The sequence below is a fragment of the Emydura macquarii genome, unplaced genomic scaffold, assembly GCF_026122565.2.
Source record: "Emydura macquarii macquarii isolate MOO-44397 ecotype Brisbane River unplaced genomic scaffold, CSIRO-AGI_Emac_v2 contig_1676, whole genome shotgun sequence".
NCBI lineage: Eukaryota > Metazoa > Chordata > Testudines > Chelidae > Emydura > Emydura macquarii.
In genome coordinates this window covers 1,197,011-1,773,726 of record NW_027131813.1, presented here as the reverse complement: position 1 = coordinate 1,773,726, position 576,716 = coordinate 1,197,011, and the positions used below count along the sequence as shown (strand labels likewise).

The 576,716-nt window shown below is 42.8% G+C and overlaps 3 protein-coding genes and 1 long non-coding RNA gene across 5 annotated transcripts; 2 read left to right on the top strand and 2 right to left on the bottom strand.

The window, feature by feature from the left end:
- The first annotated feature begins 55,256 nt into the window (after nucleotides 1-55,256).
- On the top strand, nucleotides 55,257-81,715 carry RP1L1 (RP1 like 1). Its single transcript, XM_067556185.1, has 4 exons — nucleotides 55,257-55,883; nucleotides 73,450-73,627; nucleotides 75,522-80,347; nucleotides 80,462-81,715. Exons 1-4 carry the CDS (start codon nucleotides 55,257-55,259, stop codon nucleotides 81,503-81,505), a joined length of 6,675 nt encoding a protein of 2,224 aa, XP_067412286.1. The 3' UTR covers nucleotides 81,506-81,715.
- Nucleotides 81,716-149,204: 67,489 nt separating this feature from the next.
- PRSS55 (serine protease 55) lies at nucleotides 149,205-164,325 on the bottom strand. Its single transcript, XM_067556189.1, has 4 exons — nucleotides 164,249-164,325; nucleotides 161,838-162,088; nucleotides 158,515-158,657; nucleotides 149,205-149,519 (listed from the first exon to the last, which is right to left on the bottom strand). The coding sequence occupies exons 1-4, from the start codon at nucleotides 164,323-164,325 to the stop codon at nucleotides 149,205-149,207; spliced, it is 786 nt and encodes a 261-aa protein (XP_067412290.1).
- Nucleotides 164,326-170,263: 5,938 nt separating this feature from the next.
- Nucleotides 170,264-565,871, bottom strand: MSRA (methionine sulfoxide reductase A). 2 transcript variants are annotated; one of them, XM_067556165.1, is made up of 7 exons: nucleotides 485,143-485,203; nucleotides 426,837-426,973; nucleotides 408,183-408,251; nucleotides 367,016-367,135; nucleotides 332,131-332,235; nucleotides 294,191-294,297; nucleotides 170,264-170,754 (listed from the first exon to the last, which is right to left on the bottom strand). In XM_067556165.1, exons 3-7 carry the CDS (start codon nucleotides 408,193-408,195, stop codon nucleotides 170,590-170,592), a joined length of 510 nt encoding a protein of 169 aa, XP_067412266.1. In that variant the 5' UTR covers nucleotides 408,196-408,251; nucleotides 426,837-426,973; nucleotides 485,143-485,203; the 3' UTR covers nucleotides 170,264-170,589. The 2 variants fall into 2 exon arrangements, with proteins under 2 accessions (XP_067412266.1, XP_067412267.1); XM_067556166.1 differs by lacking the exons at nucleotides 426,837-426,973; nucleotides 485,143-485,203 and adding an exon at nucleotides 565,508-565,871.
- LOC137158420 (uncharacterized) lies at nucleotides 392,237-397,456 on the top strand. The gene is made up of 3 exons (XR_010921413.1): nucleotides 392,237-392,333; nucleotides 392,769-392,890; nucleotides 396,611-397,456. It is a non-coding gene; the product is annotated as an uncharacterized lncRNA (long non-coding RNA).
- Nucleotides 565,872-576,716: the final 10,845 nt, after the last annotated feature.

Sequence of the window (576,716 nt, the reverse complement as noted above, 5' to 3'; positions counted from 1 at the left end):
TCGGAGGAGCAGCATGTTGGTACGTTTTTGGACCTCAGCGGCCGAGAGGGTAGCCAGTTGCTGCTGATACTGCCAGACGTCAGCACTGATGCCTGCCATCAGCGGGAGAGGCTGCGGTGGCGCGCAGATTTCTAGGTGGGCAGACGTCTGTTCGACGGCTCTGTCCCGACACTGCACATACTGGTAGAGTGCATAGTGCCTGATGAGTGTGTTATAGAAATAATCGCACAAGACATCGGGTTTGAATGGACTCAGCTTTGGCTCACACCCTGCAAGTTTATCCTTTAGGACGTGGATGGCCTGAGAAATGGGTAAACCTGGAGAGAAAAGAAATGAAAATGTTTCTTAAGTGACCCCCTGCAAGACCCTTATAGCAAGCAGCATGCCATTTTGGTACCACGCTGTTTAAAGAAGGAGGTGATTAGCACCAGCCAATATTTGTTTGGGGGGAAATAAATTGATATTATTATCCCACACTATTGCCATCTGATCTTGTCATAGGGGAAAGATGGGAAGCTGCTGTTTCTCCAGGACTGTTGTTATAAAGATGCCTTAGACCAACAGGGCTGTATTGTACAGGACACAACAACTATGGTTGAAGGATTATATTGAGTTATACTTTACAACTTCAGCCAGGAAACTTACAACAAGTTACACTGACAAATGTTTTTGGCAGCCAATGATCCTATTGGGATAGCCCCACTCCAGTATTTTACACTGTGATGGTGTTGATGTGCATTGGAATCATTTACTTGAGGGAAGGGGAGTTTTTGTGACAGACGCGTGTAACTGATCGAGGGGTGACTCTGCTCCGACTTCATTCTGCAGCGCACACTCACACCTCTTGTTGAATTGCCTCTGAGATCATATTGTGTGTTGCTGCTGTTGCTCTTTATTATGTGTGTTACCATAGTGACTAGGAGCCCAGCCATGGACCAGAGCCCTCCTGTGCTAGGTGCTGTACAAACACAGAACAAAAATATGGTCCCTGCCCTAGAGAGCTTACAACCTAAGTATAAGAGGAGAGACAACTGATGGATACAGAAAGATCGACGGGGGAGTACAAGGAAACAATGAGACAGTTTTGGTCAGCACGATAGACAGTGGTCTCTGCACACCAGTGGTCTAACTGTATAGGCCTAATGTTTATGTCAGACAGTAACCCAAGTCTGTAGTCATCTGATATAATGGTATCTGGGGGGATCTATTTCTGTGTTTATTTGTCACAACGCTTTAGAAGTGACAATCTCTTTGAAGACTCTTTAGTTCCTCTTAGACCATTTAGGATCTGATCCTGCTCACACCAAAATCAAAGACAAAACCCCCATTGTCCTCGAATGGAGTAGGGCATGATACTCTTGTGACTGGATATAGAGGCTCTACTTGCTTTTCTGCAAGCAGGTAATTAACTGCCTGATCATAGAGAAGAATCAGAGAAGAATCAAGGATGGGGACTAAAGGCCCAGCCATCGCCTCAGAAGGAATTCAGGAAACTCGGATAAAACCTTAAAAAAGGCAACAGTGAAACGTGCAATAAGTGACCCACTCCAGGGACCGACTCCAATCAGATGCTTGACTGAGAGAAAACAGAATTTTTTCATGATTCCCTCCCCATTTTTAAAAAGTGTATTGAAAACATTATTAGAATGGTTATAGAATTTTTTTTTACAATTTTTTATTTAAAAAAAGGTTTCCAGTAAATAAAAAAGTTAGATAAGCTTTTTGAGCATGTTTTTGATAGGAAAAAAAAGAAATTTATCAAAAAAGGAAGACAATATTTCACAATAATGAAAAAAATCACCAGTATTGACAATTTTTCATACAAATATTTTTAAAGGCTTTTTTTTAAAGAAAAATTATTTAGTTAAAAATATTGCCACCACTTCATCCTTTACCTGCCTGACCATGCAAATCAGGTAGTTGGTTGTGTAATACTGTCATTTGCACCTGTATTTCATTGTGGGAATAAATTATGCCTGAAAATTAGAGTCTGTTTCTGAAGATCAGGTCCAAATGAAAACCCTCTGGGGAAAAAACACTGTAAAAACCAGGGTGACCAGATAGCAAGTGTGAAAAATCAGGACAGAGGGTGGGAGCTAATAGGTTCCTATATAAGAAAAAGCTCTGAATATCAGGACTGTCCCTATAAAATCGGGACATCTGGTCACCCTACTAATAACTTTACAGTCTGTGCAAAGTTAACTGAAGATAATAACTACCAACAGACTAGAAGTTTGAGCCAGACTAGGCGGAACTCATTATGGTTTGAGGAGGGGATTAGGAATCAGGACTTCAGGGTTATATTCCTAGTTCTGTTTAGTTAACAGTATGTCTACACTTAAAATGTTACTGCAATGCCTCTGTAGTGATTCAGTGTAGAGACAAGGGCGTCTCCCATCGGAGTAGATAATCCAACTCCATGAGAGGTGGTAGCTAGGTTGAGGGAAGAATTCTTCCATCGACCTAGCAGTATCTACACTGGTATGCGGCACTGCTGCATTTTAAGGGTAGACCTGCCCTCAGTTAACCTACCTGCAATACAAGGATGATCATTCCTACTTTAGGGTGCTGTGCGGCTTATTTAATTAGCGCTCGTTACATTCTCTGAGATCCTGGGATGAAAGAAGCTGGATGAACGCATGGCCTTTTTGGTGCTTCCTCAGAGTCAAGTCTGCGAACGAATGGGGCCATCTGGGATAAAAGCCTGTGGTGGTAGGCTGAGCCCTGGGAGGTAAAATCACTGGGATGAAGAGATCGAGCTAACGTGATTCACAGCCTTGCCTGCTGACTCAGGCAATGCACGGCAAGACCGTAGCCAAATGCTGCAGGAAACTGAGGTGGGGCTGTGCTGAACTGGCTGATGCAGAGATAAAACACACCATTGTCCCAATGCTTAGAATGGGCAATGACTGCAGTGACTGTGCGTTATTCCTGGGCAAAGGGCTGAATGGCAAAGGTGATTCTAGCCACAAGGGCTCTGACAACCCAGCTGACCCTCGCTAGTGCAGGTTCCTCTTCGAGTGCTTGCTCATGTCCGTTCCACTATAGGTGAGTGCACAGCTCCGTGCACCGTTCCCGGAACGTTCTTCCCCTTAGCAGACCCCGTAGGGCCGGCTCTGGCGCCCCCTGGAGCGCCGCACACATGCCACGGTATATGAGGCGCTGCTGGCCCTGCGCCCCCTCAGTCCCTTCTTTCTGCCCGTGACGGTTGCTGGAACTAGCCTTGCTCTCAGCAAGTCCTATTCCCCTTCTTTGGACTTCTTTGTTATTCTAAGTTAGTTAAGTTGTTGTTAGGTGCTGTTAAGTGTAGTTAGAGATAAGACAAGTCCCTGCGGGGACTTAGAGCGGCCGGGCTATGCCCCGGTTGCCGGGATTCAAGCCGTGTGCCTCCTGCGGGAAGGCCTTCCCGCTCAGCGACCCCCACGACCGCTGTCCTAAGTGCTTGGGGGAAGCGCACGGAAAGGACAAGTGCAAGATCTGCAGGGCTTTTAAACCGCGGTCTCAGAAGGACCGAGAGATCCGGTTGAAAGCCCTGCTGATGGAGGCAGCGCTCCACCCGGCATCCGAGCTGGCCATCTCCACCTTGGCACAAGGCGAAGGGGGGTCTGAGACCCATATTAGACCTGCGTCGTCTAAACAAATATGTCAAACGACTCAGGTTTCGCATGGTCTCCCTAGCCTCCATAATCCCTTCTGTATCAAGGAGACTGGTATGCCGCCCTCGACCTCCAGGACGCATACTTTCATGTGTCTATCCTCCCCAGCCACAGGTGCTTCCTCTGTTTCACGGTGGCTGGCTCCCACTACCAGTTTACAGCCCTACCTTTCGGCCTATCTTCGGCTCCAAGGGTGTTCACCAAGTGCATGGCGGTAGTGGCTGCCCACCTGAGATGAAAGCGTGTGCAAATTTTCCCTTACCTGGACAATTGGCTGATCAGGGGCAGGTCCAGGTCCCAAGTGCAGGAGAGCGTGACCCTCACTTGCTCCATGTGCAGCAGGCAGGGACTGCTCATAAATGAGCAAAAGTCCACACTAACCCCAGTGCAACGCAGAGAATTCATTGGTGCCAACCTGGACACTTTCCAGGCCAGAGCCTTCCTGCCTCAGCCACGTTTCGAGGCGATGGTCTCTATTATCTCCCAACTGAACCGATGCCCCACGACAACGGCCAGGCACTGCCTACAGCTGTTGGGCCACATGGCAGCCTGCACGTTCTGGAGATCGACGCAGTTCTTCGTCTCAGTGGCCGACCGGATGAAAGGCTCACCTGTCTCCACCCAGCACATCTCCTCATGGATTACATCGTGCATCAAGTTCTGCTACGAGCAGGCGAAGGTGCCGCTTCCGGGAACCATCACAGCGCACTCAACCAGAGCTCAAGCCTCGTCGACAGGCTTCCTGGAGAGAGTGCCCCTGCAGGACATCTGCAAAGCTGCCACCTGGTCGTCGGTCCACACCTTCACGTCCCACTACGCCATCGTCCAGCAGGCGAGAGAGGACGCGGGATTCGGCAGAGCCGTGCTGAGGGTAGCTCACCGGTACCTCTGGTAAGTAACCTTGTTTTTCGGGGGCAGATGCAAAATTTGCCCTCTTGATAAAAAGGCTCTAATGGAAGTGTATATAGAGCTAGATTGATTGTTATATTGTTTACACATGACAAGGGAGAAGCCAAAGAATAACTAAGACATCAAATACAGAAGTACTGGGCATGGATTTCACTCCAGAACAAGCAGAGAGTGGGCAAAATGTGTATTATTATTATTATTATTACAGTAGCAACTAGATATTCCAGCTGTTACATTAGGCGCCGCATACACGCTGGGGCCTGGGCTACACCTAAAACAGGTTGACCGTGCGATGTTGCTTAAGGGTGTGGAAAATTCATGCCTCTAAGAAGACAACCTCAGCCCAGTATATGCATTGCTAGATTGACGGAAGAGTTCTTCCTAGCTAATGCCCCTCATAGTGGTGTATTTACTGCAGCGACAACAGGCGGTAGCTACAAGTACTGTGGCAGAGCGGCAGTGCGTGTAACCAGAGTCCTAATCAGAGTCAGCCCCTGCCAGGAAGCGCTCAGAATGTAAATAGACAAGACAGACAAGGGTGAGAGAAAGGAAGCCTAGTTATCATTCCCATTTCATACAGGCACAGAGGGCCTCTTCTCTTTTACGCTGAGACTCCTTTATCCAGCTCTGGCAGCTGTTAATGGGACTTAAAAACCACTTGGCACTACTCAAGTGATGTAAAGCGCTCCTAGTGTAAATGAGAATCAGGCTATCTTGGACAGATGGAGTAACTTCCCCAGCATCAGACAGGGAAACTGTGACAGGGCCAAGAAATCAAACCCAGGTCTTTGGAGCTCCCAGCCAGCACTTTCACCAAAAGATGATCCTTCCAGTCAGAGTGACTGTTGTTATGATTATTATTTGTATTGCAGCAGAGTCTAGGACCACAGTCATGGGCCAGGACCCCATTGTGTTAGGTGCTGTACAAACAAAGAACAAAAAAGCCAGTCCCTTCCCCAAAATGCTTACGATCGATGTATCCATGAAGCTGAAACAGCAATTCAACAGGGTAGCATACAAATCAAGCCTGTGATCTCCTTTTGGTTTCATACCAGTGTAACGCCATTAACTTCCGTGGAGTTCCTCCTTACTTACACCGGTGTAAATGAGCTCAGAATTAACCCACTGCAGTTTAAAGAGCGGTTTCAGGGTTATTCCACAATCCCACACACAGATGGGGCTCAGTTACACCAGTGTAAGAGTAGCTAGTGGAGTTACTCTGGATTTATACTAGCGTAACTGAGAATAGACTCTGATCCCACCATTTCCAGATCGAGACCTGCAGGAAAGCAGCAGGGAAGGAGAGGCCAAAGTTTTACTGAAAAGGAAGTCTATATTTAGTGCCAGTAATTAATAGCACCGAGATGCTGCTGGAAAAGGAGAGCTGGAATGGAAGAGAACGGGAGTCAGCACTGACCCTCCCGCTCATCCCCCGCTCGATGCTGCTACTGAAGTTCTCTCGTTTGGACCGTTCAGGATCTGAAGCACTAGCGTGTCGTGGAGCATTGGCCTCTCTCCATCGAGGATCTGGTCCATTCCAGCTGGGAGATGCAAGCGTGGCAGCTCCCTATGGACATAGGGGGTGGTGCATGGCATGTCCGTCTACAAGGAGCTAAATCTTGCTCTATGTTAGGCCGGTGCGGTTCTTCCAGTTAGGGTTCAATGTATTTAACCGTACAATGGTTTCTATTTAAATGCTGCGTCACTCCAGCACAACAGCAGCTAGAGACAGGCGCTGATTGCAGCCTGCTGCTCCCGGAAGTCCCATGCCTACTCTTCCATGACAGAGTCTCTCCTTAGTCTCTGCCATCACATCCAGCACCCTTACACCACATTCGTGCCTGTGCACGTCAGGGGTGTCTTGCACGCGGGACCGGATTCTGAGGTCATTTCTGTTGGTGTACATCCAGAGCCACTCCACTGAAGCCAATGGAATTACACTGGAGTAAAACTAGAGTGAGAGGAAAACCAGCTCCAGGCATTAAGACCCCAAACCACAAAGGTATGTAGGTGCCTAAACCCCAGACGTAGGCACCTAAATCCTAGTTTCAGGCTCCACTGCAACCCACAAAATTCCCACCAAACCCCGTAGGTGCCTAAACCTGCACCTACATTTTCAGGATAAGTTTCCCTCAGCACTTAAGTTTCTGCTTCTGAACACGTGCACCGCTACCTCCCCCTAGCAGCTGGATGCCTGTCTCCTGCTAACCCAGAGCAATCCCTGAACGGGAGGAAGATAGGTGGACAAATGCCTGTTTTGCCTGCAGGGCCCGATCCGGTCGGGCAGTTGGCTACCGGATCAGGTCTCATTCAAAATGTAGTTGGAGGAGAAGGAAGACATGGTGATGGTGGTCCTCCCACATATAATTTCTAGCCCAGTGGTTAGAGATCTCTGCTCAAATCCTTCCTCTGTCTTAGGGGGGAAATTGAACTTGAGTCTCCCATATCTCAGTTGAGTATGCTAACCACTGGGCTAAAAGTTATAAGGTGGGTACCACCACCACCGCTTCCACCATCTCTTTCTCCTCCTGCAGGAAACTACTTAGGTGCCTGGCTCCAGGCGATGAGTTCCTGTTCATGGATTGCTAGCAGAGATAGGCTTCTCCCTGTAGCCTGAACTTCGGCATCTATCTCGGGGAGAAGGGCATGGCTTAGAATACTCCTCTGTTGTCTGCATCTCCCATTGGCTAGCTAAGCGACTCCCTGCCTGGCCTCCTGGCTTTTGTGGGTCGCATTCTAAGGTGCCTCTCTCTCTCCCCATTCATTGTGCAGGGAGCCTCAGCACCTCATTTAGCTGGCATGGAGCACACTATTGTTCCTGCGATTTTCTAGGTGCCAAAAAGCTCAGTGCCATGGAGGTCAGCACTGAAACGCCCAAGTCCCTTGGCGCATCTGGGCCCTGGTTCTAGCCATATCCAACTGGAGCAATATATCCTTGTACAGGGAGCAGTCACTGCCTGTGACTGGAGGTGTGACTGGGGAGGAGGAGAGAGGGGAGAAGAGGGAGCCATGCAATGCTCAGAGGGCCAGGGGACAGTGTGGGAGCTGCAGAGTGAGTAGGGAGCTATAGGAAACATTGCTATCTCCAGGAGAGCTGCAGGGGAGAAAGCTGCAGCCCCAGAGAAACTGGGAAGGGTGGAGGATCCTCATCCAAGCCTTAGCAGTCATAGAATCATAGAGTTGGAAGAGACCTCAGGAGGTCATCTAGTTCAACTCCCTGCTCAAAGCAGAACTAACCTCAGCTAAATCATCCCAGCCAGGGCGTTGTCAAGCCACATCTTAAAAACCTCTAAAGATGGAGATTCCACCACCTCCCTAGGTAACCCATTCCAGTGCTTCACCACCCTCCTGGTGACAAACTTTTTCCTAATATCCAACCTAGACCTCCACTACTGCAACTTGAGACCGTTGCTCCTTGTTCTGTCATCTGCCACCACTGAGAACAGCCTAGCTCCATCCTCCCTGGAATCCCCTTTCAGGTAGTTAAAGGCTGCTATCAAATCCCCCCTCATTCTTCTCTTTTGCAGACTAAACAAACCTAGTTCCCGCAGCCTCTCCTCATAAATCTTGTGCTTCAGTCCCCTAATCATTTTTGTTGCCCTCCGCTGGACTCTCTCCAACTTGTTCACATCCTTCTTGTAGTGGGGGCCCAAAACTGGACACAATACTCCAAATGCGTACTCACCAATGCCGAATAGAGGGGAATAATCACTTCCCTCAATCTGCTGGCAATGCTTCTACTAATGCAGCCCAATATGTTATTGGCCTTCCTGGCAACCAGGGCACACTGCTGACTCATATCCAACTTCTTATCCACTGTAACCTCCAGGTCCTTTTCTGCAGAACTGCTGCCTAGCTCGTTGGTCCCCAGTCTATAGCTGTGCATGGGATTCTTCCATCCTGAGTGGAGGGACTCTGCACTTGTCCTTATTGAACCTCATCAGATTTCTTTTGGCCCAGTCCTCCAGTTTGTTTAGGTCCTTCTGTATCCTATCCTTACCTTCCAGGGTATCTACCACTCCCCCTAGCTTAGTATCATCTGCAAACTTGCTGAGGGTGCAATCCACCCCATCCTCCAGATCATTAATGAAGATGTTGAACAAAACCAGCCCCAGGACCGACCCCTGGAGCACTCTGCTTGTGACCGGCTTCCAGCTAGACATGGAGCCATTGATCACTACCCGTTGAGCCCTATGCTTTCCAGTGTTTCTTAACCTGGAGTTTTAGAGGGGTCGCAAGTGCAGAGCTGGTATTGGGGGTGGCAAGAAAGGTAATTGCCTGGAGCCACAGGGGCGCCATGAAACTAAGTTACATGCCTCAGCCCCGTGGGGGTGGGACTCAGGCTTCAGGGGTACAGTAGTTTGGAAAGGTTAAGAACCACTGCCAGTTCTCTATCCATTTTATAGTCCATTCATCCAACCCATACTTCTTTAACTTGCTGATAAGAATACTGTGAGAGACCGTATCAAAAGCTTTGCTAAAGTCAAGGTATATCACGTCCACCACTTTCCCTACATCCACAGAGCCCGTCACCTCTTCATAGAAAGCAATCAGGTTGGTCAGGCATGACTTTCCCTTAGTGAATCCATGTTGACTGTTCCTGATCACCTTCCTCTCTTCCAAGTCCCTTAAAATGGATTCCTTGAGGACCTGCTCCAGCACAGAACATAGAGCCTGATTCAAAGCCTGTTGAAGCTAATGGGATTCTTTCCATTGACTTCAGTGGGCCCTGGCTCAGGCCCATAGTGGGGCGGGGGTGTAGGGGAGAGATGGTCACTGTGAAGTGGCAGCAAAGTGGCAATTATGAGGTGCCAGGTGGCCAGGATGATGCTCTGGGGAAGCCTCGCCTTCCTTTGCAGACTATGTCCTGGTGTAGGAGGGCATCTCTGCCCTCCCCTCTCCTCACCCGGTATTTGTGTGCACAGCCCTAATCTTCGTATATAAAGGGGAAAAAAAAATAAACCTTTGCATTTTTCATTCCAGAGGTTGACGGGGATTTGGCTGGGATGGCCAAATAAGCAGCAGACAATCCCTCTCCCCTCAGCTACCACGACCGCCTCCTTTCTCCCCACCCCAGGTCTCACCTTCACAAAGATTCATCAATTCCAAGGTCACAAAGCGGCTGTTGTGATCCGCCACTCTGACATCCTGCCTGCCACAGACCAGAGATCTTCCCCAAAATAACGCCGAGAGTATATATTTTAGAGACAAAAAAGTCCAGTCTTGATTTAAAAATTGCCAGCGATGGAGAATTCGCCACGACCCTTGGGAAGTTGTTCCAATGGTTAATTACTCTCACTGTTAAAAATGTATGTCTTGATTCTAGTCTGAATTTGCCTAGCTTCAACTTTCAGCCGTTGGATTGTTTTACACCTTTCTCTGCTAGATTGAAGAGCCCATTATCAAATATTTGTTCCCCATGCAGGTATTGATAGACTGTAATCAAGCCAACCCTTAACCTTCTCTTTGTTAATCTAAACAGATTGAGCTCCTTGAGTCTATCACTATATGGCAGGTTTTCTTATCCTTTAATAATCGTTGTGGCTTTTCTCTGGGCCCTCTCCAATTGATCAACATCCTTTGCGGGGATTCCCTCAGCCCATCTTGTATGCCACCACCATAGTCCTTCCTCTTGCCAAGCACACCCAGCCCCCCTTCAGATCACTCTGTTACCTTCCCAACCTTCCACACCTAAGGCAAAGTCCATGGAGGGAAGACCACCATTGAGTGGGCTTTGTGCTGGGTCCCTAGTCCTTGTCTTACAGCCATGCACAACATAAAACCTCCCTACCTCTCTGCTCCTGTCGCTTTTCACTATGCCTTAACCACTCCACTCTGCCTACAGCTGCCTGATGAACCAGCCCTTCATTTCCTTCTCCCACTCTCATCTGCATGCCTGAGTCCAAGAGGCCCCCTCTGCCTCTGACCCTGTCCACCATACCTCCACCTTCTCCTCCATGATGATGGCCCCTTCTGACCTTAAAGTCTCTGAGTCTATCTGACCTCATCCACCACACCTTCACCTTCAAATCCCCCCCAGTCCTTCTGCCAGGAAGCCCATGATCCTGAACTCCACCTTGAAAGAAGAGTTAAAAAGACAATAGAAAACAGGAACAACATTTATGCTAACCAAACGGGTGTGAACCATCATTGCTGAGACACTGTGCTTTTCAGTGCACCATCCTTTGCCTCTAAGCTGGCTGTTTAGATCAGGGCAGAGCCCTTGGGCCTGATTCTCCACTGCTTGCACCTTGAGCAATCATTTACACCTGTGTAAAGTGGGCCACACTCCCATATCAGAATTCTCCACTCGCATCAGAGGTAGCGTTTTACAGCCATGTTGCACAGGCATCTGTGACCTCTCAAAGGAGCAAGGCAATGCAGAATCGTCTGGCTGTCTGTAAAGCACATAGCACAATATAAATAACAAATAATATAGTTAAAACTTTCGCAGCTAGCATTCTGACGGAAAGGGTCGGAACAATATTTCTCAAGCACTAACAAAGTCCTTTATAAAAACAGCTTTTTCCACCAGTGTCAAAGTTTGGCTTCTCAGACTGAAATGGGTTTTTGTTTGTTTTTTCCACAAAGATTTAGTTCTGGAGATTAACTCCTGGTGCACTCTGGCTCTTTTGTAAGATTTCAATCTATCATTAGCTCCCCATCCATTATTCAGCAGGGCTAATTATAAACCAGGCAGCATAAAGCCTTCCCCTGTGAATTGGCAGAGAAAATCGGGAATGGGTTGCTACTTTATTACAATACCCCTTGGCTCTTCCCCACCCTGCGAAGGAAAATTTAATTTGTTTATGAGGTTTTAATTAAACTTAATCTAATTGTTAAGAAGCAATGGATGTCCCAAATGGATTCTATTTCATAATGCTTTCTTGAGAATCGATATTATGAACCTGGGTATTGCTGTGACAATAAGTAGGACAGCATTGAAAGGTAACGAATTCCTAGTGAATTACTCAGACTGGAAACTCCTTGGGGCAGGGACCATCTTCGTACAGCCCAGCGCACAATGGGCTCCTGGTCCATAACTGTGACTCTTAAGTGCTACAGTAATAATAATAATAAAATTCACCCATACGCAGAGGAATCAGAAAAGGCCTCCACAATTCTTAAATCCCTCTTACGCCCTTGGCGTATGTGGTTGTAAGCGGGGCATAGCTGGTCCCTGGCCCAGGGATGAATTTCACCTCCTATGTTTACTGCAGTAAAATGGTTTTGCTAGGCTGCCCATTCACTCTCTGCTACCCCAAAACCCAAATGGCCTGCAGAATTTTCTTCAAGCCCAGAGCGAATACACAGAATAAACTTGTCATGCAAACAAGCTGGCTGTGACGATAGCGGTGAAACCTTCAAAACCAGCATTAAGCAGACATGACCCACCCCAGACTATGTGAATCAGCTTGATTAGCTTATAAGTAAACAGCCAGCAAGTTCTGATTGTCCCCATCCTCACCAGCTCACGCCTCACAGGCCAGATACGGAGCAGGCAGCGCACCTGGAGCTCCCATTTGTTCATTGGTGGAGAAGGTGGCTCAGCCACTTATTCTGCTCCTTGGAGGGTTCTTGGCACCCTGTGGGGCCTAGTGTCATACACCCGGAGGCATCGGCTTTACGGCGAGTTGTACAAACAGCAAATTATTTAGCGAGCGCATTAAAAGTGAAAATGTTCTAACATCAAACATTGTGAAACAGGGAGTGTGAAGGCCACACTTTGTAGTGGGGGCAGGGGGGCAGAGGTGCTGTATCCTATCCAGGCATCCCCAGGCAGCTCAGTTCATCCCAGTGCATATGGGTGGACTCTGGTGACCTTGCACAGGGTGGAGAGGCACTGAAAACTGGCTGGGATGGGAGGTGAAACACCCAAAGTGCCCCATGATGGTAAGATGCCCCCTCCCCATTTCCTTCCCCCTGCACTTCCCAGAATGGAAGGTAGGAAAACTATTGTTCCTTTGTCTGACTGTGGGGTAATGACATTCTTCCTAACCATTGCTCCGTCGCTTTACCATCCATCCCTTTCTTCACCTGCCGCTCTTCATTACAGGCGCATGAAGGGGAAAGGGATCTGACACCTCACCCTCTCAGCTTATCCTAGAGCCGATTGCCCTCTCCTCTCCCCTATCCTGATGTGAATCAGAAGGAAATCTACTGCAGTCAGGAGAGTAAGACTGGTATAAAATCAGTGTGTGGGGAGAATCTGGCCCTGTATAGCCTCTAGAGGGGGAAGTAGGTGCGGGGGGGGAAGGAATCACTCGTCCTTTGTGTGGACTAGTGGAGGACAAGCCCTGGAACGAAAGGTGGTGGAATTCAAACCTGAAACCCCAGAAATAAAGAAAGGATTTGAGAAAATTCCAATGAGATCGGGAGCCAAATTTTGTGGCCCGAGTCCATCTGTGCTAACTTGTGTTAAATAAACACGACACACCTAAATGGTGTGAACTGAATGTATTATCTCATAAGCAAACAAGGACAGTATTAGCTCTAATTTGTCTCTTGGCAGCAAAACGGGGGCAAAAAGAATACACAAAGCTCTTGACGATGATGTTGAGGTCACCACAATAATGCGTGTAGCAAGAGGCACTGTACATATTCCAGGGCAAGATAGCTCGCCTGCAAAACTCCCCTGCCTGAGACACACGTGTTTGCATGTTAAAAAGCAAGGCACGCAACGGATGGGATCAGCAGATGACAATGGGGCTCGATCCTGCAAAGAGTGAAATGCTCTCAGAGCACACTGGTATCAGTGGCGGTTGGGGGTGCCTGGTAGGGTCAGGTTCTAATGATCCAAGCTAAGGTCCAATGTAATTCAGTGCCCTAACATGGCGTTTTACATACACTGGGGTAAATTCTCCCCTCAACTACACAAATGCAACCCTGGAGATCCTGGAGGAGACCTCAGAGGGGTTACACCAGTGTGAATGATGGGGGAAAATGGACCATTACATGATTAACCTACACTCCTCCTGCTAGGTCAATATCCCTGTCTTCCAGATGGGGACTCAAGAGACAGGGGAGTTAGGTGACTTGCCAAAGGCCACCAGAGGGGGCCGGTTCCAAATCTAGACACTTGTGTGGGAAGAAAAACAGTCAGGTACCATCTACACTAGGGGGTTGCACCAGTGTGCTAAGAGCACGGAGCTGCAGCTAGCCTGTTTATTGGAGGCAGTCTAACGAGTGCAGCTGGGCTCTGACTGAGCCGCTTGATTGGCCAAAGCCCCGACTGGCTGCGGCGATCAGCAGACCGGCTCTGAAGACCGGCAGGGCACTGGCTGCAAGATCCTGCTCCTGCTTCTTCCCAGCCTCCGGCCCCGCCTAGCCTCACTCCAGTTCTGACCCTCGGCTCCGATTCCTGGCCTCTGGCTCCTACTCTGACTACTCGGCACCACCGCTCATGTCCCAGCCCCTGCCAGGGACCCAGGGCAGCACGGGTGTACCGAGACATGTACAACCCCTTTCCCCCAGCGTAGGCAAGCCCCAAAAGGCAGGAATTCCCAGCTCAGGCTGCTCAGCAACACCTTATTTCTGAAGGTTAGGGGGCAGCTTTTGGTGTCAGCAACAGTGACTCCAAGAGCTTTGATGGGAGCGACTCAGGATTGACACCAGCCTGACAGAGACTCTGGACCTAGCTCCCTTGACTCGCCCAGTTATTGTGGGTGAGACGCTGGAATTTGCAGCGCTCCAGCCCAATGCAAGAGGCCTCAATAAAACCAGTAGGAGGCTGTCACGAATTGGGGCCCGCAGCAGAGCCTAACAAGTGCAGCCGGCCTGTGGTAGGCTTCCTGATCGGCGTTGCTGCCCAAATGGTGGGAGGCATCGGCAGACCAGCTCTGAAGCCCAGCAGCAGCGGCTGCTGGAAGCCTTCGCCCACGGCTGTGATCGCGCCTGCTCCTGCCTTGCTCCAGATAACCTGACTCTGACCCGCGGCTCCCATTCCTGACTTCTGACTTCAGCTCTGACCCTGGGCTCCATCGTCTGGTCTTTGATTTTTGGCTTGACCCTTTGCTGCTCCCATTCCTGGCTCGCGACGCCTGCTCCGGCCACTGGGCACGACTGCCCACATCCTGGTCTCTGAGCAACCCCCAAAGAAAACACAAGGGAGCTGGAGAGGATCCAGTGAGCCTGGATCCCACCAAGGCCAATATCTCTCTGATGGAGCTAGCGGGAGCCCTACGAACCTTGCAAGCGCAGGGTGTCATGCTGCAGACACAGAACACGGTCCTGCAAGCTCAAGCCGCCCTGACTGCAGTTCTGTTCCTTGCGCCTGACAAGTTTTTGTGATTGCGAGATGTGTTGGGGGTTCCAGAACCAGTGTCAGCTCCTGCTTCTGCTGGGTCTGCAGTCATACCCCACTGACCGAGCCCGAGCGGGACTGATTGTCATTCTGCTTATGGGGGAGGCCCTGACTTGGACATTCCCACTCCTGGAAAAATGAAGCCTGCTTCTGGGGCAACCCAAAGACTTAGTTTGAGCGATGGAAGTGATTCCGAGTGGCCAGCGTCCGGCTGGAGGGTTGCAGCAGGAAGGCCAGCCGGTTGCTACATACGCAGCCGGGTCCCAACGCTCACTAGTAGACATGCAGTGGGAATGAGGCCGCCCAGCATCGTCCTTTCTGGCTCAGCCTGAACAATGACGTTACAGATGAACTGGCCTGGCTGGAATCCCCGTTCGTCCTGGTTTTCTTAGCTGAGCTAAGCAGCAAGATCGGCAACCACTTGACTGAACACCACTGAGAAAAAAGACGGTCCTTCTGGCTCCTGCCAGCCCCGGCCCCTCACACCATCACCCAAACCCAGGCAAGTCAGTCAGGTCCGGCCCTGCCTTCCCCACATAGAGAAATATTGACACTGGGCACCAAGCCTATACCTACGTTGCGGGCAACCAGGGCATGTTGCATCAAGCTTCCCTGCCAAGGTCCAATCTGTGCCCTGGTCAGGAAACACCAAGCCTCAGTCCTGAGGAGAGGGGGCGGGCTGGATTGCTGCCCTTCCCCTCTCCCCAGCAGACCATACTGCTGCCGGTACCTTTGTGATGGCCAATCAGTGTCCAACACGTGTCCCATTCCCTCTCTGGCAGCCTGTGATACCAACCGAGGGGAGCTGGTGGACTCAGGCACCTCAGGCAACTTCCTGGATCTGGAGTTTGCCCGGACAGTTGCACACAAGATCTCCCCTAGAGCAAGGACTCTCCTGAGTTAGTGGCATCCATGCATGGGTCACTCATCTTGCCAGGACCGGTCACCGGCCAGACAGCTCCCTTAGATGTAACGACCCTTTGAAATCCTCCAGTTTGGGCTAATTTGTGCACCAAATTCATCAGTTGTCACTGGGGATTATTCATCAGTTGTCATTGGCACCCCCTGACAGCAACCCTTTGCAGCTTCCTTGGTCCTCCAGAGAATTCACAGCTGCAAAGAGAGGATCCAAAGGTGACCTTGGAAAGCCCCATGATTCCCCCTCCCTCCACCTGAACAGCTCTAGGGATTCCTGTTAAATATCATCACTGGGCCAAGGTGTTTGGCAAAAAGAAAGCAGCTACCCTACCATCTTGTCATAGCCACAGTGAGGTTCCCTCCGGGCACGTTTACTCCCTCTCAGAACCTGAACTACAGGCACTCTGGAGTTATCGCAAGGAAAACCTGTAGGGCTCATTCGCTCCTCCAGGTCCCGAGCAGGGGTCTCGGTCTTCTTCATGGTGAAGAATGATGACTTCCTCTGGCCTTGTGTGGACTACCAAGCTTTGTACAAGATTACAGTCCAAACCAGGACCTCTTGTCCTTTATTAACGACCTGTTCAAAAGACTCCTTTCTGCCAAGGTCTTCACAAATTTGGACCTCTGCAGATCTTATAACCAGGTGAGGATCCAGGCAGGGAACAAATGGAAGACCATTCTTCATACCAGATGTGGTCGTATCGAGTATTTGGTCTTGCTGTTTGGGTTGTGCAATGCCCCGGCGACCTTCCAGCATTTCATAAATAACATCGTTAGGGACATACTGGACCAATTTGTCATCATTTACCTCGATGACATCCTCATTTTCTCCAAAAGTCAGCACCTCCACAATTATCATGTGCACCCTGTCTTGGAGAGACGCTTCCAAAACCATGTCTGCGTGAAAGCATCTCCATGCGAAGCTCAAGACATGAGAATTCAATAAGGACATAGTGGAATTCTTGGGATCTATCATCTTTCCTGAGGGGTTCCTCATGCATCTATGTAAAGTGGTGGCAATATCTGCCTAGGCCATACTCACGGCTGCATGTGGGGTGCAGCAATTCCTGGGGTTCACCAGGTTCTACCGGTGATTTATTAAAGAGTTCTTTGGCCTTGTTGCACCCCTAATGGTGCTCCAGTTTGCCTGGTCCACAGAGGCTCATTCAGCCTTTGATTGACCAAAGAGATCATTCACCTCAGCACCCATCCTGGTTCACTCACATCCCACTAAGCTATTTATGATCGAAGCTGATGCCTCTAATTTTGACATAGATGCAGTTTTATCTCAACTGACGGGCTCTCTTAACCAGCTCCATCCCTGTACCTTTTATTCTCAGAAGCTAATCCCAGCAGAAAAAAATTACAATACTCGGGACAAGGAGGTAGTGGCAATTAAAGTGGCTTTGAGGAGCAGCACAACTTTGTAGAAGGAGCCTAATTCTCAGGCCAAGTCCTGATGGTCCACAAAAACCTGGAGTACCTATGGATGGCTAGATGCCTTAACCAATGCCAGATCCTTTGGTCCCTCTTCCTCGCCTGCTCCAACTTTGTGGTAACATCACTCAGGGACAAGAAATGGGAAGGTGGATGCCCTATCCTGCAAAGAGGAATATCTTGAACCGGTTGAAGAACCTTCTGCATGTCCTCAAGCTGTGTAAATTTATCAATGGGATGATCGACAGCAGTCTGACATCCTCCATCCACTCTCTGGTGACTTGTTCACAACCCAGATCTGCCAGATCCTGAACCATGTGGGTACCAAACCCAATTCCAAGATTTCAGCTCTCGTAAACATGATATAGATGCAGATCCAGGCAACCCCGTGAGACTTGGTCCATGGGGCTGCACTCCTAAGATGTGTCAGCCCAGAGCTAGGTGGAGTGCATCTGCTGCGTGTCTCTGCAATGACTACAATGCTGAAAAAGAACTCCAAGAGCAAGGTTCTTTCCGTGCCTGGACAGATCTTGGAACAATGGGCTTGATTCTGCTCTGGTGTACATTTTACACTGGTGTAACTGGTGTGCCCTCTCCTGGAACATTGTGTTCATGTCTGGTCACTAGGGGGCTACATGGGGATAACTGAGCCCTGGAATATTAACTCCCCAAAACGTTTAGGGCTTGATTCTCCTTCCACCAGTTTTACCCTGGTGTAATAGCATTGCCTTCCATTCTTTTGATTTACCCCAGAGAGAGAGGAGAACCAGGAAGCTGGAGGCAGTTCCCATTAAAGTCATAGAATAATAGAAGATGAGGGTTGGAAAGGATCTCAGGAGGTCATTTAGTCCAACCCCCTGCTCAAAGCAGGACCAACCCCAACTAATTCATCCCAGCCAGGGCTTTGTCAAGCTGCACCTTAAAAATCTCTAAGGATGGAGATTCCACCACCTCCCTGTGTAACCCATTCCAGTGCTTCACCGCCCTCCTAGTGAAAAAGTTTTTCCCAATATCCAACCTAGACCTCCCCCACTGCAACTTGAGACCATTGCTCCTAGTTCTGTCATCTGCCACCACCGAGAACAGCCTAGCTCCATCCTCCACTAGGGGGAGTGGTAGATACCCTGGAAGTTAGGGATAGGATACAGAGTGACCTAAACAAATTGGAGAATTGGGTCAAAAGACATCTGATGAGGTTCAACAAGGACAAGTGCAGAGTCCTCCACTTAGGATGGAAGAATCCCATGCACAGCTACAGACTGGGGACCAAAGGGCTAGGCAGCAGTTCTGCCGAAAAGGACCTGGGGGTAACAGTGGATAAGAAGCTGGATATGAGTCAGCAGTGTGCCCTGGTTGCTAAGAAGGCTAATAGCATATTGGGCTGCATTAGTAGGAACATTGCCAGCAGATCGAGGGAAGTGATTATTCCCCTCTATTCGGCATTGGTGAGGCCGCATTTGGAGTATTATGTTTTGTTTTGGGCCCCCCACTACAAAAAAGATGTGGACAAGTTGGAGAGAGTCCAGCGGTGGGCAACAAAGATGATTAGGAGCCTGGAGCACATGACTTATGAGGAGAAGCTGAGGGAGCTAGGCTTGTTTAGTCTGCAGAAGAGAAGAATGAGGGGGGATTTGATAGCAGCCTTTAACTATCTGAAAGGGGGTTCCAGGGAGGATGGAGCTAGGCTGTTCTCAGTGGTGGCAGATGACAGAACAAGGAGCAACGGTCTCAAGTTGCAGTTGGGGAGGTCTAGGTTGGATATTAGGAAAACGTTTTTCACTAGGATGGTGGTGAAGCACTGGAATGGGTTACCTAGGGAGACGGTGGAATCTCCATCTTTAGAGGTTTTTAAGCTGCGGCTTGACAAAGCCCTGGCTGGGATGATTTAACTGAGGTTAGTCCTGATTTGAGCAGGGGGTGGGACTAGATGACCTCCTGAGATCCCTTCTAACCCTCATCTTGTATGATTCTATGTTTCTCTGGAACACCCTTTCAGGTAGTTAAAGGCTGCTATCAAATCCCCCCTCATTCTTCTCTTCTGCAGACTAAACAAGCCTAATTCCTCAGTCTCCCCACATAAGTCATGTGCTCCAGCTCCCTCATCAGTTTTGTTGCCCTCTGCTGGACTTTCTCTAATTTGTCCACATCCTTTCTGTACACAATATTCCAAATGTGTCCCCATCAGTGCCGAATAGAGGGGAATAATCACTTCCTGCGATCTGCTGGCAATGCTCCTACTAATGCAGCCCAATACGCCATTAGCCTCCTTGGCAACCAGGGCACACTGCTGATTCATACCCAGCTTCTTGTGCACTGTAACCCCGAGGTCCTTTTCTGCAGAACTGCTGCCTAGCCAGTCACTCCCCAGTCTGTAGCTGTGCATGGGATTCTTCCGTCGTAAGTACAGGACTTTGCACTTGTCCTTGTTGGACCTCATCAGATTTCTTATGAGAAAAGAAATTGCTGGGACGCACCTTTGGTTTCGTTCAGCAGCTCTCCTGCAAACTTCCCCACTCCCGCCACTGCGGGCCAGGAGAGCCCTTTCTCCGCGGCGAAGGCAAGGCTGCCGTAAAGGACGTCGAGCTCGATGCTGCGCCGTAGGTCCCTCACGTCGTCAAACGCCTCCCATCGCAGGAGCTCCCGCAGGCACTGGCGTCCTTCTTCCCTCTGGCACAGAGACATAAGAACAGGTGGCATGGGAGCGTCATGGGACACAGGTGCTTCGATTGCAGCTGCAGCGTCCTCTCTTGAAGAGAACGGGCCAGATCCTCACCTGGCCTCAATCAGGGGAACGCCCTGGAAATCAATGGAGCGAAGACGATTTAGGCCAGCTGAGAATTTGGCCCCACAAGGGTATCAAAATAGAGGAACTCGGGACCAGATTCTGAGCTCACGTTTGTGTTACTCCTTCGTGCCTGATGTACCCTGGTGTGAGCGAGAGTGTAAGCAGGCCAGTAGGACTTTCCCCTGAGGCCCACCTCATCCCGGGTCCTGCTTGGTCTGTCATGTCTGATATCCTGCATCAGCGGGGAGCACACAGCTCCCAGAATGTGACTGTGGGCTGGAAGGTGACCTTGTTTTTACTGGGCCAAGTGGGGGCAGTTAACAGCCATCCACCCACATGCCCCCTTCAGACCCCTGCTTTTCCTAGCTGGATTTCAGGTCTTGGTCTGGCGCAGCTCACAGCCTTTGCTCTATGGAGAGGTGTGGAGGGGTGGGGAGTGGATGGAGCCTTGACTCCACCCCAATCCCCCCCGTTACTGCTCAGAGTAGCCAGCCAGGTGCAAGCACCCTTTTTAGTTACTGCAAGGTACCTTCTCCCTGGAGTGGGGAGGGAATTATGCCTCAGGGACTCTCGGGGCTATTCCAGGGTTGACGCAGCTTCCATCCCACTCCTTGCTCAGAGATGTCTAAAGGCCCAACCTAGCCTCAACGTGCAATGGCAAGAGGTGGCATTGTTCCTTCCTGACTCATAGGTTTGGCCCTGCAGCCTGAACGCTGATTTCCCTCCTCGTTGCAACAATCCATCAACAGGCTCTACCCCAGTGACTTTATGGGAGCCAGATCCACGAGGCATAATCCTGCAGGGTGCTGAGTGCCCAGCGGGAGCAGAGGGCTGGATCAGAGTATTTCCTTTTACATCTTCTCAGTTCTACCTGCCATGAACAACTCTTTGGTTTGGAGGCCAGGTATCCAACGGCTAGTCATAAACTTCCAAGAGCTGAGAGAGCTCATTTTCACAACACTTCTCATCCCACTTGAAAAAAGCCGACTCTCCTTTTCCCTTGCCGGTTGTCGGGACGTTAGGAGGAATGACCAACAGACGCGTAGAAGAAGGTGTGGGCATTGTAACGGCGTGGCGTGCAAGGAGATAAGCGTGTGTAACCCTGACCCGTGCCGTGTGGCTGGGGTCAGTACATGCTCACTCGCTGTTGAGAGGTATAAATCCCCATCTGATTCTGAAGGTGAGAAAACAGACAGTGGGAACACGTCTGGGAACAGCGGTGATATGAGCACTGGTAGGAAAGAGGCCAAGGGAAAGGATTGTAAGCACCAGAGAGACACCTGCGGGGTTCTGTGCTGAGGATCAGAGCTCATTCATCCGAGCCTCAGCTGTGCTGTGGCGTTAAAGGCCCAGCTTCTGACCGCAATGGTGTAAATTTGGAGTTGCTCCTCTCGTGTCAATGAGGCTGTTTGGAATTTACACCACCATTGCTGGGCGTGGGGTTGGACCTAATGTCTTTGACTGCTCAGTATTCCTGGGCTGAAACACCGGAATAAATGACAGTTATCTTTACCTGAAGCTGGAAGACTCTCCTTACCCCCTCTGCTGATAAGGCCACCATCCTAATCAGAACCCGTTACCGGGGGCGCGGCTCGCCTTATACAGTCACACAGGTGGCAAAGTTCCATCGGCTGCTAATGTTCTAGGAGACAACCCGACCCCTCCCAGCTAGGGCAGGACTGCCCCCTCCAGGAGGGACCCTAGTGTGACATCAAGTTTGCCGTTAAATGAACCCATCAATGGGGCTTCTACCCCGTCCCCATTGCACAGTCTAATAGATCTCGCTGCCAGGAAGCTTTTCCAGGCAAGTCTTGGACACAGCTGCTGTGGCCACCAGAAAAGCTGACTGACTTTAGAGCCGGCCCCTTTTCTGCCTGTATTTCCCTTCTCTTCATTTCATTCCAGCATTCTTTGTTACAAAGTCCCTGTGTATTTCGCAGCTGTGACCGATCCCCCTCCTTCCTAGCAGCTTGCGCACTCCCAGAGCAAACAGGTTTTCCCTCCCCTTTGTCGTTGTTGAGCCAGAATATACGGATGGAGGACCAGACTCTGAGCAGTCCTCGTGCGGAGGCTGGGGTGCAAGAAAACTGCCCTCCCTGCCTGCCTCACTAAAGGGGCTGATTGCAGTAGGAACCCCTCGGAGCAGAGGCTGCTCAGCCCTTCCTCTCACCCCAAGAAAATTGCCTGAAGGGCATGGCAATGAAGACGTGAGGCCACCCCGCTGCGTTGGCCCATGGGGCAGGGCCAGTGCCTTAACGGGGACACACCCAGGCACAATGTGCCGACGCTGTCCCATGAGCGCAGAGGCTTTGCACCATCCTGCACTCACAGGGATGGGGACAGATTGCACCATCTTGCACTTAGCTCTGGTCAGGCCTGATCCAAAGTCAATGGAAAGCCTTCCCCTGATTTCAGTGGACTCTGAATCAGGCCCTTTCTTCATCACTCGGTCCCTCCAGCCTCCGTCTGGTGCTTTTCTCTGAACCGCCTCCAGTGTTTTCCCCAAGTCTTTCTCCGGTTGAGAACTGGGCATGTCATTCCAGGGAAAGCATCAGAGAAGGACAACCACCTTCCTGACCTCTGGCAGCAGGAGATGGTATAAGCAACCAGCCATGCACGCACACACGCCAACCTCCTCCAGTGAATCACATTCTGCCAGCTGACCCACACATACTGCTCTGCAAAACTAGGAAATGGAAATGTGAGAGCCACTTGCCGGGATTGCTGACCACTTTCTCTCTCAACCAAAGAGTCAGTGGCTGGTTTATGTCCTGAAGCGGAGGGAATGATTCTCTCTGTTTCTTCCTCGCTTACACACACTCATCGCTGGGATCAGGTCTATGAGAGGGAGAGGCTGCAAAGCCAACAGGAGAAATTAGTAACTTTGTCCTTACTCAGCCTCTAGACTGCAAAACACACAGGAAGGTGATTAGCTTAGTTAGCACATGATGGTCACTTTGCAGAGTAGAACCACCCTAAGGATTTTTGCAGACCAGTGGGGTAGCTACGGGTGGCCCTGGGTGGGCCATGGCCCACCCCCTTTGAAAGCAGGCCCACCCAATCAGATTTCAAGCAATTCATCCTGCGTTCCTCTGTTTCGCTTGTGACAGGAGGCTTGTGCCCACCGGTGTCAACCACAGGCCTTGCCAAACAATCAGTTCTGGCTACGCCTCCGTTGCAGACCCCTTCCCGTGTTTGGCCAACATTTCCCTGATGGAAATGTAATGCTGACATAGGCCCTCAACTTTGCTGCCAGGGGCAGGATCTCAACAGCCCCACATCTCTTAGGACGCTCACATTTTTACAATCTAAATATATTCAGAAGATTCAGCAGAGGCAAAAAGGCCAGGAGCCGCTAGACTCTATGACTAGAAAACTAGTCCAGAGAAGGGTCTGAGGCTTCCCCACAAGGGAGATAAACGGGCACCCGGCGGGTTTCTGTCCATGCTAAGGGTAGAGAAGAAAATCCGAACCATGCAATGCAGCAGCTGCAGTGGAGAAAAATGTCTAGCGGCAGAGGCCCACGTTTTAGCACGGGGAAGAACAACGTTAGCACCGTTCCTGGACGGCAGCTAACTCGTCCCTGCAGAAGAACTGAGGTGAGAGTGAGCGGGTGAGAGTCTGCAGACAAGCACAGATGGTGAGAAGCCCGGAGAGATACAGCTTGCTTCTCATTCCGGACTGCTAAAGCAGGCCGTGTGCGCACACAGACAGGTCTGAAGGAACTCTGGCAGCTGGAAGATGTATGAGACTAAGTCCGGGGCACAAGTTCTCTGACATCCCAGTGATCTGAATAAAATCCGTGTCGGGTAATCAGGGCACGCTGTATGTGTTAACTTCTCCTCGTTTGGTCATTTTCTGCCACGAGCGTCCCAGTTTGTGTCAAATGGGCCTGGCACTTTAGTTGTTCAGGCCCTAGGTCTTTGGGCTAATCAGGGTTCAAGCTGAGGTGACCTGGATGGCTGGGTGAACTGAGCCCAGCAAACAACATGCATTTAGCTCAAGCAAACATACACCTCTACATCTGGGAACGAAGAATGGGCCGTACGCACGCCATGAAGGACAGTACCTGGGAGGCAGATGAACGGCAGCTCCCCGTGTGATGCTTTGGCCAGAAGCGCTAATGTGAAACTGGGATGCATAAACGGGGGACTCTCGAGGACGAGCAGAGAGGTTATTTTACCTCTGTATTTGGCACCGGTGCGACCGACCACTGCTGGGACTCCGGGGTCCAGTTCAGGTGCTCATAATTGAAGAAGGATGTTGATAAATTGGAGAGAATTCAGAGAACCATAAAATGATTAAAGGATTAGGAAAAAATGACATATAATGATAGACACAGGAAACACAGTCCATTTAGCTTAACAAGGAGAAGGTCGGGGGGGAGGAGTTTATCACAGCGTATAAGTATTTACATAACGAAACAACATTTAATACTGGGCTCTTCAGTCCAGTACAGAAAGGTGTAACGCAATACAGTGGCTGGAAGTTGAAGTTAGACAAATTCAGACTGGAAAGAAGGCGTACCTTTTTAACAGTGAGAGCAATTAACCACTAGAACAATTTCCCCAGGGCTGTGGTGGATTCTCCATCACAGAGAGTTTTTAAATCCTGATCAGATGTTTTTCTAGAAGATATACTCTAGGTGTTATTGTGGGGAAGTTCTTTGGCCTGTGTTATACAGGAGAGCAGACTAGAGGATCACAAGGGTCCCTTCAGGTCTTGGAATCTATGAATCTATGATCGTGAGGAAGAAATTCAAAACCTGGCAGCCGGGGTATATGTTAATGCATTCAAAGCACCTGACAGGGCTTTCACAGAGCCTGGGACAGCAGCGACTCTGACGTCAGATTCAGCAATATCCCCAGCCACAGGGATGATGCTGTCTGCAAACAGTTTGCCGTTGGAGAAGGAAGGCTGCTTTGATGCTGGAAGACTGGCTTGTGTTGCATCTCTCACCACGTGCTGTCGTGGCAGAGGTTGGATCCTGAGCTCCTAACTCAGGGACAGCTGGATTGTTCCTCAGAATGCAGGGGCCTTCTACACACGATTCCTTCCCACACCCCACCCCGTTCTGTGTGTGCTCTGTGAGTGAGTGAGTGTGTGATGCATGTGTGCAGGACAATGGATCAAACCAGGGGATAGCATCCCAGCAATCTCTGCACTCTCTCACAGTTAAGACGGCATTAACTTGTCCACAGAGCCTCTCAGCTCTGTAGAGTCCACCGTAAAATTGCTGATCTTGGTGCACATTGCCACCAAAGCAGTGTGATTGCATGGCCATCGGAACTGGCAGCAAGCCCCCTTGTTCCAGGCAGATTATCCCCCCTAGGAGCCTGGATTATCTAGGTGGGAGGGGGGAAATAGTTCCCATTGCTGAGCCAGAGGGTGTACACGCACCCAGCTGCACACATGTCCCTGGCCCTTTTTTTCCACCCTGCACCAACCCTCCGTGATTCTTCTCTCACAGCGTCTGCAGAGCAGCCTTTCAGCCAGGTGTCAGGGGAAGCTATCTCCAGGGAAGGACATTTCTGCCCCTCTGCCCACAGTTTTTCTGGCTTGCACCCAGAGCTGCAGCGGCAAATGTGCGCATGGTTTTCTGTCTCGCTCAGCCGGCCCCTGGCTCGTAAATTCCGTTCTAAGACCGGAGATGGCCGGTGAGTATAAGTAAGGTGACCTGGTGCCCGATGTCGAAACCCGTCAGCATCACGCCACTGCAGACAAACCTGCTGCTTGGTTGGAGACAAGAGATTGAGGCCCTTCAGGCTGGCTGGGCCCTAGCTGCCTTCCAAGTGAGGGCCAGATTCTAATCTCAGGCGCTGATACCGTGCAGCCAGCACAGTAGCAGTTGTTTCTTTCCCGCAGTGCAGCGATACCACGCTGTGCCGGGGCTGTTGGTCTCCAGCGGCTGAGATGAACCAGTTCAGATATGCAGGAGGGCAGCTTCCAGCTGAGATGAGATAAGCTCAGCACAGCTTGGGGCGGCTGCAGTTTGCCTTTTGGCTCACCTGGGGAACTTCTGTTCCTGGAGGGCGCCGAGTCAGATTCTCAGCTGTGGTAAGCTAACTACCCCCGGGAGGGATTGGACATTCAGACCTCGCTCTGAGTCTTGTGGTTAAGGCCCCCTCCGTTCATTCTGGCTGAGGCTGCTTTAGTGGCTATTGGCTGAGACGAGACAAATCCATTGCCCGGGGCCCTGACTGTACAAGGCCAGTTAGTTGTTTTTACAAGGCTACCCTCTAGTGTCTCAGTCATGCAGGGGTGAGAGCCCTGGAATAAAGAGCAGAACCATGTGCTAAATTCCATCCATCATTCCCAGGGCCGGCCTTATAAGTGGGCAACGTGGGCGACCGCCCAGCGTGCCATAGTCAGGGGGGCCTAAGCGGTGTCCCGGTTCAGCGGGGGAAGGCAGGTTGGGCCAGCTCCCAGCCAGGGGAGGAGCTGAAGTTGCTGGGGATTCGCCCAGGGCACCATTTCCCTATGGCTGGCCCTGGTCATCACTTCACCTGCACTCTGTCCACGGTTCCAGCTCTGATCCGAATTACACCCTGACAATTGAAGTCAGTGGGCCAAACTCTACTCTCATTTACACCCATGTAAATCCAGAGTAACTCCATGAGAGTCCTGTGAAGTCACCCCAGATTTACACTGGGGTGGCTGAGAGAAGAATTTGAGTTTATTTCGATTACACGACTGCAACTCAGGGCAGAATTCCACTCCATGGCCGTGCTTTCAGGTGCTTCAACTTTTATAAAAACAAAACGTAGCAAAAAGTGCTTCTGAGTAACCCTGCAATAACAAACCAAGCAATGTGTACCTGCGATGAAGGAAAAGGATTTGGGTAATGAATCAAATATCAGTTTCAAGCTTTCAGGCTGATATCGTAGCAGAATGGGAACTCTGCAAGATTGACACTAGCTTGCTATTTAACAGCTGTTTTTTCTAATTACTCTAGAATCTGCAAATTTATTCAGATTGTCTTGAAAATTGCTATTCCTCATGGGGGTCCAGGGTAAGGTTAGTGGTCCAAGTTTGCAGTTATTTGAGCAAGGGGTTCCTAAGGTACAGCCTACCTAAAATGTCACGTGAAATCAAAATTTTACAATTCTTATGATGTTACTTTAGACCCGTAGAGTCCAAAAAAGCAATTTAATCCATTCTGGAAGCTGCTTTGGCAAATGAAAACTGAGCTAACCACAAAGATACATGACGAACACCCTGCTATATGGGCTGTGGGGAGCATGAAACACATTGGCCTGAATGAATTCTTTCTAGATTCCATGAGGTCTCTGGCCCAGTTCCACGACTGCTGAAGTCATCCCAGAATCATCATTCTGTAGCATCAGTGATGTCGACAAACTCCACGCTAGCACGGGGGCAGCCGATGGAGCCGTGAGTAAGTAATGAAATACGAAAACAAGAAGAGGTTTAGAAAATGTGATCGCTGGGGAAAGGTTGAAAGAACGGGGTCTGTGTAATGGAGAGAAGAGAAGGCTGAGGGGGGAACATGAGAGCAAGTTTCAAATATGTAAAAGATTGTTATAAAGAGGACTGCGATCAATTGTTCTCCATGTCCACTGAGAGCAAGAATCCTCTTCCTTTGCAGCAAGGAGTTTTAGGTTAGAGATTAGGATTAGGATTAGGAAAACCTTTCTAACTGTAAGGCAAATTAAGCACTGGACCCGGTTACTTAGGAAAATTGGGGAGTCCCCATCATTGACGGTTTAAGAACAGGTTAGACGAACACCTGTGAGGGAGGGTCCGGGTTTTTTTGGTTTTGTCTCAATGTGGAGGAATGGAGTAGATGATCTCTTGAGGGCCCTTCCAGCCCTACATTTCTCTGATTTCTATGTTTTATTCTCCCATTCATGGCATAGTTTTCAAGGGTTCCTTTTTTATTATATTCAATTATTTATTTACAATTTACAGATTTGCAGGTCACCTTAAGATAAGACCTTCCCCAAGGAAACAAAGTCAAGGTGGATCCATCTATCTCTGGGTGCCATTACTGTACTATTTGAGTCCTTCCCAGCTATTTATGGATTTAACCTGTGAGGCAGGGCCGTGCTATTATCCCCATTTCATAGATGGGGAAACTGAGGTACAGAGTGGTAACGGTCTGGATTCAGCACAGCGTGACCTGAATTGGATTGAAGAATGTGTCAAAAGTCAAGCACGTGCTTATGTGCCTTGCTGAACTGAGGTGTAAGGGATTTGCCCCAGCTCCCATGAGACGTGCGCTCTGATCTGCTCGTCATGGTTAGATCTATCAAGCTGGGCAGTTTCAGTTTTAAAATAAAAATGGGTTAGAAAAAGTTTACAAGAAATAATCCTTAGCGGGTGTAGGAAGGCGCAGTGGCCTTCCTCTGAGCCTGGGCCCGCGGAAGGGCCACAGGCACCCAATCAGACTCTAGACTTGCCGGCAGCCCAGTTTGCCTGGCAACCAGACAGCTGGGCCCCGATAGGTCCGGCCGGGCGGCCAACCCAGCAGCGGAGGGGCGGAGCCTTAGGGAGGGCGGCAGCTATAAAGAGCAGGCCCTGCAGCTCAGAAGGAGGAAGGCGGCCGGAGGAGACAGACGCACTGCCTCGCCGGCTGCAGCAAGGGGCTGAACCACGCCAACCCTCCACCTCAGGTAACCCTCTCCCGGCCTTGCGGGCCCCGGGGCGATCCCGGCGACCCGCCACTAAGGCCTGGGTTGGGCCTCCGGGCCCCCTGGACTGGCTGAGGTCTCCAGGCCCGAAGCGCTGGGCCCAGCCTCAGGCCCGCAGCGGCTGGGACGAGCCCCCTGAACCAGAGAGCTGGGAGTTCCGCCCAGAAGCTGGCCCGGACCTGGAGGAGCTGCCAGACGCCCAACCCCTGGAGGCAGGACCCGACCTGGAGGAGTTGACGGAGACGGAACCATACCCCCAGCCCTGCGATCTGGAGGAGCTGCCCCTCGCTGAGGAGCTTCCCAACCCTACCCCCTGTCGACGCAGAAGGACTAACTGGCCTACCCCATGCGGTGTACCCCGACGACCCAGAGGAACCGACGGACATAGGTACCGGGGAACCCGGGGAGGAAGGAGCCCAGGGACAGCCAGAGGCATGGCTGTATTAGGGGTAACGCCCAGTCGGCGTGTTGCGGCAGGAGCCCCACCGACTGAGTGGCAACACCCGTGCCACTGCTAGGGCCCTGGGCTGGGACGCAGTGGAGTTGGGTGTGCCTGCGTCCCCCTCCCCTCCCCCCTGATCCTTGCCAATCCCCAAAAGGGAAATAGCCTTTACTGCCCGCTGGACTCGAGCTCTCTGCTCCTTGCTCGCCCGCCCGGCCTGGGGGCCGGGGCGAAAGACGAAAGCCCGGCCTGGGGGCTCGCCTGCCCGGCCTGGGGGCCGGGGCGAAAGACTCCTTTCTCACCCGCCCGGCCTGGGGGCCGGGGCGAAATACTGAAAGATTAACATTCCCCTGTGTTGTAGGAAGGCGCAGTGGCCTTCCTCTGAACCTGGGCCCGCGGGAGGGCCGCCAGGACTGGACCGGGCAGGAGCCCGTCCTACAGCGGGGAATTATGGGAGCTAGATCTCTAATAGCCCTTCACGCCTTTGCAAATTTGGCGCCTAGGTCTTATAGAGGACTTATGGTCAACCGAATGATCACTTTAGACTAAGTGCCAGTGTGTTGTCTGGGAGTTAGAGATGGGGACTGGGAGTCTGGATTTGTGGGTTCTGTACCTGGCTTTGCAAATGGAGTAATGTTGAGCCTCTTTCCGCCTCTGTAAAATGAAGATAATGATACCTCCTAATTGCATTGGGGTGTTGTGTCTACTTCCATTAATGCCTTGAAGTGCTTTGAGATCTCCAGATAGGTGGGCTACAGAGAATGGCAAAGTATCGTTAATAACAGCTCCAGAGGGGTAGCCGTGTTGGTCTGTATACAGCAAAACCAACGAGAGTTCTGTAGCACTTTAAAGACCAGCACATTTCTGCAGGCATACGCTTTCGTGGGTTGCAACCAAGTGGGCTGTAGCCCACGAAAGCGTATGCCTGCAGAAATTAATAACAGTAATACTTTCCCTATTAAAAGACCTCAGAAGAAGGCTAGGGAAAAGGGCTGGAAATCCCCACTCTGAGCACCTTGGCCTGTAATCTCCTTTTGAAAAAAATGCCAACCAAAAAGAGAGACATCTGCTGCACAAGGTAAAGCTGATTTGGTGCAGCTTTAACTTCATACAGGCTAAAGCATGAGGGATTCCCTTCCTTTCTCATACTGAGGAGCAAGGAATCCCTCAAGAGACTTAAAGCAACACCTGCCTACAGTTACACATACCATCATGAGCGATACGTGCTATGCCCATGCTCACGGGGTTGTAGGGAAAGCTGGTGACCTCTTTGCCTTTATCCTGAATATTGTACACATGATTCAGATTCCATGGAGGGCAGAGGGGTGAAGGAGGCTGGGGAAAGAGATTCCATATAATATAGGGCAATTAAGTTTGGCCAGGAGAAGAGCAAGAGGAAATAAGACAGAGGTAGATAAAATTATGAAGGGGATGGAAAAGGCCATTTAGATGTTCCTGTGTATCCCAGAGCATCAAACAAGAACAATTAAAGGAAAATCTATTTTCACACAATTATCCTCGTGGTCCCATGCTTCAGGGTATCACAGAAATGTAGGGCTGGAAGGGACCTCCAGAGGTCATCGAGTCTAGCCCCCTGCGTAGAACCAAGTAAACCTGGACCATCCCTGACAGGGGTTTGTCCAACCTGTCCTCAGAAACCTCCAGTGATGGAGATTCCACAGCCTCCCTTGGAAGCCTGTTCCAGAGCTTAACGACCCTGAGAGTTAGAAAGTTTTCCCTAATGTCTAACCCAGATCCCTAAGTCTATTATTTAGACACACCACTTTGGAGTGTGTGCTGATAGAATTGTGCACATTGAGCAGTACCTTGCTTAGTGCATAGTCCCACTGAAACCAAACGGGCGACTCGCATAGGCTAAAATTTCACCTGGAGTGTGGGATTGCTTAATAGGAGTGAGGGTGAGCTTGCTGTCGCAAGCACTTTTTAATAGGACACATCTGAAAATTGTAGCATCTGCATTTACTCTAGCTAGGGAAATAATTAAGGAACCGACACTGCTCTCTGGTACAGCCCTGGAAATGTAGGGTAATTCCACTGAAGTCAATGCAGTCACTGTAGGTTTCCACTACTGTAACTAAGAATGGACTCGGTCTTTAAGAGTTATCAATTCAGGCCTTGGGGCATAAACTGATCAGCAACAGGGCTGTAGACAGGAAGGCATGTGCCCTTATTATGGTATAATAATACAATGCACTTGGATTGTAAGCTCTTTGGAGCAAGGACTGTCTTTTTGTCTTGTTTGTACAGCGCCTAGCACAACGGGATCCTGGTCAATGACTATGGCCCTAGACTCTACTGAAGTACAAATAATAATAACATATTTGCCTAGCAGCTTTCACTCAAGGATATCACAGTGTTTTAAAAAGTCGGTATGTGCTATGATGTCAATTTTATGGCTGGGGAATCGGAGGAACAGTGACGAGTGTGAAATCACACATTGAGTCAATAGCAGAGCTAGAAACAGAAACCGATTTCCAAATTCCCTCCCCCTGCTGTAACCACTAGACAACGCCCTTTGCCTGTAAGATGTCTGGTTGCACAATTAGATACCATGTGAGGGTTTGATACCTTCCTTTGAAGTTCTGGGCAGGATTCAGGACTAGATGGACTTTTAATCGGTTCCAGTTTGAGAGTTCTTAATCCATATGTAATACAGCACAAGTGTGTCCTGTGCCCAGGATGTTTTTCTGCATCCCTGTGTAATAAGGTGCTGCATAAGTAAATGCACCTTTGAAATCTACACATATTCATTATATAGTCAAGGGAAGAGGGTCTTTAACTAAGACCAAACTCAATTCAAACAAAATTGCACTAGCAGCCTTGAAGACCCTTTAAAGTGGTCACTTTAAGACAGGGATGTGCCTGTTAGAAATGGCCTTCAATGCAGGTTTCACTGCTTCGTTATTTATTAATCCATTACAATATATTGGGGTTGCACAGGGAGGGAGACACGTCACCCACCACTGAAATGTAGCCACCTCTGGGGTAGAACGCAGCAGCTATTTAACAGCAACCATGGATAACGTTTTGGGCTCAGTAGTGAAGACAACCATCTTTATTGTGTCTTTCAGAGAGGAAGCAGGATCTAGTGGTAAAAAACCAGGTTACTTACCAGTAACTGATGTTCTCCGAGATGTGTTGCTCATGTCCATTCCACTATAGGTGAGTGCGTGCCTCCGTGCATGGTTCCCAGAACATTTTTCCCCTTAGCAGACCCTGTAGGGCCGGCTCTGGTGCCCTCTGGAGCCCTGCGCACATGCTGCAGTATATGAGGCGCTGCCGGCCCTACGTCACCTCAGTCCCTTCTTTCTGCCAACTCCGGCGGTGGGGACAGGGGGTGGGTTGTGGAATGGACATAAGCAGCACATCTGGAAGAACATCAGTTACTGGTAAGTTACCTTGTTTTCTTCTTCGAGTGCTTGCTCATGTCCATTCCACTATAGGTGACTAACAAGCAACACCTTGGAGGTGGGTCGGAGTTAGCAGTGAGCTGCCCTCAGCACCACTCTGCCGAATCCCGCGTCCTCTCTCGCCTGCTGGACGATGGCGTAGTGGGACGTGAAGGTGTGCTCCGACGACCAGGTGGCAGCTTTGCAGATGTCCTGCAGGGGCACTCTCTCCAGGAAGGCTGTCGACGAGGCTTGAGCTCTGGTTGAGTGTGCTGTGATGGTTCCCGGAAGCGGCACCTTCGCCTGCTCGTAGCAGAACTTGATGCACGATGTAATCCACGAGGAGATGCGCTGGGTGGAGACAGGTGAGCCTCTCATCCGGTCGGCCACTGCGACGAAGAACTGCGTCGATTTCCAGAACGGCTTTGTGTGCTCGATGTAGAAGGCCAGGGCTCGTCTCACGTCCAACGAGTGCCATTATTGCAGCCATTGCCCATGGGGCCAAACTGCAGCTGACTGTGCCATCTGCTGCGACGCCTTGTGGGGGCGTCGGCTGTCCTGATGACTGTCCCCCCCGTGAGACCCCGAGCCACTAGATCGGCGGTGCCGTGGCCGTCCTTGGTCCCGGGTGCCATGCCAGGGACCGTCCTCTTGACGCCTCCGACACAGAGGACGACGAGGACAGCCTCCGTCAACGCAAGCAGTGCCGATGGACGGAGGATCGCTCCGAAGAGCTCTCGCTACCGGAGCGCCGTCTCGGTACCCATGACTTGTGGTGCCGCTTGCCCCTTGGTGATCGAGACCAGCGCCGCTCCGAACTCCACGGTGCTGAGCTGAACTCCGGTGACCAGGTTCCGTGTCGGGGACTGCACGGTGCCGGCTCCTCCGACGGTGACCAGGTTCTGTGCCGCCTCGGTGTGGGCAAACTCCTCGGTGCCAGGGATATGGAACGGGAGCTGTCCGAGCGCCGCCTGGCGGACCTCGACCGGTGCCGTCTCTTGGCCTGCGCTGCCTCCAGTCCCGGGTACCGACGTCGGTGCTGGGAAACTCCGCATCTTGAGTCAAAGCAGGCTGGCTCGACAACACCGACCTGGAGCGACGGCTGGGGGAGCGTCCTCGCTCTACCCCCAGTGGCCGTCTGGTGGGAGATCTTCCTCCCCATACCGGGGATCTCCACCGCCCTTCGGGGGGACCCAACGCGGGCTTGCCCCGGGACACCAGCCCCTTCACCCCTGGTGGAGGTGGCATAGGCAAGGCCAACAAGGCTCTTGTTGCCTGAAAAACTTCCTGTGTCGATGGCCTCGGCAGGGGCACTCTCCCACTCCCAGGAGTCGGGGGTGGCTCCCTTACTGGAGATGCAGGCACCGGAGAAGACTCAATGGGCCGTGGCCGGTGCATCTCCACACTTGACCCTGCCCGTACCGACGACGCAGGGGCATGTCCGCGCTCCGCACGCTGCTTCGTCGTCTTTGGCACCGGGGATGTTGCTCGGTGCCGAGTCGAGGCCGGTGCCGGCAGTGTGCTCTGCACCAAGGTGACGCTCAGTGCCGAGGTAGAGCGGGACGGTTCGGAAGCCGGGTGGAGCGCTGCCTCCATCTGCAGGGCTTTCAACCGGATCTCTCAGTCCTTTTGAGTCCACGGTTTAAAAGCCCCGCAGATCTTGCATTTATCTTTCCTGTGCTCTTCCCCCAGGCACTTAAGGCACCAATTGTGGGGGTTGCTGAGCGCGAAAGCCTTCCCGCAGGAGGCACACGGCTTAAATCCAGGCAATGGGGCCATAACCCAGCCGCTCTAAGTCCCTCAGGGACTTCCTATCTAACTACACTTAACAACACTTACCACTACTTAAAACTAACTAAAGTTCTTCAAATAACATAGAGTTCAAAGAAGGGGAATAGGACTTGCTGAGAGCAAGGCTAGTTCCAGCAACCATCACGGGCGGAAAGAAGGGACTGAGGGGGCGCAGGGCTGGCAGTGCTTCATATACCGCGGCATGTGCGCGGGACTCCAGGGGGTGCTGGAGCTGGCCCTACGGGATCTGCTAAGGGGAAAAAAGTTCTGGGAACCGTGCATGGTGGCGTGCACACACCTATAGTGGAATGGACATGAGCAATCACTCAAAGAAGAAGCACAAAACTAGGAGTCGGCAGATCTGGGTTGTATTTCTGGCCCTCCTGTTGATTTGCCACTTGACTGTGAGCAGGTCATTTAGTCTTTCTGTGTCCATGCTTTTGTTCTCAGTATATTAGGAATAGTGAGACCCACCTGCCTCCCAGGGGGTTTGAGGCTTACTTCATGAAAGTTTATAAAGTGCTTTGAGATCCTCAGATGGGATGGACTAGACAAGGGCAAAGGATTGTTCTTGAGTCATAGTTTACACATAATTCATAGATTTGCAGGCCAAAAGGGGACCATTATGATCACCTGGTCTGACCTCCTGCCTAGCACAGGCCGTGGCATAAAACATATGGCTTCTTTTCATCTAGCCAAAGGAAGTCTGTGCCACTAGACATTCATAGGAAGGAGTCAACTCTGCCCCTGGATTCAGGCTCATGGCTGAGGTGAATGAGTTCTGCGTGTCCATGCACATGGGAGAATGTGACTCTCCGTCTACATCTGTTTGCAGGGTGCTATGGCAGTGGGGACCAGGGAAATGCATTCTTTCCACGCCATCGGCACAACATTTCTGCAGCCTCAGTAAAACGTATCCATGTGAACAGCAAGACAAGCAATCTTCACAACCTCATTATCTTTGCTGCAGATGGTGCCCAACCATAAGCTTCTTTGGGCTCATCCTAATCCAATTCACAGTGGCCACTCAGGGGACAGTAGCCCACTTTTCCTGTGTCTACAGAGAGGCAGTTCAAGCTCACTGATGGAGCGGTGAGATGAGAAAGCTGCACAAGGGACGAGATGTAAAGATTTAAGAACCGATGTTGGGGCCTTTTCCCTGCTCTCTGGACAGCCAACAGTTGACTGAAAGTACTTCATCATTAGCTCACCGAAATAGCAACAAGAAGAGGGAAGGATTGTTATCTTGGCCCTGGATTTTCTATACCAGGGCTCAGGAGGGACGGGCGCTGCTCTGGATTACTGGCCTGAACAAAGCGATGCTGCTGGCTTGCTTTCAGTGTGGTAAGTCGAGGACTATAGATATATTTTTATTCTTAAAGTATTTATGCCTCTCAAACTGTGGAGGCCAAAATGTAAGGCTCAGTGGGGGAAATGGAGCTAGAAGGAGAGAGGCATTAGAAATAATGGAGAAAGCTGGAATGGACACAGGATCAACGTCAGTCTCAGTGTTTTTCAGGAGCTCTCTTGTCCTCACTTCTGATGTCCATTGTTTACAGTAATAAACATGAGATGCCGATGGGTCGTGTGGGGCAAGCATGAACTTGCTTTTAAAATGAGGGAAGTGCCTCTGTGGGGCGGACGTTTGAGGTGGATGATAGATCGGGCCAGAAGTATTCCGGATTAATGTATTTTGAGCTGTTTAGGGTGTTACAACTGGAAGGTTTCCAAAGGTTTGAGCCAAAAGCCCATTGAAATCAGTGGGCATCTTTCCACTGAAATCGATGTGCTCTGGGTCAGGCCCTTCGGGAGGCATTTCAGATGAAAACCGTTCTCCTTTTTACCTGCCACTGATTGAACCTTCCTGATCCAACCTGTAATAGCTGGTTGAAATCACACGTGATCTTCAGGGACGGTGTCAGAATAAGAGCAGATCAACCAGATAAGCTGATATAGGCTCCCATGCGCTGAAGGGTCTCCCAGTGCACCCAGCTGGTCCTATCTCTTTCCAGTAGTGTTTCCCACATTGATTAGATTGGCCGATCTTGGGATCCCTGCTCTGAAGTCAGGCTTTGATGCCCCAGGAGGCATGGGCCTTTGTCATCAGCACTCCTTACATTGTCTACAGAGGCTGATCCAGGCCTTCTGCTTGGAAGGGGTCTCCGAGGGATCTGAGCACACCTCAGAACCTTTTTCAGAAGCAACCATCAGCTCCCATCCCATCCTCTAACTGGAAGCAAGTCTGACGCTCTGCATTTTTGGCCTATCCAAGCCATGGGCCATTAATTCATCCCTGACCCCTGGGCGACTTATCGTGGAAAATAAATTCATTATTTGGGATGAACATAGACTCATAGAGTAATGAAATGTAAAGCCAGAAGGGACCATTAACTGAGCTAATCTGACCTCTTGTATATCACAGGGCATCACATTTCACCCCGTTACCCTTGTAGTGTATTTACAGCATTTACAGTGTTTTAAAGGAAATGCACGATGCTTAAACTTTAGGCCACTAAGGAATCAAATCTGTTTTCTCAAAGAAATTTAAAGCTGCAAGAAGACCTACTGGGCTCAATTTTCAAATCTGGCTGCCTTATCGGGGATCTGTTCATTCTCTCTTAGGTCAACAAGTGAGAATCAGCCTTAATGTGTATTATTAACTCTTCTGCAAATCCATCTCAGTTAATCTATCTCCATTTTTAAAACATCGCCCAGTGGCTCTGATTCTGCACAGAGAGCCTCTGCAACCACAGTGTCCGATGTTTGTATTTGCCTTTCTAGATTTTTAACTTTGACCATTCTCGGCCCTACATTAATTACTATTACTTATTTACTATTCGTATTCATCATCATCATCATCATCATTCTTTATATCGTGCCCAAAATGCATTAGGGGAAAATAAAAAGTCAGGACATGGTCTTTCCTCCACCTCCTATTTTTCCTTGTTGTATTGGTCCTCCCTTTGATCCACTGTATCGAATTCTAATAGGAATTAGGGATGCAAACGGTTAACCGTTTAAATGGTAATCACCCCACTTCCTCAGATGCAGTTGGTACAAATAATATAGCAAATACAGGGAACATATATATGGTAGGCATATGGTATATATGTTGCCTGTATTTGCTATATTATTTCTACCAAATGCATCTGAGGAAGTGGGGTGCAACCCACGAAAGCTTATGCCTACTGAAATTAAATTTGTTAGTCTTTAAAGTGCTACAGAACTCTCGTTGGTTTTGCTGTATACAGACTAACACGGCTACCCCTCTGGAACTCTTCTACATGAATATAACAGATAGCAGCAGTTCGAGTTGAATGAATACTTTGTAAGAAATAATTTCTTTGGTGAATTTCCCTTTCCCCCCTCTTCACGGAACCTTGACAAACACATCACAATTGTCTTGAATTTGTTATTTGAAATGATGTGATAAAAAATATTTGCAAATTTCATTTACTCTCTGGCCAGATTTGAAATCTAAAATTCATGCTGTGCTGGTTAGTTGTGATAGGTCACAGGCATCACACGATATTGTGCTCGCTGCCTAGGAGTCTGAACATAACTCATATCATCAGGATTTTGGTGTCAATTCTGATCTGCTTTCTCTGAGTGCCTGAGCAACCTTACCATTCACAGTCTGCAAGGATTCATGCTAGTAAAAATATGAATGTTCGTGTAAAATGTACACAAAAGGTGTGCAAATGCACCTTGAAGCCAATTCATTTAAAAATTTGAACAAATAATCCTTGATTCTTTTTGCAGTATTCTCCCAGCTGCATTAGTCACTGCAAGCTTGTGTGTTCACTTCCTACCCACACAGACACTATTATTTTAAGCCGCCTCATAGGCACCCAAAGCCTCTTACTAACTAATCTCAATTTTTTTTTCACATCTGTCTTTGAACTAGATATAGGAAAAAGGGGACAATGTTCAAATCTGAATCCAGCTCAGGTTCAGATATGGGCTGGGGACTGGAGATGATGAGGATCCCTGTGATGAACTCTGTTGTCCAAGCTTCGTGCTGGTTTCTATGTATATTTTTTGGAAGAAGAGGGTTTTAAGGATAGGTTTTGCGGCAGACAGCAAATGCATGGTGCACTGGGCTATGGAGGACTATCTATCTTCTTAAGCTTTTACAAGGTTACTGATTGCTGTGGCATCTGTGCACCTTTCATTAACAATTCAGGCATAGTGGGTGGCATGGGAGGAGGTGTGGAATCAGCTAGTGTACATGAAAATAAGCTGGCTAAACACAGAACACATGCAAGGGGCAGCTAGCGATGAGATGGAAGCATGGACAGAGCTGTATGTGAATGTGACATGGGAATTGCTCAGGCTCAAGGAATAAGGGGCCACTGATGTGGTGGCAAGCAAGGGATATTATTTTAGTGGCAGCATTTTTAATAAGATTGAGGGGAGTATTGTGGAAACTGGGAGGGAGGGGGGGGGGGCGGCGACCAAAGAAAGAATCTGCAGTAGCTGAGGTAAGATCAGGATTTTATCAATAACAGATGGAGAGAGGAAGGAATAGATCTTGGAAAGATTAGAGTGGAGGAATTGGTAGGAGCAATAACTCAATGCGGGGGTGTGGGGTGACCAAGGAGATGGATGACACCAGGATCATGAACTTGGGTTGAATACAAGGATGGTGGGCTGATTACTGGCAGTGGGAGAGGGATGAGTTTGTGGGGGGAGATAAGGAGCTGGTCTTTTACCCATGATGAATGTGTTGGCAGCTAGACATCCAGGAAGAAAAGTCACAGAGTCAGGACCAAATGGAATGGGAGAGGCCGGGGAGGAGAATATTGATTTGTGATTGGTCAGCATAGACATGGTAACTGATGCCATGAGAGCAGATGCGGTCTCTGAGGGGTAGGATGTAGAGGATGAGAGAAGGAGACTGTGGATGGAGGCTTTGCGGGTACTGAGAGAAGGTGGGAATAGGATGAGGACAACAAGGATACCAGGTCTCTGATGGAAAACAGGAATAATAACAAATGTCCCTCAAGACAGAGACGAGACAGAGGTCAGCTGTAGTTAGAGTTGGTTGGAAATTTTTTCATCAAAATGTGTTTTTGACAAACAATGCAGTGGATGACAATTTATCTCAATCTGTAAGAAAATCAGGCTTGCCTACAAAAAGTTCTCCAACCATCCAAGGAAGACAGATGATCCTGGCTGGAGATTCCATACTCAGAAGAATAGAAAGAACATTCTGGAAGGAAGAAATGAACAACAGGATGATATGCTGGCTTCCTGGAGCCAAGACACGAGATCATTCTACGACTGGATATGCTTCTGAAGTTGACGGGCAAGGAGCTGTTGGTGATAGTTCATATCAACACTAATGACACTGCACCATGGGATATCTCACATATATTAGATTACTTCAGGGAACTTGGAAACGTGTTGAATAAGAAGAACGTCCAAGCAATCTTATCTGAGATCCTTCCTGCCCTGTGAATGAAGGAAGACAGAAGACAGAAGATTCTGGAAGTGAACTGCTGGCTAGGTAAATGGTGTACAGGGGAGGGTTTTGGTTTTGTGGAACACAGGTTCACCTTCTATTGAGAGAGGGAACTGTATAATTTAAATGGCCTCTGTCTCTGTAGAAGGGGAACCAGTCTCCTTGGGGACAGGCTGGTTAGAGTAGTCAGGAGGGTAATAACAAATAAAAAAAGGGAAGGCAAAAAGACAGAAGATATGAGCACTCAGCACAGAATCAAGACTTTAAGAACAAAATTAAGCAAGGAACCAAAAGACATGAACAGAAGAAAATCTCAACCAGCCTATACACCAATGCTAGGAGTCTGGCTAACAAACAAGAGGAATTGGAATTGCTCATTTATAAGCACAAATTTGATCTAGTTGGTGTTACTGAAACCTGGTGGGATGGTTCCCACAATTGGAATTTTCAAGTCAACAGTTATAACCTATTTAGGAAGGCTTGAATGGCGAAAGGGGAGCAGGAATAGCACAAAAATGACATTTCTTGTTTCAGAGTCACTGATAACTGGAAGAAATCTTGAATGTGTATGGATTAATGACCTAACAGATAAAGCATAAGATGAGGTGTTAGTTGGTGTTTGCAACAGACCACCAAATCACACTTAGGGTGCAGGATGACCACTGCCGTACACATGTATCTATAGTGTGTTGAAAGAAAAACTGTGTGATCATGGGGGACTTCCGTTTGAGTGACATATGCTGGAGGTCTCATGCTGCCAGCACTAAAAGAGCCTTGGAATTTCTAAATATTATAGATGATAATTCCCTAACTAATAAAGTGTTGAAACTAACATGGGGGAATTCTATATTAGACCTTGTCTTGGCAGATAGAGAGGAACAGATCACAGAACTAAAAATTAATGGTAGGTTAGGTACAAGCGCCCATGACTTGATCACATTGATAACGTGCAAGCAGTACAACATTCAGACTGGTAATATATATATACTTAGTACTTTAAAAGGGCCGATTCCACAAACCTGAAAACAAGTATGAGCCAAATTTATGGTGAGGAAGAAGTTCATCAGAAAAATGTGAATGATAATTGGGAATTGTTTAAGAACACTTTACTAGGTGCCCAGAAAGCCACAACTCAACAAGAAGGTCACACTGGTTAAAATAAAAAATGGTTGTGTGTGTGTGTGTGTGTGTGTGTGTGTGTGTGTGTGTGTGTGTGTGTGTGTGTGTGTGTGTGTGTGTGTGTGTGTGTGTGTGTGTGTGTAACAAATGGAAGAAAGGGGGTGTTAGTAATAAATACAAATCAGAAGCACGGAATTGTGGAAAATGGATCAGGAAAGCAAAGGGACATGAGAAGAAATCTATGGCAAGCAGATATAAGGACAACAGGAGTTTTTTAAGTATAGTAGGAACAAAAAGAATCCTAAAAATTATATTGGTCCATTACAAGGTGGAAAAGGTAGAATGATCAGCTGTAATGCAGAAAGGGAAAAGGGTGATAGTGAATAATCAGCTGAACATGAGCTCCCAGTGCAATGCTATGGCCAAAATGGCTAATGAGATCCTTGGAGGCATAAACAGTGGAATCTCAAGTAGAGGATATTTGTCCACTGTATTTGGCACTAGTGCAACTACTGCTGGAATTCTGACTCCAGTTCTAATGTCCACAATTCAAGAAGGATGTTGATAAACTGGAGAAGAGAAGATGCAGTAGAATGATGAAAGGATTAGAAAACATGATTTATAGTGATAGACTCAAGGAACGCAAGCTATTTAGCTTAACAAAGAGAAGGTTAAGGGTTGACTTGATCACAGGCCATAAATAGCTACATGGGGAACAAAAATTTAATAATGGACTCTTCAATCTAGCAGAGGTGGATATAACATGATCCAATGGCTGGAAGTAGAAACTAGTTACATTCAGACTGGAAATAAGTAAAATTTTAATAGTGAGGATAATTAACCATTAACCAATGGAACCATTTACCAAGATTCATGGTGGATTCTCCATCACTGACAATTTTTAAATCAAGGTTGGATGTCTTACTAAAAGATCTGCTCTAGGAATTATGGGAGGTCAGACTAAACGATCACAGGTTCCTTTTTGTCTTGGAATCTATTAAAATACAAAGATTATTTTTTCAATCACACAGGTACAGTTTGCACATCAAATACAAACCTGAGAGAAACCTGAGAGCAATTTGGTGGTTGCTGACACTCTCTAAAACATTTGACAGAAGTGCAGCAGAAATAGACATTGTACACATCAGTTTGAAGAAAATCTCTTGTCTGGATTCAGACGAAATGTGGGCTGTGATTGCCGGAGCCACAGCTCAGGATGAGAGCACGTGGAAAGCGGGTAAGGTTTCAGGACATCATGTTCTCAGCCCCTATCATCAATTCAAGGGGGAGCTCTGAGTCCAAGATAGGATTTTGTTTAAAGATACCAACACAGTGGTCCTTAAAAGTATTACAGAAAAATATGTTAAAAAGGACACGCAAAGGCCATTTAGGGATTGAAATATCTACAGACAGGACAAGAGATGTGTTATACTGGCCTCACATGAACAGCAACACTGAGGCAGCTCTCAAGGTTAGCTGTGTATGTCATAAATACAGACCAGGGCAAGCAAAAGAGTCCATACTGTTGACACACGAAAAGTAGGCATAGATTTGTTTACAGTGAATGGAGAAAATGTAGTCATGCTAGACTATTATTCTCACTTCCCTGAGATAGTTTTACAGGCAGATGCTACAGCTAAACAGGTGATTTGTGCATGACAAATCTATTTTTGCTGTACATGGTATATTTGACATAGCAATGTTTGATTATACACTGCAATTTAGTGGACATGAGTTTGCAATGAAGTTTTGGTTTAGACATGTAACCACTAGTCCCCATTATCTCCAGTCCAACAGGCTGGTGGAAAATGATGTTGAAATAATAAAACACCTATTGAAAAAAGCTGCAGAGTCAGACTCTGGTCCATATTTAGTACTGTTAAATTACAGGATGGCACCAATGAAATATGTTTTGTCACCTGTAGACATTCTGTTTAACAGAAAACTGAGAAGTAGCATACGTGTAATGGTAGGAGCTGATGTCAGAGGAACTGGAGATGTGCAATTGCATAAAGAGATAAATAAAGCTAAACAAAAAAGCAATATGAATATGAATTGGGGGCGGGTCCAGGAAATGTCCCCACTTCATGACCATGATGCAGGGTGCATCTATGAAGGAAATCAGTGGTCACAAAGAGCGTTGATGGCATGGGAGCTTGCCCCACAGTTTACTAGGTGGTGATCCCAGACAGACATATACTGAGGAAGAATAGGGGACCCCTTCTCCAGCTTCTAGAAGGGAGGGAAATCAGGGGCACTGACCATTTTGCTTGAGAAAGTGTCAGTTAGTCAACAACTGCAACAAATCAAGACACCCAATCTCCAGGACACAACACTGCCAGGACAAATGGAGTTGCAGTCTCCTAACAGTAGCACTGATATTTCAAGGGAGACCCACAAGTCCAAGTGACAGCAGAGGGCACCTCAGAGATTACTTGAACACTGCTCAATATGCTTTGTTAGTAGGCTGGCTAGAAGTTTTTGGAATGTGTGTTATATCAGTGTTGTACAAGTGTTCTTGTTAAATTTTGGCTGGGAAAGGAAGATGTGACATGGGGAACCGTACTATTAAGAGCTTTAGCTTCCTAAACAGGAAGTCCAGGGGCGGATCCCTGTGCTGTTACCCAGAGGCAGTTGGAATTGCATCATGGAATAGAGAGGATCTCTGTTAAGCGCCTAGGTCCCAGCGTGTTCACTGAACACCACATCAACGATCAGAAAACACAAGGGAAGCATGGCACTTTCTATCATTTCAGTCTAGATACTATACTTTGTAAAATAAGGGGACAAACATTAAGAGAAATAATTCACGGAACAGCTATAGGGTAATGGAATTATGAGCATTAAGCGGTACTGCTTCATCAGCAATAAATCTTGCCAGATAAACGTATTCACTTCTTTTGTTTATTGAATTAAGAGATCAGCAAACCAGGGGAGCTCAAAAGATGTAATATTTTTGGACTTTAAAGCATTTTTACTGTCTTGTGAAATCTGGATTGAAAAATTGATTCGAAAGGCTTGGCTAGGAATGCTGTCCTGAGGATTCAGAACAGTGCAGAAGGACGTGAACAAAGAACATTGAAAAATGAAATGCGAGGTAGTAGAGATGGCCTCGAGCTGCAAAGTTCAGGGCCAGATCTGGGTCCAAACATCTTTGGAGTTCAGGTTCCAGTGGCTTGGTCCAGGCTCATCTTCCAACAGCTGGCCCACGATTATTCCCTTTAAAACCCTACCCCAAGCCCAGAGGTCAAATTTGTGCCTTTCACAAAGATCTCTCCTCATAGAGACCATTTTAAAATGACCTACATTTCCCCTTCTGCCCACCTGCCGTGTGGTTTATCCCAAGGTTATTGTGGTTTAGTCAAGGCTAGGGGATGTGCCCAATTAGTTGTAAGATCACAAGAATGGCCATACTGGGTCGGACCATGGGTCCATCTAGCCCCGTATCCTGTTTTACAGCAGAGGTCAGTGCCAGATGCTTCAGAGGGAATGAACAGAACAGGGCCATTATCAGGTGATTCATCCCCGGATGTCCAGTCCCAGCTTCTGGCAGTCAGAGGTTTAGGGAGGCCTAAAGGATAGGGTTGCGCCCCTGTCCGTCTTGTCTAATAGCCATTGATGAACCTATCCTCCATGGATTTATCTAATTCTTGTTTTTAACCCCGTTTTAGTTTTGGACTTCACAATGTCCCTGGCAATAAGTCCCACAGGTTGACTGTGCGTTGTGTGAAGACATACTTCCGTATGTTTGTTTTAAACCTACTGCTTATTAATTTCCTTGGGTGACCCCTGGTTCTTTTCCAGGCTTTGTACCCGAGAAGGTGAGTAGCTAATTGGCCCCTGGCCACAGAGAAGGGAGTTAAGCTGTAATAAGTAGACTGAAGGAGCTTAATGGAGGGGGAGACAGCAGAGGAGACATGTCTCTCTGGCTGAGAGAAGCCCAGGATTAGGGTACACCGCCAGAGACAATGGGGGCAGCAGAGTCTCCTGCAAGGGAAGTCCTGAGATAGGGTTTGTAAGTAGAAAAGGGAAGACGTCAGTAGCCCAAGAGGGCAGAAGAACGCTGCAGTTTCATTTGGACTTTTGTTTGGACTTGTTTATGATACCCCGGAAGGGGTCTGAACTCAGGTGACTTGGTCAGAGGGGGGCGAGGGGGGCGCTGAGCCACGCAATAGCTGCTGCCAGAGGCTGGTGACCGGCAGGAGGTGCTGGAGCTGGAGATAGCAACAACACCCCCCACCTGCTCTGAGGGAGAGCGAACCGAGCCACACGGCTGTTAATTGCTCTGTTTCCCAGTGTGCACCTGGCTTTCTCTTAGTTAAACATGTGAACTGCTCAGGCAGGTCAGACTAAAGCGTGTAATCCCCAGCTCCTGTCCCTTATCTAATCACGGCTAAGAAGCACTTCTGACTGGGTGACAAATCACCTCCCGCGGCTTCGGCTACACCAAATATACTCCTTGATGGCCGCAGTGAAAGATCCCTGTGTGCAGTGAGTTTCAGCAGTTCCTTTTCCTTCTCCGGCCCCAGGGCATTAGAGAGGAAGTGCAGCAAACTGAGCAGTTTCAGGGGTCGTTTGAAAGTCGGCCCTGACTGGGTACTGGAGCTGCACATCAAACTTTGGGGTGTGCGTTGCCTTCTGGAGCAACCGCGAACCAAAGAAAAGGGAGGGGGAGGGAGGGAAGGAACACAGACAGAGAGCAGGTGAGGAGAGTATCTAGGGGACACCAGAGAAAGTGTGGAGGGCGTGTGAGGATCAGGCAGAGCCGGGACGGTTAGCAGCGAGGGAATCGAGTAAGGTGGAGAGGGGGTGGACAGTGGCGAGGGAATCAGGGTATGGCAGAGAGAGGGCGGTCAGTGGTGAGGGAATCGGGGTAGGACAGTGAGGCGATGAGGAAAGTGTTGGGGGAAGCCAGAGGGAAAAGGCTTCAAGAACCAGTGCAGGTGGAAGGAGGATCAACGGGGTGTCAAGAGCCAGTGGGGAAAGGGGATTAGGAACCATTGGTTTTCCTCTGCCACTAGGAGCTCTGGTGGACTTGCCCAATCCGAGTTAGACAGACCCAGATTATGAAGATAAGAGGCGAAGGAGCCCACAGGCTGAGGAGGAAGGATGGGGGTTAAAACGCACACAAGGAACGTGAGTTGTATTACGCAGCAAGTGATCCTGCTAAGTTCTCCAACAGGGACAGGGTGAGAGTGCAGCTGTGGAAAGCCAGGGGGAAGATTTTGGGGAGAGATTTGCAGGAGGAGAGTGAGGATGAATGGGCTCAGGACTAACAATGTTGTCATTAACACTGACACTAAGTTAGGGGGAGTGGTAGATACCCTGGAGGGTAGGGATAGGATACAGAGTGACCTAGACACATTGGAGGATTGGGCCAAAAAAAATCTGGTGAGGTTCAACAAGGACAAGTGCAGAGTCCTGCACTTAGGATGGAGGAATCCCATGCACAGCTCCAGACTGGGCACCGACTGGCTAGGCAGCAGTTCTGCAGAAAAGAACATAGGGGTTACAGTGAAAAAGAGGCTGGATATGAGTCAGCAGTGTGCCCTTATTGCCAAGAAGGCTAATGGCGTATTGGGCTGCATTAGTAGGAGCATTGCCAGCAGATCGAGGGAAGTGATTATTCCCCTCTATTCAGCATTGGCGAGGACACATTTGGAGTATTGTGTCCAGTTTTGGGCCCCCCACTACAGGAAGGATGTGGACAAGTTTGAGATAGTGCAGCAGAGGGCAACAAAAATGATGAGGGGGCTGGAGCACAAGACTTACAAGGAGACGCTGAGGGAACTAGGCTTGTTTAGTCTGCAGAAGAGAAGAATGAGGGGAGATTTGATAGCAGCCTCTAACTACCCAAAAGGGGGTTCCAGGGAGGATGGAGCTAGGCTGTTCTCAGTGGTGGCAGATGACAGAACTAGGAGCAACAATCTCAAGTTGCAGTGGGGGAGGTCTAGGTTGGATATTAGAAAAACCTTTTTCACTAGTTGGATGGTGAAGCACTGGAATGGGTTACCTAGAGAGGCGGTGAAATTTCCATCCTTAGAAGTTTTTAAGGCCCTGCTCAACTAAGCCTTGGCTGGGATGATTTGGTCCTGCTTTGAGGAGTTGGTCCTCCTTTGAGTAGAGGGTTGGACTAGATGGCCTCCTGATGTCCCTTCCAACTCTAATCTTCTATGATTAAAAAAAGAAGCAGCAGCAGTGGCTCAAAGTGAATAGTTCTTTTCATTCAAGGCTTCCAAAGGATTCCTTAAATCTACATCCCGATTTACTTACAAACTACCAGAGATGGGTCTGAACCAAACTGAATCTAAACACTCCTGAACTTTGGGAGTTCAAAATCCAGATTTAAATGTTGCTGGCTGAGCCCATTACAAACAAGTGTATAATAAGGGTCACTTCATATACTGCTGAAACTCAGTCATCTCTGGGGTGGTACACAGTAGCTGGTTAGCAATGCACAACAGCCTTTATCCTATGCTATATTTTAAGGCCATGATTTATTTTCAAGGATGAACACTGTGTTTTTCTATCTAATTTGGAGTCCGTGGTCTGTATTAGGCGTAAATGAACCGCTGTCCCCCACAATGGACCCATGCTTCACTGGCATAGTGGATGCTCTCTATACAGTATATAATGCATTTTTATTATATATTTCTCTCCCCCACTCTCTTTTCCTCTCATCATCTGCTAAGCAGAAAGCAAATCCCCCAACTCCCAAATCTGAATCAAAGTTTAGAACCCAGGATATCTTAGTAGGTTCAGATTTAGCCAAAATGAGCTCATCTGCTCTGCGGTTCCCATCCTGTCACTGGATCTGTGTGGGTGAATATTTGCACCCTGGAACCCCATTGATATCATTAGGACTTGACATGGACACAGGGCTTCACCCGCATGGATCCAATTGCAGGATCAGTGCTTGAGTTAATAAAAATCATGACTCGTCTGGGACATGCTGTGTCTATTTTAAAACAAGGTTCCAGTTTAGGGTTTAAGTTGATCAACAGGTCATACAACTACCCCAGCGCCACTTTCCACAGATCCAGTGTTTTTAAAACAGTAAGCATTGAAAAATAAACAATCTTAGCTCTTTTGAAATTTCCAGTGGGTGGGTTTCTGTTCTGTTGGGTTTCTGTTCTGTGGGAATATGTCCTCATATTTATAATATTTCTAGAGCTGGAGGGAGGAGATTTGCAGCCTAGGGCCACTCCTTCATCTGTAAATCCATGGGGCTCTGCTGATTTACACAAACTGAGGTTTATAGCTTTTCATGTGTTAAGTGCAAGAGGATTCTCTGAATTAAAAAATTGTAGCTGGGAGGAAAATCTGGACTACAACGAGCTGAAGATTAATTTGTTTTAAATGAAAGGATAAAACCCTAAATATCTGAGAAGCAAATATAGAGAAAACAGGATGGTTTTCTGGAAGAATAAAGGTTTATCATCTAGGACCTGTTTGACTTTTATAAATGAATCAGTAACTTTTGGGGGAATTAATTCAGTGATCAATAAAGTGAGGAACTAACGGGATGATAGTGGTTAGTAATAGGAAAGTCCAGTCTGATCACAGAATCTGTCCCCCATAAGGGGAGGAGTCAGTTTCCCAAGAAAGGACATATATTAAACTGATACCACACTAGATCTTACCCACACTACTGGTCTGAACCAGGCATCGTGCAGGTAGGCACTGTGTAAGCTTCTCTCACACAGCACTGCCCAGACAGCTCAATACTAATGTGAACTGCTCCTGCTCTTCAAGCCCTCTCTCCCCGCCAACCTCCCCTCCCTGGTCTTGTAGATAGCCAATTTGGCCAGGGCCAGGAGGAGGTTGACAAGGAGATCCCGTGACTTCGTGGGGCCATGGATGGGGTGTGCATAAAGGAACTGGTGCGGGGAGAAGTGCAGCCAGAACCTCAGCAGGAGGTTCTGGAGGAGCTGGAACAGGGGCTGCAGCCTGACGCACTCCAGGTACGCGTGGGCCAGGGTCTCCCTCACGCCGCAGTAGGGGCAGGTATCAGGGTGAGGGGTGAACCGCACCAAGTACACGCCCGTGCTCACGGCTCCATGAAGGAGCCGCCAACTGATGTCCCCAGCGGGCCGTGGGGTCAAGTTGGAATACAGGCTGGCCCACCAGGGGTCCTCGCCCTCCACAGGTGGCAGCAGGCCCCGCCACTTGGTATCAGGGTGGGACACGAGGGTGAGGAAGTGAAGGGTATGGAGCACGAGCGTGTAAAGATGGGCCCTTGGCGCGGTTTGAAAGGGGACTGGCTGCAGGTCATGCAGCCGGCTCGGTGCGTGGGGAGGGAAGGGTTGGGTGGGCTCACGGGGACGGGGCCTGATGAAAAGTGCCGGAGGGCCGGGGCTGAGGGGCGGGTGGGGAGCACCCTCTTGCAGGACCTGCTCGAGGTAAGCCCGAGCAGCAGCGGGCAAGACTGCCCTCACCTCCTGGAGTGCGCGCTGGGGGGTTCGAAGGGTGGAGAGCCCCATGTGCTGAGCCAGCACCTGGGGGTCCACCCAGTCCCCCCGGTCGTAGTCCAGGAGGTCTCCGATGTTGGTGACTCCCGCCAGGACCAGCCTCCGTCGCACCGAGAGGGTCTCCGCCACCTGCACACGGAGTTGGGGGTTGTGTAGCAGGGGCTCTGCGAGGAGATCGTCCCCCTCGGGGACCGCAAGGGGCCTGGAGGCCGAGACCAACCTCCAGGTCCAGAGGAGGTCCTGATAGAAGACCGGCAGCTCGGACAGGTCTCGCGGAAGACCCCTCTGATGGAGAAAAAAGAGCCGTATCGGAGCCCTTGGAGGCGGCGGAGGAAGGCGTGCGCCAAGTGTCCCCACGCTGAACTACCCACACCATAAAGGAGTCTCTGCCGGACCTGGAGGTGGAAGGCGTGGACCTGGCTGCGGAGGCAGCACAGGCCCCAGCAGGAGGGTGATCGAAGGGAGATAGATAAGCCCCAGAATGTTCCAGACCTTGTTCCCTGCAGACTGAGCAGGGGTTACTGCAGGCTAATTAGGAGCACCTGAGACCAGTTAAGGCCCAGCTAGAGTCCTGATAAAAAACCCTGCTCCAGCCAGACAGGAGAAGAAGTAAGGAGAGCTGGCAGTAGTGTGGGAGGAGTGTTGCAATCAACCAGAGGAATCAGACCAAGAGCAAGGTACAAGAGAACAGAGAGGGGAAAATAGCCCGAGGGAAAGAGGTTCAGCTGTGAGCAGTGTCAGCAGCATATAAGTGCTATTCATAGGGTCCCTGGGCTGGGGCCCAGAGTAGAGAGCGGGCCTGGGTCCCTTCCCCTTCTCTCCTCTCCTCTCCTCTCCCCTCCCCGTGCATTACAGAGGACAGACATCCAGGGACAGGGGCAACAGGTGGTGACTCGACCCACCACCTGAGAGCAAAGCGCAGGACCCCCCATAGCAGAGTGGGCAATTTGTCATATAGAGAATGCGCAGTGATGTATGGTCAGTGCGTGATGTGTAGTTATTACTATTGTTTTGTTTGTACTCTAGTAGCGCCCACAGGCCCCAGTCTGAGATCGGGACCTCGCTGTGCTAGGTGCTGTACACACACACTATAGAAAAATTCCCTGCCCTCTCTAGAGCCCTGATCTTACAATTGACTGCATGTCGGAGTAGCGTCCACATCCCTGCAGCCAACTGCAGGATCAGAGCCTGTGTGCATGATGACAGATAACAGCTGATAACAAACAGACCGGAGAACACAAAGACCAGTGAGAGGGTCAAGGTTACTGCAACACATGTTGGTCATGGCACCCCAGCTCCTCCCTCTTGCAGATGGAGCGATTCACAGAGCTGGTAGGGTGTATAAGAAGAGAGAATATACCCTACATTCCTTGGGAGGCCATGCCAGCCCGAGGGGGTTGTACGGAAAAAGGCACAGAGTGGGGGTTGGAGGAATGAAGGGTGGGAAGCTGGAGCAGAGTGCAGGGATGGTGGGATGCAACTTGCAGAAGCAGAGGTTCTGGGGGGATTGTTAGTTGTTCTAGAGCTTTGCAAAACTCCCTTGAATTCATACATTCAAATGCCAGTCGAACACCAGGGAAATTCCACTGAAAACGGTATTTGTCAAACTATGGTGCAGGCACCAGGAGGCAGGAAAAGGAAGAGGGTGAGAAGAAGAAGCAGACCCAGTTTTGAACCTGCTTGAACCCTGTGGGGCTGAAAGTTTGATTCTAACATTACCAGGTCCCCATGAGACTGAGAATAAACTGCGGGGGAGGGGAGGGGTGGGAAAGATCAGAGAGGAGGATGAGAAACTAGCAACCCAGTTGAAATCAGGTGGAATGTAGAGCAGAGAGTGAGAAAAGTGTGTTGGGGGGCAGGGCCCCCACATGGGGGGAAGGAAAGGGTACATTTTACTGGGGCCCAGAGGCCCTGGGGGGCCTGGCCCAGGCTGCAACCCCATTACCATGAGGAAAAAATGGAGGCTAAATTGTAGTTCATGCCTGAGGATATTTATAGAAACTTATTTCCCTGTATCGATGGTCCAGATCATGTGAGATTTGCTGGAGCCAATCAGAAGCGGTGTTAGAGCAGTCTCAAGCAACATTCTGAACTGTGAGTTGCCGGGTGTTCTACAATGGGGCAAGACCAGTTAAGCCACCTAGCTATCTTGTCTATTGAGTGTGAACTTGCAAGAGAAATTCACTCTCGGGGGCTAATTCATGATTTTGCAATGAAAAAGGCCAGAAAAATAAAGTTTTAAAGTGAATTGGCCCAATTATAAAATGTTTGCAGTCACATTGGACCATCGGAATAAAAAAATCAAGACATTGACAGAATTTAATACCTTTATAATGACCAAAAAGTTACAAAATAGTCAGCAAACTTGTAGGACTCTCAGGCTGGGTGTTGTGTTAAACAAAAATAGTAAGGGGGAGGGGGGGCATTTTTCAGAAATGTAGAAAAGTAACAGTAATTTCAGAATTCAAACTTTTTTCATGACTCATGAGATTGTATGTATGGGATGAGGGATTGTGGTGTGTGTGTGGGAGGGGGCCCGTGTTACAAATTTGTACTGGGCCCAAAAACATTATGCGTGGTCCCTGTGTGTTGGGGGTGGGAATGCTGAGAGATTTTTTGTGAAGTGGGAGGAAGGATCAAAGAAAAAAGTCTAATGGGAAAATAAATCTAGTTTATATACAGTAAAAGATACGCGTGTCAGTTCACCTATCCATAACATGTAGCACAGGTATTACAGCAGTGACAAACTAGACTGTAAATCACTAAATATGCCTACTGCTGTATGGCTCAGGAAAGTTCGGGTGAGCTCCACGTGTCTTTATGCAATAGGAAAGCATTGCTTCTTTGACCCTGATTCTGCTCTCGCTTACGCTGGTGTAAATCAAGAGGAACTGCATTGAAATCAACAGATTTACGCCAGCATTACTGGGTGTGTGAGTGAAAAAAGAATCAGGCAATCTGGGTCTAAAGCCCTGTTGGATTTGAGAACCTTCTCTAAGAGATTAGGTAGCTTTGCTTTCTATCCTTAGCAACACAGTCCTGATTAACCCTCAGCTCTGTGGTCAATCATTTGGAGGACAGTTTGATTGACAGCCTAGACCTGATATTCCTTTTCACTACTTCTCTATTTCGTTGATCAGTGGTTCAGGTGTCAGGGTTTTTTTAAACTTCCTGGATATTTTGTTAAAGAAAAGACGTCTTGATCAAGAACCATGCAACAAGTCGGTGTAAGTATAGACACGTTGAGGTTGCTTTGTGTTATTTTTCTATGAGATTTTATAACAGGACTAGGATGCCATTATGTTGTCTAGCCCAAATATCTGATACAACCCCTGTCCAATGCTCAACTTTGAAACAAATGTTTCCACAGTTCTCCCTATGGGACCTAGTTAAAATTTAAACTAAACTGAGACTTCCTTGGCTTTGGTGGAAGGGGTTTTCATAGTGTGAGCAATTTCTCCATAGACAGATTTTCTCATGCACCATCTGCAGATGTGTGGACCACCTGTCCTCCCACTTGCCATTGTATGGACCATTTCTCTTTTCATTTGCAATCACCTAATGTCCCTTACAATTGCTTACATGGAAAAGTAATTTTAAGAAAGTATTTCGTGTAATTTTATCTCTTATTTAATGTGAGTTAGCAGCTAGAAACAAGGTGAGCTTGCCACATCTAAACAAACAAATTTCCATGAACCACCTAAAAGTGCTTTGTGGGCTACCAGTGGCCCAGGGACTACAGTTTGGGAAGCTGTGGGTTGCAAGGTTATCTTCAAAGTATGCCTGCCAATATCTGAAATCCATGAGAGGGGATTTATGAGGGGAACGGTAGGGACACACTTCAGAAAGCCATTGAAATACATAGGAATAGGAGAGCTTTTCTGAAGGGACAGATTGGTGGATAGGGCTTTACTGAAAAGATGGAAAGAAGGAAAGAAAAAAATAGTCTGTCCTCCAGCAAGGGGAGTTGATGCATATTTGAAAAACCTGGAACTCCTTGAAATCCGAGTCAATGTGAAAGAGCATCAAAGGGCTGATGAAAAAATGTATCAAAATAATAATCTTTCATATGGTGCCGAAGTTTATTTTTCACTCATTCTAGGTCAAACCATCGTTTACAAAAAGGTTTAGTGTACTATTAAGTGTGCAGACATTTAATTACAGAGTAGCAAGAAAAAGAAAAAAATACTTTAGATCCGAAAAGATGTAAAATGGAGCAAATCACATTATTTATTGAGATCCAAATGCTGCACCCACTGAAGGCAATGACAAAATCCCTGTTGGTTTTACTGGTAGCAGAATTGGGTGCCTACTAAATAATTGTGAGGTGAATAATTATTTTCTTGAAATTAGAACTAGCAGTAAAATACTACATGTAACTGTATAATCATGTGTATGAACTAAAGTAGACATGTACTTAGAGATACATTTATAACCTTCGTAGGTAAATTATGGCAAGTAAAAACAGTTCTTTTTTTAAGAGTAATTTTTAAAAATTGCCATAGAGAGCCCCTGTCTCCTAAGAATGTAATGTGGAAGATAAAACAGGTGCTAGCGTTGGACAGCATGCCTTACCTGTCTGTGATCAGGGTCTCTTTCTTTAGGCCAACAATCTTTGCTGATCATTTTCACATTGTTGTCTCTGGTAATTTGCAGTGCCTCCACCCATGCAATTATACTTAAAGCCTTCATAGACATTGCATGTAGTGTGAGTGCTTTTTTGCCCATGTATGAACAATAATATGGAGATTATTAGGCTGGCAAAGTATCATTTTTGAAGTCTTCAGTCCTGTTTAATTGAGGATGAATTGTAGTCTAAGCTCTTACTCAAATGATATTCTGAGGTTTCCTGTCTGTCTATTTGTCTGTTTGTCTAGGCATTCATATCACATGCATCACCCCGGTATATGAACAGCTATAAACGACACTGAGATTAAATTTTTTCAGTTCATAAGTCAAAAAGGATCATTTTTATAACATCACGGTAAATCCCATGTGGGTTCTGAATTTTTCAGTAAAACTCTGCAGACAGAATACAGCTGACAATTTCATGTAGGAAGCACAAGAAAGAATCAGAACCCAGCTTGCTGTCCTCTCAGCGTATGCCTCTACAAACACTAACAGCTGTCAAAATGGAGGCCTAAATTCTCAAACTTGGGTGCTGAAGTTAGGCTTCTTAGTCCATATCTAGGCCAATAAATAGGTGACCTGATTTTCAAAAGTGCTGAGTACCCAGGAACTCCTACACAAGTCGGACACACTTTTCCGATGACACCTATATTTGAAGGGCCACATTCTAGTTTTGCTGCTGTACAATGATACCAGCTATGAGGATTCTATCACAAGTCTCACTAGATTTGGCATTTTTTAAAGCCCCAGCTCATGGAGTCATGAGATCACATGAGAATCTCAGCTTCCTTTAAAAAAAAAAAAAAGTAAATGTTTAGCTCTCACGGTTTTGGAGAAATGTTTGAAAACATGAATGTGAAAGGATCAAAGACCAAAAGGCAAATAAAATGTAAGCCAGTCTTGTGATTTTGGGGGGCCTTACTCATAATTTTTGAATGCTTGGGTCTGGCAACACTTTTCATTCCCATTGTCTTCAGTGCAGTTGCCCTAGTGTAACTATGAGCAGAATGTAGCCCGAAGTTATTAAAGGCTTGTGATTATATTTGCAGCTACTTAAACTCATATTTATTTGAGCCAGATACTTTGCAATGGTATGATGCCATGGGCCAAATTCTTCTCTCACTGACACTCCTATGGTAGGTACGTTTGCCTATGTGCAACAGAGAGCAAAATTTGGGCGTGTGTCTTGTCAGCCGCCGGTTCTGTGTGACATAATCCAAACTGTGCTGTGTTTATGCTTCTGTTGCAGTTACTTTTAAGCGTGCAGAATGACTGAGGCGCCTGCTGATTACCTGTCTGCCTCCAGCCCCTACAACTATGAGCAGCCCCTTCCTGCCGTGGCTCGAACCAATTACATCACGCAGGTTCCTCCGACCAAGAAAATAACCTTCTTCAAGAGTGGAGACCCTCAGTTCGGGGGAATCAAGATGGCCATCAACCAGCGCAGCTTCAAGAGCTTCAATGCCCTCATGGATGACCTGTCCCACAGGGTCCCTCTGCCGTTCGGGGTGCGGACCATCACCACGCCACGGGGGATGCACTGCATCAGCGCGCTGGACCAGCTGGAGGACGGAGGGTGCTACCTCTGCTCTGACAAGAAATACGTCAAGCCCTTTAGCATCAGCCCTGGCCGGAGAGTAGGTTCTCAGTGGAATGGCCACCCGGCGAGTGCCCTGAGGAAAGGAGGCCAGGAGGGCAGGCGCGAAGACCATTTCTCCCAGCAAGGCCCCAAAATACCCAAGAAAATCACTCTGATTAAGAACGGGGACGTGGGTATCCGGCGTGCGATTATCCTGAACCACAGGAATGCCCGGAGCTTCAAAACTCTGCTGGACGAGATTTCCGAGCTGCTGCAGTTCACAGTGAGGAAGCTCTACACCGTTGATGGGAAGAAGGTGAGTGCCTGTGATAGGTGGGCCCTGCTCGTTATTCCTAATGCGTATTAACTCCTCAGTCCCCTTTATGCCCTAGAAGGCAAATCCTCTGGCCTGAGAGAAGGATCAGAACACAGCAAAGCCAGTTCTGCTGCACCGGGAGATGGTCACCCCTCCTTCCCCCCCAGTGGGCTGTGGAACTCAGTCTGCCTCCTGTAGGGTTGAGGTTGAGGTGGGCCTGGAGGGATGTGAGGGGCTGGCCTGTGGATACTTCCCACAATGCACATGGCGGGGGGGGGAGAGCAGCTCGTCTCTGTTTTTGGGGGCTTTGCCCTGGGTAGAAGATTTAGTCCAAGGACAGCAGCAGTAGTGCAAAATCTGACTACACAAACAAGGGGCTCTTCCGTGGGCAACCTGGGCCAAAGTAAGCCTCCATTCAAATCCGGGGCCTGACTTCAGCTGTGAGAGAGATTCAAGTTCCCTCTCCCGGTAATGACCCACGCAGTGTGGGGCGCTGCCCACGCGTTCCTATCGGAGTCAGTATTTTTGCACAGTCACACAGGCCGGTGCACAAGAGAACACCGATAAGCGCGCCGCACTGGCTGGCTTTTAGGGTTTCCTACCATGGAAAATGATTGACTTGGAACCACATCTGACACAGTGTAAAGTTATAGGCAGGAAGGGCTCAGTTATACCAGAGATGCACAGTGCTGGAGAAGGGGTGGCGTGGAGCTGCAGCACCCCAGCGAGAACACCACGAGGCACTGTGGTTCAGGGAGGTCCCGTGGTTCCCCAAGCTGCAATGTGAGCAAATTGGCGACACCACCTATATGGGAGGACAGACAGCATGCGTCTTGGTGACTCTGACTCTCTCCAATTTGTCCACATCCTTTCTGTGGTGGGGGGCCCAAAACTGGACACAATACTCCAAATGTGTCCTCACCAGTGCCGAATAGAGGGGAATAATCACTTCCCTCGATCTGCTGGCAATGCTCCTACTAATACAGCCCAATGTGCTATTAGCCTTCTTGGCAACCAGGGCACACTGCTGACTCCTATCCAGCTTCTTATCCAATGTAACCCCCAGCTCCTTTTCTGCAGAACTGCTGCCTAGCTCATCGGTCCCCAGTCTGTAGCCGTGCATGGGATTCTTCCATCCTAAGTGCAGGACTCTGCACTTGTCTTTGTTGAATCTCATCAGATTTTTTTTTTTTTTTTTGAACGTTCACATTACAAGACATGTACAACTCCTTCCTTATTCTCTCTGCAGAATGATTCCTCTTCTGCCCCAATGATCCTCTTATTTTCTCCCCTCTCCCCCATTTTTGGCTTGAAGTCCCCTCCCACTTTGTAAGGCCCCACATATCAGTCAGCACCCCAACCCTCAGAAGGACTAAATGGACCCTCCTTTTGAGTTTATGGGTGCAGCTTCCTCATATCAGCTGGACAAACTGCTGCTGTGGCACGTGAAGAATTTGTCCCCTCAGGAGGCAAAGCTCCTGCGGCTACAGACCTCCCAGCCCTGCTGATCTAGGGAATAAGGGACCAGCAGGCTGAAAACCAAACCTAGATCTGACTCCTGAAGCACTGGCATTCAGCCACCAGGGAAATCCAAGTTAAGTTTTAGCCTCCCATCCATGTACGCATGGAAAGTTACGTTATAGTAACATCAAGAACCTGACAGTTCCACAGAAACCAGATCACACAGGAGTTATGGATGGAGTCATCTCCTGTGTGGCAACGCACGAGCCAGAACGGAAGCTCAGACACATAGGGCATGAGCTGTGGCTAGAGCTGGGCAAAATGTTGACTGTGAAATCAGAAATCACACAACTCAGCCGGTTTCATGTTTCGTTATGAACTCTAAGCTGCCGCTCCAATGGAAGATTCGCCGAGGTTCATGAATCAGCCTGGGCCAGTCTGTGTTTTAGGGCCACAACCAGTTCTTAGTTTCAACTAACTTTTGCTTGGGAGATTTTTGCATTGAATCTCCAAATGCAGCTGAATGGGGCAGGGTGGGAACTGAAAGTGAGGATGTTTGCGCGGCTCCTTCCAGCTACAGATGCTGAATTTTGGGTGGTTCCAGATGCAGCGCCCACTTGTAAAGGGACTGACCTTACATTGAAGTCCCTGGCAAACATCCCATAGATTTCAATGGTACAGGCTCAGGCTCCCTGTGGGGTAAGCTAAAGACAGACTAATCTTACCCCCTCTCTACATGTCTTTCCTAGGGCTGCACTATCAGTCACTTGATAATTGGATCAGGATTATATGTAGTTACAGCAGAATTTGGCCCAGAGTTTTCACTGGATCTTCTCTGTCTCTCTCTCTGGTTCAGTTTCCTTTGCTTTAATTGGTAGAACAAGAACAGAGAGGCTGGAAAAGTTAACAGAGCACACAGAAATCTGGATGGTATTCCTTCTGCAGGGGGCTGCAGGTTACTCTCTTGGGTTCCAATAAGAGGAGTGCATGCCTAACTGAAGGCAGAATGTGGCTCCTTTCTAGGACAGGTTTCCAAGTGGCAGTGTGGCTTTATACTGTGCACCCATTTCCGACACGGCGGCTGTTCCTGACATTGCTTTCCTTCCTCCCACAGACAAACAGCCTTTTTCTTCCTTGCCGTACAGTCACCCGTCCTGCACGTGCTGACAACAGAGTGTAACAAAGCCGACACCATGGGCAAGCCAGCAATGACTTTCCCGTGCTCACTGGGGTTCTCTTTCTGAGGCAGCCAGGAAGCAAAGCGCCCCACTGCAAGCTCAGATCTTGAACAGTTGCAGAGCCAGGGGCAGAGGTAGGCGTGGCAGTGTTGTCTGTCTTGATACACAGCTAAGTTACTAAACTTAAGGCCATATTCTGATCTCAGTTACACCAGTGTGGTTCACTGCAGTACTGTAACTGGGATCAGAATCTGGTCCCGTTTATTATTATTTATCTTAGTGGTTGCTGGAAGTGACTGCCGTTATTAAGGTTGCACAAGTTTGCATTAATACCTCTTGTTTGAATTTAATCGTAGCTAGTCTGAGGACTTCATTTTTTGGACTGAAATTCAGCCCAGTTGGATTTTATCCAGCAGTGACCTCTTTCTCTTTCTCTTTCTCTTTTCTGGAAAAACTCTTGTTCTAGTCTGGTTTGTTTTCATAACCCTTGTTTTCTCTTCACTTGCTTTGAATTGGCTTTGCCCTGAGTTTTCACCACAAAGAGGGAAAAAGTGCCAGAGATTCAATGAAGTCCAATAAGGACTTCGCCATTGCTATCTCTTTTACATAGACACTGTGGTGACTGACAGCGGTCTAGGAGTCTAAGACAGGTAGAAGTCGCTCTAGGGCCTGCTCCATTTGTGATGACAACTGTGTCTACTGAACCACTGTGGCTGCTAACCTATGCAGCCCCACTTGCTTTTACTGTTATCTTGTCTTCCATTCCTACCCCTCTTTGTCTGTTTATTCATCAAAAATCCTTCTTCTTGAGTTGTCTGGGCCAGGGACTGTCTTTGTCAATGAGAGTAGAATGAGGCCCTGATCTCTTTTGGGGGTCCTTACATCCTACCATTCTAGAAATAATTAATAATAATGATGCAAAGCTCATGGAAGTCAATGGGACATTTGACTTGGAGACCCTGATCCTGATCTCACTTGCACCAGTTTTACTCAGGAGCAATCCCAATGGAATCAGCACACCTGATTCTTCTCCTGCTTCCTGTAGTTTTAAACCAAGGCAACAATACTGATGTCCGTAGAGTTACTCCTGATTTTACTCCAGTCTGAGAACAAAGATGATCACAAGACTCTGCACCCCTCGGTCCATTGGAGTCAGCAGCAAACCTGTAATCTGTGCAGTAATCAGATTAGATGACGGATGGGGGGGAGGGGAAACACAGGTGAAATCTTATCCCCACTGAAGCCAGGATTTCACCCCCTGACACTAACAGCGATTTTATTTTATTTTGTCAGTTTCTAAACCACAAGTGAGTTCAATGAACGATTTAATTGATTGAGATTTTTTTAGGGAGGAGGCTCATTTTTTGTTGTTAGCTCTAAAACAGCAGCCAGATTCTCAGCTGGTATATAGCTCTATGGAAGGCAATGGCCCGACACTGTTTTGCACCAGCCGATGATCTGGACTAACACCTTTCTCCTGCATCCAGTGGGAAAGCGAGTCGCTGGATAAATGTTGACTTTCTGTTAGATTGCCAAAGAAACTTCTATTTGTTTGTGTATCCAATGAATTGACATCAGGCATCAGTATTTTTTTTTAAGTGCTACAGTCATTTACATGTTTGCAACTCTAGAACATGGCATGCTGAATCTAGATTAGGGCACTGGGATTCTTTGTTATAATCTGGATCGCTCTTAGCTCTCACTGCAGATTCCCATTCTGAATTCTAAAAGCTGCTGCTGCAGAACACAGTCACATACATTAGAGATGGAAAAAGAATGACTAGTCATCATCTCCCTCCCCAGTCCAGTGGGTCGAAATAACTCAAGCTAAGAGGCTTTCATCTCTGTGGGGAGGGTATTCTACATTATAAAAGATCACATTGGCCCCGATCATCTCTTCCTTCCCCTTGGATCTACCCACAGAAGACTCCCTACATGCTTAGATCCTCACTGCATATGGGCAATGGGGGTAGTGCACTCACTGGCACTCTTCCGGCAGTCAGAGACCAGGGAAACGTAGAAAAGCCCTAACCACATCCCCTTGTTCTCAGCCACAGCCCATGCATAGCGGAGGGTGGTGGAGGAGCAAGCTACCGCAGCTGAACGCCAACGGAGGATTGCCCCTGCTTAGGGCAATCCTCCAGGGTCCAGCTCAGCTGGCTTTAGGGCTGCTTTGTGCCACCACAGGCGTGCAAAGCTGCTGCAGCATGGCCATGGCTCCGACCTCCCATCTCCTGGATTCTGAAGCTTGTGCTGTAGTCACAGGGCTGGGATGGCCAAACACCTCTTCCTCGGACTCTACCATCCTTGTACAATCGTACTCTAGGAACCCATTACGTGCTAGAGTGAAGAATTCACGTAACTCCTGGCCACTGGTACCAAGCTCCCCTATTGCTATCAGCGTCTCAAGTGAGGGTAATAACCAATAGCAAGACCCAGTAACCCTGGAACAATTCACCAAAGGACGTGGTAAATTCTCCAGCATTTGGAGTCTTTAAATCAAGGCGGGGTGTCTTTCTACAAGAAACCCTCAAGTTCAACCATAAGTTATTGAGCCAGCTGCAGCAGTCACTGGGTGACGTGCTATAAGGCTTGTGCCAAGTTAGAGATCCAACTAGATGAGCATAATAGTCCATTTTCCCTTTAACATCAGTTGGAATTGGAACGGAATCCAGATTTTAAAACTCATGTGGCTGAGTTAAGAATATTTCTGGTTAACTTTCATCAAGCAAATCTGAAAGGTGAGCTTTGCTTTGGCAAATGTCCTCCTCTGAGGGTAACATCAAGCCCTTCTTTCACGCCTCCCTGCTCATCCTCTCTCTTCTGCAAGGGAAGCCAGAGAAAAAGAAAAGTAATTTGTCCATCCCTTGCGCTGCTATGTGTAACTTTAAGACAAGCTTAGCATACTTGCTGGGTGAATTTCACTGTATTCCCATTTTAAAAGACTATAAAAGTCACAGGCTGTTCTTAGCTGCTACCACAGATCAAGAAAGACCAACGGAGCAGATGTCCTGTTTTTTCTCACCTCTTGCTGTGCAGCTAAAACATCTTTTTATGGGTCTTCCATGCCACCGTTTACCTATTGGTAAAATGGGCACAGTACTTCCTACCTGTCTTGCAAAGATGCTGTGAGGAGTAATTCACTAATGTTTATAAAGCAAGCAGAGACCATTGGCTGAAAGGTTCTAGAGAAGTAGATCTTAGATACTAAAGTGAAAGGCACCTGATACATTCCTAAGGACCAGATTCTGCTACATTTATTTACGCTGAGTAGTGCCTTACTAAAAGAGTAATCAGACTGATTTCAATGGGGCTATCATAGAGCAATGTACAACTCAGCATGTGACCCTAAATCAGGAGTGTAAAGTATTACCTAGATTATAAACTCTTTGGGGCAGGGAAAACATCAGAGCTATGGCAAAGATGGTGATTTCAGGCCTTGTGCCAGTATTTTCTTTGCTTTCATTTGGAGCGGGTTTGCAGCCTCCGCACCCTGCTTTGTTGCACACCGATGTTTGGGCAGGACTGATTCCCAGTTAGGCCAGATCCTCAGCTGGTATGAACTGGCGCCGTGCTATTGACAAGCAGTGAGCTATGTCCTTTTACCCCCGTCATGCATCTGGATCACCACCTCGAAACAAATAATCACATTCGCGCTGAGTTTCATCCCATTTCATGACAAATCTCTGACGAATCCAAGCAGAGTCACACAAAAGATTTGTAAATGCCAGCAAAACATTCTATGAACGTGAGCTAGAAGGAAACCCAAATCCATGTGTGTTTCATGCCATTTGGGATTTGCTGTGAACATCTTGCCCAGGGTCTCTTCAAGCTGTAGTTTAAGTGACTCAATGGACTATTAGACCCCAATCCACAAACTTCCCTTGGTTTCAGTGGCCGTTAGGAGCCTGACTACCTTTGTGGATCTGGGCCTCGCTGCTTTCTGATTTAACATGTAGTTCCTCAGCTGCTGTAAATTCAGACATTGAAATCAGTACAACTCTGACAATTTATACCAGCTGAGACTCTGCCCAGCAGTGAGTAGGGCTCATTCTCAGGCTAGCGAACTCTCACAAGTCTATAGTTTGCAAGTTTCCCTCTTGGACCGAGGGAAATCACCAGTTTTTGCTGCGTGAACATTCGTGTGCCAAAATCATATATTTCCCTGAATGTTTACTAATTTAATCTGAAATTAATTATGAATCATTTAATTCACTAAAATCGACCTTATAAAAATAATTTTAGACTGGCAAACCTGGTGCTTTTTATTTATTTATGATGCGAAGAATGGCAAAATTTTACCCCCTCATGGAAAAAGTGTGAATTTACAGGAAGAAGAAATTCCCCATTTCTGCAGGGATATTGGACTGGATTTGTTTTCAGGGTGTTTTGGCAGACAAAGCTGCTTTTTTTAATGGAGAAAAAAGAGCTTTCCAAGTGTTGAAAACAGCCTTTCATTTTTATAAAAAAAATTGGAAATGAAAAGAGAGAACGTTTTGCTTTGTCATCAAGTCACATATTCACTCATTAGTGGAATATATATATATATATATATATATATATATATACACATTGATCTGACACCATGGGATTTTTCAGCAGTTTAGTTAGAGTTAGGGTCTGATTCTCCTCTGACTTACTCCTTTTTATAACAGTATAATTCAGCTGACTTCAGGTCCTATATTGCTGCCAGCAATTTTAATTTTATTGAAAATGTTGCAGTGTTTGGGGTGAAATCCTGTCTTCCAAGTCAAAGGCAAAATTCCCATTTACTTCAGTGGAGATGTGATGTCACCTTTGATGTTTTTCTTAAAAGTCCCAGTTCCTAGAGTTATATGATTACGTGAGAATCTCATCTTTCATTTTCTTTTAAAAAATGGAGTTTCTAGCAGAGAAAAGCCTGAAAACATGAACCAAATGCCACCTAACGGGTCAGAAACCAGAAGGCAAATAAAAAGAACTCAACATTTATTTTAAAAATTCATGTGATTTTTTTTTTCAGTTAGTCCCATGATTTTTGGGGTGTGGGGTGAGCTGACACATGATTTTTTAATGCTCTGTGTTGGAAATACTCCTGATTTACGCCCGTATAAGAGACACTGATCAGACCAGGGCTCTGAATTCTGACGGTGGAATCTTTGCTCGTGGTGATTACTGTTGATTGGAAAGTGGAGAACATTTTTCATACAAACCGTCTAAAAAATACTTTTGCTGTCAAAATCTCCACATTTCTGAAAAACGTCTGACCATTTCTCTTGTGGATTCATGATTGCAGGGTGAGTTGGTAGTGCTGGCAGTTAGAGCGGAAGAGTCTTTTTACTTGTCAGTGAGTCAGTAAGGGCCTAATCCAACGCCCAGTGTTTTCAATGGAAAATGAATGGTCCCCCCGAGAGACAAGAAATATGGACCTATGATGCCATTCTAACATTCTCCTCAGAGTAAAACCACGTTTTAACCCTTTCTTTCCCTCCCTGTCCCTCACTTCATCCTGTTTACCTATTACTCGAGAACTGACCTCTTTTACCTATATTCCTCTCTTCAGCTCTTTTCTTTATGTCCTTCTGTCCTGCTCAGCTTCTCCTGTGTCCTAGGCCTTGTTTCCCAACAGGCGCAGAACCCTAGGGCTGCAATTTTCCTTCAGGAGTCTCTGAAAGGTGCATCGCCCTAAACAATCTTTGGGGCCAAATTCAGAAGGGTGAGTTAGTCAAAGCAGGTGTAGTTTATATATACAGGGGACAGGAGAGTGGGTTTACAACGGGGAAAAACAGCCAAGAGCGTAGATAGGTGGGAAGTTCAGATCTCTGCTCCGCTAGGAATTGCACATATCCCAGGTTTTTTATTACCCCATATTCCACTCCACCCCTCACCTCGTCACTTGTTGGTTACATGCCTTGTCTTCAGACTGTAAGTTAGTTGGGGTGGGGAACTGCCATTTTCTATATGTCCACCAGCACTGAGTCCTGACGGGGTTCCACCTGGTTGGCTACCTCAATAGAAGTATTAAATGACAGTAATAACCATGTAGGACAAAGCAGCCCCCTATTCTAGTCTGTGTAGGCTCTTACGCTGCCCCTGTCCCTGAGTATCTGAGCACCTTCTAGTTGTGCAGTATACAACATGACTAACATCTGGCCTGTGTGGTTTATTCTGCCTGTTAACCTCTCCACGGGGGTGGGGGGGGGGATTATGTGTGAAGTGGAGTGGGGTATTTTTAGTTGTGCTTTTGTTTAGTAAAATGTACACATTGCTATGTGTTTATGGTAGAGAAGGCAAGATCCAGAAATGCAACTTATCATACCTGACAGCTTCTCATTTCACCTCCTCATTCACCCCTATTGGCTTCATTCCCTGCTGCTACCCCATCCTCGCGTACCTTGGCATGTAAGGTGGACAAGAGGCAATGGGCTTAAATTGCAGCAAGGGCGGTTTAGGTTGGACATTAGGAAAAACTTCCTAACTGTCAGGGCAGTTAAACACTGGAATAAATGACGTAGGGAGGTTGCGGAATCTCGGTCATGGAAGATTTTTAAGAGCAGGTTGGACAGACACCTGTCAGGGATGGTTTAGATATTGCTTGCTCCTGCCTTGAGTGCAGGGGACTGGACTAGAAAACCTCTCGAAGTCTCTTCTAGTCCTACAATTCTGTGATGCTATGACTCACTCACTTTTGCATCACTTCTAAATTTAGCCCTCTCTCTTCCAAAACTCTTTAGTTGCTCTTTGCCAAGCAGGTGAGAAGCAACAAATGTTACTTATGTTATACCCCTCTACCGAAACAGACATATTTCTGTTTTCTGGTGGCTTCCAAATACATGTTCTGCATCATCCTTTTGATCCCAACCAACTGTCTGTGTCCACTGGACTCCACTTTTCATTGGAATTCAGCAGCAAATTTTTAATGATTAATTGTATAATAGTAACACGTAGAGGCCCTAGCAAAGATTAGTGCCCCATTGCACTAGGCACTGTACAGACACACAGTAAGAGACAGTGTGTAGTACAGAGCATAGGAAAGGAAGTGTTATTATCTCTGTTTTGCTGATGGGGAACCAAGTGAATTGACTCACATCACAAAGTGAGTCTGACCCATAGTCAAGAATTAAAACTAGATCACTGAGTCCCACACCAGAACCTTAACCACAAAGCTCTCTATAAATCTGACCCAAAGTCTTTGTAAGTCAGTGGGAATCTTTTCACTGATTTCAGTGGGATTTGGATGACGTCCCAAATTAAGGTTTCCACACATTGCTCCAATGTTCAGTGTTGTTTGATGTGGTTTTTTAAGGTGACCATATTTCAGCCTATAGGTTACTCTGCAAACTGTTCGCTGTAAGTATTGCTTCGTGCATTTCCTCTTTGAAATTCAAGCTGTTTGTGTTGGGAACATGCCTGCCGATGAATTCATTTGCTAGACAGTGTGCAGAGAGGGAACACAAAATGGGGGCTTGAATCATTTAACAATTCGAATGAACCCTTGCTAACAAGTTTATGTGGTTTTCCCCCCAGCTCTACTGGGACTCAGAATAATGGCGTCAACAAAAAAAGTTCTAAGGTTTTCACTATCCCTTCCCTCTCGAACTGTCCATTTCCTTCCCACTCCTTTCATTTTACTCTCAATTGTCCCTGTATATTGGATTTCCAATTGTTCGTGTACATGGGTTTAGCACAATTTAGTGATTACCAGCTCAGGCTAGAATTTGAGAGTCAATCTGGATTCCATTCCCAACTGAGTCACGTGGCGACTTTTAGCAAGTTGCTTAAGCAATCCGTACTTCGACGTTCTTACCAGTCAGAGGGCTATCCGAATGCTTAGTTCCGAGGGGCCTGTGAAGCCTGAATCGTTCACATTTGTAAAGCTTCTTCGAGATCCTGGAATGGAAGGCTCCGTAGAAGTGCAGTCTGCGCTCTCTTGCGAAAGTGGTCTCGTGTGACAGCTAATCTTTTCTACGTGAGGTGAGATGGTCACCTAAATGGCACTGCCAACCCCTGTGGGTCCAAAGTTAGATCCCACTCCTGGCTATTCTCTTTGAAAACTCATGCTGTATGTTACCCATGGGGTCAGCACCTACCGTGTAACTATTTAATGATCTCCTGTATAGCGTGTTTGAGTAGAGAACCAAAGAACTAGAGCCAGGGGGTTATGAGGTCTGTACACAGATAATCTTTCAGTTTTATCTGTGCATGAAGTGTAAAGGAGCATGGGGCGGCTCATGAGCAGGTTTTTAAAAAGTCACAATCAATCTCCCTTTCTTCATAGCTAGATAGGAGGGGATGGTCTTAACTTTTTTCTGCTGTAGCATGGGTTAATGGGATAGAAAAGGCAGAGAACCAACTTTTGGTGGTCACTGAAAGGCAATAACCTCCTTTCATGCTCAGAGACAGAAATTATGACAGTACTTCACAGGTGGTTAAAGAAGAAAATCTCAGGGTGGGAAACTCTGCACTGACCAATACATACCAGTCATTTTCTGTCGTATATAGAGTCTTCAGAAAACGTTTCCCTTTCCTGTGGGACAAAGGGCAAGGTAGTGGCAGTGAAACCCTGTCCTTCTCTCTGGAATGGACATGGGATGAGCAAGTCAGGCTTTGATGAAGCATCAAGTGCCCTTCACAATAGCTGATGTCTCCATGAAAATCACAGCCCCTCTCACAACAAAGTGACAATCCAATGAAATAATAGCAACATCTGCTGTTGGCGCAAAAAGTCCTGAGGCATCATGGCTTTGAGGGACATGAAGAGAGGATTTCAGTTTTGCTGTGATGCCCACACCAGTGTTCTGTTGTATCTGATATCCTACAGCCTGGAGTGATCATTAACATATCCATAAAAAGTCAGAGATGGAAACACTTTGCAGGCCAACTTGCTCTGGAGAGGGTGGCCTCATGGACAGCGTGCTGCACTAGGCTTCAGAAACTCTGGGTTCTTTTCCCAGTTCTGCCACTGGGGGGACCTCCCCTTCTTGTGCCCCAGTTGTAAAATAGGGGCGATGATACTGGCCCTCTGTAAAGCGTTTTGAGCTATGTTTGTGAAAATATGACTTAGTCCATGTCATGGAAATTGTAGTAGGATTGTGGTCTATAGCCAATTTTTCAGTTCTTTGTAAAATCCAGGTTTAAATGTTTCAAGGATTAGAGCTGTTGCCATGTCATGTGGGAGACTGTTCCCCCATCTCACTATTTTCCTCCTGATATTCAGCCTAAAAATGCCTTTTCTTAATTTCATTCCATTAGTCCTAGCTGTAATGTCCTGAACTGTTCTTTTCTTTCATTGATGTTTTCATCCTTCAGAAGTTTTATTAGTTACCAGTTTTAGCCAGTTTCACTGTTAGTTTTATACAAATCTTTTCTTAGAAACCAAATCCCTCAAGCACCTTAACCAATTGCAATGTTTTCCCCGCTCAAGTTTGCCTACAAAAACTATATGGAGACTCTATCGCCTGACTGCTCAGTGACTGATGTCTCAGATCAAGTCACTGAGACGGCTCATGTGAATAAAGGTTACAGAAGCAGGCCCATTGTTTTAATGTGGGTGTGTTAGTTACAGACAGTGGGACTGAAGTCAGTGGGGGTTCACTGAATTCAGTGGAGCCAGGATTTCACCAAGGAGTTTAGAGCAGTCAGTAGACACTTGCCTGAGGGATGGTTGCCAGAGTGGGCCTTTCATTTTCATTTTTCTTCTCCAGAAAACAAAAAAGGAACGCATAAGAAGCAAAGTATGGGTTCAATTCTGCAAGATGCTGAGTGTGTCAGGGAGGTGCTCAGTTCAGGATCAGGCCCTCCATTTTGAAGACAATTTCGTATTGGTGAAAGAAGCCCTGCTGATTGCCCTGGAGAATAGCGTCCTTTCTCTATCCCAAATAGCAAGATCGTGTGCCTCATCATTAATGGGACGGGTTATTTGCAGAGAAGTGGGTGAAATGTTTTGCTGAGGCTGATTGAGATGAATTGTTGTTTCAGTCCTACCGATCTGTGTTCTACCGATGGAACAGAAGCATTTGGGACATAAACATGATCAAAATGACCCTTCATGAGCAGCAGCTGTATTTACAAATACACGCAATGTTTAAAGGAACATCAGGGTTCTAGATGAATTACTAACTATTACTAGTGAATGATTAAAAGAGATGGTGCTTATATATAAATACAGAGCTAAAGAGCTGCTGATGCTTCATATGCTACGTTACAGACATTTTATTTTAAACAATATAGTGGCCATAAGCATATTCCTTAAAAAAGATTTCTGATTATGCAGCATGAGCCAGGTCCTCAGTTGGTATAAATTGGCTGAGCTCCATTGATTTCTGAAGCTGTGCATATTTACACCAATAGAGGAGATAGCTCCATATATTTTCTGCATTCAGTATGTCACGGTGATGCATGTGGTATAAATGCTTAGATAAATGTACAATACAGCTGAGAGAAATATTTTTCATCCCCCAAAATGGCCTTCTTTTGAAAATGAAAATTATCCCCCCAAAAATTAATTTTCCAAATTTTCTTTTTGTTGTTGTTGTTAGTGAAATCAGAAAAAAGAAATGTGTATGAGGGGGATTGGTTTGAGTTTATATATTTTTTCTTTTCCTCTCTCTTTCTTCACTGTTTTTTCTCTTCCCAGTGGCAAAATGGAGACATGAGGGGGGAGGGGAAAAAAGGGTAGGACATGAAAAAACATAATTTTTTAAACTGAAATTTTTTGATAAAAATGTTGGGAAAAAAAACCCTAAAAATTGCTCCTTTCTGAAAATTGTGGATTAAAAATTATTAGGACTTTTTGAAATTATTCACAAAAGTACCTTTATCATTACTGATAGTCTAGAAAGCCAGAATACAAACCAGTGAGGGAGATGTGTAGATAGAATGAGCTTTCTGGGTTGGTTCCTTCTTGTATTTTCTCTTAATCCAAAAAAAAAAAAAAATGGTACAGAAGCAGGATCTTTCTTGTTTAGTACTTAGCCAAAGTGCTACTTAGATTGCAAACTTTACAGGCCAGATTCTGTCTCCCTGTTACATATTTTTACAGCACATGGTACAGTGAGGCAGTGGCCTCAAGGTTTTACAGCATTACAAATGAGAATTAATAATAAACATCATCAGCATCAACTTTTATTGCTTATTCTCCACTAAGGGCTTGATTCTGCAGGCCTTACTAAGGCAGAACTCACTAGGACTGCAGGATTTGGCATCTATCTATCTATCTATCTAGGGCCTCCACGTGGGGGGGGGGGGGGGGAAGAGTACACTTTACTGGGGCCTGGAGGCCCTGGGGGGTCCGGCCCAGGCTGCAACTCCCATTACCATGAGGAATTTTTTTTTCATGGCTCATGTGAGTGTATGTCTGGGATGAGGGATTGTGGTATGTGTGTGGGAGGGGGCCTGTGTTACAAGTTTGTACTGGGCCTGAAAAAATTATGCTTTGACCCTGTATCTATCTATCTAGTACTTACATGGCCCCATCACTCTGCCTGAGCACTTCACAATCTCCACACAACCCCCTTTGGATGCTGCCTAATAGTTTCCAGGGAAACCTAATGTGACGACACAGACTGAGGACAGTGATGTCAAGAGGGCAGGATGTGCCAGTCTTCACTCAGCGTTGGCAAAATTCACACTGAGCCAAATCCTAAATCCTTGTTCTGTGCTGCCAAATGCTGTGCAGCTCCCCATATGGCAAATGCAGCGTTCCCAATTCTCACAACGTTATCACAAGTCTTGCGATATTTGGTGGTTTGCTTCAAGCGTTAGCTACCTGCCAGAGGCCTTCGGCTGCCTGGTGAACATGTGAAATCTCAGCTGGGCTGCACCGATTCCCAACAGCTGGGTTATAAGAGATGTTGGTTACTTGGCGCTAGCAGCCCTTAACCCAGGCAGCGTCCTCCTGGAAGTCACTGAGCATTTTACCCAAGGGCCTGTTTCTACGGTTCTTGCTCACTGAGTAGCATTTACTCAAGAACCTATGGAGGAAGTGTGAGATCCCAGAGGACCTGAGAAGGTCTAACATAGTACCTATCTTTAAAAAGGGGAACAGAGAACCTGGGACATTATAGACCAGTCAACATACCTTTGATACCTGGTATGAATTATTAAACAATCAATATGTAAGCATGTAGAGGATAATAGGGTTATAAGTAATGGCCAACATGGATTTATCAAGAACGAATCATGCCAGACCAACCTAATTTCCTTTTGTGATAGGGTTACTGGCCTAGTGGAGGGGGCGAAGCACTAGATGTGATATATCTTGATTTTAATAAGTTTTTTGACACAGTCCCGTGTGATATTCTCATAAGCAAACTAGGGAAATGTGGTTGAGGGGGTGCATGTGTGATTGAAAGACCCTATTCAAAGAGTAGTTATCGATGGTTCTCTGTCAAACTGGGAGGGCGTATCTAGTGGGGGTGCCACAGGGGTTAGTCTGCTGAAAAGGATCTGGGGGTGATAGTGGATCGCAAACTGAATATGAGTCAACAAGGTGATGCAATGGCTAAAAAAGGCTAATATCATTCTGTAGAGTATTAACAAAAGCGTTGCATGGGAGATACGGGAAGTAATCGTCCGGCTGTACTTGGCACTGGTGAGACCTCAGTATTGTGTGCAGTTCTGGCGCCTCACTTTAGGAAAGATGTGAACAAACTAGAGAGAGTCCAGAGGGGAGACGGCTTAGAAAACCTGGCCTGTGAGGAAAGGGTTTAAAAAACGGGCATGTTTAGTCTTCAGAAACGACTAAGATGGGGCTGGTCGCAGGCTTCAGATATGCTAAGGACTGTTATAAAGAGGATGGCGATCAGTTGTTCTCCACGGCCGCTGAAGGTTGTTTAAGAAGTAATGGTCTTAATGCGCAGCCAAGGAAATCTAGGTTAGATATTAGGAAAAACTTTCTAAGTCTAAGGGGCGTTACGCTCGGGAATAGGTTTCCAAGGGAAGTTGCGGAATCCCCGTCATTGGCGGTTTTTAAGAACAAGTTGGCAAACACCTGTGATGGCTCATAGAACTGTAGGGCTGGAAGGGACAGCAAGGGTCACCTCATGTAACCCACTGTCAAAATGCAGGATTTGTTGGGTCTAAACCAGCCAAGACAGGTGGCTCTCCAGCCTCCTTTTGAAAACCTCCAGTGAAGAAGCTGCCACAACCTCTCAAGGCCGTCTGCTCCATTGCCCCACTGTTCTTACAGTTGGGAAGTTTTTCCTGAGATTTAATCTACTCTAGAGCTCTGTTTACTTTGTTCTGCCTCAGCACAGGCACTGGATTGATGACTTCTCGAGGTACCTTCCAGCCCTGGAACATGATTCTATGGTGGTCCCTCCCAGCCTTAAAATCTAGGAACTCTACTCTGAGCCCTGGCTACAACCAGGCTCCTGCCTTTGTTGTTACTGGCTGAAATACAGCGGAAGTGGATTACACGTCTTAGTTTTCCTCACGGGGCTGAGGCCTCACAGAACAACCTTTAAGTCAAATGTGAAAGGCTTTAGGACAGGGCCCCATATCACACAAAAAATGAGAGAAGAAAATAACACTACTAATAAAGCAGAGGAAGCATATACCCTGAATTGCTTGTAAATGGGCTATTTTATAGTTATGGAGCAGAGGGATCTCTATGATCTTATCTGCTACCTCATTTTCCTCACTCCTCTTTCCCCCCAGCCCCAGCCTGCTTGTTTGTCGGATCCACCTGTTATGTCTTGTCTTTTAGATTATAAACTCTTCAGGGCAGGGACTGAGTTATAGGTTTGTACAGCACCTGGCACAATGGGGCCCAGCCAGGCTGAGGCCTTTACATGCTATGGCAGTATCAATGTTAGATAATAATCCTAATTAATAACGAATAAGCACTGCATCAGACTGAGAGGAAAATTCACTGCTGTAAAAGCATTAGTATTAATATTTCTAACACTAATGAAAATGTCTCCTGTCTTTTTTGCCCCACTGTTTCTTTGTGATGGGACCCAGGAGCAAGTAATGTCTCTAGCCTTAAAAAAAACTGGGATGCCCTTGTGGTAAAGTATTTTTTCCACAGCGTGGTTTCACTATAGCGGGGGAGGACCTCCCTGGCAAGAGCTGCCACCTCAGGAGTAAAGCCATGGCCTATCAGTGGAGTGAAGCTTTATTCTAAGTCTAAGGATACGTCTACACTGCAGTCCAAGGTATGATGGTGGCTCAGGTAGGCATAAATGCGCTCGTTTTACTCTAGCTAGCGTGGCTAAAAGTAGCACTGGGGACGTGGCAGCAGGCCCATCGATGCAGGCTGTATAAGCCTATCTGGATCCCTGGGTATAGACTTGGGTTGCTAGTCTGCACTGAATCCCACAGCACTGTATCTTCCCTGCTATTTTTCGCTGTGCTGGCTAGATCAAAGCTAGCGGGTGGGTGCCGGCGGGAGCTGCAATCGCACCTCCCATTGCAGTGTAGACATACCTTAAAAGGAGAAGAAAGTCTGTTGGAGTGCCCCGAAATGATCTGAGGCTCTGACTCACCTCTGCTATAAATCCTATCATTACAAGGGGTTTTAGCATAAGTGGGTTCCATCACATCCTACTTGGTTCTGGAAACTGAAGCAACATGGCTAGAATCATAGAAATGTCGGGCTGAAAGGGATCTGAAGAGGTCATCTAGTCCATCCCCTGGCACTGAGGCAGGACCAAGTAAACTTAGACCATCCCTGACAGGTGTTTGTCCAACCCATTCTTAAAAACCTCTAGTCAAGGGGATTCCACTTCCTCCCGTGGTAACCTGTTTCAGTGTTTAACTAGCCTTACCGTCAGAAAGCTTTTCCTAATATTTAATCTGAATCTCCCTTGTTGCAAACTGAGCCGATTCCTTCCTGTCTTCTCCTCGGTGGATATGGAGAACAATTGATTGCCATCTCTTGGTACCCTGTTCCATATCGGCCCCACAAGCGTGTGGTGACTCAGCAGCTGTTTTCTTCCCTCCAGATCGACAGCATGCAGGCTCTGCTCCACTGCCCCAGCGTGCTGGTGTGTGTGGGCCGGGAACCATTTAAACCACTAGTGATGGAGAATTCAAGGAAACACTCTGCTGAGAAGCTCCCTGGCCTGGCTTCCCAATCCAGTGGCAACAACATCAATGAAAACAACGGAAGTAAAAAAGACGGTGAGCTGCGTTGTCCCAGACAGCTCACTGTGGGGCTGTCAGCCACTCCAGACCTGTCCAGAATTTTGGAGATTATAGGCACTTTTTGTTATGACTTACAGTGCATATTTGCATCCTCCATTTGCATAATTTAACCCCTCTCTCTCAAATATTTCCACCTTCCCCTGGTTTTCTCCTTTGAATTTTCCCCTGTGCCCCTTCCTTTCCAAATACCCCTTCTCTCTGACTGACTTCCTTTTCCCTGTCCCATCTCTGCCTTTCCCCTTCCCTTTTTGAACTTTCTCCTTTCCTGCCTCTGTCTCTCCTACACCCTTGTTTTCCCCCAGGTATCTTCTGCCCCCAGCTCCTTCAGTCACTTAAGTCAATATTTTCCCATTTGATTTCCCTGGGAACGGTGGCTGAAAATCAGGCCACTTTTTTAGGTGTCTAATTCGAGGCACCCATATTGGCCAGTGTTGGGTTCAACCGCTCTGCTTCCATTTCCCTATCTGAGAAACAGGGGCAATGATACTTGACAGACTTTGTACCATCTTTTTGAGGCTTAGGGCTTCTCTGCACAGCTCTGCAGCTCAGACTGCAGGGGTGTGAATAGCAGTGCGCACCTAAGTGCTATGCTGTAACTCCCCCGTGTGGATGCTGCGGGCGCGAACAAAAAGGTTCCTAGTCCGTTAAAGTAGTTCTCTTCAAACAGGATTATATTAATGTGAACTAGGAACCTTTTCATTCATATCCGCATGGGGGGTTACAGTGCAGCACTTTGGTGCACACTGCTGTTTACACCCGCCTGATCCTGACTGTGGGACAGCGCAGACAGTCTTAGTTACCTAATATCAGTGGAGCACTTTGGGAATGAGGCCAAAACAAGGGACTGAAAGAAGGTGTCAACTGAAGTGCGTATGTGTGGTTGGGTGGGAACTACTTTATGCCACAGAGTCGTAGAATTCAAGGGACCACCGATTGTCTAGTCTGACCTCCTGTATATCGCAGGCAACTAAGCACCAACCAGCCATCCCCACACCGAGCCCAACAACCAGAATTAAACCAAAGTATTGCAGTTCTCAGGACACTAAACCATTGCGTGTCACAGACAGAGAATGGGTGGCACCAATGTTCACCTATGCAGAGAGCCCGGAAATGGCAGAGAATTGACTGAGTGAGATATACCCTCCTACTTAGCTGTGTTTCCTGATTCATGTAACTTTTCTGGGCCTTTGGCACATATTCTGCACCCAATCAGATCTCCTTACACTCACTTGTACTTCCCTGCCGATAAACACCAATGTACACATCTTCATTTTGGCCCCATAAATCCTCATAAAGATTCTTCTTATTCCAAGTAATGCATCCACTGCCTAGGGTGAGCACCCTCCAGTGAGTGCTCTGCCCTACATACATTCGTCAGCACTCAGGTGGATAAGCAGACAATACAGGATAATTGTATGATACCCACATGTTTGTCTAAAGGCATGGGCAGTTCCCCCATGCAAGTCCTCTTGGGCTGAATAAAAAAGAAAGCATATTTACGGAAACGCATATTTGCAATCAAACAAAATGGCAGGGGGGGGGAGGGGAATTGTTGGGCATGTTCTTTTCTGTGACCTGGGATAGAATAAAAGGAATTGCCTAAACATTTGTAATTCAAACTAAACTTAAAAAGAAAAGCCAAAGAATAGAAGCTTTTAGTATGAGCTATTCATTCTATATTTACAGTTGATGGCACTTCTGTTAATTATGTCTAGATCCTCAGTGGGTATAAATTAGCATAGCATCATTGTCTTCAATGGTGCTATGCCAATTTACCTCCACTGAGAATTTGGCCTTGTGTATTTTATATTACTTTTACATGAATTCTCATTATTTCCCCTTTGTTTTGTTTTCTTTTTCTCAACTCCAGTGAACTTTGGACTGAAAGCCAAAAAAAGTGTCATCCACCCAAGATCGGCTTCAAGCAACAGGTCAATGAGATTTTCCTTATCGTCAGAAAAGTCTTATGCAAATGGTCTCAACACATCACTGGAGAATGGGGCTCCTTTCCCAAACCACTGTCCACATGGAAAAGCTGGGGACCTGTTCCATTCCTTAGTCAGTGATGACATTGAAAAACGAGTGCACGTGAACAAGGATGGCAGTCTGTCCGTCGAGATGAAAGTCTGCTTTCGTTTGCTGAATGATGAGACTCTTCAGTGGTCCACACAGATCAAGAAGTCCAATTTGATGAGTAAGACACCCTGTGAAGAGTCAGGGGTAGAGGAAGACAATGGAGTGGACCCCATGCAGAAAATGAACACAGAAGTCAGCTCAGAGGCGGATGATTCATTATATCCCTGCGATGCTGATTCCTACATCTCAAAACTCGATGAGTCAGAATCAGAGGAAACTCATTGCCACAGCTGTGGCAAGCAGCACCAGGACTATGACATTTGGAAGAACCCCCTGCATGCTTCCCAGAAAGAGGAGCCCGGTGTAAGAAATACTTGGCACACACGGTCTTCATGCTCCAGCACGTCTTCACATAGGAGGGTCATCCGCAGAAAGATGACCTCCGTGGATAGCGTTCGTACCACGTCCAGTGAAGAATATTCCGAGCACATAGTGCAGGAGTCTTCATGCTATTCGGAGACTACAGAAAACAGAGTGGAGTACTGTAACATTAAAAAGTGTAACTATCGAAGCGATTTGTCTACAGCTGCCTCCAGTGGAGAAAAGCAGCAGCAATGCAACCGAATGAATACTGGCAATAGCCAAACAGCATCATCCCTAGGGCCAGTCTCACATTCAAGCTGTGAAAACAACCAGGATACTGAAGAAACTGTTGACAAAGCTGAGGCCAGTAAGACCGATTCAGAGAACGAAGATGAAAACTGCATGGAAGTTTCTTCAGTGAAGTGTTCAAAGGAGGAAATGGATGAAATTGAAGGCAGCAGGGTGGGAAGTAGCATTTCAAGGTCATCGCTGCACTCCAGGCAAAGCAAGGAGAGTGTGTGTGAGGAAGCTAGTAGTATGGCAAGGACCATGTCATCCTGCAGTCTGAAAAAGGCAGAAGAAGATTTTGCTGCCTGCTCAAGTTCTGCCAACAGCGTCTACAGCAGATCTGGCAAATACAGCATGCCAAGAGCCAAGAGCGACCAGGATGAACATTCTGACAATGACCCAGTGATCTCTTCCTTTTCCAGTGATTCCTGCCCTATGAAAGATGCTGAAGAGAAGGAAGCAAAACAAGAAGACCACAAAGATAATGAAGTTAGTTCAGTATTGGCAAAAACGGTGCCCAGCGAATCCATCAAAGATGAGTCCAGCGAATGTGAAAGATGTTCTACACAAGGATCTTCCCATTCCAAAGCTTGTGGTGGGAATAGCAGGAGGAGTGACAGTGATGAAATATTTGTGTGCAATGCCTCCTGCTCTTCCAGAACATCTAAGAGAAGCAAGCACAGTCAGTTTCATCTGGATGCACATTCTGAACTGTCCGTGTCATCACTTCAATCAACTTCAAAGAAAAAGAAGAAAAATTCTCTCCACGCAGAAGATTCAAGATCAAACAGCAAGGCATCTAACTACTCCAAAAGCTCATGTGAAATCAAGAAAAAATCTATAGGTGATCACACATCTCATTCAGACTCTCTTCCTTCAAGCCCATTATCTGTGAGTGAAGCAGCTGCGCCTCCCATTAATAATGAGGACCAAAGCACAAGCAGTACCTCTAAGTACTACAGTAAGTCCTCAAAAGGAACCAAACAGGAAAGCCAGCCAGAAGAGAGCAGTAAGACGTCATCCCCTTCCTCAAGTTTTTCAAATTCTAATGGAAACAATGGAGAAGGAAATGCCAAAGTTAGTTCCGACACCCCGAGCTCAAGACATGGAAGCATGTCTGAATCTTTATGCTCAAAATGTGATCAAACTACTGAAGCTGGGAATGGAAATCTCCCAAGTTCAAGAGCCTCTTCTTACTCAGATATGCAGGGTAAATGTGCAGAGACAGAGGTGTCCAGAACAAGCAATGACGGCTGTTCACAATCCAGTGTGACACGATCATCCAAACCAAGGAGGAAAAAAATGAAGAATCTTCATGCTGAGGTAGAAAATTCTAGCAGAGCATTGGCATCAGAGGTTGCCTCAATGTACAGTTTGCACTGTCCAGCCCCACCAAAGGGTAAGCCAGGCGGCAAAAAAATACGAACAGCAGCATTCAAGAATTCCTCCAGCACCAGCGCATGCACCGAGTCAGTGCTGACTGAGGACAAAGAGCAGAAAGAAGTAGTTAAGTCTTCCAGACCAACTTCTTCTGGGTCTAAATCAGCTGAAATGAATACAATGAAAGCAGCAGAAAATAACTCAGATGACAAGCAAAAAGAGGATGGTGGTTCTTGCAAAGAGAAAATGGAACAGGAATTACAAGAGGCCACCACGCTAGAGGGCGATAGTGATTTAGCACCTTCTGCCCTGCCAAATACATCTCCAGAAGAAGTTGTCCAGGAGTGGCTGAGCAAAATTCCTCCTGAAACATTGCTTATGAAATATGAAATGGAGGATGATGGGGAAGCTGAATGTGCAGAGACAACCACTGAAATATCAAACTGTGCAAATAATCAAGAAATCTCAGAAGAAGAAACAGCTGAGAAAGAGGATGCAGGGGAAGGTGAAATGGGTGCAGAGGAGGAAATGGAAAAAGAGGCAGCTGAAGCCAATGCTGAAAATGAGGGGGCAGAAGAATGCCTGAAAGAGAAGAAAACTTCTGAAGTGACGTCAGAAGGAGCTGAAGCCAATCAAGCAGAATGCAGCCCGTCTGTTGAGACCTCAAGCCAAAATAATAACAAAAAAGATTTGCCAAGCACTATCCAAACTTCAGTGCAGATAATGAAGGCATTGCTCAATTCAAAACAAGAAGCAAAATTTGACCGGTCAAACAGTTTGCCTGAAGTGTCTCCCACCATGGGGAGGAAGCTCAGTAACTCTGCCAATATTCTGATCACTTGTCTTGCCAGTCTTCAGCTCCTTGACGAAGAGCCATTAGGTCCACTGGATAAGTCAAAATGCTTGAATAAGCCTAGATATACAGAACTGTTGAACATTTTTCAGGCCCTGTGGTTTGGATGCACAGTGGAAAAAGGCGGTCCAAGTTCAGGCCAACCAGGAAGTGACCAGACAAAGATGAGCTCAGGCTTTAAAGCCCATAGCTCAACACACAATGACTTCACTCCAATGTCGTCTTCTGGGGTTGATGTCAGTAGCGGTTCTGGTGAATCAGGAGAGGGAAGCGTGGCTGGTGCCAGAGATTGCACCTTATTGCCCCAGAAAACGGTTAAGTCCAAATCAGCTGAACAGGAGGCAAGTGTAGAGAATGAACCTGACCTGAGTGAGACAGAGGTACAGTGTAACGAAGGAGAGCAGTGTTCTCGGCCTTCAACATCCTGCTCAAAGTCTAAAAGAGAAGAAAAAGCAGAGTCCACCGGAGCAGACTCTCCAGAGGAGGGAGCTGAAGAAGACCACCAGAAAGATGATCAGTGTAGTAACTGTGAAAATGGCAATGGGCGTGAAAATGAAGAAAACAGCAAATTAGATGAAAATGAGGGACAAGCAGAAGGTGAAGCTGGAGATGAAATCACTCCAGAAGTGAATACTGATGAGGCAACTGAGCAACCAAACAACACTGCTGAAACTGATGCAAATGCTGATGATGCTAATGGTGAGAGAGAAGCTGAATCCAATTTGGAAGAGCAGGTAGGGGACGGTTCTCCCAATGATCAGGAATCCAATATCAAAGCCATCCCAGAAACCAGCGTGAAAACATACCCCATTGCCGAGCAAAAATCAGTAGACCCCAACCCAATCTGGGTGCTGAGGCTGCTAAATAAAATCGAGAAGGAGTTCATGACTCACTATGTCAGCGCCATGAATGAGTTCAAGATCAGGTGGAACTTAGATAACAACGAACTGCTGGATAAAATGATATCGGAGCTGAAGGACGAAGTGAGTAAAAGAATACAAAAGAGCATAGAGAAGGAGCTAAGGAAGATCAAAAGCAGAGCAGGGCGGAGGACACCCAGGCCTCCCGATGAAACACTCAGGCGTGAGTCAACAATCCAGACAGAGCAGAGAAGACAACGGTTGCAGTCTATGCGTAGGTCTCTCTTTAATGACAGGAATGTGACCCAGAGTAAGCAACCAGGCACAATGGACTTATCATTTGATGTGGACGAAGATTTTGGTCTCAGTGCAGCTCTTGGTGATGATGTTAGTGAACAACCAAGTGAAGAAGAATACTGCCCCTGCGATGCCTGTATAAGGAAGAAAATGGCTTCAAAGCCTATAAGGGACCCGGCGGTGGCAGCCAATGCTCCAATTGTGAAGGCATTTGACTTAAAGCAAATCCTGAAGATGAAGGAGGAAAACGAAACTGAAAACAAGATGACAGATTGCGCCTCAGAAGCAGCTGAGGACGGCGATGCGGTTTCCAGTGAGCATGTGGAAGAGGCGGAAGAGAAAACCAACCCAAGCGAGGAGGACGGTGAATATGAACCTGACAACCCTGAGCAGGAACCAGAAGCCGATGAAGAGAAAGAGCCAGAACAACATGAAACTGATGAGCAAGGAGAAGAGGAAGCGAATGAAGATGAAACAGCAGCCCCTGCTGAGGGAGGTGAAATTTCAGACAATCAAAACTGCGAGGTGGTGGAGGAGGAGGAAGCAAAAGAAGAAGAGGAGGAACAGGCAGAGGAGGAGGTACAAGCAGTGGAGGAGGAATCAAAAGAGGAAGAAACAAAGGAGGAAGAGGAGGAAGTGAAAGAGGAAGAGGGCAATGAGGAAGAGGAAGTGAAAGAGGAAGAGGGCAGTGAGGAAGAGGAAGTGAAAGAGGAAGAGGAAGTGAAAGAGGAAGAGGGCAGTGAGGAAGAGGAAGTGAAAGAGGAAGAGGAAGTGAAAGAGGAAGAGGGCAGTGAGGAAGAGGAAGTGAAAGAGGAAGAGGGCAGTGAGGAAGAGGAAGGGAAAGAGGAAGAGGGGAATAATGAAGTGGGAGAGGAGGAGCAAGAAGAAGAAGGAGAAGAAACACAAAATGAAGTTCAGGAAAGGGAGGAGGGGCCCAGAGCTGAGGAGGAGATAGAGGTTGGAGTGGAGGAGGCCGAGGGCGAAGCTGATGGGGTCCATGATGAAGAGAATGCACCTGAATGTGAAGAGAAGGCTGATGTCTCTGATGCTGTTGAGGACTCAGAAGAAGTAGCCCCAGGCAGAAATGAAGAAGCTGAAGAAGAGCCCCAGGCCGATGCTGGGGATGAGGCTGCAGAAGAAGCAAGCCCAGAGGCGGAACGTGAGGCATTTTCGGGAGCACCGGGCACAGAGGAGGAAAATGGACGTGAAGGAGACACGGAGCGTGCACAGGAGAATGATGATGATGTAGCAGAAGCAGCTGGTGATGAACCTGAGCAAGATAATGAAGAAGACAGAGATGCAGGCAGCAGCCAGGTTCCTGAGATGGCCCCTGATGTGATGGGAGACCAAGACTGCAGCAAAGAGCCAGAGACTCTGACCAAAGCAGCCACCTTCTCTTGTAATTCCTCAATGGAAAACTGCTCGCAGCAATCCCAGAAAGGGTCAGAGGATGGAAGCGAAGGAGAGCACAGAGATGATGGGAACATGAGCGATGCCCCTGACAGGGAGGCTGAAAACGATGGAAGCAGTAAGCCTGCAAAGATGTATCCTGACAGCGAGGAGGAAGACGAGGCAGAGGACAGGGCATCCTCATGCACCAGTCCTGTGACTGGAGAGACGAAGAATGCTGCTGATGACCCTGACATCCAAAACAATGAAGATACAAACGATGGCCAGGGGGCTAAAAAGAAAGCAGAAAATGCCGATCAGATTGACCAAGACGACTTGGACTTTTAGAGCTGCTAATCAAAGACTGTGCTTTTTTTTAATTAATATTTTCGTTACGTATTCCAGTATTACCAAGGAGTCAGCCCACCCTAACCGAATTAAACGTGTAACCTTCTGTTTGAATCCTGTAAGTGAAATGTGTAAACTCAAGGTTGCTCACTCGCATTTCTAGAGGGGCTGGTCAACGTGTTGGGAAAACTGAGGGGGTTTAACAGGAAAGTGGGCATGGGGAGCTGCTGTCATGTGTGCGTTTCCCTCTTGTTCCCACTCTTTAGCATGCACTGGTGTTTTCTGCTTGGATAATCTGTGTCTCAGCTGGGTTTCATCGTGATTAACTTCAAGATGCCTTTATGTACTGAACATAATCCTTTTGCAAATGCTGGTAGACTTCTGGAACCCTGACACCATCTGGATTATTTGCCAAAGTTCGCCCACAGCCTGCATAAATATCCATTCCTTATCCCTACTAAGATGTTCTCCGGTAGAAGGCATGATACTGTAAGGCATGGAGCGATCTCAGGTCCCATTGACCTTTCAATGAAGGATCAGTTCAATAAAGCCAAGTTCTACCCAGCCATCCATTTATACTGCGCTTATCACCCTACTATCTAAGCACTTTAACCAGATCTAAGGTCCCCCATACACCATTCTAAGAGGCGCCACGCTTCTGAAATCAAAGGGAGTTGCAATTGCTTAATACCCCTCAATATTTTTCCTATAATTTATTTCCCCAGTGTAACTGACCAAATTCACCTTTAAGGTGTAGGAGGTTTGCCCATTGCCAATAAAAGTGCCAGCTAGAGGAGTGTGAAATAGTCGCAACAAAAGCTGGAACTTTTCAAAACAAATTTGAGCGGAAGTCCTGTTTTGGGGAAAATAAAGCTAAATTTCACAATTCTTTTTCTTGGCAGTGGGGCCATTTCGGAATACAAATAGAACCATTTCCAATAGGTCGTGACTTTGCCTCAGAAACATATGAAAATACGATTTTTGACACGTCTTTGGGATACAAATAGTCATTTTATCGAAATTCACAGAAAAAAGACAAATTCGTAGTGTGTGAAAATGCCTTAAACAAAAGGGCTAAAACCTGTGTGGGCAATTTTGGGCCAGGTTTGTGCAGCTGTCTGGAACCCACACTAAAATAAGGCGTCAAAGTATCACTTTCGAGATTATTTTCTAAACCAGATACAGTGAATTGACTTGAAAGGGACTTAAGCGCATGCTTAAAGCTTTGCTGAATTCAGGCCTAAAAGTGCAGGAAACTCAGATGACGCTTCCCTCTCCTGTCCCAAAAACATATTTGCATTTTTAAGTACCCAGTATTACACCAAATGGTCTAAGTCCTTACAGTATAAAGTCAACAGTCACCAACGGAAAACACCAAAACACCAGAATGTCGGCACTGTGCTGTGACGGCAAAGTTCATGAAAACCCGTGCATGGATCTTCCCCACTCAGAGACGGCACCGTGCCCATTTCTGCTGAGAACTGAAGGAGGGCCTGGGCCGCAGTAACTTTACGCACCTCCATCATCTCTTTGTAATAAGTGAGACTATCACATCAGCCACTCACATGCACGTCTGCTGGATCGGGCCCAAAGTTTCAGTCTTGTAGATGGAGCAAGAGAACTTAAGACAAATAGAGAAGGCTCAGCCGGTGCATGCTCACTTCCCCCACCAGGTTAAAGAAGAATTCACAGACAGGCATGAGAGATGTCAAGATATTCCTCCCAGAACTCCGCCTTCCCCTTTCCAGAGCTACAGCCCGCTGCCAATGATCCTAAGCCAACAAGGCATTTAAGCACGTGCCTAACTTTAAGCACATGACTAGTCCCATTAACTATTCACATGCTTAAAGTTAGGCATGTGCTTAAGCACCTTGTGCAGCTGGAGCCAATGATGTGCACTCTGGTACTTGCTTTCCGGTTCGGTCAGTTTTCTTACTATGGTGATATCCTCTGACACACCAACTTTATGATTAGGAATTAATCCCTTGTAACTAAGCGGGCAAAAGCAGACCTCACATATCCAGCCGGGAGAACATCCTAAATTAGAGGTGTATTTTATAAAATGTAACTGCAAAACCACAAAATTGGCAGGGGGACATGGGAGTATGAAATGATTTTTAACTTGTTTTTTTTTTTAAATTGAAGTCAACCATGCCCCTTTGAAAGAGAACATGTATGCTAATATTTGCATTCTGCCCCCTTTGTGTATCATCATACTGTGTAAAGCATGCACATGTAAGAACCCGAGCAGGTTGTGTCCAACTTACACAAATAACCCTGTTAACGTCCGTGGGGCTATTTCCATAAGTGTTGCAGGATTGGACCCAAAGACACATGCTGTGGAACTAGATCTTGTTCACTGATTACCACTCAGGTCTTCTCTCCTGCAAGAGCCCTGCATTTCTGTGAATGAAGTGTGCTGCTGACGAAGGATACATCATGATTATATTTCTCACCTTTGCTCTGCTACAAAAGTTTACGTTTCCCTTTGGCTGATATGAATCACTTACGTGGTAAATCTTGCAACTGCCCTCTCTTTTTGCCATAGGGACATGTGCTAATGGCAGATAAAAATATATCACAGTCTTGCTGGCTGGGAAGATAACACACCCCAGGGGGGATTATAGCGGCCGTTGTTCAGTGGGATGTTGCGGGACTATGAACACTATGGCATTTGCACCGTACGTAAAATGTGTCTGGCTGTATATAGCTGGGTGGTTTTCTTTGCAAAGCAAGACCAATTGTATTTTCAAAGGTGTGCTGGGGTGTTTTTTTTTTAAAGAATATTTAGTGAAAGGTGATGCAGCATGTGATGGAACGTGAACGTGCAAACCAATGAAATAAAACAAAATGGCTGGCTAAATCTCAGCGCCTTGTCCAGATGTGTGCCTGGCGCAAACCAGGTGATGGTGATCACACCTGCCTGATGGGGCCTTCCTCACACACTGTTGGTTGTGTGTAGCCCTGATCCTTTACATTTCCAGCTGCCTTGCCGGCAGGGCGGGCCATGTTGTTCTTACAAGACCTGAGAGTTAATCAATGGGATTCACTCTTCCAGACCAAGCGTTGCAGAGCTGGCTCTGGGTGTTGCATGACTTCTTTTTCTTTTCTTGCGTTAAAGAGTCACTGGATGTGCACAAAATGCACGGACCATCCCATTAGTTTTATGACGTTTAACTACCCAAACCACTCCCACAGTTACAAGCACTTTGCTCTAATACACATTGACTAGAATACACACTAGCGTGAGCCATCCAGCCAGCGTCACATACAAGCCGGCTGCTTGCCCCAAAAGTGACACCGCTGGCAGTGAGCGTCCTGCGTCTGCCACTCAGTGCGTCTGACAAGGCAGCATCACTCCTGCAAAGGGTGCACCCCAGCTAGCAGCGAGGAAGGCTGGTCACAGGGGTAGGACCTTAGTTTGGGATGTGGCCGCCCTGGGTTTAAGTCGTGGCCCTGTCATAGACTTCCTGTATGCCCTTGGGCCTGGTCTCTCTGTGCCTCACTTTCCCCAGCTGTACAATGGGGACAATAGTAAACAGGAGGGGTTGTAAGGCTAAATATGTGAAAGGCGGGGAGGTGCGTAGATACTCCATTGACGTGGCCTTATAAGTAGAGCTCTGTGACATTCCTCTTTTGTGCACATTTTCATTTTAGTTTTCAGGAATTTTATGTTATTTTATTTTATCCACACTGGGGGGAGGGGTTGCAAGGTCACATCCTGGCCATAGTGGGGCTGGGGGGTGGGGTGGGGGCGGTGATAGACCCTGGGAAGCAGGTTGTGTCCTGGAGGCCCTGGGGTGGTGGGGGCTGGGTCCTGCCAGGGGGGATGGGTTTTTCCCAGGGGGTTGGAGGCCCTGTGAGGGTTGGGTCTTGCCCCTGGGAAGATTAGGGAGGCCCTGGGGGTGGTTAGATCTTGCCCCTGGTGGGGGGGTTATGGGGGGCGTTGAGAGGCCCTGTGGGGGTTGCACACTGAGCCTGAAGCAGTGGCTCCCATTTCACAGCACTGTGTCCGACTCCCCGCGCCGGGCGTTGCAACCTGGCAAACACGGTCACAGTGCTGCTCAGGTTTGCCCTGGTTGGCTCCATAATGAATCCACTCAATCCCCTCACTCAGATTTGGCCCTGCGGTGGCCCCGGTCATGCCGGAGAGGCGGCTGGGCCAAACCTGAGCGGCGCCGTGCCCCTGCGCGCCTGGCTGCAAGACCTGGAGCAGGGAGTTGGGCCCAGGCCCGGAGGGACGGGCACCCTGCTGGCGAGCGAGTTTTTTTTCAATTTTATTCTGTGTTATTTCTAAAAAACCCAGGGCTCTGCGTGTAAGTGCCAGATAGCGGAGCGGTGATTCTCAGCGGGAGGTGGGGCGGAGCTGATGCCACACTTCTGTCACAGCTGAGAATCATGTTGTCACAATACTTAGCTTTCCCACAGGTGAGCGGGCCAGGTGCTCCTCACACACGGTGGTTAGCTGAGCCACGTGGGGCCGGATACTGAAGTCGCTGCTGTCCAACCAGAGCTTGGCTCATTTGGTTAAAAAACCCGCTGTAGCACTACCTGGATTAATCTAACAACTGATGGTCTCTGAGATTCCCTGTCATTTATACTATGTCAATCAGCTGGGCGCGCCTACGTTTATCCGCAGGTGTGAGAACTTGAGAGGCAGGTGGCAGGATATTTCCCAGGCCCTCTGCTTTGGAATTCAATCCCTCTCATGGTTTCAAAAGGTCCATCTATTCAGTGATCTTTAGGATGCAGCGCAAGGCAACCCAACATTTTAGGCGCTGGAGGGGTTTTGATGGTCAGCAGCTGGGAGAACTGGAGATCGGAGACAGTCTGGTTTTGTGGGTCAATTGTGTGGCCAGTGCCACAGATTAAAACGATCTTCCTCCACACCCCTACTTAATATCTGATAGGCAGCAAATGCGGCTCAGTGGGACTGATGGTAAAATTAAGCATCTGTGTAAAATGAAGCATGTAAAATTAAATATGAACATAACTGTTTACGGGATCAAGGCCAAAGTAATCATATTACCATTTAAAATGATATATCTAAATAATTGATATGGCAAGATTTTGCTGCTCGTGAGGAAAAAACATCTTTTTGGTGCTGAGAGAGAGAGATAAAACATAAACCAGTCCCCAGCCAGGCTCTCGTCAGAAGAGCTGCACAGACTTGGAATGGCATTCTAGTTCAGACATGTGCATGTAGTTAAAGACACCTGATTATTCTGGCTGCTTGTTAAGCTTCTTCCATAAGGTTCAGAAATCGTATTCAGTGCAGATTGGTTCTGGGCGAGATCATTTTTACAGCTGACTGATTGATTCTCCGAACTGAAGGGAGAGGGAAGGGGAAGGGTAACCCAGGCTTCCAAATTTTCATTCACCTTTTGCCCTGGGAATTATTACATGTTTAAGGCAGCTACAGGCATGAAATCGGTCTGGGAAACCAAAAATTGTGTGGTGGGGCATTTCACTGCTCAAGTAAGACAGGCTCCACAATGCCCACATTTGTAGGAGTTTACTCTATCTCAATCTGCCTAAACTTTGGCTTCCAGGTCCCAGGCTATTTATTCTTTACAATATTATTTGTTTAGACGTTCTAACAGATCACTGAATTGACAAGATACCTGCAAACAGACTCAGGTACTGTGTGACACCTTTATGATTGGAAACAAGGAATATGGTGTCACATGATGTGCTTGGCACATGTCATATCTGTAAGCAGAACCAGAAAAATCTCTCTACCGGTCAAATTCCAAGCTCGGAATGGCACAGCTGAGCCCTAGATAGATGGTAATTGGCAAAATCCCTTCTCTTTTAATTCCCAAAAATTGCTGTTATACTTCTTTTTTCCTCCCATCATCGGTTTCTCCCTAGTTTTCCATGATGCCTCAGAAATAATTATGAGTGGTCCACTAAGTTTGTTTGCTAATTACTTTAATAGTCAAGGCCACATTCTATGGAGAGGCTGATTTGCATCTATTCCTATTCATACAGGAGTGATTTCGGGGAACTTCTATTGCCTTGTTATACAGGAGATCAGACTAAATGCTCAGAGTTGTCCCTTCTGGTCTTGAAATCGATAAATCCATTTCCCAAATATTTCCTTACCTGCTCTACAGTACTAGCCACTTTTACAGAGTCTTTCAAATCCTGCCTTCTCTTCCATGGCTGCAGGGGACATCAGACCCCATGGAACCCACATGGGTCAACTGCATGAGAAGTGGAGGCTGCCAGGATTTCAGGAGCTTCTGAAACTAACCCCATGGGAGCTCCCTGTGCGGTGAGGTTTGGTGCATAGACTGTGGAGGAACGGGACCTGAAGTATCTGCCATTGTGTGTTGATATTGGACACTTAGTGATCAGTGTGAACACCAGCGAGACATGGTACGCCCAAGTGGCAGATCAATTAGGTTTAATGTGCAAGGTTTTCAATAGATATACTAGTTGAATACAAAGCCTAAAATTAACTACAATATATCATACTCACTAAGCCTGGAGAGCTAAGCAGTCACTCAGAAGGCTGTATATGGGAATGGCTTTCTTCAGGGGCCCTACCAGGGAGTCAGTGGCCTTTGGTCCGACCGGCAGCACCTCCCATGGAGTCACGTGTTGATGGAGGGTTCCCCTTTGTCTAAGTAGTGACTTATACCCTTCCATGAACAACTTTCACCTAATTACCTCTCTACTCATTATCATATATGCTAATTACCTACATTGGGTTTTTGCCCTTAACTACATTCCATGCTCACCATGATAACTGGAGTCGTCAAAACAACATCTGGTGATAGGAGGGGCAGTGTAAAACTATGCCCCTTGGCAATGAAACAGTGTACCCCCAACGTTCAAGAATAAGTTGGTGTTCCCATCACCATTAGTTATGTGCAGCGGCAAGCATACCTGTTGTGTATTTGTCTTGTTATGTGCTGCGGTGTGCAGAAACTGAGACAGCTGCAAGATTACTCAGTTAGTCCTCTTCAGCTCTGCCAACCGGAAGATGTCATGCTACAGGGGTTAGCACGGCCAAGCAAGCAATTGAAGCTATGGACAGAGGTCAGGCAACTCAAACTGTACTGGGCCGCCAACATTGTGCACGTTCTCCAGACGCTGACCCTAGACGGGGTGGGGCAAAAGAGCCCTGGAGTACTGCAGTTCTCACGATGGAGCGAGGCTACGGCCGGGTCATGCACTCAAATGGAAGGTTCCTTGCCTCTGGCGCCCCTTTGAAATTCCTCCCTACGCCAAACGTTCCACCTAGTGACTCATCAGCTGGTAAGGCCGCTGCTGCTTCCACTGACACCCCTTCACGTGCATCGAACATGGCTCTTGCGACAAAGTGATCTTTGGTGGGGGGAGCTGGTGGTGAGGAATATGAACTGCTGAGGTTCCGTGTAGAACGGGCTCTGTAATCAAGGACCAGTTCATTACAAAAAGGCTTGATCTGCTTTTCCAATGGTGCTCTCAGCAGAGCTCCGGGGCACCGTGTCAGGTTTATTATAGGATTCATTAAGGCAGCCATTGCTTGGGAGCAAAGGTGGGGGCTCATCCACAAAGCCTTCAGCTCAGTGATTTAACGACAGCTGGTTGAGTTCTCCACTGTGAATAGTGTGGTTGGGAATTTTTATTCATATGAATGCTGCGTGAGCCAATCATTCCACGACGAACAAGCAAATAGTGTTCTGTGAATTACGGGCCACATCCTCAACGGGTGAAAATCGGCATATGTCCATGGCTTTCAACGGCACTGCATTGATTTCCGCTAGCAGCGGTCTTGGCTTTAGACGCTCTATTGTTGAATCGCTTATTCAAGACGGACTTCTGTCAGCCTCCAGCTGTCTCTAATTTTAGCCGCCTGCCCACTGAGCCTGTGTGCAATGTCAGGGTTCGCTGTGGCTCGGTCAGGAAGTGCTCGGATTGATCTTTCTAATTCCAGGCGCTTGATTCTTGGATAAAGGGCCCTTGCAAAGTATTATCTGCTGCAATCCTTCGCAAGCCAGGTACTTAAGTGCAACCTGCACAGGTCTAATTGCAGGCTGCAGATTCTTGCAAAGCTGCTGCCAGGCTGCTGATAGAAAACTTTCATTGAAGAAAAGGAGGCAGCTGTGATTCAACTCTACCTGGTTTTTTTTGCAAGAGAGATTTTTTTTTTTTTTAAAGCAACCATTACATTACAGTGGAACTAAATCGATTAAAAAAACCCAAACAAACCCCTGTTTAAAATGCAAAGGGCTAATTCTTGCCCCTGGTCTGCAGGATCTGGCCCAACCAAAGTGGTGTGGGTCTGCTGCAGAAAAGGAAGGGTTGGGTTGGAGCTGGGGTTTCTGCCCCAAGTACATAGGACAGCCTGTGCACAAGATATTTTTGATGCCAGGGGGGCAGGCCAGATGTAGGGCTGGCGGATCACAGGCCATTCCCATGTGCAAATGCACCACCCCAGCTAGCAAGGATACAGCTGTGTTGCCTCTTTTGCTGCTGTGACTGACAGGAAGGACGTCTGGTGGCTAAGGAGTTGGCCTGGGCTGTGGGACAGCTGTGTTCAATTCTCGTGTTTCACGGCCTGCTTGTGTGACCCTGGGCAAGTCATGTAGGCCCACATGCTTACAGGTATTTAGGTGCCTAATTCCCATGGGAGTTAGGCACCTAAATACCTTTGGGGACCTGGGCCTTAGACAATATGCAATGGGGGAATAAATAGGGGCGAGGGGTCAGGTTGATAGCACACACAGGGGCATGGGCCTAAATTAGCCATGACAGTGAGCTCAGTTTAGTAGCCTTATCTAATGCTTTCTGGAGCAGCATAGCCTTGAAATAAACCAGCCTTTGAAACCTACCAGGACACCCATCTTCAGCCAAACTGCTTGAAACTAATTTCCCCCTTAGCTCACCAGCCGCAAATTGAGGCCAAGCGTCTTTGCATCGCATTGCTGACGTTGCGGCTCCCTGCTTCATGTTAGCTAGGAAGGGCCAAACTCTGCTCTCACGTGCGCTGCTGTACAACTGGAGTAACTCCAGGGACTCCCGCAAAGTCACTCTGGATTTTCGTCAGGGTGACGGAGAGCAAAGGCAGGCCACAGGGATCTCAGTGGGGAGACAAGTATTCCTGGGCTTCTGGAGCTGAAAAGCCCTGGTGATTTTAGTAGGGTGGCGGGGTTGCCTCGGTCAGGAGGGCAGAGCTGGGTCTTTACTATTGCCGAAGAAATACACACGTGAACTAAGAGCGTCTCAGGTTAAAAAAGCCCCTTTCATTTCATTCTGCGAAGGCAGGGCTTAGTAATAGGACGGCTCCACCTGCATTTTGTGAAGCTGTTCAACTAGAGGGGAATGGCTCAGTTTGCTAAACCTCAGGTTTCAAACCCTATGCGTCCCGAGAGCCCCAAATCCAATGACGTGCGGGAAACAGCACCTGAGAGACCTCTGTTAAACTTCCACCCCCCCAGACTGAAGTGAGAGGAACTGAGGGTTTCCCTGCTAGTGACAGGGCTCCCGGCCCCCTCTCTGGTTACCGTTGAATCTCCCCCCTGCACGAGATGATTTGTATGCACAGAGTTCAGCCACACAGCACTGAGGAACCACTTGCCTTGCTTCACAAAGCGCTCCGATTGCAGCAAATGACAGGGCCAGGGAGGCAGGAACAATTTTTATAGGGAGAGGTGCTGAGAGCCATTGAACCAACCTGTAAACCCCATCTATGATGGAAACCACTTCAAGCCAGGGGGTGGAGGGTTGACAGCACCTCCAGCACCCCTAGTTCCAGCCCCTGTGGACAGAGATATCCCAAAATAGCCTCTGGAGGAGGATACCCCTTGGTATATAATGGCTTCCCCATGCCCCTTTTTTTTCCTTTGAGTCACATCATTAGTGCTGTCTTAAACAAGCCTTCGACGCACAGAGACGAGAACGGGCCAGCAACAGGGGCGTGGGGGGAAATCCCTGCACAAACGGTCCGTGTTTTTGGTAAAAATGTATGCCCGGGCAGGCCTATGATCTTTATTATCTTCACCAGCAGTTGCCTGCACTGACCCGCACTGACTTAATCACACCCGACGACTTTTGTGACTGCCAACCAAGCGTGGCGAGGTTCCTGCTCTAAGCGCATCAGCCTATGACATCGCTTGAGCAGTGACAGAGGATTGTGGAGCTCTGGCAACATCCTTGAGCAACCGCCGGCGGCACGGGGGGAACAAGCCCTCGGGCAAGCTGTTCATTGCTGGGGGGAAGGCAGAGCAGATACTAGAAATGACCCAACAAACCACAAAGTTGTGTCTTCTCCACCCCAGGTCTCCCTCTTCCATCTCCTGGCTCTCTTCTGTCTGTTGATCCTGGTGCAGACTGTCCTCTCCCCACCAGCCCAGCAAATGTTGCGTGTTTCTTTTGCTCCCCCCTCCTACCAGCCCTACATCCTGCTGCTCCCTGCCAGCTCAACCGCCAGCACATGCAGGGAGCAGTGCTGGGTAACACTTGGGAAAGGAGATGGGGAGAGCCCCTGTGGCTGGCTCCAGCTTCCTGACACCAGGAATGCATGTTTGTCCCTTGGACAAATCTTGGCCCAGCTACTCAAAAGTATTAGGCATTACATAAGAATGGCCGGACAGGGCAGACCAATGGTCCTTCTAGCCCAGTGTCCTGTTTCTGACAGCGGCTAGTGCCAGGTGCTTCTGGCAGTTGTAGGTTTAGGGAAACCCAGAGATTGGGATTGCGTCCCTGGTCATCTTCACTAATAGCCATTGGTGGACCGATCCTCCATGAATTGATATAATCTTTTTTTAAGACTGTTATACTTTTGGCCTTTCCAACATCAAGGAGTTCCACAAGTTGACTGTGCGTTGTGTGAAGTGTTCCCTTTCGTTTGTTTTAAACCTGCTGCCTATTAGTTTCATCAGGTGACCCCTGGTTCTTGTGTTATGTGCAGAGGTAAAGAACACTCCCCTGTTCACTTTCTCCACACCATTCATGATTTTATAGATCTCTATTGTATCCCCTTTTAGCTGTGTCTTTTCTAAGATGAAGAGTCCCAATCTTTTTAATCTCTCTTTGTATAGAAGCTGTTCCATAAACATTTTCATTGCCTTTCTCTGCACCTTTTCCCGTTCTAATATAGTTATTTTGCATTGTGGCATGCAGAACTGCCCACAGTGCGCAAGGTGTGAGGGGTACCATGGATTTGTACAGTGGCATTGTGATATTGTCTGTTTTATTCTCTCTCTCTTTCCTAATGGTGCCTGACATTCTGTTCATGTTTTGACTGTGTAGCCCCTCTGCCAGATCGAGCCGGCAGCAGCAACGGGCCAGGTTCTATATCTAGGGGCTCCTGTCAATGATGCTACACCAAACTGGCTTGAGCCCCCACCCAGTCACCTGGGAAATCACACACTACCCCCTGGGTGCTCCCAAAAGGCAATATGGCCCCTCTCGCAAGCACAGAGTCTGAGTGTAGAAAGTGAACCTTCTAATGAAAGGAAGGAAGTAACACAGCACTGGTTTGGGAAAACAGAATTCATGAGCACACTGAGCCAAACCCACCCCACCTCAGAGTATGTGGGGCGTGTCCTTCGCCTCGCCCGTCTCGCTTTCCCCTGTCCTCCCTGGCTGTCGCAGTTGCACTGTCCACCTCTTGGCTGTCGGGCTCTGCCAGTCCCCTCTGCTGCACCTGCAACCTGCAGACTCCAACCGCTGCAGGCTCCCGCCACCTGCAGCCCCCCCCTCCACTGCTGGCTCCCGCCGCCTCTGGGCCTCACCACGTCCCCTCTGCTGGCTCCTGTCACGCCGCCTCCCACTGCCTTTGGGCCTTGCCGAGTCCCCTCTGCTGTGGTCAGTCTCTCGGGGTTTCCCAATTCCTTTAGTGATTTCAGCGCTGAGTGAGTTGCAGCTGTCAGCTCTCACCATGGGAAAGCCTTCGACTGCCGCAGGAGCGACGTCCCTGCTTTTTAACAAAACAAAAGACTCCAAAAGGAATCACTAATTCTACCTTTTAACAGTGGGAGGAGACAGTCAATCCATGCCCGAGGGTAGCCCTTTGTCAGGGCTAGTGCAGCCTCAGCAGGGTGCTGACCCCACCCCTCCCTGCTTGATTTTACAATCTCTGGCATCTGAACGCCGCCTTCGTTAAGTTCTGTCCAGATGAGCGTGACTCTTCCATTTAGCGCCATTGCCGGCAGTAGCGTTACCCCTGATTTAGAGCCGTGTGAGCTCAATATCCAACCGGTTACACCTACGCAAATTCACGGGGAGCAAAGACCCAGGATGGGAATACTTACGGGGGATTCGTTGTGAGGTAGGAATGATGAGATGACAGAGGAAGCTGACTGGGTTCTAGGGGCAAATTTGGGCTGAGGCAATGGGTGGGGTTGAAGAATAGTTTTCCAGGGGAGCCCCCATCAGTTGGGATATTGAACACTATCCTTGAAAATCCTAACCTTGTAAATGCACAAGAGGGAACAAGCCGGCATTGCCGGTGAGCTGGACTGGATGGCTCAGTAGGTCTCTATACATAGATCTGTAATATCCTTCTCCACCTGGAAGTTAGTTCCATGAGCATGGCTATGAAACAAGCAATATTTTCAACAGTGTCCAGGTGGGGCAGACCTACACTTGCTAGCTATTCCTGAGCTAACATACCAAAAATAGCCGTGCGGCTGCGGTGGCATGGGCCGCGGCGTGGGCTAGTACCTACCTAAGATCTTGGCTGGGTCTGTAGTGGGCACCTAGCCAGAGCTGCCCTCTGTATTGTCCCGGCCACTCTGTTATTATTAGCATGAGCGCTGGAGCAGAGCAAGCATGTCTTCGTCTACCCAAGCTGAGAATGACAGCTGAGAGCTCCCATACCATACCCAGCCCAGCTCCATCCTGTCTGCACCCTCCCAGCCTGGCCCCCCCCTGCAAAGAGTGCACCAGCACAGCTCCACGCCCCCACGGGGCAATTTTCACAGGGTGTCTAGGGAGGCAAAATGTCTAGTGTCAGGACAAGGGCCCAGGCACCATTCTAAGAAGAGGATGGAAGGTGCACAGGCCTGGCTTGAAGTGCACCGGGCAGGATAGTCTAGAGCACAGTCTGGCTAGCTGGAATCTCGCTAAATCCCCCTCCCCACTGGTAAGGGAAACAGAGCCTCCTAGAACTGGGCATTTTACTCTGATTTACCCGTGAAAGTCCACGCTTTCCAGCTAGAACAAGTGTGTTCTTTCCCTTCCGCGGGTGACTTGGCCTTCCCACACGTCGGCCCAGCCGTGGCATAGCCTGCCATAGCTAATGGGCAATCTACTTTCCGTCTGTGCACCAAGGGATCTATTTATCCTTTGCGATGTGCGCCCTGTTCCGGTTGCTACTGATGGAGATTACGGGGAAGGTGACTGGCGTAATTCCAGGTCTGAATTTTGCTAGGGACTTTATGTGCTTTGAGGCCAGAGACACTGAACCAGACTCTGGGGCCCTGCTATGGGTGTGGCTATCAGATGAACATTAAACAGCGTCTCTGAAGTGGTGATCTATAAACCATTCCACCAGACGGGCAGTGCTCCAGACAGAGAACCCTGGTCCGGAAAAGACGTATACTATCAGAAGTTTCACTGCCTTTCACAGATCACCACTGAAACGGCTGGCATAAGAGCTCCAGCACTCTTTGGCAGTTAAGGGGCCAGCCCTTTTGTGTGGCAACGAAGCAGTGAATTCAAAGCAGCCCTTAGGAGCTGTGCACAATGCACACAGCAACAGCGAGAAAGTCATCATCATCATCCAGTGAGGCTGCACTAATTGCCTCCCAGAGCTTGCTGTCAGTGGATTTGAACTTTATCACCATTCCCTGGAGACCCAGCCTATCATCTCCTGGAATAACCCAGCCACCTGAAGACACATAATAAGGGTAAAGCAAAAAAAAAATCTTCTCTCACCAGGTGGAAAGAAGAAGTGTCTTGTCTGACCCAGAGTTGTGCAAACCCCAGTGGGTTCTGTCCCTGGAGAAGCCGCGGGAACATTCACTTCACTTTCCATCCATGGGAGTTTGCAATCCCTGTGTTTTGCTTTGAGCTTAGGAGTTAGAAGCCAAAAAGCTGCTGTGACACCTGGCCAAAAGTGGTGAAGTTTTCAGTTTTCTTGGTGACTATAATGTTGTGGTCCTTTAAAATCTTTGCTACCTCATTTTGGACCTGATCTAAAGCCTATTGAAATCCAAGGGAAGATTCCCACTGACTTCAGTGGCTTTGGATCTGCAGTATTTCCTGGTACGTTCATCCAGAGTTTTACTACGCAAGGCCGTGAAAATACACCAAATACGGAGGTTAACTAACTGCAAATGCCTAGGGAAAGGCAGATTGGGTGACTCGTACTCATACTCTGAGCAGTGTTACAGCAGCATCTAAAGGCTCTAGCTGAGTTCAGACCCCCCAGTCTGTCAGGCACAGAACAAACACGTCATAACAATCAGCCCTTGGATCCAAAGAGCTTCCAGTCTGCACAGACAAGGGCATGGGAAAGTGAAATGACAGGAGGTCAGTGACAGGCCTAGAAGTCGAATGCAGGTCTCCTGGTGCCTAGCCACTAGACCGCACTGCCTTGCCAGGAGTGATACCTTACTTCTGTGAGCCTAGACCACTTCAGCCTGAAACTAAGGGGTACGTTTTTAACGGTGAGCGTAAATATCCACAGGAACAATTTACCAAGGGCCATGGAGGCGTCTCCATCACTGCAATTTTTAAAGCCCAGTTGGACATTTCTCGAAAAGCTCGTCTCTAGGAACTATTTTGGGGATGTTCTCAGAGCTGTGTTATGCAGGAGGTCCGAGTAGATGACTCCAGTGGTCACTTCTGGTCTTAGACACTATGAACCTGCTCCATAAAGTAGCTCCATTAACTTCAGAAAGACCACGCGTGATGTAAGGTGGGAATCAGCTGCCTATCTCCCTTCGAGGAGCTGGGCCCAAACATATCTATGAGTCTGTGATTCTATATCACCATCCAGCCTTTAATGATGTAATAATGCAATTGTCGATATTTTAAAGGCACTTCCCTCGTACTGTGGCGCCGGCACATCAGGACTGCTAGACAGAGCTAGGGTGACAGACAACCAGGCACCCTGCAAAAGGACCTGTCTGAGAGGGTTTTGACTGAGAACCTTCAACCGGTCCAGTCATTCATGGAAATCTTTGTGCACGTTTGGAGACATTTAAGAGAACTTGCAGTGAGTTTGGAATAAAAACTGGTGCAGGATCAGGGGTTGTGTCTTCAGCTTTCATTGCAAACACCCCACTTCCTAATGGCCTTATTATTAATAAACATGTATTCTGAATCACCGGGGGAGCACCCAGAGGTGAACCAGGATGGGGCCCCGTCGTGCTGAGTGCTACATAGACAGAGACTAAATGACCATCCCTATCCCAAAGCGCTTACAGTCAAGAAAGCAAGCCATAATACAAATCTCTAGCTGTTACATAATGCTTTTCACCAGCAGCCCTGAAAACACTTTATAGATTAGTATCATTATCCCCATTTTGCAGGTGGGGAGACTGAGGCACAGGGGCAGTGCAATGACTACACAGTTGCTAGCTCCCACAGACAGCACTGTAAATGAATCATGTCAGTTACAAATGGATGAGACCTCCGTATGATCATCCAGCCCATCTGGAGTGCATTTGAGCATCTATTTTTCTCCGGATCCACTTTTACATCTCCCAAGCGATGGGACTCCCACTGTCTTGCTTATTTTGTAATTAAGTCATTACAAATTACTTGTAATTAATTGTTGTCCAAGTTTTGCTTGGCTGTCCAGGCTTGTATTCAAGGTACAGCACATTGGGAAGGAAAACACAGATTTATAAAGCTGAAAGATATTGTATCGCGAAACAAAGAGAGAGTGATGCAAAGAAATGAACAGCAAGATGCAAATAGGCAGCCAGAAGTAGCTGGGGGATCAGCTGTAACGGGAAGGTTTCAGTTTGATATATGGTGCCAGAGCCATTATTAATGGTTTGCTGGTTTTTACCTTTAAAAACTTAGGCTGAATTATTTATTATGTCACCACAGTGTATATATGATCTATGGAAGGGGCAATAATATTCGTTCATGGCCTCTTGCATTTACTGGGTTTTTACAGATTTTAATTGGATTTAATTCTGCTCTCCCAACACATAGAACAAGTGTGTGAAAGCACATATACAGACAGACACACACACCTGAACGTGCAGACACAGGCCCGTGTCCCAAGATTGAACGGCACAACACAACGTAGCAAAAGTCATTTAAAAAATTCTTAGAATTTTAAAAGCCTTTTCACCATAACGAGCCACTCTGCCGACGGTCATTGCAGATTATTTATGGATCAGAAGGTTCATTTTCATTTGCAAATGATCGCTGCTAACCTTTTCGGTGAAAACTGAAACAAAAAAGCGCTAAATGACTTTAGCGATTGAACATCTAATATAGTGAATGCCAGTGAAAATGAGGAAGGATCTGAAGCTAAAATAGGGAAAGAACAAGATAAAAATGACTTAAACAAGGTAGATGTCTTCAAGTCACCAGGGTCGGATGAAATGTATCCGAGAATACTCTAGGAGCTGATTTGAGGAGATATCCGAGTCGTTAGTGATTATCTTCGAAAAGTCATGGAAGATTGGAGCAATTCCAGAGGACTGGAAAGCGGACAAATATAGTGCCCATCCATAAATAAGGACAACCCAGGGAATGATATAGCAGAGGTTAGTCCTGCTTTGAGCAGGGGGTTGGACTAGATGACCTCCTGAGGTCCCTTCCAACTCTAATATTCTATGATTCTATGATTCTATGAATTACAAACCAGGCATCTTAACTTCAGTCCCTGGCAAGATAATGGAGCAAATAATTAAGCAATCTATTTGCAAACATCTAGAAGATCATAAGGTGATAAGTAACAGTCAGCATGGATTTGTCAAGCCCAAATCATGTCAAACCAACCTGACAGCTTTCTTTGACAGGGTAAGAAGCCTTTGGATAGTGGGGAAGCAGTAGATGTACTTTAGTAAGGCTTTTGAAACTGTCTCAGATGACCTTCTCATAAACAAACTAGGGAAACGCAGCGTCCCAAGAAATGGTGGGAGTGGCAGCCATGCTAGTGAAGCTTGTTTCAGTAGTCTTTGTCCGTTCTCCTTCTCCGTCTGCTCCTTCTGTATTCCCCACCCCACAGTCTCTTTCTTAAAGGAGCCAGAAGGGGAACGTGGGCGGAATAGCCCACCCCCTCATTACTTTGTCCACCAGTTAGGCCTAGTTTCTGACACACTAATTTTGGCTCATTACTTTCCAGTTCCACATCTTCTGTTTTTACCAAGCATGACGTTAACATAGTCCTTGAACCATATCAGTAGGCCCTTTTGTTTAGTCTACTTTGGTGTTTCTGTCTTTTTTTCATACCTTTTCCCATCCATATTGGTCATGGTAGGTTATTGTGACATCTTATGAACTCTCACATATTTTTTGCTGCTGAGCTCAAAATTAGGTTGACGTTTTGGGACCGATTATTACAACACTCCTCAGGACAAGGACCTGGTCTGTAAAATACCCCGCACACGGCTGATGCTATGCAACCAACCACTAATCCTCATTCACTGATGACGTCCTCAGAGGTTCCACACAGTGCAATGCATAACAGGAGATAATGAGAGGATGGTAGAACGCCCCACGAAACTCGCTTGACCCAAGCAGAAGATTGGGCAACAGAGCAGCCACCAAATGGGTGTGAAGCTCATTAACTACCCTAACAAACGGAGCTAAATTAATTGCATGTGCAAACGGTTTTAGAACATTGTCTTCTCCACCCAGACCAGCTACGGCTCCAGTGTGTGGCAAAGAGCGACCAAGTGAAGTATACAGCAGAATAATAAACGAATCAAGGAGAAAGCTTGGAGGGATGGGAGGAGATTAATGTAAATGAGAGCCAACCGCTGTCCACAGGACTGGGGATGGAAGAGGGGGTTCAAGTCCCCAACTTTGCCACTGCTTTGCTGTGTGACCTTGGGCAAGTCATTTCCCACTCTGTGCCTCAGTATCCCCATCTGTAAAATGGGGGGAGGCAATGATAAATGTAAAATGCTCGGAAATCTGCTGATAAGAGCTAGGCGTTACTAGTGTTTTCCCATACGTTCTGTGTTGTGATTCTGCATCTGTACCCATCGGAAGTGGGGTAACACCGGCGTGTCCAGGGCAGCCTCTAACCTGGGGTTCTACAAAAAGGGATGATGGTGAGGAAGGAGGGCAGGCCTGAGAGAGAATGACACCGCGTTCTCCCCATCTAGATTGATCCCACTGCCCAGGGCAGGCCGCAGCCACAGTGGGGGAGCCGGGTGTGCGTCTGTGTGCCGGGATCAGTGCTGGACGGCCTGCAGCCTCAGGACGCCGGGGACCCTTCCCAGCAATGATACCCAAGACACTGGGCTTCCCTCCCCCGCACACAGACCATCCACAAAACTCACACCCTCCTCTACAGCAGCCCTCCCTGCCTCCTACTCTCACGCCTGCTTACCTCTTGGCTCCCCCCCCCCACACCCCACTAAACTCCAACCCCTCTGCAAACCCTGTGTGGAGCTGGGGTGGTGAATGGCTGCATAGACAGGGCGAGCGGGGATACGGGGGAGTTGGGTGTGAATCCTGGTTTGGAAGGGGGGCTCTGCTCTGATGAGCTGCTCCTCTCGCCACTTCTCTCCCTCTGGGCCCTCCAGCCAGTCCCACTTTCCCCTCCATCATCCTCATGCACAAGCCAGATTCCCTCGTGATCCCACCCTCCACGGCCCCCCAGCTTGCGCTCCATCCATGCCTCCCTTACAAGTCCCCGCCCCCCCCCCCCCACCCTCAGGGGCTCCTTACAGCCTGACGCCTCCCTAGAATTTCCATGGGACCCAGGTGCGCAGCCCTGCCACCACCACCATGCCCCAACGGGAGCCCCCGTCACTCGCGCCGCCCCACAGCCTCACCGGCTTCTTGGCAGGCAAGCGTGGCCAGACCTGCAGTGTTTCCAGCAATTTTCTCCTCCTGCCTCCCCCCGGAGCGGGCGGGGAGTTCCAGCAACCAGGGATCCCTCCAGAGCTGCCTGTGCACACATCTGCAAGTCCTGAGGCTCTGAATTAGGCCTTGGCTCACCCCTTCAGCTCCTTGACGCACGGCCCCCGCAGGGAACGTCCCACCACCCATCGCCCTCGGGAACCTGTGGAATCCCCGGCCAGCCTTATCTGACCTTCTAAGCACCCCAGGGCTCGGGGAGGTAACAATGCCTTGGAAAGTGGCTGCCCCCTTGATACCATCCCCATTGACTTTCCCCTTTGCAGAGCTGGAAGCCTGCAGGACCCACACGCAGAGGGCTTGCTGAGGGTTACAGGGAGGCATACATTGTGGTGAGGGGGGAGCACTCTATTTACATATGTAGATAGACCACATCACAGTGACCCCCGGGTGCCGCTCCCCCACTTCCGTGCGCGCAGGGAGGGTAGGATACAGACGTATGTTAGCTCACGCCTCGTTCTGTGCAGGCGTGCGCTCTTACCCAGAGGCAAAGATGTGGCCTGTCTAGATTAACGCTAGTCTGGGGACATCGACCAGAGGTGCACTCACACCCCACGACTGCAAGGTGGACATCCCTTCAGAGGAAAATAAAGCCACAATGGCCAAAAAAAAAAAGGAACATTTGTACTTTTTCAAACGGGCAAGGGAATACCTGTGCCTAATGGTGATACAACATCATTCCCCCACCCCCAGCGTTCCCGTATAGAAACCCACAAGGGCTGCCGATAGAAAGGCTCACAGCATGGTGAGAAACTCACGACCCTGTTTTATTAGTTTGAAAACACTAAGTTTCTATTGCTCATGAATCGATTATTAAGATAATATTAATAGCCGGGAGCCTCTGGCTAAAAGTGTGACTGGAGTTCTGCTCAATTGCTTTTCCTGGCCAATACACCAAAGCCAAAAGCACCCTCGGATCATTTTTCAGTTTCATCTGTTGATGCATTGATTGGGATGATATAATGTTCTCCATAACCTGTCTGTCCCGGGAGAATCTGTGTTTACTCAATACCCTGTGAAGGTGACAGGTCCAAAATCCCGTTGCAGGTCTTGATGGATCATCTCTTGCTAGATTTCATATATCTCCTGCTTCCAGAGGGGACCTGACACAAATAATTGGTGTCACTACTGCTGGTCCGATGCCAAATGCTGACAAAACAGTTCAGAATAAGAAGCTCTTCCGATTTGCCCCGATCGTGCGGGGAAAGCAGCTGGAGAAGGCCCTGGGTATTATAATGATAAGGCTATGGGGATAAATACTGCCCTCAAATGCTCACAAATGCAGCTGCCACTTTGGACAATGGAAGGTTTCGGCGTTGTGCGAGGACTCGGTATGATGGCGCAGAACACACTGGAGCCTGGGGGCAGACATGACGGCTAAGACAGGTGAGCTGTGGAGAGCTTTGAAGGTGAGGAGAAGAAGCTGGGACATTATGCAGGGAAGAGGATTGGGACCAAAGCACCCGGTGGCCCTCTCAATGCAATCTGCTGTAGCTCCCTGTGTGGGAGGCTTTGGAGCCACTCACCCCACTGAGGTAACCTTGTCACTGGCACCTCCCCCTGCTTTAGGTCATGTCTACACTGCACACTAAAGCCGGGCTCTGACAGAGGGCCAAGCCCAAGCCCTCCTTCTGTCCACACACAAATCAGTCTGACTCGGGTCAGCAAACGCTCAGGACCCAGAGCCTAGCCTCCTGCGAGGGGGTTGCTCACAGTCCAAGCCCCACTGAGACTCGGGTCCCGAGCCCTCTCATTTTGCAGTGTGGATGCAGCGCAAGCCAAACAGAAGGTCTGTGCAGGGCAGTGCAGACGCACCAGTGAGGCCGTGAGACACAGTTTCCGCCGTCGTAGAGCCAGGTTTACAATGCAGCGTGGACGCCCAGCCACTGGCTTGGAAACACTGACTCCACAAGTGCGGGCCCCGGACTCGGGTTTGCAGTGCAGTGTAGACACACCCTCAGCCTCACTTCTGCTGCAGTACCTGCAGGACATTGACATTTAATAATGCCGAAGCAGGCGGCACGCGATGCTGTGTGCACAGCCGCTCCACGCAAACCTATGCTTGTGTGCCTGTCCCTGTTGTTAATTGCTGGTATTACAGCAGCACCTAAAAGAGATCAGGGCCCTATTGTGCCAGGCACTGTACAGAAGCAGAGCAGGACACATTCCCTGCCCGGGGGGCAGACATTTAAATAGACGTCAAACAAAAGGGAGGAGAAAAAAAGCAATAGAGAGATGAAGTGACGTTCCCAAGATCCCACAACAAGACTTTGGCGGAGTCAGGGATTGAACCGAGAGCTCCTAAATCCCAGGCCCCCCCCAACCGCCTGTTTGTTTCAGTCATCGCTGTTAGCTTGTCATTGACCAACACGGAGCATTTCAGGGCAGAGACGGTCTTTATTACATGTTTGTCCAACACGCAACACAATGGGGCCCCAATCCCTTTGTGCTAGTGCCTACGATAATCATGGTATCTGGAGCACCAGGGAAGGAAGCATCGGCATCGATTTGGCATCGATTTGGACAGCACACCTAAGCCAAAAAGTTAGGACTGGGGGGGATTTGGGGCCTGCTAACACCGATTATGACATAGGAGAAATTCCTCACCTGCTGGCACATTCAGTATCTCTCCTCACTGCCATACCTCCCCCGGCAGAGCCAATGATTGCCCTGCAAACAGGAACTTTACGTTACGGTAAAAACAAAACACAAAAACAGACCTCCTCACCCCCAAAACCAAAGGGCTCGATTCTGCTCTCACTTACACTGGTGTGAATCAGGAATAACTGAGTTCGGCTGGTGTCATACAAATTGGAAGCTGACCCTAAATTCTCTGGCCCAGAGATTCAGCTAATAGCTACACGCAGGCTTCTGTACTTGGGAATTTAGACATGGTGACACATGAATAGTGGGAGAGTATTTTACATGTCCCTAGAGCTTTCAAAGGCGGTTTAATTGTCCTCCTCCTATACCACTTTTCCTTTGCTGTATTGTTAACATTATCAACAATTCCCATGCACTATACCGCTGTGCAGGAAAATAATTCAGCACCTGGCACTGGACTTGTATCCTGTCTGAAATGGCTTCATGTGAACAATTAGATCTGTATCTACTGTATGGCCCCGTAGACGGCTGTTCTGGGAAGGAAGCCTGGGGCAATTGTACAAGTGATGGGGGAAGCAGCAGCCACGCTCGGTGAAAGAGTTAGCCGTCTGCTGTGCGCTTTGGACTGCTTCGAAGAACCAGCGTGCATTTGACGCCCTCTGCTGGTTCTATGGTAAATGCCGATATGCAGGCTCTGTACCGAACATCGCAAAGTACAGACAGGCCTTGTCATTGTGTCCCCTGTGCATCTCCCGATCTACACGCAGTAGATTTGTGTTCCGTGGTATGACAGATCCTGGACTGCAGTCCCCTATTTATGATCCACTGGACAGATGCAGTATTCTCCAGGCGGTGATGGTGCAAGTAACCCCATAGTACAGTGCACTAATACAATGCACTAGCGTCTGACTGCCCCTGCCTGGGATGGACAAGGGAACGAGAGCGGTGGCTGAAGAACCCTCTGCTCCCACTGCTCCTGCACAAGGGCAGCCGGATTCCCCCCGTTTGTGCTCTGTCAGTTCAGCGGCCGGGTCGTCAGCCCAGCGAGTCACCCGAAAGGAGGTGAGGTGAGGCCTTTCTTCTTCTGGCCCTTCTTCTGTACCAAGTGGCAAACCAGGAGGGGGGACAAATGTCCCAACGGCTGCCCCTTCGTGTGTTCCTGCAACAGCCCGTGAGGTAGGGAAGTAGCTTTACAGATGGAGAAACTGAGGCACAGCATGGAATTAGGGCTCCATTCTCTGGGGACAGCACATGAGGCACTCCCGTTGATGGCGGGTGAATAGACCTGACTCCCAGCCTCTCCGTTCCCCTACTTGGCCTCCATGACTGGGGCAGGATCTGCAGCTACACAGTCTGACCAGAGGGCCCAGAGACGGGGCCCAGTTTTGGAGAGGTTCTGCTCTGTGCCGGGGTGTGACCATCACTTTTTCGCGTGCCTCATTCGCGGTAGTAACAGGAAAGGACTCCATGCTTGTGAAACTAAATTGGCTCTTTCCTAAGAGAGCTATTTACCAGAGGTGCTAGCTCTCCAGCCCTGCGCATACAAACGGAGATCATGGCGTCTTTCGAGCCAGCATTTGCTGGGGCTTATTTACTAGTACATAGCCCGCCCTAGCAACACGGCCTTTACCACCAGCCTACTGTGGCCAGGGGCCGCTCAGTCCTTCACAGGTGCTGGTCTTTGAACCAGTCCTTCTCCTTCTGGTTGGTGTTATGACTGTTAGTGGGAGTCTTGCTTCCACCCTACTGCTGCCCCAGGAGCCCGAGTTGACTGGCCCGAGCCAGCCACGGGTGTCTAGTCGCTGCGTAGACACACCCTGTGTTGCTCACGCAGCTCGTTTCTTTTGACTCTCCCCTTTTTTAAGTCCTCCTGGTCCTGAGCTTGGCCCCGCCTGCCCAGATGTGCAGCTACCTGCCACCTCTCTGCACTTCTCTTCAGTTCCTCTCCATTGCTGCCCTGAATCTGTAACTACCTCACACCACCAGTGTCCCACTGCAGCTTGGATGGTCGCCTTTTGCCACTGCTTCGTGCAGCTACTTGATGGCTGGGCCCAGACCTGCTCACTTGTGCGTCGTGGCCTCAGGTCCTCGGGTCTCTCATTGTGGCAGTCTCCTGACTCCTCTGTGTACTGTCCATTATTCCCCAGCCGTTCTGCAACAGACTACCCTTCATGGGAAGCAGAGCCTTGGTTCTCCAACTCAGATCTCTGCGCTGGGCTACTGTCTAGTCCCTACGGACATGTATTGTGATGGTCCAGCATTGCCAGGCGGGGGTCCTTCCCTGTCTGTTCTGCCTCAGCATCAGTCTCTTGGCTGGCTTTACCGCCCACTCTGCCTTCCCATATCCCATTGCTTTGCGGGTACGCGGGGGCAGATATCTTGTACTTGAATTCTCATTTGGCACTGGACTGGTGGAGTTCTGCCGCAGTGTCTGACAGCGTGTCAGGTCCATCGTTATTTGCAAAACGTGCCTTCAGTGCTTGTCCTAGTGTCCTCCAGATAATCCACCCCCCAGACACTGGAGCAGTGCGCTAATTGGACCACGTAGCGCTTATCGTTAAAAGGGAATGGGTCTGTTCGCGGCATTTTCCCAGGATCGGGTTGGGATTTCATGAGGCTGTAGAGTCTCCTTCTGTTCTCGATCACTATAGTCTGCACACCCATGCATGCTCAACTGGGCATTCATGCCTGGCCAGTAGATACCCCCTGGCTCATGTAGCAATGCCTCTATTCCGGTTCTGAAGGATAGATCCATCTCACGATGTCTGCTCTTAATCCGCTGGGATTACTGCCCAGTCCCCTGGAAACAAGATCTCATCTTGCACGCTCACTCTTCCCTCCCCTGATAGAAGGGGGAACCACCTGTTTCACTTGCTTCTTGTGAACTAGCCACCCTGAATTGTTTAACTCCCTGTAGCACCCCATCCTGTTCGGGACTTTGTTGAATGGCCTGGAGCCTTCCATCAGAGGTGCGGAGGTAGTGTCGCATGTAGACAGACTATCTCCTGACCCCGCCATCTATGTTCTGTGTATCTGTCACCAGCAGAGACTTTCCTAGCTGCACCGTACCTTCACATCTAAGCGCCGGAGTCTCAGTAACATGCACTGTAGTCACTTGGGTGCACTCACCAGCGCTTTCTAATGCATCCACTTTGTGCCCAGAGCTGCTGGAATGTTCCAGGCCAGAGATGATGGCCTGTAGCGCCTCTTCTAGCTGGGCACATCCCCTTTCTGCCTCTGTCAGGCTCTACCAGCACACTCTGTAGGCTGCTGGCTTCACACCACTGCTGCGCCTGGGTCTCTTTCGGAGGCCTCCCCCTCTACCTCTGGCTGCTCCACAGGGCTGTTGTACTTCAGGACTGGTGCCTCACTTATGATTTTCTGTACTTTTTCAAATGCCAGTTCATAGACTCATAGACTTTAAGGTCAGAAGGGACCACTATGATGACCTAGTCTGACTTCCTGCACGACGCAGGCCACAGAGCCTCACCCATCCCCTCCTGTAATAGACCCCTGACCTATGACTGAGTTACTGAAGTCCTCAAATCATGGTTGAAAGACTTCAAGGTACAGAGAATCCACCAGCAAGTGACCCCATGCCCCATGTTGCAGAGGAAGGCAAAAAACCACAGGGCCTCTGCCAATCTGCCCTGGAGGGAAATTCCTTCCCGACCCCATATATGATGATCACCTAAACCCTGAGCATGTGGGCAAGATTCACCAGCCAGACACGCAGAAAGAATTATCTGTAGTAACTCAGAACCCCCCCATCTAACATCCCATCACAAGCCATTGGGCGTATTTACCACTAGTAGTCAAAGATCCGCTAATAGCCAAATTAGGCTGTCCCATCATATCATCCCCTCCATAAACTTATCAAGCTCAGTCTTGAAGCCAGCTAGGTTTTTTGCCCCCACTGCTCCCCTTGGAAGGCTGTTCCAGAACTTCACTCCTCTGATGGTTTGAAACCTTCATCTAATTTCAAGTCTAAACTTGGCCAGTTTATATCTATTTGTTCTTGTGTCCACATTGGTGCTGAACTTAAACAATTCCTCTCTGTAGGAGAGTAAAGAGTTAAAAGCTGGACAAGTGATCAGGCCTAAATTACAGGGAACAGGGTCAAGGCAAGGGCAAACCTTGTTTTTGATTAATTGGTGTAAATTTTAGTTAGAGTTTGTTATCTCTCTTCTTCTCCTCCCTTTCTGGCCATCGGTGCTGGGAATGAGGCACTATCACCACTTCTAAGTAAGGCCTTGGTGGGAAGAAAGCATTATCTTCCTTCTCCCCCTAGCATGCCTTTACTTCAAAGAATGTTAGTGTAAAATGTATAGGTTTTAAGGTGATGTGCCTGACCTCTGTATGGTAATCCTGTAAACAACAAACGAATTATATTCATGATGTAGTTGTTAATATTCATTGTATAGGTGTCAGTGTAACCAAATAAGGGTCTATGGGGAGTTGCTGGAAATGTATGCATTTACAGACTGTTATGGATAAAAGAATTGTAAAGCAACCCCCTCGCTGCTCACTCACGGCGTCGAGGTGGAACGAGCAGACAATAAAGGGTTTTGTCTCCTCAATCCACCCACGGGACAACCTGTTTGATTATTTCTAACACTCTCCCTCCCTGATGTATTTATAGAAAGCAATCATATTTCCCCGCAGCCTTCGTTGGGTTAGGCTAAACAAGCCAAGCTCTTTGAGTCTCCTCCAAATCACTGGACTCACTTCACATCCTTTGGTCTGGACGTTTCCTTAATAGCTCTCAGTTTCTTAGTGTCCATCTGGAATCCTTTAGAAGTCAACAGATATCCGACATAGGGAACTTCAGATCTTCTCAGCTTTAGCTGGTCTGCATTCAGCCTAATATTCCATATACAGCAGCTGTTTAGGAGTTGTCACAGCTTGGTATCATCCTCATGGATTGCCTTTTCCTTGTCATCTCCTGCTACAGTAAGAATGTCACCAGCTACAGTCTTGGTGTCTGGGCGTCCCTCTAGTTCCTGGTTCAGCTAATACCGGAACATCTTGTGGCCTGACTGATACCCATGGGCATTCATGCCCAACTATACCTGCCAAAAGGTGGGGCAACGGCTGTCAAGGTGGCTTGATGGCTCATCTAGTTCACAATGCCAGATTCGCAACCTCACAAACAATGAACAGTTTTGCTCTGGATTGATCAGGTAGTATGTCCTCAGCTGTTGGTATCAGGTAGTTGCTTCTTTACCATGCTGCGTCAGATGACTTTGGATCAGTGCAGATCCTCAGTTTACGAGGTTCTCTCTCCACTGCTGAACAGCTGATCCACTCTGTGCTACTTTCAATGGGGGTAATGTTGCTCTTCTTTGCAGGTTTGCCAGTTCCTTCTTCAGTGGCTCCACCAGGGCTAACGGAACTCCACATTTTAGTAGCTTCGGGGGCTGCACAATATTTCTAACTTCAGCTTGCCCTCTCGGTGCTCATTTCCTTGAAATAGCTCCTTTTATTCTGTTAGAACGCTGGATAGGGCCCACAATGACTGGGCTCCCTTCTAGCTCACAATGTCTTCATTGCTGGTACTGTACTGTGATCAAATCCATGGCTTCTACTGCCCTGCAGCCCAGCAGTGGGTGAAATTCCTGTGTGCCAGCTACTGTTATACTCCAGACAATAATATTGTAATAGCGGGTCTCTTAATGGTTTTATTGTACATCACCAACACATGGCCTCTCTTCTCTAGTCTAATATTGCTGCTTCCCAGTGCTGCTGGGATTGCGTTGCAGCTGGCTCCACAACCCAGCTGGAATCAAATAGGTTGTGGATCAGATGAATGGCTGGCAGAGTTCTTCTGTGGGATGGGTGCACTGAAAACCTTTGATCTGCTGGTATCACATTGCAGTTATCCTTCCCTTCACAGGGAGTCTCAGTCACTGCATGTATTAATACTTTTTTCTTCCTAAGGTTGCTGCAGCAGTGAGACATAAATTGGTTCTATTTCCACATCCCTTGCACCCCTGCCCATAGACTAAGCATTTTTCTTTGAGTCTTTTTTGTTTTGTTTTCCACAGTATATATATATACTAAGTCATAATGCCTGCTTTCTCAGTCTGTCTCTGGCCTACTTCCTGGGTTCCTTTAGCTTGACACTGTGTAATTGTTCTGCACTAGTGGCTGTCCTTGTTTTGATCCTTTCCTGGACCCTTGCTATTTGGAAGCGTTTCTCTGGCCTTAGAGCTGTTTCTGTCCACAATCTCACCTGTAATTGGAAGCTTGTGTCCCACTAATGATCCTCTATTTCACGAGGCTCCTATATCTCCAGAATTACCTGTGGATGCCAGAGTTCTCAGATCTATAAAGTAATTATCTATTCCCTCTTCTCTTTATTCATTTTGGGGGAGCCGGGGGAAAATTGTTCTCTCTTCACAGTCTCATTCTGTCTGGGGTCACAGTACTCATAGAATCATAGGGTTAGAAGGGACCATAAGGGTCATCTAGTCCAAACCCCTTCTAAGATGCAGGATACTCAAAAACCTTTATCTGTTGCTCCAGTTTTTGGCAACAGTATCTCGCTGGTTTCGTTATCTCCCTGCGACCACCAATGAGACAGTAAAAAAGCTTTACCTTCCTTTTTTCCATCTTATCCCTGACAGTCAGCTCTGTGTACAGAATCGATTCTCGCGCCCGTGGGCGAGTCCTTCCATGCTGCCTGTTTGCTCTGTTTCTAGGTGCTCTTTTGTTTGCTGGTAGATCATTCTCTGCTCCTTGCTGTGGGTCTCACTAGACCTGTAGTCCCCAAACTGTGGGGCCTGCCCCCCCTGGGCGAGCGCAGAGGAATATCTGGGGAGGCGCAATGGGACTTTGGCAGGCTTCCATGAGGGGGTGTGGAAGGAGTACCACCCAGCCCTGCTCTGCCCCTAGCTCCACTCTGGCTCCAGCTCCACTTCTGGCCCCAGCTGCGGCCTTGCTGCCCCCCAGCCCCGACCCTCACTCTCCTCCACCGGCCCCTACTCTTGGCCCTGGCTCCACTCTCAGCTCCTGACTCCGGCTCTTGGGTCCCAGCCCCCGCTCCTCTCCCAGCCCAGGGAGGCGTGGACACATTTGATTATGGGTAAGGGGGTGAGGGGATACGAGAGGAAAAGTTGGAGGACCATCGTACCAGACTGATGGCTACCGTCATATTTCATGTATCACATGCTGGGTAATAAGATGAAAGGACAACATGCATGTGTGACTGAGTGCTGGGCAACAGTAGCTGAACCAGCACTCTGATCACTGTATCACCAATTAAATCATCCCAGAGTAAATCTGACGGGCAAAGCCGTGCCTAGTTGGCAGATTAGAATGGGCCAGAGAGAGTTAAAACACTAATTACGCCATTAGCTCAGAGACTAGAAGAAGATGCAGGAAGGAAGTGAAGAGGGGAGAGTGAGGCAGGCTGGCTTTGAGAGCCAGAGCTAAGAGACAGCGTGAAGGGCAAGATCTCTTCCCTCTCCCATCCTTGGCCTAAGGGGCTAACGAATAATAGGTTACAGTAGATAAGGTGCTCCACAATTCTGTAAAGGTGATGAGGGAACACTGTAAATAATCCACACATAGTGTTTATTGCAGTCTCCAGGGGTCTGTGGGAGCAAAGGGGGACCCGTCACAACTTGTAAAACTAAACTGGTCTTTCTTAAGAGAACTATTTACAGAGATGCTTCAACCGTAGCTAGAATTCCAGCCATGTGCACAGAGATTCAGTTCCTGGTGCCTCCTCCAAACTCTTCCCTCCGGCAACCTCTGCTCCTCTCTCCAAGTTCCATGCAGGTTGCTACAATCGCCATCTGTAATAAGGACTTAAAGGAGAGACAGGGAAGGAGGGGCTCTGCCCAGCTTGAAATGCCACTAGATCTCACAAGACTCACAAGAAGAGGTGAGATCAAACATGAGGAGGGTTGATCTCAGGGCCTTTGAGGTTTTCAAAGATCTGTAACTCTCAAGTGTTTTTATGAGTAAAGTCATTTAGGTTAAGAAATTCCTGTGCTAAACCTGTGTTCCTTGCTTTCCTGCTAAGTTGTTCCTGATGGGGTTAAACTATTAGCCCAGAGAGCCCACAGTCAAGGTGGAACTCTGGGGGAGGGGGAAAAGAATGACTGATTGGTTCAGGGGATCTCAGATATTGATTCTGGGGACTAAAGCAGCTGCATCCCCTGTCCCAAGGAAGGACACCAACAAGAGATCTGAGCTTGCGAGTTTGCCCAAGGAACTCAGAGCCAGACTCTGCCCAGATCCAACGGCCTTCAAAGTACATAGGACCCAGTGACTGGGTCTTCTTGCAACAGAGTCTGCATAGTGGGGTACTGGGCCAGGTTGTAACAATGAGCATCATCAACTCCATTTGAAAACAGTGGGAACTGTGGGTCCTGTTTTAGTTGGGGTTGGTCTTGCTTTAAGCAGGGGGTTGAGCTAGATGACCTCCTGGGATCCCTTCCAACACTAATATTCTATGATTCTATGAAAACCTCTGAAAATCAGGAACCAGGTGTGTCAGGTTGGGCAATCAAAAATGAAGGCAGCCCAGATTAGTGGATGCTTATGAAAGTATTGATATTTCCTTTTGACATTGAGAAGTATTTAAATTTGACAAGAGAACAGCCATATTTCCTGTATCAAAGACCAAGAGACAACATGCATACGTGTATCTGGTTTATGTATCTATACAGAGTTTTGCCTTACAAGGAACAAAAGCAATTTGATTCAAAGGAAGTCACCTAACTAATGCAGTGTGTTTATACTTTTGTTTTGGAAAATATTATGCATACAGGAGTTCCTTAATATGGCAAGACAGCAAGAAGCTTCCTGTTATGAAAACAGTGAACAACCTGACATTCAGAAAGTCAATCTATGCACTACACATGATAAACAATACAGATAAAGATCTGCTGTAATAGACACAATAGTCAATAGCCCTATTAATGGGGAGGGTTAGGACATGAATAAACCCCATACAAACTAAATACCACAAACTGTCTCACAAAGTTATTTAAGATAAATAATCTCTCCTCCAACTTTCTATATTATCAGACATTGAGTATTTTTACCTTCAGAAGGTGTATGGGGTAGGATCCTAGCATATTACACCAATTTCTTGTAGATCTCCTCTTAGTTATAAATAGACTTGGAAGGATTAGATTTTTATCGGTAAATGTCGATAAACTTCAATTTCGCCGTACACACACAAACTGACAAAAATATTTCCATTGATAATAATTAAAATTTACAGATAGGAAAAGTAAGAAAAATTCTGCTTGAGAACTTATTAGCGGTTGTCTTAAGGATGTTTACTTTGTATATTTTGACATGAGATGCTGACAATTTGCGTTTTAATGGTTATAAAGATTTTACTTTTTGAATCTCAAAATCTATTATCATTAAATAATTATGAAAATTTAGATGGATAAGAATAGAAAATAATGCTTAAAACTCATAATTCTTCACAACTGTGAAAATTTAAAATAGATAAAAAAAAATTAAAATGCTTTAAAATAAACATCCATATTATCTGTTGAAATTATATAAAAAATTGATTCTGCCAAGTCTAGTTATAAGGCAGTGATACAAAATCAAATCACGAAATATGTTTATTTACAATTTCCCTCCCCCTTGCCATTTATGGCCCCTACCTTTCAATGCAACAGCAGTTGAACTCATCTAGTCTGTCCCCAAATTAACTTTCTCTCTCTGAATTAAATTTCAGAAGCAAATCAGAAAACACTGGACATTTTTCTCCCCTCCCTGACCTTGCTAATCTAAATTCTTTGCAGCTGCAGATGCCTGTTAGTACGTGTGCATACAGTGTCTGGCACAAGAGGGCTTTGATCCCTGAGGGCGACCGCCTGGTGTGAATCTAATACAACAAATAGTATCAATAAGAAGAATAATTCACCACATGAAGAAACCTGCTGAAAGGTGCAGCTCTGCTCTGAAAAGTAACTGAAGAGTGTCAACACAGGGCTCCGTTTATTGACTCTCAGCTACTCCATATCAAACGTGCTCTGTTTACAAGTACAAAGATTGTTTCTCCCCTGACTGCCAGCCCTTAAACCTCCACTGAGGTCTGGGAGCTGAGCTGGGTTCTTTCCTCCTCACACTTCTTCACAACATTCCTGTAGGGCAGGGTCTGCCCTCCGTGACAACTGTGCCCCCTGTGGAACCTCGCTGCCATCATATTCTGCCCTTCGGGATGCTTTCACCAACCCCCTGCCTTCAAGCCCTCCCAACTCCCTTTGCTCTCCCGTGTTTTTCCCTGAATCTGGGGTTTCTGCACTGTCCAAGGGAGCTTGGGAGGAAGCACACAAATCCCAATGAGTTTGACTGGAACCGATAAATCTCGGTGGTATTATCTCTCATCACCATCTCCCCATGTTCCAACAAGTCTCAAGTCTCCCCCTACCTTGAGCTTGATTCTAGAGCAGGGAGGGCAGATGCAGTGGCCTCTTTCCCAATGCTTCTGGGACACAAACGGGGAGCGAGATACTCTGATCTCTGTCTTCCACCTTCAATCACAGGGCAAGCTCCCCCCAGATCTTCTGGTCAACGAGGTCTTCAGAGGGAGTGTGCAGCACAGGGGAATCTAAACGTTGTTTTGAGACTTGCTGCTGCCGTTGCACTGAGCCCAGACTGCGTCAGACAGTTATAAGGAAACCTGGCCTGGTTCAGGTTCACCCCCGCTCTCCCTGAGATTTACTGAAAGGTTCATTGCACAAAGCGTGGCACAACTGGCTGGAGAGTGGTCCTGAATTCCCCATGGGTGAGTCTTCAGCTCAAGCCCATGTCCAGATAGAAAACTGCAGGCTACTGGCCCCCATGCCATGAAAACTGCACTGAAGATTATTTGTTCGGTGAGCTCCAGCCCAGAAACCTCACATACTTTCAATGTATTATCAGGTCTCGCTTAGACCCATGTAAAAGCCAACACTCGGTACCTTTATGGACTGTAATTTCAGGCTAAATGAATGATAATCATCTTACACAAAACGTTACATACGAAACACTCGGCAGTGGCTAAGCCTGCGGCTCATTACCATCCATCATAGATACTTACATGTCCCTCATTACTGTAGTATCTGAGCACCTCAGAATCTTTCAATGCATTAATCTTCACCACACCCCGCCATGGCAGGGAAGCGCTGTTATCCCCATCTTACAGCTGGGGAACTGAGACACAGAGCGACTAAGGCCCAGACTGGTAAAGGCCTTCTGGGTTCAGCCTTGCAACGTCGAACTGATTTAGCAGCCCAAGTCTCATTTTCAAAAGGGATTTAGGCACCAAGGAACCTAAGTCCCATTGACAGCACCTAAGTGCCAAAATCTCTTTTGAAAGCAGGATGGAGGCACCTAAATCAGTTAGGCATTGCAATGCTGAGCACAGCAACATCCACATCTCCTTAAAAATCTGGGCCTTAGTGAGTCAGAGTCCCAGGCTAGCGTCCCACCCACTGGACTATCCTTCCTCTCCAAGAATTGACTGCTCCTAACCATAACCCTCTCACTATTACCTTGTGCTTCCCACTCTCCCTGTGACACAGCCACTTGCTGTCTGTCATTGAATATGTAGGCCTCACGGATGTTAGGGTGGATAGGCAAGGTATTGATGCACCATTCCCCCATGGTTTCTTTGCATAATTTGAAAAATCGCCAGACCAGACTGGTGTTGGTTCCAACCACGATTGCAACATTATTCTTGACACAGGTGCCTGGGCATACTAGGACTAAAGTGTCCAGCTTCTTGGGAACTCCCACGACGGACTGCGGGAACTCAATCTGAATAGACAAGTACCTCTCATATGGGTATTTTTCGTTACTCAACCCCCATATTTCCAAGTTATCTAAGGGTTGGATGGGCAAGTGGCGAAGGTCAGTGTTGTAAAATGTCTTCTATAGAATGGTGACCTGCGAACCTCTGTCCAGAAGGGCGTGAACATAAATGCCTTCTACTTGAACAGGAACAATGGGAGCTGGATTGACCAGTCCTTGGGCAAATCCCTCTTGGTACTAGCAACCTGTGGGCAGCACTTAGTGGAGCATATTCTCCTTGAAGCACCAGTTCGGTCCTTTTCTGGGCTTCTCTGAAGTTTCCCGAATTCTTTCTGGCTTGGATGAGCTTGCGGGTGACTTTCCGCACATCCTCTTCAGCTTCACAGTCTCGTTTTGTGTGACCATCCTCCCCATACTTGTAGCAGAAGATATCACTTCTATAAGTGGTTTCAACAGAGCCTCTTGAACTATGGGTGGTATTATCAGCCACTGAATTATTGGCTCACACAGTGGCATCCCTCCTTTGAGATTGAGAGGATCTGTCAGGCTTTTCCACTCCAGTACTCAGCCGAAGTAGCTGATTAACTTGCTCAGTTAGACACAGCAGACCTTTCTTGAGGTCAGCTATTTCATCATGAGGAGCAACAGAGGTAAGAGTGCATACGGAAGCCACAGGTATGTGACCAGTTTCCCGGGCTGCCAGTCGATCCTCCTCTTCCCTGACATCCCGTACCAGGCTGGAGAAGGAGGGAGGATTCTGGAGTGAATTCGAACGCTGCAGCTTCAGGGCTATTAGATTGCCAGGACAAGCACCCTTCAGTACTTGCTCCATCCTCACTTGATTCATGCGGGTATCAAGTATCCCCTTCTTTACCAGTACTCTATGTAATAGCTTGTCTAGACGGCATATGTACTGAGAGAGCTTTTCACCTTCTTCTTGATATGTGGACTGAAAGCACAGGTACAACTCTTCCCCACCCTCAGTAGTCCCATATAGATCATCCAGAGCATGTAGATACTCCATAGCACTAACAGAGGGGTTGCTTGTCCGTAACGATCTGATGACATCAGAAGCTGGTCCCCTAAGACTTTCAACTAGTCGTTGCTTTTTGATATTATCCGGGCATTGCCATTCCTCCATCATCTGGGTAGCTTGGTCCATCCAAGATTCAAAGTCATCCTCTCCAGCAGGGGTAGGTTTTATCCCAGAGAAGAATCTCAGCTTACGATACGCAACTCCTTCATAGGGTAGGTGAATACACCGTTCCACTAGTTGTCCTAATACAGTTATGAGACCCTCATTGGTAGCAGCTGGGGGAGTAGATGCTGGGGTAACAATGGCCCTCACATCTTCCAATGTCTTTCCCTCTTGTTGCAGACAAGCATCCAATTTAGTCATAAAATCAGGGATCCCAGCTGACATGGTTTGCTCCTGTGGGGCAGTCCCAGGCAGAAAAACAGGCCAGGGGCCAATTTCATTCACAATACCAACTTCTGGGGGTACACACTGTGGGTCCAATTCAGCCGCCACTTTCACCAATACAGAGAGAGTCTGGTTGTTAGGGTCCCCATGGCGACCATAAATTATGGTCTTTCCAAAAATGTTCACAGTACCCAATGCCTGATATATAACAGCATCCTCAGTGTCAATGGGCACCTTACCCAGTATAAAGGCTCGGCTGGGTGGCACGCCTACCTCTTTACACCAGGACATTAACGTATGATGCTCCATGATGCGGCAGATAACAAGTTCACTAATGCAACAGGGTCTTTTAAAATTCAATAAGGTTCAGGAAAACGGTCAGAACTTCAATAAAATTAAAACAAATAGATATAAATGGTTTCCTGCTGCAGAATTTGGGGGTGGTAGACGGATCCCAGCAGTGCCTCCAAAACGTAACCCCCTTCTATTTCTGGGTTACTTGGGAGCCGGCAACACTCACCGGTGTGCAAGGGCGCCAAAGGTTGTTAACAACAAAGGAGATCCTGAGTATCCCAGCGGTGATGTAGGATAGGTGGGAATCTTCTATCCATTCCTCTGCTGCAGTCCCTTTACTTCTAAAGGAATGTAAAATCGGCGGAGCCTCCACCTGGCGGGCCCCTGCACACACTCAATAGCAGGCCTTGGGAACTTCCAGGACTAAACCCAGGCTAATAATAATAATAATAATCTGAGACATAGGTCAAACTTAACAATTGCAATTATGCAAACTAAACATCCAATATACTTAAATTAGAGTTAACACACCTTTACTTAACAAATTAAGGAAATATGGCATAATGGACTGAAATTAAACATCACTGTTATGTTAAATCCACAGGGGCAGTTGAATAAATCAATGAAGAAAATAGTACACAGCAATAAATGAAACACGTCTAACCGGCATCTACACTGCCACTGTTTACCCCACCTCTGGAGTGTGCACTGCCCTAGAGTTCAGAGCCCTGACCCCTTGCTTGCGTGGGCGCACTTGAAGATCTGAAGCAGCAGACAGCGCTCTGTGGGGTCAGTGTACCAGTCCTGCCCAGTTATTACTCTGGAGGTGTGGAGCTGGCCCAACCGAAAGTCTGCAGTCCTGGCCCTGCTTGAAGGGACTCTCTCTCTCTGCCTCTTCTCAGGCCCAGTCAAAGTCTCTCTGCAGTGCCCCTTCCTTTACACGCCCTGCCCCAAACAAACACTCACAGCACCTTCACTGCAGGCCCACCTCAGGCAGCTGCAGGCTCAGTCCCTGCCCTGGCCTGGGCAATGCCACCCACCTCCGAAGCTCCCTGCTGGATCAAAACTCCAGCAGACCCGCAGCAGCAGTTTTGGGACCCCGGCCGCAGTCAGCAGGCAGTAGGCAGCAGCAGCCGTCAGCCAGCAGCTCCCAGCCTCGGCTGCGCTCCACCCCAGCACCAAACTGCTTTTCTCTGACTCCCTGGAAGGGGAAGACTCGCTCTCCTTTTTCCCCAAGGCATCGTGGGAGTTGCAGTCTCCCAGGATCTTCCCAACTGTAAAACTCCCAATCAAGTCCCAAGGCCCCTGAAGCACAGGGTGCCTACATATAGTTGAATTGAAAGCTCCCTGGGGCAGAGACTGCCTTTTCCTTAAATGCCTGTGTAGCACCTAACCTAAGGGGGCCCTAACTCCTGACTGCAGCCTCTGGGTACTGCTGCAATACAAATAAACCATCATTTGCATATTAAATGTACCTGACTTCTCTACACTGGCTTTAACATAGACAACTAGCCCTTCCCCGTGCTTCGTCTGCATTGATATTTTCCTGCTTGTGGGATAAAACAGAGCAGCTCTTTCCCACTGAACATGCAGCATCACTGCGCCAGGGTGTAGAGAAGTGGGGCGTGTATTCAGCTATGTTCTGTGCTGTATTCCTTTAGATCAGTACAAGAGGTGAGGGAGCACCTATCCAGGGCTCTAGGTGCCTTTGCCATCTATCAACAGTGGTGCTAAATGAGGCAGCCACTTCAAACTTTCAGCAGGGAAAAGATAAAGCCACTCCAGTCTTGCTGCACAAGCCCCAGCCGTCAGCACACTTTTCCATCCCCACAAAGTTTGAGGAAAGAGATGAGCTGGGGGGAGCGGGGCGTTTTGTGTGTGTGTGTGTATGTGCTTGTGTGTGTGTGTGCTTGAAGACACTGCTGTCTTCAGGGTCAGGTAGCCATCTTGCGTTTCACTCCAGCGTAGGCTGTCACCAGAGACATGCTGTGTACACTTCCAGTGTGACTCTGCTTTTCTTTCTTCTTGTATTCTCTCAATCGACAACAAAGGCCACAAAGACTTTCTGGGTATTGAGAAACTCACAGTAAGGAAGTGAGGAAGAACACCCAGTCCAATGGAAGCTGTAAGGGAAATTTGGGAACCAGAGTGTAATAACCCAAATAGGAATTATTTTACCAGGATTAACAGCCTTATTCTTCCAACAAGTGTCATGGAATCTCAAACGGCCTCATGAGGTCAGGGCTGCCTATGTATGTTATGTTAGCTGAAGAGCTTTCAGTCTAAGTACAAGACAAGATACAACAGGTGGATACAACAAACCAACAAAGGAGCAGCAAGTAACAATGAGACAATACCAATCAGCACGAGAAGCTGAGGTCACAGCACCCCAGCTGCCCAACCGTTGCCAACTTTTTTGTAGGCATAATGTCAGAGGAGACTTCCGGAAGGATTTGAAGGAGGACCATGAAGTAACTTTGTGGATCTTTCCAGGGAGCTCCAGCCATGCATGAGGGGCAGGATGGGAGAAAACACAAATCATGTTTATGTCCCTCCTGACACACAGTGGACCTGGTTCTCCACTGCGCTGCACCTGTGTAGACGTTTACACTTGTGCACAATGGAGTCAAACGCTTATCATTGTAACGGGAGCGTTTCATACCGACTTGGCATCAGAGTAAATGACCAGGTAAAATAAACATTTTGGCCCCGACGTGGACCATGGCGCATTCTATCCTAAATATTTACACACGTCAAAACAGAAGATCTCCGTATTTTATATAAACTGAGCATTTACAGTAGCTAAGCAAACTGCAGAACTCTCCCAGGTCGTTTGCCACCTGCAGTGTATGCAGGATCATCCGCCAGAGGAGCCCTTTGCAATCCTGCCGCTGAGCAGAGAAACACTAGGGCCTGGTCCACACTTACCTTGAAATTCGGCGGCAGTCGATGGGAGTTACACAAGCCACACAGAGTAGCTTGCGTAACTCCCGTCGACTTCGTAACTCCTCTTCTACGCAGCGTCTTCACTGCGCTGCACCACTTGAGAGGGTGGTTTTAACGCATCGACTTCCGGATCGATTGAGCGGGTCTTCCCTGACTGCTCAATCGATCCGGATAGATCAATCTGACGATGGCGAATTTGCCATTGTCAATGCAGACGTACCCTAGGTTTCTTTCTTCCCCCACCTGGGCAGCTGTAGTTACTTTGAAAATGGAAAGGCTGCCGTTGACTTCGGTGGGGATTTGAGCAGGTTGATGCAAAGCCCATTAAAGTCAATGGGAGTTTTTCTATTGCCTTTGCTGCACATTGAATTAGGACAGATCACGCTGATTATTCTCTATTTGCTACAAGTAACCTGTAGTTGAGCTAATTTAGGAGCCCTGCTTACCTTCTTTATGTTTAGGAGCCCTGCTTACCTTCTTTTCCTGGCATTTACTTCAAGGGTGTTTTTGTTAAAGCACGGAGAGGATTCGCCTTCATGTTCCCCAGCAGAAGCCGAGAGAGAAACAACAACAATAACAAAACAAAAAAAGAACACCCCAAAAATCCTCCAAACAATTGCAAAGCTTTGCAAATAATTCGCTGGGGAATAAAGTTTAAAAATAAAGTTCTGTTGGCCGGGGCTTTTATAAGCTCCAGTCATATTCTCTGGCATATAACTCAGAAGCACAATATGTTTTTTTGTTGTGAATGAGTGTGAAGTACCACAAAAGGAAAGAGGAAACCCCTAATGTAGTCCTGAATAGACCTGTGAAAAAGGATAATAAAAGTTGTCCTGGATTTCCGTTAGCAGCAGGTGCTTCCTTTGGTGTTTCTATTCATTCATACTTTGGACAGGCAGAGGCTGCCAATTTTTTTTTTTTTTGGAAGGCCCAGAGTTCAGCTGATCTGAGAAAAGGTGACTTTATCTCCTCTAGCACTGGTAAAATGGTGGTTCCCCACCACGGCTGTCAGCAAACGCAAGAGCACGGACACGTCAGGCTTTTGTGACTATTGCTGTGCCTGCCTCTTCCTGGTTCGAATGCTGGAGATAGGTTTGAGCCATACATGTAAGACCTGGGGCAGGGAGCTTCCCAGTGCTCAGGGGTGTTTGGGTCCAAGGTTTTCATTTCAGGTGTATTTCCCCTTTCTGACAAACCTCTACTCTAGCCCCAGGAGCAAATCTGCTGCCCGCCTCCCATTGAGGTCTGATCAGTCTATCTTCCAGTGTAGCCTGGACCATGGTTGGAAGGCTTGGGTTTGGAGTGACCCAGCCCCAGAGAACACAAAGCTGAGTAGGAGACACTAGGCACTGACCAGTGACACCCAGGTCTCAGTCTGCAAAATCCCGATAAGTTAAGTAACTTGCCACAGGTTCTTGTCTGACAAGGAGTAGGGCGATATGCTGATCTGATTGCCAGAGGGGTCCCCCTTCTGAAATTAACAACCTTCCATGGTCACTGGGCAGACCAATGTTTTGCCATCAACTCAGAATTCACATAGCCAAACTTAAACTCCTCATCTTCCCTCCCAAACCCTCTCCACCACCTTATTCTCTATCACCATTCAGAGCACCACCATCCTCTCTGAATCACTTCCCCAACTCCTGTTCTGTCTTCCTCAACAACATCTCCAAGTTCTGTTCTTTTCTCTCTAGTCTCCTTTGAAAGCTCTCATCCAGGGCTCCCATCTTGACTACTATAACCTCCTCCTCCTCCTTGGCCTCCCCAGCAACTTCATTATTCTACTCCCATCCATAAGAAAGGCTGCCACTACATTCATCTTCCTTGCTTGGAGCTGGTTGCCTTTTCTTTCAATACTTCCACTGGCTTCCCGTCTTCCAATGCATCAAACTCAAGCTTATCATCCCTGCCTTCAATGTCCTTCATAACTCTGCCCCTCCCTCCTTATTCTTCCCTCTTTCTTTTCACCCCTGTCCCACCCACTCTACGAATTAGGTCAGCCTTAATGGCCTATTTGTCATCTTCTTACACAAATCTCCACGTGTTTTGTTCCTTGGCATGCCCTATGCATGGAGTGCCTTCCCTGAGCTCATTCAAGTTGCTCCTGAAGACCACATTAGGCCATGATGTTAATGGGAATCTAGTTGACCAATGACGACAAGCCCGAGGAGTAACTGAGAATAGTGTATATACTCCATTTAAATAATAATTACACTTCACACAACTTTACTTCTTACAATAAAGCCACTCACCACCTTGACCACTCTGCCCTACCCCTTCCATTCCATTGGTCTGTCTTTAAATTAGAGTTCTTTTGGGTAGGGACCACCCTTTCTTTTTTGGTTGGAAAGAGCTTAGCATGTGATGGATGCTGTCAAAAATAAATCATCTACTAATTGATGAATAGATTCTAAAGCAAGAAAGGAATATTAGGATCTTCTAGTCTGACTTCCTGAATAGCACAGGACACGTAGTTTCACCCAGTAATCCCTAAATCAAGCCCAGTAACCTGACGTACAGTGCATGTTTTAAATGGACATCTAGTCTTCTTTTAAAGACTTTGGGTCCCACCGTAGACCGAATGCAGCACATGCCTTGGCAAGCTGTTCCAATAGTTAATGATTTGATTTCCTCCTAGCAAGTCTGTAGCGGCTGAGGTGGAGATCCTTTTGAGACAGTTTTTGGAATCCAGGACACCAAGGGACACAAATCTTGAAAAGAAATGAGACGACTGACTCAGCCAAAAACCTATTAATGTTCAGCTTATAAAAGCCATTGTTTGAAAATTGTCAGTTCTCCTATGGCAGGTGAGTCTGTCAGTTCCATGGGAGTAGGTGGTATTTGCAGAGTATGGCCTATGAACTAAGCTGATACATATTTCGCTTGCCATAAAGCACCTCTGCGGCAGATTGGTCCCTAAAGCATCTCACCGGCTTGCTCCTGTGTCAACAGCACACGAATGGTGCGTGCACATTCTGAGTCTAAAGCTGCTGACAATCTCGTTTTTGAAGTAAGGAGGCAACAACCCTCAGAAACAACGACCAGTCTCTGTAGCCCTCCAACATACCATTTTCATACCATAATTATGACCCCGACTAGAAGTTTTGCCTGAGTAAGAACTAAACAAGAACATCAGTATTTGGCTCATTGTTCAAGGAGATGCGTGCACGCATCACAGAAAGAACATATGTCTTTGGTTTAGACCAGTTAACTTACAGGTGTGCAGTGCAACTGACATTAATGTTGGTGTAAGTCAGTGCTGAATATAGCCCTGTCTTCATAGTTTTAAATACAGTTAGTGGATGAGGTCCTGAGGCCTGCCTGAGTCAGGAATGAATTTAAACTGGGTGAAGACCTCAGGCAGGTGTCAGGAGACGTTACCTGTGAAAAAAATCAGGTCAAATCTTCCTAAAAACTCACAACTAAGGCAGCTGGTATGCTGTATCTTTTACTGAGGAAGTTAATTAGGACTGGTTCACTGTTTGTCTTGTCCTTCCCCCATTTATTTGTTTCTTCCATCTGCTGTTGTTTTAAGTATAGATTTTAAGCTCCTTGGAGCATGGGCAGTCTTTTTATTATATGTGCGTACAGCGCCTGACACACTGGGCCCTTGATCCCTGATTGGAATCGGAAGGGATGACAATGATAGAAATAATAGTAGTATGTAAAATAAGGTGAATCTTAGAAATTTTACCTGGAAAAGTCTTCTTAGGTCATCTAGTTCTTTCCCAGGGTCCACTGCAGGATTGTTTCCTACAGTACAATCTCCAGTACTTTGCCAAATCTAGTTTTACGTGATACACATGCGGATGTTTCTATCACTTCCTTCAGGAGATTCTTCCTAATGACGAGATCCATGGGGGTGTGGAAGAGTCCCCAGATACTGAGCCTAAATTGTCTTTTGCTCCTCGTTACACCTTTAGAGGAGCATGCCTCCTCCCCAGTTGTCAGTGCTGTGCCCTTGAAAAATTTGGCCCTGAGCAATTTTGAAAAATCTGGCCCAAAATCTTGGCCGTATCTACTCCTGATATAACTCCACTGCTGTCAAAAGGACTAGAAGGGTGAATCTGGCCTATTTAGTTCCTTTAGTCTTTTCTCAGTTTATGGGTATCTTTCTGGTGCTGAGACAACCAATTATTTCAGGAGCAATCTCACCAATGCCATATAGACGGGACCTACCGCCTTTCTGCCCCAGGACACAATATCTGCCTGTATGCGGCCCAGCCTCTTATCTACCTTTGGCATAACCACAATTCCAATAAGAGGCATCTTGGGTTATTCTGAAGTTTAGGCAGATGAGGCTAATCTTCCAACCCTAAGACAGGGGTAATAACCAAGGATCAAAGAGACAATGAATTTTAATACAGAACCAAGACCACCACCAATTAAATTTCCTCATTCACTTTCAGCCTTAGACCAATAAAGCCTTTTAATATATACAAATAATGAGCTTTCAGATCAGGCCCTTTCTCTCCCCACCTTTATTTTTTTTTTTTTTTTTTTTTGCCTCTGACAATTTCAGTGAAGAGAAAGTTCACCAGTGACTACAGTTCTTTTCTGTTTTATCAGAACAACCAAGGAAATCCAGATGCAATCCACTTATAGCTAGGAGAGGCAAAGCTAATGCAAGCTATTCCTGGGTTTGGTGACCTAAATTGGATTAATTTACATTGGGGATATGTTGGCGCAAGAGCATGCTGGATCAGCCAACACGTTGGCAGCTGAATCAAGGATTTGTACAGAAAGTCTGTGGCACAGCCAGAAATTGAACTCAGTTCCCTTGAGTGCAATGCCTTAATCACTAGACAGCTTCAGCCACAAACAACACCTTTTACACAGCTGACATTATTCTGTCAGCTGCATGACAGACTCTCATAGAATCAGAGAAGAATCAGAGAAAATGAGGGTTGGAAGGGACTTCAGGAGGTCATCAAGTCCAACCCCCTGCTCAAAGCAGGACCAATCCCAACCAAATCATCTCAGCCAGGGTTTGGTCAAGCCGCGTCTCAAAAAACCTCTAAGAATAGAGATTCCATCACCTCCCTAGGTAACCCATTCCAGTGCTTCACTACCCTCATAGTGAAAAAGATTTTCCTAATATCCAACCTAGACCTCCCCCACTGCAACTTGAGACCATTGCTCCTTGTTCTGTCATCTGCCACCACTGAGAACAGCCAAGCTCCATCCTTTCAGGTAGTTAAAGGCTGCTATCAAATCCCCCCTCATTCTTCTCTTCTGCAGGCTAAACAAGCCTAGCTCCCTCAGCCTCTCCTCATAAGTCATGTGCTCCAGCCCCTTAATCCTTTTTGTTGCTCTCCGCTGGACTCTCTCCAATTTGCCCACATCCTTCCTGTAGTGGGGGGTCCCAAAACTGGACACAATACTCCAAATGAGGCCTCACCAGTGCCGAATAGAGGGGAATAATCACTTCCCTCGATCTACTGGTAATGCTCCTACTAATGCAGCCCAATATGCCATTAGCCTTCTTGGCAACCAGGGCACACTGTTGACTCATATCCAGCTTCTTCTCCACTGTAACCCCCAGGTCCTTTTCTGTAGAACTGCTGCCTAGCCCGTCGGTCCCCAGTCTGGAGCTGTGCATGGGATTCTTCCGTCCTAAGTGCAGGACTCTGCACTTGTCCTTGTTGAACCTCATCAGATTTCTTTTGGCCCAATCCTCTAATTTGTCTACATCACTCTGTATCCTATCCCTACCCTCCTGGGTATCTACTATTCCCTCCTGCCCCCCCAGCTTAATGTCATCTGCAAACTTGCTGAGGGTGCAATCTACCCCATCCTCCACATCATTAATGAAGATGTTGAACAAAACCGACCCCAGCACCGACCCTTTGGCCACTCAGCTGCCAACTAGACATCGAGCCATTGCTCACTACCATTGTACGGTCTCTTTTAGAGTTAAAAAATATAAATGCGCACAGTGGGGAATTCACTTACATTTTAACTATAGCACGATCTTGAACATCTGCCACTTGTTTCTGCATTTTATTTTTTTAAGATAAAGATCTTGATGCAAGAAAGGCAAAATGAAGCCAGCGTTCCCATCCCTGTGCTAGTCAGACACTACAGTGTGACACTTTTCTAACAGCTCAGAATGAGTACAAAACGCTGAGCATATTATCCCTCTCCAAAGGTGTTGCTGCAAAATATTCACCCTGTCTGCTGCAGAGCTAGTCCCCCTCAATTAGAATACAGCTGCCATCAGTGTGGCATGCTGGGAAACCCTCTGCTTCTCTGCACGGCTCCTGCTGCCTTATTTGTCTCTGTCTCAGCCCAGAGGAGGGAGAAGGGAGGCTGGTGAAAACCTCGTCTCCTTGACTGTGCTGCTTCCGCCCATGGTAAATGCAGTGAGAGGATGATGTGTCAGGGGAAAGGCCCGGTGCTGTTTTCTAGGAAGAGCGATAGTAACCTGCCGCACTCACACCGACTCAAACGCACAAAGCCACACACACACTGGGCTTGGCTGTCCTCTCACTTTCACCAGCTGAAATCAGGAGTAAACCCTCTTTAAATCAGTGGAGGTACCCAAGGTAAAAATCAGGTCCACAATCACTTCAGTGGCATTATCCCTGATTTCCACCAGTGTAGAGCAAAGCAGAAGACTCGGGTCCCGGCTGTCCACTCACACGGCACCTCGCTCTCAGACACTTACACAGACGGCCCCATTGACTGGCGCTGTGTGGCTCTGCTGGCCAAAGGGGCACAAGGACCTTGCAAAGATCCCTGGTGCAGAGCTAGCTCGGAGCAGAGTGGAAGCACGGCAGGGGTGGGAGGCTGGCCCTGCATGTGTGATGTTGATTCTGCACCCAGCTCTGGCCTATAGGGGCCATTTGAACGAGGCCATAAGTTGGGCTAGGCCTCAGGGCTGACTTCGCCGGCTCCAGGGGATGACCCGGCCCCTGGCAGGCCCTGAATAGGGGAAGTGCAAGTCACCTCCCTGGAATCCCTTAGCAATCCCATATCCAGAGCCCAGTATCTAACCCCAGCCACCTGAGACAAGCACATAGTCCCAGCTCGAGAGACACTCAGCCCCCCCACCCAATCCCACCCTGCTCCTCGCACGCACCCCGAACCCCATACCCCCACCCAGCCACCGCACGCAATCGCCCGGTTCCATTGCACACCCAGGGCATGCACACACATGCGCGGACACGCCACCAGAGACTGCACAGGTAGAAAGAGGCCCGTGAATAAAGGAAGCCGCGCCCAAGCTCCGGCTGCTGGGAGTTCTTCCCCCAGGACCTGGGGGCAGGAAGGTGGGGGGAGCTTCGGGCCCCTTGATTGTTTATCCCAGGATTGCCAAGTCCCAGCCCGGCAGGTTCTTGTTGCTGGTTGCGGAGAGGTGATATTTGTTCTGACACATATGAGAAAGCAGGGCCCATCCGTGCAGATGTTGCCCAGGGAAGCTGAGGTTCCCACACCGAATAGGAAACGGGGCCTCACGAATCCCGGACTGGGAGCGAGGAAGTGGCAATGGGGCTGGATTTGCAGTGGCAGGCTATCCAGGGATGAAGGGAGAAGAGAAGCCGGGCCTGGGGGGGAGCGTGAGGGGGGAGAGCTATTCTTAGAGAAATAAGGGGGGAGCCGAGGGGGATTTTATTGTGAGACCTTGTTTACACTGAGAACTGAATGAATCAAATGACCTTGTTTATTGTCAGCCAGGCTGAATGGATGGCGGAGGGGGAGGGAAGGGATGGGGGGGGGTCTCTTTATATTATTGTTAATTCTGCCATTCACAACTTTTTTCTTTCCCAGCACACACTGTGCGTGTATTGTTGCCAAGATAAAAGAATAAAAGGTGAAACTCTATTCCTTCCTCTCTCTGCCTCCGCAGGGTTCTTCAAATCCCCAGACAGACATCTATTACGAGTTCTTAAGTGCCAATCCACGCAGCCCCGGACAAGACACAGGGTCTGATTCCGAGTCCACTTGTTTTTAAACCCCCGTGACTTCACTGGAGTTGCTCCCACGTGAAAACAGAACCAGGCACGCTGTCCCTTTAACAGCCACGAACGGACAGGACCTCAGTTTCCGTCTGGTCTGAAAGTTAGCACTGCCTGCAGCAGTGACCCCCTCGCTCTGGACGAGGATGTGGTGTCATCGCTCTCAGGAAAGCTGGAACCCCTAGGCCAAGGTTTTCATGTGACTACAGATGTGGGGTGCCTAACTTGAAGCCTCATAAGAGCGTCTGATGCTCAGAACAAGCTGAGCACCTGTTCTCTGAGCCTGAGGTGCCTTTAAGTTGTTTCAGGTTGGACAGCCCAGATCATTATTTAACAGAGACTCATCGACTTTCATGTCAGAAGGGACCATCATGGTGATCTAGGCCGACCCCCTGCGCATCGCAGGCCACAGAACTTCCCCCACCCCCTCCTGTAATAGACCCCGAACCTCCGGCTGAGTTCCTGAAGTCCTCAAATCATGCTTTAAAGGCTTCAGCTTACAGAGAAACCCCCATCTGCACTAGTTTAGACCTGCACGGGACCCATGCCTGATGCTGCAGAGGCAGGCGAAAAACCCAGAGGGTCTCTGCCAATCGGACCCAGGACAAAATTCCTTCCCAACCCCAAATATGGCGATCGGTTAGACCCTGAGCACGTGGGCCGGGCCCAGCAGCCTGACACCTGGGAAAGAAGTCTGTGCAGTAACGCAGCACTCCCCATCTCGTGTCCCATCTCCGGCCATTGGCGATATATGCTGCCAGCAGACACAGATCGTGGCCCTAGCCACTCACCATCACTGAGGGTTTTCTGCATGGAAGTTTCCCATCCAAGGACTGAACGGTTTAGTGCTGTTTCGCTTTACAAAAGGTCACAAGTTCACTGTCTGAGGTAGCACACAGGTCACCCTGCCCCCACAGCGCTCAGTCTGAACAGGGGATTAAATTAGCTTCACGCTGACATAAGCTTCCCCCCACTTTTAGGAAAACCGTTGCCTGCTTCGGGAGGGTGGGACCAGGCGTTTCCCAGCTCTCCTCCCTCCATGGCACTCAAGAACTGATCCCAGTTTCAGTTTTCACACCACAGTCAGCCCCATTTGTGCCTCACGCAGGAACTCACAACGCGTGTGTCTCCCCCCGGGGAACCATTCACTTGCCGTCTCTCCCTCTGGGTGAATGGCTCAGTGGCATTTTAATTTCAGCAGCATTACGTTTCCAATTCTCTGCGGGTTTCAGACTTTGACACAAGCTCAGTGAGTGTCACACCTGACCGGATGCAAGACAACCTAACCTCAGGTTGTCCTCTTCCTCCAACAGCCTTCCTCACATTCCCACGCACCTCTCACTTGGTGACGGGAGTTTTTCCTAACCAGAAATATTGGTGCCATTGGAATGGCTTTGAGATACTTCAGTTGGAGCAGGAACTTGGATCTTCGATTCAGACAGCCCCCATGGACCCAGTTTGGCTTGCCCAGATCCTTCTTTCCCAGTTCAGAGGGGTTTGGCTTGAAGAGGCCAGGCTTAGTTCTTTTCTGGCATTATGCCTGCAATAAAATACAACCGTTGTTTTATTTTGTATCTACTTATAGTGCTTCCAGCACCTTAATCTGAGTTACTCCCAGGCATACATGGCTTTCTCCTCTCACCACAACCGTGAAGTCGGGAAGTATCATTATCCCCATTTTACAAAGGGAGAAACTGAGGCACAAAGCTTTTAAGCAATTTTCCCACAGCATAGAAGCACTGGGAATTAAATCCAGATCTTCAGAGTCTTAGTCTAGTGCTTCAGACACAAGACCATGCTTCCTTTTCGTGTAATGGTTAATTTAATCAAGTTTACATACTAAGTATTCTGTTTGTTTGAGGTTTGATTGGGGGTTATCCATCAGATTCAGAGCTGTTGTGTTCCAAGGACCCTTTGATGAAGTATCTTTTCACTTACTCTTGGATTCATATTGGTTGTTTGAACTGTTCTCTGTATAAAGAAGAAGAAGTCTTGGACTGAAAAAAAAGTTTTGTTTAACTTCAGTGCCAATTAAAAATGCCAGCCTGACACCAGTGGAGACTGAAGGCCTCCAGGCGGGGACATCAAGAAAGCAGGCGTCGCTACTATCCTGAAACGGGAGACAGCGCTGCAGCCACATACCAAGGATGGAAGCTGGACCATGTGAGAATGCAGAAAACACCAGGCATGTTGAGGGGAACGTGAAGTGGATAGTACAAAGCTGGGAGAGAGGGGGCACATGTCTCCCTTCTGGCCCCGTTTCTCTCAGAGGTTGCAGATACCATGGCCCACCACAACCAAACTCTCCTACCACCACCCAGCATTCATCCTCCCATTCCGAAGCAAAGCAGCGGAGAGCGGCTCGCAGGGTCACATCCAACTGCACCAAGGTGGTCCCCATACCCTGGGCCTCTTTCCGTCAGGCTTCAGCCCACGGTGGGAACAGCAATAACGCCCTTGGCACTGATGGGGGATCTCCTCATGGCCATGGACAAGGGACATACATCCACACCCAGGACTGGACCTCTCCCCAGGATTTGAAACTGCTGACCACGGGTGGATCTCCGCTGAGATGGGGCAGGGCCTCGTGGGATAGCTCTGACCTGGGTTCAGCTGTCGTTGTTAGACCCAACCCGGGGAGACAGGCACTTGCTTCTCCACTGCCAGAGCTGCCGCCTGTGGAGTCCCACAGGGACTTGTCCGCCCGCCAAGTCTTCCACCGTCTCTATACGGAGCCACCAGGACTGTGAAACAGCACGGAATAAACGGGTGGCAACACCGTCCCATCAGATGCCGATGACACCATCTCCCCCTGAGATCAGAGAGTGGATCAAGAGCAGCAGGTTGAAGCTGAATGAGGTGCGTGGTGGGGGGTTAGTTAGTTCCAAACTCCCGCTCCTTGCCCTGGGATGGAGACCTCCCTATTGCCCGGGGTAAGCAGGGATTCAGCCAATAACCACCCCACCACCGTTATCAATAACAAACACCCAGCTTGACCACCACCAGCCACTTCCATCAGCAACAAGCAGCCCCAGCCCTTCAGTCATGGAGGAAGGACCTCCTTCTATCTGATCCTCACATTCATCATGGTGCAGGTTCATAGGGGCTGCCTACTCTCTGGGCCCTTGTCCCAGCCCAGCGCTCGGACGCCTGGCCCACTGGCACCCTTCAGCAGCTGCTGTCACTGCCAGACGGGCTCTCTCTGCAACCTAGGCAGATGCAGTCCCTTCTCCAATTGCAGAAGGGCTCACAGCAGGAAGCATGAGTGGGATTTCCTGCTTGCTCTCTAGCCAACTGGAGCTCGGGGAGGCTGGATTCTCCTGGTTGCTCAAATCCTGCCAGTCAGGGCTCCCGGGGAGTGGGGGGGCTCTGTAATAACAATACATATTTGTTATATAGACTTTCTCATCATTAAATCTCAAAGCGCTTCCCCATCTTTAATGTAGTTATCCTCATCACACCCCTTTCATGCAGGGCAGTGCTATTATCCCCATTTTATAGATGGGGAACCGAAGCACAGAATGGCTAAGTGACTTGCCCAAGGTCACACAGGAAGGCTGTGACAGAGAAGGGAATTGAAAATGAGTCTCCCGCATACTAGAGCCCTAATCACTGGCCCGTCCTTCCATCTGTGCTTCACAAGATGACTGTGCCTGCCTTGGTGGATTTGAACTTGGCTGTGGTGATCATTTGTGACCTCCGGCTTTTCTTACTACCCGGTATTGGGCTCGATTGCCTTCACGTAAGGAGAGAGGCAGTATAATTCCATCACTGCAGCATTTGCTGGGCGGAATCTTCTGCCCTGTGTGGTGCAGGCCGTCAGACTACGCACTCATCACGATCCCGGCGGGTTTTAACATCTGTGACTCTATGACGGCAACGTTCTGCATGCAGGAATGAAACTGCCAACCATAAAAAAAAAGCTATAGCTGGTTCCAACATAGCAGCAGCACATCAGCTCCGCCCCAGGGAGCGCATGATTGCAGTGCGTTGCTCCCCGCCAAAGCTTCGCATCGAATCCTGGGTCAATTTCAAGGTTTTGGCCCTCAGCTTCTTCGCTGTACACGGGATTGGCCCAGGTTCCCTGAAGAACTGCAATAGCTCTGTTCCACTGTCCACCTCCAAACGCAAACTGCACTGGGCAGGAGGGAGAGCTTCTCCTGCAGCCAGCTGACAAACCTGGCACTGGCTCCTGGGAGGCCTCAAGATGACGACAGATCTCAGCATCTCCACAGCAAAGTGGAGATCCACCTCTTTGACTGAGCCTCGGGAGCCCCGTGTTAAAGGCAAAACAAACCCAGGAAGGAAAGAGAAAAAGGGGAAAAACCAGGTCCCAAATGAAATTCCCTGCTGCCCAGTTCGAGGCGAGAGAAAGAACACTGTGTTTTGGGGGCGCCATATAAGAGCCCAGGTAGATATTTCATTCTGACTGGCACATTCAACTCCCCAGTCTCTGTGGACAACGTCGCTGGTGGTGCTCGTTGTTGTAATGCAGACACTCGCCCACTGGGGAATGAACCAAAGTCATCAAACCCACACCCCCTGAGCTGCCATGTGTGGACTGCAGTGTGTGACAGAGGCACGAAGGAGAAGCATGCATGCAGGAAACTTAAAATGCTACGGGGCTCATTCCTTGATTCATTAGTATTTGCCCTGCAGTTCTATGCCCGGCCTCAGGGACAGCCATGGAAGTGCGGGACCCTTGCACTAAGCACTGTACTGGGAACAAGACACTCTCTGCCCTCCAGAACTAACAATCTGAATGGGGTAAGCCATTCTCTCTATAACCTCCATTTCAGGATTCAGCACTTGGGCATAATTTTCAACACTGAAAGTTCCACCCAGCTGGGTGCTTTGGTGCTCCGATAAAAGACACGGGCGATGTGTGCACTGAACGATCCCGCGCCAGATTAGAACGGGTGAATTAGGGGAGAAAAGATCACTCCCCCCAATAGCAATCTGCCGAGCCGCCTACTCTCCTGCCATGCAGATATCAAAAGGATCTCTGTTATCTTCAATTCCCTTTCTGTTGCAATAAGCTTAGTTATGTAGAATGGGAGTGAGCCGCTAGCAACCACAAAGCACAAAAGAAGGAAACTCTGACATCTAGAGGTCATATTCCTCAATTACAACCATTAATTAAAGGGATCCTGCCCGGTCAAAGCTGGCCCCATATTTATGTTTTCTAAAAATAAGCTTTTACAAGATGTAAGACCAATACAAACATGTATTTGAAATTTAAAAAAAAAATCAGATAGGAATATTTCTTCAAAAGCCAAAATAAACATTCCAGGGGTAACCTGAACGTTGTAGTATGGAACTAGCAAATAAGAACCTCTGAGAAACTGACAAATCTCTTTTCATTTCCCAAACAGAGCAAAAGCCAGAAATGTACAGAGAAGTGAGAAGCTAGATATTGTAAAACGCTTTCAGTTTGAAAAGAAATGATCAATGGAATTGTATTAATCTCCGGCCACATTTTAAAGAGGTCAGAACCTACAACTGGGGGCCAGAGTTTCAAAAGACACTTCTACAAACCCCGTTGCCAACTCTGCCCGCATATCGACTCAAGGGACACCATCACAGCTCCTAACCACATCAGCCACACCATCAGGAGCTCGTTCACCTGCACATCTACTGATGTGATATACGCCATCATGTGCCAACAATGCCCCTACATTGGCCAAACCGGACTGTCTCTACGAAAAAGAATAAATGGACACAAATCAGACATCAGGAATGGTAACATTCAAAAACCAGTCGGACAGCACTTCAATCTCCCTGGACACTCAGTAACAGACTTGAAAGTTGCCAAACTTCAACAAAAAAACTTCAAAATCAAACGCCAGCGCGAAACTGCGGAGCTGGAACTCATATGCAAACTTGACACTATCAGACTAGGTCTGAATAGAGACTGGGAGTGGCTAGCCCACTACAAATAATAATGTTCCCTCTTCTGACATTCACACCTTCTCATCAACTGCTGTGAACAGCCTCATCCACCCTGATCGTATTAACCTCCTTAACACTCGCCCTCCTCTCTGTGATGTCACTCACCCATCCTGGCACGTGTATATATACCTACCAAACGGAAGTTTCCACTTCATGCAGCCAGCAAAGCGGGTTTCTGCCCACAAAAGCTTGTGCCCAAATAAATTTGTTAGTCTTTAAGGTGCCCCAGGACTCTCGCTGTTTTGCTAAAAACAGACTCACACGGCTACCCCTCTGGAACTCAAAGGACACTCAGTCACTTAAACAAGGGCCAGTCTTTGCAAAGTGTCACACACCCCACATCTCCTATTGTGACATGTTGTAGCCAGATTCCCAAAGAGCGAAGTAGCCAGTGGGCCTGTGTGGCATCTAGCCCTGTATCATGCAGAAGATCAAACCGGATGATCATAACGGTTCTTTCTGTCCTTAAAATCTATTAAAGTAGAAGCCTGGCACTTTTGGAAATCTGGATTCAGTTGTGATTGCTGAGCCCGTCTGAAAACTTCAGGCTTAGCGATTTGGGGACTTGTGCTGTTAGTTGACACAGAACCTTCTCATCCAGTAGATCACGAGATACAAAAGGAATCCTTTGCATTGTATGTAATGCTAAAGGCCATTAAGTGGAAGTGTTTATTGAAATTTTGCGATGTGGACACATGCCAGGTTTTCCATTCACGTTGCTCATAAAATCTTTGGCTGGAATGTGTCTAGAAATGCAGCTAGTGCAGCAAAAGCGACTGCATGTCATTCTCATCACATATCATACCACAGACACTGGAGCTAGAATGGTGGATAGGTCATTTTGTCCATACACCAGCCAGCACAGTATATTCCCTAATGCTTTATCCAGTGCAATTTAAAAAATCTCAGGTGATGGAGCCTCTAGTGTTTCCAGTCTAATAGCTCTCCTCACTAGAAAGCTTCCGTCTGACATACAGTTTCAAGTTACTCATTCTTAAGGGTTGAAATGGCTTTTCTTTTTTGTTTTTTGTTTTAATTTGCAATTTGAAGTTATATCATCCATCTGCTCTGAAAGCAGATTTTCAAGAGAGCTGTGGCATCAGATTTTCAAGTATTCAGCACCCATAATGCATAGCTAAACATCAAGAGCTCCAAAAAATGGTGGAAAATTAGCAGGGCTGCCAAGATGTTCACACGTGACTATCACAGTTGTCTAGAAAGAAAAAAGAAATTGCTCCATGCAGCAGCATTTGTAAGTTACTCGCTGTTAAAAAAGGTTATAAATGCTTTTTAGCAAGGTGCTTAGCAAAGCTTCTCTGGTCTGAGCCCTGCTGGAATGAACTCTGGATCAGAGCTAACAAAAAATAAGGACTTCTTACCTGAGGGACCGAATGACAGATTTAATGTCTGATAATCTTGAACCACCAGAGCAAAAAATGAATGGCTGATACCACCCAAGAGTAGAGTATCTGAGCTTTCAAATGGTATAAAGGATTCCTCAAGGAGCACTTCATACGTCCAAATACAGTGAGCTACGCCGCTCGCTGCCGCAAGAACCAAGTTATTTGCACCTGTACCCCTTCTGCCAGACACAGATGGCAGCAGCAGCAAAGGCCAGGTTCAGTAAATCTAGGGGAGTTCTTCTAAAAGGAATGAAACATGGCTTAAGCCTCCTCCCAGAGCCGCACTCCTAAGTCTAGCACCAGGAAACTACAATGAACCTCCCCCAGTCCCTTCCAGATCAGACGTGCCCTGGAATGTGAAGCCCCTAAACCCTTTATCTGGGAAAACGCAGCCAGCGGATATTTACATAACAATAAAATCAGCAAAACCCAGCTATGGTACATGAGGTAGGAACCACTCCACAGTCTTCAGTAACTGCCCGGCTAGTCAACTCCACCCTACTTAAAACTCACTCAGAAACCTGATTAACTCCAGTGGTGTTCAAGTGGCTAGTAGGAGGCAACTCTCCCTACCTGTGTGCTTTGGTCTGGAGAACACAGTAGCAGCAAGTCCTGCCCCCTCCACTAGGGCAGTCTCGCAGAGTCTAGCCACAACCAGTCCAGTCGAAACAACATCTCACAGGCTTCCAAAGCTCTGGGTAGGAAACACAGAACTCAACACAGAACCTGAATCTCTGAACAGAGCCCCCCAGTCTCAGATAGAATCCTTCCATTGTCTGTGTCTCTTTCAGTTTTGGGCCACTCACTAACTTTCAGAGCAGGGTGATCCACTTTTCACTAGGCTTTACCTTTCATAGTTCCTCCCCCATTAAGCACATAGGTTAATATGCACCTTTTAATATAATTTCCAAAACCAGAGCACAGCCAGTCTCCAAACAATCAACCGTAGAGCAGTGAGCAGAAATGTACTGGGGTGAAAACACAACATGTAAATTCAGCTGGCTGGCGCTCGCTTTTCCTCTTTCCTCCACAGGGGGAAAGTCGAGAGGTCCCTTCCTCTAAAAGCCTTGTAGCTCTGAGGTTTATGCACCACTATTCACCTTTTTTGAGTTTCACTGGTCCTCCTGTATTTCATAGGCTTTTCTATTACACAACACTCTAGTATATGAGCACCAGACAAATGCTAATGGAGTTTATCTTCACAGCAGGACTCTAAAGCCAGGTCTACACTATAAAGTTACTTCAGTGTAACTACCTCGCTCAGAGGTGTGAAAAATCCACACCCTGAGCGATGCAGTTGCACTGACCCTCCAGTTCTCAGAAGAATAAACTTGATTCTGCTCTCATTGGCAGGGGTTTTACAGTGGTGTCGCCCCATTGACTTACAGGAGGTACTCCTGGTTCACATCGGTGTAACTGAAAGGAGAATCAGACCCAGTGTTCCTCCAGAAGGTAACATAAGAAATTGCTATTGCAGCATCAGGTAGTAAATTGCCCCTTGCAGAATCTTCTTGCCAGCTGATCATTCTAAACATCACCTTGCTTCAAATCCAACTCCCTGGAGTTGCTTGAGCAGCTACGATGTGTGGTTAGAGGTTTCCCTGATGTCGTTCACACATACAAAATGTACGGAGCTGACTTTCAGTTTACTGATGGAAGCTGCCTACACAGTCTTCAGCTGTGTGTGACAGCAACAACAGCCCTCAGTGCTCCAACCCCCTCCCCTACAGCTGCAGGTCTGAAAGGATTCTCTGTGCTGCCGCTCACCTACTGGTCCTTTAATATCCTGGGGGGGCTGAGATTCTCCAGAGCATACTGGGTTTCTCCAGTCACCCAACTGGACTGTCAGGCTGGTACGTTTTACCAGCACTAAATCCATTAAAGGAGGAACTAGAACGACACGGGGAAGACGTGCGACAATACTGCCATTAAGGTCTGACTACGAAAATACTGATGGGAGTGTTAACGCTTCACAGTTGAATCATAAAAGGTTGTTCTTGCCACTAACCCGGGTTTCATCATCGGTAGCCCGCAACACGACCTGGTGTGTTTGGTGCATCCCAGTATGAAACAGGCAGGAGCAATGCTGTGTAGGTAACACAGGCGCAAAAAACTGTTGGAGCAGAAGCGATGGGTTCACAGGCAAATTCTTGCCCTTGGACATGTACTGCCTCGTCCTGCAAGACACATAAGAACGGCCATAACGGGCCAGACCAACGGTCCATCTAGCCCAGTATCCTGTCTTCCCACAGTGGCCAATGCCAGGTGCTTCAGAGGGAAAAAACAGAACAGGTCATCATCAAGCGATCCCTCCCATTGGCCATTCCCAGCCGCTGGCAAACAGCAATCCCTGCCCATTTGGCTGACCAGCTGCAGAGGAGAAAGGGCCACTTAACTGAGCTGCAGTGGATGAGTGTGTGAGGTCTGCAAAACCTCTGTGCCGGCCTCACTGCAAGGGTGAAGGGAACAAAGCTACCTGGAGTAGACTGGTTGGCCATCCACACTCATCTCATTGGCTGGGCATTGCAGGGCGTCCCGCACTTGTGCCTGGCGGCACCATATATTTTTTGCCATGTGCTACTCAGGCACGACTGGCACAGCCGCACCCAGGAACCCTGCGCCGATGGGGGCAGTGAGAATCCCTGCTTTGAAAACTGTTATTCCTTCCAATTCCTTGCAGCCAAGGGAGGGCGGACGCCAGTTGATGCTTCCACCATTTGCCTTTGCCAGAAGTGCTCTTTAAATAGCAGCCGAGCCGTCCTGCGCTCATCTAGAGTGTGATTAAAGTCAATGTTCCTGCTACGGAGGTGTCGTCATGGTGATACACAAGTGCTATTCTTAGCTCCTCAGGGCTCTTCAGTCAAGTTGGCTGCATCCGAAATTCGGTTTCTTTCGTTCAGCTCCTATTCTTTGGGGGAACTTGGAGCGGGGAGGGGGCATGGATGGGTGAGCTCTTTTTGGCAGAGGGAATCTGCTGTGGAGACTAAATTCATAACAGCTTGAGGTGAAGGACTGCTTCTCGTCTACAGAGGCCCACACGCCACCCTGATATCTATCATGAGAAGAGCAGTCTGATTTTTTTTCCTTTCTGTTGATGCAGGTGGTTTCTCGTACCTTCCTCTGAAGCATCAGGTGCTGGCCACTGTCAGAGACCAGATGTCAGACCCAGTCTGGCAGTGCCTGCGTTTCCTTTCAAAATCACACTGCGGGAGAGCATAACCTTAACTGGGAGGGACACAGCATCATCCCTGGTAGGGCACCACTCTCAGGAGCGGCACCGTCAGACATTTCCATGGGAAGATATGGGTATGGGACACGTCCCCTGAGCAGGGAGTGGTGGTGACAGGCAAACCAAACTTCACAGGCAAACATTGGGCCTAATCCCGTAAGTCTGGCATGTGGGGGGGGCGGAGGGGGACGACTCTTTTGGCTCCGGTGAGTTCTCCATGCAGAGGGCTTTCAGGATCGAGGCCACTCACGCTCTTTGCACGGAGGAAGAACGTGTCTTTCCGGCACACGATACTCAGGGGCAGAGCCATTACAGGCCCTAGCAGCATTGGGAGCCATGTTTCACCTTGAAGTCACATACGCAGTCACGCTGTGTGAGAGCGAGAGAGGCTATTACGCTAGCACGCATCGTGGATCCTCTGTGGGAGCGACACCTTTGTTCAGTGATTGAAGTAGATTGAAAGGAGGATGCCCTCCCGCTCTGCTTTAAACAGGAGAGGGAGCTATGTACCCTCCACACACACTCCCCCTACTTTAACTCCTGCCCTGCTTCTGGGTGATGCTGGGAACTGCGGTGCTATCAAAGGAAATCCGTCTGTCATTTAGCAAATATGTGAGGCTTGTTTTGGGGTCAGGATACCCTCTCTCCAGGCAGCCAGGCCGCTGGCTGGTGTCCAGGCTGAACGAGAAGATGCCTTTGGTCTTCACGGGCCATTGTAACCCCCGCCCCTGCTGAGGCGGGCCAAGTCAGCGCCGGTTCCGCAGCATTTCGCAGAGAGATACGGGAGTCCCCAGTCTCAGAGAACAATGAAGTGGCTGTAGAAGAGTTCACAGTGGAAGAGTTTCCCTCTTTTGTATTGTGTTAGTAATGTAATTGCGCAGCAATTGCTTTCCAAGTCTGGTGTCTTATTCTGAGCGTAGGAGGTGGGCAGTGGCGTACCGAGGGGGGGGCAGGCCGCCGGGCACCAGCTTGTCAGGGGGCACCGGGCTGGACCTTCACCATGCACAGGAGGCGGGGGGCACAGGAGGCTCTGAGGGGTGCAGAGCCTCCTGCGACCCCCCACCCTCCATGAAGGGCTGGACCGGAGCTCACTTACCTGCCACTCCAGCCCCGCAGCCCGGCGCCAGCTCAGATGGGGTGGCCTCACCCCCCGCCCCCCAGTCGAGGTGGAGGAGGCTGGGTAGGCCCTTCATGACGCCACTCAGCCACCCCTCAGCCTCCTACACCCCCCACCCTCCATGAAGGGCCGGCCCAGCCCCCCGCTCACCCCCCAGGCCAGGGGAGTGAGGCCGCCCCATCCATGCTGGCACTGGGCTGTGGGGCTGGAACAGCAGGTAAATGCGTGGGCGGGGCAGCAACGGGTAAGTGTGGGGCACCGGGCCAGCTCTTCACGACGGGTGGGGGGCGCAGGAGGCTCTGAGGGGCGCCCCTCAGTGCCTCCCCCCCACGTGTTGTGAAGGGCCAGCTCAGGCCCCCTCCCCAAGCTGGGGGGGGAGTGAGGCCACCCCATCCAAACTGGCACCGGGCTGTGGGGCTGCCCCTGCAGCAGGAAAGGCGGGCGCCGCGTGGCAGGTAAGTGCGGGGAGCCTTCCCCCGGCCCACACTGGCGCCGGGTAGGGGGGCGCTGAGGCGGCAGTGCAACGCCCAGAGAGTAAGCGTTGTGCGCGGCATAGATGGCTCCTGCAGCCGGGGTATTCCCTGGAAGGAGGAATACTGAACGCAGCCTGCAGCATTGCCAAGTAAGGACAGGTTCCGAACCAGCATCCCAGACACCCGGGATGCAAGAACACAATTGTGCACGGATGCTCCGTTCTGCGTGGCAGCACCGGCTTTATTGCAACAACCGTTGCTCCGCCAGCCCAGCGACACCAGCTGGCTTTGCTGGAAGATGCCTTCATGGATCTACCACGCGGCGGTGGCCAAGTGGCCCTGCCTTGAACAAGCGCTTTGCAATTCTGTGTGCTCCCGTAATGCAAACAGGGCCCACGTTAGGTTTCACCACCACGGAACTGGCTGTGAATGGGCCCTCGCTGGCCACATCTCCTCTCCTTGAAGCCACAGCTTCCTCCGCCTCTCTACCAGCCTCACAGATGCCACCCCGGCGGCTGCAACGGTCACTGCCAAGCCCTCAGGGTGCCCACCGTGGCACTGTTAGCCAAGACTGCTATCAGAGGCCTTGCATCCAACACCTCCCTTTCGGTCAGGTTCCCAGGCTATCGCTCCTGCCTCTCCAGCAACTTTCTTTAGTTTGCTTTAGCTGCAGCGAACTGGCTGGTGTAATCTTCCCAGTTCCCCAGGAGCCTTGCAGCTAGCCAGTCAGAGTGTAAAAAGCAGCCTCCCTCTCGAAAGTTACTCCACAGCCAGACTTTTTCTGGGTTCCTTTTTCCTCTTCCCAGCTGATCTGTGCAGTTCTCGTCCAGCGGCTAAGAGTTTACAGTCCCCTGCTCTAACCACTACAATGTGCTGCTGCCTCCTAGCCCATATGGGAACACGGGTTAAGGATGGAATGCGGGTGCCATTCAGATCCTGGATGTTACGCTGAGTTAAGGTGTGTGTGTGTGTGTGTGTGTGTGTGTGTGTGTTATTTTGTTGTTTACAGTAGACTGCAAGGCAGGAGTGCAAGATATCACCAAGTTGCCAGAACAAAAGCTGAGTCGCACTAAGATGTCCCTTGTCATTCCTTGTTTTCCGTCTGCGTGAAGATGTGAATATATAACCTCCCTTATGTTTTGTTTATGTTTTTATATATAAGGGCAGCCCCTAGATACCCCAGCCAAGATCTACTATTGTGCTAGAGACTGTACAAACACAAACAAGACAGAGGAAACATGGGTGGAAGGGAAGAATTATCATCACCATTTAAAAACAAGGAGAGTAGCTACCGACTGCATCTGAGGAAGTGGTCTGAAGCCCACGAAAGCTTATGCCTGCTGAAATCAAATGTGTTAGTCTTTAAAGTGCCACAGAACTCTCCTTGTTTTTGCTGCATACAGACTGACACGGCTACCCCTCTGGAACTCATCACCATTTAACAGGTGGAGAACTGAGGCACAGCGAGGCGAAGGGCCAGATTGTGACCACTCCCCCCCCACAAGTCCTACCGCTAAGGAGCGGGCAGAACGGCTCACCAGTGAGAGATTGACAATCCAGCCCTAAGGAATCTGCCCAGGATCACACAGGTAGTCAGTGGCAGAGCTGGAAATTGAACTCAGACCTCCTGAGCTGGAGTGTAGTTCCTGGACCACAAAACCATCTGCTCTGCTGCCCACTTTCTACCCCACCTTAGAGACATCTGCGCTGGCTCGCCTTCGCTTACGTTGTGAGCAATGTCCATGGAGACAGACTTTTAAGGAAGGCACCAATTTTTAAACCTTGAGAGCGAGAACATGAATTTTTACGTTCCAGTTGAGTCCTGACGTTCATAATCTCTAACAGAGATGCCAGCTGTAATACGTTCCACTGCAACTCCCACCTGCTAAATCACTTAGCAGTCACAGAGGCATCGCGTGTTGAAGTGCTCTCAAAACAAACGAGTCACGCGACCAAGAGAAAGAGCAATTGCAAAAGCAGAAAATGCCACGAAACGCAGCCATCTCCCAGGGGACAGTGCTTCACTTAGTGACATTAATGGCTGGTACCTTTAAAACAAATAAAATGAAATATTCAACCTGAGGAATTCCCTCGTGCAAGATGTTGTCAAGCCGAATGCTATGGGCTGAATAATTGTGCAAAAAGTAATAACATGGGTAGCAATGTACACCGACATTAGAGTAATGGAGAAGTATGGTCTAATGGATCCTGGCCAGGACTTTGATTAAGGACCTTTTAGGTTCTCTCCTTGGCTCTGCTAAAGATTTACTGAATGACCTTAGGCAAGTCACTTAAGCTGTGTATGCTTCAGTTGAAAAATGCTAATGTTTTCTTCACAGCAGTGTTTTAAGACTTACTTCATTAACGCATACACAAATTTTCAGCCAAAGCATAATGTGCTTTGTGCTTTCTCCCATACTGCCCTTCAAAATGAACAAATTATCTTCCTGCAAATCCCTGTTCAAAAACTCTACTCTGCTGTGATGCCGCCACAAAATTTGACGACGGTTAGGCTGCTGGTGCACAGAGACCACTGCCAATTATGCTGATCAATACTGTCTCATTTTTGACTTGTATTCTCCTCTCTGTCTGTGTGTATCAAGCTGTCATCTCATGTTTTATACTTAGATTGTAAGTTCCTTGAGACAGGGACTGCCTTTTTGGTCTGTTTGTAAGGGCCCAGCACAATGGGAACCCAGTCTGCGAATAGGGCCCGGGTGCTATTGTAATACAAATTAATAATAACTTATAACGTTTATAAGCTGGTTTGCAATCCTCTGCCCCAAGGTTCTGTGCAAATCATCCATATTAGGGCTGGCTGAAAAATTTCAAATGAAACATTTGCCCGTTGTCCATTTGTCAGAATCAAAATGTTCTGATTTCGAAAGCTCCTTTCGGTGAAATGAGCCATCAAACAAATCGAAATGAAACATTTAGACATTTCAGAAGACAGATTTTTTCAGAAGCTCTTTATTTGATAAAAAGTGTGGCTATTTAATCGTTTCTCCCCAGTTCAGGACAAACACAAATGTTGCACTAGTGGAATTTCTCCCGGGATGGACATTTTGTTTTCCAATGCCTTTTAATTACTATACATTATATTTCATGCTTTTGGTTACAAGATGGGACTTGTAGAAGCCGTTTACCCCGAGATGTATCACTGCACAGCCACGGATAAAAGCCATAGCGAGCTTTTTGGAGCCTCAGGAATTGGCTGATTCTTGGCTATTAGAGTGGAACGGCCATTGGGCTGACGTCTTTAAACCATTATTTGAGGACTTCAATAACTCAGTCATAGGTTAGGGTGTTAGACCAAGAAGGGGGAATTTGACTTTGGCTCTGAAAACCCTTTCTCTGATGGTGTGAGTTTCTGTCACCGGAGTGGAATAAGGGATTGATCCCAAATGATTTAACAATGAGATTTATTGAAAATCCTCTAAGGTCAAACAAAGAAATAAATATGCTAACAGGATCCACAAGGGACATAAACTAAGAGTAACGTTACGATTTGTCTTCATCCTCCAAGACGCTGGACCCCGTCAGGAATGAAGGCACCCCAGGTCTTGTCCTCCACGAGTCCAATGGTCTCGGCCTCTCAGGAACACTGGACAGCTTTCCCTTCCTCTTCTTAGGTCCCTTGTTGTCTCCGGAACAATAAACTTAACACACGCTCACACGACTGTCACTCAGATGGACAGCAACAGCCCTTGGGGTTTCTTTCCTTATATACTCTCTTTCCAGCTAGCTCCAACCAATCAGATAACAGGGATTTTCCCGCTCTAGATGCCTTTGCACACGACCCCAAGCTGTGCACGCGTCACTACCTCTGCAGGTTTCCCGCCTTTCTAGCTGTTACTAGGCAGAATAAAGCTCTTGGCAGCCTGAGATGGCCGCCCTGGGCATCAACACATTAGTCCATACAGCTTTTAAAATGCGATAAGTAATTAACCGAAACATTCACTTTTTTAAAACTTTTCGCCTACAAGGGGTATATTACAGGAGTGGGTGGGTGAGATTCTGTGGCCTGCGTTGTGCAGGTCAGACTAGATGATCAGTGACCATCAGACAAGATGACCATGACTAGCTGGTCCTTTCAGACCTTAAAGTCGCTGAGTGTCTGAGTCTATGGCAAATCTTTCATTCTCATCAGGGACATCCCCTTTCTGCCAAGATGGCACTAAGCGTGAGGCAGGCACCAGAAATTAGACCGGCTACCCATCCTTCTTGCAGGAGGCAAAACTCAACGTCAGTCTGGGGTCCCTGTCCAGTTTCTAGTCTTCGGAGCTCCCTCCCATGCAGCCAGCCTCCCTACAACACGCAGTAATGCAACCAGACAGCCATGACGTGTATTATCCTCTTCCAGGAGAGAATGAAGGCGGGCTCCAAGCAACAGAGCACAACGCAGGCCTCGGAACAGCGTGACCTTGAAGCTGGTCATGACAATTGTTGCAATAAGGCTGGACACCAATAGCTAAATGTGAACAGAAGACAAGACACGTCTGGGACAGAAGGCAAAGCGAACACGTGTGTGCACTGAGGAATCCCAGGGAAATGCACAGATGCGCCTTACTATTGTATCTCTGGAATGCTTTATGAGTGTGCTTGGCCAGGATTTAGCCAGGGATGCCTAGCTTCCAAACTATGCTCGGTCCCATGTCTGGGTCGCCTCCAGATTTCACTCCACCCTCCTAAGGCAATTCTTCCTACACACTGGCACTCTTCATGCTGCTGTGCATTGTTAAATACCTGCTGCCTTCCGTCCCAGAAATGGCTTGGCTTCAGTCAGCATTTCTCTGCTGGGTCAATACAGCTTGATGACCATCTGAAGTGATGGCAGTATCTGTTTATTATTCTCATGCTTACTGAGGGGTAGACTGAGGCACTGAGCTGCTACACAACTTGCCTGAAAGGTCACTCAGCAAGTCAACAGGCAGACAAAGGAACAGAATATCTGCAGATCTAACCGCTGGACCATGCTTCCTCTCATTTTGACCTTGGATTATAAATAAAATATAGTTTAGAAAAAGGGCTGCCCTATTAGCTCTAATATGTGAACATGTGTCATTCATGATTAGGTGACAATATTCTAGCAAAGTGATGGGTTTAAAGAGGGTTGGGGGGAGGGGAAGTCACTTTCCTGCTGGAAAGGAATAAGCACGCAGAGTAGTTGCTCGTGCTGAAATAAAATGTCTAAGATGTGTTAACTCAGAATATTTAATTGGTTTTATTTGAAAGCACAATGGGAAGATGTTTGAAGAGACAGACCGAGCGTGCGATCGGCTGGCTTTGTGTCTGTGAGGCAGGTGAGCACGCAGAGGGCTGGAGAGTCATCTGGGAGGGAGGGGGAATTGGGAAAAGACATTTGTACGCAGTCAGAAAAACGACAGACGTGTTTCAGTATTTGTCTAGGTGGCTTAGCGCCCACACCTGCTAGGGCTGAGTGCTTCCAGTTACCATTACAGGAGACACTCACCATTTTGTCCTGATGAGGACCTAAAGTAGGGTTTGATCGTGTTCTGTCCCGGTGTGGACGTGCAGGGCAGGGAAGGCGACTACAAGAGGTCTCCACTCCCCCTAGCTCCCCTGAACAAGGACAGGGGACAATCACAGCCACATGCTTGGGAGATCTCAAAGACTGCTCCCTCCCAGCACCCCAGAGTGCAGGCTACCCAGAAAGGGGCAGGGAAAACATGGGGCCAAACTCCTCTCCCACGCTGTACTGGCCCATGAAGCTGACCAAATGTGGATAGTCACAGGCGAATTGCCATAGGGGGGTCAGGCCATTGGGCCATCCATCCAGTAACTCCGTCTCTGGCAGTGCCATGACCAGCTGCTTCAGAGGTAAGTGGAAGAAACACCACAGTGGACAATTAACCTGCCCATAAAGGAGACTTCTTCTTAATCCCTGGAAATTCATGGCTGGCTAATCTTTGAAGCATGAGAATTTATATCACTAGCAGAGACCTATTACTCTATCTAATGTAGCTTTGGACACGCTCGTTATCCATACAGATATTCAGTCCTTTTTGGAATCTTCCTAAGTGCTTGGTCTCAATGACATCTTGTGGCGAGGAGTTCCATAGGCTAATCATGATACAATCTGCAAAACAGCATTTCCTTGCCTCAGTTTTTAATTTGTTGCCTTTCAGTTTCATTCCATGTCCTCTTGTTTCTATATTGCAAGAAGGAAGATATGGCAGAGCCTGGTTTATCTGCTCAATAGCATTCATTATCTTGTATGCCTCTGCCAAGTCACTTATTTATCTCTTCTCTAAACTAAACAATCCCACTCCTTTCTATTTCCCTTCTTATGCATGTCTCCCCAAGCCTCTAAATCATTGTTATCACCTGTCTCTGAACCCTCTTTATTTCTACCATCCTCTTTCAGGGATGGGGTGACCAGAATTGAACCCTATTCCTGTGATGGCATTATAACACTGGCAACACTGATCTCCATCCTGCTCCTTCAGTACCCTAACATTTCGCTTGCTTTTTTATCCAACTCTGCCCATTGATCAAAGGGATGTTGCAAGAGGCACGTTCCTTCCCCTTCCTGTCACATTGCCCCATGCGCCCTGCAACTCCTCCCTCCCAGCAGTCAGGAAGGGCTACACCACCCACAGTGCAGGGCTGTGCGGAGAACACATAATCTGGCTCATGGTGCTCGATCCTGGTATTGACGGGTCCAAATCAAAACCCTGGGTTTGTTCTTCCTCCCCTTCCCAGACTTTGAATCGACATTAGCTCAGGTGTGCTGGTAGCACTGTGCAGTGATTTCATTGGCCATCTTAATATTTCACCTGCCACAGCCAAGAAAAAACAATCAGCGTTTGCTAACGCTTTAAAGCTGGTTGGAAAAAGGAATTTCCATTTGAAATTTGTTTTTGTCCCAAATCAGGATGAAAACTCGAAATCTTGAACTATTGTGCAGAATGGAAACTCCAGAATGTTAAGAGTCAGAAACATCAACATGATCTTAGCAAAACATTTTATTTTGATAATGCCAAAACATGATAATATGCAGGTAGAAGATTATATTGTATAGATAGCAATATTAAATGTATTGCTAGAATACTAAAATTAATTAGAAGGTAAAAAAAAATTTTTTTTAATTAAAAAGAAAGAAATGAGAAAGTCGAAATGAAATACTCCATTTCAATTTCAAATCAGTAAAAAAAATTATCTATTGAACGCTGCATCAAAGCAGATACAGTGCCGTGAAATGTTTAATTTTTTGACAAAACTGCCTTTTCCCAGGGAAAACGTCTGCCAAATTTTTTTCAACCAGTTCTACTTACCCCCCACAGCGATCTGAGATACCACAGATTTCCCTTATGCTTAAAGCAAGGAATACAGGGGGGAACTCAGCCATATCTGTTGGTAATGGTGAGCTCTGTGACATTATAGACTGAGAAAAGACACCACTACCTACTATGTACATAGCCATTTTCATCTGTGTCATTTAACATGTTATGCCAAGGGGGTGGGCATTATTATCTCCACTTTAGAAACAGGGAAACTGAGGCATAGGCTGTTGCCGTGACTTTCCCACGGTCTCTCAGTGAATCAGCATTAAAGCCAGGATTACAACTCTGATTTGCTGGTTCCAAGTGTTCTGCTCTAAATACTGGCTCATATGGCTTTACATCCTTAATTTTTCTTGTAGTCTCATAGAATTCAGAGATGGAAAGATCTACCAGGTAAGCAGCTATCTCCCTGTAAACACAGGATTCTTCCATGCAGTGTGCTGGTATAGACTAGTACTTTATGGAACCTCTAATACCACAAGTGGTAAGAACTCCATCATTTCCCTTGGGGAACCAATTCCACAGCTGAATAGACTGCAGCAGTAGGAAATATTTCTTGACATCCATACATTGCTTCTATAATCGGCTGATATATTATTAATGGGAGGCAAAATAAATCTACGTATTAATGCTGGTGGACACGGTTGTGTTCTAATAGCTGTTAGAGTAATGTATTCCCCTTGTTTTTAGCTTCTATTAGTCTTTTTACAGAATGTTACAAGGCCCTTGTGAATCCATTAGCCAGTCAGCCATGTGAAATTAATGTAGAGCAATTTTCATAAGCGTTACTCAGAACTAATAATAATTAGGCATTATTTTCCCTGCAGATGACACAGAAAATAAAGGCTGAACTTTTATGCCAAGATGGGTGAATTAATTCTCATTTACAAGGCTGCTCTGCTAGCTAGCCAGAAAGCACCCAAGTAATTAAAACCAATTTGCTTACCGCAATCCTACTGCAGAGTTTTATCATTGCTGTAAGTCCTTGGGCTTTTATAATGTTGCAAAGTGTGGGACATTGAATAGACATTGCTGCATGCTGCATGACTAAGCATTCTCTTTCAAGACAGCTCAAGAGAATCTAAAAAAAGTCTCAAAGTTGAAAGGACCAGAAATTATTTGGCAACATACCTCTTTGTTTGAGAGCTAAAGGACAGATTGTGTGAGGGTTTTCAATACCTTCTGCCATGTGCTCAGCACCTTCAACTCTGATTTGTTTCACTGGGAACTGAGAAAACTCAGTTGTGCTCATGGTAGGTCTTAAATATAAATAAAATACAATTCACGTTTGCCTTTCTTTTGTAAAAATCTGAAGTAGATTATTCAGCCACTAGTTGTCATTGCAGAGTTCCAGACAGGGTAAATAAACCCTGGTAAACAAAGGACACAAAGCTGGATTTCAAGCTGTGTTGTTTGAGCTCCCTCTTTGAGCCTGCAGTTAGTAACTATCTTCTTTATTGAATACCTCCTGTTTAGAAGGACTCTGCTTTGATATGTCATGAGACTTTGTTTAATTACCATAATGGATGCCTTCTTTAGATGGTGACTAATGGGCAAATTGCAGAAATTCTCTGTACTAGCTCAGTTTTTAAGATGGCACTTTGTACTAAGCCCAGTGTTCAAAAGCAATGCAGGTGAGAGTCTCACTGGTTAGTCACGAGGCCAAATCTGAAATTTCTGAGCGTTGTCAGTGGCTGCAGTTGAAAGACTATTTACCAGCAATTTTTCCTGCAATGATATCTAAAATACTGCTCTATTTCCTGGTACTTAGACTAGGAAATAACTGCTTGCTCTGATGCAACTGTTTGAGAAGTGCTGACTTCTGAAATGGTCAACACTTTTTTTTCCCCCATCTTCTCTATATTTATTGATCTAGTCTCTGTCTGTCTCTCTGCTCTCTCAATTGTCTCTCTAAATCTATCACCCATTGCATTGGCCTAAGCCCATATCAGTAACATAGAGTTAAACTGGATGATCCCACACAAAAGCATACTGGTAACTGGTCATTCCCAGCTCCTCCACAGACATTAAGCAAGTAACTTAGCTTGCTGGTGCCTCAGTTCCCCATCAGGGGTCTTGTGAGGATACATCCATTAAAGATTGTGAAGTGCTTTGAGATCTACTGATGAAAAGTCTTTATAAGATATAAGAATTATTATGATGTTTACTATAAAAGGAGAGGAAGGTTGAGATGGTGAAACTGATTTTTATTAGGATTTGAAAATCGTTACTAGCAAAATAGTAAAATAGCAAAACCAAAGGAGTGAAGAATCAGGAAGTGCAGGCCGCTTCCTAGCACCTGAGCGAAGTCGCTTGGAAATCTTCACGTTATCCAGCCCTTCGGGGATGAAAGGCTTCCCTTCCCTGGCCGTCTCTGCCTGTATCCACTGCAAGTAGTTGAAAACGAAGGTGTACATCCCGGGATGCTGTTCTTCCCCACAGCCTTCTCCCCAGCTGACTATGCCAACTGCGAACCACTTCATGACGGTTCCATAGGTGCAAACTAAAGGTCCCCCACGGTCTCCCTAGGGGTTAAAGACAGCACAATAGGATGATACAGCATCTTTGATAGCAGTTGGAGCCCAGAATTAAGCCAGAGATGGGCCTGACGGGGGGAATTCAAATACCTAGCCCTTCAGAGCATGGGGGCATTTAGATATGGATGAAACTTTCACAGAGCAGGCCCATCTCTGTGACAGCCCCCTGGAACAATTCAGCTGGGAAGGTGATTTCTCGTGGGGCCAAGGATCCTGGGCAGCAGCAATGCAAGCTACCGCCACCGCACCCCAACAGTGTGCCTTAACCTTGAAAGACAACATCGCCGAGAGGTGGGGGCAGTCGCTCAGCGTGTGTGAGAGATGATTCCATGCTTGGCCTTTCTGCAGAAATGACGAATGATGGAGCCAGCTAGCTGCCAGTCGTGGTTCTGTGTGTGTGTGTGTGTGTGTGTGAGAGAGGGGGAAATTGAGATCACATTTCAGCAGCTCAATAGCAAACAATGAACAATCAATCCAATAAAATCTTTCCGTAACCAGGCTAAGGGCATTCAAACCAAGCTTCCATTTACAAAGGAGCCCAGATGACGCACACAAACTTCCACCGTGCATTATTGCCACAGTGAAAAAAGCAGATGCCTGCGCTTGCTGGTGTGGCATAAAAGAGAATGATTTGTTGAGTTTCTTGTATGATGTGTAAGTGCATATGCAGCCAAGCACCATTGATCCTGTCTGAGAGAGAGAACCAACGTAATGTACTGATCAAAAAGCACCTGGTAAGATACAGCCTCGCTCTTGTAAATGTCACACAACTTAGTTTCAGTCTCAGAGCAGTAAATATTGCAGAGGTACATCTCACACTGGGCCCCACCATTTTACTTTCTTGTCTCCAATAATTTATGTGGCATGCAAGGAATTCACTCTCAACATGTTGCCGGAGGCAGAGCCAGCTTTCCTGGGAAATGTCGTCTCTTTCTTTCATCCTCATCTGAAAAGTATTGCGGACAATGGCACATGCTGCCTCCTCCGTACATGCTGCTCCCCTGAACTGTTCCCTCAGATTAACTAATGAACAAGGAAATGGGCTTGCTACAGGGTTGGATCCTGCTCCCGCTGCCATCTATAGCCAAGCCCCTTTTGGCTCCAGTGGATGAGGGCTCAGGCCCACATGGTGTTTATATTTTTTTCCCCTGGTGGTTTTATTTATTTATTGGTTCAAAATGAATGCAGGGAAAAATAATGCTAAATGCTGAGTAAATGTTGCAGAAACTCCTGATGAGTATTATTTACTACTACTCATATTGCAGTAGTACTTTGGAGACTCAGTCATGGACTGGATCCCATCTGAGCTGGGCACTGTACAAACACAGAACACAAAGATGGGCCCTGTCGCCATTTTAACCACATATTTCACTGGGGCATATTTATGCTCTCCTCACAATGACCTCTGACTCACGCACTCTTCCTATTCTTGGACACAGTGTTCCCCTCCTAAGGCCCACACTCTGAAATCAGTGGGTATTTTGCTACCCACTGCAGCAGAGGCAGGATCAAACCCCACATGCCTTATCCTGTAGCAATGAAGCTGCATGCCATGCATCCTACTGCAGTATGAAAAACAAAGCCTGGAGAGTGGGTGTAATTTACAAGCTACCGTATATTCTTAGAGGCTGCCCACTGACAATGGTTTACACTTAAGAAGGGTTTTTCACAAGAACATCACAACTGCTTGACACATATTAGTGGGGTAGCTCCTCCGTTTAAAATTGGGGAAACAGAGGCAGAGAAGTGGTCCGGTTTGCATAGGAAATAAAACCCAGGAATCCAGTATTCAAAGCTCTAGATCCCACAGAGAAGGCTGCAGCTCCCAGAGTTTTCATTTTATACAGTAGCTATTTCCCCCTGCTTCCCTCGCCACACATGCTTGTCTCTTCCTTTGTACTGCCTCTTGTGCAGCTTGGATTCAGTCAATGCTCAGATAAGGAGAGAGAGCTGGCCACAGAGCTTAATGCATCAGCATCAGAAACAGGCACCTGAAAATCTGCAAGTGGAGAAAGCTAGGCAATACCCTGAAAATTCACACCGATTTATTTTGCCTTACCTTCTCCCTGAGAGCCAAAGCCTGCCTCTAATCCCTTTCCCAGTGGAAGAGGCTCAGGGTATGAGATTTGGAAAGGCATCTAGGCACTTAAAGATGCAGATAGGGACTTAGCAGGATTTTCCAAAGGCCTGAGCGCCTAAGGTCCAAAACCCTATACCTAACGTGCCTCGGTGCTTTTGAAAATCCCTCTAGGCACCTATCTGCATCTTTAGGTGCCTAAATACCGTTCAAAACCTGTCCCAGGGTGCTCCAGACTTAGGAAGGAGAGGGCGTGAGGAGGACAGAGTCCTGCTGAGCGTAACACTGTCCCCAAACCAGACTCGCCAGAATGTGACCGATTCCACGAGCATTTTTGTGATGTCTCTGTTGACCCCAAGACCATACTAAACCCAACTACGTGGGAATGTTCAGCTCTCCGCCTGCCATGGAACAACTTTGGTCAGCAATACACACCAAGTATTTGCTGCTGCTAATTAGTTAACGTTCCCCGTTCCAGGGCATTCAGTTAGCTAAAAATAGTCTCTTTGCTTCAGTTGCTCTGTCTTCCGGCTTAGGGACAGGTCAAAACAACTACATTAAATCAGCTCTCATGCTTAATTCATGGACTCCATGATGGCTCGTGAATCCTTCCATTAGAAAAGGAGACGGGAATGGTATATTTGCTGGTAAATAATTTTGAGTTTTGTAAGAAATGGCCCTGAAAAACAGGGCACCTTACTTTTTGGAGACATCCAACCATTATATCTTTATCCAATGTCCATTGAGGCCAGCAGGCCCCGAGTCACTTTTCCCCTTATTTTTATTCATGCCTGCAACACTGAAAGTTATCCAAAGAAACACATTCAGCTGCCCTTTTGGATGGGAGAAGAACGCGTCAGCTGCTGGCTGGATCAATACACAGCCCCTGCAAGTCACAGCTGGTTTCATAGCTGCATTACCAGAAGCATTGCCAGCAGATCGAGGGAAGTGATGTTCCCCTCTATTCGGCATTGGTGAGGCCGCATTTGGAATATTGTGTCCAGTTTTGGGCCCCCCACTACAGAAAGGATGTGGACAAATTGGAGAGAGTCCAGCGGAGGGCAACAAAAATGGTGAGGGGCCTGGAGCACAAGACTTATGAGGTGAGGCTGAGGGAACTAGGCTTGTTTAGTCTGCAGAACAGAAGAATGAGGGGGAATTTGATAGCAGCCTTTAACTACCTGAAAGGGGGTTCCAGGGAGGATGGGGCTAGGCTGTTCTCAATGGTGGCTGATGACAGAACTAGGAGCAATGGTCTCAAGTTGCAGTGGGGGAGGACTAGTTTGGGTATTAGAAAAAACTTTTTTCCCTAGGAGGGTGGTGAAGCACTGGAATGGGTTACCTAGGGAGGTGGTGGAATCTCCATCCTTAGAGGTTTTTAAGGTGCAGCTTGACAAAGCCCTGGATGGGATGATTTAGTTGGGGTTGGTCCTGCTTTGAGCAGGGGGTTGGACTAGATGACCTCCTGAGGCCCCTTCCAAACCTCATCTTCTATGATTCTATGATTTCTGTGTTGGTCTATACGTCACTAGGACCAGCATTTGAAGCAATGACATTTGTCATTAGGGGGTAAAGGCTTTTGTGAACAGATGACTCTCAGAATTAGTTTGTTTCTGAATGCATCATCTTTAGGGAAAGTTGTGGGGAAGGGAAATCCAACACGGCATGCTAATGATATTGTGTAACATGTGGGCAGGAAGGATTGATCTAGTGGTTAGGACATGAGCCTGGGGCTCACGCGATTTGGCTCAGCCACAAGGTCCCTTTGAGAGCCTGGAGAAGTCACTTCATCTACCCTGTGCCTGAATTCCCCATCTGTACAATGGGGCAAATCGCACTGCTCTGCTCGCCAGGGTGTTGTGAGGATAAAATCCATTAGTGACTGTGAGGTGCTCAGATGCTACAGTGATGAAGGTCATGAAAGCACCTAGACTAGATTTCAAAGAGAACATTTGGAGAAAGATCTCGTATTTGAGTGCTTTGAGATCTAATAATGAAAAGGGTTTGGTAAGAGACAGATTTTCTAGATTCTAGGCCACAGGAGACCACTGTGATCATCTAGTCTGACCGCATGCATATCATGATTCTTATTGGACTTCCCTGAGTTAATTCCTGTTTGAACCAGAGCAGATCTTTTAGAAAAAACATCCAGTCTTGATCTGAAAATTTCCAGTGATGGCAAATCCACCCAACCCATAGTAAGCTGTTCCACTGGTTAATTACTCTCACTGTTAAAGATTTTTGCTTTATTTCAAGTCTGAATTTGTCTAGCTTCAACTTTCAGCCGTTGGTTCTTGTTATATCTTTGTCTGCAAGACTGAAGAGCTTTCTATTATCAAATTTCTGTTCCCCAGGTTGGTAGTTAGAGACTGTGATCAAGTTGCCCCTTAACCTTATCTTAGATAAATTAAATAGATTGAGCTCTTTGAGTCTTCCACTATGAGACATGTTTTCCAATCCTTTTATCGGTCTTGCCGCGTCTCTCTGAACAGCCTTCAGTTTTTCAACCGCATCATTATCATCTTGCTGGCCCCAAACTGTCATTTGCAGATTTGTTACTTAATGAATATTCCCTCTTTTGCGAGCCTTTCTGTCCCATTTATGTTGCAGCGTAGTGTGATAAAAGACGTTGTGGGTCTTTGCCACTTGTGCGAGGGATTAGCACTCATGACCACGAAGACACAAAGCAGGAACATTGGCATTAGACCAGCAAGCTGCTGAATTGTGCGCAGCTCAGATGCCACAGCCTGCTCGGACCTGGGTCTCCCTGCTGACATTGCCAACAGCTGGCCAGCTGTGATGATGCTGTTTGGTTTTCTAGCACTCATCACCAGGGTATCTGTGGGCTTGCTCATGGGGAACTGGATTGAGACCCACTACTTCACACAGATTAGCCATTCTGATTTGTATTACAGCAGTGAGTAGTGGCTCCAGTGTGCTCAACACTGTAGAGCCAGTCCCTGCCCCCAACGCCTTACACTATAAATCACCAAGACAGACAAAAGGTGGAAAAAGGGAACATTCCCCCCAGTTGACAGATGGGGAATTAAGGCACAGAAAGGTTTGTCCAGGGTCACATTTGGAGTCAGACAAAACTCCCCTGAGTCCTACTCCATTGCCTTTTCCATAAGATCATCGTTCCTTCACCTGAACAAGATCTGAACTGCCAGCAAAGCAAATAGCTCTCTGGTCCATTTGCCAAGGCACTGGCCTAGCCAGCTCCCTCCTGTCCAGAAACCTTCCAAAATAGAACTGGGACATTTCCTGAATCTTCACTGATGGATGGGTCCAGCAACAGCTGTTAGCCAGGATGGTCAGGGATGCAACCCTATGCTCGGGGTGTCCCTACAATTCTGACTGCCAGAAGCTGGGACTGGGTGAAGGGGATGGATCACTCGATAACTGCTCTGTTCTGTTCATTCCCTCTGAAGCATCTGTCACAGGTCACTGTCGGAAGACAGGATACTGGGCTAGATGGACCATTGGTCTGATCCAGTATGGCCGTTCTTATGTACTTAAACTCCTTGCTTATTTAGTGAGCATAACAGGCATTTTCTTTGTGAGCTAAAGCCCTTAAACTTTAATCATTGGTAATGTCTTTGCTTCAGCATTTAACAAAGGGTGCTTCAGAAAACAAGGAATTAAACCTAAGAGGTGATTCAGGGGTCATGGAAGAAACATAGCACAGATGTACCACACAGGAAATCTGTAGCCTGTTCTTAAGTGTATGAGTACTTTCATCATTTGTTAATGCCAGTGTTTATGGCTAACTAGATCCAGTCAATGACAGATTCTATTAGCATCCATTCAAAGTCATTCTGTATTTGTCTGAGGAACTTTTATCTAGCTGGTATACAGTAGAGTTGTGTAACTGAATTGATTTTTTTAAAGATAAAAGTACCTCGGACCTACACTATTGAATCTCCCTGGAATATCACAGAGACACCATCAGTAACCCACACAACAGTTACGCTTGTGTTGCAGCATCAGAGATGATATTCTCTATGGTCTGACCCGCCAAGCGGGCTATAGTCACATACACTTCCTCGCAGTCAATAGTGTGAAGCTTCTGTATTCTCATTCGCAGCGGCTCTTGTTAAAATGCCCACATTCATGACGGTGACAAATCAGCCTGTGATGCGTCCCTACTATTATGCTGTAACACAAGAAGGAGAGCCATGGCAGCAGACACTTAGAACCAGCCCTCCAGGAAGGTGCAGTAGCACACAACGTTGTGGCGAGGCAGACAGGGAAGGGTAACACTTCCTGGCTGGTGCATATGTGGCTATGTAATCTCAGCAGTAGGTATAACCAGACCTGAATGTCGCCAATGTGTGAAGATGTTTGGATCCAGAATTCTGGGTCCAGCCCATCTCTAAATGTGACAGATTATGAGGAGACAATTCCTGCTTCCCTACCATGCACGTGGACAGCACCCAGAGTCAAAGACACGACCCCTTCAATGACTATCCTTTCCCTTCCTCCCTCTTCCACGTTTACTAGGCCTCATCCACACTGGGGCTCCAAGTCTAAAAACACATTGAAATGCACATTCCAGACTCATGAATTTCTAGCCCTGTTTGGACCGGAGCCAGTCCATGTGGCTGCAGTGCTGAGGTCCACGTACTAGTTTAGGTTCCTACTAGAACTGAGCAGAGAAAGCAATTCCATTTGGCGGAAGATTTTGATATTTCAAAATTTTCCACAAAGGAGAATGGAGTCTTGGCTCTGAGGCACTCTGCCTGGTGGGCTGCCCTGGAGACAGGTCTCTAGGAGCCCTGAGAACCCGGGTTGCTGAGAAGCCATGAATCTAGGAGTTGGGACTCCCCAAGCTTCCAGGTTCCCATCTCCCCATTAGCTCTCCAGCCGGGCAGGCCAGCTGGCAGGAACTGCATCGAAATCGAACCATCTCTGCCAAACGTTTCAGGTCAGACAAATGGGCCGATTCCAATTTAAAAGCATTTCATCGGGACTTCTGCAACCAGCTCTAGTTCCTTGCCTAGGACTTTCCCATGATTTCAGACTACAACACGTTTCCGCCTGGCCGAGCCATGTCAGAAACCTGCCGACCTGGCGCTGAAGACGGGCAGCAGCTGGGACACAGGGTTCACGTTAACCTGGAGGCTCCTGGCATTTCACACACACACACACACGAGTCGGGGCATGTGGAACGTTTTCTTGTGCACAGGCACTTTCTGTAGTCCCACATTCCTTCCTCATTTCTCAAGACATTCGAGCATGTGATAGATCAAACTATAGACCCACTCAGCTCTTTAGCTACATGAGAGTCATTGTGCCGGTACGGCTAGTCTAGTTGTTGCAAGAGCATAAATCAAATGCACAGTTTACAGCAAGACCAGCCGAGAGCATTATTTAATGATATTAATGCTACCCCCCGGCAGTTTTCTTTTTAAAAATGTGAAGGGAATTTCACGTAGGTGAAAGTTGACAGATTAAGAGCACTGGGGACTGAAGTTCTCTGTCTAGTCAAGAATGATTCAGCAAAGCTGCCCCATGCTACTCTTTCAATGGGACTCGACCCTGAACTGGAAGCATCGCTTCTATGGATGGCAGAGATGTCCAGTCTCCATGGCTCTTTCAGCCTTGATACCTCAAACTGGGACTGCCAGCCAGGTTGGGGGGGGAGGTGTCTAATTGTTGCCAGTTGTGATGGTGGTTTTGTGGTGTCAAAGCCTTGTGCACACAAAGCTGGACTGACCTCTCTACTGGGCTGATATTCAGCCTGAACTCTCGTTTGCTGCATTTCTTCTGCTCTGACTCCCCTGGACAAACCTAACCAAGCCCCACCCCTAGATGTTTCCACCCTTCTGAGATTTACACGCGATTTATGTCTTCTACAGCATTGACCAGAGGAAAGAGAGACGCATCCTGTCCTCCATTTGTTACCACTGGAGCAGAAATCAATACTCCCCTCATGCCCCATATGTTGTCTTCCTGTATCACAATGAGAGACCATCATGTCCTCTCTAGAGGGAATTGGACTGCCTAGTTTTACCAGCATTTGCTTTTTCAGCTAAGAGTGTGGAAACCAACAACAAGACAAAGCCACCAGCCCTTGGCCGACAGAGCTGTGCTGGCAAAACTCCCAGTGGAGATGCAGCTCTGCCGACGGAAGACAGAGCTAATGTTGTTCCGGGAGGTGGTGTAGATACGCTGGGCGGAGAACTCCTTCTGTCAGCCTATGCCAAGTCTACATTAGAGACTCTGCTGGCAGTGAGTTATACTGGAGTAGCTATCCCACCTCAGGCTCTGTGACATGCACATGACCTGAGACCACCACACTCCTTGTCACCTCAGCCTCCAACCAGCCAGCAGATAGTCACAACTTTGGGCCAGTACCTGCTTTTGGTTTGAACCAGCTGCCTCAATACGAAAGGATCCATCTCATACTCCCAGTCCCTGAGCCATCCCCACTACTCCTCCACAGGTAAGATATAGTTCTGCGAAGGGGTAATCTAGGATCCTCTCGTTTTTCTCTTTTTGGTTGTCCATGCCCCTTCGAAGATCCTGAATCAAGTCAACGTGTCTTTGTAGCTAAGGAGGATGAAAACAGTTCGAGCAGTTCTGCTCCTGGGGTGCCAGATGGGGGACTGCTTCAGCGCAATGCAGGGCACTGTGTCCCCTATGGAACTGAGCATGCCAGCACCTGCTAACCCAAAGAACCCAGCACCCCGGCTCTCCTGTTCAATATGCTTTTAACAGGCACCAAGATACTCTGCCAGTTCCTTTGCTGAACTCTTTGGCAGAACACACGCACTGAAGCATTAGCAACCCCAGGGAGCTGCGGAAGGGATCAATGTTCATTACCATAGCAAATCAGCTTCCATTTTGATTTCTTTCTGCTCACGTCAAAGGCACGGTCATGCAGGCGCCTGTTTACTTTACCTTGCAGGCATCCTTCCCTCCTTCCTCATAGCCAGCGCACAGCATGTTTTCCGTTAGCGCCGGGACCCGCTCAGAGCACTGCTTCTTGCTGATTAGCTTCATCTCCACTTTCTTTAGCATGTTGGTTAATTTCACCTTGTCCCCTAGCCAGAGAAAGAAAGGAGAGAGAGTGTGTGTAGGGGTTTGTGTGTGGTTAAGGAACAATCTCAAACAATACAATTAAAATAGCTGGAGTCAGATCACAGCAACGGCAAATCGCCATGGGTCTCCAACCGCACCTTGAGTGTCTGTGTGTAGACAGCTCTGGTCCAGCCGCTCTGACCCCAGCAACCTGTCTACAGCCCCACTCTGACTTCCACCAGCCTTGGTTACTATTTGCAGGATGACCCCAATACATTCCCAGTCCTCCATTTCCCCAAAACCGGGTGCTCTGCAATGTCCGGCCCTCTCCTGGGCAGGCCAGGAAACTAATATGGTTCAATTGTTCCTTTATAGAGACAAAAAACACATCACAGCTTATTAACTAACTGGGGTGAATAGACCCTTTCCCATGTGTAGAGCGGTCAGCACAAGCCATAAGCCCCACGTCAATACCATCGGTGTGAATTTCACCCTTTCATTATAAAATAGTGAGTCCAGCTCACCCTGTCAATGTTCCCCAGCCCTGCCTTGGAGTGAGGACCTCTGAGGAGACGGCATTTCACTCTCTGTTGTCCATTCAGTCCAGGGATTCTTGGGTGAAACCTCCAACCAATGGCATTTGTGTTTTGCTTTCTTAGTGCTTAGCTAACCTGACATTCTGCTTGTCTTTTTCCTTAAGAATACCAATTTTCCCCATTTTTGCTGGAGAACCGGTGACCTGGGATAGGAGCTTTCCCAGCGCTCGGTGGAAAGGGTAGAAATGTTGAACCTTTCACAGAGATCATTTCTTGTTCTTTTTCTTGTTCTTTGGAGCGCCTAGGAGCTCTGGTCACGGGCCAGGACCCCACTGTGCTAGGCGCTGAATCTGACCTGGAAGAATCTGCATGATGGAAGGGTCTGATTCTGCTCTCAGTTACCTCAGGGTAAATCAGAGCTGAAGTCAATGGTGTGACACCAGAGTCAAACTGGTTTGAGGAGAGAATTTTGCTGGGGAGGGTGGGCAGAGGGGTCCTCATTACGTTGCGGCCAGTAGGTGCAAAGTGGCTGCAAGGCTCCCCAGTGAATTCGACTTGGCACTGAACGCCCCCACCCCCAGCCCTGTGCCACCTCCAGGTGCAGGGGGATGTGGGAAGCACAACTTAGGGCACCCCTGGAGCTGCTGTAGTTTGCACTGGTGGGGGTGGAGGGGGGGATTCCAGCCCCCATAGTCCCTGAATAGGAGAGATGCACATCACCTCCTTCGTAGCAAGGAAGCTGACTCTCTATAGGTACGAACATGGCCCTCCTCAGAGCAGCCCAAGCGCGTTCTGTCTGTGGACGCTCGGCATCGACAGTGCTTCTCCCAAAACAAACCTCGCAGCCTCGGGGGAGGGCTGGGAGAGTGGCTCAATGCCAGCCTTGTCCTCCTGAGTCCAGGCTGCTCTTGGGGCCAAAATAGCTCCTATCATAATTTAGGCTGCCAAAGGAGGCTCCAAAGTTGCATCAGCCTCCCCTGGCTGACGGATAGGTGGCACTACCACTGAGCGTACCTTGTCCCCACCCAGCACCGGTGTGTTCATGTGGGAGCCTCCGAGGGCATTGCAATTCTCCCCCAGCCAGCTCCAGGAGTCTTACAGCCCATGCACGCTGCTGCAGGAGAGTATAAGTACTGCAGAGATAGGACCAATCCCTCCCCGCATTTCCCGAGCATTGCCCCAGAACTCACAGTACGCAGGCCCCTACTCCCTGCCATTCCACTGGGCATGTCTATGAGAGTTGGGCTTGATTCTGATCTCATTTACACTACAGTAACTCCACCTTCTTCATGGACACCCGGGCGCGGTCAGAGTCCCTGTGGGAGCTCAGCTCACTCGGCATTTTGCCAGCGAGGCCGTAGAGAGGCAGACCGGCCCACCGCTAGGAGAAATGAGACTGAAAACATTGTTCCGCTCTGGCCACTGAGTGAGGAGCTGATTAAAGACATGCGGCTGAAGAAATGCCCTGACAAAATAACAAATCTTTGAGGAAATCCCTATGCTGAATAACCGGCAGGGAAATTACCCCTTCCATTTACTACGTGAGGAACTGGCTCCCAGAAAAATCCTACATGTGCCCAACCTTCATCTGTTCCCATGCTCAGCCTTTCCGCTTGTATGCTGCTGTTATCACAGGGGCAGCAGAGTAAAATAGGAGAACCTAGTTTGTGGGGGCAAAAGGGACAGCAAGAAAAACACAGGCTGTCAACTACATGGAGAGGGAATTCAGAAAGAAGACGTGGCTGAGACAATAGGCTCAAGTGGAGTCTTGACTTGAGGTGTCCAGGGGGTGGCTGTTATACCCCCTTGGTTGGTCCCATCCTACCCAAATGGTCTCCTTTCTTGAGTAAGCCTTTCAAATATTTACTCGTGATCACTTCCCTGCTCTTTAGCCAAGCTGGACGTACTGGGCCAAATTCCATCCTGACGTCGCTTCTGTTACTTCAGTGGGCTTTCACCAGAGAGAAAACTAGGCCATTCCAATGTTATCCTCTCCACCTAAATCACTCCCTCCAGCTGAAGAGGAGTGAACTGGGACCGGGGCTGGAAATCACTGGAACAATCAGCCTGTGAACACATTTCGCCCAGGATGGTCCTATCTCTCCACTGCCCTTCATTACGAACCGGAGCTCGCAATTCGGGCCCAGATTTACCTGCCGCCCAACCAAACCGGTCGGGTGTCTAGCTTTTGGGACTGAAAATTGGGGTGTGTGTGTGTGGGGGGGACGACACCTTTTGGGGCCTTCATGGGCTCCAGTTGGAGATACCGTCTCAAGGTGTGAGGTGTCTCATGTTGGGGGAGGGGAAGGGGCTGCCCTTCGCACTGGATAGCGGTGGCTCACATTGATGGGAGCTGCTGTATGTGAAGGGACCTTGGTGGCGTAAGTTGGGGGGAGGGGGCCTACTCTTCGTAAGGGTGGGTGCCTAAGCAGCTTCCACCTGCATCTCCTTCCTCCCCCGACCCTTCTACCTATGTCCAGCAGCAGGGTGAGCAGAGCCTCCCTTCCAAAAACTAGAGCGTCTTGCCTGAGCTCCGTACACCTGCCCCCGGTTTGCTGTAGGGGTGGTTATTTTAAAGTGAGTGAATGCAGGCTTTATTAGCAAGTAGGCCCCTTCCTCCTCCCCCCATAAACACCCCCCCGCCCACACACACACACAGAACAGTACCTGCAACTGTGGCTCCCCATCCAGCAACCCAGCAGTCCTTCCACGTCTGAAGGTCACGTATGAAGGGCAGGCAGATGGGCATTGTCTGCTCACTGAACGCTATCGGTGAGTCAAGGAGGATCAAGGCTATGTCATTGTCCATGTTCACCCTGTCAAAGTCCTCATGAAGAATCACCCTGTCCAGCTTTTTCTTCTCCACTTGGTGGCTTTCCAAGTCGGCTGCCCCAAACGTGACGTAAAGATCTGGAGGACTTGGCAACGAAATGGAGACAGAGCGTGAACAAGGACAGCAAAGTCTGTTGACAAAGGTGGTGGTGGGGGGGCCTCCTTTGGCGCGGCAGCTCAAAGTGCTTTGCACATCGGAGGGTTGGGTCAGCCACAGAGGCCGTGGAAACCCACTCTCATGGCTAGCGCCGGCAGCACTGTGAAACCGCTTTCACAAAAGGCTGGATGCTGCCACCCTCCGTCATACGGAGGAGCACCTTGTTCCAGGAGCAGCCAGCTCGCTTTCTGTGGGAGTATTTGTGGAGAAAGGGGGCCGTTCACCCTTCTTCGAAAAGGGGCCTATTTTTGCTCACATTTTTTCAGAGGCGGCATTTCCCTTGGACAGGTTCTGTCACTAGATGTGTATCAGAGACTTATATCTCGCCCCCAGCAGCCTGCTAGCAACGTGCCTCACAATCTTTAATGGATTTGTCCTCACAACACCCCCTGAGATCAGGGAGTGAGTGCTGTCCTCCCCAGTACAGGGAAGGGGGAAACAAGGCACAGAGCGAATAAAGGGCTGGTCTTGTGCTCATTGACTTTAGTACAGCAGGACCAGGTATTTATGACTTTCTCAAGGTCCCAGAGGAAGTTGTGAAAGAAAATAGAAGCAAACCTCAGTACCCCAAGTCCCAGGTTAGCACCTAATCATCGGCCCATCTGTTTTCCTGACCTACTGTATGACCGTAGGTCATGAGAACTCCCCTTTTTGTGCCTCTGTTTCCCTCCTGCCCTTTGCCTTGTTCTGGTTGTAAGCGCTTCAGGGCAGGGACTGTCTCTCGCTATCTTTGGGCAACGCCTAGCCACAATCATAATTTGTGTGCCGTTATTTGCACCGAGAAGGAAGTACTTTGGAGTAAACACAATCACTCTGGGTTTTGTTGTTGCCCGAGCAGCGCCATGTTTCATTTTGCAACCAAGTGCAGAGGCTCTTCCATTGGCAGGGTTGCCTAATTTTTGTGCAAAGATTTTTGCCCAGCACCACCCATCACGCACCTCATGTGGAAGCCAGGCTGCAAGAAGACAGTAAAGTTCATAGTGAAAACAGGGGGCTGGGCGGAAGGAGTCCTAGATGCAGCTGTGTCACGGATTTCCTTTTTTATGACCTTGGGCAAGTTCCTGAACTTCGCTTTCCCTGCCTGTAAAATGACGATGGCTGGGCTTTGAGATCCTTGGCTGGAAGGGACTTTCCAAGCACCAAGGGTTATGGAGGAGCCCTGTTATCCTAACAGGGCTGGTGATGGGATTTGAGGGGGTGGAACTAAAGTGCTCTGGGGCGTCCAACTGGCAAGAGTATGATGATGAAAAGCAGGACTGTGTACGGGGCCACCACCCAGCCCCAGTCACTGATATTTGAGGCAAGAGCATTTGGGGTTCTCGGAAAGCCACCCTGGGGATCTTTTTCTCCTCCTATTGGGATAAGGCAAGAAGCATCAGGAGACCTGCTTCTTCCTCCTCCCAAGAGACTTGAGGCGGCTGGTTGAGGCAGATTCTCAACCGTGGCCTCCAAGGTGGGGCTGAGAAATGTCTCCTTGCTACAGATTAGGGGAGGAGGGAGGTGGTTTTTTCTCCCCTCTCCACTGCCTTTATATGGAACATCCCTGACCTCTGAAACACCAGCTGCTGGCCATTGCAATCTCACTGGCTTTGTGAGGGATGAGGGACAATTTAGACTGTCCTATTATTATTGCCTAGCTTGATATATTGCAGGCAAGGGATGAATCTGGCCTAATAAGATTTGTCCTTTTGGAGCAGCCAGAAGGTAAGGATGCTAGAGTCATGCTAGCAGGCTTCATGGTTAATTGAGATGAAGTCAGCATGGTCAAAGGCTTGTGGAGTGAGGTTCTTCTCCATCCCCACGTCACGGCGCTGGGAGGGTGGGGATGGAAAGTTTCCATGTGGCATAAACTTATTCCCTTGTCTGTCCCTAGCTGCTTTGGCTGACACACTTTATTTGAGGACTGAGCCCTGCCTGGCACTGCCTCTACACAACGGTTGCAATCAGAAGGATTCTCCCCCCCCCTGCAGTACTCACAGTTCGTTCATGAAACAATGGGCCACGGATAAAATCCACCAGCTGCTTATAATAGCCCCTCCACAAAAATGCTTCTCTTTGGTCTGGATGCTCACGTGCCAGGGGAACTCACCGGACACGGCGCCCGTACCCTCGCCAGTCTTTGACTCTTTCAGCATGGATGGTTTGTAAGAGGGTCTGAGGCCGCATTCTAAAAACAAAATGCAGTGCACAGTGTGTGTGTGTTTGTGTATCTGTCTGGATAAAGGTCACAAACTCACTCTGCAAAACAGATACATGATCATATGCGGCGCCCCCGTCTACGTTCACACCGGTTTTACACTGTTGTGCCTCTCTTGGCCTCCGTGGAGTTTTTCCTGATTTACATCACGTAAGAGGACGTGATTTCAAACACCCCGAAGCTCCAAGCAGTAGGGAAGAGGATTTGAATCCTGGGGCTTGGTTCAGCCTTTATAAAGAGGCAGGCGATTTGCGCATTTCAAATCCACTGTTTGCCTTTTGAATGCCTGTAAAGTTAGGAGGATCGGAAATTCTTGGCGTCTTAGGTGCCGCATGAGCAGAATGATGAATACAACATGGGAGTCAGAGATTAACAGATTTTAAGGCCCAAGAAGGGACCATTATGATGATCTACTCTGACCTGCATAACACTGGCCATATAATTTCACCAACTGAATCCTGCACCAAGCCTACATTAATGGCTGAGATAGAGCGTCTCTCTTAGAAATACAGCCCATCTTGATTTAAAGACTTCAAATGAGCGACACTCCACCACCTCTCTGTGCAAGTTGTTCCAAGGGTTAATTACTCTCACTTAAAAACGTGAACCTTATTTCCAATCTAATTTTTGTCTAGTTTCAACTTCCATCCCTTGAATCATGCTCCTTTGTTTGCTACCTATCAATTTTTTCTCCTCACTTACAGACCGTGATTAAACCTCCTCAGTCTAATCTGTGATAAATAAAATATATTGAGTTTATTTAGGCTATCACCATAAGGTAGGATTTCCAGACTTTGTCTCATTCTAGTAGGTTTTTTTTCCCTGAATCCTTTTCAATTTATCAGCATCATTTTTTAAAGTATAGACAACAGAAACGGACACAGTGTTCCAGTAGTGGTCAATAATGCTGTAGACAGTGGTAATAACACCTCGCTACTTCTGCTTGCTATTCCCCTGCATATACATCACAGGATTTGCATTTGCTCTCTTATTCGCTGCATCATACTAGGTCATGTTCAGCTGGTTACATACCATGATCCCTAAATCCTCTTCTGAATCACTAGTTTCCAAAATACATTCCTCCATCCTATAAATGTGACCTATGGCTTTGGTTCCTACATGTACAATCTAACATTTAGCTACATTAAAACACATCATTCCTATGAGCCTCGCTGTCATGAAAATGAAGATGCATGTGAAATGTATGAGTTTAAGAAGCAAGCAGCAAATATAATGAAGAAGATTGTAATTTCTTTGGGGCAGGAACTGTCTTTTTGTTCTATGTTTGTACAGCACCTAGCACAATGGGCTTCTTGGTTTATGACCAGCATGCCACAGCATTAACAAAATACAAATAATAATAGACATATGCAGCCAAGGATAAAAGCTAGCAGGTATATTTAGGATATAGAGGTGAAATATAATTATGTAAGACAGGGTCTACAGACCTTGGGCTTGTCAGGTATTTAGCATAGCCAGTTTAGGCGCTAGGATAAGTTAGCTATATTATAAAGATAAATTAGCATAAATAAGTTAATAATAAGCTTGCTGAGCTTGTGTCTATATTTGTGATAGGCTGATGTTTTGAAAAGAACTGCTGGCTTGGAAAGCAATGTTTACCAGAGACCAGTAGACATCACAAGATGACTGTTGGTAGCTGGGATGAAAGGTTAGAGACTTAAGGGAACCGCCTACTATGGTGAGAAACTGATGTAAATGTTAATGAATATAAGGCGAATTACCAAGTTAGCCTATGAAAAACAGGGCACCCCAAAAGTAGTGGGGTGTGGAGGTTCAAATAAGGAAAGGGAGTTAAAACCTTCATAAATACGTGTGCACCCCAGTGGGTGTTAGAGTAACGCACTATAAAAGCTGTGTCCCAGCCTGCAAGGACGTGGGGAAGATGCCAGGAGGACGACCACTATTGATGATGATGATGCGACTAACACTTTGGGTTTTCCCAAGGCCTGGGGTGAGTCATACAAATACTACACATTCTGGCTTGGGCTCTCTCATTCTTACCAAACTGCAGTGTGTGTATTGTTCTTTGGTTGACTAATAAAAGTAGTAAGAGAGCACAGTGTTGTCCGTGTTGTGCTCCATGGGGTCCCCCTTGTATTGATCTGCTGTAGTCATTCTTGGGGCTGAATTCTCACAGATTAAATTAGATGTAAACCCTCACCGTGGGGTGGGTAACCCAGAACTCTAGATAAAGCTGCTACACAGCTTAAAAAAACACTCTGACCCCCTAAGTGGGTGGATCCTGCCAGTTCTGTACAAGGAAAGCAAGTCAGAAGGCATATCGAACCTAAGGGTTTATGATGGTGTTGGGAATTCATGCGTATCTATGCCGATGAGAGGAAGTGCTGCTGCAACAGAAAATACCACGAAAATCAGTTGCCTTCAAACGCTAGAAAAAATCAGAGCTTTGGACCCAGTGGTCTTTGCTGCGCTGTCTCATTGTACCTATGATAATTGCTCAGTTACTGCACCTATTCGGGCTGTGAACACAGATGTCCAAGATGTCTACAGCTCACAAGCAGCTGAAATGCCTTTTCTGGTGGAGGCTGGAGAAGGATGTTGGTGAATGGACAGCCTACGAGGCAGTGCCTCGTTCTCAGGCCGGTACAAAGGACGTGCAGTTATAATAATGTAAGTGAGAGCAGAACCAGGCTCCCACTGAGGAAAGTGGGCAGGGTTTATAATCCACCTACCTGCATGTGAGCGTCTCATTAAGGCAGTTAGAAGCCAGAGGGTAAGGAACAGCATTTTAATCCCATTCTAACCTGATGCTCCTTGCTCATGTTCAAAGAGGTGAGGCTGCTGCAGATACCGAGGGGTAACCGCCCCACACCATATCTAGCCAAAGGCCACAATTGCCTCTGCCTAGAGGTGACCACAATGTTCCTCCTCACCTGCATGTGACATCACACAACCTATTCACTGGAGGTGACATCACAATAGGATGCTATGCCTAGCTGGGGGGAAATCAAAAGATTTTTCAGCGGGGCCAGGGAGAGCTAGACCTGAGCTGTAGGGCTGGCAACCAGGGCAGAAATTTCCCCGAAGTTCCAGACTTGGTTCAGCCCACGATCGGGGGTGGAAATTCACTTTTGGATCCTGATCTCAGTTCCAGCTAGGTCTTGGTGTGTTTGACGCCTTTGCTCTGGTTCCAGACCATCTCGAGTAATGAGTGCTGTAGCTTTTCCTCATTCCTGTATCATTTTGTCTTGCTGTGTAAGTCCCCAGCTCCGCCTTCCCTGCAACACTTTTTTCTCTGCCCATGACAGGAGCAGATCCCTTCCTTTCAGCCCTTGGAAGGACTTTCTCTTCCCTCTCTACACCTTTCATGTATTCTCTGTGGAAAGTGGAAACTCACTGCTAGGGTAAGTATCAAATGGCGTTCAATGAAGAGTGTGGCCATAGAGATGTCCAAAGAGCGAACCGTCTTCCCCATGGTGAACTGCAGGTTAACCACAGCTTATATGGCCAAACTCATCCCCAATGTCACTCCACTGAGCTGAGTTCAGTGAGGTTCCACCAATGAAGCACTGAGCCCAGTTTCCATCTTGCACTTTCAACAACAGCTGGAAAGTTGCAGGGCCCAATTCACCCAGGGGTAACTCCACAGTGAATTCAGTGGAGCTCCATATTTTTGGGTCAGATCCTCAGCTTGTGTAACTTCAGTGGAACTATGCTCATTTACCTCCTCTGGAGAATCTGATCCCTTTTTTCCTAGTGCAGTAGCCCTCAAAGGCCGCAACGCAGATCAGAGCTGCGCCCTGCCATGCTCAGTGTTGGACAATCAGAGATGGCGACATTGTCCCAGCCCCGAAGAGATTATCATCTAATTTGAAAGAGGGTGAAAGGAGTGAAAACAAACAGCAGGAGGAAAGTGAGGAGGGAGGATGGGGTAAACAGTGAGCGTATGCGACAACATAGGCTAACAACAAGCCAGGCTCCAAATCATGTGAATGGTTTTTGTTTTTACACTTGAGGATCAAAAATGAAATCAGCCCCCCCAATAAAGAAATTGGCATCCCAACATAACGTGAGTCAGAGAATCAGGGTTCTCTCACTCCCGGGTGCAGACCAGGAGTAATTCCACTGAAATGTATAGAGTTACACTGGGCTTAGAAGACAAAGAATCAGAACTTTCATTTTCCTTTCCCCTCTCTTTCCATTTCACCCCATGCCCAGGAAATCAGAGAAAAGTGCCAGTTTCCTTGACAGTGAACAACAAACCAATTCAGTGGTGTGATATTTAACAAAATGCATTCTGTTACTATAGCAACTGGAAATTCCAAGCAGGATGCTAGAGCATATGGGAGCATCTCCAGAGAGAACAGCACATTACGATCATACCAGGAGCAGTCTCTCTTATGCCCCCTCTTCAGCATAAATGTGATGACAAACAAAAGAAGTTTCCTCTTGCTTTTGAAATTGGACAGGAATGAGCACAGCTCCAGGAGCAAAGACATTCTGAGTGCGAATTCTGGTTCTGGCACAGATTTTCCCTTTGGGATTTTGGGTAAGTCTCTGTGCCCTAAATGTCCATCCGTAAAACAGGGATAATGATACTTTCCTTCTCTCACCCTGAGTCTCTCCTGTCTATTTAGCTCACAAACTCATCAGGGCTGGACCGTCTCTTACTATGTATTTGTACAGTGCCTAGCACAACTGGTTGAAGCACCTAGGTGCTACTGTGATACCAAAAAATAATAGTAATAGTTATTTTACAATTCATTACATTTTAAAGACAACCTGAAATCTTCTCCATTCTACAATCATACACAACAACACAGATGGAACACCAGGTCTTTTTATTAGCAAGCTGCAGCCTTTTATTATATTTGCTACATTTTTCAGCTCTAACCCGTCATATATTTCAGTTCACAAAACACACGCGATGTGCTTTATCACAGTGCGGGAAACCAAATTGAATCTCTTTGTATTTACACACTTTTTGGCCCAGTAGAAAACTAAAACCCCTCACACTATGTATATATATATATTTTTTTTTACTAAAATTGTTTCAGGAAATAGGCACTACAGGTAATAATATAGACTGCTGTGAATGGGGAACAGTGAGAGACTAAATTCCTCATCCCCACCAAAGACATCAAAGTGTGGCTACTCTTGTTAAGATAACCCCTAGAACAGCGGTTCTCAAGCGGGAGTCTGCGAGGCGTTTCAGGGTGTCCGTGAGCCCTGAATCCTCTCACCCCCGGGGCTAAAGACAGAAGCTCGGAGCACTGGTGGGCGAAGTCTCAAGCCCCTGAGCCCCACAGGTCTAAAGTCTAATACCCTGCAAGACAGAAACCTAAGACCCCCAGTTCCACAGGGCTCAAGCTCCCCTCCCCCCCGTTCAGCAGCTGAAGCCCTGAGCATCCCCAGCCCTGCAGGGCAGAAGCCCCCATCCCTGCCATCTGGCGACTGAAGCCCGGAGCCACTCCCCCTGCCCCCTCCACCCACTGGATCCTGGAATTTTTATAGCATGTTCGGGGGCCTCCTAAAGAAAGAAGTTGAGAACCCCTGATGTACCTGACCCCAACTACACAAACACACTTCCTCCTGCACGCACATGCACGCACACACACACACACAGTCGCCCCAACACACTCTACCCTGGGTCTCCCTTCCCCACACTAACCACCCACTACACTAAAACTAAACTATCGCTAACGCATCAACCCCCTCCCGCTACAGTGGCGTGACCCAAAAACCGTACAAACCACATAGAAGCTTGAACTTGGACAAGACATGACAGACACAAAAGAGTCCTTAAGGACGCTAGCGCCCTCTCGGGCCAGGTCGTTACACTACTTTTGTATAACATACTTTTTTATAAACAACTTTGTTGAAATGACATATTTAATTTCATTGAAACAGAAGAAAATTGTCAAGAAAGATACATCAATTTCTTTATTAATATGCCTAGCAAGGAATCTATTTGTCAAAAAACATTTCCTGAATCTCTTTTGTTGTCTGTATTGTTACAGACATACTTGATGACAGGTATTTTGAAATAAATTACCAAAATAATTGAAACTGGCGTGATTATATTTTGACAAATAAAATATGCAGAATTTTTAAAATATTGTGCACAGAACTTTTAATTTTTTGGCACAGAATTCCCCCAGGAGTCGTCAGAAAACAACACATCAAGTTGCTTTACTTTATGTTTCTAGCAAAAACATAATACAATGCTGGGGCAGTGGTCTGCACATAGATTATTTTTTAATACTAATAGGACAGGAAACCCCAGTACCCCGAAGCCCACAGTAGCCGCTGGGATTCTTGCCTAGATACTGTTGATGGTAATCTTCAGCATAATAGAACGCTGGAGCCGCACGGATTTCTGTTGTGATTGTGCCAACGCCACTTGCTGTCAATACCTGTCAAGACATGGCACAGAATTCCATTAGTGGTTGGTTTGCTCCTGGGTGAGAAATAAACCTGATGATAAACGACATTAGGAAATCATATTCAAGAGGTGCCGTAGACTTTTACAGTCACTTGTACAATCGTTACGGAACAGCCTTGATTTTATCACGCAGACTCGAAAAACACCCAGGCTTTGATATTATTTTGGCAGCAGACACTTCAGGGATCAGAGTGCGTCTATGCACTGAGCAGTGCGCGTGTTTTATCTTACTTCCAACTGGTTACATTTTGAATGACATTTCCTTGTTTATTAATCTTTTTGGGGGGAAGGAGGGAGCACCTGTGACACCAAGGAGAGCCAAAAATAGATTCTATGGGCAGGTCTAGCTGCAACTAGCCCATGTCAGCTGACTCGTGAGGCTTAGGTTATGGGGCTGTTTAATTGTAGTGTAGACATTCGGGCTCGGGCTGGAACCTGAACTCTGGGACCCTGCCCTCAATTGTCTACACCAATTAACATGCCACACATCAGTGTGCTGTCAAAGTGACACCCCCACAGTGAACATTGCTACACCACGTAGACATGCCCTTAAACTATGATCAGTTCCATTGACAATCCATTCCTTAAGGTGGAGCTACAGTCCTGGGGTGAAATTCTGGCTAGAAGTCTGCTCAGGCCTAATTTCAAAGTCCAACTCGAACCCAACTAGACCACAGCCAACCTGAACCTGACCCAAGCCTTAGCACGTCAGGCTGTTTTCAGAGTTGACCCAACCTGGACACTTGTAGTCACATCTCTTTGGGTTTGGGTTGGGTTGCAATGGTCTAGCCAGCGGCCTGGACACCATGTTCTTTATTTTGTTTCCTCCATACAGCTGCTGAGGCTAATTACCTCCCACCGCTGCTCCCACGACCAGCGCCCGCTCCCGAACCTTGACTGGCTGGCCGTGCCCCAGTCCAGCCCAGCTCAGCACCACACACTAGTTCCCCCTGACTACTCCCCCTGGAGTTGTGTCAGCACCACCGACGCCGCCTCAATCCTTGGGGCTCAGCCTGGTGGGGTCTTCCTGCTCCCCAGGCCACGATCCATCTCTGGCCACCTCCTGCCAGTGGAGTTGTTGCAGCTATGGCGGCGTGCCCAGCTCCTGTCGCCACCCCAGTGCGCTGTGTGTGAGAGGCACTGCAACTCGTCGGCACATGGAGGTGGCAGGAGCTGGTAGGAGTGGGGCACAGTCGCCTTGGGGGCGTGCCTACCTGATCAGAGACTACCTGAGCCTGAACATGACAGGCTGTTTTCACACCCCACCCAAATCTGTAGTCGGGTCCCGTTGGGTTCAGGTTGGGTTGCAAGACTCCAATTCTAGCCCCACTGAAGTCAATAGGAATTTTGCTATTGACTTCAATGGGACGAGGCTTTCACCTCTGGTGCCTTAATGTTCCATTTGTCCTGCAAGAAATGAGCATCTTCGAGATGAACTTGAAGTCATTCAAATAGATTCACCCCGCAGGGTTTGAAATTCCCTTCAGGAGAGGAGGAACTTTAGGGTTGCAGTACTGCAGGGTAGCACTGATTTCCAGTGAACTGACAAAAATGTGTACATTTCAAAGTATTTTACAAAAGGTCAGCAAGCGTCATTATCCCCATTTTACATCAGGGGAAACTGGTGCACAGAAACAGACGGGCACCGATTTGTAAAAAGTGATCACTCATTTGGAGTGTCTTAATTTGCAGGTGCCAAACTTGACACTTAGAGCCTGATTCTCAGAGTTACTGAGCGCAAGTCCAAAAAATGCAGTCAGTGAGAGCAATGGGCGCTCCGCACCTCAGGGAACGAACTGCACCTTTCGGAATTTAGCCTCTAAGCTAAAGAAGTCTGAGCCAAAGAAGTCACTGCATTTTCTATTGATGTAAAAATTTGAAGGTGCCTGAAGCTCCATTTGGAAAACTTTGAAGGTGGCAGTGCTCTGGATAACACCGATAACTCGCAGGTATTATTTTCTGGCTAATAAAATGGCCATCAAGAAAATGACTTTGACTAACATGGAAAACACAGCTTCGAAGCCCAGAGATTTGAAGACCAAATACTAAAACAAGTTAAGAGCCCCATGTGGGTTCCACTCACAGAGTCTCTGGAGTTTCTTTCCTCAGGGCACATAACTCCAGTAGGATCAGAAAGATATTTCAAAGCAAATTCCAGCTCATTTCCAAAGAGATGATTTGCCAATACTGGGGCCAATGGTAACGCTGCATGGTTTGCAGTTCAGAGAGCGGGGTGTATGGGTGGAGATTTAAAATTAGACTTGAAATTCTTCAGGCCTTAGTCCCCAATCTGAATCTGAAATTCCTCATAGGCTCCTAAAAGCTGAAAGGTTTTCTTTTTAACATTAAACTGCCATAAAGTTTAAACTATCACATTTTTCTTCTCTAAAGCAAACAGACAAGTGCGGACACTTTGGACCCCAATTCTCCTCTGATTTAGGGCTTTATCCTATGAACAGCAAAGCTCCCATCAACTTTAACGGTGCAAGATGAGGAACTTACACTGGTGCAGCACAGGAGTAACTCTGTGGAGGCAAATGGAGATACACCGGAATAACGTAAGTGTGACAGCAGAATCAAGCCCTGGAAGACTGTATGGCCAAGCACTTATACAAACATGCACTAAGCCTCACGACACTGACAAACAAAACCGATAAAAGGAAATACTTTTCCACACAGCACAGAGTTCATGAAACCTACTGCCACAAGGCAGCACTAAGACCAAGGACTCAGCCAGATTCAAAAAAAGGGACTGGACCTTTATAAAGATAACAAGAATCTAGAGTTATAATAGTAAATGTTCAAAATAGAACTAAGGGTTTTGGAAGGAATATAAATCCCTCCTGCTCAGGACATGAGCCAACAGCTATCAATTGGGGTTGGGAGGAAATTTTCCCTGGGGAAAAGTTATGCCATAATTACCGGCTTCAGGGTCTCTAGCGCCTACCTCTGAAGCAACTTGTCCTGACTACTGTCAAAGACAGCTTAGTAGGCTAGATGAAACACTGGTCTGATCTAGTCTGGCAATTGTGTATGTGCATGGGTATATTACTACTATACTCATTGTACAGACAGGTGAAATGAGACACATAGGCAGGTTAGACATAGTAACGTGCCTGAGATGCCACAAGAAGTCAATGGCAGACCTGGCACTAGAACTCAGGAATCCTAATCCTGAAGTCTAAATACAGGGGAATTAGGAGGATCCTGGGGAATAATCCTAGCGAACCTGCTGACTCAGGGTATGTCTATACTGACGCCGCTGTCAGTCAAAGTCGCCGCCGTAAAATTGACCTATCTGGATTGATTGAGCAGTCAGTGAAGACCCGCTCAATCGATCCAGAAGTCGACGCGGGTAAACCACCCCCTCAAGCGGTGTAGCGCTGCGTTGACAGGAACATGGTTCCTGGTGGCGCAGTGCAGTGAAGTCACCATGCAAAAGGGAAGCACAGCAGTCAACGGGAGTTATGCAAGCTACTCTGCATAGCTTGCATAACTCCCGTCGACTGCCACTGAATCGCCAGGGCAGTGTAGGCCAGGGCTTTAGGTGAGATCCTTGGCTAGTCCCTTCATTGCCTTTTGCTTCAGTCAAGGTAGGCTGGAACACTGGAGGGTTAAAAGGCAGGTCCCTCACTGGGAACTGGATATTGCATTTGAACTGCGCTTTCCTGGATAAGGATATTTCAAACACTAAAAAGGGGTACTCTCAGGGGAAATGGATAAAAGTAATCTGTCAGAGTTCCGAGTGAACAGTAAAGAAAGCTGAATGTATATTTCCCCACAGAGTCTGCAACGAGTAACTCTCAGAGTCTGCCTCATACAGCAGAGGAATCAAACACAACCTATTTTAGAAAGCATTATTTTGTTTAGTTTCTTGCACTGAGGTTTCCCAAAGAAAGAACTTTTAAAACTGTCTCCACTCCAGAAAGACTGGCACAATCTTTGATCATCATCATAATCATTAATTTATCAAGCATTATAAATGTACGTGGCACTGCATGACTCCCTGAGTCAAGATTACTGTGTTGTAGTGATGGATAGACCTGTACTGTATACAACTATTTTTGTAGCAGATTTCTATCTGTGACGTTTACCTCAACCACCTAATTTTGTCCACTAGAAAATCCATCCTGTTCAATATCGTACCACAAGAGGGCATGAGCATCATTTTTCCTTTTTAAAATAACAGGCTACTAAAAGACTACAAGTGGAATAATGCGGAAACCGAAGATCATTCATTATATTATACTTTGGTCATTAGTGAAAAATACCAGCATTGTTGTCAGAAATATGAGCCGTGTTAGATTTCCGCACCCTGCCAAACATTATCTTAAATGGTTTGCTTTCAAACTGTGCAAACATTTTTCTAAAACATACAGTGTTAGTACAAAAACAGCAACGTCACAAAGAAAGATGTGTCGGCCCGGGGGCCAGATCTTTAACTACCTCAAAGCCTTTAGCTACCTGAAAAGGGGTTCCAGGGAGGATGGAGCTAGGCTGTTCTCAGTGGTGGCAGATGACAGAACTAGGAGCAATGGTCTCAAGTTGCAGAGAGGGAGGTCTAGGCTGGATATGAGGAAAAGCTTTTTCACTCGGAGGGTGGTGAAGCACTGGAACGGGTTATCTAGGGAGGTGTGGACTCTCCATCCTTAAAGGTTTTTAAGTTGCGGCTTGACAAAGCCCTGGCTGGGATGATTTAGTTGGGGTTGGTCCTGCTTTCCCTTCCAACCCTAATATTTTATGATCTTTGGCTGGTGTAAATCAGCACAGTTCCACTGACTTCAGTGCAGTCATTACAGCCATAGTCCGATCAAGAGTCTGCTCTAACAGACTCCCAGAGTGACACTGTGGCCAAAAGGGATAATATGGATTATGACATCCTGTGTCTGAGAAAACCACCCCAAAACCCCATATTCATCAACGTCATATAATTATGATATATTCTGTACACAGTATGCCTTGTTTGGTATTATTTTAAAAGTCTTGTTCTGCTAATCATTAATATCCTATTGGATTGTATGTGCTAACATAGTACATAAAGTTATAAAATATTTTGGTAAATGCTACTAGAACATGTTGTGAGGTGGGAATCACCTAAACCAGCTTTTCGGGTATAACAATGAAGTGGCCAGATGTGCTAATGGGCCGTCAAGGAAAGACTTCACTACCAGGGATTGCTTACAGTGAAGGCTTTGCTGTAGAATGCACATTTGCAATAGGGTTGCTTGATCAATGGGAAGCAGCCACCACATCAGATGCATGGATCGTTCTAGCAAGCTGAAACAGATTATAAAAGGGGGAGCGTGACATCATCACAGGGCTCCACTTCCATTTGACTGAACATTTGAAGGGTTGTCTGGAAGATAAAAGGACTTTGAAAGGAGGGAGGAGAGCCCCAAGCAGAGAAGGTTGCCCAACCTGCATTTAAGGAACTGCTTGTACGAGCTAACAAGGATGAGACATTGCTAATTCAAGAGCTTGTTAGCGTGTAAAATTTAGACTGCGATCTTATGTTTATTTCATTTGGTAACTACTTTTAACCTCTTTACACTTGCTCCTTATAATCACTTAAAATCTATTCTTCCATAGACAATAAACTTGATTAATGTTTTCTCTCAACCAGTGTAGTCTTGAATTGGAGTGTTTAGACAAACTGCTTTAACAAAAGCTAGCACACATTTCTTCCACTTTGAGGGAAGGGCAGACTGGATAATAATCTCCCCATGTCAGGTTTTTGGACCAGGTTTAAATGGTATAATCCTGGGGTCCCTGGATGGGGAGCCAGGTGAAGTATCTCTATTGTTGGTTCATGAGTGGTTGGAAAGTATTCACTGAGCTAAGATGGGTGTGGTCCCTTCCTGTGGAGGGCTATGTAAGTGCAATACCTGCCAAGGTTTGTGGCCTGTCACAGCATCACAATGTGAGAGGGAGCCCAAGCTGGTCAGACAGAGTGCTCAGTGGTTCCACAGCTCCTAGGTTGTACCCCAGGGTTTCTCCATATGGTCACAACTATCCTTGAATGTGGTAACAAGGAACTGTCAAGTAGGAGTAGAGAGGTTAAATTACCTCTATATTTGGTACTGATATGACTGCTACTGGAATATTGTGTCCAGTTCTGGTGTCCACAATTACAGAAGGATGCTGAAAAACTGGAAAGGGTTCACAGAAAAGCCATGAGAATGATTAGAGGATTGGAAAACATGCCTTAGAGTGAAAGACTTAAGGAGCTCAATCTATTTAGCTTGTCAAGTGAATAGGTGACTTGAAGAAAGTCTATAAGTACAGTACCTACATAGATATGTGATAATACACGACTCTTCTATCTATTTGACAAAGGTGTAAAAAGATCTGGCTCCTGGAAGTGAAGCTGGACAGATTTAAACTAGAATAAGGTACACATTTTTAACTGCAGGGGGTAATTATTAACAATTGGAACAACTTACAAAGGATGATGGTGGACTCTTCATCACTGGAAATTTTAAAATCAAGATTTGATATTTGTCTAAAAGATATACTCTAGTTCAAACAGAAACTAATTCAAGCCAGTCCTATCACCTGTGTGTTATGCAGAAGGTCTGACAAATTGATCATGTTGGTTTCTTCTAGCCTTATAATCTCTGACTCCATCCACATACTCCAGAGTCACTAGCAGATTCTACTGGAGAGAGGTTCAGACTAAAGCCTGGATCCAAACACCCTTATGCTGTCTAGTGCCTCCTCAAAGTGGGTGATGGTGGCCGGGGAGGAGACATGGTGGAGCAGCCAATGGCTGCAACGATTCAGTGCATCTCTTCAGTAGCGTTTGTCAGCCAGGCTCTTATGGAGACCTCTTCAGCTTGATTCTGAGGCACAGCAATGGCGGAAACACAGCCTGCCTTTGTCCTGAAACTCTTATATTGCTGCATTCTGTGAGGCCATTCGTCACTGTTGTGGCAGACTACACATGTGGCCATCACACTTCTCCACACTTTACTCTTCTGGTGTGAAGACTGCAATACCTACGGCAATACTGTTATTTGTTATGATGAAGTAGACTAAGTGTCACATCTGAAGGCTGTGACAAAACCCCAGGTGCCTGAGGTTTCAGTGAGCAGGAACACTTTCCCTTAGATTTTTCTCTTCCTTTTTGTTTACCTCTTCCCTGGGCCTACTGCTACTGCTTCCTATAATCCCATTTGTATCACAAACTATATTCCAGTATCACTTAGCAATCTTCTGGTAGTGTTGCCACCCATGTCTTTTCCATCTTGCAGGAAATTAAGGGGCATCCAAGTAACTTACAGAGCCTACATAAGTACATCATTGGGTTATGAACTTGCCTCACAACTTGTTGTTATGGGTGTGCAACATAATGGCATGCAAATGACACACCACATCAGTTTGTCTCTCTGGACAAAGATTCAGAAGTAGTGTCCCTGTTAAAGTCCAGTTATTCTGGTTGGTATGAACAACAGTCCTCAACAGTTTGAATATATAGCACACTGACACTAAATAAGCTAAGTCAATCAAAACAGAGGGTAGTTCTACAGTTACTCCCAACCTGTAGTTTTCAGTAGTAACTATATAGCATGCAACATCACTGCCCTTTGATTTGCTACTGCTCTCTCAACTGACAATATGCCCACAATTAACATGGTGGCTTCACCTTCTTGTAGCCAGATGATTATATTTAGCCAAACTGTATTAAAATATTTAATCATTTCAGCATCACAACAACAAATTAAAAGGTGCTTGTTTATATTCAGATGGGAGTGCTTAATGCTTGGAAAATGCTTTGAGAATTTTAGATGAAATACTATGTTTAAGTGAAAAGTACTCACCTAGTACCCTCAAAATAATTTAAAACCAAATGAAAGGAATGAGGCAGGATCCATTTGTGTGTGGGTTGGATCCTGCCAATCTCTGTAATAAGTCGGGTGGCTATCTCTTGGTTAAACAAATGGAAGTTCAGAGGTTGAGGCCACTTTAAAAATTTGTCAACAAAAAGCTTTAAAAATTATTCTATTCAAACCTTTTCATTTTTCAAGCAGACACATTAATAAAGTCAGCAGAGTATTAATTGGTTTCAAGCATTTTGCGGCTTTTAATAAAAATGGCATCAGTGTGTATATGATTCAGTGCACACATCAAAAGCAGACGTACTGCATGTGCTCAGGGCACTGTAAGAATCTAACTTGTCTTGTGTGTTTTGATGAATTAATCTAAACCACTTCTGATAGAGCAGGCTCCAGGCCTTTGTATTCCTGCTGCTGAAAATACTGAGAAATATCTTTACTCAGATAATACCTTGTACTTCTACAGCACTGTTCATCCTTGATGTAAAACACTAAGGGCTTGTCTACACTTACAGCGCTTCAGCTGCCGTTGCGCTTTGTGAAGACGCTACCGATGCCGATGGGAGAACGTAGGTACTCCACCTCCCTGAGAGGTAGTAGCTATGTCGATGGGAGAAGCCCTTCTATCAACATGGCACTGTCTACACCAGGTGTTTGGTCGCTATAATAGCGTCGCTGAGGGGTGTGGCTGAGGAACATAGTTATACTGACATAAGTTAGTATAGACCGGGGCTAAGGAATGAAACCTCCCAATACTCCTCTGAGTTTTCTAGCAAACCAGTGGCTAATCAGGAACTTCAGGGTTATCATCTTTTTGTAGATCGTGGTTACTTAAAATTCTATATCAACAGCAGACTTCAGTTCTTTTTGTTCCAAAGAACAACCCCCTACATGGAGAGCTAAAGGAGAATTGCCATTAGTAGCATACGGCCTATGACAAACTGTTGGGCAGTTCTGATTCTCTTCAATAAGAGAGTACACACATACACCCTGGCCACCTGATTACAGTGCTATTGTTCCCACTTGATACAGATTAATTGACTCTGACAAGGGCATATATTAGTCATTGGCAGAACTGGGAACAGAACTCAGAAATCCAGACCCTCCAGGCTCATGCTGTAACTGACAGGCAATGCCCTCCTCCACTTTGAATCTGAAGAACTTATGTAATTAACATGAGTCATAAAAGATGTACAATTAACAAGCAATGGTTTTATTTCCTCCTTTCAGCAGCTAAGGCATCATTTAGATGTAATATTGCAGTAAAAGTCAAGGCAATCTGTGTTACAATATATTTTGAAGAGTTGCCTGTGTGCTGCCTACAACTGGATAATCTGCTACCCTGATGTGAAGTGTTATACTATTATTCTCATTATGTATCAAGATTCTGACAGCTGGTTTAGGACCTTGTCTTTTCCATCTTGCTTACGGACGTTAAAATACATGGTTGGCTTTTCCCGTCTGGTTATCGCCAGGGAATGAGAGGTTACTCACCATGTGCAGTAACCAGAGTTCTTTGAGACGTGTCGCTCCACTTCAGGTGCGCCTGTGCCTTTGATCAAAGATCTTTGGTAGCAGTGCCCATTTGGCCTGCACATACGCCAACATGTCCTCATGCCCTGCATCAAGGTTACAGGGGGCTGTGCGGGCAGCTCCTGTTCTACCACAAAGTCCCATGATGGAGATTCCGAAGCAGAGAGGAAGGAGGGCAAGTAGCTGAGCTCCCACAGGGGGACACATCTTGAAGAACTTCAGTTACTGCACAAAGTGAGTAACATCTCCTTCTTCTTCAAATAGCATCCCTGCGGGTGGTCCATTTGAGGTGACTCCTTAGCAGAACCCCCTAAAGAGGTGGGTCAAAGAGGTGGGGCGTTCGGAGCAGAGTTCAACACAGAAGAGATGACTGCACTGCCTACAGCTGCATCCAATCTTGCAGCAGGCACCAAGACATAATGATTAGAAAAGGTATGCTCCCAGGACAACGTTGCGACTCTGCAGATGCCTGTATCGACACATCTGTAAGCACAGCTACTGAAGTAAAAAGTGCTCTAGTGGAATGTGCTATTGCTCTTGAAGGGGGCTGAAGCTAAGTTCAGTAGCAGCAGATCTTAATACACCCAGAAATGCACTTTGACAACCTCTGTTTCAAAATAACCAAACCCTTGTTTCTGTCCGTCATGGATATAAATAGTCTAGGAGATCTTCTAGAAGATTTGGTCCTGCCTAGGTAAAAAGCTAATGCTCTCCTGGCATGGAGACATGGGCATTGAACATGGCTTCTTGACTAATCCAATGTGGTTGTAGGGGGAAAAAACCTGGAGATGAATGGTTTGAAATATGAAATTTCGAGAATACCTTACGTAAAAATCTGGGATGGGCCTGCACAGATACTTTCTTTCTGGTGAATACCATAAATTGGGGATGGGTTCCACCATCAAACCCCCCCAATTCTCCAACCCTTTGGGCAGAAGTTATAGCTATCAAGAAGGCTGTCTTCATCTGTATATCTAACAAAGAACACACAGCTAGTGGCCCAAAGGGAGTTCATAAGGTTATTAAAGATTAGGTTTAGGTCCCAGCTCGGAGTAGAGTCTCTGACTTGAGGGTAGAGATTTGACAGACCTCTTAGGAATCTTACGATGGCAGGGCGAGCAAAGAGTGAAATCCCCCCCTTTCCCCTCCAGTCTGTGAAAGGCTGTTATTGTCGCTAATTGAATCCTAATGAATTCATAGAAAGACCTTAAGTAGAGAACAGGTACAGTTGTAGACTCCGACTCTAGCCAAAAGCGGTTGAGAAGGAACTGAAGGCAGATCGCCTGCACAGCCCCATAAAGCCATAAAGCACAAGGATGTGTGGACTGTATGGGTGAGCCAAACGGGACCTGTTACCAAAAACCTCCGATCAAAGGTGCAGGTGCAGCTGGAGTGGAGTACCCACGGGGCCACTACTTGAAGAACTCTCTGTGATGCTGCAGAATGGGCTGAAAACTTATTTCCTCAGTGAAACCTGCACTCAAAGCCATGTGTGTGACTTCATCTTGGAAAGTTCTCTGGCCTGTATTATACAGGAGGACAGACTAGATGATCACAATGGTCCCTTCTGTCCTTGGAATTGAAGGAAGAGCCACAACTTGACCATAGTGACTCCATCTTAGTTATTTTATTTTAGCCTTCCCTCTTAGCTCTTGAACCAGCAGGGCCCCTCTGTGTCAGAATGCTTGTCTGTGTCAGGGTCATGGAAAGTTTCCTAGAGAGGCAAGAAGATAGCTCTGGCTGGTTTCTGCTAGTTATGTAACCCTGAAAGATAAACCAGGCACCCATGCTAGATAAGGTTAAGCTAGTTGTCAATATATTTTATGAATATGTATACCTGTATAATTAGATGGTGTAGAAATGTAAGCCAATAAGAGTGTTTGTATAAGAATTGAGTGTACCTATAAAAAGTAAGAATTTATACATATGTAATTCCTTTGTCTATGTTATTATAAATATGGAAAGAATGTAAACTTCAGGGTCTCTCGCTACCCACCGGTTGGGAAGCGTCTGACCTCTGCAGAAATAAATTCTGGAGACTGTTCACGAGACCTGCTTGGCTCTTTTTATCCGGTGCAGGGAAACGAACCTCCTGAAATATTTTTCAACAGAATCTCTGGATCAATGAAAGGCAGGTCACACAGGTGTCCTGAACGTACTTAGGAAGCAGCATGACCCTGCAAATTAAAACACGGAAGTGATGACCAGCAACTGCAGAATTCTAAGCCCAGATCTCATGCTGAATCACTGGCTGGCTTTGGACAAGTCACTTAGATTCTTTGTCTGTTTCCCTTTCTCTGCAATGGGAATAATAATAATACTGACCTACCTCAGAGGGGTGTTGTAAAGGCTAGTTAGCTAATGTTTGCACAGAACTTTGGAGTGCTACATAACTGTTCGTTCTTCCAGACAAGCTATACATTCTCAGAGCCGACTTTGCAGTATGCCTCCTGCCAGAGTAGGTAGGACAGGAGGAGGCTGGCAAGACTTAATTATACTGTGGGAGTGTATCATTCGTACCCTGACCTGATGGCTACCTAGTGGACACTTACAGCAGGCCTGGTGCTGGACACCGGGTCAAGTGAGGCTGCCTACAGGGAGCTGGAAGGTGGCCACTTTCACTCAGGCGCCTCACTGGCAGCAAGTTCCCGGGACTTGGCCGCCATCCACTAAATAGTAGAAAGTATTCAAGGTCGTAAACAAGATAGTTGTGTGAGCTAAGAAGCTACCAGTAATATGTAAGCTGTTCCCGTGTGAAGTAGGTGAAATCATATAATAGCCAATCAGCAATTGTGTGACCATTGTATGCAAAGATGATAAAAAGGTATATAAGCTGGAGAACAAGATGGAATAAACGATTCTGCTTGCAATCATATTGGTTGTTGTGCTTTATCCGTCCCGCATCCTCTGCCATCAGCAGTGGAATCCTCCCTCGTCCTCTGCCATCAGCAGTGGAACCCAACATTATACTAGGCTAAATCCAGCACAGTTCATACACATGCACATTTCTCTCTGAGGGCAGAGTTTGGTCCACTGATTTTATGATTGACTTTGATCCTTGCTGTGACAGACATGGAGCTGATATTTAATAATGTTATGAATAGGGAGACGTAACCATTTTCTGAACACTGTACATGACCTGATCAGCAAGGGAAAGTTATGGTATAATGGGCTATCAGAACTCCCTGTATGGCTGTACTGCTCCAACTTAATTGGGAGCTGTGGGAAGAGCAAACAGGAAAGCAACACAATAGATCATGATAAGGACGCCCCAGCAACACCTGAGAGACAATGGGGCAAGCTGTTAGCTTCAGAAATCATGTCTCCAGTCTCTCACAAGTTGCAAGCCTTTGCAAAGTGGGGAGCCAGGAGATCAGATGAATAATTAGGAGTTAAAAAAGTTGTTCTCACTAATTACCACTGGAATTGCCCCAGAGGGACCAGAATTACACACTGTGGCCATAAGTCAGACTAGCTGAGATAAATCACAGTTGAAATATAGGGGACTGCAACCCAGGGCCCGGTCTGAGAGTGGGAGAATCATGTGATTCCACCTGAGAGAGAGGTGGTGCCTTGAGGCCTGTAAGCTAACAGGGTGCTCTTGGAGAGATCAGAGGTGCACTTAGTCTGGTAACTATGCTGGTGCTGTATCTCCAAACACCCCTCTCCAGCAACAGTCTGCCAGCAACAATCCACCCCTCCAGATCAGACCGAAATGACAGAGTGTGTATACCAGGCAGACTGCAGAGCATAGCACTGAGAGAGAAACAACAATCATCTGCTCTACCTTGGGCTGCATTACAATCCATGTCCTGCGCTGGTTGTGAAGGACAATCTGCCTGTTGTCAGTGGCACACTGATCTTATGAAAATGCACAGAACAAGGAGCCATATTCTGGTCTCTGTCACACCAATATAATTCCGGAGTAACTCCACTGGCTTCCATGCTGTCACTGCTGATGTAGACTGGGGTACCAGAACAGAATCCGACCCTGTCTTTATAAGCTTGACCTCTGGAACAGATTCCTAAACACTCCATCCTGCCTTCTCTTTGAGGGAAAGTGGATGAAAGTGAGGGATGACACTAGGGGTCATTTAGAAGTTATGCAATGATAGCATTAGCAAAGATAAAAGATACCTTGCTCAACCAGTGTCTGGGAACTAATTAGGTGTTGAAGGAGCCATTGAGAGAGATGGAAATTCTGTTTGTCTAGCCAACTTTAATCCAGCCAAACAGCCTTTTACTGTACATCCTGCATGGATAATTTATGATGGCTAAGAAAAGGTATGGCCAGTTCTGACTTTTTAGAAAGCTAAAGCTAAAATCTATTCAGTAATTTTAAGCAGCAGACTACTCTTTGCAGATCACTAACATTCCTTACATGATGGCAGCAAGGTAAAAAAAAAAAGCAGTGGGCAGCTGCTAGTTGCTCATGCCTGAGACCAAGCCACTCATTTACTATGTGTGTACTTAGGTATTTTACTAAGATAAGTCACATAACCTATCAGTTTCTTCAGCAGTAAGACCGGGATGATAGTGTTCACCTCTCTCGCAGGGGCATTGGGAGGATAGATTTATTACTGTTTATCACACAGGACCAGATTCTTATCTGATGCCAGTTCTACACTCGTGTAGTTTCACTGGGGCACTGTAACCTGGCTGGCGTGGTGGCAATCTCACTCAGGTTTGGCACATCCTCTTCTGTGTAGATGGAGACGGAAGAGCAGAAATGCCAACGCCGAGTGGCGCTGTGACCTATTATGCAGCGATGCAATGCTTGGAGCACAGAGCCGGGCCCAGCCCCATGGGGCAGGAGCCTCTGCTGCAGGATGAGCTTGCTCTCCAGCTTCCCTCTCCCCTCACCCAGAGTATCCCCTCCTCACCAGGGTGGGCTCACTGTCTTCACCCCTGCCACCCCCCTGGGCCTCCTCTCCGTGCTGGGGTGGGGTCACTCTCCAACACCCCTGGGGTGTGATCTTTCTGGGAGTATGGGTTTTTTCCCCACACCTTTGCAATGAAATTGACTAAAAATTTGCATGACAAAGTTGTAGCCTTAATTACGATACAGTCTTTAATGACATGCTCACGTGTTGTTTTTCCTCAGGACACCGGCATCATTCACTTGTCCCAGTCACCCTTCCCCACCCTGATTCCTCATCCCAGTCCAGCCTTCCAGCCCCTCTTCCCAGTCCAGGGCCCCTAGCACTGCTTGGCACCCTACCCTAGTCTAGCCCTCCAGCCTCTGCCTGGCTGCTCATCCCAGCCCAGTCCCTTCCCCCTGGCTCCTCATCCCAGTCTCCCCTCTTGCCACCTCTGCAGACCCAGCTGCATTCCAGTCAGAGCTCATCCACCCCACTGCCTTGATACCAGCTGGGATACAACCTCACACTCAGGGAGACCCTAAACCTCTGCCTACCAGAAGCTAGGAGTGGAAGAGAGGGGTGGATCACTCCATAACTGCCCTGTTCCGTACACGCCCCCTGAAGCTCCAGTAGAGGCCACTGTTGCAGACAGAATACTGGGCAAGATGGTCTATGATCTGATCCAGTATGGCAGCTCTTATATTTGTATGACAGCATCAAGAGAGAGTCTCCCTGCTCCCAGTTCCTGTGTCCCTGGCTGCTGGGAGCGGCAATTTCAGGGGAATGGAGCATGCTCGATGCAAACAGACTATAAGGAGAATTTAACTGACAAATTCAGCTTGTTGGAAAATTGGTCTCCCCCCTGGAAAAATGTGGACTTTTCTGCAGAATGTGTTGGATTCTAATGGTGCCATGGTGCCCCATGGGAGCTGCTGTTTGGGTGTCTTAAGTTCAAATTCTCCTCTGTGGGCCCGGCTATCCAGCCAGGCTGCCCTTCTCATGATGCATCACTTTCTCATCTCTTGGTGAGGTGAAGGGAGTTCCTAGCCATGACGCATCAGAGCAGTTGTAGTTTCACCAGCAAATTTTTGTCCAGGCCTACAGCCAAACTCCAATAGATGTGTACTGAGATTTTCAGAGGCTCATAACTCATAACAAAGGGAGGCAGATTTTTATGGGGATGGCAAAAAGCACATCCTTGTCACCAGGGTGACTCCCCCGCCAAATTTAAAGGTGCTGCTCCGAAGCATGGAGATGCTAGAGTGTTTTTTAACATGGTCAAGACAACGTATTTTCCTCTGACCTCATTTTTCAAAATGGCTTAAACCATTTTTTCCTGAAATTGTCCAGGATGGAGAGTGTTTTTGATTAAACCCCTATTCGTTAGGTGTTGAACGTTGTATTCCAAAGAGGGTTGTTTATGACCTGTTCCTCTTTTGCTCTGGTGGAGCAGAAAAGTATGGGAGGGACACACGGGTACCTGGGGTAAGAAAAACACCCATTTCCTATAGTGCCTGCAGTTATATACAAAGCCAACAAAAACATGAGTATATTCAGACACACTATCCATGTAAGGGTGAGACTGTAACTCGTCCCACCTGCCTACACAGAGCAGCAGCAAGGGAATATCATCCCAAACTGCATCACCAGTCTGAGTGTGTGTGGGGAAAAGGAAAGGACAGGTGACCTGGGACCCCTTCTCCTCCTCTCTCATGCAGATGGGCATGGAGTGGGGAATGGGTGGAGCTTTTACTCCACGGCCAGAATGCACCAACCAGCATAGATGAGTCTGCATGGCAGGGGAAATAATCTACTATTAGCACGGACCACTAGTAAATTACTATCTAGCTCATGGTATTTTGGATGAGATGTAATGCCAAGGTCCTCAGCATTTGTGGCCATGAGAAGATCCCACTACATTTATCACAAGTGTGAAGCTCTAGTGTCCTGGTTCAGCTGCAACTTTACTAATTATGTATGGCTTACTGAAATTCCCTATGGAAATTGATATAAAATTCTTCTTCTCTTTCTAAACCGTCATGGAGCATTGTTGTGTGCCGTCAGGCTGCTGCTGCATTTCACACTATAGAGGTGACTGCGTTTCAGTGGTGGGTCAAGCGATTTCTGTACATGTTTTGGGCCAAATTCAGTTTAAATGTTATGTAACTCCACTGATGTCTCTGGAATTACACTGGAATTTCACCAGCGTAACAGAGATCAGAATCAGGTCCATAGCTTTAAAGCACTTCTGGATGCTTCATGATAATCGAGAATATATTTATATAGTATAGCAAAGTTACAATTGTTGGAATTATATTTAAAATAGCAGCTAGGAATTATAACTTTGCACTCTACCAAGTCTTGAAAAGTCAACAGAAAATGTTTAAAATCAGAGTACTGAGAGATTCCAGCTACTAAAAGTAGAAATGGCTAGAATAATGTATCCAGTAAGCAGATAATGTGTTAGGAGAGTGAAATTCCACAGTGTTTTGGCTTCTGGCTTCATAAGGTAGTGAGTATAAGATAGTGTGAAATAAAAAGAAGTCTTTGTTGTTTACATCTGAAGTTTAAAAGCAGCACAGTGTGAATAAACAAAGGATGTTCCATGAAACGCTATGTCAGTGATATGCTCTCTCAGTGTGAGTTCCAGAAAGTGCCTGGCAAATAGATGCATTGCTTTCTAGTTTTAGGGAAGACGACGCTAAACTTTTAAGCCTGCCTTCCAGAAACTATCTCATTTACCCAGATCTTCAGGTTTTTGGTACACTTTCAAATGGCAGAAAACACAAGAGCTCAGTAAGACTGAGAAGTCTGGATTGTTGTAGAGTTTACTTTCAGGTTGGTTAAGCTCCTTAGTAAAGATAAGCAGTCTCAATGTGATCTTGGAAACCTGAATTAAGGCACTGCTGTTCCTTACTTTAAACTGTTCAGTTGCACTCCGAGGAGCTGGATGACAGAAACCCATCCCGCATAAAGAGACAGTTGACACTGTGATTTTTGCATGAAGATGCAGCATGACAGTGTATAAAGTGAAAGAACCCAAGACTAATATCTTAGGCCCTGATTCAGCCTGGCGCTTAAATATATGCCTAACTTTAAGCATGCGAGTAGTTGCATTGATTTCATTGGGACTAACTAGGTGGTTAAAGCTAGATATCTGCTTAACACGTCACTCTTAACGTAGAACTTTTCATCTCAAAGACTCTCAGAGCATTTTACAGAGCAGGAACCAAATCCTGATTTCAGGTACTCCAGTAGAGACCCTGTGTAATCGCCAATTAAGTCAAGGGATTTGTTCTGAATTGACACTGGTGTATCTGAGATCCAACTCTGTCCCTGTGAGACATATTCACTGACTTCAGTGGAGTTGTGCCAGCTTATGTCAGCAATGAATTTGGACCTGTGGAAACAGGAAACACTTTCCTCACCACTGAAGTGCAGCCACTTCTTAGGTGGCATGCAACTGCCATTCTGTACTAGCAGTGCTAAAAAACAGCTTTTATTTATTATCATTTATACTCCAGTAGTGCCTACAGACCCCAGCCGAGATCAGGGACTCCTTGTGCTAGGTGCTGTATAGATTAAGAGACAATCCCTGCCCTGAAGTGGCTAACACTCTAAACAGGGAAGCCGAAGGGTTAATGGGGAAAGGCTATAACTGGCCTCAGAGAGAAGACTGACGCCTACTGAGTCCAACACTGTGGCACCCCGGGCTCTCTTGGGCAGACTCTTCTCCAAATACACAAGAGGTTGAAATCTACTTCACATAAGAGATCTGAGGAGATCAGGTTATTGGGGTGAAATTAACCCACCTAACATTTGGCAATGTAATGGGAATTTGATAACAAAGACCTCCTGTCAGACCCTTTCCTTTACCTCTGCCACAGACTATTGCTCACTGTCAGAAGATCACAACTGTAAGACACTTAGGGTACATCTATATGGGAAACAAAGAGCCACGGCGTAACCGTGGCTGGCCCAGGTCAGTTGACTCAGGCTTACAGGGCTCGGAAAGTGGGACTAAGAATTGCTGTGCAGACATTTTGGCTATGGGACCCTCCCACCGCGCAGAGTCCCAGAGCTTGGGCTCCAGCCCAAACATCTACCCAACAATTTTTCAGCCCTGGAACCCAAGCTCCACAAGCCCAATTCAGCTGATCTGGGCCTGCCATGCATTTTTTATCCCATGTAGACACACTCTTACAGCCAATTCTTACAATCCTTCATAGAATCATAGAGTTGGAAGGGACCTCAGGAGATCATCTAGTCCAACCCCCTGCTCAAAGCAGGACTAACCTCAGTTAAATAATCCCAGCGAGGGTTTTGTCAAGCCGCAGCTTAAAAACCTCCAAGGATGGAGATTCCACCACCTCCCTAGGTAACCCATTCCACTGCTTCACCACCCTCCTAGGGAAAAACTTTTTCCTAATGTCCAACCTAGACCTCCCCCCCTGCAACTTGAGACCATTGTTCCTTGTTCTGTCATCTACCACCACTGAGAACAGCTTAGCTCCATCCTCCCTGGAACCCCCTTTCAGATAGTTAAAGGCTGCTATCAAATCCCCCCTCATTCTTCTCTTCTGTAGACTGAACAAGCCTAGTTCCCTCAGCCTCTCCTCATAAGTCTTGTGCTCCAGGCCCCTAATTATTTTTGTTGCCCTCCGCTGGACTCTCTCTAACTTCTTCACATCCTTGTTGTAGTGAGGGGGGTGGGGGGGCCAAAACTGGACACAATACTCCAAATGCGGCCTCACCAATGCCGAATAGAGGGGAATGATCACTTCCTGTGATCTGCTGGCAATGCTCCTACTAATGCAGCCCAATATGCTATTAGCCTGCTTGGCAGTAAAGGCACACTGCTGATTCATATCCAGCTTCTTATCCACTGTAACCCCCAGGTCCTTTTCTGCAGAACTGCTACTTAGCTCGTCAGTCCCCAGTCTGTAGCTGTGCATGGGATTCTTCCGTCCTAAGCGGAGGACTCTGCACTTGTCCTTGTTGAACCTCATCAGATTTCTTTTGGCCCAATCCTCCAATTTGTTTAGGTCCTTCTGTATCCTATCCCTACCTTCCAGGGTATCTACCACTCCTGACAGCTTAGTGTCATCTGCAAACTTGCTGAGGGTGCAATCTACCCCATCCTCCAGATCATTGATGAAGATGTTGAACAAAACCAGCCCCAGGACCAACTGGCTTTTCTGTAGGAGTTTTGCCTGAGTATGCATTGCGAAATTTGGACCTTAGTTTTAATAACCCAGCATTTACAACCAGACAACGTGCGTGAACGCCTTAGACAACCTCAAATAATGTCCACTTCCTTTTGCTTTGAGTGCTCCAGTTAAGCTGTTGGCCTCAGAAGCCCAGAGCCCAGAAGAACTATGATATTTCTGGAATTCTTAAAGATGACTGAGTTGCACCATGAATGGTGTCCAGAAAGGCAGAATTTATTAACTTTGCAAATTCAGTTCATTTCAACAACCCAAGCTGCTGCAGCTTCTTCCCACCTCTCCCCACACCCAGGTGTAATTTTTTTCCTTCCAAATCAATTTTGAAAACTGGTTCCTTGTAGAAATCTTTTGCCAGAAGAGGGGAACAAAATCCATACAGCAATAATGCCAGCTGCAAAAGTATAGTTATTTGTTCATACCCTCTTCCTGCTGCCAAAAATGCAGGGACGAGCCTACAGTACTATGTGGGGAGGAATGCAAATAAAAATACAGTGTAGAGAAACAGTGGAAGTCCTATAGACTCGGCTCCTAGATGTTCAATCTTAGAACTAGATGCCCTTATTTTAGCAGTAATCAAATGGTTTCTGAACACTACCTTCATCATTCAGGACTGCAAAAGGGTATATAACTCTTTGTGCTACATCCATAAACCTTTGCACTATTTGTATATTTCTTTCACAAGCTTTAACCATGTTTTATTTAGGATGTTTATAAGACACCAGCCACCATAGAATCTAGATGCAAAATGCTCTCACTACTTCAGTTAGTGACTCTCACTACAAGCACATTCCATATAATTAGTTTAAATACTTTGAGTGAAGGTAGATAATGGTGTTCAGCTGTCGACAAGTTAATCTTGTAGTAATCTTGGCGAATACAAGGCCATTTTAGACTTTAGAGGTCAAATTCCATTCCCACAGTATAAATCCACTGGTATTAATAGAGTTACACTGGTTTTATGCTGGTGTACATGAGAGTTGATTTTGGCCCTTAGCAAAACAAAAAGGCAAATTGAATGTGGTCGGCCTCGATGCCAGACAGAGAAAGCAAAGGAAGTCTAAGGAATGCACTTTACATTTTAGAAAGAACCTGGCATTTGCAACGTATCTTCTTCCTGCCAGCTATGGAGCAGCAGTGACTTGGCAACATTTAGAGAGCCAGATGTCATCCTCATCTGGTTGTCTTGGCTCTGATTGTTTGTTTGAAATGAACAGCAACACAGAGCGAGTATGGGGTCTACTCACATGACAAGATATAGAGCTAGCAAAGATCTTATGGTCAATGCCTTAGTCTCCTGAACCTTGCTTCAGTTTGCATTGCTTTGTTGAAATTTCTGAGACTCACCAGACAAAGCCCACAAGATGAAATCAGGGTTAACAGGACAAGAGTTTAAAAAGGGAATAAGGATTTGTTTGACAGCTGTCTCTCTTTACGTGATGAGTATGGAATAAGATGGTCCCCAGCACATTCTACTGCAGAGGCTTTGAACACAGTTAGCTATTTGGAATGCTGAATAAATGTCTAGGTTATATAAGGTTGCAGTTGTATTTGTAATTTATTTGGTCAATCACATTGCTACTTCTTGCTTCCACTGTTTCATTAACTAAGTGTCATGCTATATGAAACTGATGGCAAGGAGAAAAGCATCAAGTCAATCATTGCGCCAGTAGATTTCAAAATTGCAATGCAGAATGGTGCAGTATTTCTAGTCCATTGTTATTAAAGCTACTTCAAGTTATTAAGGATGCGCTGGTAAATATGGAGCTATGTAGTCAAACCTAATGCATTGCTACAGCCAGATGTTCCTTTAGATTCAGTAAAGAAGTTGAATTCACGGGCAAGTGTTCGCCAGGTTTTTGATGTGGCAGCTAAGTCACAAATGCCTTTTGACCCAGGCAACAACAGCAAAGGAAGTCATTTGGTTTAGGACCCCATGTGACTGACCTTATATCAGAAGCAGAATTACTTTGTAACCAAAAGCCTGATAGAGTGTGTGTGTATGTTTGTATACACATCAATATGTGTGATAAGAAGGCTGCTTTGTTAAGGAACCTGCCTGCCAACAAACCCATTTTTGTCACCATCTGCTAGAAAGAGAGCAAGCACCTGTTAGGAGCAGCTGCTGAATGCAGAATGTAGGTAAGAGAAAAATCAGTTTCGTTCACGAGTTGGCCTGCTGCAGGTAGCACATGGCTTACACCAACAGGAATGCCAACTGTTCCTTTTTAAGCTTGTCCTAATTAGGAAATGGATAGTGTTATGAAATCTCAAAACTGTTCATTTAGGTTACTACAGGAAGCTTAGAGCAAAACGATCATGGATCCCTCCTCTTCCCAGAGCTCCCCAGCGTCAGTTTCAGTTGTCTCTTTTTTAAAGCAAAAGTGCAGGGAAAGCTAACAGAGCATTCAACACCCTTTCACACATCGCACTGCACCTCTCCCCAGCAGAATTCATCAGTGCTGTCCCTCTGAGGAATAGCCGTGTAAACAACCCTCTCGCTATCCTTTCCTTTACGAAACAACTGTTTCTATTTTGCTGCTTCTGTGGGTTCTGTTCACTATGGCTTATCTGTGGATCCTTCTGGAAAAAACAAATGCACAACTAGTACTGAATAGAGTGTGTGCACTCATCATCATCACAGTCATGTGCACCAATGCAAAACTACCAACTTCATGCTGTGCAATAATTTCCCCAAGGGAAGAGGTGGATTTCTGGGTATTTAAAAACTGGGCTGGAGAAAAGCAGTAAAGAATATATTGTCCTGTTATTACAGCATCTCGTAGGTGCCACAAAACAGACACAGAATGGGAGGGGAAACAGAGAAGTGAAGCGATTTACCCAAGATCACTCAGTAGGTCAGAGTCTATGAGGAACAGAACCCAAATTTCCCAAGTCTTAGTCCAATACTCAATCCAGTAGACCAGTGTTTCTCAAATAGTGTTCCACGGAACCCCAGAGTTGAAGGGTTCCACGAAAAAGCGGAACTGCGCCGCCGAAATAAAGAGAAATCGTGTGCCGCCGAACAGCTGATGGCGTCGCCGAAAACTGCTTAGAGCGCGCGCTGCCGAAAAGGGGAAGATTTCCTGGACTTTTTGGAGGAGGATATGGCATGGCCACGCAAGGGTTCCGCAGCGGAATAGAGAAACACTGCAGTAGACCATGTTGCCTCTCCAAACATGGCCTCTGTTAGGGAATGGAATAGAGGTCAAAGCATGACTGTTCAGGTGCTTATATCAGGTCCATCACCACAGTTTCTCATTCTCTAATGGGACAGCAGATTAGCTGCCCTACTAGTTCTTTTCTTTCTCTGTCTCCTTGAATCTCATGTCCATGGAGAGTTCTAACCTGGTTTTCTACAGCTGCATGATGTAGTATTTGTGCTTTCCAAGCCAACCCTACTGTCTCACATGTCACACCTGGCGTAACTGAGATAGTTACCGTCTTCAAAATTTGCAGGCAACTGGTTGTCCTCTGAGTTGGAGCTTTTTTGTATAATGGGAATTGAAATTTAAAAATTGACAAATGCAAAATTGTTTTTCATAATCACCTTTACAAACACAATAATAATACCTAATAATGAGAGATTATCCAAGGAAGCAGTGATTCTGAAAAAGATTTGGGGGTCATGGTGGATAATCAGCTGATATGAAATCCCAGTGTGACCCTGTGACCAAAAGTGCTAATGCAATCCTTAGATGTATAAACAGGGGGATCTTGAATAGGAGCAATGGGAATAGGAATGGGAATGGGAATAGGAGCAATGGGAATAGGAGCAATAGTACAACTGCTGTTTGAATACTGTGTCCAGTTCTGATGTCCACAATTCAAGAAAGATGTTGAGAAATTGAAGAGGGTTTAGAGAAGAGCCACTAGAATTATTAAAAGGAGTAGAAAACATGCCTTATAGTGATAGACTCTAGGAGCTCAATCTATTTAGCTTAACAAAAAAGAAGGCTAAGGAGTGATTAATCACAGTTTGTAAGTACCTACATGGGAAACACATATTTGATAATGGGCTCTTCAATTTAGCAAAGAAAGGTATAACACGATCCAATGGCTGGAAGTTCAAGCTAGACAAATTCAGACTGGAAATAAGGAGCACATTTTAACAGTGAGAGTAATGACTCATTGGAACAATTTACCAAGGATCATCACTGGTAATTTTCAAATCAAGATTGGATGTTCTTCTACAAGATCTGCTCTAAAAATTGTTTTGGGGGAAGTTCTCTGGCCATTATACAGGAGGTCAGACTAGATGACTCCAACAGTCCCCTCCGGCTGTGGAATATATGAATCTCATTGTTTGGGGATGGCAGAGCAACATTACGAGGAGCTTCCTTCTCATTTTTGCAACAAGCTGGTATCTGATGATATGTAAGAGCAGCAGGTGAACTGAAATTATTTTCCTTTGTGCAGGAATGATTTGTCGCAGGAAAGGCAAGGCTGATGCTCAATCCTATTAATTAAATGTGGGGGGTTACTTAAGGCCCAGGTTTCTCCCATTGTTCCCGTCTCTCTTTCACCTCCCTTCCCTGCTTCCTCTTGTTCTCCTGTGGTCTCCACCTTTGATTCCTTCCCAAATCTGTCTCCTCCTTTCGCTCTTCTACACTGCCTCCCATTCCTCAATTGCTCTCCTGTCTAATAAAGGCGAGGGCAAGGTGATTTGGATCACACTGAGTACTTTTAAAATAGCATGCCGTTCATATACATCTGCAGTCTGGTGTTTTTCTTAAAGTTTAGGAAAAAATTGCTCTGAGTGTAATAGCACCTGGGTGAACATGCATAGGTAAATATGCACACATTCCTGTTGTATTGAGACTCAAGGCATACACCCAAAGCCAAATGAGGTGTTTTAGAGGCTTAAACCTCAACTGCACCTTAACTATACCTACAATACACCTCAGCTGGATCAGGGTTACTGGTGGTAATGCATGAACATGAAAGAACACAGCTTGAAACATAGATCTCAGGCTGAGGATTCAGGAATGGCAGAAAAATAACATCTCTTTTGTTCGTAAGGTGAGTAAATTTGATCTTGAGACAGTGAGACAAATACAGAACCTCACAAAAGCCATTGCCACTGAGTCACTTCCAGAGCAGAACCACACTGTAACCCAGCTATTTTATAAACTAATACCTTTAAACGTCAAGCAACATTTTTTTAAATGCAGAGTTGTCTTTGTAAGCATATAGATTTCAGCCTCCTGGGACATACCTAATGAGCTCTGAATTCACTCTGGCTAGTTTTTTAGTAGAGGCTCAACTAATACGTGGGAACTGAATGGGGTCCATCAACGCTGAATGCTTTTTCATTTGAGATTTAAATGCATAAACTGAGCCGATGGGTTATATTCCCATGAGAAACGACATCAGATGAGGAAAAAGCAATGGACTGCAGATTCAGTGATGCAAAAACATTCAAGGACAGTACAAGCTAATTAATGTTACCTTTTGCCCTCTAACTTAGCCACATATTTATCTAAGTGCTTCTTCTCCACTCCTAGGTGGAGGGTGAGGCAGAGCTGTTTGACAGGCATCAAGGCAGGCGCATGCACAGCTGAAACAGAGGCCCCCGGACCTCCTTTTTGGGCAACAAAGTCAGTTTGCCAGGCTAAGGCTGGGCAGTGCCCTCTGCCTCTCATTTTATTTTGTACACCCTGCCGCACAGGGGAACCTGGGCTGTCAGCCAGGAGACTGGGGTTTGGAATAGTCCAGTGTTTTCCAAACAGTGGGTCACCAGTGGGCTGTGGGAAGGGTCTAGGTGGGTTACCTGTCACCGCCCCCCCCAGCCCTGTCTGCCCCCACTGCTTGAGTGGGGAAGCTCCCCCCACTGCATTTTCACTTCCACTGGGCTGGGGCAGCAGGCAGCGGTGTGGGGAGCGAGGTCCGGACAGTAGCAGCGCAGAGGAAACGGCTGGAGCCACAGTCAGCAGCCTGGTAGCGACCCTGGCTAAGCCGTTGGGAAAGAGGGGCTAGCTAGGAGAGAGATCAAGGGGTGGGGCGGGGCAGGAGGGGGGAACCAAGCAGGGGTACTTTCTTCACCTTGATATAGGTGAAGATGGGGATTGCATGGCCCCCTTGCTGGGAGGTGATCTGTGTTATTTAGGGTCTGTTTCAGTTAGACCCCAAAGGCATAAAATGATCTTTGAGGGGTCACTCTCACTTCAAGGAGTGATGAGCTCAAAGTACAGGGGGGTAGCAGGAAGCCTGTTAAAGTTCTCTACCCACAAGAGAGCTGGGGCAGCCAAGCAGGGAGCTTGGGGCCAGGCCAGATTGGGGAGGGGAGGAGATGTGGAAGGGAGAGGGGGAATAGGGGTCTGGAGGACCCCCACTTTAACTGGCACTTCACAGCCCTGTATGACAGCTCCTAGCAAGCAACATATCTTCTTTAAAGGTTCTCTTCTACTGTAATGCGTATGAATACATGCTGTGTGTGTGTGCACGAGTATACACCTACATATATGTAAGGATGGGTCCCCAAAAAAGACAAAATGCAGTTGGGTCGGTTGCCATTCGGGATTAGACAGAGCCTGCGAATGAGAGGCTGCAGATAGCAGAGGTGTACCAAGGTCTAGCGTGACAGTTCATCAGGATAGGAACCTAATGTACCAGTCTCAGAGCCGCAGAGAGCCGGTAATGGGAATACGCTCCCAGGAGCAGAAAACACAACCCTGTGAGCGCTACTATAGAGACCGGAAATATGGGCCAAATTCATCCTTGATGGAAGCCCAGAAAGTTAATAGAGTTACATCAAGGATGAATTCTGTCTGATGGATCCTAAATATTTCATTTTTAACCCCCCCAACACACACACACACACACACACCCACACACACACCACCACCACCCCCCCCCAGCATTTTTACTACTGGGAACAGATCAGTCAGATACAATACAGTGAAAAATCCTAACTAAATGCTTTTGCCTTTTTTTTTTTTTTTTAATTTCAGCTGAATTGAAAAATCCTCTCACATGCTGTTACAGTTTAGGGACTGCTGGCATCTCTGCCTCTGAGAAGAAGAAGAAGAGCAGTAAGCTGAATGCTCTGCAGCTGAGAACGTGCTTGTTGGAAGCGGCGTGCCTGAGCAGATGGTGGAATGATTACTGACACTAAATGTTATAGTCTTTTTTTTTTTTAAAGCCCCTTGAATTCTAACAATGGGGAGAAAATAATTACAAAGAATACAGGAAAGCGGCTTGATTCTAAAACAGTGCATGCATCTTGTTCATTTCTGATACCTAATGGTGGACAAAAATTAACACTAGTTGGGTTTGTGAGATAAAAATCTAACAGCAGGCACGCTGCGCTAGCGAGTTTAACAATGTCATTGTCCTTCTAGGGCTATTTATTCACAGAGAGGTGGTGCACACCACATGCTTTCGCTTGATATTAAAAACGAAATGCAGGAGAAGAGAAAAAGGACCCCGGCTCTACATATTGCACCAGCATCGTCCGCGTATTAACACACAATGAACCAGATTGTGAGAGCCTTAGTCATACTGGGTAGTGTTTTACTTCATGTGGAGTCCCATCATTTCAATAGGATTACTCCCAGAGTCAGGTACTTGGCATGAGCAAAGGCATCAATATCTGGCCCTATGTGATCTGCACAGAAAGTCCTGCCCTTGGCCTTGTCTGGGCTCCACAAAACGGCAGACTGCTTGTGCCTTTCTCCTGCTGGGGAGCAAGTCACCTGGAAGGGGGGAAGAGGAGGAGGGGGGCCATCATCCAGCCCAGTGTTTACACCCATCCACGGGGCAGGCTCAGCACACTGAGGTGACCGATCTGTGCAGTCCTTATGGCCGATGGAAAGTGCCAACTCCCTGTGTGTGCTGAGCAGCCCTAGGTGGGGCTGTGTGTCCAGAGTAGTGGTTCTCCACCCGCAGCCTGTGGGCTGTTCGCGGCCCAATCAGCACACAGCTGCCACCCATGCGATACCCTCAGGGCCATAGAAGTAGTGTATATGTGTGTATGTGTAGTGTGGATGCAGCCCACATAACACAGAGTGCTGCATATGCAGCCCACAATGGTAAATAGATTGAGAACCACTGGCCAAAGGTACAGTACCACTGGGTCATCCCCCGGGAGCGGTATGGCTCTACAGCCGAACTCCTACACAGGGTTGTGCATACACCAGAGCCTAGCTCTTTGTAATCCCTAAGGGGAGACTGCCAACAGTGCGAAAATAGTATGTGATCATGTCATTAAAGATTGTGGCATAATGCAGCCACACAAGGGGCTGAATTACACTTGCACAGACAAACTTAATTCCATCATTCGAGTTCTTGACTTAGCAACCTTAAGAATATTCTTTTAATGTATGTTTGTGTGTAATTTCCAGATAGTCCATCACGTGGCCTCATATTGATACCCGCCTGAGTCGTGAGTGGGGTTGGAAGGTCTAGATCCACCGCACTGCCCTCTGCCACTTGAACTAATAAGAGTAATCGTAGGTTGTCATCCTTTATGTGGTACCTGCACTATAGGCAGAAGAGACACATGCTTTGCCAGTGGGTTTCACAGATATTGGCTGACAGCAGAGGAAAGGTGAGGCTCAGGAATCTTGGGTTCCATTCCAGGCTCTGGAAGAGAGCATGCGCCAGTACTCACAGATCGTCTGCCTGTTCCCTGCAAGTTTGACCCCTTCTGTCCCATCCCTTCCAACCTCTCCCTGTCCCAGTCCTCTCTCTTATCCAGCCTTCGCTTATCATTCCAGTCTCATTCTCCCAGCCTACTGTTGTGATAATTGGGCCTACAAATTTACTCTAACTGTGAATTCAAATGAAAAAAGCGAGTGAGAGTTCATAAGATGTCCCAATAACCTAGAATAATAAAATGTTGGTGGGAAAAGGTACCAAAAGGAGACAGAAGGATGAATGAGTTCAAACAAAAAGGTGTCCTGATGGAACTCAAAGATCATGCCTGGTAAACAAGAACAGTGTGAAACTGAAAATCAAGTGACCAAGGACAAAATAATGAGGGGATAGGCTATTCCATCCATCACTCTCTTTTGGGTCCTCAAAGAAAGAGATTTTAGGGAGAAAAATTGGCTACTATAGCAAGCTTCACCATCACAGCTGACACCCCCACCATCTCCTGGAACCCTAGACCTTCTTTGTCCTAATCCTGAGAGATGCTCTGACCAGACTGGGACAGACATTGCCACCTATACCTCCTCCTTCCCTGGCTCCTTGTCTCAGTTTCTTTGCCCTGCCAATAGCAGTTCTCCACCCGCACCCCAGCTCCTCATCAGGTCCGTCTCCCCAATTCCCTCGCTGGCTCCCAGTCCCCTTGTCCACCCAGTCTCAGTCTCCCCATCTCATCTGATCTCAGGGTTCCCTTCCCCCAGCTGTCCACCACCTCCCAGTCCTGCTTCCCATTTTCCTTTCTGCCTCCTAGTCCTGGCTCTGGCTTTCCTCCCCGACTCCCTTTCCCAGTCTCCTCGCCCAATGAGTATCAGTCTCTTCTTCCTCCATTCCTATCCACATACCAGTCTGGGCCCCAGTGTTGAACACCGCCATTTTACAGCCTCACAGCCCTAGTCAACTGACACAGGCCAGCACCAGGTGTTTAACTGCAGCATAGACATAACCCCAGATACTTCACCTGCCCCTGAGTTTATCTGCCAGCTTTGATAGTTTCACAATCACACTCTCATTTTTTTAAATGCTTTTCACTCCCGCATTGCTGTGTGAAACACCCACACCAAACACAGGAAAGTGACTGAGGGTAGGTCCACGCTGTGTTTTAAACCCCGCAGCAGTGAGTTTCAGAGCCCAGGTCAACAGACTTGGATTCAGGCTTTGGCGCTCAAAACAGCAGTGTAGACATTCAGACTTGGGCTTTAAAGCTTGGGGAGGAGGGTGTGGTTCAGAGCCCAACCTCCAGCCCAAGCCACATCTACACTGCTGTTTTTAGTGCAATTGCATGAGCCCAAGTCTGTATACCCGGGTTCTGAGACTCACTGCTGTGGGTTAAAAATGCAGTGTAGACATACCCTAAGCCTACAGGGGAAACTGATTATACACAAAGTGCTGCCCAATGCACAAAATAAACTGGGAAAAACAGAAGAAGAATTATCTCCAATTTCTCTCCAATTCTAATCATCTTCAGTGACAATTGTATCAATAGCAGGCAGAATTTCAGACATAAGGGTGAATTGATGGTGTAGAGAAAAGATCATTCACTATGGCCAGTGATAAGAGGAGGATTTGCATCAGGAAAATGTTGTCAATGTAAACCTTGTGCCCTTAAAGTTTAACAAATGGTCAAGATCTGCAATCCTCTCAAAGATTCTTAACAGCCATGAAACTCCTTGGCAGAAGTCATACATGAATTTGGAAGTCAAATCCTTAACAGTAATAAAAGAATAAGATTTTAATTTCATCTGTAATAATTTTGAGCCTTTGAGGTGGTATTTTTGTCTATAATCAAAGTTCTTATTGCTCAATAGCGTCCACAGGAAAGAAAAGGAGTAATTGAAATGTTACATCTTCATTCAGAGACTCCACCACTTAACACGCAAAAATAAAATGAAGGGTGCAAAGAATGTCAGCACTGGATGATTAGATGAATACTTCTCTCCTTGAGATATATGTCCTTGATACAAGTGCCTGTATCATCAATAATGACAACAGGCAGCATTTGTCTCTGCAATTTAACTGGATTCAGAGGCTGTTACTTAAACGGTAATAACATAAATGAAGGTTGATAGATACTAGTCCTTGTAGTTAGGCGTTACTAGCCTCTGAGATCAAAGGCTGAGGATCAAACTGTATAATAAACAATAGCGTTACATTCGTACTGTATTGAAAAAATAAATATCCTTATACAAACCATGGTCACACATAACTCGGTTCAAGCTCCGTGGGTTTCTCATTCTCATGTACCACATCAATTTGACTTGAACAAAAACACTTGTGAGATGCCACTTCACAATCAGTTACTCAGGAAAAGGATAGGTTTGGGTTTTTTTACTTGTCATTTCAGATAATCGATGACACTCGTCTTTAAAATAAACAAGTGTAGAGACAGATGACATGGAAAGAGTTGAATTTTACATCTGTTCTCAAGTACTTTAACATTTCTCAGTGAATCACTGAAAGTAAAAACAGTAAAAGTTCAGGGGAACGTGAAGTTGGTTTTATTTGATTTGGGAAATGTGTGTTTTTAGGGTGATTTCCATATTCATTGTCATTCCCAAGGTCACCACAATATTCACTGGACCCAGACAAATCTTACTGAATAATATACTCGAACATCAGCTGCATCATCCTACCCTAGAGTTTGTTCTTTACCAAATCAAATCTACTGTGCATGTCAGGAGGCATCTCACTTTTAGCAGTGGTAGGTATCCTTTAGTCAACTGAGATGTTACAGAAACGTTGTGTATTCTCTCCCCTGACCCTTTCTAGGTGAAAGTCAAATACCCCGCAGTTTTGTCTGAAGAGAGTTGAAAGCTGTGACCCTTAACTAACATCCTGGCTAAAATTCTTTCTTAGTAGAAGAAGTTGTAATACTGAAGACTATGCATATATTATCACCCCTCCACAGAAAGGGGGGAATTAGCAACCTCCACAGCAGAATCCCCCTGACCCCATTTCTCAAGATCCCACTGAGGATGATTCAGAATCCATGCAAGAGGAGGTGGTGGGGATTGAACATAACGGAGATTAGGACTAGGAGTAATTTATTTTGCATTGGTTCAGGCGGTGGGTTTGGGACAATGCACATCATCCCTCTATTGGTGCCGTTTAGATTCCTCAGAAAAGGTGCGTACTGCCTGAAGCTGTGCGCCTTTTTGCAGAGAGCTTCCTCCGTTGTGAAAATCCCCTCTATCTTTAAAGGCGGCCCAAAGATTAGTAGTGCCCGTTGAAGTCATGCAGCCCGGAAGCAGGAGGGAGTGGACCATTGGGGGTATGGAGCCTGTGCATGAATGGCCCTGGTCTCATGTGGATTCTATGGGATCCATAAAGTTTGGGGACCAACCTTGTGACATGTTTCATACTGAGATCTTATTCTTCATAAAGGTTTCCTCTTCCTTGGGTTGACCGTGGTATCTGGCCCAGAGTTATTAACTATCCAGCATACAAGAGCTTTGTCCTAACTACAGGCTATACCAGGGGTGTCAAACTTCCGAGCCGCCGGCCGGATACGGCCCACCAACCTTTTTGGTCCGGCCCCTGGCGGCAGCGTGCACTGCCGCAACATCTGGCGGCGTTGTACTCTCTGGCGGCGTCGCGCGTTGCTGCCACGAGATGTTGCCGCATCGCACACTGCCACCAGAGAGTACAACGCTGCGAGATGTCACAGCGTCACACGCTGCCACGAGATCTGTGTCCTCTGGCGGCAGCGCGTGGAGCGCTGTGTGCATGAGATACGGCGCTCCAAAAGGCAGGAGAGGGACAGTGTGGTCTTAGGGCATCGCGCAGTACTAGAATTCTTAATCATTGATCGATTCTTTTAATCGTAAAATAGTAGTAGTTGTAGAAGTGAATTTACTGCAGTTTCTACATCGCTGATATCTAGCAAATAAAATATAATACTACATATAAATGGTTGTGCCTAATATTTCGATTTATGGTATGTATGGCCCACTTGAAGTACATTTAATTCAAATCTGGCCCACCATAGCAAATGAGTTTGACACCCCTGGGCTATACTGAGCCACGGCTTTCATTGAAAGCGGTGGGAAGTTCTGCTTAGAAATCCCTGGCAACATATGGACCCACATTTTTGATAATTTAAAAAAAAGATTTCCATTCACTGTGTTTTTCTTCTCCACACAAGGTACTGCTAGTACTTCACCTGCGAAGAACTCTGAGATACCTTGAGTCTCACAGAGGCCATGTAAACCCAAGTTTTATTCTAATCTTTACTCTAACTAAGAAATATAATATTTGTTGAGTATGACACACCTGCTTAATAGGATATTGGGTAGGTTTTCTTGATGGAGTTGATTCAGGAATTTTCCAGTGCTGACAGAGGGGAAATGCCACCTATCGATCCAACATCCCTTCTCTGACCTGTTTCCAATACCACAAAATGTCACTGATTACCAAGTTTGAGTCATTTTCAACCCACAGTGTGTGCACATAGCTCTAACAGGTTATTCAGATTATGCCAAAAAAAGTCAGATGCATAGCACAAAATCTGAGTCTAATTAGTCAAAAATCCAGACATAAAAAACAAATAAAATGTGCAGCCGGCACCGGAAGGCTGTCTGTTACAGCAATCTTTATAAGGAAGTATGGTCTAATACTTAAAGCACAGGACTACAAGTCATGACTGCTTCTGCCATTGGGTTGCTATGTAAAACTGTACACTTAGAGTTGAACCAAATCCCACTGAAGTCAATGGGAGCGTGTCAATTGACTTCAATGGAAGTTTGGCTCAGGCTCATATTTCCTCTGTGCCTCAGTTAATCCATTTGTAAGATGAGGACATTGCTACTTACTCTACCTACCTGATAGAGATGCTGTAACGTGTCAGAGATGTAACATATAGACATGATTCAACATCATGAATGCCTTAGCGTACCGCCATTTGGGAACATCTCCTTAGAATCCTGAACAACCTGAAATGTGGACTTCCCAGTTCCTTTGCCTCGTCCATCATGCTAAATTCTTATTTACTCCATTTATGGTACTCATTATGCCACTCAATTTGGCAGAGAACCCAGGTAGTCAGCAATTCAGATTGCTTGGGATTTTCAGAAGGGGGTAATACTGTTTAATCCATAGCAATAATTTTTAAGCAGCAGCCATAGACTCTCCGCTTTCCCCCCAGCTCTTTTGGGACCTTAAAAAAGTTGTTGATTTTTAGCAAAAGCTTTACAGTTCACCTTTAACTAGTTAGTGCTTGTGAAATGCACTGAGAGCCTAGAATAAAAGATACTGTATAAAGCCTTATTTAATTTCATATTGGCCTACTCTATCTGGTGGAATTCTGCTACCATGAACCAATTTCAGCTGTCCCACCTCCCGGCCCTGCCCCTCAGAAAAAGATCAATTGAGGGAAAATGGACATGGCAAGAAACAAAAAGAGACTGATTAAATATTTAAAGTGTTACTGTAAATGAATAAGATGCACAAGCCAGGTTAGTAATGACCTTCCCTCTAAGCCACTGGAAATTTGCACTAATGCTACACTTGACTCCTTCAGGTCTCTCCCACATGCCAGCAAAACTCCCTCTGGTTGCCACAATGCATAATGCATGTGTACGTGCTAAGCATTTAACTGCTGCACTTTCCATGCAATAAAACATCACTGGGGCCAAACCAACAAAACGCTCCTTTCCGAATGGTCAGAAAAGTCCCTGGAGAAGTTTGGTTCTTGGCATGACATATAGTAACATGATCATCACATTAAGTTAAAGGATTCCATTAAAGATAGTTCACTAAAAAAACATGGTGAGAAATATCTTGTGTGGGTATCACTCCCCCACCTTCTCCCAAGAAGGAAGGAAAAGAGAGGAAGATAAATATTGTAACCAACACTGTACAGGTTTTACTATGTGTTTTCAGTGAAGTGTAATAGAGGGCCTAAAACTTGTAGGACTGTGGTGTAGATCACATATTCTGTACATAAAGTTCTTCTCTCTGACTCACAGTGTGGCTATCTCATTTACAGTTTTTCTCACTAGTCTATATTCAGCACTTGCAAGACCTTCAGAGCTTCCACAGAGATGTCAATGGATGTCCCACTCATGGTGTACGTGCAGAAATTAATAATAAAACCCAGCTCTGATATGGCGCTTTTCATTTGTAGATGCAAAGCTCTTTACAAAGGAGGTAAGCATTATCCCAATCTTACATTTTGGAAAACTGAAGCACAAAGAGATGAAATGACTTGTTCCCAGTCACCCAACAGACCAAGCTTGGAATAGAACCTACTGAGTCCCAGCCCAGTGCTCTATCCACTCACCATAACAGACATAACTTCAGCAACCTGGAGAGTAGATTTCATCCTGTACACGAAAGTGGAATTTCTGTGAGTTAACCAAAAATTCAGAAATGTCCTATTATTATTGTGCTAAATCCTGAAGTCCCAACTCAGATGAATGCCCTTTGGCTTCAGTAGGAGTTTGCCTTGATAAAGACTGAGTGAAAATTGAAAAAGGACCTCACAATTTGCCACATTAGTATTTACATTGCAAGTTCCTTATGCAAGGACTGATCCTACATGTAGCTGTGCATCTCCTTCAACAAGCTGAGTTCCTGCAACTCCCTGAAGTCTATACTCACTTTCTACACCATCTATGACAGTTGTGCTAAGTAAAAACAGAGCAAAAGCTTCTAGATTTGGCCCACTGATTTCAGGGGGAGTTGAAGGCACTCAGCACCATGACCTGGCAGGAATGTGATCAGCATCTTGCTCTGCAGGTTCCTTGGAAGAGTAAAACACATTTTTCTGTACATTTTTCTGTACCTTTGACATGCACAAGGTACTTTTTTCCCATTTGCAGCCATTCAGAGAGTTCTTTAATCAATGTCATAAATGCTGCTAAACTACATCACCTATGGTATGTTTCTGCCTTCCAGTAGATGAAGAGACTGCTATTCAAAAAGAAAACTGCAATATGTCCTGCATGAAATGTCAGCTGAGGGTGGGAGAAGATAATATAGTGGCAGATATTTGATCTAACTCTGCATCAATAAAACATTCATATTTATAACAGAGCAATGGAGACTATCTTAATGGAACTGCACTGGTGAGAGCACTTGGCATACTCACCTGTAATTAACTTGAGAATGGTTTGTTGATGTATCTTGGGGCATTGCCAAATGTCAGTATGACATTCTATGCATCTCTTTTTTTAGCCATAAGAATACGTTCGCTTGCATCACAATTTAGATTTTTAATGAACAACAAATCCATGTATTTAGCTGATAATATAACAGGATACTAGTTATTAAACATACTGGTGATTCTTTGAATTTATACTTAGTGAAGCATGAGAATATCTGTAGTTCAGCTGAGCTCGCTAGGCATGTTTCTGAATTTCTTTTGCGTGTAAAACATGGAGACAAAGTTCATAGTAGGGGTGTAATGTATTCTTACAAACAAATAGTAAGGGGCCAACGCTTACACTGCCTTTGAAATCAATGAGCCAAATCTTAAAGGTTTTACTCAGCTTTTACTTAATGTTTATCCAGTCCTTACTCAGGCAAACTCGCATTGTTTTAATGAGTAAACCCTGGGTAAAACCCTGAAGATTGGTCCAATGAGCATTCTGCCAGAGTAAAATCTCTTTAAAAACTGAGTGAGGATTCAGAACTGAGACACATTCTGCAAAGGTTTGTAATCTTTACTCATGCAAACAGTCCCATTAAAGCTAAGGGAATTACTCTTCTGAGTGAAGGCTGATTGCATGAACAAGAGTTTGCAGGCTCTAGATATCTATAGGGCTCTTATCACCATAGTGTCTAAGCACCAGTCAGCAAGAGAGCATCTTTAATCTCTCTCTCTCTCTCTCTCCCTCTTTCACCCCAGAGAATCTATGCTGACACAGGAAGACAAGTATAGCATCACCATTCATTCCTCTCCATGGCTTGTTCCTCTGTTAAGCCCAGCATAGTCATGTCCCTGAGTAAGATATATCCTGCCATCTAGTCAGTAGTTGGCCTCTGGATCAGTGGTGCCCAAACTTTTCCTGTCGCACCCACCTTTACCAGTAATGGAATCTGTCCGTACCCATCTCCTCCCCCTCCTCCCCCAGTTACTGCACCTGCACAGTTTGCTCAGCCAAGGTGCTTGGGCTGAAGGAGGAGCTGGGGGCAGAACTGGGGATGGGTGAGGAGCTGGGGCTAGAGGTGGAGCTAGCCTGGGACCAGAGATGGAATGAGGGCAGAGCTGGACTGGGGACCAAGCAGGGGGCTGAGTGGAGTTCGGACTGGGCTGGAGGTAGAGCAGGGGCCAGGAGCCTTAGCCAGGGGCTAGGGCCGCGTGCAAAGCTGGGGTGCAGAACTGGGCTGGGTGGCTCTTCTCCTCCACCCTCCCTGTGGGGGCTGGCCTGGGCCTCCCGCATCTCCCTGAACATTCTTCCATGCCCCTGCAGGGGGGTGCACCCCACAGTTTGGGGACCACTGCTCTAGATCAGTCTGACCTTGGCTGGGTTTGCGTTATCGTCTTTGGCATCCTATCATCTGTTTGAGATTTGCAGTTTCCCCATCATCATAATCTTTTTGATTGTAGCCAATCCTGTCCCCAGATTTCACATCCTATTCTCCTTCTAACTTCTTCATTTATTTCAAATTCATTCCATTTTACATCTGCCATCTTTTGGAGAACTCTTGTCTCTATTGACTTCAGCCTGCTGAGGTCTATACATAATACAATAAGACCATTAGGACACTGGTTTGATACATTTTCACTTTGGTATCAAACATAATATTTTTATCAGTCCGTAATTTTGTCAATTTCTGAACAGCACTTTTAGTTGAGAAATATCTCCTTTTAACTTCATTCTCGATCGAACTGTCAGTACTGATCAAGCTTCCAAGATACACAAGATTTTACTTTTTCTACAACTTCACCACTGCTGCATTTCAACACTTTATCTATAGTCCCTTTCCCACGATACAATAAATGCCAAGAAAACAAAGTTGTTGCAAGTCCAAGCAGACTATGTCAATCTTCCTAATACCACTCATCTAACATTCTTAATGTTCAGTTTTACAACATGATGAAAAGCAATTGTGATTCCATGCGCTTTTGTCTTACCCCAAACTTTCACTTGGACCAGTTGCTTAATTTTCCACCAATCCTTATGGCACTGCAGAAGTCTTCATACAAAGCTTTTATAATTGTAATCATCTTCTCTGGAACTCCATATGATTTTGCTACTTTCCATAATGCTTCCCTCCAAACCATATCAAATGCATTCATGCAGTCAATGAAAAAACAGCAAATTTCTTGAATCTCCATTGTGACTTCCTCCCCCCATCGTCTGTCGAAGCGTGAATATTTGTTCAGTGCAACTTCAGCCTCATCTAAAGCTGAATTCTTCCTCACCTACTTCTTCCTCTAAAATTGGCCCTAATCTGTTGACAATTAATCATCGTAATTTTTCTCAGTACTGACAGTAAGCTTATACTTCTATAATTATTGAGATCGGCAGGACCTCCTTTCTTCAAGATTGGTACAACTATTGTCTTTAGCTAGTCATCCGGTACCTCCTCTTGCTCCCGTACCTTCTTGTATATTTTTTCTAATGCTTTGATAATACTTGTCCCACCAGCTTTCAGCAGCTTATCTGTTATATTTTCTATTCCTGCAGCTTTCCCCTTTTTAATGGCTTCACGGCTCTTTGTATTTCTTTTTCTGATAGTGGCTCAGTGTTGATAGCCACACCTGGCATACCTACCTCAAAGAGCTATCTTTTAATTTACCAAGATCACATATGGATCTAGTTGTACCCATCTTATTCTTGGACTTTAACTTTAATATGAGAATCTTAAATATGAATTCAGACTCAATACCCTTGCAGGTGATGAAGAATCATCCTCATTTTACAGATGGGTAAATGGAGTCACAGAGCCCCTTTAGTTATTTAAGCAGAGCTTTCCATTGAAAGTAATGGGGAGTTCAATGTAAAAAAGTGTCTGGCATGATGCAACCCAGAGAAATGAAGGGTCTGTTACTCCTCATTCTGACATCAGAGTAAATCAGCAATAACTCCTTTGAAGTGAATTGAGTTACTCTGCTGTAAAATAGGTGTGAGGGGAAATCCATTCCCATGTATCTTGTACAAGGCTAGAGGGTGATTCAGTGGCAGGAGCCCTTTCTCACAGTCTTCACACTTATGGCACACTTCTTCCCCAACAGGTTACTTCACATATTGGCTTTTCTGCCTTATTACATGCATAAGTTGCAAACAGCCCTTAAGGATATTGTATTCTCTCTCCCTCCTCCATTTTGTCAAGAAACTAAACATGGCAGATGATTATTGTCAGAATATGAAAAGTGACCAGAAAATAGCAACTTGGCTTTATAAAAGAGGATATTAATTTGTTTTTTAAAATGCTAGGGGTTGTCATCATTGCCATGCAGCTCTCACTTCATCCTGTGATGATGCAATTGCTGCCTCAGTTGCTCTACCTCCCAGCTAGGTGGTTTACTTCACTTTCCATGTAGCTCTCTTCTCAGATGAAGACAATGTAGCCCTCCACCCAAACTTGAAAATCCACCTTGGGAAGAAAAAGTGCAAGCCAAACAAAAACCAGTCCTTTGTCCTCCAGTCTGGGAACATATTTAATTCTGTGGGCAAGTTAATCATAGAAAGGTAAGGGAGGTACCAGAAAATCATTGCACATCAGTTGTTTGAATCAAACGCAAACGAAGATATCACTTGATTAGCAAAAATATACAGACTCATCACTTCACTGGGGTCACCCTATGTGGCAGGGTAGAGAGGAGTCACGGCTCCCTGGCTCACAGCTCCAGGTCCTCTGATTGGTGGACATTTTGATACTACAGTGTTGTCTGGAAATGGGTCAAGTTGGGTATCAGTCAAAAGCCCTTTCTCCCCATGGTACCAAACATACTAATCTGGAACAAGTATGTAGTTATATATTCAAAAAATGTTTAAAAATCTATTTTTTTAAATTATACTTTAACACAGGTATGTCAAACATGCAGTTCACATGAAGCACAAACCCAAACACCCAATGCCCTTTAAAATGCTACCTAGCTGTCTTCTTTGAAAAAAAAGACTAATGTGTTTGAAATCATTTGCCAAAAGGTATAGGATTTGCAAGGCCAGTTCCACACATCCCACGTACATTCTGCTCTCAATGACTTATTGCTCATAGTGGAGAGCTGCAATATCACAGAACAGATCAAGCAATTCCAAAAGGTTGAATTGACGACAAAGCCAACTTTCAGAGTGGTGCAGTGATATATTAAGCTGGTTGAGTTTTTGCGGCTCTTGATTCGATCCATCACGATGGTTAATTGGAATTGGCACCTCGCAGCACTGAACGACTTTGTGAAATTCTTTTTTGCTTTAGATTTAAACAATTAACATGCGGTGATTTTCTGGTACCTCACTCACATAAGAGGTGTAGAGAAGCCTGATACTGACAGATAGGATGCATTTTGAAAAGGAAATTGGGTTTTTAAAAAGGTCACCACAGACCCCTTGTGTGCACTTGTTTCAGATGAAGCCCTAGAACACAAAACAGAGCAATGTAAGTCATTGGGGGTTGGTAGGCATAACACAGCATCCAATTGCTCTTTCCTGGTTTTTCCTGAGAACCCCAGAACTCCACTGAATTTCAAACAAAACATGAACGATGGCTGGGATGAATTCTCCAGAAATAACCATGCACCATATAAGCTTCTGTTACATGCCAAGACGGGGCAATTTTAAAGCTACAGGATGAGCTTACTTGCACTGGAAACCCATTCACATATGATAGACCAGAGTGCACTAGTATCACAATGAAAGAAGTCTTCAGTGATGAGATACCTAAAGATTCTATCGAATGGATACTTTGGGTCATGACTTGTATGAATCCAAAGAATTATCCAAGGATCTGTCAATCTATGGCTCCAGTCAAGAACAGAGTAAACCTGCATTCAAATGCAAAGAAGAATAATAGAAGATTAGGGTTGGAAGGGACCTCAGGACCTCATGCTCAAAGCAGGACCATCCCCAACTAAATCATCCCAGCCAGGTCTTTGTCAAGCCAGGCCTTAAAAACCTCTAAGGATGGAGATTCCACCACCTCCCTAGGTAACCCATTCCAGTGCTTCACCACCCTCCTAGTGAAAAACTTTTTCCTAATAACCAACCTAGACCTCCCCCACTGCAACTTGAGACCATTGCTCCTAGGTTCTGTCATCTACTACAACTGAGAACAGCCTAGTTCCATCCTCCCTGGAACCTCTTTTCAGATAGTTAAAGGCTGCTATCAAATCCCCCCTCATTCTTCTCTTCTGCAGACTAAACAAGCCTAGTTTTCTCAGTCTCTCCTCATAAGTCATAAGCCCCCTAATCATTTTCTTTGCCCTCCGCTGGACTCTCTCCAATTTGTCCACATCCTTTCTACAGTGGGGGGCCCAAAACTGGACACAGTACTCCAAATGTGGCATCACCATTGCCAAATAGAAGGGAATAATCACTTCCTGCGATCTGCTGTCAATGCTCCTACTAATGCAGCCCAATAGGCCACTAGCCTTCTTGACAATAAGGGCACACAGTTGACTCATATCCAGCTTCTTGTCCACTGTAACCCCCAGGTCCTTTTCTGAACAACTGCTGCCTAGACAGTCGGTCCCCAGTCTGTAGCAGTGCATGGGATTCTTCTGTCCTAAGTGCAGGACTCTGCACCTGTCCTTGTTGAACTTCATCAGATTTCTTTTGGTCCAATCCTCCAATTTGTCTAGGTCACTCTGTATCCTATCCCTGCCCTCTAGTGTATCTACCACTCCCCCCAGCTCTGTGTCATCTGCAAACTTGCTGAGGGTGCAATCCACCCCATCTTCCAGATCATTAATGAAGATGTTGAACAAAACCGGCCCCAGCACCAACCCCTGGGACACTCCACTTGTTACTGGCTGACAACTAGACATCGAGCTGTTGATCACTACCTGTTGAGCCCCATAATCTAGGCAGCTTTCTATCCATTTTATAGCCCATTCATCCAACCCATACTTCTTTAATATGCTGATAAGAATACTGTGGAAGACCATATCAAAAGCTTTGCTAAAGTCAAGGTATATCACGTCCACCACTTTCTCCACGTCCACAGAGCCAGTCACCTCTTCATAGAAGGCAATCAGGTTGGTCAGGCATGACTGTCTTCTTGTCTGACTGAAGAAAGTCAGGAAGGTCAAGAAAGTCTGAGTGAAGGTGACAAGGACCATTACAGAGTGAACCGTACACGGTTCATGGTTTACTCATCTCCTGGTCTTGTCCAGATATCAGCATGATGCTGATCTGTGTAAGACTTTGGGAGAGTATGAGTTCTCTAGGGAAAGTATGATATATTCAAATACAAAAGAACAATGAATGGCAAACTAATGTACATCTCGTATAGTATTTCTATATCAGCACCATGGACAACGGTACCTTATGCCTGCAGAGGCCTTTCAGTGTAGCTATTATAGATGGAACGGCTGAGATACAAGCTTCCAATAAACCAGAAACTGTTAGCACCTGCCCAGATTTGGCTGATCACTTCACACTGAGGCTAGAGAGAAAATACTGAACTATGACCAAGTCCACCTCGTGTTTGACACATACGCAGAGGAATCAATTAAAATCACTAGAAAGAAGTGATTCCATTTTGCTATATCATTTCTACCAACTGCATCTGAGAAAGTGAGCTGAAGCTCACGAACGCTTATGCCTGCTGAAATTAAATGTGTTAGTCTTTAAGGTGCTACAGAACTCTCGTTGTTTTTGCTGTATACAGACTAACACGGCTACCCCCTCTGGAACTGTCCAATACAAAGTCATTGAGTCCATGAACATCTCCAATGGCACAATAAAGAAACTGCCATCTCATGCTCGCATGAAAGACAAGTTAACGGCATACTTTGCAGGAAAACGCTCCAGCACGTGAACAATTGCTCTACGAATTTTGTCATCGCACTGTGTAACGAAACTGTTGCCTTGCACTGCTCAGTGGAGTTTCTTCATAATCCCCACAAGGAGGCTGATACTAAAATTATTTTGCATGCCATCAGTGCCACAAAGCATTGGTGCTACTAGACTCTGGATTTTTGCAGAGTACACAGACGTTCTAGTGCTCTCTACGAGACACGACCCAAGACTTCCGCATGATTCTGTTTTTGTGCCTGCTGCTGCGGAACAGAATCATTATATATCCCCTCAGAGGTATGTTCCTATCACTCAGACCTCTAAAATCTGCTGCACTGCCAGCTCTCCACGCTCTTTCAGGATGTGACATGATTGGAAGCTTGATAGGAAAGACCAAATTATCTTACTGAATGCAGTTTAGTTTAATTCATTTTAAAATAAACCAAATTAAGGCCACTTTAATTCTGAATGAGTGTGTCCACACAGGGGTATAATGCAGTTTAACTAGTCAACGAAAGGTGTGAATTTAAAACGAATTCAGACTAAAGTTTCCTGCACATCCCGTGTAGACAAGCCCTAAGAGTTTCAGGTGTTCTGGGTCCCTCAGATAATTATGTTTGCACTGCACACATACCAAGAATTGCACACATGTGCGCTATGTCAGACCTGGTTTACATTGGAAATTAGGTCAATATACATCCCTCCAGGGTGTGAAAAATCCATGCCCTGAGTGAGGCAGTTAAACCAACCTAGCCCCCAGTGCAGACAGTGCTAGGTAGATAAGAGAATTCTCCTGTCAACCTACCTATAGCCTCTCAGGGAGGTGGAGTAGTTACACTGACAAGAGAACCCTTCCCATAATTTAGGTAGCGTCCTCACTGAAGCACTACAGCAGCTGTGCCTTTTAAGTATAGACAAGCCATCAGTCCTTAAGTGTGTTACCAGAACCTTTTATAGCACTTCCAAACATACATAGCATGCTGCTAGACATTAGATAAACCTCTGGGAACAGCAAGGTCATTTGTCCCTGAAGCTTCTTCCACTCTCTGGTGCAAAGCAAGGACTGCAAACTACGGACCACTTACTTGCAGACTGGGAGATCTCAGAATGCAGCTATTTCCGAGTTATCCCTCCAAAAAATAAAAGTAACGGTTAATTATCTCAACATTACACTCATGTCAAAATAGAGAGTTGAGATTTAAACTGCTTTTCAGCTTTCACCTACAGCAGTTGCTACCAGCGTGACAACGATAGTAATTGGAGTTCTCTGAAGGTACCACAGCGTTCTCTTAGCTCTAAGTGCTCTGTGTACTCATACTTTCTTCTCTGAGGTACAACAGTGTTCTCAGTGTGACTCCCTTCTGCTGGTATGTTCTATGGCTCCCAGGGTGAGGCATCTGAGTTGTCTGCATAGCTCAGTTAGATTAGTCTTTTCCTTTGAGACAAATGCCTGAGACCCTCTGCAGACATGCCTCCAAGGGCATATAGAGACCCACTCATTCAATGCTCATCATCTGTTTCTTTGCAGTCTAATAAGGTCCAAACCTATTACTGTTAACAAATCCTAGCCTTAAAGAACATGTAGGATGGTGAATCTGAATCCACAGACGGCACAATTGTCAGAGAACTGCAATTATAAGTAAGCATTTTCCCTTTCGATAATAGCACATACTCAATGTGCCTCACTCTAGGAGATTAATAAACCAGAGGGATGTGTCTATCAGACTCAGTATTAAGTAACAGTGTAAAGCACTTAGCTAGTAATAAAATACAGGTACTGTGTAAAACTGTTCAGTTCAGAAATACAGTATATATAGTAATGTGTATTAACAAGCATCAAGCAAAGAACAGAGGAGATGAGGAAGAAGTGGAAGAGAGTGAAGGAGAAGTGAGAAAGGGAAAGAGTAGAACAGCTATATTGAGTCAGACCAGTGGTCCATCTAGCCCAATATCCTGTCCTCTGACAGTGACCAGTGCCAGATGCTTCAGAAGGAATGAACAGAACAGGGCAATTTCAGGTGACCCATACCCAGTCCCAGCTTCTGGCAGTTGGAGGTTTAGGAACACCAGAGCATGGGTTGCGTCCCTGACGATATTGGCTAATAGCTATTGATTGACCTATCCTCCATAAACTCATCTTATTCTTTTCGTTTTTTTAAAACCAGTTCTATTTTTGGCCTTCACAATGTCCCACAACAATTAGTTCCACAGACTGCGCATTGTGAAGAGGAAGATATAGAGGAAAGTATGGATCATAATTTATGCACTTCTCCACATATGTGGCAAGGAGAACCTCTGAATGGCCCAAATCCCATGGAAGAGAGTTAGGGATCTCCACAGATGGGAAAGGCAGCTGCATGATATGTTCCTCACCCCACCATGGAGACACGTCTTTTCCCTGAGTGCACACTGCAACAGACTTTAACAACAGAAGCACTCGGATACCATGGTAATGGGCAGCAGTATAATACCCAAAGATGAAACAGAGGCTCACTTCATTGTCTCCAAGAAAGTGGGAGGCAGCAGTCCATGAACTGCTGATCTGTTCTCTCATTCAATGTATCTGAAGAGAACTCAGCTCTAAATTAGAGTTGTGAAAAAAGAGCAGGCTGTTCACATGTTAAAAATTACATCTTTAAAATAGTTATTTTATTTCTGCCCCATCCTCAGTCACCTCAAATAAGCATTCCAGGACAGATGGGACTACAACATTCGCCCTCCTGGCTCAAACCACTGACCAGGATCCTGCTTTCTGCTTTGGCAAATAGCTGATATTTTGGAAAACAATTAAATAAAAAAACCAACCAACTCTTAATGCACCTCGTCAGTGATGCTTTACTGCACATGGGGAAAAATTATTCCCAGACACTGCTAATTTTTAAAAGGCCCTTTTTGTTTTGCGGGAGCTCAGGAGTCTGATCCTGCAAATTATGCACATGCTTCCCACTAAGGAGCTAATCATGTGAGGAAGGTATTGCATAATCTCAAGGACTTTGTTTTCATATTGTACAGATGTCGGATCTGCAGCCCTTGCCTTGTGAGTATTTCCTCTGGCATCACAAAAAGAAGGAATTCTGCTAATTTGAGACAAATCCAGTTATTAACAGAGGGTCAAACCCTGCTTCCTTATTCCTCCAATTTGTTTGGGTGTCTGGCTAGTGAGTCTTGTCCACATGCTCAGGGTTTAGGTGATCACCATATTTGGGATTGGGAAGGAATTTTCCCCCAGAGCAGATTGGCAGACGCCCTGGGGGGTTTTCGCCTTCCTCTGTAGCATGGGGCATGGGTCAGTTGCTGGTGGATTCTCTGTACCTTGAAGTCTTTAAACCATGATTTGAGGACTTCAATAACTTAGTCATAGGTTAGGGGGTCTATTACAGGAGGGGGTGGGTGAGGTTCTGTGGTCTGTGTTGTGCAGGTGGTCAGACTAGATGATCATATTGGTCCCTTCTGACCTTAAAGTCTATGAGTCTCCTGGTGAATACACGAGTCTAAATGTTATAAGGTGCCACCATCACCACCTCCTTTCCTGCCTTGCCCTTTTTGTGATACTAATGTGATCTTTTTTCCCTGGGTGAATGTATTTCATGAATGTATGTCAAATACGCAAATAATTTCATGTCAACTGAAACTGCATTTTTCGGTGAATAAAGTATTGATCAAAAAATTTCACCCAGCTCTAGACAGAGAAGTGCCAGGTATCTTGTATTTATTATTATATAAAGTACTAAATGGTGAGGCTTACTAGCTGCAGGTGAGAACTCCTTGATGGATGAATATGGCAAGGAAGCTATGTAGGCTTGAGATGGATTAAGTACTTCTCAATCTTTAATGAGACACACGGAAGGCCAATCCATTCACAAATTGGAAGAGGAAAGAATGATATGGGTTTGGCAATCCCAGTGGGAATACAGCAAATAGAAATGCCAGAATGTTATAGATAATCAGCTTCAGCAGTCCTCAGAAAGAAGTTTAAAGAACCTATAAACTTGAACACATTTTACAGCTTTTGGAAGGAGAGCTCATCCGTAGCATATGCACAAAAATTTCTACACTCTTCTGTGTCTCAATTACACCATTTTGAGAAGCTAGTTTGTGCTGCATTCACAGTTGTTTTAGATGTTTTAATGCAATTATATACCTACAAAAACCCCTTCATTAATACATCTTTAAAACAAATCAATTAAAGAATGGCATCCTTAACTCACCCCATTGTAGCTGGGAATTTCAGTACACATGGTATATCAGACAACTCATTTTGCTGATAAAGAACTAGACTACAGAACAATTGTGTTAGGCACAAGGGTGAAGTCATCATTTTGTTTTATGATCAAGCACATTGCATTTCATAATATGCAATATTACATATGCATATCATTAACTACCTATCTTTATCTACAAATTTGATTTTTTTCACACAGATATGGCACCAGCTGTCCACTTTTTATGCAATAATAGGTACAGGAAAGGACTTCGGGGCACATTACTCACTATTCAGACTATTAATTAAATATTTATGTTCACCTAATACTTCCTCTTTGCTTCACAGTGGGCCTGATTCCTCTCCCACTGAAATCAATGGGAGTTTGGAATTGACCTCAGTGGGAGCAGAACTGTTCCCTATAATAATTTCAGTTGGCAAATCTGCAACTAAAGTAGACAAAGCACAAAAGGACTCCGAGTTCTTTCATGTCTAGTTCTCTCTCAATTAGGTACGTCAAGAATATAGTAGGTCAAGAAAACACCTGCCTTACCAACTTGTGCTGAGCTTGAAAGTGTCATCAGGTATTACTTCCACTCCAGCTACTGATCACTTCCTTCTCTTAAGCACCAGACCTTGTCAAAAAGCTACGGTTTGTTTTTTTCTGTTGTAAATTATAAATGAACAAGACTGTTCCACTGGTGCTAGGAATGTCTGACAGCATCTGGAGGGCCATGGTGAGGTCAAAAGCTGTTTGAAATTCAGATTATTATTTAACAAAAAAGGTGACTGTACATTCTTTATACTTTTTAGATCCCTTAGGCATGGAATGGCTGTTGCTTCAGTTAAGGTGACTTGTCATATGCCTGATTTTAAACAAGTGCAGAAATGTGCAGAACATTAACTCCATTTTGGTGAGCTTTCAAGGCATTTCAATTCCCCTTGACAACATAATTTGTTACATACAGGAATTGTATTTCTATAGCATCAATGGCTGTGCATGTCCTTTACAGGGAAATAATGAATGACAGGTCCCTGCCCCAAGGAGCCTACAGTCTAAACTAGGCATAATGCAGCAACGGATGGAAATCACAAAGATTTGTGGAAAGGAGTATGAGAGAATGTGGGAAATAGTCCTTGCAGCATCAAGCATTCTCAATAATTATTTTAAAAATTCAGCCAAACAAAAACACCATGTACGGTAGCAATGTTAAATCTAACAAGGGATGATGGGGAAAAAATACCCCATCCCATATAAACAATATTCCTCAAGCAACAGCCCTCTCCCCAAAACCCAACATAAAAAGATGAACCTTGCAGCATGTCCTGAAAGTCAGTAAAGGGAATGCCCTGTCAGTAACAACCTTCCTTTTAAATTTGGGGAGCTCCAGTTCCAGCTCCTCCATTGACCTCCTCCAATGACCATAGCAGCATGGCACAGACAGAAAGGTGATCTCTAGAGTAGGCAAGTCCCAGGCTATTTAGCTAATCAGTATCTAATAGCAGCAGAGATCCTTGAATGAACCCGATTTACACTATCTGACATAGGAGTATTTTTACATCTGGCATTGCACAACAGAGCAACATCCATACAAAGGTTTGATTTGTATTTCCATTTCATAAAACACATTTCTTTTCCCAATTATTCAGAGTACAAAGCACAGCAATTACCCACTTCAACTGTAACCCAAATAAAATTCATGCTAATTCACATCATAAAGGCAATTCTTCTAATAATAAATTTAGAGCAAGGGACTTTTACTAGACAACCTCATACCTAGGGGCAATCATAGGCTTTGTGCTCACTAACACCGCATTTCATACGAACATGTAGGGGTCCAATACATTCTGTGCCCTAGTTTATGTTGGGTTTTTCTGCTATGTTAATGTGTGGAACATCCAGTATGTTGCAGATAATGTTACCTCTGTCTTTCTGGGTGCTTCTTATTCCAAAGTTCTCCTATAATACCTTAAGATTAATGAAACGTTATGATCAGAAAGGAAGAAGGTGGGTTTAAAGCAGTTTATAGTCTTGGCTATTGCTGTGCATGTAGTTATGACATTGTTGGGGCTCTCATTTCTGTATGCTTCCCTTTCAATTTCTACAGCATCTACTTGCTCATCAGCTGTGAGGCCCTCCATTTTGGAGATCACTTTCAGTTCAAGATGGCTGCTTTCACAGTGCTCTCCCATGGAGGCTTAATATGCATTGTGCTGTCCCATGGAGACTTGATATTTGCTCTTTCTTGTTGAGTTGTTTTCTTTTAATCTAAAATGAATGTCCTTCATACTGAAAGTTGCTCTTTGTTTACGGACAGACAGAACAGCTGTGTTGGGTGATCAGATAGTAAGTGTGAAAAATCAGGACAGGTGAGGGGGTAATAGGCACCCATATAAGAAAAAGCCCTGAATATCGGGACTGTCCCTATAAAATCGGGACATCTGGTCACTCTACAGCTATGGAAAGTGCTCGGCCAGAAGTTATGGGCTTGATTCAGAAACCACATAGTGAAATTCTAGAGCTTAAGAAATTGTTCGTTTCCTTGATGGTCTTTTTCATTAATAAGAACAAAACACAGGTTTCCCCAGAAGCCAGCAATGGTATTTATGAAAACAAAATTGAGTAAAACTTTCCATGTCCTTCTTTACTTTTTGTAACCATTTAAAACCCCACACTGCAGTGAGCTTTACAAAGTTTACAGTCAGATCTGCACAGCTCTTAAAGCTTCCAGCCTGTGCTGCACTGAACTTAATATATTTTACTGCACTGCAGGTGCAAATTGAAAAAACAGGGTGTTCAAAACACATATCCAGTGATGCAGCATTGCAACAGCTCCTCAGAGAGAGACTCAGAGTACGAAGTTTCAAAATAGCTTCTTGATTCATTAGGAACAACAGCAAGTTTGACGCATTCCCCACATCTCTTCCCACCCATAGATTCATTATAGACAGAAGAGAGATGCATGCTTAGTAGAACTGAATTCCTCCCCCGCTACTACTCTGTACCAGGCCCCTTGGTGAATTTTATCTGTAACTTTAGCAACAATCTGAATTATTGTATAGTTTGACAGGGTGATTTATTGTATCTTGTTGAATTTTTCTCAGAACATCTTTAGCAGATGATCTTATGATAAAGAGAAAAAAAAAAGATGTAACCATTGTACATGACAAAGACTCATTATTAGAGATTACAAAAAGAAAATGCTGATTTGGGACAGATAATGACATCCAGTGCTGAAGACATACAAGAAACAGAAAAACGGGTGACTGAAGAGATTGGCCATGCAGTAATAATAATTCATTGTGCTAAGTAATCATATGCAGGCCCATCGGTGGAACTATGAAAAGTCACACACTGTGCCATAACTGCTGATTAAACTAGATTTAAGCAGGAAGAAACAGCTTGTCCTATTGCAAAGAAATAAGAAGCCCCTTGGTGATGTAGAAAATGCTGACTGCATGTATTCGTAAATGTGTCTGTATTGCCACACTCTCCTCTTCTCAGGTTGTACTGAGCAGGCTTGTGATGGGACAGCATATGTGAAGGTCTGGGCTGCACTGGGCTGAAGCAACATTTCAAGCTAATATTGCTGAACAAGAGGATTTTAAATACAAGATAAAAAACGTATTGTGTCTTTCATGGAAATGCGTCCAGAGGGGTTTTACAAACACCAATCAAAAACAAAAAACAAAACAAACCTCCAAAACATAACACAATGTGGCGTGCCCAAAACGTATTTAGCAAGAGAGAATAATTTTGGAGGAAAAGGTAAGATCTGAGCTTACAGCCAAAAGTGTCACTTTATTCTGTATTTCAGACACCAGTGTGAGAGCAAGTTCCATCTTTATCTCTAAGATCAGGCACAGAATACAATGGCCTTGCTATTATGATCCTGACGGATATCTGAAACAAGCCTGAATCTATCATTTATGAAAACCAACAAAATTACATAGCTTCATACAAAGAGCCACTTTAAAAATTGTAAAGCAGGAGAGCGGTGAGGTGACCTGAAATCCATTGTCATCTTTGTCAACTTTTTCTAGTGCAGATCAACAGAAGAATAAACATTTTCTTTTCCATTTGCTGAGCCAACAGTAAATTCAAGCAAAAAGAAAAAAAACCCACCCCTTAAAGATGTCCTGAACCACAAAGATGTGCATATGGCTTAAGGACAAAGTTCACCCCTGAGTAGCAGGCCACCATGAGATCCACTGAAGTCTCATGAAAAACCCCACAAAACATCTATGCATCTCAATCACTACTGGATGAAGTGGGACGTCAGTGGCACACAAGCCTTGTTGAAGGCTTGTGATCCTAGAGCCCCTTTACACAAGCTGGCAAAAGGTGCACCCCACTGTTGTCAGAATATTTAGCCAGACAGGTGTCTTGTAAAGCATCACATAAAAACAAGTGACACACACTGGTCATGAATATCGTTGCGTGATGTCTGAACAATTAGAGTGTAAAGAATTATGTATGTGTGCTGGAAATAGGTTATTAAAATATGTTCGGGCCACACAAACGAAGCAGAGAGGATAAATATGTGTGTCATTGACAAAGGAATGTTGTTTCATTTGTTTGCGTGTCTCCAATGTAAATTGAGCAAGGTGAGGCCAGGGACAATGGAAATACATTTACATTTAATGTAAACAAAGCGATTATGCCAATCAAAAAGCAAATTGACCAGAGAATCAGTATGGCATCTACCTCACTGTAGGGGTGAGGAACTTTGTCTGGGTTTACAAAGTATACATTTCATGGACTATGAAAAAAGGGGAAAGAAACCTTTAGTTATCCATCACTTTGGGGATAAAGGGGACAGCACCATCTAATTCCATGAACATTGGATCCTGTTGCCTGAAGGGCTGGAGATGCTAGTGGCTTGACGGAAGTCAGACAGCTGTTTAGACAAAGATTGTAGCTTGCTAAAGTTAAATCATAGGCAATGGAAAAGGAGTTTTTTGTTTGTTTGTAACCATTTTCTGTTTGTTATCCCTACTTACTATCATAGAATCATAGAATCATAGAATATTAGAGTTGGAAGGGACCTCAGGAGGTCATCTAGTCCAACCCCCTGCTCAAAGCAGGACTAACCTCAGCTATATCATCCCAACCAGGGCTTTGTCAAGCCTCAGCTTAAAAACCTGTAAGGATGGAGATTCCACCACCTCCCTAGGTAACCCATTCTAATGCTTCACCACCCTCCTAGTAAAAAACTTTTTCCTAATGTCCAACCTAGACCTCCCCCTGCAACTTGAGACCGTTGCTCCTTGTTCTGTCATCTGCCACCACCGAGAACAGCCTAGCCCCATCCTCCCTGGAACCCCCTTTCAGGTAGTTAAAAGCTGCTATCAAATCCCCCCTCACTCTTCTCTTTTGCAGACTAAACAAGCCCAGTTCCCTCAGCCTCTCCTCATAAGTCCTGTGCTCCAGCCCCCTAATCATTTTGGTTGCCCTCCGCTGCACTCTCTCCAAATTGTCCACATCTTTTTTGTAGTGGGGGGCCCAAAACTGGACACAGTATTCTAAATGCGGCCTCACCAATGCCGAATAGAGGGGAATAATCACTTCCCGTGACCTGCTGGCAATGCCCCTCCTAATGCAGCCCAATATGCCATTAGCCTTCTTGACAACCAGGGCACACTGCTGACTCATATCCAGCTTTTTATCCACCGTTACCCCCAGGTCCTTTTCTGCAGAGCTGCTGCCCAGCTCGTCGGTCCCCAGTCTATAGCTGTGCATGGGATTCTTCCTTCCTAAGTGGAGGACTCTGCACTTGTCCTTGTTGAACCTCATTAGATTTCTTTTGGCCCAATCCTCCAGTTTGTTTAGGTCACTCTGTATCCTATCCCTACCCTCCAGGGTATCTACCACTCCCCCCAGCTTAGTGTCGTCCGCAAACTTGCTGAGGGTGCAATCTACCCCATCCTCCAGATCATTAATAAAGATGTTGAACAAAACCGGCCCCAGGACAGACCCCTGGGGAACTCCACTTGTGACCGGTTGCCAGCTAGACATGGAGCCATTGATCACTACACGTTGAGCCCTATGCTCTAGCCAGTTCTCTATCCATTTTATAGTCCATTCATCCAACCCATACTTCTTTAACTTGCTGATAAGAATACTGTGCGAGACAGTATCAAAAGCTTTGCTAAAGTCAAGGTATATCACATCCACCGCCTTTCCTACATCCACAGAGCCAGTCACCTCATCATAGAAAGCAATCAGGTTGGTCAGGCATGACTTTCCCTTGGTGAATCCGTGTTGACTGTTCCTGATCACCTTCCTCTCCTCCAAGTGCCTTAAAATGGATTCCTTAAGGACCTGCTCCATGATTTTTCCAGGGATTGAGGTGAGGCTGACCGGTCTGTAGTTCCCTGGATCCTCTTTCCTCCCTTTTTTGAAGATGGGCACTATATTTGCTTTTTTCCAGTCCTCAGGGACCTCCCCTGTTGCCACGAGCTTTCAAAGATAATAGCCAATGGCTCTGAAATCACCTCAGCCAACTCCCTCAGCACCCTCGGGTGCATTGCATCCGGCCCCATGGACTTGTGTATGTCCAAGCCTTCTAAATAGTCTTGGACCCGTTCCTTCAGCACTGTGGGATGTTTGCCTCCTTCCCATTCTGTGCCACCCAGTACAGCAGTCTGGGAGCTGATCTTGTCTGTGAAGACAGAGGCAAAAAAGGCATTGAGTACCTCAGCTTTCTCCACATCCTCCGTCACTAGGTCGCCCCCTCATTCTTTAAGGGGCCCACTCTTTCCCGAATCTTCCTCTTGTTGGCAACATGCCTGTAGAAACCCTTCTTGTTCCCCTTCACGTCCCTTGCTAGCTGCAACTCCAATTGCGCTTTGGCCTTCCTGATTTCATTCCTGCACGTTCGAGCAGTGTTTATATAATCCTCCCTAGTCACCTTACCAAGCTTCCACTTCTTGTAAGCTTCTTTTTTGCATTTAAGTTCGCCAAGGACATCTTTGTTAAGCCAAGCTGGACGCCTACCATATTTGCTATTCTTTCCGCACATCGGGATGGTTTGCTCTTGTGCCCTCAATAAGGTCTCTTTAAAAAACAGCCAGCTCTCTTGGGTTCCTTTCCCCCTCATATTAGCCTCCCAGGGAATCCTGCTCATCAGTTAAGCTAAGGCAGAGGGTAGCACAATGGCTTATGGTTCTGGGTTGCCTTGAGGGCTTACATAAGTCACAGGGCTTACATAAGTGACGCAATCTTTGTGTTGGCCTCTAGACAGGAGTTAATTCAACCCAAAGCAAGCAACTGCATGATTGTACTGGAATCCCCATACTTTCTCTGCCTGTGCCCGCGTCGTGCCACATCTAAAATGCAGATTGTAAAAGCTTTGAGGTAGGAACCATGTCTTTCTAGGTCTTCTTTGAAGTGCCTGGCATGATTTTGGCTGGTGATAATAAAATGATAGGTTTTTATGATGATGATGATGGTTTGGCATCGAGAAGATGCCTCAACAGCTTATTGATGCAAAAGTTGTTTATGTAAGATGGAAGGATATAGAAACTTGAAGTGGTCCAGTGAAGGATCTGGATGTTAAGTAGGGTTAAAATGGTGTCAGGTGTGGATTTGAGACTAAGTCAAGGTTATTTTGTGCACTTATGCACATGTATGCCAGAAACAAAGACAGAAAATGAGCCTGATTCTCTGCTCTACTATACCACTTCAGTGCTGGTGTAACACCATTGAAGTCAGTGCTATTTCACTGGTATAAAACGTAATGTGATGGAATCAGACTGCTGGATCAGAACATTAATAGTGCATGACTATGGCCTCCCACCCATATATATAAATGCAGATTACAATTATAGGAGGTCAAATCCTGCAGACCTTCCTTAGGCAAAGTAACCATTGTCATCAATTAATAAGAATTTTTCTGAGTGAGTACTGCAGGGGTCTGATCAGGTGCACAGATCAAAAAGAAGCCTATTCTGTTGTCCACATACAGTATGCTAGCTACAATGTACAAAACAGACCTCACGTGGTACATTTTATTCTTCAGCTGAGAAGCAACATTTGTCAGCTCTCTTGCTCTCTCTTGGCCATTTCCTATCAGAGGGCAGGAAAACTAACGCCGGTGATTCTGATTCACTAAACAGGGACTTCCCATCCCATGATCAAGGTGACACTGCAGATAGTTGGTCAGAAGGACATTGCAGTCTAAAGTTAATTCCTGTTTCTGATTTGTAAATCCTGTGATTTGAGAAAGTCCTCAAAACTATTTCTTCTACTGCATGAGAAACCTAAAAAGGAATAGACCTAATCAAGGGTTTGGAGCTAGATGCATTTCTTACTCACTGCCCTGAAAGATATGGTAAGATACTGCAACAGGGACTTGGGAGAATTTTCTCACTTTGGATAAAGCAAACAACTGTTAAAAGTTTTTTAAACACTGAATTTAATACAGGATACTCTGTTTGATTTTCTTCTCCTACCTTTCACTTCATTTCTCTAGGACATTTTACAGCATGGTTCTTTCAGCTAGATCTGGAGTTTGTATAGGACCTGCACTACTTTGTGAATCTAAGATAACAGAACATCAGAAGCACCATGTGTTCCTGGAGTTTATGTAGTCCACCAGCCCCAGGAAGTAGCATAGTCATCTACCCACTGGATTTTGCCCTATCTGCCAAGCAGAGCGGTCATACACTAAAACAGACTCAACTGATTTGCAGAATTCCCCCATCCTGCAGCTGGATTCACTGTGTGTGACCTACATGCATGATGCTGCAGTCAAAGCTCCAAGCTGGGATCCTTATGGCCTGCAAGCCTCAGTTCTACTAAGGAAGCCTCACTTTGGCTGAACTAGAAGGAATTTGTGCTAAGGTTTTCTCAGCTGGAAGTCACTCAGTGATACTTCCCAGCCCTCAGCCTAGCACTCTGGTATTCATGACCATTTTTCTGAAAGTGGTTTACCAGCATGTGGTGACTATGTTAAACTTAATTAAAGCCCCTGAGTGTAAAGCAGCATTCTTTCAAACTTTGCTGTAATGCAGAAAGAAGCATCCTGAAAATATCTGGTAATATATGTAACTTACAATGACTTTGTTTTCTCCATACTAAACCTTTACATTTCCACAGTATTTGCCTGTCAGTGGTGGCAGCTGATATTTTTGAGGCAAAGTTGAGACAGCATGCTACAGGTAAAACATACAAAGACAGCATGCCGGGTCTCCTGGAGACTTTACTTTTGTTCCTTCTTGCTTCCTTAATAGAAATCAATCCAACTAAAAAGTCTACGTTTGCTCTTGTATATGTAAAAACCATGTTTGCTTCAGAACTACCAGAACACGCAGTACACAGCACCTGCATCGCTCCAATGCTAATATTCTTAGGCCTTCCTCTTTCTTTGCTTTACGTAATTTGATGCCCAATCATTTTTTAGTAAAAATTAAACCAAAAGATGTTAATTACAGAATGTGTGCCTGAATAAAAATACCAACAAAAATGATTCATGAAACTGTTGTCCTGTAATCCGTTAGTTTATTAATAATGCAATAAATTCTCATGAAGTTCTTTCAGGGCTTATGATTCTTTGATGAGAAGATATCGCTAGAGGGGTAAAAAGGATCTTGTGCTCAGTGAGTCAAACAATGTTTCTAGCATTAAGTGCTAGCTTGACTGTTGAAAAAAAAAATCTATTTCAAAGTAGGTTTCAAATCACCTTCAGATTTGGGATACAGAAAGTTGCCCATTCTTTATGTAATAAACGTGCAGAATGATCACACTGGGCCAGATTCACACTAGTTTTGCACCAGTATAACGCCACTTATTTTAGTGGAGTTACTCATGATTCACACTGATTAAAGTGAGATCAGAATCAGGCCCACTGTACTTCTGTTCCCTCATTATCACACAGAAATGGAACACGAAGAATTATTCAGAAAAAGCTTCTTACTGTATATGCATCTGCTTATCAAATGGCTCTCTGTAGTGATCATTATCATAGTATTTAAGCATTACAACTGGTTGAAATATTTGTTTAAAACTATTTTTTTAGTTACAAAAATGGTACTTTGTCCAAAAATGGAAACTTTTGTGAAAAAGTTTCAGTTCTGTAGAAATTTTCCAGTTTTTCCAAAGAAACCAGAAATTTGACATTCAATTTTGGGGGGGAAGGATTAGTTTATCTCCCCCGCATCTTTTCCCCCACAGTATACAATAGACTGAATGATGTCCAGCATTATTTTGTTGTTTTTCTCCCTTTTTCAATTTTCTCTCTTTAAAACAAAAAATGAACAAGCCAACAAAAAACCCACTTGTTTTTGCTTTCCTAACTTTTCAAAATGTCCACACATTTTGAAAAGTGACAGATTACAAAACATCCTAACTTTTGGAAACTTACAAAGGGGCAAGGTGGGCACCATGTTGCTTCTTGCCAAAGTTAAAAAGTAGTAAAGAAAAAAAAAAAAAGAAAAAAACATGGACAAAGCCCTAGACATCATCACTCTTGCATTCAGTGGCAAAAAGGATAAAAAGAAGTTAAGGGGGGAAAACAGAAAAGACAAAAGCCCCCAAATTTGAATTTTTTTTGAAAAAGCATTTCATGAAAATGGTTCCATTTCAAAAAGAATATAACAAATTTCAATATTTCAACAAAACAGTTTTTCCTTTTTCCAAGCAGCCCCACTAAGCACTGATGTGGCAAAGAGATATTTCACATTTTCTTTACTGAATTGACCCATATATCATAGTCCTCCATTTCTGGTTGTTTGTTTCACTTTAAAAAAAAATGTAGTAATCATGAGAGGGGTCTGATTCAATGTCCCTGTAATCACTGCCCTGCTTTTTCATAGAAAAGCTATAGCAGAGGCAGTGGGGAAGCTACCTCACATACTCCTGCCAGTGTACCTCTACCCTGACTTGGAGGGAGAAAGCAAAGAAGTTGTGTTGGTGATTGCTGAGGCACATGTCACACCTTACCACTAAGGACTGAACATTGGGTCAAAGGCTGTGGCTGTGCTCTGTGAAATAGCTGCTAAGATTCACAGAACAGAGGCCAAGTTAATGCTTATCAACATGGTTTTTTTATATAAATTTATGCTCATTTTCCAAAGAAAAATACGCTGTAGAAAGCAACATGTTCCCTGACTTCTCCTTCTCATGCAAAGCTAAATGCCCTTGCCACATGCTTCCTTGTCCTCTGTATATGTGTCAATATGGGTGTGGTCATGACACAATCTGTTTGCAATTCCTGATCTATGGTTCCCATTTGCAGAGCAGGGGAAGATAGGGGGCCATGGTACTTATTGCACAATTACCTCACCCTTATGGGATACTTCTCATGTGATTAAGTGGTGACCAAAAGATGATTGGGTTCATGCTATATTTGTCAACTGCAGTAGTGTTAAAAGCACAATATTAAAGTGTTAAAAGCACAATATTCCCTCTCATATTCAACTGAAATAAAAATTACATAATTTGTCACACCAGTAAGAAAAATATTCAGCTCCTCATACATGCCAGCAAGCGCTATTCACAAGGCAAGGATCAAACAAATGGAAGAAAGGAGAAGTTGATAGTTGTGAATATAAATCAGAAGCCAGAAATTGTAGAAAATTGATAAGAGAAGCAAGGGCATAAAAGAAGAAATCTATGGACAGTAGAGTTACGGACAATAAGTTTTTGCAGTAGATTAGGAACAAAAAGAGTCTGAACAATGGTACCGGACCATTATTAAATGGAAATGGTAGAAATATCAATAATAATGCGGAAAAGGTAGAGGTGTTCAATAAATATTTCTTTTCTGTATCTTGGAAAAAAATCAGATGAGGTAGTCATATCACATAACACTCTTTCCATTGCACTTATATCTCAGGAGGATGTTAAGCAGCAGTTATTTTTCAAGTTAAACATTTTTAAATCAGCAGGACCAGACAAAATGCATCTAAGAGTTTTAAAAGAGCTGGCTGAGGAGCTTGCTGGACCATTAACATTTATTTTCTATAAGTTTTGGAACACTGGGAATGTTCCCGAAGACTGGAAGAAAGCTAATGTTGTGCCAGTATTTTAAGAGGGTAAACAGGATGACTCAGGTAATTATAGGCCTGTCAGACTGAATTCAATCCCAGGCAAGATAAATAGAGCAGCTAATATGACACTTGATTAATGAAGAATTAAAGGAGGGCAATGTAATTAATGCAAATCAACATGGGTTTATGGAAAATAGTTTGCGGCAAACATAATCTTTGATGAGATTACAAGTTTGGTTGATAAAGGTAATAGTATTGATACAACATATTTTGACTTGGCACTACACAATTTTTTGATTAAAAACACTAGAGTGATATACAATTAACATGACACATTAAATAGATTAAAAACTAGCTGACAGGTCTAAAAATACAATTGTAAATGGAGAATCATCATCAAACAGATGTGTTTCTAGTGGTGTTCTGCAGGAATCAATTCTTGGCCCAATGCTATTTAACATTTGTAATCAATGACCTGGAAGAAAACATAAAATCATCACCAATAAAGTTTGCAGAAGACACACAAGTTGGAGGAATTGTAAATAATGAAGAGGACAAATCTGGATCACTTGGTAAACTGGACTCAAGCAAACAATATGAAGTTTAATATGGCGAAATGAATACATTTAGGAACAAAGAAGGTAGGCCATACCTACACGATAGGGGAGTGTGACATTGTCTGACAGCAACACCCCAGAACCCCCACATTCCCCACTATCATATAACGATATATTTTGTACAAAGTATGCCTTCTGAGGTATCATTTTAAAAGTTTTGATTTGTTGAACATTAATATCCTGTTGGATAGTATGTGCTATCATTGTATGTAAAGTTATGAAGTTTTGTTGTGCATGTGCTACTGAAATACACTGAAAAGTAGAAAACACCCAAACCTGCTTTTCAGGTACAACAATGCAGTAGCCAGACATGCTGATGGCCCATTACGGGAATCTGTTCTCCCAATGGCCATCTCAAAATACTTCACAGAGGACGCACTTACAGAATGGGGATTGCTTGATCAATGGGGGGCAGCCTCCTATGTCACACACACAGATTTTTCCCAAGCAGGAGGAGGCTATAAAAGAAAGGAGTGACATCACCACTTGTCTTCACTCCCCCCACAATGCAACCCATGAAGTAAAGCCTGGAAGACAAAGTACTTTTGAACAAGGGAGGGGAACCCAGCTGCAAAGGAGACACAGCCTGTGTATCAAGAATCTGCAAGCCTGCTGTATCATCAGTGATATTGCTAATCCAAATCCTGTTCAGCATTATAGAATGTAGACTGCAAAATTATTTTTATTTCTTTGGCAATTATTTCTGATCCTCTGTGCCAACTACTTATAATCACTTTGAAAAAAATCTATCTTTCTGTAGTTCATAAATCAATTTTATAATTTTACCTAAAAACAGTGTGCCTTGGCTGAAGTGCTTGGAAAATCTCAGCTCAGTAACAAAAACTAGTGCCTATCCTCTCCATATCAGGGGGAGGGGGCAGAGGACTGATTAATAAGCTTGCGCTGTACAGTTCTCTGTTCACTGCAAGACGGTGTACTCCTATATTGCAGGGTTTGGGAATTGGTATAATTGGCTGGTGCCTGTATCCATGGTTGGTTCAGGAGTGGCTCAGAGAGATTTCCTGTAACATAGTGGGGTGTGTTCCTGCCTGTAAATGTCTGTGTAAGCAGAGCACCTGTTAGAGGTTTGTGGTTTGACATCAGCATCACAGGGTGAGAGGGAGACCAGAAAGTTCAGTTGTACCCCAGTCCCAGGCTGCACAAGGAGGGGACCCAACACAGGGAGTCTATCATGGTAAGCAAGACACAAGTAGTAATCCTTCCACTCTACCTCGAGCTGATTAGGCCTCAACTGAGTCCAGTTCTGGGTACCACATTTCAGGAAAGATGTAAACAAACTAGAGAAAGTCCAGAGAAGAGCAACAAAAATTATTAAAGGTCTAGAAAACCTGACCTGTGAGTAAAGAATAATGGAGTCACTTTCTTCTAATACTAAACAAGGAAGTTTATTAGCTTTAAGTTGAACTGTATTATTCCTAAAGCAATTGTGTCATTCCCACACTCCCAGTACAGAACTGGACTCCAAAATGTGTGTTCTGCATTGACCAGCCCTCTCCTGAACTGTTCAGATATATTAAATGTGTAGCACCTCTAAGGGATCAATATACAATAGGTTGTTACCTTCAGTGGAGTTACCCACACAGTTCACCATACTGGATTGGTTTTGATTAAAGAATAAAACTAGTTTATTTAACTAGGAGATATACTTGTACTCACTCAAAACCTAAGCCATTAAAGTCAGAAATGGTTACAATAGAAATAAAGATAAAACATTTTCTAGTGCTAAAAAGTGACAAACTAGCTTTGATTCAAGGTGAAGTCCCTTAACACGTTTCCAGTAACCTTGCTGATTAAATTGTCAGGCCAGGATTTGCTCCAACAACTATTTCTTTTGTCTTCTTAGGTGAAAGAGAAAGAGATGGATAGGGAGAGAACTTGGAGTGTTTTGCCCCTCACTTTTGTAGTTCAGTCACCCTTTGAAATGCATTTTCCTGGAGGTTACCCCCAGATAAAGTTCATTCCCGCTGTGAGAATGGAGACTAGGAGTCTGGTGGTGGCAGAGGTTCCATGGTGTTGTTTGCTAAGATGCAGATCTGCTTGTTCCTGCCACCTTCTTGCCAAAGAATGGCCACTTGACAGGTGATTGCCCATCAGCTTTGATGATATCTGGCTAGAGGCATCAACTTAGAATTATAAAATATTAGGGTTGGAAGGGATCTCAGGAGGTCATCTAGTCCAATCTCCTGCTCAAGCAGGGCTAATCCCAACTAAATCATCCCAGCCAGGGTTTTGTCAAGCCAGGGCTTAAAAAACCTCTAAGGATGGAGATTCCACCACCTCCCTAGGTAACCCATTCCAGTGCTTCACCACCCTCCTAGTGAAAAAGCTTTTCCTAATATCCAACCTAGACCTTCCCCACTGCAACTTGAGACCACTGCTCCTTGTTCTGTCATCTGCCACCACTGAGAACAGCCTAGTACCATCCTCCCTGAAACCCCCCTTCAGGTAGTTGAAGACTGCTATCAAATCCCGCCCCCCCCCCCCCTTCTCTTCAGCAGACTAAATAAGCCTAGTTCCCTCAGCCTCTCCTCATAAGTCATGGGCTCCAGCCCCTTAATCGTTTTTGCTGCCCTCTGCTGGACTCTCTCCAATATGTCCACATCCTTCCTGTAGCAGGGGGAGGGGGGGCCCAAAACTGGACACAATACTCCAAAACTTGTCCTTTGTCTTAGAGAAACAGATTTACCTACTCCCCAGACTTGTCTGGTAAACTCACTTCAGTCATGATTTCAGCTTATGTTCATAAATTTACGTACAATTTTGCTACATACATTTCACCATGATATTATAAACCAACCGGCTAGTAGTTTTCAAGTGATACCTTACAAGGCATATTTTGTACAAAGATTATTACAATGTGTGCAGGGTTTGAATATAGGAGTGCATTCATTCTCAACAACCCAGCCTCCTGTTCCATGAAATGTCTAGCAACAAGGTGTCCTCTAGCACTCCCAACTGATGGACCGTTATCTATAGTGGTGTAATGATCTAAGTTCAGTTCAGGGTATAAATGCACACTACTCCTATTAATTTCAGAGTTGAATTGTGACAGGGCTGAATTTGGTCCTACGTTTTCTGATGCACTACATAAACTGCTATAATGGAAGATAGAGCTGGAAAAGATATTCTAGTTCATCAGGTTCAATCCCTTGTATCTATTGCAGGTTTACCCTCTAAATATTTCCTTTGAGGGTCTTATATAAGTCTTTTTATGAATCTTTTTATTGACAGTGTCTCAGTAACCTCACTGTTCCTTTGTCTAAATGTAACCTCAGTAATCTCCATTCTTTTGTGCAAGTATCTATTTTGGTCTTATAATTGACCAATAGAAAGGTCCTGAATTAATGCAGGTATTTTTTCTATCACATAAAGTGAAAGAACCTATGTAATTCAGGATTGGAATGATCTTCCTTATCATTTCACTCCTTTGCAGCACTACTTTTAAGCATGATAGAAGGTGGACTGTACTTTTAGCCATGTTTGGTTCTTTTATGAATTAACCTGGGTATAACACTGAACACAGTGTATGTTGTTCAGTTTGTCTTTTTCCTTTAAAAAAAAAAAAAAAGGGTTGGTTTGGAGTTTAACCCATGCGGTACCTCCATGTTTCTTGGCTCCCCATGATTCCTATCTATTTTATTGTTACCATAGAGATATGTAGGAGATGTGTGGGTTTGAGTATTTATATCGCAAGCATTTGTGTTTCTTTGCATTTGTACTTACGTTGTTCTTTAGGGTTTTTTGTAGAGTTTAAGGCCAGACGGAAGTATTAGATCATCTAGTCTGACCTCTTGTAAATCCCAGGCCATTACATTTTACCCATGTACCCCTACGCTAAACCCAATTGCTTAAATTAGACTAAGTATTTCAGTTATCAGGAGACTAAACTGTGCACCTCAGGAGAGACCAAATGCCATGAAGGCCCGAGGCCCCTGCAATAGCAGGGACATGATTAGGGGTGAGATGCCCAGATGACACCAGCAGATGCACAACACCCTATGCCACAGAAGAAAGCAAAAAACTTATGAGGTCCCTGCAAATCTGACTTGAGGGAAAAATTCCTCCCCATCACCAAATCTGGTGATCAGTATGACCCTGAGTAGGGGGCAAAACACGTCAGCCAGACTTCTAGAAAAAGGATTCACTCAAGCATCTCCCAGCACTGGTCCACCTGATTCTTTGTTCTGTCTCCAGCTGTGGAAATCACCAATGCTTCAGAGGAAATAAAAACACCACAGGAAATCCCCCCAGAACATATCTAGGCAATGGGGCCTCGGGGGGAGGGAGAGGGGAGAATCCTTCCTGACACCTGTCTGTAACGAGATGAAGTCCTCAGTCATGAAATTGGATTATAATCATTGTCTTAGTGCAGAGCTGCAGATGTTATGAACATTTGGAGGGAAATTCAGGCAATCTCATTGTTCACAGGGCCCATGCCTCAGAACCAGTTATGGGACTGAAAAAACTTCTGATATTTTTTTATCCCTACAGGATGGAAATGCCATAAAACACTGAATCTTACATTATTTCAGCCCCATAAATGGTTCCCTAAAGCATAAAAATCAGAATACTTTGAAAACAAAGCACGCATAGGAGTTTATCTCATTTTACACAAACAACAAGAAACCTGGGTACCTATGGAATCTGAATGCACAGCTTGAGAAAGAAGAAGCCCCAGAAAGCCTAGATCATTTACTTGGCCAAAAGAGAGTAGCTTGGGAAGATGTGACATTCCATGCTGCTCCTCCTGCCTCTATAGTAAGGTTACAGAACAGTGGAATACTCAGAGTCTGTCTGCTCACCTGAGAGTATCATGGTGCCTTTGGCAAAGATTAATGAATTAGATAATGACGACAGACTACAAGAGTTGCACCCATTATGATAACTGCAAATCACAGAGCAAAGTCGAATGCCACATGATTGGATGTTCTAAAAGGAATCATTATTTAATGGTTTCTACAGGAGTAGAAGAATAAGTGGGTTTCAAGAGTCAAGAAAAATCTTGTTGACTTCCTCTGCATTCTGGATATGTTTCCCTGCTAAAAATTGCAGCAACAAAGCTGCCAGGTGAAGGGACTTCAGAGGATCTGACCTTCTCTCTGTGAGAAGAGATCTGGAACTAGTGTCAATAGGAAGCATGAATGGAGGTTTTTCAGCAAGGCTGAGGGCATGTCTATAAGATGAGTTAGTGTGTTGCACGTTAGGGTGTAAATCTACAGTGCTCCAGCATGCCACACACTAGCTCTCCATGTGGACCCTACTGTTGAACAGTAAGAATTCCCTAGTGCACCTTGTGTACGGCTGTTTGGGTGGTATTAAGTCCAAAGAAGTCAGCAGTCTGATGCTTATTGTAGCTGAACTATTGTTATTAGGATATATATTTGATATCAAACAGAATGTGTTTAGTAAGCTTATTTATCTCTTGACCAGTAGGTGAATCATGCAATTCAAATAACTCAATCTCCTCTGATGCCTACCATTCATTCATATTTTATCATGAAAGTTGTACATCTGAGTACATGTAGAGTTTACCAAACCCAAAGATGTTCAAAGCACATTATGTGAATTAATCAAATCTCACACAACCCATGACATATTTAGATAAACTCTAAGACTCAGTTTAAGTGGCTCATCTAAGATTGCATAGTTGCAAAGCATCTCTGATTCCCTGTCCCCTACTTTAATCTCGAGACCAAAATCCTATACATGTTAAGTAGATGCCATTTGCAAGACTAAAATAACAATGTTACTGTTTTAATACAAGATCAGGGAGAGTGCAAAGAAGAAGAAAAACAACTTTACCTCTCAAACTTTTTCCTTCCCTGTTTCTCTGCTAAGCACATTTGGTATTTGTTTTTAATTCTGGCCAATGTTCAGTTCTAAAAGCCCGATGCATAAAGTTACTTGATATTCTGAAGGCGTTATTTTAAGATGAAACAATGTAAATTCTGATTTGTATGGCAGATGGCTGGCAGTTCACTGTTTGGCAAACCAACTGGTATGGTATGTTAGAAAGTCAGAGCAGCAGGTAGTACAGCTCAATTTGAAACGACCACAGATGCTAGGAAAGGAGCGGGGGAGGGGCACAAGCTGGTCAGGAAATTAAGAACAGTAGTCAGAGCTCACAGGGAAAAAAGATGGTAATTAGCTGAAAAGTTTTCTTCCAATCAGCACTTTTTGGATAGAAGTTACCAGAGAAGCTAGAAAACCCATTAAAACTGACTTAACTTGAAACAATTAGCTTGCTTTTAAAACTGCCCCATGGATGGTACAGCTTTCCATGTGGCCTGCACTGGACCTACGTTTCAAAGGTATAATAGCTAGATGGAGGCTGAAATTTACCCTTGTGCAGAGGGCTGGCTTAAAGCCAATACACCACTTCAGTCCCATTTTGAGGGATGAATTTCATCCTCAGCCACTAAGTGGGGGAAGGTCTACAGTAGAAATGGGCCCAAATGAAAACTCTAGACACAAAACACCCTGAAATTTATAGAAGTTGGAATTAAAACTGTATTATGTGGTTTACTTCCGTCTGTTTATTGCAGCAAATGAAATCATCGGACTTAAAACACTTCAGACCTTGGATATGGATTCAAGTTTTCCCATTCATGACCATCTCCAGCCTGAAGTCTCTGTCCCCCCGATATTTATGAAATAGTTGGCATTTTAGTAACAAAGATAATACCAGCTGGTTAAATACCTCGGTGTTACCCTGTTGGATGGGAACTGGGTAAATGATTTTCATCTAGGAAATTCCATTTTAACACACACACACACACACACACACACACACACACACACACACACACACACACACACACCATTACAGTCACAGTTAATGTTGCACACGCCCACTGACCTTTGTCCCCATGTATGTACACATTACCATATAGGGTGTGATTTTGATCCTACTTTCATAGGTTTTACACTGATGTGACTTTACTGACTAATGAAATTACTCCTAATTTTCAGTATGTTAGATCAGAATCAGGTCCATTGTCTGGTCACACTAGCATCCATTATTTCTGAAATTACACAGTATAATACAATACAATTTTTGTTTAACTGTAGCTAGATATATAGTAACTTTTAATATCCTCTCTTTCGTACATGGTTTCCTTTGTCGTCATAATCATCATTGGCTTTAAATTAGCTAAAATAAGCTCTCTTCTTTCTAAAGTATGTATTTCAATAATTTAGTCTGCAGCTATGTACTGTATCTCTCCCCCACAAATTCCCATCATCACCCTTCCTTACACGAAGCACATGTGATTGAAGCAGCTGACTACAAAGCTAATATACCTGTAAACATATGCAAAACATTGCCTAGAAGATGAGGCAATTGCCCACAAAGATAATTTAGCTGAAAAACGTAGGAGGACTGTGTATACCAGCAAATTTACACTATTATTTGTGATACTTAATCTGTAGTTCACACTGGAAGAACAGTTTTCTATATATGTTTCATATGAACTATTTTCATGGACACTGTCTAGCATAGAATATGCTGCATATGTGTATTGAATGATGCAGAAAAAATTATTGTATTATATTGTATTATTTGAAAAACAGTAAGTAAACAGATATTAATGACTATCATAATGAATATACAGAAGGGGGGAAGTTAAGGTTGCTTATGAAATCTTAACTTTGTAATTTCCTTTGAATGCCTAAACAATGCAAATTTAACATTCTTGTACTTTATTTTTTAATGGAATGTCATAGAAGTTTATTTATTTATTTTAAAGGTAAAAATTATCAAAACCAGAAATATTTGCCCCCACTGGACTATCACATCCCATGCACCCTTTACAAGGTACAAATGAAGGGGTGCCTCTTCTTGCCTTCAGATCTGTCCCGCTTTACCCTACAAGGTGACTGAACCCTGCACACCAAATAAAATGCATGGAAAACCCTCTGTGACCTGGATAGAAAGTTTCAAGCTCCCATCACTTCAGGTAGAAACCCCAATGAGCAGATGTAAAACTTTGTTTACTGAGTGCATATAGTTTTCCAAGTGAAGGAGGACAGTGAGTAACACAAGGGCTTCTGTAGATCCAATCCTGCAAGGTGCTGAGAACTCCTCCACCTCCAGCAGATACTCAGCACCCTCACAAAATAGGGCTGCTGAGAGTTAAGATAATCTTTAAGAGTGCTCCCATTTTCTGATGCAAGGTACAAACATAGTCTTATCGGTGTTTAATAACCGCAATGGCTGTCACCCATCAATGATCTATACCAAAATCTTGCTTTGAGAAATATTTCCAAACATACATTGTTTTAAAATGATAAAGGACCTGTTTATGCTATCACTTTCAAATTAAATCTCCCACAGGGCTTGTAATATGACCCACACCAGTCAATATTTTCATCAGTGATCTGAAAAATTTGCAGATGACATAAATATTGGCAGAGTATTAAATAATGAGGGCGACAGGACAGTTACACAATGACCTGCATAGCTTGGTATTCAAACAAAGTGGGTTTTAACAGAGCCAAATGCAGTTATACATCTAGAAACAAGGAATGCAGGCCACACCTACAGAAGCGGGGACTGTATCCTGCAAAGCAGTTCCTCTTAAAAGGAGCTATGGGTCATAGTGGAGGATGCTCAAGATGACCTCCCTATGAGAAGCTGTGGCAAAAAGGGTTAATACAATCCTTCGATGTATAAACTGGGGAGTAGTTGGCAGGAGGAGTAGGGAGGTAAATTTTACCTCTGTACATGGCATTGGCGAGACCTATACTACAATACTGTCTACTGCTCTGGCGCCTGCATTTTTAAAATGATGTCAAAAAAATTGGAGAGGATGCAGAAAAAATTGCAAAAGAGATAATTCAAGGGCTGGAGAAAATGCCGTATGTTAAGTGACTTAAAGAGCTCAATTTGTTTAGTTTATCAAAAAAAGAAGATTGGGAGGTGACTTGCTTACAGTATAAGTACCTTTATGGGGAGAAAATACCAGGTACTAAAGAGCTTTTTAATTCAGTGGAAAAAGGCATAACAAGAACCAGTGGCTGGAAGCTGACAGTTCAAATTAGAAGTTAGGCACATATTTGTAACAGGGTGATGAACTATTGGAACAAACTACCAAGGGAAGTGGTGAATTCTCCATCTCTTGATGTCTTCAAATCAAGACTAGCTATCTTTCTGGAAGATAAGCTTTAGCCAAAAAACAAACACAAGTCATAGGGCTCAATACAGGGGTAAGTGGGCGAAATTGAATGGACGGTGATATATAGAAGATCAAACTAGATGATCTGATGTTCCTTTCTGGCCTTAACCCCTATGAATCTGGGAGAGACAGCCACTCATTAAACATCTCAGTTGATAACCACGTGGGAGCGTTGGGGCTGCAGGCCAAGTTTGGGGCTTTCATGCAGCATGTCAGAAAGGGCAGAGTGAATGAAGAAATACAGGAGTGGTCCATTAGCTGGTGGTACAGATATTAGGTTACATACTGCCTCATGACATTATAAAGTCCATAGGGCTATTAACGTTAAATAAAGTACTGATTGAAGAAGTATGGGATATTACTATTGCAGGTAATTAGCCTGCTATGTAGGAGGTCTGAAACAAGGTCGGTGGATCACCAAAAAGTATCTTCCCTCTGCCCCACTTTATGATTTTTATTGGTGGTAAATGTGCCAGACTGATAATCAATGCTGTCTGTCTATTTATTCCCTCCGCCCCCCGCCCCCACAAAAATGCAACATGGAAAGCAATTGGGCAATCTTCCCCACACTGGCAGCCAATATGCCTCCCCCTGGTTGGAGAGACCCCACCCCTAGAAATATGAAGATGCTTCAATCTCTGGAATCCATGGGTTCCTGGCATCTCTTGGTACCGTGAACCAGGATACCAATTAGTGCCGACAGTAGGGACGTTTTTGGTATGTGGACACTGGTCGTAGGAATACAGGATTTGCCAAACTGCATCACATCATTGTTTATCAAGACCCATATCCTACCTCTGTCAGCAGCAATACTTTACAGAGGAAAAAACAATCCATAATGCATCTAGGCATTTGTATGATAGGTAAAGAGATGTTTGGGGAGAAGAGATTCTTTCCTTACTAATATGTCAGACTGAGGTATTCTCAACAATCAAGTGACCTTGGATTATGTCACACTAGGAACTAGTCCAGAAACCACCAACCACATAGTCCACCAGATAGATTTCAGAGGGAATGATTTTTAACCACTAAAGACCCAATCCTTATTGGAATGAGTGACCTAGAGGTAAAAAGCTTCACCTACCTTTACTAACCCCAGGAGTCATCCAGGGCCCAAGATCCCATTTAAATTGGGCTATTAAATACTAAACCCTTGGTTTGTTCATTCCTAGAGAAACTGCACAACAGTATTCTGGTTCTTTGCTCCTTGAAAAATCTCATAAATACAGCCTATGCCTAGATCCTTGCCTTATCATTATCCTTTAAAAATCCAGCTAGCAATATCACTCATCTTTAGAGATAACTTTAATTAGTGAAATCTCATTGTCTTCTAACTCCTTCATTAGAAGACAATGGAAAAAAGCTGCAGCTGAAAATGGTTGAAGGAAAACATGCACAATAGTCACCGCTCAGCAACATTAGCTTAACCCTTAAAAATGCAACACTTTCCAGTCAACCACAAAAAGAATGCCCAGGGGGATTGATGTTTACACATCGGTATGACTGAAATCTCCAAAAGATTGCAATAGGAGTTGTGTATTTTTAAAAGCGCTGTATTCGGTTCTGGTTTGGCCTCAGCTGGAGGACTGTGTCCAGTTCTGGTCACCAATCTATAGAAAGGATGTAAAGAAACTTGAAGGGATGCAGAGGTGAGCGACAAAGATGATCAACGGGATGGAATGTAAGTGATATGAGCAAAGGCTAAAGGAACTATGGAATTAGGTATGTTTACCTTGGAAAAGAGGAGATTAAGGGGGAACAGGCAAGCAGTCTTCAAATACTTGAATGGCTGCCTTACAAAAATGGAGAAAAGTCGTTCTCTTGCCACTGAGGGCAGGAGAAGAGGCAACAAGTTCAAACTACAGCATAGCAGATTTAGATTAGATCTCCCAAAAAACTTCCTAACTGCCTTGGGAGATTGTGGAAGCTTCTTCACTGGAGGTTTTCAAAAGGAGGCTGGACGCAACAAATCCTGCATCTTGGCAGAAGGTTAGACTAGCTGGCCCTTACGGTCCCTTCTAATCCTATGATTCTATGTAATTCAAATATGCCAACCAGTGTAGGAATAATTATTCCAGTTAAAAGAGTAAAATGAATATAACAGGGCTGGGATTCTCCAACTTTATTACATGGATCTCATCTTAACAGTAAGATTGTATCATAGGTTACATCCCTTCCCATTAATCTTCATGTAGACCACCTTCCCTCTTATACCTATAGCAATTACTTACATGGAAAAGTAATATTAGGAAGATATTTAGTGTCAGGAAACAATTAGTACAGGGACAATTAGTAAGAAATAACCAGACAACTTTCTGGGGACTGCCAGCCAGTGGTCCATGGACTACAGTTTGGGAACCTGTGATAACGATAATAAGTCAAATTCTGTTCTCATATGCCTGAGTGAATCCAGAGTACCTTCACTGACACATTGATTTAAATTGTGAGCAGAATATGTCCTAGTTTCTTCAATTGCAGTGTTGCCTGAATAATAAGGGAGTAAGAAATTCAGGATTGTGTTGAATATATACCGTACAATGTAAGTGACATATGTGAGACATAAGTGTTTTTTATAAAATAGGCATTATACAAGGAAATTATTTGATTTAGGTTCCAATACTGCAAGTACTTCATGTAGTGAAACAATTTGGAAGTCAGGCTGTGACGGGGCTCCACTCACCATGCTGGCGCCTCCTGCTGGTGGACTTGGGGATTAGCTCTACAGGTAGGTATGCTCTCTCCCAATGGTGACTCACCCGCCATCACTTCTGCGCCCGGATCTATGACAGTCCAAGGACCGCAGCATCCTCTTCATGACACAGCACTCCGGCTGTCACAATCCATGTTCCCCTGCTTCCGGCAGCCTGTGGTCCATTGTCCAGACACTCCCTCAGTGACCCCAGCACCTTCTTCGCCCTTACCTCAGGGACTCAGCATGCCAGTGCTAGCAGCCAGCCAGGAGCTCCCTCTTCTGCCCCTATTGCTGCCCAGCACTGCTCTGTCCAGGGTGCTAGCTTCCTTCTGCCTGCAAGGCACCCAGCCCTCCCTCCTTGAGCTCCAGGGAATAACTGATCCTGCTCTGCCCTGCAGCTCTTATCACATCGCCTGCCAAGCCCTGATTGGCTGCTCCTTGCAGCCCCTCTCTAATTGGCTGCTTCTATTAACCCCTAACAGGAAAGCGTGGTGCCAACGCCCCACCACACAGGCTTATTGTTATCATTAAAGAGAAATTTGTTCTCAGCTGTTAATTTGTTTTCTCTGCTGACACCATAGGTGGGTGTCCAGTGCACACATAGAGCCTGGAGGCAATCTACAAACTGAAAACAATACTGAGCCTGATGCACAGGTAATGACACTTCTGGATTATATGGCCAGATGATCTTTTCCAAAGTTTACTAGTGGTCCATATTTGAACATCTGGAGTACAATGCAAGAATTAACAAGGAAAAAGCAAAACTTAATTACTGACTTGTGAAGATGCAATGTGCTGATGAGAGACTTCGATGGAGCTCAGGAATACTTCAAAAGGAAAACATACGTTTGTGAAGAAAAGTTGTTTTTTAACTGAACTCCATAATATCCTGAAAAAACTGCAGAGAATCAAAAATATTACCATTCACTGGGCCAATACGCACATTGTGCTTGCACCTAAATTTCTCCAGTCTCAGCACAAGCCTTCATAATGCAGAGCACTCCAGAAGGTTAGATGACTTGTCCAAATAGCCCATTCTTTTGAATGCATTTCTTTCAAAAGACATGTATTTGGGTTCTGTGATGCTGAACTGTGGCGAAAGAAAGGACACTGGGACAAATGACCCCGGAAAGAAGGAAATTCAGAGTGAGCTTGACTTGACCCCGGAAAGAAGGAAATTCAGAGTGAGCTTGGCTACAAATAAATACCATGGACATCTTGGCCAGTTTGGGGCTAAAAGAACCACTCAGATCTGATGTTCTGAGGGTCTCTGGAAAGTAGGAATATGTTCGGGGACTGTATAAAGAAAGCCTGTCTTTTTCAGACGGAGTATCCACTGCCTGAGCTCCTGGGTAATATATATCATACGTACTTCATGATTTCCTACAGAGGCAGTGGCACCAGTTGGTGGGGGGGAAGGTTTCCACCCTTCCCCTCCTCAAGGTTTTTGCACTTGCTCAAAGTTCCCTAGGTTTCAGAGCCAGGGATGCCACAGCCTTACCAATTTTTAGCAGTGGCCCTGTACTAAATCAGTACGACTACTGCTGGAGCAGTCCGGAGTGTCGCTCCAGCCGCACGGCCATAATGTCAGTGAAATTTGACTGAACCGCTCCTCTGTTCAGACAGAGTGGTAGCTGGGCCAAATTTCAGTGAGAGGTGTTGCGACCTAGCACACGGGGCTGCAACTCAAATTTGGCTCAGCAGCCCCTCTGTCAGACCAAATGGTGTTGCAACCTGGTGCACGGGGATTCTGCTTCTGTATAGCAGAGTGCAAGGGAGACCCTCCATGAACTCAACTGCTGGCAACACCAGCTCCTGCACTGTATGGGTAAGAGAGAGAGAGAAGAGACTCCCTGGCCAAGGGAGAGATGGTACCCCTGGAGGGCAATGAACAAGCAGGGACTGGAATGGGGTCCCTGTTGGTGGGGGAAGGGATGGGGAGTGGAATGCCCTCCCCCCGCAAAATGTTTGCAGTGGCACCAATGCAGATACGTTGAGCAGGAGACATCTAAATCTGTTCACTATTTTTTGGAAAACATTTTTATTAATAATAATTTGCCCTGGTTCAACATTTTCTTGCTAAGACAGCCTGATTTTACATTCATTGTACTCTCTGGGTGAACAGCACAGAGGACTATTAGACTAGGTTAGTTTCTGCCAAAGAAAACAGATTGCTGACTTCTTGATAAAGAGTCTGAATGAAGGTTCCTCCCCATGCACGTTCATAGATTCCAAGGCCAGAAGGGCCACTGTCATCTTCTCTGACCTCCTGACCATAGAACTTCCCCATCATAATTTCTAATGCATATCTTTTAGAAAAACATCCAATCTCGATTTAAAAATTGCCAGTAATGGAGAATACACCACAACCCTTGGTAAACTATTCCAATGTTTAATTACCCTCTCTGTTAAAAATGTATACCTTATTTCCGATCTGAATTTGTCTAGCTTCAACTTCCAGCCACTGGACTGTCTTAGATTAGACCTTTCTCTGCTAAACTTAAGTGTCCATTATCCAATATGTATTCCTCAGGTAGGTACCTGCAGACTGTGATTAATCACCCCTTAACCTTCTCTTTCTTAAATTTAATAGATTGAGCTCCTTGTTTTCTAATCATTTAATCATTCTCATGGCTTTTCTTTGAACTCTTTCCAGTTTTTCAGCTGCATTGTGGGCACCAGAACTAGACATGGCAACCATCACGCCAGTGCCAAATATAGAGGTAAAATGATCTCTCTGCTCCTACTCAAGATTCCCATTTATGTATCCAAGAATTTTATTAGCCCATTTGGCCACAGCGTCACACTGGACAACCACATCCAGCTGATTATCCACATGACCCCCAAATCTATTTCAGAGTCACTGCTTCCCTGGATAGAGTGCCCCATCTTGTATGTATGGCCTATAGTCTTTGTTCCTAAATGTATATACATTTACATTTAGTCATAGGAAGACACATAGGCTACGGCTACTCTGACGGTGGCAAAGTTGCCGCTGTCAGATTGATTTCTCTGGATCGACTGAGCAATCAGTGAAGACCCGCTCAGTCGAACCAGAAATCGACATACTAAGACCACCTTCACAAGTGGCGTAGCGCTGCGTCGGCACAGTGCAGTGAAGACTGCACACTGAAGAAAGAAGTCGACGGGAGTTATGCATGTTTTTTGCATAGCTTGCGTAACTCCTGTCGACTGCCACTGAATCTCGGAGGTAAGTGTAGACAGGGTCATAGTGTTTGCTTGCATCCAGTTCACCAAGCCAATCCACAATAATATCTGTTCTCTTCATTATTTATCGTTCCCCCAATTTCTGTGCCATCTGCAAACTTTATCACTGATGATTTTTTGTTTTCTTCAGGTCATTAATAAAAATGTTAAACAGTGTAGAGTGAAGAAATGATCCCTACAAGATGCTGTGAGAAACGCACCCATTCAACGACGATTCCCCATTTATAATGACATTTTGAGACCTATCAGTTAGCCATTTTAATCTATTTAATTTGTGCCATGTTAATTTTATTTTTTTTAAATCAAAATGTCATGTAGTACCAAATCAAACACTTTACAGAAGTCTAAGTATATTACATTAGCACTATTACTTTTATCAACCAAACTTGTAAAATCTCATTAAAAAAAGATATCAAGTTAGTTTGACAGGATCTATTCTCCATAAACTCATGCTGATTGGAATTAATTATATTACCCTCCATTAGTTCTTTATTAATCAAGTCCTGATATGCTGCTTCATTATGTTAAATAATGCTGTTGTGGAACTGTTATCAGATCTCTCAAGCATATAGACTCCTGTATGTGGATATAAAGGTGCCAAAGATTTAATCATTTCACATGGAGTTCCTGAAATGTGATGATTTGGCTTCTTTCTGGAGCAGACCCAACTGCATAATCTTTCCTCACCAATGAGGTCCCCATCCTAGCATGCTTGTTATTTCTGAGTGACTGAAGTGCCCTGAGTCACATGTTCCCACATTATCTACCATGCAAACAATGGTCTGATCTCTTATGTTCTTAGTACAGGCTAAGGCTGTTTTTGATCAGTCTAACTTGAAACAGAAACTGTGGGAAAGGATGCACATCTAGGCTGGCTCACTGAACATCATCTGTATAAGATACTATAATTCCTAATAACTTTAGAAGCAGATGAAACTGAGTATCATGTTGAGAAAACTCTGGATATGGTCATGAACATCATTGAGAGCTATTTCTCAGAAAGGATGGGTTTGCCTATTTCAGTGTTTGTCAATAAGTCCTGTTAGATATAAAAATACTTTCTGAGAAGCCTGGAGGTTTCTGCTTGATCTTCCAAGATTTCTACAGGCTTTTATCTATCTACTCAAAAAATTGTGGGTGAAAAAAGTTTGTTAGGACTCAGAAGTCTTAGTTTGAATCCTCCACCTCCAAAGCAGATAGCTGATTTCTTAGGTTCCTTCCTTTATATCCTTTTTCACTCCCTACTTGGAAAAGAAAAGGAGGAGGATAATTCAGAGACAGAAGACATGTCTCTTCAAGTATATTTTCAAGGTCTAACCATAACTGATGAAGCTCTATTCAATCCGGAGCTCTCAGCATATAGGGAAGGCATTTTAAAAAAATATAATCTTTCCATTTGCAGATTTCTTCACTGAGGAGAGAGTGAAGGCCTAGAAGGAAAAGCACAACACTCCAATGGGGGCAGCAAAGGCTTCCTGTTTAAGGATTCCTGCTTCTTTCCCAAATGGCAAAACAACCATTTGAGGACCTCAGGGAGTACACCCTCAAGGTCTCGTTTGGCAGTAAGTGTGGAATGCCCCAGGGTATTTACACCTGCCTGGCTTCAGTTGTTTGCTGGGTGAGGTGTTGGGGAAAGCAGATCATCAGGTCCTGTTGCCACTGACCGTGCATGGGGGATGGGCTAATGCATGCTCTGCTGAGGTTGGACCAACGTCCTTAGTGTCCCACAACTTCCATTAGCCCAGTCCCAGTTGAGACTTTTATGGAGGCAAGGACTGACTAATAGCAGGCCAGGGATTTTTCTTAGAGTTGAGGGGCTTGTCTCATCGTTGTGCCTTACCTCCAAATCCCATCTGCAAGTGAAACCTAACATACAACAGTATTCAGAAAACAAAAAGTCCCAAACCGACTAACCCCGCTGAAAGGAATTAATAACACTGTTAGCTAAGCCAGAAATGCAAAAACTAGAAAGAAATGACACTTCAGAAGTGGGGCTTTTGGGGTTTTTTTTGTTCTGTTTTACCACAAAAGTATTTTCCGCCTCAGTGTGGGAAAGAGCAACTGTCTGCTTCCTTTGTGGAGGTATAATGTAACCCACTGTTCACTGGGTATGATGGGTCCCTCTCAATGCCCAGTATGGCGCAATACATCGCTTTAGTTCAAGCTGTAGAGGTTCAATCCCCGTGATGCCCCCCATTATAACAAATTATGGCCACATGCTACAGAAGCAATGTTACTAGCACACAGGGCTTAGCCCCACTTTCAATTTTCAAACTCTTCCCAATCCCTAGGGGATGCGTGGTTCACCCCTCGTGCTGCTAGCCCTGCCAGGCACTTCCAAGGTTTTTTTTTCGTTTACTCTTTTGCAGATGTTCAAAGTCAAAAGTCAGCAGCTAGATTTTGCAAACTGGCATTTGCAACTTTCAGATGATGGCCAGCAACTAAAGCTAGCACTGGTAGAGAGATATTTTATTTCCCCCATCTCCCTCAAAAAAGGAAATGTTGGGTTTTCATCTAATTTTTTTCATTGACTTGAGTTTTCATTAAAAAGTTTTTTAAAAAAATCAATTTACAAAAGTAAAAACCTGTTTCCAGGTATCAACAACAAAGATTTTGACTATATACAAAAAATTTTTTTAAAGGCAGCTTTTTGGTAAAAACAACTTTTTAGTGAAAAATTTTCACTTTTGCTTTAATAAAGAGCTCTCACCCTCATTGCAGGCTACTGGAAGATTTTCCATCCTCTTTTATGCAGAAATTAAGGTCAGATAAATGAAAATAATATGAATGTTTTTAAAAGCATGTATCTGAAACAGCTGAAAGGTGTAAGTTTAAAAACCAGACTTGCTGCTATGCCAGTACTGTTTCTAGTAGCTACTCTCATTCATAATGCTGTTATTAGCAACATGAAATCTCCATTCACCTGAGTGGGACTCAGAACTGCCGCCTTTTCATTCCACTGTCAATGCATGCCATGGAGATAGTATGATATGAAAAAGAAATGCAACAATTTCAGTGTAAATCTACAGAGACCTTGTCACATTGTACTATACAAACTGAGCAAAATCAAAATCGCTGGTCGACACTGATCTAGTAAGGTGATGTTAAGATGCTTACGATGCTCTGAGATGACATGAAGTGAACATAATACAAGTGTATGGATATCACATTCTGATTTCCAGAAGATGGCAAGATTTTGTCAGCATAAATCTATAGTAAACAGGATGAACATGCAAAAGACTAATTTGATAAAAATGAACTAAAAACTGTCACACAACTTCAAGAAAAACGTAAGTGTGAAAAACAGGAAATTTGTAACTTCTAATGGTTAAAACAATATTTGCAAAATCATAAGAACTGGAAAAAATTAAACTATATCTATCCCTCAGTAGAACACTATCAAAGGAAATGATAACGCTAATCAGATCTCTGGGTAGGGGAAAAAACCAAATCTGTATATTGTACACACATTTTTCTATAGACTACAGGGTAATATTTTCAATGAAAGGCTAGATTGGGAAAAGGAAATTAACTAATAAATCTCTCCAGAGGACTGGAAAGATATAATGCTAATCACTATGAATAGTACAAGTTCTTCCTCAGTGAGAGAATATCAATGGAAAATTATGATGATATATTTCTGCACACTAGTCTTGCAAAACAAAGCAGACACAAAATTCATAATCAAATCCTGGAGGGAAAGCCATGTCCCAAGTTCAAAGACTTTTGGTCTGGTGTCAGGAAATCAAAATAAGAGTTATTTTAGTAATCTATAGCCCATAATAACCCTATTATTATGGTGTTAAGGAAGTGTCCCGAATAGCTGAAATTAAACAGAGGCAGATACTTAGACACCTTGTGAATGAAGACAGTAAATTATTTCACTGCTATGGTTACCAAACCAAATACCCACTATATAAATGTGGTTCACAGGGGTAAAGGAATGAAGGGAAATGGAATGACTTGCTATTAGCGTATTGAGGAAAGATGAAGCAAATGGGACCAACAGCTTAAAAACCAATTAATAGCTAGAACTTTTATAATAATACTATGCATACTGATTGTAACCTATAGCCTCTCCCTTGTAAGCACTGCTGTATTCTCTTTGCTTTTACATCTGTTGCCTTCTTCATTACTGTTTAGCTAAGAAACGAGCTTGTACACCAACCATTCTATTTGCTAAAATATTAGCAGGTAAAATGGAACAGCAACGGCAGTCCACCTAGATGATGTTATGATTAAAAGATATTCTAACCTGGCAACTACTCCACGGCCGCAGGGCTCCCTTGGTGTAGAACTAAGGTGGTTTTGCCATGGGAAGCAAGAGCCATATGCACAGGGACTGTGCCTCGGGTGCTGACTATCAGTGCGGAGCTGAGACAGAGAGAGGAAGGAGTGGGAAGGGGCAGGGCACACACGAGGGCTGGAGATATGTAAGGGGTAGAGGGTATGTAAAGGCTCACAGAGCTTACATCAGCCACTGGACTGGAATAGGCTGTGGACTGGCTTTGCAGCCATTCTACAAACCCAGGGGTGATTCTTCTCGCCTCCACACATCTGGCCTACGTGCTACCTGGGTAGTTGGGCCAGCTGATGGGCAGAGATAGCAGATGATGCATATGATTAGCAAATGCCAATCTCATAGGATTGTGAGTAGCCTGAGTATCATGTAACCTTCCAGAAGTGATTTTTGACACCCTCTGAGTTGCATTGGGTAGAAGCTTTTGTCCTTTTATACCTGCATTTCTTCATTTATCATAAATGCAGCCAACAGCTAAATCCCACCTGGCATTTCAGTTCTGCACTAGTCCTCACCATCACTGAGGTGATCTAAAAATATAAGAATCAAGAGAACATCCAACAGAAACACGTGTGCCTATTGCCCGGAAATGGACTAGTTGGGTTCCTATTAGGCTACATTCTTCCTTTACAAACAATCCACCAGGCTTTGTGTAAACAGGCTATCTGAACTGAAGACAAGAGAGCCAGTAGCAAAGATGATAAATCTCTCTTTTCCTTAATGACAGTCATTTCAGTCAATAGTATCATTCTCATCAATCAGATGGAAATAGCTCTTCCAGAGATGCCAGTCTTATTAAAGAGCTGGCAGAAATGGGATCCAGTGTGTATGTTAGTTATTATCTGTGCTCTCTATTCCCAGAAGAGGAAAGAAGCTGTCACAGTCCCATGGTTGGCTGCCCCTTCAGAGACTCTTTTTCCAATCCCTAAGTGCTGTGCACCCTTTGAAGTGACAGCCCCATGCCACCACATCTCTTTGGGGTGGGATCCCATGATCCAGTCATTCTCTGAGTCTCCGAGTTACACTGCTCTGGTTGCCAACTGTGATACATGCCAAGCCTGTGGGGCCTGCTAGGTGCCAGAGAGTCCCTTTGGGAGCCTCTGGACAATAACGTCTGCAGTGACACAGAAGCAGCTTCTCTTAAAGTAGGATTTATTTTGCCAAAAGGTACACAGCACTCAGAGAAATGAAGGTAAAGTAACAGAGGCCTATGTGCACACTGTCTTAGCTATGCTTGGCATTCCCCTCAAACCCATGGGGACACAGAACTTACCCTTGGGGTCCCCATTCTCTTGGGGTGCAAGTTACAGCATGCTTGCGCAGAACCCTGACTCTCAGCCAGTCTCTGTGTCAGCCTGCAGCAGCTGACAACCCTTTCCCCTCTCCCTCTCTGTAGGACAGATCTTTTAACAGATCAATGTCCCTCTTCTCAGCCTTGGCAAACAGCCCTGTCACCAACAGTGGAGCTAAGGATCCCCTCTTCGTGGCTATAAACTTGGCTATTGTATTTGAATGGCTGCTTATCTAGGCCATTGTTTTACCTTTCCTGCCTGGTTTCTTTAATAACCCCTTTTGCCCTAACTGTGCATTCAAGGAGAGTAATATCACAGATAATGAAGGGGCATATGATATTTATTTAAAAATACACAATTCCTTCAGCTGTTTAAAATACCTAACTGCTCAATTGTTGGTGTTAAGGAGGTAGTGGTTTTGTAACCTACCGACTCCTCTGTGTGGTTCTGCAAGCTCAAGGAACAAAGTGCACCAAAGATCTGTAAACATCAATCTTCAGTAGATCTTATTATGTTCAAGCCTGCTGCCCTTCATCTGGGTGTGCTTTCATACTCTGCAAGTGTGCACTGCAATTCAAGCATGCACTGAATTGGGTTCACACAAGCCTCATCAGAGCTATTCAAAATGTAGCTGGAGACAAAATCCTGGGCAAAGCTGCACTGCTGGCCTGAGACATTGGGATGACGCTGTGAAGTAGGATGAACAAAAAAGAAAGATTAATCCACCTGACAGTCTGCTACAGCCTCCTGAATGCAAACCCAAACAAATTCAATACAACGGTTTTTAAAAACAGCCTTGTCATATTAATGCACAGCCAAATGTTTACCCACTTTATACCTGTGTCTACTTGAAAATTTCCTTATCATAGCTAAATAGGAACCTATCCGATCAATTAGTACTTCCTTGCAACCCTTTTCTAGCTGAGAAAAAAATTGATTACTTGCCTAATGCAATCGGAATTCTCCAAATATAATGTATACTGTTGGGGTCACATGCTAGTGCCAAGTAGACCCAGATGGGTTACAAGCATTTCAGATAGTGCTGTGCCCACATGCCTTGGTGAGAGTACACGACAGTGCTGTGGCCATGTGGATAAACATGTTTGTAAAGGGAGCCATGCTGGCTCTTCTCCATCTGTTCTTATTACGTGGTAGCACCTACTGATTTTCAATGGGATTTAGGATCCTAAGTGACCGAGGTGCTTTTGCAAATTTTACCCCCAGTTTAAAAGACGTGACATAATAGGCGGAGGAGATTAACAAGAGGTGGAGAGGGGAAGGGGTAAAGAAAGGGTAACAATAATAATAGGTTGCTTAAGCACAGAATAAACTCCCTTGTCTTTGTTCTCTTGTACAGAATAAAATTTCTAAAGGAAGGTGGGGAAAGGAGAAAGGCAGTGTGGCTCTGTGGAAATAACCTGGTTTTATTCATCATAACTATACCCCCAGAGAACTGTAGTTCTGAAGACTAGCAACCAGTAAATCCTCTTTCTGAAAGAGCAAGGCTGAAAAATAAACTTAACTAAAAATAAACTGCAAAACTATGTTGATGAAGTATGGCTATCTGACTTAGACTCATATCTAAACAAGTAATCTGCATGAAACTCCAAGCAGTTGCCTTCTGAGTATCAGTAACAGGAACTGTGGCTATCAAAGCTTCAAAGCCCTGGTGGCTCGAGTCTTGAACCTTTGGACACTGAAAGCTGTGCTGACAGTTTTCAATGTGCTCTATATTATCATTTGAAGATTTGGGCAGCCTTAGACTTCCGCCCAGAGTCAATAAAAAGTCAAGATTTGCAACAACTCCATAGAGTTTGTCTGCACGGGGGTAGGAGGTACTGCACTCTACAGTGGTGTGATTTCTAAAGTGCACTAACGTATTGCACATTAATTGATCTATGTTGACCTTACTGGTACACGTTAACATAGTGTGGTTTGAAACAGTACTACATTAGAGCACACTAGCAGGGTCTACATGGGCCAGTTAATGCCAAACGCATTAGTGCACTTTAGAAATCACACCCTCATAGAGTGCATTACTTCAACATGTGGACAAGCCCTTAGTTCTCTCATTATAAAAACAAGAAGCCTAATTTTCATTTACACTAAGGCCTCTTTAGTCCATCCTGGGTAGGGAGACAGGGCAGGCTTTAGGAGCCAGTGATCAAGGCAACCGTCCTGAGTACCAGCATTTGGGGGCACCAAATTATCGATCTCCGGGGTACCAAATCCCCAGTATTTTTTTTTTTGGGGGGGGGGGGGGGTGTTGGTTGACAAGTTTGTTTGTTTTTTGCTTGTGCCTTTTTGGTACGGGGATACTAAAAACATTTCCGCCCTGAGTGACAAAACACCTAGGGTCGACCCTGTAAAGAGGCCTTAGAGTGGGTGTAAGTGTAATTTATGGAAAGGGGAGTTAGTGTAAATGAGACTCAGATCCTGAAAATCTATTACACCCAACTTGTGGAGAACCACAGCTCTGAAGAATCACAAGCTTGAAGGGAAAAACACCCACCACAGATATTGAAATAAGTGCAACTCTGAAACCACCTTTAATAACAATACAGGATGAGAATGAAGAATCACTGTATCCTGTCAATAGGAAGATAAGGAATTAGAGTGAAAATATATTCTTTTTCTAGGAGAAAGGAAGGAAAATATATTCCCTTTTTTAGAAGAGGAAGTGGAAAGAATTCCATGAGCAGCTGAAAGGGTCAACAAGCTTACGGAGGACTATGTTAAGATACCAGCACACAGCACTGAAGAGGCAACTGTAAGGTAAACTTGGTTTCACAAGGCGGATGAGCCCTCCAGAGGCAGAAGCAAAGCAGTGGTGAGCTTTCAAAGATGCCCTTCACAAAACTGCATTTAATAAGAGAGCAGAACAACTGAAGCCATGCAGGAAATTGAGAGAGACAACGCAGAGACTCAGTCAATTTGCTGAGAAGGCTCAAAGGGGAGAAAAAGGAACAAGGGGTTTGAAGAGCCAGCATTACGGCCTCCTTTGACTGGGCCCTGTTAAAACACAGAGTCATTTTAAAGAGCTGCTAAACTACTGGGAATTTTTTAAATAGATTTTGTTAGACACAATTTTGTCTGAATTTCAGATTTCCTGATTCTCTTCTCATACATGCCAAAGTAACCAGCACTACAGGAAAAGCTATGCTAAATGGATTCTATAGCAATAAGGATATTGGCATGGAAACATGATCTTTGCTTCTAAGAGTTTATCTGCTCCTGCTTCTTCATCCTACATATGTAATTATAGACGTTTGTTCATGGCATCACAATTGACGGTAAAAGAAATGATTGGCCCTGACATGGGCCTGATTCACCTCATGTTTAGTTCAGTGGAGTTACTCCGGGGATTCTATTAATATTTATTATTATTAATTATGATTATTTATTATTATTAATTGTAATATAGTAGAGGCCCAGAGGCCCCAGTCAGGACAGTATCACACAGGCAGACATGGTTCCTGGGCACGTAGCGCTCACAATCTAGTCTGAAGTGAGATGCAACAAAAAAGTATGACAAACAGGAGGGAGGATTATCATAATGAAGATAAGATCACATGGTTATACAGGTTAGCTACTGCACAGCTTGATGGTGCTAAATCGTCTGAAATCTTTTCAAATACATACATAAATACATACATATATAAAATGAGCTATACCCAGCTGCCACGTTAGCTATCATTGCTTTTTTGTAGAAATCATAGCAGAAGTGGGCCTTGAGGAGTTGAAGGGAGATGCCTAACAAATGACTTCAGGAAGGGTATTCCCTGAAGAAGGAGCAATGTGAAGAAACCATGGAGATGTTTGTGGGAGAAGCAGACAAATAGTCGTTTCAGGTTAATGAGTGAGAAAAAAATTTCGATGGATCAGCAGGAGCAGGTGAACGCAGACAAAAAATATTTTCATGGAGAGATTATTCATGAAGAGAGATGAAGACCTACAGGCAGGATTATTTCTGGCCTTGATTCGGGAAAGTTTAAATAAGTGCATCTAAACAGAAGTTTAATTCCCTTTGATGTCAATGGAGCTCAAACACATATTTAATTTGTTTGCTGAACCAAGTCCTCTAAGAAAAATGATTTTTTTTTTTAAATTTTCCAAAAGATACCAATAGGTCTTTAAAGTCTTTGAACCGTTTTCTGATCCCATTACACCAATGTCAATACTAACTCTGTTAAGTTACATCAGTGTAAATCCAAGGGAATTGAGAGTAGAATCTAGCTGTTTATCTTTCTGAATTTGCATGTCTGTACTGCCAACTTGCATTATTTAAAAACTCACAGAAACAGAATATAATTTAGTCATCTTGTTTACAAAACAGATGCAACAACAGGTAAAATTACTTCTATGGGAGACAAGTGCCCTAAACATTACTCAAATGGTCACTGACGAGATTGCAATGGGATTTTGCAATAGAGCTGTATTAACTCCTCAAATATACTGCACAGCAGAGTTAATTGTGTGTGGGGGGAAAGAGATATAGTCAACTCTCTCTTCTCCCTCCTGCCTCTCCCTCACCCCCAAACATTGGGTCTGACGGTTACTCTGATCCCTGGAGTTTGATGCATGTTTGAATCACAGACTGCAGCATGTCTGCACCAGATGGGCCTGAGTTAATGAACACAAACATCACTTTTACTCACCAGGGAAATGTGCAGCTCAATCTGATTTGTACTCGACAACTAAAAATATTTTAGTATTTTTAGTGAGCATTTTACTGTTACAAAATGGCACTTGAGGAAAGCATTAAAAGAACACAGCCTACCCGACAAATGTACTTTGACAAATTAAGAGCAGTGCCTCACAGCCTTTGCCACCTCTTCTCAAAGCTAAAGTTAACATCTGATCAAACCTTAAAATATGAAGCCAGAGTATAAACAGAACTACAAGATCTGGAGTCTGCTCATGCTTCCACTGAACCAGGGGCAGAACGTCCATTGATTTCAAGGATTAGGTTCTTAGTTAGTTTTTATTACAGCGGGCAGGTTCAGGAAAATGTAACTTTTCAACATATAAGGGCCAGATCTTCAGCTGTTGTACAACAGTGTAAATCCATTGAAATCAATGCATCTAAACTTATTTATGCCAGCTAAGGATCTGCCCCCATATAGGTGTACGTATTTGCTTGAAGTGACACAAAGGTTTAATTATGTGAGGATGAACAATCAAATTTTACCGAACTATGATATACAGAAGTATATTCTCAAGGAATAAGCCAGAAGTATTAGCTAAAAGTAAAACCACAAACCAGAAGTGACTTAATTGCTCAGCAAAACAGCTCCTTGAAGGCAGAGAGGACAAAAGATCTGGGGATCTAGAGAGAGGACTCTGAAAATACATCATCACCCACGTTTTCAGAATTTAGTGAAATCTTGAGATCACCATTCTCAGAATGCTGCTGGGTGGCCTGAAAACCCCAAATTTAATATTAGCCTTTGGATGCAACTTCCTGATCACTCACAAAAACTACCCATGCTTGATTGTGATGTACAGTACACCATCATGAGACACAGCTCTAAAGCAGCTGTACAGAGTGAGCTGGAAACATACAAGACAAATCACATTTTGGGGTAAATGCTCAATACAACTAGATGCTCCATTCAAGGTATGGTTAATAGAAATTTTTGCTGTTGCTTTTCAATTATCGTAATGAAGTTTTTACCCAGGGTTCCAATATCACAGTGAAGAAAAGACATAAAAAATAACACAAAAGGGAGTAGCACAGCTAAATATGACTTTATATCAGACTTAGGGAGAAGTGGCACTAGCAAAGCCAGGTCATATAAGAACTAACTCCCAGATGCCACTGATATAATAGATGAATCAGAGCTGGGCGTCTGGATCTTGCTGCTGCCAAAGTCACACCAGCAATTTGCACCTGCCAAATCAAGATACTGTAGGCAGAACATATTTAACATTACCTCTATCACTCAGAGGCAGTGCCAGGAGAGCGTTATTAAAAAATGACTTACCCGAAACAAAATCAGAATGCAAACGTGCAGCATGCAAGCAAACTTACCTTCCATATCAATAGTCCCAAATGAAGTATGTGCAGAAAACATACTGCCTGACTTCATTTCTATAAGGATCCATTTACCTTTGGAACGATGTGGCTATTGTTGATCCTGCCAAGTATCTCTGCATACTGTTAGCCTTCATATATGTTAGGCGTCATACACGTCAAATTAACCAGTATTATGGGCACTGAATTAATATGATTGTGTGTGTTGGAAAGTAATGCTAATGGAATGGTATTGTGGTTTTCCCACAATGGTGTTCACTTCTGTTCACTCACGTCAAGACACACACACACACACACACACACACACACACACACACACACACACACACACACACACACACACACACACACACACACACACACACACACACACACACACAACCTCGCGATGCCCTGCAAAGCTGAAGTTAGCTTTGGCCCTGGAAAATACAAAACCTGTCAAAAGACAAAATATATTAATGTTCTGCCCTAGTACAAGCTTGGTACCTTCACAGGCTGATCATACCTGGAACAAAACAAGAGCTAAGGAAAGGTACTAGACTGGTCTGAACTGGTGGGTTAGAACTAAGTGACATCTAGAAAGCCCTATAACTTGTAAACAGGTTTCATACAAAGAGAGGTGGTTCTGAATGCATATTTTGAAGCACACGTTCTGTGTAAAATGAACTGGTGCTAAGAAAGAGGGAGAACAATTTCCCGGGAAGATTGGTGTGGTATTAACTCTTTCCTTGTGCTATTGTACTACTTTGACTTTAGACAATAAATTGGCTAAGCTTGGTTATTTGATCTCGAACATTTTTAATATTGAACGGCAAGTGTAGTCAAAATCAATTAGCTATACTTTTAGCAATAACATGTTTCAGAATTACAATACAGATATTAATTTTGTGTCAAGAGAGTGTTGATATAGAAACTCACGATACAAAAACCATTGTGTAGAGTGGTCTATTCCAATTACAGAGCTAGTGTAAAAGCTACGGCAGAGCTGTTGAACCCAGATACACCAATGCTGTCCTCCAGAAAATAGATGGGGAAAATTAACCTGAGTGAGAAGTGAAGTGGAGAACTGCATCTTGCTCCTGCAGGGGACAGGCTCATCTGATCTACCTGCCACAATATCAGTAATTATTATATGTTCCCTATGCTTTATACAGTCTGCAATTCAATTAGCCAACTTCTTTCTTTTTTCCCCTGGCTCTTCACTTTGCTATACATATGCTAAATAAGTCAGAATACACAAACATTTTAATGGAAGTTTCTTTCAGTTAATAGTCTATGTACAGCATACAAGAGATCAAGCACTTTGTCGGTTTTTTTATACGTCTTCTATATTGTGAAACACATTTTACATAAATGTGCCTTGCTTTTTATTAAACAAATATGTGAAAGCCTTGAAGGTTTTATGTTAATTCTCCCAAGCTAAGCAGAATTGAGGAGAGGATCAGTTCCTGCATAGGAGACTTCCAAGGTGCTGCAGGAAGTGGTGTTGGTGATTCAGTAGATGGCAGGCTTCTTTAAGACTCAGTACTGAATACCTATTCCAGTGGTTATGAGGAGGGCACTGTGATGCTGGTAGCGCAATATTCTGGATTATAGGTAAATCTAAGTCTTGATTACTTGTGATTTCTAAAGATCCCATGGCATTGGACAAATACCTCAGGTAATTAAATTCCTTACCCAGTAGATTCAACTGGATATGGTACTCGTCTTCACTAACTAAACTATTAAGTAACATTACTATGTGCTATCACACAGCTGTTGGATTTCACCTCAGAGATGACTGCTGCTCAGTAATGGGCAAAACAATTCCTATATGAAGTTGTCATACTGTTATCTATTCATATGTTGCCAATATTTGCTGTATTATTTCTACCAACAGCACCTGAGGAAGTGAGCTGAAGCCCACGAAAGCTTATGCCTGCTGAAATTAAATTTGTTAGTCTTTAAAGTGCTACAGGACTCTCGTTGTTTTTGCTGTATACCGACTAACACGGCTACCCCTCTGGAACTTATCTATTCATGAAGTTTGTAAAGCATTTAGAATCCTTCAGCATGAAGTACACTAACTTTGTGTTAATAACTACATTGCAGCCCATGAAAGCTTATGCCTGCAGAAATTTGTTAGTCTTTAAAGTGCTACAGGACTCTCGTTGTTTTTGCTACATAATAATAATTATTATTAATCATGAGACAGACACACAAGGTAGGTGAGGTAATATCTTTTATTGAACCAATACGATATTCCCTCACCTGCCTTCTCTCTTTTATATCCTACAACCAACGTGACTACCACAACACTGCAAACAGCTATTAATCATGTTCATTACGGTAGTACCTAAGGAACAACCAAAAATGGGGCCCCATTTTTCTGGATACTGTAGAAACGCAGAGCAGTAGATAGTCCCTGCCCCAAATAATTTCTAATTTAAGGCTATGTACACATGGACAGCGGCAAATTCGACGCCATCAAATTGATTTTTCTGGATCGATTGAGCACCAGTGAAGACACGCTCAATCGATCCGGAAGTCATTCTACTAAAACCACCTCCAAAAAAAGAACCTGCAGTTCGGCACCTAAATCCCTTTGTGAATTTAGTCCTTAATCTCCTCCTTTTTTCTGTCTTGTCTAAGTACAATAGAAACTTTCTGAGGCAGGTACCATCTCTTCCTATATGCCCACCCAGTACCTGGCACAATGGAGTCCTGTTCTCAGCTATTACCATGAGAGACCAGTCAGATAATTAAAAATTGTGGTGATGGTAAATGGGGAAAGAACATTCTCCCTGCCACAGAAGTTCTGTGCCCCTGTTGATTATTGTCCCCCATTGTGCTCGCCCCCGGTACCATGGGTTAACTCTTGCCTCGAAGAGACTTAATCATTTAGAGTGTGGTTCAACGGAGGTGCTGAGCCACAACGGGAGCTGAGAGTGGCCAGCGTCTCAGAGGAGGCACTCGTGATGCAGCTTAAAGCCCAAACATTGCCAAAAGAAAGCAGTTTTGTTTAAAAAACACAATTTGGGCCCAATGGCAGTTTTGTCACTGGCGTCTAGTGAGTAAAATGGAATCCTTTATCAGGGAAAGCCTGAGAACAGTGGATCAGAAAGCACAGTATTTATCTAACGCAAATGCTGGACAGCTGGTAGCATTGGCTACTCGTATTTTATGTGAGGCTCCTCACATAAATGCTGATTCTGCATCCCATACAAGGGCGCACCGCACCTGCAGAATCAGGCTCAGGAGATGCATCTGATGGATGGCATTATGCTCCTTATGTCAATGAAAACATGTCTGAGTAAATAAAAGTTAGATGTGGGCTGTGCTCACATTGGACATTGATCAGTGGGAAGCACAGCCTTGCTCCCATGTGGGCTATCCACATCTCCGGTCACAGAAAAGTCAGCCAGGGGGCTGTTAGTTCCCCTCCCAGGCAGGTGAGCCGGAATGGCAGCCAGGGGTGAGGAATATGTAGTGCCAAAGTTCCATCCCCCTATGGCCTGGCCAACAGAGCCAAGACAACGTGGACGGGGCAACCAAGGAAGGAACTGGGACTCCCTGAGCTTGCTCAGGGCAGATTGTATCTTTGCAATCTATCCCACCATTTGTACAATACTTCTTCTGGAGGACCCTTCCATTTTGCACTGAAATGGCATGGTATGTGAGACTCTCAATTTTAGGTTTTATGGTAGCAATGGTGTAGGTGGAAATGAATTCAAAGTGCACCAAACTAAGCATGGATGGAAATGATATTCCAGCTTTGAATTTTGTTTTATAAGGATGGTTCTGTCTTTTATAGCTGTTTAGTCAGCAAACCAGAGCGACAGCTAATGTAAAACTGACCTATCAATGTGGCAGCAATATTGTTTGATACAGATTGATTGGTACAGCTGCCCTGTCTCTCTTTACTCAATCATCCTAAAGTGAAGAAACCAGGAGAACAAATAATATCTCAGACTATGCCTGCATTCATTTGGCATTTTCCATGCATAATTTATTCCCCCTGTACTTCCAGTCAAGATGTCTCTACTTTGCAAGTGCAAAGTGACAATTCTGGGAGATTTGGGAAATAACCTTTTACATCTGTTACCAGACAGAGGATACTATTTGGCAAGTGTTAAAAAATACCATGGAGCATCAGGGCTTCAGAAGAATACAATAAATAGTCTGTTTCATGAATTATAAGGTCATTCAAAAAAATATCATGTTGAAAGTTCTTTCTCCTAAAAATATCATAATTTCCCAAGCACTTGTCTCATTTTTCTATGTTCCTCAGCATTTGCTTGTTCCTCAAACTCTTCTTTTGCCACTGTATGCTTTCTCTGGATTTTTTTGGAACATCCTTTTTATTATTTATTAACTCTAACTTTTTTCTCCAGGCAACTGTAAATTCATGTCATCTTCAGAATAAACATCATTTTCCTTTCTGTCCAGGCCTCTTACCACTTGTCTGTGCAGTCCAGCTCTCCCAGGGGTTTCGCACTAAGTCTGTCCAGCTTTTTTTCCTCTCTCTCTCTCTCTTCTACTTTCATCTACTAGGTTCATTCTCCCCATCCCCCACCTCAGTATCCTGTCTATTTAATTTAGCTCTCTACTTTTAAGTCTTATTAGTCTTGCATCAGAAGTGCACAGACTAATGCTGTTATAACAAAGAGAGGGAGAGCTTGTAGGCCCACTTACAAAGTGATTTAGCTGGAAGCAGGGCACCTTGTTGCATACTAATAGTGCTTTAATAATGCTACCTTAACACCCTGGTGATTTTGTTAACAGAATGCAGATTCTGAATAACCCTGGAATGCAATTTGTGTACACATGATGAGTTAAGATAATGGCTAAATGTACAATTCAACCAAACAAGTTTGCCATAAACAATAATATCCCTGACACTAGAGTCATTCTCTCTTTGTTTTATTTATTTCTCTCAGCTTCCTTTCATACTACTGTCCTTTTATTTCTATGCTTCCATTAAATAACCCCTAATTTTGCATGCTTCTGTTATTCCAATTAAAGATATTTTAGTACCAGTACATTTAATATTTACATTTTGAGATGTTACCTATGCATCTCTAGATAACTGCTATTTAATTAAAACAATATAGTCAAGGTTGGTAGGTTTAAAATTTGGCCTTGTTTTTATATCTGCTTGCAAAGATGCTCAGGCATTTCTCTGTATTTGTTTTTGTTTCCCCAAAACAAATGCTTTGGGGCCCAACCCTGCAATACTCGCTGCCGGGAGTGACCCCGTTATGTTCACTAAGCTCTACTTGCTTGAGTAAAGGTTACAGAATTTGCTCTTAATGGTGTTTTTTTGTACAATAAAATCCAACAGCCTAACTCTCATCAGAGCATCCCTGCAGTAACTTAACAGTACCTAATCCGTCCTACCATAACAAACCAGTGCCTGCACATGAAAGAATGGGGGGAAATGAACTTTTGTAAGAAAAGAGAGTGTTGCTTCATGTTTCCAAGTGGGGAGTATAAATAAAAATTAGACTTAAAAAAAAAAAAAAGGATCAACAAAACTACGGGAAAAACATTGACAGCGTCTTCCTTTTATGTAAATACCTGGAAACTTTTGAAATATTGGATGAAGTGTATTGATTTTTCTATTTGCTGCTTTGATGGGGGATTTAATTGAAAACCTAAGTAACTCGGCTTCACTGAAGTTTATTCATACGTGATGTTCCACAGCAGGATTGTGAAAAATCAAAAGAGCTTCTTCTGGTTGGCTGGAAGAGACAGTGACAAGGCATTTTTCACACATTTTACAATCTAGCTGTTTATAATCATCTCTTGAATGCAGAAATCTTTTTCATCTCATTTATTGCATGTGGATGGATACTGGTTTGTTGTAGCAAGTTGCTCATAAGGAAAGCAAGGCTTCTGGCAATGGATTTGCTTTTTGTGTTTTAAACACATCTAGAGAGTCTCATGAGCTGTGAAAACATATCTAAAAAAGGAGATAGCACTATGGGCCTCCAAACTAGAATGACTGCTTTCCCTTAACACTGTTCATTAGCTTAATTTTAACTTCCTCGAATATATTGCAATATTTCCAGCCTCTAAGCAAATCTTAAGAGCATGAGTTCCAGCTCCCAGTATGCTTTATTGTTTCTAAATTGCAGAAGGGGAATTTAAAAAAAAGATTAGACGAGCTGGAGCAGAGAAACTGGGTAGTACAGTTTGCACTCATGTGAATATCTTTCCATCTGTCAGTGGATAAGAGTGGCACATCCTACACTGCCCTTTAACCTAGTTCTGATTTTAAATACCTCTAAGGAGCTTTAACAGTGGCCCTGAATTAGTTTGCCAATAGCCTTGTATTAATTTGCCAGTGTCAAAGATGATCCCTTATCTGGCAGCAATCAAGAGTTGTAAGGTTTTTTGCTTTGTTCCCTCCCCCCCACACGCATCTGCACATGTTAAGAAGCTTACAACCTTTCCTTTCAGATGCAGACCTACCCACCACAGTTCTGGAGGTCTTTATTACCTGGAGATTGAGCTACTGCGGTGTGCTCTGTTTGGGAAATACAGAAACTTCAGCTGGGGTAAACTGTAGCTGCCTGTTTATATTTTGATCTATAAAACTTTAAATGGAATGCGTGATGGCTACCTGAGAAACCACATCTCTTCTAAAGCAATATGGCAGCAGATGTAATCCGCTGAAGACCTGACCTAACAGCCTCTCAGTTTAAATGAGAGGAGACTAGTGCTAATGTGTTTTGAGGAAAGGATCCTTGACTCTCATCTAATAAGCTTGTCTCGGTCTAACAAAACCCAGATTTCTCGGCTTACAGGACAAGGGCCTATTTTCCCAAGTCCTCTCTTAATTTCCAATGCAGCAAAGCTTTCAAGGCACAGGTAATCTAATTGATTTCAATTGGTGGATATTTGATCTACAAACTTTTGCATGTATTCTTCTGAAAGATATATACAACTCATAGATCTAAATACGTACTCTAATTTTATATCCCATGTAATAGAACAATTAAAAACATAAATGAGAACGACTTCATCGGAGATGCCACCTTTTCAAGTTTGTTCCCCAGATCAAAGCTGTATGCATCACAATATCATGATGTAACGTCTTAAAGTATACAGTGTAATATGATGACATCATGAAAATGTAACTGCATCACACTGAAAAATGTAATGTCACAAATTTCATCACATGACATGATGTTCCAACAGGACAACACTCTGCCTACCAGAGATTATTTTTGGGACAGTAAACATTAGAAACACTGCTCAAAAAAAATCCCAAGCCCAGATAAACTCGGGAATCCCTCAGCACTTGGGATGGCTGGCAATCCTAGCTTTGTGCTCAAAAAGCACAATATAACTAATGATACTCAAAAAATCCGACCATGGTTCCAAATAGGTCTCCACATCTGGACCAGGCAGCAGGATGCAGTGGTTACCCATGATGCTTACTGATCATATGTATTAAAGTATGTTTATGGTATTTTATGGGAAACTGGTAACTTGGCAGAAAGTATCAACAAGGAACATTTAGTGCTTCCTTTCAAATCCTGCTGAACAGCTCCTGGGTCCTTGTTCAGATGCATCCCTGAAATTGGAAACGGGGATTTGTACAGCAGACAAAAGAAGAAGAGCATTTACTGCTACAATGTTACACCCTGATAAGGCAGTCGATAGAGCTGGTACAATTATTCTTTGTGAACAATTTACCCAATGAATTTAGCCCTTTCTTCTGTTCATGAATTATTCATAAACAGATTTTTTTTTTTTTAACAAATGTGTTTTATCTGCATTTATTCTACAAGTAATCTATGTGAACCAGTTTTAACCTATGATTTGTTAGTGAACTGGTCGGTTGCTATGACTATTTCGTATTCCTACCACATGACTGGTTGCCTAAATCACATGGTGTTTGTTTCTGTTCTCTAATTGGATGACGTAAATTTTATAAACTGGAAATGCCATTTCCTGATTTCAAGTTTTATTTGCAAGAATATTAGAAAACTCTTTTCTTTTCATGTGCCCAACACCACTAGTCAATGACCTGTGTCCACACTGACTGAAATTTTACTTGTGTTGACTGAATTGGTTTCTAAGCTTTTGGAGACTCTCTACCTTATATCCTCAGTGACCCAATGTTTTGATGTAACAGAATAGGAATATAAATGATAACAGATGTGAAGCACTGAGCAGATTTGTCAGTCCATATTTAGTAAAGAGAAGAAAGCCATCAAACAATGTGATTAATGTGTGAAGAGAGCTGAATTAAACCTTCTGTCTGTTCTTGATTGTTTCTCATTAACATGATTAGGATCTTAGAGTTCTGTGGTCAGTATAAAAGATATTCATAGCTACCTTTAGTTAATGCTGAAGCATTTTTATGGCAGTGGTGACAGGCAGTCACCTGCAATTTTGCTGGCTGTCAGCTGTATGACTCTAACGATCCTAGCTTTTCACAATTCTATAACCATCAAACCACTCTCTGGACACAGAATTTACTCATCTCTTTCAGGACATCAGGATTTACATATAATGATATTACATAATTCACAGTCCATAATGGAAAGACACAAAATAGGTGTAATGTAGGAACCAAGTCATTGTGTGTAGAGGAGCTGGTTTATGGGAGTTTTTTCCACTGAATTTATAAATGCACTGGAAAAAGCAATGCTACAAGAAGGAGCATGATGACGTAATGTACCCTGTGAAGGAGTGTACTACCCCTTTAAGAGACAGTCCTGGAGCCTATGGCCAGGACAGCCTGGCATATAACTAAGAAGGCCCTGCCTGCCCTAGGGTCCGGTTATTTAAACAGGAAACTGAGCAAAACTGAGGAGTAGAAGCCACACAGGCTGCCGTAAGTGGTGGTTTCTCTCAGGCTTCTGGAGACTAGCCTAACAAGAAGAGACATTATTTTGTTGATTTTACATCTCGGAGCACTGAACGAGAGTCCTTAGGTGAGGACCTTTCAAACTGGTCATTGTAATTGCTCCTGGCCTGAAACCTTCTTAAAAGGGGACGTGCTATTTGGTTAGTGTATGGGGCTTCTCCTTGCTCAAGGCTATTAAAGCAAACCTACTGCTGCCCCAGTTAGGGAAAATTAAGGTAGAGCACACCAGTAGCACAGGGATGGCCCACACCTTTACACACCTCTTTTAAAATGGTATAAATAGGGGTTAGATAGGTCAAAATTCATAAGAAAAATACTTTACACTTATAATTTGAGAATCTCAAACCATTTCATAAACATTCATTAACTAAGCTTCACAATACTCTTACATAAGGGTAATAAGTACCTAGGTTTTATTAAGAATCTAAACCATTTTCCAGACAGGTAAACTGAGGCACAACACAGTTATGTGAATTAATTAAGATTATAGTGGAAGAGAGACAGGAGTTTATGGTTCACTTCACCCCTGCCCTAACCACTAGATACAATCCTTCAAGAGAAGAGATATCAAGCCAATACCTAATAGGCTTTGCAGATATCACAAAACCAATTCACAATTTGGTACCATTGGGAGTCTATGTTCAAGAAAGCCTAGTACAGGTCAGAAACAAGGTGCCTAGCCAAGGTTATCAGGCCCTTACTTTCAAAGGCGCTAAAAATCATTCAAAAGATTGCTAGAAAAACAAGTATATCATGAGCGTAATCACAGAGTCACAGAAATGTAAAGCTGGAGTGGATCAAGAGGTCATTTAGTCCATTCCCCTACATTGAGATAATCCATCTGCCCACGCTGAGGCAGGATTAAGTATACCATCCTAGACCATTCCTGGCACACATTTGTTGGAGGTTTAAGAAGAGGTTAGACAATGGGTTTCCGGTTCTTTAACCTCCTTTGTTAATGGGGCATTGTAATAGGTTAGCAGATTCTAGGATGCAGAACTCCCTTGCTGTCTTTTCCTGGTGTCAGTTTCAGGAGCCCGGCATACATCTCCCATTCTAAATCACACTGTCAGCAAGACCAGAGAAGTCCCATTAGTTCTATCCCAGGACATAAAAGGGATTGAGTGTCTCTCTGAGGCTGAGGGAACGAGAGACAGGGAGGGTTCCTGCAGAAAGCAACTCTAGAGATAGCCAAACACAGGAGCAAAGTCTGGCAGGAAGGTTATGTTTATTGTTATTTAAATTAACAATAAAGGAAACCTCAGGAAAGGGATAAGTTTGGACTCACTCCAGCACGTTCATGATCTGTTAGGAGCATGGTGGGAATGCCACCTGCTTACAGGCATGCATTTTATACTCAGAATAAAGAATGATTTTATCAATGTCTTTTCTTTTTCGGCTGGATTCCAAAGTTCCCAGGCTAGGAAGTGGGAAGGGTGGGAAAACATTTGATATGATTTTTATATAATTACATTAAATAGTGAGCACTAATAAACATTTCAAAGCTTTTTAAGGAGAAACCTTTCCCCACACTTCAGTATGCTACCTGGTAATCTTCCTTGTGTTTTGTTTCCTGCTGTCAGCGTAAAACATGAAGTATTGGCAGGCACATAACAGGCTAGGTGATAAAACTGTAACACTGACATCATAACGCATCCTGCTGCACACAGTCACTGAGAAAGGAATCCTGTACTTTAGGTTTAAAATGCTAGTTATGTTTTGTGTTTTTCCTTCCCATCCACATTAACTTCCAACAGGACTACTGATTCAATGTGCAGAATTTTGGAGCTATTGAGACCCTCTATAATATCATGTCTCATTTAAAATAAAATAAAAAAAAAAAGAGAAAGCTTGAGGTGTTCATGTTCAATTTTTGTGCCACTAACTAAATCTTAGCATTGGAATATTTTAAATGGGTTATTTTAATTAAGCAAATTAAATTAAATTAATGATGACTTCTCCAGAATGATGACCTAAGTTTAAAATATTATTGCTACATGCTAAGCTCATGTTTATACTATTGTCTTTATACATTGGCCAATAAACAAACTCTAATTATAGACGGATCAATCTACATTTCATGGCAACAACAGAATCCTGCACATGAGAGGGTAGCATGTTGACCAGACATCACACCAGCCAACTCGACTGTAAAACTGTGTATTGTACATGCAGCATAGAGAAAAGTAACTATACTTACAGAGTCTCAGACTGCGAGGACAGAAAGGACCACTATGATCATCTAGTCTGACCCTCCGCACAATGCAGATCACAGAACTTCACCCACCCACTCCTGCAATAGATCCCTAACCTAAAACTGAGTTACTGAAATCCTCAAATAATGATTTAAAGACTTCAAGGTACAGAGAATCCACTAGCAAGTGACCTGTGCCCCATGCTGCAGGGGAAGGTGAAAAACCCCCAGGGCCTTTGCCAATCTGCCCTGGGGGCAAATTCCCTCCTGACCCTAAATATGGTGATCAGTTAAGTCGTGAGCACATGGGCAAGACTCACCATCCAGACACGCAGAAAGAATTCTCTGAAGTAACTCAGAGCTCTCCCCATCTAACACCCCATCACAGGCCACTGGACATATTTACCGCTAGTAGTCAAAGATCAGTCAATTGCCAAATTAGGCTGTCCCATCATACTAGAACAGGCACCTACTTAGTTTAACATAGATCACAAATCATGAATGAAAAAACCCACCCTTTACTATTAACTAGTTAATTATTGTTAAATATTTGTACTATAGTACAGTCTAGACCCTGTGATCAGGCCCTCATTGTGCTAGGCGCTGTACAAATATATTATGAAAAGCCAGGCCTGCCCCCAAAAAGCTTACAATCTCACCTATATGAATCTTAGCCTATATGTTATTGTAACCAGACCTCAGAACATTCTGATCTTTAGCCTTTTCTCATGCCCACACTATCCATAGCCAATTTATTTGCAGCCCCTTTTTTCAAAGGGATAGCACATTTTTTTTTTGATCAAGTGCTCAGGCTATCACCTCTCTCCTGACTCATCCTCTCCTATAATCAAGGTACACGTTCCTTTTCTCCAGAGTATAACTACAATGATTGTTACCATAAAGGACCTGATACTACGAAGTATTGAGTGCTCTTAATTTCCAGTGACGTCAACTAGAGAGAAGGGCATTGACACCTAACAAGAACTAACAATGAAGTGGATTTGAGATCTCTCAGAATGTGACAAGGAGTCAGGTCCTCCCAGGATTGGGCTCTAACCAGCTACACAACAATTCCAGTGAGTTTAAATAAAAGCAAAATATTGCAAAATAAAAGTGGCATAATATCACCATAGCTAGACAAAAACACTATGGAAAATGTAGCTAGCTAGCTCTGAACTCTTAGCTACAAGATATTGATTACATAAGCTGAAAAAAGTACATTATAATCTAATACAATTTTATGGAACATGCAATGCATCATATCTCTTAACAGAAGAAAAGACCCAGCTTTTGCAAACACAGCAAAACAAGTTGGTTTGTTCATCAACAAGAGGAAGATAAAATATATGGCTATCAGTGTTCCAAATGCAACCATCAAAATAGGTGGAGAAACACTAAAAGAAGTAAGTCATTTTACTTATCTGGGGAGCGAGATGTGCTATCATGGTGACACCATGTTACATGTCAAACAATGAATATCAAAAGCAGAAAACAACTTTATCAACTTGAAAAGATTTGGAAAAGTAGCATGAACATCCCTGATACAAAAATATGAATTTTTAACACTGGCATCATGCCTGCCCTACTCTACAGAGCAGTCATGGAAATCCACAACAGCTATTGATAAAAATATTTTTCAGAGTCCATTGGAGAAAGAATTTATTAAAACATCAGACATTCTAAGTAGAGCATACCAATGTTACAACTCAAACATGGCAAGAAGACAACACTGAACATATTTAGGCCATACATCCAGGATGCCACCAACACAACTTCCACATCAAGTGATAACATGGATACCACAAGAGAAAAAAAGGATGACCTAGAGAAACACTATGTAGAACAATAAAGATAGGTTGATGGATTTGGCTTATGACAGTTGGAAGCCTGAACAGACCAGCGGAAGATCAAAATAAGTTTGTGGAAAGTGATGAACATCTTATGCACCCAAGAGCATGGGAGAACAGTGACAAAATACTTCCTGTGTAGTTTTTGGATGATTCCAAATCCCAAATATCAAAGAACAAGAGAAGCAAAGCTTTAAAGGGACAGACGGAAGAAGAAAAACAGGGAATGAATTGGACTCGCTCACCCATACACTGCAAAAAAAACCCAGCCCTAATTTCTCTAAACTATATATCCAATATAGCACCCACCCCCACAAGCCAAGAACCTTCTCTCCAAAAGGAATGCTAATCCATAAGCATGTATATGAGCTCTGGTACTATGATGATGGGGGTGGGGATATAAGCCCCTAGCTATATTAGATATAGGATATGGAAATGATATTAATCAATGGTGACCACTCCGTTCATATTTTCCAAGCTTATATTAATTTCACCAGGGTGATCCTGTGTCCTGCAAGACTAACTTGCTGAATATGAATTTTTCCAAATAATTCCCAGGCCCTTGGAATATCACCACATTCTGACACTGTTTCAGAAGATTATGAAATCTGCAGCAACATGCAATGCATTACAGCTAGATGTGGTGATGTAGTGACATTGCAACGTAAATGTCATTGCACACGAGCTTGTCCCAAAGGAGAAACTCAAACTATCTACTCTAACTGAATTAACTTTGTTAGCACTTGCTCTCCCCATTGTTGTTTCTTACCCTTGGATGTGTGTGTATATATATATATATATATATATATATATATATATATATATATATATATATATATATATATCCTATCTGTGATTTCCATTTCATGCATCTGACAAAGTGGGTTGCTGCCCATGAAAGCTTATGCCCACAGAAATTTGTTAGTCTTTAAGGTGCTACAGGACTCTCGTTGTTCAAACCATGTCATTACTCTGTTAGACAAAGAATAAAAAATTAATTAACAAGAACAAGTTCTAGTTATACTTTTCATTTGACAAAAAATAAGATGAGCTAGCTAAGAATCAGGGCATTTTCATTTGGCAGTGGAGAAAACAGAATGAAGAACAGCCCCAGATATTGTGGCAGGATGTTAATTCAGGCCTCATAATGAAATTCAGAAATAGAAGAGATCAAAGGAGGACTGTGTTTAAAATAGAAATCAGGTACAGGTGTAGATTCTGAAATGGAATGATCCTCTCCTGTTTTTAAAGTGACATGGTAATTCTAATGACAAATTGTGTTATAAATAGACTTTAATGATAAATATCCTAAGTCCGGCATATGCATTTTCTCTGTTTGAATGGCAGAAGTAAAAGACGGTTTGCTACCATATTTGAAATGTAAACACCACAAAAGAAAATATGGAGTGAAGTTCAACAAAAAAACACAATCTGCCACTCTTTACACTCTCCACTTGATTATTGTCCTTCAGCCCACATCACACTTGAGGATAAAGCTAATGACATTGACCTTGAGGTCCTCCCACTGACACCCTAGTAGTGTACGCAGCTGGCAGTTAGAGCGACCTTCTGAACTCTACCCCTTTTGGCATACTCCATTAATGCATCCTGGACTAACAGCTGATTGAAAACAGTGGCAGTCAGGCACTACGCACATGACCCCTGACACTGCAGGCCTTTTCTTCCTCCTCTCAGTCCGCAGCCAATAGGCATACTCACTGGGTTGGCTACCATAGTAACCAAACTGCTGCTCTGCAGCACACTGAACAGATGTCATATGAACCAAGATGAATGCGATGGAGGGAGGGGGCGGATGGGAGAGGAGGATGGAAGAGAGGCATCGCACATTTAGAATTAAATGTTCCCACCAGAGGGAGTGAGTCATTTTTTAAGTGCAAAGCTGTATTTTTTTTTTTTATTTTTTTTTTTTAAGTTCTAAACACACACACGCACAAAGAAGTGTTCTTTCATCTCTTTTGCACAGGTGTTAAGCTCCACAAGCTCGCACTACAAAATGAAAGCTATGATTTTCTCTCAAGTCTAAATGAATGCCTCGTCCATTTCAGAAATCCAAGCCAGCATTCTGCCAGCATTTCAGAAATGCCCTGTAAAGCTTTTTTTCCCTCCTCTCTCCTTCCAGGATATTACAGAAATGCAACACTGCATGAAGGCAAAATATATTACGCTGGCATTTTATGGCCAAATTATACCCAAATGTAAGTTTAACAACAAACCATATTTCATTTTGAGAGCTATAAAGAAAATAACGAACTGATACGGGGTTGAGTTTGATTGTCCCCGACTTTAACACATTAAAATTAGTGACTTTATCCTGAGGGGTAATTTTTAAATACATTCATAACGGAGCTGGATTATTTTTAATATGAACACTTGAATAACACAAGAATTGTTCCCCCCTGTCCTAGCCTGGGGCGAGTGTGTTATAAATAACTACTCTACCATATTTAAAATATAGTCTCTACAAATATTTCCATGCAAAGGTTATCTTCCTCCGACATTAACAAGTACATCTATGCTCTTTATATATTTGCAAAATATAAACTGAATTCCATTGGCTGCAATGAGGCTTCCCACATAGTCTAGCTCTGATCACTGCTAAGGGCCCAATCCTGCAAGGTGCTGAGCGCCCTTGACTGCTTCTGATGTCAATGGGGCTGGGGATACTCAGCACCTGGCAGGACAAAGCCCTTAGGGTTCACAGACAGAGCTGTTTTACTGAAGTCCTGATCCTGTAGCTGGATCCACACAGGACAGGGATTTGCCTTTGCAGATCCAACTGCAGGATATGGCTCAAAGATTAAAATACAGCGTTCAGTTAAATGGAATGGAACATTTGCCAGCCCCTCCCGTTTGGAATGTGTGATGAATTCACAATTTTATAGAGCAACAGCAGCAGATTTTGCTTTATAATTACTAAGAAAAATGCTGCATATGTTTGTAGTTTATATCTATTTAGATTGCAGGCTATTATACCCAAATGTGCAGCATGAAACACACACACACCCCTCTTCCATAATGAAAGAAGAAAAAGAAATACAGAAATGAAATTTTACTTAAATCCTTTATCTTCAGCACTCACATGCAGCAACAGAATAATTTAGCTTTATTTCACGGTTAAGCAGTGCTCCAGACCATCCAAAAAGGCTGAGAAATAATCAACTTCAGCGAAGTAAAATGACAGAGAAAACCAGATCCTTTGCACACATGCACAGACAGAGATGACTGCTATATTTAAGTGTATTGCAGGCACATTACAAGACCACTAGAGGGCAATAAAATAAACAAGGTTTTGCTTTGGCTATAACACTAAATTCACTATTTACAGTATGTAAATCCATTACTGCAGTTTTCCCCCTTGTTATATTAAAATGCCATGTAATACTGTAGAAATTTATTTGCTATGATTGTTAATACATAAAGTAGCATGTATATATATGACAAGAAGTTTGGAAGAAAATCACCCAAGATATAATTAAGCAATTGAAACAATAAAGAAATTATTTCACAAAGATTAAAATGAGAGCTGATGTTAAGTGTGTGCATATATATTTTAGGTGGGGCTACAAGTATCACCTATGAAGGTTGCCTGACACTCCTAATTCTAAGACCCTGTGTTCAGTTGTTCATAACTTTGCCAAACTTTAATCATTTGGGTTGAAATTTTCCATGCCCAGTGTTGGCCTCAAGCTCATTTTTTTTTATTTCAGCAAAAATGATTTAGCTGTTAGTGAGCATGAGACTAGGGGAAGATACATTGTTTTGTCCATGTTACATTTTTTTTGCAACCTGTTCTTTGAAAAGTTCTAGCACCACCACCTCCCATCCACCACCTTAGAGCAGGGATTTGAAATTAAGATGGGGGGAGGGTGGTTTTTGTGTCAAGGATGAGCCAATCTGCCCAAATTTGGCCATGTTATTTGCTTTTCAAAAACTGCAGTTTGCACATGCTCAGCAGAGACATCTTAGATTTTAGCAGCTAAATTCCCCCAAGGATTCCAGCCACACTAGGCAAGCTTCTGCCCAGGACTGAGTTGTGTGCTGGACTTCTGTGGGCCACGCTCACAGAACGCACCTGGGCACAAACGTCTGAACTGAGAGCAGGGAAGCCTATTGTTCTGCACTTCAATGGCCTCCCTGCTGGACCAAGCAGCATGGAGGAGGATGCTGCCTGATTCAAATTCAGAGGGGACAAGAGCCAGACCTGTGAAGAGTGGGGGAGCAGGCTGAGACAAGGAGCCTGGGATGAGGAGAAGAGGACTGGAAGCTGGCAGAGGGGGAGAGAGAAATTGGGACTCGGAGTCAGGTGGGGTAGTGACTGGAACTGGCTAGACAAGAAGACTGGGAGCTAGGTAGGACACTGGGACTGGAAAGTTGGTTTGGGAGACTGTGACTGGCTGAGCAGAGAGACTGGAAGCCAAGGAGGGAAATGATGGAGGGGAGGATTTGTAGGTGGGGGAGACACCAACATGGATAAGGAGCTAAAAGGGTAGACTTGGACTAAGAATCAGTGGGGCAGTTAGGAGGAGGTGTAAGTGAAGAAAAAGGAAGGGAATTAGTTATGTAAGTTGACTGGATTGAAGAACTCATGGATCTGAAGGTGCAGGAGGCTTAGAACTACTTGAATTCAAAGTTGCAGAAATTATCTGGAGCGTGCATCCCAAGCAAGGGAGAAAAATTCATAAGGGAAGGGTTGCAGACCAAACTGGATGAACAAGGTTATTAAGAGAAAGCAGAAGGGCTATCAGGAATGGAAGAAGGGAGGGATCAACAAGAAAAGCTACCTCTTGGAGGTGAGAAAGTGTAGGAGTAAAGTGAGAATTACCAAAAGCCAACCACAGCTGGACCTTGCAAAGGAAATTAAAATCAATAGTAAAAGATTCTTTAGCCATATAAATAAAAAGGAAACAAAACAAAGAAGAGGTGGGACTCCAAGTACTGAGGCCAAGATAGACATTACAAATAATCTAAGTATGGCCCAACACCTAAACAAATACAAAAACGAACCAAGACACGCAGGTAGGTTGTCAATCAAAACATGTACTAACTATGAACCAGTTAGGACAGCAACAGCCCAAAAAGTAGGTATGTAGCAGCAGGCCCTGAGTAGCTGCACACCCCCCACGCTATGCACGCATGCACACACATGGCTGTAGGTTATAGCTCTGATTCACCACAGGTGGATGCTGTTGCTGTGGTGCAACTTCCTCATTTGGTCACATGACATCATCATATGAAGGAAGAGTGCGCTCTTCCCTATCTGCGCCCCTTTCTGTAGGCAGTATATCTTGCTGGTTAGCAACACGTTCTCCACGTGGTAAATGCACTTGCCATGCTCTGTACCCTGCAGCCCACAAAATCATGCCGCAAGTATTGAAAACACTTCCAGACCCTGATCTAACATATGTTGCTTGTCCAGGATAGAATGCCTGGACACTTGCATGGATTCATTTGTTGAAACTCACATACTTCCTAGTCATATCAGTCATGTTTAAGGAGAGTGAAGTGGTGGGATAAACTTTTTCAAAGAGCATAGACAACTTGGTACTCATAGATGAGCTAAAGAGCCGGTATAATAGGGTTTCTCCAGTCCTCTACTGAGGTGTACTCCGATAGCATGTAAAGCACGACTCAGTGCAATAGGGAAGGGTGTATCTCGATCTCGGCATTCCTCCAGTAAGTGAGCCACATGCGTCTTCAGAGCCCCTTGCAGTCTCTCCACAATTCCATTTCCTTGCGGATGGTACACAGCCAATTTGAATGTTCTATACCAATATTCGTCAGAAAGCCTTCACACTCTTTGATACAAATGGTGTCCCATTACCTGAAACAAGGCTCTCTGGTCAGCCAAACCTTGCAATTAAAGTCCATAGGCAAGAAATGAGCTCCTCTGAGGTGCCTTGTGAAATTATGAATGCAAAGGGGTAACATGAGTAATAGTTTATAACAGTCAGCAGTCATGCAGTGCAGTTGAGGAGCTAGTAATATCCAGGGCAAGTCTCTGCCATGGTCTATGACTACAGGTTTCCAAGGGGCTGGAAGAACAGTAGTTCTATGTATTGTAGAAGCTGAGTATGCCTTCACACAATACTCAATGTCTGACTGTAGCCTTGACCACCAAACATAACTATGCAGAAGTTCCTTCACCTTCTTACTCTCAAATGTCCTTCATGAGCCACATCCAAGACTGCTTGTCACAATGCTGCTGGGACTGTTACCAGGGCTCCTCTGCATAAGATACGTCAAGTAGCACGTCTTCCCCATGAGCATGGAACAGATTTTGTAGACTGCAGACAAAGTTCTCTTAAGGACCGGATCTGTCTGAGCAGCATGTATCGCCTACACAGTTCAACGTCTTGAAGAGTGTGTCAGCAGGCTGCCTTAAGTTAACTGGCATTTCCTCCAGAAAAAGCATATGGTGTGTTCTGCCATTTCTAAATTTGAGGGTGCGAGCCCAGCAGAATTTCTTGAAAGAGCATCGGCAAGCAAATGATGTCTTCCTTTGATATGTACCACATTTAAGGGTACTGTTGCAACTGAATAATACATTGCTGCAACTGAATAATCCATTGCTGCGGGTCAATGGCCTTACAAAAGAGGCCCAGAATAGGCAAATGATCAGTTTGTAAGGTGAAAGGTCTTCCCGCTAAGTATATTTTGAAGCATGCAATATCAAAAACCATCACCAATGATTCTAGCTCAGTCTGGGAATATTTTGCTTCCATCCGGGTGAGAATATAAAGTACACAAATATAATGGGCCATCCCTCCTGGAGAAGAACTGCTTCTTGACCCTGATTGCATGCATCAGTGTGAATCATTACAGGCTTCCTTGGATCAAAATAAGCAAGGGATTGGATCCATCAGAAGGCTTGCCACAAGATTTCAAAAGTCTGCTTTGCTTCTCTACTCTGAATCCACTGTCTCTGTCTCTGGGTTAAATCCCACAGAAGCTTGGCAAAGGTACTAAAATGGGGAAGAGCATGGCTACATATGTATTGAGCTAGGCCAGGGACTGAATGCAAACCACTACTATCAGCGGGTAATGGTAGCAAAACAATAGCTTATAGTTGTTCAGGTGTCAGTTTCACACCATCAGCTGACAGACAACGCCCTAGAACAGGGGTTGGCAACCTTAACAAAGGGCCATGTCCAGTCTTCCCCCCTTCCCCTCTTCCAGTGCCAGCAGCAGTGTCCGTGGCAAGCATGGAGCAGCGTGGCTCTGGCCAGGGCGCTGCGTGCCGCAGGTTGCTGACCCCTGCTATAGAAACTCTACAGCATCTTCTGGAAAACTGCCTTTGGCCTCATTCAATTTTATGCCAGCTTGTTGGAGTTGGGTTAGCACCTGGTCCAGAATAGTATCATGCTCATGAAGAGTCTTAGCAAAGATGAGAGTGACATCCAAATAGCAATATGCACCCTGAATATTGTCAAGGAACTGAAAGGCCACTCTTTGAATTACTTAAGAAGTAGAGATTAACCCAAAAGGGAGTCATTGATAGCAGGTACCTCCCAACAGCATGGTGAAAGTCGATAACAGCTGCAAACTGTCAGCAACAGGTATTTGCCAATAACCAGACTAGTAATCCAACACAGAGAAAATCCAGGCTCCATTTACCAGCATGCCACCTCTTCGAAGGTTAGCAATTGAAACTGTTCACGTTTCACATATTTACCAAGTGACCTAAAATCTGTGCACAGTCGAATGTCACCATTCTTGCATACGACATGGGTGGACTCCAATCCATAGGCCCTTCTACCTCCCAATGATACCATTATCAGGCACTGCAGTTCTCCCTCAGATTTTGTGCAGTAGGTGTATGATCTATGGGCAGTGCAAAAAGCTTGGTGTTCAAATCCAACTGCAAAAGTATATCCTGTGGACAGAACACCATTAAAGCAATCATGCTGTCTCTGAATGATACATTGGGTATTCCCATGTATTCTAGGCAACATAACCACACCTGTGGTGTCCTGTATGAGTCCATGCATATGAACACCAATACCAAGCTGTAAGCACAGATCCCAGGATAATAATGGAATGGCATTTGCAGCAGTGCCTTTAACAACGTAGAACGTTGCAGTCAAGGATACGCCTTTGTAGAGCACAGAGTATACAGCTTCACCCACTGTCTGCAAAGCATTATACAGCCTTTATAACCACTGCAGTCAGACAAAAGTCCAGATTGTGAACTTAACCAGAGGGGAGGACATTAACTTCAGCACCTGTATCCACCACACACTCAAGTGGTGTACCATTAATTTCCTCAATATGGGAAACCAGCTCCAATGCTTGGCACATGAGACAATCTTTACTAAAGGAAACAGCAGGGTAAACACCTGCCAAAGGTGGTCCCACAGAGCTTCATATTCACAGTATGGACTGCAGGCGTCCCCTCTTCATGAGGCAGTGTAGCACAGCACACTAACTTAAGGAGTCCTTCAAAGCCACAAGCCCAGTACTTAGCAGTTCTAACCTGACAAGCAGGGAAACTGGCCAAATAACTATTACTATAGAAACAGTGAGGAGCCAGCAGTTTTAGCAGCTGAGGCCCTGGAGCAGGAGTAGGCAGCATCATATGACTGGGTGATGGCAATAGAAAGAGCAGCTGATGGTTTAAGCAGAGACACAAAGGTAGCAGCAGTCTGACACACAGAACCCCTTCCAGCTCGAGCCCTCTCAAATGTCTCACTCTTAACAACCACAGCATCAAAAAGCAGTTAGCTTTCTAGCATCTTTAGCCAGTAACCGTTTACCCAGGTGGTCCTTGGTACAAATACATCTTGGAGCATGATCATCATAATATCCCCAAATTCACAGTCCTGGGCCAACCACCGCAAATGACATGCAAACTCACAGCTGGTTTCACTGCGCTGCTGCTGAACTTCAAAAAACGTTTTCCTCTTTAACAGAACAGAATTTCCAGTGCTAAAATATTCGTTGTGTATCTACAAAGGAGAGGTTGGACTCCAGGACCAATAAGTATCAATGCCATCATGGCCTTAGCAGTTCTGCCACAAGGGTAACCTAGCAGCATTGAAGAGTAGCATGATCTGCACAAAGTTCCAGAAATTACGAATAAAGTATCACCAGCCAACAGCCAAAGGATATGAAGGCAACATGGGTTGGAGAATGGAAGCGCTCATTGCCCTAAGGTTATCCTCTGACACATCCCAGAACAACAATTCCAAAAAACACACCAAAAATCTCAAAGCAAGACACACAGAGAGATTTTCAATAAAAACATATCCTAAACATGAACCAGTTAGGACAGTAACAGTCTGAACAAAACATAACAGTCCAAACAACAGATATCTAGCAGCAGGTCCCAAGCAGCTGCACGTACCCCATGTGATGCACCAGTGCTCACGCATTCACACACACAGAGGAACAGCAACTGGAACACTGAGTTGAAAAAGCAAACAGTAACAGGAAGCAGGTAGGCAACACACACACACGTCACAGTTTTTAAATGAGGGTTATGAGGAGTCTGGGCAAAGCAGCCAAGTGGCTAATGGGAATGAGGATATGGAAGTAGAAATTACTACATCCAAGATAGAAGCCAAACTCAAACAGCTTAATGAGAACAAACTTGGGGGCCTGAATAATCTCCATCCAAGAATATTAAAAGGAATTAGCACATGAAATTGCAAGCCCAATATTAAGGATTTTTAATGAATCCATAAACTCAAAGGTCACACTCCATGACTAGAGAATCACAAATATAGTACCAATATTTGGGGAAGGGGGAAAAACATGATCTGGAAAACTAGAGGCCCATTCACTTGACCTCGATCATATTAGAACAAATATTGAAAGAGAGAGTAATTAAAAGACAGAGGTAAATGGTAATTGGGATAAAATACAACATGATTTTGCAAAAGGTAGATCATGAGAGACCACTCTGACCTCTTTCTTTGAGAACATAATCAATTTTCTAGACAAAGATAATGCACCTGATCTAACCTATCTAGATCTCAGTAAGTATTTAATATAGTTCCACATGGGAAATTATTGGTTAAATGGGAGAAGATGGGGATTAACAGGAGACCCAAATGGTGGGTAAGGAACTGGTTAAAGGGGAGACTACACCGGGTCATGGTGAAAGGTGAACTGTCAGGCTGGAGGGAAGTTACTAGTGGAGTTCCTCAATGATTAGTCTTGGGACCAGTCTCATTTAACATTTTCATTAATGACCTTGGCACAAAAAATGGGAATGACATGAAGTTGGGAGATATCACACAAGAAGATTTGGACAACCTTGAAAACTGGAGTAACAGAAATGGGATGAAATTGAATAGTGCAAAATGCAAGGTCATGCACTTAGAAACTAACAACAAGAATTTTTGCTATAAACTGGGGATTTACCAGTTGGAAGTGACAGAGGTAGAGAAAGACCTAGGCACATTGGTTGATCACAGGATGACTACAAGCCACCAACATGATGCAGATGTGAAGGAGGCACTGGTGAGACCTCATGTGGAACACCGTGTGCAATTCTGATCTCCTATATTTAAGAAAGAGTAATTCAAACTGGAACAGGTGCAGAGAAGGGCTGCTAGGCCCTGGTCTACACTTACCTGGAGATTTGGTGGCAGTCAACGGGAGTTACGCAAACTACGCGGAGTAGCTTGCGTAACTCACGTCGATTGCTCTGCTTCCCTTCTGCGCGCTGTCTACACTGCACTGTTACGCTGCTTGAGGGGGTGGTTTACCAGCGTCGACTTCCTGATCGATTGAGCGGGTCTACACTGACCGCTCAATCGATCCAGAAACATCGATCTGGCGGCAGTGAATTTGCCGCCGTCAGTATAGACATGGCCTTAGATGATCAAGAGAATGAAGAACTTCCCTTATGAAAGGAGATTTAAGGAGCTTGGCTTGTTTAATCTAACCAAACAAAGGCTAAAGGGAGATATGATTGCTCTTGGAACTGGGTGAATACCATCTGGTCCGGGTGACTTATTACTGTTTAATTTATCAATTGGTTCCAAAGCCTCCTCTAATGCCATCTCAACTGGGACAGTTCCTCAGATTGCTCACCTAAAACACGGCTCAGGTGTGGGAATCTCCCTCACATCCCCTTCAACGAAAGGGGATGCAAAGAATTCAGTTAGTTTCTCTGCAGTGGCCTGGTTTTCCTTGGGTGCTCCTTTGGCACCTCGGTCGTCCAGTGGCCCCCACGAATAGTTTGGCAGGCTTCCTGCTTCTGATGTACTTAACATTATTTTGCTGTTAGTTTTTGAGTCTTTGGCTAGTTGCTCGTCAAATTCTTTTTTGGCCTTTCTATTTATACTTTTACACTTGACTTGCCAGAGTTTATGCTCCTTTCTAATTTCCTCTGTGGGATTTAACTTCCAATTTTTAAATATTTGTCACAAGAGAAGATATTAGGGGAGGTAACAGGAAAGGAATGAAGGATGCACAGAATAAGCTTGCTGGGTTGGTACAGTTGACATGTTAGTTCCTAGGGATTTTTGTATTAGTGGGATGGGGTGTTTTTTATGATTACATTATTTAATATTACTTATTTATTTTGTTTAAAAGGAATTAGAAGGGGGAAAGGTGAGATTTTTGGATGACAGGAAAATGCAAGCGAGTAAATGAGAACTCACTCAAAGTTTGGGGGAAGGTGAAGTTTCTCCTAAAACAAAACATAAGAAGCAGTTCCTTTAAAATTCAAGGAGTAAGTGGTACAGCTGAGTTGACTAAATGTTATCAGAGCAAGGCACAGAGTGGTGCCAGCCTGGAAAGATATTGACTTCAGAAAGCAGCACGAAACTAGTGTCGTATTGAAAGGTTGGGACTGGTAATGCCAAAATGTACACTCTAGGGGACAAGAGGCAGCACATTCTTGGAGAAGGATCTTCATCTGTGGAATTCATTCCCTCCAGTGATCCAGCAGAGACCTACCCAGTAGGCCTACATACCACATCTATCTGCTCATGCAGTGGCTTGACTGTGGGCCATTAGTGTGTTATTTATGGATAGCTGAGGCAGTACAACAAGGAGAGATTTTTGGCTAACTATTCTGGCCAGTTTGACAAAAAGCCTTATGTGTATGCGATCCATGTTACGTGCATCTATGGGCACATAAACCGTTAAGTATATAAATAAGTTAGACACAAAGGAGAGCCTGAGAGAGCAGTGAGGACAGAGAGGAGAAAGAAAATGTGACCAGAGAAGAAAAAAAGAAAGCCTGGAGCAGACAGCCAATGTGGCACTACAGTGGAAAAATATGGTGTGTAGAGAGCAGTGTTAGAACTGCAGTGCAAGCTATCACTCCAAGAGCAGGAAGAGCAGGAGAGGGTTCTGGTCCTACTTTCAGGTTAGGGGGACTCTGTAGCAAAGCATGGGATCAGAGTCAGTCTAAAAGGAGCCAGTTAAAAGCAAGGTGGGGTGAGCTGTACCTCTCTGCCTTAGGTAGCCTCCGGTTCTTGGGGCATAATTGTTCTGAATTCTAAGAAATAAAGTAGTGTTATGTCACAGCCCTCCAGCAAGAGAATTTATGTTTTTATCTAATTTCGCTCTCTGTGTGCTGTGAACATCACAGAAAGACCGGAGTACGAGGGGAATCAGGGGGCAAGGAAAAATGACCGAGAATAGCAAATGGAGATAGAGAAAGAATAACGTGGGTAGGGAAGGGAGCAATGGGCAGAGAAATTGCTGGGGAGAGAGAGAGAGTGTGCAACTATGGGAGGAAACAGGGAGCAGGGTCTATTGATTTAAATAACTAATTTTAATCATGATTAAAATCAGCGAGCAGGAAACCTTGATTTAAATCATTGGTTTTAAGCAGGTTTTCCATTTGTACTTTTAGTTATTTTCCTAAAGAAGGGTGGATTCTCATTGGTTGGAAACCATTCAAACAAGGTGATTTACAATTAATTACAGCATTTACACTCAATTTGGTGTTTCTTTTTGCTAGCCAGGAGGAAACACTGCATCTATAAACATTTATTTAAACAATTATACAGCTTAATATACAATACATATGACTGAATAAATGTTAAATAAGAAATGTATAATTCATCATTTTCTTTATCCGATTATTAGTTTTTTTTACTTTTGATTTATGCCAACCTCTATTTGGATGGAAATTCAAATTCAAATTCAGAAACATTTTCAAATTGTTTATTAGTTAAATAAAACTACCTTAAAATGTGCTTGATATCTATAAAAACACATTTCTCATTTAAAATTAACTGAATTATTAAACAAAGGAAGTATTTTCTGTAGTTAATGAAACAGTTTCTGGTCACGACGTCCTTCATGATTTTAGAATTTGTCGATGTCATCCTCTCACAACTCATTTTTGTTCATTGATTTGAAGAGGAAAACAAGCTCATCTGCTTTTTCAATTCCCAATTGGCTTCTTTACTTTAAATAAACTAGTCATTGAACTGAACTAGTGGAACAAACTGAAATGAAGAAAATATTCTCTCTGCACTTGAAGAGGTTACTGCTACCAAAGCTGGCTTAGCATTTCAACAAACTGGTTCCAAGTACTTATCCTGTGACTTCCAACAGTTCAGTGATTTGACTTGCTTTAAAACTTGGCAGCAAATATGTATTGCTTAATATTATTTTTGTTATTAAATTTCAATTATTGTAATAGATCATAACAATTTTAGGCTTTAACATAGGTTGTCAAATTCAAATTTAACTTTAAATATAGATTTTTTAAAATAAACCTACTTAATTTAGAATAAACAGATTTTTTTAGATTGTCAATTTATCTGTTTCAGAGATTGGAACCATTGGAGCAAAGAGAAAGTATTGGGGGGAAATGAGATAGAAAGCAAGAGAACAAAATTAGAGGGAGATAGGAAGACAAAGGCAAATTTCACAGCTGCTCTTCTGGGTATTCTTTTTTTTCCTCCAACCATCTCATTTTTGGTTTCTCTCTCTATTTCTCCACATATTCCAGTGCATAGAAAAGATTCTACATACAATAATGATCCCATGGACATAAAACAGAGAAAATGCCTATGGTGGTCTACACTATCACACCCACTGTTAATAGTACTAATATAGATACAAAAATATTAGAGCAAAGATTGGAGACTTTGACTATGGGCTCAATCTTGCAAAGTGCTGAGCACAATTATGAGTTGGCAAAGCGGACCACATCCCAGAAAGCATTTACCACCTATCAGGATCAAACCATATGGGTCCAATCCTGAATTTCCAGTGTGCCTGAAACTCCCACCGAACTTACTAGAAGTTTTGGGCATGCAATGAATATGGAATCAGACCACATGCAATGTGTGGAAATTAGTCTGGAAGAAAGAGCTCTTGGCATTAAAATATCCTAGGAGCAAATGGGAGTGACAATGCCCCTTGCAAAAACATGCTCTGTTTTTTCTTTCCAGGAAATATTGATTTGTTTTACCAAAAGCAGAGCACTGTAATTGACTGAGTGGTGTATTTCAGCAGCAGGAGATGCAAGGTACACTTACAATTGTTCTGGGAACCAGTACTTAAAATGAAAAAAACATTATGGGCTAGATTTTTATCTGTCACATTACTGTAAAGCTGGAGTAATTCCACTGATATTAATGGAGTTGTTCTGGATCTGCAGCAGTTCAAATGACTAGAATCTGGCTCTGTGAGCCAACTCCTGAGAGGTGCAGATCACATGAAGTTACTGTTGATGTCAGTGGGAGATTTATGCGCTCGGCTCTCGTTGGGATTTGGCAATACACTGGCATGTGCAATATTACATATGATGACCAACATTTTCAAACCTGAATGCCTAAATGGAAGCTCCTAGATCCAATCACAAATGTCTTTTGAGTCAGTGGGCCCCATAGATGCTGCCTGTGTAGTTCCCATTGACTCAAGAGACATTTGTGGTTGCCCAGCACTTATGAAAATCAGGCCACTTGGGTATCTCACTATGGATCTAGGAGCCTCCCTTTAGGCACTCATGTTTGAAAATTTTGGTTTTATATTTCAGAGCTGGGTAAATAATGAAAAAATTCCATGAGCAGTTACTTGATTTTTTTTTTTTTTTTAGATTATATTCATTCTGGTTTGTGCCCATTTTTGTCACACATACAAAAACTGAGATTTGGACAATAGACATCTGTTTGAACAACAATGGAACATTAGGAATAAGAGCAAACTGGTGTGGCGAGAGTAGGAGTTGTTCTGAAGCTTTACCATCAAGTATATTCAAATACGTTTAAATAATTTAAAAAATCCCAAAACTTAGGTTTCACCTGCATTTGAGGCTTCTGAACCAGCCAAAAAAGCAAGTGTAGAAAATGGCAGCAGATCCACTAGAGAATGCCTCTAGGGAAGAATACTGCCACATGTCCTCATGTGACACCTCACAACGCAGGCTGGGATTTAAAAAGACACGGTACCTACACAATAACAAAATTAAACTTTTTTCAAAGGAAAAATAAGGCAGCCAAATGCTGAGATCCTATCCTACTTTTTACTTTACGGAAGTTATGGGAGTTTGATTGAGTCAGGTTTTGGGTAAAGACTCAAGGACTTCAAGCTTTAACCCAAACTGAACATAGAAGAAGCTAATTATAAGACCATACGTTGTTTTAACCCTTACCTTCCTTTATCTCAACCTCCTCTATTTTCTCTCATCACTACCTGTTACATAATGCTGACCCTAAACAACGCTTGTTGGGAGCAGGAACTGTGTTGTGACAGGGGACCGGGTGAAGACAGGCTGAGCCAGCCCTCTGCCATTGGAGCCCTAATTGAGAGAGAATTGGAGCCGGCTGAGTAAGCCTGCACGGAGTGGGCCGATGAGGAACAGCTGCTGGGCTGGTTGGCAAGGTGCTATAAAGGTTCACAGGAAGGCAATGCAAGGGGAGGGGGGCAAACAGCCTGAATAAAGGAGAAAGCCACAGAAGGAGGGTAAGCTCCTCTGGGTCAGTGGCGGAAACTGTGAGGCCCCTGAGGCTGGACTGTGTGTCAATAGACTGTGGCGGGTAACAACCTGTAAATAAAGCGCACTGGTGAGAGCACGAAGCCAAAGTCTGTGCGTGGATTGGGGGAGCAGAGGACCTGAGCAGCAGGAGGGCCCTGCATGAATCTGCTATATGTGTCTATCTGTAAAGTACCAGGCTCACTTATGACACTCTGTAAACAATCAATGTAATGATCGCATTTATTTTTATAGCATTTAATATGCTTATGCAAATTGTAAACTCTGATATGACACATGCATAATCAAGGGAAGGAAATCTAAAATCATGAACTAGAAGCCAATCAGGATGGTCCACATGACTGGCCTAACACTACACAAAATATGGTTGTACTCGTTTGTTGACAGATCACATCTGAGGGGCATCTAGCTTCTGTCTGTTGATGTTACAGCATGTCTTAATGCTCATAAACTCACTCTCTGGGTCAATCATAGCACTCTAAATTGAAGACTAACTTAATCATCTGCCTAAGACGTATGAAAGCATGACTTTTCTATAATAGAGTTGGAATCTTTTCACGAGTTGAAATGTGTAAACAGCAACGGAGGACTAAAGTTCTATAAGAAATACTGCAAACGCTTAGGGTATGTTTATTTTATATTTACATTAATTTCTAACAGTGGTTTAAGTTTTAGCTTGAAGCAGTGGCTGGGGACATGTTCACAATGCAATAAAATTAAAAGGCATCTTTGCCAACCTCAGTGACCTCCATCCTAAGCAAATGATTGCAAAATAGAAGGTATGGTTTAATATTCTTCATAATCACTAGTCCAAATGCATGATCAACAATGGGATATAAAAGTGACTGGATACTCACAGACGCCAGAGGGCTAAGTGAAGGGCCTGGCCTTTATGTAGATGCAAAATGTGTATGCCTGGAGGAAGGGCCAAACAGCAATTTCCTCATATGCAGCCTGCTTGAGGGCAAGGGACATCTGCACTCTGCAGTCAGTGAAACAATCAGTATGCAATGCATGCTGCACCCAGTCAAGGATGTAGCAGCTCGCCCTGTGTTCCAAGGAGCTCTGAGAGGCATTAAATGCCTTCCAATGCTCTTCCTAGGACAGTACGCCTCCATATTGCCATCAGTGCCTTTAAGGTACAACTGACCCCACTGTTTAAGCCTAATTTCAAAATAAAATCATCTTGATAGTAATATGAAAATATCTTTTTCCCTAGATGTAAGACCCTACAGTGTAATGACGTAGGGAAGCTTATTAAGAAATGTAAATCAGATGAATGATGACTGTTGTGCATTTCTGTGAGCACTAAAGATACATGTGATGTCCTTAATGAAGCGCATGTGGCTGCGGGCCATATCAGACATAACAAAATGCCAAAAGAATTAGTAAATAAATATATACATCTCACAAGGAAGTCTGGAATTTGTCAAATTCTTGTGTATAGAATTTCAACATAAAGGCAACTAAGTACAAGTGTTGTGTTACTCAGTCAGAATTACCCAGCTCATGGACATGTTTATCTTGTTGCTATGAAGTCAATTTCTGGAGACTCAGACAAATGGATAATGATATGCCAGGTTCATCCAATTAAAGGTTTTATCCGACTCTACTGCTGTCATATAGAAGTGCAGCCGGAGTGCCATACAAGTTGCTGGTTATCCTACTGCTGAAAGTGTCTTACAATGATGCCAAGTTTTCTGCTGGGTAATGTGAGAAGAATTAATGATTGTTCATTGTAAGCTTGTCATCAGCAGACTCCCATATCCATGGAATGCACAAACACAGCTATAAAGGGGATGTTTATACCACAGATAAACGGCAAAACAAAAAGACAGCATTTGGGGGGGTCAAGTTCGTTCATTTTCACAAAACTATGGTCACCACCACGGTTCACTTCAGTATTGATGGAAAGATGGGACAAACATTTTCACCTCTGACACTTGCAGTTCTGAGCCAGACATGTTTTGAAGGGGAGTTATCAACTACTAAAATTCAAACACCTTATGAAAAACAATCTTCTACATCCTAAGAGACCTTTAAACAGCCACCTTCTCTTAGCCAAAACCCATGTGAACAACCTTCTCCCAGTCACAATACATTATTTAAATCTTTAAAAGACTGTTTCTGTGCGAAATGATACTTATCAATAATCTCCCTCTAGCTGTCAATGATTTATCACATAACTGCTCTGAGTATAAGAAGTATAAAATCAACAGGTGTAAATTCTTCCAAAAGAAGCAGGAAGACAACAACTAATGTCACTCAAGCTTCAATTGCTCCAATACACAGGTAGTGATATCAAACAACAGGGCATCTGATGTTACAGGTTGATGGATGCCCTCCTATGCGGAATATGACAGTATGTAATAAAACATCAAATTCATCCCTGGTGTAATTCTATTAGCTGTTATGGAATTATACCAGGGATGAATTTGGTCCAGTGTATTCCTTTAGCTGCTTAATTCAATGAGAAAGTTTAGACATTTCATTAAATGCCTGGTCTTCAGCTCCAGTCATCTGTCAAAATACTCAAAAACGTTAAGCATTTGATTAAATACCAAACAAAATGATAATTTGACCCAGTCAGTGAAAGTTTCAGTCATTACCTGAATGGCTGGTTTGACAATACCTTAAAAACAAATTTCATCCTAGTCTTCTTTCAGACCTTCATGGACTCATAGCTATTATGCTTGGAAAAACAGACAAAACAAAAAAATCCCACAACACTACCACATTTACAATGTCATTGAGTCCATCCTCCAGCTAGAGTAGGATGGTTCTCTTCAGTATATTTTCTCTAATGCTTTGCCTGTCTACTATTGTTTTAAGCCTCTCCAGCAATGAAGTTTCCACCACTCCTCTTGAAAGACTGTTCTACAGACTAATAGCTCTGGCCATTTGGAAGATTTTTTCCTGATATTGTCTAAATTTGCATTTGTTTAATTAAATTCCATTACTCCTAGTTATATCATTTTTGTCACACTAAACAAGGTTTGCAAACCCTCAAAGTAAACAATAATCAGAGTCCTCTCTCCTTAGTTGTTCTTTACCTATGAGTGCACAACAATTATTGTTTGGTTTTATCTTCTCAAATCAACTTATTTGCTAACTTAGATCAGGCCCTAAAAGACCACAGGGGGAAATAAAGGACTTATTATTGCTGTTGCAGTTCAACCAGTTTGTCAGGAAACAATCAGACAGCTTCTGTGCTTCATCTAGAATTTCTTGTCTAATTGATAAAAACAACTTATTACTACTCTATGTGGCTTGGCTTCAGTGCTGGATTTTTTTTTTTTTTTAAATACATTCCTCAAAATTCTAAGGCTTTTATTCTTTTTTTATCTTAGAGCCCACAGTGGTCTCTCCTGATTGGTAATACTGAGAAAAAAATTGCAGTCATTGTCTCTCCAAGACGTCTGCCACCAGCCCAATCACGTAGCAGTATTTCTCTGTATGGAGCCTCTTCATGTCCAAAGTCAGCAAATCAACTTAAAATGTCTTCATACATATAACAACGGGTCAGCAGCTTATTTTCCTCCCACAACAGCCAACATCTCTATGTCAAAGACAGAGGTTTGAGACTCCAAAGTCTACAACTTAGCCTTAATTATTAGAGACAGCTCAGACATTTCTTATGCATTTAGAATCCCCACCACAGTCAACAAATGCAGGAGAAGCCCTTAAATTGCTTTGCATTTGGATTTTGTCCTGTAAGGAATTTGTTTTTATAGCAAAGAATATATTTTGTGCCATATGTCACAGACACCTACATCATTTTAGGAAGCATATTACATACACTTCCTTAAAGTAACCCAAGCATGTCTTACACTGTTCTTTTGCAATTAACGTTAGTGGATTCCTGGGAACCTGCAAACCTGGTGTGTGCAGCTTGATTGAATCTAGTACGATTGCAATTTTGGGGGGAAAAAAACTTTCCCTCCCTACCCAAATTTTGCATCTGGATTATTGCCTAGATAATTCATTTGACAACCGGACCCAAACTAGCAACTGTCTTGAAAATTAAATAACCTCAGGTTCAATTGTGTTTTTAAAAAAAAACCAAAACACCTCAGCTTCAGAGAAAATTGATTAAAGAGCTAACTCACAGCACATTCACCAAGCTCTGGCCCCTGTCTTCTGTTTTTATAATTACACCTACACTTTTGTTACAATTCCCTAACAGTGAAACTGGATTATAATACATATGACCATTCACTGACTCCCATTGTATGCACTCAATTTCATAAACAGTCAAAAGATACTTGGCCCCGATACATATTCATTCTTGGTTGCTATATACCATTTCTCAGTGGTTAAACAGCTGCATTAATCAGCAACACGTTTCAGATTAAAATAGATGAATGTATGGGGGCCGGTCAGGTTCAATGCACAACTTCATTTTTGCCCTTGGACTAGTAAGAGGTAGGCATGCTACATCCTGAGTATGCTCAAGTTGTGGGAGGAGATCTTCATACTTCTGGTCACTCTTGAGCATATGATTAAGCAGTGACTTTGAAGGACACAAAAGAGCACACTTCTATAGCCACTTGGTCTTCTGTACCTGGAAGGATAATAATGCTGTGTCACATAATAGGAAGCGCGTGCAGTTTGAAATCTTGGATTCTTCAGGACTCTGACAGGGATGCAGGAGGCTTATGGGGAAAAAATATAGGCTTCTCCCACTTTAAAGCCAGTGTTTTTCAGCATTAAGATAGCAAAGTGATGCATAACTTTACTTTCTCATAGGCATAGGAACTGTCATTCAGAGCTGTAACAATCCATCTTGAACAGAAGCCTGTCTCTAACTGGCCTCCATCAGCTGCTTTAGAGAAGTGTAAGAAACCTCACAGTGAGATGTTGTGGGATATCCCATCCTTAAAGGAAGTTTCTTCCTAACTCCCATGAGTTAATGGTTGCCTCATGTCCTGAAGCAGGAGGATTTCTATCCCCAATAAAACAAAAACATTTCCTTCGGTGTAACAAGATAACATAATGTATACTTGATCCTACCTCAGCTCAGGGGGCTGGATTAGATGACCTCCCAAGGTCCCATCCAGCCCTTCATTTCTGATTCTTTAGCTTCCTGAAACCACTCACTGTTGATTTTTTCAAGGTTCTCAGCTGAAAAAAAAGACAGCTAACTGGCCTTAATACATGTTCAGTTACATAGTGAGATAACAGGCAAGACAACTTGGTTTTAATTCAGTTACAGTGTCAGCAAACCATCAGTACCACTCACATATATATTGCTGGTACTATACATTTAGCATAGTCCAGAATGCGATGCACATCAATGCATATCTTGGAAAACCCAGTAGTATGCTACACATAAATGCCCTTTATCTGACTTGATAAAGTTTATGGAGATGCATCTGACATATGCAAAAGCGAGCTCAAGCACTGTTGCATATCTATTGTTAGTAGAACATGAATTTATACCGATTGCTGTATATATTTGCCTTAAAAATAGTGAAATTCAAATCAAAGGGAGAAAAGGTTCCTACAAAATATTGGCATGGGTCACTGCTCTCTCAACACAAGACATATATCATAACTACAGTGCTACTGTACATGATATGGCAGTTGCTCTAGTAACTACAGTACAGGTTTGTCATGTAGTAGAGTAATTAACTGAACAGTCACTTTTTTAAGTCCCCTTCAGAGTGCAGAACCAAACTATGCATGATATCAGTTACATATTTCTGCCCAATTATGTAAATACATTCATTATATGTACTTTCCATCTAAAGTGGAATAGGCTTCAAACTAGCTAGATTTTTATAAATTTTGCCATTAGGAAATTCTACTATCAAGATGGCAGTTCACATAGCACTATGTTATATTGTTTTGCATTGTTTTATTGTTTTGTATTGTGATTTTGCTTTCAAGTTAGTATCAGTTTGGTGACAAAATGCAGAAGACACTCACAACCTTTGGGAGGGCAAATGGAAAGCCATAAGACTCACATTGTGATGTGGCTCAACTGCTGTTAGCAGAAGAGAAAAGAAATCAAAGTTAGAAAGGGAATGGGACCAAAGTAACAATAAGTAGCATGAAGTTCTGTAAGGTACACATGAAGAATGAAACCTCAGCAGCCACTTTGTACATAGACAGATAAACATAGGGGGCTTCAGATATATACCTATGCGGTGCAACTTCTCCTATAAAAATATGTAAACAATTGCACACAATTTGCATACACAGTTAATATGTTGCTAGCAGCCATTTGCAAATTGATTATTTGCATGTTCAAAGCAGCGATTTGCATGCAAATCATTGTATTTGCATATGCAAAGTAGTCGATTGTATGCATAATTTTGTGCATAAAAATAGTGAATGCAGAGTTATAAAAATCAGGCCCACTCAATAGAGCTCAATAGCTACAGCCTCCCATTTGGACTGGCATAAACTTCTGGCTTGTGTTTTATTCCTTAACACTTCAGCTCCCTGCAGTATTAATATTAAATGTTCTTGAAGGACCTCCATCATTCTATCTTATCTACCAACACCTCTAAAGCACATATCATCAGAATACCTAAGTGCTAGTTCGCCAACATTCTTGTTCTTCAACATAATCATTCTCTAGTGAGTGCCCAGTATAGGTGACATGATCTTTCTTCCTGGAGGGGAGATGTGGAAGGTGCCATTCTCTTAGCATCGCTTGCTAGCTATTCTGCAACATGGCATTATGTCATAGGTACTCCATAATTGTATAATAGCCGGTTACTCCATAATTGTCCATCATAGGAATTTTTACACCCTCCTCTGCAGCCTCTGGTACTGGTCACTATCAAAGACCAGATACTGTAGTGTGAAGACCTCTAGGCTGATCTGGTAGCAATTCCTGTGTTCTTACATTATAAGAAGCTGAATACTCTAGACAGAGATGTTGAATGATGTTCTAAATGCTGTCTTAGTGGGGAAATATTGTATTGAGGAAAACTGGAGAGAAAACTAAAACATTGACATCATTCTACAGTGATGACTTGTCCCATCAATTGCAACAGTTGGATTGTGAACTTAACTTTCACAGTGGGACACCAGTTAGGTCAACGGCATAAAATGAAACACACAGTCGACAATGTTTTTAGATAAAATTTCTGGATCTTCAAAGAACAAAAAATGGTTGGCCCCTTCATATCTAGAGCTGTAACACTATTAAGAAACTTTCTGTTCTGATAAAGCAACAATAAAAAAACCAGGGCATTAGTTTTGAACATGACTGTACATGATGAAAGTTTGCAAATTAAAAATAGAATAGACAGACAATGGACATTTCAGTAACCTTCCTGTTCACAAGAATGGTGAAAGTATTAAAACTAGAGGAATCTCAACATCCACATATACATTCTCACATTTAAACAAAGCTGGAGAGTTAGCTTACATTCTTCAGGAGCATCCCTTTAATCATCTTACTATTCTGCAAAGTAGTCTCTTCTGAGATACAATAATTCTGCTGCCATTTGTCAAGCTGAGTCCTAGAGGATCTCTTATCATAGACAAAAACAGAACCTAATTGTAATTAATTTGTATGGGAATGTTCACCGGAGCAGCTGAAGTTGAAAGAGTCTGCAGTTTTCTCTTACTCGCTGCCTCTCATATTAAATAAATCTGGTATTGTTTAGTATCAATCCAGAGGGTCACCCTAAGTCACACATTAGACTGCAAGTCTCCTTCAAGTCACTCCTGTTTTAAGCAGGTATGGAATGGACTGCTGAGTAAAGTACAGTTACATTTTAAAGACTGAAACACACAATCAGAGATGGCCCTGAGTGGCAGAGTACTAATCTGGATCCAAACTTTCCCAAATTTCATGAGTGCTTGGATCTGAGGTTTGCTTTGAACCATTATAGGAATACAGGCCAGCTGCAAAGTTGAAATTTGGACAGCCCTAAGGTCATAGAATCATAGAACCATAGAATCATAGAGTTGGAAGGGACCTCAGAAGGTCATCTAGTCCAACCCCCTGCTCAAAGCAGGACTAACCTCAGCTAAATCATCCCAGCCAGGGCTTTGTCAAGCCGCAGCTTAAAAACCTCTAAAAATGGAGATTCCACCACTTCCCTAGATAACCCATCCCAGTGCTTCACCACCCTCCTAGTGAAAAACTTTTTCCTAATATCCAACCTAGACCTCCCCCACTGCAACTTGAGACCATTGCTCCTTGTTCTGTCCTCTGCTGCCACTGAGAACAGCCTAGCTCCATCCTCCCTGAAACCCCCTCTCAGCTAATTAAAGGCTGCTATCAAATCCCCCCTCATTCTTCTCTTCTGCAAACTAAACAAGCCTAGTTCCCTCAGCCTCTCCTCATAAGTCTTGTGCTCCAGCCCCCTAATCATTTTTGTTGCCCTCCGCTGGACTCTCTCCAACTTCTCGACATCCTTTTTGTAGTGGGGGGCCCAAAACTGGACACAATACTCCAAATGCGGCCACACCAGTGCCGAATAGAGGGGAATAATCACTGGTAATTCTCCTATTAATGCAACCCAATATGCTATTAGCCTTCTTGGCAACCAGGGCACACTGCTGACTCATGTCCAGCTTCTTATCCACTGTTACCAGGTCCTTTTCTGCAGAACTGCTGCCTAGCCCATCGGTCCTCAGTCTGTAGCTGTGCATGGGATTCTTCCATCCTAAGTGGAGGACTCTGCACTTGTCCTTGTTGAACCTCATCAGATTTCTTTTGGTCCAATCCTCCAATTTGTCTAGGTCACTCTAAGTTTTGTTTTGGCACATCCACATAGTCTGTATTTTAAGACTAAAACACTGATATTTTCCACCAGAACAAGTAGCTCAATAATTCAGCACAAAGCCACTGAGATGATTCACAAAATCTTTTATAACAATTCAAATAAATACAACGTAAGGTGAATAGTGAAAGGCACAGCTATTCTAGCAGTCCACAGCAAACATACAGAACATCAGCAGACCTTCTGTGATCATTCCCAACTTCCCTTCCACTTTGAGCATGCATGGGCTATCCAATATTACCTTTTGATAATCCTCTTTAGATCTCAGAGCAGCGTCCATCTGTTCCTGAGAGAACGTGAAGATAGCTGAGCGATACTGTGTACCAAAGTCATTACCTTGCCGCATTCCTGGGGAGAGAGGAAGGACACTGAGCTCCTAGGATCATGCTTCTTATCTAATACAATTGCAGTGTAATAGACCTAATCTTAACAGATTCCATGCATCTGGACTAGCTGATTCCCTATTTCTCAACAGTCTTTTAAGGGCATATACAGTTGGTATTTTTAGCAAGTCCATTCATTTCCTGTTTAAATAGACAAGAAGTGATTCCATTTTGATATCTCCATTTAAATGAGTTGTAAATTAAATGTAAGCATATTATGTTTTGGTAAATCACATACGCAGTCAAATACAGATGTAAAGCCTTAAAAAAATCATGGAGCTGGAGATACATTATGGGCTTAGCTCATTTTACTGTAATCAAGATACTTCTAAAATACTTATTTTGCATCTTGCAAACACTCAAATCTTTGTGGTTTTGACAAGTGCTTAAAATTTGCCTTAAATGAAGGATTAAATCTTGCTGAGGAAAAAGTTTGCAATGCACTGGAAGAGGCTAGCAACCCTACCCTGTTACTGGGTGATGATCCTGTAAAAAAAGGTTAAGTGTAATTTGTTGAGTCATAACTTCAGTTGGTTCATTTCTTTACCTGGATATAAGCGAGATGGGAGTGACCCTGGACAGAGAAAGTATCTAGGCTGAGCAAACCCTTGAGCAGGAATCCTGTGGGGAGGCAGACCTGGTGAGAAGGTTTGGCTGGATTTTGTGTTGTTTCATATTGAGTTCCTTTTGGGAATAAAACCAAGCACTCAACACCTTGTCACTCAAATCCCCATCAGTATGCATTAATTGGGCCCTGACTGAAAGACAGGCAGTTGGCAGAGGGTACCAATTAACTGAGTAGAGATACAGCTAAGAGGCTAGTTTGGTGGAAGCAACCATCCCTCACCCCCCAGCCACTGAGACTATATGAGCAGACAGGACGAATGTGCTAGCAAGGAGAGTCGAGAGTCTGAAAGAAGAAAGGACTAGCAAGCTTGGTTATTGTACCCCACCCTCTGCAAGGGGGGAAGCTGGTTATTGTGTGTAAATAGGCTGTAAATAACACTCTAGGCTGTGGCCTGCTGGAGGGATCTAACAAAGCACAGTGGTGTTTAAGAACACGTGGGACTGTGGTGGTCTGTTACTGAGGATGGAAAAAGTCTCATGTTTTGATTTTGTATTAGAGCAAGTTAGGCAAGGCACAAACATCAAGCTGTTCAAGAGGTCTCCACTGTAAGAGTACCTTTGCAACACACATGCATTAATTTTGATGAAGAACATACAGAAAGTAATGTTCACTTAATGCCACTATAAGACCAAATCCAAGTGGTAGTCAATCAGTGCCTTCAAGGATTTGGCCTTCGGAGACTCAATCCTTTAAACACCATCATACACAAGTAATTTTATTCAGTGGAATAATCCCTTTACTCTTTCACATGAGTAGCCCATTCCATTGGGCTAGCTCTGTGAGTAAAGTGACTCACATTCATGGTTTGTAGGATCAAGGCTAGCTTCTATCAACTAACCTTAAAAATAAGGGGCTGAATCCTGATATCCTTTGTTCAGTCCTTACTTAGTAAACTGAATAAAGACTTAAGGATTTGACCTAAAATTGATTACTACTTATAATTATTAATAAACTACAATAAAGCTATTCATCATATATTAAAATATAATACCCATTTAACTCCTTTATCCCTGCCAAGGAGCAGAACGAAGACTTGAAAAGGCAGTATAATTTAAAATATCAGATACAGTCCCGCTAAAATATTTCAAGAACTAACAGATGTAGTGCCATTTTAAAGGATGTCTCTGGATGGTGAGTCTATGCAATGGCTGACTGATTATAAAAAATAAGACTGGAAAAAGTAGTGTTTTTAGTTTTTGTTTTTTAAGTGGTGGGGAAATATAGATATAATTATAGTCTTCATTGACTGCCTAATAGTATATTCTAGTAGGTAATGCATATTTTGCTCAGTTAATTGGTAAAGTTATATGTGTTAGGATGTTTTTAAAATATGGTATTGGTGAAAGTGGCAATGGTTAAACGCAGGCATAGCACAGATACATGCTAGGCAAGTTTCTACATGTAGCCACTTTGCCAATGTAACTAATTCCCATGTGCCATTCAGATAAAGAAGTCATCACTATGCAAAAATCAATGTAGCCCATGTAAAAATGGATTCAAAACTGGTTAAGTGATAGATCACAAAAAATAACTGTAAATGGAGAATTGTCATCCAATGGAAGTGTTTCTAGAGACATCAGCAGGGATATGTTCTTGGCCCAGTGCTATTCAATAATTTTATCAATGATCTGGAAGAAAATAAAATCATTGGTAAAATTTGCAAGTAACACAATAATTTGTGGAGTGGTAAATACTTATGGGACAGGTCAGTTATATAGACCAACCTGAATTGCTTGGTAAAGTGAGTTTATTTTAACAACTTACATTTTAACACAGCCTTATACAAGGTCACATATCTAGGGGGGAAAAGAATGTAGGTCAAACTTACAAGATAGGGGACTGTGTCCTACAAAGCAGTGACTCTGAAAAGAAATTAAGGGGTCATTGAACATGAGTTTCCAGTTTGATACTGTAGCTAAGAAGGCATATGAGCTGCTTGGATGTATAAAGAGGGAAATATCAGCTAGGGTGGTATTATTAACTACTTATACAACTTTACTGAAACCATTACTGATTAGCCCGTGTCCAGTTCAGATATTCACATTTCAGAAAGGATGTTCAAAAATTGGAAAGTGTTCAGAAAAGAGCTACAAGAGTAATTCAAGGACTGAAAGACAGGCTTTATAGTGAGAGATTTAAGAGAAAGTTAAGAAATGTCTTGATCATAATCTACAAGTACCTGCATGGGGAAGAGATTTCTGATAGTAGGCAGCTCTTTAATCCAGCAGAAAAAGGCATAACAAGATCAAATGGTTGAAAGCTGAAGCTAGACAAATTCAGATGAGAAATAAGCCATAGATTTTAACAGTGAGGCTAATTAACCACTGGAACAACCCACCTAGGGATATTGTGCATTTTCCATTACCTGAAGTCTTTAAATTGAGACGGGGTGTCTTTCTAAAGATATACTGTAGTTCAAACAGAAGTTATGAGATTGATGCAGAAATTAATGGATGAAGGCTTTTTGGTTTGTGTTATGCAGGCCAGAGCAGGTGATCATAATGGTCCCTCCTAGCCTTGAAATCCATGAACTCAGCTTGCCCTGTACCGACACCTGCTAGCCCAGACAAGGCCCTCTCCTGAACAGTAACTGTCAGTAATATTAGCAGTTTTGTAATGTGACCAATTACGTATGAAGTTCTAGACAAAACCTATTTAATTCATTTTCACTTGTAATTTAAATAGATTTGCACCCAGGTCTCCAGAAGTGAAAAGCTAATGCACTAGTCAACTGTACCATCTAGATGACATAATTCTAAGGTATAATACAGATTCCTTCTGTATATATACATATATCTCTCAAGCATCACTGCTGCTGATATAATTATTTCTAATGTATTTTATATGTGTAACCTTTGTTGTCAAGGGGACATCACTGATTTTTAAAGCCCTTTGGCAACTATTACTTGTTGAAATCTACTAATCCACTGAGTAACAAACGAGGCAAGAAATTCAATTTACTAAACAACTGCTGTATGATGATTGATCTTAATAATCCTGTCTTTGTTTAAAAAAAATATACTAAATCAAAAAATGCGAAATGTGCTATTTAAGTATCCCACAATGTCATCTGTGGTTAACTCTGCTCTCTCTTCTGAACAGACTCTTAATTGCTTTGTCCATTATGACATTACCACTCTCACTCCCTTTCTGTTAACATAATAATACACCACATACATGTAAGACTTCAGCTAGGAATTCAAAAATATGAACAATTAATGTAATAGAAATGCTAAAGCTATTGGAAGAGACTTTGTATTGGTAATTCAAAAGCAGGTCTTATTTTAGCTTTTTAAACACTTTACCATTGATTCTAGCAACACCAATGCTTTATACATGTGAAATTTACAATATGTTTTTAGTTAAGGCAATCACAAATTGAATATGATTCAATAATGTGATGCAGTTGCAAAAAAGACTAATATCATTCTACCTTGTATTAACAGGAGTATCATATTTAAGATACGGGAGGTAATTGTCCTGCTTTACTTGGCACTGGTGAGACCTCAACTGGAGTGCTGTGTCCAATTTTGGGCACCACACTTTAGGAAAGATGTGGACAAATTGGAGAGAGTCCACAGGAGGGCAACAACAACAACAACGATAAAAGGTTCAGAAAACATGACCCATGAGGAAAGGCTAAAAAAACTAGGCATGTTTAATATTGAGTGGAAAGTCTTCAAATATGTTAAGGGCTCTTATAAAGAGGACTGTGATCAATTGTTCTCCATGTCGACTAAAGATAGGATAAGAAGTAATGGGCTTAATCTGTAGCAAGAGAGATTTGGGTAAGGTAAAACTTTCTAATTATCAGTGTACTTAAGCTGTAGAGTAGGCTTCCAAGGGAGGTTGTAGAATCCCTATCACTGAAGGTTTCTGAGGATAGCTTGGACAAACACCTATCAGGGATGGTCTAGGTTTACTTCGTCTTGCCTCAGCCCAGGGGGCTGGACTTGATGATGTCTCAAGGTCCTTTCCAACCCTACATTTCTATAATTCTATAATAGGCCAGAATTTGATTTTAGTTACACCAAAGGAAATCCACAGTAACTTCACTGAAGTCAATCAGTTACTCTAGGTTTACTATGGTGTGAATGAAGTCAGAATATGGTCTAATGCCTTTACATGTCAGGAAGCCACTACTCAAGGAAGCATTCAAAGGTAGGGAGAAGCAAATATCCCTTCTTCACAAGTAGTTTCAGTATCAGCCCATGACTCAAATTATCCAATACAGGAATGTTTAAAGCATATACAAAAGTGAAAAGTTCCAGAGGGGTAGCCATGTTAGTCTGTATACAGCAAAAACAATGAGACTCCTGTGGCACTTTAAAGACTAACAAATTTAATTTCTGCAGGCATAAGTTTTCATGGGCTGCAACCCACTGTGTCAGATGCAAGAAACAGAAATCAGATAGGGGGTATATATATACATCCAAGGGTAAGGAACAACAGTGGGGAGGGTAGGTGTTAGCAAAGTCCATTCAGTTAGAGTAGATGAGGCCTATTCACAACTGTTGATTAGAAGGTGAGAATGTGTGAACAGTGACAATTACTTCTTGTAATGAGATAACCATTCCAAGTCCCTATTCAGACCCAGTTTGATTGTGTCAAGTTTGCATATGAGTTCCAGCTCTGCAGTTTCTCGCTGGAGTTTGTTTTTGAAGTTTTTTTGCCATACTTCTATAAACTTGACACAATCAAACTGGAACTACATAATTATTACTACTAGTAGTATTATAGCACCTAGGAGTCCCAGTCATGGTCCAGGACCCCACTATGCTAGACACTGTACAAACACAGAATAAAAAGTTAGTCCTTGCCCCAGAAAGCTTCCCATCTAAGTATAAGACAATATATGGGGGAGTACAAGGGAGTACAATGAGACAATATTGGTCAGCAGGACAGATTCCAAGGCCAGAAAAGATCATTGTGAATATCTAATCTGACCTATTGCATAACACAGGCCAGAGAATTTCCCTCAAAATAATTCCTAGAGCAAATCTTTTAGAAAAACATCCAATCTTGATTTTAAAATTGCCAGTGATGGAGAATCCGTCACTACCATTGGTAAATTGTTCCGATTAACTACTCTAACTGTTAAAAATGTACACCTTATTTCCAGCCTGAATTTATCTAGCTTCAACTTTCAGCCATTGGATCATGTTATACCTTTCTCTGCTAGACTGAAAAGCCCACTATCATATATTTGTTCCCCAGGTAGGCACTTATAGACTGTAATCAAGTCACCCCTTAATCTTTTCTTTGTTAAAATAAATAGATTGAGCTTTTTGAGTTTCACTAGAAGGCATGTTTTCTAATCCTTTCATCATTCTCGTGGGCCTTCTCTGAAACTTCTCCAATTTATCAACATCCTTCTTGAAGTGTGGGCACCATAATTGGACGTAATATTCCCACAGTGGTCACACTAATGCCAGATACCGATGTAAAATAACCTCTCTGCTCCTAGTCACCATTCTCCTGTTTATACGTGCAAGGATTACATTAGCTGTGTTGGCCACTGTTTCGCACTGGCAACTCATATTCAGCTGATTATCCGCCATGATCCTCAAATCTTTTTCAGAATCGCAGTTTCTCAGGATTGAGTCCCCAATCCTGTAAGTATGCCCTACATTCTTTGTTCATAGATGTATACATTTACATTAAGTCATATTAAAATGCATACTGTTTGCTGGGCCCAGCTTAATAAATAATCCATATTGCTCTGTGTTTGTGATCTGTCCTTTTAATTATTTTCCACATCCCCAATTTTTGTGTCATCTGCAAATTTTATCAGTGATGACTTTACATTTTCTTCCAGGTCCTTAATAAAAATGTTAAATAGGATAGGGCCAAGAATTTATCCCTGCGGGAACCCACTAGAAACTCACCTGTGCAATGATAATTTCCTGTTTACGGTTACGTTTTCAAACCTATCAGTTACCCAGTTTTTAATCCATTTCATGTGTGCCATGTTCATTTTATATCTATTAATGTTTTTAATCAAAATGTCATGTGGTACCAAGTGAAATACCTTTCAGAAGTCTAAAGATATTACATCAACACTATTATCTTTATCAACCAAACTTGTAATCTTATCAAAAAATATATCGTTAGTTTGACAGAATCTATTTTCCATAAAGCCATGTTGATTGACATTAATTATATTACCCTTCTTTAGTTCTTTATTAATTAAGTCTCATATTAGCCACTCTATTATCTTGCCCAGGATTGATGTCAGGCTGATTGACCTATAATTATCCAACTCATCCTTTTTAAATATTGTCACAACATGAGCTTTCTTCCAGTTTTCTTGAAATTCCCCAGTGTTCCAGGACTTATTCAAAACCAGCCTTAACAGTTCAGTGAGCTCCTCAGCCAGCTCTTTTAAAACTCTTGAACGCATGTTATCCAGACCTACTGATTTGAGAACTTTAATAACTGCTCTTTAACATCCTCCTGAGATATGTGTGAAATGGAAAGCGTGTTTTCACATGATGTGCTAGAGACCAGGCAGTCATGCCTAATGGGCAGAGTAGAAGTCAGGGAAATGGAGCCAAAGCATGGGTCAGGGCTGGAGTCAGGAAACAGTAGCCACACCATGAGTATCATCATCAAGAGAATCAGTAGACATGCCAAGGGTCAGCTGGAGTGAGGAACCAGGGCCAGGGTGAGGAAGCTGGAACCAGAAGCAGGGTGAGGTAGCAGGGACTGAGCAGGAGCAAGGTACAGGAGCAAGGAAGGAATGGGACTGGGAGTGGGCTGGAGCAAGGTAAGGAGTAGCAGACACAGGGTTGATCACGGCCGCAAGAATGAACACAAATACAAAACAAATATTTATGGAACACTTCTACCTTTTCTGCTTTATTATTGATAATTCTACCATTTACCTCTAGTAATGGACCAATACCATTGTTAGGATTCTTTTTGTTAGCTGCCTTCACTTCCTGTCTAATATCGGGTCCATTTTTTTTAACCAATACAGCCTTCTTCCTCAGTTGTGGGATTACGGCTTTTGTAGCATCTAGTAAAGTGTTCTTAAAAAATTCCCAATTATCATTCACATAGGCAGTGGTCTCAGCACACTAGTGACCTAACTGTTATCATGCTTTTGTAGATATTGTAGCAAAGGAGAGTTTTATTAACCAATATCATATATAAACCAAAATGCTGTATATTTAGGTGAAACTGTATAACTATGAACAGTATTCCCAAAATGCTTGTACCTTTGCTAAGCTTTATGTGGAAATCTACTAATAGTTAAACTGTTCCATCCTTTGTTCTTTGTTTGTGCAGAATCTGTTAGAAGATGTATGTTCTGTTAAGGAAGGTTATATATGAATTGTGTTGGGTACTGTTAGTATAAAACAGTTTGTGTTTCTGTGGTCTAATGCTAATTGTACTTTATAGTATGTTGAAATCTGGAATGTTACTGTGTGCTGGTACAATATGACAGGGAGGACTGGGACAGATGTCTTTGTATCCTGAAAAATAGGTATGAAACAAGATAAGAAAAGAGGAGTAAGGTGTATTAATCTTGTACTTGTTGTAAACAAGGGAATTATAAATATAAATCAAATTAAGTTCATACTTTGCGACAGACACAAATGAAAGATTTAAGCTGTGAATGCTGCAAGCCTGTTTCCCAGAATTGGTAAAATATGTATCTCTCTGTTTGTGCGGATTTATGTATGTTTAATATACTGATTGAACCGAGTTATCTGATGTCTTGTTATTCACTATCCAAACCCTAATTCTAACAGTTTTAAGGATGAGACTATAACAAGCCTCATTTGGACATTAGTCTACACTGAAGAAACAAGTGCAAGAGTTACATGTGGAGATTTACCGAGGGCATAGAGTACATAAAGTTATTGCCAGCAAACTCAACAGATGTAACCCTCCTGTAACTGGATTATCAGCCACTGACCTTGACTTCCCTGGCTCTGAGTCCTGAAATCAGACAGGACAACTTTTCCTTAGTGGATTTCTAGCAGGGTTTGACATCAGTAGGTACGTAATATAACAAGGTTACTTACCAGTAACTGATGATCTTTGAGATGTGTTAGAATCATAGAATCATAGAGTTGGAAGGGACCTCAGGAGGCCATCTAGTCCAACCCCCTGCTCAAAGCAGGACTAACATCAGCTAAATCATCCTAGCGAGGGTTTTGTCAAGCCGCAGCTTAAAAACCTCTAAAGATGGAGATTCCACCACCTCCCTAGGTAACCCAGCCCAGTGCTTCACCACTCTCCTAGTGAAAAACTTTTTCCTAATGTCCAACCTAGACCTCCCCCCCGCAATTTGAGACCATTGCTCCTAGTTCTGTCATCTGCCACCACTGAAAACAGCCTAGCTCCATCCTCCGTGGAATCCCCTTTCAGGTAGTTAAAGGCTGCTATCAAATCCCCCTTCATTTTTCTCTTCTGCAGGCTAAACAAGCCTAGTTCCCTCAGCCTCTCCTCATACGTCTTGTGCTCCAGCCTCCTAATCATTTTTGTTGCCCTCCGCTGGACTCTCTCCAACTTCTCCACATACTTTTTGTAGTGGGGGGCCCAAAACTGGACACAATACTCCAAATGCGGCCTCACCAGTGCCGAATAGAGGGGAATAATCACTTCCCGCGATCTGCTGACAATGCTCCTCCTAATGCAGCCCAATATGCTATTAGCCTTCTTGGCAACCAGGGCACACTTCTGACTCATATCCAGCTTCTTATCCACTGTTACCCCCAGGTCCTTTTCTGCAGAACTGCTGCCTATCTTGTCGGTCCCCAGTCTGTAGCTGTGCATAGGATTCTTCCGTCCTAAATGCAGGACTCTGCACTTGTCCTTGTTGAACCTCATCAGATTTTTTTTGGCCCAATCCTCCAGTTTGTTTAGGTCCTTTTGTATCCTATCCCTACCTTCCAGGGTATCTACCACTCCCCCCATTTTAGTGTCAACTGCAAACATGCTGAGGTTGCAACCTACCCCATCTTCCAGATCATTAATGAAGATGTTGTACAAAATTGGTCCCAGGACCGACCCCTGGGGCACTCCACTTGTGACCGGCTGCCAGCTAGACATGGAGCCACTGATCACTACTCGTTGAGCCCTATGCTCTTGCCAGTTCTCTATCCATTTTATAGTTCATTCATCCAACCCATACTTTTTTAACTTGCTGATAAGAATACTGTGAGAGACCGTATCAAAAGCTTTGCTAAAGTCAAGGTATATCACGTCCACCGCTTTCCCCACATTCACAGAGCCAATCAGGTTGGTCAGGCATGACTTTCCCTTGGTGAATCCATGTTGACCGTTCCTGATCACCTTCCTCTCTTCCAAGTTCCTTAAAATGGTTTCCTTGAGTACCTGCTCCATGATTTTTCCAGAGATTGAGGTGAGGCTGACAGGTCTGTAGTTTCCTGGATACTCTTTCCTACCTTTCTTGAAGATGGGCACTATATTTGCCTTTTTCCTGGGGGTAACAGTGGATAAGAAGCTGGATATGAGTCAGCAGTGTGCCCTGGTTGCCAAGAAGGCTAATAGCATATTGGGCTGCATTAGTAGGAGCATTGTCAGCAGATCGCGGGAAGTGATTATTCCCCTCTATTCGGCATTGGTGAGGCCGCATTTGGAGTATTGTGTCCAGTTTTGGGCCCCCCACTACAAAAAAGATGTCGAGAAGTTGGAGAGAGTCCAGCGGAGGGCAACAAAAATGATTAGGGGGCTGGAGCACAAGACTTATGAGGAGAGGCTGAGGGAACTAGGCTTGTTTAGTCTGCAGAAGAGAAGAATGAGGGGGATTTGATAGCAGCCTTTAATTACCTGAAAGGGGGTTCCAGGGAGGATGGAGCTAGGCTGTTCTCAGTGGTGGCAAATGACAGAACAAGGAGCAATGGTCTCAAGTTGCAGAGGGGAGGTCTAGGTTGGACATTAGGAAAAAGTTTTTCACTAGAAGGTTGGTGAAGCACTGGAATGGGTTACCTAGGGAGGTGGTGGAGTCTCCATCTTTAAAGGTTTTTAAGCTGCAACTTGACAAAACCCTGGCTGGAATTATTTAGCTGAGGTTAGTCCGGCTTTGAGCAGGGGGTTGGACTAGACGACGTCCTGAGGTCCCTTCCAACTCTATGATTCTATGACTGAATTTTGTGTTTCATTTTCCTGAGAAATCCTCTAGAAACTAATCTATGAGAATGAGGCATCTGGCACTCTTGAAAAAGATTTTTCTTTCTTCACCTATGATAAACTCTAAGAAAAATATCAAAATATTCACCAAATAAAACTGCTCTGTAGATGGCATGTAGAAATGGCATCTGTAGAAATCTCTCTTTCCCCCAAAATAATGGCATGATATTTTTCTTAGAGTTTATCGTAGGTGAAGAAAGAAAAATAATCCTGATTCATTGGGTGAATCTTGTATCAGAGGAAAATATGATGCATCTCTGAAAGGAGGTTGTTTTGGGCCCGCATCCTCCCATGCCCTGATATACTATCCCTACTTACAACTCTCATTTGAGCTTTGGTTATCAGTAGTTTGCATCTGCACACACAGACATTTAGATATACACATATGAGTTGTGAGTCTGATTATACTCTGGATAAGTAAGTCAAAGAAAATAAATAAAGTATTCTGAAGCTGAAGGGCCAGATCCTCAGCTCATGTCAATCACACAGTTCCATCTAATTCAATGGAGCTATGCTGATTTACACCAGTTAAAGATCTGTCTTGAAACATATAAAATGGAAAATAGTTATCTGAGAAATATTCTCTTTTCCTATATAGTGCCTACCACAAAGGGGCCCTGACTCTAGTCAGGGCCATTGGACACTACCGTAATAAAATGAAAATAATGATCATAAAAGAGCAACACCTAGATATTATAGCTCACTGAACCCCCCAACCCTGCAACTGAATTACCCAGAGATGTGTCCAAGAGCACCCAGTTGCAGGACTAAGACCTAAAAAAACCACAGGCAGACAGATGAGTGCAATGGTAAAACTCAAAAATGCATTTCATTCTTAGATACGTTACTGGTTCCAGTCATGTTCCCCATTTGAAATATGGAGAATTTCTTTAAAATCAGCAGAATCCTTCAAAATAGGATGCATTTTTAAGTGCAACCACTGGTATAAGGATAGGGCATAGCAGACTTTTTTTTAATTGGCCAAACCAAGGATTTCTTTCAAGAGTCGAGCTGTATCTTGTGATTTGGAAGTAATACTCATATACCACTCCTTATCGTCTTCCCATAAAAGAAAATCTAACAGCACCATTCTTCAATCTTTCAATTCTCAAAGGATCCCAAGTATAATGGAGACAAATGACTAAGGTCTGTTACTCACTTCAGTACAGCTCAATGAAACTTTAAAGGGCAGTTCATAGCTCTTATTTTCATCATGAAATTTTCTCCATGATTTATAGAGTTTTCTGGAGCTGTCCCTTATTGCCTTATACTCACAGAAAACTGATATATTGATTGGTCATTTTCCCTTCCCCAATCAATACCTGCTGAGTTAAGACTAATAAAACTCCTTCCTGCAGCTCCTCATATAATTACTTAGCAAAAATCATTTGCACCATGTCACCCATGACTTGATGTCATCACTCACTATAATGATTACATCCACACAGTTTAAAAGTTGCTAAGGGAAACTAAAACTCTAAAGAGCACATTATTAAAGGAGGAAAATGGTAACAGGAAAAGAGTTTGGTTACAGTGTGGGCCTGAGAGTTCCTGATGGACTTCTAGGTTCTGGATTGCAAGGAAGATACGTGAAATACAATGTAGCTTCTTCAGTGGATTACAGTACATTAATGAGCTGCCAGGCATTTAAACTAGATTCTCACACCATCAGCACTATACAAGGCATACAGAGCTTTCAATTCATATGTCTTTCAGTGTCAAGGAAAAAGATGTAGGATAACAGTTTAGGAACTGGATCCATAATGAGGCAATTGGAAGAGAGGAAGGTGATCAGGAACAGTCAGCATAGATTCACCAAGGGTAAGTCACGCCTGACCAACTTAACTGCCTTTTATGATGAGATGACTGGCTCTGTGGATATGGGGAAAGCAGTGGATGTGATATATCTTGATTTTAGCAAAGCTTTTGATACGGTCCCCCACACTATTCTTGCCAACAAGTTAAAGAAGCATGGGTTGGATGAATGGACTATAAGGTGGATATAAAACTGGCTAGATCATCAGGATCAATGGGTAGTGATGAACTGCTCAATGTATAGTTGGAAGCCAGTAACAAGCGGAGTGCCGCAGGGGTCAGTCCTGGGGCCAGATTTGTTCAACATCTTCATTAACGGTCTGGAGGATGGAGTGGATTGCACTCTCAACAAGTTTGCAGATGACACTAAACTGGGGAGAGCGGTAGCTACCCTGGAGGGTAGGAATAGGATACAGAATGGCCTAGACAAATTGGAGGATTGGGCCAAAAGAAATCTGAAGAGGTTCAACAAGGACAAATGCAGAGTCCTGCACTTAGGACAGAAGAATTCCACGCACTACTACAGAGTGGGGACGGAGTGACTAAGCAAGAGTTCTGCAGAAAAGGACGAGTGGGTGACAGTGGACAGGAAGCTAGATATGAGTCAACAGTGTGCCCTTATTGCCGAGAAGGCTAATGGCATATTGGGCTTCATTACTAGGAGCATTGCCAGCAGATCGAGGAAAGTGATTATTCTCCTCTATTCAGCATTGGTGAGGCCACATTTGGAGTACTATGTCCAGTTTTCGGCCCCCCACTACAGGAAGGATGTGGACAAATTGGATAGAGTCCAGCGGAGGGCAACGAAACTGATTAGGGGGCTGGAGCACAATACTTATGAGGAAAGACTGAGGGAACTAGGCTTGTTTAATGTGCAGAAGAGAAGAGTGAGGCCTTTAACTACCTGAAGGGGGTGTTCCAAAAAGAGGATGGAGCTAGGCTGTTCTCAGTGGTGGCGGACAACAGAACAAGGAGCAACGGTCTCAAGTTGCAGGGCGGGAGGTCTAGGTTGGATATTAGGAGAAAGTTTTTACTAGGAGGGTGGTGAAGCACTGGAATGGGTTCCCTAGGGAGGTGGGGGAATCTCCATCCTTAGAGGTTTTTAAGGCCCGGCTTGACAAAGCCCTGGCTGGGATAATTTAGTTGGAGTTGGTCCTGCTTTGAGCAGAGGGTTGGACTAGATGATCTCCTGAGGTCCCTTCCTATCTAATAGTCTATGATTTTATGATATGACAGAAGAGAAAAAAATCATTCAATCTGACCTTCACGATTGCACAGGCTGAGGGTATTTACTATCCCATTTCCTTGCCTAGTCTGTAGTCATTTATGCACGTGTGAAGGGAGAACAGTACAGGTGTAGAATGTTACCAAATCACAATTCTCCAATCACACAGAGGAGAATGTTTTAGACCCTCTTTGCACTTTGATAAATGACTAGAAAGGTGTAAAGCAGTGGAGAATTGGGCCAAATTCTTCCACTTAGCACTGCGGAAGCACTTGCTATTTAACCACAATGTCCTCTCATGGTGGAGAGTTCAAATTACTACATTTATTTATTTGTTTCTTTTAGAAAGCAAACGCTCATGTGTTTTAAACAGTCTATTTAATTCAGCCACTCCATAGCCTTGAGAAGCGATGTTCTTGCATTAATGCTGTATAGATTCTTGATCAAGCCTTAAGATTTCATGGCTTCGGATGAAGTATTGAAGCAAAAGCCCTGTGGCCTGAGATTGCCAACTGACTGATGTAAATTGATGTTCCTGATACAGTCAGTGCGGTGCTCACTGTACATTACACCAGTAGCCACTTTTAATATAGGGAAGTTTGTTATTAAACTAGCTCTTTGCTTAAAGCCACAGACACATCCATAAGGGCTGATGAAGGGAGGGCAGAACATGTCCTCTTAATATTTTAGAGATGACATTTTGTCTCCTTGCCAACTTCTCCCCAAGGTCCATTCTTCATATAAAGGTCCAAATCTTGAGTGAGAGCAGGAAAAAGATTCTTAAAGTCTTTCTGGCTCCATTGAAGTCTTTTATGCTTTATACTTACAATAAACTGGGGCAGTGTGATGGGGTGTACAAGGCCTGCACTGGAGAAGAAGGGGTTAAGGAGCTGCTCTGGACCCAGGCAGCTCTGTCCTGCCACACCTGCAAGCCATGCACAGGCTGGAGGAGGAACTTAAAAGAGAAGTGGAATAGCCCGCTTGCAGGCAGCTGGTGGAGGTAAGCAGACCTATGCTCGTGGGTGCTGCAAAAGGATCACTATGGGCAGCCCAGCCAGTGGGGCCCCTGAATACTGATACCCAATCTGCTGAGGGAAAAGGACTCTGGATATTTGTAAGGTTGTAAACTTATTCTTTGATTTATTTTGTTTACATGTCTTTGCTGTTCTCTCTTGTGTCAGGAGGCTAGTAAGAAGTGATCCAAGGAGGCAGCTGCATAAAACTCCATGGTTCAGGATTTAGCTACCCACCTTTGGGCACTGGATTGGAACCCGGTGGAGAGAGTTGGCCTGGGTTCCCCTACCCATTCCTGATGGAGCTGGTGAGGAAAAGTCTATCCTTGACACCAGAGACCCAGGACTAGGAAGACCCCATATCTCAGAGACTCCTTACTGGGACTTTGGCTGGGTGAAGTCTGAAGCCCCTTGGCTCAACGGTGGAACTAGCCTTTGGTGGACTCTTTATGTACCCTGAAAGGGGTGGACACAACTTGTGGCCCAGCCAGAGGGTCAAGTCACAGAACACTGCATGGCAGGGATGGCGTCAACAATGGGCGGCAAGCTAAAAGAGCACTTGCCACTCCCTTGCCTGACCATTATGTGGCATGGACCCCTTCACAGGCAGGCAAGCTTTGAAGTGGGTGGGCTGTACTTGGAGAAAAACTTTGAGATGGACAGTATTTGGAGAAAAGTTCTAAAGAGGGCTGTGCTGGAGAATAGCTTTAATTGGTTATACTGTCTCCTACTGCTATTTACTGTTTCTTGTTTTTGTCTATATTGAGTATACTACGGAAATGTGGTTGTAAGGAGCGGAAGAATATTGTGACACGAGGGTAGCATGACTGGCAAGACTAGGCCTGAGTTGGCATAAGTAACAATAGCTCTGCCCAAAATGACCTAGACATAACCTCGAGGTGAAAGCAGAAGTAGGCTGACTGCAGAACAGGTTTAAACCAGCTAAGGGCTAGCTACAGCAGTAAACAAGTGACTGTAGCTTATGGTGGATTGGTCCCCAAGAAATCACCAATAGTAAAGAGAATAACAAGTGTTAAGGACCAATCCCCAAGTGGATTGAAATGTAGCCAATGAGTTTACTGCTAGGATTGGGGGAGGGGGTATTTTAGGACCCCCCAGGTGCACCCTACCCTGAGGCTCTCCGTGGATCCGTGGAAGTGCTGGCAGATGCCCCGGGGCAGATCGGTTTCCTGGTTGCAACTCGCTTCATAGGGTGGAGAATGGGCCTCCCCATCCTCTTTGTGATAAGTGTCTGATTCCCAACTGTTAACAGCTTGCAATAGTTTAAGATTTGTAACTCTCATAGCTTAAAATGCTGCTTGAATAAACTGTTTGTGTGGGCACTTCCTCGTCCGGCTGCTCTTTTTTCACTACCGAGATCTCAAATTATGAACTCTCTGTCTCAACAGAGCACAGTGGTCTAAATAAATTATTATAAGGTGGGTGCACAACTGGTTGAAAGACCATACTCAAAGCGTAGTTACCAATGGTTCATGGTCAAACTGGGAGGGTGTATCTAATGGGGTCCTTCTGGGGTCAGTCTTGGGTCGGGTACTAATCAATATTTTCATTAGTGACTTGTATACTTTCCACTTCATTATTCTTATAAATATGCAGATGACACAAAGCTCTGAGGGACTGCAAGTTCTTTGTGAAACAGGATTAAAATTCAAACTGACCTGGATAAATTGGAGAACTGGTCTGAATTCAACAAGATGAAAATCAACCAAGACAAGTGCAAAGTTCTTCACTTAGGAAGGAAAAATCAAATGTAAAACTACAAAATAGGGAATAGCTGGCTAGATGGTAGCACTGCTGAGAAGGATCTAGGGGTGATAGTGGATCACAAATAGAATATGAATCCACAATGCGTTGCAGTTGTGAAAAAGGCTAATAATAATTTAAGGGTGTATTAACAGGAGTGTTGTAAGTAAAATATGAAAGGTAACTGTCCCACTCTATTCTGCACTGGTGAGGCCTCACCTGGAGTATTGTATCCAATTCTGGATGCCACACTTTAGGAAACATGTGGACAAACTGGAGAGCATCCAAAGAATAGCAACAACAATAATAAAAGGTTTAGAAAGTCTATGAGGAAAGGTTAAAAAAAAAAGGGGGGGGGGAGTATGTTTAGACTTGAGACAAGACAATTGAGGGAGGACCTGATAACAGTCTTCAAAAATTTTCCAGGCTGTCATAAAAACGACAGAGATCAATTGTTCTCCGTGTTCACTGAAAGTAGACAAGAAGTAATGGGCTTTAATCTACAATAAGGAGATTTAGGTTAGATATTAGCAAAACCTTTCTAACTATAACGATAACTAAGTTCTGGAATAGGCATTCAAAGGAGGTTGTGAAATCCTCATCATTATTGTTTTTTAAGAACAGGTTGGACAAATACCTGTCAGGTTTATTTGGCCCTGCCTCAACACAGGGGGCTGGACTTGATGACTTCTGAAGGTCTCTTCCAGCCCTACATTTCTCTGATTCTGTGATTTCATTATTGTCTTTAGGTCATTCTTTGATAAATATTGCCATCAAGTTTTGAGGATTTTAGTTTTAATGTTACTATGGAACAAGCAATGGCAGATATTGTGCATTATGTCCTTTTTTACCAGAATTTGCCATCGGAAAATCTGACAGGACAAACCTGTGATAGAGCCAGCAAAACACTGGAAAAGTATAATGGAGCACAACCTATTAGAACTGGTCTTCAAAGACCACATACGGACTTTGGAGACCAGAGAGGCTGAACTAAAGGAGCTAAGGGAGACAAAGAGGTACACAGATGAGACGTTCTAGGACACAGTAGAATGGTCCAACCTCTGGTATGACTGTCTCTGTACTGTTGAGGAGGATGAAAATCTCAGGGAAGGAGAACATCAAACTGGAGTGGAGGGAAATGATCCCATAGTTGGGAACCTCCTTCCAGATTATGTCATGGTATCCTCTCGCACTTAGGATACCTCTCCGGGGGAGGGAACTCCAGTTATTAGGAAAAGACAGGTAATAGTAATGGGGGACTCGATCATTAGAAACACAGATAGCTGGGTTTGTGATGACCAGGAGAACCGCGTGGTGACTTGCCTTCTGGGTGTGAAGGTTGATGATCTCTCGAGACATCTAGACAGATTTATATGTAGTGCTAGGGAGGAGTCATTAGTCATGGTACATGAAGGTATCAATGACATAGGGAAGGATAGGAGAGAGGTGGAGGCCAAATTTAGGCTGCTAGGTAAGAGACTGAAGTTCAGGACCTCCATGGCAGCATTCTCTGAAATGCTTCCAGTTCCACATGCAGGGCCAGTTAGACAGGCAGAACTGCAGGGTCTCGATGCATGGATAAGACGATGGAAAAGGGAGGAGGGGTTTAGATTTATTAAGAACTGAGGAACCTTTTGGGAAAAGGGGAGCCTATATAGGAAGGAAGGGGTCTACCTAAACCAAAATGGAACCAGATTGCTGACACATAAAATTAAAAGGTTGTAGAGCAGTTTTTAAACTAAGGGCTAGGGGAAAGCCAATAGATATGAAGGAGCACATGGTTCAGATAGAGACATCTCTTAGGGGAGGATCTATTAATGGAGATTCTCTATATCCTAGTAAGGAGGAGAGGATGGAAGAGGATAAAATATGGGTAGGTTCTGATGAGAAACAGTCAAATGAAAAGGAGTCCCATTCAATTACATCACATAATGGCAGACAGCAAAAAAGTGACAATTTTTAAAGTACTTATTTACAAATGCTAGAAGTCTAAATACTAAGATGGGTGAACTTGGGTGCCTCATATTAAATGAAGATATTGATCACAGAAATTTGGTGGAATGAGGAAAATCAATGGGACATAGTAATGGCAGGGTACAAAATATATTGGAAGGATAGAGTAGGTTGTACTGGTGTGGGAGTGGTACAATATGTGAAAGAAAGCATAGAGTCAAATGAAAGGAAAATCTTAAATGAACCAAACTGTGCCATAGAATCTCTATGAATAGTAATTCCATGTTTGAATAATAAGAATTTAGCAGCAGGGATATGCTACCGACCACCTGACCAGGATGGTAATAATGACTGAAGTGCTCAGGAAGATTAGAGAGGCTATAAAAATAAAAAACTCAATAATAATGGGGAATTTCAACTATTCCTATATTGACTGGGTGCATGTCACCTCAGGACGAGATGCAGAGATAAAGATTCTTGACACCTTAAATGACTGGTTCTTGGAGCAGCTATTCTCCACAAGAGGAGAGGCAATTCTTGATTTAATCCTAAATGGAGCACAGGATCTGATCCAAGAGGTGAGTATAGTTGAACCGCTTGGTAATAATGGCCATAACATAATAAAATTTAACATCCCGGGGAGGTGGGGGGACACCAAAGTCACCCACAATGGTAGCATTTAATTTCAGAAAGTGGAACTACATAAAAATGAGGAAGTTAGTTAAACAGAAATTAAAAGATACAGTGCAAAAAGTGAAATCCCTGCAAGCTGCATGGAAACTTTTTAAAGGTACCACAACAGAGGTTCAATTTAAATGTATATCCCAAACTAAAAAATATAGTAAGAGGATCAAAAAAGTGCCACTCTGGCTAAACAACAAAGTAAAAGAAGCAGTTAGAGGCCTTTAAAAAGTGGAAATTAAATCCTATTGAGGAAAATAGAAAGGAGTATAAATTCTGGCAAGTAAAGTATAAAAATATAATTAGGAAGGCCAAAAAAGAATTTGAAGAACAGCTAGCCAAAGACTCAAAAAATAATAGCAAAAAAAAAAAAAAAAAAATTAAGTATATCAGAAGCAGGAAGCCTGCTAAACAACCAGTGGAGCCACTGGACGATTGAGATGCTAAAGGAGCACTCAAAGAAGATACGGCTATTGTGGAGAAACTAAATGAATTCTTTGCATCAGTCTCCACAGTGGACGATATGAGGGAGGTTCCCAAACCTGAGCCATTCTTTTTAAGTGACAGATCTGAGGAATTGTCCAAAACTGAGGTGTCATTAGAGGAAGTTTTGGAACAAATGGATAAATTAAACAGTAATAAGTCACGAGGACCAGATAGTATTCACCCAAGAGTTCTGAAGAAACTCACATGTGAAATTGCAGAACTACTATCTGTGGGATGTAACATCATTTAAATCAGCTTCTGTACCAGATGAATGGAGGATAGCTAATGTGATGTCAATTTTTAAAAAAGGGTCAGAGGCGATCCCGGCAATTACAGGCTGGTAAGCCTAATTTCAGTACCAGACAAATTGCTTGAAACTGTAATAAAGAACAGAATTATAAGAGTTCCAGAGGGGTAGCCATGTTAGTCTGTATACAGCAAAAACAACGAGAGTTCTGTGGCACTTTAAAGACTAACACATTTAATATTTGTAGACATAAGCTTTCGAGAGACTTCAGCTCTCTTCTTCAGATGCAGTAATACAGAGCTGAAGTCTCTCAAAAGCCTATGTCTACAAATATTAAATGTGTTAGTCTTCAAAGTGCCACAGAACTCTCGTTGTTTTTAGAATTATAAGACACATAGATGAATATGATTTGTTGGGGGAAGAATCAACATGGTTTTTGTAAAGGAAAATCATGCCTCCCCAATCTACTATAATTATTTGAGGGAGTCAACAAGCATGTGGACAAGGATGATCCAGTGGATATAGTGTACGTATATTTTCAGAAAGCCTTTGACAAGGTGCCTCACCAAAGGCTCTTAAGCAAAGTAACCGGTCATGGGATAAGAGGGAGGTCCTCTCCTGGATCAGTAACTGGTTAAAAGATAGGAAACAAAGGGTAGGAATAAATGATCAGTTTTCAGAATGGAGAGAGGTAAATAGTGGTGTCCCTCAGGGGTCTGTACTGGGACTAGCATTGTTCAACATATTCATAAATGATCTGGAGAAAGTGGTAAACAGTGAGGAGGCAAAATTTGCAGATGATACAAAACTACTGAAGATACTTAAGTCTAAAGCAAACTGTGAAGAGTTACAAAGGGATCTCACAAAACTGGGTGACTGGGCAACAAAATGGCAGATGAAATTCAATGTTGATAAATGCAAAGTAATGCACATTGTAAAACATAATCCCAACTATACAGATAAACTGATGGGGTCTAAATTAGCTGTTACCACTCAAGAAAGATCTTGGAGTCATTGTGGATAATTCTCTGAAAACATCCACTCAGTATACAGTGGCAGTCAAAAAAGCTAACAATGTTGAGAATCATTCGGAAATGGATAGATAATAAGACAGAAAATATTGTATTGCTTCTTTATAAATCCATGGTATGCCCACATCTCAAATACTCTGGGCAGATCTGGTCATCACATCTCAAAAAAGATATATTTGAATTGGAAAGGCTATAGAAAAGGGCAACTAAAATGATTAAGGATATGGAAAAACTTCCATATGAGAAGAGATTAATAAGACTGGGACATTTTAGCTTGGAAAAGAGACGACTAATGGAGGATATGATACAGATCTATAAAATCATGATGGTTCGGAGAAAGTAAATAAGGAAGTGTTATTTACTCCTTCTTGTAACACAAAAACTAGGGGTCACCAAATGAAATTAACAGGAAGCAGGTTTAAAACAAACAAAAGGAATTATTTCTTCTCACAATGCAGTGAACCTGTGGAACTTCTAGCCAGAGGCTGTTGTGAAGGCCAAGACTATAATGGGTTCAAAAAGAACTAGATAAGTTCATGAAGGATAGGTCCATCAATGGCTACTAGCCAGGATAGGCAGGGATTGCTGTTTGCTAGAGGCTGGGAATGGCCAACAGGATGGATCACTTGATGATAACCTGTTCTATTCATTCCATCTGAAGCACCTGGCATTGGCCAGTCAGGAGACATGATACTGGGCTAGATGGACCATTGGTCTGACCCACTATGGCCATTCTTATCTACTTGGAAGTAGACCCATGGAGTACTTGTGCACTGTTTAATGCAGTGTAGTAACCCTGGAGTTCAGGAAGCAGTGGAAGCTTCTGCTGTAATTCATGATGTTGCTGGAGTAGTGAATGACATGGGAACACTTTGTGGTCAGTTAAAGTTATCCTTTATCCTGTCTGAACAGGCAAAAAAATTGCCACCACACTCTACGGAAAAAGAGCACCTCAATCATCTTCATGTTTTTAATCGACATAAGGAAAGACTAGACCTTACTGATATTTCTTCAACAGCAAGGGAATTTGTCCATAAATGTGGCTCATTGTGTTACTTTTGGAAATGCTTAATTAGAATTTCAGAGCATTAGTGCAATATTACTTACCATTATTGAATGTTTTTGCAGTTTTTACTTTATATCAACATAAACTATTGAAATATTAATCTGAATGACTACCTGTACATAGTTTGATATTGTAAATTTGCATTTGTTTTACAAGCAATCCACCCTACATGTGACATCCTTGTAAGCCTTGATGATGTAAGGTAGGTCATCGCTATTCCAAACAACTGTATCTTCAAACACCTACTCTGTGAGCTTATTTGACACAGAATTGATTACCACTACAGCAAAGACAGACTTTGATGCAATTTCCTTGTAAGCCTGTACAGTCACATGCACATCTCCACATTCCCTCCCTGTGGGCCAGTACAAGGCTAGACTGTATACATTTGGGATTTTGTAAAGTTACTGCCAGTGACTTTGGGAAACTGAGAAGATAAAGAATGGGATTTTCAAAAGCACTCGGTATGGGCCTCTCTCTGCCCCACTGAAATCAGAGGCTTATCACTGACCACACTGGAAGCAGAATTAGGCCAGCACTGAATGCTTTTGAAAATTCCATCTGTATATTGTTTTTAAATTCCACGGATGAAGCATTTAGTCTAGAACACAGCATTTTAAAAGAATTGTTCAGATCTTAAAATGTAGAACTAATTTTTCTTTATGGTAGGTTTTAAACTTAATCTAAAAAACTGATGGCCATTTTGCTCTCTCTCCCCCAACTTTTAATCTGTGGTCGCCCATATGCTTACAGAAAAGCAAGGGGCAGGGAGAGGCACAGTACCACAGGTTTGTCTCTTTGGGTATTATGTAAGTGTTGGATCTTCACTCCTCCGCAAAGCCAGTCATGCCTTGTATGATGAGGACCATGCAAGTTTCCCCACCCCCTCCACCTGCACCAAGCATTGCATTGGACCTGGAGCAAGAAGAATCAGCAGGGACTGGTGGAAAGTAATCCTTCCCCTATCCCAGACTGACAGCTACAGAGGCTGCAGCGGTGCTGTTCAATGATCATCCAATGCATAAGGTGCTTGAAAGAGATCTGCTTTATTCTGTGATCTGTTGCAGGGAGGGTGGAAATTTGCTGTGAAGGGGGGTGGTAGCAGTTCCTACCTGATTTTGGGTGCTGTGGTGGGTGCTTAGCTACACTGGATCCTGCTCTCACCTCTGCACCCACCACCCTTCCATGTGACTTGGAGCAGAGCCCCCACACTATATCCATTGTGGGGGTGCTCTCCCCCACTACCCACCCATTCCCTGTTCCACCACCCCAACTGGCTCCAACTTACTTTGTATAACATGAGCTTCTGCTACACCCCACCCAGACTCTTCAGCTGGGAAGCTCAGCTTTGAAAGGTATAGTCCCCAATACCACAGCAGTTCTATGTGTAAGCAATGAGTGGGAACAAGATGACTGATGCTCTATAAAGTCATGTAGTGGTGAATCCACACTATCCTAACTCTTCTGGCATATGCAGACCCCTCTTTCCACTGCCTGCAGTGCAGGGATATGAGGGGAGCTTCCTAGGGGCATGGACAGTACTTAATGTGTGCCAAGGCTGAGTCTCAGCACCTCTAGGCTTGGCAGTTCATAGCCCCGACACCTCTGGGCTTGCTGCATCTGTTAGGAAAGTAAAAAAATTGCTTGATCCCCGGCACGTCTTTCATTATAAATTATGCACTGGGTATGGGTCCACTGCACATAGGTGATGTTGTCCACCTGTATGAGCTCTAGAATATTGTCTCCTTTCTGGCTACAAAGCAGAGGGAAGAACTTCGTTCTAAAAAAGCAGATGGGGGGACCCTTTGGTTTGTAGGTATGTGAGAAGTATCTGCGTAATTGTTGGTGGTATTTGTATTATAATTATTATTTTAAGTAGCTCTGTGTCCTTAAGAAGAGGTGCTAATCTCCAGCTGATGCTCTCCATTTCTGCTGCTGGAATTAATTTCCACTGAAAAAATAATTATAATGTTTAAGCATGCTATGGCTGCTAAGGTGGAATGGATTGAATTGCTTCTCAAGACGGTAAAAATACCTTATCATAAAACTGGAAAAGCTGAGGGGAGACTTTGTTTGAAGAGAGTGCTCCCCTTCTGCATTATTATATATTAATTCACTCAGATATAACATTGCTTAAATGTATTTTTGCACTTTTTTTGACCTTTGAGTGAAGTGTATGAATATACTTTAGCCCACAGAAATCTACTGGTTAGTCTTTCACAAAGATTTGTGTAGGAGCATGCCTATTGAACATTTCTGGCAGGCAGGATTTTGCAATCTCCTTTTAAATCCAAATTCATAATGCCTCTCATTCAGGAATAGACTGAATAATAAAATAGAATGATGAATAAATAAAAGGTGTCATCTTTAGTGATATCTAAACCCGTGGCCTCTAGGAGAAATGGGATGAAAGCTTTTAACCGATGTTAATGCAGCCACACCATGTTGAACTATGAACCTATCAGACAGTGACAGCTAAGCAGGGATAGGTATGGCCATTACTGGGATGAGCCCTCCAATGATTAATTAGGAAGTAATACTGATGAATGATTAGGTGGCACTCTCATCCCTAAGTCAGGACTAAACCAATGTCCCAGCATGGTGCCAGGGGTACTGTGCTGCTTTCAGATGTAATCTAAAAATTGAAGTCTTGGCCATTAAAGTTTGCAATGCAGTTGTCATAAGATTAAGGGTTTTAGCCCTGGTTCCCTTGCAAAGCTCCAACTTGGGTAATTACATTATTTCTATCTATATTCCTGATGAAGTTCAATTTAATAGGTATAGTGTTATCCATTTTTATTCTAATCCATTCTTGCTGTGCATAGCATTTGTATTTCACCTCTGCACATTTCTGTGATGAGTGAAGCAAGACCTATATATAATTCATATATTAGCTTATAAAGTGCTTGAGATGCTTCAGAATGAAAGATGCTATATATATGCAAGACTTAGTAATATGAACTTTCAACTGTAAAGTCACTGATTATTACACTACAACCTACGGTCCAGTGTAAATGGAGTAACTTTGTATTTATTTTGAATTCATCTTTTTAGATGGATCCGAACGAACACTGTATCCATTCTAAAAGACTCAGTGAAGACCATACATTCAAACTATCCTTTAGTGTGTTTTACCAGGGAAGACCTATGACATTAATTTCACATGTCTAGTCAGCTGAGATGTAATCCTGAAATCTTATTACATCGTGCCCAATATCTTTGTTCCACCAATGCCAGTCTCAACCACCAGTCAGTGAAATGTCCCTCATTTGAGGAATGTTACTACCATTATTTGCATTACAGTAGCACCTAAAGATCTCAAACATTGGAGCCCCATTTACTAGGGACTGTCAAAACATTTAGGAAGAGACAGTCTCTGCCCCAAAGAGTTTACAGTCTAAATAGACAAGACAGACAAAAGGAGAGAGGAGAAATCAAGGCACAGAGATGGGAAGTGTCTTACTGAAAGTCACAGAGCAGGTCAGCAGTAGAGCCAGGAACAGACGCTTGGTTCTCTGACTCCCAGCACTGTGCTCTAGCTACTAGACCAGCTGCCCTCATGTACTCCCAAAGTTAACTACATTCCACCTAAACTTGGTGTTCCTGAAATTGGGGTTACAGAGAGAGTCAGTTACACTAAGAAAGGAGTCCCACAGCACTTAAGTTTCCTGTATGAAAAGCTTTTGTGTCGCTCATTTTAGGTCTTTCTCATACATTGTAAGAACATAAGAATGGCCATACTGGGCAACACCAATGGTCCATCTAGCCCAATATCCTGTCTTCTGTACCCAGAGCATGATGTCCTCCATTTAGGCCGTGGCAGGTTGACTGTCACATTCTATGCTTCTCCCACCGTCTTTATACTTTCTGCCATGCCATTCCTTACACCTGGAATGTCCTCCCTGAACCTCTCTCCCACCCTCCCCCAACTTCTTCATGTATCTTTTAAAGACCAGTTCTACCGTGATGCCTACAAGAAATCAGCCAACTAATGATCAGGTATGGTGATATAATTAAAAATATAGAAACTTAGAACTATCAAGTAGTGCTCAGAGGTAGCTTATCTGACCACACAATCTTGTTACTGGTACCTTTATCCTTCCTCTTCCTTCTCTTATATTGTTTGTCACACTTAGGTCTTGTCTAGAATTAGACAGGGACTGTGTCTTGTTGTGTGTTAGCACAATGGGCCCAGCTCTGATTTAATCCATTAGGTGCTCCTGCAATAATAATAATAATAAAAGTAATAATAATAATGAGTTGTCATTTGCCCTTAGTTGCAGACAAATTCCTGGGACATTGTGCTCTCAAACACAACAAGTACTTCCTTAAAAATATGCGAGGGAAAATTGCAGGCAGGGAAAAACAGTCATTCAACGAAAATATTGTTGTTTATAAGATGCAGCAGCTTTGACCTCTTGTACCTAATTATACACAAAAACAAAGATTAAAAGCCTACTAATAATCACTGTAAACTATGATTAATGGTGCCATGCCTCATTGCTTCAGATTTCTAGACCCAAGTACAGTTAATTCACAAGTGAGTTATCTGAGGAAGAAAAGAATGTGCAGCATTTTGTTGTAACTTTATCTAATGCTTTTATTTTATTTGGAGTATGAACAATCCATCCAAAAAAACGCCACAAGGAAAGACTTATTTTAAATTGCATATTTCTGGTTCTATAAATATAGGGCCAAGTTCAGCTGTCATTACTTGCTTTAAACACCCATTGACACCATGAAAGCTCCTGAAGACAATTAACTATTAAAAAGCTCAGATTTGCCTTTGGAGAATAAAAACCAACAAGACTGAACAAAGCAGAAGTTCCCCCTCTTTTCCCTCTCCTCAGCATTGCAGGAATTAATAAATAAGCCCAAATGACCCCTGGGTTACTTGTGATAGAACAAAAGCATTTTCCATGCACTAGTTCTCAGTGGTTATGGATATCCTAAACAAAGAACAATTCCTCCAGGTGAATAGCAGGTGCATGCTGTCTCACAATGTTGGAGTCACAGCAGCATCTTCCATTGGTGACAATGATGGATGCCCTGATTTTTCTCTTCTGCAGGGCTGAATTTTGCTCATTGTGGAGATATTAACAGATAAAGTTAATTTTCAGCAGTCCAGAAGGATTGGATAACACATCGTTGCCACATATAAAATAAATAAGCTACAATGGCTTAAAAAGCAAAAAGAAATCATAACCCAATTGGACTTTTGCCCTCGAGCCAGTACAGCTTACTTTATAATGCAAACCATTCAGCCATCTTATTAACCACTGTGCTTGCTAACACTCTACTTCATTAAAAAGATGCAGAGTCAAATATCAGTTTCTTGCAGTGGTATGAAAAAACAAGCCCCTGAGCTGGAAATATAGATCAGAAAAAGTCTATTTTAATTTATTTAAATAAAAAAAGAACCTTGTATGCAAATTAGGTCAAGACAGCTGAAATTCATGAGAAAGGAAAAACAACCAAACCAGTATTTACTTTTTATGGCGTATTCAGGGTTTAAGAATAGGGACTGGGAAGAAAAGCACATAATTCAGTTCACTTTCAAAACAAAGTTGGATTATCAGTCATGCAGGAACTCCGCAACAAAGGGAGTAGCTACTCCCTGTCCAATCCCCCTGGCAAAGAATACGCTTGCTATTTTGCAACAATGTCTAGAAAAGAAATACCTCGTGGATCTGTGATCTCTTCTCCAGAACGTGATGATGATGGACAGGGGACTACAAGACAGGGTGGCTATGGGGTTTGACTGTCACCAGCCGATGGCTACACATCACCGTGATTTAAATGCCAGGGGAAGGAGCTAGAGGAGACTGGAGACATCAAGAAAACTTGTGCATCTTGGTATTCCCTGGCATCCCCAGGCAGTGCTGGAAGTAATGATTATGGCTCCCTCATGCCAGGAGTCTGTCATTCCTAAGAGTTAAGCTGGGACGTTTAAACAGTGGCCCATCTGCGGAGTCCTACACACCCCTTCTGCTGTTCTTTAAAGCTAGAAGGGAAGCATACATCTCTGAGCAAGGATTATAGGCCTGGATCCTATGTTGTTTTGTCTGACTGTGTGTCAACAGTGTGTAGTGATCTTCTGCATTCTTGCTTCTTTTTTACAACAGCATTTTGGCACTTAATAGTGTTTTCATAGACCCCAGGAACTCCTCCAGCAAGTGCACTGTAGTAGGGATCATTTCTATTATAACTAAACCATCCCTAATAGACAATCTCCTCTCAGCTCAACTTCCTAGCTAGTTATCACCTATTGTATATTTGTACTGCTGATTATTCATCCCTACATGAACCAATACTCATTTGTCTTTATTGTATCTCATTATATTGATTTCAGCCCATTTCTCTAATTTATCAACACTGTGCTGTATTTTATTCCTATCCTCCAAAAGCCTCCCAGCTTTGTATTTACCAAATATTTAATTAGCATTCTCTCCACTCCATCCTCCGAGTCATTAATGAAACTATTGAATAGTACTGGACCAAAAACAGACTCCTAAGGAGTCAGAAATTCCATTCTGAATAATGTTTAGTGTGTCTAGTGACAATACCTTTTGCTTCTTTGCTGCTTTTTTTTACACTTTGTAGTGCTGGAAGTATCAGAGTCTCACAATTATACTTGAAATACAAGACAATGGTACTAGATGCTTTAACCTGGAGAGTTGCCAGACTCCGTGTAAAGTATGGAGGAAACAGAAGCACAGAAATGTGAAAAAATATACATAGCTTAAAGAGTAAATTTTCCCTGTTCTTAAATTCTTAAATGAAATTGTAGGCCTGTAGCAGAATACATAATGCCAGTTTGGGTTGTTTTAGCATTTTCTATGTGTACAGCTGTTCTACTACTTGTATAAGTAGACACATCTGCTCATTAGCAATACAATGTAATTTCTAGTGTCTAATTCTAATTATTTGCAAATGATAGATTCCTTATGCAGTGTCTAAAAAAAGCATAGTCCTTCAAAACTGGTGGCAAATAAATATGCACTACACCCTGCAAATTAAATGGGTCAGCACACTGAAGACCGGATATTAATCTGCAGAATTAATATATCGGCATTGGGGCCAAAATGTTTGGAAGATCACAGAGAGGACAAATTGTTTCTGGATCTCCTACTAATGACTGACAAATACAGGAGGTTAAACCTCTGCCAAGTCATGACAATTGTGATACATAATGCATTTACATGGACAACCTTTGGACCATGATAGACAGAGTCCTCTGGTGTCAACCCCATTTCTCCAAGGGCTTGGGGAACTTGTAGACTAGTTTTGGCTGCATACAAACAATGACAAAGTTCTCTGACTATGTAAAGTAAGATATCTGCCTCCCTGAATGTAAGTGAGGCTCGGGGGTATACAGAGACATTAGTGGTCTGAAACAGATGGAAAGTGCATTAGACAGTTATGACATCTTCTAAAGTAAGTACATTAATTTATTCATGTCTGAATATTGGTGACATCATAGAAGAATTTTCTGAAGCCTTCACAATCCAGCATTAACTTCGAGCACTCAGCTGCTAACCTGCCAAAGATCTGCCAGACCATCCATCCACATCCTTTCTGGTTGTCCCATACCAGAATGACTCTCCACCATTCCTTCCATAATAACTTGCTCCAAGTTTATTTCCATCTCTATGCCTAACATGACCAAAGTACAAAAGTTTACATATGATTCCCAACATCAGGATCTGCTTCTCTGCAGTAATATTTCTAACATAGGCATTTGTCTTTTTTCCACGCAAGCGATACAAGGAGTCTTCACCAGAACCATATTTCAAGTTTAAATGTTCTTATTGTCAGTAGTATTAAGTTAAAATTATATAATCATAGGCCTGGAAGGAACCTTGAGAAGTCTTCTAGTCCAGTCCCCTGCACTCAAGACAGGACCAAGCATTATATACACCATCCCAGACAGGTGCCTGTCCAACCTGCTCTTAAAAATCTCCAATGATGGAGGTTCCACCATATCCATAAGCAATTTATTCTAATGCTTAACTATCCTGACAGTTAGGAAGTTTTTCCTAATGTCCAACCTAAACTGCCCTTGTCACAATTTAAGCCCACTTCCTCTAATCCTATCCTCAGAGGTTAAGGCAAACAATTTTTATCCCTCTCCCTTATAACAACCTGTTATGTATTTGAAAACTATCATCATATCCCCTATCAGTCTTCTCTTCTCTAGGTCAAACAAACCCAGCTTTTTCAATCTTTTCTCACAGGTCATGTTTTCTAGACCTTTAATCATTTTTGTTGCTCTCCTCTGGACTGTCCCCAATTTGTCCACATCTTTCCTGAAGTGTGGTGCTCAGAACTGGACACAGTACTCCAGTTGAGGCCATATCAGTGCAGAGTAGAGCAGCAGAATTACTTCTTGCATCTTGCTTACAACACTCCTGCTAATACATCCCAGAATGACATTCACTTTTTTTGCAACAGTGTGACACTGTTGATGCATATTTAGCTTGTTATCCACAATGACTTGTCACAATTCACATCCATTAAATTCCTATGGAAAAAATTTGGTTTATCTCCAGTCATGCTTTCATACATTTCAAGATGCTACAGTTTTTCCACACTTTCTTAAGGGAGACATAGCTGAGTGAGCCATCCCTAATCATCCTCTGATTTCTTAGCAACAGCCTCCTGGGTTGGATATATATGATCCCATATAATTAAATTAATCTACTGACTCTACAGCTTTTCCATTAACTGTGGTGTCCATTTCAATGCTGTCAACATACGTACATTTTGTTTTCGCTGCATTCAGGAATAGCCCATATTCCTCACTAACTGTTTTTAGAGACTCCAACATTCATTGCATTGCATCAGCGGTTGTAGCAAAGATCAAGAGCCACAGCTTTAGTGCTGCAGAACTATTATGCAAAAGATTCTCAATACTCAAAGGGGTCAGATTCTCATGATGGCTGGATCCCAGCAATCAGGTCCCTTCTTGGCAATCATGCTTGGAAGTCCTTCCGGTTTGTTTCCCGAATCTGGATCCAGACTCTGGCCCTGGATCCATGTTTGGTTTCTGGCTCTGGATCCAGATCCATATTCATCATTTACAGATCGGTACTTAGGTGTTGAATTCAGATTTCCCCACCCCCTTTTTGGGGGGAGGGGGGGCAGCTCAAGATCTGTGCTTTGTTGCAGATCCAGTTCCAGGTATTGTAGTTCCCATATCCATGCGTGGCTGTCAGATTGGGATCCTGGTTTTGCAGCCCCAGATCCATATTTAGCTGTGGATGCAGGCTTTACAGATTATGATCCTTTGGAAGCTGGATCCAATGGTTAAAGAGCCACTTTAGACACATAACCAGGCCTCTTAAGTCAACCTAATTAACCGAACTTATTCAAGGAACCAAAGGACATGAAGAGGATAAATTAATTACCTATATACCAATGCTAGGAACCTGTGCAATAAACAGGAGGAACTGGAATTGTTCATTTATGAGCATAAATTTGATCTAGTTGGTATTACTGAAACCTGGTGGGATAATTCCCATTATTAGAATGCTAAAATCAACTGTTATTGCCTATTTAGTGAGCAAAAGAACACCACCAACCTACACTAGGTAGCAGGATGATTGGCTCCTTATACACCTATTTATACTGTGTAGGGAAAAAGTTGCATGACCATGGGGCACTTGAGTTTGAGTGACATATGCTGGAGCTCTCATGATGCCAGTATTAAAACATCCTTGGAATTTCTAACTATTATAGATGACAATTTCCTAACTAACAAATGTTGCAACCAACATGAGGGAATTCTGCATTAGACCTCCTGTTGACAGATAAAGAGGAAATGCTCAATACAACTAAATATTAATGGTAGCTTAGGTACAAGGAATCATGACTATCACAGGTACAATGTGCAAACAAAATAAAGTCCAGATCAGTGAGGCAGAAGGGCATATGTATGTATACTCATATCTGGGGCTTTAAAAGGGCTAATTTCACACAACTGAAAACAATTATGAGTCAGCTGAGCTGGGAGGAAGAATTTAATCAAATATATGAATGATAATTGAGAATTGTTTAAGAATACTTTTTATTTGATGCCCAAAAAGTCACAATCGAGGAAGAAAGCTGTACTGGTATAAAAAAACGAACAAACAAAAAACTGCTTTGGAGGGGAAAGTGAAGGCAGTTATAAAAACAACCCCAAAAAATTCTAACAAACAGAAGAAAGAGGAAGCTGGTCGTAATGAATATAAATCAAGAAGCCTATAACTGTAGAATTGATAAGCGAAGCAAAGGGACACAAGGATAATAAGAAGGAGTCTTTTTAAGCAGATTAGGAACAAAAAGAATCCTAACAATGGTGTTGGTCCATTACTAGATGGAAATGGATGAATTATCAACAACGTTGCAGAAAAGGCAGAAGTGTTAAATAAATATTTCTGTTTTGTATTTGGAGGGTGGGGGGGAGAGATGAGGTAGTCATAGTATATGACAATACTCTTTCCATTCCACTAATAACTCAGGAGGATGTTAAAGTTAGATGTTTTAAAATCAGCAAGTCTAGAAAACTTGCATCCTAGATTTTTAAGAGCTGGCTATGGAGCTTGCTGGATCACTAATGTTGATTTTCAGTAAGTTCCAGAAGACTGGAAGAAAGCTAATGCTGTGCCAATATTTAAAAAGGGTAAACAGATGACCTGAGTCCATCTGTCTGACCCATCTGTGAATCTGATCTTGACACAGGCTGCTTGGAGTGGCTGTTATGAGATGTGATTAATAAAGAATTAAATGAGGATAATATAATTAATGCCAATCAACATGGGCTTATGGAAAATAGATCCTGTCAAACTAACTTTATATCTTTTTTTATGAGATTACAAGTTTGGTTGATAATGGTAATAGTGTTGATGTAATATACCTAAACTTCTGTAAAGCATTTGACTTGGTACTGCATGACATTTTGATTAAAAGCCTAGAAAGATACCAAATTAACATAGCACACATTAAATGAAGTAAGAACTGGCTAACTGATAGGTCTCCAAATGTAACTGTGAATGGGGAATCATTAACACACAGGTGTTTCTCATCGGGACCTGCATTCTTTTTAACATCTCTATTAATGACCCGAAAGTTAACATAAAATCATCACTGAAAAAATTTGCAGAAGACAAACTGGTGGTATGGTAAACAATGAAGAGGACAGGTCATTGATTCAGAGTGATTTGGATCACTTGGTAAACTAGGCTCAAGCAAACAATATGCATTTTATTATGGCTAAATGTAAATGCATACATCTAGGAACAAAGAACGTAGGCTATACATATAGGATGGGGAATTCTATCTAGAGAATCAGTGACTCAAACAGATTTGAGTGTTGTGGTGAGCTTCCAAGAGGCCCTTGATGTTGTTGTCGAGGTAACGGTAAATCTGTATCCCTCGATGTCTGAAGCGGGCAGCAACCACCACCATTCATTTTGTGAATACCTTTGGCACGGTCAATAGGCCAAATGGGAGGGCCATAAATTGGTAGTGGTTGTCCCTCACTAAGAAGTGCAAAAAGTACCTGTGGCCATGGAATATGGAGATATGTAAGTGTGTGTCCTTCAGGTCGAGGGTGGCATACGAGTTTTCCAGGTCCAGGGAGGGAATGATGGAGGCTACTAAAACCATATGGAATTTCAGTTTCTTGAGATATTTGTTGAGTTGATGGGAAAGAGGAATTGAAGTGAATTGAAGGGTATACCCCAATGTGACAGTATTTAGAACCCATTTGTCTGATGTTATAGCCGCCCACACAAGGAGGAAGGGGGAGAAGCAGTTTGAAAAGAAAGATGGGGTTGGATCCTTGGTCAAGACTGATAGGTTCCCCCAGGAGCATCTTCAAAAGGCCTGCCTGCCACTTGGTGGGTAGTGCCCTGAGCTCAACTGGGGCGTGGTGGCAGCAGGTTGACCCTGACTGCACTTATAGCTCCTGTTTCTCCTCATAGGGCTTGCTCCTAGCCTGGCCTGTGAACCGTCATCGTTGCTGGGGCCTGAAATGCTTCCTGGAAGCCAGTGGGGTGCACAGCTCTAAGGAGTGGAGTGTGGCCCTAGAGTCCTTAAGGCTGTGTATCCTGGCGTCTATTTAGTCAGAGAATAGATCTGTGCCATCCAAGGGAAGGTCCTGGATGGACTGTTGGACCTCCGCTGATAGGCCAGATGACTGCAGCCATGAGGCTCTTTGCATTGACACCGCTGATGCCATTGTTCTGGCCGCTGCGTCTGCCGTGTCAGAGGCTGCCGGGAGGGAAGCCCAGACCACTGATCTGCCCTCTTCCAGAATGGCCAGAAACTCCTGCTTAGATTCCTGGGGCAAGGAGTCAGTGGCCATGGAATGCCACACATTAAAGTAATATCTCCCCTGTAAAGCTTGCTGGTTCAATATGTAGAGCTGGAGATTCGCAGTTGAATAAATTTTTCACCCAAAGAGGTCCAGATTTTTCGACTCCTTGTTTTTAGGGGTTGAGCTTGCTTGCTGTTGCCTCTCTCTCTCATTGGCTGCTGACATTACAGGGGACCCCGGAGATGGGTGGAAGTAAAGATACTCAAATCCCTTGGTGGGCACATAATATTTTTTCTCTGCCCTTTTAGATGTGGGGGACAGAGAGGAGGGGTTTTGCCATAAGGCCTTGGCCAGCTTGACACGTCCCTCGTGGACGGGAAGGGCCACTCTGGAAGGGGCTACTGCTGCCACAATCTCAGAGAGCGAGTCAACTGGCTCCTTTAGCTCCTCCATTTCCAGGCCTAAATTCTCAGCTACTCTCTTGAGCAGCTCTTGGTGTGCCCTATAGTCATTCTGCAGGACTGTGGCAGACAGGCCCATTACTGTCTCATCAGGTTATGATGATGAAGAGGCCTGGTAGAGGAAGAGAGGGCGACTGTTCCCCCATAGCTGGGATAGCCTTCTCTTGGGGGATCCCTGAAGTCCCCCTGCTTGGTCCGGTTCCTCGTCCGAGTCTGGGGTGCGCGTGACACTGTCGCCAAGCATCTTTTGGATGTTCCCAAGACAGATTGGAGATGCTATGACCTTGGGACAGTAGAGAATCCCCAGGGGTTCCAGAATGGCCAGGGCCCAGGCCATTGCATTGGTGACTACAAGCCCAGTGGTAGAGCAAGGGGGAACCTGCCTGGTAGCGGGGTACCCATGGCTCTTGGGTAAGGCACTCTTCTCTCCCTCTGAATCCGAGCCTGAGGACCACGGTGGTGCTGACCTTGTCTCCGGCTCCTTAAAGCAGCGGTGGGTGCAGCGTTCCAGTGCTGGGAGCAGTGCCGGGGTTCCGCCAATCAGTGCCGAGCCTCCCTAGGTTGCCGATGTTCTGGCGACTGGTAATATCACTCAAGAGACTGACGCCTCAAATCCAGGGATCGGTGCCAAGACCCTGGTGCCCTACGTTGAGGCTCCGGTGACCAGTACCGTGGGTCTGAAGAGCAGTACCGGCGTTGGAGGTGGGTCTTGAGGTGGACTGGGAGCTATGAGGGGTGAGGCTGCAGCTGACTCGAGTTCCAGGAAAGACGAATGGCTCGGCACAGGTCTTGGCTTGTCCCTCACTCCCAACTTGTCCTTTTTAGGTGCTAGGGAGCGCCCTCTCTGTGTGTGTCTTCTTGTGCCACTTCTTCGACACCAGGGAAGGTGACCGATGCCAGGATGAACTTGGTGCCCGGGGAGCACTTTGGGTAGACACCAATGTACTGGGCGTGGATCCGAGTGGCCCGGCTAGGAAACCGGTCTGAGGGCTGACTCCATCAGGAGCACTCTTAGCTTGATGTCCTGGTCCTTTTATGTGCGGGGATTAAAGTTCTTGCAGATCCTGCACTTGTCCCGAATTTGGGTCTCACCCAGGCACTTCAAGCTTCATGGGCTTTTTTACAAAAAACACATGGTTTTAAGCCCCGTTCCTAGAGCTAAGTCCTGGTGAACAAATTACACTTATGTTACTAATTCTAACTAAATGAACTTGATTAATGACTATTTACACTACTACATGAAAAAACACTGGTTTAAAGGCTTGTCGAGGCAAGGACGTTCCAGCACCATCACTGGCAGTAAGAAGGAACTGGAGGTGGGGGAGGGCCAGCAGCACCCGCATGCATCTTCAGAGGGCAGTAGAGCCAGCCCGACAGATACCACTAAGAGAAAAATCTCCAGCACCAGTGCATGTGGCATGCACACACACCTAGCATGGAATGGACATGAGCAAGCCTCAAAGAAGAAATTCTGTATTTATCCCCAGAACAGGGGGGGACAAACTTTCCCACATTTTCCCATCAACATGCCTCAACTTTAACTTAGGTAGAACACTAGTAGGAGTGAAACATTAAGTTAGCCTCCATGCTATTTAATCCATGAGCTCACTGATGAGACTGCCAGCAAGGTGGCCAATTGTTGCCAACTGTGGTGGTCTTTTTTCTGATGTAAACAATATCATAATGTATTGAACATTAGTCTGTTCCACCCTGTATCCTGTACTGCACAAAGAAAGAAACCTTACAATGTAAGCACCTGACCCGGTATATCCTAACTGACAGATGTAGATCCTTCTCTCACAAATAGTCCCATTTGAAGAGAGTGTTTCTACAATGTGGTATTACTCCTGGGAGTAAAGGTTTGCAGGATCAGGCCCTACATGAAACAGACAAATATGGATCAAAAATAAAAGGCACAAGGTGACCAGAAAAATGTTCAACCTGAAAACAGTGCCAATTTTTTTCTTTTCTTTCTTGTCTACTGTGAACTGGACTGAAACCATAAGGAAACAGATTTCCAAATATTTAAGAAATATAAATAACAAGGCCCGAACATTGCCCCTCACATCTCCTGACATAGGGACTCTTTTGCTCTTGCCCCACATGCAGAATCCCCCAGTGTCCACTCCAGTTACACAAGCTGAGATCTGGAGAAGGTTTTGAGCCAATCTAAGAGGAGAAAACGCACGCACACACCCCCTCCCTCTTGAAAGTGTCCTTTTAATATTAACCAGATAGGTAAATATAAGACAATAGTAGTGACAAGGTTGAAAAAGTGGAAATGAATTATTTTTGTGTAATATTTCAGGGCATTATATTGGAGTTGATGTTTATTGAAACTATATACACACATGTAAAATATTTTCTCAGTACAATTCATCATTTCTGTTTGAGCAGATGTGCATAACATCATCATGCTGCCACTTCCAAGGAGGATAAATTAAACCAAAATGTTTGAATAAGGCGAGAAACTAATACATTGCTGCTGGTGATACCTCTGAGCATCATGTCTTACCACCTTTTGCTCATTTTCTCTAATCATAAAAGATATCCATAGTAATTTAAAAAAGATGAAAAATGTAAAACTTATGAAGGGGAAAGTTTCCATGCATGAATAAAATTGCCAACTCTGAAGCTGCCGAGAAATATGCTTTAGTTTAGGAGACAAAAGATAGCATTAAGGAAAAAATTGTCATAATCAAAGATGAAAGGATTTTCTATTGTCTAGTCTCTCTCTCTGTGGGAATTTTCCCAGCACAGACAGCTGTAAAGGGGGAGGGGTATTGTGAGCTTCTATAGCCTCATTCTGCCTCTCCCTCTCTGTCAATAAATGTCTGCAATCATATTCTTGAGCTCCCAGGTGATTTCAAGGTTCATCTCTTCCATGCAGCTCAAACACTAATTATCCCAGCTGTAATTAGTAAGATAATTAAATACTGGCTCACTCATCACTCTACCTTGTGTCGGGTCATGATTCTCCCAGAAGACCTTGAGCAGTTTCTCAAATCTGATGTTTTCTGGCTGATATACTACTCGCACAGCTTCTGCATGGCCAGTTTTCCCTTAAAAGACAACACAAAACCCGAAAGTATCAGTAACAATCAATAACATCCAAGACATGAAGCACAATTTCCTGCTTTCCAAAACACAAAAAGGTAACGTATTTGTTTTCACCTAACATAATTTTTAGCACCAGGTTCTTTTACAGATTCTTTTATGAATGTATCCACAGTAAGACAATTGCTAGCTTGGATAAGGCCCATAATGTACTAGACTAACTGCAGGCAAAACTGAGATGAGTAAGAGCAACCTTATCATAGGAGTTCAACAACTTTCAGAAAAATGTAAATTGTGGTAAAATATTTCTTAAAATATACGAAATGAGTAAAGTAACTGAAGGCAAAAAACAAATTTCATGAGCCTGTTATACAGTATCAAACACCTGGCTGCAAATGATCCTATATTGCCCAAACCACTGAATACCAATGGGCTTCAAATGAAAGGCTGTGAGTGAGTGACAGAGCACTATGACAGCAAGTGAAATCGAAGGGAGGAAAGTGCAAGGCAATGCACAGTGAAAGACATTATTCCTATCTTTGGCTACTTTATGTGCTCTATCATGCAGTCCTCACACACCCAAGATCCAACTGATTGTACTGAAAGTGCTAGCTTCACAAAGCCTGCAGAATAAGGCCAGTTAACTTTCTTTGATTATAACTATTTAATATTTATATTAACATAGTGCACATACTTCTCAGTCAGGATCAGGCCGCCCTTGTGCTAGGTATTGTAGATGCATATACAAAACGTTTACGAATAAAGAAATATTTTCCTTCATTAATGTAAATTTTCCATAAGTAAAAAATGCATATTCTATTAGTAAATCCACATTTTCAACATCAATAAGGCACTGGAAATGTTAACAGGAAAAAAGAATAGCCAGTTCTACATTTTGTTAGGGATGGGTGTACCCTGCTTGAACACACACAGTTAGGCTTTGATCTCAGACACCAGTGTGAATCCAGATTAACTCAATTCACTTCAGTGGACTTGATCTGGATTTACAGCAGTGAAACAGACAGAGGAATCTAGGCTGCTGATGGATTCTGAATTAGCTGCTACTTTTGTAAGAGTCATTGGGAGAGTGCTGTGAAGACATTGGCTCAATGCACAGTAGAACTGAAAAAAGTAAAAAGGATAGAGAAGAACAGGGAAAATATATGATAATATAATATCAATCAATGGTGCCTCCTAATTTCCAAACTCAAATACTGCAATCATTTGTGTTTGCTTTATCTCAGAGCTGAAATAGAGAAGGGCAAGGAAACCAGGAGAAGCAAAGTGAGTCAAAAGAAAGTGTACAGGTTAGATACAAAAGGAGATTTAAAAGATTAGGATTAAATTTAATCTGAAAGGTAGAAAAGTAAAAGGGGCTATGACAGAGGTGCACTATATACAATCATGAACATTATAGAGAAATTCAACTGGGTTCTATGTGTCCTGTCTCATAATACAATAAAGGGGCACTCATTGAGATTAAAAGTTAGCAAATACAAGGAAATTATTTTGTATACAGCATGTATCTAAACCATGCTATCCTCTTCTGCAGGATATTAATCAGGCAATGATTAGTGATGGCCCAATTCTGCCTTCACCTGTGCAACTCCCATTGAAACCAATGGGAGTTACTCATATTCTGAGGACAGAACTTGACACTAGGTTAACAGGATTAGACACTGACATGAATAAAAATAATCTGCAGTTTAACTTGGTTATAAAGTTACACTGGCCTCCAATGCCAGGGTATAAACGGACAGCTAACTGGGGTCAGAAGGGGATTTTAGCCCTATAATATATCATTACATAATTGGCCAGCTGCGTTATGAAAGAAGGATGGGGCCTTTCGCTTTCCTTCATGCACAAGCATAGAGTAATGTCACTGCCTAAACCAGAGGGGCAGACTAAATGGATGATCATCCGTTCCAATATGGCAATTATGACTTCCCTGTGTACAGTGGCTAATGATGAAAGCTCAGGGAATAGTTGCTAACATCATCAACACATATTTCTTCTCTCCTTTAACTCAGTGTGAGCTTTCCAAAAGGGTCTTATCTCACCGACAGGAGTAAATAGCACATCCAAGCTGGCCAGCTTGAGATCAGAAGACAGTCTCTCAAAGAACTTCAAAACAACAAAGGTTCCCTCTTTCCTCACAACTGGAGCAGCAATTACATCTTGTCGATGTGCTTTGTTCTGACTAATCTGGGAACTCAAAGAATCAGCTTTCTACTTTTCCTCTGAACAAGAAAATCACTGTGTTGCTTTGAGAACTATCATCTGACCTCAAGAAAAAACCCTTGTGATGTGTGGCCACAGGACAGTGTGGGTTGTTAGAACATAAGCATATCTAAAACTAATATCCATCCTCAGACGCAAAAACAAGAGGACAATGTCTGCAGGCCATGTCAGATTCACCTTTAATTTTCCTCAAAGCCTTTACACAAACTCCTCTCTGAAGCCTATGGATTTTCTTCCATAACATAGCACGAAAGTTTCTGCTACTCACAGCATCATTAACTGCCATTCAACATGCAGAGCACTCACCTGCAAGTGCTGAGCAGTTTCATTTCCCATGACTTTGATGGGTATCTCAGCAATGATTTTGATATACATAAGCAGACAAACAGGAGGCATCATGCAGGACTGGGTGCTGTGCGCTGCACTGGAAGGAGCACATAGAGCAGACGTGGCAGGGGAAACAATGGAAACAGGGTTCCTGAGCGCATGTCTGCACTCCAGCTAGCAGTGAGCCTCCTAGCCACAGTAGACAGACTTGTGTTAATGGGACTTGAACCATCATGCTAGAAATAGCAGTGGGATGTGGCAGCTTGGGCTGGAGCTGAAGCTCTCAAGCCTAGGAGGTCAGGGGCTCTTGAGAACCTAAACTGGAGTGAGCCCAAACTGGAATGCCCATGCTGCTATTTTTAGCATGTTCTCTCCAGTCAGCGGTTCACAGGGTCCTCAGGTCACTTATTCCTCCTGATTAGCTGATTTTTAATAATCATCATAAGGTTTAATACTCTATCCAGAACCAAGCATCGCTTTAATGTCCAAGAGGAAGTTTTAACAAGTATGAAGATTTTTATGAACCTCCCCAAAAAACGCACCAAAGTTTAAATCAGGTTTTTAAAGTAAATTACTGTATCACTAAATATTATTTAATTTGGTGTTAAATGGGTAAATAGAAATCCTATATTTATTTATAGGAGCCATTATCTGATCCCTTTACTTTCTACAGACAACTGTCCTTCCATTTCAAAACAAGCTTAGCCATAGGAGAATTTAACTGTAGATTATAAGACTTTATTACACTGTTGGTGAGATAAACCTACAGCTGATTGTCTGTTTAGCCTATATCCATTTCCTCCTTGGAAAACATAGCCACTCTCCGAGGATTAGCTGCAGGGTGATGTGTCAATGGAGAGTCAAACTCTGGCAAAAAACACTCCAGTAAAGGGCAATGGAAAGAGACATCTGTGTGACACCTCAGTGCTTCTTGTCAACTTTTCCTTTATAACAATGTTCAGATTCTCACCTACTTAACTATTTTTGATAACCTTTGATTTAAAAAAAAAAAAAAAAAAAAAAAAAGACTATGTATAGATAGATTAGAATTGCACTTTGTGACAACTGCATTATGGACACAAAATTGTTATCTCAATCCCATTTTCATGTGTGCATACCCATGTGGCTCATGCTCCAAGTTGCAATGTGGAAAATTCCCAGGTTTACCGCTAACCTATTTCTCCTCTGTCCTAAGTATCTTCCCTTTACCCACAGTGATATGTGTTTGTTTTACTGACAATACTACCCTTCTTTTATATTTTAGTATAAAAGTAGCAGAACACTGGATCAAAAACCTAAGAGTTTGGGCGGCAAAGTGAATGATAGCTGTGGGTAATCAATATATCAAACTGCTAGAACCTGTACCTCAGTCTCTCCCTCTGTACAGGAGGAAATGTACCTACCATACAACATGCTGTGAGGCTTAACTGGGAGCAAATCCAGTCTGCCCATTCTAAGGTCAAATATGGGGACTTGGTTCAGGGGTATTTCATAAGGAGTAGGGTATTTTTTCAATGCGAGAAATTAAGAAGATTCAGTGTTCAGTTGCAACTAAAAATCATATTGATATTTCCATCTCTGTGTTGGTCTAATATAAAAAGGTTTTGCAATGTAAAACAGTTATGTTCCCTGGTTTATTTGATGAAAGCTACTGCAAGTATGTGCACAGATGTGTAGTCATAGCTTTAGTTGAGGTCCTACATAACAGGCCATAGAATTTCACTAAGCAATTCCTGTATCAAGCTCATAATTTCTGTTTCAGCTAGCATATCTTTTAGAATTGCATCCATTCCTGATCTGAAGAATTAAAAGGATGGAAAATCCACTAGATCACTAGGTAAGTTATTCCAGTAGTTAATAAACTTTGCTGATTGTACCTTCTTTTTAGGCTGAATTTGTTAGCTTCAGCTTCCAGCACTGGTTCTTGTCTGCCTTTGTCTTCTAGACCAATGTTTCTCAATCTTTTTGATACCAAGGACTGGCTTGCTGACTTTCTAAACTGTGTCAGGGAGTTCTCAGGGACTGGTGCCGGTACATGGAATGGTCGTTGAAAAACACTGTTCTAGACTAAATGGCTCTCTATTAGAAATATTCTCCCCATGTAGGTACTTATAGATCAAGTCATGATCAAGTCATCGCTTAATCTTCTCTTGGATAAATTAAATAGATTGAGATTCCATAGTTTTCACTGTAGGCAGATTTTCCAAACCTTGAATCAGTCTTATAACTCTTTTCTGAAGCCTTTTCAATTTGTTAACATCCTTTTTAAAGTGTGGACACCACAACTGTACATAATGTTCCAGTGATCCTGTAAGTTAGACTTGCTTACGTTCTTTATTCCTACATGTATGACTTTGAATTTGGCTGTTTAAATCCACAAGAGGATAGCATTTGTCAGCATGGGCCTAATCCTGCAGCTGTTACCCAGACAAAAGTCCCATTGAAATCCATAGGAGTTTTGCCTGAATAAGGGTTTCAAGATATGGTGCCTGATCCAATACCCACAAAAGTCAACGGGATCCAACAGACATTGCATCAGGCCTTTCATTAATATTACCAAGGTGAGATCTTTCTAACACTGTAACATTTGTTTTATTAGAGGATTAATACATGGTGTGTACAATGAACATTTAACAAATGTTAAAAGTCACTGTGACAGACTGACAATATCCTGTAATATCCTGAATGAACCTTGCTGAATTAGGGTTAACACCTTTGGGGTACAACTATAGGCATAGTTTGCCTTCTGTTTTGGGGGGTGAAAGGGAAGGAGTGCCACCTCCACCCGCTGACTCACCTCAGCAGGCCACCCAGCCTGTCGGGTTTGGAAGGGGGGCACAACCAAAAATTATAACTCAGCTCAAAAAGTTTGAAAACCACTCAGGATGCAGGCAGGAGTAGCTCAGGGTGCAGCTAGGGACTGTGCGCGGTGAGGGGTGTAGATCAGGGTTCAGGCAGGGATGTAACTAGGGGCTGAGTGTGGGCAGGGGTGTAGCTCAGGGTTCAGGCAGAGTACAACATATTAGAAGTGCAAAGGTTCACGTATTATTGTGAGTTTGTATGGAACCTCTTTAGCAGGAAGACAAGATTAATGCAATTTCTTGAAGGTATGAGGAAGTTCAAAGGTCTTTTTGTAATAATACTTGTGAAGTGGATTTCCTAGGAAGTACCTTGAGGTGAGGGGAGTGCAAATTCTCTCCTCTGAAGCAAACCTTTTGAAGGTGTGTCCTGGGAAGAGAGGCCCATTAAATACTAATTACCTGCTTCTGGAAACTCCAAATCAAAGACCACTGGCCTGTACAAAAGCATGGACTAACCTTGTCATGAGCTGAAGCTGTGATGAACTTGTAACCACAAGTAAACCGCTAGAGTGGCGTGTTGAAAGACTGCTCTTACCAGAGCCCCTGTTAGAGGTGGGATGGACTCTGGTAACCTGATTAGCATGCATGTAGGTTATTTTACTGTGTTTAATATATTTTCTCTGTAATGCTTTTTATCTTAAGAATAAAGTAAGCTTGCTTAGAAAGAGCTGTGTGGTGAATTATATCTGCAGCAATCACTCTGCTATTAGTCTCTAAGAAAAAGCAAGCAGGTCTGTTTAGATTAGACAGATTGTCTTTGCTGGGAGCAACACAGTGAAGGCAGGGAATGGTTCAGCCTGGAAATATCCTGGTCAGAAGGGTCTCCACCCCAGAGAGGCAACAGCCAGAAGCTAGAAGCCTGAGACTGGGGTTCCCTTGCTGAACCACTGATGGAAATACCGGTGCAGTTGCCCTGATCTATGACATATATGGTGGCAGCGTGTCTAGTTTGTATATATGCATTTTACTGTAGTAGTTCCAGTAGGTTGAATATTATTACCTTTAGACTCCATTGTTTAAGCAAATATTTTAAAGGACCTTGTTTGGAAAACACATGGTATATGACTATATGTGGTATCAATAAGTTTAGATTTTTTAAAAATGTTTCAGTTTTACTAATGTAATGCTCCTGCCACCCTTTTGGTTTTCACCCATTTCTTTCCTTTTTACATTTCACACGTTTTATAACAAAACTAGAATATTGGTTTTCCTTTGTTCACTTTCTTCTTCTTACAGTTTAAACAAGGAATGAGAACATCTGATTACAGTATCAATAGTCAGGTTTGACAGTCTAGAATATTAAAAGTTGAAGTTTGTGCCATGTGTCACTGGAAAAGTAACCTATCATAGATTGACAATACGGGTTCAGCTTCAAGTTATAAACTTGATATCATGATAATTTGGCTATTGTAATTCTACCATTCATTGAGCAGGTATCATAATTAATAAATGAAATGGTGAAATGTAATGCCAGTTTATTTAATTGTAAAATCCATAAGCATGTTCTTAAGACATCTGAGTTCAATTTCTGGTCCAGTCACAGACTTCCTGTGTGACTTTGGACAAACCTTCTAGTCCACATCAGGATCCTATACATACAATAGGGACAACATGTCCTTACTTCACAGAGGCCTGGTGTGTGAAAAAATCTATTAATAATTCTGAGGTGTGCAAATAACACAGTATTGAGGGCAATATCAGTGCCTAGGTATGTTGTACAAGTGCCATTTGATAATTGGCAACATTATAGAAGGAAAATTAGGCTAAATTAATCTGTGGAGTAACTCCATCCCACTGAAATCAGTGGACTTAAATGGTGTAGGTTAAATTCAGTTTGAATTTGTGCTATTATGTTTATATTCAATCATAAATCAGTAATTCACTGTTTTATCAAAATATTAGATTTGTACTCTTCTTCCATATCTGTTATTATAGTTTTGATTATACGTATGTGCAGCAAAAAGATCTTTACAAGATTAGGAAGAAGTTGTTAGAAAGAAATGGAGTAGGCTCAGGAGCTGCTATTTTATCCCAGACAGTGGAAATATTTTAGACTGAGTACATATCAAGCTGTTCAATCTTTTCATTTCTACTTAGAAGGAAATACAATAGAGTTTTTACTTAAAATACTCCACTACTCAGAGAAAGCATTACAATGTTTGATTTCAAGGGCTCTGTCCTGCAGTCATTCCAGGCAAGGAACTCCCTTGAAGTCAATGGGAGTAATGGATGTAGAAGAACAGCAGAAGTATAAGGAATGTGTCATGAATTCACAAAACAGTAATTCAGATTCAGAAAGGAACAACAGAGATAAATGGATGTAATGCTAGTGTCTGATGGTGTCTCTTTATAGAAAATTTGAAGACAGGAGATTGCAAATATGAGATAGCCTGGAAGATAAAAAGAAGAGGCTGGAGCAAACTAATCCAATATCTATGCTTTTCAGTTAGAATGCCAAAAATTGGAGCTTTATCCTTTCGTCATTAGTGTGATTTCAATAAGAGGCTGCTATCTTGAGGAGGTAACTGAACAGAAAGTTAGATTTCGGCAGACATGCCAACTCTCAAAATTGGTGAGTCTGGAGAACAGTTTCCTTTAAAACAAGACCATGTACATCTCAGTCTTTACTATTTGATTCATACTGGTTAGAACCAGATGGGAAAAATGATATTGGTATTAAGACAAATTCTGTTTAATATCTACTCTGCATTTCAAAATAACAATCACGGATATATAATATATAAATAATTATGTTGTTGGTCCAATAGATTATAATTCCACTAAAAGAAAAATGCAAAGAGCAGAATAGCCAATATGGCTTCACAAGAGACTGCTCAAAGACGGGAAAATAAAAAAGAACCAGCACTAGAGACAGAGATAGGAGAGGGAGCCTAGTAAGGATATACAGCCATTTAGAAGGTTTGCAGGCAATAAAAAGGCAGAATGCATCCATGCTAGACAAAGGCATTAGAAAATAAGAAGGGTTTTTTAAAAGCGGTCTGTAACAAGTGTCATTTTTTAAATGTTTATGAGATATTAAGGAAATAAGATAAATTGTCAAAATTTTCATTACGACAAAAAAGCAGCTAAGGGAATGCTTGGAAAAACTGAGAACATACATATCAGCATGCTTTAGTTGCTTTCATCTTAAAAAAAATCTCTCCTTTAACCCTGCTTGCCTCTCCAACTACTGTCCCATCTCCTTTCTCTCTTCCATCTCAAAGCTAATTGAATATGTGGTTTATAGTCACTGGCGTTCCTCTCCTCCAATTCCATCTTAGAACCTCTCCAATCCAGCTTCCACCCCTTGCAATTCACTGAAACTTCTCATGACAAATTTTGTAATGACCTCTTTCTAGCCAACTCTCAGAAACAGTACTCCATCCTCCTTGGCCTGTCCACCAGTTTTAACACCTTTGACCATGCCCTTTTTGAAATCTTGGCCTTCCTTGAATTCCACGACTCTCTCTTCTCCTGGTATCATTCCTTCAGTGTGTCTTTCAGAGGATCATCCTCATCTCTCCTCCAACCTTCTCTGGGCGGTCCACAGGGCTCTGTCCTTTGTCTTCAAACTCTACACCCTATTTCTTGGTTAATCTTAACCACGAACACAAATTCAACTACCATCTCTCTGCTGATATGATTCAGAGATCTACCTCTTTACTCCAGACCTGTCTTCTTCTGTCCAAACTAAAATATCAGCCTGTCTGAGATCTCCTAATAGGCATCTATCCTTCAGCTCTAGCTCAACATAGATAAATCAGTGTGCTCTTAGTCTTCTCTTCCAAGACCTCCCCTCTACATCCTCCTTTGCTCATTGTAGAAAACACCACCATCTTGTCTCTCACTCAGCCCCATAAACTAGAACATTTTCTAAATTCTCTCATTCAGGTTATGTCTAAATCTTGCTGTTTTTTTCTTCATAACATCTCTAAAATACAACCTTTTAATTCATAAAGCTAAATCTCTTGTCCAGGCTCTCTTCATCTCACCTCTAGATCACTACAACATTGTTTTCTCTGACCTTGACAAGTGCAATCTTGCCCCACTCACATCCACTCATAATGCTGCTGCAAAGACCATTTTTTCTAGCCCATCACTTTTACCATGTCACCCACTCTTTGACTTAATAGGATGACGATAATTCCGATTGCAATTCCCTGTACAACAATGCATCCCTGTAATCCAACCTCTACCCAGGGGCTTGCTGAAGGTTCCTTGGTTTCATCCATTAATTGGATGATAGCCTGTTTGACGTTGTCCATATCATTGTTAATCTGTATGAGGTGGGTGGCTAATTGGTCCCCTGAAACTTCACTTAGCCGATTTGTTAGCTTCCGGTTAGTTTTCTTTCTTCTCCAAAGTTTTCTGGGCTCTTCTAAATAACTCTATTTTCTTATTCAATTGCCATCAAGTGTGCTACAAGCTGTTAGCAAACACTCTGCAGCAATTCCTTTCACTTCTTTAGCCTTTCTTTTCTTTTTTTTCTACCTCCTGATCAAAAACTTGACTCACAAAACCGCATGGATTATTATGTTCAGAGATAATTTCACTGTCTCTTAGTTATCCTAAGCCTCCCCTGTGTTCCTTAATGTATTTCCTGGCAAAATTTTCCAAAGCTGTACTGTGGGCGATGCCCACAAACTCTATGGCTCTTGCCTCAATCATCTTAACATTAAATGACCTTACTCAAAATCCAAAATGAAGTACTTAAACTCTAAATTTAAACTTAGACATAAACATTAAACTCTATAAAACTCTACTGGCTAGCCTAATTTCCAACACTATAGTAATGACCACTATATTCTAAACTTTAAAATCTCTAACTCTCAATCTGAAGGCATCCCTTCAATAATAAAAGAAGAGATAATAAAAGGAGAAATAACACCCATGACTGGTCTCAACAATTTCTTTCAGTTACTTCAGACAAGTCCCCAAAACAACAGAAGGGTGGGTATGAGTTCCCTTCTCTTCCCTCAATGGCTAATGTGCTCTTAGCTGATCGAGAGGTCTTTACCCAGTCGGGACCTACCAAACAGCCAGGGTAAACTGGTGATAGATGGATCTGGGCACAGCCTGGGAGAGCTGTAGGGACTGAAAATACTTTGGCCTTTCTGGTGGCTTAAACAAAACAAAAATCAGCTCCCCCGCCACCTCAAAGTGTGGGTCACCGGGCCCCGGTGCTACTGCCATTACTTACACTTCTGGTACCTTAATATCAATACTCCTATACTCCAAAGCCCCTTAAATGCGCATATCACTTTAAACAGTACAACTTTTTCTTGCAAGATTAATTGCTACTCATAAACAGATGCTATAGTGCAGTGAAGAACAGAATCACATAGATGTTTGGAAAATTCGCAAACACAAACTATGTGTTACAGGAGGAAGTTAACCAGGTAATCAACCCAGTGTTACAGGGAGTAAAGGGACTAGCTCAGGAAGAGTGATTCACTATTTATAATATGCAGGACATAGACCAACTGTTTAATGAAACCCAGCTTAAAATTAACCAACTGGTCACTATGAACAATGATCAGCAAAAGGACCAATATCTAGGAAAGGAAATTATTTGCTCCGCATATGGAGAATATGTTATAAATACTATCACAGATACATTGCAAGCTCTAAAATTGGGGAAGGTTCCAGGCCTAATCAAAGATGAACAAGTACTAAGTTGGTATTGCCCTAGGTGTTTTCAAAGGCCAGAAAGGGAGCAATCCACATGTTTGGATCTATGCCAGCATTTGTCATTGGGAACAATGAGATAGATGGGATCTGTGACACCTCACCCCAACCGAGACAGTTGTTCTTTTTCAAAAAATTGTACAGTGGCATAGTCCTTGTATGTTTCATTCACTATTTCTTTGCCAATGTTTGACCCAGAGAAGGATGTGTACAAGCAATTGGAAGCTGTCCAGTCCACAAGTCACCTGGAAGACAACATCTATAGAGAACGTGTCAATGTGCTGTGGGTCTGCAGTGTTGGTTGGCGCTACGCCCAGCTGAAGCGGCGCCTCATGGTGTCTGACACCATCAGTTGGTCGAGAGATATTTACATCGAACACATCACCGGGCACAGACAGTACCGGGATGAGTAAGGTGGTGTGCCACTGTGAATCAGCGTCAGAAAGACTCAAAGACCTTCCCCTCCACCGACAGGAATTTATAGATCAAAGGACAATCTACACCACATCACTGACTCAATGAAGGACAATCCACTACTATGGACATATCTACTCCCCATTAACCGCATCCTATGTAACCCCTGCAATAAGTGATGTTCTTGAATTATCGATCGCTTTTTTTTCCTCAAATCAAGCCCTCAACCCCTGTATCTGGGTTACTACAGATTATGTATTCCTTGCACTTGTTAAAACTTCTAAACAAACTCTGCTCTCGTCAATAATCTGTACACTATCCCCAGATGTCCAGCAACTCTTTGTGTAAACTCTGAATTGTCTGTACTTTTAAACATTACCTTTAAAAAAATGTATTTGTAGTGTTAGTCTTAGCCTTATAGCTCTTAGCTCTTGAGCACTGACTGGCTCTCCACCCCTCTACTCAAGAGTTGAGGAACCGGACATCTCTCTCAACCAGGTCATCAGGGAAAGGTGTGAGTATATTAATCCAAAGCATCCCGCACAAATATATATCTATCACATGAGTCTCTAAAATAAGACTGTATTATCCATTATCCATTTGATTATTCATTTTCTTTTAATCAGTCATTTGTCTATCATTTTATGTTATCTTAATAAAAGCATAAAAATTATACAAATTTGGCTATCAGTGTGAGCACTCCTGTTGTGCACCTTAGGGTTCCTATAAACTCTTCAGGAGCCTGATTCCAGGACAAGAACCTCATGATCTTCTGATCAGATCAATTGGCGAGCCTATAACCCCATTCAAATTACTAAAACACCCAAAATCAGGCTACACCCCTTTCTCTATTGCATCAAACATAAGCTACTTCACTTCATTTTTAGGCCTTTTATGACCTATCCCCACCTACCTCTTATTCATTATCAAGATGTTGCTCCCCACTTCCAATCAGCCTATGATGCCAGCCTCCATTACCTAGTGGTTAATTTTTCAAACAAAAATCTTTCTCTTGTGCTGTCCCCTCACACTTAGGAGGAGCTCCCCATAAACTTCCACAATGCTACCTCATTATCCTCCTTCAAAACCCACCTTAAATCCATATAATGGGTTTGCTATAATGCCTGCAAAAAACTTGATAATGGTTGGAATGCTGGCATGCTGGGATGACTGGCTATTATGCTGACCAATATTATCTCATTGTTTCATTGAATTCCCCCATCAGTCTATCTATATCTATCCACTGTCTCATACTTAGATTGCAAGCTCTTTGGGGCAGGGACTGTCTTTTTTGTTCTGCGTTTGTACAACACCTAACACAATGGTGACCTGTTCCATATCAGTGCTCGTAGACACAATGGCAATACAAATAAATAATAATAATAATATGCATTGCAGAGTCATAAGGGAATTAGCTAATTAACTTTTTAATTATGGTAATTATATTTAAGTCATGGAGAGCTGGGGAAATGTCAGATGATTGGGGACAAAAAAACAACATGGAAAGCATCTTTTTAAAAGAAAAAAGGCCAATAACTTCATAAAGAAACTGGAGAGATTCTGAGGAAAAAAATAAATATGCCTAAACAGAAGCTTGTTTAAAGACAGCAATGGCAGATGGGATAAACCACATCAAATATCTGAAGGGAGTAAACAGAGATTGACAGAAATTGTTTAAGAAGATCCAAGGGTTAATAAGGAGTAACAGGGTGAACTGAAACAAATGAAAATTTAGACTGGGTATCAGGAAAATGTCAACAGTGAAATTTATTAGAGTGCAAATAGTTACCAAAGCAAAATGGTGGAAGCTCTGTCACTTGAGTTATTTAAAAGGAAATGGACAGTGCAATTGTTAATATATTGTACTGCAGAAAACAATATAGTAGTGGCACAAAATGGACTATATGACTACTTCCCATTGTTAATGCTTAGGTCTTCTTGATATACAGAGATTGCTTTGGGATCCTTAAATCAAAATAAATGGAAGATCACTTAACCCCTTCAATGCCACATTCATGCAACTACATCCACACATTTAAAAGCTGTGACCATGTAAACAGCTCTGTCATGCCATGGTGTATGACATCTACCCATCCCATGATCAAAAGTACTATTTTTGAAGACTTATGTGTTGTCTTAGTTGCTGGAACTGCTGAGGTAGTATTTTTAAAAATTATAGATATAATAGTAAAAGATATTTTAAAAGTTAGGGAAAAAGAAATCTTCAAATCAAACACCTAGAAAACATCATGTAGTTAGGTCGTTAGCTATGAGTGGGTGACAAAGCAGCAGGACTGTTCTTATAGCTTTAAAGCAGGGGTGGGGAACCTTTTTTATGTCAAGGGCCTGATGGTGGCCCTGGTGACGGGGGAGAATTCGGCGGCGCGGTTTCACGGCGGAGGCAGGGGAGAATTCGGCGGCGGTGCGGTTTCACGGGGGCGGCAGAGTTCCGTGGGGGGACATTTCTACAGCTGCCTGACCCAGATTCAAGCTCAAGTTTAAAAGATAAAGGACAAACAGATCAATCTTTAGCTCCTTAATAAATCTTTCCAAATATTTAACTTTTTGTGTCAAACCTTTTAGACATTATTAATTCTTACCCCATTTTTAATGAATTATTGTGTCCATGTTTAACCACTGGAAGCCATATATAATGAATTATTACTGATGATTAATTATATTGTAAGAGACCATAAGACCAACTTGGGTTTCAGTCATACAGGGAATTAATTAAAGTTGACTTCAGTAAACAATTTGCTGTTTACACTGCCACTTACAGACAATAAAAGGGTCCCTTTTTCCATTTGCTACAGTTTCACTTCCTATCAGACCAATTAAAGTGTCTACATTCTATTTGGACCTACAGAACATTCATTGCATTTGACTATCCATCATTCCATATTCAGCTATTTGCAAATGAAGAAACCTAATTCAGAGGTCACTTGTATCCCACATAAAATTCCCATGTAGATAGCAATGTGACTAGATATGATTCTAATTCGAGTGAAACCAGTATCTCCCACTTTAACTTTGTTAGTCCTTAATGAGGAACTTATGACCAAAAGTGGTTGAAAGACACAAAAGTAGAGCAATTATTAATATCAATGTTTAAAACAAGACTCAAGGGAGCTGGTATGCAAGTTATGAGAATCACACCATTTGTATTTAAGTATATTCTATAGTGCCTGTCATTGTGCTAGATACTTAGAAAGAATAACATCAGATCTGGCAGAACAAAAGGCACAGAAATTTCTTTCCCATGGATAGCACTCACACCCAGATATTCTCACGTAGAGTGGGAAAGGGTTCAATCTTGCTGACAAAGGCATAATAAAATCTAGTGGCTGCTAGTTGAAGTTAGACAAATTCAACCTTGAAACAAGATGTAATTTCCCAGCAGTAAGGGTAATTAAACATTGGAACAGTTTACAAGGGGAGGTGGTGGACTAACAATCACATGGAGTCTTTGAAATGAGATGGGATATCTTTCTAAAAGATATGTTATAAGCCAACTTCTGGGAGAAATTCTATGGCCTGTGTAAGTGAGGAAATGGAAGGGATGAGGGAGGGAGGCTGGATTATCCTCATAATCCTTTCCGGTCTTGGAATCTGTGAATCTACAAATCCCCCTGTTCATTCCCTTCCTTCCCAGGTCATAAAGATAATAAAAAGCTCTGCATTGTCCTCAGCATGCTTATAACATTTGCACTTCTGGATTAAGGCCGTGACAATAATCAAATATCATGCTTCAGGCAATCAATTTAAGGGGTCAGGAAGGAAATGCAGGATTTTCCCCCCCGGTTGCCAAGAAGGCTAATAGCATATTGGGCTGTATTAGGAGGAGCATTGTCAGCAGATCACGGGAAGTGATTATTTCCCTCTATTCGGCATTGGTGAGGCCGCATTTGGAGTATTGTGTCCAGTTTTGGGCCCCCCACTACAAAAAGGATGTGGACAAGTTGGAGAGAATCCAGCAGAGGGCAACAAAAATGATTAGGGGGCTGGAACACAAGACGTATGAGGAGAGGCTGAGGGAACTAGGCTTGTTTAGCCTGCAGAAGAGAAGAATGAGGGGGGATTTGATAGCAGCCTTTAACTACCTGAAAGGGGATTCCACGGAGGATGGAGCTAGGCTGTTCTCAGTGGTGGCAGATGACAGAACAAGGAGCAATGGTCTCAAATTGCAGTGGGGGAAATCTAGGTTGGACATTAGGAAAAAATTTTTCACTAGGAGGGTGGTGAAGCACTGGAATGAGTTACCTAGAAAGGTGGTGGAATCTCCATCTTTAGAAGTTTTTAAGCTGCGGCTTGACAAAACCCTCGCTGGGATTATTTAGCTGATGTTAGTCCTGCTTTGAACAGGGGGTTGGACTAGATGACCTCCTGAGGTCCCTTCCAACTCTATGATTCTATCTGGTGTTGGAGAAAATTTCCCCCCCATGTCAGAGTGTCATGGACCCTGAGTATTTTCTGCCTTTCTCAGTAGCAGGCGAGGATCTTCTAGGCATATCTCACCTAATCAATTCCCTGCCATTTCAGGGCCTAAGGTGATCAGTCAGTTATCAATTTTCATATTTTTATTTGTGAATATTTCATGGTGTTATTACAAGGGAAGCACCAAATGTCTAACTGTAGATTGAATGTGAATAGCTGGAAATGGTATTGACCTAAAGTCAAATTACATGAATAGTGAATAAAACAATAAGTACTACAATTATATATTGTACTGATTTTACTGCAGCAGAATGCTAATAGAAAGAACCAAAGACTAGATCCACCAAGGGATTTAGGTGTCTAACCGTCACTTTAGGAACTGAAATCTAAAATTTCAATCCTCATAACCTCCGGTCAGCTGCCACCTAACTCTATAGGCACCTAAATTTCCACTAGTAAAATCCCCATGGAACCTAAAAATCTTGCAGTGAGCATGTGCACAGCCACCTCAGTCCTGCCACCTGGCCACTTAGCTCATGCCTACTGGTTCCTTTATTTGGCATACAGCAAGCTACGCTGAATTGATCAGACTCCAGCACAGGGAGTGGGTATAGGGCGTACCACACATCCAAAGTTACACATAAAACCTCTCCCTTTATATTTCATTGTACTTACTGTATATTGCATTACACATTTTGGGATTGGCTTGGTTACTTTGGAGAAACCATTCCCTGTTCAGCATGCTCTGTCCATGTCCATGTTTGACCTACTCTTTAAATTCCCAACTTATCTTGTCCATTGCTATCTTGTTCTTTGTCAATGGTTCCCTGGATATTCTCTTATCTTAACTACTGTAGACATTTTGTCGCTGAGCTCACTGACCCATTCATCTACTTCAGTTAGCACAAACTTTCTGTTTTCAGCCTGCTGATCTATTTACCTCTTTGCTCTTGTCTTCCAAGAAATAAGGCCTCCCTCATTTTTACTTATTCATGTCAAGCCAGACCTGCAATGCCGAGACCCAAATGGTGTCTTCAGACTGAGCGTTCTCCGGCCTATTTCTCCTGCAGGGCACAATTCAGTTGGTGTTCCCAGAGGCTGCCTAATGGATTCAGCCCAGCATAGGACTCCAGAGGAGGAGTTGTCCCTCCCTATTGTAACCTTTAGCCCAGCAAGCAGAGCACTCATCAAGGAGATAGGAAATCAAGTTCAAGTCCATCCTCTGCTTGATGTTGAACAGAGACTTGACCTTGGATCTTCCCCCAGAGAGCCTCAACTATAGGTATCATTAGGCAGGTATTTTTCAATCTCTCCTATTGAAATTGTTCCAAGATGTATAAGTAATTAGATATTCATTGGGCCGGTCAGAGTGAGAATAACTCTACAACCCAGTGGTTTGGTCTCTGACCTAGGAGGAGGGAGACTCTGGGTCCAGTCCCACATCCTGGCTGAGTTCTCTAACTGTAGGGCTAATGGTTATAAAAGGTTTCCTCCTCAATTTTTTTTGCAAAAAAGGGCTTAGGCACCTAATTGCAGGACAGGATTCACAGCTATGAATCCCAAGCACAGGAAGGTGTCACCCTCTGGCCTAGAGTTAGGCAACAAAGACCCTTTGAGGTGCAAAGTGCAGGATCCATCCATCTCCTTGGCATCTGCTATTGGCTAATTTAGGCAACTCCCTGCTCAGTGCACTGGCTTTTATGGATTCTTAGGCACCTAACTCTCCCGATACATTGTGTAGGAAACCTGGGTGCCTAACTCAGGGATTCCACTAAATGACAGGGGGCCTATATGTTAGGTGCGCAATGCTGAGTCTAACTTCCCTTGTGTATCTAACCCCATACCACATTGGTCAACCAAAATTTCACAAAGCAGAACCCCCGAGTTAGATATTGCTTTCCACAATGTATTTTGTTAGTAACTTGCTATTGTCGTCACCACAATACACTATGAAAAAACTGCACTGCAGACAGTTAATATGCTTTGCATAAACAACTGTAAGAGATATTCAGGTGTGAGAAGGGCTGGCAGTTTTATTGTTCTTTGGGTTGTTATTGCACCATTATAAAATATGTATACTTAGAGAAACGTAATGACAAGATAGCAGCACACAGACTAATGTCCCTAATTTACAAGGCTTTTCCATTTTTCAGCTTACAAGTATTTCTACTCAGAAAAATGATCAAATATTGATATGGCAGTAGCACTGAGAAGCTTCAGTCAGGATCAGGTCCTCATATTGCTACGTGCTGCCAAACACATACAAAGGGCCCAGAGGAGCTTGCAACCTAAGGGTTTGATCTGGCACTCACTGAAGCTGACGGAACAATTGCCTTTGACTTCAGGGGGTGCTGGATCCGGCTTTTAGAACTGTAAAAGGAATCTGAAAATGGGATGAGTGGTAATAACATAAGATTTTAAAAAACTGCAAAGAGGACAGTGAATTACCCACATATCTGCTATTGCAATCCACATAACTCCTGCTTGGCTGCCTCCTAACCATGCAGGCATCTAAACTCTCTTAGTGCCTACATATTTGCAGAAAAAGGTCCTAGGTCCCTTTGATTCCGCCTCTCAGCATGCCTGTTGCTATCTCACTCTAGGCAGGTGGATGCCTATCACTTGCCTAAGCCAAAGAGTAACCCAAAAACTGGGGTAAGAGAGGCACTCCTCCGCCTAAGTTGTGTGCCAGGCCCAGTCCAATAGGTCTGTTCAGAGACCTGCTCTTACCACTGGCCTCCGGGATAGTCTAATACAGGTCTCTCTCAATCTCTCCTATGGAAGTTGATCCGTTTTAATTAAGTCATTAATTAAATAATTAATTAGTAATAATAATTAATAAGTAATTAAATATTGACTGGGCCAAGAAAGAGTGAGAATAATTCTACAGCCCAACAGTTCGCACTCACCTGAGAGGAAGCAGATCCCTGTTCAAATCCCTTCATTTCATTAGGCAGAGGGGGGAACTTGAACCAGAGATCTCCCACACCTCATGGGCATATTCTAACCAGCTAAAGGTTATAAGGGAAGTCATGCTTCTCTTCCCTCACCCCCAAAGCTGTTTTCATGGCCTCTGCGTATATCCATTTGATTGAGTCCTGGATGTACATTAGGTGCAGGAGCACCTATCTTCCCCCAGTTCATAGACTGCTAAAAGAGACAGTCCACCTCCCTGCAGCCTGGATTTAAGCACCTATTTCAGAGACAGAAGAGGCGCTTAGGACACACTCTGCTCACTGGCATCTCCCATTGGCTAGCTTAGGCAGCTCCCCCCTTGTGTGCAGAACTTCGGGGATCACATTCTAATGTGCTTATCTCTTCCCAACTATTGTCTAAGGAACATAGGCACCTAACTCAGGCTTTGTAGATCAGTGATTTTCTAGGTAACTAAAAGATATGCAAAACAGTGAGAGTCCTCTGGCACCTTAAAGACTAACAAATTTATTTGGACATAAGCTTTTGTGGGCAGAAAAAGATAAAAGATTAGCGTTGCAATGATGAACAACCACAACATTTAAGTCCCTTTGTGGCTGCAGGCCTAAAGATGCAGATAGGTACTTAATGGGATTCACAAAGACTCCTAAGCAGGTCAGGTGTCTAAATCCCATTTACTTCAATGAGAGTTAGGCACCTAACCTGTTAAGGCAATTTTGTAAATCCTACTAGGTACCTACCAATTTCTTCAGGTGCCTAAATATTTTGGCAATCTGACGTCAATGCTGCAATGAGGGATTACAGGGAAACTCCTCCTCACCTTCCTCCACCTTTACCCCTGCTGGACCACCATCAGAACTGTCCAGAATTGTCAGAATGGGAAGAAGTGGCCAAGCCAGCCATGCTACAGGAAGGTTGTTGCACCCCTTTTAGGATTATAAAACCTGTATCTGAAAGAATACTTGTAAAAACTGAATATCAGAATTTTTAGCTTTAGAATAGGTCATCTGTTGAAATCCATTCTCTGTTGCTAGTGCCCCAAACATTGTGACATTCTGATTGACAGTTTAGTCGTCCATGGGAAATGAGTTTGGTGGTTTCACTGTTTCTCAGTGGAAAAGCACCCACCTCATTTACACAGCATTATAAACTCATCACTTGCCAAATCCCAATACTGATATCAAAGATTTTATTTGCTTAAAAGATCAACTTTGGTTTTTTTTAATTGTTTTGTTTTTTCTCAGAAATGGCCAAACTGAATTTTAACAAGCGCACACACACGCATATACAGAGTACTGATATGAGTAATGCATGATGGCCTAATCACACACCCCTGAAAAATGGGGTTTATAATATGTTGCTGATATATCCTTGCTGGTAAGGGGCTTTATACATCTTTTATTATTATTGGGACATGAGACTCAATTATTAAAATATGAATTACTGCTATAACACAACCAAAACAGAGCTATTCATAATACTCATAATGGTTATAAGATCACAATTACATGTCTATATAAAAAAATTAAGTCCCTGTGAGTTTTACCTTTTCATAAGCCTGAAGGATCACTCCAGTAGGCTCGGCACCAGCTGTTATAATTCATATCAGAGAGACTATTTCCTTTATTATTAAAAGGGTGATGTAAATCAAATGCAGACCCGAGGAAAAAAAAGACTTTCATTTATTAAGTTTACATAAAAAAATTAAGAGATGTTAATAAATACTGTATCTATAAGCAGGTCCAAATCTATCTAAAATGCCCCACAGTGATGTCTTACATCAGTTGTTATTGAAACATTAATGCTTTTCTTATAGGCTTAGTGCAATCGATTTAAACTTACAGTCATCTTGTACCCATATGTGCTGCTCCCGTTGATGAGATGGCTATTAATAAAGAAATAGATGGCTATGAATTAAAGCAAGCTCTACTTAATCACATTAATCCAGAGTATGTTAAAGGCTTCAATTTTCTAAATAATTTTGGGCTTAATGCCTCCAAGATGGGCAGACTATTCTATTGATGCAGCATCTGGTCCAATTTAAACTGGATTGTGAGAGAGGAATTGTTAGGCCTTTGCAAAAATAAGGAAGACTGACAGTTTTAGGGATGCAACCAAAACTGCTACAGCTGAGACAAAAGATACTGCAAGATATTGAAAAAGACCTACAACAATTAGAAGGCAGCTCACTTCTCTGCAAATGCAACTCTACTGTTCAATGAATTGTATATGATTAACTTACTCTTACTGATGGGATGAGTACTCCATACACTTAACCATTACTGTGTTTTCCAGTCACTGAACATCCAGCAGCTGCTGCTGTGAAATATATTCACTTACCCATTACTTTGGGTTACCAATTAGAGAGGAATTATTTGAAAAGAAATGGTATAACCACTATCACCACCCTCCTATTAACCACATTTCCTGGCTTCAAGCATTTTTCCTGCCTTTCTAAAGGTCTTGATTTTTGGTAAGTGAAAGTGAGAGTTGTACACTGAACTCCAACTCCAAGGAGTATTTTGGCTTGTGGTATCAAAATCTTGTTGCTTCCGAGTAAACAGACACAAAAACAATGTTTTCAGTAGTATTAGGAGACTTAAGAGAACAAAACCTTTTGTAAGAGAATTGGTTGTTTTAGAACAATTCTGCAGCAAGCGGAATTTTATTTATTTATTTAGCATCCAATCTTTACAGAGTTTCTTCAATGCAGGATGGACACTGAATATTTTATAATCTCCCACAGGGTAAAACTATAATGTTTCTTATTCTATTCTATTTCTCTTACATTCAAAGTGTCAGAATTGTTTAAGGTCTCAGGGAAAGCACTGAGTACAGGGCCAGATTCTGCTCTGTTACACAATTGTAAATTAGTAGTCACTCCAATGAAGTCAATGGTATTACACTGGTCATAAGCCATTGTATATGAGAAGCGAATCAGGTCCATATTTTTAGGTCACTGTTACAAACCTGAAGAAAACTTTGTCTGAGAGCTGCTTTCAATTTCAAGTGATGTTTTTATAGACTGTTCAAAGTTGATTTTTAGTAGGAATATAGTACACCGCATGTATCAACACACATCATAAAATCCTCACAGTAGCAAAATATACATGGGTCAGATTTACATGATACACTAAATTGTGTGCCTTTGTGTCTCACAGGACTGTAAAGGGAGAAAAATTTCACAATTGAGGGGAAAATAGGTTTTTATTTAAAATGTAAGGTTATGTGGCTACCTCTGGGCTAGAAAGTAAACAAATTAAAAAATGAAAGCAGTTATAAATTCATGTTCTTGAATCACTGCGAAGCTGGAAAAAGACAGAACAAGCTTTGCTGTATATTCTCCCCTTGATACATACACATTACTCCTACTAGCACTTACAGAAGTTACATGGTTGTAGATTTCAAAGCATTTTATGAAAAAAGACAAATATTATTATCCCTGTTTATATCTGGGGACAAGGGGCAAGGAAAGTTGATGCAACTGTCGAAGGTCACATAATAGGTCAATAGCAGAGCTAGAAATCAAACTCAGGTTTCCTACCTCCTAAGCCAGTGCTGTATCCTATGAACCAAACTGCCTCCCAAAACAAGCCCTGTTGCAAAGGCAATCTAAACAAGCATGAAAAGAGGCTGAGAAAGATAAAAGGCAAGAGGGATGAAGGCAAAAAAGAAGAAATACACAGAATTAGGTTACGGGGTTGCATGGGTGGCACAGCAGTCTCTAACTTTGCTTGATTGGAATTTTTTCATATAATTAAAAAAAAAATTCAATATAATTCAAAAGTAATTAGAACATCATTACTTTTGGTTACCAATTAGAGAGGAATTATCTGAAAAGAAATGGTGTAACCACTTTTCCTGGCTTCAAACATTTTTCTGCCCTTCTAAAGATCTTTATTTTTGTTAAGTGAAAGTGAGAGTTGCACACTGAACTCCAACTCCAGGCTTATCTTGGCTCGTGGTAAAAAAATCTTGTTGCTTCTGAGTTAAAGGGACACAAACAATTTTTTCAATAGCGTTAGGAGACTTAAGAGAACAAAATCCTTTATACGGGAATTGCTTGTTGGATTGCAGGAGATGGTGACTTTGGAAGGGGGATTTGAAGGAGGACAGGAAGGCTGCAAGGCACACAGAATCACACATGCCATTCTAAGTATAGGTGGCAGCATGGAAGAAACCACGAGGGATGCTATTGGGAGATGAGAAAAAAAATGGGCCATGAAGGGAGAGTTATCTTCTCTTCAGACCAACCTCAGTGACACTGGTATAATGTCTCAAATAAAATGGCACCTGTAATAGGGCAACAGACCAAGGCCCTTTTGGCTACAGTTGTGGGCCAACGACATAGTAAAGATATATGATCAATTAATCGTAAAGTAAGAGAGCTACCATCTGAGTCACACTGGCTAATCCGCATGGATGGGTAAGTCATTCTTAAAAAAATATTATGTCATTTGTAATATGGCACGACCTAGAGGCCTCAGTGAGGATCAGGCCCCCATTGTGCTAGGCATTGTAAACAGATAGTAAGAAACCTGAAGAATTTAAAGTCTAAACAGACTAAACAAAGGGTGGAAGGATTACTTCTAAAAGTTTACAAAATATTATGGAAGCAATGTTTTTACCAGATAAATTATTCCTTTAAATATTCCCCCATCACAGTCCATTCTGAATATGGAAACAAATTTCTCATCTCTGCTAGGAAGGATAACTCAGGGCTTGTCTACAAAAGGAAGTTAGTGCACAACAAGGTAGGGTGCAAATTTACAGCACACTAACTACTCTGCAGGAATTCCCCATGTGGACACTCTTAATGCTCAGTAAAAGTGCCTTCTTATGCTTTAGCTTAATACACTTTCAAATATATTAAGATAAACTGCCCAATGACACTTTTAGTGTGCAGTAAAAGTTTCCACATAGAGAATTAGTGCAAATTATTTTAGTGCAGAGTAGCTGGCGCATAAAAGTCCATACCCTAGCTCGCTGTGCACTACCTTCCCCATATAGACAAGCCCCCATATTCCTCAGGTGGGCAAAGGGCTCACTGACATCAGTGGGAGTTTTGTCTGCACATGGAGATCATGCCTTGATGCATAACTATTTTTCAGTAAGCTCTTTCTTTAAGGAAAGCTGGAGAAATCAATAAAGCAATTTTTATCCAACCTGTCAAAAAAGTTGGAGTAATTTAAGTTGATTAAATGGCTATAGCTACAAATTAACAGCCATATTTCATTATCACTGGTATTTATTTCTGGGTATAATATCATGAAACCTGCCTTTTGTAAAAGACTCTGATATGGTGCCCCACATACCAGCATTTTCCATCACACCTAGGCTCCTCATCTGTTCCCTTCCATCCCTCTGCCAGAACAGCCATCCCAGCTCTTCCAACTAGAGTGCAAGGCCATCCTTCCCAGTGGGAACCCTCACAGCCTCACTGCTGGGAGATCATATTTATCAGGGGAGCATCCCTCACTCCCCATGGCCCTCTCATTTTTCCCCTGGGTCCAGCTCTCTGGCGTGGAGGCACCAGAGGGTAAACGCCTCTCTACCCTCCAGCCCTGGCTCTCTGGTTTGGGGAGATCATCTGGCAAACCTCTCTTGCTCCTCTCCTTGCCTTCAGATGTCCCCCAAGGAAACACCTACTGTGTCTGGCAGTTCTCATCCATCCATACTGACTGACTGACTCTGGCAGCCCTGACTCACTGAGCCTTTCACCAGATCTCTCTCCCCGTTAGGGCACAGGTGCCGTCTTTTAAGACTAATTGAAATGAGCTGATGAGACACAGTTGTACTGGCCCTGCTCCGTCTTAATTGGCCACTGTGACACTGCGACACAGCCCCAGACAGACCATTCTAAATTAAAATACGAACCCGTATATTAATTCACCGTGTGAATTCATCATCACCTTCATCTAGACATGCTCCAAAATAATAAGGAAAATGTCACACACCTTCAACCTTTTGTCGCTAGAATCTGTATGGCTACAAATTCTAGTTCAAATATCAAATATAATAGTTAGGGTGTACTACCAGCTTCTGGATCAGCACAGTGATGGAGAATACTAAAAAAAATATTGCAGTGTATGTTCATATTATTCATATTGTTAAAACAGAAATGGGGAGAGGACAGTGCAACATGAACTTCACAGGTCATGGTTCTGGAGACAGACATGAAGTTGCCTATGATGCCCTGGAGTCAGGAGAAAGTCCTGAGCAATCTGAGCATGCTTCGTCTTACCCCTGATATTTCTTTGAGACAACCCAACATCTCCTCATGACTGATGCTGTCAAATCCTCAAGAGAAATCTAGATGAGTGAATATGATATTTCACCATTACTCATGACTGCTTGCTCTACAAGCAAGACCTACACAGTCTGTGTGGCATATTCCAATCTAAAATCTGACTGGGGGTTGGGATATCTAGCATCCTGGCCTACGTGGTTAGAGTTAGAAATGGCTCTCCATTAACTTATTGCCTTGCTCAAAAATGAGAAATTAGAAACATTAATATACTCTTTATTATGCCGATACAGTACATTAGCAGAAAGCGAAACTGTACACACTTTATGGAAATGTGACATTAGAACAGAATCACTGGAAGGCATTTCAGCCACAATTAACATTTTATGCACTTTGGAAAGAAAATAAAATTAATTTATAATTTCATCACTTCACTGAATAAGCACAGGCTGAGCCAACTGGGCGATTGGTAGAGAAAGAAAGGAAAGTTGCACAAAGAGTATTGTGAAATTTTCCATAAAGGATTTGTTATGTTTTCCCCCCTCAAGGGCCTTAACAGTGGCGTTGAGATCTTACCATCACATACTACTGATTGTAGTACTCATAGTACTACTTACTCTCAGGGATACTAGTATGTAGGTGCAATGAAGCACCTTTACCAAAAGCTAGCATACTAAGTAAACTAGAGCAAATTTTCCTTATAAACATCCTCCAAAAATTCAATGGCACCAAGTATAAATGAAACCACATTGTTCCTCTGACATTTCAACTTTTCAAACAGCTTGCATTTGTTTTCACTTACTTTCTTTCTGAGCACTAAGTCTGTATCTGCCTGGAAAAATGCAGAAAAATATCTAGGACCTGGTCTACACTAAAACGTAGGTCAAGCTAAGTCATTCAGGACTGTGAAATATTTTACAACCTGAGCACCATAGTTAGATAGATCTAACTCCCGGCATAGATGCAGCTAGGTTGACGGAAGGATTATTCTGTCAACCTAGCCACCACCTCTCAGAGAAGTGAATTATCAAAACCCCTTCTGTCGATGCAGAAAGCAGCTACACTACAGCAGCACAGCTGCAGCGCTACAGCTGTGGCAATGTAGTGGCTGTAATGTACACATGCAAAAATAAAAAGGGGTTTCAGGCCCACATCCTCAAAGGTATTTAGGTGCCTAACTCCGAAAATACCTTTGAGGGCCTGGGCATCAGTTCTGAAGTTGTATTTAAATATCTAAAGAAAAACTAGAGCTATATATTTAGCTGATCCACTTCACTTTAAAGAGGGAAACTGAAACAGGAATGCATGAAGACCACAAGAGCCCCAAAGGATCTGTATCACCTGTCCCAGGACCAAATTCTGCTCTCAGTTATGTGCTGAGCAAATCCCTTTGAAGTCAAGGTGTTTGCAAAGTGTATAACTCAGCAGAATTTGGCCTAATACTTCCAGTTTTATAAACAAAGAAATAATAGTCTTATCTAGAAAGCTTGATAAAAAATAGAATTTTAAGCTCCTAAAAACAGATTTTTCTCATCATTTACATGAGATACGTGCTATGCAGGCTCTTATTTAAAATCACTGAGAATTATTATCCTGCTGTGAATGAGATTGTGTGCAACTTGTAGACTTTCAGACATAAGCACAGGAGTGTGTATCCCATAAAGAAGGTAGGTAAAAGTTGGTTATAATGATTGCACACAGTAATTACAGTATTATCTCAATATCAGGAAGAGATAAGATACTCCTGAAAACATTAATCATCATCTCCACAGCACCTTAGTGTTGTGTCACCAAAGGAATTAAGATTTCAATTTGTGGAATAAGCAGTTGGATCAGTAAAATAAAACAAATCCACTGCAATAAACAAGTAATGTATGAACAGCCCACACAGCTTATACCATCTGCTTTCCATGAAGAAAAATGGTCTCCCAACAGTTGTAATGCCTTTTTGTTTTTCACTCTCCCTTACCCACTATGTACAGCACCCCTTATTTTTTATTTTATTTTTTTGAGTTACCTGTCTAACACTGGGAAATACTTACTACCAGGAGTAGTTCTTACTACCATGAGTAGCCCCATTTGACTTCAGTAGAGCTACTACCTGTAGTAATCACTACTTCCAGGAGAAAGTGTTTGCAGAATTGATCCTTTAGATTGTAAATTCCCTGAGGCAAAGATTGTCTTGTGACTTGTCTGTAAAGCATCACACATATGAATTGCAGTGTGTAAATGTAAAATAATTAATAGCATCAGTAAAGGTAATATAGAACGTGAACTCCTAGGCAACCTCTCATCCCATATTCACAAATATTAACACAAACATCAATATGTGTAAATTCCTAAAATGAGCAATCTCTTCCTCCCACATTCTGTTTTGTCAGCAGCACTGTTGAGGACCAGTAGAGCCTGCCCTAGCACCCAAACCTTAAGAGACTCATATGGGGGCAGCTATCCAGGCACAGCCTTCCAATGCAGTTACATATGAACTCCCCTCAAAAAAACAAGACTACGTTAACGTTTTTTTAAAAGAACAATGCAGAAATCCTGCTTCCACATTGGGATTATGGCTGCCCAATAGAGCTGCAGCCAGGAGCAAAACTACCATTCAGACAAATTTATGCCACGCCAGAACCTGAGCTAACAGCTCTCCAAGAATACCTCCAGGAATACCTGGCCTGAGGGTTTATCTGCAACTCAACCTCACCAGCTGACACAACAGTCTTTTTCATAAAGAAAAATGTCTTTGTCTCTGCATTGATTACCATGCACTGAATCAGATAACTATCAGGAATCATTACCAGCTAGCCCTGATTCCTGAGTTGCTAGATCACATGGGAACTGTCCATTTATTCACTAAGTTGGAGCTGGGGTAGGAGGAGAGGGGGCGTACAACCTCGTGCAAATCAAGGAATAGGGTAAGTGGAAGACTGCCTTCCAAATCTGGTATGGCCACTATGACTATTGTGTAATGCCTTTCGGGCTGACCAACGCCCTGGTCACCTTCCAACATTTTATAAAGGATGTATTACAAGACATATTGGACCACTACATAGTAGTCTACCCAGATAACATATTGGTCTTTTCCAGCCATCCTGACCAGCATACTGCTCACATCCGAATGGTTCTGGAATGCTTATGGCAGCATGGCCCTGATGACAAGCGTAAGAAGTGTGTCTTTGATCAGGTCTCTGCAGAGTTTTTGGGCTTCACCTTATCCCAGCCGGGATTCAGATAGAACCATGCAAGGCCCAAGACATCCTAAACTGGCCAGCTCCCCACCCAGTATGTGACCTGCAACGCTTCCTGGGGTTTACCCATTTTTTTTAAATTGACAATTCATCCTGAATTTCAAATGGAGCCCTTCACTGCTCTCCTCCAGAATAATGCCCAGTTCCATTCATCTCTGAAGGTTCAGTATGCATTCAATCAGCTTAAACTCTCCTTCACTACTGCATCCATATTGACTCATCCAGATACCATGTAAGCCTTCATTGTAGAAGATGAGTACACTCAGTTGGGTCTCCCAATGACTTGGTCCTGAACAAGTGCTACACTGCTTGAGGAAACTCCCCTTGCAGAGCTAAGCTATGAAATACTTGATAAGGAACCAATTATAAGAACTGCCTTTACAGATGTGACGTTCCCCTCTGCAGTCTGGACTGGGGTATAGCTGTGTCACCCCATTCCCATCTTGCACTTGCCCCACTGTGTGAACCACCCACTCCTGGGTCAACCCATGCCCAGCTTTCTGCAAGCAAGTGCCATGACTCTCCCCTAGCAGGACACGTGGGGCACTTTAAGACCCAATGATTAATATCCTGCTCCTTTTGATGGCCCTGGATGTACCCCACGATAAGGTCATTCATTGCCTCCTGCAATGTTTGTGTTCCTGCCAAGACACCAAGCCATAAGCCCCAAGGTCTCCTCCAGCCCTTGGGCACCCCATCGCAAGCCAGAGTGGCCATCATTGTAGACTTCATTGTAGAATTACCAGAGTCCAACACATTTACAACAATTTTGATGGAAGTGGACCACTTTACCAAAATGACCCATTTCATCCTTTGCATAGGCCTCCCCACTCCACTCAGGAGACAGCCCACCTATGGATTAGCCATATAGTCCACCTCCATGGCCTTCCAGAATGCATCATCTCTGATCAAGGATCTCAGTTCATGGCCTGGTTCTGGCAAAAGGCAATGCTCCTGCTGGGGATCCAAACGTCTATTTTCTTCTTACCATCCTGAGTCCAATGGCCAAAAGGAAAGGGCCAACCCTTGCTCTACCTCCTTCTACTGCCTGACTCTGATCTCCTGGTAATCTGACCCTGCTTGCCTCATGACTCCCAGTTTGCCCTCTGGCCGGTCTCAGACTCTGATCTCTGCTGTCCTTTATTTTTAAATGATAAAATCCAGATTATTTTCTGTTTCACGGTGCACAGTGGTGCATTGTAGTTTGGCCCTTCAGACTCTGGTCAGCAAAGCTAACTAAATGACCCTGAATGTACACAGAAAGAAGCTCTTCTAAATAAAAAGGTGCTATGTCTTCCATAGCAGTTTTCTAGGTGAAACTGCATTTTAGCTGTTAACTGACATTCAGTGCATGCCTTAGACTTCTTTTTGCCAAGGTCATAATATTTCAGCAGCATCTTCTATCGTATAACAAGATGGTTTCTGAAGTGAAAATGGTTGTGATCTTGTTACTCTATTACTTTAGCAACTGCCTGCCAAAAAGAGATTATAGGTGAACATTTCATGATTTTGTCTGCACATTTAGGATCATAGGAGTCTAATCTCAAGCCTATAAAGAGGCCTATTTCTAACAGTGGTCTGGCTATAACAATGGATATAATGATATGGAATTCTAATATCTAATATACTTCTAATATCTAATATACTCTATAAAATATTAATACACTAACTTTGATCTTTTCAATATTTCGTACTTTGATTGCTTGACCTTTCCACCTTTTCTCACAGGTGAGTGAGGCTAAAAGGAAGGAGAGAGGTGGAATGGGTAGCCAATCACGCTGAAGAACGTTGAACAGATCAAGGTTGTGCAGCACACTGATATTCTTCACAGAATCTATACGTCATTAAAATTCTTACACCCCATTCTTACAAGAGAAGCTGTAAAGAGAACAGACAATGGCACAACAGGAATCTATTCTCTTGACAATGATGTTCACAATAAAAGAAAATGTTCTGAACTATTCCCATTACTGTCTGAAGACTTTAATCTTTCAGACTTCAGTTTCTGTTCTTGAAATACTTCAAGTCCTTTTAGAAGTTATAGAAAATGAGGTTAATGTTTGTATAGTTTAATTATGCATTTAAACATTTTGGAGAGTAAGACACTCCCCTGGAAAGATGTTGTGATGTCCCAGTTTTATTCCCAAGAAAGTGCTGGGCTTTTCAAGACATAGTCCACTATCGCAATATTCTGATAATTTTTGGTAGAACATTAAACTATACTAGGTAGGGGACAGGGAACACTTTGAAGAGCAAAGAGAAATCCTTCCCCATGCTGATTGTTTCCTTCCTTACCAATGAGTACAATGGAAAACCCACAGCACTGGCCTGTGAAAACAAATTCCCCTTCGTTGCGCCATCCACATCTGTGATCATGGTATTGATATGCAAGCATTAAAAACAGGCACCAGGTCACTTAAGCAAGCTTTTTGCATTCCCTCTCCTAAAATGAAGACATCATAACTAACAGTGAATGTGAAATGCAGCCTTGCGTCCCGTTTCATGTGTAATTAAGATGAAGCAGAGAAGGGGCTAACTCTGAAAATCACCAATTGACCATAGGAATAGGAGATAACAGAGCAAGAAATTAATTTGGTCTTTCTCCACCTTCTTTTCCAGCTACAGAGAAATCTTGAGGGTGACCTTTGGATGCTTAGAAACTTTAAAGGCAAATGGAACTCCTAGACATAAAAGGTACTCCCTGTCACCACCTGCTATGCAAGATGCACTGGTATCCATCAGTAAAATATGTGCATGGTGTATTTGTAAAACAATTTCACATCTGAATATTGCATGTAACATTGCATCCCACATAAATGCTTGCTGCAGACTTTTACATCCTGATAATTTTAAGGATTACTCATTCGTATAAAAGATACACAACATTTAAGACAAAGCATGGGGGTTGCTTAGATTATGAACAAGGCCAATGAATACATTTCTGGATCTCTCCCCCTGGCCATAACAAATATTTAATAATAAGAAAAAGGCATATTTTCTGTACAATGTAAATTATGATCAATTAAGTGTATTTCTATGGAATAAAATGACCTGCTTTCATGTTCACAGGTTCCTCTTCCCAGAAGTCAAAAAAAAATCCAGTTTTTCAGAAAATGGTCTTAAGCAGCAGCTTTTATATGGTAATTTCACACAACCAGTTCATGAACAACGGCATCATTTGTTTCACTTCTGACTTCAGTGCCACTGGAGTTGTACAGATTTCAAAAAACATATGAATATACTGATAACCACAGACTTGTTCGGAACATCTCTAAGCAAAATATGAGGAGATATTTCATAGCGAATGAAGAGCCTGGGTTGTGTAATACTTGCCAAAAATGGCATATTTGTGCATTAGTCTAATGCACTGAAGATAGCTCAGAATGCTTATCCACTGCAGAATGCATTTTCATGCTTTCATCTGTACACTAGATACTATGAAATGTAAAAATAATTTTCTATCAGTGTATTCATAAGCTTCAAAATAGCTCGATTGCCTCTAAATATCAACTTAACAAGGCAACACCAAACCAATTGATAGGACAATCTGTATAATAAATATTTGTGCTCTGTATAGTATGACACTGCTCTGACTGCTATCTCTTACAAGCAGAAATCATGGCTCTGCCACCTTCCCAAGAGGGAGGTGAACCAGTTAGAATCCAGTGAACTTTCAAAATGTCTTGGACAGAGCTCTACACATCAATAATTATATTGACAAATCCCTTCCAGTGTAAAGAAGGCATAAGGTTTTGACATGGTGAGAGTTGTTCTGAGGCAACGGTAACTGTCACTAAATGAAAAATCTATGTTTGTTTTACAGAAAAATGCTAGATTCAGTGTTTTAACTGAAACTGGTTAAGCTAAACTGGTGTAGTGTTTTAAACTGGTTTTAAATGGCTATTTTCAATTTTTAAAAAATCCCTAGTTTTTATCATCATCTGACAAGAGAAGGTGTGACACCCATTCCCAAGCCCTCCTCCCCTTTGGACATTATATGCTGCTCTTGCTTGTGCACAGGTGATCACTATGAAAATGGTACAATACCTGCCTTTGTAGGTAAAAGTAGGGATCAACTAATTTATCAAGTGCTCTGAGATCCTTAGGTGAAAGGCATATGCATATGTGCAAACTAGGATTATTTGTATCGTAATGCTCCATTTTTGCAGGGCACCTCTAAGGCATCTGACCCTAAGCTATCCTTTGTCACACCAGGTCTCAACTTAGATGGCCAATTGCAGATTGGGTTCCATAGTTTCCCCCCCTCTTTATTCCAGGAGCATTAGTTAATTAATTATCGTGGAGTAATTATGCATGAAAGACATGGTACACGCTCCAAAAAAGTAGAGTCTAAATCAGACAAATACAGTACACAGGTGTAACAGGGTTGCCCCCCTCCCGCCCATGGTTAGGGCTTTCTCTGCAATGGCCTGCTAATAATTCCTCCCTCGATTTCTCCTTACAGACTCCACATGCTTTTTCTGAGATCAAAATACCCATCCTTGGGGTCTGGGTTTAATCACACAAAATAAAACTAAAATAAAATAAAAAATAAAAAAAGTCCTAAATTAAAGTCCCACAAACAAACATTTCTCTTCCTAATCCCAAGCCGCTCTGCCGGGAGAGCTTTTGCACTCTTTCATTGCTTGCTCAGGGTCTTTCCTGCATTAGCAAGTTACTTCCAACTTTTCTTGGCTGAAGTCTTAGTCCCGGATCTCCACTGGAATCTACTCACACCTAGCAGTCTCTATTCTCCCTGAGCAACATCCCCAGCTGCAGTGTCCAGATGCTTTTTATAGGGGAGCACCTGATCCCTCTCAGGTGGGGCTCATCTGGTAATCAGGGTTGGCTTAGTTCCAGGCTCTTCAGCCCAGGGACCCCGTTACAACAGGATATTACCCCCTCTCTCTATAGAGCTATTCTGAAGTCTAGCAGCAAGACCAGTCTACAGTGCAGGTATTCAAGAAAGCCTACACTCTTTGTATACTTCACCGGCCCCCCAGTCCATCCCCTGTTCCAGCCTCTGTTCACACCTCCTCTGACCAGCGGCCAGCACTCAGTAGTTTTAGAGGGCCCTCAAAATTCTACCCTAACTCGCTGCAGTGTACCAGAACTTGTGTGTGTTTTGGGATGGGGAAAATTGTAATATACTTTACTATCCAACATAAAAGGTCTGATAATCAGGGGAATTAGGGTCAGATTTTGTGGGCCTTTTACACCTACTGATCAGGCTGTTGAACAGAATGGACTGAGAGTGCCAGATGGCTAGAAGACGACACACACACGGCTGTAAACACTCCACATGGTGCATGGAAGTGGAGAATCAGGGCCAAGGTGTAGTAATGTGCAAGTTAAGCTTTCAGAAAGCAGTTAATGCCAAGGGTACAGTGTCCTTTCCCAGTGTTCTAGTCTGGTGGTGGGTTTTTTAAGTTCAGTTACACTGAGTCTTTACTTTCAGGAGAATTTTTACTGCTAGTTGCCACTACTGAAAGATTACCTCTGTGCCTATGTAAAAATAGGTTCTGTAATTTTTGCTTTATAATATCCTATAAGTGTTTCATTTTTTGCTTAAAAAAGAGACTTAACATCACCTTTCACTTTCCATTTTGTTACAGATGGTTTCTGTTTCCTTGGGTGCTCTGCAGCAATTCTCTTTGGCTGATGTAACATCTATTAATTGCTAGGACCTCCAAAATTTCAACAGTGCTTTATGTCATCCCTAGGTGCCAGGTAATAAACAAAAGTGGTAGAGCAGTCTCAGCAGTTGGCATAAAAAGTGTTGACAGGAGAACAAAAGCAAAGTAAAACCTCAAAGCTATAGTCTACTAACTACTGTGTAGGAGGAGCAAGCAGTGGAGAACTATGCCCGGCGTGGGTACACTGTAAGAGCAACACTAATCAATTTGAAATGGCTGTAAAGATTGCCGGATTTGGATTATGGGGAAAAACAAATGGAAGGTTTTTGGGTGCGGTAGGGAGCACCTCAAGACATCCAAGGAACAAAAAGAAAGACTGATCCAACTCCTGACTTCTGTCAGTACTAAAGGAATTGTTTGAATTGTACATTATCAGTTTTCCAAAGAAGATGTGTACAGTATTTATAATTTCCTGAGATCATATAGGAAAACATAATAGACAAAAACAATGTAAACCTGTTTCTTTTCCACCCTTAGAGTCTTTTGTATGCATCCCAGCTAATTAGATACTAGGGAATGATGGTTGCCTTGTAAATGTCTTAGATGATATTAACATTTAGATTGCTAAGGTAGATATCGTTTTCATTATGGGCCCAATCCTGAGAGGCTATGGTCACTGTCCACTCCCACTAACACAGATCATAATATCACAGGATCAGGTCCATGATCTATGAAAGCAAAGGAAACAGACATACCTGAACAAACCTCTTCATAGGTGGGATTCAGGGTATGCCCTCCTGCATAACCCACTTGAGTGGAGTAGACTCCTTTCTGTGTCCAAAACTTTCTCTCTGCTCCCCAGAAACATCCCATACCTGCATAATGTGTAAAGTACACAACAAGATGTCAAGATCTACTTCCTATAAGTCAGTCACTTGCACATTCATTAATGGAGATTGTCTGTACTAAAAATTACTGATGCAACTGGCACATGATGGTCAAATGTCCACCAAGATTAGCTATGGATTTACAATTCTGTGCAAATCCATTCCCCTTCATGAAGGAAACATGGACAAAACTTCTGATTCGTCTGAATATTAACATATGACAGCTAGCAAAATTTAGAATAACCTATAAGATTTTCAAAGGCATACATTTTAATGACATGAATCCCCACCCACCTAAAAAAAAGTTGCTTAAATGGCAATTGTACATATTTCTATAGCAGCATTTTCCTTTAGTTGATTAGCAAGCTGTCAAAACACAATAATTTGTATTAATGGCAAACATTTATTTAATGTTCTGCTTCCTGGCACATGCAATCTTTAAAGGTGGCAGAGTAATAATTAACCAAATTATAGATCATGGAGGAGAAAAAACTCAGGCTTAGTTAATTTATGCATGCAAATATCTGATGTGCATACAAAAATCAGGTATTCATTCATTCACCCACGTGGCCAGTTATCAAAAGAGACCAGATTCTCAGCCGATGTAAAATGGGCAAAATTCCACTGATTTCAGGGGAGATACATCAATGTATACCACCTGAAGAGGTGATTGAATGAGGACCTGATTTACAATTTTTGTACACATAATTTCAGTTTGTGCAAATTGATACATGCAATTCTACATGCCTTACTTAAAAATATGGCCCTAAAATAATGCTATATTCCATGGAAAGCTGCTTCCATAAATTTATTAGCTCACTCATAGGCCATTCTGAAGTATGTTCATTATTTCCATGACCTATTGGACAAGATTCTCTGCTAGTATGAATCTACATAGTTCCATTGACTTCAGTGGAGCTGAGCCAATTTGCACCATTTGCAGATCTGGCCACTCGAACCTGTTCTGGGAATGGCATGCGTTAACTAATTGCTAATGACTGGGAACCAACATGACTAACAGTCAGGATTCTCTGACCATTTTAACTAGTTAAAGAATTACATATTGTTTGTAAAGTTCTCTAAAGATGAAAGTGTCATGTAAGTGCTATTATTATCTAACTAATGTATGATTACAGACGGCAATCTATTTCTTGTCTGAACTCTTGTATAGTTTTTCGTATCTCTTCTCCTACTAAAACCCTGGAAATAAAGGGTTGTGTAACATACAATAAATTCCAATTACAGTTGGAAAACAGTGAACAGTTGTAGGTTTTGCAATGATAATACTGTGGAGATTTCGGGTTAAAAATATTACATAAAGTTGCCAATAAAGCACAGCTAAAGAACAAAGCAGTGCCTTCTATAAAATACAAATTGTTCACAAAGGCGTACCATTCCTTTGAAGCTTCAGAAATCATCTTCAAACTAAAGTAACTTATTCTGACAACTCTTATCCTTGTTTCCAGTTGTAACGTGTTAAAAATATAGGGACAATGTCACTGCCGTTTTAGAATACCTGATGTCAATTACATCCAGCCTGTTGTACAGCATTGATGCTACCATTATATAATCAGCTGAGCATGGGACTGGGGAGTCTACTGATGTGTGGTTTATACTCAGCTTTGCCTGTGATTTGCTATGTGTCTTTTGGTAAGTGACAGGTAAATTTTCAGCACACACAAAGCATGTGTGGATACACTTGTTCCTGTGCCTTGCAGGTGCAAAGATCTACCCACATGCTGTGCAAATTCTAACACCTGAGCACACACTTTAATAGTCCAAAACCTGCATATGCAAGTGTTAGACTCAGCAATCACAAAATCCATGGGGACCACTCAAACATGCAGGTATTAGACTATTTAAGTCAATTGTCTGGGGTTCTCTGCATAATGTCATTCTCTGGATCCCTTGTTATGACCCTGTGGCCTTCACACCCATCCCCAGCATTTTCATTCTTGTTCCCCATAATCATTTGATCTCTAGGCTCAGTGGCCTCCTCCCACACCTGAGGAGGTGAGTCTTTTGTTGTTCTGGTCAACTCTGCCCAGCTATGTCATTTATCAAATCGGCCAGCACCTTCACAAGCAGTAAATCCTTACACCAGTGAAATCAAACAGGTAATGTACAGCAAAGCAGTGCAGACTATATTAATAGGCTATAAAGCAATTTAACCGTTGATGTCTCTCTTTGCTAAAGTGTTGACATGTTTGAGGGGGAGGGGAGAACTGTCAGAATCTGACATTCTACTAATAAAAGAGACACCAACACATGCCTGAATTACAACACACCAAATAACGGGGATTTTGGAAACACACAGATCTCTGCAGGGCAGGGATTTTCTCTTACTATGCGTAGAGTGAGCAGTTACTAGCATAATGCAGTCCTGATCTTAGGGTTTGTCTGAATGACAAGTTAGTGTGTGGCATGCTGAAGAACAATAGATTTATACACCAGTTTGCCATGCACTCACTCATTGTTTAGACATGTCCTTAGTTAAGGAATTTTGATGCTATTCTAACAGAAATAAATTACTATTTTTATTAATTAGTATTATTTTAAGTCAATTGTAGATGTTTTTAACCATTTGATATCATTCTGAGGAACAACAATAGAGAAAATTATGCAGGGAGAAGCGGAGGGAAGCACCCATAATGGAAATTTGAATGTTGAATCACTAATGTGTTTTCAATCTATCCACACAGCACCTTCTGATCAGTTGAGCTACAGCATTAGAGATGGGCTGATAACAAAGATGCATCTGGAGCAAAAATAGAGGAGAAAATTTTCTACTATTGTAGAAAAGCATAATTTGAACTAGCTGGATTTGCAGCAGAGCATGTAAGCATTAAAGATATTTGTCACTTTGTAATCACCAATTTGTAAAACAAAAACAATTGTTTTAGTGATAGGCTTGAATTTCAAAAGAACCTTTGAAACTATATGCTTTTGAACTTCACAATCAAACTGATTCAAACTTGAATCTTTTAAGGCACATCTACCCCTAGAAATAACATTAATCACACAGTGTGGGAATGAATGCTAATGCTCAAATTCCTTTTTAGGATTCTGCTGCCATTTTCTCAAGCTGTACTCTCAACGTTTACATCATTTGAACAACTCCTTAATTAACTTATAGCCTCACATTCAACTGAAGAGCATTTGTTTCTCTGAGCAACAGGAATCATTGGCAAGATTGTACAAATAATTAGGGAACTCTGGTTATTTAAGAAAAACACCTTAAAACAAGCAGTTACTCCATTACAATGGATGAGAATCCGTCAGTGTAAAAACAGAATAGACAATGATACCTTAATTCTTCTCATCTTTAATAGCTTTTGAAATATTACATGTAGATTAGTCAAAGATATAAACTGAACACTACAGCTTTGTGAAGAATTGATTTTTCGGTTCTCAAGAAAAATTTGGTTCTCAAAAAAAATTGTTTTCACAGAAAGCAAAACACTGAAAATAAAAACATTTAGATTTTGAGCTTTTTAACTACTTTTTTATTGAAAGCAAAGGACAGTTAGAAATGCCATTTACAAAGCCATTGGAGGAGGATGTTCCCCCTCCCTTTTTCAGGCCTGTGATTAGAGTACTCACCTGGGATGTAGAAGATGTCGATTCAGGTCCCCACTCTGACCAGTTTGGAGCAGGGAGTTGAATTTGGATATCTCATTTTACAGGTAAGTGCCCTAACTACTGGACTATAGGGTATTCTGGTGTGGGGGCTCTCTCAGTCTCTCTTGTTGAAACTGTTCCACTTTGTGTAAAGTACTTAAATAGTGGAGAACCAGGATCTGAATCGGAGTCTCCCACCACAGCCCAAGTGAGTGCTCTAACCATGAGGATATAAGGGGGAAGGTCTGCTTCTTCTCCTCTGGTTTTAGGAGAGGTGCCTAAGTCCTCCGGTGAATAGCTAGAAAAAATATTGGAGGGCCGAAACTATTCAGCAAATTTGTGTTGAATTCACAAACAGTTTTGGTCAACCCAAAATTCCATTTTTCAGTGAATAAACTATTTGTCCAAAACATTTCACCTAGCTCTACTGAACACTGATAAAGCATCTGAGTGACATACATAGAAAGTTACTGCTCATAAAGTTCCATCTTATTTATCCTCATAAAAATGTTTCTCACTTTGTAATATTATTCTTTGTTTTGTTAGAAACTCACTGTATGCAAATAAAAATCAAACAGAATTTTAAAACAATAGACTAAAAAAAGTGTAATTAAAACTTATGAAATGTTCAAGATGCTCACATTATTGATCAAAGCATCTGCATGAACTTACTGTTGTTACCTTTGTTCTCCCTCCTGCTATTCCATTCCCATCTGCAATGTTTCTTTCCATTCCTTGCCCTAATGATACTTGGCTCATATATAGCACTTTTCATTCAGAAGGCTCAAAGCACTTTAGAAAAGTAGTAAGTGTCATTATCCTCAGTTTGCAGGTGGGAAACTGAAGGATAAAGTAGTAAAGCAGCTTGCTCAAAATCACACAGCAGTACAGCTCAGAATAGAACCCAGGTCTCCTACCCCCCAGTCCTGTGTCTAATCCATTGGACCTCTTTGTTATCTGATTACATGCTAATTTTGGGCCCACATTCTGTGAGGTGCTGAGTTCTGTGGAAATTGAGGGAGCGCCACATCTCACAGAGTATCTGGTCTTTGCATTGTATGTTCTCCAGGGCAGAAATGTTGCTTTTTATATGTCTGTAAAGTGGCATGCATATTTATGGTACTATCTAAACAAATCAAAATCATCATCCATTCTTTTAATGCCTATGCAATTTCAGCTGGAATTAATGTCTCCACTAAAACATACGTATGTGTAAGGTGTTTTCATTTGGGGCTTTTTACTTTTAAAACAGCTCTTCCTTTTTTGATCTTCCCCCATGCCCTTTACCTTCTGTTTTATCCTCCTCTTGTGAGAGTAAGGTACAGTCATTTCCACCAGTGCTGCCAGCATTACACACAAATGTGTTCACACACTCCCCATCCCTCCCAGCAGCCCCGTAAGATAAACACGGAAGCTGAGGATTCACTTTCTCAACCTCTGCGGAATGAATGCATTATTTCTGTGACATGCCAAATCTCTGCTGGCCTGTAGCCTTAAATCGCTGATATCCTCAAAGGCACTTTTCCATGGGGCAGATGAAGAAGCTTTATCAATGCCACTAGGACATCAATGCTTCATTACAGAAGATGGAACTACAAAGGATATACATCCTGCTCATCTTTCTGTTGGCAGATTTTAAATGTCTCAATGTTCTCAGTATAGGAAGAAGGTTTTCATTTCAAAATACACATTTGGGAGAACAGCTTGTAGTGGTATGCTGGGGAAGGGGGGGGTGGACAGAGTGTACTAGAAGTTTCTTCCCCATCTCCAAATCCTACATAAACAGCAGGGCAGGATCTATCCAAGGTTCAAGAAAGCATTAGGCAGGGGGACCAACTCCCATAAGAACATAACAGCCATGCTGGATCAGACCAGTGGTCCACCTCGCCCAGAATCTTTGCCAGTCACCTGTACCAGAGCTTCAGGGGCAATTTTGAAGAAATCCACCCATCTTCCCCTCCCAGTTTCTGTCAGCCAGAGGTTGAGCGTGTCCCGAGTATGGGGTTGCATCCCTGACCATCTTAGCTAATAGCCATTGCTAGACTTATACTCCCATTGATGGACCTATTCTATGCCAGCTCCTGTACTGAAACCCTAAGACAGAACGATTCTGCTAGCCCGCTGAAATGCTGCAGTACACAGCCAATGCTAGATGGCTGCTCCTATACAGTGTAGCTGTAAAGGGCAGACAACAATACATCCCCCAGGTTCACCTCATGGAATCCTGCCCAGACTAACAGGACTCCTGGAGCAGAGGATGCATCTGCCAGTATCACTGCTCCCTGTAGCAATGTTGGCCAGGGCTGAACTTGGCCCTGCATTTGAATATAATTTATTTAGTTGTTTTTACAAAATCACCCACGTTTTCAAATGCCTCAGAGAACCTGGGGAATCACTCATCTGCCTTAATGCACATTTTTTTTTTTCAGTTGGAGGGGGTTAAATGAACCATGCACCAGCTCCGTATGTTAATGTAATAATGCCAGATGCCTACACTGCCCCCAAAATACCAATTGCACAAGACTGTTCAATTTGCCTTTAAAGACATTGGTCTGTAATGCAGCCGGTGCAGGATGGCTGCCATGGTCCACCCAACTAGAGATGTTTCTCAGTGTTGAGCTGAAGAGATCCTTGTATATGTAACGTCCCTGATTCCTGGGAGCTTTTTGAGTATATGTAATTCCAGAGCTTCTGGAGTCCTCAGAGCTAAATACTGTTCTCTAATGGGCATGTAGAAGTCCACTGGCTTCCCTGAGAACTTTGCGCACACACATATAGGAGCAACACCAAAACTTAGTATCATTATTAAAGTGTCCACTTTCTTAAACACATCCACATGTCACGAGCACCTCTACAGCATTTACTAAAGGCCTGAGCCTTCGCCATCTGAAGTCAATGGAACCAGAATCTAAAATTCCCAAAGACCTGTGCCAGTATGCACCAAGACCAATGTAAAAATCTGGGATGGATTAGCTAGGACATGTCTTTTGGATTGTTCCAAAATCATGGTTAGGAATATCCACAGGATTTTTCAATCTATAAAGAACATTGGGGAGCTTTCTGAATGAAAATTCTGCATACAGAGTGAACGTTATCCATCAAGATTTCAAACAAAATTTTATTACTGATGTGCTAAGGTGGTTAACACAAGGCAACTACAGAGACTACAAAATGTTCAGAGCCATCGGAAAACAAACGGCTAGTAAATGGTTAGGAGGAACATAAAAGAATAAATATGGAGCACCAGCTCAATTGAAGGAAATAAAACTCCTGATGACAGATGGCATTAAGCAGATGATCATGCTAGCTAAGTGTAAGCCATAATGCTACAACAGGGCTTGATAAATATGCTGAACAGCTTGCCTGGGGCAAATAAAATAAAGCCCTCGACAAGAAATTTAAAATGCAGTTTGCCTAACAGAGCAACTAAAGAGGAATTTCTTGGCTCATCATTTTACCAAAATGTGTTCTGTTCACAAAGATGTACTCCTATGCTGCTTTTTCCATACGAGTAGCAGGAGCTTCATGTTCATTTAAATTAACAAATGCCCATGAAATTTAGCAGTTTACCAGTACAGCAGATGCAGAAATTTGAAGCATATATTATATGTGCACAGTGGATTATGATGACTGGAAGATCATGAGGGGAATGTGATGATAGAAAAAATGAATATAGCTGCTGAGAAAACTGCCTTAATTTTCACTCAGATAAATGTGCATAATGTGCCATAAGGAGAAGTATGAATCTAGGAAGAGAGAACAAGAAATTACTGCAATGGAGAGTCCCACCAAAATAGAATAAAAAGGGATTATTTTATGATTCATAAAATGTGTTTATCCAATAAACTCTTCATGCATGTTCAAAAATTATGAACAGTATGCAACTCGTAAATACGGTGACAAATCTGTGACCACGTAGGAACTTCACAGTTGTCGCCAGGACAGAAACCATAGTTGCACTGAACCTCACATTGACAGGAACTCAAAACCTTCTGTTCCAAAGGCAGTTCTGATCCTATTCAGGAGAGAGCAGTGGCATGCATATGCACACACAGCTGCGAATTTATTAAAATATGAAATGTTCTTCCTCTCCAAGAGAGCTTCCTACTCTCTACCTCAATACTCACTCCCCCACCCACCAATCTCAGGCAGAAGGCTAAATGAATAGATAAGCCTTACATGCTAAAGTCAACAGACTTGGACTCTGATGGACCAACAGAGCAAGAAAATTCCAGAGTCAAGGATCTGCATGCAAAAACACCTGTGCTGGTCTCAACTGTTGTAATGGTACATGAGAAGAGAGCGTACCTAGAGTCCAAGCCATCAAACCAACACCACGAATTGCACCCAGATGTGCACAGGAAGCACATGCGAACAGGAATAATTTAGAGTGAGTAAAGCAGAAACAATTTAAGAGTAGAGACTCTGAATCATTAAGTTAGCAGAGGACATGAAGCAGAAGGTGGAGAGCTAGTGGCCACACAAGAACCAGGAGTCACTCAATGAAATTAATAGGAAGCAAATTTAAAACAAGCATAAGGAAGTACTTCTTCACACAATGCACAGTCAACCTGTGGAACTCATTGCAAGGGAATGTGAAGGCCTCAGAAAAGAATCAGATAAGTTCATGTAGGATAGGCTCATCAATGGCCACTAGCTAAGATGGCCAGGGACACAACCCCATATGTTGGATTTCCCTAAGTCTCTGACTGCCAGAAACTGAGACTGGATGACAGTGGATGACGGATCACTGGATAATTGCCCTGTTCTGTTCATTCCTTCTGAAGCATCTGGCAGTGATCACTGTCAGAAGACAGGATACTAGGCTAGGTGGACCACTGGTCAGATCCAGTATGGTTTTCTTATGTTCTTATGAAGGTGGCTAGATTTCTCCACCATAACATACACAATTATAGAGCAAGGGTGTGATCCTTAGAGAGAGGAGAAGGAGTTTTAAAGTAGTGGCACTGTCATGAATCATCAGGCCCACACATACACACATGCATCATAGACTCTAGCTCCTGGTTCTCCCTGATGGGGGAATATGCCACAGGAGGAAAGCTGGGAAGCAGCTTTTGGAGTTAGGGAATCAAGCTTCTTTCCTCCCCATAAAAAGCAAAATATCTAGAGAAGAAGATAATAATTTGCATTTGTCTAGCACCTTTCATCTAAAAATCTCAAAGCATTTTGCAAACGTTAATTAAGTCTAACAACTGTGAGTATTATTATAAACTATTATTATAGCTATCGTACAGCTGCCATATCAACATGCCCTCAGTTATGGAGGGAATTGCTGGCAGAGCTGAGATCAGAGCCCAAGAACCCTGACTCACAAGTGCCTGCTCTAACCACCAGACTACACCATCTCCATTTCAGGCTGCAAGTACCAGGTGGGCAGATATGCAGGATCTTTCTGATAAAATTATACCATTTTAAATTGCTTGTCCTCTTCTAGTTTGGCTCATTTATACTGTGCCAGAAAACTCTGTCCAGGATTCTTCTAAAGCTAGCACCAGTAAGAAATTTGTATACAGAGTAACACCAGAAAGGAAACAAAATAAAGAGTTCTCCCTCTGCAAAAAAAGAGAATGTCAAAATATTAGGATGAATTTTAAAATGTCGCCCTAGACAGTGCTCATTGATGATCTTGAGGTCTGCTAGGCTAACGATTAATCCAGACTAGGATTGGCCATGGTGAAGGAGAAATCAGCAATTTTTAATAGCAAACAGGAGATTATCCTAAAAAGTGGTTTTATGTCTCATTCTGAGAGAGTCTCAGTTTTCTTATAAAAACTTCATTTCATTCCTTGAACTAGCATCAAACAACATAATGAGCCCAATTCTGGTCTCTCTGACATCAGTACATAAAAGAGAGTTTAGAATGTATAAATTGATAAAAATGAGATCAGAATCAGGCCTCTGGAATTCAAATAACAGGAGATTCTCTCTCTCCAGTTATTATTATTATTCATTACTTATATTACTGTAACACCTACGAGCCCTAATCATGAGCCGGGACTCCATTGTGATGGGTGGTGTCCAGAACAAAAAGATGGTCCTTGCTCAAAACAGCTTACCATTGTATTTAAAGGGTAATTTACATGGGTATGTCCTATCAAATCCAATACGAATTTACACAAATTGTTAGAGCTGAGTTAAACAAGTGATTATTAAGAACTATCCTGTAGACAAAATATGTGTTTTAATTCAACTCAGAAAGAAAACTTGCTTTATGGATGCATTTTCCTAATGCTGTTTGGAGGAGCCTTCATTTCATAAAAACTTAAAGTATGTTTCAGACATGGCAGCTGCTGAAACTAAGTAGCCATAAACGGCCAGACTTTTGTCATGCCTGTCCCTTATCGGAGATGTTATCATTATTCAGGACTTTAAAAAAAATCATTATTTTTAATAATTGAGGATCCTAGAATGTGAGTGAGTGGGTTGATATGATGGAAAACAGTTGGACAAAAATTTCACTCAGAGCCATGAATGCTTGCAAAATTAACCACTGAGTCACGTGGGCAGTTAAGCAGAATCAGTTCAAGTGGCAACACTGCAGCCAAAAAAGGACCTGACCAGTGACTCAAGAGGAGGAGAAGTGCTGTTCATGGGACAAGAATAGTCAGTATTTCAGTACAGAATGCTCTGGATAAAACTACCTGTCCTCAGTGTCCCGTGTTTTAAGAAGTAGCACAGAGAGGTGCCAAAAGCAGTTTCCTCCAGTTTCCTTAGCTGGAAGGATGATGACTGGGATATTGTATGGGCCGTGAAGGGGAATTTTTGGGGGAAAGGGAATGTTAGGGGTTAAACATCACAATCTAGTTCCTTTAATTTTTGTCTCTTTTCAATTTCTTATAAAACAGCTGGCTGGAACAATGCAGAACAAATTTATTGTCAAAACTTATTGATAAATACAAACGAATACTGTGAATAAATAAAAATGATAGCTGCTCTCTTGCATACCTCTGAAGTTTCCAAAAATTGACCCAAGCCACAATCTGAGTTAATGTAGCAGAATTTCCAAGGAAAGAATATATACGGGGCAACTAGTTATGCCAACTAGTGCACAAATAACTGCAGCTGAGACGCTTTTCTGCCCCACAACTCTGCCACCATGCAAGTAGGGGCTAAACTCTTAATTGTAAACCTGTGAGGGCTCTGATAGGGATGCAGAGAACCCCCTATACAACAATATATGAGAAAAAGAGGCTAAGGAAGAGAAATAAGGTCCTACCATCAACCTGATCATTTACTTCATTGCAAAGGATCACCTTTTTTAGCTCAGTCATCAATTTGAGCCTTTCAGATTATTTCATGATCTTCCTTTGAGCCGAGCAGTCCAGCACTTTGCACCAAAGATTCATTTTTAGATCATTCTCAGTCATTTGACACACTTTAAAGGTCCACATCTCGAGTGGAACTGGATGTACATATTGAATATGAGATGTCATCTGGGCTGTATAATCCTTTTGATTCTACTGAAGCTGCTTGTTTCATTTAACTAATCTCTTCAGGAAAAGTGATGCCTTAGCCTTGTCGCTTGAAGATCTCCATAATTTATCAGTGACCTTAGGGCTTTTGAAATACACAGATGGAAAATAAAACATGTTCTACAACTATCAAAGCAGAGCACCACAGACATTACTTGTCATGGACAAAACAAGAAGCATTTCTAGGGCTATGTTGCAGAAAATAATATGTTAAAGTAAATAATAGAAACCCTATCTTTTCTTTTCTAATTATCTCTAAGTTAAATTAAATCTAAATTAAGTGTCATAAATATATGCATAGGAAGCAGCCTCACAGTATTTGTTTTATTTATATCTTTAGATATAAATAACAATAAAAATAAACATACAAAAATCTCTAGGCATCCTAACAATTAATTAAATTTACAATCATAAATGATAACTACCCAGCAGCAAAAAATAACCATACACGAATGAATTGATTCAGTGAGCCCATAAATCAAAGCAGCAAACAGCCACTTTAGCCTCTCCCCATCCTAGCCTACACAGGCACACACCTTCAACCCTTCTCCAATAAATCCCCATCCAATAAATGGCTTTTACAGTGTGCCCAGAAGATCAAGTTCAGACTAATTTGGACCAAGGGGTCCGCATTTGAAATGGACTTCCAAGAGTGAATTACTCATCTGTTAGTAGCCAATAGACTTTTGTTAGCTTCTCAGTGGAAAAGGAAAAAAAGTATCCCCTGAAAATAGAATGACCCAAAAAAAAAAAAAAAAAAACCAGGAGAAAATTGTTATAGAAAAATGAATGCAGCAAAACAAATAGAATAGATATTTGAATACCATTTCTCCAATACTCAGAGTGCACTCGCCTACAAAAAAGTGGCATTTGACCATTTTTAAAATATTAACAACTACAGTAGATTTACTGTAATCTGTTAAAGAGTAAAGGCAGAATTGTTTTTCAGTTTAAGAAAACCCACAGAAACAACAGAGATTGGACAATGCAAGCAGGCTCACCTTCTAACTTGGTAATATCCTTACCTACAGATAAACTTGACTATGTCACTGCATAACATTTCTTTCAACAAAAAAGGGATAAACTTATTTTTGTAATTGTTAACACAGCATTTCTGTGGAACTTCTGTGATAATGATTTATAAATTTGCTTATATTTTCTAAATAAACAGAGAAATATTCCCTAAAATACAGCAGTCCGTTGGTGTCTAGTAACCCCACACAATGGAATTGTCATTGGCACTACTTGCGTTCCATGGAAACATTCTCCGTAAAAGGCCCACATTGGCTAGTGCAGAGGGTAGTGCTGTGTTTTGGATGTCAGAACCACTGGAGCTGTAATCATTGATCCTATTGCCCCTTTGACAGCCTACCCACAACCCAGTGCTTTGCATTCCCGACCTGTATTTGGCACAGAGACTCCCTCCATAGATGAGAAGGAGTATCAATGTCCCCTTGTTATTTTATTACAAGGGAGGGTAAAGCGGAGTGACCTCTTTCTTGTCTCTGCACCTTTACATTGTCCCCGTGTAACGTAAGCATCTCAACCTCTTCAATCGCTCCTCATACAGAAGTGTTTACTTGCCTCTCATCATCTTCATTGCCCATCTCTGGTCCACTCTGTTTCTGATATCTTTTTTCAGAAGAGGAGAACAGAACTGGACGTAGCACTAAGTCTACATTTATTTTGCTTAAATTTGCAAAGGAGAAGTCAGGAGCTTACAATATTTTTGTTTGTGAACCAAAATCTAGCTGAGGCCAACATTACCCAAATTGCTAGTAGGGTGACTCTGATACTAGTCATTTTGAGACATTAAAGAGCTAAAAGGCAGCCAGAGAATGATGGAAGGGAGATATATAAGCTCTAGAATGATCCAGCCTCCTTCCCTGTGAACTGAGGGGAAGTCAATTAGGAGCAGCTGAGGCCAATTAAGGTCCCATCAGGGCCTGATTAAAAAAAAAAAAAAAAAAAACACCCTGCTGCAGCCAGGCAGCTGGTGAGAGTGTTGGAGGAGTGTGGTGACTGATGAGAAATACAAGTGAACTAACTGTAGGAGAATGCTGGGAGGAAGGCTTGCCTGCCAAATCCCAGCAGCTGAAAGGACAGAGGGGGGGAAAGTAGCCTGGGGGGATATAGCAGCTGGAAGCACTGGTGGCAGTGCATAGCTGCTATTATTAAGGCCCCTGGGCTGGGACCCAGAGAAGTGGGTGGGGCTGGGTCCCTTCCCTCTCTGCCCTACAGGGCATTACTGGGCTGGCCAATGCTTGGAAATAGAGCCATGCAGGGCACTCTGACCCTCCATGAAAAGTAAGGGATCCACAGTAGCTGAGCTGGTGATTTGCCATACACGGTAACATAACCAGCAATCATTCACCTCCTGGCAAGTAGTGCATTGAATCTGACTGAGCTGCACCAGAGTGACCACTGAAATACAAAGAAAATTTGCATGGCATAGTAAGGTTGCCCTGGGTAAGTGATTTTTACAGATGCCTCCAGTTCATTGTTAATCATGAAAGGGGTTAAGTGCAATTCTTTCACATTTTCACCAAAAAACCTCTTGCAAGAAGTAGCTAATGAGGGTCATGACTTGCACTATAGATGCTATCTCCTATTTTCAATACTTCAGAGTTTTAGCCTTGTAACTCCTGATAACCTTAATTAGTTAATGCTAATAGAAGTCACATTGCTAACTAGATTATTGTAACCAGAGACTGGCCTAAACCAAGAATCTCTGTACACTGTTGCTTCATTTTATTGTTTAAATTACTACTGGACTAAATAGAAAAGGAGAGCATTGCCCTACCTGATGCACAGATTCCTGGCTTATTGGCATTATAAATGTTAAACATTTCTTTCACGAAAGAATATGCCATATAAGAATGTTGCAGTTTTTCAGATGTAATTTTAAGTATCATGTGAATAACAATATACAATTATATTGTGCCTTCCATCCCAAAGTGCTTCACAAACTCTCTGTCCAGTATGATATCCTCAAAGAGAGGTTATTTAACTGCAACTATAGTTCCTTAACCTCTCAGTGCTGGATTAGGGTATAGACATTATGGCCCAGAGCCACAAAGGGCCTCAGGTGCCTCAACCCCAGATTTAGGCACCTAAATCACAGTTTCAGGCTCCACTTCAATCCTCAAAACCCTCAGTGTCTGTCACCTAATGCTGTAGACCTTTAAAGTCTCTCAGCACCTAAACCTCTGCTGTAAACGTTCCCTAGGCACCTAGTTTCTGCCTCTGTATGTGCACAGTGCTGCCTCTCTTGGCACCAATCTCCTGCCTAAACCCCAGTGCAATCCACAAACCAGGAAGATTGCAGGCAAATATATCTATTTTAGCTGCAGGGCCCAATCCAGAAGGCAGCCTCTGAGCACAACTACTGGAGCAGAGCCCATTCAAAATCTGACCAAAATCACTGAAGCAGGGAAACTGGATGCTGGATCTCCCACTCTTTAGGTGCATGCCCTATCTAACAAGCTACAGAGTAACTCACTCACTTCCTGGTCCAATTATTCTAATAATTTATCTACTGGAAAACAGCTTCTAAAGGAGAGAGTCCCATATTAGAATATCCAATAGCCATAGGGCTAGAGCACTCTCCTGAGAGGAAGGAGACTCCTGTTCAATTCCTTTTTTCCCTCCATCAGGTAGCCCGGGGAATTGAACCTGGTTTTCCACTTCCCAAGGGAGTGCTCTAATCACTGAGCTAAAACTTGTAAGGTTGGCAGCTCCTTCTCAGTCATTTTGCATGGAGTTAGGCAGGCACCTAAGCCATTCTTGCAATGAACAGTTTGGGGGCCTTAATCTGCCTGACTCCAGGAGCGGGGTTCCCAACTGTGGATCCCAAGTGGAAATCAACACCTCCCTGCAACCTGGACTTTAGCACCAAACTCCCTGAGAGGGGCAGGGCTTAGGACATACCCCTCTCATTGGCATCTCCATTGGCTAGTTTAGCTGCTCCCTGCCTGGCATGCTGGCTTTTGTGGATCCCACTCTTAGGCATGTATCTCTCACCATTCATTGAATAGGGAGCATATGTACCTACTCCAGGCTTTATGGATCTCAGTATTGTTCAAATGATTTTTCTAGTGACTAAAAGTTAGGCATTGCAGCACTGAGTACGGCAACATCCAAGTCTCTTTGTGGATCTGGCCCTATAGGGCAAATGCCTCAGGCCCCAGATCTTGGAGTCTTGTGATAAAATCAGAATCTATATTGTCATATTAAAAAAAATAAGGTTCTAGTCCTAAGGGGTATATCTACCTGAGGCTCCTTAACCTTGAGTTAACTGATTGCTAATTAAGTCATTGCAAAGACTAGCCTGGACACTCCCTAAATGCTTACTCCAGACTAAAACTTGGCTTGGAACATTAGATTTTTATTGGTAAACATTGATTTCACCATATACACACACATCGACAAAATGTTTCCATCAATAATAATAATAATAGAAATGTGCAGATAGGTAAAGAAAAATGCTGCTTGAGAACTTATTAGTCTGATTTAAAGATATTTACTTTGTATATTTTGACATGTAATGTTGACAATTTGTGTGTTAAAGGTTATAAATCTTTAAGGTTTTAAATCTCAGTATTTACACTCATTAAATAATTATTGTCTGGCCCCCACCCATCATTTCCCACAACTGGGAAAATTAAAATAGATACAAATTGGAAAAAATGCTTCAAAACAAACACTGATATTATCCATTGAAATGATAAAAAAAAATTAAAATTGAATTCTGCCACGCCTAACTATAATTGCTTGTTATAGGCTGATCCAAGAGTGACGCACAAACGTTCATAGTCTTATGGCAACACTGTCACCTGTGCATATATACTATCATAGGGATTCAAGAAACCTGTGCTATGATGCTTCAGAACCTTCTGGAAAGCCAGGCTCATTGGGATTTGCACAACCACCAGTTTGTTGAGAGCCTGAGGCTATATAAGACTGGTGCAAGTGCCAACCATCTAAATTCCTCTCTCACCATAGTCTGTTGTGGAGTCAAGGAACCTCGCTTTTGACTGTCAGACAGATTTTTGACCTCAATGCTTTTTAGTACATAGTTTTAGGATCAGGACAATATTAGTGTAGTTAACTCTTTTTCGTATTACCACTGTCCCAATGAACCCCATTAGTGGACTATGCAGAGGCTCCCTGAAGAGGAACTGCAAGCCATTTGTAGCCATACATCACACCATATAATGGCATGGGGAGGTACAATTTTGACACCAAGGCAAATCTCGGTTCTCATGGAGGGCACTGTCACAGTTTTCAATGTCCTCACATAGCAGAATGGGCCTTGATGTTTAAGGTCTTATCCACAAGGCCTCCACACAGTACAGTGGTTGGTACTCATTTTATCTGCCTCAGGATAAAGGGTTGAAATGATCCTGTGGGGATTTGAACCTTTGACTCTGAAGTGTGCTTGTTCCCAACCTGATGCTTAGACCGCCACGGCTATGACTATAAGAAAGACCCCAGCACTGAGTCTCAAAGAGGGTCAATTGACTTGGACTCACAGGGCTTTGGCTGCAGGGCTAAAAAGAGCAGTATAGACATTCCTGCTGAAGCTGGAGCCCTGGCTCCAAGCCCCTCCCCTCTCGCTGGTTTCAGACTTGGGCTCCAGCTTGAGCAAGAACATCTACACTTCTAATTGTAGCTCCGTAGCCCAATCCCCACAAGCCCAAGTCAATTAACCCCGGCACTAAGACTCTGTGCTGCAGATTTTTCTTTGCAGTGTAGATATATCCTAAGCTGTTTCCTAAGATGGTCAAATTCTATATCTTGCAGGGTGAATTTCATAGACTATCATGCAGTTCCTGCAAAAAGACATTCCCTTCCTGAAGGGCAGTGGGGATTTTAGGCTCCAGGACCCTATATAGATATTGTAGCTAATTATAAATACATTTCAATATTTCATCCATGGTACATCTTTTTTGCTTGACATAATTCACTGACTGCTACGACATAATTCACAACATAATCCTCAATACTTATCCATTAAGGTTCAAGCAGAAATGTGTCACAGCAGGATTATATATTTATGATTATAATGTTGGATTTAAGCCTATATATTTTATCTCAAAGCCTGACATGTTGCATGTAGTTTTCTTGGCTGGCAAATACATAATTGTGACTGTTTCAAGATTACCTACAGCTCAGTTCAAATCAGAATTTACAGCAGTTGGTTCTTATCTTATTTGAAACACTGATTGTTTTCTTTCTCTTAGATTTTCATGCGGTTTTTTTGTTTGTTTGTTTGTTTGTTTGTTTTCCCCCATGCTACAGTTAAGGCACTGTCTTGCACTGAGGGCAATACAAAACTACACTGCCCCACCTGGAGGGGAGCATGGCCTCTGCCACATTCTCCTAAAGGGTGAAGTTTGCACCCCTTTCTGAAGTCAGGGGTATGGCCCATTGCCTCCCTATCCTTTGCATTGGCTGCCACCAACAGTGAATTTAATCATGTAGAGTTCCGTGCTCCTTAACTGTAAGGGTTCTTAATGTGCCCAGCACCTGGGAAGGGATAGATGGAAGGGACAGTGGGGGTTCTTGACCCCATCCCTCCCTTGCACAGCTGTGCAGGGAGCAGGCACAATTTGACCCCGAACCTCTACAGAGCTGCACATATGAGGCTCTCCTTTGTATTTGTCAGTATATGCTTATTTATAGGCATTTTCACAGCATACTTCTCATCTTGGGGTAAACCACAAACACTCAGAGCGTGGAACAAACATTCAAAGGGACCATCCAGACTAGCCTCTACAAAGGAGTTAACTAACTTAAATTAACTGCCAATCAATTAACTCAGGGGAAAAACTTTCCTGAAGACCAGCCCTGAGTCATTCACAGGTTACGGTGCCAGTGGCTCGCAGTGCTGCCAGCATTGTCCCACCATTTATACATTCATCATTTTGTTTTTAAAGGAGAACTGAAGCTTTTCACTTGTAAAGAAACACATACTAAGGAAGAATTGCATGCACAACCCATTAACATAGCACTGCTGCATTTCAGTTCTATAGGTTTGCTGAATCTATTTTGGGATTTCCTTATCCTAAGTCCATGGGGCCGGATGCAATGCACCCGAGGGTGCTGAGGGAGTTGGCTGAGGTGATTTCAGAGCCATTGGCTATTATCTTTGAAAGCTCGTGGCAACAGGGGGAGGTCCCTGACGACTGGAAAAAAGCAAATATAGTGCCCATCTTCAAAAAAGGGAGGAAAGAGGATCCGGGGAACTACAGACCGGTCAGCCTCACCTCAATCCCTGGAAAGATCATGGAGCAGGTCCTTAAGGAATCCATTTTAAGGCACTTGGAAGAGAGGAAGGTGATCAGGAACAGTCAACACGGATTCACCAAGGGAAAGTCATGCCTGACCAACCTGATTGCTTTCTATGATGAGGTGACTGGTTCTGTGGATGTGGGGAAGGCGGTGGATGTGATATACCTTGACTTTAGCAAAGCTTTTGATACGGTTTCTCACAGTATTCTTATCAGCAAGTTAAAGAAGTATGGGTTGGATGAATGGACTATAAAATGGATAGTGAACTGGCTAGAGCATAGGGCTCAACGAGTAGTGATCAATGGCTCCATGTCTAGCTGGCAACCGGTCACAAGCGGAGTTCCCCAGGGGTCGGTCCTGGGGCCGGTTTTGTTCAACATCTTTATTAATGATCTGGAGGATGGGGTAGATTGCACCCTCAGCAAGTTTGCGGACGACACTAAGCTGGGGGGAGTGGTAGATACCCTGCAAGGTAGGGATAGGATACAGAGTGACCTAAACAAACTGGAGGATTGGGCCAAAAGAAATCTAATGAGGTTCAACAAAGAAAAGTGCAGAGTCCTCCACTTAGGAAGAAAGAATCCCATGCACAGCTATAGACTGGGGACCGACGAGCTGGGCAGCAGCTCTGCAGAAAAGGACCTGGGGGTAACAGTGGATAAAAAGCTGGATATGAGTCAGCAGTGTGCCCTGGTTGTCAAGAAGGCCAATGGCATATTGGGCTGCATTAGGAGGGGCATTGCTAGCAGGTCACGGGAAGTGATTATTCCCCTCTATTCGGCATTGGTGAGGCCGCATTTAGAATATGTGTCCAGTTTTGGGCCCCCCAATACAAAAAGGATGTGGACAAGTTGGAGAGAGTCCAGCGGAGGGCAACAAAAATGATTAGGGGGCTGGAGCACAGGACTTATGAGGAGAGGCTGAGGGAACTGGGCTTGTTTAGTCTGCAAAAGAGAAGAGTGAGGGGGGATTTGATAGCGGCCTTTAACTACCTGAAAGGGGGTTCTAGGGAGGATGGGGCTAGGCTGTTCTCGGTGGTGGCAGATGACAGAACAAGGAGCAACGGTCTCAAGTTGCAGGGAGGGAGGTCTAGGTTGGACATTAGGAAAAAGTTTTTTACTAGGAGGGTGGTGAAGCACTGGAATGGGTTACCTAGGGAGGTGGTGGAATCTCCATCCTTAGAGGTTTTTAAGCTGCGGCTTGACAAAGCCCTGGTTGGGATGATATAGCAGAGGTAATCCTGCTTTGAGCAGGGGGTTGGACTAGATGACCTCCTGAGGTCCCTTCCAACTCTAATATTCTATGATTCTATGATTCTATGATTATCCCCTAATGACTTGATATAAAAATTATCAGGGCTCTCAGAAAAACAGGCCATAGAGGCCCCCATGAGCTTGTATAGCCCATTTCAACACAAAGGCTCCCAAAGTATTTTGCAGACGTACATATAAAGGAATCATATCATCCATCTCTAAAATACAGAGTGGAGAATAGCCAATAGTTAATATTAACAGTACATGAGCATTTAAGCCAGGAAGTAAAGAAGAAAGGAACTTAGGGAGGCAAAATGAAATTTAGCCAGCACTCTGAAGTTAATGTCCCCCACATCTTGAGTAAAGTTTTATGCCACCTTCAAATGCTACAACTTGTCAGGATTCAGTTTTACATCTCGACTGAAAGACATGACCCTATAGGCACCTCCAGCAGCAACATTGGCCCCGAACCACCAATCTGAGACATTGGTCAATAATGACTGGGGTAGGCAAATCAGGACAATATTATGTATCAGTTCATTTAAAAAAAAATCACCCAATTTGTTGTATAATTTATTTGGCAGGCTACAATACTGTCTGTGCTGGAAATACTGTGTGTGTTGCATTTCAAGCATTGTTTTTGTAGACCTTAACTAAAAATATAATTATTTACCGAGAATTTTACAAATCTTCTCAAGATATATACTGAAAAAATTGGCCTCTCTAGATATTTTTATAATCTCATGGAGAAAGTCCGCAAGATTTTAAATAGCTAAGTACAAAAACAAAACAAAATTAAAAGGAAGGATGATTTAATGGCTTAAATTCTGCACTTGGTTGCAGGAAAACTGGTTTCCTGGCTCTGATACAGATTTTGGGTATGACCACTGGGAGTTAGGTGCCTAGATACCTTTAAAAAATCTGACCCTAAGTCACTTTTGAAAATGGGACTTGTGTGCTTTTGAAAATTTGACCCTTCGGGCCTCATCCAAAGCCTAACAAAATCAACATAAAGATTCCCATTGACTCCAATGAACATTGGTTATGGTCCTAAAGCAAGAATTTTTGGTAAGTAGCTACTGACTTTGGATGCCCAACTTATGAGATACCTAGGGACCTGATTTTCTGAGGTACTGAGCACAGATGGTTCCATTTGACTCCAAGGAGTCCTTCTGAAAAATCAGAATCCAAAATATGAAGGCCCCCAAAATTAGTGACTGCTTTTGAAAATGTAGGCTTTAATCTCTCTCTGTCTTAGCTTCCCATCTTTAAAATGGAGTGGTGGGGTGAAGATAAATCCATTAACATATGTGAGGTGCTCAAATAATACAGAGACAAATGCCATAAAGAAGTCTAAAAATACCGATTTTTTAAATGCTGATAAACAATGTACTTCTATGTGAGATTCGTATTTCCCCAAAAAGACGCTATATCTGTGTCCTCCTATGATGACTCTATTGTAAGTCAATTAACATCAGTTTGACTAGTCACTTTAGGCATAGTTCTCTTCTCACCTACACCAGTGAAAATCAGGAGTAATACCAATGGACCAATAGTCAATAGAGTTACAGCAGTGTGAGTGAGAGAATTAGCCCATTTTATGATACATTTTTACTTTTTGTCCTCATGAAAATCCTGACACCCTAAATTCTTCTTTAAGATCAACATCTGCCATTGCAGACTGGTGAGCAGAGGCCCCAATCCCATGCCCATTGAAATCAATGACATTTCTTCCACTGACATCAAAAGGTGTTGGATCAGGCTCAAAATGCATAATTAAAAGGTTTTGTTTGAGATGGGTAATATTGATTTGAAGCTGCAATCTGAGTAGATGAAAAAACGGAATGTTGTATTTTATATACAATGCATGCTATAAAATGGACATTCACACAAAGCTAATTTTCTGCTAGCTCAGGAATTATAAAATAAAAACACGGAATAAATAGCTTCTGCGAGCTTCTGAAGGACACAGAACATACTGCTTCCAAGGCCTCGTTACTTTTGTTTTCAGGAGCAAAAGGAAAAAGATGTGATCTTTTGAAATACAAGAATGTTACAAAGACTTCTGCCAGTCAAGGACAGCTTTTACTTTGCATTAGAGATTTTACTATCCCCTTATTAGTGCATAATGTACTTAAGGAATTGTCCTTGGTAAAGACACAGTGAACTGCAGCATTTTGTAAATATCTGGGGCCTGATTTCCCATTACTCTGCACCTTGTTCAGTCACTGCCACAGTTCAGGGCAACTGCATTTGTATTCCCCCGCTATGGTCCAGCAACAGCACCCACTCATAGGCTTCCAGCTCCCAAGCGGTAACTTCTCTTGGGCAGAGACCCATGTCTTTCACCCTCCTGTTCAGGGTATTCAAAGGCTAAACAGTTCTCTGCCTCCACTGTTATTACTCAGCAAGGCAGACCACCTAACCAGGCCTACATCTGCATTTCACTTACTCCTCGAGAGCTTTAAACACTGTAATTGCCACAGTCATACATTACCACACAGCTCTTTCTAAGCAAGCACATTTAGTCTCAAGGTAAAAGAATTACAGAGAAAACATATTAAAAACAATAAAAGAACCTACATACATATTAAGCTTAGCAAAGTTCACTCCTGACTTCATCAAAAGCTCTGGACAGTGAACAGTTCATCAAAATCACAGAGGTTTTTCTGTGGTCACAAGTTCATAACAGCTTTTAGCTCAGAACAAGCACATAGACTGGGCCAGATCCTTCCAACCCTTCCCAGGAAGGACTGGGGCTCCCCTTGGAAAGAAAGTTCTGTCCATCTATTGGATCAGAAAGAAGGCCCTGAGTCAGTTTTAATGCAGACTATTTAACTAAAAATCCTTTATTTGTCTGTGGGTCCCTGGAGAATGCAGTTTGAACCAATAGATGCGAGCCTCTCTCCTGGTGGTTGTAGTTCTCTGGAGGAGTTACAACATGATTTCATTTGCCTAATCACCCCACACCACACCCCTGTTCTTCATTCCTGGAGGACTGTGGTCCCCTTCCCCATGGAATTACATACAATCCGACGCTCATAATGATACATACATTTAATCCAGTAAAGTTTGACTTTGTTCATTATAGTTTTTCCAAGAAATTGCAGGAAATTGCCATGTCTGTCACCAGTGCAAAGTAGCTATGAAACGCTACCAAGTCAGAATGATAGCATTTTCCACCCACTTTACACTGGCGTCCGTGATGACACAATGTGGGGCAACAGAGAATCAGCTTCCTAGACTTCATTTTAAGATTTATGACTAGCCTGATATGACTAATCTGATTTCCTTCTGTGAGAAGATAACTGATTTTTTAGGTAAGGGAAATACGGTAGATCTAATACACTTGGACTTCAGTAAAGCATGTGACTCGGTACTACATAGGAAATTATTACTTCAATTGGATAAGATGGCACTTACAATTCCTGTAGTAAGATAGGTAAGGAACTGGCTAAAGGGAAGAAGGCAACAGTGAACTATTGGATTACGGGAAGGTAACTAGTGGAGTTCCTTAAGGATTGGTCTTGGGACCAATCTTATTTAATATTTTTATTAATGGCCTTGGCACAAAGAGGTGTGTGCTAATGAAACATGCTGATGATTCAAAGTTGGGAGGCATCATCGATGCAGAGGGGAATTGGAATATTATACAGGAAGAAATGGATGACCTTGAAGACTGGAGTGACAGAAATGGGATGAAATTTAATAGTACATAGGCAAGGTCATGCTCTGAGGATCTAATAATAAGAATTTCTGCTATAAACTGTGGGCTCATAAGTTGAAAGTGACAGAAGAGGAGAGAAACCTGGGTTTGTGGGTTGATCACAGGATGACTAAACCACCAAAGTAATGCAGCTGTAAAAAAAGGCAAATGCAATTCTAGCCTGTCTCTAGCAAGGCATTTTCAGCAGAGACAGAGAAGTATTAATGCCATTGTACAAGGCACTGGTAAGACCTAATCAGGAATACTGTGTACAATTCTGGTCACCAGTGTTCAGGAACAATGAATTCAAACTAGAACATGTGCAGAGGAGAGCTACTAGGATGATCAGGGGAATAGAGGGCCAATTTTATGAGAGAAAACTTAGAGTCTGACTTGTTTATCCTAGCAAAACAAAGGCTGAGAGGAGATATTATTGCTCTCTATAAATACATCAGGGAATAAATGCCAGGGAGGGAGAAGGAATGGTTGCTCACCTAGTGCAGTAACTGATGTTCTTCGAGATGTGTGTCCCTGTGGTGCTCCACTTTAGGTGTTGTCACATCCCGTGCCCTTGATCGGAGGTCTTTTAGCAGTATTCATCCGGGTTGTGCGTGTGCAGATTCCGTCTTGCAGCACCTCTGGCATGCCCCAACCCCCTCAGTTCCTTCTCTACTGCTGAGTCACCTTATTGAACTCTGAAGTAGAGGTGAGGAGGGTGGGTAGTGGAGCACCCAAAGAAGGATACATCTTGAAGAACATCAGTTACTGCACTAGGTTAGTAACCATTCCTCCTTCTTTGAATGATGTCCCTGTGGGTGTTCCACTTTAGGTGACTCAGCAGCAGTGACCATCAATTGTGGAGGGACATCGGCGTATGAATGAAAGTATGAATAGACCTATTGTGGCATCGCTGGCAGATGCCTGATCTATTGCATAATGTCTGGCGAACGTGTGGACTGAGGTCCATGTGGCCGCCTTGCATATGTCCATGAGAGGGACATTATTTAGGAATGCCGTGGTAGTGGAAATCATTCATGTCGAGTAAGCTCTTGTACCTGATGGACTCTGTAGGTCTTTTTTTATGGTAACATGTATGGATACATTCTTTTATCCACTTGGATAGCCTTTGGCTGGATATGGCTTTGCCCTTTGTACGTTCAGCCAATGAAATAAACAGTTTATTCAATTTCCTGAATATTTTTGTTCTTTCTAGGCAGAAAGATAAAGCCCATCTGACGTCCAGCGTGTGGAGTGCGGTTTCCTGTGGATTCGCATGCAGTTTGGGATAGAAGATAGGTAAATGAATGGGTTGGTTAATACGGAAATCTGAGACAATCTTTGGCAGAAACTTTGGATGGGGTCTAAGCATGACCTTATCTTTATGAAATATTGTGTATGGGGGATTTGCCATGAGTGCACTGATCTCCCCTACATCTCTGGCTGATGTGATAGCAACCAAGAATGAGACTTTCATGGACATATATAACAATGATCAGGTTGCTAGCGGTTCAAATGGTGCTCTCATAATAGCCCTTAATACCAAATTTAAGTCCCATGGTGTTATTGGGGAACGTATGACAGGGAATACTCTCTGTAACCCACCAAGAACCATTTTACCATGGGGTGAGTGAAGACCGTAATTTGATTGATATGGTCATGGAATACTGAAAGTGCTGCCAGGTGAACCTTTAAAGAACTGATTGATATAACTGATTTTTTTAGTTCTAGGATGTAGTCTAGGATGATCAGTACCGATGGGGATGTCTCTGTGATCTGTCTTTCTGTACACCAAGAATCAAATCTGTGCCATTTTGAAGGTAAGTCTATCTAGTTGTAGGTTTTCTACTATTTAACAGTATCTGTCTAAAATGTTCAGAGCATTCCAACTCCTCTGGTTGGAACCAATTAGGAACCATGCTGTTAAGTGTAATTTGTGTATTTCTGGGTGATAAATTAGACCATCATCTTATGAGAGGAGATCTTCTGGGGGGAAGTGTGATTGGTCTGTGTGCCGATAGACTGAGTAGATCTGAGAATCATGTGTGCCTGGGTCATGCTGGTGCTATCATGATGACCTTTGCTTTGTCTGTCTTGATTTTGTGAATAATCCTGGTTATTGTTGGAATGGGTGGGAAGGCATACAGTAGTCCCTTCCTCCAGTTGAGCGAGAATGCGTCACCCATGGACCCTGTTCCTAGTCCTGCCCTGGAGCAGAACCAGTGACATTTTCTATTTTATTTTGTGGCAAACAGGTTGATTGTAAGAAGACCCCACTGTCGAAAAATATCGTATAGGACCTCATTGTTCATCTGCCATTCGTGATTCTGTGGGAAGTGTCTGCTTAGGCTGTCTGCAGTAATGTTTTCTCTTCCTGGTAGGTATGCAACTAATATTTGGATGTCGTGTTGTATGCACCAACTCCATAGTCTTATTGATTCAGTATATAGCGAGCACAATCTTGCTCCTCCCTGGCAATTGATATTGAACATGCATGCTATATTGTCCATCATTATTCTTATTGATCTGTTTCTTATGAAGGGTAGAAAGTGTTGGCAAGCACTGCGGACTGCCCTGAGCTCTAGCACATTTATGTGAAGAGTGGACTCTAGTTTTGACCACCTGCCTTGTATCGTGTGGTGGTGTAAATGTGCTCCCCAGCCTATGAGGGAGACATCTGTCGTAATCGTAAGTGTTGGTTGAGGCTGTTCAAATTGAATTCCAGACATCATGTTGCTTTCATATATCCACCACGATACGGAATCTTTGATGTTCTTTGGGATTATCAGATGTTTGTTGAGGCCGTGTTTGTTTGGTCTGTAAACCTTTGCTAGCCATGACTCAAGGGCTTGCATACGTAACCTGGACCACAAATGTTGTGGCTGCCATGTGTCCCAAAAGCTGAAGAGCAAGATGAGCTGTTATTCTTGGGATGATCCTCACTCGTGATATTAGGTCTATGAATGCCTGAAACCTGGGCCTTGGTAATGATGCTTTGGCTCTTATCGAATTGAGCTGTGCCCCAATAAATTCCAGTTCTTGTGTTGGGGTCAAAGTGGACTTTTCGGTATTGATCTTGAGTCCTAATTGGTGGAATAGTGTTATGGTTTGTGCAGTGGCGTGTCTCACTAAAGTTTCACTGGTTGCCTTATTAAACAGTCATCCAGATATGGGAAAATTGTAACGCCTTGACTCCTTAGTTGCACAGTGACAACTACGAGCACTTTGGAAAAAACTGTCGGTGCCATAGAAAGGCCAAACAGCAGCACTTTGTATTGGTAGTGGCTTCCTGACACCATAAATCTTAGGAAGTGTCTGTGCATAGGGTAGATCATAACATGAAAATAGGCATCTTGGAGGTTGAGGGCTGAGAACCAGTCCCCTCATTGCAGTGTTGGTATTATCGCAGATAGTGTGACCATCTTGAACTTCTGTCATCTCACGAATTTGTTTAGTGCTCTCAGGTCTAGAATGGGTCTCCATCCTCCGTTCTTTTTCTATACTACAAAGTAGTAGGAATAAAATCCCTTGCCTCTGTTTTGAGGCAGGACATGTTCTATGGTCCTTATTTGTAGTAGGTGCAAAACCTGCAAGTGAGTTGGGTCCCTGAAGAGAGATGGAGAAGGGTTGTGAGTGTGGGGGATGGATATAAATGGGATAGTGTATCTTGAGTTGATAATCTCTGTAACCCATTTGTCCATTGCAATCATTGACCAATTCAGATGGAATTGTCTGAGTCGAAATTTGTTATGGATGGTTCTGGTACTGCATGCTGAGTGGGATTTCTCAGTCCTTCGACCAAGGACTCAAAACTGTTGTTTGGATGGCACAGATTGAGATCCTGAGGATGTTTGCTGAGGTTGTCTACGTCTATGATCTCTCTGTTTTCCCCTCTGTGACTCATATTGCCTATACTGGTGGTGAGGCTGATACCTGCGGGTATACGGTTGGAATCTATATTGCTTCCTTCTTGATGCAGGGGTATAAATTCCTAGGGTCCGTAGTGTGGCTTTCATTGAGTGTAACACGTCATCAGTTTTTTCTGAAAAAAGCTGGGTCCTATCAAAGGGGAGATCCTCTATTTTTGTTTGTAAATCTCTGGGAAGAGCAGCCGTGTGAAGCCAAGAGGCCCTGCGCATCACTATGGTTGTGACCGTGGTTCTAGCTGCTATATCTGCTACATCCAATGAGGTTTGTAGCAAAGTCATGGCTACGAGTTGTCCCTCGGTAAGTAGAGATTTGAATTGTTCCCTTTTATTGTCAGGTAATTTGTTTTGTGAATTGGGCTAGTTTATCGTAAATAGTATGGCCATAATTTCAGAGTAGTGCCGAATAATTTGATACTCTAATCAGCAGAGTAGAAGATGAGTATACTTTTCTTCCTAATAGGTCAAGCCTCTGCCAGTCCTTGTCCTGCGGGATTGACTTATAGCTTGTTTGTTTTCCTCTCTGGTTTGTGGCATCCGTGACTAATGAGTTTGCAGGTGGGTGTGTGAATAGAAATTCCATCCTCTGGTCTGGGATATAGTATTTGCTATCGTTCCTCTTGTTAGTGGGGGGAATTGTAGCTGGTGTCTGCCATATGTTGTTGGCTGGCTCCATTAACACTTCATCCATAGGGAAAGCGATTTTTGAAGATGTCATGGTCTGCAGGATTTTCAGTATTTTATTATAAGACTCTGTGACCTCTTCTAGTGGGATCTCCAACTCTTGTGCTACCCTCTTGAACAAGTTGTTAAACTGCTTGGGGTCGTCCATAGAAGTGGATGTGGTTGGAATGACTGCTTCATCTGGTGATGAAAATGAGTCATGCATAGGGAGGGATGTTTCCTGTTCCCCACTTGTCTCTGTTGTTTGTATTTGTTCAACTGCCTTAGCAGATATAGATGGATGTGATTGACTAGGTGACCTGACTCTACCTGTGTGAGAGTTGGTAGGTCTATCATATGCTCTAGAATAGGTGGAGCAGGCTTCCTAATCATGCCATCTCATTTGGTTTGGTATGGCATATGGGGAGGAAACCATGGTGGTCCATACCATGGATATGGCATGTTACCACTTCAAGGTGTATATCCCTGTGATTCCACCGGCGGCCTGGTGGGTGAAGAGTGCTCTGAGGAAAATTGGGCCTCAAGGTCACTGTCTCCTGATATAATAGAGTGCATGGGGGAAAGGGCCTCATCATGGGTGAAGTGCATTGGAGATTGCTCTATATCTGATTGTGGAGAAGATGTTAAATGATGTTGTTTATGTGTTCTCTTTGCGGGCGGTGCCGTTGTCGGTGCCGTGTCTGCCCATACAAACAGTTGGTGCCAGCTGTGGCGCCTCAGTGGTTGTTGGTGCCATTGGTGGGTTGGGCACTGACCTCGGTGCCATGATTTGTCTCGGTGCCGACCCCTTTTCCGGTGCTGCACTTGCGGCTGCAGTCACTGACAGTGCCGTAGTTGGCACCATTGAGTGGTGCTCAGGTGCTGTATGTGCCATATTGGAGGAGAATGCTTTTGTTTATTCCTCAACTCCTCACCTGGACGTTTTGAGTCCTTGGGCGGCACAGACCAGTTTGTACCTGAGGGACCCATCGCCTCATCAATACTGTTTTTTGGAGATAGCCTCTTAGGCAAGCACCTTTTCTTTGATGCTACGGTCTCCAGCGGAGATGAGGCTCTCTTTCTGGGAGCGTGTCATGTTGTCAGAGGGAGGTTTGTCCGGTACCGGATCAGAGAAGGGTCTGAGGGCCTTTTCCATGAGAAAAATTTTAACATCAGGTCTCTATCTCTCCTCAACCTTGCCTTCAAGTTTCTGCAGTGGGTGCATTTTTGACGCACATGGGCTTCTCCTAGACAACAGACACACTGTGAATGGCTGTCTAAGGCAGTCATAGCCTCTCTACATGAGGTGCACCTCTTGAAGCCTGGTGAACCAGGCATGCTCAACCCTAACACTATTCTAATAACATAAAGAAAAAAAGAGAAAACTGGGACTTATTGTTGTCTTCTTTTTTTAAAAAAAACAAAAACTAACCAAGTAACTAAGTACTGACTAAAAATGACTAAAGTATGAGTAAAGTAACTAATTTTTTAACTATTATTCTATCTAGAATGAAGAAAAGCTTCTCCGCTCCTGACACTCCATCTCAGACCATGGACAGTTGAGAAGGAACTGAGCGGGTCAGGCTGTGCATGCACCAAGGGCACACCAAAGGCGCTGTGAGACAGAAACTGCATTCGTGCGACCCGGACGAGTACCGCTAAAAGACCTCCGATCAAGGGCGCGGAACACAATGACATCTAAAATGGAGCACCCACAGGGACATCACTTGAATAAGAATCTAAGTGATTCCAGGATCTGAGTTAGAGAGCTGAGACATGGCAAGGGACGCTGGGGCTGTGCTGGAGTGTTGGCATGTGGCGAGGGATGCTGGGGCTGTATTTGATATAATGTCTGGACACAGTGTTGGGACTTGTTTTCTTATAGTTTACGTGCATGGCACTTTTGTAATAAATTAACCCCAGAAGGGCTATTAGCACTAAGAAAGACAGTTTGGACTGTTCTAGGGGACTCTGAAAGAGGAAATTGAGGCAGGTATGCTCCGGCAGAGGGCACTTCAGGTGGCATTGGCCTGTGACAATTATGGCAAAGAATGTGGGCACCTGGTCTGGCACAAGGGAGTGGGACATGCATTAGTACCAGAGGGTATGTTGACACAGCAAAGAAAAACCAGCAGCTGGTCTGTGCCAGTTGATTCAGGCTTGCAGGGCTTGGGTTCGTGGGGTTGTTCCACTGCTGTGTAGACTTCTGGGCTCAGGCTAGAACCCGAGCTAGGTCCTAGAGCCTGGAAGTCTACACAGCAGTGAACTAGCCCTGAGTCCCATGAGCCTGAGTCGGCTGTGGGTTTTTCTTTGCTGTGTAGACATACCCAGAGGCTTCCCCTTTGGGTCACTATGACTTCTTAATCCCATGGAGCTGGAGGCTCTCTTGCTCTCCCCTACACACACACTTCCCTCAGTCTCAGGTATTCGTTTGCATACAATGTGAAGGTAACTTGCTCTTAACTCTGTTTCCTCTCAGATACTGAATGGTGGCCATGGTCCGAGCTACATGGTTGTGCGTGAACCTTTTCAAAATATCTTTCCTAGGTTTAGCCAGGAGCAGGTCTGTTAGTCTGTCTTGGCTAAAGTTAGTTAGTTAGCAAGCACACTAACGAGCAGCTCAAGAAAGAGCAGCTGCTGAGTTGGTGTGTGCAGCAAAGTTTGTCTGCTGCTGATCAAAAGAAATTGGAGCTGGTGGCCATGGTAGGCTCATATACCTTAAGGAAGGATAGGGCACCTGCTCCAAACCAGAGGTCAGAAGGGGTCCCTTTTCCATCTACAGGGCATGCAGGTGACCAGAGAGATGGTTCCACAGATGGTCCAGAACATGTAGTGGCTAGGGCGAGAGGTCCAGACCTGTGGAGGCTGGCGTGGAAAAGACTACTTGTGCAGGAATGACAGATGGAGCTGGAACCAGGCACCAGAGTGAGGAGACAGAGCTGGAATGGCAGAAGGTTGGTGACCAGGACAAATGCAAGCAGCACGAACAGGAGAAGAGGGTCAAGTCATGCCTCTGGGACTCACACAGAAGGATATAAAGGTGTGCCTGATCAGGGGCTGGCAAGCAAACAGATGTGGGTACGATGGAGTCCATTGCCCTGCTGAGTAAATATGGACACTGAAGAAGATTCTGAGATGTTACTGTGAGATTGTAGAAATGTATTTTTCTTGATGTATTATTTTGTTAAACCCTGAGATTTCAGGTGCAAACCCATCAAGGCCAGATTCAATAGCTGAATTCACTGTCTACCCTCAGTGGGGAAACAGTCAATGCTAAGTGCATTTCTGGCCAAGAGTCCTGCTTGACTGGTCAGACACTGACACAGCTAGAAGATGCTGTGGGCCAGAACTCTGCTGGGAGCAGGGAAGACTGTGGCACAGTAATGTGACAATTTGGGAGTTCTATCAGTACCACTTATGATTTGTGGATGATTTTATGAAACTATATCATGAAGTTACTGTTTCATGGAAAGCCTGCATGTATGTGGATCAACCATGAGTCAGCAGGGTTGCCTCATGTCTCTACCAGGCCAGACAATAGTGGGTGATCAGCACTCAATTCTAAGTAAAATACTTTGGGACAATATGTTTGCTCCAGCTGGGAGAAGACACTTCCTCCAGTTGTCTGAAGGGAGAAGAGGAAAGGTACCAAAAGACAGAACAAAAGGCAGAAGGTGACCCCAGCAGGTATCTACAAAGGGATTCCCAGAGGAGAGCCATTTTACACTAGATCAAGATGAGGGAGACTGCTGCAGGGGCAAGGGGGTAGAGGAGTCTGCCTGCCAGCCACAACACAGATGATCCCCCCGCAAGGACTATCAAGGGAGAGCTAATGAGGGATGTTGTATTCATGATGTTTGATTGTTTTGGATGGTCTTTTCTCTCCTGTGCTTTATCTGTTAAGTAAATAGCAATGTGCTAGGATTGGTGTGAAGCTTTTCTACCAGCATGTGTTAGGCATCTACAATTACCATATTGCCCCAAAAGAGTTAAACTGTAAACCAGAAGCTTCACACCTTTGAGGTGGAGCTCTGGGAAAGGGGTGTGTTTAGATACAGGGGAGTCTGAAGAGTTATTGCTGCGCCCAAAAGTGCTAGAAGGCAGGTTCTGATACTCGGGGGTGGGAAGGGGTGTGAACTCAACAGGCTCCATAAGCTTCACACACCATAGGGCATCCAGAGCGCACAGGTTTGGTTTCTGCTCACATCATCGTTAGCAGAGTGGCTAACGGGGCACTCACTAGGATAGACTGGATCTCTGGGCTGCAACTCCACCCCCACCTTCCCTTATCCCACCCATGTTAACCTGACAAGCCCAGGTGGGTTTTTCCTCCAGAAGCCTGTATCAGAATAAGGCCTGCTCAGCCCAGATAAATCTATTCCTGGGTGGGAGAGAGAGACCGCCATTTGTAGCATGCTTTCTGTAATGCTGTCTCACAGGGTACGTCTCAGAGGCTCCCCCTGGTCTGCTGTTGACATCCCACTTGATCCCCCACCTTCTTTTGCCAGAATTTTTAAGGTTTTAGCACCTCCTTTGATTCCAGGTTTAGGTCTGGGAGGAGTAGACCTTGCTAGACTAGAGGATTCTAGGATGGGGGTTATTTCCCATTTAATAGTTTCCCCAAGGACCCAGGGTATTTCCTATGGTGGCACCTTATCTTTGTGATTGTTTTGTTTCCTGTTTGAGCCTCCTTTGATTTAATTCTGTGCTTTCACGATAACACCACACCAATAAACTGAAGTGCATATAATTATAAAAAATAATACATGTAACTCCCTCATTCTCCACATCTCCTTCACCGTAAAATTCCAAATGACATGGTGTGAGGCTTAGTGACAACCATGATTTTCTTATGTGGCCACAGATTTGTTACACTGCTTCCAAAATTGCAAGAATATTAACATATGCATGAAAACAATCAACTTATTACATTCTTAACTTGAATTTAACTTTGTAAAATACTACACAATAGGTAAAAGCTCTATACAAAGAATTTGGAAGGTAAGATCCTCTGACATTTTTCAGTTACTGCTTGGCCACTAATTTCCAGCATGAACAAAGTCAGGCTGGAAGTTAGAAGAATGTTTCTAATCATGAAAGGAGTGAGGTTCTGGAATAACCTCCCAATAGGAGTTGTGGGGGCAAACAACTTAATTAATTTTAAGAGGAAGCTGGAGCAGAAACCACCCCTCAAGTGTTTTCTGTTTTGGGAGGGGGGGTTCTTCTCCTTCCTCTGAAGCATCAGGAATGGCCATGACTGAAGATGTGTCATTGGGATCTGAAGTGGCATTCTCTCGTTAAGTGCTTGACTGGCTGGTTCTTGTTCCCATGCTCATGGTCTAACTGATTATCATATGTTGGGTCAGTAAGGAATTTTCCCTGAGGTCAGATTGGCAGTGACCTTGGTGGGTTTTTGCCTTCCTCTGAAGCACATTGGTGCTTGTCACTTGCCAGGATTATCAGGGTATATCTCAATCATTTCCCTGCCATTGCAGGGGCCTCAGTCACTGGTGCACCTTGGTACCTCCTATTCTCTGCCTGTGACCATAATAGTCTAGCTTCCTGAGGGCTGTAATATTTTGGTCTCGTTTCGGTTGCTGAATTTAGTGGGCAGACGCTAGGTGGTGTTGGTGACTTGTGATATACAGGATGTCAGACTAGATGATCATGTATCTCTTTAATGAACATGCCTTTAAGGTAACAGTATGAAATAATTTAGTTTGGAGAGATGAGGTCTCCTTTCCTTCTACAGTGTCTTTACAGATTAGTTTCCTCCTTCCAGGTCTATAGAGAGATGAGTGTCCATTTTTATCGAGTCTTGTGAATGTATGACAGCTTGACCATCTGGCTGCTTTACAGATCTGCTCAGCGAGGGCACTGCCTTCACCTGCCCAAGATGCTGAAAGAGATCTAGTGTGGTGAGTATGTTCCCTCTGGCTCTCTCTGCTTCCAGAATATGCTTCTTGAAACATCTGGCAATTTTGCTTTAGATAGTTCCTCTACAATTTAGGTCACAGCACATGCACCTGGTACAACATTCTCAAGGCTTCTGATCTCTTCAGATACAGATTTAAATGTCTTCTGACATATAAAATAAAGCTAGGCTTTTTCTTTTGCTCAGGATGTGGATAATAATATGTTAGAAAATATATTTTCTACACATCATAAAAAATGAAATCTTATGGGTGAACTGTAGTTGTGGGCTAAGGCATTTGACAAAAGAGTATTGCTCCACACGCTGCCCTTGGCCCCTAGTACAGTGCAATGCCCTGAAACTTTTCTCTTCAGTGGGTGGCTCTTAATAGAGTCACCATTTTGTGTGCGCTCTAGCAGTTTCTACATTGATAAACCTGGGACATAAAATTCACACCTGGTGCAGCTCTAGCAGTGAAAACAACGATGGTAGAGGTAGTATAGACAGGGCTCAGGCATTTTCAGGGAGGTTCTATAGCCTCTGTTATACAGGAAGTCAGACTAAATGATCACGGTGGTCCCTTCTGGCCTTAGAATTTATTCATCTTAATTTTTAGCACCATACCATAACATAAGTGATGTGGTGCTCTCTGTTTCGGAAACAGGGACCATCACATTATATGCACTTATTGCATCCCATATATAGATAGAAATAAACAGATAAAAAGAAAATCATGATTAACTTTTAAAAAGAATTCCAACTTTCCTAATCAAATCACCTGAAAATGATATTCTGCTTGGAAAGTTTGGATACAGCCACTCTTTGAACTGAGGGAGAATTTGGCAATTAACTGATCTTTGACTACTTGCGGTAAATATGCCCAATGGCCTGTGATGGGATGTTAGACAGGGTGATTTCTGAGTTACTACAGAGAATTCTTTCCAGGTGTCTGGCTGGTGAGTCTTGCCCACATGCTCAGGTTTAGCTGATTGCCATATTTGGGGTTGGGAAGGAATTTTCCTTGCAGGGCAGATTGGCAGAGGCTCTGGGGGGTTTTCGCCTTCCTCTGCAGCATGGGGCATGGGTCACTTGCTGGTGGATTCTCTGGTAGAATCTTTGTACCTTGAGGTCTTTAAACCATTATTTGAGGACTTCAGTAACTCAGCCATAGGTTAGGGGTCTATTACAGGGGTGGGTGGGTGAGGTTCTGTGGCCTGCGTTGTGAAGGAGGTCAGGCTAATTGATCATAATGGTCCCTTCTGACCTTAAAGTCTATGAGTAAATAAAGGAGAAACTTTGATAAATGTTTCTGGCCTCAACACAGCACTGCACTTAAACATGTGTAACTTTGAACAAGTGAACAGGCCCACTGAAGTTACATGTGCTTTGCTAGCTAAAAGCCTTTATTTGTAATTTTTAAGACTACACCTAGATCCTGTTGCTGATTTGGGGTCCTAACATCCTACTTTTCAAAATTTTAGTACCCCTTTAAATATTGTCTTTGTTCAGATATTTTTTGTCAAAAATAGGCCAATTTGTAAAGATTTACCCCCTCCGCCCCCCACCGACACACCCCCCCACAGGCAAAATGTTTCAATAATTGAAACTTTTATTGCCAGATAAACAGGAAAATTGCTTGGATAGCAACTTAATGGATGAGTTCTGCTCTACCATGCATGACACCTAGGTTTGATTCCCAATGCTTCATTTGCTTGACCAGCAGGAGCTGGGAACACTTCTCCATCTCACTTCAAGTGTCATAATGATTTCATTATAAGAGTCCATAGTATCTCCTGTGAGATTGTGTGCAGTTTCTAGGCACCTACTGTGTGTTACCATTCTAGGTGTTCTTTGATTGGTTGATGCAAGGTGGGTCAACGGATCACTAATTGGTTGGCGTTAATGCATTTCCCACTAGTATGTCACATTTGAAATCTAGACTCCCACAGTGGTAGAAATAAGGAAGCATTTCTTTATTGTAATGAACAGCATGTGTATCATGTAATACAGCTGGGCCATGGTAAATAGAGTAACTTTTAAGTGAATTGGAATAACCTGAGGACAGTTTAATCTCTCTTAACCGTGATGTTCTCCCATAATGAAAAGACTTGCAGCAATAATTACAGCCCGCATACACCCTGTAAATACCTGGATCAAAACAGGAAGTCATATCAAAGTAAATGACATTGAATCAGCACCGGCATCAGTGAGACTGCTTCTCAGAAACTAGAACTATATAGCAGGATGTATTACACAAGTTGGGAAAAGGATTGTCTTTTGCATCTCAATGTAGACCTGACATTAAACATTACACTATTATTTTATTAATAAATCTAAACATATTTGAGTACTGAGAATATTTATTGTTATCAAGTTACACTTGTAAAATCATATGTTTACTTATACATTTCCTTTATAGATATCATTAACAAAGAAGTTACTTCTAGTAATTACTGTTCTTCAAGAGTTGCCTCTGTACATTCACATTTATGGGATTTGGCATTTCTAGCAAGCTGAGGAGCTACATAACAAAGCCATGTCCATTGGGGGTGCAGGAGTGCTGTCACGCTAATGACTTCATTGATTCTGTCTATATAAGGTAGCACATCCTTGTCCCCGACCACCTGAGTTCCTTCTTCCTATCCTACAGAGTCCTAAAATACAAAGAACTCCAAGGCAGAGTGAAGGCAGGTGGGTACTAGAAAGGTATCAATGCAACTCTGAAAGAACAAAATTACTAGTAGATAACCCCTCTTTCTTTTGCAAGGACCTGTGTGAATTCTCACTTATAGCAGATTAGCAACCACTGTCTCCAACAGAGGATGGTGAGCGAGGACTTCTAGGCAAACTGTAGGTTCACCTTACCAAAGTGAACTTTGGATTGTGTTGCCAAGTCCAATGAATAACGCTTTTTAAAGGAAGAATAGAACTCCACGTTGCTGCTTTGAAAATCTCTACCATAGTAGAGTAGACCCGTGGAATGTGTTTTAAGCCAAGTAGTTCTGGTTTTTGAGCTAAAGTATAACAATGTTTAGAACAAATTTTGAAACAGAGTAGTTAAGGGCATAGAGGTAAGCGATAATTGGGATAAAATGCAACGTGATTTTACAAAAAGTTAATCATGCCAGACCAACCTGATCTCTTTCTTTGAGAAGATTACTGCATTTTCTTTGTCTAGAAAATCGGTTGATTTTATCCACCTGGATTTCAGTAAAGCATTTGATACAGTTCCACATGGGAAATTAGTTATATTGGATAAGATGAGGATTAATACAAGAATCAAAAGGTGAGTATGTAACTAGTTAAAAGGGAAACTAGAACAGGTCATGCTGAAAGGTGAACTGCCAGGCTGGAGGGAGGTTACTAGTGGGCTTCTCAAGGACTGATCTGGGGACTAATCTTATTTAATATTTTTAATGACCTTGGGACAAGAAGTGGAATGTGCTAATAAAATCTGTGGATGACTCAAAGTTGGGAGATATTGCCAATATGGAGGAGGATCGGAATATACAAGAAGTCTTGGACAATTTTAAAAATTGGAGTAATAGGAAGTTTTGCTATAAGGTGGGAACATATCAGTTGGAAGCAACAGAAGAGGAGAAAGACCTTGGTTGATCACAGGACAACTATGAGTCACCAAAGTGATGCAGCTACGAAAGAGGCTAATGTAATTCTAGGATGCATTAGACGATATATTTTCAGTAGAGTTAGAGAAGTGTTATCATTATACAAGGCAGTGGTGAGACCTCATCTGGAATACTGTGCACAGTTCTGGTCTCCAATGTTTAAGAAACATTAGTTCAAACTGGAACAGGTGCAGAGAAGGGCTACTAGGATGACCAGAGGAATGATGAACTTGCCTTATGAGAGGAGACATAATGAGCTCGGCTTGTTTAGCCTAACAAAATGAAAGATGGGGGAAGATATGATTGCTCTCTATAAATACATCAAAAGAATAAACACCAGGGAGGGAGAGGAATTATTTGCATTAAAGGCCAATGTTAGCACAAGAACAAATGGATAAAAATTGGCCATCAATAAAGTTTAGGCTTGAAATTAGACAAAAGTTTCTAACTAAAGGGAGTGTGTGGGGAGGGTGGAAGGGGGGGGACTAACTTGTATTAAGATCAAGTTTGATTTGGAGGGGATTGTATGATGAGGTTGCCTACAATTGCATGTGGTCCATCTGCAACTGCTATTACCAAATATCTCCAATGTCTGGAGACAGGACACTAGATGGTGAGGGCTCTGAGTTGCTACAGAGAATTCTTCCCCAGTTGTCTGGCTGGTGGATCTCACCCATGTGTTTGGGGTCTACCTGATTGCTATATTTGGGGTCATTAAGGAATTTTCCTCCAGGTCAGATAGGCAGAGACACAGGGGAGTTTTCGCCTTCCTATGGGGCATGGGTGACTTACTGGTCTGAGCTAGAGTAAATGGTGGATTCTCTGTAAATTGAAGTCTATAAATCAAGATTTGAGGACTTCAGTAACTCAGCCAGGGGTTATGGGCCTACTACAAGAGTGGGTGGGTGAGGTTCTGTGGCCTCTGACATGCAGGAGGTCAGACTAGATGATCATGATGGCCCCTTCTGGCCTTAGAGTTTATGAGTAATTCTCATTAGACCTCTTAATCTAGTGGGAAAAGTCTCTTTACTAATAGATTCCCCTTCACACTTTTTCCCACAGGTGGAACAAATAATCTGTAAAATTTTCTGAAGGATTTAGTCCTGTCTCGTTAATAGCACAGAGCCCTTTTCACATCTAAGGAGTGTTGGTGGGATTCCCCTGGGTGAGTAGGGGGTCTGGAGAAGAAAACAGGGAGGGATATAGTCTTAAATTTTTATCTGTAGCAGTATATCTTAGGTATAAAGTTGGGGTGAGGTCTCACCATGACTTGTCTTCATGGCCTATCCAGCCTACGCAGTAGTACATAAAGCACTGAGCTCACTAACCCTCCTAGCACAGACCGTAGTTATTAAAAATGCTGTGTTGGTACACAGGTATTTTAACAAAGCCTGAGACCAGGGTTCCCAGGATAGACCCACAAATGTTGTTAAAACTAGGTTCAAGTCCCAGGCTAAGAAAGGTCTTCTAGTGGTGGGAAAGGCATTCATCATGCCCTCAAGCAAGAGGAAGGTGAGAGAACAAAGGTTTGTCTCTAACAAAATTGTTATAGGCAGAATAAAGCAGATACATTGACCTTCAAGGAACCTACAGCTTTAATCTTGTGATTTAAATGCAAGAGCTCTGCTAAAACCAACCACGATGGGATTAACTCTTTACTTTTCACCCAACACATAAATTGTGTCCACTTGAGTCTGTAGCACTTCAAGGTAAAGGTCTTTCTGCATGGTAACAATACTAAACTGTGTTAATATAAGCAGTCCATGAAAGTTAGCAAACTATCCTCCAGGCAACCAGAATAATTGTCCCTTGTTCTTGAGAAAGAAAGTCTGGGTGCAGAAGAAGATGTGATTCTGTGGTTATCTGAAAAGGACGCAACACTACTATCAGTATGATATTAGCTCTTTCCTCTCTGATCTTTCTTATGACTCTGGATATCAAGGGAATGGAGAAACAGCATAGAGGCCATGACTGCTCCAATGCAGCAGGAAGGCATCCAACAAAGATTTCTTGTCCCTCTGACCTCTGATGCAGTACAGACAGTGGTTGGCATTCTAACTGAACATGAATAGGTTGATTCTTAGTTGACCTCACATGAGGAATAGCAAGGATATCACTGAGTATCTTAGGAAGCATTTGTGTAAGACTTCCTGTTGAGTACATCCGGCTGTGCATTCTCCTCCCCTGGTAGGTGTACAGCATTTGTTGAATGTGAGAGGAATACACCAGAGCCACAATTTCCTTGCCTCCAAGGGCAGTGCCCAGAAGTGCACTCCTTAGTTTGTGGATGTAGTACATGGCTATGGAATTCACTGTGAGCACCTTTACTACACAGTTTTGTATGGATGGGTGGAAGGTCTTTAGAGCCCATCTTACAGCCCTGCATTCCAGAACGTTGATGTGCAGTTTGAGCTCCTAAAGGTTCCAGTGGCTATGAACACAGATGTCCTGACAATGAGTGGCCAACCCAAGCTGGGGGCTTCTGCAGTGATTGTAACAGTAAGGGATGAAGGAGTGAACGCTGCCCCTTTCAGTTTATTGTCTCTGATGCTATCCAATATTGTAGGGGCCTTATTTGCAGATGAGCAAAAGATATAACCTGGGTTGAAGAAACCATGAGACTTAGGAGTCTCATGAAGAACTGCATCACTTGCATATTGGATCCATTGAGACTTATCAGGGAGTCTCTTATGTTTAGAAATCTCCTTTCTGAGAGAAAAGCCCCGGCTTGAGTGGAGCCTAGCACCACCCACATAAAGGTGATCCTTTGCATGAGCTTTAAGGAGGACTTCTCCCAGTTGATCAGCAACTCAAGGGACTACAGGAGGTCGCATGCATTCTGAATTGTAGCGGGGAGACCCTATTGAGAGCTGGCCCCTAGGAACCAATTTTTTAGGTAAGGATAAACAAATATGTCCTTGCATCTGAAATGTGCTACAGCTACCTGGAGGTAATTTGTGAAGACCCTTGGTGCAGTGAACAGACCAAATGGGAGGATATAAAATTGGAAGCGTCACCTGTCGACCAATGGGGAGTTAATGGGATCACTCAAAAAATAAGGCACAATTTGTGTGAGTAAAGGTATCAGAATGTGTCCCTTAGGCCGGAAGGAGGGAAGAAACCAGTCAACTGAGAAAGTTGTGCAAACAAAGTAGATAAAACTTCCACCACAAGTATTTGAGTGCACTGAATGACTGGAGCTCTAGGGTCATAAACCATCTCCAGAATTTTGTATAAAACACTGAACTATGATAGCACAGGGTCTATCATACCAAGTACTGCTACTGTGTATTCATACAAGACACTTAAAATACGTGATTAAATATACCGCTTGTCAAACTAAGGCAAAATACTTCCAATACCCACTTTTTTGGTCATACATTTCACCAAAACCAATAGTTTTCAGTTGGTTATGATGATTAGAAAAAGGCTATAGCAGTCCAGATTGTGAAACCCTAAGGAGTGTTGCTGAAATCAAGAAGTCTGACATGCATAACCTCCATACAGTTTAATGTTTTTCTTTTAGACATGGTATCTTACCAAATAAAACCATCTGTGTTCCCTCTGGAAAAGGTTCAACTGTTCTGTTTCCATTGATGTGGTGTTTATCTAGGAGACAAGAAGAAAAGAAAAGTGTAGTAAAATATCTAATTGCTGTGGAAACACAAATATTCTTTTTAAAATGGCTTTAAGCAAGCCTAAAATTTGACTGGTCAGTAATTATGGCATAGGTGTACATTGATTTTTGCTTACTCATCTGTATGTCAAAAACATATAAATTCACCTCTCCATACAGCTTATCTATTTCTAAAGTGACACTGAGTGAGCATTATATAAACAGGAATAATAATCATCACCACAATCACAAGTGAAGCATTCGTAGAAGCGGCATTCTGACCCATACAGAGGAAGCAGGAATAATGTAATCCTGCATTGTTGGTGGGACACGTTACTGCTGGATCATAAGCCTTTTGACATGATCACACATGTGAATTTTGACTTTTTTCCACACTGCCAATCAGTAAGATAAACTGAAAATTCATGCATTGTATTCTAATGTCACATTCATTCAATAAAGATCACTTCAATAATAGGCAATGATGTATAGTTCAGTCTGTTTCTACTTTACAGATTACCCATACTTTATACTGGTTTAAGATTATTAAATTATTGCCATCATTGGAAGGTATACAATGGATCAGATGTGACTACCATTTCAGTTACTAAAGCTTAACCTGGTGAGGGGGCAGCAAGTCTGGTTTTCATTGGCTCCACTCACTATACAATTCAAAATTGATAGCAGTTCCACCCAAGCACTGATGTGCAATTGTTTTCAATCCCCAAACACCTGCCACTCAATTATCTTTCACCTCCAAGCATAACTCTGAAACTGAAACACTTTTCACCCAAAGTATATTTAGTCTCTGTTGTAATCAAATTCCAACCCTTCTTCCAGTCAGTTCCTGGAGAATTGATGCACTAGGCTGAATTCAATAAAACTACACCAGTTCTTTCACTGAAGCTGAAAAGTTGCTGCACTTGAGTTTTAATTAAACTAAGTTGTCTTTTTGTATTTTCCCCACTATGTGACTGTCTGCCCATTTTATGTTCAATTTCCAATCCCTCTCTTGACAGCACAACAGTGACTCTGTGGACCTGATATTCTGTGGCAGTAGAGAGATATATGCCATCAGCTATAATTTTAGGCTGCACAAGTGTGCTAGAGGACAGAGAGGACATAGGAAGCCCTTCCTCTGCCCCAGTGAATCTGCACAGGGGCCAGGCATAGCATGAGATTCGTAGCAGTGGGGAGTGTAATGTGCATGGGGAGGAGGCAGGCGCTAACATTCTGTAGTCCTAATGCACAGAGTGGGGGATTTCTATACAAGACAAGCAGAATTCTGTCTCCATTACCTCCGTGTTAAGGTCGGCTGTGCTGGGCTGAAAATAGATACAATTCCAAAACATATTCTGTATGATATCTAGTGCCCATCCCAATACACTGCCTCCAGTATTAGCGAAAATCTACTAATTTGGACCCATATAGTTACTGTGGGATGAAATAGACTCTATGCAAAAGCAGAATGAAATATCTGAGTTTTAAGTAAAATAAAACATGCAAGATCTGATCCCAGAATGTTCTCTAGGCTCCTTCCCTGATATCAACCCCTACATTTTCTGACCACACACTCCTGAGTGAGTTAGTCCTGATAGCAACAGAAAGGGGCAAAAGAGCGTGAACCCAAGATAATGTGGTTGCTGTAGCTCTCTGTTCAGTAATCACTTTCCAGAGTGAGGTCCCACAGGACCTCGTCCTATTGATTATTACACTTTATATATATAGTGTAAAACCTCACTGTGAGCAAACCAGGTTGAAATGGGGGTATTGTATTGTTTAGGAATTCTTTAAAATGAATGTTTTCCATTAGCAGTCAGGTGAATTGCAGAAGTAATCCCAGCCTGGATCAAACATTTACAGAAAGATACTGAGGGGGAAAAGTCAGGATGATCTACAAGTGGAGTAAGGGAAACTATAAAGTGAATTATTATCACCTAGGAAGATTGAAAGCCCTGGACTATGTGGGCAGAGAGATGGTTACATATTGGAAGTAGGTAGAGGGATTAGTTCCAAATTAGGGTAATATAGCTAGTGGCGTACAATAAATAAGGCAAAAACTATTATTGCAAGGGGGGGAAGGTATGAGAAAAATTGGATTTATCATGGGAAAATATCTTCAACCTTAACAACGGAGCACCTGTGTCTCTCTCCTTATTCACTGTGCATCAGTACAGGTTAAATCCCCAGATGTGCCAGAATAACACTCCGCGCCCCCGCAGAGGACCTACATGTACCCAGTTCCTGGATCGGGACCTTAGACTGTAAGCTTTTGGAGCAGGGAGTTGGCATGCTTTATCTGTAAAGCTCCCTGCATACCTATAGTATACACTGTATACATAATACATGCATTGTAATAATCAATGACTTATAAGATGTCGAATGTTATAAAGTTTTTTTTTATTTAAAAAATTCTTCCTTTCAAAGAAGACTGGGTGAACTAAAGTCACTTCCTCTATTTTTAAGCTAATTTACTGTGCTGCTATTATATACAAGTCCAGAGAAAAATTAGTGCTCCATTAAATAAAAAAAAATCCATTAACTTAAATTCCTCATAAAGGCATTGCCACAAATTTAACAGCATTTACCAGACCTATTAATTTAACAGAATATATTCTCTATTGATTCAAGATTAAAGTCTGTATTTTTTTCTTAAAATACTGAACATTAAGAATTGTTTACTGTGGTACATCCATCCACTTGCAGCTGTGAATTTGTTTGGTACATTCTGGCCAATTGAAAGTTACCCCAAAAGCAAAATTCAGAGTGCTTGTATGAGGCATTATGCATCATTTAAGATTGCAAGATTTCATTTAATGGAGCTGGAGGCTAAGATTTTCAGAAATGACTAACAATATTGGGGGCCCCTGTTTGAGGGTCCAACTGGAGATGCCTTTGACATACCTGATTTTCAGAAAGTGCTGAGCACCCACCTTTTGAAAATTGTGCCCTTTATGATACCTCACTAGTGCCAACACCAAACAATCATGAGATTGGTTTAAAATCATGAGGTTTTTTTAAAATGCATTTTGAATTCTTTTATTTGCTTTCTAGTATTTGAGCGGTTACAGTACACTCAGGCCATGTTTTCAAGTTTATCTCAGCAACCCATGAGGGCTAGAAATTTACTATTACTTTAATTGAAAACTGAGAATCTCACTGAACCAAATGAATCCAGTAGCTTTTTAAAAAAACAAACAAACAGCTATTATGAGACTCACATGGCATTAACAAAACTGGTGAGTCCAGCTGGGCACCCAAAAACTTAGACGATCACTAGTCATGTCTGAAATGTTAGCTGTCATTTTTCCCTAGGCATATCTGTAATGACAGCATGTCATAGTCACTTCAAACAGAGGCTAAGAGGAATGTGGTGCATAGGTTTTGTGCTGTTCCTGATCAAGTGGATGAATTTCACCCTATGCTAGTCAAACAGGAGCAAGGGAGGCTGTTCAGTTTAATAAAGCTTCCTGACCTGCAGTTTTTTGAGTTTATTTAAATTTCAAATTTAAACTGAGGGTCTGATTTTGTATATTTCAGGAAAAAAAAGAAAATGCAAATGATGCAGCAGGAAAGTGTCAGATTCATTGTTTCTGTGACGGTGGACAAAGTTTAGGAGAAGAGAGAATTATCAGCAGTCTGAAAACTGATGCAGCAACAAAAGTAACCTGTGAACTGCTTTGTGAGAAAGTGAGACATCCAGAAAAGAGTTCCTTGTGGTCTGATTGGTAACCCACAGCGAGACACACAAGCTATCAACGCTGATCATCCCCTACTGCTATTTCATATAACACTTTTTACTGCTGTACACCATCAATATACAGTACATAATTGAAGGCCACTGGTTTTCTTCTGAGTCTTGTAAAAAAGAAGCTCTCTCATTTTAATTTCCAATGAAAGACTAAAACCTTTAGAAAAAATGGTAGTTAGTCAGTGTAACATTTAGTGTCTAATGACTAAAGTGTCTGAAAATGTGAGCAAAGAGAAGGAGCCCCAAGTCAGAGCAAAGCCCTCAACAGCAGCAAAAACAGAAAAAGGACAACAGAGCCTTTGGGTAAAAATTTCAGCACCAATCACACGTGAAAATTCAATGCAAAAGAAGTGAAAATAGTCTCATTTGTCGTTACTTCCTAATCAGATCATTCCTCCCTAATCCATTCAAGCATCTATATTTCAGTAGCAAACAAGCTATATGCCTATTGTACTTGTACTCTACTAATGTAAGTTCACTGAACACAGACTGCATGGTGTGTTGAATAAAAGGGTGGTAACAAATATATTGTTCAAGCTTCCACATACCCATGTGTCACATTTTCATGAACTCCATAAATACATGTTCTTCAGTTCAGTTTATTTACAGTCTGTAGAAGAATAGCTGCAAATTTTACAGGAGGCTTTAAACACTTAGAGCTCTGCTTCCTTAAACTAACTCTCAGGCTTAGACACCAAGAACAAGATTTTCAAAAATGGAATAAATTACCTGATTTTCAAAGTTCTGATTACCCAGCAGCTTCTATTGACTTCAATGAGAGCTGCAGGTGCTCAGCACTTCTGAAAACCAGGCCACTTATTTATGTGCCTAAATGTAGACTTTAAAGCTAAACTCTAGACACCCATTTCTAAAAATCTAGAGAGAATCAGAGCGTTTAGGGAGCCAGAGTGTCCAGTTCCGGAAAGCACTTAAACTTATGCTTAAATTATCCCTGTTCAGGACAGCAGGTAAGAATATAATTAACTTTAGATATGTTCTTAATTACTGTACTTCAGTGGGACTTAAGCACATGATTGAAGTTAAGCACATGCTTAACTACTCTCCTGAACAGGGATACTTTCCTGAATCCAGGGCCAGAATGAGAAAACTGGATAGCTGGAAGCAGTAGGAAAGGATCAGTGAGTCATTTGGAGCCCAATGCACTGGGAACTCTTTTACATTTGTACTTGCATATGGAGAATCATTTGGAGATAAAGTCATGAGGATATAAATGAGGTTATCAATAAAGGATCTTAAGGAGCTGGAGTACGATGCATGAAATTTAACTCCATGGTCTTCCTTCTGTTTGATTTATTTTGTTTTTTCTTCACTGTTTTAACATGTGTCAGTCCTAATCCACTTTATTCTTCACAATGCTTTACGGTCCCATCCGTTTTATCCTCCACACTCACACACCCTCTATCCCTCCAAGTCCCTGTCTGAGGTCACTAGCTTCCTAGTGAAAGAGGACTGGAAAGAAATCTCTTTGAAGGTCATCAGCTATACTACACCAGCTGGCCTTTGGGTTTGCTATTGAGTGATGTGGGGCACTTATTTCCCTCAGCATATGAAGATGTTGCCACTGCAAGGGTCCTTATTCCCACTGCCCTGAAGGGTAAGTAACCAGAAATCATTGGAACGTCCACCTGTAGCATAAGACCATCAGGTCAGCCCTGCAGTATTATCTTCCCTTTCTCTTTTTTACTCTGTCAATGGTTTTAAGCATTTTAATTGTGGTTGCCAATAAAGTGTCAACCTTTACCAAGAGCTGCCATTCCACATTATCTCATATATCACAAATATTCCATCCAATAAGTTTAGGGAAATTCTGTGATATTCTAGCTACCGTCTTATGGTAACTTGGTAAATGTTGACTTTTTAAATGGCAACCGCTGTACATGAAACAATACACACCCTTTAGCAATTACTACAGGAGGAGGTAGCTAGGCTGAGGAGCATCCATGCCCACGAGCCATTCGTTGAGAGAATTCATGTGGAGACGTCCAAGGCTAAGGAGGCTATCCGGCTAGAGATGTAAGGTCTGAGGCCTTGTTTTTTTGGCTAAGCTTAGGCTTTGTTCTGCGGCTAAGCAGTAGCAGCCATATCAGGAGAGGCAGCAGCCATAAACTAAGTAGCATGTACACATATCCTCACATTCCTGAAATTACTTCAAGACAATGGAATATCAGGCTGTTAAGAAGGTGATAGTGTCCTAATAGTACCTACCACCACCAGATAAAGAAACAGATTTTAAGATGCTTATTGAGGAAAGGGGAAGAGCATATTTGGATACAGACTGGCTAATCTAGTGAGGAGGGCTTTAAACTAGGTTTGATGAGGGCAGGAGACAAAAGCCGACAGGTGAGTCAAAAACATGGAGACCTAGGAGAAAGGGTCAGAATCTGGGGGGAGCATAGGCTATTATATGGGGATAAGTGGGAGACAAGAGAGAACATACGGGGGAAATCAAATCAGTATTTTAGAAGTCTGTATACTAATGTGAGAAGTATGGGGAATTAGCAGGAAGAACTTGAAATTCTAGTTATTAAAACACAATTATGACATAGTTAGCACCATAGAAACTTGGTGGGATAATACATGACTAGAATATCAGCAGAGAAGGGTACAGCTTGCTCAGGAAGGACAGACAGGGAGGAACTGGTTGAGAATTTGAAAGTGGAAGGCAGCTTGGGTGAAAGCGATCATGAAATGGTAGAATTCATGATCTAAGGAATGGTAGGAGGGAAAACAACACAATAAAGATAATGGATTTCAGCAAGGCAGACTTTAGCAAACTCAGGGAGTTGGTAGGTAATATCCCATGGGAAGCAAGTCTAAGGGGAAAAACAGTTCAAGAGAGTTGGCAGTTTTTCCAAGAGACATTATTAATGGCACAAGAGCAAATTATCCCACTGTGTAGGAAAGATAGGAAGTATGGCAAGTGACCACCTTGGCTTAATCAGGAGATCTTCAATGATCTGAAGCTCAAAAAAGAGTTCCAGAGGGGTAGCTGAGTTAGTCTGTATACAGCAAAAACAACGAGAGTTCTGTGGCACTTTAAAGACTAAGAAATTTAATATTTGTAGACATAAGCTTTCGAGAGACTTCAGCTCTCTTCTACAGATGCACTAATAAAAAGTGGAAACTAGATCAAATGAGAAAGGATGAATATAAACAAATAACACAAGTATGTAGGGACAAAATTAGAAAGGCCAAGGCACAAAACAAGATTAAACTAGCTACAGACATAAAGGGTAACAAGAAAACATTCTACAAATACATTAGGAGCAAGAGGAAGACCAAGGACAGGATAGGTCCATTACTCAAGGAGGGGGGGAAAACAATAACAGAAAATGTGAAAATTGTAGAAGTGCTAAATGACTTTTTTGTTTCAGTTTTCACCAAAAAGGTAAGTAGCAATTGGAGGGCTAAAAAGGAGAATGCCAGTGAAAATGAGATAAAATCAGAGGCTAAAATAGGGAAAGAACAAGTTAAAAATTACTTAGACAAATTAGATGTCTTCAAGTCACCAGGGTCTGATTAAATGCATCCTATAATACTCAAGGAAATGACTAAGGAGATATCTGAGCCGTTAGTGATTATCTTCAAAAAGTCATGGAAGACAGGAGAGATTCCAGAGGACTGAAAAAGGGCAAATATAGTGCCCATCTATAAAAAGGGAAATAAGGACATTCTGTGGAATTACAGACCAGTCAGCTTAACTTCAGTATTTTGAAAGATAATGGAGCAAATAATTAAGTAATCAATTTGAAAACACCTAGAAGATAATAAGGTGCTAAGTAGCAGTCAGCATGTATTTGTCAAGAACAAATCATATCAAACCAACCTGATAGCTTTCTTTGACAAGGTGAGAAGCATTGTGGATAGTGGGGAAGCAGTAGACTTTAGTAAGGCTTTTAATACTGTCTTGCATGACCTTCTCATAAACAAACTAGGGAAATACAACCTAGATGGAGCTACTATAAGGTGGGTGCATAACTGGTTATAAAACTGTTCCCAGAGAGCAGTTATCAGTGGTTCACAGTCAAGCTGGAAGGGCACATCAAGTGGGGCCCCTCAGGGATCAGTTCTGGATCTGGTTCTGTTCAATATCTTCAAAAATGATTTAGATAATGGCATAGAGAGTACACAAAGTATTCAGATGATACCAAGCTGCGAGGGGTTGCAAGTGCTTTGTAGGACACAATTAAAATTCAAAAGGATCTGGACAAACTGCAGAAATGGTCTGAAGTAAATAGGATGAAATTCAATAAGGACAAACGCAAAGTACTCCACTTAGGAAGGAACAATCAGTTGCACACATACAAAATGGGAAATGATTCCCTATGAAAGAGCACTGCAAAAAGGGATCTGGGGGTCATAGTGGATCATAAACTAAATATGAGTCAACAGTGTAACACTGTTGCAAAAAAAGCAGTCATTCTGGGATGTATTAGCAGGAGTGTTGTAAGCAAAACATGAGAAGTAATTCTGCTGCTCTACTCTGCGCTGATTAGGCCTCAACTAGAGTATTGTGTCCAGTTCTGGGCACCACATTTCAGGAAAGATGTAAACAAACTGGAGAAAGTCCAGAGAAGAGCAACCAAAATGATTAAAGGTCTAGAAAACATGACCTATGAGGGAAGATTAAAAAATTGGGTTTGTTTAGTCTGGAGAGGAGAAGACTGATGGGGGACATGATAACAGTTTTCAAGTATATAAAAGGTTCTTACAAGGAAGATGAAGAAAAATGGTTTTCCTTAATCTCTGAGGATAGGACAAGACACAATGGTCTTAAATTGCAGTGAGGGCAGCTTAGGTTGGACATTAGGAAAAACTTCCTTACTATCACGGTAGTTAAGCACTGGAATAAATTGTCTAGGGAGGTTGTGGAATCTGCATCATTGGAGATTTTTAAGAGCAGGTTAGACAAACACCTGTCAGGGATGGTCTAAATAATGCTTGGTCCTACCATAAGTGCAGAGGACTGGACTAGATGACCTCACAAGATCCCTTTAAGTCCTACAATTCTATAATTATGACATTCATATCATACTACACATGATGAGAGATAGCAATAGAAAAAGTTGCCAATTCCAAAGCACGTGTTTTTCTAGTTCTGTGTAGTAGGGGAAAGCAAGAATCAAAGGGTTGCAGAGCCACCTGAATTTTTTTTTTTTTTTAGATAAAATGTTTTCCCCCAACACTGTACTCAAGACCTCCTTAGAAAGAAGATATTTGTAAAGCTTAAATTGCCCTGCAGTGCCTGGTATTGAATGTGCACTGCTGTATCTTGTGAGATTGTGTTTTGACTATATAAGCAAGAAGTAGATAAGAGAACTGATTTGTGAAACAAAAGAAAAGAAGAGATACAAAAACCCATTATGATATTCATGACTTGTGATCTGGTGACAACAGGACTGATATTTGATTGGACTTTGCTTTCTTGATTTATTTTCTTTAATTAGGAGACAGTTCAGTGGACTTCACTTTGTAAGGCTCATGGGCTTGGCTGATTTTGCCTGGCTTTGCTTACAAAAGTATAACAAAAACAAGAAGTTATTTGAATTATCCTAACAGTTATTATAGGCCCAAGTCTATAACAGTGCTTTTAAGAAACAGTAGGAATGTTCTTGAATACCCACCAGCCTCCTCTATCATTATCCTGAAGATATTTCCTTAATAGACCTTTGCCTTCCCTGTTTTGATGTCTGGTTGGCATGCCAGGAGAAGGTTATATATGTATTGCATGCATGGCATAATCTGACATACAGATTAGATAAAATATAAAAAATGGACCTGATTTTAAGAGAGCCTGAGCTAGACATGATTATTCTACATGTCCAAAAGTATTGTGTACTCCACAGAAGACAAAGAGATGATCCCCGACACAAAGAATTTATAAGTGTTAAAACTGTTGAATACGGAAAACAGAAGGGAAAGAATCGATGAGGAGGAGAAAGTTTACAATAACAAGATAGTCCTATCATTGCCATTAATTCTGGTGCCCTGCATGTTCTTGTAATTTACTGAGTTGACAAGGTTTGTTAAAGAAAATTAATGCTTAAAACAAAGAATGCATTTGAAGTGCAGGACTTTTACAAAATGGTTTGCATGAAAGCTTCACTCTGACAAAGAAGGTTCCAAACTCAAGTAATCATCTCCTGATGAGAGCACTACACAGCCTCTTTGGTACCCAGGTCACTATGCCACATTGTGGAAGCACACCCTCACTGTGTCCTGGTGCCACAGTGTTTCCACATCTGTTTCCCTCTTAGATTCAACAATAGTACTGCAATAGACCTGCCCTCCCCATGGAGGCCCTGTCAATCAAAATCTTTAGTCCAGGGAACATAAAACAAATTGATTTTATGCCCCTGCTGGGCTCCCCTTCTGCCCCACTCAGTCATAGTGTGCTGAACCTCTGGACTTTCTCCCCAGAAGCCCAGCTCCTACCCAAGCTGCTGACTCTCAGGGCTTCTTCCCTGGAGTCATTGCCCCAGTCTGTGGATCCTTCTTCATAGTTCACTTCCAGGACATCTGCCTTCAGACTGACCTTTTCATGGGCCTGCCATAGAAGCCTCCATCTCCCCTACCATCCATTCCCATCAGGCCAATCATAGTAGACAACCTCAGTCTCACAGTTCTTTTCCCCAGCTGTGCTCTCTCAAGCCTTTATGGAAAATCACCGAATTTCTCCCCAGCAAGGTCTGACAATTGGCTGGGGATCAGGTGGCTCAATTCAATCAGTCTCAGCTATGGGGGCAGCAGTCGCTGATCCACCATGGGAGAGGCTGAACCTGACTCTCCTTAAAAGGCAAACCAGCCTGTGACACAGCAAATATCTTATTAGCTAATCTTTACTACAGAAATTTAAGAGACAAATTGAATGAAACATTGTAAACTTAAATCCTTTTGTCATGTTGTGCTTGTTTCAAGTAAACACACTACAAAGTGTCTGTCAAGTTTTTTAAATGTTTTTAAGTGTCACCTCAGTGGTTTCTTTCCCCCTTTCCCACAGCCTGTGAGAAGCACCTCTGTGAATCTAGGGGTAAGGAGAGAGAAAGCCAGAAGGCAGCATGGCTGAAGGGATAGGTATTGTCCACTTCTCCACAGACCAACACTATTGTAAGTTTCCAACCTAAGTTAATGCTGCCTGAGACAGCCATTCATCATTGCTTCCTGTGGTTGAATCACTCCTGCCTCACCCATGTTGGAAGTTCCAAGAAGACCACCTGATGAGAGCCCTTGAAAGCATGTCTCAGGCTGAGGCATGCTATCATAGGGCCAGACAGGACTACAAGAAGCAGAAAGACAGTCTGGTGGTACAGAGCCTTTATGCAAATGGTTCTAGCCTCCATGGATCTGCAAGGGGTTGCACAAGTATAATTTATGGCAGAATTTGTCCCACAGAATCTGTATTACTGGTGATAAAGCACAAGTCACAAAGAGCTCAACTTGACTTTCGCACCCAAGCTCGATTTGCAGGACTGGCAGTTGTGGGGAAAAAAGACATTAACTTGTAAAGGGAGTAAATGTGATGTGGAGTCAGAGAGATAATAAACACAGAATCCCATGATGCCATGTTTATAATCACTTTTTCTATCAGATATTAGGTTTTCTGCTTGGTTTCCTAACATAACTGCTTATGTCTCCAGATTTGACTAGTCATGTTTGACAGAGGGATGGAGTAGATGACCTAGTGGGTCTCTTTCATCTCTCATCCCTGAGGTTCTATCATTCTCCTTCCTATGGCACAACATAACTGTTAACTTACTACCAATTAAAAATTCAGCTCAGGTTTCTAATAGTAGTTCATGTCCTACAACTTTTTCTAGTATTATGCTATTTTACTCACAATATGAGTTTCAACCACTTTCAAACTACTGTGATAAAGTTTCATAAACATTTATATTACAAATTTTGTTTTAAAATAAATAACTTTTCATGTATGAATACTGGTCACAATGAAAGACATGATGGTAGTTAGAAATATATATTGAAATTTGTTTTGGAGTTGATGTATCACAATGTGACATACCACATTCAGTTTCGTGCACTACATCAAATAACATTACTGTATACAAAGTGATTGATGCTATAAAATGTGATGCATCTCAGCACAATGTCAGTTCATAATCCAAAAATATGCAGACTCCTCAAAAAGCCAAGTTTGTTTTTAAACAAAATAACTAGATAATAACACAAGAATTCTGTTGCGTATTTGTTACTGGGAACATTATGGATAGAATAAACATAAAATAGATATTTTAAAATGAAAAATCATTACATTTTTAGAAGGGGCGGTGCACAGGTAAAGCCTTATAATCAATAATATCATCGGAGTGTTTCTCAATATTTATTTGGTGGCTGCCCTTCTCAATTCTCATTTTCTCACTATAAGGTCTTTTTTCTTTACTATTATATCTTTAAGCAGTCACCTGTGAAGTCACATTGGCTTCTTCTTGATCCTTGCGGTTTTCTTTTTCGATGGGAACTGTATTCAGTTTTACCTTACTTATATTGTTTTGTAGATGCTTCGGTTTTCTACCATGCTTATGGATTGTAATGCTTCCTCTTATTCCAGTCTCCTCACTAGATTACTTATTTCTCAAAAATATGCTGTCTTGCTGAGCACCCTCAACTCATCTTTTCTTCCATATCACTACTTAAGTAAAGAATGTCTTCCATTATGCATAGAACCCTTAATGATTCATTAGACAAACACCTGTCAGGGATGGTCTATGGTCCTGCCATAAGTGCACGAGACTGGACTAAATGAACTCTAAAGGTCCCTTTTAGTCCTACGATTCTATAAGTCCATTGCCCACTCATCCTTCAAATCCTCCAAGACCCATTTCCTCTGTGCGGACTTCAAGAAATTTGACAACTAAAAGAAAGCTTCAGGGACAGTCAGGTATGTATGTATTTGTTTTTAAAGTATGTTAGTGTATATAATGAATATAAAAATGTACATTTTGTCTCATTCATACAACCCACCTTTCATGTGTTGCCTGTCTTTTTAGGCCCATTCTTGCAAAAAAAGTTACATATGTGCTTAATTTTAAGCACATGAGCAGTCCTACTGAAGTCAAGTTAAAATCATGAATAAGTATCTGCAGGATCAGGGCTTCAGATTGAAAACTATTCAGAGTAGGGACTGCATCCGCCTAGGTAGCTGTTCAGACCTTAGCACAATGAGGCCGTTATCCTGAATGATGACTCTGGCCCTACCATAATACAAATAAAATAATAATAATAATAATAAATAATAGATACGGTAAAAATAACATAAGGCAAAGTTAGCCTACCTACAGCAACTGCGAGGTTTTCCTGTCTAATGTCAGGTAGAGTTGCAGCTAACATGCTGCTTACATGGTTACAAAGAAAAGCCAGGAAACGTGAATGCTGAAGACTCAAAAACCAGAAGACAAATAAAAAGAACACAAAATGTATTATTGTCATTTTCAACTCAGACCTCTCCTCACATCCAGGCTACATGTAAATCTTGCAGATTCTTTCTACATAACATTTCTAAGCTGTCTCCTGGCCTGTCCATTCACACAGCTAAAACTCTCAACCAGGCTCGATTAACAGCGTCTTTTCCCTGGCCTTCATAAATGCAATCTTGCCCTGCTCATATCAATTCAAAATGCTGCTGCAAAGATCATTCTTCCCAGCCCATCACTTTGACTATTGAATGGCTGGTGCTGGCAATACTGAGTATATTTCCCTCTGAATTTCCTTCTCTGCAAGAAAAGAGTAACAACCTAGAACTTGTGGGTGTATATTGGCAACCCCATCCCTTTCCTGATACACTCCTGGAATGGAAACAGAATGCAGCACCAGTCATCCATGTGCTACAGACTATCCATGAAATTTCTACAGTTTGGCACCTTTCCACATATCAGAGGTGCCAGCAACGTTCAGTCACTAGTGTAGGAAGGGAATGCAGTTGATGTAATATAACTGGACTCTAATAAAGAATTTGATACAATGCCTTTCAAAATCTTAGCTGAAGATTTAATTCCAATTATCTTGGATAGGAGCACTGTCACGTGGACTGAAAAGTGGCTGGTGGACTGGGAACAAACTGTGATGATAAACCCTGTGTAAGTGAACTGGGAGGATGTCCAGTAGAGCATGGCAGGGGTGCTTATTAATCTTAGGTTTATCTAACATCCTTAGATAATTATTAATTTAGATAATAATTAATAATTATTTCAAAGAAGGGGTGAAAAACAAATAAAAATATGCAGTGGATACCCAATTGGGAGGTGGTGTGTACACCATGAAAAATAACACAAGGAACTCTGTAGTAAAGCAGAGAGAGTTTTAGCTTTAGTTTTCCTTTATTATGGAGGAACGACTCAATCCTGATACCTCCTGGGAGAAAATTGCCCCAAAGAGGAGAAATTATGGTTGCAGTGGGACTGGCAGATCTTGGAAGGAAACAATCTGTACTATCCTAATGGGTTGGTGCAGAGTGTGCAACCCTGTGTGCCCTGAGCTGTCCCAGGACAGATTGTGTCCACTTGAGATACAATATCACCTGGTGCTCCTCCTTGGGTAGTGTGGCTGAACAGCGCCTCTATTTTGGGCCTGTAGCATAAATGTCACATTATAGCACATATTATGTAGAGAAAAGTTGTGCATGTAGAATAGTACACACAAAATGTTAAACATTCCCAAATAAATCTTTTTTCAAATGGGCCAGCATTTTTTTAATATTTCTTTTTATTATATTATTGAATAATATTTACATAACTAAACCATAGTCTCAAACATGTCTTCCGATTTTAGATGTTTCAATTTTGGGAGCCCAATTTATGTAATTTAGCCCCAATATTCAGAGGCGTGGAGATCCTGCATTCCAAATGGCTTTAATTTTGCATCTCCAGTTGGCTTTGACACAGGTATCTCAAGATGGATAGCCAAAAACAGGTATTCAAAATGAGTAATACCTTTTGAATGCTTGCCTGCCTGTGTGTGAATTTGTGGCTAAATGGTATAGCTATGGTTTTACAAAGGTTTAATTACATACAGAGAGGGAAAGAGAGGGAGAGATCTACAAATGGTGGCAGATGACAGAACAAGGAGCAACGGTCTCAAATTGCAGTGGGGGAGATCTAGGTTGGACATTAGGAAGAAGTTTTCCACTAGGAGGGTGGTGAAGCACTGGATTTGGGTTACCTAGGGAGGTGGTGGAATCTCTATCTTTAGAGGTTTTTAAGATGCAGCTTGACAAAGCCCTGGCTGGGATTATTTAGCTGAGGTTAGTCCTGCTTGGAGCAAGAGGTTGGACTCGATGACCTCCTGAGGTCCTTTCCAACTCTATAATTCTATGATTCTATTATTATCCTAAGTGGGATAGACAGAAAATGGTGCTTCCCCTACATTTACTCTTCTGACTAGAATGACTATTTATTTAACTGTATAAATATTACAAGATAATATTATTTCATTCATCTATTTGTAAGCCTGTGATGTTTGTAAGAATGACTTCCAGTCGAGAAAAGCTTAGCACAGTTTTTTCAGGCTTTGCCAGAGAAAGCTTGTGTTCAGCTCACATAACTGAGCTCTTGTCTACAGGATCGCATGAGGATCGTACTTCAAAAGACAGTTAAGGACTATAGGCATTTTGTTCACACATTGAATCCAGTCATTTAGGTTAATTGGCCAAGTCTACTCAGCAGGCCAAATTAATCCCTAGTGTAACTCCATTGACCTCACTGGAATTACATCATGGAAGAAGAATCTGACCCATTTGCACTTTGCAGAAATTAGAGAGGAAATATATAAGAAAACCAATTCTGATATCTTACCCAAAACATTCTTATATAATACTTAGTAAATATACAGGACTTGATTCTTCATTGCATGGACACTATGCAGTGTTTTATATCAACTCTGCATTCACTTTGTACAGAAAGAGTACATTGTTACACAGGTGCAAGGCAGTGGAGATAATGATTTTCATTGAGAGACCTCAAAGCACTTTGGCCCAGATTTTTAAAGGTATTTAGGTATTGATGTGCTCAGGACTGCAATGCCTAACTGATTTAAAGGCTTGACTGTCAATGGGATTTTGGCTCTTAAGTGACTAAATCCTTTTTGAAAATTAGATTTAAGCACCTAAATCAGTTAAGCATTGCAACAGTTAGCACAGCAATGCCTAGATACCTTTCAAAATCTGTATGCAGTGTTATTGTAGTTGTATCGGTCCCAGGATATTAGAGAAACAAGATGGGTGAAGTAATGTCTTTTATTGGACCAAATCCTGTTGGTGAAAAAGAAAAGATTTTGAGCTACACAGGACCTGAGGGAGAGCTCTGTGTAGATCAAAAGCTTGTCTCTCTCATCAACAAAAGATGGTTCAATCAAAGATATTACCTCACCCACCTTGTCTTTTTGAAAATCGGAGCATTAATGAACACACATTCATCAAACCTTACAACATCCCAGTCAGGTATTATTATACATATTTTAAAATTTGGCAAATTGAGGTATAGACTGGTCAAGTACCTTGTCAATGTTCACAAAATCGTGCTAAAGTATGCTCTGTTCTAATTCCCTTCCAACTCCTTAAAACATTCTGTTTATTGAACTAATAAAGCAGAATGGTGGGAATTTAGGAGTCACTTTCTATTAATGAGTTAACATCACTCAATCATCCACAATTTCATTTTCAAATTTTAATTTGTGTCATAGTTCTATTTATTACAATGCCTAATAACAATGTCTAACTCAGACATCTGTTAAAAGTATGTAAAGTTAATTTATTGGAAAATCTCCAGCAGAGCTCAATTAAAAAGTTCCCCAGTTAAGTTGATGCCTGCGATTTTTAATGAATATCTAAAATAGATATTGTTAATAAAAATAACAACTAATTAAAATATAATTAAAAACATTAAAAACTTGCATTTAATATTGAAAAATATAAAACACAGAATTCCTTGCAAGATTGTAGAGCAAATTTTTTCCAATAGATTATTCCCATATCCTATATGATTTAATGAAGTATATATTTCAGACCATTGTAATGCATTAGTGTCTAGTGAAACTATTTATTGTACAAAATACTGCAGGCAAATATAATAATTCATTGTTTAATAGATTTTTGTTGTCCTAATTTTACTTTACCTTCATAAGAAAATTTTAGTGTCTCTGTGTACTCATTGGTAGTCCTATATTTTTCAAAGTGGATTTTGCTATATTTAAATAATTACAGTGTTTTGCAGCATATCTGCAGTACTGTGAATTAAACGAATAAATGAAACAAACAGTTGTGTTTTCTCATCTGATCATCGTCATCATATTATCATTTTGAGCCTGACTGCTTGTCTCCACTATGCCGTTAATCTGTTTTTAAAAATGGATCTACATGAAACCATGGAAATGAGGTACAGCACAGTAATGCTTTAGTGAAGCATTACAATAAACCATAGTCCCTTAAAGCACAGCTGACATTTCTTTTTTCCTTGTGAAGATGTCAGTAGCTTTAAGCAGGAAGCAGCATGCAGACTGTGATATAGTATCTCTCTCATACACATTCCCCCTTGATGGCAGATTATCTGCCTTGAGGTTACATTAGGCTTCAGTCAGCTGTCAGTCAGCAGATGAGCAGGAACGGTCCAGTGCCTCTTCCCCCTACTCCCATCTGACAGTGATAAATGATCAGGCCTAATGCTCAGCTAAGCTTGACGGGTCCAGGCCTCCCCTTACAATCTGTTACAGACTAACATCAACGTTTTTCCCTTAATATCTCTTGTCGGCATAGCAAAGCAGGATCATTGGGGTGTTAAGGTTAGGCCTATTGGCTTTTTTCTTTCAAAAAAGGGAATTACTACTTTGCTCCTTTGAAGAAGCTCGTAATCTGATGGGGAAAATAAAGGAAGATGAGAACACATGCTGTTATAAAACTGTACAGAGAACATGCCTTGGTTATTTATCTCCTTAAAAAACCAGATACATCTCACCAACAGCTTCAGAAACATACATCAGCCTTACACATATCTTGTCTGAAGTACTCTCCTACTTAAAAACCAATGATATGTTATTGCTGTTTGTTGTTGTTTGGGGGCAGGAATGGGGGAGGGGATTTTTAAAACGATCACAAGAGGGCAGGTGAATTAAGTGTTAATTTACTATAATTATAAGGGTTTTTTACAGCTCAGCTTCTAATACATACCATAGTTTCAGTTGCCCTTCTGCTTCTTAGTACATATATTTTACATGCTCAGTTTGTTCTCCTATGCAAATAAATACTGTGATTAACCCAGGAAGTTAGGATCCAACTGTGAAACCCTTACATAAAGTTGGTGAGTACTTACTCACATAAGTAGCCCTATTGACAACAATGGAACAGCATGCATAAGTAAGAGTTCCACAATCAGACCCTTATTTCATATTTTTCAGTCTAATGACATATACATAAAGGGTAACATTTTCAAAGACCCAAAAGTGATTTTGGAGCAGTGGAATTTACAAGAGCACCTAAGCAGATTTGGCATTTAACTCTCATTGAAAGTCATGGGAGTTAGGCATCTAACCTGCTTAGGCACTTCTGTAAATCCTTCTAGGTCCCTATCTCCATCTTTAGAAACCTTTGTAAATCTGGCCCTTAGAAATCTAGGTTCCATTTTTAAAAAATGACTTAGGCACTTAGGAGCCTACATTCCAAATCAAACTCCTAAGTTCCTATATCACTTTTCCAAGCGACTTTGAAAATTTTACCTATAAACAAATTGCAGAAACTTATTAAAATATAACTTCTAGACTCAGCTCAGCAAATTTCAAAAGTGAAAGTGTGTATAGTGGTCTCCACCTGGCCATAAAGAGAATTTGTCCACTTCAGTAAGCCACCACACCAGCTGGCACAATGCTATATGTTTAGCACTCAGTGCTCAAGAGAGTCAGAGATGGGATAGAATGGGTGAAGCAGGTCAGGTCTCAGGAGCAGAACTGTGAAGAAAGGATGGAGGGCACGTTAGGAGGGATTGTGCATTCATGCAGCATTTAACAAATGACAGAAAGTAATTTCAAACAAACACAGTATTAGCTAGGTTTTGTGGGTACACTGGTTTTGAATTACAAACAGCAGCACAGCTAGGGATCTGTTCACTAGGTCCATAGAAAACACTGGATTTTCCATCTAACGAAAATTGACATGTCGTTCTTTAGTCCTCAGAACATCTGTGCTTGCAGGACAATCGGGAGTTCTATGGGCACTATTGACATATACAGTATATGTTTAGTATAGGAGGCATCTGCTACCTCTGTCACTGCTTGGAGAAGGAACAGGCTTCTCCCTAAAATGCCCATAAATCATGATGGATTGGAGGGGAAAAACAGAGGCCCTGACTGGAAAGGATGATGTGGAACAGCTATCCAAAACCCTCAGAACACAATGAAGGGGTGACAAAGGCCTGGGAGATGGGACAAGGGGTCAGCCTCTCCACCCTCCAGCTCCCTTCAAGACAAGCATGATGCGGAAATATTCTGTAAAACCTGAAACATGAAGCAAGCCAATAGGACATGGTCCATTACCAAACAATCCAAAGAGATACCAGAGGGCCTGGTTTCTGTCAGACACACAACCGCAGCAAGATTATTTCACTCTACTCACTTTAGCAGAACAGGTATGCACCAAGTCGCAACAAATTTAATAGCTCCTCTGTTTAATAACTCTTTCCCCTGTTCATACCTTTCTTAAAGTGAGGCACCCAAATCTGGACACAACACTCCAGTTGAGGCCTCACCAGTGCAAAATAGAGCAGAACAAGTACTTCCCAGTCTTAGTCTACACTACAGCCGCTACAGCACCTCAGCTATGTTGCTGCCGCTGTGGCACCCTGGTGTTGTTGCTTTCTGTATCAACCAAAGGCATGCACTTGTCTTTATTACATTTCATCTCATGGATTTCAGACCAATTCTCCAATTTATCAATGTCCTTTTGAATTCTCCAAAACGCTTGCAACCTCTTCCAATTTGCGTCATCTGTAAATTTTATAACCACGCTTTCCACTTCATTGTGCAAATCATTAATGAAAATATTGAAGAGTACTAGGTCTAGAATAGACCTCTGCTGGACTCCACTACATATCACCTCTAAGTTTGACAGGAAACCATTGATAACTACTCTTTGAGTAGAGTTTTTCAACCAGTTGTGCCCCCACCTTATAGTAATTGCATCTACACAACATTTCCCTAGTTTGCTTATGAGAATGTCATGTGAGATTGTCAAAAGTCTTACTAAAATCAAGATATATCATGTCTACCGCTCCCTCCAACTCCCTCATCCACTGAGTTAGTTACCCTATCAAAGAAGGAAATTCTTGGTTTAGCAAGATTTGTTCTTCACAAATCCATGCCAGCTATTATTTATCACCCTATTATACTCTAGGTCCTCACAAGTTGATTAATCATTTGTTCCAGTATCTTTCCAGGTACTGAAGTTAAGTATGAAGTATGTTTAGTTTGAATTACTTTAATTATAAATGCCAAACATGCAAGGAGGAGGTAACTTTTGACTTTATACAAATTATGAGTTGGAGCCGGAGGGGAACTCTGCCAGCTTATAGATGGTAACTTTTGATCTCTACTGAGTTGAGGCAAATTCAAATGGGTTACCTAGAAGTGAAAGGCTCTGTATACCATTACCAGACTCCTAAGCTGTCCAGTTATCCATTGTTAACAAATCTGTATTTAATGTAGGGTGACCAGATAGCAAGTGTGAAAAATCAGGATGGCGTGGAGGGCAATATGCACCCATATAAGAAAAAGCCCTGAATATTGGGACTGTCGCTATAAAATCAGGATATCTGGTCACCCTAATTTAATGTTTCCATATCATTCTCACATTAAGAATCTTGAACAGTTTAAATAGCTATGAAAGTACTAATTATGTTTTTCCTAAACACATACCCAATTCTATTAATTCATGATTACTTGTTCTCTTCATTCCCTCTGTAGCACATGGCATTGGCCAGTCGGAAAACAGCATACTGGGCTAGATAGACCATTGGTCTGAACTAGTATGGCTGTTCTTATGTTCTTACTTTATAGTAAAAATATCTCTCCCAGGAGGTTATATCATATTGCTCTAGATCAATAAAACACTCTAGACCTAGTTTCACAATCAGTGAGGGAATAATGAAATGATAATTGCTGCCTATGCAAAGCAGGGATTACTGCTGAACTATATTTAGTGTTTGATAATGGGAAACCTAAGCTCTATTTAGAATACAGCAGATAACGTCTGTAATGGTATACAGGTGTAGTCTGCTCTAAGTTTACTTTATGAGACTGTTCTGAGATTAAAACAACGAGAGTTCTGTAGCACTTTAAAGACTAACAAATTTAATTTCAGCAGGCAAACTGCCTGCAACACAACTGACCTGGCTCCTGGTATCAATGCACACCTGCCACTGACTGAACATCCTAGAAGGATCAATCTTCTTCAAAGACAAATGATAAGCAGCTAGAGAATTCTACGATGAGATCTCCTGGGACAGTTTGAAATAAAATATTGGTGTAAAGAATAAATACTAAAGGACCTGTTAAGGCAACAGGGATCAAAACCTGCTCCAATTTAATTCAATGACAAAATTTCCATCACAAGCAAAAGCAGTTATGAGATGAGTACCCCGGAATCTTATAAACTTGATTCCAGGGAAAGGCTTAGTTATAAAAAAAGTTCTGAGAAATGTTTTGATAACATGGAATTCTAAGATGCAATCCAGGACTTCTGAAAAGTTCCCCAGCATCATGATATCAGCATGAGATTAGCAAAAACCATAGGCTCAGTTAGAAACAGAACACCTTTGTACTACAAAGAAACAACAATTTTGAGCTCCCTGAAGTCCAGGTGCTCAAAAAGGAGATTTGGTATGGCAGGTAAGGATCACATGAATGAAAATCTCAGAAATCTTTTCCAGAGCCATTCATAAAGAATCATAAATCTCATCCTTCCCAGTCAGGCATGCAGGAGCTCCCATATGGCAGGACTAATGCAAGAGCTCTCACCTGTTAAATCATAATAGCTTGTGCCAATTCTAAGTGAGAATTCAATGGCAATCAGAGACAATGGAGTTCAAAATTTCAAAACTTCCACAGAAGGTTATAAAACATGCATTTTATTAGGAAAAACAGAACAAACAAATATGTATTCAGATCTTTTTTAACTAAATGTGTAACATATACTTGACTCAATAAGCATTTTAGGTTCCATGCTATTCTTACTTTCATATATATACTGTATTGTCCATGACTGCACTTACTTCAGAAGTTTAGTGGGATAAATAAATATTATAACAAATCCACAACCATGTAGAGATTCTGGGCAGACACTGTGCTGTACACTTTGGCCACTTGAACTTCACAGCAGCAGTGGGGATAGGACTCCAGTTCCAAAACCAAAAGGTAAAAACACTTGGAGCTAAACCCTGGCCCCACTGAAATCAATGGCAAAACTCTTATTGACGTCAGTCGGGCCAGGATTTCACCCTTGAGAAGAATCTTGGCCTTGATCCGGCATGGTACCTAATTAAGCACAAGAGACGTTCCAGTGAAGTAAATGGGACTACTAACCTGCTTAAAGTTAGGCAGTTGTTTAAGACCTTGCTGAACTGGGGCCTCTTTTAGCATGTAGTAGGACACAACCTATTACACATAGCTGAGCAGTTCTGATTGTGTCCAAGAGAGGATAGTAGTGTGCATACATGCACATGCACCTACACCCCAGTTAATTACAATATGTATTCTTGTATATGTGCTTTTCTTTAATTAGTATTTCCCTGTTATAGACAGTGATGGTTCCATCTTGTAAATCTGTAGTTAGGCACTTTTTCAAAAATAGAATTTCTAATTCAATCACTTGAAGTCCCTACAATCAGTAACACTTTGTCTTAATTCTAAAGTCAGCTGTTACTGCTTTTATAAAGCACTCACAATATGCTGTAGACACAGGGGAAAAAAGTTGCTGTGCATTTTTTTCAACTAGAACAGCTGAAAGAGTTTATGATGTGAGGCAGAGATACCGCCTAACATCCCTCTGATCCATTCTGAAGCTGATGAAACAGACCTTGACCTAAAGCTCCAGCTGTCCATTCCTATGGTGTAGAAGTTTTTGCAAATTTATAATGAAGTTGTGAATGTATGAGATATGGATTATTATACATTTATATGCTGTATAATGTGCACATCACTAGCCTATGAAACCACATATTTTTATTACCTTTACACTTCTCCGTCTTCTTATCTTCCCTCCTATTCTTTGTTATACTCAAGAGTTGTGTCTACTCTGAAATGAGATTGTAAGCTATTTGGGGAAGGAACCATGTCACCCTAGGTGTTTGTAGATTACAGAGCACAATGGAATCAGAGGATTGAGGACTTTGGGCACTACTACAATACAAATAAATAATCATAATAATCACTCTAGACCCTTTAATAAGCATTGAGGCACTATTCAGAATTATAAACTAGGGAATCACTTCACTGGCTACTGAAATGCAGTAACTCTCTGGTGCAACATAATAATGATTGATTGTGTCTACAACACTACGCAGCAGTGAAAAGACTGGATGTGAAAGAGAATAGCATACCCATTTGAATCTATAAGGGAATGTTGGGTAGGCAGACTATCAATGCCCTAGATGGAATTTGGCAAAGATATAGGGCTCAACACCCTACCCTTGCAAATTGTACCGTAAGGTTATTAAATGACTATGAGTAGTCAGGGCTTCACTTTTATGTCTCACCCAAAAGACAGCATCATGCCCCCTGTCACTACCATAAGGTTACTGACTCAAAAGGAAGGCGACTACTACAATGATCAATGCCAGTTTTTATAGCTTATGTATTTTATCCTAGGATTCTTCATCCGAATACTGAGCTAGCCTGACTCTGGTAGTTAAATACAAGATCTCAGCCCAAGGTGGCATGGCTACAGATATGAGGCTCAGTATTGTACTTTAAGAATAGAAACTTCTCACACCTATTGTGAGGAAGGAGGAGGATGACTACGGCATACTTAATAGACTCTTTAAAAATGATATTAGTTTGGCATGTTTCTTCCCAAAACAGCTCTCTTTTGACAACATGATTCACATCATTAATTTTAAAAGTTTATATAACAACATTTTTATTTACTGCACAGGGAAATCAATAAATCCAGGCACATTTGTTTCAGACTGCTTAAAATTTCTGCATTAAACACAGATTTCCATTATGACTGATCTAATAAGTCCTATTCTCATCTGGGCTATCAGCAACTCAATAAGTAATTACCATTCACCTTAGGCAGTTCCAGTCCATTTGACCAATACTGATGACTCAGGAGAGGCAATAAATGAAGAGCACAATGCTAATAAAAGAACAGAAAATGATGTGAGAAAATGCTGTAACTCACACCGTTTTGCTATGTTTATAGAGAAGTGTTCAAATAATATAAAAGTGATGTGATCAAATGTAGAGATTTATTTTAACTTCGGTGGTTTACTTATTTGTATGATTAAATATGAGTTGTTCAGATTGAAATTGAAAAGGAAACAGTATGCAGATCTGGATGTATTGCTCGTTTGTATATATTATTCTTTGTACTACCATAGCATCTAGGAGTCCTAATCATGGATAAGGACCCCGTTGTACTTGTACTTTGTACAAACAAAAAGACAGTCGTTGCCTCACAGAACTTACAATCTAAGAATAACATGAAGCCGTTGGAAAAAATAGAAAAGCCTTATCTGTGCATTACTAGAATGGACATTATGGGCTCATTTCTGTTTTAGAAGACTGAACCTTACTTGGGGGTGTAGGGCTAAGCAGTGGTAACTTTTATAAGTTATGGGGCCTGATTCTGATCTCACCAAGACCAGTATAAATCAAGATTAACTCCATACAAGTCAATAGGGTTACACTAGTGTAAATGTGATCAGAATAAGGCTCAAGGATTCTTGGTTGCTCTAGGAACCTCTTAATACACTTTTTTAAAGGCTGTAGTCAGTACTCCTCCCAGCACAGGGAGCAGAGCAGGGTCATCACCCCATCCAGACATGCAATCTATTCTAGCGTTGCCACTTTTGCTTCTCAACAAAATTCCCTAAGATTTGGCCCTAGGAAAAGAGCAATGGTAGTGGGTAACAGATATAGATTGTGTGGGTATCCAGTATAACTGCACAGGTCAGGTTAAACAACAAAATAAAATGGCTTAAAAATGATAAACTTCACACAAAACTCCAGGTACATGTCCTGGACTTCATGCCTCATAGCACACTTAAGGCATGTGGCTCACTGATATGACCTCTGATCTGGTCACACTTTGTTGCTTATATAAATGAACCAAAACTTCCTATCTAGTAGCCAACTATCCAGACAGAAAAGATTCAGATGATTATTGCTAGTTTAAGTAACAGTATGATAAATGTTTCCAGATAAGTTTCACATTGAAGTGAAATATCAAACTCTGAAATACATTTTCAGAGAGCTGTAACACAAAGCTTCCTTCGGAAAATGTACATTTCACTTGTGTTTGTTTATAGGGAATACTTTTATATTTGATATCTCCAATCAAGTTAATGCCATAGTTTAAGTGGAAGGAGGTCTTAAACATTTAGCTTATTGAGCTGAGCATCTTCAAATCAAAATGACACTTCTGTCAACTATTCTTCCACTAGCATTATATTTTTTCTAGATCTGCCCAGACTATTTAAAGGGGGATATTTCTGCATTCTCAGTCAGGTCAAGTATCTCCACACAAGATGGAAACTCTTCAGTCTCTCATGATTTAAGGCAAAGACTCAAGTCAAAAAGGTGCTGATCCGGGAACTTTTATTCACTGATGCTGCTGCTCTTATAGCACATGATGAAGATCTACTACAAGAACTCATGGATAGCCTTTCAAGTGCTTCTCAGGCATTTGCTCTCACCATAAGCATTAAGAAAATGTATTAGGACAGGGGGTTCCACAAGATCCTTTAATCACCCTAAATGCAAAAAAGCTCAAAGTAGTCCAAAAGTTCAGCTATTAAGGTTCTACAGTGACTGTATACATTACGCAGAGAAAGCATAAGTATCATTTAACTCACTGTGAGTGTAAAATTCTAATAGAACAGCTGTGATTATTTCACCTGCTTCTCAGTTTCCCTAGCCATGCTCTATGGCCAACTCCATTTCTGAGAGACCCCCACCTAGTCATTATATCCTTCTGCCCCCTAATCACTGTCCCTTGTCCACTTCTCCACCATTCACTGCCCTGTAACTTTTCTCCTTCAGCTATAAACACGTACGTTTATAATTTTTATATTTACAGAAATATATACTTACAAACATGTAACCATGTAGCTCTTACCTGTTTATAGTTTACAATTCCAAAAATGGACCAGGCAGTGAAGAGGGTAGCAGGGTGCAGATGAGTAAGGCCAGAAGCATAGAGGGCATGGCGTTGTGGGACAGTGCTCAGAGGAACAATGGGGGTGCATTCAGGCATAGAAGTAGTTCCCCTCCTACACCTTGGGATGTGGAATTCTCCTGCAGATCTTAGGGAGTTCACAGAACAATAGCCTATGGGCTTTGGAAGGTTCAAGAGACAAGCTGTAAAAGCAGGTCCTTGCACACATGCAGATTTATACAAATCCTTCCAAAAACACACCCTCATGACAGAATCAAAATGCATCTGTGGTGGGGGGAGTTCCCATTTACTAAAGATATCTGTTTACCAAAATTACACCATTAAGGGAAACTGTCACCTCAAAATAATACATTGTAAACGAATGAATTGCAAACCATCCAAGGAAGATAGACAATCTGTGTGGAAGATTCAATACTCAGAAGAATTTAAAGAACATTCTGCAAGGAACAGGAGGACAACAGGACAGTGTGCTGCCTTCCTGGAGCCAAGACATGAGATGCCTTGCTAAGACTGGGTAGGCTTCTGAAGTCAATGGGAAAGGAGGCATAGGTGGTTGTTCATATCAGCACTAGTTACATTGCATTGTGGGATATCGCAGGACCATGTTGAATAAGAGGAATGTCCAAGCAATCTTCTTTGAGTTCCTTCCACTCCCACAAGAAAAGGAAGACATAAGGCAGAAAATTCTGGAAGTGAATTGCTTGCTAGGTAAGTGGTGTAGGAAGTAGGTTTTGTGGAACATTGATCTGCCTTCTATGGGGGAGAGAAGACTGTATAGTTTGGACGGCCTACACTTTGGCAGAAGGGAAACCAATCTCCTCGAGGACAGACTGGCTAGAGTAGTCAGGAGCATGTTAAACTAATAGTAATAGGGGAGGGTAAAAAGAGGGAAGATATGAGCACTCAGTTATTATAAAATTGAGATACTGAGAACAAAATTAATCAAGGAACCAAAAGACATGAAGAAAAGAAATTCTTGAATTGCCTGTACACAAATGATAGGAGCCTAAGTAACAAGCAAGAGTAATTGGAATTGTTCATTCAAGAGCAGAAATTTGATCTAGTTGGTATTTCTGAAACATGGTGAGATGATTCCCATTATTGGAATGTTAAAATCAATGGTTTTAACTGATTTAGGGAGAACTTAGTGGGCAAAAGGGGAGGGGGAGTGACACTCTATACTGAAAATAGTATGATCTGTTTCTGAGTCACTGGTAATGTGGAAGAAAATCATCTTGAATATTTATGAATCAATCTTCCAACATATAAAGCACAAGATGGGGTATTAGTTGGTATTTGCTACACACCACAAATCACCCTAGGAAGCAGCATGACCACCTACTTATGGGCCCATCTATAATGTGTAAGAGAAAAAAGCTCTGTGATCATCAGAGACTTCAATTTGAGTAATATATTCTGGAGGTCTCATAGTGCCAGTACTAAAACATTCTTGGAATTTCTAAACATTATAGAATGTTCACTAATTCAAAGAGTGTTGCAACCAACATGGGGGAATTCTATACTATTCCTTGTCTTAACAGATAAAGAAAAACTGATCACAGAACTAAAAAATTAATGGCAGCTTAGGTAAAGGTGATCATGACTTGATAACATTTATAATGTGCAAACAAAATAAAGTCCAGACCAATAATATATATATATATATGGTGCATTAATAGGGCCAATTTCACAAAGCTGGAAACAGTTATGAGCCAAATGAGCTGGGAGGAAGAGTTTAATCAGAAATATGTGTATGATAATTAGGAATCATTTAAGAACATCTTACTAGATGCCCAAAAAGCCACAATCTCACAATCAAGGACTAAGACCATGCTGGTTAAAAATCTGACCTGCTTTAGAGGGAACGTGAAGGCAGCCATAAAAAATAAAATATAATATATAACAAATGGAACAAAAGGGAAGTTGAGCCTAATGAATATAAATCAACAGAGTTAAATACAACACAAAGAATGTTTTTTTAACATATTAGGAACAAAAAGAATCCTGTCAATGGTTGTGGTCCATTGCTAGATGGAAATGGTAAAATTATCAATAATGATGCAGAAAAGACAGAAGTATTCGATCAATATTTCTGTCTTGTGTTTGGGGAAAAAACAGATGATATAGTCTCATCATATGGTAATGATAACACTCTTTCCATTCCACTCCACTAGTATCTCTGGAGGATGTTAAACAGAAGCTACTGATGTTATATGGAGTGTTATTGTAGTCGTGTTGGGTATTAGCCCAGGATATTAGAGAGAGAAGGTGGGTGAGGTAACATCTTTTCCTGGACGTTCTGATGTTGGTAACAGAGACAGGCTTTCAAGTTTAGAATGAGCTCTTCTTCAGATCTGGGAAATGTACTCAGAGTGTCACAGCTAAATACAAGATGGAATAGATTGTTTAGTATACATTGTTAACACATATTGCCTTGAGATATGAATCACTCAGAGGCGGTTGGGGAAGTGAGACCATGGCATGAATCCCCTCCACACTGGCCTGCAAAACTACTCAGGCACTGTGGCTGGGAGTAGGTTGTACCATCTAAAAAGATGACACAATCCCTGCCAGAAATCCTGGTGGGCCATAGCAGCTCCACATCACCCAAAACAAAGGGTGGCATGTAATACACATAATCTGGTTGCTAATACCTATATAGCACTTTTCATATTCAAATCACTGTATAAATGTTACTTAATTAATTCTCCAGTAAGAGAGTTAACTATTATATCACAACCATTTTGGATGGGAAAACTGAAATACACAGAGAATATGTGAACTAAGGAAGGATGGTTTTTTGGTTATGGTTACGGACTGAGATTTAAGTTCAGTTCCTAGTTCTGCCCCAAATTTCCTGCGTGTCCTGGGTAAATCAATCTCTCTATGTCCTAGCTCCCTGTGTGTACAGTGGAAGTAATACCTTACATTAATGTTGCAAAGAGAAAGTCACTAACATATGAGAGGAGCTCAGATTCTACGATGATGGAGGCCATAAAAACATCTAGAGATAAAAAATAGCTCAATGCTATAAAATGAGTCAGGTCAGATCTGGACTCAGTAATGCCTGGACTCCAGGCTCATACTTTGTAATTGGACCATGCTGTGTCTCCTAATTTTAATATAACCAATCTCCATTATAAAACACAAGTATTCAATACATATAACATATCTGAACTCCAAGTTTTAAATCCATGGAATTTGTGTTTTTCTAATTCAATAATACTTTTTTATGTTAAACTCTTTCATACCACCACATATAAGTTGAAAAAAATGAGAGAAGTAGAAATTCAGTCACAAATGGGGCTATTACTATATTGCTCTGTCACATACAGTAAAGGTATAGTCTAATATATGGGTTCTCAGCTGAGTTGGGGGTAGGGTTGGGTCACAAATAGGTCCAGGGCAATCAAAACCACTCTCCCTTTTTTATAGCTGGATGGGAGAGCATCCTGAAACAATAGGAAGGGGTCATAATTATTTTCTCTTATTACATGGAAACATGATAGGAAAAGGTTGAGAAGGATTGCTTTAATACACATAAGCAATGCTGTTAAGCCGATTCTCTATTCCTTCACCTGGGATAGCCATTTATAACTGAGCACAACACCACAAATTCAGAATGGTAGATTTTACACTCTCTTTACACAAGACTAAATCATTATCCAAAAGCCCTATATTCTTCACCTAAGACCATGGCTCACATAGTTTTAACTACTTTCAGGACCTTGGTCAGCACCCAGAATTACACTTTCAGGCTATACAAGATGCCTTTAATAACTCTTTGGTTTTTGCAAACAGCAAAGATCTTAGGAATCGGTAGCAGGCAGCTATCTTGCCCATTTTCTGTCAGGAATTGGGGGTCATTACTAGAATACATCAGAAAGAATAGGGATGTTAAAACTGTTTAAAACTAAGTTTGTAATATTTCCTGAAATATAATTGTGTAGAAATGCACTCATAAGCTAAGCATCACCTTCCCCTATATGAACTATGGTTTGCTCCTGCAAAGCTGTCCTTATTCATGTAAGCAATCTACTAATGAAAGGTATAATTGCATGAGTTACAGTTTTGCAAGATTAGGTGCTATGTTAGCAGAGTGGACTTAAAACTGGGATCATTCAGTAACATATCATTATTCCATGAGAAAAAGCTAAACCATCCATAATGATGGAAATATTAAAACAACGACCTTTTTAAGTTTTGAAAATTCAGTATTATAGGCATAAATATTATTGCCTCTTGTGATTAAGGTTGCCTCACACTTTCTATTATAAGAACCTATTTTCAGTTGCTTATAACTTTGACAAACTTTAATCATTTGGGCTGAAATTTTCAATAATGGGTATCTGCCTCGGGTGGAAGATTTTTAGTAAATTTCAGTTAAAGCTGGTCAGCCATTTTTCAGAAGAAGCTTAGGGGGAAAATGTTGCCCATGTTCATTTGTTTTTAAACCCATTCATAGATTTCAAGGCCAGAAGGGACCACTGTGATCATCTAGACTAACTTACTACATAACACAAGCCATAGAACTTCCCCAAATTAATTCCTGTGAACTACAGCACATTTTTTTAAATAATATATAATCTAGATTCTAAAACTGCCAATCATGGAAAATTGACCACAACCTTTGGTAAATTGTTCCAATGGTTAAATACCCTCATCATTAAAAATGTTTGTCTTATTTCCAGTCTGAATTTGTCTAGCTTCGACTTCCAATGATTGGATCTTGTTACACTTTTGTCTGCTAGACTGAAGAGGTCGTTATCAAATATTTGTTCCCATACATAAGAATTTATAGACTATGATCAAGTCACCACTTAACCTTATCTTTGTTAAGCTAAATAGACTCAAGGAGCTCAATCATAATAAGGCATTTTTATAACCTGTTAATCATTCTCATGGCTCTTCTCTGAACCGTCTCCTTATCAACATCAACATCCTTCCTGAATTGTGGACACCAGAACTGGACACAGGATTCCAATTGCACCAGTGCCAAATACAAAGGTAAAGTAACCTATTTCTAGTTGAAATTCCTGTTTATGCATCCCAGGATCACATTAGTCCTTTTGGCCACAGTGTTGCACTGGGAGCTCACATGAGTTATTTATCCACCATGACCCCCAAATCATTTTCAGAGTCACTGCTTCCCCGGATAGAGTCCCCTGACTCCTCCTGGCTCCCAGGAACTATTGTGGCACTGGGCACAGGAATGGAGAGCAGAAAGATTGTCTTTCCTGTGCTCTCAGTGGTTCCTCTGCTGGTGCCTAGGCAACCTGAAAGAGAAGGAGGAAGTATCTGATTCCAATGCAGAAGAATAAGAAATGGGAGGAGAAATGGGGCTTACAGAAGACAAAGAGGGAGATGGCAGCAGAAGAGGAAGGATGGAGGAGCTCTGGGGATGGATGAATGTGAAAAGATCAGGGGCCAGAGCCGAGGGAGAAAGATAGGAGAAGAGGTAGAGGAAGAGAGGAGCTGGAGGGGAAGGAAAGGCACAGAAGTCATGGGAAGTGGGGGGTTTGATAGGAGCAGAGGGGGACAGATACAGGCGGGGGGCACAGGGTCAGACTAGTCTATAACCATTAGAGAGCATTCCCCTGCAAAACCTGGAATTGAACCTAGGAGTCCCAACTCCACATTCCTCTGCTGTCAGTAATCAGCTGTAAAACCCACTGGCAAGGTGTGTATCTTACCCCATGCCAGTGGCTGGTCCAGACAGATGAAACCAGCCTATTACTGCTACCAGTTACTTCATCAGCTCAAGAGACAGAGGTCTGTGCAGTAGTTCTAAAGGTCCAAACCCTGAAGTTGGGGGCCAGTATGGTTCCACATGATAGCATATCTGTTTTTCAGTTTTTCTGGGTTTTTTAATTAGAGCACTGAAAAGTTAGGAAAGCCCAATCTTTCATTCTGCCTCTTTGTGTGAAGGCATAATTATATTATTTTTAATTAAGATATTAAATGTTTATTGAAATGTTAAATGTCTTTAATATTTATTTAATCCACATATTTTTTCTACAGGACCCTGCCTCATTCAGTGCACCGGATGGGTGATGCCGTGCAAATTAATCAGACGTGTGTAATGAATGAGGCTGTTGTAAGTAGAAATGCTGTCTCATTTGCTGCACAAGTTGGAAGGTGTATAGTGAGTGAGCCGGGGGATTGCAGTAAGAGAGAGTATGGCAATCATAGAATCATAGGACTGGAAAGAACCTTGAGGGGTCTTCTAGTCCACTCCCCTGAACTCAAGGCAGGACTAAGTATTGTCTAGACCATCCCTGACAGGTGTTTGTCTAACCTGCTTTTAAAAATCTTCAATGATGGAGATTCCACAACCTCCCTAAGCAATTTATTCCAGTGCTTAACTACCCTGACAGTTAGGAAGTTTTCCCTAATGTCCAACCAAAACCTTCCTTGCTGCAATTTAAAACCATTGCTTCTTGTCTTATCCTCAGAAGTTGAGAACAGTTTTTCTCCCTTCTCCTTGTAACAATATTTATGTTCTTGAAAACTGTTATTCTTTTCCAGCTCAGTCTTCTCTTCTCCAGACTAAACAAACCCAATTTTTTTAATCTTCCCTGATAGGTCATGTTTTCTAGACCTTTAATCATTTTTGTTGCTCTTCTCTTTGTCCACATCATTCTTGAAATGTGGCACCCAGAACTGGACACAATGTTTCAGTTGGGGACTAATCAATGTGGAGTAAAACGGAAGAATTACTTCTCATGTCTTGCTTACAACATTCCTGTTAATACACTCACAATGATGCTTGCTTTTATTGCAACATTGTTACACTGTTGACTCATATTTAGCTTAGGCTCCACTATGACCCCCAGATCCCTTTCTGCAGTACTGCTTCCTATGCAGTCATTTCCCATTTTGTATGTGTGCAATTGATTGTTCCTTCCTAAGTGGAGTACTTTGCATTTGTCCTTATTGAATTTCATCCTATTTACTTCAGACCAGTTCTCCGGTTTGTCCAGATCATTTTGAATTTTAATCCTATCCTGCAAAGCACTTGTGAACCCTTCACAGCTTGGCATCATCCACAAACATTATAAATCTACTCTCTACGTCATTATCTAAATCATTGATGATATTGAACAGAATCAGACCTAAAACTCATCCCTGAGGAACCCCATTCGATATGCCCTTCCAGGTTGACTGTGAACCACTGATAACTACTCTCTGGAAACGGTTTTCCAACCAGTTATGCTCCCTCGTTATAGTAGCTCCATCTAAGTTGTATTTCCCTAGCTTGTTTATGTGGTCATGCAAGACAATATCAAAAGCCTTACTAAAGTCAAGATATACCACATCTACCACTTAACTCATGGTTATGGCAGCTGAGTGCTACCCTGGAGAATTGGATTTCATTATCTCTGCCTCTGCTAGAGATTCTACATTATGCTGGTCAAGTCACTTAAACCAATTTTCATGGCTGGGTACTTAATTGTGTCTTCTTCATTTTCTGTGTATCTTGCGACATCTGAGACCAGATTTGCAGAAGTGCTCTGCCTCCCAAACTGCATCTGAATCAATTGGAGCTGTGCTTTTAACATACAAATAGACTTGGCCCAGTTCAATTTTTATTGTTTTATAATTTCAACATTTATTTTTAAGTGTTTTTTATTTTTATTTATTTAAATTTTCAGAGTTGCAGGAAATTATTGGAGAGTCAGACAATGGGGAGGGGGGGGGTTAGACAATAAATTATTTAATGACAGTAGATATTGAGATTCAAAAACACAAATTATAACCATTAAAACACAAATTATCAACATCACCTGTCAAAATATATGAAGTTAATATTCTTAAATGAAACTCTAGTAAATTCTCAAGCAGCATTTTTTTACTTTGCCTCTCTGTAAGTTTTGATGATTATTGATAGAAATATTTTTTAGTCAGTTTGGGTGTAGGTGGTGAAATTGACAGTTATATTTACCAATAAAAATGTAATCCTTCCAAGTCTACCTATAAAATGCTATAAACATGTCTGAAAAATCAAGACCGAGGTGTCACAAGTTGGGCCCCCAAAATTACTGGACAATTTTGGCCTTGATATCTCTGTGTTTCAGTTTCCCACCTCTAAAATAGGGACAAAAATAATACATAATCTCACAGGGCTGTTGGAAAAGCAAACTCATTATTGTTTGTGAAGCACCATAGAAACACCCATGAGGAAATTAATAATTTTACATTCAGTGCAGGGTTTGGATGATGTGCATTAAATAAGGCCCGGGGTCACACACTGAATGAGAAGGGTAAAAATAAGTAACAAATAAGTACCCATTCACTAAATGGAGCAGAGGTCCTGTGGAAAAAATAGTATGCGATAATGTAATTAAAGGCTATATCATAATACATACGCACAGGTGGCTAAATTATGGTAACATGGACAGCCTTAATTCTCACATTTCTTCACTCTGAAGAAATGAAGAACTAAATTCTTTTAATATAGTTTTTGGATATAAGCAATAAGTATTTCAAGTATTCATTTAGCTATCTAAAAAGGAACCACTAATTGCTGCACTTTTCCTTAAACTCTTGCTATTTTAAAAGCAAAAAAAATTACATTTATTTTCTATCATATGTGTTCATTCTTATGTATTCCTAGTTTTCTGTGAAACTGCATTTTTGCATCCTCTTACTTTTCCACATTGCCTTAATCACATGATAAATTGATAGAACTGAAATCTACAGAAAGCCTGGGCTTTAATTTCATCAGTTTTAGCAGGTGGTTCAGGCAGTCTTTCTAACTGTGTTAGTTAGCACGTGTTAGCTGACATGATAATATCACACTTTAAATCCTAATCTAGACCAGGCATTTAAGGCACTAATCCTTCAGGCTTTTCACAGGTAAAATTCCTATCCGACTAAAGTAAAATAAGTTTTCAATTTAAGTCAGTGGGAGGTTTCCCTGAGTAAGGACTGCATGCTCAAGTGCAAAAGTAATTATTTTAAATATTTTACCAGTATAGTTAGGTCGTGACAACACTACAGTTTTCATAAATTATTTTCCAAAAAAGGAAAAAAATATTGGCTGCACAGTTTATAGATGCAATAAAGGCTGCCCTGATATGGGTTTTTTTGTGAAAAGGTTCCACTTTGTACACTGTAAATCAAATTAAGCCCTGCCTGGGGAGTCATCATCCCAAGCATCTAATGAAGAAAATACATCAGGGCTACTGCAAGTTTATTGGAGAATTCCAGCAAAAAGGAAACAACAAAACAGCCAAGAAGAACGAAGACTTAATGGGGAAACATATGATATTTAATTAAATAAATATTCTCAGCAGTGCTCCAAAGAATGAAATTATTTGCATGCTGGACAGCAACATATTGAACCACACTGCTGAAAAGATTTATACTACATTGCTCATTTTTTTCATTAGCACAAATACATCCTCTACTTAGAAATTAGGTGTCTGAAAGCATGGCAATATCAAACTTTCAGGAACTAATTGTGCATTAAGAGTTCCCTGAAAAATATTCCACTTTTATTAACTGAATATTTGTTTTATTTTTGTTATTATTTTCTGTAATTACATCAAAAGAATTAGCTAAATTAATTATTGCCACACTAATGCAGTCCTAATTATTACCATTGAAAGTAGTATGTAAATGAAATTTAAGGCTTATTTATTTGGAACTCAAGTGAAGAATTATTTGAATAATAGGAGAGGAGTTTGTCTTCATTTTTTCTAGGAGATGCCTGTGAGAACAGGAAACCAGTGAGACAGCCTGTCATTCTGGTGTAGGCCCTACAGTGAGAGATGGAGGAGTTCAATGGTTAGGAGTTTGCCTGTTCATTCCCTAACTATGACTTAGATCCTGCAATTGATAGCACATAGGTGGACTGCTGAACATATGCAGAGCCCCACTGAAAACGACCTGCACAGTGTCAGTTGCAGTTCCGAGGCCCATATTTGTTCTCATTGGTATCCATATTGTTCTCTTATTGTCTGACAATAAGAAGCTGTATTCTCTTTGTTCTTCCTCAAAAGGAAACAGAATATTCAACACTGTTGGTAAGTAGGGGTTAGAGATTTTGCTTTGTTTTTGTTGTTCATGTTCCTGTGACAGTGAAAGAAGTTATAGACTATGGGTGAATTCCTAGCCCCACTTAAATCAGTGGGAGTTTTGCCATTGACTTCAATGAGGTTAGTATTTGACCCTATAAGTGTAAGTAACAAAAACTCGATCATACTCCCACTGACTTCATATTCCATTTCTGATTCCATCCAATCTCACATGTTATTTCCGAAAGCTGTACAGTACTAATACTGAATAGTGACTAAAGATCTGTACATTTGTTGATGCATGTTTTTGCAGACAGGCATATCAACAACCAAGCATTTTCAGTGCATCACATCTAATTTTTCAGGGAATCGTCAAAGATTTGTAGCCATATTTTGTAATCACATTTCTTCATATGCACCTTATATAGAAGCCACTTTTTATAGTGTTTTAGATTGAGTTACTTTATATATTCACATATTTATATATTAAACATATGCTTCCAGCTCATCATCATTCATATAGTTCATAATTCATATTAGCAAATCTGCAGCCTCTTAGGACATCATTGTTATTATGCTTCAGACTGTGGCCACTAGGAACATCATGGAGACAACAGGGATAAAACTCTTAACCCCTTGCTCATAAAGCATAAACCCATACCACTTGAGTTAAAGAAGAATCTCCATTCGTTGTTAGCTGTAGTGCTTATGACACAATTATGCAGTTCTGATCCTCGCTAGGAGAGGGCAGTGCTATACCTGGACACTAGCCTGTTCATTAAAAACACAAGTCAGATTATTTTAGTTTTTAATAAAAATGTTTGTTGTAGGTTTTTGTCTTCAGAAACTTAACCTTGATCCAACTACCTAGCAGCATTTCAGCACCAAATTTTTTTTCATAGTTTCCAAGGCCAGAAATTTATAAAATTATGGAAAATGTCATATTTCTTAATCATGACCAGTTTTAGTAGTTTACAGTTGGACAGCTGAAAGAAAAGTTTCATGCACAAATATATTTAAGATTTCATTTGCATGCCTAAATTCATAGTTTTCTCCGTCCATTTTTCTGAGATGCCCATTTATCCACACAATACTATGTGTGTATAACAGTACCCTTTTAAAGTTCACAGCACACCAAATTCTTTACATGTCAACTGGAAAATTCACATAGGAGTACTAATCAGGGTTTTAAAGCAAGGAAATAGAGACTATAATTTGATAGTTAGTCTACATGCAACATATAGTTAAATTCCAGAAGTTAGATGAAGATCAAAGAAGCTACAGTGGAGAGCATACTTAAATAGACTTAGCAGAAAGGAGGAAAAAATCAGATGGGAATAATATGTTAATAAAAATTATTACATTTACAGGCAAATACTATTAGAATCTCTATTTTCAAGTGCAAACCTGCTGTTCTTTCAAGTCCTATCAAATAGCATCAATGGTCAGAAATACATTCATTTATGTAATGACAATCTTTGGCATCACTACATTTGCATGAATTTCTTCAAAGCAATTATCACTCTTTGGAACTTTAGAGGACATTTAAAATGTTTATATCTCTGCTTTATCAATAATGTTTTTCCCTGTCCCTAAATTCATGATGATAAACCAGACTTCTGCTCTGACCTAAAATATCACTTTATCCCTCTTTCTTCTGAGATCATATTTATTAGACTACAGAGCCAGAGGAAGTGAGCTGCAGTTCACAGTGCCACTGGGAATTTTTACTACATGGTTTTGCACTATAGAAATAAATTGTTTGTACACACAATGAATACAACTATTGTCTTTAACAGTATTGTCAGGCAACTACCTCACAAACTGAAACTTCATATTTCTATTATTAATTACAGAAGGTTCCATCCTCCAATGTGCTGAGCACTCTGGTCTTGATCCAGCAAAGCACTTAAGCACATACTTAACTTCATGCATGAAATCAAATGCCACCCAACAGCAAATGGGGACCATCCCAGCAGCAAGGGAGGGAGACACCCGCTGAGGGCACTGGTTAGCTCCAACCTATCCGTTAGTGTCTTTGGCACCCACTGGCCAGCTGGGGCAGGAGAACTGAGTAAAGCCAGAAGGAATCATTATGATCGTCTAGTCTGACCTCCTGTATAACACAGGCCACAGAACTCCCCTAAAATAATTAGAAAAACATCCAATCTTAAATTAAAATGTTTCACTGATAAAGAATCCACCACGAGCCTTGGTAAATTGTTCCAATGTTAATTATTCTCACTATTAAAAATTTACACCTTATTTCCAGTCTGAATATGTCAGGCTTCAATTTCTGTCCATTGGATTATGTTATATCTTTTCCTGATATATTGAAGAGCCCATAATTAAATATTTGTTACCCATATAGCTATTTATAGACTAATCAAGTCACCCCTTAACCTCCTCTTTGTTAAGCTAAATAGACTGAGCTCTTTGAGTCTACCCCCAGCTCCAAGATTTAACCTGGATCACAGGCCATATGGCTCCATTCCAGAAGCCCCCACCACTCACCCTGAGGTTAGGTAGGTATGGGAGTCAAACCAGCAGATGCTGCAGGTCTAGCTGATCACCCATTTGGAGGTCAGGAAGGAATTTTTCTCCCCTAGACCCAACTGGCAGATGCCCAGGGAGTTTTTCACCTTTTTCACTGCACCTTTAAGCTACAGGTTACACCGGAATGCACTTAGTACCTGAGGTACTTGGTAGAGTCGTTAATTTATTGCTACTTGCAGCTGGTTTACTGTGCAGTTAAACAGCTCCCAGTGGTAAAAGATCTGGGATTTTCCTGAGGGGCTTTGGGCTCATGGGATAAGGTGAGACTTTGTGGCCCTCATGAGAAGAGGTCAGACCTTATGGTCTTTGTGGGTCAAGGTCCTCACCCATCTGCAACCTCTGTCCCCCTCGTAGGGGGGGGGAGGGGTGATGGTACGACTCAGGGTGAGCTGAGTTCCAAAGGATAGGCTGAGGACAGCCTGCCCTGAGTTATGGGTTATACGGTAGGAGCCCTGTGATCCCCACTCTGGAATCACCAGTACAGGAGAATATGGGTGATGGGCAGGTACTGCCCGTCCCCATGTTTAAAAATTTCATATAAGTAGCGGCCTGCCAATTAAAATCTATCTACATGTCTGTCCTCACTTCACCAACTGTATCCAGATCAATGGGACATGCTTGAAGTTAAGTTATGTTTAAGTGCTTTACTAGACAATGACCAAGTGCTCAGCAAATATAAAGACAGTATCCCTGCCCCAAATTCTAATTCCAATTTAAATAAAATGCAGATTTTTAAATATTTCAGTTACTCATAAGATTAGCTAGATTCCAGCAGATTGACTGGGAGATGATACATGTGTGTCCAACAGAAAAGAAAGATATAACAATTTGAATCAAAATATTATGAAGGAATAATAGCAACCATCATATAAAATTATGGTCTAAATTCATCCCTGATGTAATTCCAGTGAAAATCAAAAGAGTTACACCAGCGATGAAGTTAACCTGTGTGTGTTTTTTGGGTTTTGTTTGTTTTTTAAATGGATGTTGTTAGACTTCAGGATGTTAAGCTTTCATAAACCTCCATTCAAAAGCTTTTATGAACTGCTGTTCCAGTTTCCATAGAAACAGAAGATCATAATTTCTGAGACAATATAAAACCTTTTTCAATACGTTTGGTAGTAATTTTCAAAATGACCTCCATTTAATTAATGTGATGGTTTGACCCATACTTTAACATTATTTTCTAAGAAACAAGTAGAATTGCTCCTTTAAAAATGCAAAATCAATGTTCATGCAAAGCAAAAAAACCTTAAAACTTTGTGATCTTCTTTAAAAAGTGTTTCTATATATGGCCTGCTAATATTTCTGCTTCTACTAATACATTTGCTCTAACCTTGTGGAAAATTACACATATTTATGACCTTGGTGTCTTTGCAAAATTAGCAGTCAGAAACCTGCCATGAGAACCAAATAAATAATGAGCTGTCCAGTCTTTATACATCCTATTGTAAGAATTTGAACCTCCTTCTTTCTCAGATTTTAAGGATACATTTGCTTAATCCAAATGCAACACAAATACTTTTGATACAGCTATTGGGTCTATTCTGTTCTCTCTTTGATGCACACATGTAACTCTCATTTGTGTTAATGGGAGTTCTGTGTGCAGTGAACAGAGAGGTGAGAATTATTTTTCTAGTATGATAAGAAAATGCAGTCAGACAAGATCTTACCTTAACCACCCTTATTCTAAATAAATCATCACTATCTCCTTCCAGGACCCACCTATTCCCCATTTCTCCCTCTTTCTGCTTCTAGGGACCCAGTTCAGCAATGGATTAATAATGATCCAGGCCCTGTACTCTGGAGAAAGCCTTCCCTTCACATGTGATATGCCTCTCCTCACTTTTTACTTCATATGTACAGTTTGTTGAAGCCCTTCCTCCACTTATTATATGATATAATCAAATCCATGAGTGGATTTGCAGCACTGCATTTGCTGTTGATCTTGGCCAGGATATTCAAAGATAAAGCCTAAAGTCAGGCTTTTGAATCAATATTTCATTATAATGATTTCAACAATAGCAGCTTAAAGTTGGGCACCTAAATAAGTGACTTGATTTTTCAAGTGTGCTGAGCACCCTGCAGCTCCCATGGGATGCTGAATATTTTTGAAAATCAGATCATTTATTTCGGACCCTAACTGTAAGCTCCTATTGTTGAAAATCTTAGCCCTTAGTTACATTTAGCCTTAATCCATACCTTGCCCAATTTCCTTTGTCAAATTTAAGGGGTTTATTGCTCTTTCTGATTGGTTTTAGGATCTTAACTTGTTTTCTCTTTACTTTCAGCACTTTTTCGCATTCTCATTCCTTCTGTCTGTTTCTAAGGCCCCATCTTCATATGGCCACCTCTCCTTTTCTTACTACCATCATGATCATCTAGCCTGATCTCCTCTACATTGCAGGCCACAGAACCTCACCCACAGACTCCTGTAATAGGCCCCTAACCTCTTTCTGAGTTACTAAAGTCCTCAAATCATGATTTAAAGACTTCAAGTTACAGAGAGTCCACCATTTACACTAGTTTAAAACTGATGTGACCCAGGTCCCATGGCACAGAAGGCGGCGAAAACCTCCCAGGGTCTCTGCCAATCTGACGTGGGGGAAAATTCCTTCCCAACACCAAATATGGCGATCAGTTAGACCCTAAATGTGTAGGCAAGCCCCACCAGCCAAACACCCTGGAAAGAATTCTCTGTAGTAAATCAGAGCCATCCCCATCTAGTGTCTCATCACCGGTCGTTGTCTCAATTGCTTCTTTCTATGACTGAATATTTTGAAACCATGTTTACTCTTTCCTGGAAATCCACACACCAGGATGGAGTAACCATAACCTAATAATTTTCAGAATCTGATAGCTCACCATCCTCCAAAGTACTTAAGGGGAAATTATTGTCTTATGTCATATTATCTTATGTTTCTTGGGTATCTTATACTGCAGTTTCACTTTCTTTTTTGGTTCCTGCTTCTGTGAGTCAGAAGAACTACTAATTTACCCTACATTTGGTTTTCTTACCATACTTAGACTTTGTTATTAAGCTTTCTATGCTAGGACTATCATCCTCATGTGGAGGCAGACAGAGCCCTGATTCTAATCCAACATTAGGGAAACCAGAATCAAGCCTGTTAGCTCCTATATGATCAAGTAATTAATTCACTGAATGCTGCACTATTGGGCTTGAAATTCTAGCAGATGGGTTAGTATTTTCAGTAATACCAGCTTCCTGGTCCAAAGTAAAAGATGATATGTAACAAAGACGTGTTTGGTGTAGCGAATTTGTCAGGTCTGAGATGAGAGTTGTTTGCAAAGAACAGAGGACTGTATGCCAAGGAGCGTCTGTTACAGAGAGATCAGATTTAAACCTCAGTGTCAGCAAGCATACAATACATTTGTCACAGTTAGGAAGGCACTACAAAGCAAGGCAGTAGAGAACCTGTACAGATGGAAATGGAACAACCACCCACTGCTCTATTAAATGAAGACGATTCAGTTATTTACCTCTATTGAAACTGTTATTTTAGGTGAGGGTGCAGATGTGTATTCCACTCTGGTGCACACACGCCCAGCGCACTGAAACTAGAGAACTTAGCATAGCAGTACCCACAGGGGCGGCACTCGCACCATGTGGCTCTAGCCCCTCTACTGCCTATTTAAGGGCAGAGTCACCCGAAAGCCCCTCAGTTCTTTCACACCAAATATCATGAGCAGAGGGGATGGAGGAGGGATTGTGGAATGCGCAACTGCATCCTCATCTTGAGGAACAACCGTTATAATAAAGATAAGTAGCCATCTTTTCTTCTTTGAGAGGTTGTGGATGTGTATTTCTCTCAGGTGACTCACAAGCAGTACTCATGGGAGGTGAGGCTCAGAGTCTACTTAAATAATGGCTGTAGAACTGCCTCGCCAAGGTCTGCATCTGAGCTAGACACAGTGGTAATCACATAGTACCGGCTAAACATAAGTGTAGAAGACAAGGTAGCAGTTCTGCAAATGTCCAAAACTGAAACATCAATGAGGAATGCTATTTATATTGCTTCAGCCCTCACTGAATGAGTCCACAATCTCTGAGGAAGTATGGACTCAACTACTTCATATGCTGTTATGATGCAGGAAGTTATCCATCTGGAAATCATTTGCACGAAGACTGCCTTATAAGAGGAGACTCAAAGAGCTTGGCTTGCTTAGCCTAACCAAAAGAAGGTTGAGGGGAGATACGATTGCTCTCTATAAATACATCAGAGGGATAAATACCAGAGAGGGAGAGGAGTTACTTAAGTTCAGTGCCAATGTGGACACATCTGATGAAGTGGGTTACAGCCCATGAAAGCTTATGCCTGCAAAAATTAAATTTGTTAGTCTTTAAAGTGCTACAGGACTCTCGTTTGTTTTTGTTTTGTTTTTTTAATGTGGACACAAGAACTAATGGATATAAACTGGCCATCAGGAAGTTTAGACTTGAAATTAGACGCAGGTTTCTAACCATCAGAGGACTGAAGTTCTGGAATAGCCTTCCAAGGGGTGTAATGGGGGCAAAAAACCTAGCTGGCTTCAAAACTGAGCTTGATAAGTTTATGGAGGGGACGGTATGATGGGACAGCCTAATTTGGCAATTGACTGATCTTTGACTACTGGTGGTAGATATGCCAATGGCCTGTGAAGGGATGTTAGATGGGGTTGGTTCTGAGTTATTACAGAGAATTCTTTCTTGGGTATTTGGCTGGTGAGTCTTGCTCACATGCTCAGAGTTTAACTGATCACCATATTTGGGGTTGGGAAAGAATTTTCCCCCAGGGTAGATTGGCAAAGGTTCTGGGGGGTTTTCACCTTCTTCTGTAGCAATGGGGCACAGCTTACTTGCTTGCTGGTGGATTCTCTGTACGTTAAAATCATTAAACCATGATTTGAGGACTTTAATAACTCAGTCATAGGTCAGGGATCTATTACAGGAGTGGGTAGGTGCGGTTCTGTGGCCTGCATTGTGCAGGAGGTCAGACTAGATGATCATATTGGTCCTTCTTACTTTAGAGTCTATGAGGTTGCCAGGAGCTCAAATGGAGGCTTCATAATGGCAGCCAAGACAGAATGAGGGTCCCACAAGGAAGCTAGCTCTTGCACAGGCTGATGGAGAAGAAGGACTCCCCTTAGAAATCTCCTCACCACAGGGTTCGAGATGGGTGGATAAAAGGCCAATGTCACTGCGAAGTGAACCCTCAATGAACTGAGTGAGAGACCAGAAGATTGAAGGTGTAATAGATACTCCACAACGTCCTGAATACAGGCCAGCACAGGCTGAATTCCATTAGCAAGCAACTAATCTGAAAAATCACTTCCATTTGGCAAAATAAGCTACCCAGGTAGAGGACTTCCTGATGTTAATCAACACCTGTCAAATCAACACTTGTCAGAACGTTGTTTCTCCTCCTCTTCTACCCATGCAGCATCCACACTTTGAGATGCAAAGTATTGAATGCTGGATGCAAAATACTTAGCTGTGGTGCTGAATCAGTAGGTTGGGAAGGAGAGGAAGAGATATGGGAGCCAAACCAAGAGTAGGTCAGAGAACCAACATTGCCTCAGCCATGCTGCAACAATAAGAATCAATTGGGCATGATTCAAATTCAGCTTGAGGATGACCTATGAAATGATTGGAATTGGAGGAAAAGCATACATCAGAGCTGATCCCAGTCGAGGTAGAAGGTGTTGGTTAAGGAGCCTGGACAGAAACAAGCTCGAGAACAAAACTGATGGCTCTTCTTGTTGTCTCTCATAGCAAACAGCACATTCCTTTAACTTAAACAAAGGATCCTCCACACAAATATCCTCAACAGCTGATAACAGGATGCTAGATGGGGAGGGCTCTGAGTTACTACAGGGAATTCTTTCCAATGTGTCTGGCTAGTGGTCTTGCCCACATGCTCAGGATCCAACTGGTTGCCATATTTGGGGTCAGGAAGAAATTTTCCACAGGGTTAGATAAAAAAAACCCAGAGTTTTTGAAATTCTCTGCAGCATGTGATATGGGTCAATTGCAGGTTTAAACTTGTGTAAATGGTAGCTGGAAGTCTTTAAATCATGAATCAGCCAGAGGTTGTGTGTCTATTACAGGAGTGCGTGAGTGAGGTTCTGTGGCCTGCAACATGCAGGAGGTCAGATTAGAATAGATGATCATGATAGTCCCTTCTGGCCTTAAAGTCTATAAGTCTAAATGAACTCATTCTATATGAGTCATTCTCAGCCCACAGGGTAAAGCCTCTTCAGCACTGATTGTCTAAATCATGTTAAAATATTTGATTTTGATTTTGCAGGTTGGAGACGGTATCAATATATTATTGATATTACAGTGTGCCTAAAGGGTCTGACCAAGACTAGGGCCCACTGGGCTGAGCACTGTAATAAAAATGTAAGAAAAAGAAAAATACACATAGCAAGAGACACTCTCTACCCTGTAAAGCTTACATTCTAAATAAACAAGACAGAGAAGAGATAGGAGAAAGTATTGCTTCTTGATGGTATGTTTCTTTAGAGTTTAGAGATACAATTTCTTTGATGCAAACCCAACACAATTATGCATAAATTAATACAAACCATAGGTACCGTATTTCCCCATGTATAAGACGCACCCTTTTTCAAAAAATTTGGGGTCTAAAAACTGGGTGCGTCTTATACAGTGGTTGTAGATTTTTTACTTGCATTTATGATGAATAAAACTTGAGTTCAATAACTTTATGTAATACTTTTTTTTTTCAAATTTCGGGCCCCAAAATTAAGGTGCGTCTTATACATGGGAGCGTCTTATACATGGGGAAATACGGTAAATGACACCCAGTGAATCAGAATCCCACACATTACTTAATTACTATATATTGCAGAGCATTATATGACATTTTTCTGAATCTTTGGAAATGAGATAATGTATCAACACATTAATTGAAATTTTGGTCACAATTAGCATGTATTAAGTTGCTGATTAGTTATTTGCATTTAAAACGTTTTAATTGGTTTGATTCTATTGATATAATGTAATTTATTTTTAAATTATGTCATTTAGAGGTGTGCATTTAATGATCATTGATTAGCTATCAATAGTATTGTAACACATGCATATTATTATGGTAATGTTTGAAACTCACATTTTTCAAGAAATAAGAGAGAGAACAACTTTCTTTGTAGCTTCTTGTACAGCATTTACCTCTTTAACAAAAAAAAATTTATGCAGATGCCACATGAGTGCACGGTGTCTCTCCTGCCTAGTTTTTTATTTCTTAAAACATTTGAAATTCCTTTTATTGCTTAAAGCATTCGAAATTCTGATTGTCTCTCTCATTAACACTAGTATCACACCAGTGTATTTCTGCTGACTTCATTTGAATTAATCCTAATTTACTTCAGTGATAATGAGAAAAGACACAGGTCCACACATACTGTAGCACCAAATTTTCATCTGTTTTACTTTTTTAGTAGAAGACTGTGACACCCTCACTCACAGGGGGTGAAATCCTGACCTTATTGAATTCAATTGCAAAACTCCTGTTGAATTCAAGGGGGCCAGGATTTCACATGCTGAATACTGTGGCAGCCGTCAGCTCCCCTCTAGTGGGTCCCATGCTTGTACTGTCTCTAGTGGGCCAGGCGTGTCCAGTCACCCCGTCTTCCATAAGGAGGGGGGTAGGGACCCCAGGCCCACCCGCTCCTCCGGGTCCCAGCCCAGGGGCCCTAGGAGAGGCAGCTATGTGCTGCTGGCACCGTGTTCCCAGCTGCACTGTCTTCCCCTGGGCTACTTTTCCCCCTCCTTCTGGCTCCTTGAGCCGGATACCTCCGTTTGTCCACAGGCCTCTGCACTCCGTTCTGCTCCTCTGCTTTAAGTCAGCTCGCCACTCCTCTTCACTTCAATCCGATCCACGTCACTCCGATGCACAGCACAGCACACTCCTCCTGCTTGTGCCCTGACTGTTTGGGGCGGAGGGTTTTTATGAGGCTCCTGGCTGGTCCTTCATTGGCCCCAGCTGCCCCTAATTGCCCCCTAATGGCGCTTAGTTAATCCGCAGGGAACAGAGCCCTGAGCATTCTGGGGCTCACATACCTCCCTTCCAGCACTCTCCTACTGTCCTCTGCCCTCACTATCTCACAATACACACTTGTTTTCAAATAGTCCCACTGACTTCAATAGGATTTATCACAGTATAAGACACTATTCAACATAAATAAGGTATTACAACCTGGCCTTTAAAGACTATTCACTTCTAATAGATCTTAATAGCTAACTGACAGGTCCCCAAATGCACCTGTAAACAGGAAATCATCATCAAAATGGATTTGTTTATAGTGAGCTCCCACAAGGATTAGTTGTTGGCCCTACACTATTTAACATTTTTAATCAATGATCTGGAAGAAAACAAAGTCTTCACTGAAAGTTTGCTGATGACACAAAAAATGGGAGAGTGGTAGAATGCAGAAGACAGGTTGCACTCTAATACAGAGCAATCAGGATCACTTGATAAACTGGGCACAAGCAAATAACTCATTTTAATACAGCCAAATATAAATATATACGTCTTGAAACAAAGAATGTAGGCCATACTTACAGGATGAGGGATTTTATCCTGGGAAGCAATGACTGTGAAAAAGATTTGGGGGTCAGGGTGGATAATCAGCCGAACATGAGCTCCCAGGATGATGCTACGGCCAAAATGGCGAATCCAGTTCTTGGATGCATAACAACGGACTTTCTAGCAGGTTCAGAGAGGTTATTTTACCTCTGTATTTGGCACAGAAACACTGTATCCAGTTCTGGTGCCCACAATTCAAGAAGGATGTTGATAAAATGAAGAGAGTGCAGAGAAGAGCCAGAAGAATGATGAAAGGTTTGGAAAACCTGCTTTATAGTGATAGACTCAGAACAAAATCTGTTTAGCTTAACAAAGAGAAGGTTACGGGGTGACTTGGTCACAGTTTATGAGTGCCTATATGGGGAACAAATATTTGATAATGGGCTCTTCGATCTAGCAGAGAAAGATGTAAAACAATCCAATGGCTGGAAATTGAAGCTACATTAATTCAGAATGGAAATATGGCATATATTTTAATTGGTGAGAGTAATTAACATATGAACAATTTACCAAGGGTCATGGTGGATTCTTCACCACTGGCAATTTTTCAGTCAATATTGGATGTTTTTCTAAAAGATCTTCTCTAGGAATTATTTTGGGAAAAGTTCTATGACCTGTGTTATACAAGAGGTCAAACTAATTGATCACAATAGTCCCTTTTGGTCTTGGAATCTATACGTCTTCTGTATTTTGAATTTCTCTGTATGCAGAAAGTTATTCATAAAAAGTAATTTTAGATATCATTGACAAAAAGTTTCCTGAACATTGAATGTTGGTATCTATACAAATATTGGTGAAAGTAGCAAAACCATTGCTTACTATTTTTATATTATAAACTTTCTAAAGAGCCATGACCATAGTATCAATGTGCAAATAACTAAGCTAAATGCAGCAGAAACATACAATACTTAATAACTGCTAAGGTAGGTTTTGTTTAAAATTGAGTCAAATAAAGGTACAGTATACTTCAATAACTTATAACATCAGTTTTTAGAATTTGGGGACCTTGTGTAGGATTTTTAAGGTTTTACATAGATTGTTTTTAGAGTCCTAAGAAAACTATTAAGCATATTACATTTTTTTCTTTCCTTTTCTCATAGATTATCAGCCTCTTAAAAATCTGAAACTGTTTTCTCACTGATTCTGTTTGACAAACATTGATTTTTTTCATCTGATTTTAATGAAATTGAAAATTAATGTGCATGTTTTTGTTTAATAACTTCAATTTAGACAGCACTGTATTCACATCAAAACATCTTTGTGTACCGGCATCATCCATGATGGAAGCCTAACTATGAGAGATTCATTGCTTAGTTGACCGATGCAGAGAAAAGAAAATATTGTGATTTTTGCAGCTTCTAAAAAAATAGCATCATTGGTCCAGATTCTCTCGTCTACCTCCTTCACTTGGCAGGCCACAGGCACAATGAAGAATCAAACCCTATTTGTGTTTTTAAATTTCTTAGATGTAAAAACCACTAACTACTGTCACATGATGGATTTCCATGTCAAGGAAGTTATGAAAGGTGTATTTTTAGAGAAGACTTTAAACTGAGACCCTGACTGCCTGTGATCATTAAAGATCACATGAGAATTTTCAGGCATTAACTCCAATGTTTTAGCCACCTTTTGTGACACTGCAGACCAAAATAGCTTAGTAGCAATTAAAGAATAAATATAATTCCTTTGATCCGAAAGCACTCTTTTGTGGAGTGCAGCAGGGATCTAGTCTGTCAACTCTATTGACTATAAACAACTTTGAGTCAGCCTTCATGGCAGACTGCAATGGCTAACTATTTCCCCAGGTTTGTTTTTTGTTTTGGGGGGATAGCTGGGGGTGGAAGTGAGGGAGGGAGAGATTTGATAGGGTGTCAGTGTCTCTTCCAACTCACCTGTTAGCAGGTGCAGGAGCCCTGCATAAAAATGGTAACTGATTCCTGCTGATTTGCTCTGACAGAAGCAGCTCAGTAATCCCACCCTGGCTATCAGCAAAGTGGGAATGGCTCTCCGGACACAGATCTCTGTATGGGAAACAGGGAAAGCCACACTTGGGGAATAAGCTTGGACCAAGGTTCACAATTTAGTTCTTGTTATCTGAGCTATCAGTACAGCCAAACCACAGGTGAATGGTAAATTTGAGCTAAAGTGTAGAGTGGGCAATATTTAATTGTGTACTAATGGCAAGAATATGGTCTGATAACTTGTAATCCATCAGGATTAGAAAGCAGAGCTTTATACCATTGGAAAGCGGGGATTCCCAACCTCCCAGTAAGAAAAACAGTACTTGCTTTGAGAACCAAAATGGTGTTTACGACATAAGATTATTCACATTTTTATGTATAAAATAGATATTTTGGTTCATTTTTGGAGATTTTTAATTGTATTGGTTATAATTTTCCTGTTCTTCTGAGGCCTGTACGGTTAGACTCATGGTATTAAGGTAACCTGATTTTATAAGAAGAATACAATTTTTTTTTAAATCTCTACAGATTTTCTCTGTGGCGCATAGCAAATTTATGACATAGTATAAATGCTTTATCAGCTCTCAGTTAGGATGACCTTTATATTTCACTACAGCTTTCCCATTCACAAATAAAGTGACCAATCCAAATTCTTGCCAATAAAACCTTTATGCCACATTGTACCATCATGTAATGTCATCATTCTCTCTCTCCATATTTTCTCAGCTAACCCAGTAGAACAAAATGAATGCTGAATCTTTCCAAACCTTAATTTACTTATTTTAAGAATGGTAGCAGTCAAAATAATAATGTCTGTGTGCAATAACTATTTGATATGTCAAAGTTTCACTTTTTTTTTTTTTAATTTCAACCACCTTGGAGCAGTGTTTCTTACCAGGATACACATGTGACTAATGCACAGTTGCTAAAAACATGAAAAAGTAGCACACTCCCAGAATATAAAATTAAAGATTTTCAAACTAAACAGGCAATGTGTTTGCATCAACAGGAATTGTAAAACAACAAAAACACAATAAGGGCACTTGCCCTACAAATTAGATGATAATAAGCATGCATCATCAGAGGACACATGTTAGGGGAAACTGGCAGTGTTATAAATATGAATTATGCAAACAACCAAGGAAAAAATCTAGTATATTTTCAGCTATGAAACACAAATGCAATAAGTGAACTAGATGCTGCATTAAAATGGATTAAATACACACCAATTTTCTTTTGACATACCTTCAGTAATTTCACAAGAACAACATCTAACCTGAATGTTTTGTGCTGTAATCTACCAACTTGTCTTCGCCTCCCAGCTAATCTACTAGAGCATAATGTATTTATTTATTTCAGTGTTTGTTTTAAATGGCTGTAAACTGAAACAGACTACAGAATAGTTGAGCACATTACATCATTCATTTCTGAGACCCACTCCCCCTCTGTGTCATTTGATTTTTGACTGAGCTAAAGCACTAAAAAATTAGACTTCATTTCAGTATGCTAATAGCAATCTATCCAAAACAATGTAATCAAGGCCTCATGTGCTCCTATAATTTCATTCTTGACATACGCCTGGCAGCTATTTATTGTTGGAAGGTGTTGGAGGGGAGGTAGAGAGGCAAAATTCTTATTTCCCCTCCCCCAACAAACACAACGACTTTACCATTTAAAGCAGCATCTTTGTGAAATACACAAAATGGCAATAATCACAGGGTTTACATATGTCTTGTCTTAAGCAATCATAGCAGAGAGTTAACAGAGACACACATTCAGATATGCCAATCCCCAAACTGGCCACCTCTGATGAGCCAGCTGTGAGCTACAATTGTCACATTATAATTTAGGCAAAAGGGAGGGCTGGGGGGAAGGCATCAGAATCCACACTGGATGAACATAATTATTCACAGCAGGATGCTGCAGAATTAATTTAGCCAATCAGAATTATAGTTGGGGGCTGGGTATATGCAATATGAAGAAAGAAAGAAAATACTGATGAAGAGATCAGAAAAATGTTACTAACACCTTGATAATATTTTGATTATTCATCACTCAGAATATTTAGAATACAATTAAATGAAAACATAACTGCTACACAAAAGGTTTTTGGCTCTAATAGGATTTGACTTGGAATTAGAGAAACTGTGAATTTGGTGTGCCAGTAAGAAGCTAGCAGTGTGAACATCAAGGCATTGCACAGTCTATAAGATTAATCTAAATTCTGCAGCAATGTTCCTAGGTTCTGCATCACTCTAGCGAAGCATACTAGAAATTCTGCAACTGCTCCATTTAAATTAAATAATGGAGTAAATATTAAAATGTATTATATAACTGCACAATAGCCCATGTACTCTTTTTATTTTAATTATAAATTCAATTTATTTTATGATGTCCCCATACTTTCAGTTTCCAGTCTGCCACAAATTTTATATTGACAACATACAGTTGCATTCTAGAAGTTGTAAAGGAGAAGCTGGAGTTTTGGCAGCTGGGTGAGGGACAGTGGGAGGCTTTGGCATCTGGGGCAGTGGTTTGGGGACTGCGGGATAAACACATTGATTTGATGTTTCTGCTAAAGTGTTCAACAGTGAAAAATGTAACAATATTGACATATAAATGATCCTCATTACATTTTAAAGTTAGCCCCCCACTGAGATTCATGGGACAGTTGGCCACTCTCAAAGATATTATTTCAAGCTCTCTGTATATTCTGAAAGGCAACACTGCATCAGTTTACAGTTGGACCACGTTTTCAAAGTTTTCTTCATACCATGACTGTCTGTTATGCTATACTCTGGTGCCAAGAGGAGTTAGAAAGGAAAGCAAAAAAAACCCACCATAAATAAGTTACTCAGATTCAAATGTCGTGTCCAGACCAAGTACCACATCTATACCCTTGTGATCACCAAGAGAGGAGTTATGGGAGGAATCATTCCGTTCCCCACCCAGAACCTCTGTTATACTACAGCCACTTTGCAGAAGATAGTCCAGCCCAATGACTAGAGATGCCTCTGTGGCCCTAGCATCATCCTTTTGCAGGAGGAAAGGACCATACAATCCATACAGCATCAGAACTTCTGTCCCTATCCCTGCCCTGTTGCTGACACCATCTGTGCATACATGGCCACAGAGTGCAGCTTTCCCTTTAAATAAAAAAATATATGCATTGATTATACTGTAAAGCAGCAATCTTTCCTTTCTTTCCGGGAATTCTGCAGGGATCACAGATGTAAGTGGAGAAAGCAGGACCCTTGAGGTCTTCTAAAAGAGAAACATAAGATTGTGTTCCCTGATTCTAGTAATGGTGAGAAAAATGACAGGAAGGTTGGCAGGATTTTATTTCTGGCAATAATGTTTGATCTATGCCAGTCTCAATGAGAACCATTATTTAATTCATAAGGATATAGGGTCTTGTGATGAAAGTGGTATAACTACAAATTCTGATTAACAATCACTGCAACAATAAAATGGGTTCCCATAGCAACAAGACTGAAATTATACAACAAATGGCAATGCCATATCAGATAATTATTCCATGAAATGTCCCTTTTTGGAAGCCATTTGGCTTTCTAATACCTTTCTATTTAGAAAGACAAGGTGGGTGAAGTAATATCTTTTAATGGACCAACTTCAGTTGGTGAAACAGACAAGCTTTCATGATTACACAAGAGCTCTTTTTCAAGAGCTGCAGACATATCTTCACTGGCACAATGATTGATATCCCCCACAACACACCTTTCAAGATATCACCTGTGGGTAAACACTTTTCACACCTGGGAAAGGTACTCTGTGTCACAACTCTATACAAAGAAGACCAGATTGTTTCGCAGAAGGAGTTAACATGTTGTACAAGAGTTCATTCAAGATGAAGTGGGCAGTTAACACATCTTCAGTCATATGACAAAGGAGGTTTACTAGGTTATATAGATTGTTTTAATGAGCCATAAATCCAGTGTCTTTATTGAGTCCATAATTTTTAGTGTATAACAAAGTTGTGAATTTAAGCTCCCAGGCTCATCTTTTGAAGGTGTTGTGCAGGTACTGTTTGAGGACAAGGACTGAGAAATCAGATACAGAGTGATCATTTTGTAAAAGGTGTTTACCCATAGGTGATATGGTGTTTTTGACTATTATCATTTTTCTGTGTCAGTTCATCCCAGGGTGTAATGATTGTCTCATTTTACCCACATGTGTTATTGGGGCATTTAGTGCACTGGATGAGGTACCTCACATGTTGTGATAGGAATGTGTAAGACCCCTGGGTCTTGAAAGGTGTGTTGTGGGGGATATTGATCATTGTGCCAATAAAGATATGTCCGCAGGTTTTGCATCTGTTATGGCAGGATCTCGTGCCATTTTGAGTTAGTGGGTCCTGGTAGAAATCTATGATGGAGTTTAGGGCATCTGTCCTAAGGATGAAAATATTGCTGATGTATATCATTGGTTTCATGGTGCATTTGTCCTGAAATTCTCTCTTGAGGTGGCCCATGAATAGGTTAGCATATTGGGAAGACATCCTAGTACCCAGGGCTATTCCCATGGTTTGGACAAAGTGTTTGCTATTGAATATAAAGTTATTATGGGTGAGGATGAAAAAGATGAGTTTGGTAATGTGTTTGAGGTGGATATCTGAGTGTTGTTCATTATCTTGTAGATATTTGAGGCAGGCAGCAATGCCATCATTGTGAGGGATGCGGATGTATAGGGAGGTAACATCTATGGTGGTAAGGAGGAAACTGGCCCTTTCTGTGATGGATGGTTTCAAAGAGTCCCTCTATTCCTTTAGTAAGAGTGCCATGACCAGACATGATGGATCTTTTGATACAGTCTCCCACAGTATTCTTATCAGCAAGTTAAAGAAGTATGGGGTGGATGAATGGACTATAAAATGGATAGAGAGCTGGCTAGATCATCGGGCAGTGATCAATGGCTCGATGTCTAGCTGGCAGATGGTAACAAGCGGAGTGTCCCAGGGGTCAGTCCTGGGGCCAGTTTTGTTCAACATCTTCATTAATGATCTGGAGGATAGGGTAGATTGCACCCTCAGCAAGTTTGCAGCTGACACTAAGCTAGGGGGAGTGGTAGATACCCTGGAAGGTAGGGATAGGATACAGAGTGACCTAGACAAATTGGAGGATTGGGCCAAAAGAAATCTGATGAGGTTCAACAGAGTCCTGCACTTAGGAGGAAAGAATCCCATGCACAGCTACAGACTGGGGACCGACGAGCTAGGCAGCAGTTCTGCAGAAAAGGACCTGGGAGTTACAGTGGATAAGAAGCTGGATATGAGTCAGCAGTGTGCCCTGATTGCCAAGAAGGCTAATAGCATATTGGGCTGCATTAGTAGGAGTATTGCCAGTAGTGATTATTCCCCTCTATTCAGCATTGGTGAGGCCGCATTTGGAGGATTGTGTCCAGTTTTGGGCCCCCCACTACAAAAAGGATGTGGACAAGTTGGAGAGAGTCCAGCAGAGGGCAACAAAAATAATTAGGGGGCTGGAGCACAAGGCATATGAGGAGAGGTTGAGGGAACTAGGCTTGTTTACTCTGCAAAAGAGAAGAATGAGGGGGGATTTGATAGCAGCCTTTAACTACCTGAAAGGGGGTTCCAGGGTGGATGAAGCTAGGCTGTTCTCAGGGGTAGTAGATGGCAGAACAAGGAGCAATGGTCTCAAGTTGCAGTGGGGTAGGTCTAGGTTGGATATTAGGAAAAAGTTTTTCACTATGAGCGTGGTGAAGCACTGGAATGGGTTACCTAGGGAGATGGCGGAATCTCCATCTTTAGAGGTTTTTAAGCTGCGCCTTGACAAAGCCCTGGCTGGGATGATTTAGCTGAAGTTAGTCCTGCTTTGAGCAGGGGGTTGGACTAGATGACCTCCTGAGGTCCCTTCTAACTCTAATCTTCTACGATTCTATGATCCTATGATCTGCCTCAGTTTCCTTTTTAGTGCATCTTGGGAAACATGTAGAAGGTCCATGATGAGGCTCCCTTTTTTCTGTTGTTTTAATCACTATCAAATTGTTGGATTTCAGGGACTGTATATCAGTCCTCTCGGCAGAGGAGAGATTATGGTGGATATGATGTTTGTTAAGGAATCAATGTAATGATCAAGTGTGTGGTCCAGACAATTCTTTTCTTATGACTATTCATGGGGATGTGATAGTTGTGAGTGGTGTCATCTTTGTTGTGAAAGAATCCTTGAAGGTGGAATCAGTGAAAGTATTTTCTAAATTCTCCACATTAGTACGGTATCAGGTTGTGTGATAGGGCAGACCTTCAGTCCCTTGGAAAATACAGATAATTCAGCTCCAGCTCTTGATAAATTGACGATATTGGATTATCATGTAGTATCCATGTGGTAAGTCCTGGTGTCATGGTTTCTCCTGAAAGTGGTGTTCTGTGGGATGTGGATTTGTTGTAGTTGTTTTTTGTGTTAGATGGCTGTCATCAGGTTTTTTTAACAGTTGTTTTGCATTTCCTGATTTTTGACTTCCACTGTGTGGGAGTATTTGATGATTTTTTGTTTAAGGGGGTTCCTTCTGGAGTATGTGGGGTGCAGGAGGTGGTTCCTCAGTTTTTCTGAAGTCCTGCAGAAGCTGATCAGCACATTTGGAATTGTATGTATCAGTCAGAGGGTTATAGATGGGATTTCTCTGGGGATGATGTTTAGTTTCTTGCATTTGCTCAGGAAATAGATGTAGCTGTTAAACTTGTCTTTCTTTTTCTTCATGTGGAGTTTCCATTTTAGATGGCAAAATTTGATATCTTCATTGTTGTTTGCACTGTTGTTGTATCCGTGTTTGTCCCAGGATATTAGAGAAATAAGGTGAGTGAGATAATATTTTGTATTGGACCAACCTCTGTTGATGAAAGAGACAAGCTTTTGAGCTTACGCAGAGCTCTTCTTCAGGTCTGGGAATGGTACTCAGAGTATCACAGCTAAATATAAGATGGAACCCTTGCTCCTCATTTCTCATCCTATAAATTCCATCAACATTTTTTCTTCAAATATCTGAGGTATATCCAAAATAATAATAAGCCAATATGGAACTAGCCAACAAAAGCCAGGACAGTCAAAGAGTGGTAGCCTGTCCCAAACTCCTAATGGTTTAAAAAAATACACAACTATATTCGTTAAGAATGTAATGTTGGCCCACCTGTGGATTCCCTGATTTTTCTTATGTAATGTTTTTCTTTACATAGCAAATATTTTAAATATTTCATTTTATTAAAACAAGTCTTTATTTAACATACTGAGAAAGATCTCTTTTAAATGAATACTCATTAAGGAAAAAATTACAGTTGTCCCAGTGCAGGTGCACTGCTGATTAAGGTAGTTAGGCACTGTGACCCAGAGTGTGCACTGAATGCCCAAGAAGAAATTTGGACTAGTGCCTGGAAGATGAATCTAGTTACCAATGTCTTGCAAAAATATGCAAGAAAAACTCTCCAAATAGTCTGACCTACTCTGTTTTATTATAACATGGAGTGGCTCTCTCAAGTAATAACACTGTGCTAAATTCTACAGATCTCTATTGAACAAAATTCTCCATTGACTTTAATGAAAGTTTTGTCTGCTTAAAGACCAAAGAATTTGGCACCATGAACAAAGTGATCAGATCACTAGAATGGATATGGCTCTCCAGGAAAGTTTAGTGCCTGAACTAATACCAAAATATTAAATGGCTGAATGGGCAGCCAAAACACTCCAGGATATGTCTACACAGCAACTAGACACCCACGGCTACCCTGTGCCAGCCAACTTGCTCTCACGGGACTTGGGCTACACATATGTACTCACAGGTAATCCAAAGGAAGAGCTCATTAGTTTAGTGAGGATCATCTTGAAAGCCATGACAGGGTTTCAACAAAACAGATTTCAATTCAGAGACCAGGATGTAGCAGAATATTCTCTTTTCTTCATTCTTCCCAATACAAATCAAGTGAGTGAACTCCATGAAGTTAATCATTAATTCAGATCAACATATGTCGATGCATCCCACATCTAATTCATGTTATTTTTCTTGCCAGTCCATGAAAAATGTCCCAGATTAAATCACAGAAAGAAAGAACTATTTCTACAAAGATACAAAGCTGTGTCTATTTGACCACAATTTTCAGGTAATTTGCTCTGCTCAAATTTACTACAGCATTTCAATTTTTCCCCTCCAGACTGAATTGTACAGTTGCTGCAGACAACGACAATCACATAAGCCAATGAAAATATTCCTCATTGATTTCTACTGTGAAAAATCACCATCAAGTTGCAAACAGGTCTTTAATGATTTACTTCAACATAAATCAAATTAGGAGTTTAGATATCTTACACTTTTCATATAAAAATACTAAAAGTGAAAATAGAAACTGTACACATTAGGAAATGCATTGGCAGTAATCTAAATCCCAAATCCTTTTTTCTCAATCTTCACCATCACCATCCTTAAATAAATATAAAACTGTTTATACTTAAACAGAATAAAAAGAGCACCTACTCATACACTCCTGGTGCTCTTAATACAACTTAAAATACATGTCCAAAGGTCTCTTCATTATGGCTCTGAAACACTCTACTCACAAAATTCACACCTGCTATAATCATATGTTCATCTACTTCCTGAACAATTAATGCAACTAAATAATTTAAATCCCCAAACTCATTTTTATACCTCCCTTATCTAAAAATATAAATTACCATATACATAAATTACAGATAAAGGCCGAATTCTGCTCTCTTTGAAGTCAGCACCAGAACTCACACTGACTTCATGAGAGTAGGATTGAGCCTAATTATTTTAATGTAATAAACATTGTCATCATTGGAGGGATTTATCCTGCTACCTTTCAAGTCACTGGGAGTTTTTAAGTCACTAGTGGACCTGGATTTCTTATGGAAAAGAAATTTTAACAAGTTTAAACCTTATGAACTGAGAAACTAATAATTCTGAGACTTTGAGGACAAGGCCTGCACCACTGTGAAGCAAAACATGAGGCCAAAAGTGAATATTCACAGCTGGCAGGTTAAAAAAAGCAAGTAATATAAAATATATAGCTGAATATTTGACATTGGAGAGGAGGAGGTGGCCATATTTGAATGCCTATCCAATTAAAATGAGAAATGCAATACCATAAGATTACATTCTTATTCATATGTGATTATGGGATTAGTAACGAAACTGAGGATATTAGAGAAGGGGTTTTGTAACCAAATTCCCAGAATTTACAGCACAATGTAAAACCCTTGAGGAAAACAGGAATTTCCCTTTGAAAGTGAAAAATAACTTCCTAAAGATATCTTCCAGAGAAACTAAAATTAACATTCAGTGCAGAGTAACTAAGAGCAAAGGTTAAGTATCATGTAAGGAGGCTAATTTAATTGTTTTTTCTAATGAAAGTGAAAAAATAGTGTCGAGAACATAACAGACCTGGAATACAGATGCCTACAATGAAACAATATGATTTTTCTCATGTATAGAACATGTTCATTTTTCTGCCCACAATTATTTAGACAACATAAACCAAACCACAACACAAAAAGTAAGGTGACATATAACCACATCTCATCAGGGAAGAAAACATAATTGCACTAGATCAGTTCACAGGAGAATCGTACACATTAACCATGCCCTGGTTATAGAAAGCTGCAATATAGTGTTTAAATGTACCTTTTCTTACAACTACCATGGCGTAAACAGCAGAAAAACCACAAAGTTATTATTAAAAAATTTAGATCACCGTGAGTAAAGAGACCGCCTGAAGATATCTAATTCATAAAAGGTATTTTCCAAATAAAAAATTTCTCTGAGGATTGTCGGAATGAAGAATTGAGATAATCATGCACTCAACAGAACAGGGCATGCTTACTCATAAAGGCAATCCAATTCTTACTATAAAACAAATTTGTCTTTCATAAACATCTATATCTCAAAAAGATATTGAAAACTGTAAGACAAAAAACCAAGAGCAGAGGGAATACTATAAAAGCTGCTGAAATAGAGAGAACATTCTCTATGCAGAAAGGTAAGTAGAAAATTACAAGCTCTCATTAGCAAAAGGCACAAGATAATCTTCCCAGCATTAAAATTAAATCCTATAATATGATGCACTATGGCTAAGTCTACACTTGGAGCTAGGGGCATGATTCCCAGTTCATGTAGGCATACTCACACTAGTTCTCATCAAGCTAGCATGCTAAAAATAGTAGTGTAGCCATGGTATCATGGGCAGTGGTAAAAGACAGCATGGTCTAGATGCCTCAAGTACAAACCCACCCGAGCTCCATGGGTATGTACTCAGGGTGGCTAACCTGTGCTGCTGCTCACCACTATCCATGCTACAATGGCTACAGTACTATATATAGCATACTAACTTGATGACAGCTAGTTTGAGTATGTCTCCTCAAATTGGGAATCACACCCCCAGCTCTAAGTGTAGAGGTAGCCTAAATTTCATCATAGGTCACTTTTCCTCAGATTTAATGTTACAAACCTACAAGAATTCACAACTGGTGTAAGCAAGAATAGAATCAGGGTCATGATTCTACCCTGCCAGCAGATCGCGGGAAGTGATTATTCCCCTCTATTCAGCACTGGCGAGGCTACATTTGGAGTATTATGTCCAATTTTGGGCCCCCCCACTACAGGAAGGATATGGACAAATTGGAGAGAGTCCAGCAGAGAGCAACAAAAATGATTAGGGGGCTGGAGCCAGGCTGGATAAAAATCAATGATTTTTTTTTTTTAATAAAAAAATCAGATTTTTTTTAATTTTTTTTAAATAATCAATAAAATACTACATTTCTCTCTCCTTTAAAAAAATAACAGTTACAATTAAATCTCATCACAAACATGCTAAACCTACACTTACATTCTCATAAAAATGGATTAATGGCTCTAGTCTGTCCAACCCAACTACCAGCTCTTGCTTCTTGAATGTTCTGGGCTTTCAGTTTCTGTTTCTCAGCAGACTAAAGTCACATGTGCAAAGAAAGACACAGGCTGGATAGGATTGTTGTTGTTCTGTATGTGGTAGAGGAGCTGGGCCAAGCAGGCAGAGGAGTTAGTTAAGACACTGTCTGAAAGACAGAGAGACAAAGGATGGAGGCAGAGTAGAAAGGAACAGTGGAATGGACTGGAAAGAAAAAGGGAAGACATTATTTAGTACACACACAGCTTCCTATATTCCCCCACACTTTTGGCACAGAAAAACTGTCATGGTTTCTGGGCATAAGAGAGACCCTATCTGGGGATATTTTGAAGAAATTCCTGCTCTGGGTAAAAAAAGGAAAACGTGTCAAGTGTAAGCAGTGCAAGAAGGAGATGCAGGGCCTAGTTGGAAGAATGAAACATCATAATGAAAACTGCTTATTGGGAGAAAATGATGTGGATGAAGATGTGGATCAACTGGTTAGTAACTTAAATAATTCACTTTGCAATGCATCATTCTTCAAGACTCTCTCTATGCCTTTTAATATAAGTGTGATTTAACAAGTAAATTCCCAAGCTGTTTGCTATGTTGGATGTTTCTAGAAAAGAAAGTTTATCTTAGCTAATCCTTATGGCTTGTTTAATTAGTTAACTAGGTTTAGAATCTATCACCCAAGTATACGGTACAGAAAGCTGCAGTAACAGAATTCTAGAGTTGCCAGTTGCCACTGGGTGTCATTTTATATTACATAATACATGCCCCTTATTTTGGAACATCATGGCCACAGACCATAATGGTGATGCCATAAGTTTAGTCCTTATTTTACTTCAGCATAACTCAGCTTTCCCAAGGGAACCCCATCCTATACTTGTTTTCTCAAATAACAGAAGTGCCAGTGAATTCTATGGGGCTTACTACAAAATTAAGTGCACTCTAAGTGCAGTCACTATTAGCTTTTTTGGTAATTTGGAATTGGATCTGCATCCTTGCTAAAAAAATTTAAATGATTAATTGAATAATAGAGTGAGAAGAACTGAGAAGAATGACTAATCATTTTTTAATTTTGTTTCAGGATCCCATTTAAGCATAAGAGACTTTGACTGTGACTGTCTATCTGCAACAACTTCAGAGTCATCCGGTGGTACTTTTAGCAGCAGTGCTGCAACTAAAGGTATTTCAGACAACAAAGTATCAGTAGCAAGCAAAAGATTTCAATCATCCAGTAAAACCACCACCATGGTTGGGTTTGTAGTAAGGACCAGCAAATACCAACAAGACACCATAGATGAAAAGATTGCTTGGTTCATTTATGCCACAAATTTTCCTTTTCGCATTGTTAACAATAAACACTTCACTGACATAGTTGAGTCCATATGACCAGGCTACACTCCACCTAGTAGAGCAGACATTGGTGGAAGGTTGCTAGATACAGTGTATGAAAAGGAACTTGAACAGTGTGCAAGAAATGCTGAGGGGACATTTGCCAGTTTAAGCCTTGATGAGTAGATAATGTACACAATGGTCCAGTAATATGTGCCTGTGTGACAACAGAAGATGGGGTTGCATATCTTTCAGAAACAATAGATACATTGGGAAATGCCCACACCGAATATTTAAAAGAAGTGACAGTGAAAGCTGTAATAAACTGTGAACAAAGATTCAACTGTCATGTGCACAGTTTTGTCACCGACAATGCTGCGAATGTGGCAAAGATGAGAAGATACCTAGAAGAAGAAATGGAAGAATGCTCCTTAATAACATATGGCTGCAGTGACTATTTAATGCATCTTTTAGCCAAAGACTTAAGTACGTCTTCTCCAGGAATAAAAGAAAATGTTGTTGAAGTCGCAAAATACTTCCGTAACCACCATTTTGCTTCAGCTTCACTGAAGAGAGCAGAAGGATCCAAACTAATTCTCCCTCAAGATGTTTGATGGAATTCTGGGGTTGATTGTTTTGAACAATTTATTAAGAACTGGCCTATTCTCATAAAACTTTGTGAAGAAAACCATGATAAAAAAAAGATAGCAGTATCTCATCCAAAGTATCTAACACTGGATTCAGGAGGAATGTAGAGGATATGCTCAGTATACTGAAGCCTATATCCATAGCCTTAAACAAACTTCAGAGAAATTGTTGCTGCATTGCTGATGCTGTCAAAATTTGGAAGGTACTTCAAGAGACATTGAAGAAAGAAATACCTCACCAGAAAGTTAAATTGCAGGCAGTGAAGAAGCAAATGGATCAAGCACCAACTCCACCTCATTTTCTTGCGAACATTCTTGACCCCAGATTAAAGGTAGATGCCTAACTTCTGAAGATGATGCTGCCATGGCATGGGCATCTCAAAATCACTCCTCAATTATACCAGTCATAATTTCAGGGCTGGAGCGAAACCATTTAAACAGTACATGTTTACTGATGATGTTTTGAACAAAAAGTCACTCCCTTGAATTGGTGGCAATCATTAGCCAGGCACCTTGAAACAGAGTTCCTTTAGTTGCTAAGCCAACTTTTCACAGTAGTAGCTTCCTCTGCAGGCACAGAGAGAATATTTTCATCATTTGGTATTATTCACTCAAAGCTAAGAAATCAACTGGAAGTTGAAAAAGCAGGAAAACTCATATTTCTGTTTCAGTCTATGAATAAAAATGACAGTGGGAGTGGGGAAGATAAGAGCTTGTTGCAGAAGTTTTAAGGATAGCGTATGTTTATTGTTGTGATGACTTGTCTGTTAGAGTCAATACAATTTGAAAATTTAAAAAAAAAAGGCGTTTAAGGACAGCTGTCAGCTGGCAACTCAGGAGACTGCTGCAATTGCAAATGTGAAACATGTATGTAACATTTAAGATTTAGTTTAATAAAATATAAGTGCTATTGTGTTTGTGTGTGTGATTTAGTTCTTACCATTCCTAATATACTGCTGCTGCATCTGCAGCTTGACACAGGTAATGAGCATTATGTACTATTTCCTAAATTAATAAAAATCAAGTTATCTAAAAAAATTACACAATACCCTCCAAGATGTTGTAAAAATGTCATACTGAGTTGTAAATTAATATATTTTAGTGATCAGATTTGCACCATTGTTCAAGAAATATGTGATGAAGTATCAGTGGGAAACTTGATTTAAATCAATGATTTTCTCTTGGTGATTTAAATCATGATTTAAATCAATCCACCCTGGCTGGAACACATGATTTATGAGAGGCTGAGATAACTAGGTTTGTTTAGTCTGCAGAAGAGAAGAATGGGGGGGAATTTGATAGCAGCCTTTAACTATTTGAAGAAGGATTCCAGGAGGATAGAGTTAGGCTGTTCTCAGTGGTGGTAGATGACAGAACTAGGAGCAATTGTCTCAAGTTGCAGTGGAGGAGGTCTAGGTTGGATATTAGGAAAAAGTTTTTCACTAGGAGGGTGGTGAAGCACTGGAATGGGTTACCTAGGGAGGCAGTGGAATCTCCATCCTTAGAGGTTTTTAAAGTGCTGCTTGACAAAGCCCTGGATGCGAGGATTTAGCTGAAGTTAGTCCTGCTTTGAACTAGATACCTCCTGAGGTCCCTTCCAAACCTAATATGCTATGATTCTGTATGGGGTATTATTCTGTCTCTTTAATGTGTGTAAATCAAGACTAACTCCACTGAAGTTACACCAGTGGTACTCCACAGAAGTTACAACCTGTCTGAGAGAAGAATTGGGTCCATCTTCTAAATATCCCACTTATCTGCAAATATTTTTACTTCTGATAAAGCAGTTATCCTGGTCCATATGCTTGTGATCTCACATCTCAATATATGCAATACTATCTACACTGGTCTTTAAAATCCTCTCTTTAACCAGCTCAATAAGTCCAAAACTGTGCAAGCACATCTAGGGCCAAATTCTGTTCACAACTGCTTTTATTACAGCAGTAACCTATGTCTTTCTTCCTAAGACAATTCATTCATCTATTGCCATTTCTAAATACTATGTGCTTCCTTTTCTGATCCCAATTCCTCGCAACACTTTTTTAATTCTCTTCATTTCTTGACCTTGTCATTTTAAATCCCAGATCAAAAACCTTGTTCTTTTTCTCTTCTTAATGCTAATTTCTCTGATCAGATGCCTCTTTTCTGCCTCTTCTAACAAACACAGAGCCTGAATCACTGCTGCATTACTCCGGTTTTTTGACATATCATTCCACTGAAACTCCAATATCGAGAGGAATCTATACATTTAGTTCAGTGGAAGCTCAAACAGGCTGCTATAATATATTTGTAGAAATTTTTAAATTTAAAAGGAACTCCGTCTTTCTGCTGATTTGTATCATTTAACTATTGCTATGTACAGCTTCCTGGAATTGGCATGGCTGAATTGTAAATGTTTGTTTTATTGTGCATGTGCAACATGACTTCTTAAAGGTGCTAGTTATAACTGTTATTGTAGTATAGATACCAGACACATCAGTAACAGTAGGAAGAAACCTTAGTCAGGGCTTCTTCACACATACAAAAAGCCTGCAGTAAGCTGATGCCTAAACAGAGAATCATTGGACAGCTCTTTTGTTATTGCAGAAAGAAACTGACAGTGCTGATAACAACACAAACAAGTATCTTGCAATGCCTTTGAAAGTTCAAAAAGGAACTGTCAGTTCCAAAAGTAGCATAGAAATTCTTCCACTAGTTTTAAAAGCAAGGTATCAATGCACCCACAAAAATAGAGAAATGTCTTGAAAAACCTTTGAAGGCACAGAAAACTAGCAACAACAACAAAAAGAAAACATTTTCACTGCTTTTCAGATGACATACACAAAATCCAATGGTGCAGCAGCCAAAATGGTACAACTTCTTATAGTACCATGGAGAACTCTCAGGATGCTTACATTAGCACAGCAAAAGTTTGCACACATAACTTTGATGGAATGAGTGAGTATTCACTGCTCTATGAAGAATATGAAGTTACAAAAGGTGCCAAAAGTACTGTGAAGACAATTCTGATTATGCCTTTGGTGGAATAAAGAAATATTCTTTGCCAACATTTTTCTATCCTGTTAATATCACGGAAAATGAGATGGTCTGCCTGCCCTCAGTTATGGTTGTGGTAAGGTGGCCTTCATTCTCCCGTGGGTCGAGCGCTTCTTTTGGTGCGGTGGGCACAAAATGGCCGCTCGGGGCTCCCACCAGCCTTAAGATGGCGGCCGCCTCGCTTCTGCCGAGTCTCCCTTTGGGCCTTCGCAGTGCCCTCGGGACCTTAGATTCTATGGTGGGATAGCGGGTGTCCGAGCCCGCCCTCTTCTTCGGACACCAGCCCAGAGACCCTGGCTGACAGCAGTGGCTGGCTGCTGCTATAATGCACTGTATAAATCTTCCCTCTGGGCTGCTTCCCTACCCTGGTTTCTCTCAGGGCTAAGTGACCACTCCGACGACCAAACCCCCCTGCATTTCTCTGGCTCCTGCCGCTTGCAGTTCTCCTTCCCCCATTCTCCACACTCTCCCAAACCTCCAAACTCTCCAGATTCCAGGAGACCCCTGCCTGGCTGGCAGGGAACTTTTATCTGCTCCCAGGAAGCCCTTAATTGGTCTCAGCTGATCCTGACCTCTCCTGACCCTAACTGGTTTCAGCTGACCTTGGCCTCAGCTGGCCCTAATCAGCCTGAAGGAAACCTTGGGCAGCTGCTAGGGGAACAGGGCTTTGGTCATTCTTGGGCTAATGTAGCGTCCTTCTACTACCCTCTGGTAGCCCCTGTCACTTGGTGCTTAGTGCTACAGTAGCCCACAGCGGCCAGGAGCAGCAAATGCAAGGAAAGTTGTGCTCACCCCCTGCATCCCTGGGCTGCAGCATGCTCAGAGTAGACATAATCTTCAGAGAATTTAGCTGCCAAAGTCTATCAAGTCTCTACTGAGCATGTGCAAACTGAAAACCTCATAGCCTGGCCAAATTTGGATGTCTTTTCACAGTGATGAAAAAAGGCACACGCTTAGCACCAGGGCAACTACCCACTCACCCGAATTTCAAGCCCTTGCTCCAAAGTGTGGACATGCTAGAGCTTTTCAGAAAAATTGTTGTAAGGCTTTTTTTTTTTTTTTATAAAGAAAACATGGGCAAAGCAATATACCTTTCCTTTAATTTCATTCTAAGAAACAGTTGAATCACTTTAGCTTCCCAAAAAAGTTCAGTCCAAGGCAGACACCGAATATAGAAAATTTCAATCTGTTGAAAGCAAACTCAAAGAAGTGGTGTGACTTCAACCTCTTTGTCCTGAAACTCCTGAGGAGTGTTTCAGGTGAGACTACAGTTTTAATGGACAATGGTTGCCCCACAATTTGGAAATTTCTTTTCTGAGTTGCACTTGAGGATATGAGCAGCAGTAGCAACACCATTACTGACCATCATCAGCATCATGGTTGTCACAGCCACTCCATGATGGGACTGAAGAATCTACCACCACACATTTGACCCTTTTTTTCCTGATCCTGAAAGAAGATCTCACCAAGCAAAATGATGAAAGAATCAAACAACGTTGCCATTTACAGGGCTGTGACCTAAGCAACATCCAAGATAAACTGTTCGCCTCTAGTATGTCAATTTGTATCCTCATCCTATTCCCAGCTCTCTGTTTGCCTTATGTCTAATAAGAATCTGCCTTAGCCAACTTGCATAAATCTAACCTTGCAACACTTCACTCAGACCAGTGAAGAACAATATCTAAACAGCCTGAATTCAGTAAAAACATTGACTCCCACAGACTGCCAAGAAGCAAATAAGATCAGCTCAGTCTATTCAGAGATACATGTCAGCTGTCAAATTGGGAGGACATATATAGTGGGATCTCACAGGGGTCTGTCCTGGATGCAGTACTAATCAACATTTTCATTAATAACTTTGATAATGGAGTAGAGAGTGTGGTTACAACATCTGTGGATGACATCAAGGTAGGAGGGGTTGCTAGGACTTTGGAATTCAAAATAACCTTGGAGAATTGGTCTGAAAGCCACAAGATGAAATTCAATAAGGCCAAGTATAAAGTACTACCCTCAGGAAGGAAAAATCAAATGTCCAACTACAAAATGGGGAATAACTGGCCAGGTGATAGCACTGCTGAAAAGGATTTGGGGGCTTTAGTGGATCACAAATTGAATGTGAATCAATAATCTGATGCAGTTTCAAAAGACAGTATTATCATTCCGGGGTGTATTAACAGGAGTGTCATATGTAAGACACAGGAGGTAATTATGCTGCTCTACTTGGCGCTAGTGAGGCCTCAGCTAGAGTATTGTATCCAGTTTGGGTGCCCTAATTTAAGAACAATGTGGATAAATTGGAGAAAATCCAGAGGAAAAAACAACAAAAAGTGATAAAAGATTTAGAAAACCTGACTTATGAGAAAAGGATTATAAAAGTGGGCATGTTTAGTCTTGAGGAAAAGAAAACTGACTGGGGGACCTTATCATAGTCTTCAAATATTTTGAGGGCTGATATAAAGAGGATGGTGATCAATTGTTCTCCATATCCATTGAGCCATTTACTTCTTGTCCTACCTTCAATCTACAACAAACAAGATTTAGGTCAGATATAAGGGAAACTTTCTAACCATAAGGATAGCTAAGCTCTGAAACAGGCTTCCAAAGCAGTTGTGGAATCCCCATCGTTTGAGGTTTTCAAGAACAGATTAGATGAACACCTGTCAGGGATGCTCTAGATATACTTTGTCCTGCATCAGCATGGGGGGCTGGACTAAATGACCTCTCGAGGTCCCTTCCTGCCCTACACTTCTGTGATGCTATGGTTTTATTTCCGTGCCAATGCTCTGTCTCCTTAGCACAAAAGGCATGTGGCAGTACACAATAAGAGACAGTGGTAAGACCTAAGGATACAAATGGTTCATAAAATCAAACTGGAATTCATAAATTGTACAGGGACGGATTCAGATTCTCCAAATCATCACAAGTGCTCAAGACGTTTCCAGCTATGCATAAAACTAGGGCCAAATTGTGCTATTTTGGCACTGACTTGCACTAGGGCTGGTCCAGAATTGCACCACCACAGTGGGAGCTTAGAGAGACATTGTAGGTCAAAATTATGATTCAGGCCTTGGGAAGATTCCCTCCCTGAGCAGTTTGTACAAGGCACTGTGTGGGATTTGCCTGTCAGTTACAATGGTACAAACTGCTTCCACTGCTATTTTGAGCTCTGAGTGAGCCAGGCCATGGCTCTATGCCCTCCATAATCCCTTTAGGATGACATAAAGACCCAGCAGCAACTTCAAGAGCCGTCTTTGTAGTCTGTCAAAGGTGAGGTACAGGAATTATTACAAAAATCCTGTGCATTGGATTGTAAACAATCAATAAATGCAACAGTTATGGGATCAAGCTTGATCTTACGTGTGCAGGCACACACATAGCCAACTATCTGATAAAATCAGCTACTTGAGATGTCTGTGCATAAGGTAGCTGATTTTAAAAGCTACACAGCAATGTATCTCCCTGTAGCTCAGGGTTAATTTTTAAATTAACTTGTCATTTTTAAAGAAACTACAGATGCTAGTTTATGCTATTACGTTAGCATGTAATGAATGGTGTATCAACACAAATGCTTACTTCCTGTCTAAATAACAAAATAATATTTTCCTACCACATAAACCTATTGCCTTATTTTTACACTACAACTTCTCAAAATTACATGTTATGAATTATTCATGGAGTTCAATTTAATTAATTAACTTTTACTGAAGCTACATCTGATTCAAAATGGGTTTGGGTTTTTGTTTTTTATTAAGGAATTTAACATATCCTTAGAGAAAAGAAAAATCTACTGTACAACTGAATGCAAGAGTGTGATGCATTGATGTTATTCTGTCCATAAGTGATGTTAGACAGAGAAGAATAAAGCTAAGTAAGAATTATTAAAAACAAAAAGTTCTGTCTTTTTAAAGGCAGACAGTGAGCTGGATTCAGGATGACACCTTCGACCAGGATAATTAAAGCATGCTTGTTAGGTTTGAACAAAATGAAGACAGTCCTTAGAGTTCAGGATATTTATTTGGAAATAAGATGTGAAATTGGGCTGTATCCACCTTCCAAGGCCTTTACACAATGTAAAAAATAGCACAGGAAAAACAGGAACCAAACCATAAGTCCAAGGCAGCGAGTACAGTTCAAAGGGATTTGGGAAACATATAATGGATATTTCATAAGAGAACGTCATATCCTCCTGGAGATGTACATGTAGGAAAATACCTTTGTGGCCAAGATCTTGTTGTCGGGGATATAAAAGAAATATAAAAGTATAACTAAGGGACCCCAAGGAGATACGAAGCAGGAGAAAGGATAACTAGAGGCACCTGATACCAGAGTATCTGCAACACGCACCCTAGCCAAAGGGTCAGGACAAGCTAAGGGAAAAAAGGATGTGTTCTGTAGAAATGGAAGATTTTGCTTTTTCCCTATAACTAATCCAAATGGTTCCTTTCTAAATTAACTTTTACGGAGTTTAAGACTATTATGAAGACCATTTATTTCCATTATCTGATTTTGGCTTTATATGTTAAATCTCATTTCACTGCAAGCCAGGTGTAATGGACAGTCAGTGAGTTGCACTCAGACCAGCCCAAAGAGGTGAAATACCCTTCAGCCTCCAAAGGGTGTGTTATTGTGTCCTTGGTGGGTTAGGTGGTCTAGTGGTTAGTGCACCTAGGACCTCCCCTCCCCCCCAGCAGTTCAATCTTACAGTCCTGGTCCTCCTCTAATCAAAGGTGAGTTGAAGTGGACAAGTAGTTCAAGTCCCTCCTATCGGTGGGGCAATGGCAGGGGAGCCTAAGTCCGCCCACTCAACCCTGGGAGAGTCAACAGTGTCTGGCCCTGAAGGCATCCTCTGAGTTAGCCTCCTGGGTCACTTCCTACTGCTGCTTTTCTCTGCCCACCTTCACTCCTAAATAAGGTGAAAAGAAAAGGTAACCAAACTGTCAGACCTAACCAGGCTCAGCATACAATCTGATTCCCTCAGGGATGCTTCTCCAGCACTCCTGTCAGGAGCCTTCACTGTAGGTCTGTCCTCCTCCACCCTTCTAAACTGGGTTGCTTCTTTTCCAACTCCTCTAATAGGAGCATGTGCTGCAGGGCTGAAGGGGTGGGGCTACCTGGGCCCAGTATTGCCTTTTAACCCCTTCCAGCCCAATGTGGGGTTTGTATACCCTCATCACAGGGTGTGTCTACACTAGGAAAAAAGGTGGGTTTTTACCGTGTGTTACCTAGCATGTGGTAACTAACATGGTAAAATCCTAGTGTGGACAAGGCAGTTTGTGTTTTTTCACAAACTTTATGTCAAGATAAATCCAGGCCCCACCTTTAGTGTCTAGCTTGCAGCTAGCTAAATCCCTTAGTGTCTCGATGTCTAGCTGGCAGCTGGTAACAAGTGGAGTGCCCCAGGGGTTGGCCCTGGGTCCGGTTTTGTTCAACATCTTCATTAATGATCTGGAGGATGGGGTAGATTGCACCCTCAGCAAGTCTGCAGATGACACTAAGCTAGGGGAAGTGGTAGATACCCTGGAAGGTAGGGATAGGAAACAGAGTGACCTAGACAAACTGGAGGATTGGGCCAAAAAAAAAATCTGATGACGTTCAACAAGGACAAGTGCAGAGTACTGCACTTAGGACAGAAGACTCCCATGCACAGCTACAGACTAGGGACCGACAGGCTAGGCAGCAGTTCTGCAGAAAAGGACCTGGGAGTTACAGTGGATAAGAAGCTAGATATGAGTCAGCAGTGTGCCCTGGTTGTCAAGAAGGCTAATAGCATATTGGGCTGCATTAGTAGGAGCATGGCCAGCAGATCAAGGGAAGTGATTATTCCCCTCTATTCGGCACTGGTGAGGCCGCGTTTGGAGTATTGTGTCCAGTTTTGGGCCCCCCACTACAAAAAGGATGTGGACAAGTTGGAGAGAGTCCAGCAGAGGGCAACAAAAATGATTAGGAGCTGGAGCACAAGACTTATGAAGAGAGGCTGAGGGAACTAGGCTAGTTTAGTCTACAAAAGAGAAGAACGCGGGAGGATTTGATAGCAGCCTTTAATTACCTGAAAGGGGATTCCAGGGAGGATGGAGCTAGGCTCTTCTCAATGGTAGTATATGATAGAACAAGGAGCAATCATCTCAAGTTGCAGTGGGGTGAGGTCTAGGTTGGACATTAGGAAAAAATGTTTCACTAGGAGGGTGGCGAAACACTGGAATAGGTTCCCTAGGGAGGTGGTGAAATCTCCATCTTTAGAGGTTTTTAAGCTGCAGCTTGACAAAGCCCTGGCTGAGATAATTTAGATGAGGTTAGTCCAGCACAGGGTTGGACTAGATGACCTCCTGAGGTCCCTTCCAACTCTAATATTCTATTATTCTGATTCTATGTTTACCTTGAGCTTTTAACATGTGTACAAACTACAACTCCTTTGTCCACACTAGGATTCTATCATATGTTAACTAAGACATAGCACAAAACAAAAAGCCATCTTTTTTCTTAGTGAAGAGAAGGCCTAGGACAAAGTAGAAAAAATGGGTGTCTTGAGCCAACCCTGCTCAGGATATTTCATGCCTCCTCAGTGGGTTTTGATCCTATGTCCGCCACAATTCCAAGGTAGGCTGGCAGTTTAGCTCCTGTCTCTTGCACTAGCTGGGCTGTCCAGTTACTATTGACACCATGGGCAGGGTAGCAGTATTAACAATAATGGGAAACTGTACGGAAAAATGCTAATTTAGACGAAGTCAAAGGAATAGGAGTATGGGAAGGATGAGAGCAACCACTGTAAAAGATCATACTTTTGATTTGTCCCTGTCTTGTTAGTTGCATTCTTGATTTGATTTATGCAGAGGGGTTTTAGTTCTAGCCATAATTTGTAGTACTGAGAGTTTCAGAGGGCAGAAGTAGGGATCAGCATTAAAAGCTATTCAAAGGAAGAAAAGATGGGAGGAAGAAGAATGGTGCACAGCATCAGAAGGATATATCATCCATAGGAAGTCGCAGAAAAAAAACTTATGCAGTATGTAATTTGTTTCTTTATTTTATAAGGTTAGACTACAAAGGGCTGGGGACAGGGAGTTAAACGGACAATTCATGCAAAAAAATTCATCTCCCAGCACAGCACTAAATTAAGTGACCTTTTTATAGGCATTCTGTACATCCTGATTTTTTTAATGCTTTTTTTCCCAGACATTTCCACAGCTGGACATAGAACCAAGGTGCGGGTAAAGTGGGTTGTTTCTTAACTTCTGTGTGATCATGCCAGTTCAGTCTGTCAACACCCTTCTCCTTCAGTTCTTTCTGTTCACAGTGCATCATAAACCCATGCACTTTATAGGTAAATTATATAGCAATATTGTTACATACCAAAGATAATTTAGAAGATAACATATTACTACGGAGTTAATAAAAAGCCGTAATTCACTAAAGTACCTCTCTGAGGGGATAAAGTAAAATACCACATCTAGATCGCTGTATGAATGGCAGCATGTCTTCATGAATAAATTTGAATGTATCTTCAATGCATAACAATGTATTATTGGTAAAAAGATAGATAATGAAATTAGCAAAAAAATCTATCAGATATTAAGATAAATACAATTTAATTTGAAAAAATATTTTGTATTATGAGTTATAGTATAACTGTTGTTCAGACCGTTATTGACCATAGACTTAACAGGTGTTGAAGTAAACTGCTTAGGCCTTAAATTTTAGTCAAGAAAAGTATGTATTATGGGTAAAGGGAGGGGGTAAAACAGAGTGAGACAGTGCAGAAGAAAAGAATGTAAACAGTGCTGAAAAATATCAATTGTCTTAGCTGAAAATGCTTGTACTGCAGTTTGCCTATGTCTGTAACCTTGACTAATGATAAGAATGAATGCTGTGATTCTAACACTGTTATAAATATATGTTAAAATCTGCCTGAAGGTGGAGATCCTTTACTGACCAGAGACAACCCTGTCAGTGGCTCTCCCTTCGCATATGCTTGTGCTTTTGTACTAATAAAAGAGTCTCAGATCTCTGATGAGCCTCAACTAAAACGCAGAGTGAAGCTTTGTTTCTTCCACACAGGGCTTATCTTGCAAAAGGCATATGGCCAAATTTATCCCTGGTGTATTGCCAAAGACGCTCTGTTCTGGTAAAAGTACTTGATACATCACTGATTTCATTGATTTGAAAGGAACATAATTTAACTTCAAAGCAGAGAGTTACAAGGGGGTCCAAGTGAAACAGGTTAAAGCTGGGAGTCAAAATGCACAAATGTAAAAGACAGCCAGATTCAACTTTAAATTTCACAATTGTTTTTGTCAAATTGATTCCTCCAGTAGGGGACCTGTAGAATGATCTTTTAGTAACAGGTAAGCAAAATGGTACTGGAAACTTTGGGGGAATTTTAAAAATGGTTAAGACAGGAAATTGCCTATTAGTAGAGTCTGTATCTCTGTCTCCTCTCTACCTAACTATTCTCCATGGTGACTGTGGCCCTTCGTGCCTATTTCATTATGCATTTTTTCATTGAATGGGTTGCTCCACAAATGGAAATGCTGATACAGAAATGCTTTAATTAATAAAAACATACATAGAGAAGCACTGACCCTTGCCTACATGCACATCAGAATGATTGTAGTTTTAAAAAGTGCATTCAAGACACACATCTTCAGGTTGCTCTTGTAATGATCCAGAGACTAACCATCTTATTTTAAGGCTCAGTCCCACAACTCACATTGACTTCAGTAAGCCACTGGGCATTCAAACCTGTAGTCCTTACTCAGGCAAAACAAGATATTGGTCTGGGTGGTATTTAAAAAACATCTTGTGGTTAGAAGCCCCTGGCTTGCTAATATTCAAGATACCTTTTAAATTATGTTTTGTTTTAAACTTCCCTTTTATTTTTAAATATAAACCTTAACCTCCCCTGTAACTGTATCTATGTGACACAGTAAAAAAGAGTAGTTGATTTGTTTTGTCAGTCTGAAGCAGAGCACTAGGGGTATATGTAAACAACTGTGCCAGAGAATTCTGAGTCATTGTCAGTAAAGAGCACCTTGTCACAAATAGAAACAAAGATACTGTCACCAGCTCGCCTGAGCCAAGGGGTGTCTCACAAGTCAACTCACCTCATTTTCAACAGTCAAACCAATGTCTAACTCAGGCTGGCCTGCCTGGGCCTTACACTCAGACAAAGTAAATCAAAAGGCTTCTCAGTGACTTAAACATGACCAGGCCTCACTTCTTGGGTTATAGTAGAGGGAAGAGCAAGCCTGCCTGTCTGTTCCCCCTCCCCCTGCCCATTTTGCCCAGGAACTGCCAGGTGCTGGATTTCATGATATATAGTTAAACTCTCTCATTGCTGTGTTTTTTTAAAATGTAATATTGCAAACTTTGTCACTTTTGGTGACAGAGTTTATCATACAAAATGCCCTTATCAGTATCATACTCTTTATGCTCCCAGAGGATGTGATCATCTATTTCTTTGACCTTGCATGTCTCACATAGCCCATCTTTGTGTTTGTTAATTAACACCAAATTACTGTTTAAGTCACAGTATTCAGAGCAGAGCTCTCTCACTCTTTCTCTAAGGCTCTTGCAGTATGTCAGCATTTTTCAGTTCCAGGGCATACTTGCTGAAATCTCTTCCCCCTTGTTTCTTTTGTCCTTACTTCTTGCCATGCCTCTTAGTTCAGTTTTAATTAGATTTTTAAATTCCTGTTTACTTAAGAGTGATCTCTATGTCAATTTTTTCATTCTTTATAGCATTTTTTGCCAGTAGTCCCAATAGTGAATCCGACAAGATGACAACAGAGGTAGGTCACGCACCCAGTAGAATGACAACATCATTCCTGCTAGTTTGGCTATCATTAACAGCTACAAAAAAATTTTTATTCCAAGTGTTGGGACACAGACGGCTGTCTCCATTCTCTCATTTTTTTCATCTTTAGACCCATCCATAAATAATTAGCAAAGTTTGCCCCATTTATAACATATATATATCAATTTGCTAAATGTAATGTTTAGCTCTCCTTCTACCCTTTTTAATTTAATTACATAGTTCCACATTTATATTAGAGGATGTGATTTTTCCACCCATAATGCATTTTCCCATGGTTATATATGCTAATTTCTTTTATATCTTTCTTTCCTCTTAGTTCCTTTATCCACACTTTAATCCTATGGACATGAGGCATTTTTGTTTTTTTCCCCATATTGTGCACTGAATTCCCAGCATTCTTCATATATTTGTTTAATGTTTCCATCTTTTGTTTCCTATAACTTTTGCCCAAAAAGTGAAGTTCAATAAATTCATTCTTAACGCTACAGGCATTTCACCAACAGCTATCTGCCTTAGATACAAAGGTATCATCAGCCCTGAACTGAGCCAAGTTCTCTCCTTTTATTTTCCCTCCAGGCTCGGCACTGGCTACAGGTATACACGGCAGAAATAGCTGGGCCCATAGGCTCTTTTTAAACCTTTCTCTGCTGGTGTGGGGCCTTGCTGCTCCATCACAGGCAAATTCAAAACAGATTAAAAGAAACATTTGTTCACATAGTACACAATTGGACTGTGGAACTCATTGCCACAAAACAATAAGTAGTACAACAATTTAGCAGGATGCAAAAAAGGATTAGACATCTATATGGATACCAAGAACATCTGGAGTTATACAGAAAATCAAGAGTTTTTGAAGGGATATAAATCTCATGCTTCAGGGCATAAACCAACCTCTATCTATTGAGGGTTACAATGCAATTTCCCTGAGGCTAGGATACAACTACCAACTGCAGCATTTCTTCCTTATTCATGCAAAATTCTCATTAATTAACTTCAATGATAGATTTGCCTGAATACAAGTTGCAGGATTAGGTCATTTGTCAATACTTTTGAAGGGCCAAAGTCTGATATTAGTTGTTACTTCAGTGTAAATCAGGTAACTCTGTTAAAGTCAATGAAGTTCCCTGATTTACACTTGAGTAATTTAGATCAGAATTTGATCCTGAGGCAATAAATTATTTAATGCAGTTTTCTATTGATTTGGTTTGTATATCAGCTCACCTTCTCAGGCTGTATTATCACAAAACATTTTTGACACTTTTAACCCTTTTCTCTCTGCTTATGCTGTTCCTATGAATAAATAAATCACACTCTTTTTGACCACTCTGTTCTCTGTTGCTGTGTTTACCATATGGTCATAGTTCCCAGAGAAGGTTCCATAACGGGCCACACCCAGTCAGACCTGCTGGCAGGAATCTGGTTAGGAAGCAGCAGGTGCTGTAACATTGGTTCCAGGCAAATGTGGAGTGAATTGTGAGACTCCACTTGGAAAGAAGTTAGAGAGACATAGAGAGACAGAGAGAAAGATCACAAGTACAGCTCACCTCTGTACTTTAGGCACTCTATTATGACTCCCCCATGACATCACAAATCTCTTCCTCTGATGCAAAATTGAAAATAAACACCAGAAGTCTTGACAAGGCTCCATCACTTATATTTAATGAATCTATACGCCATGAATCAATTCCAAAAATATTTTACTATGACTGTCAATCTGCTTTCAGAATGATTTTCCTTATAATTTAAAAGCAAAGCCAACAGAACTTACACTATGCACTAAAGTAAGAAAAGTTGGAATATGTGAAAATTGTTTGTTTTAATTTTCACAGTAATTACCCTCTTTGATCTCTGTATCAGTGTCGCTGGGTCGCCAACTGAGTCAGGAGCAGATGAAGGCTGGAGTAGGGGCTGGTAGCATGGAAACTGGCACACCTAGAGCAGGAGCAGGTGCCAGCAGGAGCAGTCTGTTGAAACTACTGTCAATGGGAGTGTTCCCTGCCAGTCAGAGACACTGAGCAGGCTGCAGAGACTGCTTCCCTTAGAAGTCTATATACCTGCCTTGGGATCACCTGGGTGGATCCTTATCTGTGGTCTGGCTGCTGATCCTTGGTTGAATGGGGTGTGGCCTATCATTTGACCTGCAGAAAATTACCTCTGATGACTCATCACACTCAGAGATGACTCATCACATTTAAACAATCTCAGATTTAGGTCTGGTCTAGACTACACAGTTAGGTTGATGTAAGGCACTGTACACACTACTGTCTTGTAAGTGCCCCACTACATCGACATCATAATTTCACCTCAAGGAGAAGCATGGGGCTTAGGTTGGTGTAGTTAGGGCACAGACACTGTTACTTACCTTGGCTTTTGTCTGTCTTGTCAATTTCATGGCTCAAGCATGGAAAAAGAAATGGACAAGAAAGCCAGGCAGCTACAGCCTACTCTCAGCTCCTCCCACTGCCCTTCTTTAGTCAGTGGAAGCGCTCTTGGTGAGGATGCGCACCAATCGACAGAAGGAGGGTAGTGTGGACATCAACCACTGCAGTAATTATTGCAGTGGTTGTAAGTTGACGTAAGAGAGGTCGACTTAGGTCTATAGCATAGACATGCTCTAGAGGCAACTCAGGTTTCAGCAGGCGCAGGCTCAGAGGTATCACAGTCAGGTAGCATGCAAGATCTCTACTGTGTCAAGAGTATGCAATGAAGGGATGGAGTTGTACTACATTCTGCTTTACAAGACACAGCTTTTCTCCAACATGAATCTTTGATCACTAGATTTGCAAAGTAGCAGTAAAAGTTAATGTACAATGGACTATTCCAGCGGCTCTCAACTTTTTTTTCCCCAGTACCAGTCGAGTCAGGTCAAGTACCACTGGTCCTGACCCGAGTGGTACTCGAATAAAAAAAGGAGAAACAGTGGCGGCAGCGGAATGAGCTGCGGAGAGCAATACTCGCCGCCGAATCCTGGCCCCCGTTACCCACATTTCGGTGGCAGGGTTTCTCGAATGCAGAGCCGGCCGGGTTGCTTTTTGGCAGCGATGGGAGGGATTTCGGCGGCAGTGATCTGCGTCTTCAACGGAGGGGGGGGGGGGGTTCAGCGGCAATGCGGTAAGCTTATTCGGCGGCGGGGGGGGGGATTTTAGGCGGCGGGGGGTTGCGGCGGCGGTGGGGGGGTGAGTTTCGGCGGCGGAGGGGGGGAATTCGGCGGCAGCGGCAGGTACGTCTCGTGTACCACCAAGCCTTCCTCCGCATACCACTAGTGGTACGCGTACCACCGGTTGAGAACCCCTGGACTATTCAGTACTCACCACTTTCAACTATTAAACTCATTTCTGAACATCGAAACATTTTCAAGACATGGCTGCCAGAAAATACTCTCCCACCAAAGCTATTATGTTCATTACAATAATAGATGAAACCACTAACTCCAGGTACAGTGAAAGAGGATACTGTACAAGCTTCCACCACAAAGCTCTGCCAATGTATTTCAAAATTGACCCATCACACAACCTGCCACTTAGTCGCAGGATTTCTTCATAGAACAGACCACCAGTTATTCCAAACAAATGTTCACTGGGAGTACAAAGAGAGTATTCAAACTATTTTCACTTGAAACTTAGGGTAAATTATGCTCTAAATCTCTAATGGTGAAAATCTAGTGCATGTACCATATAACTAAGATCCCGTCTCCTATGTGCACATTAGATCTAAATTAAGCAGTCGGGTTAGCAGAATTCCCCTACCTCAGAGATTCTCTCTCCTTCCTGCCACCACCCAAACACTAGCCAATATAACACAACCAGTACAGTATTCCTTCTTATTTATGTTAACATTACATTTAAAATAGTTCCAGAGGGGTAACCATGTTAGTCTGTATACAGCAAAAACAATGAGAGTTCTGTGGCACTTTAAAGACTAACAAATGTAATATTTGCAGGCATAAGCTTTCGAGAGACTTCAGCTCTCTTCTTCAGATGCAGTAATACAGAAAATAGGTAACACAGAGGTATTACTGCATCTGAAGAAGAGCTGAAGTCTCTCGAAAGCTTATGTCTGCAAATATTAAATGTGTTAGTCTTTAAATGCCACAGAACTCTCGTTATTACATTTAAATATACACTGCCCTCCACATTTTCAATGCATAGAAGATTTTTGTATTGAAAATATATAAACTTTATTGTAAAAGGAAAGCTGGAAGTTTTGACATCTGCACAGAAGATAATTGGTGCTTCTGACACCCGGAAATGTAGGGGAGTCTGTTTTGGATTTTGGCCATCACAATGCATCTATGGTTTTTCTTACTGGAAAAGGGATGCCTCTGTTTTTCTTCTCCCTTTTGAGCAAGGGCAGACGAGACTAAATATGGAGAGATGAAGGGTTTGAACTCTTCATTTCCCACCTGAGAAACTTACTAGTCTTCTGCATCCCACTCCACCATCTGGTGTTGCAGCCAAAAGCAATGGAGAAGCTTAATGTTTCTGCTAAAATGATCAATTATATAGTTAGCAATTTTAAAGTGTCCTGTTTGCATTTAAAGTTGCATTTTTAGGCTTCAGAGTTAACAACCCATTGAGAACATTTCAAACTTCTCAGAGCTATTGTTTCATGCTGTCTGCAGACTCAAGCAGACATCATGGCATTAGTTACATTTGATTCTCCTTTTTAAATCATACTTTGACAACTAATAAGGACAAGACCTTTTTTTTTTTCTTTTTAAATAAAATCAGATTCTGGAGCAGAGTTATGTGGAAAACACAAAAAGGACAATCATAGAGCAATTTACAAGATTGTATATTGAGTTATACACAAGGCCATGCCTACAACACCCAAGACAGAATAATATTATGGATTAGCATACTCTGCTTTACACAGAACACTCTGTTCTCTGAGGTGATCATCTCGTCACACTGTTCATGTTATGTTAGCTCCCTGCTGCAGCAGCATGATAGATGATTGTGCCTGTTTTGTGGGTTAAATTTTCTTGTGTGTTTTTAACAGTATGAAATTTGATGCAAGGTAACTTTGCAGAAAGAGTCCCCTAGGGCTGAGAATTCATTAGCATGCTAAAGCAACTTGCTCCAACAAAGATGTTAACCCAGATGCCTATGGGAGTAGGGGAGGATTCTTTCAGATGTCTCACACTGCTTCTTTTGAAGCAGAGGAAAGACTTTTAAAATGGTCATATAAACAGGAGGAATTGAAAGACTGAGTCTCCTATCACTTACCCTAGTTATATACCAGTATAACTCTGTTGACTTCATTGAAATTACTCTTGATTTATACTGATACACACACTGATTTACAGAGAAGAGTCAGGCTGTCTGTATTTATATAAATGCAGTTATGTATTAACGACAGTCTTCTCCCAAAATGCTAATGAAAAATTTGCCCCCTTACTCTGGGGGGCCTCACTGACAAGCAGAATGGAAGTCCTTTATGTAGAAGAATCTGCACAGAAAAAAGAAGACTGATATTAGAAGCTCATTTAAACCACCCTCCCATAGGCTGTGAACTATAGAACGATCTACTGGAGATGGGATTCAGTAACAGGCATGCTCTGTGAGACCATGATACTGCTGCCACCATATCAGGATTACAGCTATCAATCTTTAACCTTTTAATTAAGCCTCATAGCCCATAGCAGCATGACTTTTCATAGGTCACAGCCCATACTGGCATGACTTTTTATAAACTATATCTAGATGACAAAATGTAAATGCCCTTCATTGTTCTCATGTGTTCTTTCAATCTAGTTCTAAAACCATTTTTGCTTTAAGTGTAAGTTTAATTTAGTTTTTTATTCTTAATGTTGACCAACTGAGAGAATCTGTATCAGCTAGAAAGCAAGAGAAACCTGGTGGGGCTAATTGTTCCAGAGGTACCCAAGGTCTAAAAGGGGAAATGGGGTACTGTGGTCTTTGCCCATATAGATGCCACAGATAAATGACTTTGGTCCATGTGGACACAGAGTGAGTCCTCAGACCTTAGGAATGCTGGGACATTGTTACCCACTGGTTGTTATAAAAGGCCATTCAGAATACTTGTTAAAAATCTTTTCCCTTTTAAATATACTCAGGCACAATGTTTGAACATTCTTTTCTCATTCTTTTCTCATTACTTTATTGGACTGAAGTAATTAAATTAATTGGCCCTAGCAAATAGCAAGTTGAGCTCTAGGTACATATACAAGTACAAAAACTACCAACATTTAGTAAGGCACTTTCAATCCAGACACCTATTTCCAATCACTCATAACTTTCTCAAAAATGCCTTGAGACTCGAATTTCTCAGGCTTAGTCTCAGTCCGGGAGGAAATTCAATTGTAAAATTTTTTTAAAATCTGTTCAGCTTTTATTGATGTTCAGCCTTGGAAAAGAGTAGGCTCTCTCATTTAGAAGGGCTCAGTGACGTACCAAGGGTCTCTGGCATCCAGGTGCCAAGCCTATATTTAAACCCCCGCCCCCGCCCCCCGGTCTCACACCCCTCATACAGGGCAGGAGGGGTTTCGGCACCACCCCCCAACTGCCCTAGGGAGGCGGGGGTCTGTACCTGCAGGGGGGGAGTGAAGCATGGGGGAGGGAAACAGGGACAGAAAAGGCATAAAAACGAGCCCAAGTGATGCAGTTGCAAGGCTGGTACTGTCCAAACTGCAAGCAGCAGAAAAAGAGAAAGAACGTCAGAGAGCCTTAGAACTGAAAGCAAAGGAAGTTGAGGCCCAGAAATTGGCCATGGAGGAGAAGGAAAACAGCAGAGACACTAACTGGACTTGCTAGAAAACCAGAACCAGAACCCTCACACACCACTGATTCCCACCTCTCCAAAAATCCATAAATGCAAACAATTGTACCCTGCATACAAAAAGAGAGACGAAATTCCAGAGTATTTCACTACTTTTGAGAGGCTGTGTGTGTGCCTCAAGAGATTCTGGATGACAAGAGAATCCCCACTCTGGTTGCAAAGTTAACTGGTAAAGCTCTGAATATATTCAATGAATTGCTGATTCAGGATGCTTTAGATTAGTGTAAATTCAAAGAAACTTTTTTTAAATTATTTCAGTTTACCCCTGAAACATATAGTGTGAAATTTAGAAATCTTAAGAGAAATGCTAGTATGAGTAATGGGGAATATGTAAACAGGATGAAAGATTTGATGGGAAAATGGGAGAGGTGAAAAGGCGATGCAAGCTTTGAAGAAATGTTTGACCTTGTTGCTCCGGAGCATTTCCTAAGCATATGTAAAGATGATGTGAAACAGTGTCTATGGGACAAAAATGTGAAAACCATGGATGAGATGGCATCTCTAGATGCCTTTGAGCAGACCCAGGCATCTATTGAGAACAAACCACAGAAAGAGGAGTTTAAATCTGGTGGGAAGCAGAGTTCCCCTTTTACCCCTGGGAAAAAGGAAGGGGGCTAGGAGATTGGGCTCTCACCTCCCCAAAATCATTCCTCTAATCCCCATCCCAAATCTCCTGTGAAAACAGAAGAGCCCAAAAGGGAATTGGGCACTGTAATTCCACTGGTCAACGGACGAATACATGTCCTGTACTAGGAGGAAGCAGACAACAAATAGCTCATGTTAATTCTGCTGTCCTCAACACAGAAACCTCACAGGTGGCTGAGACTTATCATACTGGTTTTGTGAGATTAGTCTTTTGAGAGCCAGATATTGAGCACATTAAGGTTGTCAGCATTAATGGTAGAGAGTGTCTGGAGTGGAATGACAAAGGAGCACAGATTTCTCTGATCAAGCAGAGTGTGATCCCAGATGCTAGCATATTACCTGGTCAAATAGCAGAAATTGTGGGGATGGGTAGAACCAAATTCCTTGTGCCACTAGCTAGAATTCATATGATGTGGGAAGATTTGGAAAGTGTTTTGATTGTGGGGGTGATGGTAGACATCCCGTTTGACATGCTTATTGGAAATGTTTTCTCCATGTAGCTAAAATTGTTAGTGTGGCAACCCAGAGCAAGAAGGAATATTATGCTGCGACCCCAGAGGGTAAGGATAAAGTCCCAGGAACTGCTGAAGGAATGGGAGAGTCTCTTTAATTCCTCTGCAGCAGAGGGAAGCAGCATGTTTCCAGGTGTGGGGGAGGTTGACACCAGCTCCTGCATTGCAGCTGAAGGCACCACAACTGGAAGGGAGGAGGGTGTAGTGCTTGTCAGTGAAAAAAACTGTCCAGGCTGTTAGCTGTGAGCCCTTTGCAGATGAACAGGGGACAGATCACGCACTAGAAAGCATGGAGATATGTGTCCTAAGGGGGGCCCAGAGGAGGAAACTGGGGAAAGAATAATGGGAGTACATAAATGTCTCCTCACTGGTCACTTGAGAGAGATTGCCCAAACAGAAGGGCTGATTCAGCATCTGTGCACCCAGGCACTTAGCCTGTGACTCAGGTTTTGAGAGCGAACTGTGTAACTGACCTTTCGGAAGAGAGCAGTCACACAACTGACCTCTCAGGGACAGAAAAAGGGGTGATAGAGGGTACCCCAATCCAGGTCCCAGTTTTCCAGGCAGTGGTGTACTAAGGGTCTCTGGCGCCCAGGGTCTAAGTCTACATTTGCAGCTCTCAGGTCTCATGGCCACCCCGTGCAGGGCAGGAGGGTCCTGGCACTGCCCCCCAGCTGCCCCGAGGAGGGCGGGGTCTGTACCTGCAGAGGGGAGCGTGAGGCTTGGGTGGGGGGCACAAATGCAGGCTTGGCTCCGCCACTCCTTCTCCCCACACTTACCCACTGCACGGTGCGCAGCGCCTGTCTCTCCCACTGCAGCCCCGCAGCCTAGCACCCGCTCAGATGGGCAGTCACGCCCCCCAGCCTGCGGAAGAGGGCTGGGCGCCCCTCAGAGCCTCCTATGTCCCCCACCTCCTGGACATTGTGAAGGGCTGGCCCAGCACACCCCCACTGGCAGGCTGGCACCCGGGGGCCTGCCCCCCTCCCCCCGCCTCTCCTCGGTAAGCCGCTGTTTCCAAGACACCGATCCTGATATTCTTGTGGAAAGTAACTGTGTCTCTTTAAGACCATATTCAAATTCTACTGAGGAAATTGTTGTCTGTGAGAATGCAAATGACCCAGCTGGCAGAGGGGAGGATGGCTTTCCTCTGGCTGGTTAAGACACAGAAAGCAGCTGAGAGAGACCTACTGGGAAAAGGTGCATCTGACCAAAGAGTAGACACTCTTAATCCAGATAGCACAGATCACAACCCTCTAAGAAAAGGGGTCTCATTCTGTTTGTATAGTACCTAAAATAAATCTGCCCCAACCAAGATTGATGCCTCCAGGTTCTACTGCAATACGGATAAATAAATAAATAATAATAGCCAGAAAAGTCTGGTGGGATTTTAGTTGGCTAACTGATCACATGACTCTTATAATGTTAACCCTATAAACTCTCCACTCTTACCAGTCTGTCCTCAAGAAAATTTCGAATAGATTTGAAGTTGAAATTGTATGTTTTAGCCAGTTAACATTTGTAATAGCTTGTGCTGCAAGCAGTGCTGCAAGGGTAATAAGCTTCATTAAATTAATCTCTCTGTTCTATAACAATATTCAGTACAAAGAGGAAGAAAATGCTTTTGGTGGCACATAAATTAACAATTTGTTGGATGTCAATTCTTCAGAGGGCCTTCTACCTAGTGGGATTAAAATTGTGACTCTGCTGGGGAAGTTGTTTTTCAATTTATGTTTGTGGGGGGGTTTTTCTGTTAAAAAACATATTTGACTTGGTGGTTTAGCTAAAAAATTAAGTATGACCAAGCAGGACTGGGGATATCAGAGTTCATGACTCAGACTTGAACCAAATCTAGTGGGGGCTGGGAGGTCTGTGGAGACAAATGGCCACATTTTCAAAAGCAGCAATTTATTCTGAGTTCCTCTATTTTGGGTGTCCAACTTAGAAATGAAGGTCTTAATTTTCAGAGATGCTCAGCACCCAGAGCTCCTATTCACTTAATTTAGAATTGTGGGCCTCCTCTATAGACTATCATACCCGGTTAGACTACATCTCCCATCATGCACCCCAGTCTCCCCTTTTGCTGAGCCTGCCACCATGTTGCATCTAGAATTCCTTGGCCATGGTGCATAAAGGGAGCTGTAGTCTGGCTGGAGAATCCAGCCGACAGAAGGGAAAGAGGGCATGAATCTGTCATGACAGCAATTCCAAATACCTATTTTTCAGTTTTCAACCAAAAACTTTAGTTTTGGGGTGTTTGGGATTTTGACAAAAAGTTGAAATTCTCTGCAGGAAGCAGACACTTTTTACAAAAAATTTTATTTATTCAAAATCCCAATTTTATGGTAGAAAACTGTTTTAACGGCCACTATGATCAACAAGTCTGCCCTGCTGTATAACACAAGCCAAAAAATTTCACCATTATTTCCCCCATCAAACCCATATATTGTGAATGAGGTAGAGCATATATTTATATTTTATCTAGAAAATCTTATTAATAAAGAATGGGAATATAAATAATTCCAGTCAACATACTTTTATGGAAAATACATTTTGTCAAACAAACGTGATTTCCTTCACTGGTGAGATTACAAATTTGACTGATAAACATGACAGTGGATGAAATATACATAGACTTTTGTAAGGAGTTTGAATTAATCCTGCACAACATTCTTATTTAAAAATAGCAATATCAATAAAGCACACATTAAATGGATTAAGAACTGGCGAGCTGCAGATCTCAAAAAGTAGTTGCCAATGAGAAATTATCATTGAATGGGGCATTTGCACCATGATCCCTAAATCCTTTGCACAGACACTACTTTCCAGGATACAGTCCCCCATCCTGTTAAGTGTGACCCATGTGTATGCCATTGGAATTGGCTGTATTAAAATAAAATGCACATTGTTCAAATGATCCCCGTTTAACAAGCCATCCAACTTGCTCTGTGAAACGGACATGTCCTTATCATTATTTACCACACCATCAAGTTTTGTCATATGTAAACTTTAACTAAAAGAATTTTATGCTTTCTTTCAGACCACTGAAAAAGATATTGACTAGCACTGGAGTAAGAATAGATACCTGGAGAACCCCACGAGAAATATCACATTTGTATCATGATTCCCCATTCGCAATTAGCTATTGAGATCTATCAGACAGATTTTAATCCATTTAATATATGCTACACTGATTTTGAATAATGTTAATTTTTTAATAAGTGTCATGCTGTGATGATTTGGGGATTCTGTCTCTACAGTTTATGAATTCTGGTTGGTATGATGAAGCTATTATGCAGCTGTTGTAACAGATATGGCAATTTCCTTGGGAGATCTTATTTAATTAAGTTTAAGTATGTTTGGGGTCTGTGAATGATTTAAGGATTTTTGTGGACTGGGATTGTAGGTAACCTCTCTCTGCTGGAGAAGTTGGATGTGAACTCTGGGAAGTGTAATGAATTGCAAAGAACTTTAATGAACAACGCAGTAGACTAGAATGGACTTTTGGGATAAACAGTGTAAAATGGTTTGCCTGGGGAATCTCTAGGAAAAGGTGAATGCAAATTCCTCATCTCTGGTTCTGCAAAAATCCAGTTTTTTGAAGCTATGCTCTGAGGAGGAGATCACTCTCTGTTAATTACCTGTTCCCAGAGATGAGATCAAAGTCTCAAGCTGTATAAAAAATGGATGAACTGTCCAACTGGTTGTTCTGATTCTGAATTAAGGTTGTTATGAACTTGCAACCACAGAAGAAACCCTTTGTGGGATTTGAAGGACTGACTTTCACCAGAACCCTTGTTGGAATTCTGGTAAGATTATTAGCATGCAAGTAGATTCTTTAATTGTTTTTAATATGTTTTCTCTGTAATGCTTTCTCTTTAAGAATAAATGTGCTTGCTTATAAGAACTGTGTGGTAACTTCTAAGTGCTGGCAATTATGCTGTTCATAAGTCTTTCAAGAGAAAACAAAGCGCAGATGCTGGCCTGTTGAGGTGGTCTAACTTGCTGGGAATATCACAATGGAGGCAGGGAACTGTGCAACCTTAAAAAACCCCAGTCAGGAGGTAGAGAGATGTGGGTTTCTGCCCAAAAGAGATGATGGCTGAGAAGCTGGGAGCTTAGAGTGGTGTCTTTGAGAAATCACGGAGTGGGAATACAAGTGCAGTTGCCCTGAACTGGGACAGTTATCGTCATGAAATTGCTGTATCGTGGAAAGCCTCTGTATGTATATCCACCATGGGATCGCAGAGTCGTGTCAAAGGTTCCCCAGACTTTTATGTTTCACACCAGGGACAATCAGAAGTGCTCAACTCCTAATGACTGGTCAACAAATATGCTAAAGGAGTTTGCCAGGAAAAGACGCTGCCTCCTCTGACCTAAGGGAAGGGGAGTTTTTGGAGCAGTGCAAGGTCACCAAAACACAGAATACAGAAAGCCAGATTTTGGAAGGAGGGAGGGAGGTGGAGCATAATCAGGAGAACTGAGAAAGAGAAAAAGGAAGTCCGGGCAAGAGGAAGGAAAGGCATGGACCACCCAAGAACAGAGAAGGCAAGCTGGGCAGAAAGTCTCAAAGGGTATGTCTATACTGCAATAAAAAACCCACAGCTGCCCCATGCCAGCTGATATAAGATTACAGTATAGACGTTCAGGGTCAGGGACCGTTCCCCCTCGCAGGGTTCCTCAGCCTGTGCTCCAGGTCAGGCCCAAACGCCTACACTGCAATTTTATAGTCCTGTAGCCCAGGTCTTGCAAGCCCGAGTGAGTTGAGAGGGGGCAGCTGCGTATGCTTTATTGCAGTGTAGACATACCCCAAGAGGGAGAAGCAAACCAAGAAGTGATGCCTGATGAGGCAGGGGACCCTACCTACCTTCTTGAACACAAGACGGTCCCACAAGCACTCCCAAGCAAATAGTGAGTTACAATGGGGCATGTTAGGATGCTTGTTGTGTTCCATATGATCTGTACTTTCTTGTGTTTTATCTGTTAAGTAAAAAGAGCAATGGAGTTAGAACCTGTAAAAAGTGTCTGTGTGTTATATGCTTCACAACTATCATGTGCCTCCTGAGAGAGTTAAATAGTAACCCAGAAGGCTCACACCTTGTGGTGGAGTTCTGGGAGTGGGTGTGTTTAAGCTATGGAGGAGTCTGAAAGATTAGCACTGAGCCCAGGGTTCTAGGCAGCTGGATTCCAGCTCTCGGATTGGGGTGGTAGAGACAGGGTCTGCGACCCAAGAGTATGCCTAGGGACACCAATGACAGGGGCAATGGCTGGGCTCCATCCTCCAGAGGCTTAAAACATGGCTGGGTCCCTTCACAGCAGTCTAATATGTGGCTGACAGGGGCGCTCAGTGGGGATATGTGACACACGCAGTACTAAGTTAAATGCTTTACAAAAATCTAAGTATATTATGTCAACACTTATCAACCCTTTATCAACCAAACTTACAATCTCATCAAAAAATGATATATAATTTGTTTGACAGGATCTATTTTCCAAAAAAAACATGCTGCTTGGCATTAAATGTGCTACCATCCTTTCATTCTTTAACGAGTGCATCCCATATTAGCCTTGCCATTATTTTGCCTGGGTCTGATGCTAGGCTAAATAATAAGTCATACTTTAGTCTTTTTAAAATATTGCCTCTGTGACAGATGGGGAATTACTATATAATAATCTATGAATACTGTGATGTAGTAATATTATGAATACTGTACACAACCTACTTATTGAAATAGACTATATAACATATTGGGATAGTGGAATATTTATTAAATAGGTATATTGCTTTAATTCAGTGGGAGCTGTGAGAAGAACAAACAGGAAGGCAACACAATGGCTCCCCAGATAACATCTCAACACACACTTGAAAGGCAATGGGGGAAGCTATTAGCTTCAAGGATCCTATCTATATCCTTTCTCTAACTCAAAGTGACACAGCTGTTTGGGCAATGCTGGGAACTAACCCATCAAAAGGCTATAAACAGTACACACAAAAAATGACTTAGTCTCTGGGAAGGAAGGTGATCAGAAGAATTGAACAGCTTTCAGAGTGGACTCTCCCTAAAGTGGGGGGAGGGAAGGAATGTTTTGTGCGTTATGGGAACAGACTATATCCACCAGACCCAACGGGGCCTCAGGAGTTGTATAGGATGCTAGACCTACCATGGACCCTATGTGGACAATGGACAGACACCTGGTAAGTTAGCACATGCATATGCTGATTTATTGTTTTAAGATAAAATGTATCTGCTTGTGATAAAATGCTTTTGTTCTAAACAAATAACCATTCGTTTTAAGAAAACTGTTTGATTACAGAATACTACTGTCATAGCTCCTGCATGGACATAGCTGCAGGTTACTGAAGATAAGTCAGGCCTGCTGAGGTAATCACAGGGGACTGCAGCCCAGGGCCCAGTATGAGCGTGGGAGAATAATGTGATTCCACCCCAGAAGAGAGGTGATAACTTGAGCTCCAAGATCAGAGGGGGTCAAAGGTGCAGTGAGCCCAGTAACTGTAACATATGTGGCAGCAGCATGGTGGAATGGTGACAATGGTGAATCTCTAATAAGTGCCAACAGCAGTAAAAGCAAGTATTGTAGTAGGAAAAAGCAAGAGAAAAAGTGTCTCATAATCCTTTTGGGAAATGTATAAGAAAAAGACAAGAAGGATTAATTATGAGCAACTAAGGAAAAGTCAGCTGGTGAAGATATTCAGAGAGAAAGAGAACTAAACTCTCAAAAGCTGACAAACGCACAGCAGCTTAATCTGCTCTCTCTGTGGACCAGGAAAAAAAAAGCTCTGCTGATCCAGTGCCATAAGGACAATCATGAAGAGTACCCATGTTGGAAGTAGGGATATCAGAAGTGGAGGGAGACAAAGTCCAGAAAAGCCCCAGCAGGACTGGGAGATCTCAGGGAAAACCTCCTGGAGAGGAGTGGAGAAGAGGATGACACAAGCAGCAATTGGGCTCCATCCAGAATTGAATTCACTATTTCAGAAGCAGTTGGCATTGGAGAGGTTGCAGACTGAGGAAAAACTGCAGTTTGAAAGAGAAAAGCTGCACTTAGAAGCAAAGTGACCTGCAGACCTGGAGTTAAAAAGAGCAGAACAAAGACAAAAGCAACATGAACTGGAATTGGAGAAAATATGGGAACGGCACCCTGATCTGATAGATGGGGGCAGACTTCATATGTTGGTTCCTTGAGTGGCATAGATTCTAAATTGTTAGATAATAACATAGCAGTTCCTCATCCATCAGAGGCACATATTTAACTAATCCAGTTTTATATTTTCTATAAGAACATCTTTGAGCTAACTTTAAATTTTTCAGGCCACTCCATAAGATCAGATAAAAATGGGAATGGCTTTTTTTTTATTCCAGGCTTTCCAGTGTCCAGCATTTATATGTCATTATCAATTCTCTTAGAATACCATACAAACTGTTTTAAATGGCTTGACTTTCTGCATTTCCTCCTAATATTTTTGTGATTAATTAGGGTTAATTAATCTAGAAAGACTAATGAGCACCTTTCCCCCTCCAACTTCTTATGACCTGTCACCATAAAAGAAAGAAACAATATTGGAAATATAGCAAGGACAATATAGCAAAGACATTTTAAATTTACTTTTTTTTAAAAATATGATGCAAATATATATATATGTATGAAAATTTGCACTCTATTTTTGTCAGATATTGGAAGGCTTTTAGTTATATATTGTCTACAAAGCGAAACAGAATGTGGATCCAATTTTTATCTCACTTCCACTGCTACAATTCATGAGCAAACCAACTGAAGTTAATGGAGTTACAATGGTGAAAGTGAAATTAAAAACAGATCCAATATTTTGAATCCAGAGCACCTTTACACATCATCCTAAGGCCCATTTTACATTTGGATAGTTTCTGTTAAAATTTAGCAGATATAAAGGCCAGGTCCTACTCTCAGTGATGTCATCATCAGACTAAAGTTGGGCCCACTGGGAATGCAAAACTATTAATTCATTAAGTGAATGGGAGGGGAAAAAAGGTGGAGAAGTTGCAATGTAAGTAAAAGAGCAATATGACTGATGAGAGCTTCAGTATCAAACTGGAGAAAAGCCTGTTCAAAGTCTCTGGGTTAAGTTTAGAGATGAGAGCAACAAGGGTGATGTCATGGTGGGCATCTGCTATAGACCACCAGACAAGGAGGATGAGGTAGATGAGGCTTTCTTCAGACAACTAACAGAAGTTTCCAGATCAAAAGCCCTGGTTCTCATGGGGGACTTCAATCACCCTGACATCTGCTGGGAGAGCAAGACAGCAGAGCACAGACAATCCAGGAAGTTTTTGGAGGGTGTTACGGACAATTTCCTGGTGCAACTGCTGGAGCAACCAACTAGCGGCCGTGCTCCTCTTGACCTGCTGCCCACAAACAGGGAAAAATTGGTAGGGGAAGTAGAAGTGGATGGCAACCTGGGCAATAGTGACCAATGACCAAATTCAGAATGCTGACAAAAGAAAGAAAAGAGAGCAGCAGAATATGACTACTGGACTTCAGAAAAGCAGATTTTGACTCTCTGAGGGCACTGATGGGCAGGATTCCATGTGAAGCTAATATGAGGGGGAAAGGAGTCCAAGAGAGGTGGTTGTATTTTAAAGAAACATTATGGAGGGTGCAGGAACAAACCATCCTGCTGTGCAGAAGGAACAGAAAATAGGGCAGGCTTAACAGAGATATCTTCAGTGAGCTTAAACACAAACAGGAACCGTACAAAAAGTGAAAGCTTGGACAGATGACTAGGGAGGAGTATACAGGGGTGAAATCAGGAAGGCCAAAGCACAATTGGAGTTGCAGCTCGCAAGGGACATGAAGGGTAAGAAGAAGGGTTTCTACAGGTATATTAGCAACAAGAAGGTCAGGGAAAGTGTGGGTCCCTTACAGAATGGGGGAGGCAACCTAGTGACAGCTGATATGGAAAAAGCTGAAGTACTCAATACTTTTTTGCCTCTGTCTTCACAGACAAGGTCAGCTGCCAGACTACTGCACTAGCCAGCACAGCATGGGGAGGAGGTGAGTAGTCCTCAGTGGTGAAAGAGCAGATTAAGGACTATTTAGCAAAGCTGGACAGGCACAAGTCCATGGGGCCAGATGCAATGCAGCCGAGGGTGCTGAGGGCGTTGACTGATGTGATTGCATAGCCATTGGCCATTAACTTTGAAAACTCATGGCGATTGGAGGAGGTCCTGGATGATTGGAAAAAGGCAAATATAGTGCCCATCTTCAAAAGAGACAAGAAGGAGGATCTGGGAAACTACAAATCAGTCAGCCTCACCTCAATCCCCAGAAAAATCATGGAGCAAGTCCTCAAGGAATCCATTTTGAAGCATTTGGAGGAGAGGATGGTGACCGGGAAAAATCAACATGATTCACCAAGGTCACATCGTGCCTGACCAACCTGATTGGCTTCTATGAGAAGATGACTGGCTCTGTGGATGTGGGGGAAATGGTGGACGTGATTGTAACCCTTCCGTGCCTAGGGCAGCCACCTGAGAATGCCAAGGTCAGGGCAGGCTGTAAAAAGGGAGCAGATTCTCCCAGCACTGGTGGGTGGCACTGAAGCCAGACTTCCCAACCAGCCACAAACTGTGCTTCTGATTCCCCCAAACCGGTTATCAAGAAGCCAGTATGCTAATACACACAGCCGCCTTTACTGCATTCCAGTCTCCGGCTCCCAATCAGCCACTAGGTCCAGTAAAGAGACCAGTTATTTAAATTCTATGCTCTTTACTAAAAAGGTTCCCTCTGACCCCAAAGGGTCAGCCACAGTACCGGATCAATATAAGTTTGGATCTTACCCAAAATACCACGCTGCCAGCCAATTCTTTAGTAACTAAAACTAAAGGTTTATTGTAAAAAGAAAGAAAGAAATCATAAGAGAAATGTTAAAGGATTAAAATGATCAGATACATACAAATGATTTAAAAGTCCATATACATCAGGTTTCTGGAAGAATTGTGGCGTTTGCAGGCTTGTAAAGTTCCTCTGGTATACATCTAGTAATTGGATGGGTCGCAGTCCTTTGTTTCACAGCTTCAGTTCAGTTGTAGAAGAGCTGATCCAGAGATAAGTTGGTATCTGAAGCTGAATCCAGACTAAAACGTAAAATGGATTCCCCAGGCCTCTGCCTTATATACCTTCTGGCCCTGGCCATGCTGTTTGTGGAGTTTTACAGGAACTAAAATGGAGTCCAGTCAAATGGACCACTCCTGGTGACTTATCAGGTATGTCCCTGGCTTCTTCCCCTGGGCCCCTTGCACCTGTGAGTGTCTCAATGGGCCATTAAGCAGGCTATTGTTCTGCAGCCATCCTGTCTGAGTTGTTACCCAGACAGCACAATTTGAAATACTGATCATAGAGTCGGAAGGGACCTCAGGTGATCATCTAGTCCAACCCCCTGCTCAAAGCAGGACTAACCAGGACTAACCTCAGCTAAATAATCCCAGCCAGGGCTTTGTCAAGCCTCAGCCTGAAAACCTCCAAACATGGAGATTCCACCACCTCCCTAGGTAACCCATTCCAGTGCTTCACCACCCTCCTAGTGAAAAACTTTTTCCTAATGTCCAACCTAGACCTCCCCCACTGCAACTTGAGACCGTTGCTCCTTGTTCTGTCATCTGCCACCACTGAGAACAGTCTAGCTCCATCCTCCCTGGAATCCCCTTTCAGGTAATTAAAGGCTGCTATCAAATCCTCCCGCGTTCTTCTCTTTTGTAGACTAAACTAGCCTAGTTCCCTCAGCCTCTCTTCATAAGTCTTGTGCTCCAGCTCCTAATCATTTTTGTTGCCCTCTGCTGGACTCTCTCCAACTTGTCCACATCCTTTTTGTAGTGGGGGGCCCAAAACTGGACACAATACTCCAAATGCGGCCTCACTAATGCCGAATAGAGGGGAATAATCACTTCCCGCGATCTGCTGGCAATGCTCCTATTAATGCAGCCCAATATGCTATTAGCCTTCTTGGCAACCAGGGCACACTGCTGACTCATATCCAGCTTCTTATCCACTGTTACCCCCAGGTCCTTTTCTGCAGAACTGCTGCCTCGCTCATCGGTCCCCAGTCTAAGTCCTTTTGCTATCTAATACAAAGCACTTCTTCACAGTACTAAAATAGCTAAAATATTAGCCAAGAAGTGCTATGTATCGCAAGGCAGAGTTGAATCTTTTGCTTTAAATTTTCAGAGACTTGCACAGGGACTTATGCACATAATTATCATTTAAATCAATGGAAGTTTTGTAGCTAAATCCCTTTGTAAGACATTCAAATGTAGGGGTCAGTGTTTACCAACTGTTACATTCATTGAACAGAAAATCTATGTCATGCAGTTCACATGAGGTGGGTAAACACTGCAGTAATGCACTCACATTGTCACACCTCTGTTTTCCTTTTGGTTAGAAAAGGACCATAAATATGCCAGCATGCAGAGATGAATTGTTTGACTATGAGCTGATATAAATAATCCTCTTTCAGGATTGCTATCTTAATAATATTTCTTTCTCAAAAGGGTTTATAAATAAGTACAAAATAGCTTCAAGTGATTTTTTCCCCACTCCCATGGACTGAATATTTTAAGTCTGTAGAAGAAAAACAATACTTGAATGCAGGAAAACTAGAAAACTTAGGGGAAGATTTTAAAAACCAGCCAGTTACATGACCTTTTCCTACAAGTAAGTTCAAATATAATCTCCATGATTTGGAGAAAAGGTAGGAAAGATGAGGGGAAGGAGGACTGTGAGTGTTTTGGGAAGAGTAAAAGAGTGAGGGGATTTTAGAGGGAATGAATGACACTGGGATGAAGGTTTTATGGATGAAGTAGGAGAGAAAAGTGATTTTGGCAGTGAGATAGGAATAAAGACAGCTGCTGTCAAAGTCTTGAGAAGCACAGGAGAGGAAATAACTGAGAAAGAAGTAACCAACAATCTCCAACAACATGTGACATTAGCCAGCATCCTGGATGCATCACAGTGAGGGTTCAGACCAGGGCACAGCACAGAGACAGCCCTAGTGGACCTAGAAAAGGACCTCCTTATGGCCATGGACATAGTCAATATCTCCCTGCTCAAACTGTTTGGGCCTTTCTGCAGCTTTTGACATAATAGACCACATAATAGACCACAGGGTTTTGCTAACTTACCTTATGAAAAGGTTAATGGTGACCAGATACTCCAACACAATTAATGTTAACAACAAAGGGGAAGGAACACAAGCCAAATCTGGGAAAAGCAAGTTAAAGAATATTTAGATAAGTTAGGTGTATTCAAGTCATCAGGGCCTGAAGAAATTTATTCTAAGGTACATAAGGAACTAGCTGAAGCAATCTTGGAACTGTTAGCAATTATCTTTGAAAATTCACGGACAACTGGTGAGGCTCCAGAAGACAAGAGAAGGGCAAACACAGTACCTATCTTTTAAAAAGGGGAACAAAGAGGACCGAGGGAATTATAGACCAGTGAGCCTAATGTCAATATTTGGAAAGATACAGGAACAAATTATTAAACAATCAATTTGTAAAAACCTAAAGTGTAATAGGGTTATAAATAACAGCCAACATGTGTTTGTAAAGAACAAATCATACCAAACCAACCTAATTTCCTTCTTTGACAGGGTTACTGGCCTTATGGATGAGGGGAAGCAGAAGCTGTGATATATCTTGCTTTCAGTATGGCTTTTGATGCAGTCCCACCTGACATTCTGATTAGCAAACTAGATGAAATTACTATAAGGTGGGTACACAACTGGTTGAAAAATCATAAACAAAGAATAGTTAACAATAGTTTGCTGTCAAACTGGTAGGGCATATGTATTGAGGTCTCTCATGGGTCAGTCTTCGGTCTGGTATTATTCAATATTTTCATTAATGAGTTGGATAATGGAGTGGAGAGTATGCTTGTAAAATTTGCAGATGACACCAAGCTGGGAAGCTTGCAAGCACTTTGGAGGACAGGATTAAAATTCAAAACCACATTGACAAATTAGAGAATTGGTCTAAATTCTACAAGATGAAATTCAGTAAAGACAAGGGCAAAGTACTTCAGTTAGGAAGGAAAACTTAAATACATAACTAGAAAACGAGGAATAAATAGCTAAGTGGTAGTATCGCTCAAAAGGATCTATGGGTTATAGTGAAACACAAACAGAACACAAGTCAACAATGTGATGCAGTTGATAAAAAAGGCTAATATTATTCTGGAGTGTATTAACAGGAGCATTACATGTAAGAAATAGGAAGTACCGGTAACTGTCCTGGCTCTATTCAGTACTGGTGAGACCTTAGCTTGAGTACTATGTCCAATTGTGGGCACCACGCTTTAGGAAAGATGTGGACAAATTGGAGAAGGTCCAGAGGAGAGCAACAAAAATGATAAAAAGTTTAGACCTATGAGGAAACAATTGTTATATTTCCCTCCATAGGCACAGAATATCCTGAATGTAGCAGATCTGCTGTGCTGTAGTTCCACTACAGGTGGCTGGGGCAGGATATGGGAAGCCTTCAGAGAGGGCACAGATCTCCTGTGGATTCAGTGACAGAGGCCTGGCCACCTAGTCACAGAACCCATCTATAAAACTTCCCTGTTGAGGATTACGGCTACAGGGAATACTGCAGCTCAGACTGTCCTGAACATCCTCTGTAGATCCACAACACACAGCCAATTTAGTCAAATGGTGTGCGAGGACCAGCTTTGGCTCCAAATCTACATGTTGTAGTAGTCTGGATTGTAAAAGAAAAACTGATGTGACTATAGCACATAAACAATTTCTAGTTGGGATGGATTCAAATTATAGCTGCTTCTGTGGTTTTGTTCACCGTGTCCTTCACACCCTCACCAAAATCTTGCAGTAGCTTGATTTAAAAAAGACCCAAAACAATAAAAGCTCTAAAATACAATCCTCCAAGGTACTAGTTCAGTGGGTGGCTCAGTGTAAAGCAGCGTAAGATCTTTTTCCATCAAGCAGCTATAATATGTCACTTTTCACTTTTCAAAAAAATACACTAAAAACCTGCTGTTGGAATCTTCTCTCATTAATTGAGCTAAATAAGTTCCTGAAAAGCCTTTGGTAAAACAGACACTAGATTACATTAATTAATCATTTAATTTTCTTCTGATTTTTCTTCCACTGCCACAGGCAATCCTGCCTCTTCAAAGACAGCTACATTGCAAGAGCAACAGCTACAGTTCACTAGGGCAGCATCAGAACTGAAGGAGAGTCACGAGGTGAAAACTTGAGCCTATTTATTGGGATCATATAGCAAAGAATTAATTCAGCTGTTAATAGAATTAAAATGTGCTTCTGCTGTGATTTCATTTGTGCAAAATCAAGCCATAAAGAGGTCTTTTGTATTAATTTGTTTTTATTTTTAAGAAATAAAGCATCTTATGAGTCCAAGGAAGGGAAAATTGTTTATTAATCTGTTTGATGAACAGTGTGCTAAGTAATAACATGAGAGTACTCCATGTTTCTAAAACTCAACTGGCTCTTTATTAAAAGAACTATTTACAGAAGTGTTGAAAATGCAGCTAGAATTCCAGCCATGTGCACACAGACTGGCTTCCCAGTGTATCCTCCAAACTCCTCTCTTCTGCAACCTGTGTTCCTGCCTCCCAAGTTCCATGCATGTTGCTACATAATCTATGTTTCACATACATTTGCACATTTTAGTCCTAGTTCCCACAAAGGGTGAAAGTAAAGATATGTATTTCCATATAGATAGTCAATTATTAATAACCATGTTAAAATAAGAATACAATACTTTATATAGTGTTGTTCATTAGATAACTTTACATACCATAAAAACATCCTAGTGATGTAGTTAGTATGTTATCCATTACACAAATTGTAAATTGTGTCACGGTGAGATTTATTTATTTATTTATTTGCCAAGCTCTTCTCTGAGAATACCAGCCATCTGTACCCCACTCATATAAACTGGAAACTGTAAAATTCAAGTGTCTTGGCTGATCACAACTATTACCACTGCAATCAAAGAGAGAAACAGGCTCTGAAGCAATAAGGATCCAAACCATTTCAGTCTTTAAAAAATGGGTTAAAATCAACACTTGAATGTTTACCCAGAAATCAATTGGTAGCCACTACACATCACCAAGCAAATGTGTAATATACCCTCTAAGTAAAACAGCACTTAATAAGCAGGCAACTGCACTCTACCATAGCTTCAATTTGTACATGTCTCAAGGTTTAGCCCCATGTAAAGCCCATTGCAGTAATCAAAACTCAAGTTGATAAAAGCATGAATAAGGCATGGCAAGGTACACATCCGAAAGAACAGCTCCCAACCTTTTTGCCAAGTACAAATGATAAAAAGCATGTCAGAATACACTCATTTTGTAATTGTACAGTGAGCAAACATGGCAACATCCATCTGGAAAAAAAATGATTACATCATTTGTAAGAACACGTGTAACACAAACACCCCCCACACGTCAGCAGCCAGGATCAAAGCTAGGACCTCTGGAACGTAATGCATGTAGAAGACTCATCAATCTCTAGCTGGTCTAGCTGCCACTAGAGGGGGACAACATGTCATACCAAGCATGCATGGGTTACGCATGTATGAATCCAAATAACAAATATGCAATAAAACGAATGTCAAGCTACTCAGAACTCGAAGTACAAGTGATGTTAGAGTTCCATAGTTTGTCAAGGCTGTCCTTCCCCCTGCCAGATTTCCTGCTTTTCAGAAAACTTCATGCTGAGCTATTCTGTCCAGTAGGTATCTTCCTCACTGTATATAGGTGCCTGGACTGTTGAAATCGCAGACATTTCTGGGGCCTTCCTCCCATCCCTAGAGAGTCCCAGGAAACAAGCCATGGCTAAGGACCAGATGAGGTCCTAAATAGAGCCTACCAAGGTCAGTTTCATGCCAAATCCCCCCCACACACACACACACCATGCATTTCTCTAATAATTTCAAAAATAAAATCAAAGAATGTTATCACACAGAATCCATCTTCTTTGAGAATGTATAAGGATCTATCAAATTGAATGTGATCATTATTCTATAAACTTTCATTTAATTAACATTAGCATTTTTAACCATTACCACATTATGAGATGCTGCTGCTAAAATCATCTTCTTGGCCTGTCACTTTCACCATGTCACCTCTCTCTTTGAGTCTCTCTGCCAGCACGTCCTTTTACACATCATCAAACACAAATTTTAGGGCCACTTCAGTACTCAGTTTGACTTCATTTATCTACTCAGATCTTACCAGGTCAAGACTCCAATCCCTCTTCTCCAACAGTGTGGCCACGCTCAATCATCCCTTTGTCTGCTTTTTGCACAAATAACATAAGTTTTCCATCCATGCTGCTCCATCTTCAAAGTAGTTCGTAAACCCACTAACCTGCCCTCCAAAAAATCCCCCGTCAAGACCCACCTCTACTATGAGGCTTACATTTACTGCCCAACAACAATGGCTAGACAGGTGACCAGTTACACATTCACTAATTATCTCTTATCATTTGAGAATAGGAAAGAAAGAAAGAAAGAAAGAAAGAAAGAAATGAAACCTGCAAATAATACATGATTACAAATATAGTGTTATTATAGTTACCCTCATCTTCCTACTTTGTCCCTCTTCCATGGATGTAACACCCACCTGATATGTCTTGTCCTTAATTCATTTGTAAGCTGTTCAAGGAAGGGTCTGCCTTTTAGTGTGTATTTGTACAATGCCCAGCAGGATGGGGCCACAATTCTGAAGGGGATCCCTGGACACCATAGTAATATTCATATTATTACAACTATTTAATGATTAAACTCTCAGTTCTCTCTCAATCCAAACTCCTACTGAAACCAATGGGAATTGCAAAGACTGGATTTGACCCTGTTGCTTTGTATAGTACTTAGGATTTAAATTAGGAGCTTCTCTTGATGATAATTTGCTCTACTTCTATCTGAAGAGAATTAGTGGATGACACACTGTGAGCAAAAGCATCCCTGTATTTACACCCTATACACAATTGTAATAATCTTTGTACAAAATATGCCTTGTGAGGTTTCATTTGAAAATGAATAACTTAACTCAATAATATTAGGAGAAATGTATAACATTATATGTAAAGTTATGAACATACCCATGTGATGTTATTAGCACATGTGCAAAACCACACAGCCCTGCTTAACTAAAAGTTGTTAAACACGTCTATCCTAAACAAAGGAATGTGTGTTTACATCAGTTTACATATAAGTAGTATACAGGGCCAACAAGGAGGCAGGGGGAAGAGATGGCAGGAGACTGAGCAAATCCGTATTTCAGCAAATACTAGGTCAGGGAGAAAGAGCATGGAGCCACTGTTTGAATAAACTTTGCTTTGAGGAGTAATCTTCAGAAGAATCCACTTCAAAGGTTCACTGGACTATAAAAGCCCCAAGCTATCTCTATTTCACCTAAGAGTATAAAGGCACCAGCACCTTTGGGCCTCTGGGACAGATCCTGCCCAAAGAAAGGGTCAGTCACCATCTTGCTGTAAGACTGTTGGCAAGAAAGGTCATTTTAAACAAAGCCATGAATCAAAACTTGCTAGATTAAGTTTTAGACTTTTAAATGCGTGTTTTCACTTGTATTTGCTTGTAATTACTTCTAACTTTATCTCTTATACTTGAATTCACATAAAATCTTCTGTTGTTAATAAACTTGTTTTACTTTTTAATCTAAACCAATCCAGTGCTGTGGTTAAACTGAACTGTTTTGTAACTTCAGTTAAAATAGCAAATTGTTGAATATTGACTTCTTACAGGGGCAATGGATCTTAATATCTGAGCTTTCCAGGAGAGGGCTGGACAGTGCAGAACACACATTCTGGGGAAAATTAGGGAATGGGAGTGCATTGGGATCACCCTGCAAGGAGTAACCAAAGCTGGTGGGAAGCCAGAGTGTAGCTGGAGTGTTGCTGACAGGCTGGTGGGGTCAGAGGTGATGGACCAGGACTGCAGCTCTGCACAGACACTCAGGGTGTGACCTACATGCTGGTAGGGTGTTTGTGAGTGGCCCAGGTTAGGAGCTACAACAACAAAGTATTGTGAGATACCCAAGTTTGCAGGGCAGGCAGTGACACAACCTCTCACTGGTCCAGATTGCACCCCAGAATTTGACACACACTTATACAGAAACTCTCTAAGTGGAACAATGAGCATACCACAAGCCAGTCATAACTACAGAGTTTCTATTTGGGAACTGTCTGAGTCCAGCACAGGACCATAGGTATGGAAAAGATAGAAATGCTGTGGAATGAAAAGGGTTGGATGACTAGTGATATGCAAAGATTGATAATTAATCAACAACAAGAATGCTGCAATATTTTACAAGGCAATAATCCAATCCAGTTCCCTAAGGTAAAGACTAGGAGACTGAAGGCCAAGCAGTTTATTCAAACAAAGGAACTGGATTATTGCCTCATAAAACAGCATGGCACTCTGATTATTACCTTTGTGCTACAAGCCCTTTTAAAATGATATTTCCCCATAAATGTTTAAAACCTAACAAGCAGCAGAGCAGAAAAAGGGAAAAGAGGCTATGGGGGAGAAGGGAACACATTTAGTTTCTGCACCTTCTTGAAAAATGTAAAGAGACCTTGACATTTTAAATGGAATGCTTCTTCAACCAGGTTTATTATAAATATTAATAATAAATCCTATTAATAACTAGTGTACTAATAGTCTATCTACACCATCTCATTCCTCTCAACTTTGTTTCCTCCTCCCACTTGCAGATTTGTCCTTTTATTGTACTATCCCCAAAACCTAGAACACTCTCTTTTGTTCTGCGTTGCTAGAATCTTTCATAACCCCCTCAAATCTCACTTATTTCATCTTTGTCAGCACATCGCACTGGTGCCCCCCAGATTTCACTGACTCCAAAAAAGGGGTAAGCTATCTCAGAAACTGTCAATCTTTCAGCAGTCTACCAGCTATGATTAGTGAGACTACAGAAGCTGAGAAAAATTCTTGGACAAAAATTCAAGGTTGTGGCATTCTCAGTGGAAGGCCAACAGCTAAAAAACTCCCCAGGTCCTGAGATCAGACCCTTCTTGCCACCTTTAACGCAAAAAAAAAAAAAAAAAATTCTTTGTGCAGGCCTTCCCTAGATAACAATGGCTGTATATAAATACCCATCAACAACTCCCCCACTCTAATCCCACATAAGAAAGTGGTGTACATCAATGGAGGAGTGGATAGTATAGTCCTTTCTGACTTGCTTTTCTTTATTTTGTATTTTGTATCTAGTTACTATAGTGATGAGTGTATTTTAAATGATTACATAGATCAGATACCTATTTTGCAGACAGCAGAACTGAGGCATAGGGAGGCTAACACATATATTTTCAAAAGGGCCCTATAGCGCCCAATTCTAGACACCTAGGACTTAATTATAAAGGTGCTTAGCATCCTCAGCTCTCCTTAACTAAAACTGTCATTGTCAGATCTCAGAATTTGGACCTACATGTCAAAAGATGGAAACTCTAAAATTTAGGCATCCAAAAATACAAGCCAATTTTGAAAATGGGAGCCTCAGCGACTTACCCAAATGACTAAGGGCAGGTCTACACTGCTGTCAAAATTCAGCAGCAGTCAACGGGAGTTACGCAAGCTAGGCAGAGTAACTTGCATAACTCCCATCGACTTCGTAACTTCCTTTTAGCGTGCCATCACCACTGCGCTGCACCAACAGGAAATGCGTTCTCGTCAACGCAGTGCTACGCTTTTTGGGGAGGCGGTTTTATTAGATTGTCTTCCGGATCGATTTGCTGGGTACTGAAGTTAGATTTACCAGCCTGTAATTGCTAGGATCACCTCTGGAGCCTTTTTAAAAATATGATGTCACATTAGCTATCCTCAAGTCATCTGGTACAGAGGCTGATTTAAGTGATAGATTACATACCACACTTAGGCTATGTCTACACTGACAGCGGCAAAGTCGCCGCCATCAGATCGACATATCTGGATCGACTGAGTGGTCAGTGAATACCCACTCAATCGATCCAGAAGTCGACGTACTAAAATCACCTCCTCAAGTGGCGTAGCGCTGCATCAACAGGCAGAGTGCAGTGAAGACAGCACGCAGAAGCACAGAAGTCGACAGGAGTTACGCAAGTTCTTTGTGTAGTTTGCATAACTTCCATCGACTGCTAACAAATCGCCAAGCTAAGTGTAGACCAAGCCTTAGTAGTCCTGCCATTTCATGTTTGAATTCCTTCAGAACTGTTGGGTCCTAATGACTTATTACTGTTTAGTTTTTCAGTTTCTTCCAAAACCTCCTCTATCGACACCTCAGTCTAAGACAGTTCCTCAGATTATCACCTAAAAATAATGGCTCAGGTGTGGGAATCTCTCTCATATGCTCTGCAGTGAAGATCAATGCAATGAATTAATTTAGCTTCTCCACAATGGCCTTGTCTTCTCTATTAGCATCTCAATCGTCCAGTGGCCCCACTGATTGTTTAGCAGGCTTCCTGATTCTGATGTACTTAGAACTATTTTTGCTGTTAGTTTTTGTCTCTTTTTCTAGTTGCTCTTCAAATTCTTTTTTGGCTTGTCTAATTATACTTTTTACAGTTGATTTGCCAGACTTTTTGCTTCTTTCTATTTTCCCCAGTAGGATTTGACTTCCAATTTATAAATGATGCCTTTTTGCCTCTAACTACCTCTTTTACTCTATTTTTAGCCATGGTGGCATATTTTGGTCTCTTAATATTTTTATTATTTGGGGCATATATTGAATTTGATCCTCTATTATGGTGTTTTTAAAAAGTTTCCATGCAGCTTGCAGGCATTTCACTCGTCACTGTTCCTTTTAATTTCTATTTAACTAGTTTCCTCATTTCTTGTAGCTCCGCTTTTTGAAGTTAAAATGCTACTGTGGCGGGCTTCTTTGGTATTTCCCACCCACAAGGATGTTAAATTTAATTACACTGTGGTCACTATTACAAAACAGTTCGGCTATATTCACCTCTTGGACCAGATCCTGTGTGCCCCTTTGGATTAACTGCCTCTCCCCTTGTGAGTTCCAGGACTAGCTGCCCCAAGAAGCAATCATTAATGTGTCTAGAAACTTTACATATTCATCTCCTCTTGAGGTATTACATACCCAGTCAATATGGGATTAGTTGAAATCCCCCATTATTATTAAGGTTTTTATTTTTATAGCTTTTCTAATCTCCCAGAGCATTTTATAATCACCATTATCATCTGACCAGGTGGTCGGTAGTATATTCCTACTGCTGCACTTATTCAAGCATGGAATTTCTATCCATAGAGATCCTATGGTACAGTTTGATACATTTAAGATTTTTACTATATTTGACTCTATGTTTTCTTTCACATATAGTGCCACTTCCCCCACAGCACAACCTACTCTGTCATTCCTAGTCTATGACCTCTCAGACTACATTTTCCAGCACTCATTATCAACTATCATTTGCAGTTAAATATTTTTTTTTAAATCGCTTCTCCCAGAAATCTGTCGTCCCATAGGCAGCTGCCATGCCTAGGAAGTTGCCACCTTAGGCAGCTGCTTAATTTGTCTGTAGCTAGAGCAGCCTTCACATCCCTGTAAATTTGGAGTAATGCCATTTTTTCCAATGGAGTTACTCCAAAATTATACTGGAGCTCAACAGAGCTATGACAATTTAGATCAAGTCAGAACCTGGCCCTTCATCAAGCTGACTCTGACACTTATGAGAGCTGAATGAGGCACTCCTATTTCGTCTTACACCAGTGGTTCTCAGCCTTTCCAGACTACCTTACCCTTTCAGGAGTCTGATCTGTCTTGCAGACCCCAAGTTTCACTTCATTTAAAAAGACAAGGTTACTTATCAGTAACTGATGTTCTTTGAGATGTGTTGCTCATGTCCATTCCACTATAGGTGAGTGCACGCCACCGTGCACGGTTCCCGGAACTTTTTTCCCTTAGCAGATCCCGTAGGGCCAGCTCTGGTGCCCCCTGGAGTCCCACGCGCATGCTGCGGCATATGAGGCACTGCCCCTCAGTTCCTTCTTTCCACCCGTGACGGTTGCTGGAACTAGCTTTGCTCTCTGCAAGTACCATTCCCCATTGTTTGAACTCTTTGTTATTCATAGTCCTTAGTTAGTTTTAAGTAGTTGTTAAGTAGTGTTCAGTTGAGTTAGATAGAAGCCCCTGAGGCATGAGGTACTATGCTGTGACACACTGTACCCCATGTACACCCTTAGAGTGTGATTTGTGTATCATTCATGTTCACCCTTACAGTGTAACTGTGTATTGTCTAATGCAAAGTATGTCATGTAAAGTGTTTTTGGAATGCTCATGACATACTGAACATTATTGTTATGGTAGCATGTTTCCTGCAATGTCATACATATGAAACTCTGCTATGTCATATCCCCAAATGTGTGTCTCACCTGGCTTGAATAGATGCAGACAAACACAAAACTCTGGTTCCACGCCCCACAGAGGCATGCATACAGGAACAATGGACTGGCCTAAGCACCTTTGAGCACTTTGGCTCAAGTGGAAGAAATCATGCCCATTACCGGACATGGCCGATCACCTGACCTCAGGGGGTCGAGGAATCTTGTTAAAAGAAAGAGGCATCTTAGTTTCTTGGAATCCATCTTCTAAGTAGTATTCAGGAGACTGAGAATCTACCTACGGGGGGGAGCCCGGCTGAGAGATTGCAGCCAGCCTGTGTGGTAAGCTAACATCAAAGACTGAAAAGCTACTGAAATACAGTATTAAGCTTAGTTTAGGATGCGAGTTATCTTTTAGTTAATTGTGACCAACTCCCTGATTTATATTAATCTCTTGATTTATATCAATTTGATTTATAATCACTTAAAATCTTGCCATAGTCAATAAACTTATTTGTTTGTCTAAAACAGTGCATGTGGATTGAGTGTGCATAAGGACTTCGCTTGGAGTTACAGAGCTGGTGCATATCAATTTCTTTGATAAATTGATGGACAAATGTAAATGAGCTTGCAGGGTGCAGTGTACAGCACTGAACCCTACAAGATGGCAGTTCCCAGGGTTGCATCTGGGGCTGAGGATGTTTGCTGGGGGTCAATCTCATGAGCGTCTGGCCAAAAGCACTCCTTCACTGGGCCAGGGACTGATTACTCACAGGAGGCTGGGCGTGGTTCACACAGCAAAGCGGAGTAAATCGGGGCCCAGGAGTGAGGAATTGAGGTGACATAGCTACACACCAGTCCAGATTGCAGGAGGAGAAAGTCACATATGCACATTGAGAAATTTCTGTATAATGATGGGATAAATCTCCCACTTACAAATATTAAAAAACAGAAACACCTTTATAGACAGATAAAGAGAGGGAGACAGAGTTGCAAAATATGCTCAAAGTGATCAGAATGAAGATAGGCACACAGCTTCTCACATATATAACTGTCAATGTTTTGCTACTATCAGGGACATGGTGATCACCAGGTAATTCACCATGCAGTGTATTGTTTTTTAAAAGTGTAATTGTAAAATCAAGTAAGTAATCAAGATGTTAAAACAATCATTCTTAGGGGCAAGGAATGCAGGCCATAGCTACAAATGGGGAACTGTATCCTGGAAAGCAGTGGTTCTGAAAAGGATTTAGAGGTGATAGTGGATAAGCAACTTAACATGAGCACCCAGTGTGATGCTGTGACAAAAAGGGCTAATGAAATCTTTGGATGTATAAACAGGGAAGTAGTCAGTAGGAATAAGGAGGTGATTTTACCTCTGACACCAATACTAGAATACTGTGCCCGTACTTGGTGTTCACATTTTTAAAAGAATGATGAAAAATTGGAGAGGGTGCACAAAAGAGCCACAAAAATTATTTGACAGCTGGAGAAAATGCCTTACAGTCAGAGACTTAAAGAGGTTTTAGCTTACCAAAAAACATTGAGAAGTGACTTGATTACAGTGTATAAGTTCCTTCATGAGGAGACAACACTAAGTATGAAAAAGCTATTTAATCTAGCAGAGAAATGCATAACAAAAATCAATAGCTGAAAGTTGAAGTTAGACAAATTCAAATTAGAAATCAGGCACAAATTTCTAACAGTGAAGTTGATTAACTATTGAAATAAGCCACCAAGGAAGTGGTAGATTCTTCTTCTCTAGATGTCTATAAATCAAGACTGGATGCCTTTCTTTAAGATATGCTACAGCTTTTAGTCAAACACAAGTTATTGGGCTCAATACAGGGGTAACAGGGTGAAATGTAACAGCTTGTGATTTACAAGAGGTCAGACTAGATGATCTGATAGTCCCTTCTGCCCTTAAACTCCATGAATCTATGAAAATACTTGAAAATAGGTGGCTTATGTTGCTTTGTTGAATGATTTGGGGCAAGTCATTTAACTTTTCTATGTTATAATGTCTTTATCTATAAAATGAAATTAAAAATACTTATCCACTTTTGTAACGCACTTTGTGATCTACAAAAGTTCTGAGTAGTGTCACTTTCATTATTAATACCGAGGACACATCTGGAGGCAGGCAGATGTGCTTCCACAATGAGTCTGCATTACTTTGATGAAGAGACAATCACAATTGTACCTAGTAAATTATAATGATCTATAGTTACTTTCAGTCTTTCATCTATATGGACCATTGGAGAGTGGGTAAACTTGGCCCTTTGTGGGCACCTGCTGGGGGAACTGCAGTACTACTACACCCTGCCCCAGGAAAGAACAATGAAGGTGGGTCTTTCAGGCCTGTTTAGTGAGGCCTTGTGGAAGCAGCCAATCAGAACATAGCAGGCTCAGCTAAAAAGAGTGAAGGGATTTGTTAGTAGATCAGTTCCTGGCTGGGACTGGAGGGCTGAGGAAGGGTACTCCTCTCTGGCCAAAGGCACTTGACTAGCTGTATCTGCTGCACCTGAGGAAGAAAGGACCTGAGAACTTTAACTATAAGGTAACAGGTGGAGGTAAAGGGACCAGGTGGGAAGAGGCCCTGGAAATGTAGCAGTAACTAATTAAAGAAAGTGGTATGTAGCTGCTGTTTGTAGGGTTCCTGGCTGGAGCCTAGAGTAGTGGGCAGGCCTGGGTTCCCCCACTAGCCAAGTGGCCTAAGCCCTGAGAAGAGGACAATGTTCCTTTAGAAGTCGGAGCAAAGGGCTGTATTTAAAGAGCCCAGGGATGGAGCTGAAGATCTGGATGAGGGCAGACAGACCCACTTTTTGAATACTTTGCTACCCCAAGAAGGGTCTAACTTTTGATTGTGTGGCTTGAACAGAGGGCTGAGACACTGAAGACCCACCTATTGAAGTTGGCAACCTACAAGGAGTGCCTGGAGTGAGAGATTGCAGTACCACACCCAGTCAGTAGAAGGCATTTGAGGTGAGTGCCCCTGTTACAATCACTGAGCAATTTTAAACTTTACTTATGGTGCAGACTATATTGTATATCAAATTATAATGAAAATTTACCAACTCAAACACAACTTGCTTGCTCACCCTCTAGCTATGACTGATGTAAAAAGCTATAATATTTACTCATCCCAGGTGAATGGACAAGTAGAATCTATAAGACATACATTCATTATTTCCCAAAAAATCCTCTACATTAAGATAGTTAAGTCTGACAGTATATATCAGTAATGTAAGGGTCAAAAAACATTATAGGGATGTTGTAATTATCTCCAAAACAGGTATCACAAACCACAGAAAATCAAAGTAAAATTAAACCTCAAAGAAACCCAAACAATGTTAAGGGATGGAACTGCACAGATTAGGTACCCAAACAACCTTAACTCTGCCCTCTAGTGAGGTTATGCAATAACCATATAAGTATAATTAATCCACTTTAGTGTGTGGTCCCAGATTGGATTAAATGGATTTTTAAAGACACATTAGGTTTTTTTCATATCTTCCCCTTATACATCACTACAGGACAGATCTTTAGATAAGGTAAAAACATTCTTCTTTCACAGTGAACATAAGGGCTTGACCCTGCACTATATGAGTGTGGAGTGCAAAGGAATTTCATTCTGTATTAATGAGTGAGCTGCTGTGCAGTCAACAAATTACTGTTCCTAACACCAGTAGCAAGACCAATGAAGAGAGCATGTATCTAAGTACCTCACTAGTACTGCACTTGAAGATCATGCCTAACACTGTGTTCTACTCAAACATCCATTCGTCACCCTTACCCTGCCCTTCTTTTTTTACCATGGGCTCTTGAGCAAAAGGGTGAAAAAGGGGCTTGACTCTTTCACTCAGTGTCAAGGACTAACTATACTTACACTCACTGCTCACAATTGTGCTGGAATACAAAAACCTTGCAAACCCTGCTGCACACCACTCAAGGATTTGCATGATAATGTCAAAAGGACAGCTGTTGAAAATCTAAAGTCAATCCTCCAAGAATTTTCACTAACAAGGAAGCAGTCCTTTTAGCATATAATGACTCGGAGGAGGCTGTGAAATAGAACTGTCTTAATCCTATCTGCTACTGATGATTCTGAAAGTGCCTGCTCTAATGTCCTAAAAACTTCTGCCCTCACGTCTTCTAGTGTGGAATGGATTGTACTTTTTTTTTTTTTTTTTTTTTGTGAGGAGGGGTTTGTAACTGACTTCAGTATATTCAGGTTATGAAAAAAAATCAATTTTCACTTTAAAAAGGGTTACTAAACACCAGCAGTTCTAACATACAGCTTCTTTAAAGGGGGATTCATGAAGCAACCATGCATTTGGAATGGGGACCTCTATCATTATAGGCCAGAGTCAGTTGTAATATTTTCTAATAACATTTTGCATAATCCTTCCCATGGATTCAGCATGTTTGGTGACAAAAATATAGACTACTATATAGGGGAAAGGGAACAACATTCGCAAAACTCACTGTCTGCAAAATATAACTTGCAAGCAAATATATATGCATTCAGAACTACTGCTGAGAATACTTGTAATAAGAAGAGTGATCGTTAGCTATGTACAAGAATTTCTAGAGTGTAAACACTAAGGGGGGAGAAGTAATCAGCACGTTTGAACGGTAGTCTGACTAGAAGCACTGGGGTGAAAACAGGCAAATGAAAATACATTTTAGATGGAATATTAGGAAATATTTCCTGCAGTGAGATCTGTTAGAATTTTATAGTTTCCCAAAGGAAACAGTAAAAATCCTATCACTTGACACACTTAAAACTAGTTTTGGACAAAGTTCTCAAGAATATGTAACTAACAATACTGCATGGCAAATAAATAGGTCATGTTATCCATCCAAACATGTCTATTCATTTCTAACTTATGTTAAATTATACTACAGCACTGGCCTGGAATACTGAAAGAAAGATATATGAAGAATACTAAACACAAGTATAGAATGAGGTTCCCTTGTAGCGGATACAACAAATAAGAATTTCCCAGCACAAAACAACTGGGGAAAATATCCTGCATACATTACATTGAAGTACAGAACAATGTAATGCCCAATATACTGAAAAAATTGTTCAAGAATAGTTCACCAAAATGTCACTATTATCCCTGTAATGCCAACAAAATCTGTGTCATCTTGGATAATCTGCCACATATTATCGGACTGGATAGAATAAATTGGGGCTAATTCAGGCTATGGATTGTAGTTTTAGAAATGTTTCATGCTTTTGTTACAAACAAATAAGGAAAGTTGGTGTGTGTGTTTGGGGGGGAGGGGAGGTTGGTACCACTCCTGTCTATCTGAGTCAGTCTCACACCTCTCTTACTTTAGGCAAAATTACCTCAAAGTTATTTATGATTTGAACTCCAATGCCCCCCACCCAGATGTATCCCACTGCTAGGTGACTGCGCAAATGACTGGGGGGTTGCTGACAACCTGTTTATTCAGATCATCAGATGACCTCGTTCAGGGGTCTATATCTGAGATGTTACGGAGGGATTGTGGAGTACTTTGCATTTGTCCTTTTCAATTTTCATACTATTTAGTTCAGACTCTGTGTCTAGATCATTTTGAATTTTAATCCTATCATCCAAAGCACTTGCAACCCCTCCCAGCGTGGTATCATCCACAAACTTTATATAGTGTACTTGTGCACCTAAGTTTGCTAAAACATGTTTCCTTCCCCTCCCCGCCCCCTTCAGGGCTTGTTTACACACACACATGGTACAAGGATACAGTTATACCAGTATAAATGCCTATACTGGTATAGCTTATTCCTTTTATGGGAAAAACGAATATGCTGTAGCTGTATAAGGCACATTTATACCGGTAACTGCATCCTCATTAAGGATTATAATGGTAAAACTCTATAAGTTAAAAAAAAATCACACCCCAACTGACATAATTATACTTACATTTGAAAAGATTACATGTTTACCAGTAAAGCTTGATTTTATGATACACATACACACACAAACTGATGAAAATATTTCCATTGATTTATAATCAAAATTTATAGAGGGGCAAAGTAACAAAAATGCTGCTTGAGAACTTACTGGAGTTTGATTTAAGGATATTAGTATATATTGACCTGGATGTTGACAATTTGTGTTTTAACAGTTATAAAGCGTACTTATGAGTCTCAGTGTCTACTTTCATTAAATAATTATGTGCCTCCCTAGCCCCCCAATTTCCATAATTGTGAAAATTTAAATTGATACAAATGGGGAAAAATGCTTAAATGAACACTGATATTATCCATTGAAATAATTAAAAATTTAAAAAAAAAAAATCTAATTCTGCCAAGCCTAATTATACTGGTACAAAAACTGTATGTAGACCAGGCCTTGGAGTATTATGCTATTGGGTTCCATTCCTACATTAATACAGCTCCTTTCTTCCCAAAGACTCAAAACACTTTATAAATTATGGACCATTCTCAGTTTCTATGCACCTTGTGCAGTCACTTACACCAACGCACAGGAGGTGTATAATGTTACCATGCTGATTTGATAGTGTTTTACACTCACTTTGCACTTGTATAGACGACTATACATAGTGCACGACAAGAACAAATTAGGCCCTATGTATCATTCACCATTTAAATGTACTGGGATTAGTAGGCTTTGCTGGCTCAGCATGGCTAACAGTATGACTCCAAAGTAGGCTGTGAGCCAACATACGCCTTGTCAGAATATTAGCTACTAAGTAAGCACATTCCTGATTGGAGAGGCTGGTACAAGTACAAACAGATCCTTTGTAAAGCTTATAAAGGAATGACAGGATAATGGATGAGGATGTTTTATTCGAACTAGCAGGTAAAGGTATAAAGTTGGTAACTAACAACATCTGGAAAGTAATATATAACTTGTTTGTATCAAAGAACAAAAGGAGAAGTCATAGGAGGGGCAACTTTGTATTGGCCTAGGAGACAACATGATGTTACGCTGATGGAACTGATTCTATTTCGTTGGCATACATGTGTTAGTGTACCTGTAGCTCCTATGGGGCTCTAGTATCATCCTTTGTTGACAATAAACCTGACCCAGAGCCTTTGCCACTGAACCAAGCCTGTGATCTTTCTTCATGACTAACATTGAGGTCTGCTGAATCAGCAACCCGCACTATCTGATAGTGCAGCTAACACCAGAGCTCCAAGAACAGCAGCACATGCAGCAATACAACAGGGTGGAACATGGCATGCATTTAAAACACATTTCCTAAAATCAGTTGTGTGGTTGCAAAGTTCCATGGAATCTTTAATGATCGCAAGTGTTGAGAACTCTTTTTGTCTCATCCAAAATAAGGCATCTCAAACACCACAGTGCCCCCATCACACCTCTTAAATTTCCAACACCGCTTCCTGAAGCACTCTAGTTTCTTTGCAGGGGTGGGGGAGTGGTTTTGTTTCTTGAAGTCTCCAGTCTTAATATTAACCTGACCTTAGATCACAGCTCAAGGTGGTACAGCTGCAGAAAAATATAATCCTTTTGTCATTTCTGTATAATATGGAAAATCACTGACAGTGAGTTTAACATTGCTGCTCTCATTCTTATGAATACCAATTCTGACATATATATGACATATATATGATTATGTCACCCTCATGCAAAAACTTTTGTACCCCTCAAAATGGACAAGGCAGTTCCACACTGGAGTGCCATGTCCCACAAGCAAAAAAACGTTTGCATTAGGTTGACATAATCATCCTACTCTATATAAGGAACTGCACCAGCCCTCAACCACCTCAGTTCCGTCTCCCACGTTGCAGATGCCTGAAGTTAAATAGAACTCAGTGGTAGAGGGGAAGTTGGGCAGGTAGTGAATCTCAAACAGTTCCCGATATGAAAATCTCTTTCTTCTTTGAGGGTCTATGGGCATTCTCACTTGAGGGAGATTAGAAAGCAGTGTTCCACCATGTAAATGGTGGGCAAGGAGTTCTTAACTAAAGATGGACTGCAAAGCACCAGTTTGCCAAACTGAATATCGGAGCACAATGCTAAGTCCAAGGAACAGTGTCTGGTAAAAGTGTGCACCAAACTCCAAGTTGCTGTTTTGCATAGCTCCAGCAGGGGAACCTGTCTAAGGCACATCACTGATACTGCAGTAGATCTCTTAGCATGGGTCTCTAAACCTGAAAATACTGGCTTCCTTGCTATGATGTATCAATGTTTTAAACATCTAATTCAGTGAGAAAGTCTCTGATAATGGTTTCTCCCTGATATTTTCCCCCAAATATACTATAAATAATCTAACAGGTTTTCTAAAGGGCTTGGTATTTTCTGAGTAAAAACATGTATGGTATGGACATGCGCTTCTCCAAGCTGGAGTGAGGTCTTGGGATGAACACAGAGAGGTAAATACACTGAGGAAAAGTGGAAATCTGAGACCACCTTAGCCATGAAGCTGGGAGGGGACCACATAGTGACCTAGTCTTTGTACACCACAATATAAAATGGAATGGCCATCAAAGCACCAAGCTCACTTATTCTCCTTGCAAATGTAATTGCTATCAGGAAGGCCATTTTGATCAACAGATGCTCTAAAGAGGCTAGAGCAAACAACTCATAAGGGCTCATCAGCTTCGTTAAGCCAAGATTTAGGCTCCATGACAAGAGGGGCTCCCTGATAGGGAGAAATGCATTTACTATGTCTTTAGGGAACCTAGAGACAGTAGGTTGACAGAAGACTGGTTTGTCATTTACATAATTGTGGTGAGCCAATATATTGCTACCAAATGGACCTTTATAGAATACAGAAAGTAATCTAGACTGAAAGTATTCCAGCTCGAGATAGAGCCCTTTCCTAGTGGCCAAGTAAACTGATTCCATTTCTCCTTATAACATCTCAGGGTGTACTTTTTCCTGGGTTGAAAGAGGATAGCTTGGATTCTCTGAGAGCAGAAATGGTCCACATTAGTCAGCTGGCTATCCTCCACACTGCAGGGTGGAGTGTCGACAAGTTTGGATGCAAAATCCTCACTTGCTGTTGAAACAGGAGGTGTGAAGACAGATACGGTGGGTATTGTGGTTCTCTGGCGAGATGCAAAGAATCTGGAGACCACGATGAGATTACTAATACAATCTTAGCTTTGTCCAACCTTACCTTCCTTTCGAACTTGGATATCAGGGGAACAAGAGGTGTCTATAAGATGTTGGCTCCAGTCCAGCACAAACTCATTTTTTGTCTCTGTTTACTCTTGTGCAGTACATTTTGACATCTGGTGTTCTGCACAGATGCAAAGAGGTCTACTTCCGGGTGGCCCTGCTGGTTTCAAGGACCACTTATGTTGATTCTGAAACCTGCTGGTGAACAAGTCCACCTCCTCATTTTCCTCCCTTGGAAAGTGAAGGGCTACTAGGTGTGATGTTTGGATTCACCACAGGTTTCTGACCTCCACTGTTACGAGCTAGGAAAGAGCTTTGCTCTGCTTTTCGTTGTAGTGCATGGCCAAACTGTTGTCTATGAGTGCTTGTACTGCATCAGGCTATAGGGATGGGTAAAGGCCTTTGAGGACTCACTGCACTGCCTTAAGCTCCAGTACCTTGTTATGGCATCTGGAGTCCGAGGTGTTCCACAGGCTATGTACTTAGAGATCTCAGCAATTTGCACTTCAGTTTACACTGGACGCGGTGGTGACTCTGATGAGCGGAAGGGGGAACAAACGGTGCCCCTGGAGGAAGTTGGCTCTGTTTTGCTACCAGCTGTTGGAGTACTCAAAAAGGGATGGTCAGTCTCCACTGAAGGTTGTGTAAGTTAGAGAGTTATAGATACTGAGGGCAATTTAACCACAGATGAGCAAATGGAACATCCAACATCATTTTTGATGATTCCCATAAGATTAACACTGTCAGATTTTGGTTTATGTTTAAAGCCCTAAACTGAGTGAACCTGCTGATTCGGACAGGTCTGGTATCACTTTGTTATATCTAAGCAAAGAGGATGGCCAGCTACCTCCGACGAAAGAATTAAAGGAATATAATGCATCTTGTTCAGTTTTTAATTTACCTCTTCACTAGATGCTATGCAGACTTCATGGAACACCATCAATTTACTAGATGGACAATGCAAAAAAAATGGATGCAAAGATTATTCATTCATATATATGTACACTGACATTGCAGTTAAGAACTACTGTGAGCACTTTATCATCTGTTTATCATTTTGTTTTCCTCTTTCTCCAGCTGTATAACCAAAAAGAGAAAATTGTATTGCAGTGAAGCAAGAACATGTGTGGAAAATTGTCAAAATACAGTTGGGGGTGGGGGGATTTTAATTCTTATTTTCAGATCATTCCTGGCTGGCTCATGTCTTCACCAGGAAAAAAAAGCTACTTCTCTTTGAAAACTGTCTTTCCTACAATATGAATGCCACCATAATGCAGTGATAGATCTTGTATACCCAATATTTGGTAATTTGTTCAGAGCAGTTAAGGTTTAAAATCAATACTTGTGTATTTAAATGTACACATGACCAGATTCTGTTTTACTGCAATTTCTTTAAGCCTTCTTTAAACTGTCTGAAGGGTGGAAAGTGATTGTAAATGTAATTTACTCACATTTTAAGGATCCTTTATGCTATCAGTCTGGTCTCTATAGGATGTATGATTGTTTCAGCCTCATCCAAATGTATTGACCTTCAGATCACTCTGCAAGGTCTATTTTCCTAAAGGAAGGAAGGAATAGGTGGGAGAGGTAATGGAATAGCTTTAATTTTGAATGGAGGAGAGATTTTACCTTTAGACAATGGTAATATTTGCTACTGGATTGATAAAGGTCATGGGCCAGATGTGATGTAAATTGATGTTGTTCCCCTGAAGTTAATGCAGCTATGCCAGTTTAAGCTCTGTACAGGATCTGGCCCTGTTCATGCACCCAAAGCACTGGATGAATTATTATTACTAAAATGAAATAGGAGCTCTGTGTGGCCTGCAAAACCTACTATTGTGTTTTAGTGCTTTTCTGTGCTCTTGAGTGTTAGGACTTCTAATTCATGGGCCCTATTTAATAGAACTGGCAGCAAAGGTAAAAAGCAAACTCCATTGGATTTAGAGCCAATGGTGGTATGGTATATTTTGAAATGAAACTGGGGGGGAAACCATAGCGCCTGCCCCTCACTGCCTGGGAAGACTAAATGAGACTTTTAGCTGAAGTGTTAGAAAAGAGGTTATGGTTTTATAAGCTAAGGGAAAGACTAAAGGATATATGGTAAAACTTATATGGTATAACTAAAATGACAGCAATCCCAAAACAGTTGTTATAAATGGAGGACACATCTTGCTGTGTAGCCTGCTATAAAAGGAGAAGCAGTTTGTTGTGGAAAAAATTGAAAGTGTTAAAATAAAAATCTTTATTTAAAAATATATATGTTGGCAGTGGAAGATGAGGTGACCAGCAATGGCAGAATCTGGAGCATCAACATAAGCAGAATATGTTAAGACACTCTTCAGCACTTCCCATGGATTCATGTAGTTTTCTTTACAATATCTACTGGCGGCCTCTTTGTGGTAAAAATTGTGCTAAAATCTACATAAATTGTAATATAACTCATAGTATTCTCCTAAACAATCATGTTTTAAAGGTACTCGAAATTTCCAGTTTTCTATGTATCTGTCTAAATCCCATAAATGAGTCAGTACACAGGGTGTTCCCTTTCACCCATTTAAAAGATCTGTGTGAAAATAGTATATGCACATGTAAATTTAAAAGATGTGGCCCAATTCTGATCTCATACCACTTTTACTCTAGGGCAGTTCCATTGATTTCAGTAACGTTAGTCTTGGTTTACGCTACTATATATCAGATCACATATATATATAGATCAGATTCATACCCTTTACAGTATATTAGGTGACCACATTGCACGGAATAATATTATGAGTGTCTCTGCTTGTAATTTAATAACAGCAATCAAATCCTACCTAAACCCTAATTCCCACCTCCATCCCTTAAGAGTTTTACTTTGAGGAATTATGCAGTTCAAGATACAATATATATTGAGAGAGTCAAATTAAATACAAGCTATTAATTTAAAATCAAATTATTAAAACTCATGCAACTAATAATTAAATAAGACATTTTAAATGTCTACTACTACAATGAAATTGTCCAGAAAAATCTAAATTATGGCGTAGAATTAAAATAAAATCTAAAAGTGATGAAGCATGTCAAACCCCTACATTTTCATGCAACCCTATCAGCATTACAAGAACAGCCATATCCTTCTTTGTAATTCTTATAAATTAAGCTGATCAAGGTATTGGGAGCAAGTTGTTTATGTTTTGTATTTTGTTCTTACAAGCACTTAGATGAAGTCTTTAGAGAGAAGTGTTTTTACATGGGACAAAATTCCCCCTTTATTTTTTTAAATAAAACTTAAGTAGGCCAAAAGAAAGCTATAATGGTTCATATCTCCCTTTGGGTACACAAATGTGTTTACTAAAGACAACTTATGTTTTCCAAAACTAGAGCAAGCACTTAAAAAGTATAACTGGCCTATTAATAAATGTTAATCTTTGTAGAAATATTTTTAATGGATTGTGACAAGACCACATAATCATGCTGTAAGGCCTGAGATATCCATTTGTGAAATTATATAAGCATTTAGGAGTTAAACATAATACTCAGCGCTTCCTCTAAAAACACTGATACAAGGGTTTAAAAAAATCTTGTACAGGGTATGTACCAAAAAGTTTACATTTTAAAATACAATAAATAATGAAACAGGATAAAATTTGAGACTGCATACTATTTCTGAGGAATACAAGGAGAAATGTAGGTCAGTATATGAAGTACGGCAGTTAAGGTGTTTCTCCAATTGTAAACTTACATGCTGAGACATCTTTATTTCCATAATCGCATCACATGATACGGTTTCCACAGGAATGAACAATGTACTGGCTAACTACACCATAAGCAAAACAAAACTCATGCAAACATTTTCTTTCTAATGAATATCAGTTTGTCATGTATGGCCAGGCACCCATTTTAGTAAATATCTGTTGAGTAAAACTTATTTTAACAATCCCAAGAAACCAGTGGATGGAAACACTTATTTAGAAGAATGTTAAATTACATAATTAAAAGGGGCTCTCTAAAACTTATTTTAATTACACCAGCATCTAATTGTTAATCTTTTAACAAGATTAATTTATGTAACAAATATCTGACACATCTTGCTATGAGACCATTTTTAATGTACTAGTCAATAAAGTTCTTCTATATATATATAATGTCTAATTTTCAGCATCCTAAAATTCACAAGCCCGAGTGTACCTTTAAAACAAAAAGCACAGATCCTGTCAAAATCTTTCATAGAGATTGCAATGTCTAGTGCTCACATGCATATGGCTTTTGGATTTTTACTCCCCCCCCACCTCCCAACATATACAAAGAAAAGGGAAAATTACTCTTATAGAATGTCAGAAAATGTGAATCTTACATATTGAACAATCTTTCTTTAAAGACAGCAAAATACTTACTATAAGTGAAGATGATCCATAAAAATCTATGGTTTACAGTTACTCTCTGAAACAATGCTGATTGTCAGAGTAGAAGTAGTATAATCCAACTATATCCAGGCCTAATAGGCAATATATTAGTATTTGTTGCTATGAAATTATAAAAAGGTGTCTGTCTCACTGAAAATCCAGGCACTTTTTGAGAGCACAAACAATGAATTTTCAAGTCTTTAATTTTATTGAAATCATAAGGGATCCCAGCTTCAGTCATCAATGAATTGTTTAATCCGATCATAAGAAAAGAACTGAATTTTTTTCACAAGTTTTCAAACATAGATATTTTAACTACAAACCAAAGTTTGCTTATCCAGTGTAAGCAGTTCAAAATTCAGTTATCTATCATCCTCAAACCATTCCTCATTTGACAGAAGTGAATTCTTCTCCATCTCTTATATTTTCTTCCTCATGTAGAGAATTCACTAATCTCGCATGTATTTTATTAATATACACTACAATGTTTTAGAGCAACAACAAAATGACCATGCTCACATTTCTTGTTTGCCCTTCAGGCGTAGTCTGGGTGTCTTCAGCTTGCCCTGTTGGTCTTCAGTGTTGTCACTAATTGCTGGGGGATGTAGTTAGGACAGCATGAAGCAGCAGAAATGAATGCTGTTGCTTTAAGAGCACATTTTCTTTTACACTAAGATAAAACAACTTTGTCTCTACTCTTACTTCACTGCTGGGTCAGATGAAATCTTAAAGGAGGCTCCTTTAAAAGTTAATGTCTGTAGCATATATGAAAAAGGCTGAAATTTCCATTCTGAACAAATTCCAAAGCAGGTCAGATTTGGTTTTAAAGCAGATTTATGTTCATGACTTTGTTTTTGCAAAAAATTAAAAATTATCCCTTTTTATTTAGAAATCCCTTTTATAATCTTCCAAATTACTCCTGTCTCTCTTAAAATGTAATTATACATACAAAAATCAGATACTGTATTTCCCATATATATGGACAGACATTGTGGAGGCATCATTAAAAAAGCCTTTTATTTCCCTTATCACTGGTGACTGAACGTCACTTAATGTACCACCATTTTCAAATAGCCCAAGAGACTTAAAAAGCCTTCTGAGTTTGAAAACCAAAAAGTTCTGAGTTTTTCTGTATCCCAGGACGGTTTTCTTTCTTGAAGCTCAAGCCGTGAAAGCAGACAAAAGAAGCTGATTTGACTGAGCTGTGCCAAGTCTTGCCTTATTTTTCTTTCCTCAGCTCTCGCTCTCTCTCGCTTTCAGCATGGCAACCTTCCCAAACAGCCTTGGCGGGGCTCCAGCCTGTGCCAGTCTGTCTGAGTTCTTGTTTCCAAAAGATGCCCTTTGCGGATCAATTAATATATTTAAAAACAGGAAACTGTGGGTCAGTAACCAAATCCTGGCCCCAGCAACCACTTCATCTGCCAAATCGCCTTATAGATTTCATGGTTTCCTACCTTTTACAATGGTTACAAACATTTCTACTCAGCGATCAAGCAGTACTGGAAGCCATTCACTGTTCAGTGATAAGAAATCTGTTCTCTAAAAATGTCCACATGCGACACGTGAACAACGTGCAGTAAATCAAGATTCTTTTGAAGAAGGGTGTTTGTACATTTTCAATAAGTGCCGAATACTTCTTACAATAATATTAGGCTTTCCTTTTCTGCTACTGAGAATCATGGGAAGATTTCAAGAATGGAAGCATATAGATTTAAAATAAGATCTGCATGCAAATCACATACTCACATTTTAACTTTCTAAAATTTCACTGTGAAAGTTTCTGGCTCTTACCAGTACACCCATTTTTAAGAATCAACTGAAAATTAAAACTAAATCTGTTCCCAGTTGTCTAATGCAGAACAATGATGTTTAGCAAATGCACACATTTCAAGATGGGTGAAAAAAGTCACTTTTTAACGTTAAACTTCAAGTTCCTGTTATAGGATTCATAAGAGAAATTACTGTTTATTCAAAGTTCATTTGAATGGAAAATTTATCCATATATTTCAATCTTTTTTTAAAATTTAACCAAGTCCCATTTGGAGCTATAAACAATAGGATTTTGTTTACTTGAGAAAATTACTGGAATAGTCTTCGCTCTCGTTTATAACGTCTCTGTCCAAGCAAAATGTGAACTTTTTTAAATGGATACTTGTCTTAATGAACGCAGTTCATTTATTCAGAAAATATACTTTCCTAAATGTATAAACTATGCTCACTAGCTCAATGGATGCAACTTTCTCTTCTTAGGAAAGAGCATCAGTATCAAGTCCTAAACGTTTTGTGACCTAGCTACTTGAGAAACCTCACTCCTTATGCAATATTTCCAAAGCTGTGATTAATGGAGACACTTCAACAGGAGGCCCCTTTGGTTTAAAAAGGAGGAACCTGCTGGCCGGACATTAGCCCTGCAGGCCATTCACCCTAATGCAGCTGGGAACAAGTCTTCAAGCCAGGTTAAACTGACCGGCCGAGCTCAAGATGGCACATTAAAAATAACAATGGGCTCTGAAGCCTACGGGTGTTGGGTGGGCTAGAGAGACCAAGCTTCTGCTCAAGCCAGAACATCAATATTTCTATTTCAGCATATTCCCTTGAGCCCCTCTAATGCAAGTCTGTCTACTGTGGAAGAATCCAAACTCAGGGGTCCTTACTAACACGTCCGTTGCCTAGCGGATGGTCCAGAATAAGCCAAACAACAGATTAGCAAAGTCAAAGTTTATTCTTTATGTAAAGAAGGTGGTCCCTTATGCAAGGGGCGACTCAACATAAAATTCTAAAAGCTTTTATAGACTTATACAAACAAGTCTTTATACGTCACAGTCTCCATGGTCATACATACTAAAAAAACTGTTTATCTAGGAATTTTCTAGCTCAGTATATTCAACTTTCCTTATCTAAGTTACAAAGTCTTTCTCTGCATTCCATCCCTGCTGGCGTCTAGGCCTCTTACCTATTTTGTTAACCCTTAACATTCTAAGATTTAAACATCTGCTAGAAAGGCACTTTCAATCTCGGGCTTTTGCAGCCATTTCTATTGATCAGTTCTCATAAGAAACAGAGACCCCATCTTCTTTTCCCTTCACAATCCCCCCTTTGTTCCTATTAATTCTACTACTAGGAAATTATTCACAGCCTGAGCATGTGCTATGGGCTGTCCTGAAAAAGTAAGAAAACCCCTTTTCCCTTCACACTACCTGCACTGGGAGAGTCACTCCCAGCTCCAGTATAGACATACCGTTAGTTTGCCAAAGCCCAGAGTTCTTTAACCTTTCAGCCATGTTGCAGAGTTCACCTCTTCTCACAGTCCTTTTGGGAGAGAGATTACGTTGATAGGCTGATGATATGGATGTGGAGGACTGAGGTGGAAGATTTATAAGGTCATTTCATGTGCAACCTGCTAGAACTTTTAAATTTGTGAAGTGCCAAAACAAAACAGATCACAGAATCACAGAAATATAGGGCTGGCAGTCTAGCATCCTGTGTTGAGGCAGGACCAAGTAAACCTAGACCTTTTGTGACTGCTGTTTGTCCAGCCTGTTCTTAAAAACCTCCAATGATGGGGATTCCACAACCTCCCCTTCCACCTGTCCCTGTTTGGGGAAGCACAGTTGAAAACAGTATTTAAAAAAAAGTTTGGCTCTCTAGATAGCTGTGTGCCTAATGCTCGCAAGCTAAACAGATTAAAATGCACATGCAGACAGAGTGCTCAAGAGAGTTGGTAGCCAGCCACGTCTCTTAGGACGTGCATAGCTCCAGAGGACGTTATTGCCATTGAATCTGAGCAACACCCAGGCACTGTAAATTTGAACCCAACCGTTGATGGAAAGCTTAAAATGACACCTAGACCTGTTGCTACAATCCGCCTCTTTCAAAGGTAATTTTTATTTTATTTTAGGGAAATGCAATCTCAGTACAGCAGAAAATTCAGGAGGATTTCAAACTCTTTTCTTAAAATAAAATAAAAAGGAATCCTTCCTGGGAAAGGAGGGGGAGTCAGAGGGAAGAGATGAGGAGAGAGGTTGGAGCTGCAGCAAGAAGAGGGGGGATTATAGGGACAGGTGAAAGGGGAGGGCAGATGGATTGGCAACTCAGAGGAAGGGGATAGGGATTAGAGTGAGTCAGGGGATACCGATCAGTCTCACACTCTTCTCTCCCATGAGTGTGCCAGATCTGGGAGAACTGTCTCTCTGGGGAGTGTCTGTGGGAGCCAAGATCTAGAATCATAGAATCATAGAATATTAGGCTTGCCCTTATGGGAGTCCAATGCTCAAAGAGGACCCTCTGCTATATCATCCCCCAGGGCTTTGTGCCAGGCTCTGTGGAGTGTCTGAGGTAACCCATTCCAGTGCTTCACCACCCTCCTAGTAAAAAACTTTTTCCTAATGTCCAACCTAGGATCCCTCCCTGCAACTTGAGACCCTGCTCCTTGTTCTGTCATCTGGACCTGAGAACAGGCATGCTGGGAGGCTGCATCAAGAACACACTGCTGAGGCTAGGAAGAGGAGTTGAGAACACTCACTGAGATGAATTTGAGCAGTTCACATGTCTCAGAGCTATGCTGAAGGCTGTATTCTTTTTCTCTTCTCCATGGGGTGAGAAAATCACCTTGAAATGAATGGGCTCACTTCATGACCTGCTACAATGCCCCTCAGAGCCTCCTGTGCTTTCAACCAGGACATTCTGTGCTGAGGAGCTGGTTATAGCAAAGCACTTGCTGATGATTGATTTCATACAATGTTATAGTAGCAGCACCCTTCCTAGCTCTGCTTATCTTTGTTAAAACTGAAAATATTTTGCTGTCGAATCCTCCAGGTTGATTTTTTATCCTATCCCTACGTGCTCTAAAATTAATTTGCTTACTCAGACGGTCTTAAAATCCTCCAGTCCCTCATGGGGGCACGGGGACCGAGGGGATTAGTGATAGGATACAGAGTGACCTAGACAAATATTGTGACCCTGTGCTCTCTTGATTCTCTTGCTATCTCTCCAACTGCTCCTTCAGTGACTCCTTCCATGCCTTTCTCCCCTTATCTGCCTGTGCCCCTTAAGGATCTGGGTTTAGTTTCCTCTTTTTGCCTTACAATTTATGCTAATCTTGGATGATCTGATCCATTCTCATGGTTTCCACTACAACCTCTACTTTTCCATCCCTGATTTTTGAAGATGAACACTCACATCTACAGCTAACTCTGACATTTCATTGATATTAGATCTTCTACCAATCCAAACTTAACATGGTGAAAACTGAACTTCTCATCTTCATCCCCAAATACTCCATCACACATCTGTTAAACTCCACTATCTTCATAGTCACTCTGACTCTCAGCTTCATTGTCGCATTCAGCTCTGCTCTCTTCATTAGCCACCACAGCCAAACTGTCACAAAAATCCCATATTTTTTTTCTTTCACAATGTCTTTAAAAATTTCCTTTCTTCTGTGAATCTATTTTTAAAAAATCCTTGCCCTGACTTGGTCATCTCTCACCTTGACTATTGCAAACTGTTCTCTCTAGTTTTTACACATTACATCTTGATCACCTACTGTGATGTTCCAGGGTACAATCCAGACCAATGGGGGGCTGTGTCACCCTTGCCCTGCAACTTGGGGTACAATGCAATGCCTTACTGTTGTAGCTCCCAACCTGGACTGCTCAGAAAAATTTTGTCAGTCTGCAGGTTGCTCCCAGATGTGTTTGTGTAACTGCAGCCTGCCAGTCACATCTTGGCTCTCACCAGCCTGGGTTAGACTGCAGGATGAACTCAACACACTACCTGCCTTGGAGTTTCCCCAATAAATGTATGTCTTGTACTGCCCAGCCCTCTGCTGGGCAGTCCAAATATATTAAGTCCGTTGTTCCTTTAAAGGAATAATATACACACAACTTGCTACCCTAAATAGAGTTACACAGAGCTTTCAATTTAAATACACTGGATTAGATAAAATAATAAAACAAAATATCTCTCTTTGTAGTTAATACACTTAAGTGAGTACAAGCAATAACGCATAAGAGTCAGAAATGATTACAAGAAACATAAAGTTTAAATGCTTTCTAGTTCCTTACTTAAACTATACTAGATTTAAAGCAGTTTCTCACCACATGCTTCCAACAGCATTACTGAACAAACTCTTCAGGTCAGTACCCTTCCCCCAGAGTCCAAAGAGTTGTTTTCTCAGGTGCAAAGAGTGAGATGGCCAGGGAGAGAAAGGAGGGGTGGCTGTTGGGGTGAGTGCCCCCCTTTTTATAGTTTCAGTCCCTCTCTGAAAAGCATTTCCAGCTGAAAATCAAGAGACAGGGAATCTGGTGGAGGAAAGAGACCTCCTGCTGTTTCTTTTCTAAGACACACATCTCTTTGTCTCAGCCTGCCTTTTTTGCCAAAGAACGGCCACTTGATAGGTAATAGGGAGATGGCTCATCAGCTTTGTCAACACCTGGCTGGGGCATCAGCTGGCCCTTTGTCTTAGAGAAATTGGTTTAGCCACTTCCTAGACTAATCTGGGAAACACACGTCAGTCTTGACTTCAATTTATGTTTATAACTTTACAAATAAGGTTACTAAATGCACTTTACCATGATCAGACCTGCCAACGGGGAGGGCAAGGGGGGCAATTGCCCAGGGGACAGGTGATTTAAAAGGGCCCAGGGCCTCCGGCCACCGCCAGTACCGCAAGGCTCTGAGGCGCACACAGGGCAGTACCAGCGCTGGGCCTGAGCGATTTAAAAGGGCAAAGGCCTCTTCCGCCCACGACTCCACCCACACTCCACCCCAGACCTCGCTGCTCGCCACATCACTCCTTCCCCCACTCTGCTCATCCCCTCCCCCCCCGCTCATGGGGGGGAGGGACGCAGCAGCGAGCGCAGAGGGGGTAGAGGTGGACTGTGGGCGGGGCCGCAGAAGAGGCAGGATGGATTGTTCTGCCCTAGGGTCTGCAAATGCTGTCCACTGGCCTGACCATGATATTACTGATCATCAAGTTATGACTTTTCAACTGTACCTCACAAGAAATGCCTTGTACAAAGATTAATTCAATAGTATGTAGGGTTTGAATACAGGAGTGCAGTCTGTCACACCTATAATCTGCACATACAAAATTCCGATGCTAAAATCATCTTGTTCTCTCCCACTCTGCCCACATTTAGCCCATTTTCAACTCCCTCTTATTTAATTTTATTTATTTATGGGGTTTTCTACCACACTCATCACCAGAGTATGAGCGTCTCACAAACTTCAATGGATTTCGTCTCACAGCACCCTCGTCATATGGGCACTATCCCCCATTTCACAGATGGAACACAGAGGCACAGAAAGATTAAATGACTTGCCCAAGGTCACACAGCAGGGAATTTCTAGCTTAGTGCTCAACAATAAGATTGTCTTCTCTCCCACATCTAGTTCAAGCTTCTTTCCTTCACTTGAAGTACATAGTGCAAATGTACCAAGATGGACTAGATGATTTAATATGCCAAATTTTCAAAGGAGGACAAAGATGAGATAAGGGTATGCAAAAGTGCACATGCATTTGTGTGCCTACATTTGCACATGCAAGAACAGTAAGTGTGTATGGAAATGGAGATGCATAAATATTAACACATTTGTACACATAAGTGCACCTTTATCGATTGAAAACTTGGTCCAGTAGGGCTCTGCTGGCTCCAATATCTGTGATTATAAGAAATGTAAGAATGATATTTTAAGATACTCTAAATATAGAGTATTAGAAATGTAGGATTGGAAAAGATCTTGATAGGTCACCTAGTCTAGTCTCCTGCACTGACAAAATATTATCTAGCCATATCTGATAGCTGTTTGGCTAATCGGTTCTTACAAACCTGCAGTGATGGAGATTCTACAGCTCCCTAGCTAATTTGTTCCAGTTCTTAACTACCCTTACAGTTAGACATTAGAAAAAACTTCCTAAACTAAATCTCCTTTGCTGAAATTTAAGCCCATTACGTCTTATCCTGTCCTCAGAGGATAAAGAGAATAATTTATCCCCGTCCTCTTTATAACAACCTTCCACATACTTAAAGACTGCTATCATGTCTCTGGGCCCCTCAGTCTTCTCTTCTCCAAACTAAACAAACCCAATTTTCTCTATCTTTTTCACAGATCATGTTTTCTAGACCTTTAATCATTTTTGTTGCTCTCCTCTGGACTGTCTCCACTTTGTCCACATCTTTCCTGAAGTGTGATGCCCGGAACTGGACACAATATTCCAGTTATCAGTGCTGAGTAGAGTGGAAGAATTACTTCTCATGTCTTGCTTACAACACACCTGTTAATACATCTCAGAATACTTACTTTTTTTCCAATAGTATCACATTGTTAACTCATATTTAGTTTTTATCCACTAACCCAGAGAACCTTTTCTGCAGAACTCCTTCCTAGGCAGTCATTTCCAATTTTGTATTTGTGCAATTGACTATTTCTTCCTAAGTGTAGTGGTTTGCCCTTACTGAATTTCATGCTATTTATTTCAGACCAGTTCTCCAGTTTGTCAATATCTTTTTGAATTCTAATCCTGTCCTCCAAAATACTTACAATCCCTCCCAGCTCAGTATTGTCCACAGACTTTATAAGTGCACTCTGTATGCCATTATCCACATCATTTAATAGAACCAGATCCAGGACAGATTCCTGTGGGACCCCATTCGATATGGTCTTCCAGTTTGACTGTGAACTACTAAGGACTCTCTGAGTATAGTTTTCCAAGTAGTTGTGCACCCTTATAGTAGATTCATCTAGGCTGTATTTCCCTAGTTTGCTTGTGAGACTATCAAAAGCTTTATTAAAGTAAAAATGTCACATCTGCTGCCCCCCATCTACAAGACTTGTTATCCTGTCAAACAAGGATATTAAGTTGGTTTGACTTGATTTGTTCTTGACAAATCTATGTTTACTGATACTTATTACCTTATTTTCTTCTAGGTACTTTCAAATTGATTATTTGTTCCATTATCTTTCTGGGTACCAAAGTTAAGCTGACTGATCTATACATTCCCTAGGTTGTCTTCATTCCCCTTTTTATATATAGGTTCTATATTTGTCCTTCTCCAGCCCTCTGGGATCTCTCCCGTCCTCCATGAGTTCTGAAAGATAATTGCTAATGACTCCGATCTCTTCAGCCAGTTCCTTAAGTATTCTAAGATGTATTTCATCAGGCTTGGTCAATGTGAAGGCATCCAACTTGTCTAAGTAATTCTTAACTTGTTTGTTCCATATTTTAGCCTCAGATCCTATCCTATCTACACTGATGTTTGCTATGTTAGTTATCCAGTCACTGCTAACTTTGTTAGTGAACACTGAAACAAACAAGACATTTAATACTTCAGTCACTGCTGTATTTTCTGTTGTTGTCTTTCCTGCCTCACTCTTTCTCTTGCTTCTAATGTATTTGTAAAATGTTTTCTTGTTATCTTTTATGACCCTAGCTAGTTTAATATCATTTTGTGCATTGGCCTTTCTAATTTTGTCCCTACATGCCTGTTGTAGGGTTTTTTGTTTGTTTTTTGTTTTTATATATTCATCCTTTGTCATTTCACCCAGTTTCCACTTTTTGTATGACTCTTTTTTAAGTTTCAGGTCATTGAAGATCTACTAGTTAAGCTAGGGTAATCTCTTACCATACTTCCTATCTTTCCTATGCATTGGGATAGTCTGCTTTTTGCCCTCAACAATGTCCCTTTTAAAAACTGTCAACTCTCCTGAATTTTTTCCCATAGACTTGCTTCCCATGAGATATGACCTACCAATTCTCTGAGTTTTTTAAAGTTTGCCTTTTTGAAGTCCATTGTCTTTATTCTGCTGTTTTCCCTTCTACCAGTCCTTAGAATCATGAACTCTATCACTTTCATCTAAGCGACTTTCCACCTTCAAATTCTCAACCAGTTCCTCCCTATCTGTCAGAATCAAATCTAGGACAACCTCTCCCCTAGTCACTTCTCCATCTTCTGTAATAAAAAGTTGTCTCCAATGCATTCCAAGAACTTGTTGGATAATTATTTTCCCAACAAATGTCTGTGTAGTTGAAGTTCCCCATCACCACCAAGTCATGTGCTTTGGATGATTTTGTTAGTTGTTTAAAAAAAGCTTTATCCACCTCTTCTTCCTAGTTAAGTGGTCTGTAGTAGACCCCTACAATGACATCACCCTTGTTTTCTATCCCTTTTATCCTTACCCAAAGACTTTCAACATGTCTGCCTATCACTTCTATCTCAACCTCAATGCAAGTGTATATATCTTTGATACAGAAGGCAACACTTCCTCTCTTTGTCCCCTGGCTGTCCTTCCTGAACCAATTGTAAACTTCTATACTAATATTCCAGTCAGGGGAATTATTCCACTAAGTCTTTGATGCCAATTATGTTGTAATTGTGATTATTTGTTATAAGAACATAAGAATGGTCTTACTGGGTCAAACCAATGGTCCATCTAGCCCAGTATCCTGGCTTCCGACAGTGACCAATGCCATGTGCTTCAGAGGGAATGAACAGAACAGGTAATCACCAAGTAATCCATCTCCTGTCGCCCATTCACAAATTCAGGCAAACAGAGACTAGAGACACTTCAGAGCATGGTTTTGCATCCCTGCCCATCCTGACTAATAGCCATTGATGGACCTATCCTCCATGAATTTATCTAGTTCTTTTTTTGAACCCTGTTATAGTCTTGGCCTTCACAACATCCTCTGGCAAAGAGTTCCACGGGTTGACTGTGTGTTGTGTGAAGAAATACTTCCTTTTGTTCGTTTTACACTTGATGCCTATTAATTTCATTTGCTGATCCCTATTTCTTGTGCTATGAAGAGTAAATAACTCTTCCTTATTTATTTTCCCCACGCCAGTCATGATTTTATAGACCTCTATCATCTCTCCCCCTAGCCGTCTCTTTTCCAAACTGAAAAGTCTCAGTCTTATTAATCTCTCCTCATATGAAAACTGTTGCATACCCCTAATCATTTTCATTGCCATTTTCTGTACCTTTTCCAATTCCAATATATCTTTTTTCAGAGGGGGCGACAAGATCCACATGCAGTATTCAAGATGTGAGTGTACCATGGATTTATAAAGTTTATAAACTAGTATTTCTAGTTCTTCCTGTTTATTCCCATACTTCTTGTATTAGTATACAGACATCTAAGATGGTAATTAGATTTCCCCTCTGTTTTCCCTCTGTCATGTCTGGCATGTTTCTCATCTCTTTTTTTGTCTGCCTTGAAAGTTCTTAAATAATACAACTCCATGAAAATAATGAATCACTTTATTTTGGATATTTGATTAGGGGAATATTGCTCACACACGACATTTCCAGGAACTTTCTTTTTATTCTTAAGAAATTATTTTACTATCTTGACATGTTTTGTCATTTTGAGGTTAAGTTTAGCAGCCTCTCACCTATTACATTACTGTTGTCAGTTCTTGGCATTCATAATAAAGAGCACCCACCTATGGAACCTGCTGCCTCGAAGAGCTTGCCAGAGCTTGTTTGGGAGTTTGTTTTTTGAACCATTAATTTTAGTGAATTCTTTTATTATTGGTAAAAGTTCCTTAAGTGGCAGGGAAAAGTCAGTGAGAGTTACTGAGACATTCATATTGGGGAGGATAAAGGGAGACTCATGGATTCCATTTTTGTCTTACTTTAATTTATTGTTAGGCACCAAAATGTCATGATGATGCTATAAAAATGCTTGAATAAGTGAATGATGCTAAAACATATGAGTCATTATGGGCATTTCAGTTGTCATTTATAAAAATAAGTACTTTATTTTCAGCCACCTGAAGTTTTCAAATAATACTTGCCTGCACAACTTTCTTGTTTTAAGATTTGATTTTTACACCAAGGTGTGATCTAGACATTTTTTGAGGAGGCTAAACTAGTCATGTAATACTGTGGGAAAGGATTAACACTAGAAGTGGGAAGTCCCAATGAAAGTCCAGTTCAGATAACTGATGCCAAGTCTGCTGAATGCAAATCTGAACTGTCACAGCTCAATGCTTTTAAGGTTAGCATGTTTGGATGTCAATCAAGTGTAGTTTTCTATCCCTTAACTGCAGACAAATAGCAAGGAAAGGGCTGCCACAGGGGGGAAGCAGTTGGATCTTTCCGCTGCCATCCATCATGGGGATATTCTTCAAAACCTGTGCTCTTCTAGTTTGACACCACAATGTGATGTTACAACGTAAACTATACTTGACTATGCTATACTTATGCTATACTTGACTCTCATGATGGTCAGGTTTTGTTTGGCTGAATCAAACTGAGCTTGCTTGACATGCACAGAGGTTTTCCCTATCTGCTTGCCCAGTCCTTATTAGAACCTTTTCTGAAGATGCATTACACATCAAAGTCCTTGCACCGAAGTTTAAAAATAGTTGTGCTTATCAATGTCTTTCACTTCCCCACAAGTTCTTGAGGGTAAAATATAGCTACTTGAAAAGAATAGCATATTAGTACCCAAAATTCACAGACTTTCATGATGTGATTCCAAGAAACTTTATCATACTGTACACTGTGGAAAACATGCATACCACTTGAGGTACATTGGCTAGGCACAGTGGAACCCTATTTATCGTTAACTTGATTTACAATGAAATTCTGCTAATACAGAAGTGGATTCAAATTCTCAAATTTCTTCAGTGATGATGAAAAGGGATAGCATGGAAAAACACAAAAAGGGTCTAAGATATAGGCTTTACCCAAACTGGAATCATACAACTGGGATCAAAACTGTCATTTCACATGTTTGGATTAAGAACACATTCTTTGTTATATGGTGAACAAGAACTTTGTTTTAAAATTCAAATGACAAAATGCTTCAACTTTCACCCACATCATACCATGAATTGCTAATCAAACAATTAGGTTTATACACAATGAATATTTTTAATGGTTCTGCACAGCTTAATATCTCAATCCCTCATTTGCATTCAGCCACCAGTCTATAAAGAATAAATTTTTACTCAGGTTTCTCATTTTCTACACTTTAGATTTCACTGTACTGCATAAAATGTAGTACAGCTGCCTTATTGTACTATATTAGCGCCTATTGGCACTTTAAATATATATATAAAAATAAATAAACCGTCCATTTTGTTAACTCATAACTTGCTATGTTTAATGCACCTCATTGTGCATAAATGTTAAAGGGGCTGGCAAGTGGTGAAGAGAGAGCTCCACTGGTATCCTTCAGAACCACAGAGAGCAGACTTGTTTCTTCTGGCTTCCACTGTTTTAAGGTAGGCTCTACACTGATTGAAATTCTACTAACTGGATGAAATTTACCTCTGTGTGGATGGCCCACACCAAGCCTACTATTTATATCTCACTTAAGCACCATGTTAGGCATTTATGTAGGACTTAAGAATTATATAGGGCACTCAACAAAAGACTGAGGCCCAGTCTACACTGGCAATGGAGGTCAACGTAACGCCGCTTATGTCAACCCCCTAAAGTATGCGTCTCCATTGGCACGTAAGTTCCGTCGATTTAAAGCACGGTAAAAGTCAACCTAATAAAACCACCTCTGCAAGTGGCATAGCGCTGAATTCGAATTCCATGGGTTAAATTTGCATCAGTGTAGGCAGAGTGCAATGTAAATCGACACCATTGGCCTCCAGGAGGTATCCCATAATGCCTGTTGTAACCGCTCTGGACATTCACGCTCTGCTGTAACATTGCCACATAAACAGGAAATAGGTCCTCCAATCAAGCCCCAGGAAATTTTGAATTTCCATTTCCGGTTTAGACAGCGTGGAGAGAGCTTTGTAGCTGAACTGTTCATGGAAACTGCACAGCCCAAATGCGCTCCAGTTTGGAGTAGACCAGAGGTCTTGGATCTCATCGGTCTGTGGAGTGAAGAGTCTGTTCTGGCTCAGTTCCAAGCCAGCAAAAAAAATTTAGATATATACGAGAAGATATCTCGCACCATGTTGGAGAAGGGGCACAACAAGGATGTGCAGCAGTGCTGTGTTAAAATCAAAGAGCTGAGCCAGGCTTATCAGAAAACTAGGGAAACTGACAGCTGTTCTGGCTTCTCTCCCAAAACATTCCGCTTTTACGAGGGTGCATGCAATTCTGAATGGTGACCCCACCACTGTACCACCACGCAACATCGATACCGCCGAAGAATCCGTACTGAGGCTCCTTTCTCGCCTTTGAAAATACTGCAGGATAAGCCATGAGGCATTTGTGATGCTCAGAATGATGGTGCAGAGCTGAGCAGTCTACACGTCTCTTTGGTAACAGCGTGCGTGTGGCATAGAAAAACGGCACAAAAAAGTGTTTGCAGTTTGTTTGGGACAAGAAGGGAGGGGTGGGAGCACGTTCCATCATGGGAGGATGACAAGCTTCCCAAAAGCCTCTGCAGTTAGTTGCACTGTGGGATAGCTACCCATGGTGCACTGCTTTGAATGTTGACCCAAGTGTAGCGAGTGGGGACGCACGAGCCCGGTGCAAGAAGTGTGATGTGATCACGCTCCTGTGACTTCCAAAATTCAGAGGTTGAAAGTCAATTTAAAGTAAATCAACTTCAGTCTGCAGTGTACTCATATCCTGAATTACACTTAGTGAGTGGAATGTGGAGTCCTACTGTAATAGGAGAGAACTGTCTTCAAGCACCTTGTGATAAAGCAATCCCTGAAAAACACTGGCAGTAGAGGGCCAAATATTCCACATAGCAAGGAATATAGAAGACATAAGATATGCACTAATCCAGAATAGTCAGAAACCACTGAAATGTGGAGGTAATAGGAGAGAACTGCCAATCCCTAGATGCTCTATGATGCTCTATGATGCCCTTTCAAGTTATAAAATAGCCACAGAGAACAACTGATTTTTTTTTAAAAGGATCATCCATAAAAATCAGATTTTCAGTGCACATCAGGTACAATGCTATAGAAGTACTACAGACTGCACTACACAGCACTTACATGCAATGTAGTCATATCCTGAATTACACTTAGTGAGTGGAATGTGGAGTCCTACTGTAATAGGAGAGAACTGTCTTCAAGCACCTTGTGATAAAGCAATCCCTGAAAAACACTGGCAGTAGAGGGCCAAATATTCCACATAGCAAGGAATATAGAAGACATAAGATATGCACTAATCCAGAATAGTCAGAAACCACTGAAGAGGTATTGCCTAGATGCTCTATGATGCCCTTTCAAGTTATAAAATAGCCACAGAGAACAACTGATTTTTTTTTAAAAGGATCATCCATAAAAATCAGATTTTCAGTGCACATCAGGTACAATGCTATAGAAGTACTACAGACTGCACTACACAGCACTTACTCAGCTGTTACATGAAAGCCCCATCTTCTAAAGGGTTATAACTTGATCATAAAAACCATACACTGGCATTCTAAGCTAAAACTTGGCAATACAAATTTAAATCAATGAATGAACTGCTTTTAATATTGCCAAATTTGTTTCAATAGTTGGACAGATAAGTTAGAAAAGGGCAAAAATAATAGAAGCCATGGGATTTCAAATGGTTTTAAATGCTCTTATAACTCAAAATCAAATCTCTAATCTAATAGCAGTCAGACACACTATCATGCATGGGATCCAACTTCAGGTCTTTTGATGTTGGATTTCTTGCCAATTTCTTCTGTCTTGAGCCTTCCCTTTTTGTGGATAGTAATTTAGAAAGTGATAGCCTTTCAACTTCAGCAGTTCCTTCAACACCTATAATATCATGGGAGTTTCCCCTGAGAATTCTATCTTACTTTTGGGGTTCAAACCATAGTGGAAGGGATGAGGAGCAATCTCCAGATGGTTTAAGATCAAGATTAGTTAGCCACTGTGGTCATGCTAGACCTCTCTAATCTCTAGTAAATTTGCAAGACTATTGACTCTGGGCTTGCTGCTTCAGCAATTATGAGACTACTGATGTGTCTGAAAAATCCCTCCACTTCCTCCTAGAATATGCAAAGGTAGCAATCAAATTGGATGAGGATGGAGAATTGAGCGTCAACAATGAGAGATTTGAAATGCAACGTCTCCCAAGCTTCTCTCAGATATCCCATTTTGTTCAATGTATATAAAACCACTTGTCAAGATCATTTCTGAATACAGTATAAAGTATCATCAGCATGCTGATGAAACAACTATACACCTCTTGCTCTCTGGATCTCAATAACTCAGTCTCTACTCTGGAAACCTGCTTGGATGGCATTGCCGATTGTATGAGCCAAACATGTCCAATTTTCAATTCTGGAAAGATGGAAATCTTGCTAATGAATAAAAGTCATTGTTACACATGGGATTTTTTTTTGTTCATCTCCCCATTTATTGAGGAACCAGCAGAGAAACCAGCTTAGCTGCAGGCAGGTAGCCCATTAGCCTGGAGAGAACTTGTGGTACCCATAGTGCCATCAACTGCCTCACACAGATACCTGAGGTCCCATCCCCTACAAAACTGAGACTCAAAGTCACTGGTTTCATGGGGCCAAAGACGAGCCTTGAGTTAACTGCAGAAGGGGGTACTATGAATAATACATGACTTAGAAGAAGAAAGTCCTATACTATACTTTCAAACCTAGTGACTAAATCAGAATTTTTATTGCTTTTAAGTTTATTCATAAAAACATACTTGCAATAAAAATTAAAATTGTGGATAGCCTTGACACTTATAAAGTCAAAGGCTAAAGGTGCCTATCAAACAAAGCACTGAGGGCCCAAATACCAGTTCAGGCAACCAGTAAAAAAAAATATATATGAAAACGTGCAAACTCACTGAACTGAACTGAGTGTGTGTAGCCATATTATATCCACCCTATGTTCCTTACATTTGCTGTCTATAAAATAGCAAACTGTGTAGAATGCCAATTGTTAACACTATTTAGATTTTAAATGTTGTTCTTTTGTTTTTACAATTTAATTGCATATTAACTGCTTGTTCAGTACCCTGAGCACTATGACAGAGAGCATTATATAAAATTAACAGTATTTATTTATCAACAGCTTAACTTACTTTAAAAATTTTTTGAGTGAAGTCTGTTTCAGAAGAAGCTGCAGTTCCATTCACAGCCCAACACATCAGGTCAGCGCTGATAACTGTAGAAGTGAGTTTCTACAACTCTGTACTAGGTAGGAGGGGGCACCCACAAGAGAAAACAAATGAAAGAAGCAAACCCAATAACCTCTGCAGACTATATATATTATAATGTTATCTCTGGTGCAGTTATTTTGCTTCTGATAACCTTAAAAAAGCTCTTAGTGTGGTTTGTTAAGCCATATCAGAAAATCATCCATTGGTTTCAGAGCATGAAACACTCTTATTTGTTTATTTTTTAAATGGAAACACAACCTTTGGGAAACTGCAGATAACTGCAGATCCTTTTAAGATATTTTCCTCCGTGACACAGAGCCATTTCAATCACAGATGAATGTTGTTTTCTACATGTTGTAAAATGCAATTCCTAATGCAAATATTAAACACATATAGGACTCACTCTTGCTCTGCAATACTTGCTGTGCAAAAGCTAGGAGATCAGGCACTTGGGCACACACATTCCCAAGCTGATCTTTTAAGATATGGAGGGCATATTAGTCTATCAGTTGGGGCATTACAGAATACACAATTTTCTTTTTCAATATTCAAGAGAAGACTAAAAAGATACATTATTTCATACTACCTTGCCTGTACTGCTCAACTGGAAAATAAGACCTCACACATTTTAAACTATGGGCCAACGCTTATGGAAGGGGTGAACTGCAACCAATAAATCAAACTGTATAATTGGATAAACATTATTATACCATCTCTTGTTTTATACTTCATTTTAAACAAGGAATTATTTATGCTTAGGATTTCATTTGAAGTGGAAATTTTAATGCAAGTTTCCTATATACTAGACAAGGTTTGAAAAAAAAATCAAAAAGGGGTTGAGGTGCAAATTTACCATAACACTGTAATTCCATACATAATAAATAAAATAACAGATCTAGACAATAATACTTTCTTATATGCTGAGGAAAAGCTTTAAATATTCACACTTTGCCATTGTTCAACATATACCTTGTGATGGAGGCTTGGAAGTTCGGGTGGCCTATTGGTTAGTGTACCTGACTGTCAAGCCCTTCCCTCTCTGTCAGAAGGGAGCCAGGAGCGTTTGGGCCTTCCCTTTGTGTCTGGGCCTTTGCCCTTACGAGGTGCATGGTAAGGGGACTTTAGCCTTCCCTCTCCACCAAGTCCCAGGGCCCTGTGGGAAATAACACTGGCAGGGTCCTCCCTGCAGAGAGTTTAAGTCCACTGCCCTGGGCTACTTTCTAAGTACTCCTTCAAGACCTGCTAGTTTTCAAAGTCGAAGTTACTCACCTTGTGCAGTTACGATGGTTCTTCGAGACGTCTGTCCCTATGGGTGCGCCACTGTAGGTGCATCTGCATCCCTGCACTGCTGCTAAGAGACTTTTGGTATCAATCCATCCTACCAATCCCCACCTGTCAAAAGGCTAGCCAGCATGTGTGGACAATCCCTCCTCATTTCCTTCTCTACCTCAGAGCCAACTACTAGAACTCTGAAGTGGAGGGGAGGAGGGTGGGTCGTAGAGCACCCATAGGGGACATATTTCAAGGAACCATTGTTACTGAACACGGTGAGTAACGGTCTTCTTCAAGTGGTGTCCCTATGGGTGCTCCACTGTATGCAACTCCCAAGCAGTGCTCACCACTGGGGGCTGGGCCTTTGAGTCGAGTCTGATACGGATGTTAGTATGGTAGCACCGAATTTGGCATCTGCAGTCGAACCCCCCTGGATGACATAGTGCTCACTAAAGGTGTGTGCAGATGCCCAGGTAGCTGCTCTGAAGCTATTTTATATAGGGATACCCTTGGAGAAGGCAACGGACAAGGAGACTGACCTTGCAGAACATGTGCATATTGAAGATGGGGTGTTACATTTCACAATTGGTAACAGAGTTTAATACGGCCTGTAGGCGTTTCAGGTTCCGTGGGAGGCCACAGTGGCTTCCTACAAGGGGAGTAGCTCACTCTTGGCGAGGGATCAGTCTTGTTAATTCGCCCTCAGGCCGGGCGAGTGAGCAAAAGTCTATTGCTCCAACCCCTAGGCAGGGTGAGCAGGCGGATCGCTCAGGCCTCAGGCAAGGCGAGCGAGCAGGAGTCTATTGCTCCAACCCCTAGGCAGGGTGAGCAGAGGAGGCAACAGCTTCAGGCGGGGTCAGGAGAGCAATTCTCCTGGGGTGGCTAGGGAACGGGGGAAGGGGAGGGGGACGCAGGCCCACCCGTCTCCACTGCGTCCCAGCCCAGGGCCCTAGCAGTGGCAGAAGCGGCTGCCACTGTGCCGGCGGGGCTCCCGCCGCAACACACCGGCAATATGGCGGACTCAGCCACAGGCCGTGGCTGTCCCTGGGTTACTTCCTCCCTACTGACCCTAGTACCTGCTGCGTCCGTGCCGCAAGGGTAGTCCACCTGGGTTAGCACTGTTAGTCCTTCCTCGTCGACCGGGGGTAAGGCAGGAAACTCCTCTTCAGGGGGCAGCTCCTCCAAGTCGTTGTAGGTTGGTGCAGGCGGCTCGGCCTCGGGCAGCTCCTCCAAGTCTTGCCCAGCTGTGGGGAGGGGCTCGGCGGCCGGCAGTTCTTCCAAATCCGGTCCGGCCTCCGGGGGTGTCCGCCACTCAGGCGGCTCTGGGGTCTCGGCCCAGTCTGGCAATTCCCGAGCACGGCCCCGGGCTCGCGGTCGGGGTAACTCGGCCCAGTCGTCCTGGCCGGGTTGCCTAGTCCAGCTCCTTGAGGGCCCTACCCAATCCCCGGGCCCAGGTGGGGCCGGGGTTTGTCGGCGGCGGTTAGGCTCTGGCCTAGGCCTCTGCTGGCGGGGCAGCACGTCTGCCTCTGGCAGCACTCTGGGCCCTACTGAGCTCAGGGGCCAGGCTTTTATCCTTCCCCTTCCTGTTGGGGCTCCGCCCCGCGGCTGCCAATTGGCCTGGCCGGGTGGCCCTATCACGGCCCGGGTCTCCTGTTGCCGGGCAGACTCTGGGGCCGGGTGTGAGTTGGGCCAATCAGAGCTCTTGGGTCCTTCCCCAGGCTCTGGCTCCGTGGGAGGCCACAGTGGCTTCCTACACGGCCCAAGACCCACTTAGAGAGTCTCTGAGCTGTAATTGCTGTACCTTTTGACCTATCTGCAACAGAAAGGAAGAGTCTCAGAGACTTTCTGAAGGCTCTCGCCCTGTCATAATAGAAGACCAAGGCTCTCCTCATGTCGAGCGTATGGAGGACGCCTTCCCTATTATCCTGATGAGGTTTGGGATAAAAGGCTGAAAGATGAACAAGCTGATTTTATGTGAAATGTGGAAGTCACCTTTGGAGTGAATCTCGGATGTTGTCTAAGTGCAAACTTGTCAGGAAAAAACACCAGGAAAGGGGGATGTGTCATCAGAGCTGCTAGTTCCCCAATCCTTCTTGCAGAGGTGATGGTGATGAGGAATGCCATCCTCATGGAAAGGGGAGTTAATGAATAAGTGGCCATGAATTCATGGCCTGTAAGATTTTTTAATACTAGGTTGAGATCTCATTGAGGAGTGGGAAGTCTGGGTTGTGGAAAGAGGTTTGCTATGCCTTTGAGAAACCTCTTCATAAGCAGATGTGAAAAGATTGAATATCCTTCTGTCTGCTTATGGAAGTTTGCAATTGCTGCTAGATGAACCTTTAGCGAACGGATAGAGGGACCTGATTTCTTGAGTCAGCAGATAGTCTAGGATCACTGGTAGGGTGGATGTATTAGGGATGACACCATTGGACTGGCACCAGATCTGGAATCTCTTCCATTTCTGAAGATAGGTACAGCAAGTAGCTCCTTTTCTACTGTGCATAACACCTCCTATATTTTCTCAGAGCAATGTGCTAGAACCGTGAAGAAGCCAGGCTTTGAGTCATAGAATCTGCATGTTCGGATGGAGAGTGTCTCTCTCATTCTTCGTTAGAAGGTAAGGAGTGATTGGAAGAGTCATTGGTGAACATAGTGCCAGCTGTGACAGGTAAGGGTACCATGTCTGTCTGTGCCAAGTGGGAGTAATCAATACGTTTGCTCTTTCTCTTTTTGCTTTCTACTGGACCTTCAGTGTCAGAGGGAATAGGGGGAAGGCATAAAGAAGGTCCTTGTCCGATGGAAGGAGGAGAGTGTCTCCCATTGAGTGTCGTCCAATCTCCGCTCTGGAACAGTACTGTGGACATTTCTTTTTCTGGTAAGTATGAATAGGTTTATTATCAGTGTTCCCCATTGTCAGAATGCGTCATGGAGTACCATCGAATCTATCTCCGATTCGTGGTTGTGTGGGAATTTGCAGCTGAGACTGTCCGCAGTCATGTTGTATATTCCCAGTAAGTAGACTGCTGATATTAAGATATTGTGGGAGATGCACCAGTCCCATGGTTTTAGTGCTTCTACACACAGGGAGTGAGACCTGGTGCCTCCCTGATGGTATATGTAGTACATGCAGGCCATATTGTCCGTCATAACCCTTATGTGTGTGTCTTTGATCAGCAGAAGGGAGTGCACGCTTTTCTGACCACTCTGAGATCGAGTAGGTTGATGTGGAGGCATTTCTTGGCCGAAGACCATTTCCCCTGTATTGTGCAACCATTGAGATGCGCGCCCCATCCTGTGAAGATGCATGAGTGGTCAGGAGTAGAGATGGGGAAAACCGAACAAACAGAATTTCCGTACAGGAGTTTGCTGGATCCTTCCACCACTCCAAGAATTGCTTGACCCTGGTGGCCATCAAAAGTAGTTTTCTTACCTTATCTCTGTTCAGCCTATAAACCAAACCATACCATGTTTGGAGGCATTTCATGCATAGTTTGGCATGAGCGATGACTGATGTGCCCGCAGCCATGTGCCCTAGGAGCTGCAGGCAATGTCTGGCTTAATTTTGGGGACTGAACTGTACTGTCTCTATCAACAAGGAGAGTGTGATGTTGGTCTCCAGGGGAGCCATGCTAAGATAACTTAAACAGGGCAAACTGCAAAGAATGGGGCAGGCAAAGCCCTAATTGCTAAGATATACTAAGCCAGCAACAAACAGGTTCTGATGACCTCACTGATCATTCAGTAGACAAAACACAGTTCCCTTAAAACTATCTAGCCCTTTGGCTAGTACCCAGACAACCAAGTCAAATATGATGGCGATTTCTGAAAATTTTTATCCATTATAGTAAAAAAGTTCTACCAATCCCAACAGTCAATGAATAGTTCAGATCTTACCCAAATACATGCTTAAAGCCAATGCTTATTAACTAAACTAACATTTATTTTAAAAAAAGGAAAGAGAGTAATGGTTAAAAGGTCAGTATACATGCACAGATGAAAATAAAGCTCTTAGGTCAGTTTCAAAGCAGAGATAATGGAATTGCAAAATTCTTAAATCACAAAGTCTCAAATTACCCAAACTGCTTTTTGGGGGTGGGGGTGGGGGGGGTGTCATCAGTCCTTGTTTAGAGCCCCTTTGTTAGAAATCCAGTCCAGAGAACTGAAGACTAAATAGTCCATGTGCAGCATTTGTTCAAATTCTCCCATGAGAATTAGCAGGATGATTCCAGGCTGGTGCTGGGATCTCAGTCTTGTGATCCAAACTTTCCCTGATGAGCTTGGACAGATTTGAGATAAAAAAGATCAATCCACTAGAGTCTTTTATAGATCCATGCAGGCTGAACGATATTTTCTTGACAGCAGGTGCCTCCTTGAACAATTAATAGATGATGACTTGGGATCCTGAAGTATCATCTCCTAGATCCTGTGCACACTGGTAACTAGTTACATTAGCACAAGGTAAATGGCCATTTACAACCATTTACAGGTATTTACTACTTAAACTTCAAAGCGAAATACAAACAATAATATTGTTACATTCAAAGTTCTATCTAAATGTTCATATGTTCCTTTTGAACTCAATCAATAGAACAGTGATAGATAAACTGCTTTCCTGTCTACACTGCTAACCTCTAACAAGAGACATGTAAACATCAAATAACTACCAACAGTACACTTGCATATCAAAGCTCTAGTCTACTTATGAGGAATGACCCTCACTACCACTGTATTTTCCTATAATATATCTTTAAAGGTCAGATTTGGACAACGCAGTTTGTAAAGTTGCTTGGCTTTTTCGGGCCTAGCATCACAGAGATTGAGAAATCTGTGTTGTGGGAGGAGCATTTTGGCCTGAATGGAGTTGAGATTAGCTCCTATGAATTCTAGCCTCTGTACTGGTATTAAAGTCAACTTTGTTTATTGATCTGTAGGCCCAGATTCTGAAACAGGTCCAGTGTGGTCTGAGTGACTCATTGCGCCCCTGTGAAGGACTGTGCCCTGAGAAGCAGTCATCCAGGTAAGGATAAATCATGGTACCTGGAGAACGTAAATGAGCCACAACTATCAAAAGGACACAGGCAAATCAGCTAGGTGCTAATAAGAGGCCAAAAGAAAATACTATGTATTGGTAGTGGTCTTGGCCTGGCATGAACCTGAGGTAATGTCTGTGGCTCGGTATGATCAAGATGTGAAATATGCACCTTGGAGGTCAAGGGCCAAGAATCAGTCTCCTTTTTCTAATACTGGAATGATCACTGATAACATTACCATCTTAAACGTCTGAGCCTTGATCCAACCTTTTTTTTTTTTTGGTTTCAAGAAGTAATGAGAACAGAAGCCTCTGCCCCTTAGATGTGTGTGCACTGGCTCTATGGCTCCTATGCTGAGGTGCTGGTTTATCTCCTGACATAGCAGGCTCTTATGAGAAGGTTCCCTGAAGAGGGACAGGGAAGGGTGTTTGGGAGGGGTGAAGGGAGGAGAAACAGATGGAGTATCCATCTCGAATGATCTCCAGAATCCATTTGTCGGAGGCTACCCATTCCTAGGTGCTGCAGAATAGGGTGAGACAGTTTCAGAAAGGATGGGGGAGGTTTTCCAGCATGAAGTGAGGAGAGTGCTCTATGGGGACCTCAACCAACCCGTCAAAACTGCTTCTTTGAAGTGGAGGCTGAGAGGAAGTTTGCTGAGACCCTGATGTCTTCTGCCTGGGGAACCTGGGCTTCTTCCTCTGGGGTTCATATGATCTCTGTGCCTACTGAGATGGATATTGGGATGAATCTTGTGAGTGATGTTTGAATGGTGGTTGAGGACTGTACTTTCTTTTAACCCAGGTGTATAGATCCCAAGAGATAGAAGTGTGGCCCATGAATCTTTTAACATGTAGAGGGAGGCATCAGTCTTTTCAGCAAACAAATTCGTCCCTTCAAATAGGACGTCCTCCACCGTCGTTTGGACAAGCCGGAGAGATGAATCCACAAGATCTGTCTCATCATAATGGCAGCTGAAATAGAACATGCCGCCATGTCAGCTGTGTCAAGTACCAACTGGAGAGACTTTTTGCCACCAGCTGGCCCTCATTAACCAAGTCTTTAAATTGATCCTTGTGAGAATCCGGGAGGTATTCAATAAAAGAAGTAAGTTTCACATAGTTCTGATAGTCATATTTAGCCCGCAAGGCTTGGTAGCTCACCACTCTGAATTGGAGAGGAGTAGGCCGTTCTGTCAAAGAGGCCTTCCTGTCAAAGAGGTCTAGGCATCTCCAGTCCTGCTCATAAGGAGTAGACTTAAAATGGTGTTGGCAGCCTTTAGAATCAACTTCATCCACAATAATCGAATTGGGAGGTGGGTGTGAGAACAGGAGTTCCATGTCGTTTACTAGCACACATTTCTTGTCCACCCTCTTACAAGTTGATGGGACAGATGCAGGGGTCTGCCATATCCCCTTTGTGGGGTCCAGTATAACCTCATTAATAGGGAGGACCATTCTGGAAGAGGAGTAGGCATGTAAATGTCCACCAGCTTGTGGTGCGACCACCTCTTGCAAAGATATCTGGACTGCATCTGCCACCATCTCTGCCAAGTCATGGAACAGTTTAAAATCATCCTCCATAGATGGCAGAGGGGGCATCACCGACTTGTCTGGTGACTATGATGAGAAGTGAGTTGGAGGAGTGACTTTCTCCTTAACTTCGGCATCTGATTGCACCCTTGCCTGCTTGGGGAGCTCAGATGTCCTCAAGGCAGTGGCCTATGGATGGTATTTCCTCAGCTGCTGATAGGCCACACTAGAGGTGATGGAGGCTTGTTGCCTTGGGCCTGCCAGAGGTCTCAATACAGTCATTGTGATAGGAAAGGGCCCTGTGGTTGGTATTAGCGTTGCCCAAACCAGGGAGGTTGCAAGTCAGAGGGGTGGTATACCCAGTGACCATAATGAAACTGGGCTCTGTATGGCAGGTGAGTAGAGCATTTGAAAGCTAGGTCCTCTTGCTCACTTTCTGATTCTGACGACAAAAAGGGAGGTGCATGGCAAGAGGGCGTCTGTGAGCCAAGGCCTCTGAGTGAACTCTGTACTGAGGCCCCAGTAATGAGCAAAGAAGAGTCCAGTGTGTCGGACACCGAAAGATCCATCTTGCACCGGAACTCTGTTGGTGCGGAGGGCATTGGTACCATTGGAGGCTGTCGGTACTGAGAAGCTTGTACCAACTGAGTTGGAGATGCAAACCTGATAGCAGGGTTTATCAGTGCCTAGCGTATTGTCAATGGTACTGATGTTGATGACCATACCAACGAAGCCTTCCCTGGAGCAGATCTCTATGTTCCTCACGCGCCTGCGGTACCAGTGCTTCTTTGCTTGTGCCCATTGGGCCTTTAGGCATTTCAACTTGTCCTGTCAGTTTTCCTGCACATGCCCTGGGTACCAGATTTAGACAGCTTCAGTGCCATTGGTACAGATAATACTGACTGAGCCAGGGATCGTTTTCGGCTCAATCAGGGCTTGCTATGGGGACTCATGGAGTGGCTTGCAGGCATCTCTATGAACTCACCTCTCTTTGAACTGGAGGGTTGTGGTGAGGATTCCCACCAGAACTTCAGAGGTTGGAGGGTTGACTCCAAAAGTAGTGTGAGCCTCAGTTCTCTGTCCTTCCTGGGTCTGGGCTTCAGCTTTTGCTGACACAAATCACACTTCTGTGAAATGTGTTTCTCTCCCAGGTAGTGAATGTACTGTGAGTGAGTGTCAGTCACTGGGATAGATTCCTTGTAACTGAGACACTTTTTGAAGTCCAGGGAGTTGAGCGTACCCTGGTACAGAGAAGTCCCCCCGCACAGGGTGTCAATGAAAAACAAAGTCCTTTTTTCCCCTTCTTTCTTTCTTTCTTCTTTTTTTTTTTTAAGGCAATGACAAAAATAAAATGTAAATGAAACAAAAAAAGAAGAAGGGGCTTCAAGGAAAGCTAAAATTAGCCATTCTAAAAGAGTTAACAATCCATGAGGGGACAGCTATAGCGCTGTCTCTAGCCAGAGACAGCTGAAAAGGAACTGAGGAAGGATTGTCCTTGCATGCTGACTAGCCTCGTGGCAGGTGGGGAGCAGCGCATGCATGGGCAGGACAGACTGCTATCGAAAGTCTCCAATCAGCAGCGCAGGGATGCAGACATACCTACAGTGGAGCACCCATAGGGATACTACTCAAAGAAGTGGGTGGTGGTTAGAGAAGGCACTCCCTGGAGGCCTTACCACTCTGTGGTCCCCTCACAGGCTCCATCTTTTGTCTGGTTTCCTGCAGAAGGATTCTTCTCTCCAGCAGTCTGTCCACCACCCCTTACAGTGTTACAAGGATGAATTTGACCCTAAATTTAGGTAACTCCTTTGAAGGCAAAATGGAGTTAAAACCATCAGCAAAATGGACCATATTCATCCCAGGTGTTTATATAGTAATAGTAAATAATATCCTCTGAAATAAAAATATCCTCTGAAATAAAAAATCTTGTGAAAATGTATTTCCTGAGTTTATTTCTCATCCTGACAGGTTATGTTTAACAATGCAAGTTTTTGGCCCTCACATGTTAGATACATGTCTTCCAAAACCACTGTAGTAAGCAGCTATTGAATCTTGCTTCTCAAGCCACTACTTTTCTCTAGAAATAATTATCTTCTTTTATTCCACAATTTGGAATAAATCTTCAGAGCAACTTATATAAATAATCCTCTGGAAAAAAAAGATCCTTTTGAATTTTTTATTTTATTTTATAAAGTGAAGTTATGGTATCTACGGTATGAGTCTCCTTCAAGCCTTATTTGCATTCAAGAGGCTGCCAGTTGGGTAAAGTTTCTACTCTTTAAGTAATGCTGTTTCCCAGCAACCTGCATTCTGTTGCCAGGGAGAAACTGTGGAGAGCTACCTCATTTATCAAGCCCACCACAGTCCTGAGGGGTTATGGCTTTGTGCAGTGTTGCTTCATGCCTGTGCACACTGGTGTTTGGTTTAGTCAAGGACTTACTGATGAATGACATAGCTCTTTGTGGTTGGCTCTATTTAGAGGTGATATGGAAGTGAACGTTTTTCAGCAATGCAGTGTTACCTTGGGAGTGCATTTGACAGCTGGTTATGCAGTTCTGCAAACATATATCCTGTAAGTTTTTGATCTACCAATGACTGTGTATTCCTGTTTTTGACTTTTTGTCTTTTTGTAGATGTCAAATGCAAAATTCACACAAAAAATTAGATTTTCATAACTTCTGCTTTTCCAGGCAACATCTTCTAAAATGTAAAGGTAAAAGAGTCATTCCTTTCGCCAATGTCAATCCAATTTTTAATGATTTTTCATACTTACAGTTTTGGCCTGATAAGATCTATTTAATGTTTCGGTACAAATGCCAAGGGCAAAAAAAGACAAAACATTAAAATGTAAAAGGGAGAGAATGCATGACATGCGGATTTCTATTGCCACCGCTATTTTCAAAAGAATTTATTTCATGGATAAATCTAAATAGATATTGCAACATTCAAGAATTTCAGAAATCACATCTTTCAAGTAGTAAACAATTACTAAAAATGAGCAAAGAAATGTAATATCACATTACATCTTTTCTGGTTTGGATCTCAGCATACTTGGTCAAACTATAATGAAAATTGAATAAACCTATAGAAATCAATTAATCAAAAATGCACTAGATAAGGGTCATTTTTTAAAATGAAGAGATAAACAATTCCCTCTTCTGAACTGGAAAGGAAAATTGAAACTTGAGAAATGCAATGCACGTAGTCTATGATCTTAGTGCTCATCTTACCTCTGAATAGTCCTCCTGTGGGAATATCCCTTCTTTTTTACTTATATTTAGTACAACCTCATAGAAAAATGGGTGTCAATTTATTTACATAAAAACAGTGAATCAAGAAACTGAAGCTATAGAAAATGTTAAAGAAATTAATTCTACTAAATCTCAACCTTTCGTCATTACTGTTTCTGTTGTGTGCCTCATTTTGAAACATAATCTCACACTGGAACCCACATTTGGGTCATGACAGGTTGCAAAATTACAGTATGGTGATACTGAATCAGTATGTGTCAATCACTTTTCATACCTGTCACATGGTCAACAGGCTTTTTAATCATCTTAGGAAAAAACATCAAACATTTTTCTTTATTGCTCACATTACTAACATTATAAAAAATTGACAGATTCATTCATACTTCATTCAACAGTTCCATTACAAAACCTTACTTTTTATATAATTAGCAAATTCTCAAAATTGTTAACACATTTTTACTAATATTATGAAAAACCATTAGATTTATTCATATTTCATTCAGCAGTTCCATAAAAAGAACTCAATTTTTTATATAATATAGCAAATTTACCTTTCTTTTGCCATCTCAAAATATGTACTCTATTAGCTTGCTGATAGTTGAGTTTGAACTCATCTTTTTGTTGGCAGCTATAAAAGGCATTAAATAGGGAATTTGGATATCCTATCAGGCACCCACATTTGATAATTGGGCTTTGCATTTTCAGCTGCTGACTTACTTGTAGCATCTCTCTCCTGCTTTCTGATGATACTGTCTACAAAGTACAAAAGGTTTCTTTCACACGAAGGGATTGAAGAGATAATGCAAAAATTACCAATCTTTAAATATTAGCATTAAACCAAATCAAATATTACCGACCACTTTTTACAGCTGCCAACAAAAAAGTTGTTCAAATTCAACCAAACAACAAGTTAATGTAGTACATATTCTGAGATGGTAAAAGAAAGGTTAATGGGGGAGGAAACTCTGTTATAACAAGTGAGTAAAGAGCAAAACAAATTCCACTACATTTTAAAAGGTTAGTTATACTTTTGTGCTATTAATTTATATTATGACATGTTCACAATATATGAAGGTTCAAATGACTTTCATCAACATGTATTATAGAAATTTACCAGATACTGGCGGAATGAAACTCCTAAGAAAACATAATTTTCCTAATATCATTTTCTTTAAAAATTTCATAGGAAGTGCACTAAGTCTAATGAAATGACCATATTTTCCTTCTGCATTAATATGGAATAAATTTGTCCCAAAAGTTCAGCTATCTGTACTAATGACATCAACGGAACTGATATCGAAACACACATGTCAAATACAAGCAGAAGAGGCAAAAGAGAGTAACCATGGTCAGCCTCAGTCCCAAGCCTAATCTCCACTCCTTGTGCCTCCTGGCCCCTCTGTTCTCCAGGGCTGGACACTAAAGGACCTGTAAACCAGGAATTCAATCCATAAATATGTGGGATCTGTGTTTATAATCTTCTGCTACTTAGAGAGTTTTTGGAGGCCCTTCAAATCCTGGGGCCTCCTGCTAAATTTCCCAGTAGCGGTGTCCAAACTTATACTCACAGGATCTGAAGCCTTTCTTTAAAAAAAAAAAAAAAAAAAAAAAATCAACAATTTCATTTCATTGTCTCTTGAGTTTAGCAAATCAGATTGAGAAATTAATTCTAAGCATAATTAGAATTCAATGAGAATTCATTTGATACACTAAATTCATGTAATACTTATTGCATTAGCAAGAAAGGAACAGTCAACTTTAAATCTGGATAAATTTAAAAAGAGTTCAAAGTAAATTCAGGTACTACGCCTATCCATGAGTGTCCCTGCTATTTTCTGTGGTCTGGCGATCACATTTTCCTGTTTTCTGAAATGTTTTTCTCTCCATTGCAGCTTCATGAAAGACCCATAGAAATAATAGAAAACTAAATAATTAATGACTATACAGCAGCAGTAGCAAAACTGTCCATACTAAGTGCTGTCAAATCCACAAAGTAAACAAAAGGGGGTGGGGAAGGAGTGAAATACATTATCTCTAATCTCCTTCATTTATACTAATCTTATGTCGGTTGTAACAATAAGTAAATATTTCTGGACAAATGTGTCATTTTTAAGTTGGTTGTGTCCCTTTAAACATTTTATTTCAATATTTGAAAACAGGGTCAAAGTGTGTTGCTGATCAGAAAAGTAACTGTAAAATTACACCTTGTTACTATATGCTTCTCCTCACAATGGAATCTATTTTCCTTTCATCCCTGCACAGTTCCATGAGGCTAGAGTCTCCCTTCAAATATTCCATCATAAATAAGGAGTACGTTCACTGAAATGGAAGGTCTTTAAGGTCCGGCTTGATAAAGCCCTGGCTGGGATGATTTAGTTGGCGCTAATCCTGCTTTGAGCAGGGGGTTGGACTAGATGACCTGCTGAGGTCCCTTCCAACCTTAACATTCTATGATTCTATGAAAAGCATGAATCAAACCCAAATCTCTCAAGTCCTAGTCCAGTGCGTTAACCATTAGATCACTATTTTTCTCTAAGATTCAAACTGGGACATGAAGTTGCTGGAAAAATAAAGTTGTTTCTTTATAAAACTCATCCTTAACATTCAGCCAAATTTAATTAGCAAATTTCATTAGGACATGTAACATCTTCTCTAGTGATCACTCACTAATATTTCTATAAAACAAGTTATGGTAAACTGAGATTGACAGCATAGTCTGGAAGAATGAGCATAGGGTTGAGAATGAAGAAAAAGTTTTCAAATATTTTTAAATTACTACTGAATAGTTTAAAAGCAAACAAAATCAGAACTGCATCACCATGGGTGGTTGCCTTTACTAAGTGATTGATTTGCTGCTCCTGAAAGATACTAGATTGAAAACTATAGAGATTGGAGTCCTGTATATCCATGGAACAGATACAGACAAGTGTCACTGCAAGATTCCCCAGACCATCAAGCTAATATATCTCAATCCCAAACTTTTAATCCAGTAAAATGTAGAGAAGGAACAATCCCTGAAGCAAGTATAATTTAGTCTCCATGTCCATTTAATTCTTGAGCTTTCTAGTAAGATGGCAAAATATGCCCATAAGCTAGTGAGATGGCTTAGCCACAGAAATCAGTAGGATTTTTCAGCAAGACCAAATCAGAATAAGTTACTATAGGCAAAACAAAAAAACATACATAACAGAAGTTTCCCTAAACTCGGGTTCATCATGTTTGGCACTGCTTTCTTTCTCTCCTTTCTTTCTCTCCAGCAGTTCCTCTCAGGACCCTTCCACTGAGCAGATGCGCAAAGGAAGGGGTAAATGAAGTTAAAGTTAATGCCCTGATACACTGGAAATTAAGTCGTGCCCCTGCTTTCTATACCACAGTAAAGTCAAATGTTATTATTGTTTCTGTGAGGTGAATCTCTCTACTAGGAACAGGACAGAGACCACAAACAAATTACTAGCTAAAAATTATTTCTAGCATTACCTATCTGGACTGATCAGACTAATGGAGCAACAGTACTACATCCAACCGTTTCACAAAATCTAACACTAAATATATTTATAATTGGGTGTGTGTGTGTGTGTGTGTATAAACAGTAGTGCCATTTAATTTACTCATATAAACATTTGATACAATATAGCAACTGAAGATAATTTTAATAACAAACTTTGATTAGTGAGGATAAACAGAAAGTGATATTTAATTCTGATACAGAGAATAACATTCCACTCTAGCACATTGTAAAAGTCATGCTTATAGCACTAATTTTCAAAAATGAATTTCAGTTTCTCTACTGTAGTGAAGGAAAATAGCAAAATGTATTCAAGTTCCCAGACTGAGAAAATTGTTGAAGATCAAGTAAATTCAAGCAGATTACAAAAAATAGTACTTGATAGAAATTTACAAAGATTCCCATAAAAAGGTAGGAGAAACTTCAGAAATACATATCAATTACAGTATGATGATTTCATAAGCCTGTCACAATCTATACTGTTGTTACAAGAGAAGGAAATCTGAAGCAGAATTCCTTTGTTTTGATTTCTGCATGCATTATGACAAAACAGAAGCTGAACATCATTAAAGCATATTTATCTCCAGATCCTGATGACTTCTGCAAACCAAACCGTTTGTACATTGCTCTTGTAAGATATTTTGTCACAAGAAAGTTACAGTAAAAATACATCTTGTATTGTATTGGTTAAGGTCAGTCACTTTAGAGAAATTAATATAATGATTTACTGTTTAAAGACTTGATCCTGCATGTTGCTTTAGCACCTTACAAGATCAGGGCCTAAATTAGTAATATCCTTAAAAGAAAAAGAAAAAGAAAATCATAGACAGGTTAATTTCTCATCCAGTCCACATAATGAAGGGTCAAGGAGTTAAAGAGGAAGAAAATACGGGATTCTTACCTATTAATGAGGAAGTAGACCATTGGTGGTTGAATAAGGAGAGAGGAAGAGACACTGACTGTCAAAATGTACAGAATTTACCCATCAAAACCCAACACAACTCATCTTTCAGTAGAACCTGGTGCAATGCAACTTTCAATGAAAAATTACTAGTTAATAGATTGCCTTGTGTTCCCTATTAAATCATTTTAAACTGCCATTCATATTTTACACTCAGCTACCTCCAGGAACAGAAATTTGGCCCAACTAACCTTTGGGCCCAACTGAACTTTACACTACATTTTAAAACTTAATTTGCACCTAATTTCTAACAGCATTTTACACTTTGTTTTAACTTTTACAATTCCTTTTAGGTATAAAGCTCTTAAACACAAAGGTACCCATGGTGGATTGATTTAAATCACCAAGTGGAAAGTCTTGATTTAAACCATTGATTTTAATCAACTTTTCCATTGGTACTTCAGTTATTTTCTAAGGAAACGTGTTGATTGACAACTAAATAGAGCTTTTACAGATTTGGTACATCCTTTTGCTAACTAGAAGGCTACACTATAACTATATACATTTATTTAAGAAATCATGTAGCTTAATATATTCAGATATTTATTAAGTGTACATTTTTGTATATTAGAAAATGATGAACAATATATTGCTTATTTACTAGATAATTAACTTTTTGTTCATATTTGCATCAAGCTGCATTAGCACAGTAACTGTAATTTAATTAACACAAAATACCATATAAAATTTATCTTTATTAAACAAAACAGCCTTACGTGTTTTGGAAACATACATTTATCTTATCAAAACATGTTTCACATGCACAACTAAATGATTTATTAAACAGAGAGATTAACTGTAGACAGTGGATTAAGGTGATTATTTCAGGTTAGCCTGGGAAAATTTTCAAATACACCTAAATGAAAATGACTGGAGCTTAAGTTCCTACTCACCTAAATCTCTTGAAAATGAGACAATCTCCTAAATTACTCAGGCTGTCCTTCAAACTTTTAAAACTAATAGATCTCATGCCCTCCCTCCTCATTTTTATTTATAAACTGAATGAATTAGTTCAAATTAAGAAAATATTCTTTCTGTGCCTGCAGGAGAGGCTACTGCTGTCAAAAGCTGGTTTAGCACTTCAACAAACTCTGGTTCCAAGTGCTTAGCTAGTGAATTCCACCAGTTCAGTGGCATAACTACTTTTAAAATCTTATCAGCAAACATGTACTGCTTAAATAGTTCACCTCCAGCCCTGACATTTATTATGGTTGACATGATTGATGGGGGATTATTAGATGTCCATGTCATGGCACTTCTTCAGCAGTTAGGCATCTACCGTGTTACTCTGGGTTGAGAATATCGGAAAGAAAATGAGATAGAGTAAGTGCTTGATCCATCCACTTCTTTACTGCCTGAAATTTAACTTTGTTGTTGTGAATTTCTTTCTTCAATGTCTTAAAGTTCTTTCAACAGCATCAGAAATACAACAGCGATCTCTCTACAGTTTATCCATGCTATGGAAATAGGTTTCGGTATATTCAGCATATTTTCTACATTTCTCTTTAGTCCAATGATCTACACAAATGTCATTAGAATAGGACAGTTCATAGTAAATAGCTCAAAAGAATCAACCACTGAATTCCATCACACATCTTGGGAGAGAACAAGTTTTGGATCCTCCTGCTCTCTTCAGGGCAGCTGAAGCAATGTGATTGTTATGGAAATATTCTGCAATTTCAATGTTTTTCTTTATTCCTGGAGGTTGTACTTAAGTCTCTGCCTAAAAAATACATCAAATGAGGACTGCACCTATGTTATACATTTTAGGTTCCCTTCATTCTCTTCTAGATTTCATCTCATCTTTGCCACATATGCAGCATTATCTGTGACAAAGCTATGCATATGAATTTTTGTTCGGTTTGTTATACTTTTACTGCTACTTGTTTTTAATATTCTGCTGTATGGCTATTCTCTGGCGTATCAATTGTTTCTGTAAGACAGACAACCAAGTCTTCTGTTATCACACAAGCACGTTACTGGATCATTATGTACATTGTTCCACCCATCAAGACTCAGATTAATAAATTTTCCCATCAATGTTTTTTGCAGAGTGTACAATTTCCTTCTCGTACACTGTATCCAGCAACTTACCAGCAATATCTGCTCTGCCAAGTGAAGCATAGCCTGGTCATAATGATTGAATCTGTCAATGAGATGTTTGTTCTGAACAATATGAAAAGAAGAATTTGTTGCATAAATGAACCCAGCAATCTTTGCTGCACTGTTTACATTTGACATGTGTTCCTTTTTTTACGGAGAGGTACAGAAATTTCTTGAAAGTATCTTTTTATCACCTGCAGTCATGGCAGGTTTTTTTTTCCCTCCAGCTCCCAGATGTTGAAATCAGTGCTGGAGACTGTACTCTGTCTGACAAATGTTATCCCTTCTTCCCACAGTGTCCTGCTTTGACACCACTACTGCTCCTTTCTGGTTGCACATGCTGCTCCTGCTCCCTTGTTTCACAACTCCCCTGTCCCACCTTCCACTACCCCCAGAAAAACAAAAGAACTAACAACAACCCAAGACTTCTGCTCATGTAACCCACATGCCTTTTGCACTGCAGTAATTGTTTAGAAACAGAGAGGGTGGCAGTTGAGACATTAATGGATTTCTTTTTGTTTGTAGCTCTCTGTGTACATATGTAAGGAGACAGAGCAAGGCAATTTACTTGATGTGTCCAGAACCATCTAAAAGCAAGGGCTGGTCGCTAATGGGTAGATCAGTGTTCTTCCATGCACTGGAGAGTAAATTCGCATCATGCTGGGAATCACTCCTAATTTGATAAATGAGCTAATCAGAGCTCAGGTATGGAGAAGCTATAAAACAGGAGATTGAGACCACCTAGGTGGACTCAGTGGATGGTTTTGATGAGATACTAGGTGGTTTCTCCTAAAGTCAGAGGCTGGGTCCCCATACCACTGATGACTTCGCTACGCTCTTGCACTCAGTAGCACAGCCCATGGGTCTCCAACAGGATCAAGCCTTTAATACAATACATGACCTACTGTGCCATATTTATAAAGCTTGATCTTAAAAGTTAGAATCAGGGAAAAAATATCTTTCTTTATATAGAATAGCACCCTTTAACTCAGAGTTTGACAGAGAGGCTCATGGAGTCAGCACGTTTATTATTTTTTATTTAAATATTGCATGAGATTATAAATTTAGGCCTTAACATATTTTATATTAAATTCAGATTTCATTTTAAAACAAGTTTATTTTTAAAGAAAAGAATTTAAATAATAAAATAAAAATATCTGATTTAAATCAACAAAACCCTATTTAAATTTTTTAAAATCCACTTTTTACATTTTTTTCTTAAAAAACCATCAATTTTTATTCACACTGCAGGTACCAAGTTGATGCATGGAGTACAAAAAGCTTAGAGTAGTAGGTTATACTGTATAAAATGAGTAAATTTTGCACAAGTGGCCCAAATTCTTCTGCCTATGGGATTACAAAGTGTAAATTGGGACAATTTTTGACCCAGTGCATCTCTTGTTGAGGTGCTTATCATTGCATGCTTTGATTGCTGCAACCTTTCCTCCTTCTAGTTCATGGATAATCGGTACATCATTCTAACCACATCAGCCCCATCTTTGCATCCTCCCATTGGCTCCCTTTTTGCCACGACCTCAAACAGAAGCTTCTTGTCTTCATCTTTAAGATACATCATGATTTAGCCCCCCTCTAATCAAATCTATTTTACCATGCCATCAACCCCTTCCTTTGATCTGATAAAGATGCCAGTCTTTACAACCCTTTAGTTCCTTTCTCCCACAAGTACGTCCATGCTTTTTACCACATTGCTCCCATCAAAATCCATAGTACTATTTTATCCTGCTGCAAATCTTTCCTTAAAACTTATCTCTGTTGTCATACCTACCAAACTGCCATCTGACAATGGCTAACACTACTGATTATGCAAAAAACATGCTTGTATTACTGTTACCCAATTTCCTACCCTCCCATTTGTCTGTTTCATCCACCTGCCTGTTGCATCTTGTCAAATTATGACAGTAAGAAGTCCGGGGCAGATACTGTTGTTTGTTACTCATTTGTACAATGCTTAGCGCAGTGGAATTATGATTGGGGCCTCTAGATATTACTATAATATATATGTGATAATAATGAGAGTAAAGATAATAAGGTTTTCAGTTACCACAGAAGTCTGATATGCAACAAACAATGCTGTTTCATTCAAGATTTTTAACTATTCTGAAAATTACTGGATAGACCTGATTTGCCTACAAAGGCAAGGAAGGGCACACCCTCCTTGTGAATTAATTTTTCAAGTAAAAAATATTTTCAGTTACTGAGATTTCTTCCAAGGTTCTCAAAGCTCTTCACAAACATGAAGGATTTAAAAGGGCCAAATTGTGCAAGTAAATCTTATTGATCCCCATTTTCTGGGGCCAGAAAAACAGCATAAGAAACAAGCTAGAAAAGTAATGTGCCTCAGTCATAATTATACAGGGAGTATGTGGCACAGCCAGGAGCAGAGAAAAGATTCCAAAATGATAGAGAGAAATTACGTGTTTGCTTTTGTGGCAAAACGGTGGCAGGTCCAGCAGACAGCCAATTATGATGTATTATTTCTGTGACAGTAGTGCATAGGAACCCCAGTCAAGGACAAAGCCCCCCATCATGCCAGGAACTGCGCAGACAAGTAACAGAGACAAATCTCTGCTCCTAGGTTTGTGAGAGGGGGGTAGACAAAATTGACCAATGGAATCCAGCGGGGTCGGGACTACGGCGCAAAAGGCCAGCGAGCGGCAGATGTTTTAGCTCACCAAGTGAAAGGCCTACATCTTTCCATTTCCCATGGCCGGCACTTACCCCCTAGCGCTGCTCCAGCATATGTCATTGACCCCAAATTCATCCCCATTTGTTTTGGCGGGGTCACGGAAGGGATGGATTTGGCCCCAGGTCTCTAGGCATTCCTGCCCCACACACACTACAGCCACTTTTTCATTCCACTTGTCTAGCAGAAGCCCCCTCCGCACCCAGCCGGCCATGAGTGACACAAGCGCCAGCTGCTCTACGGCAGCTGCTCTGGGGGCCTGGAGGGGCCTCAGTCTCCCCCCTGTCTAGGGCAGCCTGTCCCATCGCCCCACCCTCTGCAGTCCAGCTGGGTGTACCCAGGAGACGGGCAAACAGCCCCCCGCCCTCCACAGGGCGCAGTGCGGAGGAACAACATCCCGTGCCCTGCCAAGTCAGGAGGCTTTCGAGCCCTGCCCTCATACCGCCTTTCCTCCCCGCTTCTCCCTGCCTCTGAGGGGCGCTGAGGCGGGAAGGCCTGCGCCTCAGGCTAGCCAGCGGCTCAACGGCACGAGCCCTAAGCAGCGCCTCCCACCCACACGCACAGAAACGGAGGAGGGGGGGGGAGGGGAGAAGTACGCGCGCATGCGCTCCAGCCGTCTCCGAAAAGGCAAAGAGCGGAGCGCCGGCCTGACGCAAGCGTGCGCTGGCGTCTTCCCAAGTCCCGGGCGGGAGGGGGCACAGTGCGCCTGCGCAGACGCCAAGGCGGACCGGGGGGGGTGTGTGCGTAGCGCATAGGCGAGGGCGGGTCCGCACCCACCACCACGTTTCACTCGCTCCGCTCGAGTTACGTCTTCCTCCTTCCCCCACTACGGGTCTGTCTCAACCCCCCTCCCCCCTCAGGACTCGTCGTCGCCTGAGCGCGGCCGCGCCGCGCGCTTCGGCCTCAGTCCGTCGCCTCACAGCCGAGGTCTGCCCTACCTGAGACCCGGATGCTCTGATGACTCCGGCCGGGCAGGGCCTCCTCCCTGCTGGGCAGCCTGGAGGCCGAGTCTCCCATCCGGGAAGGCGAGCCAAGGAGAGCGCGTAGAAGGAAGCGGCGGGGCGCCGCTGTCATCCCCCCTCGAGCGTCCGGAGTCCGTTGGCGGCCGGCCGGCCGGCGCGCGCTGGCCGTTGGTCGTGTGGGGGGCGCGTGCGGCGGCGGTGGCGAGACCCGCCTCCTGCTGCGCTGGCGGCTGCGTGGCTTGCGCACTGCGCGAGAGGCAGAGCCCGGGTTACTTGCATCCAAGCGCAGCCTGCGCGGATCCGTGGGCTCTGCCGCCTGCCCTAGGGACAGGGTGTGAGCACACAACCACCCCCCCACACACACACACACAGGGCTCTGCCGACCCTAGGTGTGAGCACACTCAACCCACCCGGCCTCTGCCTGCCCTGGCATCTCACACCCACCCTGCCCTTGGGCTCTGCCTGCCCTGAACTGTGAGCACCCAATCTCCCCACCCGCACTCACCCTCCCCCAAGCTCTGCCTGCCCTGGGGTGAGACTTGACAACATTCCTATTCCTTCCCCCTCACACACACACACACCTACCTCTGCAGTAAGGTGACCAGATGCCCTGATTTTATAGGGACAGTCCGGATACTTGGGGCTTTGTCTTCTATAGGTGACTGTTACCCACCCACCCACTCCCGTGTCCTGATTGTTCATACTTGCTATCTGGTCACCTTACTCCCCAGGCTCTGCGCATCAACACCCTGCATAAGCTCTTATAAAGAATATTGCTCAAGTGAAAAGGGCTTCATAGAAAGATGATGAGAATGATTCAGGGTGAAACTTCCATGGAGAGAGATTGAAAAGGTGGGGATTGTTTACCTTAATAAAGAGCTGGATACGAGTGGACTTGATAAAAGTATGTAAAATAATGAATGGTTTAGAGAAGACAGATCAGGAGCTTCCATCTCAAGAACAAGGGGACAAGCAATTAAATAGAAAGGTAGCAAATAAAAATTAAAACAAAGAAATACTTTTCCACTCATAATTTGACAGGAACCCCTTGCCAACAACTATGTTGAGGCCAAAATTTAGTAAACCATGGAGAGATTGAATATTTGTAGGGAAATCAAGAATATCCAGAGAGAGAATAATTGATGCAAAAATAATCTGGAAGAGATAAGAATCTCATGCTTCCCAATTTAAGTCAATCACTAACTCTTAGGAGTTCAGATGATACCTAATGTGGGGGGCAGATCATTCCACATCTGCCTAATGTGGGGTTCTTTCATCTTCCTCTGAAACATCTGGTGCTGGCCCCTGTTGGAGATTGATACAGTACAAGATGGACTTTGGGTTTATTTCAGTCTGGCAATTCCTGTGTTCCCAAGGAGAACAGTGTGTACTTTGACTCTTTCATTATTCATCAATTGTAGGCAATTCCACCTTTTCAAATCAATTCTCAAGGTATGCCAAATTTTGTATAAATTTATTAACAATCATGTAGGGTGGTGTACAACATTTCATGGAAATTTACACAGTATAAGAACCTAGAAAATTCCCTAGGTCATAGTAATGAATCAGTGTTCCCATTTAGTCTGATACAGTAAACAAGCTCCTGATATTTTTTTCAGTATAAATAACTAAGAACCAGAAGTGCTGAATAGCAAAGTGAGAATTGTATTTAAAACATCCATACACTTAATTAAATGTTTTCTCATCATTTGCAGTCTTTTCTGTGCTTTTTCCTGTCTCTTATTTACCTTTTATTCATTGAAGAAGCCCCAGAAGAATGGTCAGAATTTTCAAACACACTTGGCATCATGCTGAGCAATATTGTCTCTTTGTTTCCTTGTGCTCACCCATCAGTCTGTATCCATCTGTTGTCTCTTGTCTTAGACTGTAAGCTCTTTGGCGCAGGTACTGTCTTTTTGTTTTGTGTTTGTACAGAGCCTAGCACAGTGGGGTCTTTGTCCATGATTAGGGCTTGCAGGCTCTATGGTAATAATAATAAATCCATATTGAGGCATCTAATATAAATAAAAATGGTCTAATTTTCAGAGATGCTGAGCAGCCTCAGCTTCTGTTGGCTCCAAAGAGACTGGATAATATTTTAATTAAATAAAAGTCCTAATTGTTGTTCAGCAAGCTATAGAATAGGTACTTTCGCCCATTCCACAGACTGAGATCTAATGGAGGGATCTAAAATTGTAGTTCTAAAGTATAATTTCTGGGCACCAGTTTGCAATTTAACTGGCAGTCATAACCAGGTTCTCTTATTATTTATTAAACTTTTTCTCCCATTTTTCTTATAATGAGCCAAACAAATTCTGTGCTAACTTATAAAACAAATGCAACTGTACTGTGCATCAGAAAAGACCAACATATTTATACAATGCTTGGATTCCCACATTTTAGTCGCAGTATTCCAAGCACACATATGATGCATATAAAAAGCAAATTAAGGAAATCAAGAGGGAAATGGACTAAGAGGTAGAGAGCCATCTCCTCCTGCCTTTCATCCAGGCTACCTGCAGGGAACTTCAGTTGACCAGTTCTGGAAACTCTCAAATTGACTCAAATTTTTCTGCTGTTTGCCATCTTTTGTATCTGATCCCTTCCTTCACAGCCAGGTCTGCCAGGCCTTTATGCCAGAGGGTGGGATTTACTTTTCCAAGGTAGCAAAATTTGATGTCTTACAACCAGTAAACTCTATGTACTCATCCCCTTTGGTATGATGATAGCTTCCATTTATTGGGTATATGATCCAGTATGCAGGTATTTGCTTTAAGGTTGAGTAAGTCTCTAGGATCATGCAATGTAGTTGTAGCTGTGTTGGTTCTAAGATATTAGAGAGACAAAGTGGGTGAGATAATATTTTTTATTGGACCACGTTCTAAGTTGGTGAGATAGACAAGCTTTCAAGCCACACTCTGAAGAAGAGCTCTGTGTGGCTTGAAAACTTGTCTCTCTCACCAATAGAAGATGGTCCAATAAAAATATTACCTCACCCACCTTTCTCTCTAGGATCATGTGAATTTTCATACTGTGGCCTGCATTTCCCACTCTCAGAAAGCCAGGCTGGGGGGACCGACCAGTGTGAAAGGTGTCTACTCATGAAATCTCTCAGCAAACAGGTGGGAGAGCTCCAAAGGAAGTGGCTAGGCTAAGGAGCATCCATGCACATCAGGAATTCATTGAAAGTATTCATATGAACATATCCAAGGCTAAAGAAACTATCCGGCTAGAGAGGACTGCTGTCGCACTCCTGGGGGAGGATGATATGGCTCTGTCACAGGGAGGACACCAGCTGCTGGTTACTTCTGGCAGCAGGAGGTGCTCCACTCCTGCTTCCAACCACCACCATATGTCAGCCTGATGTGGCATCCCAGGAGGCATGCTGCCTGCCAGGTGCCAATATCTGAGATGTTACAGATGGATTGTCAAAGATCATCCGGCCCTCTGCTTACTACCCCGTGCTACTCATCTATATGGGCACTAATGATACTGTGAGGTCTGACCCTGAGCAGATCAGAAGTGACTACAGGGTTCTAGAGTAAGAGTGAAGGAGCTGGGGGGGGGGTGTTAGACCGGAACCTCAAACAGGAACCAAGCCTAAGCCTAATATTTAAACAGAAGGCAGATCCTCCCTTACCCCAGTGGTAGGGGGCCTTTCGGCCTTGGAAAATAACAAAATGATCCGGGGTCAATATACTTAGAAAACAAAGGGGTTTATTGAACAAGGGGAACGGGGTCACAATACAAGTCAGGGGTTTCAATATGAGTGATGGTATTATTGATTAAGTGTCTCTGGTGTTGTTTCACTATGCTCACGATATTTCTTCTCCAATGGTGGTGTTGTCCTCTATCCGTCTGTTCCTTTCCCGATGGTTCCTCGTCTGCTTCTCCTCCTAGTCCGATGTTAACACGTCTGCTTCTCTTCCTCGCTTATTCACACAAAGTCTCTATACGCAGTAGCAAGACCAACAGCAACGCCGAAGAACAAACGCAGCAACACAGAAGAACGAACACGAACAACCGTTGGTCCATTCCTCAAATAGGATCACAGGAACTTCTGTGAGCCAATCCGCTCGATGGGATTTTCCCGCTCCTAGTGGCCTTTGCACACGGCCCTAAGGGTTCTGCGCACGACCCTTAGCTTTGTGCACACGGCCCTTAGCCTTTTGCACCCGGCTCGCTATGGTCTATGGCCACTCCTATTGGACCCTTCCTTATGAATATTCAAATATAACTGTTAACTGAACTGAACTATTGACCCTGTGTGTGTGTGTGTGTGTGTGTGTGTGTGTGTGTGTGTGGGTTCTCTAGTGGCTACTATTTACAAGATCACTAACCTATTTACAAAAGGGGAGGGGCAGTATAGGGTCTAAGACCCACAGGTCACAGGGGGTCAGGTGGTGTTCTCTTCGATCCTTCTGGTCAAGGGCAAGGGCCCAGGCAGAGACAGATGCATTCTGAAGGTGGATGCCTGGCTGCGAGGATGGTAATGCCAAGAGGGCTTCGGCTTCCTTCACTACAGGATGTTGTTTGGGGAAGAATGCTAATCAGAGATGGGGTTCACCTATCAAGGAAGGGGAAGAGGATAATTGGATACACACTGACTAAACAAGTGAGGCAGGCTTTAAACTAGGTTTGATGGGGGCAGGAGATGAGCTCACAGGTAAGTAAAAAACATGGAGACCTGGGAGAAGGGTCAGAATCTGAGGTAAAGCATGGGCCATTATAGCAGGGATAAGGGAGAGACAAGAGAAAATATAGAGGAGAAATCAAATCAGTATCTTAGATGTCTGTACACTAATGCAAGAAGTATGGGGAATAACCAGGAAGAACTAGAAATCATAGTCGTTAACCACAACTATGACATAGTTAGCATCAGAGACTTGGCAGGATAGAATACATGACTGGAATGTTGGTATAGAGGGGTAGAACTTGCTCAGGGAGGACAGGCAGGGAAAAAAGGGAGAAGGTGTTGTCTTATAGATCAAAAATGTATATACTTGGACTGCATTTGAGATGGCAAGTCTCTGGGTAAGGATAGAAGGGATTTTAAAAAGGGCAGGGGATATCATGGTAGAGGTCTACTACAGACAACCTAACCAGAAAGAAGAGCTGAATGAGGCTCTTTATAAACAAGAAACAAAATCATCCAAAGCACAGGACTGGTGGGGATGGGAGACTTCCGCTACCCAGCTGTTAGTTGAGAAGATAACACAGCAGGGCACAGATTATCTAACAAATTCTTGGAATATATTGGAGACAATTTTTTATTTCAGAAGGTGGAGAAAGCTACTAGGGGAGAGGTGGTTCTAGTTTTGATTTTGACAAATAGGGAAGAACTGGTTGAGAATTTGAAAGTGGAAGGCAGCTTGGATTAAAGTGATAAAAAATAATAGAGTTCATAAGTCTAAGGAATGGTAGGAGGGAAAACAGCACAATAAATATAGATTTCAAGAAGCCAGACTTTAGGAAACCATGGGAAGCCAGTCTCAGGAGAAAAAACAGTTCAAGAGAGTTGGCAGTTTTTTAAAGAGACTTATTAAGGGCACAAGAGCAAACTATCCCACTGCGTAGGAAAGATAGGAAGCATGGCAAGAGACCACCCTGGCTTAACTAGGTTATCTTCGATGATCTGAAACTCAAAAAAAGAGTCCTACAAAAAGTGGAAACTAGGTCAAATTCAAAGGATGAATATAAACAAATGACACCAGTATGTAGGGACAAAATTAGAAAGGACAAGGCACAAAACAAGATTAAACTAGCTAGAGACATAAAGGGTAATAAGAAAACATTCTACAAATACATTAGAAGCAAGAGGAAGACCAAGGACAGGATAGACCTATTACTCAATAGGGGAGGGGGAAACAATAACAGAAAAGTGGAACTGGCAGAAGTGCTCAATGACTTTTTTGTTTCAGTTTTCACCAAAAACTTTAGTAGTGATTGGACATCCAATATAGTGAACACCATTGAAAATGAGGTAGTATCAGAGGCTAAAATAGGGAAAGAACAAGTTAAAAATGACTTAGACTAGTTAGATGTCTTCAGGTCACCAGGGCCTGATGAAATACATCCTGGAATACTCAAGAAACTGACTGGGGAGATATCTGAGCCATTAGCAATTATCTTCAAAAAGTCATGTAAGACGAGAGATTCCAGAGGACTGGAAAAAGGCAAACAGTGTCAAACTGTAAAAAGGGAAGTAAGGACAACCCAGGGAATTACAGACCAGTCAGTTTAACTTCAGTACCTGGAAAGATAATGGAGCAAATAATTAAGCAATCCATATGCAAACACATGGAAGATAATAAAGTGATAAGTAACTGTCAGCATGGATTTGTCAAGAACAAATCATGTCAAACCAACCTGATAGCTTTCTTTGACAAGGTGAGAAGCATTGTGGATAGTGGGGAAGCAGTAGACTTTAGTAAGGCTTTTAATACTGTCTCGCATGACCTTCTCATAAACAAACTAGGGAAATACAACCTAGACGGAGCTACAATAAGGTGGGTGCATAACTGGTTGGAAAACCGTTCGCAGATAGTAGTTATCAGTGGTTCATAGTCAAGCTGGAAGGGCATATCAAGTGGTGTCCCACAGGGATCAGTCGTTGGTCTGATTCTGTTCAATATCTTCATCAATGATTTAGATATTGGCATAGAGAGTACACTTACAATGTTTGCTGATGATACCAAGCTGGCAGGGGTTTGCAAGTGCTTTGGAGGATAGGATTAAAATTCAAAATGATTTGGAAAAACTGGAGAACTGATCTGAAGTAAATAGGATGAAAGTGAATAAGGACAAATGCCAAGTTCTCTACTTAGGAAGGAACAATCAGTTGCACACCTACAAAATGGGAAATGACTGCCTAGGAAGGAGTACTGAGGAAATGGACCTGGGGGTCATAGTACATCACAAGCTAAATATGAGTCAACAGTGTAACACTTTTGCCAAAAAAGCAAACATCATTCTGGGATGTATTAGCAGGAATGTTGTGAGCAAGCCATGAGAAGTAATTCTTCCTCTCTACTCCATGCTGATTAGGCTTCAGCTGGAGTATTGTGACAAGTTCTGCACATCCCATTTCAGGAAAGATGTGGACAAACTGGAGAAAGTTCTGAGAAGAGCAACAAAAATGATTCAAGATCTAGAAAACATGACCTATAAGTGAAGTTTGAAAAAATTGGGTTTGTTTAATTTGGAGAGGAGAAGACTGAGCGGGGACATAACAGTTTTCAAGTACAATAAAAGGTTATAAAAAGGAGAAGCAAGAAAAATTGTTCTCTTTAACCTCTGAGAACAGGGCAAGAAGCAATGGGCTTAATATGCAGCAAGTGCAGCTTAGATTGGACATTAGGAATACTTCCTAACTGTCGGGGTAGTTAAGCAATGGAATAAATTACCTAGAGAGGTTGAGGAATCTCTGTCATTGGAGATTTTTAAAAGCAGGTTAGACAAACACTTGTCAGGGATGGTCTAGATAATATTTAGTCCTGCTTTGAGTGCAGGGGACTGGGCTAGAAGACCTCTTGAGGTCCTTTCCAGTCATACACTTCTATGATTCTATGTTAATTCTGGTTTTAGTACCATCTCAGAAGCTTGAAACAATAGGGCATGACCAAAACATACATGCACACCTCCAACATTGATCACTGGGGCAGTTTTAATTTTGTAACTTCCTTGGGGTGACCAATGCAGGCTAATTTTTTTGTTGGATGAGATGTAATTGGTGGTTCAAGGTCTTTTTAATCTCTCATATTGCTTGTCGACTGTGGGGGGGTCAGATATTTATTGCCAATTCTTTGTTCTATATTTGCCTCATTATATCTATATTTACTCCTTAGTAGGTCATTAGGAACTCATATAGTGTAGCTGGCAGTCTGGGGAAATAGTACACAATTTGTAGCGCTTCAAATAGTGCAAGTGCTTCCTGACCCATTACATTCAGTTTTTCCATATTAATCCAGGTAGTGTATTCATTTTTGTCAGGTTTCTTTTTCCCCAGAGTCAGAGAGGGATAGCTTCCCATTTACCCAGGTCATTAGTGACTTCTGTAATAATTAGGTCTAAATTGTTTATAACTATTTGCTTTAAATCTGTGGGGATTAGTATTCTTAGATATTTTAATGCCATCGACTGCCACTAGAAATCCCACTGACTAAGCAAAGACCAGAGTGTGTGTTAAATTAGTCCGAATGCTTAGACTTGCTTCAGTTAATCTTATACCAGGACCAGGACCTGAATCTTGCAATGAGTTCTAACTGGGTATCGACCTTTGTTAGGGTTCAAGTGTAGAACCAGTGCATCAGCCACATACAATTTAGCTTTTTGTCCTATCTTACCAGTCGTAATATCCATTATATCTGCACAGTCTCAGATTTTGTATACCAGCTTTTCCAGCACTATATTGAAGAGCAGAGGGCATAGCAAGCAGCCCTGGCTTGTTCCTCTCTGTACCAAGAATGGTTCCAAAATGTAGTTATTGGTAATCATCTAAGAGGAGGGGTTAGTGTAGAGCAGTTTAATCCAATTCATAAAGTAGTCACTGAATCCTATTTTCTCAAGGACTGTAAAGAGATAATCTCAGGTTATACTGTTGAAGGCTTTTTCAGCATCTAGCAGTAATTCTACCAAAGGTTCCTTCTAGTGCTGTAATACTGCAGTTACATTGATGAAATGCTGGAGACTGTCTGACCCATTATGTAAATCCAACCTAATTTACATGTACAGTTTGAATAATTTTTCCAACTTATAAACAAGGGTTTTGGCAAGAGTCTTTGCATTACAATTAATCAATGAAATGGGCCTGAAACTTGTGTGGTAAGTGAGATCTTTCCATGGCTTGGGTATAACAAATATAATTGTCTCTTGCACTGGGGGAGGTAGGGAGCTGCTCTTTTTGTCCTTGTTGAACATATTAAGGAACCTGTGGGATATATGGGATTTTTAAGAAACTAAATTGGAAATCCCTCACTGTCCAGGGATTTACCACATTCCATTTCTTCCACATTTAGGTCTATTTCCCTCGAGGATGAGCAGGGTGTCTAAGAACTTCTTCCGATCTTCTGAGGTGCCTGGCAAAGAAATTCTGTCAAGGAGTTTGTTCAAGACCATCATAGGAACTGGGGAGAGGATCTGCTTTGTATAATTCTAAATAAAAGAGCCAAAACTGGTTATTAATGTCCTTTTGTGTCATGTATGTTTTTCTTTCAGCCTCATGTATTAAGGGTGCTTTACCTCTTATATTTTTGTTTCAGCCTAGATGCTAGGAGTTTGCCTGCCCTATCCTCTGATTCCCAATATTGTTTAAGATAAAACTTAGCAAATTCTGCTCTTTGCATATAATGTTTGTTTAATTCATATCTCATTTGTACCAGGATTTTTAGTTTGTCAGGCTTGGGTTCTTTGACATAGTCTCGATCTAAATTTTTATTTTATTTTTTTTAATTGAGGGTTTCATAGCCTGGTTATCTCATGTAGTGAGTAGTGGTGCCTATGTGTACATTACACACAAAAAATACTTTAGAAGAGCATTAAGATTGCAAACTCAAGCACTCAAAAGTTAAAAAATGCTAGAAATAAGGTTTACCTGCACAATCTTAATGTGGCCTCCTGTGCATATGCATTACGATACAGTATATACCTGTTCACATTATTTTTTCCACAGGTCTCCTGTCTTATTCAGTGCACAGACTGGATAGTGCTCACTTAATAACCGACATTCCTCATTTTGTTTTATCATTCCTCAAGGCCCATGCCTTACCTACTGCAGATCCTTCAAACCCTTCTCTGAATGCCAAATTATTCATTTCCTCTTGGTCTTTCTATGGTGCTCCTCAATATGGTAATTATTTGTTTTCACAAGTGATGAAATTTTCCCCATTTTACAGGTGGGGAACTGGGTTGTGGCAGATGTGGAGCTGTTATGTAATAATTTTATGAATACTGTGACCTAGTTAGCGAGATAGTCATTATATAGCTATATTGGGGTTGCTGGAATTTCCTGTATACATGTATACAATAGCTTGGGGACAATTACAAAACAATGGCTGAGCTATTTGCAGTAAAGATGATAGTTCCAGATGTCACCAAAGATACATGGCCATTTTGTTAACTCTTGGAGTCTAGAGATCAAAAGGACACCAAATGGTTTAAAAGATTCTGGAGAAAGGGACTGGGAATTGCAAAGAGCTGTTTGCAGGGGTCTACACAGGAATTTAAATGTGACCCCTTTTGGAGTGATACATTCTGAGGAAATCGTGGTTAATTCCAGGGACTATAGTTCAAAGCTTTGACGCATGAGTAGGAAAAATGCATGATTCCACCTCAGAGAGGTGATTGCTCAAGGCCAAAGACAGGAGGAGGTGCACTTAGAGACCAGGAAGGGTCAGAGGTGCAATGAACCCAGTAACTGTTACATGAGTCACAGAGAGATCGAAGTCGAAAGTGTCTGCTAAGTTTGGGTGCCCAACATGAGGCCTCTAGATCCTGATTTTTCAGAGCACTGCTCCCATTGACTTCTGTTGCACATGTGAGTGCTCAACACTTCTGCAAATCTCTCCCCAAGGTCTCAAGTTGGACACCCAGAAAATGAAGACCATAGAATTGATGACCACTTGGAAAAAGTTTGGTTTAAGTAACTTGACTAGCATTGCACAGGAACTCTGTTGCAGAGGCAGGGATAGAAACCAGTTCTTCAGGGAATCATTCAACAATCTTAACCATGAGACCATCCTTCCTCTTCCTAGAATCCCCTAGCTCATTCACCACACACCTTCCAACTTCTGTAGCAAATGAGGGAAGGAGCCTATAGACACAGCTTTCTTCACTACACAACCCTGATTCATCCCTAGAGCACAGTCCATCCTGTGTACTGAATGAGCCTGGGTCTTAGCGGGGAGTATTGAGAGCACAGGGTAGACAATTTATTGTCAGTTCTGGTGCTCAGCACCACAACAGCATTGCAGCCAGAAGTAGCAAGGAAAGTCCTCCTCGGCCTTGGACTAGCACATGCTCAGTGCAGACAGAAACTTCAAAGAATTTAGCTCTAAATTCAAACAAATTTCTGAGCTCATGTGAACTGAGATTTTTCTAAGGCTTATAACATGGCCAGATTTTTTGAGGGGAGGCATTGTTTTTAATGTGATAAGAATGTTAAAAGGCACATCCCTGAAACAAAGGC

Coding starts and splice junctions, on each gene's coding strand:
- PRSS55 (XM_067556189.1), bottom strand. CDS start 164,325: ATGCGGCCTCAGACCCTCTTACAAACCATCCATGCTGAAAGAGTCAAA. Junction 162,089..164,248: donor GGGTACGGGCGCCGTGTCCG/GTGAGTTCCCCT, acceptor TTCGTTGCCAAG/TCCTCCAGATCTTTACGTCA. Junction 158,658..161,837: donor ATGGGGAGCCACAGTTGCAG/GTACTGTTCTGT, acceptor TTCTCTGGCTAG/GGGACAAGGTGAAATTAACC.
- RP1L1 (XM_067556185.1), top strand. CDS start 55,257: ATGACTGAGGCGCCTGCTGATTACCTGTCTGCCTCCAGCCCCTACAAC. Junction 55,884..73,449: donor ACACCGTTGATGGGAAGAAG/GTGAGTGCCTGT, acceptor TCTTCCCTCCAG/ATCGACAGCATGCAGGCTCT. Junction 80,348..80,461: donor AGGAACAGGCAGAGGAGGAG/GTACAAGCAGTG, acceptor GAGGGCAGTGAG/GAAGAGGAAGTGAAAGAGGA.
- MSRA (XM_067556166.1), bottom strand. CDS start 565,643: ATGACAGCGGCGCCCCGCCGCTTCCTTCTACGCGCTCTCCTTGGCTCG. Junction 408,252..565,507: donor TCAGAGCATCCGGGTCTCAG/GTAGGGCAGACC, acceptor CTTGTCTCCTAG/ATAAACACCACATCAATGGA. Junction 367,136..408,182: donor AACACAGATGGTTTTATTTG/GTAAGATACCAT, acceptor CACATTATGCAG/GTATGGGATGTTTCTGGGGA.